Genomic DNA, 559,478 nt, shown 5'->3' with positions numbered 1-559,478 from the left:
AAGAATCCATCCATCCGTCCGTTCGTCCATCAATCCATCCGTCTGTCTGTCCGTCCATCCGTGCGTCCGTCCATCCATCCATCCATCCATCCATCCATCCATGGAGCAGGTATTTACTGAGCAGCTATTTTGTGCCAGGAAGGCAATGGAATCAATTGGCAAGTCATCACTGAGAAATAACAACAGAAAAGGAGTGAGTTTGTATGTGCATATGCATTTTAAACTACTTAGTGATGATATAACTGAATGAAACCGCCCTGTAGAAAAACAGCAAATATTTTCATTCACTCATGTGTTAGCGTGTGCATTGAAAAGAATTCTAGAGCAATGTACACTGTTTTAACACTCCAACTCTTAAGAACGGCATCTCTGGGGAATCATCAGTTTCTATGTTGTACGTGTTTGTAGTATTCTGATTTATTATAACAAACAAGCTTTACTTTCATAGCCAGAGAAAAACCAATAAAGTTAAATACTAGCAATTTTAATGGGAAGAGAAGTTGACGATACTGAGTACTGGAGCAAGGGTGGAGAGGCAGGAGCTCTCACACTCCCTGGCGGGAAGCGGAGATTGGTGCAGTTTGAGGAAGTCACTGACCACATCTAGTTAAGGTGCACAGGCACACGCCCTTTGACGTGGCAATCCTACATCTAGGAATGTGCCCTAAAGGAATCCAGGTAAGTGGCACCAATGTGCACAAGATGCCAATTGCAACACTGTTTGTGATGGTGAAAAAATCAGAAACCTACTTGTGGACCAGGGTGGCAGGGAGCATATCTATTGTGGAACATTCACACAGGGGAAAATTCTACCACCATTTCAAAAGAATAAACTCAACCCTACGTGGATCAACATAGGTAAATCTTGAAAATAACACTGAGGCCAGGCACGGTGGCTCACACCTGTAATCCCAGCATTTTGGGAGACTGAGGCAAGCAGATCACCTGAGGTAAAGAGTTCGAGGCCAGCCTGGCCAACATAGCAAAACCCCGTCTCCACTAAAAATACAAAAATTAGCTGGGCATGATGGTGGGCACCTGTAGTCCCAGCTACTCAGGAGGCTGAGGCAGGAGAATCACTTGAACCTGGTAGGTGGAGGTTGCAATGAGCTGAGATTGCGCCACTGCACTCCAGCCTAGGCAACAGGGCGAGACTCTATGTCAAAAAAGAAAAAAAAAAAAAAAAGAAAGAAAGAAAGAAAAGAAAATAACATTGAAAGAAAATAGCAAGTGATATTGTGATATGTAAAGTTTGATTCCACTTATTTTCTTTTTTTCTTTTTTTGTTTTTTTACTATTTCTTTTTCTTCCTTCCACCAAATGTAGGTAATTTTTTAAACACCCAAAGCAGTATTTGCTATAAGTCTATTTATTGCTTCTGGATCCAAAAATAAATGGTAAAAGTCTAAAAATATGTATGGGCATCATATACATCCACCTTGGGGAGTTGTTTCAGCTGAGGAGGAACATGAGGGGATCTTCATCTATGTCTACAATATTGTATTTCCTTTTTTAGTTTTTTTCTTTTGACAAACTGCTGCATACTCAAATGTTGTATTTCTTCTTTAAAACATGATATGAAGCCAAGTAGGCAAATATGGATGATGGATCCACAGCTATTCATTTGTATTGTTCTTTGTACTTTAAAATTTTTGCCAACCTGGTGGCTGTGAAATTATCTCATTGTTTTATTTTGCATTTCCCCGATGACTTGCGGATTGAGTCACCTTCATGTTGATTGTGTATTGCCAGTTCCCATTTTTCGTAATAGCATGAACAATGGAAGGTGAAATAAGGAGTTTTTCTAGAAGGTGGTGAAGGGCGCAGGTGGAGGCCCCCTGCAGGCAAGTGGGCATTCAGGTGTGCAGCCAGGGCAGGCCTCATTGGGGTAGAGACCCCCTGCTTGGGTGAGGCCGGCACAGAGGCAGTGGCAAAGTCTTCCAGGTGGTGAGGTTGCCCAGGGACAAATGTCAAGGGGGCGGCGGTGGCCGGGATGAATCTGCGGGTCCTCCACCTTATGCTGGAGCAGAGAGGAGCTGCCTGGGAGGGATGATGCTTGGTGCGTGGGGGCGGGGGGGAGCTGGCACTGAAGTTTCCAGAGGGAAAGAGGGGTCAGCAGAGCGAAGTGTGGCAGAGGTGCCTTGGGAGAGGAAGGCAGACGCATACTGTGAGATTTGTCCCACAGAGGTCTTAGGTGGCCTTGTTGAGGGCACTGTGTGGTGTGGCGACGCCAACTGGAGAGGGTCCAAGAGGGAGTGACAGTGAGTGTAGATGACACTTTCAAAGGGGCTGCCCAGGAAAAGAAGTGGCGGCTGGGTGCGATGGCTCACACCGTAATCCCAACACTTTGGGAGGCTGAGGCAGGCAGATCACTTGACGTCAGGAGTTCGAGACCAGCCTGACCAACATGATGAAACTCCGTCTCTACTAAAAATACAAAAATTAGCTGGGCGCGGTGGTGTGTGCCTATAGTCCCAGCTACGTGGGGGAGAATGGCTTCAACCTGAGAGGTGGAGGTTGGAGTGAGCTGAGATTATGCCACTGCACTCCAGCCTGGGTGACAGAGTGAGACTCCATCTCAAAAAAAAACAAAAAACAAAAAACAGAAGGAAGACAAGTTGGGAAGTTGGGAGAGGGAGGGGGGTGGAAGCCTGGAGAAGACACAGGGGCGGGCCCAAGGGGAGAGGCTAAGGAGGCTAAGGGCTCGCTTGCACAAGCTCCCAGGCATTCCTGGAGTCCTCACTGCTGTGCCCTGGGCTGCGCAAGGCACACAGGGCAGCCGGTAAGTCCCCACCTCAGTGCCCTACCAGGGCTGTCTGTAGGGCTAGAACACGTCCCCAGTGCTAAACTCAGCCGGGCACAGTGGCTCACGCCTGTAGCCACAGCATTTTGGGTGGCCAAGGCGGGAGGACCACTGGAGGCCAGGAGTTCAAGGCGTGCCTGGGCCACATAGTGAGATTCCCCCATCTCTACAAAAAAAACTTAAAACTAGTAGGGCATGGTGGTGTGCACCTGTAGTCCCAGCTACTCTGGAAGCTGAGGCGGGAGGATCTCTTGGGTCTAGGAGGTCGAGGCTGCAGTGAGCTATGATTGTGCCACGGCACTCCAACCTGATGACAGAGCAAGACCCTCTCTCTTAAAAAAGAAAATGCTTGGCCAGGCATGGTGGCTTATGCCTGTAATCCCATCACTTTGGGAGGCTGAGGTGGGCGGATCACCTAAGGTCAGGAGTTCGAGCCCAGCCTGGCCAACATGGCGAAACCCCGTTCTCTATTAAAAATACAAAAATTGCCCGGCGCGGTGGCTCACGCCTGTAATCCCAGCACTTTGGGAGGCTGAGGCGGGTGGATCACGAGGTCAGGAGATCGAGACCATCCTGGCTAACACAGTGAAACCCTGTCTCTGCTAAAAATACAAAAAATTAGCCGGGCGTGGTGGCGGGCGCCTGTAGTCCCAGCTACTCGGGAGGCTGAGGCAGGAGAATCGCTGGAACCCGTGAGGCAGAGGTTGCAGTAAGCCGAGATCATGCCGCTGCACTCCAGCCTGGGAGACAGAGCGAGACTCCGTCCCAAAAAAAGAAAAAGAAAAAGAAAAGAGAATGCTCAATCCTTCACAGAACAGCCTAGCTCAGTGACAGTGAACCCAGTGGTGGCAATAAGAGGGATCAGCTGTCATTTGCTGTTTCTCTTTAATGTGCCAAGCGCTGTGCTCAACATATCTATGCGTGACCTCATTTCATCTCCCCTCGGTTCCATGGGGGAAGCACTATGTTGTCATCCTCAGGTCACAGCTGGGAAACACGAAGCTTGGAGAAATGAAGCACAGAGCCCAAGACCACTCTGGGAAGTGGCAGAGCCGGCTTCCCACATGAGTCAACTGCCTCCAGAACCCAGTGAAGAAATGACATCAGTGTGGGCCAACGTCAGGGGTGCACTCCTGCAGGAGGTGGGGTCCAGCCACTGTAGGCAGAGGCCTGGGCAGGGGCACAGGAGCAGAATCACGGGGGCCTGGGGAGATATGCAGGCAGCGCCATTTAGAAATGATGGTGATGCAGCTGATTTTACGAATGTCCTCATTGCCTGCCTGCTTGTCCTCCACACACTACACACTCATTTTCATTTTCTTTTTTGATTTTTTGTTTGTTTGTTTTGAGATAGGGTCTCGTTCTGTTGCACAGGCTGGAGTACAGTGGTGTGATCATGCCTCACTGCAGCCTCAAACCCCTGGGCTCAAGCGATACTTCCCATCTCAGCCTCCCAATAGCTGGGATTACAGGTGCACACCACCACGCCCGACTTGCACAGTCATTTTCTTACGGCACAAAGACACATAACTCTGTACTTGTTCATCAACCTCTTCCTCCAAACCGGCTCTGAGCAAGTCACTCCTGTCTTACAAACACCGGCTTCCTGCTGCGGGGGAGACCACACCCATCTTAGTTGACGGCAAAAGCCCCTTGTGATGTGGCCTTCCTCTACCCTATTTGTGAGGGCTTTTGTGACTGCTGGAGAGCATTCCACAGCCCCACCTCCCGAGCTTGAGTCCTGCTGCTGCTCTGCTCCTAGAGTGCCACCTTTTCATTTCATACCAGTGCCCTCCGGGGACTCCAGGGCTTCCCCGGTCTCCCAGGCTCCCTTGAGTTCATGTCTCCAGGACTGGCAGTGTACACTTAGCAGGGACTCCATCGAGGGCACCTCACTCACCAACCCCAAGGAAGCCAGCATTTGACTTGAACCGCACTGCATAATCAGATACCACACAACTTTTGGAATTGGCATTGATCAGGAAAATGATTTAAAAGGTGGGGGATGCTGTTTATTGAATAAAGGATAGTGTTGCCCTCCCATGTGAGGCTCCCAGGAAAGAGTACCTGGTAAGCCTATGCAACTGAGTACATTAGAGTCTTCTGAAGTTAAATTTGGAATTGGGACGAGGTAGGAAAAAATCTGTGCTCATTGGATACAGACTGCAATTGTCTGTCGGTGCAGGAACTGAAGTATCTGCAGCAAATTATATTTAAGACTCTATTGTCGCAGGCGGATTAGCTAATGCTTGATTTTAAGTATAGGCTTCTAATGCTATTACTCCTGGTTAACTCTACCTGGCAGGTAAACTTGTGGAACAAATGACTGCATTGCTTGAATAACATATTTGATCAAACAGGACAATTCTTTCAAAAATTGAGTTCTCTGTGGCAATTTGAGACCTGTAATCAGCAAATTAGATGATTACAGCAGGGATAAAAATAGTCTTCTAACAATGTCCAAGGTATAAATGTGATTTGAATTTCAAAATGTGGAACATGTGGTAGGAAAATGCACGGTTGGGTAAATATGACTAGACATTATCAGATTTGATTTCTCTCTCTAGCCCTGCTCAGAGCTAGAGCCTAATTTTGCCCAAATAAACTCCAATCTCGTTTGTGTCTGAGTTAGAGGATGGACACGTATTGGGTGCCATGCTCTGAATCTTAAAGGGCTCCATGGCTCTACCTGCCTTAGAAACTAAAAGTCAGTGTGAACCTCTGCATCATGTATTTATCACATGGTACCAAATAACCATCATGAAAGAGTAAGCTGTCCGTGTTCCACACAGGGAAGACGGCATTGGAAAACCCTTGACTCCCACCACCTGAGGACCAGGGTTTTTTTGTTGTTGTTGTCGTCAGGCACAGTGGGCAGAGAAATGACAACAACTCTGGCGGACTCTAGCAAGTGAATTCTTTTTTGGGAGACAGGGTCTCACTCTGACGCTTAGGCTGGAGTGCAGTGGCACAGTCATGGCTCACTGCAGCCTCGGCCTCCCAGGCTCAGGTGATTCTCCCATCTCAGCCTCCTGGGTAGCTGGTACTACAGGCATGCGCCACCACAAAAAAATTTAAATTTTTAAATTTTTTGTAGAGATGGAGTTTTGCCATATTGCCCAGGCCGGTCTTGAACTCCTGAGCTCAGGCAATCTGCCCACCTTGGCCTCCCAAAGTGCTGGGACTAGAGGCATAAGCCACTGTGCCTGGCCGCAAGTGAATTCTGTGAGCTGAGGCGGGATATGAGGATATGGTCTGCTCAACCACAGTTCAGGGTCTCCAGGGTTGGTGAATCACTCGCTTTTTCTCCATCTCTAACCCGAGAGTTAGATCAGGGGCCACATCACCTCCTTTCTCTGGTCCTTCTTGCTAACACATCTCCTCAGGACATCTGTTCACCCAAGTTGACTGAGCTGCCATTTTCACCCCAGTGTCTCTTGTGGCCTCATCTGGCTTTAGCTGAATAGCAGAACATAAGCGACTTGGTCAAGGGGTATTTGCAGCCAATGAGAGAGAGGCCAAAGCAGGGATTACTAGCAAGTGGAAAAAGCTCCTCTTACAGGGGAATTTTGATTTCTACTTACTAGCAGCTCTTAGGGTTCCTGAGTATAGACATGATTGATTAATATGGATGTCATTTACCCATTCAGGACTTAGCCTTTATTAGCACCAATAATTAAGAGCTGCCTGTGACAACACTGCCACTTAAAAAGCTTTGACTTCCAGAAACACAGCATTCCAACAAGTTACATATAAGGCATTCTTATTTCAGCATATTCTAGCACCCTCTCTAATACGGTGGGTGGCTAAATGACCTATGAATTAATATTTACCTCAAATGTGTTTGTTTTTTTTTAGGTGTCACCCAGGCTGGAGTGCAGTGGCATGATCTCAGCTCACCACAACGTCTGCCTACTGGGTTCAAGCGATTCTCCTGCCTCAGCCTCCTGAGTAGCTGGGACTGCAGGCGCCCAGCACGACACCTGGCTAATTTTTTGTACTTTAGTAGAAATGAGGTTTCACCATGTTGGCCAAGCTGGTCTTGATCTCCTGACTTCAAGTGATCCTCCCACCTCGAATCTCCCTAAATGCTGGGATTACAGGCCTCAGCCATTGTGCCTAGCCTCAAACGTACTTTCAAATTTGCTGTTACCTCAATGTGTCAAGCTCTCAAATTTATGAAACTTTGGAAATAGAAATTTTTTAGTGCCATCTTTTTGCTTACAAAATGCCAAATGTAGGCCGGGCACACTGGCTCACACCTGTAATCCCAGCACTTTGGGAGGCCAAGGCAGGTGGATCACCTGAGGTCAGGAGTTCGAGACCAGCCTGGCCAACATGGTGAAACCCCCTCTCTACTAAAACTACAAAAATCAGCAGGGCGTGGTGGTGGGTGCCTGTAGTCTCAGCTACTCGGGAGGCTAAGGCAGGAGAATCGCTTGAACCTGGGAGGCGGAGGTTGCAGTGAGCCGAGATCATGCCACTGCACTCCAGCCTGGGTGACAGAGTGAGACTCCATCTCCAAAAAAAAAAAAAAAAAAGAAAATGCTAAATGTAGGCCGGGCAAGGTGGCTTACGCCTGTAATCCCAGCACTCTGGGAGGCTGAGGTAGGTGGATTACCCAAGGTCTGGAGTTCGAGACCAGCCTGGCCAACATGGTGAAACCCCGTCTCTACTAAAAATACAAAAAAAAATTAGCCGGGCATGGGCAGGTGCCTGTAATCCCAGCTTCTCAGGAGGCTGAGGCAGGATAATCACTTGAACCTGGGAAGCAAAGGTTGCAGATAAGGCTTGTCTCAAGCTCCTGGCTTTAAGTGATCTGCCCAACTCAGCCTCCCAAAGTGTGGGGATTACAGGTGTGAGCCACCACGCCCAGCCAAAAACTCACTGCTTTTTAAGACTAGAACATCTCTGCCTAAAGTGAAGAAATAACTGGCTAGTCCTATCATTTGACTAAATACCATTACATGTAGATTTACAATGCGTTTATTAGGATAACTGTAGTATTAAAACTTGCCAGAGGGCCGGGTGCGGTGGCTCACACCTGTAATCCCAGCACTTTGGGAGGCTGAGGCGGGCGGATCACAAGGTCAGGAGTTCGAGACCAGCCTGGCCAACATGGTGAAACCCCGTCTTTACTAAAAATACAAAAATTAGCCGGGTGTGGTGGTACGCGCCTGTAGTCCCAGCTACTCAGGAGGCTGAGGCAGGAGAATTGCTTGAACCCAGGAGGCAGAAGTTACAGTGAGCTGAGATCGCGCCATTGCCCTCCAACCTGGGTGACAAAGTGAGACTCCATCTCAAAAAAATAAAATAAAATAAAAATAAATAAATAAATAAATAAAACTTGCCAGAAAAGCCGGCGCAATTGCTCATGCCTGTAATCCCATCACTTTGGGAGGCCGAGGAGGGAGGATCACCTGAGGTCAGGAGTTCGAGACCAGCCTGGCCAACATGGAGAAACCCCGTCTCTACTAAAAATACAAAATCAGCTGGGTGTGGTGGCGCCTGCCTGTAGTCCCACCTACTCAGGAGGCTGAGGCTGGAGAATGCCTTGAACTTGGTAGGTGGAGGTTGCAGTGAGCCGAGATTGTGCCACTGCACTTCAGCCTGGCAACAGAGCGAGACTCCGTCTCAAAAAAAAAAAAAAAAAAAAAAATCTGCCAGAACTACATCAATGTCAAAAGTAAAGTCTCTCCAACTTCATACAAATATGGTTACAGATTTTATTTTATTCTTTTTGAGATGGAATCTTGCTCTGTCGCCCAGACTGTACTGCCATGGTGCCATCTTGGCTCACTGCGTATGGTTACGAATTTCAAATGGCTGCTTTTTTCTTTAGATTTTTGCCAAATGAGATAAAATACCAAGTTGAAAATAAGCAGTATTTATTTGTTCATTCACCCTTCCTTGTATGCACTAGCACACGTGATGAAGCACTGTTAGTCAAACACAAGACTCCAAAAGACCACCATTTGAAGAATGTTCAGTAAAAAGTCATGTGAGTGGCCGGATGCGGTGGCTCACGCCTGCAATCCCAGCACTTTGGGAGGCCGAGGCAGGCAGATCACCTGAGGTCAGGAGTTCAAGACCAGCCTGGCCAACATGATGAAACCCCATCTCTACTAAAAATACAAAAATCAGCCGGGTGTGGTGGCGGGCACCTGTAATCTCAGCTACTTGGGAGACTTAGGTGGGAGAATCTTGAACAGGGGGAAGGTGGAGGTTGCGGTGAGCCAAGATTGTGCCACTGCACTCCAGCCTAGGTGACAGAGCGAGACTCCCTCTCAAAAAAAAAAAAAAAAAAAAAAAAAATCATGTGAGCGGCCAGACGTGGTGGCTCACGCCTGTAATCCCAACACTTTGGGAGGCTGAGGTGGGCAGATCACGAGGTCAGGAGTTCGAGACCAGCCTGGCCAACATGGTGAACCGCCGTCTCTACTAAAAGTACAAAAACAAAGGTCACATGAGCTGTACACGAGGCCTGTAAGTGGGCAGCAATGATTAGCAAGGCACTTGGTGACTCCATCAGTGCTCAGCGAACAGGCTGCATCATGCGCTCAGCTGACATATGACTCTACTTCGCATTTTTTTTTTTTTTTTTGAGATGGAGTTTTGCTCTTGTTGCCCAGACTGGAGTGCAATGATGCGATCTCAGCTCACCGCAACCTCCGCCTCCCAGATTCAAGCGATTCTCCTGCCTCAGCCTCACGAGTAGCTAGGATTATAAGCATGTGCCACCACACCTGGCTAATTTTTTTTTTTTTTTTTGTATTTTTAGTAGAAATGGGGTTTCTCCATGTTGGTCAGGCTTGTTTTGTACTCCCAACCTCAGGTGATCCGCCCACCTCGGCCTCCCAAAGTGCTGGGATTACAGGCGTGAGCCACTGCGCCCTGACTTTTTTTTTTTTTTTTTTTTTTTATGAGATAGAGTCTCACTCCGTCACCCAGGCTGGAGTGCAGTGGCACGATCTCGGCTCACTGCAACTGCTGCCTCCTGGTTCAAGTGATTCTCCTGCCTCAGCCACCCCACTAGCTGGGATTACAGATGTGTGCCACCACGCCTGGCTAATTTTCTTTTCTTTTCTTTTTTTTTGAGATGGAGTTTTGCTCTTGTTGCCCAGGCTGGAGTGCAGTGGTGCAATCTCGGCTCACTGCAACCTCTGCCTCCCGGGTTCAAGGGATTCTCCTGCCTCAGCCTCCCGAGTAGCTGGGATTATAAACATGTGCCACTACACCCAGCTAATTTTGTATTTTTAGTAGAGATGGGGTTTTTCCATGTTGGTCAGGCTGGTCTTGAATTCCCAACCTCAGGTGATCTGCCTGCCTTGGGTCCCAAAGTGCTGGGATTACAGGCGTGAACCACCATGCCCAGCCTTAATTTTTGCATTTTTACTACAGATGGGGTTTCACCATGTTGGGTAGGCTGGTCTCCAACTCCTGACCTCAAGTGATCTGCCCAACTCAGCCTCCCAAAGTGCTAGGATTACAAGCGTGAGCCACACGCCCAGCCACATTTTCTTCTTTTCCTTTTTTTTTTTTTTGAGACAGTCTCGCTCTGTTGCCCAGGCTGGAGTGGTGGCGCGATCTCAGCACACTGCAAGCTCCGCCTCCTGGGTTCATGCCATTCTCCTGCCTCAGCCTCCTAGGTAGCTGGGACTACAGGTGCCCGCCACCATGCCTGGCTAATTTTTCTATTTTTAGTAGAGACGGAGTTTCACTGTTAGCCAGGATGGTCTCGATTTCCTGACCTTGTGATCCGCCCACCTTGGCCTCCCAAAGTGCTAGGATTACAGGCATGAGCCACCGCACCCAGCCTCATTTTCTTCTTAAAAGCAGTTTTAGGCTACTATGTTAAAAGTTCTCCAAATAAAAATTCACTTATTCTTTAGGCTAAGATTTCGGTAAGGGGAAAAAAAAAAAAGCATTAAATCATGCTAATTCCAGATTCCTTATGGCCTTTAACCAGTCCTAGGAAGGAAGTTACACCTAGGAATCCTCTTCGGTGTGGACATTACCTCATCACTACTACTACTGATGGCCAACAAACCTGGTGTGAGCAGCCACCAGTGCAGGGCGTGGTGAGACAAATACCAGGTGGACTCCTCACTTCCAGCTCAGGGGGCACCAGGAGGCAGACAGGCTGCACCTGAAGCCCACGTCTAAAGTTTCCTTTCCATCAAATACATTGAAAAATGTATTTGACCAAAAGAGTTAAGACTCAAGGCTGGGTGTGGTGGCTCACACCTGTAATCCCAGCACTTTGGAAGGCTGAGATGGGCAGATCACCTGAGGTCAGGAGTTTGAGACCAGCCTGGCCAACATGGCAAAACCCCATCTCCACTAAAAATACAAAAATTAGCTGGGTGTGGTGGCACACGCCTGTAGTCCCAGCTACTTAGGAGGCTGAGGCAGGAGAATCGCTTAAACCCGGGAGGCAGAGGCTGCAGTGAGCCAAGATTGTGCCCCTGCACTCCAGCCTTGGTGACAGAGCGAGACCCTGTCCCTGTCTCAAAAAAAAAAAAAAAAAAAAAAAAAAAAAAGAAAGACTTGAGCCTCAAGAAGTATGAAGTCAAAAAACAGAAGTTGATATAACCACAATTAAAGCTGACTGCTACCTTAAGTTACCAGACATAGCTCATAAAACCAGCTGTCTCAAAAACAGTATTATCTTTATTAAAAAATGGATAGATATAGCAGCACTTACAAAACAGTTCATCAAAGGCATTGTACACTGTCAACTGATAATGTGGAGAGGGCAGCCCCCTGCCCAGCTGGCTATGGGCTCTGCACAACGCTTGCCCGCAACCACCTGCTCCACTTGGTACAACGGAGCCCAGAACACCTGCGAGGAGAGCCACGCCACCGTGGCCCTCCACAGCTTCAAGCTTTTGTTGTTGTGGGAGTCCCTTAGGTCAAGTAGCACCTTCCATAGCAGCATCGGGAGCACGCACTGGTGTCTGGAGGTGGCTGGTGTACTTGACCCACTTATTTAAAAAAAACCTATAAGCATTCAATAAAAAACACTTTGCCCTGTTTGATGCCATCCACAGAAATACTTCTGTTGTGGAAGAAACACTCTTCCATTCAGATATCTGTAAAAGCAAACGCACGCCTCCGCTGCAACAGACAGAAGAGAACGTGGAGCAGGCGCGCAACTGTCTTTGGTGGAGAAGGATGGGGTGGTCACGCCATTTCCGGCCCGCTGCTCTGCTTCTTACCGCTCTGTGGCGGGGTGAGGAGCCCACTGGGGAGAGGAGAAGCCCTATTTTGTTCAGACAACATGGCTTTCTTTGCTCGGGCTTTGTCCTGTTGGTAAGAATAAAAGGGACAACACATTAGAGTAGAACATATCCTTGGGCTTCAATTACCATAGGCTTTTTCTTTTTTAATTTTTAAATTTTTTTTTTTTCTCAAGATGGAGACTTGCTTTCTCATCCAGACTGTAGTACAGTGGTGGGATCTCGGCTTACTGCAACTTCCACTTCCAGGGTTCAACCGATTCTCCCGCCTCAGCCTCCCAAGTAGAGTAGCTGAGATTATAGGCACCCGCCACCATGTCCAGCTAATTTTTGTATTTTTCATAGAGACAGGGTTTCGCCATTTTGGCCTGGCTAGTCTTGAACTCCTGATATCAGGCGATCTGCCCGCCTCCGCCTCCCAAAGTGCTGGGACTACAGACATGTGCCACCATGCCTGGCTAGTTTTTAAATTTTTTAGGGACAGGGTCTCCCTATGTTGTCCAGGCTAGTCTCAAACTTCTGAGCTTAAGCAGTCCTTCTGCCTTGGCCTCCAAAAGCCACTGTGTCTGGCCACTATGTCTTTTTCTACGGAGGTGAGTGAAAGAAAAAAAAATATCAAAGAGCACTTTAAAACTCTATAGTCTATATGATAGTGAGATACAGCATCAATTTGCCAGGATTTTTCTTTTTCAATTAATTAAAATTGGAGTTTTTCAAGGATATTTGGGGCCTGCCTGAAGAAAAGTGAACAGGTTATTTAGGCAGTTTTTTTTTTTTTGAGACATAGTTTCGCTCTGTTGCCCAGGCTGGAGTGCAGTGGCGTGATCTCAACGCACTGCAACCTCCGCCTCCCGGGTTCAGATGATTCTCCTGCCTTAGCCTCTCGAGTAGCTGGGACTACAGGTGCCCACCACCATAGCCGGCTAATTTTTTTATTTTTAGTAGAGACAAGGTTTCACCATGTTGGCCAGGCTGGTCTTGAACTCCTGGCCTCAAGTGATCGGCCCACCTCGGCCTCCCAAAGTGCTGGGTTTACAGGCCTGAACCACCGCGGCTGGCCTATTTAGGCAGTTTTAAGAATTTGGCCAAGAAGGACTGAAAGAAGGAGCAGCACTGACCAGCAAATCCAAGCTGTCTCTGTGGGTCTGTATGTTGTGTGCATCTTCATCAGCGACGCCCCTGAAGTGCTTCAGTTTTGAGCTCCCCGTCTCCCTTATAACCATGGCAAATGGAACCATCCACTTGACACAGTTCTCTATGTCGCACCACTGATACCCTGCAGTGAAGACATCGTGGGCTTAATCTGAGGCTGACAACTGGATGTAAGCTTAGTACACCTTGTTTGTGCATGCACTGGAAAGCCAACTTACCTGAAACCTTTTGCATCAATTCAGATGACGAGAAATGATACAAGGCCGAAGCAGCAAGTATACCATAAGGAAATTCAAGGCAGTCAACATCCAGGACACAGAGATCCAACAGCTACGGAGAAGAAAAGAACGCTGAGATGGATGCCACCACACGCCTATTCTAGAGTTCCTCACTCCAGCTGCAGGGAAGGTGGCCCCACGGACGTGATGGAGCCACTTACCTCTGCAATCTGTATAAAGATTTGCTGGGGATACTGCGGCAGTAGCACTTCATGTAAGTCATTTAGATATGCAACCTGCATGTATACATTCAGCCAGGACACAATAGTCAGGGGACTTAAACGCCACTTAAGGGCCTAAAGGAAAACAGAGAGAAAAGAGACCGATGATTGAGAAAAGAAGTTCAAAATGCAGCCATGTTCCATGCCACAATGTGTCCAGCTGGAGAACACCTCCCAGAGGCACTCACACTTCAGGTGGAAAAGATCTGCCGTACGCATTTAAAAAATGGCCGGAAAATTCACTGGAACCCACCTTCATAATCATTAATTCCATGGTGAGAATTTCATCTCCTGAACAAGCTCCATCTGTCACATACGCAAACTGGTGCAACTTTGGAGGATAGATTTCCTGAAAGGAAATAAAAGATGGCACTAGCACCAAAGCCAATCTCTAACAGTCTCAATTTATAATGCATCCAAAATGACTTCTCAGTACCCTGGCATGGAAAGAGAGAGGGCGCACTGATGGAATTAACACAGAAGCCACACCAATGGTTGTAAAAAAAAAAAAAAAAAAAAAAAAGAACACAACTCCCACCCACCATTAAATAAATGGATGGAACTTTGACTCATTGTGGGTACTCTTGAAATATCCCCTTTTCAGTACCTTTAACACATTTGAAAGTTGGGCCCATATACCCTTTGATAATCATACACAAATTTTTAATCTTTTCTTTTTTCTTTTAGACAGAATTTCCCTCTGTTGCCCAGGCTGGAGTGCAGTGGTAGGATCTCGACTCACTGCAACCTCGGCCACCTGGGCTCCAGCAATTCTCTTGCCTCAGCCTCCCGAATAGCTGGGATTACAGGCACGTGCCACCACGCCTGGCTAATTTTTTGTATTTTTAGTACAAATGGTATTTCACCATGTCTCAAACTACTGGCCTCAAGTGACCCAGCTGCCTTGGCCTCCCAAAGTGCTGGGATTATAGGCTTGAGCCACCAACCCGGGCCCAAAATTATTATCTTAGTTCAAAGTTCATTTTTTTTTTTGGCTCAATGTAACTACATGAACCTAGGTCTTCCATACCCTCACTACTTTTCTCTTCCTGGTCACTTTCCAGCCTTTTTTTCTTTTTGGCATGTGTCTTAACTTTACAGGGTAGCAAATCAGAAAAATTTAGGATGAGTGCTATAGGCTAAGCGCCAACCTCTTCCCCCAATCTCAGTGGAGCTCGAGAAATAACACACATTATAGAACAAATATTTGAAAATTATTTACCTCAAGTTTGGCTGCAATAAATAAAGATGAAATCCCAATAAGCTGTAAAAGAGTTTTTACAACATTTTCTTGTGTCGCCATATACCGGTCAAAGAAATCTTGTGCCAAGTAAAAGGTCTCCCTGTGAAGTTTATAGACTTCACACACCTGAAAACATATTTAGTAAGTTTTAGCACAAGTAAGTTTTACTTGAGGGAGGGGAAAAAAAAAAAACTTGTAATGACTTTGGTGAAGGAAAATATAAAATGCAAAGTTCCTGAACTCAACAATTGATAGTTTTTTGTTTTTTTGTTTTTTTTTTGAGGTGCCTTATTCTGTCACCCAGTCTGGAAAGTAGTGTTGTGATCTTGGTTCACTGCAACCTCCAACTTCCAGGCTCAAGCGATTCTCTTGCTTCAGCCTCCCGAGTAGCTGGAATTACCAGCACCCGCCACCATGCCCAGCTAATTTTTGTATTTTTAGTAGAAATGGTATTTCACCACGTTGGCCAGGCTGGTTTTGAACTCCCGGCCTCAAGTGATCCACCTGCTTCGGCCTCCCAAAGTGCTGGGATTATAGGGATGAGCCACTGTGCCCAGCCTAACAACTGATAGGTTTTAAATGAGGGGCCCTTCTGGCCTGTCCCACCCTCACCTGCCTAGGATGTGAATCATCCCCTTGCCCGCACATCCCCGTGGAGTAGGCCACCTGCCTGTTAGTCACTCACTAGCACACAGGTCATCAGATGGACTGTCACAGCACAGCAGTGCTGGTGTTCAAGCAAGCAGCCCTTATTTGACTGAATAATGGCCCCACAGGGCAAGAGTAGTGATGCTGGCTATTTGGAAATGCCAAAGAGAAGCCGTGAAGTGCTTTCTTTAAGTGAAAACATGAAAGTAGAGGATTAAAAACATGGCATATCTAGAGCTCAGTACTATCTGTGGCTTCAGGCATCTCCTGCGGGTCTTGGGATGTACCCCCGAGGATGAGGGGTACTTCTGTAGTTACACACTCAACTTCTACATGTTTTCATGAAGCAGGTCTGCCTGAGATGTCCTTCCACTTCAGAAGAAAAGCCCACTTCTCACCCATTCAAGTCTTACAAGGTTGTCTAGGAAGCTTCCCTTAATCAAGAAACTATAAGCTACCGCAGTTCATCCCAGTAAGATATACAACCAATAAAATCTCATCTTTTATGTTTAACCATTATCTATCAAATGTTGTTATACTTGTTCTTTTGATTAACTGTTAAAGAGAAATAAAATAGTGTGGACCAAGAAAAGATTTGAGTTGGGTGCTGTAGCTCACACCTGCAATCCCAGCACTTTGGGAGGCCAAGGCATGGGGATCCCTTGATCCCAGGAGTTGGAGACCAGCCGGGGCAACATAGCAAGACCCCAACTCAACAAAAAATAAAAAATCGGCAGGGAGTAGTGGCTCATGCCTGTAGTCCCAAGGACTGCGGAGGCTGAGGTGGGAGGACTGCTTGAGCCCAGGAATTGGAGCCTGCAGTGAGCCGTGACTGCACCACTACACTCCAGCTTGGGTGACAGAGCAACTCTGTCTCAAAACACAGAAGCCACTCCAATGGTCCAAATATCTTTAAAAATATGCTTAAAAAAAAAATTGAGACAGAGTCTCATGGTCACCTAGGCTGGAGTGCAGTGGCGCTATCACAGCTCACTGCAAGCTCCAACTCCCAGGCTCAAGCAATCCTCCCACTTCAGCCTCCCCAGTAGTTGTGACTACAAGCCTGAGCCACTATACCCTGACAATTTTTTATTTTTTGTTGAAATGGGGTCTCAAGGGCCAGGCGCAGTGGCTCACGCCTGTAATCCCAGCACTTTGGGAGGCCAAGGCGGGCGGATCACCTGAGGTCGGGACTTCAAGACCAGCCTGACCAACATGGAGGAAACCCCGTCTCTACTAAAAATACAAAATTAGCCGGGCGTGGTGGCGTATGCCTGTAATCCCAGCTACTCGGGAGCCTGAGGCAAGAAAATCGCTTGAACCCGGGAGGCAGAGGTTGTGGTGAGCCAAGATCACACCATTGCATGCCAGCCTGGGCAACAAGAGCGAAACTCCGTCTCAAAAAAAAAAAAAAAAGACATGGGGTCTCGCTATGTTGCCCAGGCTAGTCTCTAACTCCTGGGCTCAAGGGATCCTTCTGCCTTGGCCTTCCAAAGTGCTGGGATTACAGACATGAGCCACTGTGCCCAGCCAGGATTTGAACAATATATTTTATTAGAATAAATGGGAATGGTGGAAAAGGGAATGGATTCCAAGAAGTTAAAAAGGAGCAATGTCAGACCTGTTTAAGATAAGCTTGTTCATATATGTTTACAATTTATGACAGTAGCTATAAAACAGGTGATATATGCATCCCAGTGAATACATTTAAAAGCAATTTAGCTGGGCATGGTGGCTCACACCTGTAATCCCAGCATTCTGGGAGGCCGAGGTGGGTGGATCACAAGGTCAGGAGTTCAAGACCAGCCTGGCCAACATGGTGAAACCCCGTTTCTTCTAAAAATACAAAAATTAGGCAGGGTGCGGTGGCTCACGCCTGTAATCTCAGCACTTTGGGAGGCCAAGGCGGGCAAACCACGAGGTCAGGAGATCGAGACCATCCTGGCTAACACGGTGAAACCCCATTTCTACTAAAAATACAAAAAATTAGCCAGACGTGGTGGCGGGCGCCTGTAGTCCCAGCTACTCGGGAGGCTGAGGCAGGAGAATGGCATGAACCCGGGAGGAGGAGCTTGCAGTAAGCTGAGATCGCACCACTGCACTCTAGCCTGGGTGACAGAGCAAGACTCCGTCTCAAAAAAAAAAAAAAAAAATACTGGGCGTGATGGCGTGCGCCTGTAATCCCAGCTACTCAGGAGGCTGAGGCCAGGAAAGTCACTTGAACCCGTGAGGCAGAGGTTGCAGTGAGCTGAGATTGTGCCACTGCACTCCAGCCTGGGTGACAAAGCAAGACTCCATCTCAAAAAAAAAAAAAAAAAAAAAGCAATTTAATGAACATAATGAACAAAGCTCAAATGTTAACAGTTACAATTTACTGGAAAATACAATCTTAACAATTATTTAAACTTGGATGGAAAAAATTAGATGCCAATTTTAAAACATCTGAAGGATAAAAAGATTTCAGAAATTCTTGCTAAGAATACAAGCAAAACAGAAAGACCACCACAGTAAAAATATACCATATAGCTTCAGAGATGGAGAACATGTCGAGGGAATAAACCACACAGAGGTCCTAATACACAAAAATGCTGGAAATGCTCAGTGCTTTCATGAAGCGAACAGGAAGACTCAAGCTCACCTCCATTAACCAATCCAGAAGAATTGCTCGCATTTTTGGCTGCAGAAGAGGGTGTTGCTCAAGAAAGTGCTGATCCCTTAAGTATGTCTTTTCCTTGTTTAACATGATTTTCCAGACTTCCTCTCTATTTGCCCAGCTACAACAAAACACACAACAAAAATGAGGCCCACAAAGGGGTAAGAATGCGTCCATGCTATGAGGGATAAAGGGGAGCATGGAGTAAGAGACCTGGAAGCCATGTGGCAGAGTCGGCACTGACCTCAGTACAGGCAGCGGGGAGCCTCTGGATGGTGCAATAATCCGAGGCTTGCACGTTGAGTTTGGGTAAACCCGGTCATCATCTTCTTTGTCAGGTGTGGGGATCAGGGAGCAGGGGTCTGCACAGACTGCATTATTGTCCCAAGGCTGTAAATGAAAAATACACAGGAGAGGTGAGATAAGATGCAAACAGCTCTTACATTACCCAAAAACATTACAAATTCACCTGCAACTCAGTAAGATACTAGGCATGACTTCTGAAAGTGCTTCCAAAAAGATACATTATGATATTTTTTGTCACAACTCAAAGATTTTTTTAATGAGTACAATGCATCTACTAAAATTTCTTAAAAGTAAAACAGAACTGTCAATAAAAATATTTACATAAGCACTTCACATTCATTAGTATAAAAGATCAAAAATGGGGGGGAGGGGGGAGGGATAGCATTAGGAGATATACCTAAGGTTAAATGATGAGTTAATGGGTGCAGCACACCAACATGGCACATGTATACATATGTAACTAACCTGCACGTTGTGCACATGTACCCTAAAACTTAAAAGTATAATAAAAAAAAGATCAAAAATGTAAATTTGGCTGCCATATGTATTAAAGTCCCCTCAGTTTAAAACAAAAACTCATCAAATGTGACATTTTCTTTTTGTTGCAGGACTAGCCAAATATGTTAAATAATAAAGGACTTTTTCTTTTCCTTAACTCGAAACAAACAGAATGAACATCCACCTAGTTAAAACCAAATCAAGTGATGGTCACAGGTCATACTATGAAGTCTACAGGAAGCTAGCCTAGACACTCCTTAAGACCTCTGAATCTCCTGAGTCTTGCAGGGTAATTCAAATACCTGATAAAATAAGGAACTATTAGAAACCAAAGCACTATGCTTTTCTTTTAAAGGTTTCAGATATGTATTCAATTTTCAATATCTGAAAAACACTAAAGTCCATTTAGAATATTTTCATTTTTAAAGCTATTCCTACTCTAAGAAGTCTGTTTGATTTTTAAAGTTATAAAATAGTAACTTTGCTAAAGATATTAGGCAGGTAACAATCCTACTAGCATGGAAGCCATATGAAAGTCTGAGACTTGGCTTTTTTTTTTTTTTTTTTGAGAGAGGGTCTCCCTCTGTTCCCCAGGCTGGAGTGCAGTGGTGTAATCTCAGCTCACTACAACCTCTGCCTCCTGGGGTCAAGCGATCCTCCTGCCTCAGCCTCCTGAGCAGCTAGGACTACAGGCATGCACGAGCACACCCAGCTAATTTTTGTATTTTTTTGTAGAGATGGGGTTTTGCCATGTTGTCCAGGCTGGTCTCGAACTCCTGGACTCAAGCCATCCTCCTGCCTTGTCTTCCAAAAGTGCTGGGATTACAAGCCTGAGCCACCGCACCTGGCATTTTTTTTTTTTTTTAAAGCAGAGACCACCAGCCTGGCCAACCTGGTGAAACCCCGTCTCTACTAAAAATACAAAAATTAGCCGGGTGTGGTAGCGGGCGCCTGTAATCCCAACTACTCGGGAGGCTGAAGCAGGAGAATCACTTGAACCTGGGAGGCGGAGGTTGCAGGGAGCCGAGCTCGCGCCATTGCTCTCCAGCCTGGGTGACGGAGCAAGACTCTGTCCCCCCCCCAAAAAAAAAAAAAAAAAAGCAGAGACCATTAACATTGACTAAAGAACAAAATAGACAACTGGGGTCACTATAAATGAAAGTGGAAACTCGGGCTGTAAGTGCTACCTCGAAGACACAGCACATGGTGGCGACCACAACACATTGGCCGCCTTCAGAGGAAGCCCAAGCACTTTCAGTTAGAAGAGCAAAGCCAGATAAAGCTCTTCCCCACCCAATGTACAAAGAATTGGGCATGCAAATTATCCATGACAGCTCCTGCCAACAGCTGTGCGAGCAAGGCTGCTTCCTTTCAGTTCTAGTACCATGTGCGGGTGGCATTTCCTTAACTCAAAAAGGGTCACATTACAACCGCTGTAAGTTGTTCTTCATTCAGGAAGAATGAATTCTAGTCTTGAAGGCATAATGCTGGGTGCCACCCTCTACAGCCAGATGGCTGGCACATCTGAGAGCAGGCCTTTGGACATAGATGAGTCCAGCAGCAGTTCCCAAACTAGGTGAACCATCAGCAGACAAATGGTTTCCAAAGTTGGCCTTTTTAGGGACCAGTGGATGAGGTAGAATAATTAAGTCTATGTCCTTGAGTGTACACCAAGTTTCAAAGCAAGATCTGTCTGACTTTATTTAGGAAAGAATGAGATAACAATAAGAGACCCACGGGATTCCTAACCACTCCAACTCCTCATACCACTTTTTTCCTTACATAGGATTATTTTCTGAAAAGTAACAGTCCAGGATTCCACTTCAATAGAAAGATTGAGTCTTGTGCAAAAAAATTAAACAACAAAATGGACGTGTTAAGTAGATCTTAGATAAAAGGGTATTCTTTTCATTAAGAACAGCCTAAGATGAAAATTAAAAAGCTTCCATGTGGTCTCGATGAAGCAGTTACACAAGAGTTTGGCACAATGGCTCCAAGTAGCTCAAGACTGTCGTACTGGGGGGAATTATGATAACTCCAGAGAAAAATTCTGTATGTGAGCAGGGAAAAAGGTTCTGTTGTACCCCCAAGTTCTAGTTTCATGAAGCTCCACAAAGAAATAACAAAGATACTGCTCCATACATAGACAGCTAATGTTTAAGCTATCTACTCTACAAAACGTATAGAAATCTGTCGCCATTAATCTCTGGATAACCACGAAAATGCCTTCTAGTGGGAAATGGTATGGCTATTCCGGCAGCACAGCTATCCACACTGTGGCCAGGGGACAGAGCCACAATCCGTCCCAGGAGGCACCCTCGTCACTGCTCAGGCTATCCTTGAGAACAGACATGCTTCTAAAACTCCAAGAATGCAACAGGGACGGCCCTGCTTCATCTTCAGCTGGAAGTTTCTTTTCTATTCAAAACACAGCTGGGAAAATAAACAGTCCTGAATTTCACAAAGTCAGAATTCATTTTATAATACCTAAAAAATCAACTTGCTTGATTTGAATGTACTTTAAGGGAAGAAAAAAAAAACTGGGGATATGCCGTCTCATTTCCGTCTCTGAAATGATTTCTTTGAATGAAAAAGGAAATCAGCAACCCTTTCTTCAATAGTCAGTGGACCCTCCTCAGAAATGCTTATTTCGGGGGACCTTACATGCAGTGACAACTGCTATTTAGAACACGGCGCACTGCGTTGAAACCCTTCACGCTTCCAGATGAACTACCCTGGCTGCTGCTCTGCAAAGTGAGGGGCTTCTCTGCTAACCTAGCTGGGATCCCTGCACTCAGGTCGAACACTGTTTCTGTTCAGCGTTTATCTGTGATAGAGTCAGAAGGCCTGACCAGCTAGTTTAGAGATAGGCTGCTTCCCCCACTGGAGCCATAACTACAGTCTCCAGCCATTTCTGAAAGTAAAGAGATAGTACAAGCTTTTTCTGCAAGAAACTTCTGATATTATAATGATTATCACACTGCATGCAGGAAATTTGGCAGGAACTCCTTAAGGAGAGAAAAGAAAAGCAGTCAAAAAAAAATGTATTGAGACACCACCTATCATTACACTGAATGTTCCACTGATACTCTTGCTGAGGTCAGGCTGAGCTGGGGATCAATGCAGGTAATTGCTGGAGGGGCTATAAGAACTTCCAGGGCCAGAAAGAGGAGAAGAATTTGAAATCTGACCTACAGAAGACGGAGGAGGTCCTTAAACACCATGACAAGAAAAATAGGTGTAGATAGGGGGAAAGTTGTTGCTTATAAACACCCAGGAACCCTCCCCCAGTTCACCAGCTTTTACAGACAAGGCCGAGAGCCCAACTTTGCCCCTGGATGGCACAGGACTCTGGGTTACTTTCTTCCTCTAACTGAGTCTCAGTTTCCTCCTGGGCAGAAGGGGAGGACTGAATACTGTGATGTCCATTCTGGTTCTTCCAGGCTAGGCACATATCTGTAATCTCAGACGGTGCCAGTCAGGAACACCAAGCTTCCTGGAATCCCAGGACTGGCAGAGGCCAGTGCCCACTGACAGGTACAGTGCTGGGCCATATGGGCTGTGGCTGCATTAGAGAAGTTCACTCTCACCAGAGTGTCTCCAGCAAGAGACAAGACAGCATGAAACCCCATGTGACCCAGGGGGAGAAGGACCTCCACAGAGGCCCAACCCCGGGCGGACCTACCTGGCTCCCACACTGGTCCCTCGCCGTCCTGTCGATTTTGGCCATTTCTTCATCTGGATCCTGCAAAAACTAACATGAAGCCACCCCCATGACCCCAAGGAAACACACCAAACAAGACAAAAACAGAGAGAAGAAGAGAAAGCTGATCAGGTTATGAGCTCCGTTCCTGCCCAAGGGACCCCCGCCCCCGTAGGCAGAGCCAAGTCGGGTACCCAGGTGAGATGGGGGGGATGCTCCCCAACCTGTCTCTTTTGTACTCACAACGGTCACGTTTGCCTTCCTCTTCCTGGAGCGAGCCGAGAACTCCGCGCCGCCGTCCTCCTTCATGGTGTCCCGCTCCTTCGCATCCCTGTGGACCCGGGTGGCACCGGGCCGGGTGAGCACCCGCGGCCGCCCCTCCCCCACGCCACCCGTCCCGTCCCGTCCCGTCCCGTCCGGCCCCGCGGCGCGGGCACTCACCGCTCCCTGCGCTCCCTCGGCATGATGGGGCTGCTCCGGCCTGAGGCCTGCGGGGCGGCGCGGGGTGAGGCGGCGGCGGGGTCAGGCCGCGGGCCCAGTACCCCTTCCCCCTTTGCGCGCGGGCGGCCGGGCGAGCCAGGAAGATGGCCGATGGCGGGGTGGCCTGTCACCCGCGACCCGGGCACCCGCCGACCCCCGACCCGGGGTCCCGCCGCCCCCGCCGCCCTCACCGGCCCGTCGCCTCCCGGGGCCCGGGCTGCCTCAGTGTCCCCTCCACCCCACCCCGCCGCGCTCTCAGCACCCTCCCGGGCGCCCCGCGACGCCGCCCGGGGACCCGCGACCCGGCCGCACCCCGCCCCCACCCAGCTCCCCGGCGCGGTCTGGGCCCCAGGAGTCCCTGTCCGCAGCCCGCGGCAGTAGACTCACCAGGGTCTTGTCCGCGGCGGACGGCGCGCTCCAGTCCCGGCAGGCGGCGGCGGCGACGGCAGTGGCGGCGGCGGCGCCGGGAGTCGGCGGGCCGAGCGCGCGGCGGTGGCGGGATCCGCGCCTGCCCCCTACACCGCGCTGGCGGCCGCGCCGGCTGCTCCTGCGCCCGGCTCAGAGCGGGACATTTAAAATCCCTGCGCGCGGAACCGGCCCCGGCCCGCCCTCGCACCGCCCCGCCGCGGCTCCCAGCCCCTCAGCGGCCGCGCGGGACCCAGAGCCCGTCCCGCCCCGTCCCTCGCCCCGCCCCCGGACCCGCCCCTCCACGGCGCCGGCCCGCGAGGCGCAGGGACGGGGAATCAGGGGCGGGGCCGGCGGACAGGGCGGGGCCAAGTGACAGGGCCTGCGCGCCGAGGGCCGGGCGCGGGGCGCGGGGCGCGGGACGCGGGGCGGGGCGGCGGGCGGGACGCGGGAGAAGTCTGGCGCGCGGCGGCGAGGGGCGGGCCGCGGGCGCCGGGGGCGGGGCCGAGCGGCGCTGGAGCGGCAAAAAGCCGCGTGGCTGGCGCGGGTGGAATGTAAACACGGCGGGCGGCGCGGGTTCGGGCCCCGGCAGGGCTGAGCCAAGGGGATGTGTGGGGGGCCTACCCGAGGAGCACCGCCCGCCGTTCCTCCGCGCGCGCTGTCCCGCCAGGCACGCCCTCCCCGCCCCCGAGACGCCGAGTTCCGGGCCCTGAGTCCTGGGCGGGGACATCCCCAAGGTCACCGCGCCTGTGCCTTGGCCTAGAACCAAGGCTTCAGGCCGCGGGGTCTGGGGCTCCCTGGGGGCCGGCTGCTATTCCTGGCCGCCTGTCCATTCATCCGTCAGTGCATTGGGTCGTTCATTCATTCATTCAAGGAATCTGTGAGTTCCTTCCATGCGCCCCTTCCATATGCGCCCCTCCCCCGCAAGCCCTTCCTGGCTCTCTGAAGACCTTTCTGACTCTGGGATTCCCTTGCACCCCATCTCTCACTTAAAGCCTTCCAGTTGAGGCCGGGCGCGGTGGCTCACGCCTTTAATCCCAGCATTGTGGGAGGCCGAGACGGCTGATCCCTTGGGGTGTTCGAGACCAGCCTGGGTAACAGTGAGACCCCCATTTCTACAGAAAAAGAAACAAAAAGCCTTCCAGTTGTTTCGCATAAGGGTCAAATCCACACTCCGTGTCCTAGGCTACAGGCTCCACAGGACCTGACCCTGATCCCCCACCCTCAGACCTCAGGCCTCCTCTCCACAGCTCCTCTGTCCTTTCTCCCTCAAGACTTGTATTTTTTATTGTGGCGGGGGGTGGGGGGTGGCAGGTAGGGATAGGGTCTTGCTATGTTGCTCAGGCTGGTCTCAAACCCATGAGCTCAAGCGATCCTCCCGCCTTGGCCTCCCAAAGTGCTGGGAGCCCAGCCCCTACACAGTCTTGGTGCCTCTCTGTTTCTTGTCTCTCTCCCCACCTTGCCCATCTTGCTCACTGCTGTATCTGTCAGTTCTTGGCATAGTGCCTGGACCAAGGGAGACACTTAAATTGTTTCTGAATGAACATTTGAAAGACAGGCACTGGCCAAGCCCTTGCAGGGCTTACCGGCTAATGAGAGAGACAGGTAAGGAACAGTCATCACCTCAGAGTACCCTCTGTACTCAGCTTCAGGAAGATGTGCGTAAAAGAAGGCTCTGGAATGCTCCCAGGGCCCTTCTTAAGCTAAAGTCTCAGTCCTGTCCCTCACCCTCCCCTAGTGACCGTTTTCTTGAAGTTAGAGCCAGGGTCTTATCAAAGAGGCTCACAAATTCATGATTCCCCCAGGTGCTCTGAGGCCAAGGCTGCTGGGCTACTTGCTCAGCAGGGACCCAGGCACCTGAACCCCCCATCCTGTGCCCGTTAGGAATCACCAGTAACAGGTATCATAAACAGTGTTTCCAAAATGGCAGCACTGGGCTAAGTCCTTCAAAGTATCATCTCAATTAAACTTCACAATAATCCTATTCATGTTGATGCCACAATTATCCTGTTTCACAGATGGCAACTATCTACTCCCAAGGATCATTGTGAAGATTGAGATAATGTAGCTGACTCCTGTACAGTACCTGGCACACAGTAAATGCTCACTAAATGAGTTATTATAATGATGGTAGACAAGACAGTTTTCCTTAGTCATTACAGCAATGTATACACCCACCAGCAAAGATAGAGCCCAAATCCTCCACATCCTAGCTGACATGTTCATCAAGAATAGAATGGATACATAAATGTTGTTATATTAATTCAATGGAATACCACACAGCAATAAAAAGGACAAACCAAGGAATCATGCAGCAACATGAGAATTTCAGAGACAACATGTTGAGCCCAAGAAGCCAGACACACTTATTTGAAGTTTCCATTTATTTGAAGTTTAAGAAAAGACAGCAGTCACCGTAACAGTATTTACCCCTAGGGTGAGGAGTAATGACCGGGAGGAGACCAGGGGAAACTTCTAGGGGCTAGACATGTATGCTTTGATCTGAGTGGTGGTTTCATGACTGTATACATACATAAAAGCTCATTGATTGATACATACATAAAAGTTCACACCTAGGATTTGTGCACTTTACTGAATGTATCTTTTACTCAATAAAAATTAAATAATAATAATAATTATTATTTATTTTTTAGACAGAGTGTCGTCCAGACTAGAGTGCAATGACGCGATCTCAGCTCACTGTAACCTCTGCCTCCTGGGTTCAAGTGATTCTCCTACCTCAGTCTCCCGAGCGGCTGGGATTATAGGCATGCGCCACCTCGCCCAGCTAATTTTTGTATTTTTAGTAGAGACGGGGTTTCACCATGTTGGCCAGGATGGTCTCCATCTCTTGACCTCGTGATCCGCCCGCCTTGGCCTCCCAAAGTGCTGGGATTTCAGGAGTGAGCCACTGTGCCCGGCCTTATTATTATTGTTGTTATTATTATTATTATTTGAGACGGAGTTTAGCTCTTGTTGCCCAGGCTGGAGTGTGATGACGCTATCTCAGCTCACTGCAACCTCCGCCTCCCAGGTTCAATCGATTCTGCTGCCTGAGCCTCCCAAGTAGCTGAGATTATAGGCGCCTGCCACCACGCCCGGCTAATTTTTGTATTTTTAATAGAGACAGTGTTTCACTATGTTGGCCAGGCTGATCTCAAACTCCTGGCCTCAAGTGATTCTCCCTCCTTGGCCTCCCAAAGTGCTGGGATTACAGGTGTGAACCTCTGCGCCCAGCCAATAATTATTATTATTATTTTTTAATTCAAGACATAGCAAAGCAAGACACAATCCCTGCCCTCTTGGGAGCTTCCGGTGTGGAAGGGAGGCTGTCATGCATTTGCAGTGTAGCATGATAGGGCTGGGAAGGGAAGAGTCTTGGGGCTATGACTTCATGTGGAGAAGGATGTATCCAACCCATCCTTGGATGGCAAGAAGTTTGCATGAAGAAAATGGCATGTAAGCCAGAAGGATGAACACATTTAATAGGAACAATAGAAAAGTTGTGTCCAAGATGGCAGACACAGCCTATACAGCAGCTTGGAGTCTTCAGAAACCACTGATGTCTTTTGTTTTCATTTTTATTTTTTTTGAGACGGAATTTTGCTCTTTTTGCTCAGGCTGGAGTGCAATGGCGCGATCTCAGCTCACTGCAACTTCCGCCTCCTGGGTTCAAGCGATTCTCCTGCCTCAGCCTACCAAGTAGCTGGGATTACAGGCATGTGCCATCATGCCTGGCTAATTTTGTATTTTTAGTAAAGATGGAGTTTCACCATGTTGGCCAGGCTGGTCTCAAACTCCCGACCTCAGGTGATCCGCCCACCTGGGCCTCCCAAAGTACTGGGATTATAGGCATGAGCCACCGCACCCGGCCCAATGTCCGCCTTTCTAGGGCAGCTCACCTTTGGGTGTTTGGGTTCATTCCATTCTGTGCTTGCCTCAAGTCCAGAGCTCCCGAGCATTGGCCCAGCCTTGAGGGAGACTGTGGATTGCATCAGAGGTGGTGAACCAGCTGCTGTGTAGGGAGGGCAACACCTCCCCTTTGCTATGAGACTTTGGGAAGGTTCTCCAACCTCTCTGTGCTTTAATCTTCTCATCTGTAAAATGGGTATAATTCTAATTGTCCCAACGTCATGGGGTTGCGGTGAGGGGTAAATGTATTAATACCCCTCAAGTGTTTTCAACAGTATCTGGCACAAGGTAACTGCTCAATTTGTGTTGTTATTACTCATAAAGAGATTTGGGGGTTATTTGCTTAGCTTCCTATATGGTTCAGGCTCTGATGATGGAGGACGGGCACCAGGACATAAAGGTTAAGGAGAAGGAAGACCAAGGGATTGCAAGGGGGAAGTCCTTCCCAGATAGGATTCCTTAACATGGGATCCCTGGACAGCCTTTGGAGACCCAGGAGCCTGCCTACTGTTGGGCCCATGTGCATTTCCCCAGGCAGCTGGAGCCTAACTTCTACCAGGTCCTCAAAGGCGTCTTAGCGGACAATTAAAGAGCCCCGCTGCTAGCAAAGGTTGATCAGGGAAGGTGTGGGCTGTGGCTGGCAGTGGAGCTGGCTAAGGCCTTGCTGTGGGGCCAAGCTGGACATCTGTGGCCACCTGGATGAGCCAGTTATCTTGTGAGGCTACACATGGAAATACTAGAAGAGGAGGGGGCCACACTATACCAGTGTGAGCTGTGAAGTGGGAGCCGGGCAAGATGAACAGGACCAGGCTGTCAACCACAGAGTGTCTGCGGCCCAGCGCCAGGGAACGTGAGCATGGGAAAGCCCTGGAGGCTTGGCTCCTGTCCTCCCTGGGCGGGACAATCTGCCTGCACAGGCCCCCCAGCCAGCCAGGCAAGGGCCCAACCCATGCTCCCCAAGGCTTGGTTCCTGCTCAGAACCAGCGCACACTGCTGTGTAAAGCCACCAAGGTGGGAAGGATGAAAACCAGTGAAAGGGTGCTTCTGTCCCGGCCTAACCTCCTCTTACATTGGGGAGCAAGCCTAGCCATCGCTTCTTCAGATGGAGGCTGTGACCAATGAAAACTTCCAGGGAAAATTAAAATTGGCCTTTTAACTTAGTGTATGATAGGATAATGATGGCAGCTGACATTTTTGGATTCTGTATTAACTTCAGGGTTGTAAGGAGTAGAGACAGGGTGGGCAGTGGGCACAGTGGCTCACACCTGTAATCCTAGCACTTTGGGAGGCCGAAGTGGGAGGATCTTTTGAGCCCAGGAGTTTGACACCAGCCTGGGCTACAAAGCAAGACCCCCATCTCTACAAAAAAATAGAAAAATAAGCCAGGCATGGTGGTGCACGCCTGTAGTCCCAGCTACTCTGGAGGCGAAGGCAGGAGGATCACTGCAGGTCAAGGATGCAGTGAGCTGTGATCTCACCACTGCAGTCCATCCCGGGTGACACAGCAAGCCCCTGTCTCTGGAAAAAAAAAAAAAAAAAAAAAGGGCAGAGACTAATTTGAAGATGCTTGAAAGAGTGGGAGTGTGTGATGAGGTTGGGGAGGTGGGGGTGGCTGGGCAGATACGCAGCAGGAAGCTACCCTCTCAGCACCAGTTAACACACAAGAGTGTTCTGTTCTGTGTCTGACTGCCATACCCTCAGCTTTCATTTAAATCTCATTTTGGGATTTCTGAAGACAGGCACAGCTGCAAGACAGAGCACGGGCTGGGATAGCAAAGGCCCTGGCCTCTCCCTTCCTGTCAGGGTCCAGCATTTTCCTCCAAGCTACACCCTCTCTGCACTTTAATGGGGGAGGGGCCTTGGCCAATCAGAATCCCGCATTCCTGGCCATGCGATTGGCTCAGGCATAAGCACAATGACCCAGGCTGGGCCAATGACGAGCCTCAGGAGTTGCTAAGCCGACTAGAAGTGGGCCTGCAGCCATGAGGCCATCTTGCCACATAAGTTGACCTTTCGTAGAGGGAAGTCCTTCCTGGAAAGCAGAGCCAGAGGTTCTGGGAGGCAGACTTCTGATCCCTTGAGGTTCTGGATCCAATCAAGCCCAAGACTGGATTACTAGAAGCTTCCTGGATACAGGAGCCAATTCGCTATTTTCATGTTTTTATGTAGCCAGTTGGGTTTGGACTTCTTATAACTTGCAACCAAGACAGTCATGGATGTCAAAGGACAATGAACCGTGAAAGTTTGTCTAGTCCTGGGCAGGCCCATTTGTGCCTACCAGTGAGCCTCCTAGTAGTCCTGCAGACCCACGTTGGCCCCTCATGTGGAAGGTCTGGAAATCCACTGGCCCTGGTTGTGTAGATGCCAGGCCTGCACATGGGAGTGGACATTAGACTCATTGTCTCAATTCCCCAGGAATCCTGACTTCTCCTGGCATCATCCCTCGGCCACACGCTTACATCAGTCATATGGGAATCCACTGATGACTCAGCCTGGTGGCCTTGGAAGCCTCTGTGTGCCAGCCCAGGGCAAGCTCTAGTGGGCTGGAGTGGACCGACATGGCCCTGCCCTCCAGGAGCTCCCAGGAACACCTCACACACTCTGTGGGAAAGCTGGGGTCTAACCAAGCAGGACTCATCTGGAACACCACTGGCCAGCCCAGCATGCTAGCAAAGCTGTGAATTCCTGGATACGGGAGGGCCTCTGGCTCAGGGGACAATAGGATGATTTGGCACAGTTGAGCCCACACGTGTGCAGAGCAACAGCAGGAGGCTGCCCTCTTTGGGTGGAGCCACCTCACCCTATGTCTTTACTCCCTTAAATATCAACCTGGCCAAGGTCGTTGTCTGACCTTGGGACCTCACGTGGGAATTCAGAGCTGACTCAGAGTCTGCATGATAGGGTCCTAGATGAGGTTAGGATTAGGATTAAACAAACAGAACAAGAGACGGAAGAAGGCTTTGCAGAGGAGTTAGATTGGGAGCGTCCCAGGCCGGGGGGCCGGAGTATTCCCCAGGGCCAACCATAGGCTCTGGACAGCCAAGTTTGCTGAATAAATAAGTGCATGGATGAATGGATGAGGGCAAAGGTGAAAGCTACGAAAGGCGATAGGAAGCCAAGGAGGCCGGGTGCACCGAGTCAGGGGCGCATTCCTTCGCTGGTATTCTGGACACAAAGGAGGCTTCACTCCCAAGGCCAGGGTTTCTCCACCTCCCAACTTCTTCCCCTCTTTTCTCCTCTGCTGTGAGAGCCTCTCCACCTTCAGCCTTTCACTATGAATTCTATTTCTCACTTAGATCCACTTGTTTGAAAAGTAGATTTCAATCCATTATCATAAATGGAAGAAGAGCAGCCTTGCTAGCCACAAAGAGAAGGGAAGTAAGAAAATGTTTATAACTCAGGACAGCAACAGGAGGCAGAGGCTGCTGCCTGCCCAAGACATGAGCCTGAGGCCCTGATCTCCACCTGTGTAGAGAAGGAGGTGACTCTGTGATTCCGTTTATGGGAGGTCCCTAGAGCATTCAAATTCACAGACACAGAAAGTTGAATGGTGGTTGCTGGGGGCTGGGGGAGGGACATGAGGAGTTTTCGTTTAATGGTACAGAGTTTCAGTTTTACAAGATGAAAAGAGTTCTGTGGATGGATGATGGGAGGGCTGCACGCTATGAATGTACTTAATGTCACTGCATTGTACACCTAAAAATGGTTAAAATGGTCAATTTTATGTTGTGTATATTTTACCACAATTTATTTTATTTTTTTTGAGACAGGGTCTCGCTCTGTCACCCAGGCTGGAGTGCAGCAGTGTGATCACGGCTCACTGCAGCCTTGTCTTCCCGGGCTCTAGCCATCCTCCCACCTCCAGCAATCCACTCATCAAGTGGTTGGGACCACAGATGTGCCACCATGCACGGCTAATTTTTGTATTTTTGGGAGACACGGGGTCTCACTGTGTTTCCCAGGCTGGTCTCAAACTGCTGAGATCAAGCGATCCACCCACCTTGGCCTCCCAATGTGCTGGGATTATAGGCGTGAGCCACTGCGTCCCGCCCCACAGTGTTTTTAGAAGGGAGAAACGCAAACATTAGCGAGGTGTTAAAGCTTCTTAGCTTCAAACTGATACTTTCTCTTTGATTAACTGGATCATTTGAAAGAGAATTAAAAAAGAAACAACTCGGCCGGGCGTGGTGGCTCAAGCCTGTAATCCCAGCACTTTGGGAGGCCGAGACGGGCAGATCACAAGGTCAGGAGATCAAGACCATCCTGGCTAACACGGTGAAACCCGGTCTCTACTAAAAATACAAAAAATTAGCCGGGCATGGTGGCGGGCGCCTGTAGTCCCAGCTACTCAGGAGGCTGAGGCAGGAGAATGGCGTGAACCCAGGAGGCAGAGGTTGCAGTGAGCCGAGATCGCGCCACTGAGCTCCAGCCTGGGTGAAAGAGCAAGACTCCGTCTCAAAAAAAAAAAAAAAAAAAAGAAACAACTCAGTGTGTGATTGTTTTTTGTGTGTAATACATTTTTAATCCGTTAATCCATTGATAGACACTTAGGTTGATTCCAAATCTTAGCAATTGTGAATAGTGCTGCAATAAACATGGGTGTACAGCTAGCTCTTTGATATACCGATTTCCTTTAGAAATATACCTATAACATACAATTTATAAAAATACAATTTATAACTAACCAGATTATTTATAAATGCATGGCAGTGGGGTTGCTGAATTATACGCTAGTTCTGTTTTTAGTTTTTTTTGAGCAACCTCCATACTGTTCTCCATAGTGGTTGTATTAATTTACTTTCCCACCAATAGTATATGAGGGTTCTCTTTTCTCTATATCCTTGCCAGTATTCATTATTGTCAGTGTGTGATATTATCTAAAATTAATATATAAAACTGTGTCCAGGCCAGGCACAGTGGCTCAGCACTTTGGGAGGCCAAGGTGGGAGGATCGCTTGAGCCCAGGAGTTCGAGACCAGCCTGGGCAACATAGCAAGACCCCCTCTCTAAAAAAAAAAAAAATGCCAGACATGGTGGTGAGTGCCTACAATCCCAGTTACTTGAGAGGCTGAGGCGGGAGAGCTGCCTGAGCTCAAGAGTTTGAGGCTGCGGTGAGCTGTAACTGCACCACTGCACTCCAGCTTGGGCCACAGGGTGAGACCCTGTCTCTAAAAAAATATTAAAATATTAAAATATTGTGTCAGTGTAAGGGAAAGATAAATTATGGGCAGGGGTGTCGGGAGGCCAAAGGATGGGCAGCCCCTGATATGAGGCTCATTCAGGAGAGCATCCTGCAGGGAGAGGCCCTGGAGTGGCTGCAGTGGCTGGCAGGTGCCCATGGTGCCATCCCCTCTGCTGAAGAGAAGTGCCCTGGTGTGCATGGAACCCAACTCCAGTGTTCCTTCATGTGACCTTGGGGAAGTCACTTCTCCTCTGGCCAGGAGGATAATGAAGAGGATGAATGTGAGGCTGACGTGAGGGCCGTGGTGGGTTCTGTGTGCCTGGCCTTTAGGGAGAAGATAGCTATATTTTCTATATTTTCAGGGTCTGTTCCTTGGTTCCCACAAGGAGTCCCTTCTTAAGTTTACCCTGATTAATTTTTGGTGGGGTGGTGGGTGATTGATGAGCTAATTTCCTGTGTTTGGGGACAACTGATGGAGTTTCTTGCCTTTTTTTTGGGGGGGGCGGTGGGGAACAGAGTCTTACTCTGTCATCCAGGCTGGAGTACAGTGGTGCAGTCTTGGCTCACTGCAACCTCTGCCTCCTGTGTTCAGGCGATTCTCCTGCCTCAGCTTCCCGAGTAGCTGGGATTATAGGTGTGCACCACCATGCCTGGCTAATTTTTGTATTTTTAGTAGAGACGGGATTTCACCATGTTGGTCAGGCTGGTGTCGAATTTCTGACCTCGTAATCTGCCTGCCTCGGCCTCCCAAAGTGCTGGGATTACAGGTGTGAGCCACTGCACCTGGCCTCAATGAACTAATTTCCTGTGTTTGGGGACAGCTAATGAAGTTCCCTGTCTTCATGCCCTTCATGCTGGTGGGTAACAGGGAAATCAGTTATAGTGCCATCATACCGGGTCCACGAGGTGCCGTGCACACAACCGGTGCTCTTTTAGCCTGCGGGAATGGCTGCAGGGATGAATTCTGTTCTGGGGCTTGAAGTCTGAACCAGGCAACCTGCCCTCAAGATGCTTACCCCGGTGGAGGAGAAAAAGAGGGCCCTGCTCATCACAGAACAGCATAAGAAATGCAGGGAAAAAAGCGCCTAGCAGCAGGGGTCCCTAAGCAGCTCAGGAAGAGGAGAGAAGCAGAGAGCGAAGTCACCGAAGCTTCCACCACATCTGTACATTTAAAATCCTAACCCCCAAAGAGATGGTGTTAGGAGGCCTGTGGGAGGGAATTAGTGCCTTTGTAAAAGAGGCCAGCCGGGCGCAGTGGCTCACACCTGTAATCCCCGCACTTTGGGAGGCCGAAGTAGGTGGATCACTTGAGGTCAGGAGTTTGAAACCAGCCTGGCCAACATAGTGAAACCCTGTCTCTACTAAAAATACAAAATATATATATATATATTAGCCGGGCGTGATGGTGGGTGCCTGTAATCCCAGCTACTCGGGAGGCTGAGGCAGGAGAATCACTTGAACCAGGGAGGCAGAGGTTGCAGTGAGCAGAGATTGCGCCATTGCACTCCAGCCTGGGCGACAGAGAGAGACTCTGTCGCAAAAAAAAGAAGCCCAAGAGAACTCCCTTGTTTTTTTCCACCATGTGAGCATGTAAGGGTACAGTGACAAGGCCACTTTCTATGAGCCAGGAAGCGGGCCTTCACCAGACATTGAATCTGCTGGTGTCTTGACCTTGAACTTCTCAGCCTCCAGAACAGTGAGAAATAAATTTCTGCTGTCTATAAGCCACCCAGTCTATGGGATTTTTTTACAGCAGCCCAAATGGACAAAGGTACTCAGCAGTGCCCCCCATTTCTCCAACTTTGAAGGGCACACACCAGGCTTGATTTCACAGCCCTCTCAGGAATGTTGGGCCTAGCAAATTATTCCCTTCTTTTTCTTTTTTTGAGACAGGGTCTTACTCTGTCACCCAAGCTGGAGTGCAGTGGTGTGATCATGGCTCACCGCAGCCTCAAACTTCTGAGCTCAAGTGATTCTCCCACCTCAGCTTCCCAAGTAGCTGCTACTACAGTTGTGCACCTCCATACCTGGCTAATTTTATTATTATTATTATTATTATTATTATTATTATTATTATTTTTGAGATGGAGTCTTGCTCTGTCACCTAGGCTGGAGTGCAATGGCACGATCTCAGCTCACTGCAACCTCTGCCTCCTGGGTTCAAGCAGTTCTCCTGCCTCAGCCTCCTGAGTAGCTGGGATTACAGACGCATGCCATCATCTCTGGCTAATTCTTGTATATTTTTAGTAGAGACAGGGTTTCACCGTGTTGGCCAGGCTGGTCTTGAACTCCTGACCTTGTGATCCGCCTGCTTCGGCCTCCCAAAGTACTGGGATTACAGGCGTGAGCCACTGCACCTGGCCAATTTTGGATTTTTTTTCTTTTTTTTTTGTAGAGACAGGGTCTCACTATGTTGCCCAGGCTGGTGTCAAACTCCTGGCCTCAAGCGATCCTCCCACCTTAGTCTCCCAAAGTGTTAGAGTTATGGGCGGGTGCTACCACACCCTGCCACTCCCTTTTTTTGAGAACACCTCTCCTCTGGGTTTAAGGGACGACACGGTCTCCTGGTTCCCTTCCCTCTTTCCTGGCTGCTCCCCTTCATGCCTTGGCTCCTCCTCCTCTGTGTAAATGATGGGATTCTTCAGAACGTCCCTGGGAGCTTGGGAGCAGTGAGCTCCATAGGCTCCCTCCCCAGGAGGCCCTGCTGTCTCCCACCCACGCCTCTGCCCTGCCCACTTGGCAGCTCTGCTCACTTGCCTGTTTCCCAAGCGTTGCTAATTGATGTAGGCTATCCAAAGGTGAGCTCTGAATTTCCCCACCCTGTCGCAATGTGCATCTCCCACATCCCAGAAAAATGGCACCACCATTTACTTGGCTGCTCAAACCCCAAGCCTGGCACTTAGCCTTGAATTTCCCTTTCCAACCCCCTCTACATGGCATGCACCAGCCAGCCCCAGTGGCTCTCTGATCCCCAGATATTTCCAATCTGTTTACTTCTCTCCTTCTCTGCCACCATCCTAGACCAAGCCATGGTCTGCAGGCTGGAAAGTTGCACTGTCTGCTGAACTGGCTCTTCATCTTCGGTGGCTCTTCCCCACCAAAATGCCTTTGTCACTGAATAGCTAGAATCAACTCTTAGAGGTCAGCCAGGTGCAGTGGCTCACGCCTATAATCGCAGCACTTTGGGAGGCCAAAGCTGGTGGATCACCTGAGATCAGGAGTTCGAGACCAGCCTGGTCAACACTGTGAAACCCTGCCTTTACTAAAAATACAAAATTAGCTGGGCATGGGCCGGGCACATCTGTAATCCCAGCTACTCGAGAGGCTAAGGCAGGAGAATCGCTTGAACCCAGGAGGCGGAGGTTGCAGTGAGTCGAGATTGCACCATTGCACTCCAGCCTGGGCAACAAGAGTGAAACTCCATCTCGAAAAAAAAAAAAAAAGAAAGAAAAAGTACATCCCATCAAATCTGCCCCTTCTTAAAACCCTCTGACAGCATCCCACTGATTGTGATCACACCACATCTCCTGTAGGGAGCACGAGGCCCCATCTGGCTGGGCTGGTGCTAGTGCCGTCTCCTCCTGGGCCTCCTTACCTGTGGCCCCTCTGTTCCTGGCTTGTTGGCTCACTCCCCTTTTCTCTGATACTCCATGCCTTTTGCTTCTTTGGTGCGTTTGCACCTGTTCCTACGCCTCCCACTCCCCGCCAATATTTCCCCAGCTTTCTTAGTGAAGGCTCCTTCAGCATCGACGTCCCCTCCTGGAGGAGGCCTTTCCTGGCCACAATCTCTAAATTCCATTGTCTCCAGCTCAGTGCTGTTATTTTATGTTTCACCTCTCACCAATTTCCTCTCAGCATCTTCTTTTGCTTCTGTTGTTTTCATTGTAAAAATTTTCAAACATACACGCAAGTAAAGAGATGATAGTATAATGAGCCCTCATTGACTTATCCTACAGATTGAATAATTAAAATGCCGTCAGATCTGCTTCCTTGAGCCAGGGCTTTTTCTCTTGGCTGAAGAATCATAAGACAGATTCCAAACATGATGTCATTTTACTGTTACTCACTTGAGTATGCATTTTGAAAAAGGATGAGTGGTTTCTTTTTTTTTTTTTTTTGAAACAGAATCTCACTCTGTCACCAGGCTGGAGTGCAGTGGGGCAGTCTCGGCTCATTGCTGTCTCTGCCTCTCAGGTTCAAGTGATTCTCCTGCCTCAGCCTCCTCAGTAGCTGGGACTATAGGCACATGCCACCATGTCCAGCTAATTTTTGTATTTTTAGTAGAGACAGGTTTCACCATGTTGGCCAGGATGGTCTCGATCTCGTGACTTCATGATCCACCTGCCTCGGCCTCCCAAAGTGCTGGGATTACAGGTGTGAGCCACTGCGCCCGGCCGAGTGTTTTCTTATATAACCACACCAGTAACACACCTACCAAAATGAACACTAATTCTTGGTATCAGTTTATATTCACATGTATTCATACAGGCTCACACCTGTAATCGCAGCACTTTGGGAGGCTGAAGCAGGCGGATCACTTGAGGTCAAGGGTTCGAGACCAGCCTGGCCAACATGGTGAAACCCTGTCACTACTAAAAATTAGCTGGAATATGAAACAATTTTCCTAGTTGTCCCAAATATGTCTTTTAATTGTTGGCCTGAGTCACAATCCCAACTGGATCCACGCATCACATCTGCTTATTGTATCTTTTTGTCTTTTGTACCCTAACACAGCCCCCTCTTTTCCATGTTTGCTGCAGAAACCGGGTCAGTCTCCTGTGGGATCATTGCACATCCTGGATTTGTCTGTTGGCTTTTTCATGGAGTTGTTTAACTCGTTCCTCTCTCCCCATATTCTTTGGAGATGGAAGCAAGCTCTAGAAGCCCAATTAGATTCGTGTCTAGAGGTGATGCTGTGTGTTCACCTGTCCTCAGCTCCAGGACCCGTGGTGTCTGGCTGTCCCACTCTCATGATGCTGAGATTGGCCAGTGGGGTCAGGTGGTGGATGACAGCCTTATCGTTCCATGGTCAAGTTCCCCATCAGCCCCTGACCCAACAGTTTCATGCATCGATAATGTTTCCTGAATCAGTCATTCATTTGATTAGGGTTTGCAAAATGGGTGCCTTTTCTATTTCCTTCATTTCTTCCAAACTAGAGGCATACCTGGGGAGGGACAGGGTTTGAAAGCAGTCTACCCTGATGCAGCAATGGGAGTAGGAATTCATAGTCTGTAGAGAACTTAAAAACAATCATGGCTGGGCGTGGTGGCTCACACCTGTAATCCCAACACTTTGGGAGACTGAGGCGGGCAGCTCACTTGAGGTCAGAGGTTCAAGACCAGCCTGGCCGGCATGGTGAAACACCATCTCTACTAAAAATAAAAAAAATTAGCCGGGCATGATGGCGGGAGCCTGTAGTCTCAGCTACTTGGGAGGCTGAGGCAGGAGAATCGCTTGAGCCCGGGAGGTGGAGGTTGCAGTGAGCTGAGATGTTGCCACTGCACTCCAGGCTGGACAACACAGCGAGACTCATCGCAAAAGTAAAAAAAACACAAAAAGACCCAGCAATCATAAAGTGGACTGAAAGTTATTTGCTCTTTTTCTAAAAAGAAAAAAGAAACGGGGTCTCATCATGTTACCCAGGAGGCTGGTCTTTTTTTTTTCTGGAGACAGAGTCTTGCTCTGTTGCCCAGGCTAGAGTGCAGTGGCATGATATCGGCTCACTGCAAGCTCCGCCTTCCAGGTTCACGCCATTCTCCTGCCTCAGCCCCCCGAGTAGCTGGGACTAGAGGCGCCCACCACCATGCCCGGCTAGTTTTTTTTGTATTTTTAGTAGAGACAGGGTTTTACCGCGTTAGCCAGGATGGTCTCGATCTCCTGATCTCGTGATCTGCCCGCCTGGGCCTCCCAAAGTGCTGGGATTACAGGTGTGAGCCGCCGCTCCTGGCCCTGGTCTTTTTTTTTTTTTTTAAATGGAGTGTCACTCTGTCACCCAGGCTACAGTGCAATGGCGTGATCCCAGCTCACTGCAACCTCCACCTCTGGGGTTCAAGCGATTCTCCTGCTTCAGCCTCCTGAGTACCTGGGATTACAGGCATGCACCACCACCCCCAGCTAATTTTTTGTATTTTAGTAGAAATGGGGTTTCACCATGTTGGCCAGGCTGGCCTCAAACTCCTGACCTCAGATGATCCACCCACCTCAGCCTCCCAAAGTGCTGGGATTACAGGCATGAGCCACTGTGCCTGGCCACCCCAGGCTAGTCTTGAACTCTTGGGCTCAAGCAGTCCTCCCACCTTGGCCTCTCAAAGTGCTGGGATTGTAGGCGTGAGCCACTGCACCCAGCCAAGTCCTTTGCTTTTTATCATGACCATGGCCTTGAGACTCTAAACTATGCCAGCAATGAAATATGGGGACAAAGTGCCCCTACTTTCCCCTCCCCACCTTGGTATACCCCTGTTGATTCACTAGAGTCCTCCGGAAAGAAATTTTCCATATCAATCAGGGCTATTTGGTTGCCTTGAAATACAGCTCACATGCTGGAATAAATGCTTCCTCCTTTTAATTAAGCTCCATATTTTTATTCTCCACAGCACCTGAGACATTTTGTAATTGGACATTTGTTTACTTGTCGGGGGCCCTTTTCCTGGCAGAAGGAAGCCGCACAGAGGCCCGTGGGAGGCGCTCCATATTTCACAGGTTTGAGTGAAAGATGTGTGCAGGAGGGCCTGGAAGGGGGAGCAGGCAGTGTCGGAGGTGGGGTGACAGGGGAGCGCCTTTCCTGGGGAAGACCCGGAGGAAGCGGGTGCTATCAGGTGCATTTGAGCAGAGTCTGAGGTTGGGGGAAGCACAGAGGCCCATCTCTCCCACCACCTACCCTGCCCCAGGAAGCACGCACAGCACAAGCCCCGGGATCTGGCCCCATTCTAAGCTCACATTCGCCTTGCTCTCACTCCGTCTCTCTCTCTCTCTCTCTCTCTCTAATTGCTCTGTTTTCCTTCCACTTCACAAGTGGGTTGGCTAGTAACACTGAAGTCTGTTTTATATACATATAGATAGTTAGCAAACACAAAATGTGTGGTGAGCTATGTTCTATCTTTATGTCATTAACACACAAAAGCAAGAAAGCTCCAAGTTAGAGCATCTGCAATTCAGCCCAGTGTGCAACAAGCCATATGGTATGAATGCGAAACAGAAGACAACAGAAGCCCCTCATCCGCCTTTGTCTGCAGAACTCCCTCGAAAGCGTGGACCACGGGCTCCTCCTGCCCTGCCCGTCCTTGCAGAGGCTGGACAGCTTCACCCATTCATTCATCCATCAAACATTCACTTAACTCCTGTCCCGTGCCAAGGGCTGTTCTCCCACCAGCAACAGATGGAACCAAGGCAGGAGAGACCTGTTGTCAGGTGGGAGAACAGTCAGGTCATAAGGAAGTAAAACAATATATTCAAAAGGTAAAATGTTTCCCTTAGTTACAAGAACTCTTTTTTTTTTTCTTGAGATGGAGTCTCGCACTATCGCCTGGACTGGTGTGCAGTGGTGTGATCTCGGCTCACTGCAACCTCCGCCTCCCGAGTTCACGCAATTTTCCTTCCTCAGCCTCCCAAGTAGCTAGGATTACAGGCTCCTGCCACCAAGCCTAGCTAATTTTTTGTATTCTTAGTAGATACGGGGTTTCACTGTGTTGGCCAGGCTGGTCTTGAACTCCTGACCTCGTGATCCTCATGCCTTGGCCTCCCAAAGTGCTGGGATAACAGGCATGAGCCACTGCGCCCAGCCCAGTTATAAGAACTCTTTTAAAAAAATCTTTTAAATGTTTTGTAGAGATGAGGTCTCACTATGTTGCCCGGGCTGGTCTCAAACTCCTGGGATCAACAATCCTCCCTCCTCAGCCTCCCAAAATGCAGGCATGAGCCGCCTCACCTGGCCAGTTACGAGAAATTCTTTTTTTTTTTTTTTTTTGAGACGGAGTCTCGCTCTGTCGCCCAGGCTGGAGTGCAGTGGTGCCTTCTCAGCTCACTGCAAGCTCCACCTCCCGGCTTCACGCCATTCTCCTGCCTCAGCCTCCCAAGTAGCTGGGACTACAGGCAACTGCTACCATGCCCGGCTAATTTTTTTGTGTTTTTAGTAGAGACGGGGTTTCACCATGTTAGCCAGGATGGTCTCGACCTCCTGACCTTGTGATCTGCCTGCCTCGGCCTCCCAAAGTGCTGGGATTACTGGCATGAGCCACGGCACCCAGCGAGAACTTCTGAGAGAGTAAGTGAGTGATATAATAGACAGTAAGTGGATCTTGGGTGAGTCGCTTCAGATAAGGTGGTTCAGGAAGGCCTTTCTCTCTCTCTGTTTTTTTTTTTTCTTTTTTTTCTTTGAGGCAGACTTTCGCTTTGTTGCCCAGGCTGGAGTGCAGTGGCACAATCTCAGCTCACTGCAACCTCTGCCTCCTAGGTTCAAGCAATTCTCGTACCTCAGCCTCCTGAGTAGCTAGGATTACAGGTGCCTGCCACCATGCCTGGCTGATTTTTTTTTTTTTTTTTGTAATTTTAGTAGAGATGGGATTTCACCATGTTGGCCAGGCTGGTCTCCTGAGCTCAGGCAATCTGCCCACCTCAAAGTGATAGGATTACAGGCGTCTCAAAGTGATAGGATTACAGGCGTGAGCCACCACGCCCGGAGGAAGGCCTCTCTTAAAAGGAGACATTTGATTTCTTTTTATTTCCATAGGTTTTTGGGGGAATAGGTGGTATTTCGTTGCATGAGTAAGTTCTTCAGTGGTGATTTGTGAGATTTTGGATCAGTACACATTGAACCAGTTTGTAGTCTTTTATCCCTCACCCCCCCTCACCCTTTCCCCCTGAGTCCCCAAAGTCCACTGTGTCATTCTTAGGCCTTTGCATCCTCATAGCTTAGCTCCCACTTATGAATGAGAACATACAAGTTAGGTTTTCCATTCCTGAATTACTTCATTTAGAATAATACTCTCCAATCTCATCCAGGTTGCTGCAAATGCCATTAACTCATTTCTTTTTGTGGCTGAGTAATATTCCATCATATATATATATACCACAATTTCTTTATCCACTTGCTGATTGATGGGCATTTGGGCTGGTTCCACATTTTTGCAATTGTGAATTGTGTTGCTATAAACATGCATGTGCAAGTATCTTTTTCATATAATGACTTCTTTTCCTCTGGGTAGATACCCAGTAGCGGGATTGCTGGATCAAATGGCAGTTCTACTTTTAGTTCTTTAAGGTATCTAAGAGGAGACATTTGAGCTAAGACCTGATGCATGAGAAAAATCCAGCAAGGAGAGCTATGGGGAAAGTATCCCCGGCATGAACACAGGCGCAGAGCAGGGAATAGGTTTTGTGGGATCACAGAACGCAGGAAGGCTGGAGCACAGTGACGGAGGGAGAGTGGGTGAGGTGAGAGGGAAGAGCTGAGCAGGCAGGGGCACTGTGGGTTGTCATAGGAGTTTGGATCTTAGTCTAATGCTACTAGAAGCTCTTGGAGAGTTTTAAGTGGGAGAGTGACTCGTCTGATTTACTTGTTGAAAGATTGCTCTGTGGCTGCGGGAGACCACAGGAAGCAGAAATCAGAAGCATAGAGACCAGTGGTTCAAACCAGGCAAGATGGTGGCTTGGCCAACGTTGGGGCAAGGTGGGATGGACACAGGGGTCAGATAGGTTTGCAAGCAGAGAGAAGGCGGGCTGCCCATGGCCTAATGAGCATGCAGGCCCATGGTCTTGGGACCAGTAGAGGCTGACAAGGACTTGGGCAGGGACAGCTGGGCAAAACATGACGTGAAAACACAGCTTCCTGCTCCTCAGGACTCCACCTCTGCAGATGGAGTGCCCTGTCTACGTCACTTCTCACTGAAGATCTAGTTTTCTTTCCTGTCCCCTCACCTCTGCGGTCTTTTTTTTTTTTTTTTTTTTTTTTTTGAGATAGAGTTTTTCTCGCTCTGTCACACAGGCTGTAGTGGAGTGGTGTGATCTCGGCTCACTGCAACCTACGCCTCCTGGGTTCAAGCAATTCTCCTGCCTCAGCCTCCCAAGTAGCTGGGATTACAGGCGTCCGCCACCATGCCCAGCTAATTTTTGTATTTTTAGTAGAGACAGGGTTTCAACATGCTGGCCAGGCTGGTCTTGAACTCCTGACCTTGTGATACGCCCGCCTCAGCCTCCCAAAGTGCTGGGATTACAGGAGTGAGCCACTGCACCCAGCCCACTTCTGTGGTCTTGAGTATGTCGGCATCATTCTGCCAGGTGGAAGTCCAGGGAGGGGAAGTCACCATCTAGGGCCACCAGTGACAAGGGGCACCCTGGGAGGAACGCTTTTCCATAGACAGGAAAAAAACTTGGGGTCCTAGCCGTCCTTCCCAGGGCTCAGCTGGCCATTCTGCATTGTAAGTGGCATATGAAGGCTGGGCCCTGTCCTCACCATCAAGGACATGCGTTCATGCATACCTAGAAGCTGTGGAACTTTCTGCTTTAGGAGCGAGAGCTTCTTTGCCTCCTCCTGGAATGGAGGCACACCCCAAGCTGCAATTTGGGGTCTCCGGAAAGCAGAGTTCAGTGTGCAGGATGAGTGGTAGAGTGTCCTAGGGGTCAACACCTGGGATCAGCAGGGGTGAGAAGCAGGAGGGCGTTCTAGGGCTGGAGTAGCCACCACCGCTGTCCTGTGTTGGGCCAAAGTGGTATGACCTTTAGACCTCCGCCTTCATCAGTCACAGCGTGGGGCCACCTTGCAGGATGTGACTGTGGCGAGGCAGCTGTCTGCAGTGGAGGCAGGCCCAGAAGGGCTACAGCTGGAGGCTATGGCAGTGGGCTTCCTGCAGGTGGGCCCTGGGGGTCATATCTGTGTCTACCACCCTTCATTAACTCAGACATGACCAACGTGTAAACCTGCAGTTTGGGTCATGCTAAAGTCACATCTTCCTGTTCCTTAAGCAAGAACAGCCAAAGGTTGCAGACCATAGCCAGGTGGGTCTGAGACTCCATGGGAACCCCATTTACATGGCAACAGCTAAAGGGACAAAGACCACTGCTCCTGCACCGTCATGCCGGCCCCCTGAACACAGAGACAGCCCTATGTTCATCCAACTCCATGTCTTTCATTTTCCTTAAAAATGTGCACTGCCTGTCTCTCCAGTGTGCTCAGGGCCAGAATGAGCAGGGAACCCCAGGCTGCCCTGCCCTCATGGAGTCCACAGGCTGGTGGGGCAGGGAGACGCCAGACAAACGACCACACCAAAGGCCAGGTATTGAGTCGCATAACAGCAAACATTTCCCGAGGTATCGCTGTGTGCTGAGCCTTAGACGCACCATTCTCTAGCGCAAGATGTGATTCACACACCATCCTCAACAACGGAAACTGATGTCAGGCCATCTCGCTTCAGCTCCAGACACAGCCGCAGCGAGACCCCAGCAGTCCTCAAGGCCACCAGCCAGGACGCGGTTGGAAGAAGGAACAGAGGTCTTTAGAACCTGATGGACTGTGAGGGAGGAGGAGGGGGTCGAGGAGGCTCCTCTGAGCAGTGAGGCTTGAGTTGAGACATAAGAGATGAGAAGGCGTTGACAGGGAATAGAAGGGTTTAAAGGAAGGAAGAGCATGAACAAGGCCCTGGGGTGGATAACCAAAACTCACTGGAGGATCCAGGAGGTGGCCGAGGGGGCCACTGTGAGGACTTCCTTTGCTCTCTCTCTCTCACTCTCTCTCTCTTAGGAAGAGAGTTTCACTCTGTCACCCAGGTTGGAGTGCACTGGTGAAATCATAGCTCATTGCAACTTTGACTTCCTGGGCTCAAGTGATTTTCCCATCTAGGTCTCCTGAGTAGCTGGGACCACAGGTGCACCCCACCATGCCTGGCTAATTTTTAAATTTTTTGTAGAGATGGGGTCTGGCTATGTTGCCCAGGCTGGTCTCCAACTCCTGGCCTCAAGTGATCCTGTCATCTCAGCCTCCCAAAGTGCTGGGATTACAGGCGTGAGCCACTGTGCCCGGCCTCTTCCTTCATTATCAGGGCCACAGGGAGAGACAATTCTATGTGCGTCTTGGAAAGACTCCTTGAGCTGTCAATTGAAGAACAGATTTTTGGGGGAACCCAGTGATGGAGGTGCCTACAGTCATGCAGGGGGAGGATGGTGCCAGGGCCGGAATGTGGCAGGGCATGGTACAAAGTGGCTAGATTCAGTGCAGTTTGGAATAAAATCAACTTGGCAAATCCGGGACATTCAAGGTCCTGAGACATAAGACAAAGGCAAAAATGACATCTCTTCTCTGACTTTTATATATTACATATATCAAAACATCAAAAGAACAGTATAATGAGGCCAGGTGTGGTGGCTCATGCCTATAATTCCAGCACTTTGGGAGGCCGAGGCTGGTGGATTGCTTGAGTCCAGTAGTTCGAGACTAGCCTGGCCAACATGGAGAAACCTTGTCTCTACTAAAAAATACAAAAATTAGCCAGGTTTGGTGGCACATACCTGTCATCCCATCTACTTGGGGGCCTGAGGCAGGAGAATCACTTGAGCCCAGGAGACAGAGGTTGCAGTGAGCCGAGATTTCGATACTGCACTCCAGCCTGGGCAACAGAGCAAGACTCTGTTTCAAGAAAAACAAACAAACAAAAAACAGTATAATGAGTACCTGTTAACATCTACGCAGAATCACTGGTTGGTACTATTTTGCTATACTTGCTTTTTCTCATTCATTCTCTACACACACACACTTTTTGCTGTGCAGTTGCTGACATCATGATGCTTCATGTCTAAATTATTACCTCTATAGTTATCCCTTAAGAATAAGGATGTCCTCCTCAGTAAACACAGTAGCACTTCTGCACCTAAGAATGTTAACAATTATCCAATAGTATCATTTAATATCCAATCCATGCCAAATTTCCCCAACTGTCCTCAGAATTTTTTTTTGACCAGGATCCAATAGTCCTTGGTTGCTGTGTTTATTCTTTAGTTTATTTTCATATAGAACACACCCAACCCCTCTCCTTTCCTTCCTGTGAGGCCCATGAGGCTTTTTTTTTTTTTTCTTGAAATGGAGTCTTGCTGTGTCACCCAGGCTGGAGTATAGTGGCGAGATCTCAGCTTACTGTAACCTCCGCCTCCTGGGTTCAAGAGATTCTAATGCCTCAGCCTTCCGAGTAGCTGGGATTATAGGCACCCGCCACCACACTTGGCTAACTTTTGTATATTTAGCAGAGAAGGGGTTTCACTGTGTTTCCCAGGCTGGTCTCGAACTCCTGACCTCAAGTGATCCGCCCGCCTTAGCCTCCCAAAGTGCTGGGATTACAGGCGTGACCACCGCACTCACCCCCCATGAGGCTTTTAGACAATTTCAGGCCAGTTGTCTCGTAGGACATTGCCCATTCTGGATTCATCCAGTGGTTTGCAGGCTTTCTTTTAAAAGAGCTTTATTGAGCTATCATTCACATACCATACAGTGTACCCATTTAAAATGATTTTATTATCGATTTATTTGTGTGTGTGTGTATATATATATATATATTATATATATGAACAGTTTTCAGTATATTTACAGATATGTGCAACCATCACTACAATCAACTTCAGAACATTTTCACCACCTCAAGAGGAAACCCTTTAGGTATCATCTATACCCACCTCCTCTGCCCTAGGCAACCACCAATCTACTTTCTGTCTCTTTAGATTTTCCTATTCTGGACTTTGACATGAATGGAATCATGTCATATGTGGGCTTCTGTGACTGGCTTCTTTCACTTAGTGCAATGTTTTCAGGGTTCATCCGTGTTGCAGCATGCCCCAGTACTGCATTCCTTTTCATGATTGAGTAATACTCTGTGGTTTGGATATACCACATTTTGTTCATCCGTTTGTCCACTGATGGACACTTGAGTGTTTCCATGTTTTGGCTTCTATGAATGTTTATGAATGCTGCTGTCAATGTTTAGGTACAAGTGATCGTGTGGACTTATGTCTTGGGTCTATACCTAGGAGTGGATTTGCTGGGTCACAGGGTACTTCTTTTTTTTTGTTGTCCAGGCTGGAGTGCAATGGCGCGATCTCGGCTCACTGCAACCTCCACCTCCTGGGTGCAAGTGATTCTCTTGCCTCAGCCTCCCAAGTAGCTGGGATTACAGGCATGTGCCACCATGCCTGGCTAATTTTTGTATTTTTAGTAGAGACGGGGTTTCGCCATGTTGGCCAGGCTGGTCTTGAACTCCTGACCTCAGGTAATCCACCCACCTCAGCCTCCCAAAGTGCTGGGATTACAGGCGTGAGCCACTGCACCTGGCCTGTTGCAGTTCTTTTCAGTTTCGCCTAATGGAGTCTTACACCTGAGCCCAGCTGGCCCTCCCCTCTGCAGCTTCACCCCCACAGGTCTGTGCCTCCCCTGGCCCCAGACCATGGAGAAGGATGCAAATGCTGCCGTAGTTGGCCCTCGTTTCTTATCTTTGTATCTGCCCTTTGTAACGTGCAGCTGGTCAGGTTGTTGTCAGGTCCTTACTTGCTTTTTTCTTTTTTGAAACAGGGTCTCACTCTATCACCCAGGCTGGAGTGCAGTGGTGCGTTCACAGCTCATTGCAGCCTCAAACTCCTGAGCTTGTCATCCTCCTGCCTCAGTCTCCTGAATGACATGAATGGCACACACACCACTGTCCCTGACTAATCATTTTATTTTATTTTTTTGTAGAGAATGGGTCTTTCTATGTTGTCCAGGCTCATCTTGAACTCCTGGGTGGAAGCAATCCTCCCACCTCAGCCCCCCAAAGTACTGGGATTACATGTGTGAGCCACTGTACCCGGCTGTCCCTGTAGTCTTCTATCACCATTTTACTCAGTGTCCAAAAACATCCCCAGGAGGCACCAGGGCAGTCTGTTAAGTTGGGGAAACTAAGTCCTCAGAGAGGTAAAAGTTGCTCAAAAAGCTAGTGCTGGACACTGGGCCAGGGCTGCTGGGCTGGCCTAACTGGGTGCTGAGACTTCCTGGCTGGCCCTGCAAGGTGCCACGTGTGGCACTGGGGAAGGTGGCAGGAAGGAGGTGTTTCCAAGAGCAAAGGACCCACAGAAGCCTCCATTCCTAGAGCTATTTCCCACTTGGGGCTTTGCTGCCCATCTGCTATTTACCAAGGAGGTGCCAATGCCATGGGGGACCTCGTGTCCCTGGAAGCGGCCAGGCCAGGCTGAAGCAGCCGGTGGGCCCAGCCTGGAAGGCCAAGGGCTCCACTGGCCCAAGGAGGCTGGGGCTGTTGCAGACTCAGAGCTTGTTCAGACCGCAGTCAAACCCTTTCTCTCTGCACAACGCCTGATTCAGAGCTAGGCTGCCTTCCTGGGCTGCTCCAGGGCTGCGGGGTTTGAGTGTTTGCTCCCTGTGACCAGGTGAGGCTAGAGAGGGCAGATGTTTACCCTGGCAGGATCCCGAGTCCCTAACCCACCCCTGCACCCACCCTGTGCTTCTTGGGAGCCAGATGACTCTGGGGACTCTCACCTCCTCCCCTTTCTTCTGCTGTTGTCTTTCCTGACGTGTGCATCTGTCCACATTCTTCTGTCAACATTAGATTTAGGGCCAGCTCAAATGCCACCTCCTCCAGGGAGCTGTCCTCCCTCCTCTCTTCTGGATGCCATGGCGTATATCCACCCTCCCTCAGACACTGACTTAGTGTCCTGTTGCTCTGAGGTCCAGGTGATCTGGTCCATGACTTCTGATGCTAGCAAATACACAGGGTTCTCCTGGGGGGCATGACCCGAGTCCTCTTTATTGATTTGGTCAGAATTATTCTGGGCTTAAAATAAAAAAAAAAATCGTATCTTTCCTATTTCTCCCTTTGCAATCTTTATTATTATTATTTTTTGAGACAAGGCTGCACTGTCATGGCTCACTGCAGCTTCTACCTTTTGGGCTGAAGCGATCCTCCCACCTCAGCCTCCTGAGCAGCTGGGACTAAAGGCGCACACCACCACATCCAGCCAATTTTTATTTTTTGTAGCAAGGTCTCACCATGTTGCCCAAGCTGGTCTCATAGGAGGGTCCTGATGCCTTGCTCTTATCCCACCTCCTTCCTTGTCTCAGCACTGTCCATTCTTGCTGCAGCAGCCAAGAGGGGTCTTCCTAAAACATAAGCGGATCACATCCTACTCAAAAAAAACAAAAAACAGGCTGGTTGCAGTGGCTCACACCTGTAATCCCAGCACTTTGAGAGGCCGAGGCGGGTGGATCATGAAGTCAGGAGTTTGAGACCAGCCTTGCCAACATGGTGAAACCCCATCTCTACTAAAAATAAAAAAATTTAGCTGGGCGTGGTGGTGCATGCCTGTAATCCTAGCTACTCAGGAGGCTGAGGCAGGAGAATCGCTTGAACCCGGGAGGCGGAGGTTGCAGTGAGCTGAGATCGTGCCACTGCATTCCAGCCTGGGCGACAGAGTGAGACTCTGTCTCAGAAACAAACAAACAATCAAACAAACAACAAAAAAGAAAGCATGTCCAGCCCTTGGTGATTTGGCCCTGAGCCTTCTCCAGCCCCATCTCCCACTGCTCCTTCTTCCTCCTGGGACTTAAACTCCAGGCTCTGCAAACCACATCCTCTTCCTCTTCACCCAGTTCTGGCATCACCTCCTCCAGGAAGGCCTCCAGCATTTTCCCAAGCGGCCAAGAGCACCCTCTGCTGGATGTGCACAGCTGTTCACCACCTTAGCAGGGCTGACTCTGGGGAGCCTACTCCCTGGCCCTGTTTGCCCTGCAGGTACCTGTGCTTTTCCCCTGCCCACCTCCCCATTGCCGAGCCTGGCCTGTGGGCAGTGTCCATGGACAGATCTGAGGACCCAAGGGAGTGGGAAGCCTTGAGTGGGCCCCACCTACCCCGGGGAAGGCAGAATTGCAAGCTTCACACCTAGGTCCCTTCAGGCCTCAGCTTAGATGCCACCTCCTCCAGGCAGCTTTCCCTGACCCCCACTGAGATGCTGCCCTCCAATGATCTCACCATATCCCTAGTTTCATTTTCTTCCTAGCACGGAGACCAGCTGTTATCTTCCCCGCTTGTTTAATTGTCCCCCTCCCAGCCTCCCACACCCATGGCACAGTCAGCTCCAAGGGGCAGATTGCCGTTCCTTCTGTATCCCAGCCCTTGGCATAGCACCCACACCAGGGAGGCCCAGTAAATAATGGGTAAATTCATGAGCTTCAGGACCCTCCCCAGGGGTGGGTATTTGAGCTATCTTTGAGAAGAATTGTCATGGCTCACAGGTTTAGGGGGCTGGTACTAGGCCGGGGGAAGTTCCAACAGGGTTGGTGATCCCCTTGACATTGAGACCCGTGTCTCTACCCCAGATTCTGGGCCTTTGGGTGACACAGGCTGTCCCCGAGAGACAAAAAATGACTCACTCCTGGTTGGGCATCCCAAGACTTAGTTCTCCAAAGCAGAGGGGCTGCAGGTGGTTGTGGGAAGGGCGGAGTGTCCCCAGGCCCTGCCCTCCCTCCTGCAGCCACTCTCCTCTTCAGCTGCCCTTCCAGGCTGCTGGTGGCTACCCTCAGCTCCACCATCCTGTCTCAACAGCCTTGGGCTTTGCCTTTTCTTTCTCCTCCCCTTTCCCTGCTGTGTTCTCTTTATTTATCTTTTCCTCCTTCTCTTATGGTCTTCCACATCCACTTACGGTGCGGGACACACATAGGTGCACAGCAACTATCTGTTGGCTCATTCAGCTTATAACATATTCTTCTTATTAATAAAGAGAAGGAGATGTCCCCCACTCCAACTCTTTCTCATCATCTCCCTGCATCCTCAAGATTCCTGGTGCATAGGGGCTTAACACCTGAGTAACAGTTTATTCCCTCTATTTTATTTGGTTCATCTGTCCATCCATCCATCTAATCACTCACCCATCCACCCACCAATCCATCTATCCACCCATTCACCCACCCACCCACCTATCCACCCATCTACCCACACTTCCATCCACCCATCCATTCATTCATCTATCCATCCGTCCATCCATCCATCCATCCATCCATCCATCCATCTACCCACCCTTCCATCCATCCATCCATTCACTCATCTACCCATCCATCCATCCAAACATCCACCCATCTATCCATCCACCCACTCACCAATCCATTCACTCAACAACCCACCCACACCCACCCATCCACTCATTTATCCACCCATCTGTCCATTTACCCACCCACCCATTCATCCATCCATTCATCCTCCCACCCAATGATCCACTCATCCATCCACCCATCCATTCATCCATCCTTCCACCCATCCACCCATCCACCTATCCACCCACCTGCCCATCTATCCATCTTTCTGTCTGTCCACACACCCATCAATCTATCTACCACTCATTCATCCATCTATCCATCCTCCCACCCACCCATTTATCCATTCATCCAGCCACCCATCCAGCCACCTACTGGGAATAGACTGGCCCTGAGTGACTGTGACACAGCAAGCAAGATTAGGGGTGGGGAATCAGACAAATGCACATCCAGGTGTACTATGAAGCGGGGCCTACAAACCCAAGTGCTGGCAGGAAGTGAAGTGGGCTAGGTAACCCACCAGGCAAACATGGCAAAATATCTCAGTAGCCTGCTCATGGCCTGCCGGTTGCCAGTCTGTGAGTCCAACCTGGAGCTACTAGCAGAACATTATTGTGCTGGGAAGCTCGGCTGAGGGTCCCGTGTGGCCAGTGGCTGGAGTGGGGGTTCTAGGCAGAGCTCCCAAGAAGAGGGGGCATTTGAGCTGGGCCTGAAGACCCCTGTCATTACATCTTCTGGCCAATATGTGATTTCTGCACACTCAGGGGCAGCCTATTTACAGTCCCCTCTTCTCCCCACACCTTCAGCCCAAGGGTGAAGGACAGCCACTGCCCAATGTTCCTCTCTTCTCTCTCCAGGAGTCCTGTGGGGCCATGGAAGACCCACACACACAGACACACACACAGAGACACACAGACAGACACACACAGAAACACATATGGACACACAGATACACACACAGACACACATGTGCACACATACAGACACACACACACATACAGACACACACAGATGCACATACAGACACACACAGATACACACACAGACACACACGTGCACACACACATGCGCGCCTGCACACACACACACACACGAATGTGAACTCCTGGGACAGGGACCTTGTCTGTCGTGTTCATGGCTGCAGCCGGAGCCTGAGCAGGTGTTCAGTGAGTCCTTGCTGAATGAATGAATGACAGGCGGATGGCACCTGTCGAATGAATGAAGGAGTGTACGAACAGAAATAATCAGGAGGATTTCATGAAGGTCCGGGTTGAGTGGACCGTCCCATATCACTGTGATCAGGTACGTGAGGGCAGAAGCCAGCCTCCTAGCATTTCCTTTCTTTTAAAAGGATTATTAGTTTTTAATTACAGAAGCATGCATGAATACATCCTCATTATAAGAAGAAGAATTCCAACATGACAGATAAGGCCCAAGCGCTACTTTATTGCCAGCTCCAGACCCACCTCTCGCCCCCAGAGGAGGATGTGTGGATAGTGTGCGTTGCTCCCTGCCATGGCGTCCTCCACATATCTTACATGTTTGTATGTGGATGGACGTGTGTGTGTACTCACACACATGTGGATGCACCTAATCATGACATATGGTGTCGTTTCATAAGATTCTAAAAAATAAGTGGGGGTTAGGCATGGTGGCTCCTGCCTGTAATCCCAGCACTTTGGGAGGCCAAGGCAGGAGGATCACTTGAGCCCAGGAGTTCAAGACCAGTTTGGGCAACATAGGGAGACTTTGTCTCTTTAAATAATTTATTTTATTATTATTATTATTATTTTCTTTTGTTCTCTTTTTTTCTTCAAACAATTTAAAAATTAGCCAGGTGTGGTGGCACATACCTGTAGTCCCAGTCACTTAAGAGGCTGAGGTGGGAGGATTGCTGGAGTCGAGATGGAGTTTACAGTGAGCTGTGATCGCCTCACTGCACTTCAGCCTGGGCCACAGAGTGAGACTCTCTCAAAACAAAAAGTGGGGTCACATTGTGTGTATGCGCACACACACCTAACTTTATTTAACGCTTACTTTCTTTTTCAGGAATAACATTTTCTGGCGCTTCCTCCATACGAGAATACCCCCATTCTTTTTGTTACTGTAATTGTGGCCTGGAGTTTCACAGCTTCTTCTTTTTTTTTTTTTTTTTTTTTTTTTTTTTGAGACTGAATCTCACTCTATCACCCAGGCTGGAGTGCATTGGCGTGATCTCGACTCACTGCAAACTCTGCCTCCTGGGTTCAAGCAATTCTCGTGCCTCAGCCTCCTGAGTAGCTGGGATTACAGGTGCCTGCCACCACGCCCGGCTGATTTTTATATTTTTAGTAGAGACGAGGTTTCACCATGTTGACCAGGCCGGGCTTGAACTCCTGACCTCAGATGATCTGCCCGCCTCGGCCTCCCAAAGTGCTGGGATTACAGACTTGAGCCACCGCGCCCGGCCTCCACAGCTTCTTGAGTCACCACCCTACTGCTTGCCACTTTGAATGTTCCTAAATACTCGTTCCCACAGAGACAGCCTCAGTGGACGTCACGTGCCCAGCTTCTCGTATCCCCGTGTCGTTGCTGGGTTATAGACTGCCCTGACTACCACTTTCCTGATGGCGTGGACCACAACAGGTCCTGCAGTGGAAAGAAAGACTCACGGCTCCGTGATCTCTGAACCTCAGTGTCTGTGAGGCCACGAGAACATGCCCTGGGGAGCCACAGGCTGCAGGGGCTGAGTATCAGTGTGCCGGACCCACTGCCTGGAGGCAGAGCCTCCACCAGGACCCTGGCTCCGACTGGAGGCACTGCCTTCACCTACTGCATGCCAGAGCTGGGCAAGGCCCAGGCGCACGTTGGCAGCCTTGGTCCTGCCTCAGGGGGCTCTCAGTCTGTAGGGGCCATGCAGAGCAAGCTGTCCACCACCTGTTTGTGTCAGTGCTGGGCTGGAGGCCCGAGCTGGGGACTGAGTGGGGCGGCTGCCAATTGGGGCCTAGAGTGACTTCCGTATGAGCAAAACCCAGGCGTTTGAGGGGGTGGGCGTGAGACCTGTCCTTGCACACCCAGCCTTCCCACATCCTGGTGCTCGGGTGCCACAAGCCAGGCCCCAATGGCCCCAGGGGCGACCCAACCCAAGCCCTTGTCCTTCCCGGTCCCGTGCTCCGTCCCTGCCCTCCAGTGCTGGAAAGCATCTCCGATTCCGCCAGGCACCGCAGTGTGCAGCTCCTCAGGCAAGCTCGGCACAGGTGCCAACTGTGATTCCACTCTCCCCGCTTCCATCTCTGTAGCCCGGCACCTGCAGAGGCCCCCACTAGAGCCATGCCAATGAGGGGGCTGCGGCTGCGTGTGTGCTGCCCGCGTGTGGGCCCACGTGCCCGTCTGCCAGTCCGCGCATGGAGCCACGAGGGAAATTTCCAGCACAAAGACCGTATGCCTGAGAGAGAGGGGGAATTGCTCAGCAAACTTCAGAAGCAATCAAAATGTCCTTTCCATAAAGTCCCAGCTTAAAAAATGTTAGCAGGTGCGTGTACAATAGCGAGTCAGTTGGGATGGATTACTATGGAATACCATTTCCGCTCATTACAGATTATGAATTCAAGGCATAGTTTTCTGTAAATTGTCATTCTTGTCTGGTAAGGAAGGCTAATTTTTCCCTCATATGAAAAAAAAAAAAACAAAAAAACAACAAACCCACCATTCTGCTGGGCCACCGCTCCTTGGAACAGCACCTGCTGGAGCCCGGCATCACTTGGGGCAGCCAGGACGGGCTGGGGCTGGTCCTCCTGGGATGATTTCTGGCGTGAGCAGAGAGCACTTTGGGGAAGTAAGAAAGGCCCCCGATCATGGGTGCTGGACATTTTCTGGAAGAAGGATGAAGAGGGTGAGTTTTGTGTGGTGGAGATGAGGTGTGGGTGGCCAGGAGGGGAGGGAATTCATTGGCAAGACATTAGAGGCCATGCCCATTATTATTCATTCATTCATTCCTTCACTCCCTCATTCATTCATTCCACAAGTGTTTGTTGAGTGGACACTGTATAGGATCCTCTTCCACAGACCAGGGTCATAGCAGTGCTAAGGTCTTCTCTTTCTCTCTCTTTCTTTCTCTCTCTTTGGTCTCACTCTTTCACCAAGGCTGGAGTGGACTGGCACCATCATAGCTCACTGCAGCCTCAAACTCCTGGGCTCAAGTGATCCTCCTGCTTCAGCCTTTTGAGTAGCTGGAACTATAGGTGCTCCTCACCATACCCAGCTTTTTTCTTTTTTTTTTTTTTAAGATGGAGTCTCTCTCTGTCGCTCAGGCTGGAGTGCAGTAGCACAATCTTGGCTCACTGCAACCTCTGCCTCCTGGGTTCAAGTGATTCTCCTGCCTCAGCCTCTTGAGTAGGTGGGATTACAGGCACCCACCACCACACCTGGATAATTTTTGTATTTTTACTAGAGATGGGGTTTCACCATGTTGGCTAGGCTGGTCTCAAACTCCTGACCTCAGGTGATCTGCCCATCTCGGCCTCCCAAAGTGTTGGGATTATGGGCATGACCCACTATGCCCGGCCCAGGTCTTCCCTTCCAGTGGGGAAAAGCAGGTAATAAAGGGAGAGGTCGTTGTTGCTGCAAAGGGAGAGGAAGGGCTGGTCTGGGGGAGGTGACTTTGGGGCTGAGCCTGGAGGAAGAAGAGGGGCCAGCAGCCCTCGTGCACTGCAAGTTTTGGGCAGAGCAAGCCAGGCTTGTCCTACAATGAGAGAAAAGGCCAGAGAGGCTGGAGCTGAGGGCAGAGGGGAGAGTGGAGAGGCCAGGCTGGGGCCGAGGCACACACACCTAAGGTGCACGAGAAGCTGCTGGCTGGTTCTGAGCAAGGAGAGATGGGGTTGGCTTCTGTTGGCAGCTCCCCCAGGCTGCTGGGTGGAGAACAACAGGAGGAGGTGCTGCGGTGGGAGAGGACCCCCAGGCTGGGAGAACAAGAGTGGTGCTGCCGCGGCCCCGACTGCAGAGTTCTGAGATTCATGGTGGTTCATACCTCCACCCACACCCTCCACCCTGCCCCTCGCAGAACCGGTGGCCTCTGGTCCTTGACATCTGCCCCTGGAGTAGCCTCAGGGGAGTGTGGTGGTTGAGTGCCAGCTGCCATTTCTTCTCCTAATCGGACTAAGGAAGGGCAGCCCCTCCAGAGGTGTTGGAATTTCTCTGTCTAGTATGATAGCAGCAGACTTTCTTCTTTTTCTTTTTCTTTTTTTTTTGAGACGAAATCTCGCTCTGTCGCCCAGGCTGGAGTGTAGTGGCGCGCTCTCGGCTCACTGCAATCTCCGCCTCCTGGATTCAAGCGATTCTCCTGCCTCAGTCTCCTGAGTAGCTGGGATTACAGATGCACCCCACCACGCCCGGCTAATTTTTGTATTTTTATTAGAGATGGGGTTTCGCCATGTTGGTCAGGCTGGTCTCAAACTCCCGACCTCAGGTGATCCACCCATCTTGGCCTCCCAAAGTGCTGGGATTACAGGCGTGAGCCACCACTCCCAGCTCTTTTTTTTTTTTTTCTTTTTTTTTTTAGATGGAGTCTCACTCTGTCGCCCAGGCTCAGCTCACTGCAACCTCCACCTCCTAAATTCAAGTGATTCTCCTGCCTTAGCTTCCTGAGTAGGTGGAATTACAGGCCTGAGCCGCCATGCCTGGCTAATTTTCTGTATGTTTAGTAGAGAAGGGATTTCACCATGTTGGCCAGGGTGGTCTGGAACTCCTGACCTCAGGCTATACGCCTGCCTCAGCCTCCCAAAGTGCTGGGATTACAGGCGTGAGCCACTGCACCCGGCCATAGCAGACTCTTTAAGACAGGGGAAGCTGGAACTTATTCTGGTATGAGACCCATGTTCCTCAAGACCCATTCAGAGACAAACAAGAGAAACATGAATCAACCAGCTCAAGTGCAACTGAAATAACATTAGGAAGTGATTGGTTCTTGCTATCAGCAAGTCCAGGGACTTCAGTCCTGGCTGGATCCAGGGGCTTAAATAGTATTGACAGGTCCTTTCTTGGTCTCTGTTCTCCTCTGCTGTGGCTTCCTTCTCTGGCAGGTGGTCCCTGAGTGGTGGTAGAGATGCCATCAGCCACTGCAGACTTAACCTCCTGCCAGCTAAGGAGAGTCCTTTGCTCAAATGGGATCCTCTGTGGAAGTTGAGGAGGTAAAGCAGGCCCAGGGGAGCTGCTTTGGCTGGGACTGGGGGAAGCCCCTCTGCTCACTGGCTTCTCCTCCTTGGACTCACCAGTTGGCCCCTGAAAAAAGCAGTGGAAAACTGGAGCTCACCCCTGTGGTCCCTGTTTCCCCCACTGCAGCATTCCAGCTGCCTGTTCTAGCACCCACAGTGACCCTGCAGAGCTTTCTCAGCTGTGATGAGGGCCTGGGCCAGGGCAGACCCACTGCACTTGCGGCATCCAGGGAGGCCCTGCCTGGAGTGGTCCTAGAAGCAAGACACACTCCTGCCTCACCCGGGACCAGGATTCCTCCAAGGCCCACACACCCCCATAGCAGAGGGGTTCACTTCATGCACCTCCCCATAAAGCACACACCCAGAGCTTCCATCCCACTTCCACTCTTAGATCCAAGAAACCACAGTGCTCTCTCAAGCAAGACCAGCTTACTCCTCAAGTATGGAGGCTCTGGGGACAGATGGCTGGAGTTGCTAGCTGTGTGACACTGGACACATTTCTTAACCTCTCTGTGCCTCAATAACCTTGGCTGTGCAGTGGGAGACATAATACCAGGGCTCTTGTGGGAACTAACTAAGGAATGTGGAGGGCATCTAGCGTGTAGCAGATGCTGCTGACATGTTAACCACGATCATCCTGGGCACAGCTGATCCTGAAGTCATGCCAGTCTGGGTTTTGGTTGCAGGTGACAAGAACTAACTCCAGCCATCTCAAACAAAAAGGGCTTCCCATTGGAAAGAGCCCAGAGGAATCTTCTCAGGAATTCCCAGGGCCTGTGGTCAGCCCTCATCTCAACAAGGGGCTCACACTAAAATATGTTCCGGCTTTCCCTTTGCAAGGGCTGGACTGGCGCGGGGCCCATCAGGCAAGGGCTGGCTGAGCTGCAGAGTGAGGACCTCTGAGATCTGTCCTGGAGCTGACTGAGCCAACTCGGGGGTGGGGGTTTGGGGCTGCCCCTGATGCTTCTGAGACAGGGACACCTTGCAGCCAAGGGGTACTCAGCCTCTCTGTTCTCTGTTTTGCCTCCAGGAGGGAGTGGCTGGAGCCGTGCTCTGGGTCACATGGACATTCGTGATGCCCTCGCTGTAGGTGCCCGAGGTGCTGAGTCCAGGGCCTTCCAGTGCCAGCTTCAAGCGATGGCCCTGCCACATGCCTCTGTGTGAGCTCACACAGGTCACTTTCCTCTCTGAGCCTCAAGAGTTATGATAAACCAGAGAAACCCAACCTCCCAGGAGAGGTTCCCTTCCTCCTGGCATCTCTGGCTTAAGACCTGCAGCCCTGGAAGCAGGCATCGGATTGGCTGGGCCCTGCTCTCACCCCTGCCATGTGGTAGACCAGGCAGTGGCAGAGTCAGGTTGGAGCCCACCCTGGTCTTTGTCGTGTGAAAGGGCAGTGAGAGGGAGGCAAGGGGGATCGCCCTCCTGCCAAGACTCTACCCATCAGGAAATTCCCCAAAAAGGATGCTTCTCAGGATGGAGGCAGGGGCTGGAGACCCACCAATATCACACATGTGCAATCTAGGCTGTTTGATTTTAAAGTCCTTTTTAAAAATTTTCTTTTGAGACAGAGTCTCACTCTGTCGCCCACGCTGGAGGGCAGTGGTGCATTTCATGGCTCACTGCAGCCTCCACCTCTGAGGTTCTAGTGATTCTCCTGTCTCAGCCTCTCGAGTAGCTGGGATTACAGGTGCACACCACCACACCCGGCTAAATTTTGCATTTTTACTAGAGACAGGGTTTCACCTTGTTGGCCAGGCTAGTCTCGAACTTCTGACCTCTGGTGATCCATGCACCTCAGCCTCCCAAAGTGCTGAGATTACAGGCATGACCCACCGCGCCCAGCCTAAAAGTCACTTTTTCATCACTTTTTCATCCACTGATGTCAGCTTAGGCTGACATCAATGTGGTGAGGTGCAGAGGGTATGGGCCAGGGGCTTTAAGGCTTAGGTCTTCCAGGGGGTGGCCAGGGGTTCTTGCTTTGGCCCTTCCCAAGATTTCCATCTGTGAAATGTGTCTGTTGGGCCCAGCCTTCAGGGCAGTAGGATTGTCTGAAATTCTAGTGTTCATCAGGGTTTACGCTGTCTATCCTGTTTGTTTATTTTTGAGACGGAGTCACTCGGTCGCTCAGGCTGGAGTGAAGTGGCATGATCTCGGCTCACTGCAACCTCCGCCTCCTGGGTTCAAGTGATTCTCCTGCCTCAGCCTCCCAAGCAGGTGAGATTACAGGCACCCACCACCATACCCGGCTAATTTTTGTATTTTTACTAGAGGCGGGATTTCACCATGTTGGCCAGGCTGGTCTCGAACTCCTGACCTCAGGTGATCCGCCTGCCTCGGCCTCCCAAAGTGCTGGGATTATAGGCGTGAGCCACCACACCCAGCCTATTTATTTATTTGTTTAGAGACAGGGTCTCACTCTATGGCCCAGGCTAGAGTACAGTTGCACGATCATAGCTCACTGCAGCCTCAGACTCCTGGGCTCAAGTGATGCTCCACCTCGGCCTCACAACGTGCTAGGATTACAGGAGTGAGCCACCGTGCCCAGCCATACCACCTGGTGTTCTGGCCACGTCCCTACCCCCAACACTGGGCTTCAGGTTCCTTGGCCCTGGACAGAGGCCCAGTGAATAAGAAGAGAGGGACAAGGCCAGCAGCAGGCCTGCCACCAAGGAGCCGGACAGTGCCCACCTTTCTCCTGGAATGTTAGACCCAGGGGAGATGGTGCTGAGGCTGGTTTCTTCCCCAAACTGCCTTCTCCTTTCCATCTGCAAAATGGGAATAAGACACCTGTCATCAGCCATTGCGATGCCACCGGGATCTCACGGCATGGCTCTGAGAGTCATTGAAAAAGGCACCAAGCTCAGCAAAGGTGTTATTACTATTATTATTGACCATAAAATACTTGACAAATGATTGCAGAGTCTGCCAGAGAAGAGTCTGCCTGTCTGGGGAGAGATTTTAGGGCTGCTTTAAGAGTCTTTTGGAAGCACAAACCCCAGCAGAGGGAGCCGGCTCCATGGAAGCCTTCAGGAGCAGAGAGGCCCGGGGCTGGGAAGTCTTTGATTACCTTACATCTGTTTTTATGGAAACTTCTGGGAGCAGCCGAGGGGAAACGGAACTGTAAACAGCACAGCCGGCGTGGCCTCCCCACCAGATTGTTAATGGGGAATCGCCCGCGTGGCTCCCCTCGCTGGCGAGGGTTTGGCCCCTGGTCTGTGGCAGGAGTGATTAAAGGATATGAGCACGCAGAGAGCAAACCCAGCCACAGAAGACGAATCAGGGTTTTATGCCCCTCGGTTCTGCGCAGTAAAAGAAAATACCCCTGTTAAGTGTGAATTAATTGGCTCCTGTAATTGGCGCGTGGCGCTGCCTCTGGCCTCTTTGTGGGCTAGGGGTGGGGGGATCGGAGGCCTGTCCATTGGGCTGCAGAGTCCCCACAGGCTGCAGGGCCTGGGAGCAGGGCCTCAGCTGCTGATGAATTGCTTCCTGTTGCTCTGGGAGGTGCCTGCTTGGAGGAGTGCTCGCTCCTGAGCGTGCAGCAGGCTTGCAGAGCTGGCTGCTGGCTCTCAACCTCTCACCTGTCAGCTGGGGGCAGTCACCCTTGTTCCATTTGTGTCTTGTTGCTGCTGGAGGCTGGATCCCAGTGAAGCACTGTGGGGTGTACACACACATACACACACACACACACACACACACACACACACACACACACACACTATTCAGCCCAGAGAGGAGGCGCCATGTCTTCCCAGTCCAGTGTTGATATCCTGGTCAGGCCACTACACACAGTTGTGCATGTTGTGCACTGCACAAGAGCGTCTGGCCATAAGCCATTCTGTGCTCCATTTACCATACTGTGTACCTTTTGGGGACTGTAGCAGGCCAGAAGGGCACCTTTTCCTGAGGGCACCTTGCCAGCTGGCAGGGACATGGTTCTGGTGTTCTGAACCCCAGAGCACACTCCCCACACAGCAGCCGCACTCTGTTACACCCCCTACCCAAAAGTACCGCAGGGCCTGTGTCTGCACCATTCCTTCTCGCTATGGTGCTCCTCTCTCTCTGTGCATGCAGGTGGTGCCTATTCTTCAAAGCCCATGCAAATGCCACCTCCCCAAGCCCTTCCTCTTGAGGCTGCAGTGAACTCCTAAGCTCGGCCTGGGACCCCCACCGTCCTTCTGGAAACAGCACCCCCCACACATATGGATGCTTGGGGAAGCCACCCCTCCCTCACTTCAGCCACATGGGTCAGGCAGAGGCCATGATCATTTAAACTGTCTCACCCTGCCCCTGAGACAGTCACTTGGTCCCAGAGGGCACCCGATGGAACAAGAGACTTGACTTTTTTTTTTGTGAGAAATAAGGGTATGAATGCCTCGGGGGACCTTGCTTCCTTCCCATTCCAGGAGGCCAGCCTTGGACAATTGAGGACTTGCAAAGGTGAGGCAGTCCTAGTCCCTCAGGCTGGTCCCTTCTGCAAGACCCTGTCATTAGACACATACCTGAGTTAAGCATCACCGTCTCAGTGAGCGGGGCTTATCTGAGGACAGGGACTGCCTGAGGGTCCAGAGAGAGGATGCGTCAGAAGATGTGAAAGAGGGTGACCATAGAATCCCAGCTCCCCTCCAACCCAGGCAGCCCATGGCAACCCCCAGCTTTCCCTCCTGCCCCGTGGATGTGCACAGCATGGCACCCATTGGAAACAGCACACCCCTGCAAGGGCCAGGCTGGAGCCTGGCCTGTGGGGCAGGGGCTGGCTGGGCTGCAGGCCCTCAAGCTGTCTGAGCTCTCTGGCGCTACAGGGGGTGCTTCTGAGGCTTCTGAAGCTTCTCAGAGCCACAGGAAGATGGGATGATATCCACCCTCTCCATGATCTGCATGTGGGGCTGCCCTGTGACACCCATCCGCCCCATGGGAGCTGAATGGAATGCACTGTTGGAAATTATAGGCTGTGTGATACTTGAAAAATGTCCAGTAGTAGGCCGGGTGCGGTGGCTTACGCCTGTAATCCCAGCACTTTGGGAGGCCGAGATGGGTGGATCACGAGGTCAGGAGATCGAGACCATCCTGGCTAACACGGTGAAACCCCATCTCTACTAAAAATACAAAAAAAAAAATTAGCCGGGTGTGGTGGCGGGCGCCTGTAGTCCCAGCTACTCGGGAGGCTGAGGCAGGAGAATGGCGTGAACCCGGGAAGCAGAGCTTGCAGTGAGCCGAGATCGCTCCACTGCACTCTAGCCTGGGTGACAGAGCGAGACTCCATCTCAAAAAAAAAAAAAAAAGAAAAGAAAAAAAAAGAAAAATGTCCAGTAGTATCTACAACGTAGCAGATGTCTCCACGGGCTTCTCCATGCAGTCTGGGCAGCATTGCAAGAGGTCCTCAGCCTCTCTGTTCACCGATCCATTTCCGGGAGGGAGTGGCCGGAGCCGTGCTCTGGGTCACATGGACCTTGGGGATGCCCTCACTCTAGGTGCCCGAGGTGCTGAGCCCAGGGCCCTCCAGTGCCAGGTTCAAGCGATGGTCCTGCCACATGCCTCTGCATGAGCTCATGCAGGTCACTTTCCTCTCTGAGCCCCAAGATCCCCATGACAATGGTGCAAAAGAGCTAATGTGGGAGAGTGCCAGCCCCCAGCATATACATGTCCCTTCTTCAGGTGTGTTAAGCCATTCTCGCAGCTTTCAGGCCATTCATGGCCAGACAAGCCCTCTTCCAACAAAGTGCCCTGAGTGCAGGGAAGTGGAGGCCCGAGTAACTGGGCAGGTGGCCCCTCCTGGGTGAAGTCAGCTGCCCTGACGCCGGGCACCCACCCCTTTTCTCAGAGCCACAGGAAGATGGGGGTGATATCCACCCTCTCCCTGATCTGCGTGTGGAGCTGCCCTGTGACACTCATCCGTCCCATGGGAGCTGAATGGAGTGCACTGTTGGAAATTGTAGGCTGTGTGATACTTGAAAAGTATCCAATAGTATCTACAATGTAGCAGATGTCTCCATGGCCTCACACAGGAGTAGTGCAGCAGGAGTGCAAGGTGTGCTTAGCAAGGCTGCCTGGGCACGGTGGCTCATGCCTGTTATGCCAGCACTTTGGGAGGCCAAGGTAGGAGGATCACTTGAGCCCAGGAGTTTGAGACCAGTCTGAGCAGCATAGCAAGATCCTATCTCTTAAAAAATGTAATAATAATAAACAGCTAGGCTCGGCACAGTGGCTCACTCCTGTAATCTCAGCACTTTAGGAGGCTGAGGCGGGTGGATCACTTGAGGCCAGGAGTTCGAGACTAGCCTGGCCAACATGGCAAAACCCCGTCTCTGCTAAAAATACAAAAATTAGTGGACGTGGTGGTGCACACCTGTAATCCCAGCTCCTCGGGAGGCTGAGGCAGGAGACTTGCTTGAACCCAGGAGGCGGAGGTTGCAGTGAGCCGAGATCATGCCACTGCCCTCTAGCCTGGGTGATAGAGTGAGACTATGTCTCAATAATAATAATAATAATAAACAGCAGAGTGTCTGCCCCAAGGCTGTCCCTGTGTGGCACCCTGAACAGAGAGGCAAACTCCTGTGAAAGGCAGCAGAGCCACCTGCTGAGCCAGGTCATGTGGCCGTCGTCTCTCCGAGTGTGTGGCTTTGAGACACTTGCTGGAATCCCTGGGCTGAGAACTGCTTAGACTACTGGAGGAGAAGATGGTCTTCTCCAGAGGAAAAAGGAGAAAGGCTTCAGCCTGTGCCAGTGATAGTGGCATGAGGCACATGGTAAATTCTAGATGCAGTCCCTGGATTATTTTCCTGTGGTCACCGTAACAAATTGTCACAGACGTGGTGGCTTTAAAACAGCAGATATTTGTTCTCCCATGCTTCTGGAGGCTGAGCCCGAAATCAAGGTGCCGGCAGGGTCGTGCTCCCCCTGGAGGCTCCAGGGAGGAATCCCTCCTCTCCTCCTCCAGCTTCTGGTGGCTCCGGGGATCCCTGGCCTTCCTCTGCTGTAGCTGCGTCATTCCACTTTCTGCCTCTGTCTTCACAAGGCCTTCTTCCCTGTTTGCGTGTCTCTGTGTCTCTAACCAAATCCCCCTCTCCATAGGAGTTGATCGAACTATAATTCCCCTCAATCCAATCCACCGGTCATTGGATTTAGAAAGCACCCTAATCAAGTATGACCCCACTGCATCTTGATTACATCTGCAAAGACGCTATTTCCACATAAGGCCACAGTCACAGGTACTGGGGGTCAGGACTTCCATATGTCTTTCTGGAGGACACACTTCAACCCACAAGTCTCATCCCGGAGGCCTTCCATGGGGTCCAGGTAGGAGGCAGGGCATGCCTCAATCTTAACTGAGTGAAGCTATGACTGCCATAGAAACCCAAGTGAGCAGGATCCACTAAAATGGAAAATTGGCAAGGCACAGGGGATCACGCCTTGTAATTGCTGCAACTTGGGAGGCCAAGGCGGGAGGACCACTTGAGCCCAAGAGTCGGAGACCAACCTGGTCAACATGGTGAGATCCCTACAAAAACTAAAAATAAAAATAAAAAGCCAGGCATGGTGGTGTGCGCCTGTAGTCCCAGCTACTCAAGAGGCTGAGGTGGGAGAATTGCTTGAGCCCAGGAGTTTGAGACCAACCTGGACAACATAGTGAGACCTCGTCTCTACAAAAAATAAAAATAAATTAGCTAGGCGAGTGGGCACACACCTGTAGTCACAGCCACTTGGGAGGCTGAGACAGGAGGATCGCTTGAGCGCAGGAAGTTGAGGTTGCAGTGAGCTATGATCACACCACTGCACTCCAGCCTGGGCAACAGAGCAAGACCTTGTTTCAAAAAAAAGCCAAAAAGTGATACAAACCATTATTGACTATAACCACATCACTAGTGCTTTTTGAAAAGCAGTCATACAATCTTGTGCCCGTGGTGATGGTACTAACTGGGTGTTTGTTTTAATCTAAATAGCCACATCCACCATGGAACCACTCCTTCAGCGAAACGTGTGCAGGAAGCGTGGTCATGAACTGCACTCTTGGTATGAGCAACCCTGCAGGATAACAAATCACGGTTGATTACTTGAAGGGATCTTAGCTTGGTTCCTATTTGACGAATGATGGCATATTCGATACATTGATTAAGTTGTGACAAGGGAATTGATCCAACTATAAATAATCAAGAATATGGACTGTGGCAGGGCGCAGTGGCTCACACCCGTAATCTCAACACTTTGGGAGGCTGAGGCAGGTGGATCACCTGAGGTCGGGAGTTCGAGACCAGCCTGACCAACATGGAGAAACCCTGTCTCCACTAAAAATACAAAATTAGCCGGGCGTGGTGGCGCATGCCTATAATCCTAGCTACTCGGGAGGCTGAGGTAGGAGAATCACTTGAACCCTGGAGGGGGAGGTTGCAGTAAGGCGAGATCGTGCCGTTGCACTCCAGGTTAAAATAAGGCAGGGCATGGGTGTGGGGGGCATGTGTAAGGGTCAGTGGGAGTCTGGGGTCAGTGTGTGTGGGGGTGTGTACATGAAGTCAGTGTTGGGGCTGGTGTATGTGTCCATGGGGGTTGTGTAGATTGAACAGCAGAAGCTGGAGGCTGGAGGTCCAGCATCAAGGCGCCAGCAGGTTCCCTTTCCCCCGAGGCCACTGTCCTAGGCTCCAGCAACCACCTGCTCACCTTGTCCTCACATGGCCTGCTCTCTGCGTGCACAGCCCTGGTGCCTGTGTGGGTCCAAATTTCGCCTTCTTAGGCCGGGCATGGTGGCTCATTCCTGTAATCCCAGTACTTTGGGAGGCCAAGGCGGGCGGATCACTTGAGGTCAGTTCGAGATCAGCCTGGTCAACATGGGGAAACCCTGTCTCTACTAAAAACACAAAAATTAGCCAGGTATGGTGGTGCAAGGCTGTAATCCCAGCACTTTGGGAGGCTAAGGCAGGCAGAATACCTGAGGTCAGGAGTTCGAGACAAGCCTGGCCAACATGGCAAAACTCCATCTCTACTAAAATTACAAAAAAAAATTAGCTGGAGGTGGTGGCACACGCCTGTATCCCAGCTGTTCAGGAGGCTGAGGCAGGAGAATCGCTGAAACCTGGGAGGCGGAGGTTGCAGTGAGCTGAGATCACACCACGGCCCTCCTGCCTGGGTGACAGAGTGAGACTCCGTCTCAAAAATAAATAAATAAATAAATAAAGCAGATTATTTGCAGCCTTGACTCGGTTTGAGCTCCTGGGGGAGGAATTTAAATCCAGAGGAGTCAAGGGGATTTTTGGTGGGGAGTGAAACAGGGTATGAAGCAGGCCCTCCCTTGTCTCAGAGATGGTTTGTGTAGAGCACGGGGGCCTGGGATTCTGGATTTGCCCTAAGGAGCTCACAAGTGCACCCTGGGGGGTGTTAATATTGTTATGTCCTTCCCCATACCCAGGAGGAAACTGAGGCTGGAGAGGGAGGTGGCTGGCTTGAGGGTGCACAGGGAGTTGGTGGCAGAGGTGGGACCCAGCACAACACCTGGCTCACCCACCAGCCACCCCGCTCCTTAGGAATGGTCATGTAAGTGGTCTGGTCAAGGCCACTTTGGGGGCAGCAGTTTGGGGCCCTGATCACAGACTTTCTGTTGTCACTGTTGTGTTTTCAGAGCAGTGGCCCCATATTCTGTCAAAGGGGCCCAGAGAAGATTGGTGGGGGTGAGGAGTGGGGCCAGACCTCTCTGGGCCAAGTGGAGCCCCCAGAGCTTGGACACTTCTGGAGACTGAGGGTGAAGTGGGCTTCGTGGGTCCAGCTGGAGGAGGCCACAGGATGGCCCTGAAGAGGCGGCACTGGGAGTCACTGTCACCCTGACACTTTCCGGCCGGGCTCCTGCTCAGGGAGGCCCTTGCACAAAGGTGTCTGAGTTTCTGGCGTCCTGGGGAATTGGAATAACAGAGCAGGGAGAGGAAGGGAGATTTTCCCAAGCCTGGGAGAGCTCAGGATGCTCCTCGGGATGGTCCTCTCCCTCAGGGCACCTCAGCCACTGGCCTTTCAGGCCATTCCCAGCTGAGCACTTCCTGACTCCAGGCCTTTCCACATGCTGTTCCCTGCCTGGAACTCCCTTCCTCCAGATGTGTACATGACTGCTCTCTTCTCCATGTGCAGAGGCGTCACTCTCCACTAAGCCTTTCTCTCCCCTCCCTGTGCATCACGTCACTTGTTTTGCTGTCTTCATAGGACCCATTGGCCTCCCTGCACCTAGAAGTCCAGCTCCCTGGATTCAGGGATCCAGACTATTTCATTCACTGCTCTCTCCCCATTGCCTAGAACAGCACCTGTGCATTGTAGGGACTCAGGAATTATGTGTCCAGTGAGTGTGACACGGGTGGTGGACGGATGGGCGGCATCGGCCTTGGGCAGTGAAAGGGCCCACTGGGTCGGGTGTGGCCATGCGCAGAAGCATGCAGGGTCTCTGGCTGGAAACTGTGGTGGAAAGGAGGGCCCGGCTGCTGCTCAGAGGCTGTCCTTGGCCCCAGGCGTTTTCCCAGAGCATCAGGGCCAGCTCTTTGGTCACTCACTCACCAGGGGACCTCAGGAAAGGTTCATCTGGGCCCAGGACCCGATTCTGTCATTTATGAATTATAATCCCCAGGCTGCCCTCCCCACAGGGTGGGGGAGGCTCAAAGAAGATCCAGTTAGTCTGGGCGTGGTGGCTCACACCTATAATCCCAGCACGTTGGAGGCTGAGGCGGGAGTTCAAGACCAGCCTGGGCAACACAGCGAAACCTCATCTTTACAAAAAAAGATATAGCCAGGTATGGTGGTGCACACCTGTAGTCCCAGCTACTTGGGAGGCTGAGAAAGGATGATCCCTTGGCTCAGGAGAGCGAGGCTGCAGTGAGCTATGATCACACCACTGCACTCCAGCCTGAGCAACAGAGCAAGACCCTGTCTCAAAAACATAAGTAAATAAATAGGTCTGGTCTCTGATTGTGACTGCTCCAGGTGGCTCAGAGAGCTCCCACCTGGAGACGCAGCTTCCCAAGGAAGCAAGGACAAGGCTGCTCGTGGTGGAATTGTGCACCACGAACAACCGGAAACACCCCTAAGAGTTTAAGTCCCAGTGCAGTCCCTGCTTGTCCTTGGGATCAGCCAGCTGTCATCTCCACCAGCCCCTTCAGCACCCGTGTGGATCCCGGAAAGTCATCCCCTCTGGGCAGCTGAATTATGGCCAAGGGGTGTCCCCACTGCTGGCTGACACAGCCATGTCTGGTGAGTACGGGAGGCCACGTCAGCCCCCATCCCTGCTGCCTCCTTGCTTTAGGACATGAGGGTATTAGTAGAATGTAATGGGCAAAGAAAGAGCTCCAGTGAGCGCCTTGGGGGAAAAGGCAAGAAAAGGAAGAACATGTGTGATTCAGTACCAGGTATGGGGGCACCAAAGCCCCAGACGACAGTAAAATGTGTGTGGCTGTAAATGTATTATGTATCTATGCCTCTATCCATCAGTCATCTGTCTATCCATCTCTCTAAATAATCTCTATTTATAATCTATTTATCTATCATATCTCTTATTTATCAATCAGCTATCCACCTATCCGTCTCTTTCTACCTATAATCTATCATATCCAGCATCTACCTCTATCAATTATCTATCTATCATCTGTCTATCTATCTGTCTGTCTATCTATCTATCTATCTATCTATCTATCTATCTATCTATCTATCTATCATCTGTATAAAATTTAGGATACAAGTCTGGTAGTGACCCCAGCTACCTGGGCTGGGCAATAGTGATTACTCATACTGGGTGATAGTGGTCGTCTCTTGGAGAGGGGTCAAAGGAGGCTTCCACCTTACTGCAGTGTCTTTGTTTGGTAGAAGGAGGTCCAGGTGTCACCAGGGTGCACAGGCAATGCTGACGCATACTGGCCCTCCCTGGGCCTGGGTCTTGGTGCCTGCTGGAATCAGAAGAGGGAGCGTGCATCTGTGCTGTGAGCATCGCATAGTACCACAAATGTCACCAGGTCTCAGTTAATTGGAGAATTCTGTCCAGGCCCGTGAAGATGGAGGTGCAGGCCAGGCATGGTGGCTCACGCCTGTAATCCCAGCACTTTGGGAGGCCTAGGAGGGTGGATCACCTGAGGTCAGGAGTTCAAGACCAGCCTGGCCAACATGGTGAAATCCCATCTCTACTAAAAACACAAAAAGTTAGCTGGGCATCCCAGCTACGTGAGGCAGGAGAATTGCTTGAACCTGGGAGGCAGCAGAGGGCAGAGGTTGCAGTGAGCTGAGATTGCGCCATTGCACTCCAGACTGGGCAACAAGAGTGAAACTTTGTCTCAAAAAAAGAAGAAGGAAGAAGGAGGAGGAGGAAAAGGAGAAGGAGAAACCATGGGCTGCAGGTGATTTGATGGAGTTGGTCTGGAAGCTGTAACAAATTTGCTGGTAATGATGCTTTGGTGAAAGAGGCTGTTTTAAAAAAACACTCGGCACAGTTGCTAAAAGTCACATTCATTAGGGAAAGGTGAAAACCTAATCTGCTGCCGGTGTCTGTGAGAGCAGTCACAGAGACTCCAGGGAGTGTCACTGCAGGGAGGAGGGACCCTCCAGGCGGGTGTGTGAGGACAGCAGTGACTACATGAGCCCTGGGGCTCCCACCCCTCCCAAACCCTCTGCTGCCCTGAAGATGTGGGGCAGGGCCAAGTCTACAGTGGTCCACTCTGACCCTCTCTCCTTCCTTCTATCCTTGGTGATTTTACCAATTCAACAGCACACAAATGTATTCTTCCAGAAAGTAAAGACATTACCCATGGGTTTAAAGTTCTCTTTGATCAGCATCACCCAGTACCCTCCGCAGAGGTAGCCTCTGTCATCAACTGGACTTGTTGCCTTCCAGATATTGTCCTGCATTTGGAGCAAGGTTTCTCAGCCTTGGCACGGTTAGCATTTGGGGCTGGACTTCTCTGTGTGTGTGTTTTTTTTTTTTTTTTGAGGAGACTGAGTTTCGCTCTTTTCACCCAGGCTGGAGTACAATGGCATGATCTCAGCTCACTGCAACCTTCGCCTCCCGGGTTCAAGTGATTCTCCTGCCTCAGCCTCCTGAGTAGCTGGGATTACAGGTGCCCGCCAACATACCTGGCTAATTTTTGTATTATTAATAGAGATGGGGTTTCACCATATTGGCCAGGCTGGTCTCAAACCCCTGACCTCAGGTGATCCACCTGCCTCGGCCTCCCAAAGTGCTGGGATTACACGTGTGAGCCATCGCGCCTGGCCATGGGGCTGGACTTCTCTGTGTTGTGGGGGCCATCCCATGATTACAGGACGTTCAGCCACAGCCCTGGCTTCTTACCCACCAGACACACAACTAGCACCCCCTACCTGGGTGTGACAATCAAAAATGTCTCCAGACATTGTCACATGTGCCCTGGGGGGCAGAATTGCTCCTGGTTGTGAGCCACTGCCCATGTGATTGGAGTATGACTTTGTGGGGTGGCTTTCCTAAAAAACAAAAATAAGGTGTTGGAACGTGCATGGCATTCTCTTCCAGCCCAACAGTTACGTTGTACAGATAGGTGTACCCCACTCTTCTTCACTGCCACATACTACTTCCTTGCATGGGTATCTTACTTTTTTTAGAGACAGGATCTCTGTCACCCAGGCTGGGGTGCACTGGCATGATCATAGCTCACTGCAGCCTCAAACTCCTGGGCTCAAGCAATCCTCCCACTTCAGTTCCCAAGTAGCTAGGACTACAGGTGTGTGCCACCACGCCCAGCTAATATTGTTTATTTTTTGTAGAGATGGGGCCTCACTCTGTTGCCTAGGCTGATCTCAAACTCTTGGGCTCAAGGAATCCTCCTGCCTCCCAAGGTGCTGGGATGACAGGCATGGGCCACCATGCCCGGCTTTAATCAAGACTTTACAAAGGCTGGCGTGGTGGCTCACGCCTGTTATCCCAGCACTTTGGGAGGCTGAGGCGGGTGAATCACTTGAGGTCAGGAGTTTGAGACCAGCCTGGACAACATTGTGAAACCCTATCTCTACTAAAAATACAAAAATTAGCCAGGTGTGGTGGCGCGTGCCTGTAATTCCAGCTACTTGGGAGGCTGAGGCAGGTCTCCACTTTCTGTCCCATTTTGCACATTTTGCATTTTGTTTTGTTTTGTTTATTTGAGACAGAAACTGGAGGTTGCAGTGAGCCGAGATCTTGCCTCTGCCCTCCAGCCTGGGCAACAGAATGGGACTTCATCTCAAATCAAAAGACTTTTAAAAACACTAGGTAAGCCAAGTAAAGCATCTGCGGCTGGCTGTCTCTGTTCTGGACAGAGCATGACATCACAGTTGCCATGCACACTGGCCACGCTCACCCACTGCATCTCCTTCGATCCTCATGCCAGCGCTGTGGGGAGGTTTTTGTCGATCTTGTGTCTCAGTAGGGGCTCAGAGGTGAGGTCACTTGCCTAAGGTCGGGCCTGGTGGGAGTGAAGATTGGAACTCGGGCTGCCCAATTCCCAGGCCCATGGGCTTACGAGGTGACACCACAAGAGGCAGTTGAGAGTTTCCTGGGGGCTTTTTGCTCAATTGTGTGCCTGGTCTGCACGCCCATCACGCTTCCTTTAGGCCCTGTGATCTCTGGTCAGCTGTACACCACGTCTGAGCCTCAGTTTGCCCATTTGTAGTGTACGGGTAGTGCTCCCTGGCCTGCACACCTCAGAGGGCTCTTTTGGGCCCCCAGAGCTGCAATGCCTGAAAGCATCTTAAAAATAGCCCGTGCTGGCAGGGCATGATGGTTCATGCGTGTAATCTTAGCACTTTGGGAGGCCGAAATGGGTGGATCACTTGAGGTCGGGAGTTTGAGACCAGCCTGGCCAACATGGTGAAATCCCGTCTCCACTAAAAAAATACAAAATTAGGCAGGTGTGGTGGCGCACGCCTGTAATCTCAGCTACTCAGGTGGCTGAGGCAGGAGAATCGCTTGAACCTGACAGGCAGAGGTTGCGGTGAGCCAAGATCGCGCCACTGAACTCCAGCCTGGGTGACAGAGTGAAACTCTGTCTCAAAAACAAACAAACAAACAAACAAACAAACAAAAATAGCCTGTCCTGTACTCAGAGAGGAGAGGCACCACCAGAGTCATTCACTTGGGATAATTCTGTTCCCATTACTAATCTGGAAGGAGACTTCTAAGGACTACAACCCTGATATTTTCTCATCCTGCTTTTCTAATTTTCTCCAACATCAGGCAGCTAGGGGAAAAGCCGCATTTTCAGATGCAAATTTTCCTCTGAACCACGGAAGCTTTAAAACCACCAGATGAAGTATAGAAAGTGCTTGACAATTTCTTTAAGAATCTTGCATTCTCTGGGTTAGAATATCACGCGTGAGGATATGTGTGTGTTGTGTGTTTTTTTAATCCTGCTATCGTGAGCAGCAGGTACCAAAATGTTGATCTTTAATGTGTTAGTAAAACAGCATACATTTGAATATTGGCTTTTTCTGCCATCTGTACCAGTTGACACTGTTTTTCATACCAGCTTATTACATTTCTTGTACAAACATACTTTTGGGTGTCTCTGTTGATTTATGCTATAGTTGCTCTGGTATTTGTGTTAAAATAGCATTTTAAAACTTATAAAATATTGCTATTTATTCCTTCCTTGATTCTTTGCCATTTGACAAGTTCTGCAGTAGCGCATATTTCCCAAGGACTAAGTTTCTGGTCACGGTTCTCTTGAGGGGGCAGCAGGCTGGGGGCAGGCGAGCCCAGAATAGCTCGGGCTGGGGATCTAGCTGGGCACTCCTAGCATACTAAACTCACTGTCCCCCTTGGGTAGGTCTGCAGATTCCCCAGGGCTTTCTTCTTCTTCTTCTTTTTTTAATCTAAAAATTTCTTTTAGAGGCCAGGCACGGTGGCTCACGCCTGTAATCCCAGCACTTTGGGAGGCTGAGGCAGGCAGATCATCTGAGGCCAGGAGTTCAAGACCAGCCTGGCCAACCCCATCTCTACTAAAAATACAAAAATTAGCCAGGCGTGGTGGCGGGCACCTGTAATCCCAGCTACTCATGAGGCTGAGGCACAAGAATTATTTGAACCCGGGAGAAGGAGGTTGCAGTGAGCTGAGATGATGCCATTGAACTCCAGCCTGGGCGACAGGGTGAAACTGTGTCTCCAGAAAAAAACAACTAATAATAAAATAAATTAATTAAAAATGAATAAATAAAAATTTCTTTTAGAGACGGGGGGGGGGGGTCTTGCTATGTTGCTCAGGCTGGTCTTGAACTCCTGGCCTCAAGTGATCCTCCCACCTTGGCCTCCCAAAGTGTGGGGACTACAGGTGTGAGCCACCATGCCTGACCCCCCCAGGGTTATTTTAAACGTCCAAATGATAAAAATAAAGTCAACACGGTAGGTCTCCCTAAATTTGCTCAGTTTGAAGACCTGTTATTCTTTCATTCTGTCTGCCTCCCCCTTTTGATGTCAAAATTTTATTTCTCCAGTGAATTGAAGAGGTTCTTGGATGACCATCTATTTTTTCTCTCAAATGGCTTTCCTGGGCAAAATCATGAGCTGGTATCCCTATGTTCCTTCCCAGTTGGTTTGGGTGTAATTTTACTGATCTGCAAAATCCTCAAATCTGGGGCCCTCTTGTGCTAAGGTAGAGCTTAGATGAGCCCCTCTGCCGGGACTCCATGCCATGGTCTGGGATGGGGGCCCTTCACGGCCCTGGGGGAGGCTCTGTGGCAGTGAATGGCGCCTGCCACCGGCTGGTGCATAGATGAGGCATTCTGCCACTCTAAAAAAAAATCTGTGCAAACTGCCACAGATGGGAGGAAGAGCCGATATTCAAATTGGAGGCTGTTTTGCTAACACGTTAAAGATTAACGTGTTTTTATTGGCTGCTGCATACTGAAGCAGGATGAGTTTTCCTTCTCTAAAAAAGCAGAAAGAAATAGAAGCCGCCTGTTTGGGGCCAGTGCTGGGGATTGTGGTGTGAGGCCCCCACTGCCCAAGAGAGCCCAGGGTTCTGAAGCGCAGCCCCATCTCCCGCTCTGAAGCCCTTGCCCTGTCTCCTGGTGACACCTGGCCCACTTCACCCAGCCTGTGCCTCCCCTTCCGGCTGTAAGCTTCCAATCCCCTTTTCTTTTTTCCTTTCTTTTCTTTCTTTCTTTTTTTTTTTTTCCTTGAGATAGAGTCTCGGTCTGTTGCCCAGCCTGAAGTGCAGTAGCTGGATCTCGGCTCATTGCAACCTCTGCCTCCTGGGTTCAAGCGATTCTACAGCTTCAGCCTCCTGAGTAGCTGGGATTACAGGCATGCACCACCACACCCAGCTAATTTTTGTATTTTTAGGAGAGACAGGTTTCACCATGTTGGCCAGGTTGGTCTCAAACTCCTGACCTCAGGTGATCCACCTGCCTCCGCCTCCCAAAGTGCTGGGATTATAGGTGTGAGCCACCGTGCCCGACCTCCAGTCCCCTTTTCTTAAGACTAAGTCCCCGTGTGATGACGGTGAGCAGGTGCCGGCAGCCATGCCAAGCACCTCCCCAGACTGCTCTGCGGGACTCTCCTGAGAGGCAGTCCCAGTGCCGCATCTTACAGGAGGAGGTGAAACCAAGGCACAGAGAGATGAAGTAACCTGCCTGGGGCCACACAGCAGGGAAGTGTGGGTGCAGAGAGCCCATCTCCCCACCTCTCAGCTCCCAGCCCACGGAACTCTCCCTCCCTGGACTCTGTGTGAGGGATCTAATTTTTATTTTTACAAAGTGGCTTACACCTGTAATCCCAGCACTTTGGGAGGCCGAGGAGGGGGGGCGGGGCCCAGATCAAGTGAGGCCAGGAGTTCGAGACCAGCTTGGCCAACATAGCGAAACCCCGTCTCTACCAAAAATACAAAAATTAGCTGTACAAGTTAAGATGTCTCAGTTTCCTAATCTGTGAAATGGGTGCATTGGTGATTTCAGAGGTCCCTGCATGGTGGCTCTGGACTCAGATTCCAGTGGACACCCCTTCCTAGGATGGTCCTGGCAGTGCCCAGGTGCTCTGAAAAGGAGAATTCAACTGCAGGCACAAGTGTGGTGGTCGGGGGGTGGGGGCGTGTGAAGACCCAGGTGACCCAAGGTAAGGACCCAGGAGTTCGAGACCAGCTTGGCCAACATAGGGAAACCCCGTCTCTACCAAAAATACAAAAATTAGCTGGGCAGGGGTAACCTGTAATCCCAGCTACTAGGGAGGCTGAGGCAGGAGGATCACTTGAATCCGGCAGGTGGAGGTTGCAGGGAGCCCAGATCGCGCCACTGCACTCCAGCCTGGGCGACAGAGCGAGACTCCGTCTCAAATAAACAAAACAAAACAAAACAAAATGCAAAATGTGCAAAATGGGACAGAAAGTGGAGACCTAGTCAGGGGAGTTTAACATAACAATAGTGATGGCAGAAAGCATAGCAAACAGAAGTGACAGCACCCATCAGCCATAGGTGTGTGGCGGGGTTCCGGGCTGTCCGGAGGGAAGGGAGGGCCGGCCTGGCTGGCGCTTCCCGCCGCTCTCGGAGCGGGACAGCCCCGCCGCCTGCCTCCTGCTGCCCTCCTTGGGCGCCTCAGGCCGCGCCCTCTGCTGGCCAGTGGCGGCCACGCAGCCAGTCTTGCCCTTGGGCAGGAGAGCTGGGCCCTGGACCCTGTCAGGCCCGGACACTTCCTCCTCTTACTCATGGTTACCAGCGCTGCCCACCGAGGAACGAAGTTTCCATTCCCTCTGAGGGTTAGGGCCATCCCTCACACAGCACAGGCCAGGCTGGAGAAAGGGGGACCACAATGGCAACTTTTTTTGTTTTTTTAAGACAGGGTCACGCTCTGTTGCCCAGGCTGGGGTGGGTGCAGTGGCCTGATCTCAGCTCGCTGCAGCCTTGACCTCCTGGGCTCAAGCTCAGCCTCCCGAGTAGATGGAACTGCAGGCACGCACCACCACACCTGGCTAATTTTTTTTTTATTTTTTGGAGAGGTGAGGTTTCACTATGTTGACCAAGCTGGTCTCAAACTCCTGGGCTCAAGCCATCCTCCTACCTTGACCTCCCAAAGTGCTGAGATTACAGTGTGAGCTGCTGCACCTGGCCTCTTCTTTAGTCCAGTACATCAGAACCAGGAGGAGACCTCTGGGATTCAAGAATGCTGACATGTGTGAAAGCCCTCCCCACCGAAGTCCCGGGAGCAGCCCGGTGGGAAGGGCATCTGGCAGGTGGCAGAGTGCCATGGGAGCTGGTTAACCCACTAGCCAGACCCTACCATCCCTCCCTGCATGGCCTTGTACAAGTTGAGATGTCTCAGTTTTCTAATCTGTGAAATGGGTGCATTGGTGATCTCAGAGGTCCCTGCATGGTGGCTCTGGACTCAGATTCCAGTGGACACCCCTCCCTAGGGTGGTCCTGGCAGTGCCCAGATGCTCTGAAAAGGAGAATTCAACTGCAGGCACAAGTGTGGTGGTCGGGGGGAGGGGACGTGTGAAGACCCACATGACCCAAGGTAAGGACCCAGGAAGAAGGCAGCCGGGAACTCCATGGAGTATTTGCCCCAGAGCCCTGAGCCCCAGCCTGGGGATCTCGTAGCACACCACTGTCTCTTTCATCATTGGTGGTTTCTTGTCCTCTTGTCTTAGAGGGTGAGCATCCCCGGCACTCAGCCAGTTGCCTGCACACAGCTGGGGTTCTGCAGATATCTGCATGAGTGGGGAATGCCTGGGTGGAATCTAACAACCATCCCAGCCAGGCCCCTTCCTGCAGGACTCATGGGCTCCTTGCAGCCTCCATGCCTCCCTCCTGGGTCTCTGTCTGAGCACAGATTGTGCACGAGTGTTTCCTAGGTCCCCACCTGAGGCAAAGCGATAAGCAGAGGCCACATTTTTTTTTTTTTTGAAAGAGTCTCACTCTGTCGCCCAAGCTGGAGTGTAGTGGTGCCATCTCGGCTCACTGCAACCTCTGCCTCCTGGGTTCAAGCGATTCTCCTGCCTCAGCCTCCGCAGTAGCTGGGATTACAGGTGTGCACCACCACACTCAGCTAATTTTTGTATTATTAGTAGAGACAAGGTTTTGCCATGTTGGCCAGGCTGGTCTCAAACTCCTGACCTCAAGTGATCTGCCTGTCTCAGCCTCCCAAAGTGCTGGGATTACAGGCATGAGCCACCACACCTGACCCACATATCCTTTTTAAAAAAATTTGACACAGGGTCTCACTCTGTCACCCAGGCTGGAGTGCAATGGTATAATCTCAGCTCACTGCAACCTTCACCTCCCAGGCTCAAGCGATTCTCCCGCCTCAGCCTCCCAAGTAGCTGGGACCACAGACGAGTGCCATCATGCCCGGCTAATTTTTGTATTTTTTGTAGAGACAGGGCTTTGCTGTATTGCCCAAACTGGTCTCAAACTTGTGAGCTTAAGCAATTCTCCTGCCTCGGCCTCCCAAAGTGCTAGGATTACAGGTGTGAGCCACCACGCTCAGCCCACATAACCTATATCTACGTATCTAACAGTTACAAATCAAGCCAACAAATGCTTAAATAAAATATGTTCTTTTCCCCTGCCCTAACCAATATAACTTCAAAAAGACCTAGAAGGCCAGGTTTAATTTTGGAAATCTCAGGCTCTGGGAGTTCCAGTGTGGAACACAGCAGCCCTGGCCTCTCCACTTGCCTTCCACACACTACCCAGAATTGCCCCTTATGTGGGAGGACACCGCAGGCTGCGTGTCCAGGCTCTGTCCCTACCTCCCACACACACAGCCCCTCTGCCACCCCTGGGGCCTAGGGCAGGGCTTTTCAACCTCAGCCCCATTGACATTTTGGGCCCCATCGCTGTTTATTATGAGGCCATCCTGTGCATCGTAGGCTATTCAGCAGCCTCCTTAGCTTGTACCCCCTGCTGTAAAAACCAGAAATGTCTCCAGACCTTGCCAAATGTCTTCCAGGGTGCAAAATCGCCTCCCCTGCTTTCAGAACCACTGACCTAGGGGTACACCGTCCAGGGCCATTAGAACAGGGCATTCTGGGGTGCCAGGTACCCAGCAGGTGGTCACGAAGGGGGCCCAGGCTGTGCGGGGGGGCGGTTGTCACATTCCCTTGTGGGGAGGGGCTGGCCTGAGGAAGGCTGCTGGATGGCTGCCCTGTCTACATGCATACCCATAGCTCCAGGGAGCCCGTGGGGGCATCCAGCTCCCTCGTGGTGTGGCCCAGCTTTGATCAGTTCAAAGAGCTTCCAAACACAGCACAAGTGCATCCCCCGCCAGCAGCCTGCCAGGTACCAGCGTAAATGGCTTCCTCCTTCCTGACTGCCCATGGGGTCTTTGCAGTCCCCTGGGCCATCTCTAAGTGGTCTCCTGTCTTTACTGATGCCCCTGGCTCCTTCAGCACGTCCCCCAGGCACTGCATGGCCTCCACCGGTGCCCAGGACACTTTGGAAGGGCAAGGATGAACGCTGCTTATTTTAACAGTTCCAAGAGGTGCGCACATGCACTCAGAAAAGAGTAGCGCATCAGGACTGTGACTTCACGGTCTTAGGATGAGGATAGGTGATTCAAAGTGTTGATTTTCCTACAGGCCAAAGATGGCACAATTTAAATATTAGTAAGAAGAATGGCTACAACGAACTGAAACAAAGGAAATATGCTCAAAGCTGTGACTTTATAATGACACTTAAGCCAAAAGGAACCCTCACAAGTCACCTTGGGACAGAATGAACATGCATTATGGTTTGCCCTGGAGCATTCTGGCTCATGCCTGTTGCCCTTTCGCCCTTGGAAGTGTCCTGGTTTGGATGAGCAATTATATGGTCACCCCTGCCTTGGATTTCAAATTCATTATTTTATTTTATTTTATTTATTCATTTTTTTGAGACGGAGTCTTGCTCCGACCCCAGTCCTGGAGTGCAGTGGCATGATCTCGGCTCACCACAACCTCTACCTCCTGGGTTCAAGTGATTCTCCTGCCTCAGTCTCCTGAGAGCTGAGATTACAGATGCACATCACTACGCCTGGCTAATTTTTTGTATTTTTAGTAGAAACGGGGTTTCACCATTTTGGCCAAGCTGGTCTCAAACTCTTGACCTCAAGTGATCTGCCCGCTTCGGTCTTCCAAAGTGCTGGGATTACAAGCATAAGCCACCGTGCCTGGTCAGAATCATTATTTTAAAATCTGGTAGGCCAGGCATGGCGGCTCATGCCTGTAATCCCAGTACTTTGGGAGGCCGAGGCGGGTGGATCACCTGAGGTCAGGAGTTCAAGACTAGCCTGGCCAACATGGTGAAACCCCATCTCTACTGAAAATACAAAAATCTGGGCGTGGTGGTGGGCACCTGTAATCCCAGCTACTTGAGAGGCTGACGCGGGAGAATTGGTAGAACCTGGGAGGCAGATCCCAGCTGAGATCGTGCCACTGCACTCCAGCCTGGGCGACAGAGCGAGACTCTGTCTCAAAAACAAACAAACAGACACACCCTGTCTCCTCTCTGTGCTCCCCCAAACACAGCTGAAGCCCCAGCACTGTCTATAGAAGGATGTGTGAAGGATGTCAAGGTTCCCATGGTGTTAAAGTGACATCAAGGACAAGGATGGAAGGATGCCTGGCGCCTGCCCTCTCCCCTATGCAGTGGGGTACAGAGCACATGGGCACCGGGAACTAACTCCTTTACTGATAGCTGAGCAGCCCGGGAGGCCCGCTCAGAGTTCTGGGCCTTGCTGGTGAGATGAGAGCAGGAAGTATGGAGTGGAGTGCACACCTTCAGGCCTTCTTGATGGAGTCTCTGAATCCCCTGAAGCCAGTTCCAGGTTCAGGACCCAGGTGAGGAATGTCCTTCCAGGTGTTCAGAGAGGGAGCCCCACCATCGGGAGCTGCTCAGCACATCCCGGTGCCTCTGGTAGGACCTCAGCCTATCCTGAACATGGGGTGGGCCCTCCATGTGTCCTCAGCAGCAGGAGGGATTGGGCCCTCTTCTTGTGAATTCACTCCTGTCATGTTTCTGTCCCCAGAACCCAAGCAGCATCCTTTATTTGATTTTTAATTTTTTTTCCTTTTTGAGACAGAGTTTTCCTCTTGTCCCCCAGGCTGGAGTGCGGTGTCGCGATCTCAGCTCACTGCAAGCTCCGCCTCCCAGGTTCAAGCGATTCTCCTGCCTCAGCCTCCCAAGTAGCTGGGATTACAGGCACACACTACTACACCCAGATAATTTTTGTATTTTTAGTAGAGATGGGGGGGTTTCACCATGTTGGCCAGGTTAGTCTCGAACTCCTGACCTCAAGTGATCCGCCCACCTCAGCCTTCCAAAGTACTAGGATTACAGGTGTGAGCCACCGCACCCAGCCTAATTTTTAATTTTTAAGAATTATTATTATTATTAGAGATGGGGGTGTCTCACTATGTTGACCAGGCTGGTCTCGAACTCCTGGCCTCAAGTGATGGATCCTCCCATCTCAGCTCCCAAAGTGTTGGTATTATAGGCATGAGCCACTGCACCTGTCTAATTCTTAATTTTTTGAGTCAGTGTCTTACTTTGTGACATAAGCTGGAGTGCAGTGGTATGATGATGGCTCACTGCAGCCTCGACATTCCAGGCTCAAGCAACCCTCCTGCCTCTGCCTGTGGAGTAACTGGGACTACAAGGGCATGCTGCCCGGCTAATTTTTATATTTCTTGTACAGATGTGATCTCCCCATGTTGCCCAGGCTAGCCTCGAACTCCTGGCCTCAAGCAACCCTCCCACCTCAGCCTCCCAAAGTGCTTGGGTTAGAGGTGTGAACCACCATGCCTGGTCCCAGGCAGCATCTTGATTCCACCCTCATCCCCCACATCCAGTCAGTCCCCCGGACCTGTGGATGTCACCTGGGTCACTTCAGTACCCATCCCAGGATCCTGATGAGCCCTTGCCCCCAACCCAGCCATCTCTGCCTCTCACTTGCAGCAGGGAGAGCTCCAGCATTGGGACCTTCCCTACTCTGTGTCATCCCCCCAGGACTCAGGCCCGTGGGGGCTGCCAACGGGAGGGGAGGGACTCAGAGGCCTGAGGCTCCCATGGCCTCCACCAGCGACAGGGGGAGTCCCCACACTGTGAGCACAGTGGGGAGAGGGCTTTGCTTTGATGCAACATTTGTTGGCTTTTTAAAAAAATGTTCAAGCTGTCAAAAAAGTATGTTTGTTGAGTTTGGATGTTTGTGTTGGAATGTTATTCTCTTGAGCAACACTGAAGAGGGATGGAGATGCCTGTTCTGTGCAGCCAGCATGGCGGGCAGTGCGCTGCAGGGCTGTCCAGCAGAGATTATAAAGACACACACCGGTGGGCTTGGGGGACCCAGTGCCTGAAGCATCTGGACCTCATGACTGGGACACAGTGAACCGGCAGAATGTGGAGCCTAGGACTGTTTCTCATCAAATCCGCTAAGCCGCCTGCAGGCAAAGCTTGATCTGGGGACACAGCCTCGCCACTGCTGTCTCCTCTTGGCTGCTGCACTTGTCTTGACTCTCCCTGCCCCGGGTGGCAACTGGGCTTGAGTGACACAGTGTGTCATGATTTGTAAAGCAGATGTTTGACAGTATCAGATTTGAGAGAATACAAGAAGTAAAACCCGGTACACGTTGATGTAAGATGCATTCTGCCATGGAAATGACTTCTTGGTGCAAGGTCCCAGGGCCAGGCAGGTGTGAAACTGAGGGAGGACCCTGGGCCCCGCACCTGCAAACTCGGGCCCCAGCGCCTGCAAACTCCCTGCAGGTAGTCTGGCCGCTGAGGGCAACTCAGCCTCAGGAAAGCCCCAGAAGCCTCAAGGGTGAACTGGAGGCAGTCGTGGGTCCTCCTTGATTCTAGAGGATGAGGAAACTGAAGCAGGGCCTACTGTTGGTCTCTGACCTGGGGAAGAGGCACAGCATCCCTGCACTGGAGGGTAACTGAACTGCCAGGAGGGTGGCAGGCCCCTGGGGTGGTGACTGCACTCTGGGTCCTTTGACCCAGGGAGGGGGACTTCGCAGGTGGAGCACAGTGCCAGGTCCAGCCCAGCCTTGAACAAAGCGGGGTCCTCGCTCCCACGCTCAGCCAATCAGCAAACGGCATTCTCTGGCCTCTCTGAGTGGGTCATGGCTAGAGTGCATGTGATCTAATCTGACCAATGAAAACAGCCGAGTCCAGGGGCTTGACTTCTGCCTTCTTGCTTCATTTGCATGGGTTGCGTTTTAAAGTCTGGGTCCCCTGCGAGAAAGGAGCACCTTGTGAGGATGACCGAGGAGCAAAGGATCAGGAACTGGGAAATATTAGGAAACTGATGACACAGGTGGAGGAGCTCCTGCCCCCCTCCCCGCTACCCCCGTGCACTTTTTATGTGCATGAGCTAATACATTGTTGTTTTTGCTTAAATGTTAGTTTCATTTGAGCTTTTAAACTTGCAACAGAAAGCATTCCGAGTATTACCCGGGTTGGATTCCCTTTTACCCTGGAGAAATTCCTGAATCTTACTGGAATCCTCTGTGCCTCCGTTTCCTCATCTATAAAATGGGAATAATAATAGTACCTACGCTGTAAGGCTGTTTTGATGATTAAATGAGTTAATACTTGGGAAGGGTTTGAAAGAGTGTCCCGGGACCAAGTAATTGCTAGGCACATGCTTGTGATTATTACTATTGGTATCATCATTAGGTGCCTGGGGGCTGCTCACCCCCTTCAGAGACTTCAGCCCAGACAAGCCTAATTCTGGCTCAGGCCACACCTCTGGAACCACTAATAAGAGAGAGAAACCCCTGAGCTGGGGCTGGTCTGACTTTCCAATAATTTATCAAGAATCGAGAGCCAGATTTCCTCTGGGAAATACTAGTTCTTGGGTTTACAAAGTGCCTTGGCTGTAAATACCCATAAAAACGACAATTTGTTGGGCCATATTTATTCTTAAGCTGGTCAAAAGATATTAGTGCGTTCTGACTGTGTAAATCTGCCAACTCCTGAATTCCTTCATGCTCCCGGCATGCCCTCCTATGTGGGCATGAGCAAGCCAGTCGAGCCAGCCAGAGCCGGGCATGGGTGTTCATGACCCTGAGCAGTGGTGGGGGTATCTGCCTGATGACTGAGTCATACGGGTGAAAGGCGGGGTTGGTCTGGCCCCATCAGGGAAAACCTTCGCACAGAGAGTGGTCCCTGGGGCTGGGAAAGTAGAAAGAGAGGCCAGCAGGACCTGACTGCTCAGTGGAGGCTGGACCAGTTGGACAAGCTAGGCTCCTAATGGTGGCAGAGTGGGCCACATGTTGGCTGTTATGAGAGCACCTTCTGAGGGGCAGTCCCCGGGGCTCCTCGTGTTCTGGCCGTAGCTCTCTGACCCTCCCCACATCTTCACCTCCAGAGACACTTCTCCCTTCCACCTCCCAGAGGCTGCCCCCAGCCCTCTGCCTATGCAGTTCCTACACCTGGAATGTCCTCTCTCTGCCTATCCTAACTCTCCTTGCAAGTCAAGGCTCAACTCACATCCCTTCTCGCTGAGCTGCTGTGGCAATAATGGATACCACCTAGTGTTTCCTATTTCTCGTGTACAAGAGCAAATGTAATTTCCCTGAGGCAGAGCCCTGTGGTTTCCATCTCTCAGTCCTCAGAGCACCTAGCACAGGGCTGGGCACCTAGCCCGTCACCTGGTCAGCACTCTTTGCATTTCTCCCTGATGATGAAAAAAAAAAGCAACACGGTAATTGTCACTATTTACTGACTGTGCAACATTGTTAAGTTTTTTAAATATATTATCTCATTTAACCATCACAGGCTCAGAGATGATTATACCAATTTGGGAGATGTGGAAACTGAGACTTGGAGAGAAAGTGTGATCTAGCTAGAGACTAACAGAGCTGAGATGGAAATCTGGCCCATATAGCTGGGCATGTGGTGCACGCCTGTAGTCCTAGCTACTCAGGAGGCTGAGGCAGGAGGATTGCTTGAGCCCGGGAGGTGGGGATTGCAGTAAGCGGAGATCGTGCCGCTGCACTCCAGCCTGAGTGACAGGGTGAGACCCTGTCTCAAAAAAAAAAAAAAAAATTGGGGCCATGATCCCAACCTGTTTAACTTTGACTCTGGGCACATGTCCCTGTGTCCAAACAGGTAAAACCCACAGAGGATATAGTTGCTAAGATGGCTTAGTTAATTCAGGAAGGGAGGGTTGCATTTAGGAACGCAAGATTTGTGATCCACTGTCTTTGTTTTGTTTGTTTGTTTTGTTTTGTGTTTTTTTTAGACAGAGTCTCACTCTGTCACCCAGGCTGGAGTTCAGTGGTGTGATCTCAGCTCACTGCAACCTCTGCTTCCTGGGTTCAAGTGATTCTTCTGCCTCAGCCTCCCAAGTAGCTGGAGCTACAGGCGCACACCACCACGCCTGGCTAATTTTTGTATTTTTAGTAGAGAATGGGTTTCACCGTATTGGCCAGGCTGGTCTCGAACTCCTGACCTCAAGTGATCCACCCGCCTCAGGCTCTCAAAGTGCTGGGATTACGGGCGTGAGCCACTGTGCCCAGCCTTGGGCTCCACTTTCAATTCTCTATTTGAGTGTAGATGTGGCTCCTGGAATACTGGGTAAATTTGTGTGTAGACATTACTCTCTGCTTTGGAAGATACTGACTTGTATGAAGATCTTGTAGAACACTGTGAGCCATAACCAACACAGGTTAATGTACAGTTGGTGTTCAACAAAGGCTCAGACATGACATTGACTAGGGCCCGTAGCTCCATGTAGCCTCCATGAAAACAATGTCCAACCACCTTAAATAGCGTCCATCTTTTTCTTTTGATGGGTGGTGTCGCAGGCAGGGTTTTAAAGTGCAAGTAAGAGGCTGGGTGCAGTGGCTCACACCTGTAATCCCAACACTTTGGGAAGCTGAGACAGGCAGATCACTTGAGGTCAGGAGTTTGAGACCAGCCTGGCCAACATGGTGAAACTCCGTCTCTACTAAAAATAAAAAAAAATTAGCTAGGTGTGGTGGCAGATGCCTGTAATCCCAGCTACTTGGGAGGCTGAGGCAAGAGAATTGCTTGAACCTGGGAGGCAGAGGTTGTAGTGAGCCGAGATCACTCCATTGCACTCTAGCCTGGGCGACAGAGCGAGACTCTGTCTCAAAAAATAAAAATAAATATAAAATAAAATAAAGTGCAAGTAAGAGGTTAGAACAAGAACAGCATTCAGGGCAGCTGTTAGGTGGCTTGGGGTGGGTGAGAAGGACCAGCTGGCCACCAGATTTCATAGCTAAAAACATCAGGAATTGTGGACACAGCCCACAGCCCTCGTATCTGAGAAATCCTCACCTTCCAGGTAAGCACTGCCCACTTCCATTTGCCCGATTGCTAATAAATCATGACTTCTTCCTTGCATATAGACACTCTCTGCGTTTTTATTCCAAACATTTAACTTGCAGAGTTGACAGAAAGGCTATAGATTTCCCCCCAAATATCCATTTGCCTTACCATTTATCTACTTTGATCTGAAATACAGAACCTGATGGGTGCCCTAGGTAAATCAAGCATTTCCTGTCTTCCGAAATGGGTTTGCAAACGCTTATTTCATGCCATTACCATTTTTCTGTTTCTAGCAGTAAATCAAAAAAGTATCGCCCATTCATCCACTTTAAAAGTAATGTCTTTCTTATGCATAATTACACATACCCAGTGGAGATCTGTGTGTGCACTGTAAATCTACTCTTTTAAAAGGTTTCCCCTTAAGTACATTGGTGACATAAATTGGCGTAGAGCAAATTTATTTATTTAATAGGTTTATTCTTTTAACTGGTCTGATAACCATTACTGTTCACTGTTTGGTTTGAGGAGAGGAGGGAGTTCTTATTAATTTATCTGATTTATTTCTATGGCAGATATTTATGTAAAAGCGTTCCTCTGGAAATAAGAGTGAATGTAATTTATTGGTTTAGCAGGTTTATTCTTAACTGGCCTTCAGGCCATCCGCATGGTACTCATAGAAATTGGGAGAGTGTCTTAAAATAATTGAAGTAAGAAAAGGAGGTGTGGCAGACCAGAGGGAGAACATCTTGGAAGCTTGCATTTGGACGAAAGTTTTCCTAAATACTAGACTAAAGGAGCAGAAGAAGTGATAGAAAAAAAGAATAAAGGGAAGAAGAAAGGAAAGAAAGAAAAGAAAGAGAAAGAAAGAAAAAGGAAGAAAGAAGAGGAAGAGGAAGAAAGAAAGAAAGAAAGAAAGAAAAGAAAGAAAGAAAAAGGAAGGAAGGAAGGAAACAAAGGACAGAAAGAAAGAAAAGAAAAGAAAGCCTCAATAATAACAACCCCAAAATGTTTTGTCAAATTGAAGATAAAAGAGAATCTGCTATTCAGGCCCGTGTAAACTTGCTGGCTTTTGTAAATCTTGTTTGTAGCTCCTGATGGTGTTGGAGTAAAAGCAGACAGGCCCAGCTGGTGGAAGCGAGGGAGAGAAATGCTGAATTTTTAGCAGTTCAGGTTTATTTTTAGACATTGAAGGGTATCTTTAGCTTCCCAGTAAATGAGTCCATCAGAAGGCCATATATGAAATAATTAGAATGTAAAAATACAGGACAGAAACTGAGGGCCCCCACGGCCAGACTTACAATGCAGGCCCCCGCCCTCCCGGCACAGATGGGGTCAGACAAGCTCATTGCACCCTCTGGTCCAGGCTGCCCAAACCCACCTGGAGAAGGACACAGAGGCAGGCTGAGCCCTGGGCTTGTCACTGACATCACCAGCAGGCATAAGGGCCCATCCTGGAACATTGTCCCTGTGCCTCCCTCACATGAGGATCTGGTCAGGCTGGGCACGCCCTTAGGAACAGTGACCCTGGACTGGAGGCTGGAGACTGGTGGCCTTCAAGGAATCCAGAGCTTGGTCCATGGGGGACAGGCCCAGAGCTGGTGTGAACAGGCAAGGTTGGGCCATCAGGAACCAGCATTTTTATTTTTATCTTTTAAATCATAGAGATGGGGTATCCCTATGTTGCCCAGGTTGGTCTTCAACTCCTGGGCTCAAGCAATCCTCCCACCTTAGCCTCCCAAAGTGCTGGGATTACAGGCATGAGCCACCACACCTGGCTGGAATCAGCCTTTCTGGACAGGGAAAGAAGGGTGAGACTTGGAGAATCTTTGGACTCCAAAAAGACCTTTAAGTTGGTTTAGTCCTATCCATTTTCTTTCTTTTCTTTCTTTCTTTCTTTCTTTCTTTCTTTCTTTCTTTCTTTCTTTCTTTCTTTCTTTTCTTTTTCTTTCTTTCTTTCTCTCTCTTTCTTTCTTTCTTCCCTTCTTTCTTTTCTTTCTTTTCTTTCCTTTCTTTCTCTTTTTCTTTCCTTCTTTCTTTCTTTCTTTTTTCTTTCTTTCTTTCTTTTTCTTTCTTTCTTTTTCTTTCTTTCTTTCTCTCTCTTTCTTTCTTTCTTCCCTTCTTTCTTTTCTTTCTTTTCTTTCCTTTCTTTCTCTCTCTTTTTCTTTCCTTCTTTCTTTCTTTCTTTCTTTCTTTCTTTCTTTCTTTCTTTCTTTCTTTCTTTCTTTCTTCCTTTCTTCCTTTCTTTCTTTCTTTTGAAATGGAGTTTTGCTCTTGTAGCCCAGGCTGGAGTGCAATGTCACAATCTCAGCTCACTGCAACTTCCACCTCCCAGGTTCAAGTGATTCTCCTGCCTTAGCCTCCTGAGTAGTTGGGATTACAGGCACCCATCACCACACCCAGCTACTTTTCTATTTTTAGTAGAGTTGGGGTTTCACCATGTTGGCTAGGCTGGTCTCGAACTCCTGACCTCAGGTGATGCACCTGCCTCAGCCTCCCAGAATGCTGAGATTACAGGTGTGAGCCACTGCGCCCAGCCAGTCCCATCCATTTTCTATTCCTAAACCTCCCGGGTCTCCCCCAAGAACACTGAATTGTGCCAGAAGCTGGATGAAACGATCTGACCCCACAGCCTCACATTCTTGTGACACTGAATATTCCTTACAAAATACAGAAATATTTCAGCATGGGATTTTCATTAGGCCCTGTTCTGGCTTGGAGGGTGGCACACCTGCTGTAAACCATGCTCAATCTCTGCCCTCAGAGTAGGCTCCATGTCCCAGAGGAGGTTCCGTGTCCCACGTGCAGGCCGGTGAGCAGTCTAGAAGCCCTTTCATAAGCCCACCCTGTCAGTGCTGGGGAGGCCAGAGGCGGGTCTTCGAATCATTCATCCACCTTTGTTTCTCATGACCTTGAGGCCTGGCACATAGTAGGTGCTCCAAACATATATGTTGAATGTTTTTTATTTTTATTTTTTTAAATTTGAGACAGGGTCTGACCACGTTGCCCAGGCTCTCTCAAACTCAAGCAATCTGACCCCAGGCTAGGCTGGTGTAGAACTCATGACCTCAGGTGAGGAGTTCTGGCCCTGGGAACGTAGCCCACCACCAACATGGTGAAACCCCATCTCTACTAAAAATAGAAAATTAGCTGGGCGTGGTGATGGGTGCCTCATGCCTGGGCCTCAGGTGACGGGTGCCTGATCCACTCACCTCAGCCTCCCAAAGTGCTGGGATTACAAGCATGAGCCCCATGTCTGGCCTATTTTTTCTTTTATTTAATTAATTTATTTATTTGAGACAGGATCGGACTGTGTCCCCAGGCTGGAGTGCAGTGGCGTGATAGTAGCTCACTGCAGCCTTAACCTTCTGGGCTCAAGCAATCCTCCCACTTCAGCCTCCTGAGCAGCTGGGGCTACAGGTGTGCACCACCACACCAGGCTAATTTTACTTTTATTTTTTGGTAGAGATGGCGTCTCACTGCGTTGCCCAGGCTGGTCTTGACCTCCTGACCTCAAGAGATCCTCCTGACTTGGCCTCCCAAAGCGCCAGGATTACAGGTGTAAGCCACCGTGCCCAATGCCTGTTGAGTGTTGAGTGACAGCAAGACAGGCAGAGTGAGAGTGGCGTCCTTGCTTCACAGATGAGTGAGCAGGGGCATTCTAGGTGCTATGAAAGGCCACCTGCAAAGTGGCCACATCTAGCTGCCTGCCAAAGGACCACAGACGCTGCTGGCCAGGGCCAGGCTCCTGGAAGTGAGGCTGTCACATCTCCTCCAGGTGGTATAGGAGCCCGGCCCAGTGGCCTGCTGCTGTGCGTCTCCTACCTTCCCTGCAGCCATCACTGGCGAGTGCCCCTGAGCCTTGGGGTCCTGTGCCTGGTGACTTCTTAGCTAACGGAAGTACTGGCTTCCTGGCCTCACTGGCCCTGGGAATATGGCCCAAGCCCCTCCAGCAGTAGGAGTCTGGGGCATAACTTGACCTTCAGTGTCGACAGTGCAGTGGAAAAGCCTGGGGGTGGATGCTAGAGGTCTGGGGAAGGCTCCCTGGCTCCCAGACTCTTCCTGCCCTGCCTGCTAATGTCCCCAGACCCACCCGCAGGGCTGCATCACCATGGACCACAGTGGTGGATGCCACTCTATTTTCAGAAAATAGCTTCCAGTTTCTGTATCTGTATCTGTGCCTCTATCTACAATCACTCTCTCGATGACAGATTAGATAGATAGATGATAGATAGATAGATAGATAGATAGATAGATAGATAGACAGACAGACAAACGGGGAGAGAGAGAGACCTATACCTATATCTCAGGAATCATTAGTGTGCTGTACTTTAAAGCTTTTCAGCAGGCTTCGTTCTGTAAATGTGCGCACCAAAACACTAGACAAGTGACAATTACAAATAACAAAAAAGATACATGGCCAGGCGCGGTGGCTCACGCCTATAATCCCAGGACCTTGGGGGGCCGAGGTGGGTGGATCACTTGAGGTGAGGAGATTGAGAGCAGCCTGGCCAACGTGGTGAAACTCCGTCTCTACTAAAAATACAAAAATCAGCCAGGTGTGGTGGCATGGGCCTGTAGTCCCACCTACTCAGGAGGCTGAGGCAAGAGAATCTCTTGAACCTGGGAGGCGGAGGTTGCAGTGAGCCGAGACTGTGCCACTGCACTTGAGCCTGGGTGACGGAGTGAGATGCTGCCTCAAAAAACAACAACAAAAAAAGGCCTTGTTACGGTCTCTGCTCCCACCCTGGCCTCGCTAGAGGCCCCTTTCAAGCCTGCGAGTGAGCCTGGGTTGATCAGACTCTTCCTTGAAGTCAGAGAATTGACAAGAAGCCCAGGGTCCTCCTCTGTCCTGCCGAAGATTTAAAGGGGAAGTTTGGGTAAGAAACAACAAACTTGACCAACTTGACAACGCTGTTTATTTGTTTGCTTTAAAACAAAATCTACTTGTTTGAGGAACAGTGATGAAAATGAGCGAGTGTCTGTTCTCAGGACAGTCTGTCTTTCCTGTGGAACTCAGGTGAGCCAGTCCCTCTGCCTGTGGTTCTCTGGGGGCAGTGTGTTCAGGGAGTCCCAGGCAGGGGCTGGCTTGCTCTGGGGTGTCCAGCAGAGGGCCAGAGAGCTTGCAAGCCAGACCTAGGGGGCTCCCGTGGGGCTCCCACTGCCCATGAAGCCCTTCCGTCCCCAGTGCCTTTGCTCTTGTTGTCCCTCCTGCCCCACCCTCTAGACCCCAGATCTGTGCATGGCAGTTTTTTCTTGTCACTTGGCTTTAATTGCAAATGCGCCCTCTTCGGGGAGGCATTTCCTGACAACCTGATCCAAAGTGCCCTGCCCTGCGGGCCTCCCACTCTCAGCCCACCTCGCTTTATTTTCTCCAGTACACGAATCGCAATCTCCATCATCGATGGCCATGCACCGAATAATGTTTGGGTCAAAGGCAGTGTGCAGTGGTGACAGTGGTCCCATCAATGATAATACTATATTTTTACTGTACCTTTTCTAAGTTGAGATTTGTTTAGGTACACAGATACTTAACCACTGGGTTCCAGCTGCCTGCGGCATTCAGCGCAGTAACGTGCTGTCTGGGTCTGTGGTCTAGGAGCCACAGGCCACACCATGCAGTCTAGATGTGCAGTAGGCAACCCCATCCAGGTTTGTGTAGTGCACTCTGTGACGTCCACACAATGACAACATCACCTCTCCATGCATTTCACAGGACATGTCCCTGTCACTCAGCGACGCTTTAGATCTTGTTGGCTGCCTTCCCCAAGCAGAACATGGGCTCCCTGAGAGGAGGGAGACCATTCTCTGTGGTGACCATTCAGAGCAGTGGTGAGAACAGGGCCTGGCCCACCTGGCAGGTACCCGGTAGGCATCTGTAGAGTGAATGAGAGTAAAGGAGAAAGACTGGCCCTTCCTGTGCACATAGCTGAGATGGGAACTCTGGATGTTGACACAGGTCAGTCATCCTTTGGTTTTTTTTGTTTGTTTGTTTGTTTGAGACAGATCTTGCTCTGTCACCCAAGCTGGAGTGCAGTGGCACCATCTAGGCTCTTAGATTCAAGTGATTCTCGTGCCTCAGGCTCCCCAGTAGCTGGAACTACAGGCATGTGCCACCATGCCTGGAGAATTGTTTGTATTTTTAGTAGAGACAGTGTCTCACCCTATTGCCCAGGCTGGTCTTGAACTCCTCATCTCAAATGATTGGATCTCAAGTGATCCACCCACCTTAGCCTCCCAAAGTACTAGGATTACAGGCATGAGCTGCCGTGCCTGGCCACGATTGCCCTCTTGTCCTTACTCCCAAAAGAAGCTTTTCCTAAGTTATTCTGATAATTCCTGCTTGAGCAAATCTAGATAATTGAGGTATAAGCATTGGGTGGGGCATTTTTTTTAAAATTGTTGTTTTCATTGAAATTGCCTTAATTCTCCCATTTCCTCTGCCACTGTGGACAGGACTAAGCTATTTGGGCCTCCTCTCTCTCTGCTCTGAATCGCTGTCTATCATGGTCACCAGCACCTCTCTTTTTTAAAAAAAATTTTTTTTAAGAGTCAGGGTCTTGTTCTGTTGCCCAGGCTGGAGTGCAGTGGTGCAATCATAGCTCACTGCAGTCTCAATATCCTGGGCTTGAGTGATCTTCCTACCCCAGCCTTTGGAGTAGCTGAGACAACAGGTGTGCACCATCACACCCAGCTACTTTTTTTTATTTTTTGTAGAGACAGAGTCTTGCTATGTTGCCCAGACTTGTCTCAAACTCCTGGGCTTAAGCAATCTGCCTGCCTCAACCTCCCAAAGTGCAGAGATTACAGGTATGAGCTACTGTGCACAGCCAGCACCTTTTCTTGGACAATGACATTTCAGCCAGCCCCTGGTTTCATGGCCAGATCACTGAATGGGCCAAGGCAGTTGGTCCTTTCCTTCTCTTTTCCCTCAAGGGAGGCTTTTCTCCTGCCCAGCATCTCTTTTTTCTTTTTTCTTTTCTTTTTTTTTTCTTTCTTCGACGGAGTCTCACTCTGTTGCCCCAGTGGGAGTACAGTGGCACTATCTCAGCTCACTGCAACCTCCACTTCCCGGGTTCAAGTGATTCTCGTGCCTCAGCCTCCCAAGTAGCTGTGATTACAGGCGCCTGCCATCAGACCCGACTAATTTTTGTATTTTTAGTAGAGATGGGGTTTCACCATGTTGACCAGGCTGGTCTCGAACTCCTGACCTCAGGTGATCCACCCATCTTGGCCTCCCAAAATGCTGGGATTACAGGTGTGAGCCACTGCATCCAGCCCCAGCATCTCTTTTCTGTCATTCTTGTAAGAGCATCCCAGCTAGTCTTGGGGAATCCGTCTTTCTCCACTTTCAGACCTTGCCTCTTGGGTGGGGCCAGCAATGCCCCCTCTAAACCCTGGCCACAGCAAAGGTTTAGAGGGGGCATGAATTGGGCTAGGGAGAGAAAGGGGCCCCTGGATTTCAGCTGGAGCCACAGGAAAGGGCTCTTGCTTCAGGTGTCCTGGGTGTTAGGGCTGGGGGCTGTGCAGCTGCGATGGCACCAACACAGGAGATGTGAGGCTCTGAAGAAGCCGTGGTCTCTGCAGTTACGCCAAGTTTCCTTCATGCCAACACTGGCTTGAGTTGCACATTCTGGCACAAGCTCCTGGGAGGCCCTTGATAGATCCTTGTCTCCTCTGGGCTCCACATTCTGTGCAAACATCTTTATCTGTGGACACAGCCTCGAGCTGGCCATTGACCCTTCCTCAGGAAAGACAGACCCCCATCCACAAGTGTGTGGAGCCTCTCAGTGTCTGGGAACTGCAATGGCCTTGGTCATCCATGTTAGCCAATGACCTTAACCACATACCCACGGGGCCTGGCCACACCCCGTAGCTGACTGTGAAGATGACCCTAAGAACCATATAGGCAGCCAAGAAAAAAAGTCCAGAGACTCTGTGATGAGATGGGGTGAGGGGGGTACCTTAGTCTGTTCAGGCTATTTTGACAAAGTACCGTAGACTGAGTGGCTTATCAGAAACAGAAATTTAGTGGTGGCTCACACCTGTAATCTCAGTACTTTGGGAGGACGAGACAGGTGGATCACTTGAGGTCAGGAGTTCAAGATCATCCTGGCCAACATGGTGAAACCCCATCTCTCAGGTTACAGATTGCAGACTTCATATTGTATCTTCACATGGCAGAAAAGGGGCAAAGAGCTCTCTGATATCCTTTTTACTTATTTATTTATATATATATTTTTAAAGATGAGGTCTTGCTATGTTGCTCAGGCTGGTCTTGAACTCCTGGCCTCAAGTGATCCTCCCGCCTCAGCCTCCCAAAGTGCTGGGATTACAGGCATGAGCCACCACAACCAGCCTGGGGTCCTTTATATAAGGGCACTCACCCCATTACTGTGGGCTCTGCTCTCATGACCTAATCACCTTCAAAGGCCCCACCTCCTAATACCCTCACGTAGGGAATTAGGATTTCAACATATGAATTTTGGGAGGACACAGACATTCAGAGCATAGCAGGAGGTTCTGGTGAGAGGCCTGAAATACTTCCCCGTCATCCGGCTCCATGGAGCCCTCTGGCCCTGTGAGCCTGTCCCTACAGCACCTCCTGTATTTGTTTAGCCAAGTTATCAGAGTGGCCCCAGGGGACGCAAATCAGCCTGAGATGCCAACAATTAGGCTCATAAGCTCCCTGTGTCAATTTGCTCGGATAGTAGTGAGTACATCTTTGTCTGGGTAGAAGCACATCTTCACACTCTGGAGCTATGGAGGGTAAGCATTTTAAGCTGCAAATATTGTTATTCATAATAGGTTAGCAAATATTTTCAGATTAACTAAGTGTCACACTCTGGAATTATGACTGTGAATCTGACAGCTTCCGATGGTGGTGGCTCCTGCCTCGTTCTCAGGCTGGGAGGCCCCAGACCAGGGACTGTCCTTAGGGGATGGGTAGTCAGACCCTCTCCCCCATCGCAGGGATCCCCTCATCCATTTCCACCCTGAATAGTGTCCAATCCTTCTCCTCTTGGGTACCTGTAAGGATGTGCTACTCACTACTTTCAAAGGCAGAATGCATCCCCCGGCGGGGCGGCTCTGGTTGCCAGAGGATATTTTGGGCCAGCCTTGGGTGCACTGGCCTTTATGCTGGCATCACTCGCTCATGGGGTCACTCGGCAAACATTCCTCTCATGGCTACAGATGCCAGAGCCTTCGCTCAGAGCCAGGGAGTCAGAGGAGGAGGCAGCGCGACCCCTGTACGTGAGGAGCTCACCTCCTGGGAAACAGACAAGAGCACACTCAGCTCTTACACAAGACACAGAGGGGGACCCAAGAGGCTGGGGGACTCTGAGACAGGAGCTGGGGGAGTGGAGGAGAGCCTCAAAGGATGGACACAATACAAATCTACCGAGTTGGGGACTGGGTGGATGGAGCAATGGCAGGCAAGGGAGGGACCCTCACCATGGATGTGGATGGTTAGAGAGGCCATGCAGGCGCGGGGAAAGCCGGTGGGGGTAAGCGTGTCAAAAGTCCTACAAAGCCAGGTTGCCATTGAAAGGGGGTGCTCCGTGCTTCTGGAGACACTGTGCACCAGTCTCAGTGACTCTCCACCCTCCTGTCTTCCTCCCACCTCTTGGGCTTCTCCTTAACCAGACCTCTAAAGGCTGGAGTGCTCCAGAGCTGGAACTTCCACAACAAAACTCCTTGCCCAGGACATAGTGTCTCCACCTCCCCTGTAGCTCAAGCCCAGAAACCTGGCAGTCATTCCTGAGGTCCTTTTTCTTCCATCCCAGTCTCCAGACCATAACCAGTGAGTGGGTCTGTCACTACAGAATGTGTCTTCTACCCTGTCTGCTTCTTCCCTACTCCCCTGCCGCTGTGCTCTAAGCCTCCCCCATCTCTCAAGGGCCAGGCCCCCAGCCGGCCTCCTGTATTAGCTCAGGCCACCATAACAAAATACCATGAGCCAGGGCTTGAACAATGAACAGTTATGCTTCACCGTTCTGAAAGCTGGGACGTTTGAGATCAAGGAGTGTCTGAGTCCATTTTGTATTGCCATAAAGAAATACTGGAGGCTGAGTGATTTAAAAAGAAAAGAGGTTGATTTAGTTCACGGTTCTGCAGGCTGTACAAGAAGCGTGACACCAGCACCTGCTCCTGGTGAGGCCTCAGGAAACTTCCATTCGTGGCAGAAGGGGAAGGAGGAGCAGGCATGTCATGTGGCAAGAGAGGGAGCAAGAAGGAGAAAGAAGGGTTCCAGGATCTTTTTTGTTGTTGTTTTATTGGCCAGAATTTTTTATTTCATTTTTTATTTTTATTTTTATTTTTTGAGATGAAGCCTCACTCTTTCGCCCAGGCTGGAGTGCAGTGATGTGATTTTGGCTCACTGCAGCCTCCACCTCCCGGGTTCAAACAATTCTCCTGCCTCAGCCTCCTGAGTAGCTGAGACTATAGGCACGCGCCACCACACCCGGCTAATTTTTGTATTTTTAGTAGAGACGGGTTTTCACCATGTTTGCCAGGCTGGTCTCAAACTCCTGACCTCAAGTGATCTGCCCGCCTCAGCCTCCCAAACTGCTGGGATTACAGGTGTGAGCCACTGCACCCGGCCCTGGGTCCTGCTTTTAAAAGTCAATCTGGGCCAGGTGCCGTGGCTCACATCTGTAATCCCAGCACTTTGGGAGGCTGAGGTGGGTGGATCATGACGTCAAGAGATCGAGTCCATCCTGGCCAACATGGTGAAACTCTGTCTCTACTGAAAATACAAAAATTAGCCAGGCGTGGTGGCACGCAACTGTAGTCCCAGCTACTCGGGAGGCTGAGGCAGGACAATTGCTTGAACCAGGGAGTCAGAAGTTGCAGCGAGCTGAGATTGCACCACTGCACTCTAGCTTGGCAACAGAGCAAGCCTTTGTGTCAAAAAAAAAAAAAAAAGTCACTCTGATCAGTTTTCTTGTGGACCCATCCTTCCTGCCCCTTATCCCACCCCATTCAGTGGCCTCCCATAGCATCCAGGACAAAGTCCCCAGTCCTAGGGGGCTTAGAAAGCCTTGTAGGCCCAGGCCCCCAACCCAGTCCCTGACTCTCAAACCACTGCAGCCAACCCCTTCGTACCAGTTCTTCAGGGGCCACTTCGCATGGACAATTCCTCCACCTTGTTCCACGGCATCAAAGGCTCCTTCCCTGTGTCCAGCTCCCATAGGTCCATAGGAGACAGGCATCTGATCAGATAACCATTCTGGGCTAATGGGCTGCTTGGTGCCAGGGGATGACTGTACCACTCCATCCAGGTCACACCCTTGCGTTTGTTTAAAATTTAATTTAGTTTAGATTCAAGGGGTACATGCGCATGTTTGTTACCTGAGTATATTGTGTGCTGGTGGGGAATGGGATTTTAGTGTACCCATCATCCCACCCCTGCCTTTTTACTGGGATACGGGGAACTACTGAGTCTTAACATACAAGGACTAGCACACAGGGCGGAGGGGAAGGCAGCACCTTAGACCCCACAGCATTTCAGGTCAAAGGGTATTACTCTAGCAATTCCTTTCTGTCCAGGGTTGATCTTGATTATTTTCAGACAGGGTCTCACTCTGTCTCCCAGGCTAAAGTGCAGTAGTGCAGTCAGGGCTCACTGCAGCCTCGACCTCCCAGGCTCAAGTGATCCTCAGCCTCGCAATAGCTGGGACTATAGGCACATGCTACCACGCCTGGCTAATATATATTTTTTAATTCTTTGGAAGTTTTTAAAATTCTATGTAGAGATGGAGTCTCACTATGTTGCTCAAGCTGGTCTCTAACTCCTGGACTCAAGCAATCCTCCAACCTCAGCCTCCCAAAGTTCTGGGATTACAGGTGTGAGCCACCACGTCTGGATGAATCTTGGTTATTTTAATGCAAAATAACAAAAAGAGAAGTTCTTTGCCCCTAAATGAAAGTATATGTTAGGGAAGATGACCTCGTGACAGGTGCTGGCCCTTGTGTCAATAGACTTGAGTCCCTGGTGAGGCTCTAAGGGGCGGGGCTGGGAGCTAGGACCCCCTGGCCCCAGAGCCTTTCAGCTACCATGTGGCTGGGCCCATACCACACCACCCTTCCCACACTCAGCTGGACATCCTGAATCTGGGCCTGAAAGATTCTACATGCAGACAGCACCTGTAGGGAGGGCAGGGGTGGGAAAAGGCAGGCAGGTGAAGGGTCAAGTTGGCCCTAGTTAAAGGCTTAGACCAGCGACTTCACCAGCTGTGTGACTCTGTGGAAAGTCCTCACCCTCTCTGAGCTTCTGTTTTTTGCCCGTGTACATCGGGGGTTGGAAAATGGGGGAGGGAGGGTGTTTGTCTCCATTCTTAAGGGCTATGACGAGCAACCTCAAAGTTTGTCAAAATGAACCAAGGAAGTCGGCCCTTGGGAATGCACCTGGAACAAGTGCACAGTGGGTAGCAGGAGCCAGGTGGCTTCTGGGTGAGAGGCCTTCCTGGTCACCTGCTTGGCTGCATAGCATAGGAAAAGCAAGAGGTGACCAGACAGGAGGTGCAGAGGAGGGCAACCCCAGAGCCAGGCGTGGGCTCAGTACAGCCTGAAGTTGCTTCAATCATGGTATCCAGGACTATTTCCAGTTCCAAGGGGGGGCCTCCAGGAAGCTGCTAAGCATGCGGTTAATCCTCAGGTCTCCTTGCCCGTCGGGCGAGAAGGAAGTTTTGGCTGCTCAGGAAGGTCTGTATCCAGGAGAAAGGGCACTGACCACACAGGCAAGAGGGTCCCATTCTGGGAGATGGTACCTTTCTCACTGCCCGTGGGTAGCTTGGGCCTGGGCAGCAAACCTGGGGCTTGTGGCTAGCGGCTGAGCTTGGGACCGCTCAGGCTGGTGGGAGGGCTGAGGTCTCCCCATGCTGTCGGGGGAGCCTAAGGGAGATGCTTGCCCTGGCCTCCCAAATTCCAGTAGAGAGAGCCACATGCAGAGACTGAGGGTGCCGTCGGGAAGAGGTGCCCCATACCTTATTCCAGCCTGAGTGCCTGCTGTGCTCAGGACCTGCACACCCTTACAGAAGGGTGGCTGGGGAGCTCATCAGAGGGCCTGGCATGTGGTCCTGGGAGCCGGGGGCTTAGAGGCTGACATGGATATAGTGACAGGGGCACAGTCTTTGGTATAAAGGTGGAGGACACTGAAATGTCCCAAGCCAGGAGGCTGGAAGGGAGTGCGAGGCGGATTAGCCTGGGCAGGAAAGACAGGGGCACACCCACCCCAGTTCCCTGCAGCCCTCTGAGGGGGTGTAGAGAAGCATCAGCAGCTCTCGAGGCCCCGGGGACGGGACATGGAGGCTGGGGAGGCACAGAAGCCCTGGAATGGGGTGTGTTGATGAGAGGACATGAAGGCTTTAATGCTTCGTGGGGCCAAAGGGATCCCAGCTTACCCTTCAGCGAGGGCATTAAGGTATAGAAGGGGCCAAGGTGATGCTGACACACTGGCCCCAGTAGAGACTCCCTAAGAGTTGGAAACAGGGAAATCCAACCTCCAATGACTGAAGGCAGTACTTGGCAAAACTAATTTTACTTTTTACATCAATGAGATGAGATGCAGTCACAGACATAAAATTCACAACCCAGAGCTGACAAACTCACCGTAAGATGGCAGCTATTATTATTGTCTCAAATTTCAAGCACTGACACCTTTTAAAAGGCCCCAAACTTCACTTAACACTTGTTGTTTGGAACCCTAAAATTCAAGAACTGAAGGTCGCCCAGGAACCAAATAGGAGGAGTCCGACTACAAAATTAGAAGAGACAGATCAGGGAGACTGCCGGCCCTTTACAAATTCTCCATCCTTCTCACCTATCACCCTTCAATCCCAAGACAGGTCAGCAGACTCCATGTGGGGCTCTGAGTCCAGTAAGCACAACTAAGCCAGGCAACTTCTTTTATTTTTATTTTTATTTGAGACGGAGTCTCACACTATTGTCCAGGCTGGAGTGCAGTGGCACAAACTTGGTTCACTGCAACCTCCACCTCCCAGGTTCAAGCGATTCTCCTGCCTCAGCCTCCTGAGTACTGGAATTACAGGCATGTGCCACCATGACCTGCTAATTTTTATATTATTAGTGGAGACGGGGTTTCGCCTGTCTCAACCCCCAAGTAGCAGGGACTACTGCGCCTGGCCACGGGCATTCTCTTATACAACCACAGTTCAATTATGAAAATCGGGAAATACCGATTGATGTGGTATTAATAAATAAATTTATTTATTTTGAGACAGAGTCTTGCTGTGTCATCCAGGCTGGAGTGCAATAGTGCAGTCACAGCTTACTGTAGCCTCAGCCTCCAGGGCTCAATGAATTCTCCCACCTCAGCCTCCCAGTAGCTGGGACCACAGGCGCATATCACCACACCTAGCTAATTTCTTTTTCTTTTTCTTTTTTTGTTTTCAGTTGAGATAGGGTCTCACTATTTTGCTCAGGCTAGTCTCAAACTCCTAGGCTTAAGTGATCCACCAGTCTCAGCCTCCCAAAGTGCTGGAATTATAGGCATGAGCTGCCACGCCTCGGCCTTGGGTACTTTTGAGCATACTTTGCATGCATACAGGCTGTCTCGGGATAGTTTGCACAGCACACTGGTGCACTGTTGATGACATTATGCTACCAGCATATGACACAAGCACCCCGGATGTCCTAGGAAGAAGACACGTGCAAGCCAAGGGCAGGGGCTAAAGCCCAGAAACATTCAGAGGACTGGCACATTGGCAAGGTTGTTAGGGGACCCAGTGGTCTGACACATGCCAGGACAACCCTTGTAAAGGAAGGCACAGGCAGTGGCAGCTTTCCTTCAGCTGCACTAGGGAAGAGGCACAGTGCTGGGTGCACCACCTGGGACATTAGAAGTAGCATACTTGCTGATACTTCTCCCATACGCCTATTAGACAGCTTGGGAGACTGCCACTCGGAGTGGAGTCTAGGGCAAGAAACGGCTGGCCAGGAGGTCTAGGCTGTGAGAGGATCTGCTCTTCCACTCAAGCTGCACAACCCAGAGGAGCCAAAAGTAGCAGTCTTAGAGTCTCCTATGATGAAGAAGGCTGCCATGCCAACCCTCTGCAAGCTTCAGTAGGAGAGGTGCAGGGTAAACCTTTAGCCCTTGGGAGTGCGGTGGTGCCTTCTGCTGCCGAGAACTCACCTCAGTCTGAGACTAGCTCCTGCCGTGCAGTGGGTCCTCGCAGAGACTCGGAGACTACCCACAGGACAGTGAGTGACTTTGTTCCTGGAACTGATTACAGTGAGACCCATTAAGCCATAGATTGGGAGGACACAACAGCAACACATCAGCAGTGAAAATAATGCATTTGAGCTGGGCACAGTGGCTCAGCCTGTAATCCCAGCACTTTGGGAAGCTGAAGAGGAATAATAATAACATGAAGATGCATAATATGTTAATGCAATATTTTAAAGAGTTAAAATTAATACAAAAATCCATGATGAGCAAAATATTAAAATTTCAAATAGAGACAGGATCAGTAACTGCTGTGCCGAGCCATATTGGTGTCTGAGACAAAAGGAAAAATCAGTACTACTGACCTATGGAAATGGCACTAGCGTGCCAATCATTGGACTTACGTTAAGGTCTGCCAAAAAGCCTCTCCTGCAGAGGAGGCACCTAGCAACTGGGTGGACAGGATGGTTCATCCTCTGGGCATCAGCCAGCATCAGCCACCCCACGGCAGGGGAAATAGATAGTTCCATGAATGGTGTGGCCATGGTGGCAAAAGTCAAGGGAGGCATGAGCCCAACACAAGTTCCCTCTTGCTAGAGATGACCTGGCTGCTGCCGCTACTGAATGCCCTACCTGCCAACCACATGGACTAATAATGAGCCCTCAAGATGGCACCATTTCACAAGGAGATCAGGCAGTCACAGTGCAAAGTTCATTATATGAGACCCCTTCTGTCATTGATGAGACAGCGATGAGTCCTAGCAGAGTGAACACCGACTCTGGATATGGATTTTCCTTCCTTGCAACAGTGCCTTCACTGGCATCACCAACAGAGCACTTACGGTCGTCTCTGATTTATTGGCAGGGGATTTGAACAACACTGCCTCAAGCCAAGGGGTCTGTTTTACAGCAAAGAAGCTATGGCTCCAAGGTTCCTCTGGAAGCAGCAGGCCTACAAGAACATCAGGATGACCTGTGCCAAGGCTATGCCAGGGTGAAAGCGTGAGCCCACACCCTGTATAATTGGGATACTATCCTTGAAACTGTGGTGTACGTGCCTTACCAAGAGCAGACACATGGTGCTATGATCCCAAAAGCAGAAAGACATGGGGCTGGAAACCCAGGGGGTGGCGGGGGGAGTGAGATCGGCTGCTCTCACCATCACTCGCAGAGACCACCTTGAGAAATGTGTGCTTCCTGTGTCCACAGCTTTGGGTGGGGCTCTAGCAAATTCGACGTCTTAGTTCTTGATGGGGGAGGAGGAGCGGAGAGTGGACTCCTCCACCAGGGAACATCACCAATTCTACAGAACTTGAAAATACAAATACTCCCTGGTCCTCTTGGGCTTCTCAAGTCAGTGGGCCAGAGGCAATTAGCAACAATTAGGATAACGGAGTTTCTACATGCAAAAGAATGAAGAGGTAGCCCCTACATTATACGGTATAAATGTTAACTCAGCATGGATCAATGACAAACATCAGAACTCTTACAAGAAAACATATAGGTAAATCTTCACGACCTTGGATTTGGTAATGGATTCTCAGATACGACACCAAAAACATGAGCAAAGAAAGAAAAAGAGACAAATTGGAATTCATCAAAACTAAACACTTTTGTGCATGAAAGGACATTATCAAGAAACTGAAAAAACAACCGATGCAATGGGAGAAAATATCTGCAAATCATATATCTGATAAAGTTTTAAAATCAAGAATATATAAGGAACTCCTACAACTCAATAACAAAAAGACAACTCAATTAAAAATGAGTAAAGGATTTGAACAGATACACATCCAAAGAAAATATACAAATGACCACAGGAAAGTATACTCAACATCGCTAAACACTAGGAAAATGCAGATCAAAACCAAAATGAGATACCACCCCACACCCATTAGAATGCCTGCTATATATTAATAAAAGAAAAATGAAAACACGATAAACTAAAAATAACATGTATTGATGAGAGTGTGTTGGTAAGAAATTGGAATCTTTGTGCACGGTTAGTGGGAATGTGGAATGGTGCAGCCAGCCTGGAGAACAATATGGCAGTTTCTCAAAAAATTAAACATAGAATTAACATAGAATCAGCTACTCCACTGCTAGGCATATACCCTGAAGAACTGAAAGCAGGACTCAGAGACATCCATGCTGATGTTCACTGCAGCATTATCCACAAGGGCCCAAAAGTGGAAACAAGCCAAGTTGCCATTAACAGGTGAATGAATAACAAAATGTGGCACGCCTTGTACATACAATGGAACATTATTCAGCCATAAAAGTGCATGAAGCTTTAATACATGCACCACATGGATGGACCTTGAAAACACTATACTATGTAAAATAAGTCAGTTTCAAAAGGACAAGTATCATATCATTCTACTTGTTTGAAACATCTACAAGAGACAAAGTAGCAGAGAAAGTAGGCTAGTGATTACTAGGGGCTGAGGGGAGAGGGGATGGGGAGGTGTTGCTTAATGGTTACAAGGCTTCTGTTTAAGGCAATTAAAAAGTTTTGGAAATACATAGTAGCAATGGTTGTCCAGCAATGTTCATATAACTCAGGCCACTGAATGAACATTTAAAAATGGTTAAAATGGGCTGGGCATGGTGGTTCACGCCTGTAATCCCAGCACTTTGGGAGGCCAAGGGGTGGGTGGATCACCTGAGGTCAGGAGTTTGAGACCAGCCTGACCAATATGGTGAAACCCCGTCTCTACTAAAAATACAAAAATTAGCTGGGCATGGCTGCGTGTGCCTGTAATCTCAGCTACTCCGGAGGCTGAGGCAAGAGAATCGCTTGAACCCAGAAAGTGGAAGTTGCAGTGAGCCAAGATCGCGCCCCTGCACTCCAGCATGGGCAACAAGAGTGAAACTCCGTCTTAATAATAATAATAATAATAATAATAATAATAAAATGGTTAAAGTGGCACATTTTATGTTGTGTGTATTTTACTGCAATAAAAAAAGTACTGATTAAACTGGCAGGAGAAACTAGTTCTGATTATTGCAAGGAGATAGAGTTGTTTCTCCATGAGGGATGGATGAGTATGTTTGGGACTCAGGAGAGTCACTGGGCTGTCTCTTAGTATCTTATTTATTTATTTACTTATTATTTTTGGAGACAGGGTTTTGCTCTGTTGCCCAGCTAGAGTGCAATGGTGCAATCACGGCTCACTGCAGCCTCAACCTCCTGGGCTCAAGCGATCCTCCCACCTCCGCCTCCTGAGTAGCTGGGACTACAGGCATGTGCCACCACACCTGAATAATTATTTTTCTTTAGAGATGGGGTCTTGCTCTGTTGCCCAGGCTGGTCTCAAACTCCTGGGCTGAAGTGATCTGCCTGCTTCAGCCTCCCAAAGTGCTGGGATTACAGATGTGAGCCACTGCGCCCTGCCTTCTTGGTGAATCTTGAACCTGCAATTAGATAAAATAGGCAGTCACAGCAGCCAAGGGCCAACCAAGACAAAGCTCAGGAAAGACTCAGAAACTGCAGGGGGGAAGGTGTGGTCACCTCACCTGGCACACAACTTAAACAAGCCAAAGTGCTGGCCAAGAGTGAGGGACATCTGGAGTGGTAGGTGCAGGAGGGAGACGATGAATAGCAACTGTAGTTTCATTCACAGTAGGATTTCCGCAGGCCTCCCCCTTGAAGACCTGGTGACAGGTTGGATTTGATGCAGGGCATGCCTGAGTCTCAGCGGTCCAAGAGGGAGATGATCAGACAATCACGGGCACCGCCTCGCATCCTCCTGGCCTCCGCTGATTCAGCTATGGCAGTGGTGAGCAGTTTTGTGCAAGCTTCAGCTCATTTGGGCCTCACAGCACCTTGCCTCAAGCATGCTGTTTGCTTTGGCCCCAGGGCTTCCTGAATGCTGTGGCATGGGATGGCAGAAAGAGCCCATTCAGCATGCAAACATATGTTCAGCCCGAAGGTACGGGGGTTACCGTTCCCAGGGAACTCTCAGCAAATGGGGGAGAGGCAGAAGATTCTGAAAGGTCTTCTGTCTACTCAGCAGTCCGCGTGGGACCGAGCCCTGGGTGCCTGTAGAGGGGACCAGCCTTGGTAATCCACCCTTGTGTTGGCTTGTCCTTCACTGTGTCACCTTCCCTGTTTCCTCATCCTGCTTCCTAAAATTGCCTCCAAACTCCACCTTCCCTCAGAGAAGGACTGAAGTAGGTAAGTGGAATTTAGTATCAGGTTTGTAAGGGTGAGATCGCAAAGTACTTAAGATACAAACACAAAGTGTCTATCCTACAGACCTGGGCTCAGTCCTTTTTTTTTTTTTTTTTTTTTTTAGACAGGACTGGAGTGCAGTGGCGTGATCTCGGCTCACTGCAACCTCTGCCTCCTGAGGGTTCAAGCAATTCTCCTGCCTCAGCCTCCCGAGTAGCTGGGATTACAGGCACCAGGCTAATTTCTGTATTTTTAGGAGAGACAGGGTTTCACCATGTTGGCCAGGCTGGTTTCGAACTCCTGACCACAAATTATCCACCAGACTTGGCCTCCCAAAGCACTGGGATTACAGGTGTGAGTGAGCCACTGCACTGGGCCACAGCCAGTGTTGAAATTCCACATAATCACAGACTAAGTTAAAATTTCAAATTAAACATATCTGGATAATTTCATCATAGCAGAAATGGTGAAGGGGTAAATTCTGGCAAAGTGACACGCTCAGTTTGTTAGGTTACAATCGGGAGGGCAGCGTCTTGAACGCGCTCCGGCGCCCATGGTCCCTGGATTTCCTAATCTATAGCACCCTCTAGTGTTAGCTTTGCTTCATGTCCAGAGCTCAGTGGTAAAAGCCTGAAATTCTGCCTCTGCACAAACCATGCTAAGTGGAAATTTGTGACAGAAGAGGCTCCTTTTATTGCTTTTTCTCTAAGGAGAAGTCATCAGGTGCTTAAATCTTTGGAAATAAATTTGTGCCACCTGTATGTTTAAAATAAAGTATCATGCTTTATGCTTCATTTGTTCTTCCAACAAGTAATTGTTGGGGGTCCCTGCGGTCTGCAGAAGGCCCCATGTTGGAGCAGGAGGTTTTAAATGAAAACGCTGCACATTTTCACAGATGAACAGGGAAGGAGGGTGTCACGCCAATGTCCAAACGGGGAAGTAGTTGGCCGGTGCGTGCAGGGGAGAGAGCTGCCACCGTTCCCCCTCAGTCCCACCTCAGAATTCATCATCCTACCTGGCTCGGAAACAGATTTGGGGAGCATAAGCTCTCTTTATAGTTTGCCCCACAATCAATTTCAGTGCATCTGTGCAGAGTGACATGAACTGTCCTAAATGTCTTCTAAAATAAAAAGACACCTTTGCCTCACTCGGGGCTTCGCAGCATTAAATGTACTTGGGTTAAAGGCTTCAGCGTACTCCAGTGGGGGCGCATCTTCCTACACTTTGGATAATTCATATGCATGAGAAGACATCGTCATTTTCGGTGCAGTTCTGAAAGGAAGTATTAAGGGCGAGAATTTGATTTTAAGTGAGGGAAGGGGAAAAAAAGGTGTGAATTTAGCTCCAGACTCTGCAGAGGATGAAAGAAGATGTTATATTTCTGTTTGAGACGTTGCAAATCACTCTAGAGTGCCCTCTGAACTTCTCCCTCAGCCCACCTGTCCACAGAATGGCTGGGATTCACTCCACTCTCCAGGATTTACTGTCACCTCTCCCATCCACAGTCTTTTAGGAACAGACCATCTCAGACAGCCCCTAAAGTTACCGCATGGACAACAAATTGTTCTGCAAAGTGATAGCATAGAATGCACCAAAACATCTTGAAAGAAACTTACTCAAGATGTGCTTGTTTCCTCAAGATGATATTTTATTTGTTTTAACCGGCAGTCTTGTGGGTATATATGTCTATGTTTAGCCAAAATGAAAAATGCTCCTAAAATAAAATCTCAGAAACTTTGACCAGAGTGCTTGTATGTTCTAAGGGGGAAAGAGTGTTGCATAATTCGTTACGGGGGCAGACTAAACCTTCCCTCCACTTAGAAGAGTGGGGCTGGGTGTGGTGGCTCATGCCTGTAGTCCCAGCACTTCGGGAGGCCAAGGCAGGAGGCCAGGAGTTCAAGACTAGCCTGGGCAATACAGGGAGACTCTGTCTCTAAAAATAATTTAAAAATTAGCCAGGTGTGGTGGCATGCACCTGTAGTCCCAGCTACTCAGGAGGCTGAGGTGGGATGATCACTTGATTCCAGGAATTCCAGGCTGCAGTGAGCTATGATTATACCACTGCACTCCAGCCGGGGTGACACAGTGAGACCCTGTTTCTAAAAAATAATTTAAAATAAAACTAAGTAGAAGAAAGATGGGCACTAAGCCTAAAAATTTGACCTCACTAAACATAAGGTGTTAGTTCAGAGCTCTGGACCCCAAAAGCTGTGGCCTGGAGTGGGTGAGTGTTTTATTGTCCCTGATATGGGAAAAGGAGTCCAGGAAGAGGCTGGTCCACAGATAAGAGAGTAGCAGGAGACCCTGTAAGATGCTGAGAGCCTGGCTGGGCCCAAGTAACTCTCAAGAACCAGGAGGTCTCAATATTCCCTTCCAGGCACCTGGTGAGCCACGCCGCTACATTGAACCCTCACTGGCCACTGTAGACCCAACAGTCAAAGTCTGTGGCACCAACACCTTGTGTTATAGAGACTTTGGGGAAGTCCCCGAGAAGGTCTGGAGCTCCCAGTTCATTTGGGCCAGGCACACTGAACAGAGGGAGGGCTGGAGGAGCTGAGGAGGGAGGCGAGGAGGCGAACCCTGAAGAATCAGGCTTTAGAGGCTCCTGATCAGGAGAAACGCACAGGTGGCTCTTACCACCTCTCTCAGCAACCTTTAGAGATTCCGGGCTGGTGTCTGCTAGCTTAAAAATCACTCATTTAAAATAATTAAAAATCATTTAGAAAAGGAGGGCTTTATTTCTCATATAGAGTTACAACCTGCAAGGCAGCCACCCTGACTGGCTAAGAAGTGTAGTCTCCAGTAGAAGCCAATAGGCAGGCACTTTGAGGAAGGGTGGGAGGGGATAAGACAGGAATTCAAGCTGAATGGGTTGGCCAGGTATACATATTCAACGGGATATAGGAAGAGCTATGAATATTCTTGGAAGGAGGCCATACACATGTGTGATAAGCAAACATGCATGTTACACACATCCCATGTTCACCTTGGAGTGGAGAATACACATTTAAGTGTATTACAATCGGGCTGTAGACGTCAAAAGGTGAATCAGGGACATGAAGGCATTGCACAGCCTCTGTAAATGGGCAGAACCAGGCCATGGTCAGTGGTCTCTTATCAGGAGAAAGTTACTGAATCAGCCTCTTGTCCAATCAAAGCTGCAGTTCTGGCTGGTGGAACGAGGGTCAGTTAGTGTCTGGCAGCGGGCGAACTGCAATTGTTTTAATATTACCTATCTCCAAGCCATTGGCTTGTTTAGCTGCTAGAGAAAAAGAAACCCCTTGCGGCAGCTGGAAACTAGTTTATTCTTTAAGTGTAGGGGTGTGTGACTTAACCCTTCCCTGATATGGCCCTTAGGTCCTGGTTATGATTTGGTATCTTACTGTCACAGAGTCCATTCTGCCAGTCTTATGACCTCTATTTTATTTTTATTTTTTAGAGACAGGGTCTCAGTCCATCACCCAGGCTGGAGTACAGTGGCGTGATCTCGGCTCACTGCAACCTCCACCTCCCAGGTTCAAGCAATTCTCCTGCCTTAGCCCCCTGAGTAGCTGGGATTACAGGCACCCACACACCCGGCTAATTTTTGTATTTTTAGTAGAGAAGTGGTTTCACCATGTTGGCCAGGCTGGTCTCGAACTCCTGACCACAGTTGATCCTCCCACCTCAGCCTCCCAAAGTGCTGGGACTACAGGCGTGAGCCACTGCGACCACCATGACCTCTATTTTAACATGAATGCTGCTCATTTGTGTTTAAGCCACAAAAGGGAGTGGGTAGAGCGGGGTGTGTCTGACCTCCCTTCCCATCATGGCTGGGAACTCTGTGGTTAAGTTTCCTCTGGGGTCCCCTTGGCCAAGAGGGGGTCTGTTCAGTTGGTTGGGGGGCGCTGAGGATTTCATCTGTAGTTCTCATGTTTCACTGTAAGTAGACTGAGGGCTTAAATCACTTTTATTTGTTAATGTTAAGGGGGACGTCCATTAAACCTGAAAGACTTGGGGACACCAACAAGGCTGATAGCCATTAGATAATTATTATTAATGACAGTCATTAGTGATACCAATTATGTACCAATCATTCCGGGCATGAGAGCTACAGGGATAAATAAGACATAACAGCCTCCTCCCTTGTGGAGCCTGCCTTCTGGGAAGGGGGAGTGTTGGTATTCCATGAAAGTGTGACAATATCAAAACAGGCACAGTGGCTCACGCCTGTAATCCCAGCACTTTGGGAGGCAGAGGCGAGTGGATCACTTGAGGTCAGGAGTTTGAGACCAGCCTGACCAACATGGTGAAATCCTGTCTCTCCTAAAAATACGAAAAATTAGTCTGGCATGGTGGCGGGTGCCTGCAATCCCAGCTACTTGGGAGGCTGAGGCAGGACAATTGCTTGAACCCGGGAGGCAGAGGTTGCAGTGAGCTGAGATCGCAGCCATCGCACTCCAGCCTGGGCGACAGAGTGAGACTCCTTCTCAAAAAAAAAAAAAAAAAAATCTTATTTTTTGTCTGTTGTTCTACTAACAGGTTTGGCTTGCAGGAAATCTGCAATGCCTGGGACATTTCAGATTTGCAATTTAGGGAGGACCAGGGTGTACAGACCTCCAACCTTGGCACTCAGAGCTTAGTCTCCTCCCTGACTTTCCCTCTTTTTTTTTAAATTGCTTTGTCATCCAGGCTGGAGTGCAATGGCACGATCATACCTCATCACAGCCTTGAGCTCCTGGACTCAAGCGATCCTCCTGCCCCAGCCTCCTGTGTAGCTGGGACTACAGATGTGCGCCACCATATCCAGCTAATTTTTTATTTTTGTAGTGACGGCTCTCTATGTTGCCCAGTCTGGTCTTGAACTCCTGGCCTCAAGCGATCCTCCCACCCCAGCTTCTCAAAGTGGTGGGATTACAGGCGTGAGCCACCAAACCTGGCCTGTACTTCCCATTTGGCAGCACTGTCTCGATAGTATTGTAGCTCTGGTTGCTGTGTTCATGCATACACTTACGTTTTCTTTCTCTGAAAAGTCAGGGATGCCAGAAGGGGACCTTATCTCTCTTGGCTACTGTTCTATTCCCCAGTCTGAAGGGGGAGCTGGCACTGGGAAGGCCCTGAGTCCATGTTTGTTGTCTGGGAATACCATTAAAGGTAACTGACCACTTTTGTTTGCATTGACTAGAAAGACAAGAAATGATGGCTTTAGCTGTATAATACTCTCCTCCTCCAGGCACTTGCAACAGCCCTACCAAATCATATTAATGATAATCACTCATGGTAACCAGTCTCTGAGTTGGACCCAGTGATCCATGCCTACCAGCCTTCATGCCTCTGTGCAGTCCCAGCCACATGGACGAATGTGTAGGGGTGTTGCAGTGATGGTGTGCAACCTTTAAGCCAGATCATGAAGACGCTGTGGCTTCTGCTTGGTTGTTTGGATCCTTCCCTCTGGAGGATGCCAGCTTCCTCATCAAGAGGACATTGGAACAGCCTGTGGAGAGCCCCACATGCTGAGGCACTCAGGCCTCATGGCCAACAGCCCAGCCACATGAGAAAGTGGTCCTCTGGGAAGCACATCACCAGGCCCAAGCACCCCTTCAGATGACTACAGCCTCAAGAGAGGGCCCAATCTAGAACCGCTCAGCTACAGCACTCTCAAATTCCTGACCCTTGGGAGCTGTGAGAGAGGACATTGGTCTTAAGCCACTAAGTTTTGCATTTGATATGCAGCAATAAATAACAACTACAGTGATACTGATGTTGTTCCTTAATAATACCAATTAGTGATGATTTCTTAGTCTTTTTTTTTTTTTTTAAAGAAATGGGGTCTTGCTATGTCTCCTAGGCTGGAGGGCAGTGATGCAATCATAGCTCACTGCAGCCTCAAACTCCTGGGTTCGAGTGATCCTCCTGCCTCAGCCTCCCAAGTAGCTGAGACTACAGGCACAGGCTACCACACCCGGCTAATTTTTAAATCTGTTGTAGAGACGAGGTCTCACTATGTTACCCAGGTTGGTCTTGAACTCCTAGGCCTTCCAAAGTGCTGGGATTACAGGTGTGAGCCACGATGCCAGGCCCCACATTATCTTTTTTAAAAGATGCAATATAAAACCTTAGCAAACAGTGTGCTCGCTTTGCAAATGCAGCTTTAAGAGAAGCCCCTTACCTTCCAATTGCATCGTTGCCCCCGAGTCCCTCCTACGCGGAAATCTGGTGCTTTCACTGTAAGAAAAGCAGGCATAAGAAAGTGAGAGGGTTGAAGTTCTATTTATTGCCACAGTCAAAGGGGGCAGCCAGAATAAACGCAGGGTTTCCGGGGAGTTAGCTGTGGAGCGCAGCAGAAAGGCCGCTGGGGTCTGGCTGGGAGGACAGATTTCCTTGGCGCGCTGTGCAGCCTTCCCAGAGGATGGGAGCCGGGGGGGATGGGGGGCGAATTATTTCAATAATAAAGGAAAGGAAGATTTTTATTTTAGGTCAATAAAACAAAAAACTCGACCATAATTCGTTAATTTTATTGAAATGGCATGCAAATTACTTGATGAAACTTAGCAGAAAAGCGGCTCGGTGCAAACAACGAGCATTGTTTGGGAGCGCGTTTCCCGTTGGTCTCAAATCCACATACAATATTTCCTTAGTGCTTAATTATTTCCCCACTGCTCGCGTCTGCAGGGCTGAGCCCTTTGTCTGGCTCGCTTTGCACGCGGCGGGCAGCAAGTGCGGCGCCCTCCCCCGCGCCCGGCACAGATGGGGCCCCGGGGCCTTTGTTTTAGGGGTGGAGCGACAAGATCTGTAAAGCGGGCGCTCCAGGCTCGGTGCACGTGCTGCGGGCGCGGGGGTCCCCAGGCCACCGTCCCCTTCCTTCCTCCGCCCCATTGTCTGCCGGCGTATGGGAAGCCGCTGCGCTCCTGCCGTGCGAGCGCTGTAATCTTTGAGGTTTCTGCAGATTTGTGGAGGAGCTTACTTGACAGCAATCTCTTGGCGTGCTCAGATCACTCTGCAAGCCTCTGGCACACGCAGGGCCGCCGCTAAAGCAAGGGCCTCTGGTACCCCGGGCCTGCCCCGCGCAGCTCCCCCTGGCAGCTCCTCCAGCAAAGCACCTCAGCACCGAAAAATAAAATCCTACGGCGGGGATTTAGACCAGAGAGGAGTGAGGGTTTGGGGCCTGGCGCCTGCTTGAGCCTCGGGTAGGGGAGGGTCTTCCTTGGCTACTGGGTATGCTGTGGGCCCACGCTGCACCCCTAAATTCCTGACCCACAGGACCTGCCAAAGGTAATCCATCGCCCCAAAGTCACCCTATTCGGGTGGGATCTCTGCTTTCATAACAGAGAAGGGTCCCAGCAAGGGGACTGAGGAATGAATGTGTGCAAAACACTGGTTTCATTCTGAAGTCAGAAGTGTGGTTCCCCCATGCAGCTGGAATTTTGCAGGGACGGCCCGGCTATAAGATGGGTAATGCATGTAGAGTAGGAGGGAGGGCAGACCCCAGAGACCCCACCCCACTGCAGGTGAAACGCAAAAGAATGCCTTGCAGATTCCAAGGTGCCCACTCTTCCCGGCGCTCCAAACTATCAGGATGTTTTCCGTGCTGGAGGAGTCCCTGACATTTCCTCCTCTCTGATTTTCGCCATATTTACAACGTGTGTGTGTGTTTACCTTCCTGGACTTCCCTGCCTTCCAAAGGCGCTCTGCACCCAGTGCAAATGCCCTCACCCTCAGGGCCCTCTCAGGTCTCCCCATCTCTGCCAGCCGTGTGTTAAGCGAAGAACAGAGGCTTGAAGGCCAAGAGCCCTAGATTTCTGTTCTGATTGTGTTACTGACAGTGTGATCAAGGGCAGGTCCCTTCCTCTCTCTATTTTCGGGGTAGCCTAAGAAATCGTCTGAGAACTGGAGGGGCTCTGTCTAATCGAAGACTGTGACTGCGGAGCCTCGGTTCTTTGCAGGGCCCAGAACCCGCCCCTCCATCAGCAGTTCCAGACTCTGAGCCTGGGAGCGTGCATTACCAGGAACATGGAGACACGGTGGCTACACGTGAAGGTGGGTTCTGATGATGCTAGATTGCTGTGGGCAGATATTCTGGGACTTCTCAGAGCCCTGAAATCCTTCCTTTGTGGAAAAGTCAACTGGGCCGAAAGTTGGACCTGATGTCCAAGATTTGAGGGTCACCCTTCCCCACGGGTGGGGTCTCTTGGAGGGGAAGACCTTCACTGTTGGAGTCAGCAAGCCCATTCCTGAATCCCAGCTCTGCCTCTAGCAGCTGCGGGTGTCTGCAGCCTCTAATTTAACCAAGAAAATCTCCAGCCCCCTGCTTTTCAAGGTGGAGCTACCACCTGAAATAGGATGTGACCTAGCCTGAATGTGCCTAGAAGTTTCAGCTCCTCTGTTTTCATGATCACTAGTATTAGTGTTTCATGATCACTAGTATTTACCTTCTCAAAATATAGTTTGTCAGCCGTGTGCCGTGACTCATGCCTGTAATTCCAGCACTTTGGGAGGCCAAGGTGGGTGGGTCACTTGAGGGCAAATCGCTTGATGTCAGGCGTTCAAGACCGGCCTGGACAACATGGCGAAACCCCGTCCCTACTAAAAATACAAAAATTTGCCAGAAATTGCTTGAGCTTGGGAGGCAGAGGTTGCAGTGAGCCAAGATTGTGTCACTGCACTCCAGCCTGGGTGACAGAGCGAGGCTTCGTCTAAAAAAATAAAAAATAAAAAGTTAGCCAGGCATGGTGGTACACACCTGTAGTCCCAACTACTAGGGAGGCTGAGGTAAGAGAATTTCTTGAACCTGGGAGGCAGAGGTTGCAGTGAGCCGAGACTGCACCACTGCACTCCAGCCTGGGAGACAAAGTGAGACTCCATCTCAAAAAAAATTAATACCAGGGTTATGGAGACTTCTCCAGCAATAATGAAAGAAATTTTGCAGATATATAGAGACAATCTAGGTGACATTCTTTTTAAAATTGTGTGCACCACAGGCTAACAAACAAGCAAATACCATGGGTGACTTCATTTATGTACACTGGAGCGAAAGAGAACATTCTGCTATAGAACAAAACCTCAAACAGACCAAAGCTCCAATAGAAGAAAAGACAAACCACCCCCACCCCAAATTCAAAGCTGCCTTAAAGTAAAACTAGTGGGAGAAAGAATTTGCATCCTCTGAGCAATTTGAAATAAAAACTTCAGAATCATAATAGTGACTCTACCATAATTTTCTGTAATAAAACATCTATTATAACAGATATGGCAATACAATAAAAGTCCTATTGTTCCAGAAACTGTATTATAACTGAAACAGGATAATTATAGAAATACTTGCGTGAGAATTGCATGTTCAACAGAACCATTGAAAAATCATTCTTCTCAGACTGAAAATAAGTCTTCCAGGCACAGAAGAACTCTTCAGTGAGATCTGAAATGCAAGACAAGGTGGATTTTTTTTAAGTCTTTTATAGCAGCTTGACCTTCTAAAGTCTCGTCAGGGCCATCTGTAAACTCCAAGGCCCCATCAGCCTCCAGCTCTGAGTTCCACACTTTATTTGGAATACTAACATCTATGAGTAGATTTTTAAGTAGGGCATCTCTTTATATTCTTTCAATAGACAGATTTTCGGGTGAATCTTGGCTCTATCGAGTTCATTTGTAAATTCTAACTTAGAATTTTTAGCTTTTTAGAACAGTTGACCTCTGGAACATTTTGTAGAAATCCCATCCTATGTGGAAGGCATTGCTGATAGTACCACCCTCCCTGTTTTATAGTTTACAAAGCACCTTTCAGTTTTTATTCCTCTTTGAATCCTCACAATAATCCCAGGTTGTTGAGAGCAGGGATTCTCATCCTGATTTTGTATTTGAGAAAATTGAGGATTATCTGTTTGGGAGCAGGGGCTGGGGGATTTGTCTGGAAGCTGTGTTTGCAGTGTAAGCATGCTGTTTTTACTTAGTTTGTCTTTTTTTTTTTTTTTTTGCTGTGGCTTTGGGGAAACTGATGAGAATTAGTGAGGAACCAGAGGGCCTGCAAGCCCTCTGTGACAAGTAGGGCTTGTCATCACTACTGACTTTTAATGTCCCATCTTGGGTAACCTGGTACTTGAAAGGTTGGGAACCTGGAGGAAATTCACTGAGTGATGATGGTGGCTGAGGGACTGAGGGAGGGAGCTGGGAGGAAATAATAATAATAATGACAATGATGATAACACACACTCAACATGACAGCAAATATGCAGAGTGGTGCTAAGTGGTGACTAAAGGGACATGATAACCATCTACAAATATTTGAAGGATGTAAACACCAAGGAAGAAGATGAATTAATTATTTAAAAGAACAGTGATGAAGCCTGGGAAGAGATCATTACCAGTCCCCAAGCCACCTTGTCCTTCCACAACCCTTTCAGGATTAAGCTCTCCCAAGACCGAAGGGAGGTGGCAGGATGGTTTCCCTGCACACAACAGTCTTGACATAGGCATGGCCCGAGGCTGTTAATATTTTTTTGAGACAGGATCTCACTCTGTTGCCCGGCGAAGTGTAGCAGTACGATCACAGCTCACTGCAATGCAGCCTCAGTCTCCTGGGCTCAAGCGATCCTTCCACCTCAGCCTCTTGAGTAGCTGGGTCTACAGACACATGCCACCATGCCCGACTAATTTTTAAATTTTTTGTAAAGATGAGGTATTGCTATGTTGCCCAGGCTGGTCTTGAACTCCTGGTCTGAAGTAATTCTCCCACCGTGACCTCCCAAAGTGCTGGAATTACACTAGTGAGCCACCGCGCTTAACCCGAGGCTGTTATTTTTATTTTTTTGAGACGAGGTCTCGCTCTGTCGCACAGGCTGGTGTGCGGAGTGCAGTGGGGCCATCTCAGCACACTGCAACCTCCGCCTCCCAGATTTAAGCGATTCTCCTGCCTCAGCCTCCCGAGTAGCTGAGACTACAGGCGCGCTACAGCACGCCCAGCTAATTTTTGTATTTTTAGAAGAGACGGAGTTTCACCATGTTGACCAGGATGGTCTCGATCTCTTGATTTCGTGATCTGCCTGCCTCGGCCTCCCAAAGGGCTGGGATTACAGGCATGAGCCACCATGCTCAGCCCAAGGCTGTTATTTTTATTGTGCCATGGGTGGACATGTATGTACTATGCACGTGCTCAGATTATAATAATCACAGCTGGCATCTGGTGAATACTTCGTGCTAGGGTTTGCATGTTTCCTTTAAAACTCATGTTGAAATTCAATGGCCGTTGTGGTGAGATAGATATATATTATATTAAATATTATATATAATATTGTATTATATATAATTATATATAATAATATAATATATAATTATATATAATATATAAATACATATTTATATATTTAATATTTATATATTTATATATTTATTTTTTATATTATATATATAATATATAATATAATTATATATAATTTATATATATATATAATTTATATATATATAATTATATATATATAATTTAATATATATAAATATATATAATTATATATAATTATATAATAGTACAATTATATATACTGATATATTATATTATATATTATATAATTCTATATCTTTGTCCAAACTTATATATTATATAATTCTATATCTTTGTCCAAACTTATATATTATATATATTTTATATATATATAAATATATATATTTATATTATATAAATATATATATTTATATTATATAAATATATTTATATATTATATATATAATATATATATAATATATATAAATATATATAAATATAATATATATATAAATATATATAATATATATATAAATATGTATATTATATATATAAATATATATATTATATATATATATAATTTATATATATATTTATATATATATAAATTATATATATATAATTATATATATAATATATATAATTATATATAATTATATAATAGTACAATTATATATACTGATATATTATATTATATATTATATAATTCTATATCTTTGTCCAAACTTATATATTATATAATTCTATATCTTTGTCCAAACTTATATATTATATATATTTTATATAATATATAATATATGTTATATATATTATACGATATATATTTTATATATATATATTTTTTTTGAGATGGAGTCTACCCTGTTACCCAAGCTGGGGTGCAGTGGCATTTTCTTGGCTCACTGCAACCTCCACCTCCCGAGTTCAAGAGACTCTTCTGCCTCAGCCTCCCGAGTAGGTGGGATTACAGGCATGTGCCTCCATGCCCGGCTAATTTTTTTATTTTTAATAGAGATGGGGTTTTGCCATGTTGGCCTGGCTGGTCTCAAACTCCTGACCTCAGGTGATCTGCATTGGCCTCCCAAATTGCTAGGAGAACCTTTCAGCAGTGATGAGGTCATGAGGGCTTTGCCCTCATGAGTGGATTAATGCTGTGATCACAGGAGTGGGCTCTTGATAAAGGAATAAGGGTGGCCCTCTTCCCTCTCTTATGCTCCCTCTTTATGTGATAACTTCTGCCATCTTATCATGTAGCAAGAAGGCCCTCACCAGATGTGGCCCTTAGATCTTGGAATTTCCAGCCTCCAGAACTATGAGGCAAATAAATATCTTCTCTTTATAAATTACTCAGTCAGTGGCATTCTGTTGTAGCAGTAGAAAACAGATTAAGACACCTGGTATTAAGGGTTGAATTGTATAAAGATGTGTTGAAGTCCTAACCCCATCACTGGGAATGTGACCTTATTTGGAAATAGGGTCTTTGCAGATGTAATCAAGTTAAAATGAAGTTATTAGGGAGGGCTCTTAATCCAATATGACTATCAATCAGAAGAGAGAAGTTTGGGCTGGGTGCAGTGGCTCGTGCCTGTAATCCCAACACTTTGGGAGGCTAAGGTGGGCGGATCACCTGAGGTCGGGAGTTTGAGACCAGCCTTACCAACATGGTGAAACCCTGTCTCTACTAAAAATACAAAAATTAACCAGGCATGGTGGTGCACACCTGTAATCCCAGCTACTCGGGTGACTAAGGCATGAGAATTGCTTGAACCCGGGAGGTGGGGGTTGCAGTGAGCCGAGATTACACCACTGTACTCCAGCCTAGGCAACAGAGGAGACTCTGTCTCAAAGCAACAACAAAAAGAAACAACAGGCCGGGCGCGGTGGTTCACGCTTGTAATCCCAGCACTTTGGGAGGCCGAGGCGGGCGGATCACGAGGTCAGGAGATCGAGACCATCCTGGCTAACACGGTGAAACCCCGTCTCTACTAAAAATACAAAAAAATTAGCCGGGCGTGGTGGCGGGCGCCTGTAGTCCCAGCTACTCGGGAGGCTGAGGCAGGAGAATGGCGTGAACCTGGGAGGCGGAGCTTGCAGTGAGCCGAGATTGCGCCACTGCACTCCCACCTGGGCCACAGAGCGAGACTCCGTCTCAAAAAAAAAAAAAAAAAAAAAAAAAAAAAAGAAACAACAAAAGAAGCTATAGGGTTTTTGGGTGTGGCCCACATTGCGGATCATCCAGCCCTGGTCTAGGTGGGTGGCTTTAGCCTGAAGGAGCCATGGAAGTTTTAGGAGCTGGTGCACTCAGCTTTGGGAGAAAGTGAGGGCATAGAACGCTGGCCCCGTCTGAGTTTTGACTCTGGCTGGCCGTGTGAACACCACCTAGCACCCTAGGGCATTGTTGGGCCCATCAGCAAGAGAATGTTTTGTCAAGGTGGGGGTAGAACTGGATTTCCCACTACCTTGGGCCCATGAGGCTCATGGGACTTTGGAGAAGCCGCTCATTTTCACATTCTGTAATGTAAACAAGAATAATCTAGATTCATATATATTACCTCCTTTTATGTTGAGAACAACCCTATAGGATAAGTACTACTCTTGTTGCCATTTCCCAGATGAGGAAACTGAGGCACGGAGACGTGGAAGAACTTTCCCTAGGTCACTGTAAGCAGCATAAAGCATCGCTGTGTGCTGGGCCAGTGCCATTTCCGCGCCACCACCGAGACCCCACGGCACGCCTTGCTCACTGTGCAGGAGGCCGCAGTTGCCTTTAGGAGCATGAGGCACTGTGTGCTCCATCTCTGGGGTTCAGAGTGTGCGGTCATGTTATGCCTGCATTCGTATCAGAATGAGGCCCAGGAGGCTGATGGGTTGCAGATTTGCATGCAATGGCGCGATCTCGGCTCACTGCAACCTCCATCTGCCGGGTCCAAGCGGTTCTCCTGCCTCAACCTCCCGAGTAGCTGGGACTACAGGCTTGCACCAACCATGTCTGGCTCATTTTTCCATGTTTAGTGGAGATGGGGTTTCACCATGTTGCCCAGGCTGGTCTCAAAGTCCTGGCCTCAGGTGATCTGCCCGCCTCGGCCTCCCAAAGTGCTGGGATTACAGGTGTGAGCCACCGCGCTGGGCTGCATGAACCTCTTACATGCTTGCCTTCTCTGGAGGGCCTGGACTTTGAAGCTTCTTTCACTCCCAGCATCTTTCCCTACACAGGCCCTCTTCCCCACTATCTCTGGGGGAGGAGTCTGCAGGCCAGTTCTGCAATGTGCCGCCAGAGGGAGCTGCCCGCAGAGAAACGGGAGCGCCACACTCAGGCCCCAGGAAGGCAGCAAGCTGAGTTCCCCTGGCCTCAGTTCACTTTCCCTCTTGAAAGTCACCCAAACTCAAGCAAAAGCTCCGATTCAGGAATAAATGGGGTTGTTTTATCCCAGCCAAGGCCTGGGGAAGCTTGGTATTAAGAGCGTTTGTTCCATTCTTTTAAAAATGGAAAAGGGTCCGTCCTCTGGGTGCCCATGGCACCCTGGAAAGCAGGCAGAGTGCTGGTCACAGGCGGAGACTTTGAGATACCGAGACCGAGGCTGGAGTTTGGGCCCTGAAACTTTCTAACCAGGATGGCCTTGGGCAGAGCAGCCTGTGTTTAGAGCTTCCCATCTGTAATATAGCAGTGACAACCATGCCTGCTTTGCAGGGTTCCTGTTAGGATTAATTCTCTATAGAGCCCCCCAGAAGCCACTTTTGGATTTGAGATGGTTCAAGGCCAGACCTTGCATGACAAGAGTAGGGACAGCTTTCCACAGGCCTCAATAAAGTAGTATTCCCAGGCAGTTCTGCAACCCCAGCCTCATGCCCTTTGCACCTTCCTAAGAGGCTGCCTTGCCTCAGCTTTGGTCCCCATCCAAGACTCCTAAGAGCAAAGCCAGTTCTTTTCCTTTTTTTTCTTTCTTTAAGAGACGGTCTCACTCTGTCACCCAGGTTGAAGTGCAGTGGTGGGATCATAGTTCACTGCAGCCTCGAACTCCTGGGCTCAAGCAATCCTCCCGCTTCAGCCTCCCAAAATGCTGTAGGTCACAGGTATGACTCACCCACCCGGCCTAATTTTTATTATTATTTGTAGAGATGGGATGTCACTGTGTTGCCCACGCTCGAACTGCTGGGCTCAAGCAATCCTCCCTCCTCAGCCTCACTGGCAGCTGGGATTACGAGTCCCACCCAACCTGCTTCTCCTTTTGCAACCCCCAGACCCAGAGGCTCCAGAGCAGGCTCTGGAACAGAGGAAATCTGGCTCCGGCCCACACATTCACCAAATACTGACGCAGCACCCTTGACCTCCAGATGCCCCTGTGCTCTCTTCTGTGCCCAGGCTGCGGGGAGAGAGGGGTCCTCCAGGCCAAAGGGAGGGAGGTCTCCGGGAGGTCCCCGCGGTCCTGGAGGCAGGTGCGCGGGGCCCGGATGTGATCATGCGTGCGCGTGGGAGAAAGGCAGGGCTGGGCCTGCGGGAGCGCGGCCTTGCGGTTCCCAGGACTCTTCTCCGGGCGCCTCGTCTCCTTACGCCACCCGCAACCCAAGCCAGGGCCCCGGTGACAGCGGCGGGGTGGGCCAGGACCGGGGAGGGGGTGCCCAGCAGCGACCCCCGGCTCCCCCTAAGGCCGGGCGCAGCTCGGAGCCAGGAGCTGGCCCGGCGCGTGGCTTCCCGGAAGGCCCGGCGCAGCCGGAAGGTGGGACGGAGGGCGGGGCCAGCGCCGGGGCCGCCACCAAGGCCTGCGCGACCCTCCGCGGGGCTGGGGAGCTGGGCGGGGAGCCCGGGGCCTGCCAGGCCCGGGCTGCAGCCGCGTCTGATCGCCGAGCGCGCCGCGTAGACCTCCGCTCCCCCAGGTAAAGGAGCGCCCGGAGCCGGGGCGGGGCGCCTCCCAGGCCGCGCCCCGCGAGAGGAGGGGGCACCCCAAGAGCAGGCCTGGAGACCCGGGAGTGCCTTGGGGAGAGGGTCCCCGCCCTGCCGGGAGCCCGGCCCTCCCGGTGCCGGGGTGGACACTGTTAGTGTAGTCATTGTCCCTATGGAGAAACTGAGGCATGGAGAGGCTGAAGTCACACAAGTAAGCAGCAGAGCTGGGACTAGAGTCCCGGGCCCTGGCTCGCTGTCACCCAGGAGTGGCGTAGGCATGGGTGTGGTGGGTGGGGGTGGGGTGCGGGTGGTGGATGTGGTGGGAGTGGGTGAGGTTGGGTGGGGTGGGGATGTGGGTTTGGCGGGGGTGGGGTGCGGAATGTGATGGGTAGGGGTGGGGTAGAGTGGGGGTGGCTGGTGGGGCAGGGGCGGGGCTGGGGGTGGGGTGCTAGGTATTATAAATGTGAAGCGGATCCTGACAGGACACCTGTGGGGCAGCGGAGCTGGGCTGAGCCATATGGGAAGAAAATCTGGGCGCTAGTTTAGATTTGGTCAGGAAGGGTCGTTAATGCTTTAGGAGGTGAGATTAGTTTTGGGGATGGCAGGTAGTTTGTTGAGCTTTTGTTTAGACAGTCTTGCTCTGTTGTCCAGGCTGGAGTGCAATGGCGCGATCTCGGCTCACTGCAACCTCCACCTCCCTCGTTCAAGCAATTCCCCTGCCTCAGCCTCCCTAGTAGCTGGGATTACAGGCGACACCACCAAGCCTGGCTAATTTTTTTGTATTTTTAGTAGAGACGGAGTTTCACCATATCGGCCAGGCTAATCTCAAACTCCTGACCTTGCGATCCACCTGCCTCAGCCTTCTGCAATGCTGGGATTACAGACGTGAGCCACCCCGACCAATTTTTGTATTTTTTAGTAGAGACGGGGTTTCACCATCTTGGAATAGCACCTGTAGTTCCAGCTACTCGGGAGGCCGAGGCGGAAGAATTGCTTGAGGCCAGTTCCCGACCAGCCTAGGCAACACAGGGAGACTGCGTTTCTGGAAAAAACAACAACAACACCAGCAACAACAAAAAGCAGGAAGGAAGGGGAGAGGGAAAGAGAAAGAGAGAGAGAGAGAACGAAAGAGAAAGAGAAAAGGAAGGAAGGAAGGAAGGAAAGAAAGAAAAAAAGAAAGAGGGATACTTTGAGAAGCTTTGAAGTGATCTGTTTATTGATCAAGTAGATAGGTAAGGTGCATGCTGCCAGGAGGAGCTGGGGTAGGGAGGGCAGGGCCCTGCTGTATGGGGGTGGGCAGGGGACGGCCCCTGCTCAGCCCTGGCCTCCATTGCTACACAGAATGGCAGGTCCAATGTGATCTGGTCTTCTGATTTTTCAGGAGAAATCAGGAATCTGAGGTGCATGCAAAATCTCCTGATTTTTAAATATTGGCAACTAATTTGTTTTAAAAAAACAACAACTATGAGCTAATCCAAAACTGTTTGCTGGTGGGATCCACCTACTGCCTTTGCGCTGGGGTATGGAGAGGTGGGAGGTCAATGTTGACAAGAGCCAGATCTAATTTTTTGTTAAAGAAAAGGGTACTTGGAGGTCAGATAGCTCTCTTCATAGCTATCTGAAGCCTTCCTCTCCCTTATCTCTTACAATCTGGTCCAAACTCAGAAAGCTAGGCCGCTCTCGGTGAGATGGGCTTGTCTCCGTCTCTCTGTACCTGTCAGAGCAGCCTGGGCGCCTGCAAGAAACCGGGGCTTCCAGTTGGCATTTGCCTTCCCTGTGGCTGGCAGATGGGCTTCCTGTGATCAAGGCCTGGTATGTGGATAAATCTGAGTGTGAAATAGGTGTGATACAGTGGGGGAGGGGGAGCCACACTCCCACCCCCTAAGGTCTGTCCCCATCCTCCCTCCTCACCCACTTCCCTGTCATTTACAGACAAAGGCAGCCTTGCGGTGGGAGAAGGAGCAGGGTGGGCTTCCCTCTCAATCTGGTGAGCCTGGAGAATTCAGGAAGCTGAGCTTTTTAGCAAGGGCTCAGGAGATGGAGTTACTAACCTTTCTTCCCCAACAAGAGCCTGTTAATGCTCTAACTTCTGAAATGATTACTACAAAGAAATTGAACCTTGGATGGAGTCAGCCACAACATCTCTACCCGTGGTGCTGGACTATTAAAACACAGTGACTTCCTCTGCCTGCCCTCACACACGCAGTGATAGCTGCTGGCCCTCCCATTCTGCAGAACCCTGGGCTTGTGTCTCAGTGAAACCTGCCTCATTGTCTGAGATATCACTGAAGTTCTGGGTCTCATGGCCAAGGAAATCAAGGACGCAGACACTCCAGAGGGTAGGTTAGAGCAGAAGTTTAATAAGCAAAAGAAAGAAAGCTCTCTGGATCAGAGAGGGGTCCCAGAAAGATGGGTTGCCATTTTACAGTGAAATGCAAGGGTTTTTATAGAAAAGCTGGTGGGAGGGGTGCTTCATTTACATAAGGTGCGAATTTCTGAGTCCCCCGCCCCACTGTTTCTAGTGCACATGTGGGCTTCTTAGCCTGAGTTACTACTCCATGTTGCTTATTTCTTCCTACTGTGCATGTGTGAAAAAGGTTGGGTGGTGGGGGGGAAGAACACTCCAAGGTAGACATGCCTGGTCCAGGGTAGCTCTTCTTATCAGTGCCATGCAAGCCTCTGTGTCTGAGTATTTCTTTTTTCTTTTTTTTTTGAGACGGAGTCCCACTCTGCTGCCAGGCTGGAGTGCAGTGGTGTGATCTCAGCTCACTGCAACCTCCACCTCCCGGGTTCAAGTGGTTCTCCTGCCTCAGCCTCCCAAGTAGCTGGGATTACAGGCGAGCACCATGACACCTGGCTAATTTTTGTATTTTTTTAGTAGAGATGGGTTTTCACCATGTTGGCCAGGATAGTCTCGATCTCTTGACCTCGTGATCTGCCCACCTCGGCTTCCCAAAGTGCTGGGATTACAAGCGTGAGCCACCGTGGCCGGCCGTGTCTTGAGTATTTCTAAGAAGGGAGAGGACTGTGCTTACTGGGGCCCACCATATGTCTGTATGTCACACAGGGGACCCGCTTTCTGTGTTAGAGCTTGCCTTCCTTATCTGTGTTTCCTGAAAGGGCAACGACTTCTTAGGCTGCTTTTTGTTAGAAGGGAATTCTGCCAAGGACCCTTGCCCTAACTATTTGCCTAATTGATTTCTCTCTCTCCTCTCACATTGATGCTGGCCTGGCTGGAGCAGGTAGAGCTGGAAGTAGCATTTTTGCAAGGACATCTCTTTAGCCTCTGTAGATTTTCACCTCAAGTCATTCGGAGCAGGTCGGAAGCTAGGTTTTTTTTGGGGGGGGAAGCCAGTAGAGCTAAAGTGGTTATGTATCTGTTTCCTGCCTTCCTTCTTTCCACTTCTACATGCATTTTCTTGCTGTGCAGAAACTGTTTTGAGAGTGCAGACCCAAAACTGCAGAAAACCTGTTTTGGGAGTGGTGTCTGGGTGCTGGCCTGGAAGCCAGCCTTGCAGACCAAGCATGGCAGGGCTCAGGGTCTTCACGCCCGGGGAAAGGGAGGTTCCTTGCAGCCTCCAAAGGGGCCCTCCTGAGACCTGGGCAGTGCCTCTCTTTTTCCAATATAATTGACAGATGAAAAGCTGGATATAAACCAGAACTAAGCTCAAAGGTGATTAGATATTTTACACCAGGATTTTGAGCTTTTTGTAAGATTTTACTGTAAAATTATTTCCTTTGGTTACTTTAATATGTACTTCAAATATATCTCATTTTGTGCTGGACGTAGTGGCTCACGCCCATAATCCCAGCACTTTGAGAGGCCAAGGCAGGCAGATCACCTGAGGCCAGGAGTTCAAGACCAGCCTGGCCAACATGGTGAAACCCCATCTCTACTAAAAATACAAAAATTAGCCAGGTGTGGTGGTGCATGTCTGTAGTCCCAGCTATTCGGGAGGTTGAGGCAGGAGAATCGCTTGAACGTGGGAGGCGGAGGCTGCAGTGAGCCGAGATCGCGCCGCTACACTCCAGCCTAGGTGACGGAGCAGACTCTGTCTCAAAAAAAAAAAAAAAAAAAAAACCTCTCTGTATATCTCTATCTAGCTATCTATGTCATTTTGTTTGTGTGATAGCTTTTCAGGACCATGGTGACTGGATAAATCAGGTTCTGCGCTCCGTCTCCCCATTTCCAGGTGGCTTCTGCCTGTTCAGTCCTGACACTGTTATAATGCCATTTTATCGTTTAGACATTTGTATGTAAACAAATCTTGACCACTGGAATAGTGGAAGGGGGTTCTCTTCTGGGGAGAAGGAGGAGGCATTCAACCTGTCAGCAAGCAAAGGAGCTGGGCAGGGCCTGGAAAGCAGGAGACCAGGTTTTGGGAGACCCAGGGCACAGGGTAGCCAGAGCAGGGACCCCCAGGCCTGAGTGCTCCTCCAGTCCCTTATGTGAGCAGGGCTCACAAGGCCTGCCCTCCCACTGCCTCTCATACTCCATGGGGACAAAAAGACATATCTAGGGGTGCTTGTTTGCAATTTCTGAATTTGAAGACTGAGTAACGAATGTCAGAGTCCTGCGTTATGCCCTCTTGGGGTCTTGCTGCCCAAAGTGAGATCAGAGGAGCACTTTGGGGGCTTGTTGGAAATGCAGAATCTTACCCTCCCATACTGGCTGTATCTGACAAGGTTTTCAGTGATTCCCGTGCACTTGTGGAGAATCACAGGTCTAATGTGTACCAACGGGGAAAAAGAAGGGAAATTTACAGGGGCAGGAGCGCAGGATGCTCTCCTGGGACTGCAGAGAAGTTCTGAGGACCTGGCTTTGCGGTCCTCTCATGGATTCATGGGTTTGTTCTCTGGGCTCAAAATTATATCCCAGGATTGGGAGAGCAATTTTACAGTAGGGACTTCTGCTTCTGGATCATCCTTGGGTCAGAAAAGCACACATGTCTGGGTACGGTGGCCCACACCTGTAATCCCAGTACTCTGGGAGGCTGAGGCAGGAAGATTGCTTGAGCTCAGGAAGTCAAGACCAGGCTGGGCAACATTGCGAGACCCTGTCTCTATGAAAACAAAAAATTAGCTGAGCGTAGTGTTGCATGCCTTTAGCCCCAGCTACTCAGGAGACTGAGGTGGGGGGATCACTGTAGCCCAGGAGTTCAAGGCTGCAGTCAGCCATGATCGCACCACTGCACACCAGCTTGGGCAACAAGAGACACTGTCTCTTAAAAACAAACGAACAAACAAAACAAAAAAACCTCATAAAACATATAACCCAAAGATATTAAGGTCAAATGTAGTGGCTCACGCCTGTAATCCTAACACTTTGAGAGGCTAAGGCAGGAGGATCTCTTGAGCCCAGGAGTTCAAGACCAGCCTGGGCAACATAGTAGTCATCTCTACTAAAAATAAAAATAAAATTAGCTGGGCGTGGTGATTGCATACCTGTAGTCCCATCTACTCAAGAGGCTGAGGTGGGAGGATCGCTTGAGCCCAGGAGGTCAAGGCTGCAGTGAGTTGTGATCATGCCACTGCACTCCAGCCTGGGCAACAAAGCAAGACCCCATCTCAAAAAAAAAAAAAAAAAAGATAATAAGCAATAGAATCTATCCATAACTTCCTCAGTTGAATTGCTGTAGCACCTGTTTCAATATTTCCACCTAGAATGAAATGGGAAGTGCTGGTGAGAAAGGGAAGTACTGCTGGAGCCTTGGGCTCAGCCAGAGCTCTGAGGAGACCCCCCACCTCGTGGCCCCTTTGATTTTCTCAGCCTTTGGGCTCTCCAGAGCCCGTCTCTCCCTGCCCTGGCTCCAGCATGCCACACATTTTCCCTACCCTGGAGGATTGTGCTAAAGGTCATTGTGCTAAAGGTCTACTCGCCCGTCCGTCTGTCTATTCATATATATTGCAAAGCCTGGGAATGATTTCATGTATTTTTTCTCCAGTTGCTTTGTCTCCCTGCTTTATCTTTTCCCTGCTTTTAGTGTCCCATGGGTACAACTGTGTTGACTTTTAAGAACAGTTGCTTAAGGCAGCCCAGTGTGTGTGTTAGTAACAGTGTTCGTTCAGAGCCATCCTGGGTCGGGAGCCTGCAGGCTTCCAGACTTACGCCAGGCACTTCCTGCCCATCCTGCTGGCACTGTCTGAGAGTCCAGCCTGTAGGGACTGTCTCCGTCTTAGAAGGGAGGTATCTGACCCTCTGCTCAGGGCCCACTGCAGGTCAGTGCCCGTGTGGTCACAGGGTCCCATCCCTTCCCTGGCTCTGGCTTGGCCTCAGCTCAGATGCCTCACGCCGGGACTTCCCGTTCTCTGCTGGGCTTTGTGTGCAGGGCATTCCCCGGGCCAGTGCAAAGGCCACTAATGCCAGAAGGGTCAGACCACCTCCCTCGTGATGAACCAGCAGAACATGTGGCCGGGTTGCTCCTTAATCTGTCGTAAGTCAGAAGTTAATCAGAGGGCAAAGAAGACCTTTCATCCACTCAGCTGCTGCTATTTGCTTATTCACTAACTGCTGCCTGTCCTGTCTGTGGGAACTTTCCACCGTCTGGATGCTGTCTGTCATACAGGCGCTTGGAGCTGCTGAGCTTTCCTGAAAAGGGGGACCCTTCCTTAAAACTCTAGGAACTAGAGTGGCATTGTGATGGAAATACTCTTATGCTCATTGAAACTGTCCCTCTGAACTTCTCCCTCGAAGGCCCGCCACGATGACTATCATGGTGGAGGACATCATGAAGCTGCTGTGCTCCCTTTCTGGGGAGAGGAAGATGAAGGCGGCTGTCAAGCACTCTGGGAAGGGTGCCCTGGTCACAGGGGCCATGGCCTTCGTCGGGGGTTTGGTGGGCGGCCCACCGGGACTCGCCGTTGGTAAGTGCAGGTGTCTCACAGAGATAGCCAGCCTCGGGGATGTCATAAAAGGGCCGTTGAAACACAGGGAGAAGGCCAGGCACAGTGTGGCTCATGCCTGTAATCCCAGCACTTTGGGAGGCCGAGGCGGGCGGATCACCTGAGGTCAGGAGTTTGAGACTAGCCTGGCCAACATGGTGAAACCCCGTCTCTACTAAAAATACAAAAAATAGCTGGGCGTGGTGGCGGGTGTCTGGTGTATGTAATCCCAGCTACTCGGGAGGCTGAGGCAGGAGAATCGCTTAAACCCGGGAGGCAAAGATTGCAGTGAGCCAAGATCATGCCATTGTACTCCAGCCTGGGTGACAGAACGAGACTCTATCTCAAAGAAAAAAAAAAAAAAGGAAAAAGAAAAAAGAAAAGAAACACAGGGAGAAATGAACTTGTACAAGTGGTGCCATGCGTCTTGTGGGAGGAGTTGGTGGAGTTAAAGATGCCTCTGGGAAATGATCTTTGTAGATATAATTTGCCCCATTGGAAATGCAGGCTTCTGTGTGAATGTCTCAGAAGTGTGGGGTACTCTTGTAAATGGCATCTGTGTCATTTGGGCCTAGAGGCATCTTTCCCCCAGTGCTGGGATCCCAGAATAAGTATCAGAGCAGCAGGCCTCTGAAGATACCAGGGTGTCCTGGGTCCCATGGTGGCCTTCATGACTGTGAGGTCCCTGCAGAAAGGAAACCAGGGAGGAGGCTGGGAGGAGCCATGCACCTTCTCAGCACATATGGTGTGGCCATTTCATGTGAGCCAGCTCACTCTGAGAGAGCTCCCTTGTTCTGAAAGAGACCACCAAAAGAACTGCCTTTCACCCTTAGAGGGCCTGCCCACCTCCTTTACCACCTGCTTTTTTCTTTCCTTTTTGAGACCGAGTCTCATTCTGTCGCCCACACTGGAGTGCAGTGGCATGATCTCGGCTCACCGCAACCACTGCCTTGTGGGTTCAAGTGATTCTCCTGCCTCAGCCTCCTGAGTAGCTGGGACTACGGGTGTGTGCCACCACACCCGGCTAATTTTTGTATTTTTAGTAGAGACAGGGTTTTGTCCTTTTGGCCAGGCTGGTCTCAAACTCCTGGCCACAAGCGATCCACCCGCCTGGGCCTCCCGAAGTGCTAGGATTACAGGCGTGAGCCACTGTGCCTGGCCATTTACCACCTGCTTCTATTTGAGAATCAATTTCAGGCAATGAATGAAAGTTTGGCTAATTTTTCCACTGTTCCTTGGAGCTGGGATGAAGTTACTTTCTTTGGCTTGGGGAAGGAAGAATTCCTGTGTCCTGAGCCTCAGAAGGTCTACCTGGCCTGGGGCTGTGGCCCAAACCATAGATGGAGTCAGAGAGCTGAACTTTTCTGCTGAGGTTGGCTTCCGTTCCCCAGCTCGCTGGCCGGGTTCCTGCCCTGTTCTTCCCTTCTGTAGTGGGATTGACATTCAAGGACATTTCGTTAAGCTGAGGCTCACACTGAGGAGAAAAATAAATGTGTGGGTGGCCCCAGACCTTCCCTTTCCATATTTTCCTTTCCAAACTCCATGAATTAGTGAGGCCTGACTTCAGCATCTTGCCATCCGGGAAGGAACCGGAGATGGGGGAGACAAGGCTGTTTCCTTCTTCCTCGATGACACTGTGCATCTGTGCCCCCACCTCCATCTCAGTGCTCAGGGGAAGGCTTTGGGGATCATTTTGTCATATAGCTGTGCCCAGATGCTATTTTGGGAGCACATATTTTATTCAGATTGAGTAAAAGCTGGTAGAGAACAGGATGTCCACTAAGAGAGCCCGGGGGATTCACTACTTCCAGTCCCTGGTCATGGGCGGGAGCATCATTTTACCCTGAAAACAAAGGAATTTTCTCCTCTCCAAAGAGCCAGTAATTTGCTGGTCGATATTCCTGGCGACTTTTTGCATTAAGTGCTGCTCTAAATCAAATATTGATGTTCTCATAAAGGTTTAGTGCACATGAGTGCAACTCTTGTCGACTTGGAGCATTTCACTGGTGTCATGGGGAAAAGTTCAGTAAAACTTGTAAATTAGCTGGTTTTCCCTTCCCAGAATGTGCCTTTCTTTTGCAGAGGAGGTGAACCCTGTCTGCGTGTGGCATTCAGCCTCTGGGATATGGGGCTGGCCCCAGCTCAGTACCCGGGGTGGTGTCTGCTCCAGGGGCCTCGGTGCTTGGCTTCCAGAAGAAGCAAGCGCTGGTTTTGCTGCCTGTTGTCTGAGTCCAGCCTGCCAGTGGGTTCTCTCTGGCCTGGGTTGCATTTTTGAAAGAAACTTTTCATTTCCCAATAATATTAGGTTTACAGAGAAGTCGTGAAGATAGTACAAAGGATTCCTGTATATCTTCCATCCAGTTTCGGTTCTCCTAGCGATCACATGTATTACTGTATGCTTGTCAAAACTAAAATGGGCTGGGTGCAGTGGCGCATGCCTCTGTAGTCTCAGCACTTTGGGAGGCTTGAGGCTGAAAGATTGCTTGAGCCCAGCAGTTCGAGACCGGACTGGGCAACATAATGAGACCCCGTCTCTACGAAAAATAATAAAAAAAAAATTAGCCAGGCATGGTGGTTCATGCCTGTAATCCCAGCTACTTAGGAGGCCAAGGTGGGAGGATTGCTTGAGCCTAAGAGTTTGAGGCTGCAGTGAGGTATGATCACACCACTGCACTCCAACCTGGGCAACAGAGTGAGATTCTGTCTAAGGAAAAAAAAAAAAAAACCTAAGAAACCAACACCAACGAATACATTACTATTAACCATTCTCCAGACTTGATTTGGGTTTCACCAGTTTCTGCATTAATGGCCTTTTTTTTTTTTTTTTTTTTTTGGTTTCAGGATCCAGTCTAAGACACCGCATTGCATTGAATCGCCTGCTTTCTTAGTCTCCTCTGGCCTTTAACACTTTCTCAGACTTGCCTTGTTCACAGCCTTGATAGTTTTGAGGAGTACTGGGCAGGTATTTCGTAGAACATCTCTCAGTTTGAATTTGCCAGTTGTGTTTAGGATGGGACTGGAGTTAGGAGTCTTTGGGAGGCATGCCTGGGAGGTGACATGCCCCTCTCCCTTGTCTTGCATTAATTCTGGGGGTGTGTGATATTCACATGACGTCAGTGATATTCACCTTGAACACTTGGTTAAGGGCATGTTTGCTGGGTTTTTCCACTGCAAAGTTTCTGTTTCCCTTTCCATACTCTGTCTGTTGAAAGTGAGTCACTAAGTCTAGTGGGCTTCATCTTTAAATATCTGATTGGTGATATTTAAAAATCGTGAGATGTTTTAAAGCTACAAATCTGGTATTTTGTGTGGTAGCAATGAACTGGCGTGAAGTAGCCACTGCCACTCCATAGGAACCAAGCTGTCCAGCTCTTCTGTGTCCTGGGCCTCGGAAGGTCCATGCGATTCAAGGCTTGGTTGGCCCAGACTATAGACTGGGATGAAGTCAGAGCCTGCCACCCATCCAATCTCAGCAGGGGAGAGGCCGGGTAAGGCCCAACCGCCCCTTCACTCTTCTTAGTTCCTCCCTGGCTCTTGGAGGCACTTGACTTTGGACCCCTTCCCTAGGGCACCTTCCGCTTCTCTGCACCATATTCTGCACGTGGCCTCTTCAGGTAGAACTTTCCGTGGATACAAGGTCTTTAAGTCCCAGAATAGCATGACATAGCCTTGGCAATGAGTTTACATTTAACAATAATGTTTCTGCCCTTTTAGGGTGGCAGAAGTAGAAATAGTAAGCTACCTTACATTTGATATTTATTTTTATTTTTTTGAGATGGAGTCTCACTCTGTCGCCCAGGCTGGAGTGCAGTGGCACAGTCTTGGCTCACTGCAACCTCTGCCTCCCGGGTTCAAGTGATTCTCCTGCCTCAGCCAGTAGCTGGGATTACAGGCACCCACCACTATGCCTGGCTAATTTTTTGTATTTTTAGTAGAGACAGGGTTTCACCATGTTGGCCAGGCTAGTCTCCAACTCCTGACCTCGTGATTCGCCCACCTCGGCCTCTCAAAGTGCTGGGATTACAGGCGTGAGCCACTGCGCCCGGCCAGTTTGTTATTTATCGATCATACAACTTGGAGGGGATCTATGAAAAGCACTGCTTCAAGAGGAAAGAGCCTCCTTATCTGTCCCCAGGTCCTTTAACCACATGGGCTCACTGAAGATTTTCTAAGTTCAGGGGCAAGGAGCATATCAGCTGCCTGGTGGAGGAAATTCAGTCTCACCACTGAGATGGTTTCTTTTTTGGAGACAGAGTCTTGCTCTGTCACCCAGGCTGGAGTGCAAGGGTATGATCTCGGCTCACTGCAACCTCTACTTCCCGGGTTCAAGTGATTCTCCTGCCTCAGCTTCCAAGTATCTGGGATTACAGGCATGTGCCCCCAAGCCCAGCTAATTTTTGTATTTTTAGTAGAGATGGTGTTTCACCATGTCGGCCAGGCTGGTGTCGAACTCCTGACCTCAGGTGATCCACCTGCCCTGGCCTCCCAAATTGCTGATATTACAGGCATGAGCCACCGCACCCAGCCTGAGATGGTTTCTCTTGAAAATGCATTTGTGGCTGGTTGTGGTGGCTCATGCCTATAATCCCAGCACTTTGCGGGGCCGAGGTAGGCGGATCACCTGAGGTCAGGAGTTCAAGACCAGCCTGCCAACATGGTGAAACCCTGTTTCTACAAAAATACAAAAATTAGCCAGGTGTGGTGGTGTGCGCCTGTAATCCCAGCTACTTGGGAGGCTGAGGTGGGAGAATCGCTTGAACCTGGGAGGCAGAGGTTGCAGCGAGCCAAGATCATGCCATTGCACTCCAGCCTGGGCAACAGAGCAAGACTCCGTCTCAAAAAAAAAAAAAAAAAAAAGAAAAGAAAAAGAAAATGCATTTGTTTCTCAGCCTTCTCCTTTGTGATTAGAGAGGGATTTTTACAGTAAGCCCAGAAACCTCCGTCAGCTCATGAAGAAGAAAGTGGGCCCAGCACTGAGGTGGGAGATGGGGCAGGCAGGCTTCATTTTGCATCCTTAAATGTGGAGCCCAGGGAATGCATGTTGGGTGTCAATTATCTGAGCCAAATGGACAGAAGACTGCATAAACCTTTGCCCTCCACACTGGCTGGCGGAGCAGGCGTGGCACCGGCTGAGCCCGCTGCAGCCCGCTCATGAATGTGCCTGCTCATGGTGATGGTGGTGTGCACTCAGTGGGAACTTAAGTAAGGCCATCGCTTATGAATAAGACCCACTAATTGAACGATTCCATGTTTTCTAGGGGGGGCTGTCGGGGGGCTGTTAGGTGCCTGGATGACAAGTGGACAGTTTAAGCCGGTTCCTCAGATCCTAATGGAGCTGCCCCCTGCCGAGCAACAGAGGCTCTTTAACGAAGCCGCAGCCATCATCAGGCACCTGGAGTGGACGGACGCCGTGCAGCTGACCGCGCTGGTCATGGGCAGCGAGGCCCTGCAGCAGCAGCTGCTGGCCATGCTGGTGAACTACGTCACCAAGGAGCTGCGGGCCGAGATCCAGTATGATGACTAGGCCGCACCTCCGGGGAGGTGGGGGGCCCCTTTAAATGACTCTGTGATTCTGAAGAGGTGGCTTGGGAGTTGGGAGAAGCCCAGCGGATGCCCCCTGGGGAATCTCCACATCATCAGTGTATTACTAGTAATGTCCCGCTGGAGAGGCCACCGCTGTGCAGTGTCATGTTCCAGAAATTACTGATGAAGCAGCATGTGTTGGTGGCATGTGCACTGGCCTGCCATGACAGCCCTCTGACTGGCCCCCCAGTGAAGAGTAAAGGCCTGCCTGCCGCAGGCTTCGGAGGCGTCTGCTGAGTCCTCTCACCCGCATGGGTCTGGGGAAGTGATCACGCTCAGCCGACGGTCTGACCACACTTCATCCTCCCCCCGGGGCCTTCTCATCTTGGGAGATGACTCCTCTTCAGAGCACCTGCTGCAGGACTGGATCCCACCCCCCTGCAGGTCCTGGGGTCTCAGGGCCTTGGAGCAGCCCATGCTGGAATCATGTTTACCTCCTAGTGCAACCGTCCCCTACCCAGGGACTGTCGAATGGCCCCACGGAGGGGACGGGCGGCCTGCTGAGTGAAGCCACAAATACCGAGTGGACTTGACCCCGGCCCCCACTAGGCTGCACACCTAGACTCGCCCTGCCAGGGCCTCGCTCTTCCCATCTGAAAAGTCCTGGTAGTTCTTGAGGTTTACTTCTCAAATGAAATATTTTTAGTAAAAAGTACAGGTATATCTCGGAGATATTGTGGGTTCAGTTCCAGACCACCTCGGTAAAGCCAACATCACAATAAAGCAAGGAAGCGCATTGTTTTAGTTTCCCAGTGCATCTAAGTCATGTTTACTGCATATTGCAGTCCACTAAATGTGCAATAGCATTATGTCTAACAAATGTACAAACCTTAATTTAAAAATATTTACTGTTCAAAATGCTGACACAGAAACGCAAAGTGAGCACATGCTGTTGGAAAATGGTGCCAAATAGACTTGCCTGATGCCAGGCTGCTACAAACCTTCAATTTAAAAAAAAAACACAGTATTCACAAAGCATAGTAGAATGAGGTATGCCTGTATTGCTCTTTCTGAAGTGGTGTGATATAAACCATCTCTAAGAAATGTTTCTACCCTAAAGATTTCCCCAGTACAGTCAGCTCTCCGTAACTGTGGTCTCCACATTTAGATCCAACCAGCCTTGGATAGGAAATATTTGAAAAAAGAAATTGCATTGGTACTGAACACGTACAGACCTTTTTTTCTTGCCATTATTCCCTAAACAATATGGTGTAGCATATTTACATAGCATTTATATTGTATTTGGTATTATAAGAAATCTAGAGATGATTTAAATTATACAGGAAGGTGTGCGTAGGTTACGTGCAAACGCTATGCCATTGCCCATCAGGGACTTGAGCATCCTCAGATGTCGGTGTCTGAGGGTTGAGGTTGCAGTCCTGGAACCCATCCCCCATGGATACTGAGGCATAGCTGTACTGTGTGTTTTCACTTTGCTTTCAGAACTACGACTTGAATGTGATCGATTACAATAAATGTTTTTCTAAAAAGCCATTTTCCCACATATTATGTGTAAAATATCTCTAATATTCAAAGTCTTACAAATGGAACAAGAGGGAAGGTACCAGATTTGTGGCTTTAAAGAATGCAAGAGTAGGTCAGGTGAGGTGGCTCATGCTTGTAATGTCGGCACTTTTGGAGGCCAAAGTGGGAGGATCGCTTGAGGCCAAGAGTTTGAAACTAGCCTGGGCAATATAGTGAGACCTCCATCTCTACAAAAAATGTTATTCCTTGGTCCCCAGGTCCTGGGGCAGGGCAGGGACTTGGGGCTCTCCTCTCAGGCCCTGGAGGCTCGGAGGGAGGCACTTCTGCTGAGGCCCTGCTTATAGGAAAGCTCAGTATCCTGGCACCTCCATGTGTGTAAGGACGTCAGGGTGAATTATAACCCATGGTGATTAAGGAAGGGCCGAGCCTTTCTCTTGCAGAGCGATTGCTCTTCTGCTGGCCTCGTCTAGCACAAATCAGGTGCCCTAGCACAGGCCACACTCCTGGAGTTAATGAAGCCACTTTAATCATTTATATGCCACTTAAGTTGATGGGGGACAGGGCAGGGGTGGGAAGGAGGGGTTGTCTGTCTGTGAAAACTGAGTGTGGCTTTTCTTGTTGAACTGATCATTCCTGCTCTTCCTGCAAATAAGTCCTGCATACGGACCCTGGAACTAAAAATGGAAAATCAGAGCATGCCCCCTCCCAATTTTGTATAGCTTTAGTGGGCTCTAAAGTTGCCCGTTTTTAGTGTGAAGGAAAAAACGTTGATTTGCAGATATCGTGAGAATGAAACCTCAACAAAGATGTTTGGTTCAGTGCTTCAAAGTTGGGGGACACTTTTTCCATGTTGAACAAATGCCAACTTCTCCGGTTGCTTACAGCAAATCCTTCTGGAACAATCGGGGCTGAAATTGAGTTGCCTTTGTTAGGCGATTGGGCCCCATTCATTCTTACTCGTGCATCAGGTCCTGGTCTGTGTCAGGCCCAGGGGACACAGGTGGTCCCAGCTCAGAGGCCCAGTGTCCACTGCAGCCCCTCCCACAGCCTGCCCACCCCTACTGCAGGGAAAAATGCCCAGGGAGGAGATGGTCCAACTCCTGATCAGTTTTGTGTCCGATGGAGCAGGCCTTGCTGAGTGAAGACACTGGAACTAGCTGGGTCCTGGGGTGACTTGGAGGCTTTGGGCCTAAAAGGGCAGCCTGAACCTGGAGTCTTATCTCCCCCAGGAGCCGAAAGCACTTTTCTTGATTTCCCCCAGGAAATCAAGCGCTGCTTCTCAGCTCCTGTGGTTTTAGTATTTATATATCTGTATCTTCTTTGTAGAAATTTATTTATTTTTGAATAAGTAATACCTGCCTGGTACAAAATTTAAAAGGTACGGGAGGGCGCAAGCTGCAAGGGAAGGCCTGCTCCTATGCCGACCCCAGAGGCAGCCACTGTTACCAATTTCATGTGTATTCCTTTAACTCTGTTTTAAAGTAAGTCTCTGAAAACTGTTCATTTCCTTTTGTCAGTATTTGTTGCTGAAAACCTAGAAAAACCCAGAAAATATAATGAAATAAAAACTACAAATTTCACAACCCAGAAAACTGCTGGTAACAGATTTGGTGTCTTTCCTGCAATTGTTTTAATGCTATGTAGGTACACATATATTTTTTTCTTTTTTTCTTTTTTTTTTTTTTGAGATGGAGTCTCGCACTGTCGCCCGGGCTGGAGTGCAGTAGCGCGATCTTGGTTCACTGCAAGCTCTGCCTCCTGGGTTCAAGCCATTCTCCTGCCTCAGCCTCCCGAGTAGCTTTGACTACAGTCGCCCGCCACCATGCCCGGCTAATTTTTATTTTTTTATTTTTTTTTTATTTTTAGTAGAGACGGGGTTTCACCATGTTAGCCAGGATGGTCTCAATCTCCTTACCTCGTGATCTGCCCACCTCAGCCTCCCAAAGTGCTGGGATTACAGGCGTGAGCCACTGCGCCCGGCCTATGTATGTATATTTCTAACGTACTTGCCTTCTTATCCTATATGCCCCTTTGAACACCTGTATCAATGAATGTTAAATAATATTTTTGATGTAATTTAAAATTCCTTGTAAATATTTGTAATGGCTGCATAATATTCCACTGTGCCTAACCATGTGCCTGGTGTGAATTCCATTTGTGGATTTTTACTACTGTAATGCTGAAGTATTACAGTAATACTGTGTTAATATTCTCTTTATTGAATTCTGGTATATAGTCTTTGGGATTCATTCCTCAAAGTGAAATTGCTGGATTTAAAAGTACGCAGCTTTTTTTTTTTTTTTTTTTTTTTTTTTTGAGACGGAGTCTTGCTCTATTGCCCAGGCTGGAGTGCAGTGGTGTGATCTCAGCTCACTGCAACCTCTGCCTCCTTGGTTCAAATGATTCTCTTGCCTCAGCTTCCAAGTACCTGAGATTACAGGAGCCTGCCACCACGCCTGGCTAATTTGTGTATTTTTTAGTAGAGACTGGGTTTCGCCATGTTGGCCAGACTGGTCTCAAACTCCTGACCTCAAGTGATCTGCCCACCTCGGCCTCCCAAAGTGCTGGGATTATGGGTGTGAGCCACTGTGCCCCGTGAAGTATGCAACTTTTTTTAAGGTTGGTTGTTTTATTAGGTCAGAATCCTTTCTGGAGAGGCGGTATCATTAACTTACTCTCCCATCAAGGGGGCACACATCTCATTGCATCCCCACCAAGGAGCAGAGTGCTAGTGTCTTATGCCTTGATTAATTTCATGGGTGACTACTGACATCTGGTTTGATTCATTTTCTTTGATTATGAATGGGGTTGATTGATCTGTAGCTTGGCTGTCTCTCTGTGAAAGACAGCTGGAGGTAATCCCCTATGGAACTGCCTGCCCAGGGGTGCTGGGACCCCACCCCAGTTCCCTATGGCTGACGCAGTTGGGAGGGTGAGCAGGGAGTCAGCCACATGTGGCTGGCGGGGCAGCTGGGTGGCTGTGTGTCCGGGTGGCTGGGTGGCATGGTGTCCAGGTGGCTGAGTGGCAGGGTGTCTGGGTGTCCAGGTGGTGGCATGTCCAGGTGGCAGGGTGGCAGGGTGTCTGGGTGGTGGGACAGCAGGGTGTCTGCGTGTCCAGGTGACAGAGTGTCTGGGTGGTGGGATGGCAGGGTGTTTGGGTGTCTGTGTGTCTGGGTGATAGGGTATCCTGGTGGTGGGGTCTGTGGGTGGAGGGGTCTCCAGGTGTCCACGTGGCAGGGTGTCTGGGTGGAGGGTTTTCCAGGTGGTGGGGTAACTGGGTGTCTTGGTGTCTGGGGAACAGGGTATCTGGGTATCCAAGTGGCAGGGTGTCTAGGTGGTGGGGTGGCTGAGTGCCCAGGTGTCCAAGTGGCTGAGTGGCAGGGTGTCCAGGTGTCTGGGTGGTGGGGTGTCCGGCTATCTTGGTGTCAAGTGTCTGTGTGTCTTGGTGTCAGGTGTCTGGGTGTCCGGGTGTCCAGGTTTCTGGGTGTCAGGTTTCTCGGTGTCTGGGTGGTGAGGTGTCTGAGTGTCCGGGTGTCTGGGTGTCCGGGTGTCCAGGTGTCCAGGTGGTGGGGTGTCTGGGTGTCTGAGTGGCAGGGTGTCTGGGTGGCAGAGGGTCTGGGTGTTTGGGTGTCCAGGTGTCCAGGTGGTGGGTTGTCCAGGTGTCCAGGTAGTGGAGTGTCTGGGTGTCTGGGGGTTGGGGTGTCTGGGTATTGGAGTGGCAGGGTATCTGGATGGTGGGGTGGCTGAGTATCCAGGTGTCCAAGTGACTGAGTGGCAGGGTGTTCAGGTGGCAGGATGTCTGGGTGTCCGGGTGGTGGGGTGTCAGGTTTCTGGGTATCAGGTGTCTGGATGTCTGGGTGTCTGAGTGTCTGGGTGTCTGAGTGTCCGGGTGTCTGGGTGTCGGGTGTCTGGGTATCCGGGTGTCTGGCTGTCAGGTTTCTGGGTGTCTGGGTGTCGGGTGTCTGGGTATCTGGGTGTCTGGGTGTCAGGTTTCTGGGTGTCTGGGTATCCGGGTGTCTGGGTGTCAGGTTTCTGGGTGTCTGGGTATCTGAGTGTCTGGGTGTCTGAGTGTTGGGTGTCCAGGTGTCTGGGTGTCTGGTGTCAGGTGCCTGGGTGTCCGAGTGTCACTTGGATACCTGGATACTCAGCCACCCCACCATCCAGACACCCTGCCACTCGAATATCCAGACACCCCAACCCCCAGACACCCAGACACTCCACTACCTGGACACCTGGACAACCCACCACCTGGACACCTGGATACCCAAACACCCAGACCCTCTGCCACCCAGACACCCTGCCACTCAGACACCCAGACACCCCACCACCTGGACACCTGGACACCCAGACACCCAGACACTGAGACACCTCACCACCCAGACACCCAGACAGCTGACACCCAGACACCTGGACACCCAGACACCCAGACACCTGACACCGAGACACCCAGACACTTGATACCAAGACACCCGGACATCCCACCAGGTGTCTGGGTGTCAGGTGTCTGGGGGTCCAGGTGTCAGGTGTCTGGGTGTCAGGTGTCTGGGTGTCAGCTGTCTGGGTGTCTGGGTGTCTGGATGTCAGGTGGCTGGGTGTCTGGGTATCTAGTGTTTGGGTGTCTGGGTGTCCAGGTTTCTTGGTGTCAGGTGTCTGGGTGTCCAAGTGTCCAGGTGTCAGGTGTCTGGGTGTCAGGTGTCTGGGTGTCAGGTGTCAGGTGTCTGCATGTCTGGGTATCTGGGTGTCCAGGTGTCTGGATGTCAGGTTGTCTGGGTGTCCAGGTATCAGGTGTCTGGGTGTCTGGGTGTCTGGTGTTTGAGTGTCTGGGTGTCTGGTGTTTGAGTGTCTGGGTGTCTGAGTGTCTGGGTGTCCAGGTGCCTGAGTGTCAGGTGTCTGGGTGTCAGGCATCTGGGTGTCAGGTGTCTGGGTGTCAGATGTCTGGGTGTCTGGGTATCTGGGTGTCTGGGTGTCTGTGTGTCTGGAGGTCAGGTGTCTGGGTGTCCGAGTGTCTGGGTATCTGGGTGTCGAGTATCTTGGTGTCATGTGTCAGGTGTCTGGGTGTCCAGGTATTCGGGTGTCTGGGTGTCAGGTATCAGGTGTCTGGGTGTCAGGTGTCGGGTGTCTGGGTGTCTGGGTGTCCAGATGTCAGGGTGTCAGTTGTCTGGGTGTCTGGGTGTCAGGTGTCAGGTGTCTGGGTGTCTGGGCATCTGGGTGTCTGGGTGTCTGGGTGTCTGGATGTCAGGTGTCTGGGTGTCCAGGTGTCAGACGTCTGGGTATCTGGGTGTCCGGTGTTTGGGTTTCCAGGTATCTGGGTGTATGGGTGTCTGAGTGTCAGGTGTCTGAGTGTCCAGGTGTCCAGGTGTCTGGGTGTCAGGTGTCTGAGTGTCTGGGTATCTGACTGTCTGGGTGCCAGGTGTCTGGGTGTCTGGGTGCCAGGTGTCTGGGTGTCCAAGTATCTGGGTGTCAGGTGTCTGGGTGTCTGTGTGTCTGGGTGTCAGGTGTCCGGGTGTCAGATGTCTGGGTGTCAGGTTTCTAGGTGTTGGGTGTCCAGGTGTTTAGCTGTCAAGTTTTTGGGTGTATGGGTATGTGGGTGTCTGGGTGTCCCCAGGTGCCTGGGTGTCAGGTGTCTGGGTGTCCAGGTGTCTGGGTGTCTGGGTGTCAGGTGTCTAGTGTCAGGTTTCTGGGTGTTGAGTGTCCAGGTGTCTGGGTGTCAGGTGTCTGGGTGTCTGAGTGTCAGGTGTCTAGGTGTCTGGGTGTCAGGCGTCTCAGTGTCTGGGTGTCAGGTGTCTCGGTGTCCGGGTGTCCAGGTGTCCGGGTGTCAGGTGTCTGGGTGTCAGGTGTCCGGGTGTCTGGATGTCTGGGTGTCAGGTGTCTGGGTGTCAGGTGTCTCAGTATCTGGGTGTCAGGTGTCTGGGTGTCCGGGTATCTGGGTATCAGGTGTCTGGGTGATCGGGTGTCCAGGTGTCCGGGTGTCAGGTAGTCTGGGTGTCCGGGTGTCAGGTGTCCAGGTGTCTGGGTGTCAGGTGTCTGTGTGTTAGGTGTCTGGGTGTTCGGTGTCTGGGTGGCGGAGTGGCAGGATTTCTGGGCAGCAGGGCTGGCCCTTCCAGTGGGGCCTGGCCCAGGGAGAGCTGCGGGCTGCCGGTGGGCGAGGCAGCACTAAGGAAGACGCCTGGGTACAGGGACCCAGTCATCATTGGAATAAACCATCTGCTCTGGGCCAGCTATTAACCTGCTTCAGTGTTGCCGTTCCCAGGCAGATGGTACGTTTTAGCTGGATGACTGCTTTGTGTCTCTGGGCTGAGATGTCTGGCTGGAGGGATGCAGGCCTGGCTGTTGTGTGCAGAGCCAGGAGGCCACAGGGCTGGGGACACAGCCTGGCACCTGTGGTGGGAGGCGCCCTCTGGTGGGCCAGCCAGGCAAGGCCTTCCTCCTCCTCTCCCCAGGTCCCGGCCAGGCCAGGCCAGGCCCAGACAGTGGCTCTCAGAGGATGCTGTTTTGTAACTTCCCCAGGGGGAGGGTGCGGAGGCTGCCCTGAGGTTTTCATAAGCTGTGGACAGGACACCAGCCGCATCTCCTGCAACCTTTTTTGCATGTAAAACAGAATGTCTCTCAATCCCAACAACGAACATATGGGAATTAAGAAATGCAGGACTCATCTAAGCCATGCAGAAGAGGGCATTGCCTGATGTGCCTTCAGTTGGCTGGAGGAGAGAAATGGCTTTATTGGCTGGAGGAGAGAAATGGCTTTATTAGCTGGAGGAGGCCTCTAGGACCATGATGACAGCCACAGGTCAGCAGGCCAAGCTCGGGCCTGGCCAGCCGTGTCGCAGCCTTGGCGTCAGCTGTGGGTGCCCCCAAGTCCTGGCATAGGAGGGAGCTGAGAGGTGTTTTTCTAAGCCATGGATGTGGTGGCTGTTTATTTTATTTTTCTGGGTTTTAAGAGAAGGACTTTACTCATTCTTGTTAGCAAGTAAGCAAATGCAAATATAATATCCAGGAGATATCTGTTATATACCATGTTAATTAGTAAAAATAAATACAAATGATCAAACCCACAGCTGGCAGGGCTGAGGGAAAACGGTATACACATACGTCCACACACGCACGTGCATACACACACACACACGTACATGCAGAAGGCGATACATAGCAATGCAGTCTTTTGGGAGAGTGATTTGATGAAAAGGAAAATCACAGGAACTATAAAATCATATATACCTCCCAGCCAACCAATTTCACTTCAGGGAAAACATTCCAATAAAATAATTCAAGTGGAAAACAATAAAGATATTCATAGCACTGCTGTTTATAATAGCAGGAAAAAAAAAAGGGAAAGAATTCCAATTCTGACCAAAAAGGAAATAGTTAGACTATGTATGTGAACAAGAGGCTGGAATCCTAATAGTCAAGTGTAACAAACAGAGAACAGGGCTGGGCACGTGACATTCTGTGGATGTATCCCCCCACCATGCCACACACACACGTTTATTTACCTTACCACAAATTCATGCTTCAGTGCTTGGAGGAAATAAGAAAGAGGGCTTGCAGGCTGGGCGCAGTGGCTCACATCTGTAATGCCAGCACTTTGGTAGGCTGAAGCGGGCAGATCACCTGAGGTCAGGAGTTCGAGACCAGCCTGGCCAACATGGCGAAACCCCATCTCTACTAAAAATACAAAAATTAGCTGGGCGTGGTGGTGGGCACCTGTAATCCCAGCTACTTGGGAGGCTGAGGCAGGAGAATTGCTTGAACCCAGGAGGCAGAGGTTGCAGTGAACCGAGGTCACACCACTTCACTCCACCCTGGGCGACAGAGCAAGACTCCATCTCAAAAAAAAAGAAAAAAGAGGGATTGCAGATGGTGCTGTGATCCTAGTGGTTCTCCCACCCGATGAAGGCATGGCTCAGAGGGAACAGACAGGCAGGCATGGGCGTCTCATGCCTGAGTTCTAGTGTTTAAAATGTGAGTTATTTATGTATCCCTAAACCAAACAAGAGCCAGCCTGATCAGATTTTTGGACAGCCAGCCAGGTCCTCATCTCCCTGGGGCTGCCTCTGGGGACCGTTAAAGGCCATCACTCAGGAAGAGTGCTCACAGCCCACCTTGGATCTTGCCGTCCTTAGAGAAGTGGTCCCACCACAACATTCAGTTCCAAAGCACCATCCCAGATCCTGAGACCCATGAGAGCTTGATCTGATGTGCTTGTTCCCACTGACCAAGGCAGGAGGGCCGGCTGTGCTGGGGGCTGTTTTGGGTTCTTCTATGTCAGCGCTATCCAACATGAATAGAATACAAGCCAAACGTGAGTTTTACCATGGGCAGGTGTATACAAACCTACCCCAACATCTGAGGAAGCTGAGAGGCCAAAGAAAGAGGCTGGCATATCTAGTTCCTTAGAAAGAATCATTCAGTAGGGACTTACGGACAGAAGCCATGTCTGTGTCTTGGCAGTGGCAAGACAAGATGGTGGACCCCGCGCCATCACCCCCAAGACCCAGGACTTGTATACCAGAGGGGAGGGTGGTTCAGAAGGGATGTGTAGACAGTTGAAGTAGGATAACATCAAGGTTGTTTGACCTAAGGATTTATGGTAAGTACCTGCAATCATACAAGAAATGATAGAGAAATTGGGATCTTAGAGGCCTTCCTGGAATGGGGGTTCATCAGAAGCCAACTTGGCAGATTAGTATCCAAGATGGAGCTTCTTTGGCCTCCAAAGTGAGTCACGTGTAACTTGAGATTTTCTCATAACCCACACTTTTAAAAAGTAGGAACAAACAGAAGAAATTAATTTAATAATATGTTTTTTAACCTGATATCCAACCTATTATCATTTCAACATGTAATCAATATAAAAGATTATTGAGATGATTTCCATTTTTTTCATATTAAGCCTTCGAAACGTGTTGTCTATTTTACACTTGCTAGCACATCTCAATTCTGACTAGTCACATGTGGCCAGTGGCTAGCATATTGGGAATCACAACTCTATAAAATACACAATAGAAAGTATAAAAATGAAAGATTTCTTTTTTCTTTTCCACTCAGGTTGCCGGTGATACAGACACTCCTTTCAGAGCCAGGAACCACTCTTTTTTTCTGTCTCTCCTCTGTTCTGAAATTTAGCATCTGGGCTTGTTTGATATCCTTGTTAGAGGTCAAGAGCAGGTTGGGAGGTGCTGTAGACTGAATTGTGTCCCCCTTAAAATTCCTGTGTTGAAGCCCTAACCCCCAGAGTGATGGTGTTTGGAGATGGGACCTTAGGAAGGTGATATGGTTTGGCTCTGTGTCCCCATCCAAATTTCATCTTGTAGCTCCTATAATTCCCACGTGTTGTGGGAGGGACCTGGTGGGAAATAATTGAATCATGGGCGGGGGGATCATCCCTGTGCTGTTTTTGTGATAGTGAATAAGTCTCACGAGATCAGATTTTTTTTTTTTTTTTGACGGAGTTTCACTCTTGTTGCCCAGGCTGGAGTGCAATGGTCTGATCTTGACTCACTGCTACCTCTGCCTCCTGGGTTCAAGTGATTCTCCTGCCTCAGCCTCCCGAGTAGCTGTGATTACAGGTGCCTACCACCACGCCCAGCTAATTTTTCTTTTTTGTATTTTTAGGAGAGATGGGATTTCACCATGTTGGCCAGGCTGGTCTCAAACTCCTGGCCTCAGGTAATCCGCCCGTCTCGGCCTCTAAAAGTGGTTGGATTACAGGCATGAGCCACCGTGCCCAGCCAATCTGATGGTTTTAAAAATGGGAATTTCCCTGCACAGGGTCTCTTTATTTGCCTGCTGCCATCCACATAAAATGTGACTTGCTCCTCTTTGTCTTGCCCCATGATTGTGAGGCCTCCCTAGCCATGTGGAACTGCAAGTGCATTAAACCTCTTTCTTTTGTAAATTACCCAGTCTCAGGTATGTCTTTATTAGCAGTGTGAAAGCGGACTTGATGCAGGAGGTAAGGGGGTTTAGATATGGCCATGAGGGTGGGGCCTTCATCCTGGGATTAGTGTCCTCATAAGAAGAGACACCAGAGGGCTCTGTTGCTCTTTCTCCTCCATGTGATGACTCAGCAAGAAGGTGGCCGTCTGTAAGCCAGGAAGAGAGCCCTCCCCAGAACCCAACCATGCTGGCTCCCAGATCTTGGACTTCTAGCCTCCTGAACTGTGAGAAAATAAATTTAAGCTGCCCAATCAATGACATTTTGTCATGGCAGCCCAAGCTGACAGGTTGGGAGTTGGGAGAGTTGAGGGCTTACTGGTGGCTTCCCTAATCTGTGCTCTCTAACCAGACCTAAGGCAGGGGCATTTCCCCCTCCCTTGAGATGTCAAATAGACCTGGTGTGTGGGTGAGACCACCTACCTGAGTGACTCCAAGCATCGCCAGTGAGAGGGTCACTTACTGCAGCCACTGGGCACCAGCCTTGTCCTGCCCCAGGAACAGGCAGCCCTGCTGTGGAGGCCTTGGATGATGGCATCCCCAAGTTCCTATCCCCTCTCCCTCCAACTGCCTCATCAGATATGGCTGAAGAAAAACACCTGACCACATTGACTGCTCTCACTTTTTTTTTTTTTTGAGATGGAGTCTCGTCTGTCACCCAGGCTGGATTTCAGTGGAGTGATCTCAGCTCACTGCAACCTCCACCTCCCAGGTTCAAGCGATTCTCCTGCCTTAGCCTCCCAAGTATCTGGGATTACAGGCATCTGCCACCACGCCCAGCTAATTTTTTAATTTTTATTTTTGTATTTTTAGTAGAGATGGGGTTTCACCATGTTGGCCAGGCTGGTCTTGAACTCCTGACCTCATGTGATCCCCCCGCCTCGGGCCTCCCAAAGTCCTGAGATTACAGGCATGAGCCACTGTGCCTGGCCTTTTTTTTTTTTTTTAAACAGAGTCTCGCTCTGTTGCCCAGGCTGGAGTGCAGTGGCAAGATCTCGGCTCATTGCAACCTCTGCCTCCTGAGTTCAAGCGGTTCTCCTGCCTCAGCTTCCCTACTAGCTGGGATTACAGGTGCCCGCCACCACGCCCAACTAATTTTTGTATTTTTGGTAGAGACAGGGTTTCACCACGTTTGCCAGGCTGGTCTTGAACTCCTCATCTCAGATGATCTACCCACCTCGGCCTCCCAAAGTGCTGAGATTACATGTGTGAGCCACCATGCCTGGGCTTCTCTCACCTTCAATTCTTCATCACTAAGCTCAGAGGGGGCTGCCATGTTGCTGGCAATTATCCCAGGAAAATACGGGATAATTGCCAGCAACATGGCAGCCCCCTCTGAGTTCATTTCCTCTCCCTCTAACCTCTTCTCTCTTGGGCTCCCAACCCTTCCTCTCCTGTTCTTTCTCTCCAGTGGTGACCTTGCTTCCCATTTCCCTAGGAAAAATGAAGCCTCCAGAAGAGAATGCCCACCATCTCCACCTGCACTCAGGCAACCATCTTTCTTCCTGTTACTGTGAACTGACCTTGCTTTAAGGCCACCTCCTCCACTGGACACCAGGTCCACCCCCTCTCCCATCAGGGGATGCCACTCTAGTCATTCTCCTCTTCCTCTCTGTGTCACTGATTCCCCCTCTCCACAGCCTCCACAGGTTCATTAGCATGAACACGCACATTTGTTCTCCAATATTAAAAACAACCAAAATGTCAATGAGTATTAGGACAATTTTGTTGGGGAATAATTGTCTTTTCAACCAGTAGTGCTAGGACTACTGCATGACTACATGCAAAATAATGAAGTCTACTGCCTACCTTATACCATGTAAAAAAATTATGTCAAAGCCAGGTGCAGTGGCTCACACCTGTAATCCCAGCATTTTGGGACCCAAAGTTGGGAGGATCACTTGAGGCCAAGAGTACAAGACCAGCCTGGGCAACATAGTGAGACCCTGACTCTACAAAAAATAGAAAAATTAGCCAGGTGTGGTGGCATGCACCTGTAGTCCCAGCTACTTGGGTGGCTGAGGTGACAGGATTGCTTGAATCCAGCAATCCTCCTTTTTTTCCTGTTAGAAAAAAAAAATTAAGTCTAAACAGACATAAATGTAACAACTAAAACTATAAAACCCTTAGATGAAAACATAGGAATAACTCTTTATGACCTTGGATTAGGCAGTGGTTTCTTAGATATGACATAAACACACAAGTGGCAAATGAAAAAATAGGTTAATGGGATTTCATCAAAAATTTAAAACTTACGTGCATTGGGCACTATCAAGAAAGTGAAAAAAACAAACCATGGAATGAGAGAAAATAACTGCAAATCATGTATCTGATAAGGGACTAGTATCTAGAATGTATAAAGAATGCTCGCAACTAAGCAATAAAAAGACAAACGTGGCTGGGCTTGGTGGCTCATGTCTATAATACCAGTATTTTGGGTGGCAGAAGCAGGAAGATTGCTTCTGCCAGCCCAGGAGTTCAAGACCAGACTGGGCAACATAATGAGACTCCATCGCTACAAAAAAAGAGGCAAATGTCCTAATTTAAAAGTGGACACTAAGCGCATGAGAAGAGGCTCAACACCATCAGCCGTCAAAACCACAATATACCACTTTTTCCCTACTAGGATGGTTAAAATAAAGAGAATAACAAGTATTGATGAGGTTGGGAAGAAATCAGAACCTTTGTACATTGCTGGTGGGAATGTAAAATGATGTAGCCGTTTTGGAAAACAGTTTGACAGCTTCTCAAAACGTTAAACAGAGTGACTGCATGACTCAGCAATTCCACCCCTAGGCATATACCCAAGAGAGTGGAAAACATATGTCCAGACAAAAACACACACACACCAGTGTTCACAAGCAACATTACTCACAATAGCCAAAAAGCATTACAACTAAATGTCCATCATCTGGTGAATAATAACAAAATGTGTAGAACATAGGATGGGCTATTACTCAGCCATAAAAAGGAATTGCATACTGATCCGCGCTAAACATGGATGAATCTTGAATATTATACTAAGGCCAGGCACGGGGCTTACGCCTGTGATCCCAGCACTTTGGGAGACCGAGGCGGGTGAATCACTTGAGGTCAGGAGTTCGAGACCAGCCTGGGCAACATGGTGAAACTCTGTCTCTGCTAAAAATACAAAAATTAGCTGGGCGTGGTGACGCATGCCTGTAATCCCAGCTCCTCGGGAGGCTGAGGCAGAAGAATCACTTGAACCCAGGAGGTAGAGGTTGCTGTCAGCCGAGATCGTGCCACTGTACTGCAGCCTGGGTAACACAGTGAGACTCCATCAAAAAAAAAAAAAAAAATTATACCGAGTGAAAGAAACTAGTCACAAAAGACCATGTATTGTATAATTCCATTTACATGAAATGTGCAGAAAAGGCAAATCCACAGAGGTGGAAAGTAGGTTCGCCGTTGCCAGGGGCTGGGAGGTGGGAGGAACGGGTAGTGACTCGTCATGGGTGTAGGGTTTCTCTGTGGGGTGATGAAACTGTTCTGAAATTGGATAGTGGTGATGGCTGCACAATCTTGTGACTACTAAAAACCACTGAGTTGGATACTCCAAAGAGGGGGCGGATCTTATGGGATGTGAACAATATCTCAAAAATGCTATTTTTTCAAAACCCCAAACTCGCTTTGGTTCCACTTCTCTCTCCCTTTGCATCAGCATTCCTCCGGTGAGTTTCTGTGCTTGCCGCTGCTAATCTGTCTCTTCCGTCCTCTCGTTCCTTTCCCGCAGGCATCTGCTCCCACCACCCCACCAAGATCCTTCATCAAGGGCACCACTGACCTCCACGTTCCTAAGCCCGAGGTCAGTTTCCAGTCCTCCCCTTCCTTGGTCCCTCCCTCCTGGCTGCGCCTCTGGCCCCAGGCTCTCCTGGCCTTCCCCTTGCAGCGGGACTGGCTGCTCCTTCTCCATCTCCTCTGCTGCTCCGACCTCCGATAGCTGACCTGCAGACCCTGGGGTGTCCCAGGGCTCATTTCTTGGAGCCTTCTCTTCCTATCCACACTCACCCAGCCCCTGACTTGCCTACTCACTGGTGACTCCCAAATGTGTTTGGGCAGCCTGGATTTTCCTCTGGCCCACTCAGCCTCTCCATATCTAGTAGGAATCTCCACCTTGTCATTAAAAAACAAAGTTCCTGCCCAGCATGGTGGCTCACAGCTGTAATCCCAGCACTTTGGGAGGCCAAGGCAGAAGGATCGCTTGAGCCCAGGAGTTCTAGACCCACCTGGGCAACACAGCTAGACCTCTACAAAAAAATAAAAAATAAATTAGCCGGGCATGGTGGTGCACCTGTAGTCCCAGCTACTTGGGAGGCCAAGGCAGGAGGATCGCTTGAGCCTGGGAGTTCTAGACCCACCTGTGCAACATAGCCAGACCTCTCCAAAAAAATAAAAAATAAATTAGCCGGGCATGGTGGTGCACCTGTAGTCCCAGCTACTCTAGAGGCTGAGGCGGGAGGATTGCTTGAGCCGAGGAGGTTGAGGCTACAGTGAGCTATGATGGCACCACTGCACTCCACTTCAGCCTGGGTGACAGAGCAAGCCCCTGTCTAAAAAAAAAAAAAGCTAAGTAAGACTGTGTGTGCCACACGCTGTGGCTCCTGGCATATCCCAGGCCCTCCGCCATCTCCTCTCCCCCTCACCTCTCTGCAGTCATCTTGGCACCCTCCGCCTCATTCACTGCTCTAGGCCCCTCCAGGCTCAGGAGGTTCCTACCCCAGGACATTTGCAGCTGCTCCTCCCTCTGTCTGGAATATTCTTCTCCCAAGTAGCTGCATAGCCCTCTGCCTCCCTTCCTTTAGGTCTTGACTCAATTTCACCTTTCCAGTGATGCCATGTCTGGCTGCTCCATCTGAAACCGTAGCCACCCAGCCCTCACCGTCTCTTCCCTTCTCTGTCATTACCCATAGCACTTACTACTCGCTAATACACTCTATTATATGTTTTTTTCCCCAAATGAGACAATCTATAGCAAGGGGAAGAATGTTGAGATAATCTTTTCAGCAAACACACAAGCCCCTCAGCAGAGCTGAACTAAAAAGGGCAGGCACGTGTATTTCCAAACAGTGTGGCCCCTCTTTGCTGGGAATCTTCCTAGTGCTGGAAAAGATGCAGATGCCACAGATATGAGAGACTCTAACACATTTTTTTTTTTTTTTTTTGTGATGGAATCTCGCTTTATCGCCCAGGCTGGAGTGCAGTGGTGCGATCTTGGCTCAATGCAACCTCCGCCTCCCAGGTTCAAGCAATTCTCCTGCCTCAGCCTCCCGAGTAGCTGGTATTACAGACATGCACCACCACACCCAACTAATTTTTGTATTTTTAGTAGAGACAGGGTTTCACCATGTTGGTCAGGCTGGTCTCGAACTCCTGACCTCGTGATCCACCCACCTCGGCCTCCAAAGTGCTGGGATTACAGGCCTGAGCCACCGTGCCCGGCCACTCTAACACACTTTCAGTTGTAGTTACTGTCTGTCTCCCTTCACTAGAGTGGACTCCCAGAGGGGAGAGATTTTTGTCTTATTTACCATTGTAGCCCCAGTGCTTGTAGGTACTCAAATATTTGCTGAATGAATAAATAAAATATTTAAAAGCTGGCGGGCAGTTTTCTCCTCTTTCATTTTTTGCACCAATGCCAACCTGTGCATGCCATAAATATGCTGACTGCCTCTTTGGTTTGGAACTGGGCCTAACACCCACACGATGTCAGTCTCAGGCACCCGCTCTGCCTGAATGCTGGAGGAACAGCTGCCCCTCCCGTCCCCAGACCGACCCCATGAAACTGGTGAGGCGAGCTCCGATTCCAGGACAGTGTCTGAGACCTGTATTCCAAGTAACCCACCAGAATGATCACAGTGAAAGGACTGAAAACACCAAGTGCTGGTGAGGGCGTGGAGCAACTGGAACCCTCATACACACCAGTGGAGTGCAGATTCATGTAACTACTACAGAAAACTGGCGGCCTCTACTCAATCAGATATGCATATACCCGGTGGGCCAGTTCCACTCCTAGTTATGTACCTAGTGTTTCTGTCCACCAAAAGACATCTACAGAAATGCCTGTAGCAGCTTTATTCATAACAACCCCAAACTGGAAACCACCTGGATGTCCATCAACAGTGCGTGGGTAAGAAACTGTGGAAGGTTCATAAAACAGGATACTTTACCACGATGCAAAAGAACAAATGCCAGATGCCCACAACAATATGGAGGAATCTCACAGGCATAAGTTTAAGCAAAAGAAGTCAGCATAGCTGGGCAAGGTGGCTCACGCCTGTACTCCCAGCATTTTGGGAGGCTGAGGCAGGTGGATCACATGAGGTCAGGAGTTTGAGACCAGCCTGGACAACACGGTAAAACCCCGTCTCTACTAAAAATACAAAAATTAGCCAGGTGTGGTGGCACATGCCTGTAGTCCCAGCTACTCGGGAGGCTAAGGCAGGAGAATTGCTTGAACCCGGGAGGCAGAGGTTGCAGTGAGCCGAGATCGTGCCACTGCACTCCAGCCTGAGCAACAAAAGTAAAACTCCATCTAAAAAAAAAAAAACACAAAAAAAAAGAAGTCAGCACAATGCACACAGTGTGATTCTATTTATATGACGTTTTTTAAAAACAGGGCCAGGTTGCCGGGCGCGGTGGCTCATGCCTGTAATCCCAGAACTTTGGGAGGCTGAGGCAGGTGGAGCACCTGAGGTCGGGAGTTCAAGACCAGCCTGACCAACATGGAGAAATCCAGTCTCTACTAAAAATACAAAATTAGCCAGGTGTGGACTCAGGAGGCTGAGGCAGGAGAATCACTTGAACTTGGGAGGCGGAGGTTGTGATGAGCTAAGATAGCGCCATTGCACTCCAGCCTTGGCAACGAGAGTGAAACTTCATCTCAAAAAAAAAAAAACAAACAAAACAAAAAACAACAACAACAAAAAAAACAGGACCAGGCATGGTGGTGCACATCTGTAATCCCAGCACTTTGGGAGGCCAAGGCAGAAGGATCACTTGAGGCCAGAAGTTTGAGACCAGCCTGGACAACAAACTGAAATCTCATCTTTAGAAAAAAAGTTAGCCAGGCATGGTAGCACATGCCTGTAGTCCCAGCTACTCAGGAGGAGTAGGGAGGATCGCTTGAGCCTGGGAGGCTACAATGAGCCGAGACTGCACCACTGCACTCCAGCCTGGGTGACAAGACCTTGTCTCTAAACAAAATAAAACAAAACAAAACAAAACACCAGGAAAAACTTGTGATAGAAATCAGAACACCAAGTAACCTTTGGAGGCAGGTACCATGGGGACGGGCTAGAGGGAGACTTCTGGGACTGCTGGAGATCTGGATGGTGCCTTACACACTTACGTGTTTGTGCAAAATCTCACTGAGGTGCACACTTAAGATCTGTGCACTTTACTGGGTGTAGGTTTTACCTTGATTTAAAAAAGAAAGAAAAGGCTGTACTGCCAACATTTTGGGAAGCTGAGGTGGGAGGATGGCTTGAAGCCAGCCTGGGCAAGAGCAAGACCCAAGCTTTCCAAAAATTAAAAAGTTAGCCAGGCATGGTGGTGCACACCTGTAGTCCCAGCTACTTGGGAGGATCGCTTGAGCCCAGGAGGTCGAGGCTGCAGTGAGCTGTGATCATACCACTACACTCCAGCCTGGGTGACAGAGCGAGACCCTGTCTCAAAACAAAACAAAAAGAAAAGAAAACAAAAGTCCCAAGGCAGGGATGACCCATCGCCACATGGCTGGCTGTCCCCACTCTCTGAACTGTGTGTCCGGCCCCCATGCTAATTTCTCCCAGTACTCCTTTGAGGACTTACTGATTTCCCTAACCGCTTGCTCCTTGACCTTTGGAGAGGACACCAATATGCAGAAATACCTTGGACCTAGTAGTAGGGACACGGGCGCTTTAACAGAGTAAGCCCTGGAAGCCGCTGGGTTCTTCCGCATCAGTGTCCTCTAAGTTGAGGTTTGTCTCTGAATTCTGTTGCCTCCTCCGGCTTTGACTCATGTTCATCAGCCGTGAGGGGGAGACCTGCTGAGTGAGAGTCCATTGTTTTGGGTTTGCACAAAGGCGCCAGTCACTGTGTCCATTGTGCTACTGAATGCTCCCCTTCACATCTTGGAGTTGCTCATTGCTGGGTGGTTTTCTCTGTAACTGATTTAAAACCGTGCAGTGCTCCCCAACTACGGACAGGCTCATTCTGGGAATGAATCTAGACCCCAAGATCCTCACCTCCATCCCTTTCCCTGGACTCTCCTGAGAGCCCTGCACCGTGACTCACCTGCTGGTGTGCTCCAGGGACCACCCCTCCCTCTGCACAGTGGGAGTAGAGGCTTTTGACCCTCAAAGACTATAGTCGGGGGATGGGTGCACTGGCTGCTTAGACCCCTGTCCTGTGCCCATTTCTAGAGCCAGGATATGGGTGGGGTCAGCCGTATCAGGCTGTGCAGCAGAAGGTGAGGAAGAGGAGGTTCCGGGTGGAGAAGTGCTGTGCCACTGGCAGCTGCCACCCTGGGAGCTCACTCCCAGCCACACGTGGGCATGGAGCTATGAATGTGCCGGGTTTCAAGGTGCAGAAACAGCATGAACGCAGAATAGAGGGGGCTTGGGGAGCCTGTGGCCTGCCACGGGGTGTATGACCAGCACCCCCGGCCCCCACGAAACGGTCTTGTTAGAAGCCCAGTCCCCCCTCCCGCCCCCGACCCCCAAAACTTGCTGAGCAGTTGTGCTTTGACTCTTGCTCTCTCTGTACCAACTCCAGCTCTGGCGTGGGGGAAAGAAACCCTCAGGGATTGGGTTGTGCCAGCAAGTGGTTATGGCTGGGGCAGGCGAGGTTCAAAGGCCTCTGCTTCATGGTGGGGGCCCCCAGGAGGTCTGGTGGCTGCTGAAATCCAAAGGCATTTTGGTATTTTAAGGGTATTAGTAATTTGCAAACTGTACGAAGTGTCCCAGTGTGCTGCTCCAGAATCCCGGAGCCCAGGTCCCCATAGCCCAGGTGCTGCCGTGGGCAGCTAGAGGAAGCATGATGGGCGTAGCTGTGCTGCTGCGGGAGACAGGGACTGCCTCGGGCACTTCTGGGCAGCCCAGATGACCAGCCCCAGGCCCTAGGCTCTCTGCCTCCCAGCCTGGGACCACAGTGGGCAGGCCCTCTTCTCCAGAAAGCCTGTGTTTCAGGGTCAGAATGTCTGGCAGGAACCCTGAGCTGATGCTCCAAGGATTGAAATTTCCCCTTGTTGTTGCCCAGAAATGTCTGGCTCTGCCTGCCCACATCCCCATTCCTTCCCTGCCTGCTGCTCTGCTCTGAGCATTGGAACATTCCATTCGGAGCTGGACTTGGTGGTGGTGATGGAAGCCAGCAGGAGAGGGGGCTTGGGAGGCCAGAGGCCACACAGCTGGCCGCAGCTCTGCTCCTGGCCCGACCCTGACACACAAGTGCAGGGTGCGCCCACCCTCTGGGCCCAGTTTCCAGCCCTGACGCCAAAGGGGATGATGGAGAGGAGGCTGGAGTCTCCCTGGGGTCACTCCCTGTCCTCCCTTCTACACTGGCCCACACCTGCCTCTGTGGCCTCGCCTGAGCTACTCCTGCAGGGCTACTCCTTCAGGTGCCTGAATGCACCACAGATGCCTCCATTCTGGGCCTGGGGCCCTGGAAGGCGTAGGGGAGGAGGTGGAAGGAGCAAGAAAGGGTCGAGAGACACCTTAGGGTTTGGCTGGGTTGCCCAGGTGTAGGTGTTGGCAGAGGCAGGACAAGCGGGTTGGGCAAAGCCAATGCTGTCATTTTGGGACACATGGGCTTTGAGATCCCTGTGACATCTTCCCAGTGTCCTCCAGGAGCTAGGGAAGTTGACAATTCCTCCTTGCAAGGGAAGCACCTGTGCGATGCCCAGCGGTGCAGGACCATGGGTTGGGGGCCATGGAGGCCAAAAACAAATGAGAAACACCTGTGCTTTCAAGGAGCTCAGATGCCAAGGCCAGGTTTGGGGGGCACAGGCTGCCTGAGGCTCCTTGTAGAGAGTGGAGGTGGGAGAGCTGGAGCAGGGGCCACCGGGCCTCTGGGGGCACAGATGGGTGATCCACACTACCTGGGGCAAGCCAGGAAGGCTTCAGAGAGGAGGTGGCTTCTGTGCCAGGTTCACAGGAAGGGCCGGGCCAAAGTTCACAGGCAGACTGGGGAAATGGTGGGTATGGGGTCAGCAAGCAGCCCAGGACAGGCCGGAGCCCAGATCTGCTGGGCCGTCGAGGCAGACCCCTCCCTCTGCCCACTCTGGGCCCCTGCGTTGCCTGAGGTTTTGCTCCTGGGCACCGGTTCCATCAAGTCTGCTGAGGGCAGAGGCAGAGCACGGGCATGGACGGTGTGGGCGCCTCCCAGGTGAAGAGCCTAGATGCAGACAGAGGCAGAGGACCCTCCTTCTCCCAGCCAGCAAGGGCTGAGGGGCAGCCCTGGGCCTGCGGGCATGAGGTGTTAGGAGGCGGCCTCTCCCCTGCCCTCAGCCCCAGGAAGTTCACTTCCTGCACATCTCCTCAGAGACGGCCCCAGCGGAAGTGGTTGCCTTGGTTTGCGCGTGTGGCCCGGGTGGCAGCGGATCCTGGCTGGGAACTGGGTCAGCCTTCGAGTCACCTCCAGGCCCCATCCCAGGGGCTGAGCCCAGGAGCGGCTTTGCCTTCTCCTAGGCCTCTTTCTGGCCTTGTTCAAAGAACAGGCTGGGCAGGGAAGTGGCCAGGCCAGCGGAAACCCTCTGGTGCCAGCCTGGACGACAGCCCCATGGAAGCCTGGAGCCCGGCCTGTGATCAAGTCAGACCCAGCTCCAGAAAGCGCTACTTGGGTGGGGTGGGGTGGGCATTCCTGTCCCCACCTGAGAAGGCCACTCACATTTAGCGTCTTGGAGGGGGACTGTTCCCTAAACCCTGGGCCAGGCTGAGCCCTCCTGCTGGCCCTGCTCCTGTAGAAATACACCAGGAACACCAGTTCCCATCCACAGCCTGGCCTGGAGGCTCCAGGGTGAAGCTCAGTTGCTTTCATTATCATCCTCTCTACCCCGATGCCCCCAGCCCCATTTTCTACCTGACTCATTTATTCATTCAACATATGTTTAGTGCCAAGGACAGGAAAAGACAGTTACCAAAAAGGCCCAGAGTCCCAGTCCTCGTGGAGACTACAATCCTCTGATAAAGTCCTACCATCCTCTGAGGCTCAACCAAACACCGCCTCCTCCAGGAAGCCCACCCAGCTGTTTTGGGAGTTCCTTTCTCTGGCTTTGTCTATCCCTCTCTCAGGGCTCATGACATATCTCCTTTAGCCTTAGGATGGCCTCACGTGACCTGTCTCTGCCTCCTTGGAACCAGCGCATGGGTGGGCCTCAGTAAGTGGCAGTCGCTGCCACCATCAGCACCTGCACCCCATCATCATCAAGGAGGGACAAAATTCTTGGGGACCTGTGAACCCCCCGCCTGGCTCCCTGGCCTCTGGCAGGCAACACCCCAATGTTACCAGCATACATGATGGCGGGCCCATCTTTAAGAAAACTTGGCATGGAAAAATCCCAACCACCAAAGCCCACAGGTAGGGGCTACTTGACCTTTGTGAAAGTCTCCTTAGTGTCTGCAGCCTCTGGGTCCCGTGGGAACACTGCATCCTGCAGAGCTCTAAAGGGAGAGCTGGCTGGGTGCGGTGGTTCACGCCTGCCATCTCAGCACTTTGGGAGGCTGAGTTGGGTGGATCACCTGAGGTCAGGAGTTCGAAACCAGCCTGGCCAACATGGTGAAACCCCACCTCTACTAAAAATACAAAAATTAGCCGGGCGTAGTGGCACGCACCTGTAATCCCAGCTACTCGGCAGTCTGAGGCAGAAGAATCGCTTAGAACCCGGGAGGCAGAGATTGCAGTGAGCCAAGATCGCACCACTGCACTCCAGCCTAGGCGACAAGAGCAAGATTCTGTCTCAAAAAAATAAAAAAAATAATAATAAATAAAGGGGCTGTCATCAATCCCAAAGAGCCCTGGGGTCACAGCTGTGACTGTACTTGCCATCTTGAGCTGCACTGCTCTGGGCTGATTCCTGCAGGAGCGGTTCTGGCCTGCCCCTGTGGGTGGAGTGGTGGGGTTCTGATGCCCCTCAAATGCATGGGCCTGTTCTCGGACCCTCTCCTCACCCCTCTGCACCTCCTAGGAAGAGGCAGGGGACGAGGCAGGCGCCTCCCAGGAATCCCATGCTGCCTGTGCGAAGGACCGGCTTCTGGCAGGGACATGGAGTCCAGGCACAGCTGGGAGGAAGATTTGAGAGGTGGACAGCAGCACTCGGCTGGCAGGACAGTTGGTTCCCGTGTCCTTGCCAGGCCTTGCAAGCAAAGCCCCAGGCAGGAGCGTGAGGCTGGACCCTGGCCCAGCAGCCCCGTGCTCCTGCCAGACCTCAGGCTCAGCTCTGGGGAAAGGGAGCATCTGCAAACAGCAGAGGCCTCGGCCCGAGGCCTCCTGACCTTCCCAGGCGTGGGGGCGGAGTGCAGGCAATGAGCAAAGCTCAGCTGCATGGCTGGGACTGAAGACAACTTCCAGAGCCTCCAAGGAGCTTCCCCACCCAAGAAGGGGACTGGCAGCGGTGCTGTGGCGAAGCAGGAGAGACGGCTGCAAGCTCTACAGGCTGGCCTTCCCCTTCCGTGCTTGCTCCTTGAGGCAGGGCCCTCTCCGGGGACTGCCTGGGCAGCTGGCCTAGCTTCACCTGTCGACCCGAGCCTGGCCCAGGAGGCCATCTCTGGTGGAAAATAAACCTGATAGGAGTTGGAGACAGGGCCTCCAGGGCAGCACCTTCCCTTCCCGGGCCCACTGGCCAGGCCCACATCTTCCATTTTGGGTGGCTCTGCTCTCTCCCAGCATACTCCCCTCTGTGCCTCAGTGGCCAGGGACCCCGATTCATTCAAACTCACACTGGCCCCAAACACCATGCAGTCCTGGGGGTCATTCTGCTTCCTGGCGCCCCCTCGGCTGTCAGCCTGGAAGCTGACACTCAGTGCCTGTTGGATGTCTCAGCATAGGCTGGGTGTGTGGTGGCTCCCACCTATAATCCCAGCACTTTGGGAGGCTGAAGTGGGAGGATTGCTTGAGCCCAGAAGTTCGAGACCAGCCTGGGCAACATAGGGAAATCCTGTCTCAATAAATAAATAAATAAATAAATAAGAAATTAGCTGGGTGCCATTGGGTGTGCCTGTGGTCCCAGCTACTTGGGAGGCTGAGGTGGGAGGATGGCTTGAGCCTAGGAGGTCGAGGCTGCAGTGAGCCGTGATTGTGCCACTGTACTCCAGCCTGGGCGACAGAGCAAGACTCTGTTTCAAAAAAACAAACAAACAAACAAAAAACTTCTCAGCAGAACAGGGGAGGGGGCCTGCCCCTTGGAAGGAGCTGAGGATGGGAAGGAGGGCAGCTAAGGCTTCCAGTCCACAGCCAGAGCCAAAATCGGAGGCAGATGTGGCCTCAGTGAAGCGCAGGTCCGCCCTTGGGGATCCCAGGGAAGCGGACAGCTGCCGGCCTCCATGGCTGCCAGACCCCCTCTCCCACCAGCCACCCATGCACAGCAGTCAGGACAAATTCTCAAAAGCCGAGATCAGCCTTGCTGCGTGCAGAAGGCTCCGACAGCTCTGGGGCACCCGAGGTGGCTGCCCCGTGCCTCTGGGGGCCCAGCTCCAGCCACGCAGCTCAGGTCACAGGGGTCCCTTTCCTGCCTTTGTACTGACTGTTCCCTCTGCTGGAATGTCCTCTCCCCACCAGGCAGGCGTGGCTCACTCATTCTCAGCCCGTCCCCATCATAGCACCCTCCACCCTGGCTTCTGCACCTGTGTCTCCCCCACCATGCTGTGCGGGCCTTGTTTGTCTCACTCCCAGCGGTGTCCCCAGCAGCTGGCATGGCCCAGCTGGTGCGGGAGCAAGACCGCAGGTGTGAAGGCTCTGCGAAGGTCCTGGGCCACCCCAAGCCGTGGGCCCTTACAGGCCCTAACACCTTGGGACTTGGGGCAGCAGCAGTTCTGTTCCAGCCCTGCAGGGGAGAGGGACACAGACCTGAGTCCTGGGCTAAGGGATGAGAATCACCTACTCAGCCAGACCCCAGGGCGCTGCCTGCCATGACCTGGAGAGGACGACACTGCACTCAGTCAGCCTGGGGTCCTGTGCATGGACCCCCTTGGCAGGAAGCTGTAGAGGAGGCTGGTGGTGGCCGGGCTCAGCTGCACGTGGTCCCCTCTCCTATCTTAGTGAACGCTGCCTTTCAGGCTCTGAGGGTTTTCAGGCAGGGGAGTGTGCTGTGAGAAGAGGCCAGCGGTGGCAGCCAACACACCCTGCCCTGGCTTCAGTCCCAGGGTGCAGGGACAGGGCTGCCCGGGCTGGGTTTTGGAGAGGGCACTAGATCTGTCCAGGAAGTCACCCCCAGCTCCGTGACCTGTCTCACCCTGTGCCCTCTGCCCAGGCAGAACCAGCCTGAACCAGTTTGTGTGGTTCAGGGAGGCCAAGGGAGAGAAAGGGACTGTAAACAAATAGGTCCTTCCTGGAAGGCCAGTGGGCCTCCCACACTGGTCATTCTGCCAAGCATGGCAGGTCGAAGGCGCTTTGATACTGACCCCTTGGCCGGGTGTGGTGGCTCACGCTTGTAATCCCAGCACTTTGGGAGGCCAAGGCAGGCGGATCACGTGAGGTCAGGAGTTCCAGACCAGCCTGGCCAACATGGTGAAAACTCGTCTCTACTAAAAATACAAAAATTAGCCAGGTGTGGTGGCGGGCACCTGTAATCCCAGCTACTTGGCAGGGGTGAGGCAGGAGAATTGCTTGAACTCGGGAGGTGAAGGTTGCAGTGAGCCAAGATCGCATTACTGCACTCCAGCCTGGGCAACAGAGTGAGACTCTGTCTCAAAAACAAACAAACAAAAATACTGACCCTCCCGCCTCCCTCACAGGGTGCCCACAGGCCACCAGCAGGCCTTGTCACCTCAAGGGTGGTCTGTGGGTGGTGGTAGCGGCAGGCCCTGGGAGCTGGGCTTCGACCTGCCGAATCAGAATCTGCACTCGAACTGCACCCTCCAGGGTTCTGTCTGCACGTGAACCTCTGAGAACTGGCCCCAGGAGGATGGTGCTAGGCCAGGGAGAGGCCCTGTCAGTGGGGTTTCAGATGCTGTACTGCGTGGGCAGGGAACTCCCAGCCCCACGGTCACCACTTCTAGCTGACAGCAACCCCAGTCCATGCCCCAGTCCTGCCAAGGCTGAGGCGCTGGGAAAGACTAGTGCAGAAGCACTCGTGGGACACTGTTAAAGGATCCCCAGTTCCATGGCCAGCATGGGGCCAGGCGTTGGGAGGCTGACCTCGAGCCCCAGGCCCAATGCACACTCACTCTGAGAAAGGCTGGTGTACCTGGGGCCCAGTTTCCCTCTCCATAGCACCAGCCCCAGGGCCAGGCAGGACTGCACGGGGAAGCTCTCAGCCTGGGAGGCCCGGCAGAGCCACACAAATGGCTATTTGTTTCCTCAGTTCCATCCACTGAGATCGCCCACACCAAAGTGAATAGGGCAGCAGGCATCAGGCCACGGTCATGGCACCCGGACAGACCTGTGTCCTGGGGGAGCCCAGCCAAGGCACAGCATGAGCGTCTGTCTCCTTCAGGCAGCCAGCATACACAAGAACTCCCAGTGTGGGGGACAGTGGTAGATTTTTGCCACCTAGCACATTTTCAACCATGGACAGAGCCATGTCTGAAGCAAGGACACTCCTGGGTTTGTTTTGCAACCACCCATCAATAAACTTTCTTTTTTATTATTAAGTGGGGGCAGGGTTTCTGTTCTTGCAACTGAGTCCTAACAGAAAACAATGGTTTCGCTGACCACACGGAGAGCTGAGGACAGGACAAAAAGGCATGAGACAGCTGGACACCTGGAGAGAGGTGACACAGGACAGAGTCCTCACCCGGCTGCCCTGGGCCTCGGGGAGCTCAGGCTGCAGTCCCTGGGCCTGGTGGCACCCACAGCACGGCAGTCTCTGGCTGGGCTTCGGGGAGCCCACATGTCTGATCGGCAGGGCTTGGCTGGCCAGGCGGTGGGCACCAGCGTGGTGGGTGGGCAGTCCTGGGCTTCCAGGAGGCCTCCTGGGACTCAGGCTCTTCAGTGGGGTGTGCCTGTCAGGGTGCAGGTGGGTTCTGTGGCTACACTCCCATCCTGTCTTCCCTCTGTGTTCCCAAACCTGCTCTGGTCCCTAGATGTCTGGAGACCTGGGGTCGTCCAGCTCAGGAGGCCATCTGGAGCTGCCGCTGCAGCCTGCAGAGTGTAAGGTGGCGTTTGTTACCAAGACCTGTGGGTGTTCTGGGGCTTCCTGAAGGGAAAGGCATTACCTGCAGTGAAGCCATAAGGACACAGTGTCCAGCAAAAAGGCACTGGGAGTCCAGAAAGAGCCACTCCCCACCGCTGCACCTGCCACCATGGGATGGGGTCCCGGAGCCCTGGGCAGCTTCTGGAGCTGCCCTCTTGGGGGCCTGGGCAGTGGAGCTGGCTTGGGGACAGATGTTCTGCAGGCCGGGGGTCAGCTGTGGAAGGCAGACCAGGCCACCCCCGAGGCGTAGAACTCCACGCTGCTGGGCCAGTCGCCGTCCCTGCTGCCCTCCTTGTCCTCGTCGGAGTCATCGTCATCTCCACTGGACGCTCCGCAGATGGGCCGGGCCAGGTGGGCTGGCTGCCCTGGGGACCCCGCGCCCTGCTCCTCCGCCTCCTCCTGCCGCTGCTGGGCGGCCAGTTCGCGGTAGCAGAGGCTGCAGACGCGCACGGGCTTGGGGGACAGGCGCGGGAGCAGGAAGCGCTGGCGCGAGCACTCAGCGCAGACCACGAAGCCGCACTTGCGGCAGTGGTGGCGCCTCGTGAGGGCAGAGAAGCGCGTCTGCGTGCAGCGCATGCAGATGTCCGTGGCCTTGTCGGGGATCCAGGGTGCCGCGTGCTCCGTGCTGGGCGGGCGGCCCGTGGCCCTCAGTTGCCGCCGCACGCACTCCTCGATGTGGCTAATCCATTCCTGGCGCTCCGTAGCGGAGGCGGCCGACACCACAAAGGACTTCTTGGCCGTCTTGATCATCCAGCGGTTCTTGGCCTGCAGCGTCTCCGGCAACAGCTCCAGTGTGACCTCCTCCAGGGGGATGATGTGCTGGCTGCGGTACTTGCGCTTGTTGAGCACGATGCTGCCATACACCAGGATGTCGTTAAAGAGGAAGAAGATGCGCGGCTTGGCCTTCTTGCGGCACTCTTTGGTCAGCACGCCCTCGCCCAGCAGCACTCGGCCTGGCAGCGCCAGCGGCTGCCCCGAGGCCCCGAAGCAGCTCTCCACTGCCGCGATGCGCTGGCTGTTGATCTCCGTGTTGGCCAAGTGGTCCACCATCGTCTCCAGCTGGCGGCTGCAGGAGGAGACAGACAAGGAGTATGTCCAGGCTCAGGCATGGGGGTGTCAGAACCACGCTGCCCACCCCCAACTGACTAACCCACCATGCCAGGCAGCCCACTGACTACGCACAGTAACCCGCAGGCCTGCCCAGCACTGAGAAGCATCACCTCGGAAGCTGACCCTTAGACGGGAGTACAGGGAACTACGGGGAGGGAAGGGGGATTTCCCAGTAAAGGGGATGTGGAGGCCAGACAGGGATGGGAAGGCAGTGATAAAGTGTGCTACTTAGGCCAGGTGCAGCGGTTCATGCCTGTGGTTCCAGCGTTTTGGAAGGCTGAGGCAAGAGGAGGCTCGAGCCCAGGAGTTTGAGGCTACAGTGAGCTATGATCATGCCACTACACTCTAGCTAGGTGACTGAGTGGATTCTATCTCTTAAAAAAAAAAAGTGCTACTGAGCCGGCTACTACTGTGGGCAGCAGAGGGCAGAGGTTCAGCCCCGCTGGGGAGCCTTGAAAAACAGGGCGGAACAGGCCTCAACGGGACATCAGAACGGTCTGTGCCAGGAGACCTGGGTGTCTCTACCCCCAACCCAACCCTGACTCTGCCATCCACCAAACCAAGCTGTCACAGGCCCTGCAACCCACGCAACCACCCAGGAAGTGCAGCAGTCACCACCACCATCACAAGCACAGGCGCCGAGTGCTTCCTGTCAGCCAAGCGTGACTATCTCATTTAGTTCCCACCCAACCCCAGAAGGCAGAATCCCCACTTTACAGGAGGGGAACTGAGGCGATGCTAGGAGGCAGGGGCCCTGGAGCTCGCACTATGCTGCCGTCCCGAGTGGAGTGTGAGGCCACACAGGCCCCTCTGTTGGTGCCCTAAGCACTAAGCACTAACTCAGAGCTCATGCCGGGCGCCCCCTGCTTGGTCCACACACACACCAGCCCACCAGACTCACGACCTTGAAGACCCCATAAATGCCATAGATTCCCCATTCCAAGCCTCCAGTCTTGGCCTCTCCAAGCTCTAGGAGGGCTGTCAGCATAGATGTTCACCTGCTTGTCTAATAAGCTCCTCAAACTCAACACATCCAACAACAAACCTCCGCAGACCTGCACCTCTTCCTCTCCTTCAGTGACACCACCATTCATCCAGGAGTTCAAACCCCAGACCTAGGACACATCCTTGAATCTCCCCCTTCCTGTACCTCCAATATTCAAGCCATGAGTAAATCTCATCATCTTTACCTCTCAAATCTAGCCTGCCCATTTCTCAGCACATAACTCCGCCACCATATCGGTGGCAAGGTGCCATTGTGTCCTACCTGAGACAGGCTGTCCCAGGGTCAGCTCCTTCCTGCAACGGGTTCTCAGTTCCTTTTTGAAAGGGTTCTCCCTGACAACCCCAGCTCAGGCAGCCTCTTCCCACACCCAGGACAAGCATTGGTAATCCAAGGTCTGAGAGTCAAATCCGGCCCTCAGCCTGCTTTTGTTAAAGATTTATTGGGACACAGCCACATTCGTTCATTTATTATTGTCTCTGGTGGCTTCCACACTGCAATGGGAGAGTTGAGTGTTGGTGACAGGGACTACATGGTGACAAAGCCTAAAATATTCACCACCTGGCCCTTTGTAGAAAAGGTCTGCTGGCCACTTCTCTGGGATTCAATCGTTTTTCTTTGTGGGATTTAACAGGACCTGCTGTTTGCTTGTCTATTCATTGCTTGTGTGTTTTCTGCTTCCCTGCTCAGTTCTTAGCTCCATGAGAACAGGAGCTTCTTCTTGTTCATTGTGTCCACAATTCTTGGAGCCATGCCAAGCACATACTAGATGCTTCATAAGTAGCTTGGCACGGTTCCAAGCAGGTCCCAAGGCCCACCATGCATGACTCAGCTCTTACCTCTACAGAGGAAGAGGTGAGAGCTGGCCCCACCACCACCACGTGCACACATGCATTCCGGTACACACGGCACGCCTGGGGCTGAGCTGATCACACCCATAGTGTTTCTGGGTCACTGAGCTGCAGTTCTGAGCCTGGCCACCAGTAGAAAGCCAGAGTGGGGCCCCAGTGTGAGGGTGGATGCATTGCAGAACAGAAGATGCTGGGCCCTCGAGTCCCGTTCCACTTGCCCCTGCAGATCACAAGTGTCCTGAGAAGGGCTGCCCACACTACCTTACGTAAGAACTGCTATTTTTAGCTTGCTGATCTTGGCTGTATACTGCAAACCTAGGGGATTACCAGTGACAGAACTGACCTGTCCCACCATGACTGATCACCGAGTACCTGGCTGAGGGACAATCTGACAAAACCAGAACTGCATTCCACAAAGAGCAATGACTGCCCAGCAGAGACAACCAAAATGCCTACCAGCAGGGAAAAGGATAAAAACCCGGGGCTACTCACGCAATGAGAGATACAGATCAATGTGGTCTGACGGCAAACAACAAACGTGGAGTGGAAAAACACAGCCTGTAGAATGTTGTATGTAAAGTGACACCACTTATGCAGGAATTACATAACATTCTGAAAGTGTTCAAGAACTATATCTATGAATAAAAATAGGTAGGAGGAAGGCCGGACACAGTGCCTCACACCTGTAATTCCAGCTACTCGGGAGGCGGAGGCAGGAGAATCGCTTGAACCCAGGAAGCAGAGGTTGCAGTGAGCCAAGATGGCGCCATTGCACTCCAGCCTGTGTGACAGAGTGAGATTCCATCTCAAAAAAAAAAAAAGGAGGGGAAAAAAACAAAACAAAAAATAAATAACAAGTGTTGGTGAGGGTGTGGAGAAACTGGAAACTGTGCACTGCTGATGAGAATAGGAACTGGTGCAGCCCCTAAGGAAAACAGCATGGAAGTTCCTTAAAAAGTTAAAAATACTCACGCCTGTAATCCCAGCACTTTGGGAGGCCGAGGAGGGGGGATCATGAGGTCAGGAGATCTAGACCATCCTGGCCAACACGGTGAAACTCTGTCTCTTAAAATACAAAAAATTAGCCTGGTGTGGTGGCGAGCGCCTGTAGTCCCAGCTACTCGGGAGGCTGAGGCAGGAGAATGGCGTGAACCCAGCAGGCGGAGCTTGCAGTGAGCCGAGATCGCGCCACTGTGCTCCAGCCTGGGCGACAGAGTGAGACTCCGTCTCAAAAAAAAAAAAAGGTTAAAAACAGAACTACCATATGATCCAGCAATGCCACTTCTGGATATATATCCAGACTGAAAGCAGGGACTAAAATAAATATCTGCTTTCCCATGTTCATATCAGCATCATTCACAATAGCCAAGAGGTGGAAGCAACTCAAACGTCTGTCAATGGGAGAATGGATGAACAAAATGTGGAACATACATACCATGGAATACTATTCAGCCTCGAAAAGGAAGGTAATTCTGACGCACACTACAACACGAATGAGCCCTGAGGACATCATGCTAAGTAAAGCAGGCCCATCACAAAAGGACAAATACTGTAATAACTTATATGAGATATACATACTGATCAAATTCATAGAGACAGAAAATAGAATGGTGGTTGCCAGGGGCTGCCAGAAGGGGAATGCGGAGGTTGTCTGGGTATGGAGTTTCAGTTTTAAACGATTAAAAAGTTTTAGAGGCCAGGTGTGGTGGCTCATGCCTGTAATCCCAGCATTTTGGGAGGCCAAGGCGGGCAGATCACTTGAGGTCAGGAGTTCGAGACCAGCCTGGCCAATATGGTGAAACCCTGTCTCTACTAAAAATACAAAAATTAGCCAGGGATGGTGGTATGTACCTACAATCCCTGCTACTGAGGAGGCTGAGGCAGGAGAATCACTTGAACCTAGGAAGTAGAGATTGCAGTGAGCCAAGATCACACCACTGCACTCCAGCCTGGGCATCACAGTGAGTTCCGTCTCAGAAAAAAAAAGTTTTGGAGATCTGTTGCACAACAATGGGAATATACTTAACACTACTGAACTGTACACTTGAAAGTGGTTAGAATGGTAAAAATAAAAGATAGGAAGGAGAAAGTCAGGAGTAAGTAGCCTGGGGAGAGGACATAGATGTGACCAGGAATGGAGGGCTCAGATTGGATTCCACTTTCGTCTATAAGGTTTCATTTTTAAAAAAGTTTTTTTAAAAAAAGGCAGCAGCAAACACGATGAAATCCGAATATCTGCCAATTTCAAGAAATGGGAACACGTGTTGCTTCTTCTAATTTAAGGTCTTCAAAAGGAAAAGAATTACAGGCCAGTGTCTGGATTGGGTCCTGGGCTCCATGGGCTGGGGGCCGCTGAGCATGTCTCATGATGGGACGCCTGGCTGGGCCTGATAGGGTGACCACATGGCATCCAGGCCTGGGCACCTGCAGGGGATGTCAGGAGCCCCGAAGAAGCAAGGCCACGTGTGCCCCCAGCCCAGCTGTGTGCTGAGAAGTCAGGCCACTGGTGAAACGGGATGAAAACCCAAACCTGAGACTGCAGACCAAAGCCTCCACATTCAGTAGCTGAGGCAGGTGGGCTTTGTGCCCAGAGAGCAGGTAGCCCTCCCGCAACCCTGGGGGCTTGTTGAGCTCTGGAGACTGGGCCAGCCAAGTGGATGGCATGGAGGAAGGGAAGGAGCAGCACCAGGCAGAAGAGAGCTGCAGGCAGGGGTGCCCAATCCACCCTGGACCCGTCCAGCAGAGGGCAGAGTCCATGACGCTGTCTCTGCAGCCCTTGGAGGGGGTGCAGAACACTCCACATGGGACCCCTTTGCTGCTCTGCCCCCACCCATGACTCACAGACCCCCTCTAGGCTCTTAGGGCTAGTGTCCAGCTGCTGATGGTAAAATGTGGACCAGGAAGGGCGAGGAGGGGCATCTGGTGGCGATGAAAGGGGCTGGGCTGAGAGCTGACCCCACACACTGACTGGGGAAGCCAGGGGCTCACATGTGCCCTCCTTTGTGAACCTGCAGAGGGTCCCAGGTTGGGCGAGGGGCGGGGCAGACAACATCCTCCTGGGAGCTGCCCCGGCATGCTCACCTTCTCTACATGACCACAACTTCACATCCTGGTTTGACCTTGCCTGTAGGTTTTTCTTGGCAAATACAGCAGCCCTGAGTTAGATGGGGAATGCTTTTTTCTTTCTTTCTTTTTTTTTTTTTTCTGAGACATTGTCTTGCTTTGTTGCCCAGGCTGAAGTACAGTGGCACAATCAGGGCTAACTGCAGCCTCGAACTCCAGGGCTCAAGAAAGCCTCCCGCCTCAGCCTCCTGAGTAGCTGGGACCACAGGCATGCACCAACATGCCTGGCTAATTTTTAAATTTGTTTTAGAGGCGAGGGTTCACTCTGTTGCTTAGATAGGTCTTGAACTCCTGGCCTCAAGCAATCCTCCCTCCTCAGCCTCCCAAAGTGCTGGGATAGCAGGTATGAGCCACTGAGCCCAGCTGGGAATCCTTTTTTTTTTTTTAATTGTTCTCACTAGGGAAGTGAACCTCCCTTGCTTAGCACAGGGGAGAAAAAAGCTGAGCCCTGTCCTTACTCATTTGGGGCCGGCCTGCCTCGGGAAGATGTTGGTGACAGAGCTTCCTGGCAGCCTCTGGGCCCTGAGTGCCTGTATTGGCCCCAGTGTGGCCCCAGGGCTGCTGGTAGAGGGGTGACCCCAGCGCAGGCTCAGTAAGCCTGGGAGACCAGGCAACGAACAGACCTGCATCTTTCTTTGAGGGTTCAGAGGGGTGGGGGCTCTCAGGCTCAGCAATCCTGCTGCCTGCACAGGGGCTGGAGGTGCTCATGTGAGCACTGCGGCTTGGGAGCCACATCCTGAGAGCCCCCGTGTGGCTGCAGAAGCCATGAAGCCAGGTTCTGTATGTGGCAGCCCAGGTGTGATACGTGATCAACAGCAGGGGCTGGAGAGCTACACCAAATCTGGGCCACTGCCAGCTTTTCTAAATCCAGTTTTATTCAAACACAGCCATGTGGGACAGAGGCTGTATGGCTGGCAAAACCTAAACTATTTGCTACCAGCTCTTGAGAGAAAAGGTTAGCCAACCCCTGATCTACACCATGCCACATTGTAAAATGTATAATGCACACACTGCAGGGCACGCTGAACAGGCCACACAAGGTACTGTCCTGACGGGAGTCGTCCTGTCCTCTCTCCTACTCCGGACACAGCATTTTGGATAAATGAGAGATGCGTGGGGCCCCAAGATGGTAGCCCTGGAAAGTAGGAGCTGGGCAGCGGTGGGGGATGGGGTGGGGGCTGTAACTGCTCTGCCTCGGGTTACAGGTGGAGAACCTGCTCAGGGACGTGCAGGGCCAGGGTCACCAAGGGAATCAGAGTTCTGGGGGCAGCTCAGCCCTTTGGACTTTCCCTTGACTTCCAGATCGGGGCTCCTCCTTCCCTGCAGGGACCTGGGCCGCACGCAGACCCACCCTGCTTCCATGCCTGCCTGATTTCATTTTCCAAATATTTATGAGTCCCACTGTGTGCCAGACACTGTGCGAGGTTACAGCCGGGAGCTGGAGACCAGGCCCTTCAGGAATGCACACTTCTTGCCAGTGAGACTAGAAGTACATTCACAGGGTCTTTTCTGAGAGCCAGTGCTAAACACTGTGAAGAAAAAGACTGGTGCGCCCAGCAGGGCAGGGCCTGGGAGGACGGTGGAGGTCGAGGAAGGAAGGCCTTGGGAGGAAGTGAACTCACTCCAGCCTGAAGTCAGCTGTGCAAAGATCTAGGGGCAGAGCTCCGGTCCTGGGGAGCAGCTCAAGGTGGAATGGGTGAAGTCAGGCTGCGGAGGAAGGAGCGATGGGGCAAGGAGGACAGATGAGGTTGCAGTGCCGGCAGGAGACATCCTGCAGGCTCCCAGGCCAGCGTGAGGATGTGAGGTTTTCTCCATGTGCATTGAGACTGCAGCATCAGGCGCCAAGCCTCCTCTCCCTCCAGAGGGGCCGCCCCTGGGCTCTGTCCAGCCCTGTGATTCCTGGAAGGCCCTCCTCCGGGAAGAGACCGGTAATGAAAAACAAAGCAAAACAAAACTGGAAGTGCCGCCGACTGAGCACTTAGAGCTCACCAGGCACAAAGTTAAGCATATTACGTTCATTATTTCACTTAATCCTCACAAAAGCCCCCTTGGGGAAGGTACTTCCACCACATCAAAGTCACTGCCCAAGGTCCCTGCTGAGTGATCAGGAAGCTCGGCTCCAAAATAACCATGAGCTGTGGAAAGCTGCACTCAACCAGAGACCAAATCAGAACTCCAGAAGTCAGAGTCCAGCGGGTGTTGCCTGCGCTCCAAATGCCTGATGCCCACCCCATCCCGAGCAGGTCCGTCAGCTTGGCTGGGCTGTCCCACCCTCCAGGCCACACTGGCCAATCCCCCTTCCTTCCTCGGGGTGGGCTGGGTTGGGCAGGTCCCCTAGTTCACCCAGGGCTGCCTGGCCTGTGTTTTGGCAGCCCGGAGGGCTGACGTGTGCAGGGACGCAGGCCGAAGTCAGAGAGTCATCTCAGCTCACAACAGACTCCAGTGGGAACGACGCTGTGCAGAGGGACGATCCCAGCGCATTAGGGGACTACCTCCCCACCTCCTTGGCCTCTGACCCTCTCTGGCCAGGAGATACCAGAGGTGTTCAAATTCCAAAGGAGTGCTCCCCTTGGGCTGCAGAGATCAAGTTTCAGCGTGGCTCGGAACCTCTCTGCTTTCCCACCTGCAAAGAGGCTGACCACACCTCTGCCCTACACGGCCCGCCAGGTGTTGGGGAAACGAGAAAGGAGGGAGATTCCAGGCCGCCTCTCTCTGCGGGCCTGCTCAATAGTTTCCTCTCTGAGATGGGAGCAGTGCCCGACCCTGTTTCCCTTGGCAGCTCCCACCAAGAATCACAAACTCAACTGCTCCAGAGGAACTGGGACCCCAGCGCCCCCCGCCGCGCCCCTGCCCAGGGGGACAGTGGTCCCATCCAGGCCTCCAGACTGCAGACTGGGGCTGAGAAGAGAGGTCCCGGCGGCCACACGAGGCCAGGATCCCGGAAACACCACCAGCGACCGGGTGCGCTGAGACCCCTGCAGTCCCGGGTGGCCCGCGACCCCCTTACCTCCACCAGCTTACATCTGCGCGTTTCCCCGGGGATTCCGCCTCGGACGCTCTGACCCCTGACCGCTCTCCCCAGGCTCCCTGCAGGTTCACCCCGCAAGCCGCCCAGGAGCGCCCTTCCCAGGCCTCTTCTTGGGCTGGAGTCAGCGGCACTGCGCCCCGCCGGCCCAGGAGCCGCCAAGACCGCGCGGCGGGAGAGAGCTCGCTTGTCCGGGGGTGGTGATGGGAGACTCGCCTCATGCGCCTGCCCCGCGACCCGCAGCCCGGCCGGGGGACGGTGGGGGGACTCACCTTCTGCGCCGGCCCCGCGCCCAGCCCTCGAGTCCACACCGCAGTAGCCCGGGTCCCCGCCCGCTCCGCCCGGGTCCCGGCCAGCTCCGCCGGACACGCCCCCGCGGTGGCTCGGCCAATCGGAGCCCGGGAAGCGGGAGGGGCGGGGCTTGGGCGCGGCGCTCGGAGGGCGCCCGAGCTTGTGCGCGCTGCAGGTCCGGGGCTGGGCGGGACTGTCGCCCGTGTTTGACCCCCTGGCCCCGCCCGGCTTCCCTTTCCGCTCGCCGCTGCCCCACGCGGAGCGCGACTGCCGTCACCCGGTGGGACTGCGACCCTGGCCTTGGGCAGGGGTGGGGTGGGGGCGCCCGCGACTGCGAGACCTGCGGGACTTGGCGGGGAAAGGGGCAGTGGGAGGCTTGTGCCTTCTGGTGCCTCCGGCGGGCCTCACAGCACAGTCACCCTCAGCGGTCAATAATCGTAATATGAAAATGCAGCAGCACTTTATAACCTTTTTTTTTTTTTGAGACGGTGTCTCCCTCTGTCGCCCAGGCTGGAGTGCAATGGCGCGGTCACGGCTCACTGCAGCCTGCACAGAAATCATCCTGACCCCAGGAGAATTAGCCCACCAGGACCGGCTAGTTTTTGTATTTTTGTACAGACGGAGGTCTCACTATGTTGCCCAGGCTGGTCTCGAACCCCTTAGCTCAAGCCATCCTCTCGCCTTGACCTCCTAAAGTGCTGGGATTTCAGTAGTGAGCCACCGCACCTGGCCTATTTTAAGCTTTTTATAGTGGAAAATTTCAAACTGAAGGAAAGAGAATAGTCCAGGGGACCCTGGTGCCCGTCACCCAGGTCCAACACTAGCAGCAAGTTATGTCACCCCTGACTCAACCGCACCTGAGCCTCCTGTGCGGCTCAGAAGGAAATTCCCAGGCCTCAGTGCCCGGAGGCCTTCCTGGCCCTCCCTGGCCTCCTCCCCACAGGTCCTCTCAAATGGGCTTCTTCCTGTTCCTTAAAGCCTCAGGCCTTTGCTTCTACCTCCATCAGACCTCAAACTGTCACCTCCTCAGGGAGGCTGCCCTGGCCACCCAAAGCGGTTCCCTGTCTCCACCCCATCTCCCTCCACAGTCACCCGTGTTTGTAATTTTGCAAAGCATCTCCCAACCCAGAGTCCTCTCCTGAGGCCGCTCGTGGGATTCAGGGCTGCCTACCAGGCTGTGGCTTCTGTGGAATGCTCATAAACAAGTCATGCTGGTGGCTTGCCTCCCACCCAGGCTGTGAGCCCCACGGGCTAGACAGTAATTTCTTCTCGTGTTCAGACAGGACTTTCTTCTGGTTCACCCCTGCATACCGAGTGCTGAGAACGGGCAGCGCATAGGAGGAACGCAGTCCCTACCTGTCACATAGATGCAGGTTGTCTTGCCAAATAGAACTCCACCTGGGCACCCTGAGAGGGGTGGCTCAGGCCGGGGCAGGCCTGCTGGGCCAGGACCAGGTGAGAGGGGAGCAGCGGGGGGAGGGCTGATGGGCTGTAGGGCTGTGGGGCTGGAGCTAGAAGAGGTGCCTGCTCTCTTGGCAGGGGGCTATGGGCGAGGCTGTGAGGTGGGCCCAGTGCTGGAGACGGTCCTCTCCCAGCTGAGAAGGGAAGGGAAAGGGGGTGACGGAGGGGGAGGGAGAGGGGACAGGCAAGTGAGAGGGCCACCAGCTGTGGCCTTGGGGAGCCCCCTCCCCACTACCACTTCATGGCGCCCACCCACTACCGTTGCCCTCATCAGCAAGGACAGCTTTTATGAGCATTCAACAGAAGTCACCGCCTGGTAAGTAACCCTGAACCCCACAAGACCCGAATAATGTCTGTTTGCTTTCAAAGTGTTTAAACATTTTTAAAATGCATTGCTGTGAACATTTCATATGGGGAGAGTTCACATAAAAATCAGGATCTTCAGCTTCTCTTAAATCAGAAGATTTGAGAATGCGGGTCCTCTTTAGAGGGGCCTTGTGTTCTCCCCTCCACTATGGTCCCCACACTCCCTCTGGTTTCCCCCTTGGGGCACTTTACCCCCTTTTGCACCTCCAGATGAATATACGTTTGGGTTTACAAGTCCTGAAGGGGCAGCCAGGCCTCTATACCACAGAGAGCAGAAAACACAAGGTCTGAGATCCCACAGGCAGAGTAATAACCAGGAGGGTCAGTGGGGCCATTGGGATGCTGGGAAACACCATCTCCTGTGTACACACTGCTTGTCACCAGCGGGTGGAGGGGGACTTCAAGCTGAGCCTTCAAGGCTGCGATCCATGACTGCTCAGTGCCAGCTCCGCCACCTCCCTGGCAAGGAGCTGCTTCTCATGGAGGGTAGGCCCTGGCTGGGGTGGAGGTGGCTGTGAGACTTGGAAGGGAGCCAGTCCCCTGGGAAGGCAGGGCTGTCTCTTTATAACAGTGTCCTGGCATCTAACACCTTGTCCGTACAGAGGAGGCCTCGGGAGAAGGAAGCCTTTTCATGACTGGGAAACTAGAGGGAGGATGTTCCTCCTAGCCTTGTCCTGCTGGTGGTCCAGGGCCCACTTGGACCTCAGTCTCCTCTTCTGTCCTTCCTTCCAACTATGGATCTGAATGGCGCTCCAAGAAACGCCCTGGAGGCAGCACGCACTGGTCTCCCAGCTGTCCATCCACTTCCCAGCGGGGCTGGCTGTGCGTGGGGACAGCTGGGTGGAGGGTGGAGGGCCTCGCTCCTCCAAATAAGAGAGGAAAAACTCGTGACTCAGGGGCAGGCAGAAGTTGAGTCAGCCAAGCCACATAGCTGTGGAAAGAATGAGGTTTCTCCGAGGCGTTTGCTACTTCTCAGGAAAGAAGCCCTTTTGGAGGAAAAGCTGGCTTCCAGACTGCGGGAACCCGGGTTTCAGAAAAGCAGTGGGGCTCGGCATTTTCAGGTTAGGGATTCTGGCAACCACCTCTGTGCTCAATGCCAGGAATTTTTTTTGGATCGTTTATTAAGTTCTGTCTACAGGCCAAGCACTGTGTGCTAAACATTTTATGTTATCTTATCTCTTCCCACACTAAAGCTGTCATTCCCAGCTTTCAGTATAAGAAACTGAAATAGGCACTGAAGTATTTAAGGATGAACACAAACATTCCAGCAAGAGAGAGAGAAAACAAAGGAGGCAGAATATTAGCAATTGGTAAATTGGGGTCAGGAGTCTCCAATCTTTTTCTGTAAAGGGCCAAATGTTAAGTACTTTGGGCTTTGAGAGCCAGGATCTCTACGGCAACTATTGAACTTCACTGTTGCAAAGCAAAAGCAGCCACAAACAATACTTAAACAAGAGAGTTAACGTCATGGACACTGATATTTGAATTTCATGTAATTTTCGTGTGTTATGAAAAATTCTTTAAAAATTTTTTTCCAACCATTTGAAAAAATTAAAAACCATTCTTAGCTCATACAAAACCAGGATGTGGGCTGAAGTTTACCAGTCCCTGATCTCTGGCTATTCGTTGAACTTTTCTTATAACTATTCTATTGATTTGAAAGTTTCCAAAACAAAAAATTGGGAAAACAAATTAAAGAAAAACAAAGGAAACAGAGGTCCTACTGTTTAGCTTGGGTAGATCCTCAAACTGACCCTAAATTTGTCTGATTCCCAAACTACTACATGCTGTGTTCTTTTTAAAACATTATTTTTATTTTATTTCAATTTATTTATTTATTAGAGATGAGGTCTTGCTCTGTCACTCAGGCTGGAGTGCAGTGGCACAATCATGGCTCACTGCAGCTTCTACCTCCTGGGCTCAAGCGATCCTCTTGCCTCAGCCTCCTGAGTAACTGGGACTATGCGCCCATGCAACTTCGCCCAGCTAACTTTTTAAATTTTGGGTAGAGATGTAGGGGAGGCGGGGGGGGTCTCTCTATGTTGCTCAGGCTGGTCTTGAACACCTGACCTTGTGATCCTCCCAGCTTTACCTCCTAAAGTGCTGGAACTAAAGGCACAACCCATCACACCTAGCTAATTTAAAAAATCTTTTGTAGAGACCAGGTCTCATTATGTTGGCCAGGCTGGTCTCGAACACCTGGGTTCAAGTGATCCTCCTGTCTCAGTCTCCCAAAGTGCTGGGACTACAGGTGTGAGCCACCGCACTTGGCCTAAATGCTGCTTTCTTTATAGATACCGTAACATACTAAAGACACTGAGTCTCAAAGCCATAAAATGTGGGGCATTTTGAAAAGATTTTTACTGAAATGGTTAAGAAGATTAGTTTTAAAGGAGGAAACCCAGAGATGTTTGGCAAACTGTGACTTCAAAAGAGAATCTTGAGGGCGGGCTTGCTGCAGGGGCCTTGGATTTGAAGCTGAGATAATCTCGACTCTACGGAACCATGAGATGACACTGACGCCCCCGCACCCACTTGCCCTGCCCGTCTGCCTGTTTATTCTTTTCTCTCTCTCTCTGTGTGTGTGTATGTGCGTGTGTGTGTGTGTGTGTGTGTATGCCCTGCATTTATCATTCCAGCTGTCTGCACATCCACTTCATGTTCACGGGCATTATTGTTTTTGTTTCCCAGCATGGATTTTCCCCTTGAGGCTCCAACCAGGCCAAAGGGGGAAAGGAGAAATAAAAGAAAACAGAAGCAGGCAGGGCGTGGTGGCTCACACCTGGAATCCCAGCACTATGGGAGGTTGAGGCGGGTGGATCACTTCAGCCCAGGGGTTCGAGACCAGCTTGGGCAACATAGTGAAACCCCATCTCTACAAAAATATCAAAAATTAGCTGGGCATGGTGGTGCGTGTTTGTAGTCCCAGCTACTCAGGAGGCTGAGGAGGGAGGATCGCTTGAGCCTGGGAGTTTGAGGCTACAGTGAGCCAAGATCACACCACTGCATTCCAGCCTGGGCAACAGAGCAAGACCTTGTCTCTAAAAATAAATAAATAAAACAGAAGCAATGCTTTTTGAAAAATGCCTTCGAGATGTGAAATAAATGTTGCAGGCCAATATAACCTGAGAGTATTAGACCCACCTAATGTCAATGGAGTACATCCAAGAGGCTTTTGACAGCACTGGTTTGACAAAGTTCTGTCTGGGTCATTCATTCATTCATTCAGCAATTACTGGATCCCTCTTTGTGCCACTACCCAGGCAGTGGATCCAGGGATGAATGTGGCACTGCCTCTACCCTTGGGGAGCTCACAGTCCATTGGGGCAAACCCATGAACACGTCATATTTATCCATGAGGAGAGAAGGCTGCCCACCCCGAGTAGAGGGCAGGGGTCTGTGCAGGAGAAGCTGTCTTGGTTGGATGACACATCTTGGAGAACCATTTGGCATTTCAGTGTCAGCCTTTGGGGTCTGGCTGGCAAATACCTCCTCACTTGCTGCATTTAAGGCAAGAACAGAAATTCCAGGGGCCAGGAACAAGCAAGCCAGAGAGAGAAAAAGTCCAGCACATGGCGTGAGAGAGGGCCAGGGAGGCTCTCTGGTTGTGGAATGGGGCTGGGAAAGGCTTCAAAGAACAGGGATGGGTGATATTCCATGTTACTTTTTATTCTTTTTAAAATTTATTTTATTGAGACAGGGACTCGCTTGGTTGCTCAGGCTGGCTTACAGTGGTGCAATCATAGCTCACTGCAGTCTTGAACTTCTGGGCTCAAGTAATCCTCCTGCCTCAGCCTCTTGAGTAGTTGGGACTTCAGGTGCACGCCACTACTCCCAGCTAATTTTTAAATTTTTTATTGAGATACAGGTCTTGCTATGTTGCCTAGGCTGGTCTCAAACTCCTGGTCTCAAGTGATCCTCCTGCCTTGGCCTCCCAAAGTGCTGGGATTACAGACATGAGCCACTGCACCCGGACAGGTGATATTCCATTTTTAATTACTTACTGAACTGCCCAGGGAATGCCCTACATTTTGGCCATTACCACCCAAGCCTTCATAAATCCATTTTCTTGCTGGTGAGAGCATAAATTTTTACAACCAACCTTCATGGGGGGCAATGTGGCAACATCGATCAAATTTTAAAATGTACAGACTTGGCCGGACACAGTGGCTCACACCTGTAATTCCAGCACTTCAGAAGGCTGAGGCAGGCGGGTCACCTGAGGTCAGGAGTTCGAGACCAGCCTGGCCAACATGCGAAATCCCGTCTACTAAAAATACAAAAATTAGCTGGGCAAGAGCCGGGTGCGGTGGCTCATGCCTGTAATCCCAGCACTTTGGGAGACCGAGGCGGGCAGATCATGAGGTCAAGAGTTCGAGACCAGCCTGGCCAACATGGTGAAACCCTGTCTCTACTAAGAATACAAAAATTAGCCAGGCGTGATGGTGCATGCCTGTAATCCCAGTTGCTTGGGAGGCTAAGGCAGGGGAATTGCTTGACCCCAGGAGGCGGAGGTTGCAGTGAGCTGAGATCGCACCACTGCACTCCAGCCTGGGCAACAGAGCAAGACTACGTCTTAAAAAGAAAAAAAAATTAGGTGGGCATGGTGGCGGGTGCCTGTAGTCCCAGCTACTTGGGAGGCCGAGGCAGAAGAATTGCTTGAACTCAGGAGATGGAGGTTGCGGTGAGCCAAGATCATGCCACTGCACTCCACCCTGGGTGACAGAGTAAGACTCTGTCAAAAAGAAAAAAAAAAAGCACAGGCTCTTTTTTCTCCAGCTGGTCCACTTCCAGAATTTATCCTTAAATACTCCTGTCCTTGTGCAAAAGGATATAAACACTCATTCATTTATTGTGGCATTGCTTACAGTAGGGAAATGCAGGGAGCAGCCCTAATATCCACTGACAGGGGCCGGCCAAAGAAATTACGAGTCATTCATACAATGGAATGGCTTCCCACAGTTTCAGGAAATAAGGCAGGTCTTCATGTCCTGAAATGCAAGGATTTCTAGGATATACTGAGTAAAAAAAAGTAAGGTATACAAGTGGACGCATAGTGTGAGTGTGTGAGAGTGTGTGTGTGTGTGTGTGTGTGTATTGCTGGCAGAATTCACAATAAACTGGTCATGGGTTTGCCTCTGGAAGGGAAAATGGGTGGGAGGGAGATTCCCATTTACTGTATACACTTGTGGTATTTTTGTTTGTTTTGTTGCTGTTGTTTTGTTATGTGTGTGTGTGTGTGTGTGTGTGTGTGTGTGGTTTTGTTTTTGTTTTTGTTTTTGTTTTTTGAGACTGAGTCTTGCTCTGTTGCCTTGGTTGGAGTGCAGTGGCACGATCATGGCTCACTGCAACCTCTACCTCCTGGGCCCAAGCAATCCTCCCACCTCAGCCCCCCAAGTAGCTGGGATTACAGGTGCACACCACCACACCTGGCTAATTTTTCTATTTTAGTAGATTCAGAGTTTCACCATGTTGTCCAGGCTGGTCTGGAACTCTTGGGCTCAAGCTATCTGCCCGCCTCGGCCTCCCAAAGTGCTGGGATTGCATGTGTGAGCCACCATGCCTGGCACCCTTGTGGTATTCACGCCCTGGTATAGTTCTCTTCCACAGGGAATAGGATTTACCTCTGTAACCAACAGGATACTGTGGAAATGACAGAGCGTGGCTTCCAGGTCTAGGTCATAAAGAACATTGTGGCCTCTGCCTTGCTTCCTAGGATCACTCACTCCAGGGGAAGCTGGCTGCTGAGTCATGAAGAGGTCCATGCAGCCCTCCGGAGAAGCCCATGGGAGACACTGAGGCCTCCAGCCAACAGCGACCAACCCCTTGCTAGGGGTGAGGAAGACTCTTGGAAGACTGTTCAGCCCCAGAAAGCCTTGAGGTGATCATGGCTTAGACCAGCATCTTAGCTGCAACCTCATGGGAGACCTAGAGGCAGAGCCATCCAGCTGGGCCATTCCCTGGCTCCTGCCCTGCAGAAGCCCTGTGATACCGTATAAGTATGTATTGTTTCAAGCCACCAACTAGTTTTTTTTTCTTTTTAAAGACAGGGTATTGCTCTGTCACCCAGGATGGACTGTAGTGGTGCAATCATGGCTCATGTGCAGCCTCAAACTCTTGGGCTCAAGTGATCCTCCCACCTCAGCCTCCTGAGTAGCTGGGATGACAGGTGCATGCCCCCACACCTGGCTGGTTTTACTTTTTGTAGAGACAGTGTCTTAGCGTCTTACTATGTTGCCCAGGCTTCAAGACACTACATTTTGAGGTAATTTGTTAGGCAGCAACCGATAACTCATACATCGTGTTCTGTCTTTTGAATTTTGTACCTTTTGCATTTGTGCATCCTAACAGTGGTGGTGGTGATGATGATGATGATAACAATAACCTAATACATACCATCACCTTGTGTGATTGATAATTTGGGAATATTAAAACTGTGTAGACATGGGCTGGAGAGATGGGATCCACTGCAAGGGCAATGAGCCCTGCCCTCTGGAGGGACTGCACCTGAGTATTCAGAGAAGTGGAGGAGAGGCCTGACTTCCAGATGTGTGTGTGCTGTGGGCACCTGTACAGGCAATGAAAAACTCCTAGGTGTGAGGTTTTCACACTGGCTGCCTGCAGGTCCCACAGTTCCGTTTTGCTTGGCTAGCATGCTGGATTTTAAAAATCTAAACTTGGGCCGGGCACAGTGGCTCACGTCTGTAATCCCAGCACTTTGGGAGGCCGAGGTGGGTGGATCACCTGAGGTCAGGAGTTCAAGACCAGCCTGGCTAAAATGGTGAAACCCTGTTTCTATTCAAAATACAAAAAAATAGCTGGGTGTGGTGGTGTGCACCTGTAATCCCAGCTACTTGGGAGGCTGAGACAGGAGAATCACTTGAACCCAGGAGGCGGAGGTTGCAGTGAGCCGAGATCGCACCATTGCACTCCAGCTTGGGCAACAAGAGCAAAACACTGTCTCAAAAATAAATAAATCAATCAATAAATCTAAACTTGACATTCACCAGAATTGCTAAAATGATGAATGCTGACAATATGTGTAAAAAAATTATCAAACTAAGGCCGGGCACGGTGGCTTACGCTTGTAATCCCAGCACTTTGGGAGGCTGAGGTGGGTGGATCACGAGGTCAGGAGTTTGAGATCAGCCTGGCCAACATAGTGAAACCCGTCTCTACTAAAAATACAAAAATTAGCGGGGTGTGGTGGCACATGCCTGTAGTCCCAGCTACTCGGGAGGCTGAGGTGGGAGAACCGCTTGAACCCGGGAGGCAGAGGTTGCAGTGAGCTGAGACCATGCCATTGTACTCCAGCCTGGGTGACAGAGTAAGACTCCATCTCAAAAAAAAAACATTATCAAACTATACACATAAGATTCGTGCACTTTATTGTATGTATATTATACATCAATAAAATAAAATAGGATAAAAGCCCCCCTACCCAAAAATCTGAGCTTGAGTGCTCTTAGAGGATGTGCCCATCCTGCTCCTGCACAGCCCCCGGCTCCCTGCTGTCACCCACCTTGGCTGCCCTCCCTGAGGCCTCTGGAGGCTGACAAGTTTGCCTTGCATTTGCAGTTCCTGCAGGAGGTGCCCTCTCATGATGTTTCCTCTTTTTCCCGAAGCAGGGGCCCAGGTGCCTTTTCCAGAGTGCCCCTGGAGTTGGGGTTGGGTTGAGCAGCTCAGGACAAAGGAGAGCATGCATTATTAGGCTTTTTACCCCCACACTGTTCCCTGTCCCCATACTGTGGTGGCAGCCATGAAAATGCATGGCTCACCCTTCTGCTGTGAGAGTGTGGTTGACTGATAGCCCCACATGCTCTCTTTGGGGACCTACCACTGTGTTAGTGCCAGCGCCCAACTTCCTCCAGGCTGCTGCCAGTCAATGTCTGAGCATGATGGGTGCTGAGACTGGTCCATCTTTGTGAGATGTGGGACCTTGGGTTACCTTGACTCAGGGATTCCCCACTGGCCTGACTGACACTTTCTTGGAACTGTACTGCAGTTTGAGACTCTTCTTCCTTTCTCCTGGTGTCAGGCTGGCAAAGTCATCTGAAGGGTCTCTCCATCTTTTCTGACTACCTCTTCTTTATCCTTCACTGATGTCCCCAAGTCCATCTGTCTTGGTGTCTGCTTCTAGGAAGACCTTGACTAAGACACAGACACCAGTGGGTACTTCTCCTATCACTCAAGACTCCAATCTCTAGGCAGCTTTTAAGTCTCTAGATCCCCCACCTTTGTTCCTCCCCACTTTGCTTTCTGTTGCCCCAACCCTCACTGTCTCCTCTCCAGCTGAAGTGATGGGAGAGCTTTCATACGTCTTCTTTTCACATCTTAGGGATGTTTTCTTGAGACATAAAAATCACCATCTTTTTCATGATGCATTTTATTCCTGTTTCTTAAGACAAACTCCAGCAGCATCTTCATAAACGCCCCATAAAACCTCCTTGCTTATAATCCTTGGAAGACAGAAGCGGGGAGGTCTTTTATTCTGAGAAAATGGATAAAGAGAGCAAACTTCTGTCTTGGGAGCAAATGTCCCCATGATTATACCATTCTCCAGGAGGTGAAGGTAAACGCTTCCACAATGAATGGAAAAAAGGCCTCAAATCAATTATCTGAGTTTCCACCTTAAAAAAATGGGATAAAAAAGAACAAACTAAGTCCAAAGTATTTAGAAGAAAGGAAATAATAAAAATTGGAGTAGACATAAATAAAATAGGAAAACTAAAAAACAGCAAAGAAATCCCAAATCAGGATTTTTGAAAAGATTAATAAAATTGATATACTTCTAGTTGGACTGATGAAGAAAAAAGAGAGAAAACACAAATTACTAATATCAGGAATGAGAGGCAATATTACTATAGACCCTATAGACGTTAAAAAATAAATAGTATGAATAAATCTATGTCCATGAATTTGACAACTTAGATGAAATGAACCAATTCCTTGAAAAACATAAACCATTAAGACTTTCTTAAGAAAAAAGAGATAACTTGAAAAACATTATAGCTATTAAAGAAGTTTATTTTGTATGGAAAAGCCATACAACAACAACAACAACAACAAAGAGCTCCATGCCGGATGATCTCACTGGTGAATGTTATCAAACATTAAAGGAAGAAATTAATAACAATGCTACAAAATTTCTTCCGGAAAATTTTATGAGACCAGCATTACCTTAATGCCAAAGCCAGAACAAGACAGTATAAGAAAAGAAAATTGCAGACCAACATCCTTCATAAACTTAGATGCAAAAATCCTCAACAAAATATTAGCATATTAAATCTAGCAATATTTTTAAGAGATAACACAAGGTGACCAAGTTGGGTTTATACTAGGAATTCAAGGTTGATTCAACATTTTAAATAATCAATTAAGGTAATTCACCATATCAATAGGCTAAACATTGTTCCTAAAGTCCTAGCCAGTGCAATAAAGCAAGAAAAAGAAATAAAAGGCATATAAGTCAAAAAGAAATAAATTTTTCTCTATTGTCATATGATTTGCTGGTCTGCATAGAAAATCTCAAGGAATTTACAAGTACTTCCCAGAACTTATAAGTGAGCTTAGCAAGTACACAGGAACAAGGTCAATATGCAAAACCCAATTATATTTCTATATGTAGCAATAAAAAATTGAGAATAACAAATTTAAAAACAGTACCATCTACAACAGCACCAAAAGATGGAATGCTTTGCTATAAGTCTAACAAAACACATGCAGGATTTGTATGCTGAAAACTACAAAACATGAACTAAAGAAATCAAATAATTCAACTCTGACCCGGAGAAGACAAAAAAATTTTGAAAAATAAAGAAATCAAAGAAAACTTAAATAAATGTAGACATATAATACATACGTGGATTGGAAAACTTGATATTGTTAAAATTTCACTTCTCCCTAACTTGGTGTATATACATTCAACACAATCCCGATCAAAAGTGTAGCAGGTTTTTTTTTTTTTTTTCAGATATTGACAAAGTGATTCTAAAATTTATGGGAGGCCAGGTGCGGTGGCTCACATCTGTAACCCAACATTTTGGGTGGCCGAGGCAGGCAAATTGCATGAGCCCAGGAGTTCAAGACCAGTTTTGGCACTATAGGGAGACCTCTGCCTCTACGGAAATTACAAAAATTAGCCTGGCATGGTGGTGCATGCCTATAGTTGCTTGAACCTGGGAGGCAGAGTCCAATGAGCCGAGATGATGCCACTGTATTCTAGCAGCCTGGGTGATGTAGTGAGACCCTGTCTCAAACACACACACACACACAAACACACACACACCCTTTGTGGGAAAAGGCAAAGGAAGTAGAATCACCAAAACATTTCAGAAAAAAAGAGCAAAAGTGCAACACCCACTACTTCTCACTATAAAGCTGTAGTTATTGAGACAATGTGATATTTCTCGAAGGATATACAAATTGATCAATGGAACAGAATATAGAGTCCAACAATAGACCCACATGAATATGATCAATTGATTTTTAACAAAGGTGCAAACAGAATTAATGGAGGAAGAACAGTGCTTTCATCAAATGGTCCTGGAATAATTAGACATCCATATGCAAATAAATGTACCTTGACCTACATCTCATGCCTTATTGCTATGTTCTGGATGTTCCCCAAAATTCATGTGTTGAGACAATCCCCACTGTGGTGGAACTAAGAGGTGGGATCTCTTGTGAAGTGATTAAGTCACGCAGCCTCCACCCTCAGTAATGTATTAGTGCCTAATAAAAGGGCTGGAAGGAACTAGCTTAGACCCTTTACCCTTCCACTCTCTGCTATGTGAGAACACAGTGTTTGAGGCACCATCTTGGAAGCACAGACTGGGGCTTCACTGGAAACTCAATATGCTTGTACCTGCATCTTGGAGTTCACAGCCTTGAGAACGATGTGAAATATACTTCCATTATTTCTAAATTACCCCGTTTGTGGTCAAATGAACTAAGACACTTAAACAATAACAAACGCAAAATGAATTTTTGACCTGAGTGTGAAACATCAAACTATAAATTCTTTAGAAGAAAACATTGGAGAAAATCTTCATGACCTTGGGTTAGGCAAAGTGTTCTTAGACACCAAAAACATAATCCATAAAGAAAAAAGAAGATAAATTATGCCTCATCAAAATTAAACTTTGCTCTGTGAAAGACACTGTTAAAATAAAGAAAAGCCACACACTAGGGGTAAATATCTGCAAATCATATATCTGACAAAGGGCTTGTATTCAGAATATATGAAGAACCCAACAAAAAGAAAAAACAGCTTAATTTAAAAACAGACAAAATCTAGCCTAAGCAACATGGTGAAACCCTATTTCTACAAAAAATACAAAAAAATTAGCTGGGCATGGTGGCACACATCTTTACTCCTAGCTACTCGGGAGGCTGAGGTGGGAGAACAACTTGAGCCTGGGAGGCAGAGGTTGCAGTGAGCCACGATCGCACCACTGGACTTCAGCCTGGGCAACAGAGTGAGACCCTGTCTCAAAAACAGCACAAAATGAGCAAATATTTCAACAGACACTTTAGCAAAGAAGATATATGAATGACAAATAAAGGCATGAAAAATGCTCAAAATCATTAGACATTAGGAAAATGCAAATTAAAACCACAATGAGATACTATTATACTACATATCTATCTGAATGGCTATAAAAACCAAACCAAACCCATAATGCGAATACCAAGTTCTGGACAGTATGCAAGACAACTGTATCTTTCATACATTGCTACTAGGAACACAATAGGACACAACCACTTCAGAGACAGTTTGCCAGTTTCTTACAAAGTTAAACCTACTCTCCCCAGATGATACAGCAATCTCACACCTAGATGGTTACTCAAGATAAATAAAAACTTCCGTTCACACAAAAAATCCTGTTAACCAATGCTTTTAATAGCTTTATGGCTAAAAAACAAAAATTAGGCCAGACACGGTGGCTCATGCCTGTCATCCCAGCACTTTGGGAGGCTGAGGGGGTGTGGATCACCTGAGGTCAGGGTTCGAGACCAACCAGCCTGGCCAATGTGGTGAAACCCCGTCTCTACTAAAAATATAAAAGTTAGGCAAGCATGGTGGCACACGCCTGTAATCCCAGCTACTAGGGAGGCTGAGGCAGGAGAATCATTTGAACCTAGGAGGCAGAGGTTGCCATGAGCCAAGATAATGTCACTGCACTCCAGCCTGGGCAAAAAGAACAAAAAACAAACAAAAAAACCCCGCAAAAATTGGAAATGACCCAAATAGCCGTCAAGTGTGGAATGGATGAATAAAATATGGTATCCAAGCAATGAAATGAAGAGGACCTCAACCATAATAAGAAACAAACTACTAACCCAGCAATAAGAATGAATCTCAAACACATTATGCTAAGAGAAAAACTGCCAGACTCCAAGGGCTACATATTCTACGTTATCATTTCTATGGCACTCTCAAAAGGCAGAACTGTCAGGATGGATGACTGATCAGCAGTAGCTTCTGCTTGGGGGTGGGGTAGCCACAACGGGTAGCATGGGGCGGTGGGGGGGTGCGGGGGGGGAGCGGGTGGGAGTTTGGGATGATGGAAAACTCTTTTGTATTTTGATTGTGGGAGTTGTTAACCAAAAATAAAATTCAAAGGCCCCCTAACAGTCTAAATGGACCCCTCCTCTCAGCCAAGCCACTCCAAAATTAACCTGAAAAACGGGTTCAGGCCATGATGAGAGGACGTGCCTCATTATACCCTCCTCCCTCTTGGAATTCAGGAAAAGCTGACCAGCATTTATTAGGTTGCTACAAAAGTAATTGTGGTTTTTGTCATTAAAGGTCATGGCAAATTACTTTTGTACCTACTTAACATCAACACAGACCTTAAGTGTGCTAAGAAACATTTACAATCTCTTTTCTCTGAAGCCTGCTACCTGGAGGCTTCCTCTGCGTGATAAAATTTGATCTCTACAACCCCTTTTTGTAACCCAGACATTCCTTTCTATTGATAATAACTCTTTAAACCCATTGCAAATCAGACAATTTAAAAATCTACCTATAAGCTCGAGTCCCCCCACTTTCAGTTGTCCCACTTTTCTGGACTGAACCAATGTATATCTTGCATGATGTTTCCTGTCTCCTAAAAATGTACAAAACTAGGCTGGGCCCTGAACACCCTGGACACATGTTCTCAAGACCTCCTGAGGGCTGTGTCACAGGCCACTGGCCACTCATATTTGGCTCAGAATAAATCTGTTAAAATATTTTACAGAGTCTGATTCTTTTTTTAAACTCCTTTGAGATGGAGTCTTGCTCTGTCACACAGGCCTGCGGTACAGTGGTGTGATCTCAGCTCACTGCAACCTCTGCCTCCCAGGCTCCAGTGATTCTCCTGCCTCAGCCTCCTTAGTAGCTGGGATTACAGGCACACGCCAACACACCCAGCTAATATTTTATATTTTTAGTAGACATGGGGTTTCATCATGTTGGCCAGGCTGGTCTCAAACTCCTGTCCTCAAGTAATCGCCTGCATTGGCCTCCCTAAGTGCTGATAGAGGCGTGAGCCACCGCACCTGGCCAAGTTTGACTCTTTGTTGACAGAGTAGTTACACTACTTTATGTATTTGCCAAAACAAATAGAATTGTACACTAAAGAATTACATTTAATGTAAATTTTAAAATTTTTAAAGCAAAAGCAAATATTAGTAAAATGTATAACGTTGTCATTTGTAATTGAAATTCTCATAGCATATACAGCATTTCCCACATTTGTTCTTTACATGGTTGCTGATTAATTAGGATTTGTGTGTGTGTGTGTGTGTGTGTGCACATATGTTTCAAAAGTTTAATGTGTTAGAATTTTATATTTTATTTTTAGTATTTAAGGTTTTTTTTTTATTTCAATCGTTTTTGGGGAACGGGTGGTGTTTGGCTACATGGATAAGTTCTTTGGTGGTGATTTCTGAGATTTTGGTTCACCTTTCACCCAAGCCATCTACACTGTACCCAATGTGTAGTCTTTTATCCCTCACCCCATCCCACTCTTTCCCATGAGTCCCCAAACTCCACTGAATTATTCTTATGCCTTTGTGCTCTCATAGCTTTGATCCCACTTATGAATGAGAACATAAGATGTTTGCTTTTCCATTCTTGAGTTAGATCACTTTGAATAATAGCTGGGAGCAGTGGCTGACGCCTGTAATCCCAGCACTTTGGAAGGCTGAGGTGGGTGGATCACGAGGTCAAGAGATCGAGGCCAACATGATGAAATCCCGTCTCTGCTAAAAATACAAAAATTAGCTGGGCGTGGTGGCGCACACCTGTAATCCCAGCTACTCGGTAGGCTAAGGCAGGAGAATTGCTTGAGCCCCGGAGGCGGAGGTTGCAGTGAGCCAAGATTGCGCCACTGCACTCCAGCCTGGATACAGAACGAGACTCCGTCTCAAAAAAAAAAGAATAATGGTCTCCAATTCCATCCAGGTTGCTGGGAATGCCATTATTTCGTTCAATGTGTTAGAATTTTAAAAAACTGGCAAGGCCTTGGAGTTGGGGTTTGGTGGCCACCTAGGCACGAATGAAGGTCACACTGGAAATCTTCCAAGTTACCTATTGTTACAAGAGGGGGAAAAAAAAAGCAAGCACAAGGCCCGGCGCGGTGGCTCATGCATGTAATCCCAGCATTTTGGGAGGCCGAGGTGGGCGGATCACGAGGTCAGGAGTTCAACCAGCCTGGCCAACATAGTGAAACCCCGTCTCTACTAAAAATACAAAAATTAATTGGGCATGGTGGTGCGTGCCTGTAGTCCCAGTTACTTGGGAGGCTGAGGCAGGAGAATCGCTTGAACCCAGAAGGCAGAGGTTGCAGTGAGCTGAGATAGTGTCACTGCACTCCAGCCTGGCGACAGAGCGAGACTCCATCTAAAAAAAAAAAAAAGAAAAAAGGAAGCACAATCTGTCATTGCCTGAACCTCTCTCTCTCCTAATATGTTTTTGGGCAAGTTCCTCTAATGCCCTCCTAAGGGATTCTTCAGCTTTCCTGAGATGCTGGGGGTCAGAACTTCCCTTCTCTTTTCTGAAGTCACAAGAGGGAATTTCCTGGCTAAGAAGGCAGAGGAGGAAGCTCAACCTCGGAGCCTCCCTCTCCTAAACCTTCCCAAAGAGGACCCTGAATAAGTAAAAACAAGTAAATCACAAAATCAAAGACAAAAATAAAAAAACATAACCCACCCAAACAATAAAACTCCCAAACCTTTTATATCAAAAGAAATAGAGCGAAACTAGAAAAAATACACAAAACAAGAAACAACCCAGGCATAGAAATTGCCCCACAAAGCAAGGGCAAACTATCTTGCTAAAAATCTTTCAAAAGGGGCAACTAGAATTAAGAGAAACAAGATTCCAGAAATGAGCTTGGTCCTCTTTTCTTTTTTCCTTTTTTAAACTTTTTAAAAAGAGATGGGGTCTTGCTCTGTTGCCCCAGCTGGAGTGCTGTGGTACAGTTGTGGTTGAGTCCTGGGCTCAAGGAATCTTCCTGACTCAAACTCCCGAGTAGCTGGTACTACAGGCACATACCATACCTAGCTAATTTTTAAATTTTTTGTAGAGACGAGGTCTCATTATGTTACCCAGGGTGGTCTCAAACTCCTGGGCTCAAGCGATCCTCCCACCTTGGCCTCCCAAGTAACTGGGACTACACGTGTGTGCCACCATGCCCAGCTAATTTTTTTATTTTTATTTTTATTTCTGTAGAGACAGGATCTCACTATCTTGCCCAGGCTTGTCTCGAACTCCTGGGCTCAAGTGATCCTCCCACCTCGTCATCCAAAAGTGTTGGGGCTGCAGGCATGAGCCACTGCACCTGCCTGAGCCTAGTTCTTAACACGGCCCCCACCTCTCACCTCCAGCCTGGGCAACAGAGCAAGACTTGGTCTCAAAAAATAAATAAATAAAAATAAATAATAAAAAACTTGTTCTAAACAAACAACAGAAAAAACAACAGCAACAAGGAATCCTCAGATGTTCCATCAAATTAAATTGAAAGTTAAAAAAACCAAATGAAACATCGGTCCCCAAAGGCTTGTTGTGAATTCTCTGCCTTCACCTCTCCTTTCTTCTTGTCCCGGAGGCAGGCACTGGGATCTCTTTTAGCTATTTCATTTTAGCCATCTAGGGTTTTTAAAAGCCTGGAGTCTGCCTCAGACAGGACTGAGGGTTTCTGAGCATCTGGAGGCCCAGGGGACTGGGCATGAAGTGAAAGACTGAACAGCAGCTTCTTCAAGGTAGAGATGGGCAGAGCTCCAAGTGGATGAATTAACACCTGGGAACTGTCTAAGGCAGCATACGCACATAGCAACCATGCGTAAGGATCAGTTACTCTTATTACTGTTTCCTGTGTTGTGACCAGGGTGTGATTTTGGAATATCTATATCCTGTTTAAGAAAGTGAATGCCTGCCGGGCGCAGTGGCTCATGCCTGTAATCCCAGCACTTTGGGAGGCCAAGGTGGGCAGATCACCTGAGGTCAGGAGTTCAAGACCAGCCTGGCCAACATAGTGAAACCCCTTCTCTACTAAAAATACAAAAAATTAGCTGGGCGTGGTGGTGGGCGCCTGTAATCCTAGCTACTAGAGAGGCTGAGGCAAGAGAATCAGTTGAACCCAGGAGGTGGAGGTTACAGTGAGCCGAGATTGCGCCACTGCACTCCAGCCTGGGCAACAAGAGCAAAACTCCATCTCAAAAAAGAAAAAAAAAAAAAAAAAGAATCCCAGGCTGGGCACAGTGGCTCACACCTGTAATACCAGCACTTTGGGAGGCTGAGGTGGGTGGATCACCTGAGGTCAGGAGTTCGAGACCAACCTGACCAACATGGTGAAACCCCATCTCTACTAAAAATACAAAAAAAAATTAGCCAGGTGTGGTGGCACTATGCCTGTAATCCCAGCTACTCAGGAGGCTGAGGCAGGAGAATTGCTTGAACCCAGGAGGAAGAGGTTGCAGTGAGCCGAGATCCTACCATTGCACTCCAGACTGGGCAACAAGAGCGAAACTCCGTCTCAAAAAAAAAAAAAAAAGTGAATCCCTTGTTTTCTTTCTCTGGTATTAAGATTGCCCTGATTTCCCTGTCCTATCCCACATCCCCTACATCAGCATCAAGGTCACACAGGACCCCGGCTCTAGTCAGTCTCAATCAGAGGCAGGGTTTCACCTTGTCAAGAGCTCTTTGAATATCTGGAGTTCAAATCTCTTTACTCAATTTACTTATTCCTGAATTAATCCCATAAGGCATAGAACAGATTTTCTCAATGGGCAGCGTCTCATCAAACTCAAATCCAGCATGTATTTATTCTCTTTCAGTTTGAGACATTACTCAGTTCTAAGCTCAGAGAGGAGACTTCTTTTCAAGGTCATTGCATACGGTTGAGCAAGTTGGCCACTGCACAAACATGCCCAGCAGAGGTGAGAGCACTGAAAGGCAGCATTCACTCCACTTGGCAAGCTGCATCTCCTAGGCTGCACGAGCTGGATACACTTCTCACTCTTTTCACACACTTCCGAAGTGCCCATGCTCTTTCGTGTTCCTGCTCTATCTCTTGGCACGATACAATTTCTCTCTGTGGTTTTGGCTCCCTGGCTATCAGGCCCGGGGACAGGAAATTGGGCTCCGTTCCCGTTGTGCACACCCACAGTAGTGGCTCAACACAGTTTTTGGCTGATTTGGGTTGAATTTCTCTTTAGGGGTGAAGGAAATCAAAATATTTCACCCCAAAATACACTTCTTTGACATATTCTGAGATGACTGTTCAGAGGGCCTGTGAACAGAAGTGGCAAAGCTGTCTTTTATGTGGGAGATTTGCATCTATAGAAAAAACATCTGCACTAATGCAGCCAGGTTTTCTCTGAGTCTCTTCCCTGTCCAGATCTAGGAAAGAATCTGACGCCTTTAAAAGTCTTTAGGAAACACCATCTATTCTGAGGACTGCTACCTGGGAGGCTTCATCTGCATAACAAGCCCACCTATGCTAGCCAGGACTTCTCTTCTTCCCCTCCAATCCCTCCTTGCCGCTATAACCTGATTTGCCGCTATAACCTGATTTGCTGCCATAAGCCATTTTTGGACGTGCTCTGAGTGCCCCCTCTGCCTGTTTTTTCTGTAACCCCAACATGGCATATAAGCTTCTGTACAGCACGGTGGGTAGGATAATCACTCTGTGGTTCTCCTCCGCGTGCATGTTAATACATGTGCATGCCTTTTCTCTAATTAATCTGCCTTGTTCAGTTGATTTTCCAGCAAACCTTCAGAGGGAGAAGGAGAAATTGTCCCTCGGCCCCTACAGTTTTGGCACTGTGAGCAGGAGACTGACACCATTCTGCTCTCCTGGGAGCTGCAGTGAAGGAAACCCAGGACCTGACAAACTGGCAGAAGGGTAAGAATTTCTTACCAGCCGGGCTCCCAGCCTCTCTCTGTAAAATCCAGTCAAGCAAATAGTAAAAATGACTGTCGTTTTTCTCTCTGCAAAATTTTGATTGATGGGAGAAAAGGATTTGTGTGGCTAGTCTTGGGTGTGGCAACTCTGGTGTACTTTTTGGTAGGAATATTACTATTGTTTGATCTTTTTTCCTCCCAGAAATAGTCCTTTCCTTTGTTTTTGTCTTTTTTTGTTGCTCTGTCATAACAAGGGGTCCCATAGTGTTACCGGAAAGCGGTCCCGATCCAGACCCCAAGAGAGGGTTCTTGGATCTCGCGCAAGAAAGAATTCAAGATGAATCCATAGAGTAAAGTGAAAGTAATTAAGAAAGTAAAGGAATAAGGCCGGGCGTGGTGGCTCATGCCTGTAATCCCAGCACTTTGGGAGGCGGGTGGATTACTTGAGGCCAGGAGTTCAAGATCACCTTGGCCAACATGGTGACCCCATCTCTACTAAAAATACAAAAATTAGCCGGGCATGGTGGCAGGTGCCTGTAATCCTAGCTACTCAGGAGGCTGAGGCAGGAGAATCGCTCAAACCTGGGAGGTGGAGGTTGCAGTGAGCTGAGAGCACGCCAGTGCACTCCATCCTGGGTGACAAGAACGAAACTCTGTCTCAAAAAAAAAAAAAAAGAAAGAAAGGAAAAGAAAGTAAAGGAATAAAGAATTGTTACTCCGTAGGCAGGGCAGTACGGAGGGCTGCTGGTTGCCTATTTTTATGTTATTTCTTGATTATATGCTAAACAAGGGGTGGGTTATTCATGAGTTTTCTAGGAAAGGCCTGGGTAATTCCCGGAGCTGAGGGCACCTTCCCTTTTTAGACCATATAGGGTAACTTCCTGACGTTGCCATGGCATCTGTAAACCATCATGGTGCTGGTGGGAGTGTCTTTTAGCATGCTAATGCATTATACCTAGCGTATAATGAGCAGTGAGGAAGACCAGAGGCCACCTTCATTGCCATCTTGGTTTTGTGGGATTTGGCCGGCTTCTTTACTGCATGCTGGTGTTTTGTTTTGTTTTGTTTTTGAGACGGAGTCTTGCTCTGCGGCCCAGGCTGGAATGCAATGGCTCGATCTCGGCTCACTGCAACTTCTGCCTCCCGGGTTCAAGCGATCCTCCTACCTCTGCCTCCCGAGTAGCTGGGATTACAGGTGGCTGCCACTACGCCCGGCTGAATTTTGTATTTTATAGTAGAGACGGGGTTTTACCATGTTGATCAGGCTGGTCTCGAACTCCTGACCTCAGGTGATCCGCCTGCCTTGGCCTCCCAAAGTGCTGGGATTATAGGTGTGAGCCACTGCGCCCGGCCTGCATGCTGTTTTATCAGCAAGTACTTTGTGACCTGTATCTTTTGCCGACCTCCTGTCTCATCCTGTGATTATGAATGCCTTAACCTCCTGGGAATGCAGCCCAGTAGGTCTCAGCCTTATTTTACCTAGAGAGCCTATTCAAGATGGAGTCACTCTGGTTCAAATGTCGCTCTGCCAATGTGGGGGACACAATGCAGAACGCTCTCAAGCTGGTTGTTCCAGCCAGCCCTGCAGACTGGTCAGTTTGTTTTTCTGGTTGGGCTGGAATATAAACTTCACTGTTGGTCCCCAAAATAAAAACCAGATGAGGTTCCTTCTCATCTTGTTTTATGTTCTTGAGAGCTTGACTTATGACCAAGTGGGAACACTCTCTTGTCTCTGCCTCTGGGGACTGATATTAATAGGTCATGTCAGGTGGCCAGTCTGAAAATGGCTGGAAGTCCGAGACATGTTAAGATTTTAAGCAGCACATATCTTGTTCTGAATGTGTCAAGCTCTCAGGAAAGTTTATCTTAAGAGATCCCATCCTGGCTGGGCACGGTGGCTCATGCCTGTAATCCCAGCACTTTGGGAGGCCGAGGTGGGCAGATCACTGGAGGCCAGGAGTTCGAGACCAGCCTGGCCAACATAGCGAAACCCCGTTTCTACTAAAAATACAAAAATTAGCTGGTCGTGGTATTGCACACCTGTGATCCCAGCTACATGGGAGGCTGAGGGATGAGAATCACTTGAAACTGGGAGGTGGAGGCTGCAGTGAGCTGAGATTGAGCCACTGCACTCCAGCCTGGGTGACAGAGGGAGACCCTGTTCCCCCCTGCACCCCCCACCACCAAAAAAAAAAAAAAAGAGATCTCATCCTAGGTGACTTCTGTTGTCTCAACCCTTGTTGCCTCGTTAGTCCTGGGAAAACCCAATCCTAGGAGGGCCTGCCTGGTTTCACAGATTAACGAGTTTGTGTCTGGTGGCTCTCCACAAATTTGTGGGTTACTGGAGGCATCTTACGTGCAAACATCATCCTTAACCATCTGTGGCAACAAGAGTCTTTTGTGGTTATGTATGGTGGCTCATGCCTCTAATCCCAGCACTTCGGATGGCAGAGGTGGGAGGATCACTTGAGGCTAGGAGTTTGAGACCAGCCTGGGCAACATAGCAAGATCCTGACTCTACAAAATGTAAAAAAAATTAGCCAGGCATGGTGGTACACACTTGTGGCCTCAGCTACTTGGAAGGCTGAGGTGGGAGGATCACTTAAGCCCTGGAGTTTGAGGCTGCAGTGAGCTATGATCATGCCACCATACTCCAGCCTGGTGACAGAACAAGATGCTGGCTCACAGGAAAAAAAAAAAAAAAAGAGTCTTTTTCTATGTTAGACTATTCCTAGGAGTGAATTTTTTTGGAGGAAATCTTTGATATTGCCTTCTCCAGGAAACAACTTGTTTTAAACCTGGAAAATCACACCCTGGGGTTTCCATGAAGAGGCTATTGGATTGAGTCACTATCGGAAGAAGTACACCCTAGGAAATTCTCATTAGTGGCCAAAAGATGGATCCTTTCAATGAGAAAAACTCCTAAATCTTAAAAAAATTAGAGATCTCTCATTCTAAACAATTGCTTTATTTGTATTTATGGGAAGATTAAATGAAAGGAAGAATATAGTGTCACGGCTAGCCTTAGCAACTCTCTCAGCTCAATTAAAGAGTAAAAATCTCACTTAAAACAAAGTTACAATCCTTTGTCTGCTAAACCACCCACGGTGGGTCCCCTGTGGGACTCACAGTGAAGGCTGCTCCACCTTGTAGTTTAGCTAAAATTCCATGCTCCCTCTGCCATGGCCTGGATTTGCTTTCCAGTTAGGGAATCAGTCCCTTTTAGTTTGACATTTGTATGACCTTTGACTTTGGGGGTATCCATTTGTTATTGATCCTTTTCCACAGATAGCTTTTGATTTCCTGTCTGTGGGGAGATACGGGACTTTAGAGCCTTTGTGTGTAGATGGTTAGCTGAGAAGCTGAGACCCTAACAGCTACCAAAACTCTCCTTTCTTTCCCCTCCTTCTCCTTCTCCTCCTCTTTCTCCTCCTCCATCTTCTTCTTCCACTTCTTCTGCTTCCTCCTCTTCCTCTTCTTCCTCTTTTTCTTCTTTCCTCCTCCTTCACCTCCTTCTTCTTTTCTCCTCCTCCTCCTCCTCTTCTGCTTCTCTTTCTTCCTTTTCTGACAGCGTCTTGCTCTGTTGCCCAGTATGGATTGTAATGGCAGACTCATGGCTCACTGCAGCCTCCACCTCTTGGGCTTAAGTGATCCTCCCACCTCAGCCTCCCAAGTCGCTGGGACCAAAGGTGTACACCACCACGCTCAGCTAATTTTAATTTTTTTTTTTTGTAGAGATGAGGTCTCCCTATATTGCTCAGGCTGGTCTCGAACTCCTGGGCTCAAGCAGTCCTCCCACCTCGGCCTCCCAAAGTGCTGGGATTTCAGGCATTAGCCACTGTCCCCAGCCGTTTCTTTTCTTTGAGATGTCTTTTGGGGTGGTTCTGGATCTTGTGAAGTAGGAGGGTACCTTTGGTAAAAAAGTGAAAAAGCCAGGAATTTGTCTTGGGTAAAAACTGATAATTAGAAATTTGAAAAGTTTTCTTTCTTTCTTTATTTAAGAGATGGAGGTCTCACCTTCTTGTCCAGGCTCGTCTTGAACTCCTGGGCTCAAGTGATCCTCCCACCTTGGCCTCCCACAGTGCTGGGTGTTACAGTGGATGGCAGGGCAAAAGAGGACCCCACCCCACCAGGAATGTCAGGCGATCATCAGGTGATGGTCAGGCAGTTGTTACACTGTCTCTCTAAAATAATAATTGGTCGCAGCCAGTGCCAGGGAAAGGCGGTCTCCCTATAGATAGAAAAAACCTGAAGCTGGTCATCAGCAGCTTCTCGATAAGATCCCAGAAGTTGGGGCCGGGCGCAGTGGCTCACGCCTGTAATCCCAGCACCTTGGGAGGTGGGCAGATCACGAGGTCAGGATATCAAGACCAACCTGACTAACACGGTGAAACCCATCTCTACTAAAAATACAAAAAAATAGCCAGGCGTGCTGGCATGTGCCTGTAGTCCCAGCTACTCGGGAGGCTGAGGCAAGAGAATCGCTTGAAGCCGGGAGGTCGAGGTTGCAGTGAGCCGAGATCACGCCACTGCACTCCAGCCTGGGCGACAGTGAGAGACTCCGTTCTTAAAAAAAAAAGAAAGAAAGAAAGAAAAAAGAGTCAGCACGGCGGATTGGAAATCCCCCATCATTAAAAAAAAAAAAAAAAAAAATCTCAGGAGTTGGGCAGCTGGGCTCAATCACGCACATTAAGAGGCAAAATGGTGGTGTTTAACTGGTCTATGGCCTTCGCCTAGGAAGGCTAGATTATGGGGAGAACGCCTCAAGTGAGCATGCGTACAACTCCAGTAAACACACTGCGCATGCTCCTCTCCCAAGCGCTAGCAGGCCACGGTGCCTGTGGACAGCCCAACCCACCGGCAACATCAGGGGAGAAGTGCTGTAAGACCCCACAGGTATGCCGACGTGTAAGACCCCAAGTCAAAAGGTGAAACCCCGCACTTGTCCTTCAAGTCGCCTGCTTGGGCCTCTTCCAAGTGTACTTTCTTTACTTTTGTTCCTGCTCTAATAAACTTCCACTCCTGCTCTGAAACTTGCTTTGGTCTTTTCTTCTGCCTTCCGCCCCTCATTCGAATTCTTTCTGCTGGGGAGGCAAGAATTGAGGCTGCTGCAGACCCGTACGGATTCGCCGCCGGTAACATATTTTGGGGAACACGGATAACTTCCACTACTAACACTGGGATTACAGAAGTGAGCCACCGTGCCTGACCTGAAACGTTTTTGTTTGTTTGTTTTGTTGTTGTTGTTTTTGAGACAGACTCTCGCTCTGTCTGTGGCCCAGGCTGGAGAGCAAAGGCGCCACCTCGGCTCACCGCAACCTCCGCCTCCCGGATTCAAGCTATTCTCCTGCCTCAGCCTCCCGAGTAGCTGGGATTACAGGTGCCCACCACCCCGCCCAGCTAATTTTTGTATTTTCAGTAGTGACGAGGCTTCATCGTGTTGGCCAGGCTGGTCTGGAACTCCTGACCTCAAGTGATCCACCTGCCTCAGCCTCCCAAAGTGCTGGGATTACAGGCATGAGCCACTGTGCCTGAGCTCTGAAAAGTTTTTTTTTTTTTAAAGAGCTCTACGGGCAGAAGTCAGCTTAATTGAAAGCTGATATTCTATATATTCATTAATACTGTGCATTCATGAGCTGGGAGGGTGGTGCTCCCAACTCCACGGGAACAGAAGCTCCTGTGCTTGGGGACCCTTCCCAGCCTGGCTGTACATACCCCTTCATCTGGCTGTTTATTCTTTTACAATAGCCTGTGTGATAAACTGGTGAATGTGTTTCCCTGGGTTCTGTGAGCTGCTCTGGCAAATTAATTGAACCCCAGGAAGGGGTTGTGGGAACCCCGATTTATAGTCAGCAGGGCAGCAGCACAGGAAGAATAACTGGAGTTTGCAATTGGCCCCAGAAGTGGAGGCAGTGTTGGGGATGGACCCCTCACCTGTGGGATCTCCAGGTAGATGGTGTCAGAATTGAAGTAAAGGACACCCTGTTAGCGTCCGCTGCAGGACCGATTGCTTTCTGGGTGTGCGGGGAAAACCCCCTCATATTTGGTCAGTCTTCTGTGTTGATTATCGTGGGGGAGAGCAGAGGAAAAATAGTTTGTGTTTTTTCCACTCAAGTAGCAATACCAGTCACTTACCGGGCATTTGCGATGTGCTAGGCAGTGTGCTAAGTGCTTCCATAGACAGTGCACTCAAGCCTTACAACATCCCGGTGAAGTTAGTTCTATGACCAATCTCATGGTTGATCTCTTCGCAGATGAGAAGAGTTTTAAGGACTTTCCCAAGTGGCAGAGCTGACACTCGCATCTGGGCTGTCTGACTCTAGAGCACTTGCCCTGGGCTGTTCATGTGCATGAACCAGGCCTCACCTTACCTGGGGCACGTCTGCTTCTCTCTGGCAAGTTCCTATATGGTCATTCATTCATGTTCTGTCTTTGTCTGGACATCATCTCAAATTCTTTTTTTTTTTTTTTTTTAGAGAGACAGAGTCTTGCTCTGTTGCCAGGCTGGAGTGCAGTGGCGCAATCATAGTTCACTGCAGCCTCGAACTCAAGCAATCCTCCTGCCTCAGGCTCCCAAGTAGCTGGGACCACAGGTGTGTGCCATCACACCTGGATAACTGATATTTTTTGTAGAGACAGGGGTCTTGCTATGTTGCCCAGGCTGGTCTTGAACTCCTGGCTTCAAGTGATCCTTCCGCTTCCGCTTCCAGATTATCTGGGATTATAGACATGAGCCACTGCGCCCGGCCCTTAGCTTTTCATAGGGGTTTCTATCCCTTACCCCCTTACCCTCCTGCATTCCCTAAATCTTCCTACTCCTGTCTTTATGCTTGCTAGATTTTTTCTTTTTGAGACAGAGTTTTGCTCTTGTTGCCCAGGCTGGAGTGCAGTGGTGTGATCTCTCTCGGCTCACCACAACCTCCACCTCCTGGGTTCAAGTGATTCTCCTGCCTCAGGCTCCCTAGTACCTGGGATTACAGGCATGTGCCACCATGCCCGGCTAATGTTGTATTTTTAGTAGAGACGGGGTTTCTCCATGTTGGTCAGGCTGGTCTCAAACTCCCAACCTCAGGTGATCCCCCCGCCTCGGCCTCCCAAAGGGTTGGGATTACAGGCGTGAGCCACCGGGCCCGGCCCATGCTTGCTAATTTAATTCAAATATAACCAGGGTCTCAAATAGCCTAGTCCCTGTGTGTATCATAGTCAGAGAAGGATCGATCTACATCACAAAATAATTGAAAGTATTTATAAGTCTGTACTCTGTTTCTTGAAGAAATGCCACAAGAAAACATATATTCTTAAGGCTCAGCAAATGTTTAAAACTCCTTCCTCTCCATCTGCTTGTTCCATCCTCCTAGCTGATGGTGACGGATCTTCGAGACTCCTTTTCTTCGCCATTCTTGTCTCCCAGTTTCCCAAATTCTCCCCAGTGCTCAGCCAGGGCGGCTTACCATTTCCTTACCTTCTCATCTTGTTCCATCTCAGCCGTTTTATTACGTAGGTCAATTTCACCTCTCTAGTGTCTTGGGTTTTCTTTTTCCTTCATTTATTATCCAGACCTAGCACAGTGAAGGCTAGGCCAGCGCATGACCCAGAAAGCAAAAATTCCTTCCCCTGGTAAGCTGACTGGGGGCAGGACGGGGGGAGAGAGAGAGAGAGAGAGAAGCCTCAGAATTCCTAGCCATGCATGCTTGTAGGTTGTAGCATTAGTGAGATGAATTGAGCTGCCCTGGGAGTGAGCGTGGTTGCTTGCTCCTGGCAGGACAGGAGAAAATATCTCCAAGTAAGGGTCCCTCGCATCCTTCTTGTTTGTGTCTCTGCTGAAACATCCCATTCGCTGTGTACGGGGACCCATTTTTTGTTAAGGATGTCAGCCTCCATTCCATTGTGGGCCACCCATGGGTTCCGCCATGTGAGCAGATGTGGTGAAGGAAGGGTGGGGGGCTGAGCTCTGGCCCTGACAGCCAGCATTGGTGTTTTCTTCTTCTCCAAGCAGCACCACAGCTTTTCTCCCCCACTGCCTGCAGACTTTTTATAATAGCAATAAGACAGCACTGGAGAAGCTCATCTTGTACGAACTCCGGGGAGTAATCATCTCATCACATTCCGGGCTGATTTGAGGCACTCATCTGGACCAAATGCCTCCCCACACCCCGGGAGCAGTTTTATGAGGCAGCAGCCAAGCCCCATCGAGGCTTATTGCTTAATTAAAAACAAATTCCCAAGTAATTTATTTTTTTTTGTTTTTCATTTTTTTCTTTTTTCTTTTTTGGCCTTCTCATAAAACCTCCAGCCACACAAAGGGTGTGGGAGAAGTCCAGAACTCAGGAGTGGAAGCTGAGATGTATGGCCCCAGTCGCTGTGCCGGCCGCTGTGCCACTTGGGGTTAGGCTGGTGTGAAATAGAAAGTCTTCCCGTGGGGCCAGACCCTGGGGAACTCTTAGAGAGGGAGGGATGTGGCAGAGGGGCACGTCAGGCAGGAAGTCATCCCTCAGCCCCTGACCTGGGGCTTTAGCATGACTGCTGAGAGTTGTGACAGCCCCTTCAGAATGCCACCACTCCCACTGGGGCCTTGCCAGGTAGAAAGGCACTTATCTTTCTGGGCTCCTGGGGAAGGCTTTAGTGCCTAAGGCCAGAGAGTCAGAGGGAGGCCCACTTCTCTGGGCTGCACCCACCCCTGCTTGGCTCTTCAAAGGTATCGTCTGAGCCCTAGGAGAGCCTGGCCTGGGACCAGGGGCCTGCATACCCACAGCCCAGCCCTGCCATGACTCAGGGTGACTTTGGGCCACTCGTTTTTCCTTCCGGGCCTCAGTTTCCCCATTGAACACGGAGAACAGGTCTTATTTGTCTCACAAGGTGATGAGGGAACCAGAGTAGCCAACAGAGCTGGATGAGCTGGGGCTTCCCTCCCACTTGCAGGGCACGAGGAAGACAGTGCTGGCCCTGGGTTTGTTTCAGACAAGGAGCCAGGAGTCCCAGCTGCCTGGCAAGGCCGGGGGGAGAGGGGCTCTCACTCCTTCTACCAGGAGTCAGTGGGAGGCAGAGAGGCCAGGAAGTGAGGGGGGAGGCAGCAGAAAGAAGTGTGTGTGCTTATATGTGTGGGAGGGTTGATCGCAAGTGTGCACATGTGTCTGTGCATGTGTGTACATGCATGTGGGAGTGTGTGTGTCCAAAGGCCCAAGTGTCTTTGTGCATTTGTCTGTGAATGGAGATTCGCATAGAAAACCACATACTCAGCCAGGTATGAGTGGCTCATGCCTGTAATCCGAGCAGTTTGGGAGGCCGAGGCAGGTGGATCACTTGAGGTCAGGAGTTTCACCTGGCAAGCATGGTGAAACTTTGCCTCTACTAAAAATACAAAAATTAGCAGGGCGTGTTGGTGGGCTCCCATAGTTCCAGCTACTCAGGAGTCTGAGGTGGGAGAATCTGAACCTGGGAGTTGGAGCTTGCAATGAGCTGAGATGGCGCCACTGCACTCTAGCCTGGGCGACAGAGCGAGACTCAAAAGAAAAAAAGAAAAAAAAGGTACATACTCTAAGGCCAAGCTGCCAGGCTTCAAATGCATTACTCTGAACAAGTGACTTAACCTCTCTGGGCCTCAATTTTCTTATCTGCAAAGTGGGATTGATATCTGGACCTCATGGAGTGGTTATAAGGATTAAATTAGTTAATATATGGAAAGTGCTCAGAATAGTGTCTGGCAAGTGCTACGTGAGTGTGTGTGCATCTCTAAGTGCATGCGTGTGTGCATGCACACCATTGCAAGGGTGTCTGTGAGCACATGTGTGTCTAGTGTAAAGGATATTCGTGTACGTGTGTGCATGTGTGTATGAGCAGACCTGTATCTATGCCTGCAGATGTGTATGGGTGTGCACTTGTGTGTGTGTTACGGGGTGTGTGTGTGTCTGTGGGTGAATAGGAGCTCCTCCGCTCTGTTGACAGTTCCCCAGGACCTGAAGGGAATCCTGCATGGTGTGGAAGACACTCACACCCCAGGCAGGCACTTGCCCTGGCCTCCACTGGGCCCTAGGTCTTCTGGCTTGGTGGATCAGAGCTCTCTGTGCCAGGGCCTGGGGCCTGACTCCAGCACACAGTGAGGAGATACTTTGCCTTCTTTGTCACTCGTGGGGCATTTCTCTTCTCAGGGACTCCACAGGGGGCAGGGCTAATGTTCTGGAAGGATTCAGATCACCTTAAGCCACATTTCTAACTGGCTCTAGGTTGCACAGCTAGCCACTGGCTACGTGGGGGATTAGTGCCATGAGGCCAGAACTTGGACAGGGGCCTGGGTGACAGTCACCAAAGCTCTGACCTAGGGAACAAACTGAGCTGGAGCAGGAGCTGCGTGAGAGCCCAGGTGTGACAAGATAGCTGGGACACAGGACAACAAGTTCTCTTTCCTGAGATGAGCTGCTAAGGACCTAAAGCCACAGCCTCTCTCATTAAGGTCAGACACAGGGTGGCCATAAGTGTGATTCCTGGCTCTGAATTGCAAGTTAGGGCTTCTTTTCTTGCACCCCCCCCGGACTAACCCAGCTGGGCTTTCCAGGTTAGCAGAAGAGGCCTTAAAGGCAGTACGGTTTTGTATTTATTTATCTTTAAAATGTGCATAGATCCATGCACAGAGGAAGAAGCAGAGCCTTCTGACCCGCCCAGGAGGCCTCCCTCAGGCACTCTCCCCAGCATCAGCTCCCTGGGGATTACCACTCTCTGCCTCCCTTTACCATGCCACGCATTTTTGAACTTTATGTGTATGGGACCATTGAGTGTGTATTTTTGTGTGTCTGTCTTCTTTCTGTCCATGCTGTGTTTGTGAGAACTGTCCACATTGTTGGTGAGGCAATAGCTTGTTCATTCACATGGCTGTATGGATTTCTGTTTGTGAATATTCCATTATCAATTTCCATTCATAAATGAACTACACTCCATTTGTCTATATGTCCAGGCTGAACATCCAGGCACTTTACATGGGACACGACTAATAATGCTCTAGGAACATTCTGGCCCATGTCTTTGGGTGAACATAGGGACCTGTTTCTGATGGGTAAATATCTGAGAGCAGAATTGCTGGGCCAGAGGTAATGCATGTCTTTGCTCTCATAGATACTGCTATAGTTTTCCAAAGTGGTTGTACCAATTTGCCAGTCCACCCACAGGGTATGAGGCTTTCAGTTGCTCCAAATTCTTGCTAGCCCTTGCATTGTTTTTCCTTTTCGTTTTAGCTGTTTTTGTGGGTTTATAATAATGTAATGTGGTTTTGGTTATAATTTTTTTTCTTTTTTATTTTTTTGAGTTGACTTGACAGGTGATTAAATAGAATTTCTTTAATGACAAATGAGGTTGAGCTTCTCTTCCTACGTTTATTGTCCATTTGCATCTTTTTGCTCATTTTTCCATTGACTTATCTGCTTTTTCCTTATTGATTTGTAAGACTTTAAAAAATAGATTCTGGATATGAATTGATTGTTGGATATGTATATTGTAAATATCTTGTCCCACTCTATGGCTTGACTTTTCTCTCACTTAAGGCAGTGTTTTGATAAAAAAAAAGTTTTTAATTTTTAAGTTCTTAACTTTTATGTTGGATAATACATTTTTTAAGTCAAACTAGAAATACACAGTGAGATTTTTGGCTGATATATTCTTTTATTTTCCACTTTTCAATTATGCCTTTATCTAGGTATATGCTATTTAGAAGCAAGGACTTCTTAAAAATTACATGTGCTATGAAATTGTCCAACTCAAGTCACATTTTCTAATAGACTTAAATTTTTTTTTTTTTTTTAGAGATAGGGTCTCATTCTGTCATCCAGGCTGGAGTGCAGTGGCACAGTCATGGCTAACTTCAGCCTGGAACTCCTGGGCTCAAGCAATCCTCCCACCTCAGCCTCCTGAGTAGTGGGGACCACAGGTGCACACCATAGCCAGCTTCCCATAGCGTTTTTTCTTCTTCTTTTCTTTTTTTTGAGACAAAGCCTCACTCTGTTGCCCAGGCTGGAGTATAGTGGCACAATCTCAGCTCACTGCAACCTCCACCTCCCAGGTTCAAGCAGTTTTCGTGCCTCAGCCTCCCAAGTACCTGGGATTATAGGTGCGTGCCACCACGCTTGGCTGATTTTTTTAGTTTTTATTTTTAGTAGAGATGGGTTTTGTCATGTTGGCCATGCTGGTCTTGAACTCCTGGCTTCAAATGATCTGCCTGCCTTGGCCTCCCAAAGTGCTGGGATTACAGGTGTGAACTACCACGCTCGGCCATCCTACAGACTTTAATATTAAAAATAAGTGATGAGTCTTCTAGAAATAATTTTGTTTGAAATTATGAAAAACCACTGGGAAAAAGTAGCAAACCTTTACATGAGAAGTCATGATTTGTGCAAGATGAGTGTGGCTGATATTGGGGTACAAACCAGGGATAACTTGTTCACAGAGCTGAAAAGAAAACAGTTCTTTTCTCTATTTTTAGAATTCTCAATTGTCTCCTGGGATTACAATTCCTATAGACTAGCTGAGCCCACACACTTTTCTTCCACTTGCTTTCCTCCCCTCTCATCCCCATCATCACTTCAGAAATGAGAGCCAAGTGGCCAAAATCAGCTCTTGGAAGATTGCAATCAAGAGCAGAGATCTTAAACCACTTCAAAAAAAGGCAGCCCTTCCTGGGAAATTGAAGGGTCATTCATTAGTATCTGCAGAAAAACATTCCAGAGAAGAGACTGCAAAAAGCCACTGTCGCAGAAGGGGAGGACTTGACTGTTGATCACGGTGGGCACCCAAAGGGTACCGGAGCAGGGACTCCCAGAGGGTGACCACAGAAAGGCAGGTGGTCCAGGGGTCTCTCGGCTTTTCTTCTTCTTCTTCTTCTTTTTTTTTTTTTAAGATGGAGTCTCGCTCTGTTGCACAGGCTGGAGTGCAGTGGCGTGATCTCAGCTCACTGCAACTTCCGCCTCCCAGGTTCAAGAAATTCTCCTGTCTCAGCCTCCTGAGTAGCTGGGATTACAGGTGCCCACCACCAGGCCCAGGTAATTTTTGTATTTTTAGTAGAGATGGGATTTCACCATATTGGCCAGGCTGCTCTCAAACTCCTGACCTCAGGCGATCCACCCACCTCGGCCTCCCAAAGTGCTGGGATTACAGGTGTGAGCCACTGCGCCCAGCCTGGCTTTTCTTCTTTGAGGAGTTAGCAGGGCCTGGTGGTGGCCTGGAATGACCCCACTGAATTTGTGTAGTTTTGTTGGGGAAAGCAGTGGCTCAGACATCCTGGGTTCAAATCCCTACTGTTCCATCTTCCCAGGGGGGGACAAGCTCCTGAGGCTCACGGGTGAATCTGGATGTTCCTAATTGCCTCTTGAAGCTGTTGCTAAGATTTGAAGGGGTTACCTGTAGAGCACTCAGTAGTGACTTAATCAGTGCTCTGTAGGAGGCACTGCTGGTGCCCTGCCCATAGCCTGCAAATTAAAGTTTCTGCATCTTTTTACCTGAGGGCATTCTGCAAAGCTCCAGTGTGCAACTGTGCCTACCTCATGGTCATCAGGAAATGCCAGGGGATTAACACCTTCTGGGATGGCCCCTACCAAGTGGCACTGGTGGATCAATACCCCAACTCCTTCACCTCAGATGGGATCATGGAATGGGTGTTTTATGCAGTCTCCCAGAGTACCAGGGAGGCCTTGGACCTCCAGAATGCTGAGAAGATGGCTGCTGCGTCACTTCCGCCTCCCAAATCTCAGGGAATGTCTCTTGTGGCCCAACCCATGCGAACTGGGAACTGCATAGGGAAGGACATGCTGGGAAATGCAGCTGCAGCTCATGTGGGTCCACACAATACCAATCCTCCCCAAGGACCCCTCATTAGGCTGCACCTGTTACTTCAGGAGCTCAGAGGAATGGATACATTATTATTATTATTGCCACCCAGCATCCAGCTCCCTCCTTTTAAAAAATAGCACCTTGGCTCGGTGCAGTGGCTCACACCTGTAATCCCAGCACTTTGGGAGGCTGAGGTGGATGGATCACTTGAGGCTAGGAGTTCGAGACCAGCCTGGCCAACGTGGTGAAACCCCATCTCTACTGAAAATACAAAAAAATTAGCCAGGCATGGTGGTGCACACCTGTAGTTCCAGCTACTTGGGAGGCTGAGGCATGAGGATTGCTTGAACCTGTGAGGCGGAGGTTGCAGCAAGCCAAGATGACGCCATTGCACTCCAGCCTGGGAAACAGAGTGAGACCCCACCTCAAAAAAAAAAAAAGTACCTTGATTTCCTTTAGAGGAACAGCCTCCTTCCTGACACTCACTTTCCAGAACTCTGTTTCCAGAACAGAAGCCTATGATGCAGATGTGGCCAATCAGTGCCCTGGGGCTCCAGCAGCAGTGCAGGAATGCGGAACTGATCATAAAGATCCAACCAGCATGAAGAAATTCTGACACTGGAGGAAGGGCTACCGGGAGAAAACATTTCTCTTTTCCCCAGCCAGCTGTCAGCTAGCCTGAGAGAATGTGAGGCTGGGGCTACCATCTTGCCACTATGAAGAGAGAACCTGCTGAGCAAGGAGGCAACACAGAGCCAGATATGGAGAGAAATAAGCAGTCTTGGAATGCTGTTTCATCCTCTGGATCAAACCATTCCTGAAGGTAGCACTTTCTATTCTGACCCTTCAATTACGGGGTTCATTGAATTCCCTTTTTGTTTAGCCAGTTTACATTCGGTTCTATGTCACTTGCAAACAAAATCCTTCCAACAGATGCACTCGATGGCCACAGGCCAAAGTCAGTGTCTCCTGGAGTGGCAGCTCTGAGACGTGTCCACATGGGACCACAGTGTAGAGAAGCCACACACCACCATGGTGCTCCTGAACCAGAAGAGATCATGGGCTTCTATAGAGGGGGGTGAGCCAGGTACAAGGCAGTGGAGTAGGAAAACCTGGGCTGGGGCCAGCCACAGTGACTCACACCTGTAAACCCAGCGCTTTGGGAAACAAAGGTGGAAGGATCGCTTGAACCCAGGGGTTTGAGAACAGCCTGCACAACAGAGACCTCCTCTTTAACAAAAATAAAATAATTTTCCAGGTGTGCCTGTAGTCCCAGCTACTTGGGAGACTGAGGAGGGTGGATTGCTTGAGCCCAGGAGTTTGAGGCTGCAGTGAGCCATGATTGGGTCACTGCGCTCCAGGTTGAGCAACAGAGCCAGGCCCTGTCTCAAAAGAAAATGAAAAAACAAAAAATACCCCTAGGCTGGAGTTCAGCTCCAAACTTGACAATCTGATCCTGTGGGCTTGCAACCCTGCTCCTAAGCAGCATTTTTCTATTTATCTACCTGTCACTGTCCCTCAGGCCTGGTGCTGTTGCAGAGCTTCCTGGAATAGACCAGTGCAGTCCCCTTGCTGTCTAGAGACCTTCATTTTTCTTTTTTCTTTTTCTTTTTTTTTTTTTTGAAATGGAGTCTTGCTCTTGTCACCCAGGCTGGAGTGCAATGGCATGATCTCAGCTCACTGCAACCTCCACCTCCCAGGTTCAAGCAATTCTTCTGCCTCGGCCTCCCGAGTAGCTGGGATTACAAGTTCCTGTAAAATTAGCCTGGCTAATTTTTGTACATTTAGAAGTGATGGGGTTTCACCATGTTGGCCAGGCTGGTCTTGAACTCCTGGCCTCAGCCGATCCATCCAGTTTGGCCTCCCAAAGTGCTGGGATTACAGGCATGATCCACCGCGCCTGGCCAAGACCTCCATTTTTCACATATAATTAAAATAAAATGTGAGGAAATAGAAGCGACCTGACACATGTGCGATGCACTTTGGTATTTTACTTTTCATTTCTATGGAAATGTGAGTCCGAGGCACACCCTGCAAGGCATGCTGGGACAGAAACCTGGCCTGTGATGGCTCCTGGGTGGGTTGGTCCAGGGACCCTTCTCAGAAGCACCATCCTGCCCCAGAGACGGCCCTGAAATGACCCAAAAGTTCCTGATCACACCAGCTGCGGGCACATTCACTGATTCACTTACTCATTCTCCGAGCCCCTGCATCGAGCTGGCCTTTGCGCTGAGCCTGGGACTCAGGGGCGAATTCATCAGAGCTTATAGTCAAGGAGGCAGACACATGTTTGTGTTTATAACACAGCATAGAAAGTGGTGGCAAATCCAGGCTCCTGGTGTCTGGGTCCTTGGTGGAGGGGCACCTGGCCTAGCCTGCAGCCCTGTGAGTGGCCGTGGTCACCTCGGAGACCTGGGTGAGACACTGCTGTTACAAAGCCTGAGATTCTCAGGGTGATTTCTGGAGGTTCTGAACTGTCCATTCAACAACAGAAAGCACCAGGACAGCAAATGGCACGTGTTTACCCTGTGCCCGGCCCCCATTACTCCCACAGCACAGGGTGGATACTCCTCATTCTACAGCAAGGAAGCTCTGGCTCCCAGAGGTGACTTGCCCTAGGCCACGTAGATTAAAAATACACCGATAATATATGATGCTGGCCAGGCACGGTGGCTCACACCTGTAATCCCAGCGCTTTGGGAGGCTGAGGCAGGCAGGTCACCTGAGGTCAGGAGTTTGAGACCAGCCTGGGCAACATGACGAAACCCCGTCTCTACTAAAAATACAAAAACTAGCTGGGTGTAGTGGCACATGCCTGTAATCCCAGCTATTTGGGAGGCTGAGGCACGAGAATCGCTTGAACCCGGGAAGATTAGGTTGCAGTGAGCCGAGATCACGCCACTGCACTCCAGCCTGGGTGACAGAGTGAGACCCTGTCCCTCTCTCTGTCTATATATGTATATACTGATGGCAAGGCCCCACCCCAGGGATTCTGGATTAACTTTGGGAGGTGAAGTCTGGGCTTTGGTGTTCTTAAAACTCCCTAGGTGATTGTAACAGGTAGCCAGGATTGAGCAGCACCGAGTTGAACATAGGTTATTTCTTTTTTGTTGGCTTTATTTTCATTTTTATTTTTTTTGAGATGGAGTCTCCCTCTGTCTAGAGGGACACTCTGTCTCAGGCTAGAGTGCAGTGGCACAGTCCCAGCTTACTGCAACCTCCACCTCCTGGGTTCAAGTGATTCTCCTGCCTTAACCTCCCGAGTAGCTGGGATTACAGGTGCCCACCACCAGGCCTGGCTTCTTTTTGTATTTTTAGTAGAGATGGTGTTTTGCCATGTTGGCCAGGCTGGCCTTGAACTCCTGACCTCAGGTGATCCGCCCACCTCGGCCTCCCAAAGTGCTGGGATTACAGGCGTGAGCCACTGTGCCTGGCCTTGGACACAGGCTCTTTCTAAGAAAGGCCAGCCCCACCTCTTCCTGCAAGTGCTACTGTGACAGAGGGAGGGCTGGGGTGGGCGGCCAACGCAGGGCCCAGCCTCCTCCCACAGGACGGAAGCAGACCAGCCATGCAGAGTCAGCTTCTCTCTCCAGCACTGTGGAGATGGTGACTGGTGGACTTAGGGTGGTCTGGGAAGGCCTAAAACATCGGTCTGCCCCCTGAGGAGCTAACAGTCTGCTATCGACTTAATATTTTGTGTCCACCACCAATTCATATATTGAACCAAATGCCCAATGTGAGGCTGTTAAGAGGCGGGGGCTGTGGGATGGGATTAGGTCCTGAGGATGGAGTGTTTATAGGGATTAACGCCCTATAAAAGAGGCCAGACCGGGAGCAGTGGCTCACACCTGTAATCTCAACACTTTGGGAGGCCGAGGTGGGCGGATCACTTGAGGTCAGGAGTTTGAGAGCAGCCTGGGCAACATGGCGAAACCCCATCACCACAGAAAATACCGAAATTAGCTAGGTGTGGTGGTGCATGCCCATAATCCCAGCTATTCGGGAGGCTGAGGCACAAGAATCGCTTGAACCCAGGAACCCAGGAAGCAGAGGTTGCAGTGAGCCAAGATTGCATCTCTGTACTCTAGCCTGGGCAACAGAGTGAGACTCTGTCTCAAAAAAAAAAAAAAAATGTGGCCACAGAGAGCTCTCTTTATTTTATTTTATTTATTTATTTTTAGATGGAGTTTTGCTCTTGTCACCTAGGCTGGAGTGAAATGGGGCAATCTTGGCTCACTGAAACCTCTGCCTCCCAGGTTTAAGCAATTCTCCTGCCTCAGCTTCCTAAGTAGCTGAGACCGCAGGCACACCCACCACTCCCGGCTAATTTTTGTATTTTTAGTAGAGATAGGGTTTCATCATGTTGGCCTGGCTGGTCTCGAACTCCTGACCTCAGGTGATCCACCCGCCTCAGCCTCCCAAAGTGTTGGAATTATAGACGTGAGCCACCACGCTCGGCCGAGAGCTCTCTTATCCCTTCTGCCACACCCAGTGTGCCACACCCAGTGGGGACACAGTGAGAAGAGACGTGTCTATGAGGAAGGAGCCCTTGATAGACACCAAATCTGCCAGAACCTTGATCTTGGACTTCCCAGCTTCCAGGACTGTGAATAATAAATTTCTATTCTTTATCCATCATCTAGTCTTTGGTATTTTTGTTATAACAGCCCCAGTGCACTAAGACACATAGAATGGGGAAGACCATCCTGGGCCCATGCCCTGAGACCAAGCCTAGCTGGTGGGGCTGGAGTAGGGTGACCAGCTGCTCTGGTTTGTGCTAAAACTAGGGAAGGCCAGGGCAAGACTGGCCAGGATGGGCCACTCGCTGGGAGCCAGAGGAGAGGAGGCAGCTGCCTGGCATGAGGTGAGGCTGGAGGAGGGCAGGGGCCAGGCCACATGGGCCTCATAGGATTTTATTCTGTGTATAGCGCTCTGGGAGAAACACCTCCTCTGTGTCTCTGTTCCAGAGTCCTAGGGACTGTTGCACCGGGGGTCCGTGGAGCACTCGGGTCTGCAAGGAAAGACCCCGTCTATTAGCGTTTCCAGGCCAAATTGAGGGTTGGGCTGCTATTTCTCACGGCCCAGTAACGAGATGCAGATGAACTGGGGAGGAAGGGAGTTTTTATTTCTGTAACCAGTTATGGGGAAGAAGGCCTAGGAAATGTCACCAGACCAACTCAAAATTCGGGTTTCAGAGTTTATATACCTTCTAAGCTATATGTTTATGTGTAAGTGTACATTCATCTAAAGACATAAGTGATTAACTTATTTATTTATTTTTTGAGACGGAGTCTTGCTCTGTTACCCAGGCTGGAGTGCAGTGGTGCAATCTCAGCTCACTGCAACCTCCGCCTCCCGGGTTCAAGTGATTCTCCTGCCTCAGCCTCCTGAGTAGTTGGGATTACAGGCGCACGCCACCACACCAGCTAATTTTTGTATTCTTAGGAGAGACGGAGTTTTACCATGTTGGCCAGGCTGGTTTCGAACTCTTGACCTCGTGATCCACCCACCTCGGCCTCCCAAAGTGCTGGGATTAGAGGCGTGAGCCACCGCGCCCAGCCCAACTTCTTTTAATCTAGAACTAAGATCTGAGTCCTGAAGATCTTCCTCTGAAGCCTCAGTAAATTTACTTAATCTAAATGGGTCCAGGTGCTGGGGCGATTACCCTTATTTTGTCTCCTGCTAAATTATGGAGGTTTGGGGAGTTCCTTCAGATCCCCAGTAAACTTGTTTGTGGAGGTCTGGGGAGTTTCTTCAGGCCTCCGATACAACTTGTTTAATCTTAAAATGGGTCCTGTTAATTCCTTTGTTACTTTGTCATGCTTCAAGGCCCAGGAAAGGCCTGGGCAAAACTCCTGGTGGGCTTTTGTTACACTCCAGCCTTTGTATAGGGCACTGGCTCTATCAGCTTTTAATATTTAACTTCGCCACTCAGTCAATGCTGAAACAGGTGTTACAGAGGCCTGCGTTAGTGAGACCTGGCCTGCCACATTAGTGCAGGGTCTGTCACCTGATTCGGAGACCAGCGCCTGAGCTGCCCTTCTTCACCGAGCCCATTAGCTCTTCTGTCTTCATTATTTAGGGCCACAACTTACCTTTTACTCAATGGAGCCAGAATGGGGCTGCTACCATAAAAACCCCTGGAATGGGGCCCAGGCGGCTGGCAGGGCCTCCTCCGAGAAACATATGCCACGGTGTGGGGACCATAACTATCATTTACATTAATTAGGCAGCCGGATAATAGGGTGTTCAATAGTTATTTTATTCTGTAAATTCTGCGGCAAGCACCGCCAGGAGGCAGGAGCTGGCAGGGGTTCATGCCATGCAAAAAATAGTCCTGTTCCCACCCTGGCAGGCAACGGGGCTTTACATTTATGGTGAAAGGAAGTCTTCCTCAAGTTCTGGAAGAATAGCTGATTTGGTGAGAGGGGACTTGCCATGTGACTCACCCACTGGCCATGTGATCCGGGGATAATTCATCTCAGTGTCCTCAGCCAGCCACCAGTGCTGACTACCTGGGGGTATTCTGGGGTCCTACTGAGAATGCAGCCATGGAGGGGACAGGTGGGTGGGTTTTCTTTTTTTTTTTTTTTCAGAGACAGGGTCTTGCTCTGTCACCCAGGCTGGAGTGCAGTGGTGCAATCACAGCTCACTACAGCCTCAACCTCCCAGGCTTAAGTGATCCTCCTGCCTCAGCCTTCCAAAGTGCTGGGATTAAAGGCATAAGGCACCACACCTGGCCCAAGGGGACAGTTTGGGAGAATGCCCGACCCCTATGTTTGGAAGATGGTACTGTATTCTGTCAGAACCCTCTGAGTTTTTGGGTGATACCACACACACAAACTTTATTGGCTGTGCTTTATTCCTGATGCTCATTTTACAGATGAGGACGCCAAGGCATGGGTGGAGGCTCACCCTTGACTGAACTCACAAAGCTAAGCCAGACAAGGCTGCAGCCTGCCCAACACCCGGAGGTATGCCCACACGGCTCCCCACCCCTGCGACCCAGCTCTGCCATCTTCCTCCTTATTTCTGTCTGCCCAAGGGTGTCTCCCCACCTGCCTGCTCCCTTTTCCCCTGAGAAGACCTCAGCTGCAGCCCCTGCCTCCTTGGCCACGCTGGCCTTGTCCACAGCCCCTTGTTCAGCAGCTTGGACGGCTGGAGCCATCTCCACTCGCCTAGTGGGGCTGCCACCCTTCAGGGCACTGGGCTGTGAGTAGACACCCAGACCGAGGCTGGAGGGGCTGTGTCCCTGAGGCCCTGTTCGTGGGTGCTGTGTGCACCTCTCAAACCTGTTTCCGTGCATCCCCAAGGCCGACACCCTGGTTAAGCTGCAGACGTCTAGCACCGGCCACAACCTCCTAGCTGGTCTTCCGGCCCTTGGCCTCTCCAGTTCACTGCCAGTCTTCCTCACTTCCTGCTGCCCTGCCTGGTGCCTGAAGCCTCCAGCCTCCTCAGCGCCATGCCCCTGCAGGCCCCACTTCCTACCCCAGCTCCTCTGCAGGAGGCCTCAGCCTGCCTGACTCCAGCTCAGCCCTCCGGCTTGTCTTAAGTTCAGGTCCTGAGGGAAGCCAGCCTACTTTCAGACCTGCCAGGGGCCTCTGCCACAGGCCCTGTTCCCCTCCCACCGCACCCTGTGGCCCCAGGGTCCTGTCATCACCACTCACTCTCTCACTACTCAATTGGAAACCTCACAGGGCGGGACCAGGAGGGCTGTGGCAACCACGCCCTAGTGACAGGGCTGCAGAGCACTTGGTCCCTGGAGTTCTGGGGTAGCGGAAGAGCCCGTATTTTGAAAGGAGGGAGCTGTTAAAATTGTGAGTTTGGTGACATACTGCATTTCTTAGGAATGTGGGTTTCCTTGCTTTAAATCTGTGATTTTTCAAGCAAGAGCCACTTAGGGTAACCTGGGCATTACCATTTTTATTTTTTTTGAGACAGAGTCTCGATCTGTCCCCCATGCTGGAGTGCAATGGTGCTATCTCAGCTCACTGCAACCTCCGCCTCCTGGGTTCAAGCAATCCTCCTGCCTCAGCCTCTTGAGTAGCTGGGATTACAGGTGCCTGCCACCACGCCCAGCTTGTTTTTGTATTTTTAGTAGAGACCGGGTTTCACCATGTTGGCCAGGCTAGCCTTGAACTCCTAACCTCAAGTGATCCACCCGCCTCGGCCTCCCAAAGTGCTGAGATTACAGACATGAGCCATCATGCCTGGCCTGGCATTACCATTAAGAAATGAGACTGCTGGAGAGATGCTCAAATGATTTCAGATATTTATTAAGCACCCACATAATAGTCCAAATGGTTCTTCTACAAACATTTTAAATTGAAGTATAACATATGCCCTGAGAAAACACACATCCTCTGTTTGCAATCTCCCCTGCCTTAGCCAGCAAGCGCTCTGTCTCCAGCTCCCAGGCCACGGAGCCCCATCTTCCATGGGGCTAGGTAGCCCCCTAAAGATGACTTAACACAGCCTGTTCTGCACACAGAGCAGCCAGCTTGCATTTAGGGCAGTGATGGGATGCTGGTACATGTGTAACAAGCCCTGGTTTGTAGCATAGTGTAAATTGCTGTGTAAATGTTCCCACCATGAGGGTTGCAGGGTGCCGGCATGAATGTGCCGTCTGCAGGAGGTGCACACATCAGCTCTCATGAGCCAGCACAAGCCCCTGTGGCACAGCACCTGTTTGGGGCCTGTGTTTTTTTATACAAAGCATTATAATCGCACACTTTTTTGGGAGAGCAGGGCAACTGAGGATGCTTTCCGTCTCACATTCGCTGCAAGGCGAGCCTCCACTGGCAGCACTCTACAGGCAGGACAGAGCCACTGGCAGCACTCTCTACAGCGTCCTTTCTCTTTCCTCCCCTCCCTCCCTCTCTTTTGGTAGAGGATACAGTTTAATTTGTGTAGATTAAATGTGCCTGCAATAAACACCACACTCCCTTTCTTCACGTTCTCTGTGGTTGGAACCGAAGGTCTCGGGGAACTTGGGCCTTGAACTTGGGTTTCCTGACTCGGGTTTCCTGCTGGGCTCAGCCTCTCCAGGCCAGGCTATGCAGCGCCAGCCATAGCTGCTCCCGCCAGACCCTGGGGCTTCATGGGGGAAACTGAAAGGGGCAGAGAAGCGCGGGCCACACTTGCTGCACGTCACAGCTGTTGATGGAGCATAACCTCCTCGGTCTGCATAGCTGGGGTGCCAGGGCCCAGTGGCACAGGGCTGCCTTCTCACCCGCGGCTCCTGCTACCAGGGGTGCCCACCGACAAGGAAGGGGGGGTGGCACGTTGGACTCAGGATGTGCAGCTGCCCTGCCCTGGGCAAGCCACACGGGCTCATCTGGCCCAGACAGGGGTCACTGACCAGCACCACTTGCAGTTGCTGTGTGCCAACCCTTATTCAACATTATTAGAGGCACATCCTGGGCTCATTTTTTCTTTTTGGGTCAGAAAACAAATATTTACTGAGCACTTATTATATGCAAGGCAGTGTTCTCCCCTGCAGGGGGCTTACAATGGTTATGGCGGCGAACACCATGGGCAGTGTCCCAGCGTCCGAGCAGCTCACATTCCAGTGGAAGAAAATGATATGAAACAGGCAGATATGGTTGCACTGGGGACTGAGAAGTGGTACACAAAACATAAGACTGCTGGATGCAGTGGCTCGCGCTTGTAATTCTAGCGCTTCGGGAGGCTGAGGCAGGAGGATTGCTTAAGGCCAGGAGTTTGAGACCAGCCTGGGCAACACAGCAAGACCCCCAGCTCTTCAAAAAAACAAGCAAACAAAAATTAGCCAGGCATGGTGGCATGTACCTCTGGTCCCATCTACTTGAGGGGTTGAGGTGCGAGGATCGCTTAAGTCAGGGAGGTTGAGGCTGAAGTGAGCTATGATCACACCACTGCACTCCAGCCTGGGTGACAGAGCGAGACCCTGTCTCAAAAAAAAAGGAAAAGGAAATATCAGACAGAGTAATGTGACAGAGTGACTGGTTGGGGTGGGGGCTGCAGAGCTAGGATGATGGGGCCTTCCCTGTGTGCAGAGCTGAACGCAGGGAGGCTGCCTGCAGATTGAGGGGTCAGGAGAAAGCTCGAGAGGAAGGAATGGCAGGCACAGATGTGCACGGGGACAATCGCATGCTTGGGGGTGTAGAGAGGCACAGGGTGCAGCGGGAAGGTGGACCACGATGGCAGGGGTGGGCTGGGGTCTGATCTGGAAGGGCCTTGATGATGCCGATCAGGGGCTGGCTCTCATTCTGCGTGCAGCAGGAAGTCGCTTGTGGGTTTTCAGCGGGAGAGGCACCCCGAGTCATGTTTCACAAAGGTCACCCGGGCTACAGTGAGGCCAGGCGTGGATGCAGGGAGGCCAGCGGGGGGCTGTGGCTGTGGCTGGGTGCTGGCAGGTGGGTGGAAGGGGGCTGGAGCAGCAGGTGGTGGGAGGGTTGCAAGGAGGGCCACCATGTCGTGATGAAAGGTTGGTGGGGGCGTGAAAGCAAGGGAGGAATCAGGATGGCTCCTTGGTTTCCCGTGTGAGCATCCAAGAGGCGAGGGGCCTCCGCAGAAGCGCGGGTGGAAGGAAGGGAAGAGAAGGGAAGTCCGTCATGCTGTGTGCAGCCCACCATGCTGGGCTGCCTGTTAGATCTCCAGGTGGAGCCTGGTGGGCAGCTTTCTCATTTCCTCAACAGTCACAGAACACTGAATACAGTCAGATACACTCTGGATGAGTGAGGGTATGGCAGTGAGGAAAACAGTCCTGTCCTTAGGAACTTCCGTTCTAGCTGGCAGGAGGCAGATGGTAAACCAAGTTACACATGTGGGTCTGGTGGATCTGAAGTGGTGGACGAGACAGCTATGGAGGGAATGGGGAAAGAAGTCCAAAGGCAGAGCTCAGGGCATTCTAACACTGAGAAGTTCTGCAGAGGAGCTCCCAAAGGACAGTGAGAGGGAGTAGCCAGGGAGGCAGGAGGAAAGTTGGGAGTGTGGGGATAAGAGGTGTTCCAGGAGGAAGGAAGGGATGACCTGTTAAATGCCGATGAGAGGCCAGGCAAGGCAGAGGCGGAGAACCGACCACTGGCTCTGGAGAGACGCAGTCACTTGAGTGAGAGTGGCTTAGTGGGGCGGTGGAGGCAAAAGAATGGAATGTTTTCCATTTCATCCTGCTCCCGGCCTGTCCCAGGAAATCCTTCCCTATCCCAGTCTGTTGCATTTCACCCAGTCTGTGCATCTATCTGGCGTTTTGTGAGTCTCTGGGTGAGGTCCTATATCCTCCTCCATCTCCCTCCTAAGCCAGTCCCTCCTCCAGGAGCTCTGATGGATCAGGCCACTTTTTCTTTTTCTTTCTTTCTTGTTTTTTTTTAGAGATAGGGTCTCATCTGTCATCCAGGCTGGAGTGCAGTGGCACAATCATGGCTTACTGCAACCTCAACCTCTTGGGCTCAAGTGATCTTCCCACCTCAGCCTCCTGAGTAGCTGGGATTATAGGCATATGCCACCATGTGTAGCTCAACTTTTAAATTTTTTTTTGTAGACATGGGGTCTTGCTATGTTGCCCAGGCTGGTCTCAAACTCCCAGACTCAAGCAATCCTCTTGCCTCAGTCTCCCAAAGTGCTGGGATTATAGGCTCACGTGAGCCACCACGCCTGGCCCAGCAAACGTTTTCTGTAAAAGGCATAGGGAAGGGCAGGTCTTTGCTCCTGAGACCTGCCTCCTATGGCTGGAGGTTATCTTTTATGGGCAAAGTGGACCAAGACACAGAATAGCTGAATCCCACTTGGGGCCTGTCCATTTCAGATGCCCTCTAGGACAGCAGCGCCCACCCTCCTGTGAACACAGCCTATCTCTGCGCCTGTCTAGTTAGCAAGGCTTGTCCTTTACAGCTCAGGAAAAATTACCAAGAATGTTATTGACTCTAATTTTAATTTGTCTAGCACTCTTGTTAATGATGTCTATTTAAGACATCCATTAAAGGCTCACGAGGTTAATTAAATGGACAATTCCAATACAGTTCTATTAGAACCCCTTCTATTAATATTGTAGACATTTAACAGATGTCTTAATTAGACATTATAGCTAAGAAATGCAAACTAAATTAAAGCTAAAGCCATTGTCCAGAAAGCGAGCTTTTTTACCAGAATTTACGGCTTTGTGGAGGGATGTTCCTGTTTACTCTTTGGAACCTGGGAGATCAGTCATTTGATGATCTTTCCCAGCCTCCAGAAAACGTTGGCCTGAGAGTCCCAAGTCTGAAATCACAGTCCAGACCTCAGAGCTGGAAGAGACTTTAGACACCATCTGGAGCCCAGCGTCCTCAAACATCAGTGATCAGCTGGGGTCTTAGGTAAACACACAGCTATCTGGGTCCCGCCGCCAGAGGCTGATTCAGTAGGTCTGAGGTGCAGCCCAGGGTCTGGCTGCTCTGAATGTGCACCCACTAACTCTGATATGGGAAGTTCCAGGATGCCATTCCAGGAACGCTGGGTCTAGTCTAATGGCCCCACTTGACAGATGGCGGCACCAAGGTCCCCAAGACTTCAGAACTGCGTGAATGGATCAGCAGAACTCCACCTCCTGCCCCATGGATTAGGGCTTTTCCAGCATCTCTGCCATCTCTCCACTCCTGGCAGCCATATACCCCTTCCGGCCTCTCCTCCTGCCTGCCTGAGCCCAGGGGGCAGACCCTCGCAGGCTTCCCCTGCCTTCCTGGGTCCTCCACAATGCTTCTGCGGGCTCCTGCCCTGAGCCTTGGTGTGAATACACTCTTCACACCCACAGCTGCCTAGAGCCGGAGCCCCTGCTCCAGGGAGACTTCTCTGCCCATCCTGCCCACCTGCACACGCATTTCCTCCCCCATCCAGACTGTGCCTGGCCCCAGCGGGAGGAGGAGTTCAGCTGTTTGCAAAAGTGAAGGGGAACTGGGCAGCTCAGGGGCCCCGGGTACTGGAGGGAGCAGCCCTGGACCCAAGTTCCTGTATGAGCATGTCACAGAATCCAGTGGTGATGGCAGCTCAGGGGCCAGCATTGGGGCTGGCTGGACTGGCTAGTGGTCCAAGCAGCCCATATGGGGGAAAGAGAAGGCCTGGCTAGTGTCTGAGGTTGGGAGTCAGGTAGCTGTTGGAGTCTTTCTGGGAGGCACAACCAGGCTGTCCTGGCTGGGAAAGCTTCGGGGTGGCTGTGGACTGACTTGGGTCTCCAAATTCATATGATAAAGCCCTTGCCCCCACTGTGACTGTCTGGAGACTTTCACGAGTTCATAAGAACACGGCCTGATCCAATAGGACTGGCGTCCTTCTACAAGGAAAAGACCCGAGGGATCACTTTCCTTGCACACAGGGAGGAAAGGCCATGTGAGGACAAGAAGGGAGAGGCCTCTCCAGAAACCAGCCCTGCCAGCACCTTGATCTTTGGCTTCCAGCCTCAAGAGCTGTGAGAAAATGCTGCAGCCCCAGTGTGTGGCATTTTGTTATGAAGATTAGAGCAGATGGATACATCAGCCATGGCCCACGCTGTCCTTTCGCTGTCCTTTCTCCTCCAAGAACCTCATCCTTTCCCCCGAGGCTCTGGCCTATCCTCTGCAGACCCTGTGTGGCAGCTGGGCACTGGGAAGATGTAAAGGGCCCCTGGGCCCCACTCTTTGAGCAGTGGGTCGCTGGGCTGATGTCTCCCAGTCCTGCAGCCTCTGGGTCCTGTCCTGAGTTGCTAACCACTCTCTCCTCTTTGGCACTTTCTCTGGTGCATGGAGGCTTACACAAGTCGAATGTGGCTCTGTCTCCCGTGGGACCACATGGCCAAGGCCTCAGCTCTGCCAGGGTCCTGCTCCTTGGACAGTGGACATGGGAGAGATCGGGCCAAAAAGCACCACATTACCCTCCATGACAAGCTGTGCCGCAGCCTGTGGAGACATGGCAGCCCTGGCCCCTGCCACGGCCCCTGGGCCTCAGATCATGCTTTCTGCAGCTGTTCCTCATCAGGAACCATGTCCCGCCCAGCTGGGCCCTCCCCTTTCCCTCCTCTACCTGGGAGATATGACCCCTGGGTGGGCCATGAGGGCAACAGTGTATCCTAGAAACAGGCAGGCACAGCGGCAGCTTAGTGGCCGGTGAGCACCCTCACCATGTCTCCTTGGGGGAGAGGGAGAGGTATCTACAAATTAAACCGCCACTCACACAGAAACTTGAGTCTGAGCTAAATGAAAAACAGATTTCACATGGCAAGTGGTACCTACAACTTTTCTGGAAAGCAACTGTGTATTTACACAACAGTGGACGCCTTTTACATTGCAGAGGGGCGGGTAAGAGCGGGATGGCTAGGAAGCTACAGCACCTATTTGGTTATGAACACAGCATTTTCAGATGGCTGGGGGAATAGATGCCACTTCCCACTCAAGACAGGGATTTGCTCAGCGGGAAAGCAGGTAATAAAGGCAGCACATCCTGCACTTTGAACTGCATCCGTCTCATCCTGCAGCCACCCTGTAGCTCAAAGCACAGTTCTGGAGCCTATTAGGTCCAAATCTCAATCTACCCTTGAGTCAGCGAGGCCTTAGGCAAGAGGTCCCTCGAAGTCTGTCTTCCTGTGGCAGATGAGGACGGCCACACCACAAGGCAGTCGCTGGGCCGGGGCCCGTGTCCGAGGTGGCAGTGTGCTTGGGCTCCATGTGCCTAGCCCGTGCGTGTGTTCATCACTGGCAGCGGTGACTGCGTGCTGCTTGGGGGAGAGCACTTGAGCTGCCTCAGAACACCCTGGTGAGCGGAGGACACTTGCATGGATGGAAGCAGGACCGAGGCACCGTGTTGGTCCCTGTGAGACTCTGGGTGCACTGAGCTTTGGGGAGGGGTGGTGGCACAGACCTGGGCCTTTCTACTCTCCTGGCACACAGCAGTCAGCGCTCCCACTTCCCTTCTCCACTACGGTGTTTCTCTCTGGTGTGGTTTGGGTGGAAGTTACCAGAAACGCAAAGCCCTGGCACTGCTACTTCTCCTGGGGGAGAACAGATTTGTGGCCTGCCTTTCGCCAGGAGGGCTCCTGGCCTTGCCTTGCTGATCGGCAGAGACTTGCTCCTCAAAGGGAAGGGGTAGTTGGTCCTTCTGAGCCATGTTTCCAACCCATCTGGTAGGCTGGTCCCCTGCCCCGCTCTCACTGCAGCCCTGGGCCCGCTTTTCCTCTGGCCCTGCATGGAAGGGCCTGACCCACTGGCTTTACAGACACATGGTCACAGAGGGCCAGGGTCAGACTGAAAAGCCAAGTCTTTCAGCAGCAAAAATGGCGAAGATATCAAAGGGCGTCAATGCTGCTGGCTTGGCTTTTGCAGCAGGTCTCACCTCGGGAGGTGATGCCGGGCGACCTCCTTTCAGTCCTCCATGGCTCAGCCTGGCAGCTCAGGAGTGGGCATGCTGCGGCAGGTCCCATCTCACTACGCTGGGGCAACCATGCATGGGCACAGCTGCATGCAGTACTCTGCTCCTGGGGTCCACCCCAGCTATGATTCCTGAAGTGAATAAACCCTAAGTCACTTAGCAACTCACCCTTCAATCCTCTTCAACCTTCCTGAAATAGCAAAGTAAACCTTAGGTGGGTCAGAGTTCCACCCAAAGGCGAGCCTCTGTAGACACCTGCCATCCAATGGACCTTTGGGGACCCCCCTTCCCTTTCAACCTGGCTGGACTGCAGCAATACCTCCTTTATTTGATCCCTGTTTATGTCCACATATGTACTGTATTATCACAGATGCAACTGATTTATCATAGAGCACTCAGAAAACATGGAAAAGTATTTTTAAAAATCGAATAATCCTATTCAAGTCAACCAGTGTTAACCCCGGTGTGCTTCCTGCCAGTCTGTTCCTCCCCATGGGAGTCACACAAAATGAAAATCTCCTAGAAAGAGAAATTCCTCTGTCCTCTGACTTCTTCACTTAGTACGCTGCGACCTTCCCATGTTGTTCAACATCCTCAACTCGGAGCGTCACTGGCTGGAGGTGGTCTATAAATGGAATTGGCTTAACTATCTCTTCACTGAAAGGTGGACATTTAGGGAGTGTCCAGTTTTCAGCTGTCATAAACAACTGCCTTAGACGGCAAAGAATTCACAGGTCAATCGTTCCCTTCGCTTTGAACTTCTTCGCAGACCGTTCACTTGACCGAAGCTGGAATTTGCTCCCGTAAATGTAGGAAATAAAGCCATCGGTTTCCACAGTGAACACGCAGTTTAGCTTGGGGATAACTGAAAAAAAAAAAAAAAAAGGCAGGAGAAAAAAAGATGAGGAAAAATATTTATTAATATTTTACTTTTAGGTAGAATATTATTCAGAACACATTGAATGAAAAAAATAAGCTAATAGGAAACGGGAAACCCACAAGGGGAGGGGCATTAGGGTTGCCTGTGGTTATTCTGCCACAGGTCAATCTAGTCACATGCTAAATGTAGCTTGGCACCTAATCTTCAGGGTCAAAGGCTATACACCAAATTCCCAGAACCAGAAAGTCCCAGAACACCTGCCAGAAACTGGTTTTCCCACATTAACTTTCAGATGGGCTCCTGGCCTTATGCTCTGTGGAGAAACTATTACACCACTTTCCGAGGTTTACAATGTGAGGTAGAAGGATATGTAGGAAAATAAGGGAAGCAACAAGAAAAACCAAGCTCAAAAATTAAAGGAAGAAGGCTGGGCGCGGTGGCTCACACCTATAATCCCAGCACTTTAGGAGGCTGAGGCAGGTGAATTACTTGAGTTCAGGAGTTTGAGACCAGCCTGTCCAACATGGTGAAACCCTGCCTCTACTAAAAATACAAAAATTAGCCGGGCGTGGTGGCGCGTGCCTGTAATCCCAGCTACTTGGGAGGCTGAGGCAGAAGAATCCCTTGAATCCGGGAGTGGAGGCTGCAGTGAGTCGAGATTGTGCCACTGCACTCCAGCCTGGGTGGAAGAGTGAGACTGTCTCCAAAAAAAAAAAAAAGAAAAATTAAAGGAACAAAACCTTCTAACTATGGTTTGATATCTCTGGATTTGTGGGTAAGGCGGGGTGTAGAAATCCTGGCTGACCCAAAGTATCTGCTAGAGCAATGCTGGCCACGGATGGAACCCAAGTGTTATCGCCAAGGACACAGCTCAGAACTCCAGGGACAGGCGCCACTCCTGTTTCTACCCTGCTGCCTGTTTGGCTACATTCCTCTGGGAGCAGCAGCCTTTGGGGCAGGTGGAGGCCCTCTCCTGGGGCCTAAACAGACCCAGGTCCCCTGAGGCACAGCCGAGCAGGTCTTCCTTCCCCTTGGCCATTTCTGGCCGGGGTTGCAGGCTGCACTGACACACACCTCTTGGGGGAGCCACGGGTGCAGGGGATGGTCTCTGCAGGCTTTAATGCAGGTTCAGCAAGTATCTGCAATCTGCGCTGACTTGAGGGGTCAAATCAAACTCTTGGAGCCTTGAGGAAAAGGCTAACGCAGTAGCTGGGAGCCACAGCCCGCAAGCAATGCCCTCAGAAACACCTACATACCTTTCAGGCGGTCTTCTTTGGTGATAATTTTGAAAATGTGCTTTGTTTCCTGTAGAAGGATTCCTGTAATACCCACATAAGAGGGGCATTTGGATTTTGTCACTGCAAAGAAAAAGGACAGTTCCAGGCTCAGGCCTCTGTGGTGCTGGGGGAACCACAGAGAAGCAGGCCTCAGGGGTTGGGGGTGCTGATCCCACCCTCTGAGCTAGCAGATGAAAGAACAGAGCACCCAGGGGGTGGGGGCTCAACAGCTGGGCCCTGATGTAACCAACAAGAATCCAGGCTTCCCCTGGGGCTTTGCAGCCTCTGGACTGTTCCTATGAGGTGTCCTTCGGAGGGTCTGTGGCCACAGGGGTCTTGGGCAGGATTCTGGAATTAAAGGTCACATATGTGCCCAGCACCATCAGGGCCCACGGGCTGGCTGCTCTGATGCAGCCAGGTCTCCCTTGCAGGATCTGCACAAACACCACCATGCACTGCCCAGGATGCTGGCTGGAACGTGAGTGTGGCTGCAGAGCTGCCCAGCAGCCAGCACTGCGAGATGAGCCACCATCACAAGCAGCAGCCCCTCCCTCGTCCTGACCCGAGCCTCAGTGTAGCGGACAGAGTCACCAAGCAGCTGTGGAATGCCTGCACCATCCTCAGGAGATGCCAGGGACACAGCACGGAAAGAGGCGGTCCTGGATCCTACTCTCACGGAGCCCGGGTTCTAGCAAGGCAGGGTGATGCACGGTGAACCACACCATTCTACTTTCTGACAGCAACGAGTGCTATGAAGAGTAGGGACAGGGCAATGTGTGGAGGGTCATGGTTTGCAATGGTAGACCCTGAGGGGAGTGGCATTGGAGCAGGGCTGAACAATGAGAAGCTGGACTGTGCACACACAGGAGAACTCCCGGGTAGAGGTAAGGAGCAGAGGCGAAGCCCTGAGGCAGGGCAGGAGGAAGGCAGTGTGGGAGGCCTGCTGCCCCAGGGAGCGGGGAGGCCTTAGACCACAGCAAGGAGGCAGGTTTACTCCCATACGATGGGACGCTGCCAGAAGACTTGAAGCAGGGAAGGAACGTGCTCTGATTTCTACGTAACCGGCACTCTGGCTGCCTGGTGCGGTGAGGAGCTGTGTCTGAGGTAATCTGGGGAATGACAGTGGCTGAATTTAAGTAGTAGGATGTTCCGAAGGATTCGAGGAGATTAGGAAAGAAGAAACATAGACACTGTTTAGGTTTTTGGTCTGAACAACCAGTGTAAATAACTGAGTAATTAACTGAGATGGAAAAGACCAGGAGGGGTTGCTGTGAGGAGAATCGGTGGCAGCTTTGGCTATGTAAAGTCTGAGATGCCCCCTGAACATCCAGGTGGCTATGTCAAGTGGGCAGCTGGATGCCTGAGCCTGGAGTTCAGGGGACAGGCCTACGCTGGAGATGTCACCTTGGGGGCTGTCAGGTGTAGCTGACATTTGAAACCACAGCATTGGATGAAAGGGATTCTGTGTTCAAGATCCCAGGCCGTGGGTGAGTGCTCGCAGCCACTGTGCCCTTTAGGGTACCAACAGGGGTCCCTGTGTGGAGAAGGTACACAGAGACCACTTAGGGTGTGTCCAGCAAATGGCCGGACTGGCTAAGACAGCCAGCGAGAAGCATCTCCCACCCTTAGCGTGGGGATGATGGTGACTGGGGGCCATCTCAGGGAATCCACACGGTAAAGAGTGTGTCCAACAGAACACACGCCCTGGGTCTCCACAGAGTGACAGAGTGAACCTCTGGATGGCCATGTGCTACACGCTCTTAGGTAAATTACCTGAAATAATAGCCCCGTGAAGATCTGCCTTTAAGAGCTTGGCCTGAATCATCTGTGGCTGCCTGCAGGGTAAACAGAAGCCCTTGGTTTACATCATGATAAAAAGTTCCAAAAGAAGCAACTAGGTCTTTAACCGTCTGCAGCCAGGCAATACCAACGCTGGTTCCTGAAGCCGCATTTACAATGATCAGAGGCTTGAGATCCACCCCAAAGAGCAAAGCTTCAGGAATGCAACTTACGTGTCTGGCTTGAGCCCACTGCACAGGTCCCTGATGTACTGTTTCCAGAGTTCATGGAGAGGGAGGAAAAGGCTGTATCTGCAGCAAAGTCAGAAACAGGGAAAAAGTTAGACAACATGAGCTTGGGATGACAATGTCCAAATAGCACAGAGCTTGACTTGATGCCAACAACTGCAACCTGGGATCATTAGGAACTATGTGCAAATCCGACGATGAGCAATTGAGCTGATAACCGAGACCAAGAACCTACACCTCTCTAACCTCAGTTTCCTCATTGGTAGGACCACACCAGCCCAGGGCGGTGTCCACCTGGACTTCTTTTCATGAGAGAGAAATAAACGTGAGTCTTGTTGAAGCTACTGTTATTTTGAGGTTTTCTGTTACGTGAAATTGAACCTAGTAAGCCCCCAGTAAAGCAGGGGTTGCTGGTTGTCACGCAGGTCCTCATGTGAGGCAGCAGGCTGGTCTGGAAGGTGGGCAAGCAAGTGGTGGGGAGAAGAAGCGGGGAGCAGGGGCAAGGACCCCAACAGCGTTCTTCTGGGCCATTATCTCCAGTCTTGATATCCTGTGGGGAATCCGTTACCACAAAGCCTTAGGTTAGAGAAATGAGGACCTTAAGCTCAAACCCAACCTGGGCTCCACCCGGGAGGCAAACCCTGGGAGGCAGCAGCCCCTTCTCCACCTGAGGCCCAGCTGATCTCCTGAGTGGGGCCGGGAACAGCATGGCATACTTTAAGCGTCTTCTGGAGCGTGGGAGGCTATTTGGCCGTTGATCTCCAAGCAAAAGCCTACAGACAGCCCCAAGACACCCACACTCAGACCCGTCACCAAGGAGGGATGGCGGGTCGGCTGGAGGAAGACATCCTCCCACAGGACAGGACAGTGATGCATTCCTTTTGGAAACTTCTGAAACGTGTGGGCAACATCTTGCTTTGGCAATGAAACCCGAGTGGGTGACTGTCTGGCTCTATCAAAAGCTACAAAGTAATACACACTAAAAACATATCAGTTCCTCTTTTCTGTCTAACAAAGCCGAAGGACAAACAGCCTGTTGCCATGGGCAACAGATGTACTTGCACGGGTCTTACTCCTGAAGGTGAGGAGAGAGGCCAGACAATGAGTCCTGTCTCACCCGCCTCGCTGAACACAGCCCAGATTGGTAAAGGAAGGCTGCCCTCTTGTGGCAGACGACAGAGAGGCCCCCTTAGCTTAGGTGGAGCCAGGCTGCCTCCCCAGCCACTCAGCCAAGTTCACACACCAAGAAGGGTAAGCACCGCGGGCAGAAAGACGTGGGGAGCTCGGGTTACCTCTGCTGCTCTGGTTTAATGTCAAAGAGCCGCAGCTCCCTCCTTTGCCTGGCAGAGAGGCCTTTGGCTTTCTTCTTCTTCTCCTTGCGCTTGTGGCGGGTGAAGTACTCCAGGACCACCGCCTTGCGCTGCAGCTGGTCCTCGCGGGCCTGCGGGCTCATGCGGGGCGTGCTGCGCTTCAGGAAGGCCCTCACGAAGGCCTCGGCCCGCTGTGCTCCTGAAGGCTGCAGGCGGACAAGGGGGTGCGGCGCTCACTGCTCCGGTCTGGGCAGCCCAGGATCCCAGGCATCCCGCCCGCCATTCCCGGCAGCTACTGCAAGAGCAAATGGGGCCCATCCCTTTACCTACTGAGGCTCTCAACCTGCTCATCCGCCATGCATCTGCTACCCACAGCTGCCGAGATGTAAGTCACACTCACACACCAATTCATGACCGTTTGTCACACACAACAGCGTGTCAAACGCTCACTTCCTGCTCTGGCCCTGCTTTTCTGAGGTTATTCTGAAAGGACCAAAACCTTTCTATCTTGAAGAAGAATTCTCTCATCCTTGGCAGAAGAGAAAGCTTGAGAAATGTATAACAAATATATTCAACCAGGCATGACCAGATGAAAGTGAGCTCAGAGTAGCACTAAGCTATGGAGGAAGTGATCCTAACACTACAGAAAACAGCAAAACTAGGGCTCCAGGGTCGGCCAAGCCTCAGGGCGCAGGGACCCTGACACTGTGCCCTTAGGACAATACTCCTTAACCGGGTTTCCAGCTCTGTGGGCATGGTGTGGCCACTCTCCAAAAGGTCCGCTCCCGCCCCGCAGACCATCACTTGGAGGAAGGTACCGTCGAGAGCATCTCAGGCCCCAGGCTCGCTCTCTCTGAAGGGTGTCACTGAGAGCAGGGCGTCAACTTACCATGAATGAGCACAGGCTCTTAGAGAGGACTTCTGGGAAAAATGACTGTCGTAATTGTGTGCAATTCTCAAACAAACAAACAAACAAACAAACAAACAAAGAAACCCTCCAAGCTCACTACCTCTCAGGTTGGAGTTCCAATAACGGATTCCTCATTTGGTGGCAATGCCACTGCCCTCATGCCTGCCACAGACCTGGGCAGTTCTCTCTCCTGAGGGCCTGTCTCCTGGCTGGGCTGTTTCCTGAGCTCTTTTTGCACTAGCCAGGTGCTAAATGCTAAGACTGAGGCTGACAGACTGATGCTGATCTGTCAATAGTAACGCAGCCTTCCTTCTGTGGGAGAGCAATGGGGATGGGAAGATAGGGTACATATAGCCTTCGAGGGAGCTCACAGTATGATGGTGGGAACTCTGCTTCAGCTTTGCACCTGTAGATGCTAACTAAAAATTAATTCACTCTCGTCATTGTGACTATAATAGGACAATGATCTGATTCTCTTAAATACCTGAGTGGCTCATCTTTCATGGAGAAGCAAAATAAAGGTATACTGGTCTTTCAAAATCTTGCTTTCAAGGTAATGCTCTCATTATGAGCCACAAGAGGAACTTTTGCAAAACTGACAAAGCAGGCCGAGGCATTCAGATATAATCTGTAAATTTCACTTATGATATGTGATTGCACACCTTCTGCAGAAGTGCAGAGGGCACAGTGACAAGGTTGAATGATGCTGCCCACCACGTGGGCACAGCCTGGTGTCCCCAACACAGTGGGAAATGATAAAAGGTTAAGGAAAGCCTCATTTTACCAAACTTGACTTTGGCACAACAGAAAAGGAGGCTGGCACGTGGGAACAGGTAATGAGAACTACAGACTTTGATCCAGCCTTAGATGTCTGCCAGAAAAATGAGGAGTATGATGTGGGAAAGGACATCTCAATCAGTGCTGGGGGCTCAGAAGCTACTGAGCCATCTTTGCCATCACCTCTGTTGCTCCTGGACTCCCTGCCAAGAACTGACCTGGACATCGGAGTCATTCGCCTCTTTCTGAGACAATGCATGGTAGATCACACCTGGGGGATTAAAAAAAAGAAATGATCAATTCTTGTTGGGTATGGCTGTAAGACCCAAGACTTTTCTAACTATGAAAATAACTACGCCACTAGGCGCAGTGGCTCATACCTGTAGTCCTAGCACTTTGGGAGGCCAAGGCGGGCGGATCCTGACCCAAGGTCAGGAGTTCAAGACCGGCCTGGCCAACATGGTGAAACCCCGTCTCTACTAAAAATACAAAAATTAGCCGGGGATGGTGGCTTGCACTTGTATTCCCAGCTACATGGGAGATTGAGGCAGGAGAATCGCTGGAACCTGGGAGGCAGAGGCTGCAATGCGCCAAGATCGTGCCATTGCACTCCAGCCTGGGTGACAGAGTGAGACTCTGTCTCAAAAAAAAAAAAAAAAAAAAAAGAAAAGAAAAGAAAAGAAAATAACTACACTTCTACACTTATAGCAGAACAACTGCTTATTCAGAGATAGGAGAAGATGAGGTTGGTATTAAGAGCAAAGCTTTCTTGGATGCCTCTTATCCCACCCTCTGGCCACATCTATGCTAGAAGTTCCAAGCACATGGTTTAAAAAGAATGCTTCTCAAAATTTAACGTGTGTAAAAATCTCTGGGATCTTATTAAAATGCAGATTATTGGTCTCCTACCCTAGATCCTGAGTGTTTAACATATTCCCAGATACTACTGCAGGTCAGTGAATCACATTTTGAGTTGCATTGGTTTAAAATACCCCAAGTTAGAAGCTTGAGCACTTGCTAACAAGGTAACTCATTAAAAGTTATATGATATAGCTGTCTAGGATGTAGATGGTTAGAAATAGGTTTTGTTAACTGTAAGATGTTTAAAAAGATTCTTCACATTTTAATATGAAATTATAATGTGTCACATAATCGATGGTGTCCTGAACTGATAAAATACAAGTTTTTCCTTTAAACTCAAAATATACATTGGTCAATAAAGTTTCAACCTCTAAAATAAATTCCACACTTCTGTTTCTTAATTTTTTGAAAGAAGAAAACCATGGCACTGGGGACAGAGTACAGGTGTGAATGGAATAAGAATGGGACTACTAAGGCCTGGTTTATGAGCTAAATAGCTAGAAAATGTAATTTACACTATACTCTGTAAATTTAATTCCAGCTTTCTTGTACTTCCCTGAGAATGTTTGATGCAAGGTGGTTACAAGTTTTTTTTTTTTGTTGTTTGTTTGTTTGTTTTGATACTGGGTTTTGCTCTGTTGCCCTGGCTGGAGTGCAGTGGCACAATCATAGCTCACTGCAACTTCGACCTCCTGGTTTCAAGTGATCCTCCCACCTCAGTCTCCTGAGTAGCTGAGACTACAGGTGTGTGCCACCACACCTGGCTAATTCTTTTTTTTTTTTTCCAGTTTTTGTAGAGACAGGGTCTCGCTATGTTGTTGCCCAAGTTGGTCTTCAACTCTTGGCCTCAAGTGATCCCCCTGCCTCAGCCTCCCAAAGTGCTGGGACCACAGGCGTGTCCCACCACACCCAGCCAGGTATGTTTGTTTGATCAAGCAAACCAATGTGGTTGCAAGTTTTATATATAGCATCTAGTTCTCCCTCAAATGGAAGATGGGGATTATAAACTGTAGAGAGCAACTTGCGGGGCCTGATAACTTTGCTTCATCTGTTACAGGTGCTTAGTAACAGACTTGGAAGTCTTTCTGCAACAATACACATCTAACAATTACTGAACATCCATTACTTGCCAGAAACCTCATTACAAGGTACACATATTTTTTCTCATTACACTTATGTGCATGAGCAAACTGAAGCTCAGACATGCCGAGACAATCTACTTGATCATATAGGTAGAAAGTGGCAGAGATGAAAAATAAAAATTCTGATTGAAGGCCCAGTCTTAACGGTGTCTACACGCCCCTCCTTGGCACATGTCTTCTACCCCTAAGGACCAAAGCTTTGGGTTAGTGATATCATTCCCCAGCAGCTCTCGGCGCTTTGCATCAGGTTAAGAGTGTGAAACCAGCTCGCAGAAAGGAGCAGGATCTTGACCGCGGTCACCCCGGGAGATAGTGGCCAAGTTGAGCCAAGGCCTGGAACCCTCCTCTAGCATCGCACACCACTGAGCAGCCTCCGGGAGAACCTGCCTCCAGCCCTGACATCCCTCCCTAGCTCAGAGGTCGAGCCAGGCTAACCCGTGCTCCAGCCCTCAGTTTTTCTTAGGTAGGGTGGGCCCATTCCTGTAGCGGTTCTGTTAGGACTCCGCAGCAACAGGTAGCCCGGACCCATTTCACCCACCAGTACCAAGACCCCGACCCTTAACGTCCCCAACCCTCTCCAACTTCGCGGCCCCGCTTACTCTTCATTCTCGGACCGCTTCCGGCGCTCTCTGATGACGCACTGGCAGCTGCTGTCGCAGACTCTCGGAGCTCGGAGATGGCGCTATGCGTGACATCACCGGCGCTCGCCCACCTCGGGGGCGCATGCGCCTGGAAAGGGATTCGGCTACTGAGAACGTCGTAGGCGGTGTTGCTGAGCAGTGGGGAGGAGTGGGCTCGCTTCCTGGGGTCTTTTCCGCCTGCATCTTTTGGGGGACAGGCAGTAGGGTTGGGGTAAAGGCATGTGGAATGCTTGCTAAGGCCTGGAGTGGAGCGAGGCGAGGCGACTTGGAGAGGACTCGAAGGAGGTTGGGGATCTGGGAGGGCGGAAATGGGACGGGGACGGTGGGGTGAGGTCTTTGTCGTCCCTAATCAGCGCCCTTACGGATGAGCCGAGGCAGCTTCCGCTGTGAGCACGGGCACCGAAGCTGGGACAGCAGGCTTAGGTTCTAGTTCCGTGTCTGCTGCTAACTAGCTGTTTAACCTCGCTTAGGGCACTTCCCATCTGTAAGCCTCACTTGCAGTCTGTGCTGTGAGTGGGGTCGGCCTCACAGGTAGTGATGCGCCGCCTGGGTCCCTTTGATAGTTTCAGAAAGCTTTCTTGAGACTCAGAATATTTATTAGTTTTTATCAATAAAAAAATCATAGCAATAAGATCAAAGGTGGCTCACACCGTGGGAGGCGCAGGCGGGAGGATCTCTTGAGCCCAGGAGTTCGAGACCAGCCTGGGCAACATCGGGAGACCCCATCTCTACAAAACATTTAAAAAAAATTATCCAGGCGTGGTGGTGCGTGCTTGTAGTCCCAACTACTCGGGTATCTGAGGTGGGAGGATCAGTTGAGCCCAAGGAGTTTAGGGCTGCAGTGAACCTGGATTGCGCTACTGCACTCCAGCCTGGGTGACAGAGTGAGACCCTGTCTCCAAAATAAATAAATAAATTCCATATAAATAAATAAATGAATAAACAAACTCCATTGCTCAGTGGAAAGGTGCAGGAAGGCCTGGTGCAGACTTCTCAGCAGTGACCCAGTGTTGGGCAGAACTGTGGAGCCCCAATTTCTGCTGAGCACTGGGCCTGTGCTGGGTGGGAGAGAAAAGAAATACGGTCCCTTTATGCTAAGTCAGTGGTTCTCAACTTTGAGTACAGTATACATTTCTTTACAGGGGATTCTGGGAGTATGTCCAAAGGTTTTAGTTTGAGAAACATTGGCTTAAACAATTTCTTTGGTGGTGACCTTGTACCATTTTGATTTTAAACATTAGACTGCAGGCACTGAAATTGGTTCATCCCAGTGACCCCGCGTGCATTGACTTTATAAAATTTATGTATTAGTTTTTGCATATGTAGTACACTTATGCATTTATTTTATACGTATAAAATTTGGAAAGACCACATTTAAACCAAAACATGCTGCCTTTGCAGATGCCTGAAAATTGTAATTTATGGGACTGATAGAGAACTTTTATTATTTTTAAAATTAACCAATAAGAATTGTATGTATTTATGGTATACAATATGGTTTGAAATGTGTATACATTGTGTAATGGCTAAATGAGCTATGAGCGATGCTAATACACTCATTTTGTGATGAGAACACTTCAGACCTACTCTCAGTGAAATTCAGGTTATTAACTGAAATTCACTGTTATTAACTATAGTCACCATGTTGTACAATAGAGCCCTTCACAAATGTGAACTTTAAAATCAAATGAGACAGCAGAAGATGTTAGCCAGTTTCAGAGCTGTGTACTCAAGGGGGGCCCTTTTAGGCAAGACCTCTGTGATTATGGAGATTAATGAGAAGACCTGTGTCTTTGAAAGTTTTTTTCTAGGGTTGTTAGGACTCTTAACTCCCAGTTGACTCCTTCTGGGATCCCTGGATAACTGCCAGTCTCCCCTCGAATTCCCTGATGGTGGTGGGGTGGGTCGTCCTTGAGTTGCAATTACAACATAGTTCCTTCATCATTAAAATATTTTTTTTTTTGAGACGGAGTCTTGCTGTGTTGTCCAGGCTGGAGTGCAATGGTGTGATCTCGGCTCACTGCAACCTCTGCCTCCTAGGTTGAAGTGATTCTCCTGCCTCAGCCTCCTGAGTAGCTGAGATTACAGGCACACACCACCACGCCCAGCTAATTTTTGTATTTTTAGTAGAGACAGGGTTTTACCATGTTGGTCAGGTTGGTCTCGAACTCCTGATCTCATGATCCACCCGCCTCGGCCTCCCAAAGTGCTGAGATTACAGGGGTGAGCCACTGCGCCCAGCCTAAAATATTTTTTAAAAAGCAAACAAACAAAAAAAATAAAAAGCAAACAAACCACTTGATTATTCTCAGAAAATGTTTCTGTATGCAGAGAGATACCTGTGAGGATGTTTGTGATTTTTGTTTATAATAGCAAAAACTTAAAAACAATGCTATATTTGATCATAGTGGATCAAGCAAATTAACTATGTGCTAATTAGGTAATTAGGTATGCTAATTAATGCATTATTAAATGCATTAATTTACCTGATTAGTTAGCACACACTTAATTTGCTTGATCCACAGACCAAATACAGGATCACAATCACAGGGTAAGCTTTCATTTCAAATTTCTTGGTATCATACCTGGAGATTCGTTTTTATCCAGTGGGTCTCAATAATCTGTTTTTATAAGGTGGGTCCCAGTAATCTGTTTTTATAAACTGTTCCTAGGTATGGCACATTTGTTACAGTAGGTAGGTAGTCAGGTATGAGCAGGGCAGGAGAAGGCTCCCCGCTACACACACCAGGGGTGTTGGGCCACCATCAGGTGATGGTCAGGTGGTTGTTAACTGTTTCTCTAAAGTAATTGGCCACAGCTGGCGCTAGGGAACAGGCAGCCGCCTAACAGATAGAAAACACCTGAAACTGATCAGCAGCTTCCTGTAAGATCTCAGGAGTGGGGAGAAGTAATGTAAGATCCTGGAAGTAGATCCTGGAAGTAGGCCAACGTGTAAAACCCCAAGTCAAGGGGTCAGGCTGCGCTCTTGGTTTCTCAAGTTGCCTGCTTGTCCTTCCAACTTGTATAATACTTTCCTTTTCTTTCCTTTCCTTACTGTTCAAAAGCTTTGCTTTTTTTTTTTTTTTTTTCCGAGACGGAGTCTTGCTCTATCTCCTAGGCTGGAGTGCAGTGGCACGATCTTGGCTCACTGCAACCTCCACCTCCCAGGTTCAAGCGATTCTCCTGCCTCAGCCTCCCAAGTAGCTGGGATTAGAGACACACACCACCATACCCAGCTAATTTTTGTATTTTTAGTAGAGATGGGGTTTCACCATGTTGGTCAGGCTGGTCTCGAATTCCTGACCTTGTGATCCACCCGCCTCGGCCTCCCAAAGTGCTGGGATTACAGGTGTGAGCCATCATGCCCGGCCTAAAGCTTTTTAATAAACTTCCACTCCTGCTCTGAAACTTGCCTTGGTCTCTTTCTGCTTTTTGCCCCTCAGTCAAATTCTTTCTTTTGACAAGGCAAAGATTGAAGTTGCTGCGAACGCGTACGGATTCGTCTCCAGTTACTTGGGGTAACTCGGTTCTCTGCCACTGCTAACACATTTCTATAACATGATGGATTACCATGCAGCCATTAAACAAATTACATACAATTTTTAAAAAGGTTACAAACTAATAAAGCCAAATATATACACAATAGTTACATGAATATACTAAAAGTTTGTATAACCGGGTAAGTGAAGTTATGGGAGATTTTTCCTTTTGTTTCTCTTTTCTAAATTGCATTTGGTGAAAAGACTTTAATTTTTTTCTTTTTTATAGCTATAAATGATAAACTTTCAAACATGGATACACATGTGTTTTCCCAGTAGTGGCTTTGTGAAAGTTCCACGAGAAGTCAATGTTTGATGGAATCATTGCAGGTGACTCCCCTCCGACCTCCAGCAATTTATTATGAAAAACTTCAAATATACAGAATAATGGAAACATTTAAACAGTGAACACCCATATGCTTTTTGATTCTACAATTCACACTTTGTTGTATTTGTACAGGTTCCTTTTGATTGTTGCTCTGAGACATTCAGGCTGCTATTCTGAGTATTCAAGAAAAATCTCATATGTAAGCTCAAAAAGATTAAGCCTCAACTATTAAGTAAGTGGGTATCCACGAAAATTAGGACTTCTGTAAATAAACACAACTAAATTTACAGAAACCATTTATCTAATAGCCTCTGACAATATAGTGGAGAAGTATTTTTTTGTGTATCCCCTCTCCTCCACTTTCGGATTAAAGAAAAACATTATTTCTAGTTTTTTTTTTTTTTTTTTTTTTTTTTTTTTTTTTTGAGATGGAGTCTTACTCTGTTGCCGAGGCTGGAGTGCAGTGGTGCGATCTTGGCTCATTGCAGCCTCTGCCTCCCAGGTTCAAGGGATTCTTCTGCTTCAGCCTCCTGAGTAGCTGGGGTTACAGGTGCTTGCCACCACGCCCGGCTATAATTTTGCTATTAGTAGAGACAGGGTTTCACTATGTTGGCCAGGCTGGTCTTGAACTCCTGACCTCAAGTGATCCACCCGCCTCGGCCTCCCAAAGTGCTGGGATTACAGTCCTGAGCCACCGTACCTGGCCTCTAGTAGGTTTTTTTTTTTTTTTTTTTTACCGCTGAAAGGTCATGATCCTGAATACCAGCAAACCTGCAATAAGAACATGGAAGCCTTCATTGTCAGTGAAAATTTTAATCCACCAAGTCAATGAAGTCAGTATATATATGTACATGTATGCACATCTGTTTGTGTGTATTTGTGTGTGTATATAAATATACACAGTTTTTTTCTTGCTTTTTGGGTATCTATATCAGGTACATTTGAGAGGGATGAGGCCTGTATGCTTTTTCTACAGGAAGGCCTTGTCTATAACATGGGTTGCTAACAGCACCTTCTTCCCAGGGTGGCCTGGAGCACTCAGCAAGATGATGCATGTTTAAACAGGGCCTGGCACAGGTAATACAGCTTGAGAGATGGTAGCCATCATTATCTGTGTCCTCACTAGGACAGAACAGTCCCTGAGGCTCAAGATTACATGCTCCCCTGGCTCTGCTATGCCCTTGATCCAGACGTTGTGTATTGACGAGGAGGGCTGGTGAGGGTGGTGGTGGAGAGCCTGGGCACAGCGACATCAGCCCTCAATCATTCCTCAGGCCTAATAGTGCCACAGAGATAGGCGGTAAGGTGCCAGCGCTAACACTGGACACTTCTGCTGGTCAAACCCTCTCCTGCTGGGTGATAGGCACTTTGTCTACAAGAATCAAAGAACTGGTGCTTGCCGGAAGACAGCGTATCAGCTCTTTGTAAAGAGGCAGCGCTGCGCCCTAAGTCAGTTTAAGACTAACCATTTGGAATTCTGACAGCGGGGACTCTTAAAACTTCGTGTGTCTGGTCACATATCAGTCTCTGAAATCCAAGTTTTCTAGTCTTTCAGCCTCCAAAAGTCACTCTTTAAGGCTAGCTTGATCCCAAATGTATAAAATGCAACTATAGATTTCTTCCAGCTCCCTGGCCCGGTGTTACTCTGTGAGCTGATTGCACTGAGGAAAGCATAGTTTCGGCTAATGGAGTGTCTGTCTGGATAAACGTAGGGCTCTCTGTGTCCTAAGAGAGCTTCTTCACTGCATTTCTCAGGTTTGCTGAGACACTTGAAGGGTTTGCAGAAAGTCACTGCAGGCTGCATGGGAGTGTGTGCATGTAGCTAGCACCTCCTGCCACCTATTTTGACCTGTGCTTAACTCTGGGAAAGCAGCCATTGACTCCAGACCTAGGGGCTATGTGTTTATATTCGTATAAGTCTGTTTAGGTCAAAATATGGGAAAGTAAGAGAGAAAGGACCTGATGTAAAATCACCCAAACTGGAATTGGGGCACAGCAGGGAAGCACAGAGATCTGGCTTTGTGGTGCCTGAATCCCAAAGCCATGCTGCGGGCAGGGGACACACCTCCCCTTCAAGATATTTGAAGCCAGGCTGGGAGCAGTGGCTCACGTTTGTAATCCCAGCACTTCTGGAGGCTGAGGTGGGAGGGTCACTTGAGGCCAGGAGTTTGAGACCAGCCTGGGCAACATGTGAGACTCCATCTCTACAAAAAAATTAACAAAATAAAAAATTAGCCAGGCGTGGTGGCACACACTTGTAGTCCCAGTTGCTCTGGAGGCTGAGGTAGGAGTACTGCTTGAGCCCAGGAGGTCAAGGTCAAGGCTACAGTGAGCTATGATTGCAACTGCACTCCAGCCTGGGCAACAGAGTGTGACCCTGTCTCAAAAAACGAAAATGATTTGAAGCCAGAGGGGATCTGAAGCTATTTAAACCTGATTCTGTGCAGAGGTCAACCCCTCAGCAAAGCTTCCTGAAAGGAAAAGGGGTGCCTTTTCTGGGAGATGGAAAGACCCTTTGGTCTTCTCCAGTCTCTGCTGTTCTTTAATATACAACATCCAGCTTGAAATATAAAAAACAGTGTATACGACACCCACAGAAACAGGACACTGTGACCCACAATCATGGAAAGAAAGTCACTAGAGCAGAAGCGTAGGTGACCCAGACGCTGAACTGGAAGACGAGGCCTTTAAAATACTATTATAAATAGATTAACAAACTTAGAGGGAAAGATGGGTCAAACAGGTGAGCAGATGAGGAATTTTCAGCAGAGGCATGGAAATTCAAAGCTAAAAAATACTTTCAATGTTCCCTGTGATGGTAAATACCTGCATGTTCCGATTTAACAAATTTTTTTTCCTTAGAGACAGGGTCTTGCTCTGTTTCCTAGGCTAGAGTGCAGTGGCTTGATCATAGCTTACAATAGCCTCGAACTCCTGGGCTCAAGCAATCCTCCCGCCTCAGCCTCCTGAGTGGCTGGGACCATAAGTGCATGTCATCACGCCTGGGTAATTAAAAACATTTTTGTAAAATTGGGGGTCTCACTACGTTGTCCAGGCTGGTCTTGAACTCCTGGCCTCAAGCAATCCTCCCACCTTGGCCTCCCAAAGTGCTGGGATTACAGGCATCAGCCACTGCACCCAGGCCGACTTAACACTTTTGTAACTACTGAGAATACTTCCCCAGACCATATACCCTCTTCCTATGTTTTTTTTTTTGTTTTTTGTTTTTTGTTTTTAGCTTTTTTTTTTTTTTTGAGACAGTCTTGCTCCATCACCCAGCCTGGAGTGCAGTGATGCCATCTCAGCTCACTGCAACCTCTGCCTCCTGGGATCTAGCGATTCTTCTGCCTCAGCCTCCCGAATAGCTGGGACTACAGGCATGCGCCATCACACTCTGCTAATTTTTGTACTTTTAGTAGAGATAGGGCTTCACTATGTTGTCCCGGCTGGTCTCAAACTCTTGACTTCAAGTGACCTGCCTGCCTGGGCCTCCCAAAGTATTGGGATTATAGGCGTGAGCCACCTTGCCCAGCCACACTCTTCCTTTGTAATGATCTGATAAATATTTATCTTCCTCAAGCCCTGAAGCCTCTTTGGGGCCCCGTGTCTAGCTTATCACATGAAGGAATCCCTGGGGACCCCTACCAACCTCCCTGCAGCCCAGGTACCACTGGTGCTAGAGAGAGAGGGACCCTGGGAGAAGCTCTCTGGGTGCTCTGGGGCCTGAAGGCTGCTTCACTGCCAGGAGCCCTCAGCTGTCTGAGGCTTCAGGGGCTTCAGCTGTCTGAAGTGCTGGGACATGGAGATTGTCAGCTTGTAGAATGCCCCCTTTCTGGTCTGGACACAGTGTCATTTCCATCTTCTCCATGCTATCACTAGTTCTGTGGTCCCGGCCACTCAGAAGGCTGAGACGGGAGGGTCGCTTGAGCCCAGGAGTTCGGGGCTGCATTGAGCTATGATTAAGCCACTGCACTCTAGCCTGGATGACAGAGTGAGCCTTGTCTCTAAGAGGGGAAAAAAAATGAAAAATGTTAAATCTGTGTGTGCAGGCATTTACCATTACCTCATTCCTGAGGCTTCAACCCTGCCTGTCAATGCACAATTCCGAGGACCGGCCCTCATTTCATACCTGGCACTTATCTGCAGAGCAGCAGGGGCCGGGGCTGGGGTGCAGCTGCTCTCTTTGTGAGCTTGAGGAAGTTCCCCTGTTTCTCTTGGGTCTTTAGGCTTCTTGAGGATCCCCAGAAGCCGTGAGCCTCTGGATGGAGGATACAGCTTTAGCACCCACCTGGCGGCCCCCGTTGGCCTTTCCTTTTGGAGCACTGGTGGCTTTGAGGGTTGCCCCTGGCTTCTTCCCATCGGGAACCAAATGGTAAAACATGACCCAGCATTGCAATACTGAAAATTGGGTTATAATTCTCAGATTGTTAGGTTTCTACCATCTTATATTCTATTCAAGAATGTAAGGAACTCTGAGCGGGTGCAGGGGCTCACGCCTGTAATCCCAGCACTTTGGAGGCCGAGGCGGGCAGATCACTTGAGGTCAGGAGTTCGAGACCAGCCTGGCCAATATGGTGAAACCCTGTTTCTACTAGAAATACAAAAATTAGCCGGGTGTGGCAGTGCTCGCCTGTTATTCCAGCTACTCGGGAGACTGAGGCATGAGAATTGCTTGACCCTGGGGGGCAGAAGTTGCAGTGAGCTGAGATCGTGCCACTGCACTCCAGCCTGGGCAACAGAGTGAGACTTGATCTAAATAAATAAATAAATAAATAAACAAATAAATAAGGCTTCTTGACACCTGGACAAGAACTGCCTTTAATACTAATTTGGCCATTTGGACCGTGACGGGTTATTTTGGCATTTATATTTATTGGTTTACATATTTTCTCTCCCAGGGAGGTCTTGGAATATTAGACATAAAAGGTGCTCAAGGTTTGCAGCGGTGTTCTCTGGTCTGTCACTTGATGGCATTCTAACACAAGGAATGAGACAACGGCTTGCAGCTTCTTTCCTCAGTCTGGGAATTATTTCCCTCCACACCTGTCAAAAATCTGGTTTACTGGCCACTTCAAAGAATCACAGCCGTTGTGACTAGAAACTGCAGACATCCAGAAGCTGAGGGCATTTCTCTATAAACAATGTAACTGGTTTTTGATCAACACCTCCAGAATAGGCAGGACAGAGTCAAGTGGTTTAAATAAGATAGAGGGCAAAAGGAGAGAGAAATTACGAGACCCTGGGGAAGAGGTGGGATTGTCGGTTACATTTGGAAATTGATGGTGTGTCAGCGAGGCGGAAGGAGGGTGTGGGGGTGCTTCCAGATGGCAGGATTCACAGCTAGATTGTGGCAGTTACGAGACAGGGCTGCTTTGAGGAAGGTGAGGGATTGATTTCCACTCCTGTCTTTTTTTTTTTTTTTTTCTTTTGGAGGTGTCCTTTACCCCTTTCTCTATGAAGTGATTTTCTGCCCAGTGACCTTGTTATTACAATGGAAAGAGACACTCATACCGCAGAGTAAATAATACAACACTGGGCAGTGAGGTATAGACATGAGCTCATGAATTTCATGTGACAAGTGTCCTTTTCCATATAAAGGTAGAAACTGAGACAAAAGGAACTGAAGTTACTTAGCAAAATTGCCACCAATTAAGCCTCATTTTTTGAGGTTAGTGACTATCTGGTGATATTTGTTGGTGACATCTGGGTTAGGAGACTAGATTGCAATTTTCCCTCCTCCTTATCAAGGAAAAGCAAGTAATTGTGGAGGAGAGGCCAAAAGCAGAGGGGACGGCAGGAATGGTAAACTCTGCCATGCTGTTGTCACAGTGCTGCCTGTCACCATCGTGCATCCGTAGTGTGGGTGCCGGGCAGATGCACAGACAGTGTTCGAGAAACAGTGCATGAATGACTGCCTGAAATCAACTGAAAGGCACCAAAAAGGTGGCTTCCTAAGCAGTGTCATTCCAGGGTATCATAAATGCTGGTCCCCCAACCCCAACGGTGTACCAAGCTGGGAGGCCCTGCTCCAGTGAACCACAGTGCTTGACATTCAAACAATGGAGAGTCATTCTTTTAGATGGAGCCATTGCTTTCTGCAGGGTTTTATTTTGAAATGCAAATACCCCCAGCGTGGGTAATAAATAAACCCTGCAGTGTGACAAGGTGAGCCTCTTGCTGGGCAGCTGAGGCATGACTAATGGAGTCGCGCTGGGGGCAGGGGGTGGGGGCAGTAGGAGCCCTGGGAGGAGATAAAAAGCAGGGAGACTTGAGATTGGTAACACGTGGACAATTTCACCCTTTTGCCTTCACACTGGAAACCTGGAGCTAGAATTTCCTCTGCCGTGGACAGACTCCCAGAGAGCTTGACTTACCTCGGTTGGATATAACTGGGGAGAAGTAAATTGTTTTCTTTCCTTATTATTCCCTGGTCCACCTCCCACAGAGGATCCCAATAAACTGTGGCACAAAGACAGTGGCCTAGAGGGGGTGGACGTGGGGAGCCCACTGGTTCCTGCCACTTCTATAAAGTGGGCCACCGGGCCTTACCTAGCTGTGGCAGGCACTGAGTTCTGTCTGCCCCGAGGCTGGTTGCCATAGGAGGTGCCTGATTTCCCCTCTCTCTTGGAGAAACATGGGATTTCCTTGGAAGCATGGAGCACAAGTTTCTCATTGTGCTTGAAAGACTGTCTGTTATTAATGTGAATCCCCAGCAGAGAACAGGCCCTGAGGTCTATTGGAACTGCATGCATAGAGGCGCATCAATCCACCCTGATGCCTGGGGATGCCCTTCCTTTTTTCCTTTTTTTATATTAGGTCATTGATCAGCAACATTGATCAGAAAAAAATTATGCCTTGTTGGCCATATTCTTGGATGAAGATCAATGATGTTAATTCTCAGTACATCAATTCGCGTACCGGGCGCTAATTGGAAGGGATGAAGCTGTGTGATGTATCACTGTGTAGGGCCCAGGGCAACCACATCCTCGGAGGGGGTCCAGGAGATTTGATTTGACCAACCTACTCAACACATGAAGCCAGAAACTGCACCTGGCAGACGGGCCCTGAAGACAGAGGTTTAAAAGCCGTTCCTATCCCCTAATACCAGTGATGCTTGATGCTCACTGGGCGGCAATGAGGAGGAAAAATGACACAGCAGAACTTTGAGCAGCCTCGGCTCCTTGTGCTCCAGAGAACAGCCTCCTCCTTCTTCCCCTGCAGCAGGCATTTTCTTTCCCAAACCCAATATTTTATCACCACTGTGAGAAAACTTTAAATTGAAAGATGGAAATTGACTATATCAAATATAGAGAGAGGCAGAAATAATCCAACGGCAAAGGCTTCCAGGGTTTTATTTTTTATTTGTATGTATTTATTTACTTATTTATTTACTTTTGAGATGGAGTCTTGCTTTGTTATCCAGTCTGGTGTGCAGTGGTGTGATCTCGGCTCACTGCAGCCTCCCCCTCCTGGGTTCAAGCAATTCTCATGCCTTAGCCTCCTGGGTAGCTGGGACTACAGGCATGAACCACCATGTCTGGCTAATTTTGTATTTTTAGTAGAGGCGGGGTTTAGCCATGTTGGCCAGGCTAGTCTTGAACTCATGACCTCAAGTGATCCACTCACCTCAGCCTCCCAAAGTGCTGGGATTAGAGGCGTGAGCTACCGTGCCCAGCCCCTAGGGTTTTAGATTGAGTGTTGTTGACCTATTGCATTTTTTTAAATGCCTGTGTGTGTGTGTGTGTGTGTGTGTGTGTGTGTGTGTGTGTGTGTGTCTTTATTACTGTGGGCCTGAGGAACTGTCACCTTCATGAGTAATACTTGTTATGGTCCGAGAGCAGGTGCAGAGTGTTTTGACAGCTGGCCAGGAAGAGTGGATCGGAACAGCCTCACTCGCTGGGCTGTAGGATTCTCAGGTGTCAACGCCTCTGCTGTGGAGTTTGCCGCATTGACCCAAGACAATGCCCTTCAGACGAGGAGTGGCCGCCACAGACAGTGGGTCCAGCTGGAATCACGGACTCTAGTCCAGCATGGCCATTGCTCTGGCAGCTTTTCTAGGAGCAGGTTTTTGCTGAAACTTCTAGATTATCAGACACTAAGTTGGGGAGATCCCGTACCCGTGACAACTCACCTCTTTACCACATTTGTCTGATGTTGATTGTCTTGGAAGAATATCTATGACTCCTGGGTCTAGGGCACCCTAACATTTTCGTTTTCCAATTGCCCGTTTGACTGCAACAGGGTAGGGGATTTTCCAGCAGAAATTATTGTTGTAATAACCAGGTGTTATTTGTAGTGGGACCAAAAAGGTAAGACATTAGGTTTAGATGAGCTCAAAAGGGAATGTGTTCAGATGATGTCACCAATTTGACCCTCAGGGTGCACTGGGTGCTTGAGGGAAGAGGTGAGGTGGGCTTCTGCCTCCTTGCGATTTTTCATGCACTCTCAATAATGCTGCCATTCCCCACCCAGCGGCAGGAGGCTGAGCCTGCCGGTGCTGGAGGTTCCCCTTGGCTTGAGGACGTAAGGAGTCCCTTGGGGCTGTGGGATAAGTCAGTAGGTGTGAGTGTCCTGGGAGCTTTTAGGCATCAGGACAGCCCGCCATGGGCTGAAATGTGCCCCTTCCCCAAATTCCTATGTTGAAGCCCTAGTCCTTAATGTGGTGGTGTTTGGAAATGGGGTCTTTGGGAGATGATTAGGTTGAGATGAGGTCATGAGGGTGGGACCCTCATGATGAGAGTAGTGTCCTTTTAAGAAGAGACAGCAGAGCCAGTGTGATGGCTCATGCCTGTAATCCCAGCACTTTGGGAGGCTGAGGCAGGTGGATCACTTGAGGTCAGGAGTTCGAGATCAGCCTGGCCAACATGGTGAAACCCTGTCTCTACTAAAAATACAAAAATTAGCTGGGCGTGGTGGCAGGCATCTGTAGTCCCAGCTACGTGGGAGTCTGAGGCAGGAGAATCACTTGAATCCAGGAGGCAGAGGCTGCAGTGAGCCAAGATCATGCCACTGCACTCTAGCCTGGGCAACAGAGTGAGGCTCCATCTCAAAAAAAAAAAAAAAAAAAAAGAGACAGCAAAGTGTGTGCTTGCTCTCTCTGCCGTGGAGGACACAATGGCCATCGGCTCCCTGATCTTGAACTTCCAGCCTCCAGGACTGTGAGAAGATAAACTTCTGTTGCTTAAGCCCCCTGTCTGTGGTATTTTATTGTGGCCTCCTGAGCTTCCTAAGACATTTTCCAGGGAGGTTCAGACCCCCATGTCCGCAGAGGAAGGTGATGATCTAGACTAGGAGGCTGTCAGCTATAGCTGAGAGGCAAGTTTGGCCAAGCCCTCCAGGCAGTGGCCCTGGGCCCTGAGTCTCGGGCTCTCCTTCTCTAGTTTCTCTTAGGCACACCAGGTTTCTCCTCTTTCTAACCTGTAGACTCCTCACTCAATTCCTGCTCAGAAAAAAAGGTCAGAGAAATTTAACTTTATCCTTAACAGATTTCTGCACATTTTGAAAAAAAGAAAAAATCCAACAAATGTCCCTCCAATGGAGTCTCACTCTGTCGCCCAGGCTGGAGTACAATGGTGTGATCTCGGCTCACTGTAACCTCCTCCTCCTGTGTTGAAGCAATTCTCCTGCCTCAGCCTCGTGAGTAGCTGGGATTATAGGCACCTGCCATCACGCCTGGCTAATTTTTGTATTTTTAGTAGATATGGGGTTTCACCTGAACTCCTGCCCTCAAGTGAGCCTCCTGCCTCAGCCTCCCAAAGGCTGGGATTACAGGCGCCAATGACACCCTTCTACAGCTAAAGGCAAATGTAATTTCTCCACTCAAGGACCAGCAGGATAAAACCTGGAATTCAGGGTTCTCCTATCAGGAGCTGAGACAGATCTGTGATTGTACCCTTTTTGCAAGCTGACAGGTGAGTCTGCCACAGTTTCATGGATGCTGACGGAAGACACAAGGCTCCTGGGTCAGAAACAAAGGGCTTTATTCTCACAGCAAAAGCAGTAGAGTACCAGCATTTTTGTGTACTGATTCTCTGAGTTCTAACTCCCCAGGGCAATGCAGAGGGCTGAGGGAAACTTCCCATGTAGGGGTTTCGTTCCAGGCAAGGAACTCTTAGTGTCCCTTACTTTTTAAATAGTGGGCTGTCAGTGTGCCTGCCCTTTGCAAATCTGTCTCTATCTTCCAAAGCTGTTCACTGTATAAATAGCCTTGAAAAGATAGTCTACCACAAGGGCCAACAGTGCCTCTGCTCATGAGATATGCAGAAATGTGAGACACTTATGAATTATCTACCAACATCCCCATGGCTTGTGCCCCAACCTTATGTCTCGTCACTCCATCTTACACTTCATGCTGGGTCATGACAGACTCCTTGTCACCTCTGTCTCTCTGGGCTGTTTGTTCATGAAGACTCAACAACTTGGATTATCCTTTCTTCCTTTCCAGCCACTCCCTGCACACCCTTTGAAATTCCCTCTGTGGAAAGCTTTCCCCATTAGACCATGAACCCCTTGAGGTTCCTGTGCCCTGAGGGGAGGTTGTGGTATATTTTCCCTGAACAAAGATCCCTTTCTCAGTTCTCCAAGACCATTTAGTCAATGACACACTAACCAATCCTGGGTGAATTCAGATTTAAGTGTAGCTGATCTTTCTGCATGAACATCTTGCTTAGCCGAATGAAAGCCTCTTGGGGACCGGGGCTCTGTGTTGGACACCTCGGCAGAGTGGCAGGCAGGTAGAGGACACATGTAAAGTCCTTGCTGATCAGCAGGTGGCTGGAAGCCTGTGGCTTAGCAGGGACAGTGAGTTGGCTGAGCAGACATGTGCTGCCCATCCGTGCTGCAGTGAGGTCCCTCCTGGATGTGGAGGCTGCTTGCTGGACCCAATTTCCTGAAATCAGTTGCATTGACTTGTGGGCTTTTTTTGCAAGTAACTGTTGTCTCTGCAAGAAGCAGTCCCCGAATCACATCAAATGACTTGAGATCTGGGTTGAGATAGTTTCTGTTAATTAAAAAGCTGTATTTCTCATCTTGAGTTGAGGAAGGAAATTTCTGGGAGAAAGAAGCACAGCTGTGCTCCCAGGATTTCTCTCATCCAGAAAGACAGAAATTCAAGTGAATCTAGTAAGTGTCCATGCAGCATTTACAGTGTGTGGGGATATTAGGGACATAGACATAGGAAGAATGATTAATTACAACCTGGTCCCTGCCTTCAGGAAGCTTCCGCCCAGCAGGGTGAGATCAGGGCAGTGAGTGAGAGCAAGTCTTTCAAGTACCGGGGGATAATGAGGAGACAAGACTTGTTCGCCTGCATCTGGAAGTGGAGTGTTACCATTTATTACTGCACAACCAATTACCCTAAAATGTAGTGGCTTAAAAGGACATTTCCTATCTCAGTTTCTGCAGGTCAGGAAGTTGGGAATGGCTTAACTGAGTAGTCCTGCCTCAGGGTTTTCCAACTTGCAGTCCACATGTCAGCCAGAGGTTTGTTCATCTGTAGGCTTGGCTGTGGGTGCAGCATCCAGTCCCAGGATGGCCCCTACACAGGGATGTGGGTAGGAGTCCTAAGTTCCTTGCCATGATTTGAGGATGGTTTTGAGTATATCTTCAGCTGGCTTCTCCAGAGTGGATGATCCAAGAGCTAGCAAGGCAGGAGCTGCAGTGTTTTTCATGAACGACTCTCCAAAGACACCACAATTTCTGCAATGTTCTATTGTTGCATGAGCCAGTCCTACTCCTTGTGGGAGAGGACCACAATACCAAGAGGCAGGGGTCACTGGGGACCGTTTTGGAGGTGGCTACTGCATGGCTGTCTCCTGCTAGCAAAAGGATACAGGGGTGGAGAACAGAGACCTCAATTCCCCCATGTCTGTTCTCCCTCCTGAACAAACTAGCAGCCTCTGCAAAAACTACTTTGGAAAGCGCTGCTTCAGGCCCCAGGCAGCAGGGAGCACTCTGAGACTGCCCTGAAGACATTGCTGGTGCGGCTTGCAAAAGCAGGATGCTCTGTTTCAAAGGGCTTTCCTGGCTGAGGGGCAAGGGAGGCGGCAGGAGGCCTCTGGAGCCTGCTCCCACTGTGACTACTTGCGGTTCTCCACTTTGCACCTTCAGAGTGGATGCTTCCCCTGGTCTTCATCTAAGCTGCAGTTCATGTCTCTAAAAAATACAAAGCTTTTGCTTTGCTGACCTAGATTGGTCTCAGCAAAAGCAAAGATGCATTTTCTCCCAGGGCCCAAGGCAGTCAGCCCTTAAATGAAGTTTATTTAACAAAGGGAATAGTTCCAGTTGAATTTTCGAGATGGAACTGTGGGTTCATTTGCAGCAACATGGAAGGTCGAGGGGAAGCTAATGAAAATGGTTTTTCTCAGCATACATGATTGATATGGTTTGGCTGTGTCCCCACCCAAATCTCATCTTGAGTTGTAGTTCCCATAATCCCCACATGTTGTGGGAGGGACTCGGTGGGAGGTAATTTAATCAAGGGGCCGGTTTCCCCCATGCTATTCTTGTGATACTGAGTGAGTTCTCACAAGGTCTGATGATTTTATAAGGGGCTTCCCCCTTCACTCAGCTCTTATTCTTCTCTCTCCTGCTGCCATGTGAAGGACATGTTTGCTTCCCCTTCCACCACGATTGTAAGTTTCCTGAGGCCTCCCCAGCCATGTGGAACTGTGAGTCAATTAAACCTCTTTCCTTTATAAATTACCCAGTCTCAGGCAGTTCTTTACAGCAGTGTTAGAACAGACTAATATAATGATGCACAAGTGTTTCCAGAATGACATGTACATCTTCCAAGCTTGAGCCTCGCCATGTCTCTCCTTCACACAGATACCCTGTGAAGATGAAATTCCAAGACAAAAGCACATTTGGGCCAAGTTTCCTTGGGTCTGTGTGCTCCAATCCTGGGGCAGTCCTCCCACAGCTGTTGCCTTGGGGTGGGCCCCTGCAGATTTCTTGCAGGGGACATCAGTTTGGCCTCCTGGCATCTGCTTCCTCTCCAATAATAGCTTGTCTGATTTTTGCGGGAGGATCTGCCCATCCCACTCTCAGCCCAGATGCATCTGGTGAGGCTTATTCCATCCTGGGCTCACCAAGTCAGCACACTCAGTCTCTCTCACCCTGGTGATTGGTTCAGGATGATCCATGCAGGGCATCTGTACCTGTACCTTGTACCCCCTGGTACACAGAGCCAGGATGGATCAACTCTGGAACTTTTCTTTTCTAGAGATGGGTCTCACTCTATCACCCACGTTGGAGTGTGGTGGTACAATCAATGGCTCACTGCAGCCTTAATCTCCCGGGCTAAAGTGATCCTCCCACCTCAGACTCTCAAGTAGCTAGGATCACAGGTGGGCACCACGACACCTGGCTAACCTCTTTATTTTTAGTAGAGATGGGGACTTGCTATGTTGTCCAGACTGGTCTTGAACTCCTGGCCTCAAGCAATCCTTCCACCTCAGCCTCCCAAAGTGCTGGGATTACAGATGTGAGCCACCATGCCTAGCCAACTCTGAAACTGTTGTAAAGCTGGGGGACGTGCCACTATATGTAGCCACCTGTGCATCAGGCAGACCTGAGAGATGGAGGGAGAGGCCAGGACTTGGAATTTCTGAGTTCTAGATACAGCTGCAGCTGCATCCAGCCCTATAAATCCCCCTTTGGCTTAAAGCAGTTCAGATTGCCAAGTTCTGTCAACCGTGAGAGATCTAGTAGATATACTTTGTAGAAATCATGTGGTTCTCACAATGAGATACCATTTCACACCAGTCAGAATGGCCACTACTAAAAAGTCAAAAAATAGCAGATGTTGATGATGCTGTAGAGAAAACTGATTGCTTGTACACTGTTGGTGGGAATGTAAATTAGTTCAGGCACTGTGGAAAGCAGTTTGGAGATTTCTCAAAGAACTTAAAACAGAACTACCATTCAACCCAGCAATTCCATTACTGGGTGTCTACCCAAAGGAATATAAATCATTCTACCAAAAAGACACATACACTCGTATGTTCACTGCAGCACTATTCACAATAGCAAAGACATGGAATCAACCCAGGTGCCCACCAACAGTGTACTGGATAAAGAAAAATATGATACATATACACCATGGAATACTATGCAGCCATGAAAAAGAACAAAATTAGGTCCTCTCCAGCTGGATGCAGCTGGAGGCCATTATCCTAAGTGAATTTTCTCAGAAACAGGAAACAAAATACTGCAAGTTTTCACTGATGAGTGGGAGCTAAATACTGGGGACTCATGGACATAACGATGGCAAACATAGACACTGGGGACTCCTACAGCAGGGAAGGAGGGGGGCAAGGGCTGAAAAACCACCTATTGAGTATTATGCTCATTACCTGGGTGATGGAATCAATCACATCCTAAACCTCAGCATCATAAAATATACCCATGTACCAAACCTGCACGTGTACGCCCTGAATCTAAAATAAAAGTTAAAAAAAGAAAAGAAAAAGAAACGAGATGTTTCCCCCTCTGCTATGTGGAACCTAATGCTTCAGGTACAGATGCTATGGAAGATGGATTTCTTTAGTGTCTTGTATGAGTCACAACACTTGGGTGACTCAAGGCAGCCCTAAACTGTGGTCTTGAGCACTGTGCACAGATGCCTGTGACCTCAGTGCATTTATGGGACTTCCTGCCACCAGCTATGAAAACAGTTCTCAGCATTGCAGGCTTGAGCTAGTGGGAACCAATCTGAGGCTGTGGCTAGGCTGCCTTCAGGCTAGCATGTGACCTGCCTGTGTGTTGTCAAACTCTCTTGGTAAATAGGGAGAGTGGTGGTTGGATCACAGACTTGTTATCTCATCTGAAACCTTTTCTACTTTGGCACTCATTTTCTTTTCTCCCGCCCAGGGCAAAACTCTTTCCCCTTCCCATCTCATGGTATCTTGCCCCATCAACTCTCTTCCTTCCCTGTCCCAGGCTCTATCTGACGATTCCCTTTTCTTCCTTAGACTGTTCACAGGCTTAAGACTTTGAAACTAAGAAATTTTGCCACTGCCTGCCCTGGTCTTCTGGTACTACTACTAGCTACTACTCTCCCTCCCTTCTCAACCAAGCTTTGTGAAAGTATGGTCTGTGCCATTCTTCCCATCTCATTCACTCACCCCACCTCAATCTTCTCTGGCAGAGGGGACCAGTTTGTCACATTAGCAAAACCAGTGGGGCCAGCACACACGAAGCAACAGTACAGGTGCACTCACAGCATGATGGCATCGTGCCTGGAGCCTGCCTTCCCAACATCATGCCCATAGTCTCTGGGGCATTAGGCACTGTGGATACTTTCAGCTTCTTGAAACTCTCCAAGCCCTGGTTTCCACGACCTCCTTCTTCAGTGAGTTCTCATGTATTTCTCACTTTCTTCTGCTTTCCCACATCATGTTCTCCTTTGTGTCTACCCTGCTCCAGTGGATTTTGTCTTTAAGATGCCATCATTCCTCTACTAGAAGCTCCCTCCAGCTGTGTTTTAGCTAACAGCTTTATGCATTTGCTTCCAAAATTTATCTCTGGTCGCAACCTCTCTCATTACTTACAACAGTTTGCTAGATATCTGCAGTTTGGTATTCTGCAGGAACCTCAAATTCAAAATGTCCAGAGTAGCCTTCTGCTTCTGGCTGTGATAAGGTAACAGGCATTGGATTTACCTGCCCATCATAAACAACTAAAAAAGCAGATACAATATTTGAAACAACTCTTTTTAGACATTGATCAAAAGGCAGCATAAGGCAGTGACTCATGAGAGAAAGGAAACAAATGGGATGAGGCCTGGATTGCCTGAGCTCACTGTCTGGAGCGAGATTCCAGGACAGGGATGGGGGTGTGCCTGGGTGTCCAGACAGAGTCTAGTGGTTTCTTTGAGTTGCAGAGACAGTGTGGTGTGGAGAGTGCTCAGAGATCTGCTGGTCCCACTCAGGTCTTCTGCTGAGTACCCATCAATGCCTGCATATGAGGAAGCTGCTTGAGGCCAGTGAAAAAACGCTGGAAAGAAAAAGGTAGAACAATTTCTGGAAATCACAAGGGCTGGGCTGGGTCATATTCCCAATAGTCAGAATGGAGAGACCTTGTAATACACAGGTAATCAGGAAAAACACTCAGCACCCCACAATTTAGATGAAGTGGGCAAAGTTTTTGAAAGACACAAATGACTAAAGCTTATTAAAAAAAGATAGATAACCCAAATAGCCCTATATCTATTAATGACATTAAATTTAGAGTTAGAAATCTTCCTTCAAAGAAAATTCCAAGCCCAGGTGGCTTGAGTCATTTGAGAAAGAAATAATGTCAATTCTACCCAAACTCTTCCAGAATATTAAAGATGAGGCAATACTTCCTAATTCATTCTATGAGGTCAGCATTACCACTAATCTCAAAACCAGAAAAAGGCACTATAAGAAAAGAAAACTACAGAGATTCCTCATAAACACAGATGCAAAAATTCTTAGCAAAATTTTAGCAAGTTGGTTCCAACAGAACTTAAAAAATCATGACCAAGGAGAGACTTGATGATAAATCAGTGTGATTCACTTTTACCAGGCTAAAAAGGAAAATCATATGCTTATCTCAACAGATACAGAAAAATCACTTGACAAAATCCAATATCCAATCATGATAAAAATCCTAAGTAAACTAGCAATAGAGAGAAATTTTCTTAGGCTGATAAAACGTTTCTGTGAAAAGTCTAACATCATACTTAACAGTAAAAAGCAAAATGCTTTTCCCATAAGACCAGTAACAAGACAAGATGTTCACTCTTAGCACATCTGTTCAACATTATTCCAGAGTCTCTAGTTAGTGGAATAAGGCATGAAAAGAAAAAAAAAAAAACAAGCATACAGTTAAAAAAGGAAGAAGCAAAACCATCTTTGTTTGCTGATAGTGCTGATAGCATCTTCACCTATGGAAAAAATCCTAAGGAATTAATCTAAAAAAACCTATGGAACTTATAAATAAGTTCAGTAATGTTGCAAGAAAAAGATCAGTATGCACAAGTACATTGTCTTTCTATATATGATCAACAATAAGAAATTTAAATTTAGAATAATGAAATAGCATCAGATATTTGAAATACCTAGAGATAAATTTGGTAAAAGATGTACCTGACTTGTGGACTGAAACCTACAAAACATTGTTGAGAGAAATTAAAGAGATCTAAAAAAATGGGGAGAAATATACCATGTTCATGGATCAGAAGACTCAGTTTTATTAAGATGTTAATTGTCTCCAACTTGATCTACAGATTCAACATGATCCCAATCAAAATTCAAAAAATTTTTTTTTTCAGAAACTGATCTGCTAGTTTAAAAATTTATGTGGAACTAAAAGAATCGAAAATAGCTAATTAAAGATTTTATGTGCAAGTAAAATAATCTAGAATAGCTAAAATGATTTTGAAAAGGAAGAACTAAGAGGACTTACACTAACTGGAAAGAGAGCAGGTCAAGTGGCTAATTGTGCTGGGGTTTATAAGTGCAGATCTGAATTTGGCAAATCTTGTTCCATCCACATCTTATGGTCAGGGTCAAGTCACATGGCATTTACAGATTGGAGGCCGTATCCACCTTGATCCTCTTGGATCACTTTTATCAACTCCTTGCAGCTATCCCCAAGCATCTGTGTGCTTTCTGCTAATAGACTGCACCTGCAACCTGCAACCTCCTGTACGCTGCTCTTGGGCACTAGAGCCTCCTCCCACGCATGCAGAGAAGTACCTGTGTATCTCAGAGCAGCCCATAGTCAACGACTGGTTGGGAGAAGAAAAGCCCAGCATCGTTTGAGACCAGCCTGGCCAACATGGTGAAACCCTGTCTCTACTAATGATACAAAAATTAGCCAAGAGTGGTGGTGGGCGCCTGTAATCCCAGCTACTCGGGAGGCTGAGGCAGGAGAATCGCTTGAACCTGGGAGGTGGAGGTTGCAATGAGCCAAGATAGCGCCATTGCACTCCAGACTGGGTGACAAGAGTGAAACTCCGTCTCCAAAAAAAAAAAAGCCCAGCATCATTGCCTTCATGCAGGTCAAACTCTGAGGTGCAATTATACTCCAGAGATTCCCACGGGGTTAGGCTGAGTCTGGGACTTCATCCAAATTCACACCTTTGTTTTCCTTCTCCCCTTCTCTATATCTGCACCCCCCACCGACCCCGCCCCACTTACTGGCTCCTTCTGGCAGCACTCAACCAATCGATGGGATCCAAAAGAAGCAGGTCTGGTCAGCACCTAGTCTCACAGTCCCTTATTTACCTAACTTTCTTTCTTTCTTCTTCTTCTGTTTTTCTTTCTTTCTCTTTCTTTCTTTCTTTCTTTCTTTCTTTCTTTCTTTCTTTCTTTCTTTCTTTCTTTCTTTCTCTTTCTTTCTTTCTTTCTTTTTTTTTTTTAATAGAGACTAGGTCTAGGCTCCCCTTCTCAAGGAAGCCTCCTCAGCTTGTCTCCATCATCGAGTGGCTCTGTTGACAGCTCTGTTTCCCCTTTGCTAGACTCTGGCTCTCCAGTTGCCAGGAACCAAGCTCTGTTTTTCTTTGCATTCCTGGTGCTCATGCAGCCCAGTGGCAGGCATAGAATGACTGTTGGATGCATCATTTCTGAACTTCAGGTCTCTTCATGAGGCTGTTCTGCTGCAAGGGTAGCATGAGGTGTGATCCAAGCAAGGGGTCTTTGCTCTCAGCTGCCTCTCTGATGTGGCAGAGGTGAGATATTCAATAAGTCAGCTGGAAAAGGAAGCTGTACCCCTGCTGCTGTCTTCAGGCCAGTTTTCCCCAGCTCTGGGCTTTGCATGGAAAGTTAAATCATCCCTGGCCCCCCAGGCATCACAGCTCTCAAATTACACACTCTATTGCTCTGCAATTAAGCAATAATGCAATTAGAAATAATGCAGTGAAGATGATGATCTGTGGGGCCCATTCTTGAAAATGCTTGACTTGAATATTGAGCTTGGTGCAGGGGAAGACTAAACACACAAATTTTTTTTTTTTAAAAACATAAAAATGTATTGTCTTAAAACAGTTGTGCATTATGAGTCATCACTCTTACTCAGCCTGCAGCTTTCTGCTGTGAGATGCATTGGAGGAGTTGCTCCCTTGTGTATCTAATCTTCACTATTTGGTGGGGGTGGTTCCACAGGCAGATGACATTGCTTGCCACTTTTGCAGCCCTCCTATGCTTTGCCATGCCTTACCTGAGGATCAGATGACAGCTGCCTCCTACCTGCCACCCTCTTTCCTTTCTTGGGGCCAGTGGGGCTGGCAGGCAGGTCAATGGGATGAAGGAGGGGGCCGGAATCAGAGCCCTATCCCTGGAGCACAGAGTTTCCATGACGGTGGCCCCAAGAGGGGCTCCCCTAGCATTTTCTTTTCATGAGGGAGAAAGTCAGCCCGGAAGACTCCAGAGTGACATGGCTCCCTGGCTCCCAAACCTGGTCCAATGAGCACAACGTGGACAGCACAGCAAGCACAAAAGCACAAGGTCCTGTGTGCCAAGATGCAACCTTCCTATCTTTTTGGTTAAAATGTCCTTCCCGTCTGAAATGGCATTAATAGTGAAGTTTTTCTCAGTGTTCTTGCTCACCAAAACCAGCTTTCCAATTGTTTCATATTAGGTCAGACCATGTGAAATTGCTAACGTTTGACTGTTTTTGACCCATAAAATGGCAAATTTGCTGTATTTGATCATTGTGACCCATAAAAATGGCAATGCCAGATGGTTCAATCAAATACTTTTACTAATTCATGAGAAACCTAACATCTGGGACCAACAGGGTAGCAGAAAGACCTTCACCATAGAACGTGGTGAGTTTAGAGATTCGTTTGGCTTCTACCTCTTCCAACAACCTCATGAACTCCCCGCCTGGTGAGGCCTGGTTCCCTCGTCTGTGGAGTGGAACTCATAACCCATGTCCTTCCCATCTCACAGGGTCACATGAAATGATGGACATTAAATTGCCTCTTAAACGGTAAAGTGCCCTGTGAACGTCAGGTTAATGGCCTGCATTTGGGATGACTCTTATGTGTAATGATCAGATCCTCAGCTTGGGCTCTCCCAGAACAAAGTGTTCCTTCTTTAACCTCTGTTTTTATTTCTTTGGGATGAAAACAAGTGGGGACAAGCTCTGTGGACTGGCCACAGTAACCCACCAGAGGCTGGTGTTTACATTTGCTGTGGCGGTTTCTAGTCAAAAGTCAGAACAATTGAGTGAAATGTGCAAAAATCAATCTGTCAGTGACTTTGTTTCCAGAAGGTTATGCAACTGGTTTGGATCTTTTTAAAAAAGAAATTGACTAAAAAAAAAAAAACCCACTTGAAATTCAGTTTTCTTTTCTCAGGATGACTTAGAGACCATGTTATTTATAAAATGTTTTAAAATTCTTAGTGAGAATAATACCAAAGTGAAATAAAGTATCAGTCTCCAAGCAGACATTTCTAACATTTAAACACCATAAAGAGACTTCACTCAATGGTCTATCAAAAATCTTTATTAACTATATTTTTGTAAAGGGCTTGACACAGCAGACAATGATATTCCTGTGATAGCCCTAGAGGAGTTACATGATTCTCCAGTGACTGTTGGGCCTCCATGGCAAGGTAATTCAGCATAGTTATTCTTTGGAAATTGGTGTAGTGGATGTGGTTGGCTCCCTGTCTGTATCCTCTCACCCTTCCCACTTTTGTGCATGTCACTCCCACTTCCAATGGCCAGAACCTGCATCTCTTTGCCTGGGGCTCCTTCGTCAATGGGAGCAGCAAGCCAGAAGTGCCAGGAAGTCAGCAGCCCCAAGAACAGCTTTCAATAATGACAGACAGCAGTGGGAGTATCAATACCCCACCTCCCTCATCCCTTGGGTAGGACAGCTCTGAGGTGTGTTTTGCAATCTCCCCCAGGATTGGAGTTCCCCAGTTGGATTCCCCAGTAGGATTAGTTCCAGTCTCCCCAGTGTTCCTGATATGGTTTGGCTGTGTCCCCACTCAAATCTCCCCTTGAATTGTAATAATCCCCACATGTCAAGGGCAGGCCAGGTGGAGATAATTGAATCATGGGGGCGATCCCCCATACTGTTCTTATGGTAGTGAATAAGTCTCACAATATCTGATGATTATATAAATAGGAGTTCCACTGCACACACTCTCTTGCTTGCCACCATGTAAGAGATAACTTTCCTTCTCCTTGTCTTCCCCCATGATTGTGAGGCCTCCTGAGCCATGTGGAACCGTGAGTCCATTAAACCTCTTTCCTTTATAAATTACCCAGTCTCTGGTATGTCTTTATTAGCAGCGTAGGAACAGGTGAATACAGTTCCCCTGTTGGATTAGTTCTAATCTCCCGTAGTGGTAACTGGCCTGATAGCACACCCTTTTTAGGGTGTCTTCCCTTCCCTGTCTCACTTTCCCTCTACCCTGCAGATATTTCATGACTTCCCAAAGAGACTACTTTTGCTCAAATCCTAATCTCAGGATCTGCATCTGGGTCAACCCAAATTAAGAATTTCAGCAATCTGAGAGTATGGTGTGTGGGGCTTAACTACATTAACTAGAAATATGGAATTATCCAGGACATGCTATTTCTTGAGTCTGTTGGTTAACTGCTTAATGTAATATTATTTGTAGTAATTGCAAGTCAAAATGCTATGTGTTATTCCCAAAAGTTTAGTTATTTTAGCCAAATTGTGATTTGCTTGCCTTCTTTTGCTAGCAGCTCCTCAACTTCTCTCTGGGGAGCCCCACCTCCCACCCTCAGTCCTTAGCTCTAGTGTTAGGCTTATGACTCATGCCTGGCCAAGAAGAGCACCATGTCTCCCTGACCACCGTGAATGGCTCCGTGTGGCACACAACCCAAGCCAGACCAATGGACCCATTCCACTAGCTGCTAAATTAGGAATATGTGAGGCAGGAGCCCTTGGAGTCAAGACATGGAGAGGAGCCTGCCTTGCAGCCAGGTCAGTCCAAGGAAGGCAGAACCAAGAGACAGGAGAAGAATTGGGCCTGATAATGCTTGCACCCTGGGTCCAGCCATGCCTGCACTTTGTAGTCACATGAGTTGTTTTTCTATTACTCGCGATTGAACCAGTCCTGACCATGCTGCTGAATTGAGGAGGGGGGTTCTCTGGGTGGAGGTCAGGGATGCAGAATTCTCTTCTCAGAAGTTGCTTCCCTAATGAGGGTTGCAAGCTACTTTGCGAGCGTGGATGCCCAGAAGAAGACTCTTGGCTCCGGAGCCAGGCCTACATCCAAGATTAACCTCCGTGAAGACCACAGGCACATTCTGGGTCCCAATTCTGGCTCTGGATAGTGTTGGGAAACTTGCTTTTCCAGAAGGCAGCTGTGCAGAGGGTGGGCCAAAACATAGGGTACAGTGGCCGTGTGAAGTGCTGAGTACCTGATGCATGGCTGTGTTGCTTCTGCATTGGCAGGATTCCCCTTAGAAGGTGGTCCCCGGAACACAGTGCCATGTGGCCCCCCAGGGCCCCCATATGCCTGTTTCTGAGGCTCTGAGTAAAGGGACATATGGACCTCCACCACCTGGCAGCCTCACAGCAGGCACTGTAGCATTCAGTTTGTAGGGTCACCGGTAAGATGGTGCTGCTGCCCTAAATGGTCCCTGACCCAGGCCTGGGGTGCCTTGTGCAGAGACCTTGGCCACTTGCAGACTGATAGCAAGAAGGGAAGGTCTCTGAAGGGCCACACTGGCTGCAGCCACAAAGAGCAGTTGGAATAGGGAAGGCTGGTACCTGTGGCAATCGAGATCACAAACAGGACAGGACAAGAGCAGATGGAGACCAGGGAGGGGAAAGCACATTATGATGAGTGCAGATCAGGGTCTCTGCAGATCAGGATCCATCTTGAAAGAAGGCAGAAGACACCACGACTGCAGGGGGTGAGATTTACGGGAGGCTGGGGGCGCAGGGTAAATAGCTGAGGACTCTGGGGACTGGGCAAGTGGGACAGATGACAGACCACTTTGACGTGGCCAGTTGATGTGGTCAAGGCAAAAGTACTGTGTCCAGATGTAGAATTACCATTTATAATTTATCAGTGATGTTCCCATCACCATCCCTGGCAGATGATGGGGTGAGGCTTAGGGCTGGGGTCTGATTTGATCTGATTTGCTCACTACTTGGTGAAAGTAATTGCTTGGCTGAACATTTAATGGTTTGGTTTGTAGGCTTTGTTAAATGTCCCGGTGTAAAAAAAGCCTCATCAAAATGTCAGTGACAACTCACCCCTTATCATATCTCAACAAGCAAGAAGGCTTCCTTTTAATCTTTGCAGTTAAGCAAACAGATTTCTCTCATTGGAAGGAAGGAGGGGTGGGTGGCTTCCTTGGTGAGATGAAGAGGGGTGAGTATGTCCTCCTTGCCCAATCTGGAATGCTCTGCTACTCAACGTATGGGTCCTGTACAGCCACATCAGCAGCCTCCGAGAGTTTGCTAGAAATGCAGACCCTCAGGCCTTACCCTAGGCCCAGTGAAGCAAGACCTGCTTTTTAATAAGGTCTTCCTGTGATTCGTATGCATGGAGACTGTTGAAAAGTGCTGCTGTGGTGAACATCCTTTAGAGCATCTTCCCAGATCCCGGTGGCTCTCTGTTCCCTCCAACAGTGGGGGTGAGGCTGGTAGTCCTAGGGGTTGGGGCTGGCAGTCCTAGGGGTTGGGGCTGGCAGTCTCACTGGATAACTCCTCGTGCCTTGTCATCGTTGGCTGAATGAATTAAGGGTGGTTGTCTGACCCGAGCTGTGCCAATCTGAGTGCTTCTCTGGGAATTTGAATTAGGACTCTCTCTCTCTCTCTCTCTCTGTATGCATGAGAGAGACAGAGAGAGAGAGAGAAAGAGAGAGAAATGGAGGAAAGGAAGGGAGGGAGAGAGGGAGGGAGGGAGGAAGAGAGAGAGAGAAAGAGAGAGAAAGTGGGAGAAAGAGGTGAACGCCCTTTCTTTGGGTAGCTGCAAGTATCACGAATATTTGGGAGTGGGTCATTTTTCACCAGCTGCGCGGCCCTAAGTGAAGGAAGCCGGTAGGTAGAGAGAGGGGCATGAAGCAGATGTGTTAGACACTGGGTAGTGATGGTGTCTTAGTCCATCCAGGCTGCTATAACAAAATCCCATAGGCTGCATGGCTTATAAACAACAGAAATTTATTTCTCACCATTCTAGAGGCTGGGAAGTCCAAGATGGAGGCACCAGCAGATTTGGTGTCTGGTGAGGGCTTCCTGGTTCATGGACAGTGCTTTCTATTTGTGTCCTTGATGGAAAGAGTGAGGGTCCCTCTGGGGTCTCTTTTATAAGGACACTAATTCCATAGAGCCTTCATGACATAATGACCTCCCAAAGGCCCTCACCTTCTTGTACCATCATTTTGAGGGTTAGGATTTCAACATATGAATATTGGGAGGACATAAACATTCAGATCATAACCCCACCCTGACGCGCAGGTGAAATTCCACACTTGGGTTCCATGAAGCTCCCCCATATACTGATATACTACCCTGGCTAGCCTAGGCTGGCTTGAGCTGGCTCTGTCACTGCAGCTAACCATGTCAGCTGGGGATCTGGGTGGCACCCACAGAACCTGCCCCGTTCCCTTCCACTGGGGAGAATCTCTTGGTGGTGGTAGTGGAAAGGGGTGTCAGGAGCTCAGGGGAGGTAGGCGGCACCAAGGGAGCTGGGTGGCACCAAGGGAGCTGGGTGGGCCAGGCAGGAGAAGCCACAGCCAGGGCCATACAGCAGAGACAGTTCAGCAAACCAAGCCCCTGTCCCTGGGGACCGGCAGCGAGCTGCTCCCCTCATCCTTGCTCCCCTCCAGGGGAAACTGGTGGCTCGGGCATGAGTCAGTTCTTGTCGCAGAGGTGGCCTCGGGGATGGGGAAGTGAGCATCTGGCCACTTTGGTTCCCTCCTGGATCTGCCTCCCTCAAATCTGTGCACAACAAGAGCATGGTAATTCCCCAAGGAAACACCGAGTCTATGCCCCAGTGAGGGAAATGGATGCTGGTATCACACATCTGCACAGTCTGTGTTCTCATCAGAGCCTGGGGCAAGGACAGAGGGGGAAGTCATTTATTTGGGGGTCAGTCTAGAAAGTGGGAGAGAAGGAGCAGAGAGTGTGAGTCTGGAAGAAGAAAAAGCCAAGAAAGGATGTGCTATGGAGCTTGCTGCTTGGGCAACAGGGGTGTGGCTGTACACTGAGGAGCAGGCACAACGCCTTCCGGAAGGACCTGCCTGCGGACAGGGAGATGCAGACATTCACCTGTGGGACCCTCCAGGAGCCATCCAACTGCAGTGTGCTTCCGCAGAGCCTGATCTTGAGCCAAACAGGCAACATGGCTTAGAGGAAGCCCTGGAGGGAAAATCAGAGAGGCGCGGGTTTCCCCCTTGAGTATCTCTTTCTCCTGTACAGGAGCCTGGGTCAATCCTAGAAGCTTCCACCCCAGCAGGGGTTGAAGTCGGGGAGGGCTGCGGGAATGTCATGCATGGTGCAAAAAGATTCTGCTATAGTCAGGATACAGCTAAAGTTCACATCTCTAGCCCTGAAAGCCTGAGTAAGCCAGGTTGTGGGAAGATAGTAGACGCCTCCACATTGGAGTGGCTGAATCATCTCGAGGGTCATTTGCATATGATCTTACAGTGAAAATTCCCCTTTTCATCTTTACCAGTGACATACATTGGGAAACGGAGAACTTCACAGCAACAAGCAGGGACAAAATCTCAACTTTCTCTCTGGCTTTTATGGATTTCTATTTTGTAGAAAATGTACACTGTAGCATGCCAAACTCTGTACACCTCTCTAATAAATAAAAACCAACAGCTAAAATATTTCCTGCTTGATGGATCATTTTCTTAGTCCCCGCCTCATAAAATTTGGGGGGGAAATGGCAAATTTCTCATTTATTTGACTGATTTTAGTTTTCTGACACCGTCAACAAATGCAACCCATGGCTCTCTCTGACTATTCATTTGCAAAACGTCCACCCAGCCCTGTTTCTGTTGTCTCGGGTGAGTCTCTGTGCACAGAGCAGCCCGGCTTTGGCAAGGCTAAGAGCTGACGTTTCTCTAGTTTCATTTGCCCAGAGTTTTCCTTGTTATTTTTGATTTGTGGTGTGGCTGGCTTACCCCACACATCTGTCTCCATCATGACAGGTGCCCTCTGATTCACGCGGTGCAGCCCATCTCTCCCAGGCACCGCCTGCTGGAGCTGCTCAGGATGCACCACTCTCCAGGGCTGACTCAACTTTCTGCATATGCTGCCTGTCACAATCCTGTCCCGAGGTTTATCCACGCTCTTGAGTGGGCTCCGAGACTCCCACACGGGCTGCCTGTGGCTCAGATACCCCAAGACTCACTGGCTCTTGTTTCTGAGGCTCTCACGCCTCAGAATGAGATGCAATGAGGCTGCCACTTCTGGTGACAGCCGCTGGCGAGGAAGGATTGACTTTTGCCCAAACGACAGTGGCTCTGGTTGTAGGGGAGATCCAGCTGTCTGTGTCTAATAAGACTCTCCGAGCATCAGGGAGAGACGAGGAGGCCTCTTAAGACCCAGCTCAAATGCTACTTGAGCTCATTTCCACAAACATTTGATAAGTCCCTGCTATCTCCCCCACCCCCACCCATTACAATGAATTGTTTCCCTTCCTGAGTCCCTTGCTAAGATCCCTACTGTGGGTCTCACAGTCCAGCTTGTATTCCACTTAGCTGTGGAGGTGTTGATTCTTCTTACCAGACCACCAGCTCCCTTACCGGGGGTTAGGGGGTGATCCTTGCATACTTTATCTGTTTCTCCCATACAGGGCTGTTTATGGAGTAGTGATCAATGTGTGTTTGCTGAATGAATAAACGTAGTTAATGTCCAGGTGCTGCAGAGCTTTGGAGGTCCATGGTCCCAGAGGCACCCCACATTTCCAGCCTCTCCTTCCCCTGAGTCCTGGTTGCCACCAGGACAACTCTTGGTGGGCCATCTCTTGGTGTAGTGGGTGTGGTAGGGGACCACAGAGGTGCCTCAAGCTCCCCACCCAAGTGATGTACTCAGAGCCCCCATGCTCAGTTATCGAAGAATGAGGACTAAATAGCATGTTCCTGGAGAGCCTCTTTTTACACAGCAAATGTTCTTCTGAAAACAGGTGGAGAGTTACATCTTTATAAATTGAAGCTTACATTTTTTGGGGGGTGGAATTGTCTTTTGTTAAATTAAAAATACTTTACTGCTTTTATCTTATTACAGAAGTAATAATCACAGAGAAGCCAGACCGCAGTCAGACATTAAAGTATCTACAATACTACTTACATAGAAACATAAACTTTTAACACCTTGGTGTCTAACCTTCTAAATCATTATTCATATGTATGTGTGTGCTTCTCTTTCTCTGTATAATAAAATTGGGATTCAGATCCTATTTTAAACATGCTATAGGAGCTTGCTATTTAAAGGCATTCTGAAGTGAATCCTTTTGAAATGTGAATAATTCCTTGGGATTTATTTGTGCTGTTGGTTCAGGCAAAATCCAGAAGTCATAAAGTGTTTATGGGTGGGGGAGGCGGGTAAGGGATGTCTGATAATCTTTGAACATTTGTCTGTCTCTGCCTCTATATCCATTTATCCATCCATCCGTCCATCTATCCATCCATCCATCCATCCATCCTCTATTAGCCTATCATATATTTCCTAATTGAGTGTTGAGAGATTGACATACAGACAGGCAGGAAAGCCAGGGCTGGGTTGATTGAGTGCCCTCCTCAGGGAGCCTCACATGCGCAGTGCCACATATTTATGGCATTCCCCAAGGACTGGATTACATGGCAAAAGATTAACATCCCTGCTGCACAAATTAAAAATGCTCTATTATTTGCAGCATGGAGAGGACTAGCTGAAGATCAGCATCTTCTCTTTGAGCAACTTAATTGAATGTCTCTCAGCCTGAACCCCTCGCTGTATTGATTTGAATTAATTATTTGTGCATTTGTAATCTCCTGTTTTCCCCAGCCCAGGAGTGCCCCACATCGCAAGGCTGCATGTCTGCCTCCTCCCAAGCCGTCTTCCCTAGTCTGGAAGCCTTTGACAGTTCTAAGGACAATTAATCAGTCAAATGGAATCAGTTTTTGCTGATAAAGGAGAGCCTTCCTTGTAAAACTGACATCCCATTTTATGGGAATTAACGTTTTGAAAAGTGACCGTGGTCTGTCTTAGTTAAAAGCACCAATTCATTAGGGCACAGTTTGGAGAAACCATGGCAGGTGGAGGTGCAGGGGCGGGGAGCAAAATTTTACCATCAAAGGGCTTAGAAATGAGTCCGTGAAGGAGGCTTAAACAATAATGGCCACGTCTTTTGGTATTTAGGGAGTAGAAAGATGTCTGGTCACAAACAGGGAGTTAATCGGTTATGCAGATAAGAGTATGTTAGTAGATTGTGTTTTAGACACACAGCAGACCTTCTTTCAAAGCAAAACCAGAACATTTTGTATACTATAATTTACCAAAATAAAAAAGCACAGAAAAATCTTGCACAGAAAAAGAAAGCGCAGGTTATCTGCAATCTAATTTAACTTCTTTGTGGTGTTCTTAAATAAAAAACTGGATACATGTTATTCGAAAACATCAATTACCGCTTCAGGAATGGGATTCTGGTTAACCCTAAAACTTCTTTTGCTTCAGCTCTCTTTGAGAAACACTCTGAATGGCGGCAATGTTTTCTGGCCCCGTGAGGCCGGTACAGTGACCACAGCTGGCCGAGGCTGCAGAGGGTGAAGGCAGAGTAGAGCCAGGGAAGGACCTCCTGGAGTATCATGGGGGCAGCTGTTACTTGGCACCCACCAGTTGTCACCACATAGGAATATGGGCCCCGTGTGGCTGCATATTATATTTTTTTCAGGAGAAGCCAGAAATTTGGGTTTTTAAAACAAATTTTAAGTATATGTGTGTGTTTGTTACATAGGCATATAGTGTAATGGTTGGGATTGAGCTTCTAGCAAACCCACCTCCCGAACAGTGAACACTCTACCTGATAGGTAATTTTTCAACCCTCACTTCCCTCCCATTCTCCTGGCTTTTGGAGTCCCTAGTGTCTGTCATTCTCATCATGTCGTTATGTATGTACCCACTGTTTAGCTCTCTAATCAGTGAGAACATGTGGTATTTGATTTTCTGTTTCTGAATTAGTTCACTTAGAATAATGGTCCCTAGCTCCATCCATGTTGCTGCAGAGGACAGGAGAAATTTGGATGTTTACATGAGACTTTCCGATATTGTAAAATAACAAGAAACATCCCTGTGAACGTCAAACATAGCATGTCTGCAGCCAGATGCAGCTTGAGAAGTGCTAGTTTGCAACCTCTGGGTGGGAGATGGAGTTAGATGTGAATTTGTCTTGGGGACTGTGGAAAAGAAAAGTTGGTACTTTGTTTTTGTTTTAATATAAGTCCTGGATAGGACTGTATCATTTTTTCCTCTCCCCTCTCCCCTTTTTTTTTGAGACAGAGTTTCGCTCTTGGCCCCCTGGCTGGAGTGCAATGATGTGATCTTGGCTCACTGTAACCTCCGCCTCCTGGGTTCAAGTGATTCTGCTGCCTCAGCCTTCCGAGTAGCTGGGATTACAGGCACCCGCCACCACGTCCAGCTAATTTTTGTATTTTTAGTAGAGATAGGGTTTCAACATATTGGCTAAGCTGGTCTCGAACTCCTGGCCTCAACTAATCCACCTACCTTGGCCTCTCAAAGTGCTGGGATTACAGGAATGAGCCACCGCACCTGGCCATTCATTCATTTTTGATAACACGAGATGTACCCTAACCCATCACTCAGTTTGAAAACTAAGAGTTTGATGACGACCTTCATCCACTTGTGGGCTCCTTATACCTCTGCTTCCCCATACCAAGGTAACCACGATCCTGTATCCATCTTCACCTTTCCATTGCTTTCCTTTGAAGACAGTTTTATCTTAGCTACGTGTTTTCTTAAGAAGTCTATCTGTCCATCCATCCATCCATCCTCCCTCTATCTGTTGGTTTTAGTTTGGATTTAACTTTATGACAAAGGTATTATACTGTATGTCATCTTCAGGGCTTTTTTCTTTTTTCTTTTCTTTTTTTTTTTTTGAGACATGGTCTCACTAGGTTGCTCAGGCTGGAGTGCAGTGGTGCTATCAAGTCAAAGCTCACGGCAGCCTTGACTTCCCTGGCTTAAGTAATCCTCCCACGTCAGCCTCCCACATGCTACCACACCTGGCTACATTTTTAAAATTTTTAATAGAGACAGAGTCTCTCTATGTTTCCCAGGCTGGTCTTGAACTCCTGGGCTCAAACGATCCTCCTACCTCAGCCTCCCAAACTGCTGGGATTACAGACGTGAGCACTCTGCCCTTTTTGGGGGTTTTCCCCACTAATAGATGCTAAGACTCAGTGTTTTGTTGCATGTTCCTTGCAGTTCATTCACGTTGACCCTTGATGGAGTAGCTGGTGTCGTGTTCATATCATTGTGAGAACTGTCTACAGCATCTGCATCATCTCTCCTATAGATGGGAACTCATCTGTTTCCAGGGTATTGAATGGGGCTGCCTTGAAGGTTTTTTTTTTTTTAATGTTCCCCAGAGCACAAGAGAAAGAGATTTTGCTACTAAGGATTGGAATCTCTGGGTCGCAGTATGTGAATGTTCACTTTTAACAGTTAGTGCCAAAGTGTTTTCCAGTGAGGTTGTATCGATTTACACTCCCACAGTCACCCACAGTCAATGCTTAGGTGATCTTGGAGATGGACAACTTCTCTAACACTTGGTATGTCAGAATCTTATTTATTTTTAGTTTTTTAGAGATACGGTCCAACTCTGTAACTCAGGCTGGAGTGCAGTGGCGTGACTACAGCTCACTGCTACCTTGAACTCCTGGGCTCAAGCGATCCTCCTGTCTCACCTTCCTGAGTAGCTGGTACTACAGGCTTGCCATCATGCATGGCTATCTTTAATTTTTTTTTGCAAAGACGGTAATATGGTTTGGATGTTGGTCCCCTCCAAATCTCATGTTGAAATGTGATCCCCAGTGTTGGAGTTGGGGCCCGGTGGGAGGTGTTTGGGTCATGGGGCGGATCCCTCATGAATGATTTCATGCCATCCCTTTGGTGTTGAGTGAGCTCTCCTTCAGTTAGTTCACTTGAGATCTGGTTGTTTTAAGAGTGTGGCACCCATCCCCTCCTCGTCTCTCTCCTCACGGCTCTCCCCTCCCTGGCTCTCACTTCACCTTCCACCACAAGTGAAATCTTTCTGAGACCTCACCAGAAGCCAAGCAGATGCCAGAATCATGCTTCCTGTAAAGCTTGCAGAACCATGAGCCAAATAAACCTCTTTGCTTTATAATTTACCCAGACTCAGGTATTTCTTTACAGCAATGCAGTAACAATGGACTAACACAGATGAGGTCTTGCTGTCATGCTAATACAGGGTCTGGAACTCCTGGCTTCACGTGACCCTCCTGCCTTGGTCTCCCACAGTGCTGAGATTACAGGCATGAACCACGGCACCCGGCCTTTGTCAGACTTAAATTTTTGATAATTAAGTGGGCATAATCACTGTGGCCTTGATTTGCATTTCTCTTGTAACTATTGAGGCTGAAAACCTTTTATATTTTTTTCTGGCCATATTTTCTCTCCCATGATATGGTGGTTCACATCCTTGGTCCATCTTCCCATTGTACTTTTTGTGCATTTCTTTTTTTTTTTTTTTTTTTTTTTGAGATGGAGTCAACTTGCTCTGTCGCCCAGGCTGGAGTGCAGTGGCTCGATCTCGGCTCACTGCAACCTCCGTCTCCTGGGTTCAAGCGATTCTCCTGCCTCCGCCTCCCGAGTAGCTGGGATTACAGGCATGTGCCACCAGACCTGGCTAATTTTCGTATTTTTAGTAGAGACGGGGTTTCACCATCTTTGCCAGGATGGTCTCGAACTCCTGACCTCAGGTGATCCACCTGCCTCGCCTGTGTGAGCCACCATGCCCAGCCTGTTTTTGCTTTTCTTATTGATTTCTAGGAATTCTTTGTACATGTTTGATAGTAATCCTTTCTTGGGTGTATTTTGTAAGTCTCTTTTCACTTTCTTTGTGATGGTTTTTGGTAAACGAGTGCTCTTTGTTATAATGTAGTCAAAATTGTCTATATTTTCTTTCTTTCTTTCTTTCTTTTTTTTTTTTGAGACAGAGTCTTGCTCTGTCACCCAGGCTGGAGTGCAGTGGCACAGTATCAGCTCACTGCAACCTCTGGCTCCCAGGTTCAAGCAATTCTCCTGCCTCAGCCTCTGGAGTAGCTGGGACTACAGGTGCGCACCACCACACTGGGCTAATTTTTGTATTTTCAGTAGAGATGGGATTTTACCATGTTGGCCAGGCTGGTCTTGAACTCCTGACCTCATGATCCACCCACCTCGGCCTCCCAAAGTGCTAGGATTACAGGCATGAGTCACCATGCCCGGTCCATATTTTCTTTTATAATTACCGCTTTTTCAGTCTCATTTAAAAAATCTTTTCTAACTTCAAAATCTAAACGAGACCATATATGCTTTCTACTAAGAGTCCACTTACCATTTCTCCCTTTTAAACAATCAGGTACAGGGAACACATGTGATCTTTGTTGGGTCTTTGCTAGTTGGTGGCAAGTTAGGCTTGGTGTGAAGTCATGTTTTCTGTGACTTGAAATATATTTTTGGTGCTCCTTGGGTCTTTGTCATTTAAAAGGGGTCACCCCTGGTGGTGTTTCCAGACTCTACCTCATGTTGTGTCTGCAGCCACAAAGTGGGGCAGGTCCCTCATAAAGGTCGTGGGTTTTCCATGTGTTTCTAGGGCCCCTGGCATGAGGTAAAAGGTGTATTTATGCTGTGGTAGGGTGTGCAGGCTCTTCTTGGCTGATGAAGGCAGGGAGCCCTGAGGGGCAGCAGCTCCATTCTGGGGAGACCGGGCGCCCAGTTGGCTGAGGTTTCACCAGTGCTGCACCACTCCTGCTGCTGCAGCCTTAGTGAGAAGGAAAGAAATGGTGTTCTAAAGCAGCAGGCTGCTACATACAGGTGTGTGCATGCATATAGGGGCAAATGCATCAAAGCCTCTGGCCACCTGTCCCCCAGGAAAAGCAGGAGTTGCATCCTCTGAAATGCAGGCAAAATGAATGCCCAGTGTCACCCAAAGTGGGGATGGGCCCACTGGAAGAAGCAGTGCAAAAATAGGCAAGAACTCGCCGGGTGCAGTGCCTCACACCTGTAATCCCAACTCTGGGAGGCCGAGGTGGGTAGATTACGTGAGGTCAGGAGTTTGAGACCAGCCTGGCCAACATGGTGAAACACTGTCTCTACTAAAAATACAAAAAAATTTAGCCGGGTGTGTTGGCGGGTGCCTGTAGTCCCAGTTATTTGGGAGGCCAAGGCAAGAGAATTGCTTGAACCCAGAGGCAGAGGTTGCAGTGAGCCGAGATCACGCCACTGTACTCCAACCTGGGCGACAGAGTGAGACTCCATCTCAAAAAAAAAAAAAAACAAAACAAAAAAACTGTTCCCCTGGCTGGCAGGGGCAGAAGTCCCTTTAGCCAGGAGCTCAGCAGCTCACAAATGGCTGTTTGCTGTATTCCAACCAACGGCAGGCTTGGATCCGACAGAGCTGTTGTTTTCTGAGCCAGAGCTGTAACCAGGAGTGTGGGGTTGAAACAGAACTGAAACTCAGAATGCTGCAGCTCTGCTCATACCACCTCCTGTCAAATTCTGGGAATTCCTGTCCTTCCTTCCAGGCTATGCCCCTAAATGTTGGCCGCTGCCTGGAGGGCGCAGGTGGGTCAGCACCACATGAGGGGCTAGAATCAGGGACAATCCTCATCACCAGGCAGAGCAGGGCTCCTCCACAGGGGTCTGGGCTTGGCTCGGTCTCCACGTGCCCCTACCCTGGCTGCCCTCCTTCTCTTCCCTGCTGTCACTCAGCTCTGGGCTGGGGTGGAGTTTGCACTCCCTCTGGACTCCTGTCCCTCACTTTGGATTTAGTTGCTACACAGACCCACAGCTCCACAGTCCCTTCAAGCAGGCGGGGGTCCTGTCAGCCTGCACCCGAGCTCCCGAGGCCGCCCACAGTGCATTCTTCCCAAACTGAAATAAATTGTCTTGCTCTCCAACCCCAGCCCATGTCTGCCGAGGCTGAAAGCAAACTCCAAAGGGAAAGGCAGTTTTGGGAGTGAGCACCACGCCACGGTTTTTGTTTCTGGAGGGCGCTTCTCTCTTCTGGTTTGTATGCATTCCATAAAACACAGTGCAGGCTAAGTGTTCTTTGTCCTCATTCTCGGAGTGCGTGAGACCCCAGAAAACAGGAGCCCAGACCCCATGGATCGGCACTGCGGATACTTAGGGGTGCACTTAACTTCTCCTTTCTTTGTGTCCGGGGCCCTGGACCAGTGGGAATGCTGGTAGCCACTCCATGGAAGCCTGGGTCCAGAGATTTGCCTTGGCTTCCAGCCCCACGACAGCCCCAGTCTCAGTTCCATTAACTTCTGCTGGAGGCCGGGTTCAGCCTCCCCTTCAGGGAACATGCTTAGCCTCATGCTCGGCTTCCCACCTGGAAGTTCTCTGTCCCCAGGAGGCAGATATTAGGAATAATTTTCTGTGTTTGAGGGGAATCCTCTTTGTGCAGAAAAAGCTGGTTTCTCCAAAGCACACCTGTTCCTCTCACCAGGGCCCATCACACCAGCCCCTCCCCTGTGCCCATCACACAAGGCCACGCCCCTGTGCCCATCACAACTGCTCCTTCCTCTGTGACCATGACATCAGCCCCTCCCCTGTGCCCATCACACCAGCCCCTCCCCTGTGCCCATCACACCAGCTTCTCCCCTGTGCCTATCACAGAAGTCCCTCCCCTGTGCCCATCACACCAGCCCTTCCCCTATGCCCATCACACCTGCCCCTCTCCTGTGCCCATCACATCTGCCCCTCCCCTGTGCCCATCACACCAGCACCTCCCCTGTGCCCATCACACCAGCTTCTCCTCTGTGCCCATTACACCTGCCCCTCCCCTGTAGCCATTACACCTGCCCCCTCCCCTGTACCCATCACACCAGCCCCTACCCTGTGTCCATCACACCAGCCCCTCCCCTGTGCCCATCACACCTGTCCCCTCCACTGTAGCCATCACACCTGCCCCTCCCCTGTACCCATCTCACCTGCCCACTCCCCTGTGCCTATCACAGCAGTTCCTCCCCTGTGCCCATTACACCAGCCCCTCCCCTGTACCTATCACACCTGTCCCCTTCCCCATGCCATCACACATGACCCCCTTCCCTGTGCCTGTCACACCAGCCCCTCCCCTATGCCCATCACACCTGACCCTCCCCTGTGCCCATCACAGCAGTCCCTCCCCTGTGCCCATCACACCAGCCCCTCCTCTGTGCCCATCACACCAGCTTCTCTTCTGTGCCGATTACACCTGCCCTTCCCCTGTAGCCATTACACCTGCCCCCTCCCCTGTACCCATCACACCAGCCCCTCTCTGTGTCCATCACACCAGCACCTCCCCTGTGCCCATCACACCAGCCCCTCCCTTGTGCCCATCACACCACTTCTCCTCTGTGCTCATCACACCAGCCCCTCCCCTGTGCCCATCACACCAGCTTCTCCCCTGTGCCTATCACACCAGCCCCTTCCCTCCCCTGTGCCCATCACACCGGCTCCTCCCCGTGCCTATCACACCTGCCCCTCTCCTGTGCCCATCATAGCAGTCCCTTCCCTGTGCCCATTACACCAGCCCCTCCTCAGTGCCCATCACACCTGTCCCCTCTGCTGTAGGCATCACACCTGCCCCTCCCCTCTACCTATCTCACCTGCCCATTCCCCTGTGCCTATCACAGCAGTTCCTCCCCTGTGCCCATTACACCAGCCCCTCCCCTATGCCTATCACACCTGCCCCTCCTTTATGCTCCTCACACCAGCCCCTCCCCTGTGCCCATCACACTTGCCCACTCCCCTGTGCCCATCACACCAGCCCCTCCCGTGCCCATCACACCAGCTTCTCCACTGTGCCTATCACATCAGCCCCTCCCCTGTGCCCATCACACCTGCCCCCTCCCCTGTGCCCATCACACTTGCCCCCTCCACTGTGCCTATCAAACCTGCCCCTCCCCTGTACCCATCACACCTGTCCCCTCCCCTGTACCCATCACACCTGCCCCCTCCCCTGTGCCCATCACACCTGCCCCCTCCCCTGTGCCCATCACACCTGCCCCCTCCCCTGTGCCCATCAAACCTGCCCCTCCCCTGTACCCATCACACCTGCCCCTCCCCTGTGCCCATCACACCTGCCCCCTCCCCTGTGCCCATCACACCTGCCCCCTCCACTGTGCCCATCACACTTGCCCCTCCCCTGTGCATATCACGCTAAAGGTTGGGAGCTTCCAGGCTGGGACCTGACTACCTGTGTTTGTACAGAGGCATCTGGTTTTGGTGATGGGGAATGACTCCCCAGCCCTCCATCCCCTGGAACGATCTGGTACAACGTCACCCTTACTGACACATTGTCCCCGTTCCACTGGTATCTGGGAAGTACGGTTTGCTCTCCAGCACACTGGGCCAGTATTTCACATGACATTAGCTGCTGCAGTATTGAGTTAACTATAAAAAGAGATGATCCTTCTGGACAGAATCACTATCCACCAGACAGAGTGATTAAACTTACAGCTCAATTGGTGCTGATCAATATAAAGGAAATGTGAAACAAGTTAATGTACCCATCAGAAACAGCCGTCCCGACGTTCTCTCCACACAGGCCTCCCCTGACATCAGCTCCATCCTGGGGGTCTCTGTACACGTGGGACTGTCCAAATGCACAATTACTCCTCCCCTGAGCTAAATACAGTCAATCAACTACACACTGAGCCAATCAGGACAGGCTGGCTTATGCTGCGATAATGCCCGAAGATGAGTGGGTGAAGCGGCAATGGCAGACTTCTCATGGGGCCGCAGGATCCAGCGCTGGCCACAGGAAAGGCTGTGTTCATCGCAGTCACTCAGCGACCTAGGCTGGAAGAACACTTGCTGATGTGAACGCTGCGAGTCGTCACGTTAGAGGACAAGTGCTTTGGAGGGCGTCGCACTAGCAATCCTGTGTCTTGGACTAGAAGCAATGCGGATCCCTTCTATTCCCAGCTCATGCGCCAGAGCTGTGGCCCCACCCGCCACAGGAGGCCAGGAAGCGTTATCCTGCCCTGGGCCTGGCCAGCGGAGAACGGAAGTATTTGGTGAACAACATCAATGACAACCACACTTATTGAAACTGCAGGTGTTAAAATCTGGCTGGGTTTTAAACAAATCCATGGGCTCCAGCTATCTAATGAGATGCTGTCTTAGAATGAAGTATAAATAGTAGCCCCCACCCAGGGCATGCCCGTTTCCTTAGGGCATGTGTAACCTGCCCCAAATCTATGAGTTTCAGAGGCTCAAAGCAATCTTCAGATGCACGGGAAGGAGTGTGGCAAGCCCTACTTTCTCTCCAAATTCCCCCTTCAAACTAGCAGCAAAGCTAACCACAGTAAATACACCTTGACTTACAATCTCCAAGTGGGCGAATGAATTGCATGATTCATTGAAACGAAGTGGGGGAGGAGTGGTTCTTGACTTATTTCACACCTCCTCCTAGCGATCTCCTTTCCTTCAGGACCCAGGCTGGGGGATCGTCTCACTGCCGCCTCCATGAAGTGCCCTGTCCCTAGGGGAGGCTTGTCAGGTGCTCCCATCTGCTCAGCGTGGTCTTAGCCAGGTGCCCTGGGCTGTCCTCCACGCCGGGTGACACCCAGCCAAAAGTGCAGCTGGTGTCAGAGCACAGGAGGGAACGGCAGGCAGCCAGGCTGCAGTGGGCACCAACGCTTGACATTCATCCATGGCTGTAGAAAGGTTATTTCAAAGTTGTTTTTTATTCAACTGTTCTTCAGCAATATACAATACAGTTTATAAACAAGTGTCTGACCTTGTTTCCAATCTTTATTTAAAAATAAATATTATTGACAGTGAATTTTAATTATGATAAGATGTGTCTTTTTTAATCAAAATGCCTCAAAAGAAATAATTTAATAAAAAAGAAAAGCCCCCAAAGAAAAAAAGTAAATTAAAAAAAAATCCTAAACACAATAATCTACTAAAAATATTTTGCTTTGTCAAAAGGCTTTGACCCCAACATTTGTACATATTATCCTAAAGATAACTGCTCAACAGTTCGTGCAAAATGAAGACTTGGAGGGAAAGTGTAGAAAAGAAAACTACATTGAAGTAGAGAAATCATTGATTCCCATGCAGACTGCATGGGCCAAACTCCAAATTATTTGGAAACTAGATGCATTATTTTAGGTGTTCTACATTTGTGTAACTTTCCCAAAAATATGATTTATTTATTTTCCATGTGGACTTTTTCATGCGTCTCTCAGTCTCTCTGTGTCCATCCAGCGACATGGTCCTCACCGAGGGCCCCGGGCAGGTCATGTGCGGCCTCTGAGATGCTCGGGTTGGTCTTGTCTGTCAATGTCCCAAGAGCAGGCGCAGGAACTTATGCAGAGCTAACAGGAGCAGGGACAAGAGTGGGTCTGTGGTGTAGCTACGGCCGGTGCCTGCAGGGGATGAGAAAACAGGCAAGGTTAACACCTGAGTCTCAAGAACCTAGGAGCTCACAGCAGACCAGGAACAGTGAGGCTTCCCCAGGCTGGGGCCACTCACGCTTAGCACCCAGCTGGAGGCTGGTGCATAGTGGCTGCCTTGGTTTAATGATTAAGCATTTTGTTGCTGCAGTTTGTAATTTACAGACCATACACTTTAGGATCCTAGTGAGATCAGACACAAGCGCCTGGCCTGAAGTGGGGAGTGACAGCTCTAATGTCCAAGTCATTACCTTATTTTAATAAAAAGATGATATGAGCTGGGTGTGGTTGATTATGCCTGTAATCCCAACACTTTGGGAGGCTGAGGCTGGAGGATCACTTGAGCCCAGGAGCTTGAGACCAGCCTGGGCAACATAGTGAGACCCCATCACAACAAAAAATAAAAAATTAGCTGTGTGTGGTGGCATGCACCTGTATTCCCAGCTGCTCAGAAGGCTGGATCGCTTGAGACCAAGAGTTGGAGGCTGCAGAGAGCTGTGATTGCACCACTGCACTCCAGCCTGGGAGACAGAGTGAGACTCTGTCTCAAAAAAAGAAAAAAAAAAAAGACAATATGCTTCCTTCTCCCCAGATACATGAGGACAGAAATGTCCTCATCATTTCTGGCCCTGCTTGTCCTCTTCCTCCATGAAGGCTACACGATCCCACACAATTCTGTCCCTTGTGCATCCCGGCATCCCCTCCATGCCCCTGCCTAAACTGCACAGCTTCACACTCCCACGCACCCTGTCTGGGGCATCCTGATGTTGCTGTGTGTAAGTCTTTTTTCCACAGCAACCTTGTCTGTCCACTCTTTGGGTTGCAGTGTGGAGCTGAGAAATTGCAGGTTGGTGGAGATGAGTGGGCTGGGGTCTTTGAGAAATGACCCCAGCAACTTCTGGGTCACTCCCACCTGTCTCTCCAGTGTGATCATAACCTGGCCCCTGGCCTGCCATGGATGCTGTAACACCTCTGCCTCACCCTGCTTCGCCTTGGTCCCCCGCCTGGCTCCCCGTCGGTCCTTAGGGTCTTCACCTGTTTTAAGGCCTCCCGTGCAACTGGGGAAAGCCCACCCATAAACCCTGGGCTTCTCACCTGGAAAGTGGGATGCTCCCTCCAGGGTTATGAGAGGAGCAAGTGTGGAAGCACCCTGCACGATCCTTGGTGCTGCCAAAACCCCCGGGGGACGTCACTACTTGCTTAGAGTCAGCGGCATGAATGGATGCAGTTTTCAGCCCCGCCCTGCTCATCTGCACCATCCGGAGGCCTCTCTCCTCCCTTCTCTTGACCCCACCAGCTGGGCTGCAGCCCCGTGCCTGTGAGGAGGGGTGTGGGAGACCCTACCCTGTGTCAATTTTCAGTAGTGCAGAGGGCTCGGCTGCTTTCACTCCACCACTGCAGCCAGGATGGCTGGTTCCCTCCAGCCTTAATAAACAGAGACTTGAGGCTTCCCTGACAAGGCTGGGCCTGAATGCACAGCTCTCCTCTCTCCAGGTAGCAGCACACTTAGTCCTTCCTATCCAAGGCGTCTCCTGCTCCTTAATTCTCCCTGCTCTGGCCATAGCTGTCTGTGTCATGGAGTTCATGTCCTGGCCCCCATCATCCTCTTTTTGTAGAAGGAGGAGGTTGTACAAATCATCTGGCCTGAAAGTCCAGGATTCCACCTGACCACTGTGGGAAACACAGGCTGTGTTCAAACATCCGAATGCAAAGTGGGTGGTGCTATCCGAGGGGCAGGTGAATTGTCCATAGACCATCGCTTCTGCACACAGTTCTGGGCCCCGGCTGAGAAGCGTTAGGACAGCAAAACTCCAGGTGTGCAGACCTTCCTCTCCAGATCTTTATGCTTCAGGCAGTCATCCCTCCTGGCCCTCCTGCAGCACAGCTCAGGCTGGTGCTCTGCCTCTGGGCCCCTTTTGTGGGAAGAATCGTCCTGCGTTTGTCACTGCAAAGACTCCAATCTGCTCTCATTCTTTGCTGTCAGGCATTACTGGGAAGGACGACAGGCGGATGTGATGGACGAGCTGATGGATGCCCACGTGCCTGGGTGGAGTTCCCTGAGGCTCGGGTGTGTGGAAAGTGGGGATCCAGCCAGGAGAGCAGGGTACTGCCTCCTGGGTACTTCACCCACAGCCAGACTGGTCCCATGGGCCTCACAGATCTCCTGGCTCTGATTAATTTAATTAATTAATCGAGATGGAGTTGCGCTCTTGTTGCCCGGGCTGGAGTGCAATGGTGCAATCTCAGCTCACTGCAAACTCCATCTCCTGGGTTCAAGCAATTCTCCTGCCTCAGCCTCCCAAGTAGCTGGGATTACAGGCACCCCACACCAAGCCCAGCTAATTTTTTGTGTTTTTAGTAGACACGGGGTTTCACCATGTTGGCCAGGCTTGTCTCGAACTCCTGACCTCAGGTGATCCACCTGCCTCGGCCTCCCAAAGTGCTGGGATTACAGGTGTGAGTCACCACGCCTGGCCTTTTTAAATTTTTTTTATTTTTATTTTTTTGAGATGGAGTCTCACTCTGTCACCCAGGTTGGAGCGCAGTGGTGTGACCTCAGCTCACTGCAACCTCTGCCTCCCAGGTTCAAGTGATTCTCCTGCCTCAGCCTCTCAAGCAGCTGGGATTACAGGTGCTTGCCACCATGCTTGGCTAATTTTTGTATTTTTAGCAGAGATGGAATTTCATCATGTTGCCCAGGCTGGTCTCAAACTTCTGACCTCAAGTGATCTGCCCACTTCGACCTCCCAAAGTGCTGGGATTACAGGTATGAGCCATTGTGCCTGGCCCCTGGCTCTGATCTTTAGGCTTCTGCAAATCCTGACATGAAGGCAGGTGCAGGTGAGACAGAAATAATCTGCATGAGGTGTTTAAAGGTGGATGCACTTGTGCATGGAACTCCAAGCCCTCAGGGTATGCAGCGGCAGGGGAAATGGCTAACAGGAGGGTGAGCCTGGCAACGTGAACCTTGTCTGGTGCCCCATGGGACCGTTGGCATGGAGATTTCAGGAGACATTTAAAATTGCCTCTAAGTACTCCCAACTAGTCATTGGCACTATCACAGCCTCACCTACTCATGTTTAAAAGGTTTTAAATTGCAAGATTTTCAAAACACCGTTGATTGAAATAACCAGCCTGCCACTCTGTGCTGGGCCAGGGTGGGGGCTACAGTGGCAGTGGGGCTGCAGCATTGGCTCCTGGAGGCTGATGTCTGGGGAGGGTTCACCCAGGGTCTGCTATGTCTCTGTTGCTGGATGTCTGTACAGGTGGCCAGGGTTTGGCTCCTGGATGACACTTCATTCTCTCCCTGGCCTGGCACTGATGTTGGGGTGGGAGGGAACCAAGAGAAGTGGGATGGTGCAGTGGGCTGGCACTGGAGAGATGGGCTTCCAAGCCTAGTCCTGTTTCCAGCTTGCTATGTGACGCGGGGCAACATTCTTTACCTCATAAAATGGGATGTGCATGGCTCCATAAAATTAATATGTGCATGGCATGTCTCACTGGGCAGGGGTCCAGATTAAGCAATATTATAGTGGTTGATTGCAAAAATGGCTACAAGTCCCCCTTCCCCATCCCAGCATCCCTATCATAGTGCCCTCCCACACTGACTCTGGGCTTGGTCACATGACTTGCTTTTGCTGGCGGAACATTATCGGGTGTGAAGTGAGCAAAGGCCTGAAAAGTGTTTGTGCATTGAGGTTTGCCCTCTCTCTTGTGCCTCCTAGAACCCACTGTCACATGAACAAGCCTGGGCCAGCCTGCTGCAGGATAAGAGCCATGAGATGTCCTAGTGGACATCCCTCTAGACCAACATGGCCTCAATTGAATTAGCAGCCGATCATAGACACATGAATGAGCCCAACAGACCAGCAGAAGAATCGCCCAACTGAGCCCAGCCCAAATTGCTGAGCCACAGAATCCTGAGCTAAAAACGGCTGTGGTGTTCTGCCAAAGCCATTGAGTTTTGGGGTCCTTCATTATGTATCAAAAGCTAACAATACAAACATGTAAACAACAGCGCCTCAAACAGAGTCAAGTGCCATGCAAATAGATGTTACAGAAAAGGGTGACATAGCTTCTTCTTTAAAAGGGCTGGAGAATAATCTTTCTCAGGTTGCGGATTTCCTTCTCTCAAGAGGAAAATTTTCCAAGCTAGAACAAGCAAGGCAAACTATCTCTTCAACCACCTACTTATTTATTTAAAATATTATTATACTTAAGGTTCTGGGATACATGTGCAGAATATGCAGCTTTGTTACATAGGTATACACGTACCATGGTAGTTTGCTACACCCATCAACCAGTCACCTACATTAGGTATTTCTCCTAATGCTATCCCTCCCCTAGCCTTTCAACCCCCAATAGGCCCCAGTGTGTGACGTTCCCCTCCCGTGTCCATGTGTTCTCATTGTTCAACTCCCACTTATGAATGACAACATGTGGTGTTTGGTTTTCTGTTCCTGTGTTAGTTTGCTGAGAATGGTGATTTCCAGCTTCATTCATGTCCCTGCAAAGGACATGAACTCATCTTTTTTATGCCTGCATAGTATTCCATGGTGTATATGTGCCACATTTTCTTTATCCAGCCTATCATTGATGGGGATTTGGGTTGGTTCCAAGTCTTTGCTATTGTGAACAGTGCTGCAATAAACATATGTGTGCATGTGTCTTTATAGTAGAATGATTTATAATCCTTTGGGTATATACCCAGTAATGAGATTGTTGGGTCAAATGGTATTTCTGGTTCTAGATCCTTGAGGAATAGCCACATTGTCTTCCACAATGGTTGAGCTAATTTACACTCCCACCAACAGTGTAAAAGTGTTCCTATTTCTCCACATCCTCTCCAGCATCTGTTGTTTCCTGACTTTTTAATGATTGCCATTCTAACTGGCATGAGATGGTATCTCATTGTGGTTTTATTTTTATGTTTCTTTTTAAAAAAATTTTTATTTCAAGTATTGGGACACTTGTGCATGATGTGCAGGTTTGTTACATAGGTAAACATGTGCCATGGTGGTTTGCTGCACCTATCAACTCATCACCTAGGTATTAAGCCCCATATGCATTAGCTATTTATCCTGATGCTCTCCCTCCTAACCTCCCCACTGACAGGTCCCAGTGTGTGTCATTCCTCTCCCTGTGTTCATGTGTTCTCATTGTTCAGCTGCTACTTATTAATAATAACATGTGGTGTTTGGTTTTCTGTTCTTGCATTAGTTTCCTGAGGATAATGGCTTCCAGCTCCATCCATGTCCGTGTAAAGGACATGATCTCATTCCTTTTTATGGGTGCATAGTATTCTATGGTGTATACACACCACATTTTCTTTATCCAGTCTATGGTTGATGGGCGTTTGGGTTGATTCCATGTCTTTGCTATTGTGAATAGTGCTGCAGTGAACACGTGTGTGCATGTATCTTTATAATAGAATGATTTATATTCCTTTGGGTAAATACCCAGTAATGGGATTGCTGGGTCAAATGATATTTCTTGTTCTAGGTCTTTGAGGAATCACCACACTGTTTCCCAAAATGGTTGAACTAATTTATATTCCCACCAACACTGTAAAAACACTTCTATTTCCCCACAGCCTTTCCAGCATCTATTGTTTCTTGACTTTTTAATAATCACCATTCTGACTGGCGTGAGATGGTATCTCATTGAGGTTTTGATTTGCATTCTCTAATGATCAGTGATGTTGAGCTTTATATATATATACATATATATACATGTTTGTTGGCTGCATAAATGTTTTCTTTTGAGAAGTGTCTGTTCATGTCCTTTGCCCAGTCTTTCATGAGGTTGTTTTTTTCTTGTAAATTTGTTTAAGTTCCTTGTAGTTTCTGGATATCAGACCTTTGTCAGATGGATAGATTGCAAAATTTTCTCCCATTCTATAGGTTGTCTGTTCACTCTGATGATAGTTTCTTTTGCTGCACAGAAGCTCTTTAGTTTAATTAGATCCCATTTGTCAATTTTTGCTTTTGTTGCAATTGCTTTTGACACTTTCGTCATGAAATCTTTGCCTGTGCCTATGTCCCAAATGGTATTGCCTGGATTTTCTTCTGGGGTTTTTATAGTTTTGGGTTTTACATTTAAGTCTTTTTTTTTTTTTTGAGATGGAGTTTTGCTCTTGTTGCCCAGGCTGGAGTGCAATGGCACCATCTCAGCTCACTGCAACCTCCACCTCCCGGGTTCAAGCAATTCTCCTGCCTCAGCGCCCTGAGTAGCTGGGATTACAGGCATCCACCACCACGCTCAGCTAATTTTTTGTATTTTCAGTAGAGATGGGGTTTCACCATGTTGGTCGGGCTGGTCTTGAACTCCTGACCTCAGGTGATCCACCCACCTTGGTCTCCCAAAGTGCTGGATTACAGGCATAAGCCACCGTGCCCAGCTTACATTTAAGTCTTTAATCTATCTTGAGTTAATTATTGTATAAGGTGTAAGGAAGAGGTCCAGTTTCAATTTTCTGCATATGGCTAGCCAGTTTTCCCAGCACCATTTATTAAATAGGGAATCCTTTCCCCATTGCTTGTTTTTGTCAGGTTTGTCAAAGATCAGATGGTTGCAGATGTGCGTCTTATTTATTTCTGAGTTCTCTATTCTGTTCCATTGGTCTATGTGGCTGTTTTTGTATCAGTTTTTGTACCATGCTGTTTGGTTACTGTAGCCCTGTAGTATAGTTTGAAGTCAGGTAGCATGATGCCTCCAGCTTTGTTCTTTTTGCTTAGGATTGTCTTGGCTATATGGACTCTTTTTGGGCTCCATATGAATTTTAAAAGTTTTTTTTATGATTCTGTGAAGCATGTCAATGGTAGTTTAATGGGAATGGCATTGAATCTATAAATTGCTTTGGGTAGTATGGCCATTTTCACAACATTGATTCTTCCTATCCATGAGCATGGAATGTTTTTCCATTTGTTTGTGTCCTCTCTGATTTCCTTGAGCAGTGATTTGTAGTTCTCTTTGAAGAGATCCTTCACTTCTCTTGTCAGCTGTATTCCTAGGTATTTGATTCCCTTTGAAACAATTGTGAATGGGAGTTCATTTGTGATTTGGCTCTCTTTTTGTCTATTGTTGCTTGTCTATCACAGGAATACTCGTGATTTTTGCACAATGATTTTGTATCCTGAGAGTGCTGAAGTTGCTTATCAGCTTAAGTTGCTTTTTGGCTGAGACAATGGGGTTTTCTAGATATAGGATCATGTCATCTGCAAACAGTTCAACTTCCTCTCTTCCTATTTGAATATCCTTTATTTCTTTCTCTTGCCTGATTGTCCTGGCCAGAACCTCCAACACTATGGTGAATAGGAGTGGTGAGAGAGGGCATCCTTTTCCTGTGCTGGTTTTCAAGGGGAACACTTTCAGCTTTTGCCCATTCTGTAGATATTGGCTGTAGGTTTGTCATAAACGGCTTTCATTATTTTGAGGTATGTTCCATCAATACCTAGTTAATTGAGAGTTTTTGACATGAAGGGATGTTGAATTTTATCGAAGGCCTTTTCTATGTCTATTGAGATAATCATGTGGTTTTGGTCTTTCGTTCTGTTTAGAATTATGTTTTGTGCATCCCAGGACTGAAGCTGACTTGATTGTGGTGAATAAGCTTTTTGATGTGCCTCTAGATTTGGTGTGCCAGTATTTTATTGAGTATTTTTGCATCGATGTTCATCAGGGATATTGGCTTAAAGTTTTCTTTCTTTTTTTTTTTTTGTATCTCTGCCAGATTTTGGTATCAGGATGATGCTGGCCTCACAAAATGAGTTAGGGAGAAGTCCCTCCTTTTCAATTGTTTGGAATAGTTTAAGAAGAAATGGTAACAGCTCCTCTTTGTACCTCTAGTAGAATTCAGCTGTAAATCCATCTGGTCCCAGGCTTTTGTTGGTTGGTAGGCTATTTATTACTGCCTCAATTTCAAAACTTATTACTGGTCTATTCAGGGATTCAACTTCTTCCTGGTTCAGTCTTGGGAGGTTATATGTATCCAGAAATTTTTTCGTTTCTTATAGAGTTTTTAGTTTATTTGCATAGAGGAGTTTATAGTATTCTCTGATGGTTGTTTGTATTTCTGTGGGGTCAGTAGTGATATCTCCTTTATCATTTTTTATTTTCTATTTCATTCTTCTTTCTCTTCATCTTTATTAGTCTAGCTGGCAGTCTAACTATTTTATTAATTTTTTCAAAAAACTAGCTCCTGGATTCATTAATTTTTTGAAGGATTTTTCATGTCTCTGTTTCCTTTAGTTCCACTCTGATCTTGGTTAACTATTTCTTTTCTTTTACTAGCTTTGGAGTTTGTTTTCTCTTGGTTCTCTAGTTCTTTTAGTTGTGATGCTAGGGTGTCAATTTGAGATCTTTCTAGCTTTTTGATGTGGGCATTTAGTGCTATAATTTTCCCTCTTAACACTGCTTCAGTTGTGTCCCAGAAATTTTGGTACATTGTCCCTGTTCTCACTGATTTCAAATAACTTCTTGATTTCTGTCTTAATTTCATTATCTACTCAGGAGTCATTCAGGAGCTAGTTGTTCCATTTTCATATGGTCGTGTGGTTTTGAGTGAGTTTCTTAATTTTGAGTTCTAATTTGATTGCACTGTGGTCTGAGAGAATGTTATGATCTCAGTTCTTTTGCATTTGCTGAGGAGTGTTTTACTTCCAATTTTGTGATCGATTTTAGAGTAAGTGCCATGTGTCACCAAGAAGAATGCATATTCCGTTGTTTTAGGGTGGAGACTTCTGTAGCTATGTATCAGGTCCACTTAATCCAGAGCTGAGTTCAAGTCCTAAATATCCTTGTTAATTTTCTGTCTCAATGATCTAATATTGACAATGGGGTGTTAAAGTCTCCCACTATTATTGTGTGGGAGTCTAAGTCTCTTTGTAGGTCTCTAAGAACTTGTTTTATGAATCTGGGTACTCCTGTATTGGGTGCATGTATATTTAGGATAGTTAGCTCTTCTTGTTGAATGGATCCTTTTTATCATTATGTAATGCCCTTTGTCTTTTTGATCTTTGTTGGCTTAAAGTCTGTTTTGTCAGAAACTAGAATTGCAACCCCTGCTTTTTTCTGCTTTCCATTTGCTTGGTAAATTTTCCTCTATCCCTTTATTTTGAGCTTATGTGTGTCTTCGCATGTAAGTGGGTCTCTTGAATACAGCACACCAATGGGTCCTGACTCTTTATCAGCCTGCCATTCTATGTCTTTTAATTGGGGCATTTAGAGCTTTTACATTTAAGGTTAATATTGTTATGTGTGCATTTGATCCTGTCATCATGATGCTGGTTGGTTATTTTGCAGACTTGTTGACATAGTTGCTTCATAGTGTCATTGGTCTTTGTACTTCAGTGTGTTTTTGCAGTGGCTGGCAAAAGTTTTTCCTTTCCATATTTAGTGCTTCCTTCAGGAGCTCTTGCAAGGCAGGCCTAGTGGTGATAAATTCCCTTAGCATTTGCTTGTCTGAAAAGATTTTATTTCTTCTTCGCTTATAAAGTTTAGTTTGGCTGGATATGATATTCTGTGTTGGAAATTCTTTTAAGAATGTTGAATATTGGCCCCCAGTTTCTTCTGGCTTGTAGGGTTTCTGCTAAGAGGTCCACCATTAGTATAATGGGCTTCCCTCTGTAGGTGATCTGGCCTATCTCTCTGGTTGCCCTTTACATTTTTTTCTTCATTTCAACCTTGGAGAATCTGATGATTATGTGTCTTGGGGTTGATCTTCTCATGGAGTATCTTTCTGGGGTTCTCTGGGTTTCCTGAATTTGAATGTTGGCCTGTCTTGCTAGGTTGGGGAAGTTCTCCTGGATGATATTGTGAAGTGTGTTTTCCAACTTGGTTCTGTTCTCCCCACCTCTTTCAGGCACTTCAATCAGTTGTAGGTTTGGTCTTTCTACATAATCCCATAGTTCTTGGAGGTTTTGTTCATTCCTTTTCATTCTTTTTTCTCTAATCTTGTCTGCTGGTCTTATTTCAGTGAGATAGTCTTCAAGCTCTGAAATTCTTTCCCCCACTTGGTCAATTCGGCTATTGATATTTGTGATTGTATTGTCAAGTTCTTATGTTGTGTTTCTCAGCTCCATCAGGTCATTTCGGTTCCTCTCTAAACTGGTTATTCTGGTTAACAGCTCCTGTAATGTTTTCTCATGTCTCTTAGTGCAGCAAAGTTTGTTATTATCCACCTTCTGAAGCCTACTTCTGTCAATTCATCCATCTCAGCCTCTGCCCCATTCTGTGCTCTTGTTGGAGAGATGTTGCAATCATTTGGAGGAGAAGAGGCACTCTGGCGTTCTGAGTTTTCAGTGTTCTTTCATTGATTCTCATCTTTGTGAGTTTATGTAGCTTCAATCTTTGAGGCTGCTGGCCTTTGGATGGGGTTTTCTTGCAGGGACTTTTTTGGTTGATGCTGTTGTTGTTGCTTTCTGTTTGTTTGCTTTTGTTTTAACAGTCAGGCCCCGCTTCTGTAGGGCTTCTGTGGTTTGCTGGGGGTCCACTCCAGACCCTATTCACTGGGGTTTCTCCCATACCTGGAGGTGTCATCAGTGGAGGCTACAGAACAGCAAAGATGGCTGCCTGCTCCTTCCTCTGGGATCTCCATCCTGGAAGGGCACCAACCTGATGCCAGCATGAACACTCCTGTATGGTGACCCCTGTTGTGGGGGGTCTTGGTCAGCAGGCATGGGATCTGCTTAATGAAACACTTTTGCTACCCCTTGGCAGAGGGGGTGTGCTATGCTGGGGGGGATCTCACTTGTCCAGACTGCCCAGATTCCTCAGAGCCAGCAGGGGAAAAGACTAAGTCTGCTGATCTGTGAAGACCGCAGACACCCCTCCCCTGAGGGGCTCAGTCCCAGGGAGATCAGAGCTCTGTCCCTATACGCCTGGCTGTAGTTGCTGAAATTCCTGCAGGGAGGCCCCACCAGGTGAGGAGGGATGGGTCAGTGTCAGGCCTAAAGGGGCAGTCTGACCTTGATCTGCCACAGCTGCTGTGCTGCACTGTGGGGAATTCCTCCTGGGTCCAAACCACCTAGTCTCCCCAGTACTGGCAGGGGAAAAGCAGCAGACTGGAACTGCAGTGATGGCTGCTGCCCTTCCCCCTGGGAGCTTAGCCATCTTAGGCAGCAGGCAGCCTCAGTGATGACAGCTGCCCCTCTCCCCGGAACTCAGTAGTCTTAGGCAGTCTCTAGCTGAGTGGCGTGCTTGGGACCCAAGGCCCTGGTGGCACGGGCTCATGAGGGAGATCCCCTGACCCACAGGTTTCACAGATCTGTGGAAATAGCATGGTTTCCTGGGTAAGGTAGCATGATCACTCACTGACTCCCTTGGCTGGTGGTAGGTGCTTCCCTTGCCCCATGCGGCTCCCAGGTGGGCCACCGCACCACCCTGCTTTTCCTTGCTCTCCATGGGTCTTGCCAACGACGTCAGTACCAGTGAGAGAACCTGGTTACCCCAGTTGCCTATGCAGGATTCCTCAACCACTTATTTTGAGACATCCCTGGATCTTTGGCAAAAGAAGGACCTAGGATTTGCAACCTTTTACTACCTGATTCATCAGACATATAAACAATCTAGGTTTCCCAAATGAATCGGGGCAGACCAAGGAAGTCTGGCTTCCAGGCTGACCCTGAGTAAGTGGGGTCTGTACATCAGCAATGGTTCAGAGCTCAGGAGTCTTGCAGCCCTGTGTCCACCTGCTCCCCAGGCATTGCCTCCTTTTCCAAATGTGACACAAGATCCACAGAAGTGAAGGATGTTGCCCAGGATCACACTGTCTGTTCCAATGTCCAGCACTTGGCCTCTGCTGTCCATTGCTTTCCAGAATGACAGGTCCCAGGCCCAAATTGACCCTACAAGGCAAGGCCCAGAGGGTACGTTCTGCTCACTGAGGTAGGATCTCATTCCCATCCCTGTAGCCTCTTTTTTTACATGGCGTGGAGACATCTGTGTTCCTGGGGGTTGTGTGCTGAGCGGGCTGGCTGGCATGCAGGCTGATGCATTGACTGGATGCTAATGGTTTCTTTATCTATTCCCTCCTGTCCTAAGGAGTACCAGGAATAGCGCTGGAGCATGAGCAAGTTTATTTGTCATGATTAAGGTGCAAAATCAGGCTGCTTGAGAGGTGAGGGAAGCCCTCTGATGGAACAGTAGCTGATTCATTCCTTATATTAAGCAAGTATCATCATTTTGCTAATCACTCTTCTTAAAGGAATCAAAGCTTCTTTGGCTCAAGATTAAGATATCAATTAAGATATTAATTTTTATCATTCAGATAGTGAGCAGGATAAGAGACACGCTGGAGCCATTTGAAAGAGACCCTCAAAGAACACAACGGGCATCTCTACTTCCCCCTGCCCCCCACCCCACCATAAGCACACTAAAGGTGCCAGCCCAGCAGCTTGTCTGGGAAATTCCTCATTTCAATTTATCAAGCAAAAGCAGAATTCCAAATCCCTGCCAGAAAGCAATATGGCAGCTCTCAAGCCATTTCATGCCTTGTGCTAAAAGTAAAGGTGAAAGTTCCTCCAGGCCATCGTCTGACCCAAGCTCTGCCCAAGCCTGTGAGTTAGCTTCCTGGAGAGTGGGGAGAAGGGTTGGGAATACCCATATGGGCTGGGACTTCCATCGGCATGGAGTATCTGTTTCTATGCTGTGGAACGGAGTGCAGAGGGGCCACTCCTACCCTGTGGGCATTGGGATCACAGTAGGGGGCTCCCAGCTTACCAGCCTGCACAGCTCGCCAGGGCAGCCACTGCTGCCCATGTTTCTAGAAGTATGGATGGCTTCCCTCTGCCTTTGGGGTAATATGGGCCCCAGCTGTAGTCTGTGGCCCTTGTTTTCTGGCCGTGGCTTAGAAGAGAGCTGCAGCCCTCTCCACTGGGGCTGAGATCCTTTGGGCCTGGCCAGGTCCCTTGCCCCTGCAAACCTGCTGGTGGCCTGGGAGCTGCATCTGGGGTCAGGGGTTTGCAAACAGTGCTGCTTTTTTTTTTTTTCAGGTTTGAGAAGAGTAAGTAAAATGAAGACACATTTGAGGTCTGGCTCTACACACAAAAATGGACAACAGGCTGGTCTGGCTCTTGCAGCCTGGCTAAGTGGAGGCTCATTTCATAGGCTGACGCTGTAGTGCTTCTGTCTTTCACTTGCTTTGTCCAGTATTGCATAGAATATTCACACACCGAGTACAGGCAGCCACTAGAGAAGAGCTAGTTCAAGGGAAGACATTGTCGTCTTCAGACAAAGCCATTCCAACAGCAAGCTTGGATATTCTACCATGAGGACAACCATGGAGGTCTCACAGACAGGTCCCTCCTCTGTGTCAAGCAGATCAAGGCCACTCATGTCTGTTCTGCATTTTGTGCTGTCATAGCACATTGATTGATTGACTGATTGATTGACAGGGTCTCATTCTGTCACCCAGGCTGGAGTACAGTGGTGCAATCATAGCTCACTGCAGCCAACTCCCAGGCTCAAGTGATTCTCCTGCCTCAGCCTCCTGAGTAGCTGGGACTACAGGCACATGCCACCATGCCCAGATAATTTTAAAATTTTTTGGTAATAATGGAATCTTGCTATGTTGCCCAGGCTACTCTTCAAATCCTGGCCTCAAGTGATCCTCCCGCCTTGGCCTCCCAAAGTGTTGGGATTATAGGTCAGAACCACCACTCCTGGCTTATAACAGATCTTTAGTCAGAACAAGGGCTTCTTGGCTAGAAAGGTTAGAGAGCCAAGCTGAGGGTCCTGGATAGGGGCCCCTCAGCTCTGATGTTCAAGCCTATTTCTAGTCTCTTTTGCTGTCATCTAAGAATGAAACAAGAAGGCAGCCCCCAAGGGGCAATCATGGCCTTAATGGGCTGGACTTGAACATCCATTTAGCCATGGGGATGGCTGTCTGCCTGGGGCAGCTGGGAGCAGACCTGCTCTTCCCAATTCCCCATCACCTGCCCTGGGGCCCGCTCAGGAGTGCAGCAGAAGGCCATGCCCCAGCTGAAGGAGGAGCCTCCGTCTCCGAGCTTCCTGGGGCCAGTGTACAAGGAATTTCTCTGGGTTTGCAGGGGCTTGTGGAGTGAGAGTAGGAGAGGGCATCTAGTAGCCATCCTGGCTACAGTCAAACCCCATCCTTTTCCCTGTGGGGAGACATATATGGTCCAGATGCCAAGGCCCGTGTCAGGGCCAGCACTGAGGCCAGCGTCAGGGGTCTACTGGGGTAGCATTGGGGCCAGCATCAGGGGTCTCCTGGGGCAGCATTGGGGCCAGTGTCTGGGGTCTCCTAGAGCAGCCTTGGGGCCAGCATCAGGGTTCTCCTGGGGCAGTACTGGAGCCAGCGTCAGGGACCTCCTGGGGCAGCACTGGGGGCAGCGTTGGGGCTCTCCTGGGGCAATGTTGAGGCAGCACTGGGGGAAGTATCAGGCTCTCCTGGGGCAGCACTGCGGCCAGTGCTAGAGCTCCCCTGGGGCAGCATGGGTGCAGCATTGGGGGCAGCGTTGGGACTCCCCCAGAGCCTGGCCTTTCAGTCTTCTTATTTCCCTGCCTGCCCCACTCCCTGATTTCCTGGTTACAAAATGCTGTCTTCTACAGAGCCCAGGGACAAGGTAAAGGCACCAAGTGGCCACCTGAGGGCTGTCTGATTTGCAGAAGGGTCTAGTTTGGTGCACACAGAGTCTTACAAATTGTAAATTATAATCTGGCATGTAAAAATTGGGAGACTTCTACATAAAAGCAGAGATTCAGGTATTTCCTAGAAAGGCCCCAGAATCAGCAACCCCAGGACTGCTTTTCCACCAAGCTACAGAACACTGGGGTGGGTGGGGGCCGGCTGCTCTTCCCAGCAGAAATCCTTCCCCTCATCCCTCCCTGCTAGCCACCAGCCTGGGCCCAGGGTGAGCTGCCAGTCCTGCCCCAGCCTCCTGCGCAGTTGGGCCCCTTTTGCTCAGCCAACCTGGCCCTTTGTGGGTGCCTGAATTTGCACTCTATGTGCCAGGCCTGGCGCAGGACCCAGGAGGCCTGGTATGCATCCTATCTTTGTCCCCATGCAGTTGTGTGGCCAGACACACCCCTTCCTTCATGTAGGGGGCTGGCTCTCCTAGCTCCCACATTCCCGGCTTCCTGATGGGGCTCCTGAGCCTGCCCCACCCTGGGAGCATCTGGCGGGATCTCCCAGGCCCTGCTGAGAACCTGGCTCCCAGCTCTCCCCTGGACGCAGCACTGGCCCAGCCCGCTGCAGGGTGAGAACCTCTGCCACCTTGCAAGGAGGCTGCCTCCCTTGTTGATGTTTTATTAAAAGCCTCTTCATGGATATTTATTCAAAGGCAGTCAGCGAGGAATAATTGAACACTAACGGAGTTCGGGTAGAATTAGTTTCTGCCATAAAATTAATGTGTACTGTAACTGGGGCAGAAGCAAGGGGCCACTGATGCAGTTGGGCTTTAAAGGAAATCGAGATATTTTAAAGAAAAGTCCAGTGTGGGGTGCGGACCTTTGAGAGCAGACGAGACATGCACAGGTCCTCCTGCCCTGTCCCTCGCTTCCAGGCCCTGGGTAGTCAGCTCCTGGGTTTGCAGACAAGCTGTCCTCCTGGGGGTGACGTCATATCCCTTGGTGATGATGCCCAGATGGCTGCCTCCGTGTCCAGGACGTGGAAGGAGCCTGAGTACTCCTGGGCAAATGTGGCTGGACTGCCTGTTCCCCGCCTGTTTTAGCCATTCCCTGCTGTGCCCTCTCTCCCCTGCTGCAGCCCCAGTTCAGGCCTCCACTATGCCCAATGACAGCAGTGGCCCCTACAGCATTCTCCTGCCTTCATAACCACTCCATCCTTCAGACGCACCTGGACACTCTCCCTGAGAAACAGAACCTTTGATGACTGCCCTCTGCCCACAGGAGAAAGAGCCACTGCCTGAGTGCCGCAGTTGGGGTTTGTCCGTAATTCCCCATCCCCCCACTTCAATCTGACCATTCCCCTGCTGCAGCCATGTGCTCTGGTTCCCTACAGGCATATCCAGGCTGACCCCGCAGAACGACTAGCCCCCTACTTTTCCTTTGTCTAGATGCTGCCTCCTCCAGGCAGCCCTCCCTGAGCACCCAAACACAGAGGGCTTGGCACAAATGTCTGTGCTGTTTGTTTAGGTGCCCCTTGCCTCTGCCTTCTTCTCTTCTGCTACCCCCTAAGTGCCTTCCTCACATGTCCTACCTCTCTGGTCGTGGAGGAAGCCCATGCGTCAGAGGGCTGGCCTAGGGCCTCCCTCTCTCCTCAGCCCCCAGCAAGCAGCCCCACCCAAAACCAGGACATGGCAATTGCCTGGTGTTGCAACTGATGACCTCTAGTCAAGAGCAGATGTCAGGGACCAGACCAGTCAAGCAGACAGAACCCAGCACCTTTAGGATAACAAGGCAAAGGTTGCCAGCACTTATTAGGGCCAGGTACTGCAGCAAGTATGTGACCTACGTTAAATTCAATCCTTGTAATGGCAGGAGTTACTTTTACTCCTATTTTATAGTTGGGGAAACTGAGGTCCAGGGAGATGAAGTGATTTGCCCCAGGCCTGGGGTTGCCAGATAAAAAACAGGACACTCCATTGAATCTGAATTGCAGAAAAACAATGGATACTTTTTAGTACAAGTATGTCCCAAATATTGCATGGAACATACTTACATTCATAAGATGTTACTGGTGGTTTATCTGAAATTCAAATTTAACGGGGGGTCCTATATTTTTATTTGCTAAATCTGGCAGCCCAACCAAGGCCACACTGAGATAAACAGCAGGGCTGGGACTTGCACCCAGGCAGTCTGGCCCCTGTGTACACCTAACCACTGCCACACACACCACCTCTCGGGCCCAAAGAGCTGGAACTCTCCTTCCCCATGAATGCCTCAGCCTGACCCTGGCCCCTGGCTACTTGCAAGGGAAGGAGAATGGGGGATGAGATTTTTCCCTGAATGTTAACATTCATGGTGGCTTTTTAATGTGGCCAACTTTGCCGCCACCTCCTCTCCAGTTTTCCATCTCTTTTGAGATAACATCTTGCCCCCAATGGCCCTTTAATGATGTCACTTAATGTGAATGGCAAACAGGCCTTTACTCTGTGGTCAGGCAGCTGCTGTCAGAGGGGGCCGCAGGCGGCCCGACTGCAGTGAGCACCGGGGTGGGGGTGGGGGCTCCCCAGCGGGGACGGCGAGGCTGCCTCCCTCAGTGTGGGGCCCATTCCTCACCTGAGGGGCCCCTGCCCCATCTGGATTGCTAACCTTTGAGCCTGTGGGCTGTAAAAAGGCACACAATTCTCAGTGCCAGCAGCTGCACTCGGCCCCTGCAAGAGAATTTTCCCCTTTATCTCTCTCAGCAGCCTTAGGAGGTAGAAACCACTTTCCCGTTCATAGGTGAGGCCCAGAGAGGTTGGGTGACTTGACTAAGGTCACACAGTGGGTAGGTGGTAGAAGGTTATCTCCAGTGACTCCTTGGTACCTATGAATGAGTCCAAGTTCCTTAGCCAGCTGGAAGCCCTTTCACCCAGTGGACAGTGCCGCCTTGCCTGTCTCCACACTCCTTTGAGTGTCTTGAGCTCCAGGTAAATGGGGCTCTTGCGCTGGGGGCTGCATGCACCCAGGCTCTCCTGAATTCAGGCCTTTGCTCAGTCTGTTCCCTTTGCTAGATTCCTTTCCTGTTCCTCTCTGGCTCTTTCAAGCTCACCCATCTTCTCTGGCCCATCTCAGAGGCCCCCACAAGTTGACTCCAATACAGCTCTGAATCTATCTACTTCCTGCCCCTGCCATTACCCCACACCCACCCTGCCCTGGCACTCCAACCCTCCCCCTCACTGCATCAGCTCTCACCTGGGCGGGGGCAGCAGCTCCTGACTGGCCTCCCTGCATCCACCAAGCCCCCGCAAGCCAGTCACTGATAGCCCAGCACTCTAACGTGGCTGCCCAGAGTGCCGTTTTTCTTTTCTTTTCTTTTCTTTCTTTTTTCAACTTTTATTTTAGAATCAGGGGGTACATGTGCAGGTTGGTTCTACCAAAAAGACACCTGCACCTGTATGTTCATCATAGCACTCATGACTCACAACAGCAAACACATGGAACCAACCCAGATGCCCATCAACGGTGGGCTGGATAAAGAAAATGTGATGCATACATACCATGGAATACTATGCAGCCATAAAAAAGAACCAAACCATGTCCTTTGCAGAAACAGAGTGCTCTTTTCTTCTCTTTTTTTGAGATGGAGTTTCACTCTTGTCGCCCAGGCTGGCGTGCAATGGCATGATTTTGGCTCACTGCAACCTCCACCTCCCAGGTTCAAGTCATTCTCCTGCCTCAGCCTCCTGAGTAGCTGGGGTTACAGGCATGTGCCAGCACGCCCAGCTAATTTTTGTATTTTTAGTAGAGATGGGGTTTCACCATGTTGGCCAGGCTGGTCTCAAACTCCTGACCTCAGGTGATCTAACCGCCTCGGCCTCCCAAAGTGCTGGGATTGCAGGTGTGAGCCACCGTGCCCGACCCAGAGTACTCTTTTCACATGCAAAGCACAATTTCCTCCTGCTCCCCAAGTTCCCAGGAGTCTCTGTCTCAGGCTGAAGACCTAACTCTTCTCGCCTGGCTACCTCTCTCCCCGCACCCCTGCCTGCCTCCCAGTGCCATCATGAATCCACCCTGCCGACCCCCGGAGACCTCCCATTCACTCATTTCCGTCCTCCTCAGACCATGGGTCTCCTTCAGACATTGGGCCCTCGCTGACCCAGTCTGGAGGCTCCCTTTGTCCTACAGGCTCCAAGGCAAGTTCCATTTCTTCGGGGCTGTATGTGGATGGCCGTAGTGTGTTACTGTCTGACCCCTGTCTTCTCTGCTAGCGGGTGTGCCTGAGAGAGTGGAGACCATGGCTGTCTCAGCTGCATATGTCCTCATTACCCAGCACGGTGCCGGAACCCTGACAGGCTCACAAAATGTTTGTTGAATGCATGAATGAAAGTCTTTCTTAGACATCCCAGCTGGTCTAACCATCCATAATGCACCAGACATGGGCCAGGTCCTTCAAAGGTGGCCTCGCATTTTTAACCTTCAGATACAAGCTGGGGCTGAGAGGCCTGTCTCGAGTTCCCTCTGGGGAGCCCAGGGCTGCAAGAGTGACCTTGACCTCACCTTCCAGCTTCCCAACACTGCCAGTACACATGTCTTTGTCTAACTTTTTCTCAAGATGATTTCACAAATTCACCTTCATTTTCCTTTTATTCCAATTTGCTCATTAAAAACTTTTCATTCTATTATGGCACATTCAGTTTTTTTTTTTTTTTTTTTTTTTTTTTTTTTGAGACAGAGTCTCGCTCTTTCGCCCAGGCTGGAGTGCAGTGGCGCGATCTCTGCTCACTGCAAGCTCCGCCTCCCGGGTTCACGCCATTCTCCTGCCTCAGCCTCCCAAGTAGCTGGGATTACAGGTGCCCGCCACCAAGCCCGGCTAATTTTTTATATTTTCAGTAGAGACGGGGTTTCACCGTGTTAGCCAGGATGGTCTCGATCTCCTGACCTCGTGATCCGCCTGCCTCGGCCTCCCAAAATGCTGGGATTACAGGCGTGAGCCACCGCGCCCGGCCGCACATTCAGTTTTATAAGCCACTTCAAATTCTTCCCTTAGAAGGCAGCATATATATGAAAACTATTTGTATATTTAATATAAAGTGCATAAATATATATTTAATATAATGTGCATATATATATATATAGGTATATATATACACACAGGAGAACTATATAAACTGCTTTTAAATCTTTTAAAGCAGTAGAACCCTATTTTCAACTAATGGCTTCATGGAACCCCAATATGTAAAACCATTAGAAGCAGAATGGCTCTGGTTGAAGTTGGGGTGGGGCTCCTGGGGTTCTAAGGAGCACAGTTTGGGAATCACTCACACTAGGCTCTCTAAGAGCCCCTTCCAGATCTGAAACTCTGGGACTTGGGAATGCTGGAGCACTGGTGTGCCCATTATGTAGATGGCAGAGCTGGGGGACCTGTCCATATTTTGAAAGAGAGGAGCCTGCCCCTCCTTGAAGTCTCCTATACTAGCCCTATTTAAACCCCAGTTGTCTGGGGGTACCTCACCTCCATGCTACAATCTTCCCAACCTTGGAGCCAGGGTGTACCTTGGATCTCCTGGGTCAGGCAAATAGTGGGTAGTCAATTAATGACTGCTCAAGGAAGGCTGCTCACTGTATGGGTCCAGGCTTCAGCTCCTTGTCCTGCACAGTGGAAATGGGCCTGGCCATGCAAGGGCAGGGATGGTGCAGCATGGCCTGAGGTCCGGGAGGAGGCTGTAGGTCCCTCCAGCCAGCACATGCAGGACCTAACAGCAGTCCTTTCCCATTACAATCCGCCTTTGGGTTCCACCTCAGTGACACCTGGATATTTCTTTCTGTTTCACAGTGAGGACTTTTCTTTAGAAACACAATTTAACCAAAAGGTTAACATATTTTAATTGCCCAGGGATAGTGCTCTGAAAATTCTATAACATGTGCTCATTAAATGAAATTAGCACAGAGGAGCTGCCTGGGATATGTCACACATTAAAATATGACTCTGTAGAATAGAATGCATTATGAATTATTGCCTGGTGTATTTTTGTTACATTAGTCTTTAATGTAAATAGAGTTATTTATCTGCCCACCTGGAGATGGGATTTCTTAAATGCCTGAAAAAACATATCTACATTAATTTGTACGTGGACAAGAATCAGCAAATCTGGGCCAGGCTGCATCCACCAGAGTACCCAGTGCCCAGCAGAGGGAGGAGGTCCGCTGCTCCTGTCCCTAAAGGCTGAGGGATTAGGGGAGTCGGAAGCAGGCTGGGATTGGCTGTGTCCACTCACTCTGCCCTTCCCCTCTGTCTAGGTTCAGTGGCCTAGGGACTGCAGGCAGAAGCATGGAATGGCATGGAATTCTGGGACCTACCACCACTTGGAGACTTTTTTCCTATGGCCTCCTTCCTGGAAGACATGAGTGTGCAGTATTCAGTTGCTGGAAACTCCAACCTTAGGCATGCCTGCAATCCCAATCCCACCCATCCTGCAAGCCTCAACTTGTATCCCAAATCTACCCATCTTTCCATCCATGTTTTACCTACTTACCCATTTCTCCTACTTTCTACTCTCCATTCACCCATCCACCCACTTATATCTTCTTTCCACCTATGCGTCAGCTATTTATTTTTCCACTCATTCCCAATCTACTCATCCATCAATCCATCCATCCATCCATTCATTCTCCCATCCATTCACCCATCTATCCATCCACTCATCATCCCTCCACCCACCCATTCATTCTCCCATCCATCTACCTATCTACCCATCCACTCATCTTCCTTCTACTCACCCATTCATTCTCCCAACCATCAACCCATCTACCCATCTACGCATCATTCTTCTATCCATCCATTCATTCTCCCATCCATCCACCCATTCACACATTGATTCACCCTTCTTCTTACCCACCCATTCGTTCTCCCATCCATCCACCCACTCACACATTAATTCATCCTTCTTCTTACCCACCTATTCATTCTCTCATCAATCCACCCATCTACCCATCCACTCATCATCCTTGTATCTATGCATTCATTCTCCCATCCATTCACCCATCTACCCATCTACTTATCATTCTTCTACCCATCCACTCATTCTCCAGTCCATCCACCCATCTACCCATCTATTTATAATCCTTCTGCCCACCCATTCATTCTCCCATCCATTCACCCATCTACCATCTACTCATCATCCTTCTACCCATCCATTCGTTCTCCCATCCACTCACCCATCTACCATCTACTCACCATCCTTCTACCTACCCATTCATTCTCCCATCCATCAACCCATCTACCCATCCACTCATCATCCTTGAATCCATCCATTCATTCTCCCATCCACCCACCCATCTACCCGTCCACTCGTCATCCTTGTATCCATTCATTCATTCTCCCATCTGCCCACCCATCTACCCATCCACTCATTCTCCTTCTACCCATCCATTCATTCTCCCACTCATTCACCCATTCATTTATCCTTCCTTCCACCCATCCAATAATTCTCCCACCATCCACCCATCTACCTATTCACTCATCCTTCCTTCTACCCATCCACCCAACTACCCATCAACTTATCATCCTTCTACCCACCCATTTATTCTCCCTTCTATGTACCCATCTACCCATCCACTCATTTTCTGTCCACCCATCCATTTATTATCCCATCCATTTATTATTCCATCCATTCATTATCCCATCCATTCATCCTTCCTTCCACCCATCTATTAATTCTCCAATTCATCCACTCATCCACTCATTCTTCCTTCTCCCCATCCATTCATTCTTCCATCATCCACCCATCTATTCATTCTTCCTCCCATTCATCCCCCATCCATTCACACATCCTTCCCTTCACTCACCCACCAGCTACTTGTTTTTATCACCCCATTCAGACATCCATCAACCCATCCATCCAATGATTCCAAGCCCCATCATCTCTTGACTGGATCACTGCCTCCTAAGTGGTCTTCCCCATCTATCAAATTCATCCCACCTCTCCAATCTCCACATTGCAACCAGAGTGACCATTTCTGAAGGCATCATGCCCTAGCCACTCAAACCCCATCCCACTGCTCTTAGGATAAAGTCAAAGCTTCCTGATCTCTTCAAAAGGCCTTACAGTTTGACCCTGTTTGACCAGTAAACTCTAACCTTGACTTAATTTCCCCTTTGCTTCCCCATCTTGCTTTCTCTGCACCCACCACAGTAAGCTTCTGTGAGGCCTTTGCATTTCCCCAGATCCCTCTTGCCGCAGGACCTTTGCACATGTGAGTCCCTCTTCCTGGAAAGCTCTACCTTCTTTCTTTACCTGGCCAACTCTTAACTGTCTTCCTGATTATGGCTCAAATGTCACTTTCTTGGTGACCCTTCCCTGACTGGGTCAAATCTCCCTATTTTAGCTCCCATAGCCCATGGGCCTCTCCTTTAGAGTACCAGCCATGGCTGCTAATTTCCACTTGCTATGTGACTATTTGATCAATATCTGTCTCTTCCTCTGTCACTTTCTCAGGACCTCATTAGTCTTAATCACATTATGCCCTCAGTGACTAGAAAAGTTCCTGCACATAAAAAAATGCTCCATGGACATTTGCTGGATGAATGATTGAATGAATGAATGAACTAGTACCAAGTCCAATGAATATAGGACAGTGGGGAAACAGCAGTGAGAATGAACCAGGCCTGCTGTCTGTGGGCATCAGTCTGGATGGGGCACTCAGCCAGGTGTTGACTGCAGGACAGGGAAAGAACTGCTGGGAGCCCTGAGGCAGCAGCAAGGCACATCTAGGTGCTCAGAATGAAAGAAACTCCTTTGGCTGCAGGATCAGGAAGTCTTCTCCCAACTACCAGCCCACCCTGGCCCCACCTTTCTGAGTTCTTCCCAACTACTAGTCCATCCTGGTAGCCCACCATTTCTGAGCCCCTCTTGTGCCTGAGCTGAGCCCTGGGTTCATCCTCCTGCATGGCCACCATAACTAGACCATGAGCTCCTACCTGGGGCAGGGGCTAGGTCTGCCTGATGCTCTGGGTAGCTCCCTGCCCCTTGGCCTGGGCCAGACCAGATACAGCAGACCAGGAATCCCCACCCCCCACTCGGACTGAGCCTGATGTGATGTCAGCTCCCCCTTCCATGGGTTTATTAAAGATCTTTCCTCTGGGCCAAGCGGCATTTGTATGAGAATCAATTGTAATAAAAGTCACTCTAAGGGGACTGACATTGCAGCTGGGCTTTCCTGCCTTAAAGAAAACCATGCCTTCCTCCCTGAGGGCAGCTGATGGACAGCAGGCCAGGGTCAGCAGAGGGAAGGCTCTCTGTCTCTAGAGCTATACGATTACAGGTGGGTGGGCCTCCAGCAGGAGTCTGCAGTGGGCTGTCTGTGCTGGGAGGGAGGCAGGCTCACATGGGCGTGAGGGGTGGAGACAGGCAGGAGGGGCCCTGGCTTCCTGGCCTGGCCGGCAGCCTGCTTACACTCCCAGCACATCCCAGAGGTGGTATCTCTGTCCTGCATTCTTCTCACTAGCCTCGGTGCCAAGTGGCACCTTTATTAGCAATCTCTGGGCACAGTGAGCCACGGAAAGGGAAGCTGGGGTGGATGCGAACATGAAAAGCAAAATGCAGGAACGCAAGTGGAAGAACCAGCACATGTCCTGAGCCTGTAACGGTGGCGTGAGTCCCCAAAAGGCCCATCCCTGTGGGGCACTCCCTGACATAGGTGGCTCTCACTCTCTCTCTCACTCTATCTCTGTAAAGGCCCCAGTGATGGGGACTTCGGGCACCTCCTCTCAGTCTAGACCTACCCCAGGAGGCTCTCTGGCTATATGACATGGTGAGAGAGCTTTCTACCTTCTCCCCACTTCTCCCCTGGAGACACAGCTGTCCAGTGCTGCAAACACCAGCCTCTCCTCTGAGCTTCTCCTTGCCACCCGAAAGGCCCTACCCCCTCACATCACAGTGCCCGCGCCACTGGCAGCAGCCTATATGACAAAGAAGCACGACCAGGCATGACATGGAGCAGCTTTCCCCAGGAGCCCTGTTAGCACAGCCAGGACTCGGCACGTGGGCAAACCTGGGGGTTTAATTTGCTGATGGACCACACGAAACCATGATGAAGCTGTCCTTGTTCACCAAGGAGCTCGTGACTTATGGCAAACAGCCCCAACCAGACTAGTATGGGGATGTGGCACCATCCCCATCTTTCTACCTTCCCCCCTTGAAATGGTGCAGCCAGAGAACTTACAAAAACAGCAACTCTCCGAGCCATTTGCAATCTGATGGCCCTTTCTGTTTCTGAGCTCCATCAGCCCCATCACTGAGATGGTTTGGATGTTCATCCCCTCCAACCTTATGTTGAAATGTGATCCCCAGTGTTGGAGGTGGGTCCCGGTGGGAGGTAACTGGGTCATGGGAGTGGATCCCCCACGAATGGCCTGGTGCCCTCCTCATGGTAATGAGGTAATGGGTGAGTTCCTACTCTGTTACTTCACATGACAGCTGGTTGTTTAAAGAGCCTGGCACATCCTCCCTCTCTCTCTTGCTTCCTCTCTCACCATGTGACATGTCTACTCCCCTGCCTTGAGTTAAAGCTCCTTGAAGCCTCACCAGAAGCCAAGTAGATGCTGGTGCCTTGCTTGCACAGCCTGCAGAACTGTGAGCCAAATAAACCTCTTTTCTCTATAAATGACCAGACTCAGGTATTCCCTGATAGCAATGCAAAATGGATGAATACAATCACAATTAGCTCCATCATGCTCACAGCATTTGCAGGAGGGAGGGCGGTCTCATGAAGGAAGTCTCAGATCGGAGCACCCTGTCCAGCTTAGTAAGCGATCCTGGATGGTTAACACCATTCCCGTGAATAACGCTGGTTACCAAAGCCAACATCCACTGAGTGTATTCTAGGTGCCAGGCCCTGTGTTAAGCTAACATCTTTCCACGGATTATCCCCCCGGATCCTGCCAACCACTCTCTGGCATAGGAATCGGTGTCGTGCTGATGATAACAGATGACGGAACTCGTACAGAGAGAGTGGGAAGTGATGGACTCAAGATTCCAATCAAATGGTTGGATGTATCCGGAAAACAAGCATAATACTTAGGGTATGAAGGGCAGGAGTGAGAAGCACATGCTGTGACTTTTGCAGGGCCAGAGCCCTGTAAAGGCCCAGAAAGGGGGCAAATTTGTTGGCATTGAAATCCTGGCTTACCTGTGAGCCAGCATGCTGAACAGTGAGGAACATTTGAAATGTCAGGAGAGAATGCGATGGTTGGAAGTGGTGGTGAGTGTAACTTCCTCCGGAACTATGTTCAGTGTCCCTCGGGTGATGCTTTGGTTCTCCCACCAGCATGGGCAGCTGTGGGGAGGACTGATCTGCCTAGGTAATTTTCCTGGCCTCGGTCTCTAGCGGGCATTGGGTGCTCAACTGGGACTTTTAGGGGGTGCTCTGTCCCTCTCAGTGGCCCTTCTGGCAAGCTGGTTACTTCTGAGCTGCATGGAGCAGGGCCCATGGGTGCGGGAGAGTAGGTGGGTGCGGGAGAGTAGGTGGGTGCGGGAGAGTAGGTGGGTGTGGGGGCGGGTGGTTGTGGGGAAAAGCTTCCGAAATGTCCACTTTGGCTCCTTATTTCATGCCAACGCCAGGACCCCTCAACGTTCCTCTTGAACTGCAAGAACCAGAGCCAACTGAAGCCTGTCCAAAGTAGCTTTGATATTTTAGCCCAGAGAGCAGTAACGACAGAACAGAACAACCAATAACTTCCAGAAACAGGATTGCTGGCAGGGACAGGCTTTGCACAAGGTCTGTCTCTCAAGGGCCGTCCTGTGGAGGATGCAGGCAGGAGAAGGGGCCTGGGCTATGCTCATACTTTGCGGTCACCGAGGGTGCTGCTGTCTGCAAGCAGCCCCCGCAGCCACCTCCACCGCTGGCTGTTTAACAGCAGCTACACCCTAACCCACAGGAGGCCAGACTGGATCCTCCATCTTGGTATTTATAGCACATCTTCCCTGAGAGCACCAAAGCCACTGACAAGCAGGCTAATTTCCCTAGAAGCACGACCCCAGGGAAGGAGGTGTGTCATTCTTCATCAGGAATAGTCAGGAATCAAGAGTTACAGGGGCTGAGCCTGCTGACTTCCCATCTCAAACTTCCCTGCAGCCCTTATGTAAGGCAAAGTGAAGCCTTCTCACCACTCTGGATACAAGTTTACAAGAGATGCCTGGTGATAGTCAGCTAAGCATGGGGGAATAAAAAAGATAATGCTTTTATTTTTCTCCTGTGCTGCAAAAATGTCTTAAAACCATGCTGGCATCTTCCAGAAAGCTCAGGGGTTTAGACCACAGCCAAGGCCTTGCTCTGTCCACACAGAGCAGAACTAATCAATATCATATTACAAAAGCACTTGACCTCATTTATCCCCACGGATGCTTGGGGAATCCTTAATATTCAGAGCTTTAAGGATATGCACCTGGCGTGTTTAATGAGCAGCTCCTTGTTGGGGGGTTAGTTCCCGGTGACATTTAACAAGGCTGGCTTCCAGCTCTTTTCTTGGGGGCTACCACTCCAGCTGGGCAGAGAGTGTGGGCTCTGGCTATAAGCACAGAGAGAGCGCTCTGTCTTCTGGGGGACGGACTGAAGCAGGAGGCATTAGGGAGAACTGTGGGAAGGAGGAAAGCCGGTGAGAGGAGAGCGTGGCACACAGTAAGTGCTCAGTAAAAGGCAAATGTTATTATTTATCATTATTATAATCCAAGAGCAGCTGTTTTTATCCTGAATTTAGGGTCTTGCTGATGCTGAGAGGATGGTTGCCCAGTGAGCTGACTGATACACAAAGGCCATTCCATTTGGTGTGGACTTCTCCAACCTTGGGAAGGAGAGAGGGGGCATCTGAAAGCTTTCCAAGGTCTGACCTAATTGGGAGGACTTCAGCCTCAGGTGCTTCTTTCAAGCTGTAAGTCACACACCACCTACAGGAAGCCTCTCCTGATTGCCTCAGCTGGATTAGTGCTGGCACAGCACAGACTGCTTTGTCCTGGAATTACCTGGGTGCCCTGGCTCCTTTAAGTTTGGGTCCACACTGCCATCTCTGGTTCCCCCTTATGGCAAGCGTGGGGCTGGGCCCAGAAGGCTCCCAGTGACTGGCTGCTGGGGGAGAGGATGCCATGTCGCTGATAATGGCGTAAGATTGCTGCTGTTAGGGATGAAGCAGGCATTGCTTGCCAGCTGTGAGGCTCAGCCATTTCCTTTATGAAATCCTTTAATTTTCTTTTTCAGGATGCTCAGAGAGCCTCGCCCTCTCTTCTCTGGGACATCCCTTGCCAGATTTGTTTTCTTCTTAATTATAATTCTCATGTCACATCGGAACTTGGGGGAAGAGTGGATTGTTCATTTAAGGTGAGGGCCTTTGGGTCCTCGTGGGTCCGGGGAGATGGGAAAACCAGGTGGCTGCCTCAATGGCTTGCTCAGGGCCCACAGGTCCTGGGCCTGCTGGTACTGCTGGTGACTCTGCTGCATCGCGATTCTCCTGGGTCACGTGTGTGCCATTCCTTCAGCTCTATCACCACCGGGGCATGGGTCGAGATGTAGTGACTGTCTCCACCTTGCCCACGGCCCCCTTTGGTCACGGTTTACGGTTGCCATGGCGACATCCGCGGATGCTCCCCTTTGACGGCTCCCAGCAGCCACAGCCTCTCTACAGCCATCATACCCATGGCCTTGGCTGTCTTTCTCTCATTATTAATTGAAATATTGAGAGCCAGTTCTCCGTGTGGGCACCCAGCAGCAGCTTGCCACATCCAGCCGGCTCTCTGTGGGGGCCATGGTGCCTTTCCTTGGAGCCAGAGCCCTGAGGCTAATTAGAGGTTCACACGCCACTGCTCTGATCCCAACGTCCCTGCAGAGGGGAACCTCTGGCCAACACACCAGCCATTCAGTTGCAAACTGGATTCTTTTGAGGCCGCGCTAGACTTTACTGCGGTGCCTTTTCCATTTAGAAGTGTTAGTCTGGAAGATACTCTGCTTGGTCTCTCTCTCTCTTTTCTAGAAATGGCAACCAGCAACAAAGTGTTCACGAAAAATGGGTCAGCATTCAGATTAATTAGGAGCCAGATTTATGAACACAGCTAAGACGGGGCCCAGCCTCCTGCGCCTGCTCTGCTCTGCTAATGCAGTCCATGTTTATTTTTAAGCACAAATACCAAAATGTCTCTTGACAAATGAGACGTGAAATGAATGAGTTTTTGCACATCAACTTTTAGTGCAAATATGTATTTGGGTGTATTAGGTACACATGTGGCATGGGAAGGGCTTTCTTGCCTGGCTGTGCGGTAGCTAATGGATGAGGGCTGGAGGAAGTCCCCCCTCTCTCCTTCGTGGCATTACCAAAGTGGCTCACTTAAAAAATAGGGACTTTTTTTCTGACTTCCTTCCAGGAACGATCGCTTAATGGGGGACTATTTGGGGAGATGTACTGGGACCGCCCCTGCTGTTGCCAATCTGAAATGGCCAGTGTCCTGAGCCTCTTTCTTTTCTTTTCTTTCTTTCTTTCTTTTTTTTTTTTTGAGACAGAGTTTCAGTCTTGTTGCCCACGCTGGAGTGCAATGGCGCGATCTCGGCTCACTTCAAACTCCGCCTCCCAGGTTCAAGTTATTATCCTGCCTCAGCCTCCCAAGTATCTGGGATTACAGGTGCCTGCCACCACACCCAGCTAATTTTTTGTGTTTTTAGTAGAGACAGGATCTCATCATGTTGGCCAGGCTGGTCTCAAACTTCCGTCCTCAGGTGATCCACCCGCCTCGGCCTTCCAAAGTGCTGTGATTACAGGCGTGAGCCACTGTGCCTGGCCATGAGCCTCTTCAGTGCCCCCAGGTCCTCAGCCCACCCTTCTCCACTCTGCTGTGAGCCCCTGAGGGCTGACCTCTACAGCCTGCACCACCTGGGTGCCCCTGCCTTCAGGTTCCAGGAGGGTTTGGCCAAAGGGAGGCCCAGACAGGGAATGGAGGGCAGGAGGAGTGAGATCCTTGCTGGGTGACTGTGGGTTGGCTGTGTGCCTCCCCTCCTACTCTCTGGGTGCTACCAGCTGCCCCCAGACCTTTAGGCTAGGTCTGCTGATGGCTCCCACTGATGCCAGCCCCGGGGACCTGCATCAATCCTTTGTTGGCTGCCCTAACCCTGTCCACACCTTGGTACATACGCTCTTTCCATCCCCCCCAGTGACCCTGTTTGAATGTTCCATGTGCCTCTGCCAGCACCCTGGTTGATATCCTCTGCAAACACTCTTGACTATTAACCAAGAGGCAGCGGTCCTTTCTGGACCCCTCCCCATCAAGCTGCCTAGAATTGAGTGGCTGGGAGGCAAGGCCCAAGGTCGTCTGCCCCGAGCTCCCTCTGCAGCTCAGGCTGCTGTGGTTCCGAGCAAAGCAGCTGGCTTGCTGCCTCTCAGGGCGCTCAGCAGTACCTGGTGCCAGCAGCTGAGCTCGGGGCACTGGCTGGTGATGCAGCCCTACAGAAAGGTTACTAATGCCCATCCTCCAAAACACAGTCTGCAGGCTTCACATTGACAGCACACAGCCTGGGTGGCCTTGGGTGACCGGGGTGAGGTGGGACACAAGACTGAGCATGGTTCCCTCCTTGGCATCAAGGCTGTTCGGATGTGTTTGTGAATGACAGGTCTGCCATCCATTTTCCGTGCCCAGAGTGGGACATAGAGTGCCTGGAGCAGAACCACTCTCAAGAGAGCTTCACCTGGAGAGTGAGGGACACAGGTTTTCTGACCTCCCAGCTGAAGGCCCACCTTCTGGGCACCCCAAAGGAGACTTGGAGAGAGACTGGAGGTTCTTTCTGAGATGTGTCTACACAGTTCCTGGCCAGTTCAGGAGCTGGCAAGGGTTAGGGGGTGACAGAGACCTCAGAGGCCACTGTACTTCTATCCCAGGGGTGCTGCTGTCAGCCCCGCTGGGATCCAGGCAAGCTGTGCTTTCTAGATGGCAGTGGACATCAGCCCCTCCAGGGAAGGCAGAGTGACCCACATGGGCATTAACATATGGCCCCGTGGCTGGTGGGTGCCCAAGGTCCTATCTGCTGGGATGGCACTGGGCACTGTGCCATCAGCATTGAGTTGACCTGAGGACCTCCATATCTTCTGGGAAGAAGGGCACTGACTGGCCCACCTTCCCTGGATGAGATGTCCTGGAGCATCTTCACTCTCTCATTCAGCCTCCATGGCCAGCACCGAGACTGGAGATCAGACTGGCTATGGCAGGCAGTCAGGTCATCTGTGGCTGGGCCTGGGACTCAGGCTGAAGGCCAAGGGAAGAGGGAGATTCAAGCAGGAGTGCGCTCATGACCTTGGTCTCATTATCATTTTGTGAGCACAACCAAGTCCACTCTCAAAGATCTATTTCACATGGTCTTGACCGGTCTTTAACCAACTGCTGGTTCCACTTGGCATTCAAGGCCCTCCATAGCCTGGCTTCCAACTGCCAACCTTTTAGCTTTATCTGCCCATCCTCTCCTCTCCAGCTAGTGCAGCTAATGACCAGGGTGATAATAATGAACATATATGTGCAGCAATTTCCATACCAAGCTCCCTCTGAGGTCAGAGAGATTATCCTGTTCATTTTACAGATGACTCAGAGATGGTAAGTCACTTGCCTAAAATCACACAGCCAGTAAGTGGTGGAAGCACAACCTACATCGGAACTTCTGCCTTTCAAATCCTCCAGGAATATCCTAGAGGTACGTCCCAGCCTGTAATGCACACATTTCCTTGCTGGGGCCCAAGGGGAGGGGGAAGAAGGATGTTCTCTTCACCAACAAGCATCAGTTAAGCCAATGGCTCTGTAAGTCAATAGGAACTCTCCCTGAGCACTGCCTGTATGCTGAACAGAGATGGCTAACTCCTCGAAGAGTCACGCTCCCCTTGCACTGTGAAGAGATGAGGCCCGAAAGCAGCCGCCACACCAAGGACTACATTTCCCAGCGGGCCCTACATCCATGTTGGACCATGTGACTGAGTTCTGGCCGATGGAAGAGGGTAGAAGTAATATTTACCACTTCTAGACCTAGCCCTTAAAAAACGCCTTGCCATTTTTCTAAACCAGCTTTTCTCTGAGAGAGTTAAGCGCTGCCAGAAAGATTTGAGTGGCTGTTTTCTCAGTCTCCCAAGAATGATACATACTTAGGGCCGTCCTAAATGCATATGAAACAAGTTGATTCATCATACACAATGCATGCCTGAGAGTATTAGGGCTTAATTCTCTTAGGGCAGTGAGCTGACAAGGGCTGCTTCTGTCTCTCCTCACTGGTCTGCTGGCTCTATGTCATGCCCAGAGTGACTTTGGAAGCCTCCTGCTGAGGCTGGTACTCTCAGCCTGGGTCCCTGGATGACTGCATGGAACAGAGCCGCCACATGCCCTGGGGCACTCCAGGGCAGGACTTGATATGAACGAGGAATATTAAATTTGAATTGTGTCAAGCCACTGGCCTTTTGGGGTTTATTTGTCACAGCACCTAGTGATATCTTAGTGCAGAGGGTGGAAAGTTCCCAGCTGGGCTGTGGAGGCTCTTTGCAGGTCCCTACCTTCCCCAGTAGCCTGAGGGACAGTCTTGTGGGCTCCTGTGTGGCATCCAAGACGGATGAGGCCTTCGGATCAAGCCAATAGCCTGAGACGCACTGAGGCGGCTGCTACAGTGGGTAGAGCTAAATGAGAGACAGAACTGAACTGATGTGCCAGGCAGACTGCAGGCTCAACTGTCGGAGGGCTTGAGAGTTAGCCAGGGAGGCAGGATGAGATGGTGACACTAAGGACATGAAGACCTGCCCCAGCGGATTCTGCAGGTAGTCCAGGAGCCTGCAGGAAGACCACCCTTTGAGAACTACCACTGTAGGGGTGTGACAATGTGCTCCATCACATCTAGGAAGTTTCACATGCACCTGTACCCAAAGCCAGGCTCCCAGGGCCATGTGGCCAGGAGAGATGCTCCCTGTGGGACTCTGCATCAAACAAGACTGAGGAGAGGGGCCAAGGGAGGGAGCAACCTGCTCACAGTCAGGCACTGGGGTGGGCTCTGAGGCCCAGCTTGGAGCAGGGGGAGAGAGTGGGGGATGCCTTGGGAGGAGGGGCACACTGGGCAAGCCTTTCTACCCTCCATAACCGCCCCCCACCGCCCCCACCCCTGCCTCTGCCAATGGCTCCTACCGCCCCAGAGCTGCCTACCAGGGGGTAGTCAAGCCATCATTTTCTCCTCCTTCTGCCTTCTCACATCCCGCCCCCCATCCCCAATCCCTTCTCCCAGCCTCTCAGCTCCCTAAGAAAGCAAGCCTTCCCCTCTGGGTGCCTTCCTAACAGTGGCTTAGGGCTCAGTCCTTACTGCCCCCACCCCAAAGCCAAAGGGAGAGGATCTGCGATTTACAGCAGAGTGCAGAGCTGCTGCCTAGGGCCATCCTGCATTTAGCCAAAGAGGGCGTAGGTTACACAGCCAGGCCCCTCCACACCCTTGGACAAAGTCTGTTCAATCGAGCACACAAAATAGAAACCAACGCAACTCAAGTTTTAACCGCCTCCCGCTCTCCAGCAGGTGCCAGTGCCCCCATCTGGGGATAGCTCATTTCCACCACCGGTGGTGGCTGAGTACTGGCCCCTTGCCACCATCGGAGCTCAGCCCTCAGGGTCCAGTTCTCCAAACCCAAAAGAGGTCGCCTCCCCACACTACAGCCTCCAGCGTACCCTGAGGTAGCTGGCAGGGCAGCCCCCTCCTCCATTCATAAATGCACATCAGAAATGCTTCCAGAGGCCAGGAGTAAAGACAGAGAAACCGCGGGAAGAAGGCCCTGGGGGGGGCGCTCCCGACCTAACTAGGAAGGAGTATGCATATGCAAATGCGCCCAGGGGGCGGGTCCTGGGTCCGGAGCCCCCCGGGGCGTCCCGGCGCAGCCCTAGCCCTGCGCCATCCCCGCGCGTGCGCCCCCTCTCCGCGATCCCTTACCCGAGCCGTGCCTCTGGCGCAGCAGGACCGCCTGTCCCGATGGCGGCGACGCTGACGAGGCAGCAGCAGCTGCCGCGACTGTGGTGGTGGGCGTGTGGGCCGCCGAGGCTGCCGCGGCCTCGGGGACTGCGGGATCGATGGCGGCGGGAGGGCTCCCGGGCGGCGGGCTCTTGTCGCCGCGGCCGGGCTCGGAGGTGGTACGGCTCGCGGCGCCCGCGTTGTTGGCGTTGGCGGCGCTGGCTGGGCCGTGGCGACGCGGGCCGCTGCTCTGGATGTGGGACACGGCCTCGGCGGCCTGCATGTTGGGCGGCGCGAAGCGCGAGAGCACGCGCAGCATCGCCTGGGCCTTGTGCTCCTGCGTGTCGTCGTCGCTGTAGTCCGACACGCGGCACTCGTACACGCCCTCGTCCTGCAGCCGCACGGCAGACAGCCGAAGCCGGTGTGAGATGTCATTGCCCTGGACGCGTACGGTCTGCAAGAGAGCAGGGTTAGAGGCCGGGCTGGGCAGCTCCCAAACCTACTCTTCTGGCCACCCTGGCCGTCGCGCCCCCTCATCCGCGCACCCCAACACTTCCCGGATCCTGGTTTGCCCACCATCACGATCCGGCTTCCCTTTCACCCGCGTCTACCCAGTGGCATAGGGCTTCCAACTCTGCGTGGACGCCAGGCAGCCAGCTCTTTGGACTGTGTCCCCACGTCCCCATCACGTTAACCAAACGCCCACCTTGCATCTGCCCCGCCCATACAAACCAACACTGCTTGTCTTCCCGTAGCTGGCGCTTCAGAAGGGCAGAGTCCACCTCTCCTTCCTCCCTCCTGCACCTTCAGGAAACCCCAGGCTGGATTCCTTGTTCCTTAACTTCCCCACGTCTTTCCCGCCCCGACGCGCTCCAACCGACAGTCCCGCCCCAGCCGGCCCTCCTCACCTCCCGGAGCACGGAGGGCCTGCCCGAATCGCTTCCTAAGGAAAGCCACCCTGTCACCGGACCCCGCCCTTTACAGCTAACACTGTGCTTTCTTAAGAAGGCAAGCAACGCTGAGGCTGCTGCCTGGCTCCCTGGCCACCTGCTACCAACCCGCCTTTCCGCGGGATCTCCAGAAGCCCCCCAGCGAAGTGCTCCTCCCCTGCGCCCCGGTGGGGACTTCGGGAAGTACTGCTCTACGGCTCTCAACAAACACCCAGGGAGCCCTCACCTCTGAACCGAGCCCACGAGGAGGCTTCGTCATCTCCAGGCCTTTCTACGCTCCAGGTGGGAAGCTTGGGCGCATCTCCTCCCAGAGTTAGCAACCCCATGACCCGGGCCCCTCGCAGCCTGGCACAACCACCCCCTACCCCGTCCCCTGCAAGCCTGCAACACCCCGCACCCAGACCCGCAATCCAGGCGGAGGATAAAGGGTTGCAGCGGAGGGCGCAGAGCAGATGCTCAGGGCGGGGCAGAGGGGGCGGGAAGCTGGCGCCACGGTCGCGGCGAGGGCGAGCAGCCGCGCGCTCCCGGTGCTAGGAGGAATGCCCGCAGAGCGGAGGCTGGCAGGCGCGAGAGGCCCTAAGCGCGCAGTCCGACCAAGGGGAGTTTTACAGGTCAGCGCCGAGCCGAATTAGGGGACTCAAGCCTTGGACCCTTGATTTACACAAAAGAGAACCCGACCCTGCAACCGGCGACAGATGGCGCCCGGACACGCCGAGCAGCCACCGATGCAAGGCTGCGATCGCTGCCCTACTTGCGCGGCCCCACATGCGCGGCCGCCGCGGCTTGCTAAGGGAGGGAGCTGCGGGACCCGAGGCGGCCAGAAGGGGTCTCCCGCGGCCCGCGCTGGGCTCCACACTTACGCTGATTTTAGTTGCATCCTTATTTGTTACCTAAAATGCAAAGAGGGAGAGAGAGACGTGAGGCTCGCGGCCTTCTGGCTAGGGGAACTCGGATCCGCCTTTAGGCAAGGGCACCCTCCTCCGGCAGGCTAGGACCGAAACCGCCCGGGGGATGGGGGTTGAGGGCACAAAGGACGTCCGGCTTTCCAAGAGTTTCCCAGGAGGAAGCGGGCTTTGGAGCTAGCATGGTGCCTGACCAACGGGTGGCTGCCCTGGTGCACACCTGCCGGCTGAACTGGGGAGACTGGATGGACACCAGGGTGGGAAGGAAAGCCCCTCTCCTTCCCTCTGGGCATCCTTAGGCCCTGCCGCGTGGCTCAAAATCCTCCCCCAGCTCACTGGGAGCCGTGAAGAACTGGAGGGAGGGCCGCTGTGTCTGGACAGCACCCAGCGGGAGGCTCAGTGGGAGTAACTCTGGGTGGGACCCTGGGAGAATGTAGGTGTGTGTAGGTGTAGGTGTGTGTGTAGGTGTGTGTGCACGCGAGCACACTAGAGTGTGTAAGAGAGTGTGGGTTTTGAGGCAGACAGGCAGCGTGGGCCTGTTTTCGGCCACAGAGAAGTGGCCCCTCTGTGCCCCTGAGGGCTGGAGGTCCTGCCGGCTTTCCGGTACTCGGTTTTCTGGTGGCCTCTGGAACGCAGCCGTGGGAGCCCTGGGGTCCTCAAAGTGGCAGAGGGCGGGGAGAGCCTGATGGGACCAAGGGGGCTTCCTTCACTACCCAGCACCCATCAGAGGGCCGCAGCCAGCGAGCACGAGCAAGCGACCAGGCTGAGGTGTGGCTCTTTAGGGGCTGGGCGTGAATGGAGTTCTGGGAGGTGGTGGGAACAGCGATGCTGTCAAAATAATTGACAGGTTTGGGGGTAACCACTGCTGACTTTGAAGATGCTTTGGGATGCGAAGGTGGAAGATGGGCTGCGCCACAGGGCGGCGCCCTGCGCGAGTGAAGCCCGCTGCTTCCCTCCCTGGGTTAGCCTTCGCCGCCCCGGGCGCGAGCCGGGCGCGCGCCGGTACCGCGTGGGCGGCGGGTTACCTTGCTCCGGGCGCCCGGCACGCTGAGCGCCAGCTCGTGCAGCAGCTCCCGGGGTGGCTCCTTGAGGTACCACCACTGAATCTCCAGCGAATACGAGGTGGCTCCGCTGGCCCGGAACGCGCAGGGCATTTCGATGTCGTCTCCCTCCCGTACTGTCACATCTTTGGGGACTTCTGTGAATGCAGCTGGGGGTGGGGAGAGAGAGAGAGGCGTGACCAGCTGTAGGTCGGGGGCCTGGGGCAACCTAAAGCGAGGCAGTCGGTCTCTGGCTGGCTGGCCTTGTGCCCCCCACCCCGCAGCTGCTCCCTGGCGCACGGCCGGAGGGGCTAGCAAAGTTCGGGGAAGCGGCTGCAGGGCCGAGGCAGGGACCGGCCATCGGCTGCCTACTGCTTCCCTCCGGATGGGGCGGGGCGGCAGGGGCGACTCGTGCTTCTCCCCCGCCCCTGGCCGCACCGCCAGAGCCTGGCTGGGGCGCGCCTACTCCCGCTCCCCGCAGGCATCCTTTCCGCAGCCGGGGCCCCGGCGGGACTGGGAACGACTCGGGCGCGGCGCTGCTGCTGCGGCGACCCTTCGCCGCTCGCCTCTCCCTACCCCTCCGGGCCCAGGCTGCACAGCGGGATTGCTGGAGACCGCGAAGCTTCCCGGTTCGTTCTCTTTCTTCTTCTTCTCGGTGGCGGCCCCAGCAAAGACCCCCCCGAGTCCACAGCGGCAGCAAAGTTCCCGCGCTCACCGTCGGCCACGAAGAGCAGCAGGGCATGCAGCAGCAGAGGCGGCAGGTATCCGAGGGCACCGAGCCGGTTCCGCTGTTCCATCTCCCGCGGGGGGCGCGGTGGCGGCGGGGGCCCGGGAGCGGAGAGGCGGCGGCCGCGTGGGCTCGGATCGGCTCCGGCTCGGGCTAGGACGCCTCCGAGCCTGCCATGGCCCCGCGCGGCGCCCCCTCCCCTGGCCGCCGGCGGCCGCCAATCAGCCCCGCTCCCTCGCCGGCTTGCCCGGTGCGGCTCCGGCGGGGGGCGCTGCGCGGGGTGTGCAGGAGACGCGGTCCCACCGGGAGGCTGCTGGCGATCGGTCAGTGCCTCTCTCTGTCCGGTCGTCCACAGGACGGTGGGGATCCGCGGTTCAGTCTCTGCCCGGCGGGCCGGGCAGGGGCTGGGCCGCGCCGGGACCCATCCCTGGCCGAGGGAGTGCGTGCCACGGAGCCGCGAGCTTCTGCCTCCCTGTCTCCTTCTGGTTCTGCTCCCGATTGCCACCTCCTTCGGCTCCCGCAGCCGCCCCCGCCGGTTCCTCCGCGGCTCTTTCCGCAGGGCGAGTGGGCGCTCAGCCGCGGCGCGCAGACCTGGCGTCCGACCCAGCGCAGCGCGGGGAGAGCGGGTCCGGCGTGGCGGACCCGGAGCCGGAGAGAGGCGGGGAGAGGGGGAGGGGAGGGGAAGGGAGGGGGCGGTCAGTGGCTGGGCGCCAAGCCGCCTCCACCGCTGCATCGCCCCCGCCCTCCCCTCTCCTGCCACAGCCCGCCCCGCCCCCGCCCCAGAGCGCTCCCCCTCTCTCCTCGGGGGTCGCTCGGAGGGACCACCGTCTTTCTGGTTGGAGTACAGCCCCGCCCCGCACCCGCTTGGGTTGGGAGTCCTCCCACCCAAACTCTCCCTGGCTTCTTCCCAGTCTGCACGGCTCGAGACGGCCGCTCATCCCTGCTCCCCGTGTGTCCCTCGGTCCTCTCTGCAGCTCCCAGCCCTCAACTCCTTACCCCAGTTTGGGCAACCAGCTGCCCCGCTGTTTGGCCCAGGCCTGGGCCATGACGGATGGGTGGGCGCCCGGGGCCGCGAGAAGGGCGGAACGCTGTGCCCAGCCGGAGACTACGCTGGGTGGCGGCGGCAGCGCCGGGAGTCTGCAGTGCGCGAGGGAGAAGTGAGCGCACAGCGCCCAGCGAGCAGGTGCCTGCGGCGCGGAGAGCGCACACGCTAGCCAGCCCGCAGCGGCCGTGAGTGACGGCAGGGGCGGCGGGGGTGGGGTGGGGTGGGGAGCGCCGGGCACGACTCAGGGCCCGGGAGGTTTCCGGGAGGGGGCGGGGTTCCTGCCCCTGGATCGCGGGTCCCTGTGTCTCCACGCGCTCTTCGCCGGTCGTGGCCCCTTCTTTGCCCGGTGCAAAGCGAGATGCCGAGGCGGCAGGAAGCCGGAACCCATCCCCCGCCTGCTCTGGCGTACTCGGCATCCCGGTACCTCCCCCAGCCTTCACCCGGAGTCTGCTCCCTCCCCAGCCATCTGAGGGAGCGCGGTCTGGTCCCCGAAGGCAAATGCGGGGTGGACATGTGGTTCGGACGCAGCGCGTAGTCATAGTCATAGGGGCGAGTCCTAAGGCTCGCCTTGGGTCTCTCCTATCTCCTTCCCCCGGGAGTCCCCAGCTAGTGCGTTTCGGCACCTCTGCCCCTACCCCGGCCCCTACGCCTCAGCTCTGACCTCAGGTTGGGGTGGGGCAGCCCGGTGGATTCACGTGCCTGCTTCCCCGGCTACCAGCCTCCCGGAGGCACCGCCAGAGGATTCCCTGGGAGCCAAGGAGAAGGAAACCCAGAGGGAAAACACTCTCCAGCAGCCACCCTGGTCCAGGCGGCCAGCGCAGCACAGCTCAGAGGGGAGGAGCTGCAGGCCCTCTCCAAGGCTGTCCTCGCCAGCGGGTGCCCGGGGCCAGCCCTTCTTGCCTCCAGTGCCTGCCTTTCAGTTTCCTCGTCTATGGCCCAGGAGTCACTCCCACCCCCTGGCTCACTGTGGCTCATCTATCAAGCCCTTGTTTTCTAAGGTCTCCTGCTGGGGGCAAAGGGAAGAAGGGGGTCCTATAGGACTTTCCTCCTTTCCCTCAAGTTCCTCTCTAGGGGCTCCACAGAGGCAGTTGCCAGCTCCTTCTGTCATGGCAGGAGCTTTTCCTAGGAAATCCCATGTGCCCTTAGAAACCACTTTGGACCCCCGAATGTAAGACCCTGCCAGGCCCCATTGCTGTCCTCAGCTTCTGAAGGGAGAGGGCAGACTTGCACCGCTCTATGCAGATTCAGGACCACAGCGGGGTTCCAGGAAAGCAGGCTCATTTGGGGACTGATTCCAAGCAGGGTTCTGAAGAAAGAGCTAGCCCACTGCGCAGTGGCCCACCTGGAGAGGTAGCAGTCTCCTTTCCTGATGCCAGATCCAAGCAGAGGCTAATGCTGGAGACCAGCGATGCCCGTGGGAGAATCCCTGTAGCTAGAGGGAATTATCTGGAAGTAATTTATCCCTGTACCGCCTTGTGGGGTTGGGTGTTTCTTGCCCACTGCATGAGTTGGTATTACTCTAAGAGCGACAGATACATGTTTTCACATGCTTTCCATGTACTAGACACTTTCTAGGCATCAGTTCTCAACATGACAAAGAGATCCTTCTCAGGGAAATCAGATCCCTCTTCCACTGCTGAAAAACCCCACAGTGGCTCCCATTTCACTTGGCATAAACACCAGTGGCCTTGCAGTGGCTGCCAAGGTCAAACCATCTGCCTTTCTGCTTCCTGCTCACCCTTTTCCTTCATCTTCTCATCTTTTCTGTCTTCTCCATAGCTCACACTCCCCTAGCCACACTGTTCTCCTTCCTACAATGCAGCACACTGGGCATGCTTCTACCCCAGGGCCCTTGCACCAGCCGCACCATCTGGTTGACATGCTTCTCCCACAGATACTTGCTTGGCTAACTCCGTTGTGCTCTGGTTTTTGTCAAGCAGTCACCTTCTCCATGAGGCCCACCTGGGCCACCATATTTAACACTGCAGTCTACACTGCCTCTCCTCCCACCACCCAGCACTCCCAGGCCCTCACTCTGCTTCCTTTATTTTTTCCATTTCGCCAGCCATCTTCCAACACATGGGACCACATCCTTATTTATTGAGTGTCTTGTTGCAGGTCTCTAAGACTGTGCCTGCCTTGTTCACTGATGTATCTCTAGCGCCTACAACAGGGTCGGGCACAGAGTAGGAGCTCAGTAAATACTTGTGGAATGAATGAATGAGCTCATTTTACCTCAATCACAACTCCAGGGGTAGACATGGTGATTTCACTCCATTTTATGGTTGAAGCTCAGAAGCTTACGGAACTTGCCCAAGGTCACATAGTTAGTAAGTGGCTGAGTGACGCATCAACCCAAAGCCTGTCTTACTCTGGGGTCCTGGATCTTAACCAAAACACTAAGCTCTTCCCTCCTCCAGGTGAGCCCCTGGTCCTGATGCCTCGAGTTGGTGTGGAGAGCAAGGCCCTACCCTTGACTGATGGGAGCAAGGAGCAGCCTGAGCTAGACTTGTAGTCTCTTTCCTGTCTGTTCAGCTTGGTCTATCTGTTTTCTGCCCTGCCTTGTAGACTGTGATGAGAGCAGCTGACCCACCTTCACTATGGTTTTTTTTTTTTTTTTTTTTGACACGGTCTTTTTCTGTTGTCCAGGCTGGAGTGCAGTGGCACGATCTTAGCTCACTGCACCTCAACGTCCTGAGCTCAAGCACCTCAGCCTCCAGAGTTATCATGCTGACACCAGGAGGATTAGCCCACCATGCCTTGCTAATATATATATATTTTTTTTGTAGAGATGGGGTGTTGCTATGTTGCCTAGGCTGGTCTTGAACCCCTGGGCTCAAGCGATCCTTCTGCCTCAGCCTTCCAAGTAGCTAGGACTACAGGCATGCACCATCACACTTGGCTAATTTTGTGCTTAAAATTTTTGTAGAGGTGAGTTCTTGCTCTGTTGCCCAGGTTGGTCTTGAACCCCTGGGCTCAAGCCATCTTCGTGTCTCAGCCTTCTAAGTAGCTGAGACTACAGGCATGCGCCACCATACCCAGCTAATTTTTAAAATGTTTTTTGTAGAGATGGGGTCTTGCTGTTGCCCAGGCTGGTCTTGAATGCCTGGGCTCAAGCGATCCTTCTGCCTCAGCCTTCCAAGTAGCTAGGACTGCAGCCATGCACCACTATACCTGGCTAATTTTGTTTAAAATTTTTTGTAGAGGTGAGGTCTTGCTGTGTTGCCCAGGTTGGTCTTGAACCCCTGGGCTCAAGCCATCTTCCTGTCTCAGCCTTCTAAGTAGCTAGGACTACAGGCATGCGCCACCATACCCAGCTAATGTTTTATTTTTAATATTTTTTGTAGAGATGGGGTCTTGCTGTGTTGTGCAGGCTGGTCTCAAACTCCTGGCCTCAAACAGTCCTCCTGCCTCTGCCTCCCAAAGCACTGGGATTATAGGAGTGAGCCACCACACTGGCTTTCTCTGTGTCTTTAACTCCCAGCTGGGCCTGCCCATAGTTAGAGCCTAGCAAATATTCGGACAGGGAACCCTGCTAGGAGCACTTTGCCTCCCTTTTGCTGTGGGTTTTCTGTGAGCAGGGCAGGGATTTTGTCTCTTCGACTTAGCCCTTTGGCTAGTTGGAGGATTAGTGAGCTAAGACCAGACTGCAGCTCCTGCCAGTCAGAGGGCACTGGGTTCCTTCCCTGCCAGTCTCTGCCAAGCCTGGCTCCCCACTCCCTGCAGGGGAGCCATTTCCTTCTCACTAAGTCCTGGTGGGATGTGGTCTCTCAGTTGGAGACTCTAAAGAAGGTGGCTGGGGAGGAGCATGCGTGTCACTTCTCCCAAAGGGACACTAAGCTCTGCGGACACAGCCATTCAGGTCTACCTACTGTGGTATCTCTTGGGCTCCTACAAAGATGACCTGTTTGCAGTGAATCGTGGTTATGTGAAGCTATGGACTTGAGAGTATTTCATGATCATTTTGTTTCTAGTCCTGATTAATCATCAATGGGAACTAACACGGTTTTCCCCTCCCTCCATCCACAGCTATAAAATGCCTGTGGGGTCGCTGTGCACAGAGACCTGGAGGCAGATCCTCTTGTAATGTGGTTGATGGGGCCATGGGTTGGCTGCCCTGCCCAGTTGGCTGTGCCCGGGGGGCTTGCTTCTGCCAGGGCCTGGCTACTGTGTGCCCAGCCTCGGGGCTCTCACTCATTACCTATCATGAGCTGTTATTATAGGGCTGTGAGCTGGGGTGCTTGTCAATACCATTTTGTGGATGGATTCACTGGACTCTCAGAGGCACTTTAAAAAGCGCTATTTAAAAAGACTGCCCAGCCTCTTGTGAAAGCACCCTTAAATTACAGCCCTAAGTGAGTGTTTTTCCTGGAACTCACTTTCAAAATTTATTTATTTTAATGCTCAGGTCCTCTTGGAGTTGGGTTTCAGTATTCTTGTCTCGGATGACCTTTCTTGTCCTCCCTGTACCATGTACGGCAACATTGATTTTGGGTAATGTATTTTGATTTTAAGATGCAGCCCATCCATAAAGTTTTCTATCAATAATCCCAGCACACTCTGTGTACCCGACAGCTTATAGGAAAATAGGAGATTTATGGGGGCTTTTATTTTTGGCCAGTTTAGTCATTCACACGCCACCAGTGTCAGGGATAATGGCCTGAAGTCCGGTCCCAGGAAGACGCCCCTCCAAGGGCACACATCAGGTCATCGAGGGGTGGAGGCCTGGCCCTGCCTGGACCCTGACAGGGACTGCTGGGTACTGCTGGAGAGGGAAGCAGTGATTGATGCCCCTAAGACGGAAGGAGGGGCAAGTGAAACGGCTCACATTTTGGGTTCCTGGGGCCCTTGCTTGCCCCACGTCCTCAGCAACTTGGAGTGCTGAGTTCCAGGAGGAGGGTAGCAGGTGCCAGTCCCTGCATTGCATGGAGACAAGAGAGGGCCCCCTGCTGTCACCAGGGCCATCAGGGAGGCAGCCTGCCCTTTCCCGTGTGCGCTCGCACTTGGCAAAGCAGGCCTGCTCGTGGTCAGCCAGGGGTTGGCCAGCAGCAGCAAGAGGACTCACAGCTGCCAGGCCCCAGGGTCTGGCCTGACATTGCTGCATCGGTGCCATCACACTGCATCTTCAGAGCCTTGGGCTGTTTGCTTCCTTGTCACAGGCAGGATCAGTTGGGTTTGGGGATGGTCTAGAGAAGGTGAACACCACAGGAGAAACTCCAGGCAGGGCCTGTTTCACCCCAGACATTTTTCCAGCCAACATGTCCCGAAGACTGATCATTTATCTAGCATGTGTCTCATGATATGCTGGTGCAGGGGATGCTGCCATAAGCAAGACACACAGGCTTCCTGCCTGCAGGGAATTCGGATTTGCACCCGGGAGCGGGTGGAGACAGACCCCCAGAGAAGAAACAAAAACTAAGTCTGATATTTCACCCAGTGCTCGGTGCACACCCGCACGTAGTGGGAATTTTGGTGGTGGGGGAAGGTCTGGGGCTGTCAGCCAGGCAGACCTGGGGAAGGAAGAGTGCTTTTGGCAGAGGACACACGAGTGCCAAGCCCATGGGAGGAGACATGGGGGTAGAGCATGGCTTGTGAGCGAGGGGGGCTTGGTGGGACAGGAGGCAGGACAAGGGAAGCTGGGGCTTTGCAGCCACATCAAGGATTCCTGTGCCCAGAAGAGCGGGGCTCAGAGCTAAGCAAGATGTGGCCCTGGCTATGAGGCTCAGAGCCTCGTGGGGAATCAAGCTAAGCACATAGTGATCCCAGCCCTGGCAGGGGCCACCTGAAGAGGTGAGCAGTGGGTCCTGCCTGGGGAGGCTTCCTGAGTTCCGCCTAAGTGCAGAGTAGAATCTGGCTGAGCTAGGTGGGAAGGGGTTAGGGTACATCGGCATCCCAGACAAGCAGCTGCCTATGCAAGGGGGTACAGGCAGGAGATCTGGGGACTTCACTGGGACAAAGAGAAAACTCCAAGAAAGCAGGATCAGCAGAAGTGGCATTGGGGGACAGGACAGGGTAAGGCTTTGGACTTGGTGACAAGGAGGAGTTCTGACCCTGATGGCAGCATAGGGGGCAGTGGGAGCTGGGAAACTGCCATCCCCTAGAGGGGCGGTGGCTGGGAGCTGAGGGCAGAAGCCACGTGGTTGCCACAGACCCCTCCTTATTGGGTCCTGGCTCTGAGGAGAGACCATTTAATGTGTCCTCACCTCCCACCTTCCTCTGCTGGCCACCCCCTTTGCCTGCAGATCTGGCCCCAGCAAACAGCAGTGCATCTGGTGCAGTGAAGGTGGGTGGGTTTCAGAGCAGGCCCCTGTGCCCAAGTCCCAGGGCCAGCCTGCCTCGCCCCACCCTTCCTGGTTCCTCTGCCCTCCCTTGGGTGCCAGCCTCTGTGTTCTATAGGGAAAGCCCAGACGCTGTCTCTGATGAGTGTCATCAAAGCAAGATCCTGCCTCACGGCCTGGGCTGTGTATGGCCAAATAGACAATTAAGTAAAAAGCAAAACAAAGCAAAGCAGAACGAAGCAGAGTGGGGTCCAGGGCTATGGAGTCTGATGGACGTTGGCTCAGATCCTGGCTTTGCCTTGGCCTTGCAGAGCTTCGTTTTTCTCATCTGTAAAATGGGTGTACTGGCATTGCTGCCTGCAGTGGGTGAATGGGGGGATTGGTTTTGAGAGCCAGTCAGTCAGCACCTGGGGTGTGGCCCTAACAGCAACAGTCCACATGTTGGTGCATACGCCTTGCTAGCTTTGGTGATGTGAGGATGTAGCATGGGGTATTTGAGGGCATAGCCCAGCCACTTTTGAACCCAGGTGCTTAAGAGGGGTGGTGTTACTAAGAGGAGAGGAATGGCCAGAACTTGGAGGTGACTGGTGGAGCTGAGCACCCCCAAATTGATTTTATTACAGCCCCTGTGTGTGTGTGTGTGTGTGTGTGTGTGTGTTATTTAATCATTTGCCAAGATAAATCTTATAGACCCATGAAGAGTTTATTTTTTTTATTTTTAATATTCTCAATACACTTGGGGTTTTATTTCCCACTAGATCTATTAGTTTAATTTAGTAGAGGACAGACTGTATACTTAACAAAAAATTGCTTTGACATTATGGAGAATTAAGAGGCTGGGGCCAGATGGATCTCAGCAGATCGATCTGTTGGAGATAAAATCTGCTATTTCCCCGTGCGCTTCCTTCACCTTAATGGCAAGGCTGGTGATTAGAAATCATGGAGCCAGCTCGTCATGACCAAGGGTCGGCCAGAGGGTCAGGGCCCTGGCTCCCTTGTGCTCTCCAGACCCATGGAGAAGGCTACCTGCTGGCAGGATGCCTTTTAATGGTTCCAGTGGAGATGCTATGGGGGCCTGGGGCATCTGTGGCAGCTTCCCAGTGCTGGGTCCTGCCAGCCTTGGTCCCCTGTGACTGACCAACCTCCTGCAGGGTTGGTCTGATGTCGTCAGGGAAGCAGGAACACAGGGCGGGGAGCACGGTGCAATGGAGGCAGTGAAGGGGTGGTCAAAGCCTGGATGCAGACACTGCCACTGTTGGATCTGTGCTGAGTCTCTCCACCACACCGAGCCTTGGACCCTCTGCTCAGAGGGCACTGGGTTCCTTCCCTGCTCCCAGGGCTGCTGTGAGGTCCACCAGCTGATGCCCAGGAAGTAGCTTTGCAAATTGTCATGGGGTGCACTCAGGTCAATGTTCATGTTTCTGTGTCCCCTGAATTTCTGGATCCCGAGTGGCTCGGGAAATGCCAGTCACACTAAAGTGTGGCTTCTGATCCAAACCCCCAAGGTTCTGGCATCCCTTCTCCATCTTCCTGGGCCACCATCTAGAGGCTTCTGACCAGAGCATCCCTGAGAATGGGTCCTGGGGCCAGCTGGTGACACTGTGGACACAGGAGTTTCCTGGCTCTTGGTGGCTCGCCTCTGTGCCCTGGGGTGGCTCTGAAGGGTGGGGGAAGCAGAGGATCCTCCATCCCACCAACACTGTCCTGGGCTGAGTGGCCCCTGAAGGTCTAGGGCCCCACCTGGGGCTCCACGGTAGGGCACAGGATGTGGACTCCGTCCCACTTCACAACCCTCGTGGTTGCCAGCCTGGCTCAGGTCTGCACCTGCTTGCCTGCCTGTTCACACAGCTTTCCTGGCAGACTCTGGCCAGCTGCAGTCTCTCCTCCTCCAGGAAGACTTCCTCCTGCTTGCTTCCTCCTAACATGTTGGACTGCCCTTGTTTTTGTCCCTACATGAAGAACTGCCCTCGTGTCTGGCTTTAAGCTCTTATTTCAGGAAGGCCCTAGACCTGCTTTCATCTCAGGCCAGCTCCCAGAGTCTGAGGCTGCACCTGGGCTTAGCAGGAGAGTGTACCATGTTGCGATGTCTGCTGAGGGCTTGGGGGCTGGGGGAGGTGGCAGGATTCGCTACCTCTAGAGTGGCTTTCTGGGTCTCCCTGAGTACTGGAGGGAGCTAACGGCTTCTTGCACTGTCCCTCGAAGGCCAGCACAGGGCTGGCTCTATGCGCATGCAAGTCTGTGCCAGAGTTGATGGGCTCTGGGAGGCCCAATGTCCATGTGAGAGGCGGTGTGCTCGGGGAGGGGGCTGGGACCTGGCAGGGTCTCATTTCAGCCCACTCCCAGCTTCTGCCCAGGTGGGGTTACCTGGAAAAAAAGATGCATGCTCTGAGCCCTTCCAGGGCAGGAGCTGTGCTCTGGTCATCCTCGTACCTGCCTAGTCACCTTGCCTGGCACATGGCAGGGGTCAGTGGGTGCTGGGCTGCAGGAAGCTGAGGCCATTTCACATCTTCTGGTGGGGCCTCAGGCCCAAGCTGTTCTCTCAGAGGAACCTTGGTCTGTCCTGGTCTCATCCTAGGTGGTGGCCTCTGCACTGTGGGACTGCAGTAGGCACAGTACTGGGGTTTGAGGACAGTCACAACCTCCGGATTTGACATCATCTTTGGCTTCAGAGGTCAGTTCATTCCCCCACTGCAGAGAGCACATGTGGCAAATGGACCAACCAGGTGCAGAGGGATGGGGTGGTCCTGGGGGGGCTGTGGCCATCTAGGCCCTTTCTCCCCTTGGTGCTGACGTGGGGCCTGGGCGGAGCTCTGTGGTACTGCCGTGACCTTCATGCCTGACTTGTCCCCTTCGAGTCCCTCCTGCTGATAGACTGGCAGCTGCCAGCGCTGCGCGGTTTGTGAAATGTCAGTGGTTTAATATCAATTCTGGAGGTTTTATTGCCTTTCCCCCTGTTTTCCGATGGGATTTTGATCCAATCAAAGCCGATATAGAGTGATGGTAGATTTGTGTTCCGGTCCGAAGTTGGCAAAAGGTCACCGTGCCTGGGGAGCTGGGGCTGCCTGGCCTCGTGTACATGTGGCTGCTGTCCCCCTAGGCTCTGTAGGCAGACCACGCTTCCCCAGAAGCGCAGGGTCAGGTGGACACAGACTGCTCCCCCGGGGCCTGCTGGCTGGGCCAGGGTACCTGCGGGTTTAAATTCAGCAATCACCAGCCACAGAAAGCCCTGGTTTTATTTGCAAAACATCTGTGATGCTTCAGATCTAGCTTAATTTTTCACGGTAATGTTGCAAAATGTCATTTTTCCATTTCAAAATAAAAATAAAAAGCCCTATTGATTGAGATTCTCTGTCTGGGGAGAGCCCCGGCGCCGGGCCACACTGGCTTGTGCCCCCTAATCCCCCTTTCCCTCCTCTCTCCGGCTGGGCTCTCTGTACTCACCAGCAAGTGCCACTCGCTGTCCGGCTCCTTCCAGGACCCGGGGCCGGTGAGGGGGGATAATGGGTGCAAGATTCTTTGTCAAGTTTTGAGCTGGTCCCATGCCACTTTAGACAAGTGGTATCTAGAGGTTTTATCCAGCTTGGCGAGTCTCTAGGGAGTGCCTGCTGTGTGAAAGGCCTGGTGCTGGCTTGGAGGTGGGTGGTGGGGGGCACACCTGGATGGAGGACCAGGCCTTGCTGGGCTCAGAGCTCTCACTTCTTTGCTGTGGAAGGGTTGGTCCCGTGTGATTGCAGTGGTGCCATCGGTCTACACCGTGGCTTCCAGAGCCCTTTTGGCTGGGGGATGGGCAGAGAGATACTAGGGTGAGCAGGCTGAGGGGACAGAGGGGCAGGGGATGAGTGACAGAGCTGGGGGAGGCCTGGTGAGAGATGAGAAAGGGAGCGGCAAGTGCACCTGGAGGGTTGGCAGGGGCTAGAGTTCCCCCACACCTGGAGTGTGCCTGGAGGGTCGGTAGGGGCATAGTTCCCCCACACCTGCCTCCCTGTCTCTGGGCCTGGGGAGGGACCCAGAGGTTGGCCACCCAGAGGTTGGCCACCCCTGGGTCTCAGCCTCAAGCACCACCCTTTCCCATGGCTATGTGTCCCCTAACTCTTCTAGGTGCTGGGGTCCCAGGGGTGTGACCTCAGGACACAGACAGCAGGTATGCAGAGAGGATGTGTATGTGTGTGCACACACTTGTATGCGGACAGTATACCCGTGTGTGGATGGCATGCCTATTGTGTGCAGACAGAGAGCGTGTGTGCAGATGGGGAGTCCCCTGTGTGTGTGTGTGTGCGTGCACACACACAAATAATGTCTGCTGGCATAGAGGAGTGACAGCTGATGTGAGCAGATGACACAGTGTGTATAATGACATGCCCAGAGTGTGTGCAGGCGGTATGTATGTATACAGAATGTGTGTGTGTAGGGAAAAGGCAGCAAGGTGTGTTCCAGCCAAGAGGCCGGCAGTCCGTGTGAGGCAACAGGAAAGTGGAGACCTTGCTCTTGGAAGAGACCGTCTCCTTCCTCCTCATCCTCACTCTCTGTCTTCCTCATGTCCCCCTCTCCTTCTTCCTCATACCCTGTCTCCTTCCTCCTGATTCCCCCTCTCCTTCCTCCTCATCCCCCCATCTCCTTCCTACTCATCCCTCTCTTCCTCCTCATAACCCCTCCCCTTCCTACTCATCCCCCCTCCTTCCTCTTCATCTGCCCTCTCCTTCCTCATCCCCTCTCCTTCCTCCTCATCCCCCTTTCCTTCCTCCTCATCCTCCTCTCCTTCCTCATCTTCCCTCTCCTTCCTCCTCATCACACCTCTCCTTCCTCCTCATCCCCCCCTCCTTCTTCCTCATCCCCTGTCTCCTTCCTCCTGATCCCCCCTCTCCTTCCTCCTAATCCCCCATCTCCTTCCTCCTCATCCCCCCTCCTTCCCCCTCATCCCCCATCTCCTTCCTACTCATCCCCCCTCCTTCCTCCTCATCCCCCCTCCTTCCCCCTCATCCCCCCTCCTTCCTCCTCATCCCCCCTCCTTCCCCCTCATCCCCCCTCCTTCCCCCTCATCCCCCCATCTCCTTACTACTCATCCCCCCATCTCCTTCCTCCTCATACCCCCTCTCCTTCTTCCTCATCCCCCCTCTCCTTCCTCCTCATCCCTCCTCCTTCTTCCTCATCCCCTCTCTCCTTTCTCCACGTCCCCCCTTTCCTTCCTCTTCATCCCCCTCTCCTTCCTCCTCATCTTCCCTCTCCTTCCCCCTCATTACACCTCTCCTTCCTCCTTATCCTCCCTCTTCTTCCTCCTCATCACCCCTCTCCTTCCTCCTCATCCCCCTCTCCTTCCCCCTCATCTCTCCTTCCTTCCTCCTCATCACCCCTCTCCTTTCTCCTCATCCCCCTCTCCTTCTTCCTCATACCCTCCCTTCTTCCTCATCCCCTGTCTCCTTCCTCCTGATTGCCCCTCTCCTTCCTCCTAATCCCCCCTCCTTCTTTCTCATCCCTCCTTCTCTTTCCTCCTCATCCCCCCATCTCCTTCCTACACATCGCCCCTCTCCTTCCTCCTCATCTCCCCTCCTTCCTCCTCATCCCCCCTCCTTCCTCCTCATCCCCCCTCCTTCCTCCTCATCCCCCCTCCTTCCTCCTCATCCCCCCTCCTTCGTCCTCATCCCCCTCTCCTTCCTCCTCATCTCCTGTCTCCTTCCTCCTCATCCCCTCTCTCCTTCCTCCTCATACCCCTCTCCTTCCTCCTTATCCTCCTCATCCCCCTCCTTCCTCCTCATACCCCTCTCCTTCCTCCTTATCCTCCTCATCCCCCTCCTTCCTCCTCATCCCCCTCTTCTTCCTCCTCATCCACCCCTCCTTTCTCCTTATACCCCCTCTTCTTCCTCCTCATCCCCCCTTCTTCCTCCTCATGCCCCCTCTACTTCCTCCTCATCCCCCTTCTTCTTCCTTCTCATCTCCGCTCTCCTTCCTCCTCATCTCCCCTTTTTTCTCCTCATCCCTGTTCATCTTCCTCCTATTCCCCCTTTCCTTCCTCCTCATCCCCTGTCTCCTTTCTTCTCATCCCCCTCTCCTTCCTCCTCATCCCCCACTCCTTCCCCCTCATCCCTGGTGTCCTTCCTCCTCATCCCTATCTCTTTCCTCCTCATCCCCCCTCTCCTTCCTCCTCATCCCCCCTCTCCTTTCTCCTCATCCCCCTCTCCTTCCTCCTCATCCCCCCTCCTTCCTCCTTATCCCCCCTCTCCTTTCTCCTCATCCCCCCTCTCCTTCCTTCTCATCTCCCCTCTCCTTCCTCCTCATCCTTCCTCTACTTCCTCCTCATGCCCCTCTCCTTCCTTCTCATCCTCCCTCTCCTTCTTCCTCATCCCCTCTGTCCTTTCTCTTCATCTTCCTATCCTTCCTCACCATCCCTCTCTCCTTCCTCCTCATCCCCCCTCTCCTTCCTCCTTCTCCAAGACTTCCTTTCTTCTTATTACCCTTTCCTTCCTCCTCATCCCTCTCTCCTTCCTCCTCCTCCCCCATCTCCTTCATCCTCATTTCCTGTCTCCTGCCTCCTCATCCCCCCTCTCCTCCCTCTTTATCCCCCGTCTCCTTCCTCCTGATCCCCCCTCCTTCCTCCTCATCCCCTCTCTCCTTTCTCCTTATACCCCTCTTCTTCCTCCTCATTCCTTCTTTCCTTCCTCCTCATCCCCCTTCCTTCCTCCTCATTCTTGTTCTCCTTCTTCCTCATCCCCCTCTGCTTCCTCCTGATCCCCCCTCCTTCCTCCTCATCCCCCCCTTTCTCCTTACACCCCTCTTCTTCCTCCTCATTCCTTCTTTCCTTCCTCCTTATCCCCCCTCCTTCCTCCTCATCCTTGTTCTCCTTCCTCCTCATCCCCCTCTCCTTCCTCCTCATCTTCCCTCTCCTTCTTATACTCCCTCACCTTCCTCCTCATCCCCCTCTCCTTCCTCCTCATCTTCCCTCTCCTTCCTCCTTATACTCCCTCTCCTTCCTCCTCATCCTTCCTCTCCTTCCTCCTCATCCCCCTTCTCCTTCCTTTTCATCCCCCCTTCCTCCGCATCCCCCCTCCTTCCCCCTCATCCCCATCTCCTTCTTCCTCATACCTCCTCCGTCCTACTCATCCTCCCTACTTCCTCCTCATCCCCCCTCCTTCGCCCTCATACTCCCTGTCCTTCCTCTTCATCCTCTTTCTCCTTCCTCCTCACCCTCCCTCTTCTTCCTCTTCATCCCCCTTTCCTTCCTCCTTTTCTCCCCTCCTTCCTCCTCATCCTTGCTCTCCTTCCTCCTCATTCCCTATCTTCTTCCTCCTTATCCTCCCTCTCCTTCATCCTCATCCTCACTCTCTTTGCTCCTCATCACCCCCTCCTTCCTCCTCATCCTCCTTTCCTTCCTCCTCATCCCCCTCTCCTTCCTCATCCTCCCTCTCCTTCCAACTCATCCTCGCTCTTCTTCCTCCTCATCCCCCTCCTTTCTCCTCATCCCCGCTGTTCTCCTTATTTCCCCTCTTCTTCCTCCTCATCCCCCCTCTCCTTTCTCCTCATCCCCACTCTCCTTCCTCCTCATTCCCCCTCTCATTTCTCCTCGTCCCCACTCTCCTTCCTCCTCATTCCCAGTCTCCTTCTCTTTTCCTCCCTCCACCTCCCATCCTTCCTCTCACCTCCTCCTCCTGCTTTCTTTTCTTTTCTTTTTTTCTTTTTCTTTTTTTTTGAGATGGAGTCTCACTTTGTCGCCCAGGCATGCAGTGGCACGATCTTGGCTCACTGCAACCTCCACCTCCTGAGTTCGAGCGATTCTCCTGCCTTACTCAGCCTCCTGAGTAGTTGGGATTACAGGCATGCACCACCATACCCAGCTAATTTTTATATTTTTAGTAGCGACAGGGTTGCACCATGTTGGCCAGGCTGGTCTCAAACTCTTGACCTCAGGTGATCCACCCACCTCGGCCTCCCAAATTACTGGGATTACAGGTGTGAGCCACCACACCCTGCCCCATCCTGCTTTCTTCTAAGGGCACACTTTCCCTCCTGGGGTCACAATTCTGGGCCCGACTTCCCTTTCTTCCTCATTTCTCAGAACAGTCCTCCTTCCCTTGCTGGGCTGCTCTTGAGGGCAGAGTGGATGGTGACCCTTCCCCTCCACGCCAGGCAGGCTTGGGGTGGCCAGAAAGACCTGCTCCCCAGGACTTGCCCTAGCCGCAGAAGAGGGGACCCCCTGCCCGTGCAGCCCCAGGGCTTCTTTCCCTCCCCTGCTGCCTGGAAGGTGGCGTCCGAGAGCTCTCAGAGGCTTGGGGCCCAGCATGTGGATTTGTAGGCCATAAGGGGCAGGAGGACAAGCAGGGAAATGGGTGGAGGGGCCTGCAGGGGACAGGCAGACATGGAATGGGGTGTTGGGGGGCGGGCCTGAGATGCTGGGGATTGGCAGGGCCTGGAGCCACATTGCCCTCCCGCATTCCTGGGGTGGGAGCTGCTGGGCTCTGGCCTGTGGCTGCCCTGTGGAGAGCAAGCCCTGCGTGGCCAGCTGCCCCAGTGTTTCAGATGAAGCTGGAAACCCAGATTTTTATGTAAAATCTAATTGTTATATGTTGGTTCTACTGCAAAAATAAACGCTGCTGGGTCTGCAGGCTGATGTGAGGGCCCAGCTTGCCACCTCTGTTCAGCCTGCATGGGGCTCTAGGCCTCCTCTGTCCAGCCCCAGCTGTGGCTCCCTGGGCAGGATACTTTGGTGTGGCATCCAACCAGAGGGTCTGAGGTGTGTCCTTGCCCACTCTCCTCTCAGCCTTATTAAAACCTGTGGTGACAGGCCAAGTGCAGTGGCTGACACCTGTAATCCCAACACTTTGGGAGGTTAAGGTAGGCAGATTGCTTGAGCCCAGGGGGTTGAGACCAGTTTGGGCAACATGGCAAGACCCTGTCTCTACCAAAAAATACAGAAAATTAGCTGGGTATGGTGGTGCGTGCCTGTGGTCCCAGCTACTCAGGAAGCTGAGACAAGAGGATCACTTGAGCCTGGGAGGTGGAGGCTGTAGTGAGCTATGATTGCACCACTGCATTCCATCTGGATGACAGAGTGAGACCCTGTCTCAAAAAAATACCTGTGGGGACAGTGATAGAGGACGGGGGAGAGTTGGGCACCCTCATGCCAGCTGTGGGGATGCTTGTGAGACTTGAAGTGCCTGTGAGCTATGTTCCCCATGGGTTCGCAAACTCACCTGAGTTTTTAATCTATTTCAAGTTTGGGTGAGGATGTTACCCCTGAATTTGGCCTTTTTTTCAGTCCTGTATCTAAGTTACCCTCTCACCTGTGCCTGGCACTGGAGCATTTGAGCCCAGGAATAATCGCGGATGGTGCTGGTCACAGGGAAGCATCTGGCAGGTGGTGCTGGCTGCAGGGAGGCGTTTGTGCGTTGCTCTGCCTGGGAGGGCTGTGCACCTCTGCAAGTCAGGTTCTGTGCTCTCCTTTCACCCTCATGCCAATGCTGTGCCTAGAATTCCTCTCCTTTTTACAGACAAGAAACCGAGCTCGACGCAAGAAGAAGTAGCTGGAGCCCCAGCCCTGAGGTCCCTGCCACTGCCTACTTAGCTCCTCACTCCTGGGCTTGAGGGTCCCAGGCTGGAGAGGACAAAGGGCTTGCCCCATTCCCAGGTCTTCCTGCACAGGCCTACAGGGGCCACCACCCATCTTCCTTCCCTGCACAGCAAGGCCTCCCTGCCTCCTGGACAAGTGTGTCTTCTGCGTGGACTTCCAGGCCACCCTGTCCCGGAATTGGCTCCTGCTGAGGTGCCTCAGTGCTGGCGTGTTCTCAAATTCGAGGTGCACGTGTTAGTCCTCATCTTGACTTTCTAGCTTATTAGGCTGAGCTCTGCTTTCTGAAGCTCTGGGTTTCTGTGACCAGATCTCTTTACTTTCCTCTAGTGACTCTGGCCACACATCTCCGTCTCCTTGTAAGTTTTCTGGTGGCCGCCTTTGTCAAACCCCAGAGTGTAGGGGTTCCCCACAGCTCAGTGCCGTGCCCTCTTCTCTAGCTCCAGATGGAGGTGGTCCTTTATCTTGGTGGGCTTCCATGGAGATGTCACAAGGGAACTTCACAGTGTTCATATGAAGCTGGTGATTTTCCTTCGCAAGCCAGGCTCTCAGCAGGGGCTTGAGGCTGGTCTACTATGAGCCTGGTAGTTGCTTCTGTTTTTTGTCTTGGTAATTGGCCTGACACCCACATAGCCCAACATGAGGGATCCCTGATGCCTTTCCCTCCCTACCCTCTGCGGCCTATTGCTGAGATCTGGGCTGTTACCTTTGGGACAGCTCTCAGATCTGTCTATTTCTCTTCACCGCCTCAGCCTCCAGCCTCGTCCCGGCCCCTGTTGCCTCTCCCATGCCCTGACACCTAGTACTGCGCTTCCTCATAGAAGAGGCTCTGTGAGCAGTTGGAGGGGCTCTCCTGCACTGAACGACACATCCTTCTGACTGTGTCCTTCAGGGCTTGGGCTGTATCTGCAGACAGATGTCTGTGATTTCTCTGCCTCTGTTGCCGTGGTGCCGTTCAACTCTGAGATGCCACCCAGACCCAGGAGGTTCCCACGGGCTCACTCTGCCAGGATGTCTGTGCCTCCTCCTCCTCAGAGTCATCACTTCCATTTGTTTTATTCTTTTAAAATTTATTTCAGATTTGGGGGACACATGCGGGTTTGTCACATGGGTATATTGAGTGATACTGAGGTTTGGGCTTCTGATGACCCCTTAACCCAAACAGTGAACATAGTACCTGATAGGTGGTTTTTCAACACACACTGCCCACCCTCTTGTAGATCCCAGTGTCTGTTGATCCCATCTCCATGTCCATGTGTACCTGGTGTTTACCTCCCACTTGTAAGTGAGAATATGTGGTATTTGGTTTTCTGTTTTGGTGTTAATTCCCTTAGGATATAGCCTCCAGCTGCATCCACGTTGCTGCAAAGGACACAATTTCATTCTTTTTTATGGCTGCATAGTATTCCATGCACTATCACTTATTGAGTACCTACTGTGTACCTGACAGAGAGGAGGTGTGCAATTAAGTGTTTCTTAGATTAACAAGTGAATGAAGGCATACATATATTAACTTACCCTATAAGAAAGTTACTATCACCATTCTCACCTTGCACATGAAAGTCTAAGTTCTAGAGCCATTTTGTAAAATAATCAAAAGACGTGATGCTGGTCCACAGTGCAGTTGATTCTGAGCCTGTCCCACCAGCCAGGAGAGGCCACATCAGAGCTGTCCAGGGTCCCCCCTCAGCGTGATCTTGGTCTCCTCCACCTTCTCTCCCCATTGGAGCATTTCCCCTCTTAGCGCCTCAAGTTAGGGACTGTGTAGACACAGCCATTAGGTTAGTCAGTGCAGACTCTGGTGAGCAACTGGATAATTATTCCCAAAAATATTGACTTGTGATGTGAAGAAACTCCTCTCCATGCCACCCATCAGCAGAAAATTGCCTTTGGTATTAACATTTCATCAACCGCATAATGTGAATTGATGTAAATGCGTAATTAGAAATAATAGCCTGGGAAAATTTGCTCTTATTTATAAAATTGGGCTTCTTAAATTAAAATGGAAGCTAATGACTTCCACGTACTGTTACAACATGTCTGAGGCTTGGCCCGCTCTGCTCTTGGAGGCTCTTCATCACGTCGGAGGGCGCTGGGGGCATCAACAGCTCTGTGGGGTGACCCTGGAGCAGGGACGTCCCCCGAGGCGGCATGGACACCACCTGTCCTAAAGATGGCTCTCCAGCAACGTGAATAGGCCTCGCAAACACCTCTTCATCAACACGACAAAAGGCAGTCTCCCAGGAAGGAAGGCGCAGTGACAATTTTCTGGGCTCTCATTCTTCCCTAGAGTGGAACGGGGACCAGCCTGCCGGCTCACCTGTGTGCCAGGGAGGTCATGGGCTTTCTGTGTGGAGGTAAGCCCCTGCTCGCCTGTCTCACTGGGCCCATCCCACAACCTCAGACAGGGAACCATGAGTCAGGCCTCCCCAATCAGGACACTCTGGCCCCTGACTGCAGTAATAGGGTCAAGGGTGCACGGTGTCCCGGCTGGACCTGCGTGCATCATGATGGTGAGCTTGGCCAGAGTCACCAGGAAAGTGGCACTCCTTTGTCCCCAGCAAGGCGGGCTGTGAGGATGGCCAGAGCCGGCTCTGCACCATTTGGGGACAAGCCGGAGCAGAGATCCCGAGAGCTGACTCCCGCGATGCAGCCGTGCTGGGAGAGAGGTGCACCCTGCATTCCTCAATTCCGTGGACCTTACTACCTTCCTGTTGCATTCCACACTCCAGTTGGAGCTCAGTTTTCTGAAACAGAAAGAGTCCTGGCAGTCTCTATCCAGGTCTTTATCTCCCATTAAAAATCACTCATTAAATAGCAGCTGCTGCTACATTTAATAAGACCCAGTTTACATGATCCCCTATCTCTCCTAGAAGGGCTCAATGATCTGCAAACAGCCTCACCTACCAACCCTATTGGCATGTCATCTGCCCCTTCCTGGAGGGCCCAGACTTCACCTTCCTGGGATTGTGGGTCCCACGTGTTCTGCAGCTGAGCCCTGGAGGGCCTGGTGTGCAGGGAGCTTCTGCTGGAACCTGGGGTGAAGTCAGTGGGAAGAGGGCCTGCCTTGGGCTGCCCTGGGGTGTGTGGTAGAGATTGGTGCAGACATAGGTGGATTTTTTATTTTAATTTAATTTCTATTTTTAAGAGTTGGGGTCTTGCTCTGTCGCCCAGGCTGGAGGTGCAGTGGCATGATCACGGCTCACTACAGCCTCGATTTGCTGGGCTCAGGTGATCCTCCTGCCTCAGCATCCTGAGTAACTGGGACTACAGGTGCATCCTACCACATCCGGCTAATTTTTTAATTTTTTGCAGAGACAGGGATCTCACTGTGTTGTCCAGGCTGGTCTCAAACTCCTGGGCTCAAGCTATCCTCTTGCCTTGGCCTCCCAAAGTGCTGGGATTACTGGTGTGAGCCACCGTGCCCAGCCTGGATTTCTCATCTCCAAAGAAAGGTGTATGATTAACGATAAGGCCCATGGAAGAGGAGTCATTCAAAAGAGACTCTCTCCAGATAGTTTCTGTCCTGTCAGTTTTCAGAGAAGGGCCCCGGGGGTCCTGGGATGGTGCATTTGGGCTCTAGTGGGGCAGAGCTGATCCTAACTCCGCCTCCAGTGCCTCCCCTTGGATGCCTTCCCGGGGTCTTGGGACCCGCACTGTGGGTGGCCACACACACTGTTTCCTAGGCCGCGCAGGGCGTGCTGGGGCGTGGGTCTACCCTCCAATCAGACGGAGTTCTGAAGGCTCTGTCTGGCCTTGTTCCACCATGTCCTGCTACCCTCCTCACTTAGGGAGTCCAAACTTTTATTTATTTATTTATTTATTTATTTATTTATTTATTTATTTATTTTTGAGACAGAGTCTCACTCTGTCACCCAGGCTGGAGTGCAATGGCGTGATCTCGGCTCACTGCAACCTCTGCCTCCTGGGTTCAAGCGATTCTGCTGCTTCAGCCTCCTGGGTAGCTGGGAATACGGGCGTCCACCACCACGCCTGGCTAATTTTTATATTTTTATAGAGACAGGGTTTCGCCATGTTGGCCAGGCTGGTCTCGAACTCCTGGCCTCAGGTGATCCACCAGCCTTAGCCTCCCAAAGTGCTGGGATTACAGGCATGAACCACCGTGCCTGGCTGCGAGTCCAGCCATTCAAGGAGACAGGCAGCATCGTCCTTGAAGCTGTCCCTCTGCTAGGACGAAGGGGAAATTCTTCACCTCCTCTTTTTTTTCAATGGAGAAACCTGAGGCCAGATTAGGGAAGGGGCTGGCCCAGGGTCACACAGGGGTCAGAGGTGGAGAATGGGTTGAGCTGGTGGCTGGGAGGCTTGCTTAGGACCAGGGCTGCCTCCCTCTTCCTGGCCCCACCTGCCCACCCCAGGCTGTACAGGACCCTGAGCAGTCATCCCTGGGCCTCCCCTGGCCTCTTCCCTCCTCCTGTCCCTCCCCCAGAGACACAGGTTCCCTTTTCATGTGGGAAGAAAGCTGCCCACTTGTCTGCAGGAACAGCTGGGCCTTGTCCCCTCAGCTGTGGCTGGGAGCCTGCCGCGGACTGCACAATCCTGGCTGTGTCCTGGGGACCCTGGCACTGACGGAATTGCCTTGGCTCAGGCCCAGGAGCTGCAGGGGGCCTTGGGCCAGTGGGGTTGAGGCGGGGCCCTCTGGGAGCCCATTTCTTCAGACCTCTGCTTTCTCTCACACCCGGGGGCTGGTACCGGCAGAGGGGAGGGACACTGAGGCTGAGGCTGAGGCTGAGGCCGGAGAGCAGGGCCTGCTCCCTTATCACTCCTAGGGGATGTGAGCCACAGAGAGAAGCAGCTGCAGATTTGCTCCCCACATAGGCCCCCTCCCTGAGCTTGAGTCCCCCAGGGGGCCTGAGGCTCTTCTATAGGTGCACAGGGGAAGAACAGACGGAGACAGTAGAGTCAGGGACAGGTCCCCATCTAGGCCTTGAGGGTAGCGTTTATTTCTGGCTCTTCTGACTTCAGCCCATGAGGCTGGGCAGCTCCTCCCACTGTGCTGTCCCCAGGGCAGAAGCCTTGACATGCTGTTGAAGGCCACTGCATCCCCACTGGCCAGCCCTGCCTCATCTCTCTCCTTGGGCTGGCCTGTGCACTGAGCCAGGTTTCCTCCTCGGCCCATAGATGAAGGGTTTGCTTTGAACCCGCATTCTATCAAGTGCTCTGCAAACAGCACCACACACAGCATCAGGAGGCCAGCGCTGTGCCAGTCCTGACTGTGCAGACGCAGAGGCGAGACTCAGGAAGGTCAAGCAGCTTGCCCAGGGCCACAGCTGGCCACAGGTCCTTTTCACGCCGAAGCATGTGCTCAGGACCAGTGGGTTCCACCGCTGCTCCATGGCTGCTCCAGGTGTCTTGGTTCCAGCTGCCGTTTCTTCTGCCTGGAAAGTTGTTTTCTTTATCCAGATGACAACTGATTATTGAGTCCTTCCCCTGTGCTTATTCATGGTCTTCCATTCTAGAGGGGCAGAAAGATGATAAATGTGAATAAAGAGAAAAATCAGACAGTAGAGAATTGAAAGAGGGGTGTGCTTTGGGCGTGACTGGGGGTGCACTTGAGCAGCAAGGTCAGGGACCGTTACTGGGGACTGGATGACAAGGTTGGGGAACAGCTTTGTAGAAAGCAGAGGAAAGCATACTGGGAAGTGGGGAGAGCCATGCAAAGGCCCCGGGGTGTGGCGAGCACCGTGTACCCTGAAAATGGTGAGCTGTGCGTCTGGGACTGCAGGAGTGGGTGCAGGGGGCGTGGAGGATACATGATTGCTGAAGCTGCTGCCAGGAATGGGCGTCCATGTGGCTTTACGTCCCTGGACTCGCTTGTCCTGTCTGGGCATTGGGTCCCCAACAGCCCCCTGCTACCCAGGTACCAAAGCTGGAGAGGAGTCATGGGGACGGGCAGACATCTCCACTCAAGTAGCTGAAGGCTTGCCATAATCAGAAGAGTCAACCTGCTGCGTGTGGCCCCAGAGAGATGGGACTGATTGTGGGAGGTGAGTTTGGGAGTGTTTAGCAGCTGCAGATATTTGGGAATGAGAGGGGTCATCTGAGAGACAGTGAGCTGCCCGTCCCTGGCAGAATCTAAGGGAGCTATGCCTCGAGTCAGAAACTGTTCGAACAGCTGACCCCAGGGGACGGAGCAGAGGGAGCTGGGGCACTGAACTGGGTGGGACTGGCTCACCCTGGGGGCTCTTTAGTGCCATCTGAGCTGGAGGAAGGGTGCATGCTCCGTGCAGACCAGGGCCTTCGAGTGCTTGGGCCACATTGCAGGGCTGGCTCTGAGGTCTGGGACAGAATGTGTCTGGTGCTTAATAAATTTTGTAGCTTGATTGATTTCATCCTAGCCCTGGAGGAAAGTGAAGGGAAGATTTCTTGGTTTGAGAAGACCAAATTAGGAACAGATGTCTTTTCAAGCTATTAATAGGCGGTTGGGGAACAATGGGGCTTATTTTTAAAGGAGCCCATAGCATGCCGGTTGCCGCCGTCCACTGGAACGTTCCATGTTGGAGCATTTTGTATTCTTGAGGGTGGAGAGTCAATGACTGGGTCCCCCAATGCTCCACTGAGGTCACGATCCAACAGGTCAAATTTAACCTCTTCCTCTAAACCACTCCATTTCCCATCAGGGGCTCCAGAACACCCCACGATTCTGATAAGTGGGTACTGCCAAGAATGCTTTCTTTCCAGAGAAGGTGTGGTTCAAGATGTGCACTAATTGGCCCGAGTCACCCTTTGATTCTTCAAGACAGAAGCCTGGGGTTTGGCTCTTAGGCAAATCAGTATAAACCACCACGGAAGCTATTAGCAGCATTGGTAGCAGGATTCACAACTGCAATTGTTGGAAATGAAAATTGTCGATGGCTCTGTGCATGCGTGCTTTCTCTCTCGATTGCAATTTAAAAACTAACACCACTTAGCTCATCAAAAATAATCCTAGTGAGGAAAATGGCTTTGTTTTAAAAGATCCCCAACATTTTGCCTTAATGTGTTCCTTTGAAGAAAGTAAAGTTAATTATGATGCAGGCAAGAGAGTTATCTGACTTGATGTAACAGGGTGGATTGTGTCTGTGTCCCCACCCTGTAGTGTGTACGGACATGGTGGTGGAGAGAGTTCTATTCTGGGGCAAGTGCGCCTTCCGGGCAGGCCACTTGGGCAGTCAGCTTCCCAGGCTCATGGTGGCTGCAGGAAATGCAGCACCCCAATACCCTTGCTGACTGTTGGTCATTTTTGAATGAGGCCCAAGTTTCTCTCTGGGACTGAGCCCTGCTGGGATGCCTGCCCCCTCCCTGTCACTGGGGCTTGTCTCAGCCCTGCAGAAGTGCCTGCCTGGAGACACAGTGGATGCTGTTGGCATGCCCCCTGTACCTCCTGGACACGCACGGCCACCCTGCACACCAGCCACCTTACCCTCGGTTCCTGTGACTCAGCCTGTGGGCTCCCTATAGCCACGGAGGCGTGTGGGCATCGGCATCCCAGGAGTGGCTCCAGCCAGTGACGGATGAATGGAGTGGATGGATAAATGCCGCAGCTTCCTCCCGTCTTATGTGGCCCAGCTCTGAGATGTGTCCTGCGCAGTTGCCAGGGGTGTCTTGCAGGCTCAAACCCCCATTGCCCACCAGTGACCTGCTCGCCACCACCTCCCGTGTCCTTTCTCCCCTGTCTCACTTCCTATTCCATTCATGAAAGGACTGAGCTTACAGCCGGGTAGGGGGTTGGAGAGGCCGAGAGGATGGGGGGCATCTGGTGGGGTCGGGAGGTCTGGCTGCTGCTCTGTGGGCGTGGTAGGGTGCCTGGGTCTGGGCACTGCCCAGTGACTTGAAGGGTACATCACCTGCCGGCTTCTCCCTCCGACCCCACTCATGGGGGCTCCTGGCATGCTCAGTGGATGAGTGTGTGCTTCTCTGAGGCTGAGGGGTTGAGGGCCCTGCTCAGGGCACATCTTTCTGGGGAGGGGCACCTTTGCCCCCACTTTCTTTCCACTGCACATCAGTGCAGTTCGGGATGAAGCCAGGAAAACACCCTGAGATGGTTTGTGTGTGCGTCCCCGCCAAATCTCATGTTGAAATGTGACCCTCAGTGTTGGAGGTGGGGCCTGGTGGGAGGTGTTGGGTCCGGGGGCAGATCCCTCAGGAATGGCTTGGGCCATCCTGGAGGTAACGAGGGAGTTCTCGCCCTGTTACCTCGCTTGAGAGCTGGTTGTTTAAAGGAGCCTGGCCCCTCCCCGCCTTTCCCACCATGTGACATGCTGGCACCTCCATCACTTTTCCCTATGATTGGAAACTTCTTGAGGCCTCCCCAGAAGCAGATGCCAGCGCCATGCTTCCTGGACAGCCTGCAGAACCGTGAGCCAAATCAACTTCTTTTCTTCATAAATTCTCCAGCCTCAGACATTCCTCTCTGGCAACATAAAACAGACTCACAGTCCCGTCCAGATGCTAAAGCCTGTGCAGGGTCCACACTCAGGGTCTGTTCTTGCCAGTAAGAAGAGCCCAGGGCTGGGCATGGTGGCTTATGCCTGTAATCCCAGCACTTCGGGAGGCCGAGGCAGGTGGATCACCTGAGGCCTGGAGTTCGACACCAGCCTGGACAACATGGTGAAACCCCATCTCTACTAAAAAATAAAAAAATTAGCCGGGCTTGGTGGTGGCCACCTGTAATCCCAGCTACTTGGGAGGCTGAGGCAGGAGAATTGCTTGAACCCAGGAGACGGAGGTTGCAGTGAGCCAAGACCATACCATTGCACTCCAGCACGAGCGACAGAGCGAGACTCTCTCTCAAAAAAAAAAAAAAAGAGCTGACACGGAGATGCTCTGAGGCCATGGCCCTGAAGTGGGCATCATGCACTTTGCTGAGTGCTGTCTTCTTGTTGGCACCAGCAGCATCCTTCCTCTTGGGGGGGACATCTTCCCTTACTCACCATCCAGGTCCTGGGGGCAAGGATGGGGCTGGCACCCAAGGAAGGGCACATGCCCCAAGCTCCAAGCCAGCACCTCAGCAGGAGTTTTCAACTGGGGGCTGAGAAAAGGCCTTGCCCCAGCCTTCATCACCCTAGGGAGGCTGGGAGCTTGTGAGCTGGGACCTGTGGCTGCCACAGCCAAGCTCTTCAGAGGGGACAGGTCTGCAAGCGTGGTGCTGATCCTGGGAAAGGCGGATGAGAGATGGAGACTATCCTGGTGATCCCAGCTGTCCGCAGCATGCCAGCCTTTCCTGAGGTTTGGCCTGTAAACCTACAAGCCCTCCCTCTTCCCTGATCTGGCTCAGGCTGTGTTTCTGTCACTTGTCACCAAGGGTCCTGACTGTCATTCCTACATTAAGACAGATTCGTCCAGCCTCCAAGGCCCCCGCTCCTTGTAATCCTGGTGACCGATGGCAGCAGCCCCATCGTCTGTTCTGTGGCATATCTGTTCCAGTCCCACCACTCGACGAATGTCACTTGTCACCAGAGCATGCTAAGGCAGTCCCCAATCCAATCAAGAGACTGAGGCAGTCCTCAGGGGAACCAGGCTGATGAGAGAATGAAAAGGACAAGAGCCAGCCCCTTCCACTGCACGAGGCACATGGGTCCATCCGAGGGAACGGGGTGGCGGTGAGCTGTTGGCGTCCGGTCACCACCATGGTGCCCAGCTGCACTGTCTTGGAGAGCCCTGACTCCGGCAGAGGTTGGAGCAGGGAGGGCTGGGGCTGCCCTGTGTGTTGGTTCAGCCCATGACACTGATGCTCAGGGCAGCTGGGAGCACAGAGCTGCCCGGGTGTACTGGGACGGTCCACCGCAGAGAGATAGTGCCAGAGCCACCCTGGGCACCCGAGTTCTCCAGGCTTAAAACCTGCTCCTTGCTCCCCATGCACATGTGTCTGTCTCATCTAACCTTATGTCCTGCTTAGGGTTTGGGGAATGGGGTTACCATAGAAACAAGATGTACACAAGTAGCCTCCGTGCTGGGTAGCCAAGGATGCTCGCCATTTAAGAGCCTCTGAGGTCTTCAGGAACTCCGGAGCTGGAGTGGCTGTATCTGCGGGGAGGCAGTTTGCTGAGTGCTGTCATCCCCGCAGGGATGCCCTCCTGAACGGGCCACCCTGGGGCTCTGCTGCACGCTTCCTGGGGAGTCTTCTGAGGGCTGACTCAGTGGTCACAGTGCATCTGAAGGCCTGGACTTCAGGAGCTGCCATGGACCATTTCCCAAGCCCAAGTTGCTCCCTGCATAGTGAGTCTGTGAGGCCTCAGTATCCTTCCTGAAAATCCCCTCTGTGTAAGTTCCCAGAGCCGGCTTCTGATGGGTATACCAGCTGACCCAGTCTTCTAAGAGTCCTCGGCCTCCAGGCGCCTTTGGAGGCTGTCTTATTCAGGCAATTGGTCCTGGGAGAACGGGCATTCATGGTAACCAGCCTCAGTGGCCGGTCTCTTGCAGATCTCTGTATCTCTTACTGAGGAAGTCCCTCCTGCTATCTGACCACACGCCAACCTGCTGCCAAATGTGATGATGATATCACAAACACGCATTTGGGCTCAGCGTTTTAAAGAGGAAGAATCATTCAGAGATCTCACTAATTTTGTCTTCTAAGAACCAGGGGAGGATTCCTCTGGACCAGAAATGGATCTCTTTGTTTCCCATCTTGCTCCACCTCTGTGGGGGTTCTCGTGCCGGAACCTGGTTGTGTCAGGCCTCTCCGATGTCTGGAATCTCGAGCTGTTTCCTGGAGACAGATGGCATTGGTTTTGCATTTGTTCCACAATGCCGTCTCTCAGAAAATATTAACATCAGCTATTGACACGGAGCTCCTCAAAATATCAGCAATGATTTGATCTGCAACTTTGGAAGCTATTTGGTAGGCTGTTCGGCATGGGGCAGTTTTGAAGAATGCACTATCTTTCAAGCAGTTAGGGCGTTGTGGAGAATCATTAAACTGTTGCTTCTTTGGAGTGTGGTCATCTTGCTCCTGATATTTTTGACAGTTTGGCTGTGTTTTAGTTCCTTCAGTAGGAGAGAAAAAGGACTACCAGCTTCACATCATGGCACAGTGGGAAAAGCACTGAGCCAGGAGCCCGCAGGAGTGGCAGCTCTGGTGCTGGCCCTGCTGCCATCTCTTCATGACCTTGGGCAGATCATCTCCCCTCTTTGGGCCTCAGTTTCTCCATTGGTGAAGGGGGAGCTTGATCCATTTCTTCCCTGCATCTCGAGATCAGTGAGATGGTGGGAGGGTCACCGGTGCCTGGATGTAGAACTCAACTGCTTTGTAAGGAAGGAGTTGGCTAGCATGGAAAGTCACCTGGGCTTATTTGACCTTGAGCACCTGAGTGGCCTTCTTTACATGCAAATATAAAAACAAAGGGGATGCCATGGCCCTGCAGAAGGGATCCCGCAGGACCTGCTGTTCTGACCTCACAGAGCTTCAGGGCTGGTAGCTGGGGAAGAGGGAGCTTATTTGTGTAGGACCACCAGTCCTCAGCCCCCTGAGGTCACACCCAGGCCTGGCCTTAGCAACAGGTTCTAGATTCCAGCAAAATGGTTTGTGACACTGAGCTGCCCATGAGGACTCTATGGGAAAGCCCATTATAGCACAGGACAGCTGGGGGACCACGTTGGGTCCAATCTCTGCATGAACTCAGGAATCACAAGGGCTGCCTCCTCCCACGGGCTTCTCATCCCCCAAGACTTCACCGTGCTTTTCTGTGTCATTCTGCTCAGGGAAGTTTGAAATGCCATGCCTGGGGCAGACACTTGAAGAAATCAGCTTGGACAGGAGACATTTAGTGCTAGTTAGAAGGTCAGCCAGTCCTAACTGGCAGGGGTGGCCCAAGGCAGCCTGCTGTCACCAGTGCCCGGCCCTTGTCTAGATGGCCACCTTCCCCCGCTGAGAGGTATGCTCTGAGAGAAGGTGAGCACCCAGGCAGAGCCCTTGCCTGCCTTCAGCTCCTGTAAGCCCCAGAGCCCTGAATGGTGCCAGGCACGTGGAAGGTGCTTCATTCATTCACTCGTTCATTTGTTCGTTCGGTTTTGAACACCCAGCCAGGCGGGGATCTGGGCTGAGGGTGTTCAGAGATAGGCCACATTCAGCTCTTCACCCCGAGCTCACAATTGGCTGGGGAGCCAGGTCCCCATGACATGCATGGGAAGCAGGGAATTCCAGTGGGGACTCAGCAGGCTCATGTGTGCAGGTGCGGGTGGGTGCCTCTCACCCTTGCATTCACCCCATTTGCTTGGGCTTTTGGGAGCCTCAAGCTTCCTCCAACTCACTGTCTGCAAACAGCAGGCTTTGGTGCCAACCACACACAGTAGCCCCTTAGCACCTGCTCCCCTGGGAAAGTCAGCCTGGGCCTTGACCAATGTCCTCTGCAAAGTGTTGCTTGGCCCGACCCCTCCTGCTTTCCACCCCAGAATTTTCCTTCCTAGCAATTAGTGGGAGAGTTGAGACCCTTCCCTCGAGGTCTTTTGAAGCAGAAGTAGGCCCAGGGGCAAAGAGGGTGGCCTCTGTCACCTTGCCAGAGGTGGCTTTTTTGAAGGGTGAGCCTGGTGACTGGATGGGGGCATGTGTTTCGGTCATGTGCAGCCAGTACATGGTAGCATTTTGTTCCCCCAGGTGTCGGCTCAGGGACTTTTGCCACGTGTTGACTGCTTTACTTCATAATTAGCCTTGAGAATTGAGCAGGTGAGATCAATCAGAAACAGTAGTACGCCTAGCAGGGAATTATTTATAGGATAGAGAAGTTGCCAAATCCCAACTGGAAGGGCCTCAGGAACCTGCTTTATTGGGATGCTTGCAGTTATAGCTGAAAAAGAAACATATCATATACTTATAAAGCAAAGATGGCGATTTATCGACTCAGTCAACAAAAGGTCAGGCTTCAGGCATGGCTTGATCCAGGGGCTGGCTCTCTCTCTCTCTCTCTCTCTCTCTCTCTCTCTCTCTGTGTGTGTGTGTGTGTGTGTGTGTGTGTGTGTGTGTGTCTCTCTCCCTGTCTATGTGTCTGTCTACTTTGCTGTTTGGGTTTAATCCAGAGATTCTCCCTTCCCTAGTGATTCTGGCAAAAGTCTTAGAATGAGTGGCCTCAACCAAGTCAAGTCATGTTTCTATACCCGAACCCCTGGCAGTGGCCAGGGGACTGGGGCGTCCTAACTGGCCAGATTGGGGTCATGCATCTCTCAGAACCACAGCGACTTGAGGGTGGTGAAGCATGCTGAGCCCAAGGAATAGCAAGGTGTCGTTTTGGGAGGTGGCAGATCTGGGCAGTAGAAAGACCATGTGTTCTCTGCAGGGGTGATGGAGCCCACCGTCCCCACTGGCAGGCATCCCCTCCACAGCCTCCTGGACAGGGGTGTGTCTGGGCCCTGCCTGGACCCATGAGTGATGGGGCAGCTCTCCGGGCCCTCCTCACGTCGGTCCTGCCCAGCACTGTCCTGGCTGCAGCTCCTCTCACTTGCCACTATCCCAGTTCCATGCTGGGACCTGCACTTCAGGCCTTCCTCAGCTCTGAGAGGCACCCTGGTGCTGAAGAAGCTCTGGGGAGGAGGCCCCAAGCTGCCTCCTTCCCAGAAGGTTGTGCCTAGTCCCTCCACTGCTCTCATTTGACCACATCTGGTCCCTCCAGTCCTGCCCACCCCTCCAGGAGAGCCCCAGCCTTCAGCAGGAGGCCAGCCTTGCCTCAGCAGCCCTCTCCTCCCATACCCTGGACTGGCCACCTCTACCAGTGCCTCCTGGGCGGCAGCAAGCTGCTTGGCCCTGGGGAGGGACTGAGCCTGTCTCTCCCCTCTGTCCCAGGGCATGGAACTAGGCCAGCAGCAGAGGCCTACCCCTGTGCCATTGCTCAAACTCGGCTCAGGGACAGGGGTGCTGCAGGGAGGGGCAACTGAGGGAGTAGCAACTGAAAATAAGACTTTAGGGCGAGACAGGATGGGGCTGAGATCCTGTTTCTGACTCGACTACTAGCTGGATGCCCTTGGGCAAGTTTCTGAACCCACCTGAGCTCATCTACACTTCATCAACCAGCAGCCAATAATGGGGTCTGACACGGGGGGTGTGCCTGGGCCTCGGGTGGAAGCCTCTACCGTCCAGCCCAGTACCATGTGCCATTTTTTTTTTTTTGATATGGAGTCTCGCTCTGTCACCCAGTCTGGAATGCTATAGCGCAATCTCGGCTCACTACAACCTCCACCTCCTGGATTCAAGCGATTCTCCTGCCTCAGACTCCCAAGTAGCTGGGATTACAGGTGTGTGCCACCAAGCCCGGATAATTTTTGTATTTTTAGTAGAGATGGGGTTTCACCATGTTGGCCAGGCTGGACTTGAACTCCTGACCTTAGGTGATCCACCTGCCTCAGCCTCCCAAATTGTTGGGATTATAGGTGTGAGCCAGCATGCCCGGCCCATATGCCTATTCTTAATTTACCATTGCTAATGAGAGTTCACTGCATGCTGGAACCTCAGAGCCGCAGGCCCTCTTATTCAATAGGGGAAAACAGAGTCCCAGAGACTGGGGGAGACTTGCCCAGGGTCGCGCAGTGAGGCCAGGGAAAGCCTGGTCTTCTGACCCCCAGCCCAGGGCTCTGACCACTGTGACCTCAGGGATGGCCCATTGACTCCTGTCAATTCCTGTGTTGATTTCTGAAGTGAATCCAGGGCTATGGAAGAGAAAAGGGGAGACAAAAGCTGAACCCTTTTCAGGCAAAATCATAGCCTGATAAGGAGTCTGTTGTGTCAAATATCCCCCCACCTCCTGAGGCGCCTCAGAGAGTCAGAGTCAGAGCAGCCCCTGGCTGGCGTCACCACACTGCTGCAGGGATGTGGGTGTCTAGGAAGGTGGCCACTGATGAGAGGGGCTTGGGCCTTGTGAAGGCAGATAAGAGAGTTGGACATTCAGGCCTAAGAGCTTTGGCGCACTTCCTTCCTTCCTTCCCTCCCTCCCTCCCTCCTCACCCCTTCCTTTCCTTCTTCTTTCCCTCCCTCCTCACCCCTTCCTTTCCTTCTTCTTTCCCTCCCTCCCCACCCCTTCCTTCCTTCCCTCCATTTCTCCCTCCCTCCTCACCCCTTCCTTCCTTCTCTCCCTCCGTTCCCACCCTTTCCTTCCCTTCTTCCCTTCTTCCCTCCTTACCACCCGTTCCTTCCTTCCCCCCCTCCCTGCCCACCCCTTCCTTCCTTCCCTCCTTCCCCACCCCTTCTTTCCTTCCCGCTCTCCCTCCCCACCCTTTCTTTCTCTCCCTCCCTCCCCACCCCTTCCTACCCTTCTTCCCTGCCTCCCTCCTTCCCTTCTTTCCTCCCCTCCCTCCCCATCCCTTCCTTACTTACCTTCCTCCCTCCCCACCCCTCCCTCCCTTCCTTCTTTCTTTCCTTCTTTCCCTCCTTCCTTCCTTTTCCTTCTTTCCTCCCTCCTTCCTTCCTTTCTTCCCCTTTTCTTTCCTTCCTTCCTTCATTCCTTCCTTCCTTCTTCCCTTCCTCCATCCCTCCCTCCCTTCCTTTCTCTCCCTTAAAAATAATGCCTTTATTACTTCTACAAAAATATTACATGTTCATAAATGATTCAAGTGAAAGAGAAGCAAAAATAAAAGAAAAAAGAATAATTATACACAATTCAACATCTCACTATCCAGAAATAATTGTTAAAATTAACTAGTGGTCGTTCCAGATGTCTCTCTAGGAATATATCAGATACATGAATAGGAGCAGTGTGATAAAGTGGAACAATTTCAATTTAATTTTATTTCTTAGAGACAGGGTCTCTGTCACTCAGGCTGGAGTGCAGTGGTGTGATTATGGCTCCCTGCAGCCCCAAACTCCTGGGCTCAAGCGATCCTCCTACCCCAGCCTCCTGAGTAGCTGGGACTACAGGCATGCACCTCCATGTCTGGCTAAGTTTTATAAAGTTTTAAAATAGAGATGGGTGTCTTGCTATGTTGCCCAGGCTGGTCTCTAACTTCTGGCCTCAAGAGATCCTCCTGCCTCAGCCTCCCAAAATACTGGAATTACAGGCAGGAGCCACTGTGCCTGGCCCACATACTCCTTTAAAATAAAATGGTTGAATTTTTCTTAGTTAATAGCAGCAATGAAATATCTGAAGTGAAACTGAGACAATGGTTGAATTTCAGAGCAATGTTTCTTTGCCTCAAAAAACCATCGTTCTTAAAAGAGTTCTGAAGATTGAGGGAAAAAAGGTTATGGAAAAAATAAGCTGGGAGTCATTTTATTTAAAGGATGTTTCCATTCTAGACAATTTCAACGGGCTCTGTGCTGTTGAAAGGTGAGGAAATTAGGAGTTTTTTGTTTTTTTTTTTCCTGAAGGTCCCCTACTAATTTTTGTTCACTAGTCTTTTTACCTTGTCTATATTTATAATGTTTGGATTCTCTTCTGCAGAGTTTCTTTTAATTCTACATTTTGTTGCATTCAGTTCTCATCATTTTTTTCATGACTTTTCCATTCCAAGGCTTTTTCCTCTATGTTGAGGCTCTATTTTATTGTGAAATGGTTTTTCTTTCTTTTCAAGCATCATGGGTTCTGTGTTGCCTGTGTCCTTCATGCTAGAGAATGCCTGTCTCTTGATTTTTATATTTTAAGGACAACTTGAAGCATATTTGGTTTTCCCTTTAAAGCTGCCTTTCCATGGGTTTTGCACTAGTGTGAGGATTCCCTCCCCCTCCCTTTCTTTCCCTGCATCTTCCCTCCCCCAACCCCAATATCCAGTTTCCTTTTCCTTGTGATTCACTTTGCCCGGATGTAACTATCACAGAGATTTTAAAGACACGCACATGGCTGCGGCACTCCCTGAGTTCTTCCAGGCTCTTTGAGAATGTTTGCCTGTGGCTTTTTGGCTCCAATGACAAGTCAGATGACCACAGCATTACGGGTTCCTATTTTCACTGTGATTTGTGGATGTTGCTCCGTTACCCTCTGGATGAAACTTGCCGAGGAAGAATCTGAATCCAGCATGATTTTATGAGTCCTCCCTTCCCCCGAAAATTCTTCTTTTTCCTCTGTGAGTGCATGAAGAATTATTTTCTTTCTTTAACCATTGTATTTCCTGATGCTCGTCATTTCCAATAAATTTTTCTTGAACATGTTGTGCCTTTTGGATATAAACATAAAGTCCTTCACCTTGAAACAAATGTCCTATATTATGTCTTTTGATGCCTTTCTTCTTTCATTTGTCACTCATGCCCCCAGACCAGGCAGGAAGGAAATAGGTGTGAAAAAGTGGGAGTGCTCTCACACTCATTTTAAAAGGCACGTCTGTTCCAGGCACCAACATCAGAGAAAAGCGGCCAAAGACTACGGTGAATGAAACTCAATTTAGGAACAAACATTACTGATAAAATATTAGTCTATCAAATCAAGAATGTGATCACAAGAAAAATACATACAGCGTGTTCCAGTGTGACTTATTCCAGCAACAAAGGAATGGCATTAGGAAATCTACTAATGTAATTTACTCCATTGGTAGATTAAACCATGTGACTCCAAATAGAGGCTGAAGTAGCATTCGATGCAATTTAACACCCATTCATGATTAAAAAGAAAAGATGATTAGCTGTCTTAGCCAGTTCCTACTTACTGTCCATTTGGGAGGGAGCCTGGAGAGCCACCGTGGCTGCTGGAAGAGCAGTTTGGAGAGTGGCCAGTTGTTCCAGTTTGCTTGGGACTGAGGGTTTTCCTGGGATGGGGGACTTTCAGCTCTAAAACTGGCAACCTGGGATGGGGGTCGCCACATTGAGGGTGTTGGCAGCAGCTCAGCAACAGAGGAATTAAAGAATGATTAAATTGTTCTGCAGAAGAAAATGAGTTTTTTTTTTGTTGTTGTTCTCTAGAGGGAGGGAGACGAGAGAAAGAGAGGCAGAGGATTGAGGAAAGGGGCAAGAGGGTGTGAGGGTGGTGTGGATGTGGGTGAGAGTGCAGGCCAAGGCTGTTTTAAGAACAGTGGTGCCTGATGCTAAGTGTGTCTTTGCAATGAGAGCTAGAGAGCCCCATCTCCACCTCCTCCCCTGCGGCAGGTACTGGTGGTGCCCAGATTAGCCCCAGTTCCTGAGCTGCTGCTCCCTGCCCTGGCTGCTGTGTGTTGGCTGTTGCCCTTCATATAGTTTGGATGTCTGTCCCCTCCAAGTCTCATTTTGAACTGTGATCCCCAATGCTGGAGGTGGAGCCTGGGGGGAGGTGTTTCATAGGAGTGGATCCCCCATGAACGGCTTGGTGCTGTCCCCTTGGTGATGAGTGAGTTCTCGCTCTGTTAGTTACCAGGACATCTGATGGTTAGAAAAAGAGCCTGGCACCTCCTCCTTTCTCTCTTGCTCCCTGTCTCACCACAGGACACATCTGTTCCCTCTTCTCCCACCGTGAGTGGAAGCTTCCTGAGGCTTCACCAGAAGCAGATGCTGGTGCCATGCTTATTATATAGCCTGCAGCACCATGAGTCAAACAAACCTCTTCTCTTTATAAGTTCCCCAGCCTTGGGTATTCCTTTATAGCAACACAAAGTGGATGAACACACCCCAGAATCACTTTGTTCTCACTACACCCCCTGCTCCCCATAGCTCACAGCTGAGTGACAAAGGAGTACAAAACCCTGGCCCTCTTTCTGTCCTGCTAAGGACACAACCCAAGTCTACTCCCTTCAACAAAGCCTGCAACACTTAGAAAGTTGTGTGTGCGGCCAGGAGCGGTGGCTTGCGCCTACTGTAATCCCAGCACTTTGGGAGGCCGAGGCAGGTGGATCACCTGAGGTCAGGAGTTAGAGACCCACCTGGCCAACATGGTGAAACCCTGTCTCTACTAAAAAATACAAAAATTAGCTGGGCATGCTGATGGTTACCTGTAATCCCAGCTACTTGGGAGGCTGAGGCAGGAAAATGGCTTGAACCCAGGAGGTGGAGGCTTCAGTGAGCTGAGATCACACCACTGCACTCCAGCCTGGGCAACATAGCAAGACTCCATCTACAGACAAACAAACAAACAAACAGTTGTGTGTGCATGTTGAGGATGGGGCTGGGTGTTCTCATTTGAGTCAACGTGGTGAGGAACAGAGACAGTGTCAGGGAAGCAGGATTCTGGGACAGGGATGAGCACAAGGATTTGCAGTGATCTTGGGGAGGGCCTTGGACTTACACAGAGTACAGAGTTGGAGCTCAGGCCAGTCTTACCCAGACCTCAGTGGGAAGGGAGGCTCCTGCCTCCCTCTGCGGTGCATACATGAGCACATGGTGACTCGATGGGGTCAAGGAATTTGTCTAACATCCCCAAGTAAGAGTCCAGGCTGAGTTTAAAAACTCAGTCTGGAGGAGTCAAAACTTGAGCTCTAATCACCAGGCTGACCTGCTGGATGTGTGACTCTGGACTGGCTCCGTCCCCTCTCTGGGCTTCAGTTTCCCCAAGGAGGCTACAGGACCAGGGAGCCTCCAGGAGCATTTCCACTTCTGATGCCAGTTTTGGAGGAAGTGCTGTGGTTGCTTGGAATGGGTGAGGGACTCGAGTTTCATAGGACACTGTAGGTAGGCTGGCTGATGGCGAAGGTGGAGGATGAGCTGGGGTTTAGGACTCACAGGCAGTGTAGCTTATTGCACACCTTTTTCTTTAAGGACAGCATCTGCTTCTAAGTAGGTTACGCTTGCTGTGGCTTGTTTGCATCTTTCTTTGCTTAGAAAGCAAACCCTTTCTTCTAAGCTAAGCTTCCTCTTAGGCCTATGGGATTAGCACATAGTCCAGATTAATGGGGTCCAAATTAATGTGATTTATCATCATGGTTTTCAAAAGATGTGGTCTACTTATACAGCTACCACTTTTTTTTTTGGACCCAAATTTAGGACACTTGGACCAACAAAAGATATTTTCTTCTCAGTCATGCATGCAAATATATGGAAGATCTTAGAAAATTGTGGAAAGTGGGGCATACTGAACAAAATCACTGCCATCAGAGAGAATGAAGTGATGCAAGATCAGGATGTGTCAGGAAGCCCAGGCGTGTGTCGCCACGTTGATCTCTGTGTGAAATAGGACGGACTCAGTACCTGCAGCTAGACAACGCTGGAGAAACTCCAAAGGACTGAGTGCCGCCCAGGCTTCAGGAGAGTAAGACAACAGACACTATGCACTTTTCTAATGTGGCCGGCACTCTGTGCTTGCAATCACATATGTGCCACAGACAGGATTTCTATCAAACAAACAAGAAGAACAGATGGATGCCAAGCCCGTTGTCACTTTCCTGGTGCGTTTAACAGGAGCCAGGGGAGAAGTCCAGTTTGGGGCGTCTTGGGAAGTTTCCACATCATCCATGAAATTCTGTGGTGGACTTGTCACCCACACCATGGGTGGGTTTGATGGCTTGGTGGTCGGCAGTGCAATGACCACAACCATGTTGGCTTTTATTACTCACAACACCGGGGATCGTTCCCAGAGCAGTGCTTTTCTAAACACTGGAGAAAGCAGGGCTTGCATTGGGCTGGGGAGCTGAGTCATTGCATGCAGAGGCGGAGTCAAGGCGATCGTAGATCATGCTTCCACATATGTTGCATGTAGAGAAAACAGCCTCCTCTCTGGCCATGGATTCTAGTATGGTAACTAGGAGAGTTCCCCAGAGTTCATCTCTGGATCCAATCAGTTTTTGTTTTACCAGAGATGAGCTTTTTGCTGGAAATTTTTGAAACAACAACTCAAGGTGCAACCGTTACTGGTGGGTACTTTTTTTTTTTTTTTTTTCTGAGACTGAGTCTCACTCTGTTGCCCAGGCTGGAGTGCAGTGGCTCGATCTCAGCTCACTGAAACCTCTGCCTCCTGGGTTCAAGTGATTCTCCTGCCTCAGCCTCCTGAGTAGCTGGGATTATCGGTGTGTGCCACCATGCCTGGCTAATTTTTCTATTTTTAGTAGAGACAGGGTTTCTCCATGTTGGGCAGGCTGGTCTAGAACTCCTGACCCCAGGTGATCTGCCTGCCTCGGCCTCCCAAAGTGCTGGGATTATAGGCATGAGCTACTGTGCCCGGCCACTAGTGGGTAGTTTTGCACTGTGTGTAACCCCAAACCTGGGACCCTGGGATACAGACTGATGACCAAGACAAATCCAGTGAAGAATTACGGATCTTTGGACTCATCTCCAACTGTTTCTGGGCTCAGCTGGCATGAGAAAGGAGTCTCAGAATGCCCAGCTCCACCAGAGGTGCCCAGCACCTCCCCTCACTCCACACTTAGGAAGCAATGTCGTTTCCTGTGCCAGTCAGCTCTAAATGATTATGTAATTACATTTGTGAATGTAATCCTGTGGGGCATCATTCTAATTATAGCCCACAATCCTTTCTAGCAGTGTTCAGAGAAATAATATGTGCGATGAAGTGGGGCTGCTCTGTGTACTGCAAGAATGTCCAGGAACCTGAGCACATGCGGTCGCACCTGCCCCCTGGAATCCACATGCCCTTGGCTCTTTCTTAAAAAGCGGATCAAAGGGTCCAGTCCATGGCAGCCACTTCTCAGGGCAGGTGCAATTCAGTGCATGCTTTAATTGCAGGTCCCCAAAGAACTTTGCAGACATTCTTTTCTCGTTGTTCATGATGCATTCTTTAAAGTAATTTTGAGTGAATTTTATGGTATGTAAATTATGCCTCAATAAATTTGTTAAAAATAAAGTGGTTATTAAGTTAATTATAATCAACACAGACATGTGTGGGTCACACAGACAATCACTGCTGCAGGCCAAGGGTGGATCATATGAGATGAGGATGATCTGGAAGGTTCTGAGGTGGACACTGAAGGATTCTAAAAATTGCTTAGCAGGTGTGTTCAAATGGAACGCTAGCAGACATTCGCATATAATATGCTGTTTCTCTTCCGTTTTTCCTTCCTTTCCTCTTTTCTTCCTTCTGTTTTCTTTCCCTTCCTCTTCTTTTTCCCTGTCCTTCGTTTCCTCCTCTTCCACCTCCCCTACTTCCTCAGCATCTCTTATTATTTTGGCCTTGCTTCTTGATAAGAGTGGGATCTTTCCAATAGTGCTAACGTTTTGTAGAGATTATTATTTGACGTGCACTCACTTCAGGCCCCACATGACAGTAAGCTTCCTGGAGGGCTCCATGGTCTGGCCTCTGTCCCCAGGGAGTTTATTCATTGACTGCTGGCAGAGGAGACACCACCACAAGCACAAGGAGGCTCTCGGTCTTCAGTCATGCGCCCTGTGGTCACAGGTGCCAGGGAGTCAGCTGCCCTGACTAACGTGTCAGGGGGCCCACCTCAGCCAGCACTGGAGTCAGCGGGTTCCTCTGCCACACTCATGCAGACAGCATGCTGTGTTCCTCAAAATCGCTCATTTTCAACTTTCTGTAGTACTTGATTCAGGCTTTCTGCCCTCATTATGGTCTTTTCAGTTCATGGACATTTTGTTTGTTTGTTTTTGAGATGGAGTTTCACTCTTGTCACCCAGGCTGGAGTGCAATGGCGCAATCTGAGCTCACTGCAACCTCTGCCTCCTGGGTGCAAGCGATTCTCCTGCCTCAGCCTCCTGAGTAGCTAGGGTTATAGGCACGTGCCACCACGCTCAGCTAATTTTTTTTTTTTTTTGTATTTTTAGTAGAGATGGGGTTTCACCATGTTGGCCGGAATGCTCTTGATCTCTTGATCTTGTGATCTGCCCGCCTCGGCCTCCCAAAGTGCTGAGATCACAAGCATGAGCCACCGCGCCTGGCCTTGCATGGGCAATTTTGTAAAATAAATTATACTTTTAATATTTAATGATTATTGTTAGTATGAATTCACCTAATTATCACCATCATCGGTTCACCTTTTCAAATAATCTGTGTTGGTTACAACAAACCTTATATGTATGGTGGTGATTTAGTTAGTTTTTGAATCTGGCATCTGGGGTTGAGAGAGAGAGAGAGAGAGAGCACACGCAGGTGTTCTGTCAGAGATTTTTCTGTCTGATTGGTTGGACTTGTTCTAGTGGGTGGGGTCAAGGATACTCATTCACAAGTTTTAGTCTGGCTCTGACATTGAAGTTGTGCTACATTCATTTAATGTTTTACATAGAAAATAATTTTACGTAGAAAATAGTTTTTGATGTCAGGAAATATTCTATAATGTTTATTTAAACAGATTCCATAAGTAAAATGATCTACAGCAGAGTCTCAAGCATCTGTATTGCCTTACTGTGTGCAAACTGTCTGTGGGTAAATGAAATGGGAACCTGAGCATTTATTTTGCTCAGGTGGAGACAGAAGCCTCTTTCTTTCTCCTACTTTCTTGTGCTACATTTTATCTCCTTTTTCTAATGATTGAGTAGACTCTTCAGTTCATTTATTTTTATTCTCGTTTAGTCATGAGATCAAACAAGGCTATTCATTTTCCTCTGAGTCTACTTTTGGTTGAATCCTGTAAGCTTTGATTGATGCTAAGATTGTCATTCTTTTCTAAATAGTGTGCAAATTCTATTTAACCCAAGAGTTTTGTAGGAGACTTTTAGATTTTTTAAATTAAAAAAACCTAAATGGGCTAGGCGCAGTGGCACATGCCTGTAATCCCAGCACTATGGGAAGCCGAGGTGGGTGGATCAGCTGAGGTCAGGGGTTCGAGACCAGCCTGGCCAACATGGTGAAACCCCGTCTCTACTAAAAATACAAAAAATTAGCTGGGCATGGTGGCAGGCGCCTGCAATCCCAGCTACTTGGGAGGCTGAGGCAGGAGAATCACTTGAACTTAGGAGGCAGAGGTTGCAGTAAGCTGAGATTACACCATTGCACTCCAGCCTGGGCAACAACATAGAAACTCCGTCTCAGAAAAAAAACAAAAACAAAAAACCAAAACACACACACACGCAAACACACACACACACAAAACCCTAAATGATTAGGTTTTTAACATTAAACATTAATTATTCTCATCTAGTTTTATTATATTGTGATGAAAGAATGTGGCCCATATCATTTTATATGATTTTGGAACTTATAGAGGGTATTTTTTGTGGTCAAAAGTATTTATTTTGGTCATGAATGCTGAAAAAGTAGATGCATTTTCTGTAGCAAATCAAATTTATTAACTTATAGTCAGATTTCCTATATTTTTTGTTCATCTTGGTTTTTGCTAACTTATCCTGTCCATGGCAGACCAGGTGGGCTGAGTGGGGGCTCTGTGTCCCAGGGGCCACGGTGGTGGACTGGTGACAATGTGGACCTGTCCATCCATCCTCTCTTCCTTGCAGTCCTGCATGGGGAAAAGAGCTCGGGAGTGAGGTAATGTGGATTTGAATCCTGGCTTCAGCCACCCCTCACCATTGTGGCCGGGCCATCTGTGAAGTGGGAATGGGAGCATGAACCGGGCAGGGATGGAGGGAGAATGAAGTAGGACAAGGATAGGGAAGTCTGCCCCCTCCCCTTGCAGCCCCGCTCTCATCCCAGTAGCTCCTATCCGCCCCATACCATGCATCCCTGAAAGCTGCCCCTGCATCCGGGTTGATAAAAGACAGACAGCCCTGGAGGTGGAGTAATGCAGACCTCCTCCTCAGGTGGGCTGGGGGCTGTTGCAGACCTCTGAGTTTTCAGGCATAGTTGGGAGGTTTTGGGGACTTTTCCAGGATCCCCTTTCAAATCCTACCAGGCTGGAGGCTTTCTGTTAGCCTCTGACTTAGGACAGTCTTACCAGGCCAAGACCTGCTCCTGGGATACGTGCCTCACAGTTAGGAGTCCCTGCAGGACTTCCAGGCGGTCAGCACCACACCAATGGGGATCCCGTAGATATGGGAAGCAGCTGCAGTTGTAACAGGACCCAGTTCGGCTGTGTACTGCTTAAACATCAAACACAAGGGGTGAGAGTTGGTGGGAGGAAAAGCAGGTTTATTCAGACCAGCCAGCAAACCACAAAGATGGCGGACTAGCGTCCTAAAGTACCATCTTTAGTTAGGACACATTTCAGGTTCTTTTTAAGTTAAGGGCAGGGAAAAGAAAAGGGGGCTGGGATTAAGAGGTGGTAGAGGACTTCAGACGTTTGGGCACCAGCGAGGTTCCGAGGAGGTTGGGAACACATTTGTCCTCGGTCAGGTGGCAATACTCCTGTAATCTTTAACAAAACATAGTTGGTTGTTGACAGACTTCCCTTTAGCCTCAGTGTTAGCTTAAAAAAAACGACATGATTGCTGTTTTTGCGTAATTTAACTCAGTGCTCTAAAATTATCTTAGCCTGTGGGCAGCAATGGGTCAAGGCCCCTTAAACAAAAATGGAGTGAGTGACGTTAGTTCTTTTGCTGTTTCACTGTTAGTCATCTAGTGGTCTGGGGGAGACAGGAACCTGGGTCCCCAGTGCCATGGCCCATGGGCTCAGCCCATCCTGCTGTTCCAGCCCAGTGCCTTCCCTGAGCTCCCAGGCCCCAGGGAGGGTAGGAATGGGAGCTCACTGGGTGCAGATCCAGGAGAGGCCGGCTGGCTCCTCACTGTCCCTGAAGCAGGAAGCTCCAGGTAAATCAGAGTCAGCTGGCAGCCCCTGGTGAGGTCAGAGGTGCAGCTGACATGCGCATGCTGCAAAGGCCGAGATTTAGGCCGAGGAAGAGGCCAGGAGCTCCAGAACCCCTGCCAGGCTCACTCTCTGCCTCTGCTGCCTATAGCCTGAGACTGCTAGAGGGGATCCCATGCCCTGCCAGGCCTCACAGGAGTCCTCCCCACACCTCCTCTCTGCAGAGCCTTTCTACGGCCCAGAGTCAGAAGGCCTGATGTGGTGTCTGCTCTGTTGTGAGACTCTGGCCTCAGCTTCATCATCTGCAAAATGGGGCTGGACAGACCTCTTCTTCCTCAGGATCAAACATGATGGAGGCTGAGGGACTTTGGAAAGGGTTGGGGGGACATCGAGGGGCTCTGAGTAATGGCAGAGAAAGCACCTTAGGGTTTCTGGGCCCGGCTGCCTGCACCCATCACTCAAGCATCCATCCTGACCCCTGGAGACTCCAGCTGTTTTAAAGGAATATGTCTCCATCCTAGGTCACCTTTGTCACTGCTGGGGGCAGCCTGACACAGCATTTCAAAGAATCAGCTGAGGTCAGATAGACCTGGCTGCGTGACCTCAAATGAGTTCCGTAAGCTCTCTCGGCCGCGGTTTCCTTACCTGGGAAATGGGCCCTCCTTCAGAGGGTTGATATGGGCAGGAAATGACAGTGTGCAAGGAGTGCTCAGGATGGCACAGGATGGTACATGCTCTGCTGTGAGATGAGTGCTGGCATCGCCTCCCCAGGCAGTGGGCAGGCCCTGGAACACTGCACTGAGGGGCGGGGGGGTGGTGCCCTCCAGCCTTTCTCTTTCCCCAGATTTTATCATGATGAGTGGGATTGTTCCTGGGGAGCACAGTGGGAAAGGAATGGGCTGCTGGGAATGATGTTAGCCTATTTTTAACTAGAGATTTTCCCTGTTGTGAGCCATTTGCACAAATTTCTCCTGACACCAGTCCCTCTCACATCCACCCCTGCTCACCTCCAGTCCTTGGTTTATCATGGCCCTTGTTCTGATCCTCCCAGGAACAGTAAATTGGGCTGCTGAGGCCCCAGACAATGAAACACCCTGACATGTAATCGTTTCCCCACTGTCCTCTTGTAAGTCTTTGCAGCCCCTCCAAGATCTTTCCCCATCCAAGAAATAAATCAGGGTCTCTTCTATTCACATGGAGGAGCCTATGTTCTCCTATGGGGTTGTCTTTGCAAACTGGCAGCAATGGACAAGAAGAGAACCGCGAGACATGCCCTGAACTGGAGCCTGGGGCAGGAAGACGCTGCCCAGGATAGCATCTGTACAGCTTGGCACCTTCTTGGCAGACTCACCAGGTCAGCTGGTCAGTTTCCTGGCAGACACCACCATCCCACAGAAACATCTCACAGTCTTACCTCCCTGTGAGGACTTTAAAATCGGTTTTTATTTTGGCATCATTATAGATTGACAGGAAATTGCAAAGACAGCAGTAAGAGAGGTCCCTAAAGATAGAAAACCAGTGCACCCTTCACTTGCTTTTCTCCTGGTCACATCTTATGAAACTGGAACTGAACCCAGGTTCAGCTGCTCCACACTTGAAAGCCAACTTTGGGAGACAAGACTTGGTAGAAGGAAAAGCAGGTTTATTCAAGAGACAGCAACCTGAGAAGACAGTGGGTTAGTGTCACAAAGGTCGTCTCAAGTCAGCACACATTTCAGGCTCTTTTGATGTTGAGGGCAGGGGGAAAAGAAGGGAGTTGGGATCAAGACGTGTGACCAGCTGCAGACATCTGGGTGCCTGTGAAGGTCCCAGGAGGTTGGGAACTCCTCTGTCCTAGGTCAGGTCACAGTGCTCCTATAAATCTTGAACAAAACACAATTATTTACACACTTCCCCTTCAATCGCAGAGTTAGTTTCTGCCCAAATCCTTGGGAGTTCACCCCTTGCATCAGCGTGCCCTGGATATGAAACATGGAGTCAAAGGAGATTATTTTGGAGATTTAAGATTTAATGAGTGCCCTGCCAGGTTTTGGACTTACATGGGGCCTGTGGCCCCTTGGTTTTGGCCAATTTGGAATGAGAGCGTTTGCTCAATGCCTGTACCGTTATTGTATCTTGGAAGTAACTAACTTGTTTTTGAGTTTACAGGCTCATAAGTGGAATGGACTTGCTTTATCTCAGATGAGACTTCGGACTTGGACTTCTGAGTTAATGCTGGAAAGAGTTAAGACTTTGGGGGACTGTTGGGAAGGCATGACTGGTTTTGAAAGGCAAAAAGGACATGAGATTTGGGAGGGGCCGGGGCAGAATGATATGGTTTGGCTCTGTGTCCCCACCCAAATCTCATGTCAAATTGTAATCCCCACATGTTAGGGAGGGACCTGGTGGGAGGTGACTGGATCATGGTGAGGGTTGGGGGGTTCCCCCGTGCTGTTCTCATCATAGTGAGGGAGTTCTCATGAGATTTGATGGTTTAAAAGTGGCACTTCCCCCTTCACTCTCTCTCCTGCTGCCTTGTGAAGACGGTATTTGCTTCTCCTCCACCTTCTGCTATGATTGTAAGTTTCCTGAGGCCTCCCTAGCCATGCAAAACTGTTAGTCAATTAAACCTCTTTTCTTCATAAATTACCCAGTCTTAGGTAGTTCTTTAAAGGAATGCAAAGATGGACTAATACAGTTTCAAGAACTACATGAATGCAATTTTTGCATTTTATCTCAGTGCTTTAAAATTATTCTAGCTGACCTGCAGGAACAGGTAAAGGCCCCTTAAACAAAAATGGAGTGAGTGCTGTTAGTTCTTTTGCTGCTCCACTGTTACATAACTATGGCACGATATAAAAAACTAGGAATTTGACATTGGCACAATGTGTGTGTGTGGTCCCTGTTATTTAATCATGTGGGCTACACAAGTGCATTTTCATACTCCTCCTTGTGTCTGTGGCCCAGCCTTCTTCTGGGCCCTGTGGGAGAGAATTCCAGACCCGAGGCCACTGTATATGCATTTCTGGGCATAAGGGGGGCCCAGCAAGTTTGAGCCCTTCCTGACCCCAAGGAGCACTTGGTCCAGATTCCTGCCTAGACTCTACAGATGTGTTACCAAAACACCAGGTTTTGGTTTAGGTCCTGTTGCTTGCCACACAGAAAGCCAGTGACCGAGACAATGAGTAGTGCCAGGGAAGAAGGCTTTTTCGGGTGTTGGGGCTGAGGAGACAGTAGATCAGTCTCAAATCCATCCTCCCAATTGACTAAAATTGGGAGTTTATGTAGTAAGGAATAGGCTTCCAGAGGGGTAAAGAAGAGGATTTTCAGTTTCTTGATACTATCCAGGAGGCCTGAAGGTTGGTTTCCTGGGAAAGGAACTCAGATAAGACAAATGTAAGTTTCATGCTTTAAGACTGGGAGGGTCAATTTCTATGTTTATGAAAATAAATCCATAAACATCAGTTCTATGGGGAACCTGGCTGGTTTCAGATGCCTCAGGCAGCCTCCGCAGGGTCCAGCCTCAGTGCTCTGCAGGTGTTTATGGGGTGGGTGAGTGGACAGCAAGGGGCTGACTGGGAGTGTGTGGGATGGACATGTGGAAAAGTGTGTCATCAGGAGCCCGGGCTCCTGGCCTGGCTCTGCTTGGTGGCCCTGTCTGAGGCTCAGGGTCCTAGCTGGGAACATGGGAACAGCACAGCAGCCCTGACCCCTCCGGGGGCCTGCACCGCAATGGATGTGACTCCTCATGTGAGCAGACGCTTTCCTGCCTCTTCCTGGATTCCGGGTGCTGGACTCCCCTGCTGAAGCTGAGGTCATGAGGGATGGGACAGTTTATAACAGATCTTCAGGCCCAGACGGAAAGAACTGGGATTTTAGCCCAAGTGGTAAGGGAGGGGTGCCAGCCACTGTGTAGGACTCAGTCCCTCCTCCTTTCCCTCCTGATCTGGTCCTCTGGGGGAGGGTCTGGACACTGCTGAGAAGCACTGATACTCTGCTTTATGAGGTGGGTTTATGGAGGGATTAAAAGGCCCCAAAAATAATGGTAGGGGTGGCAAAGTGGGCAGAGAGCAAGAGCTGGTTGGCTTCTCTCCTGACAGAGGTCAGTGGCTACATATTGGTCTCTGAGGGCAGTGGGTCTCGCTGGCCACATGCCAGTGGCTTCAGGGGAGGCTGTGAAAAAGAGGCTAGAGAGACTCTCCCGGGTCTCCGCCCTGTGGGGAACAGCCATGTAGGTCACTCTTGGCCCTGCACAAGGGCAGGTGTGCCCCACAGCAGCTCTCCTTGGCTGTGGCCATGTAAGGGGTCCATGGCAGTATCCTCCTGCCAACTCCTGGCTGCTGAGCATGGGGGACTCTGTTCATTCTCCCAGGACTTTGCCAAGACTGCAGAGCTGGGTTAGTGTGAGGAGAGGTGGGGTGGCACCCCTCCTGAGGAGTGTGGGCCCTTGGTTCCAACTTTTCTCTCCCACATGATCCCTAAATCTTCATGGCTGCAGCTCAGGCCATGATGGGTCTTTCCCTGGGGATGTTTCAGGGAGTGTCTTGGTGAGGGGTTGCAGGCACACCCAGGGATCCAGCGTACTCTAGTTCCCAGACCTGCTGACCTCTCTACCCTGTGAGTGCCAGGACCCTGGGCAGCCCATCACTGTCCCACTGTGCCCTTGCTCTTCACTCCTCACTCTTTCCATTTTGCTCAGGGGTGATGAGTTTATCTGCACAGCCTCTCAAAACTCAGGGATCATTTAGGCTTCTTTTTCTACATCCTTGCAGATTAAGGATCCTGGAAGTGTTGGGCTCAATTAAGGATCCTAGAAGTGTTGGGCTCAAGGCTGTCTCTAAAATAATATTTTCCAGAAAGAAAGAGTGTAGAGGAAGGGTCACGCATAGAACTCCATGTGGCCTCTGGAGTCGGAAAGCCTCGCAAGGGTGTGGGCTGGCTGTGCGACCTCGGGCAAGTTACTCAACCTCTCTGCATCTGAGTTCCCTCAGCTCTACAATGGGGATGACCACTAAGCACTGGAGCCGTGGAGCTTTTGTGATGCGGGAAAGGCCTGGCGTGGAGGGACAGCTTAATCCATATTGTGGCTATTGAGGTGTACATGGGAAAACTGAGACCCAGGAAAGCTGCCTGATGGCCCAGGATCCCACAGACGGTGACGGAGGCCACGCTGCAGACAGGCCTGGGGTCCTAGCCTGTGTCCACTCTCCTGGGAAGGGGCGACGAGGAAGGGGAGTGAGACCCCCAGCGTGACAGTCTGCAGGGAGGCAAGCCTCGCACGCCGCCTGCCTCACACCCAGACCCTCGCCTGCCCATGAGCCCCGCTCGCTCCAGACATCCTGAGCAGATCAGCTCTCCGCCCTGCGTCTTGAGGCAATGGGGGATTCACTGGGTCCCAGGAAGGGCAAGCTTTTGGAACAACTCTTCTTTATGAGCCTTCTGTTCATCCCCAGCCAGTGGGGTCTGGGGAAGGGCGGCTCCCGTCTTCCCATTGTAGAGCAAAGGCCTCAGCGCCTGCCCTCGGGGCCTGCTGCAGCTCTGGGGCTGGCACAGGTCTCGCTGGCCCCTAGAGGGAGCTCGAAGCCCCTCCAGCTCTGATCTGTCCCTTCCAAGGAGAAGAGCAGGTAAGCTCCGGAGGTCTGTGTGGCATCCTGGGCCCAAATTAAGGAGGAGGTGTCCCGCCGACTGCGCTCTCTTTGGACCCTCTAGTGCACGTATGGGACTCTTGTTTTTTGGCTACAGTCCTGGCGAGCCCTCCTCTGGACTCACTGACAGGTTCAGATGCAGAAAGCAAGAACCAGCCACAGGCCTGGAGGGTCCGACTGGTTTTCTCTAAGAAGGTGGTAGTGCAGTGGTCAGGAGCAGGACATGAGAGCCAGTTCGTCCTTCTTCAATCCCTGAGTGTCCTTCAGCAGCTGAGAGGCCTTCGGCAAATTACTTCACCTCTCTGAGCTGCAGGGTCTTTATCAGCAAACTATCTTAACTCGGATTCCTCTGAAAGAGTGCATTGCTGGGCTGGTTATGGCTGCAGGTGACAGGGGCTCGCGGTGTCTGGGACCCCCTGAGGTACATGCAGAATGCCCCTCAAAATTGTCCCTCCAAAGGCCACAGGTAGAGGCCTGCATCCACTGATACCTGTATCCCATGGGCCAAGGGTTACTTCTGCCCCACTTCTGGGTGAGCAGCCCCAGGTCTTGGCCCAGCTCCCACGTTGGAAGACTTCATCCTGTATCCCTGGAAGAAGCCTGGTAGCCAGAGTGTGGAGAGGCTGGGCAGGCCCTCGGGAGGGCTGCTGCCCGCATTTGTGGGCCTGCCCACCATAGTAGCTGCTGACATCTGGGATAGACCAAGGGCACCGAAAACACCTGCGCCGCTACCTCATGGTGTTGGTTTAGCATAAGCCCAAACCCATGGACATCGAGAGACAAGTAGTCGGGACAAGGAAGACGACTTTATTTTGGAGAGCCAGCAGCCAAGAGGAGGGTAGATGAATGCCCTACAGAACCATCCTAAGTCAGTACAAATCTCAGGCTGTTTTGATGTTAAGGGAAAGGGGAAGCGGGGGAGGTTGGGATGAAAAAGTGACCAAGGGCCAGGTGCGGTGGCTCACGCCTGTAATCCCAGTACTTTGGGAGGCCAAGGCGGATGGATCACCTGAGGTCAGGAGTTTGAGACCAGCCTGGCCAACATGGTGAAACTCTGTCTCTACTAAAAATGCAAAAATTAGCCGATTAGCCGGGCATGGTGGCTCACCCCTGTAATCCCAGCTACTTGAGAGGCTGAGGTGGGAGAATTGCTTGAACCCGGGAGGCAGAGGCTGCAATAAGCTGAGATCAAGCCACTGCACTCCAGCCTGGGTGACAGAGCGAGACTCCATCTCAAAAAAAAAAAAAAAAAGTGACTGAGGACCGCGGACAGCCTGCTCCAGTAAGGGTCCAGGGAGGTTGTGCAATCTTCTGCCCGTGTTCAGGTTCCAGGGATGCATCTTGAACACGTGGTGTTGCTCGTGGGATGCCCTCCTTATCTCCTTGGGGGTGAGTGTTGGGAAGAGACCATGATCGTCTTTGCTTTAAACTATAAATGAAATTCCTCCCATAGTGAGCTTGGCCTACATGCAGAGATCAGCAATAGCAGTTAACCTAGAAGATATCATGTGGGGGTAGGTTAGGAGCAAAACGGAGCTGGTCATGCGAGGCCTTCTTTCACTGCCACACAATGGCTGTAGCATGGGCTGTCTGGCGCACAGTCAGGGCAGGATAGGCATGAGGCATCTTCTATCATTTATATGTTGTGGTTGTTTTGCTGTCTGTCTTAGACCTGCTCTTAGCCAGCCCGTGGACCAAACAGTAGCCCAGAGGCCAGATTCATCCTGCAGACTTGTTTCATTCAGTCCAGAGAGCATTTAGAGCTTTTTAAAATTAGTTGCCACTAATAACAAATTGAGGCACTTTCATATAAAAATGGGGAGTTCCAGTTTTTCTGTAACTTGCCCCATGGGATAGGATATGAAGTCATCTAGCATGGGAGCTGGGCTAAGGCTTGGGGTAGGGGGTCCGGGAGCCCTGGGAAGAAAATCAGGAGGCTGGGCAGAAGGCTCCAGTCTTCCTCTTCTCCCTCCTGGGAGCTCAGGCGTTTGGTTGGTGTGCAGAAACCTGCCGGGCCTCCAAGAGCCATTTCCAGTTTTGGGGAATAGCTGCCCTGTGGGTTACCTCCTGCCTAGATATTAAGAGGGCCCCTGCTGCTCTAAGTACTGTGTGTTTTTCCCGATGGTGATAAAAAATGACTAGCCAGGAGCTTGACTGCCACAGACCCTGTCCAGGAAATAGAGTTAAGAGCAATCAGAAAGACTGATGGGAGAAAAACACTGGGATTTTCCCATTCCTATTCATTTAGCCCTTTCCAAGGTACTTAAACTTCTCATCTATTCACATTAACTGTCTGAGAGTTGAGCACGGGAAGTGGGAGATGGGAGGACAGGGTGGGCACCGTGAATGTGGCAGCTTCTCTAGCTTACAAGGACCCCTGTGGGCTGAGGGGGATTGGAGGACTGGAGTCAGGGGACAGGAATGTACAGTTTGACCTCAGAATAGGCCCTGTTCTGCCCCTGCATTTGGGGCTGCTGTCATGGTGGGTTTGGGACTTTGGGGAATGTTGCATACGTATCCAATATGATTTCTCCCCTTAGCCTGTTATTGGTGCCCAATATTCTACTACTGGGGCAAAGGGTGGCCTCCTGGGACTCCCCTGGGGCACAGAGTGGCTTTCTTGGGTGTTGACTCCATACTGCTTATTAGCTGGGTGGCCCTGTCCCAAGTCAATTAACTTCTCTGAGTCCCATTTTTATCTCTGTAAAATAGAGACAAGATTAATAAGACTTCCCAGAGGTGTTTTAAGCAATATGAAAAAGCCACTGGGGATGGGCTTGGCCAGTCATTGAGCCGGGTGTCCACAGGAAGCACATAGGATCATGCCCACGGGCTAGGTCTTTTAGGGATGCCCGTCTTGTCTTCAATGGCATAGATGGGGCCTGTGATAACATGGTTATGAGGTTCAGTCACCTCGATCTTCAAAAAACGATTTTCAAAGATTTTTGGAGAGAACCAGAGAGCTGGCTTTTATCTCTTGTGGCAGCCCTGTCCCCTGGGAGGCCGGCAGAGTATGGAGACTCCTGGAGCCCTCACCTCCTGAGGCCTGGGTTGCTGCTACTGATACTGGAATTTAAATTCGGTTGTTCGCTTATCAGTTCCCCCAGAAACCTGTCTTGGACAGTCGCTCCGGGAGCTGGCCCGGATGTCCAGAATATCAGCGTCTCTCCCACAATCCAGGCGTTTAAATCACAACAGCTTAGCAAGGTGCTTTTACAAAGAGCATTTATTGTTTTTGTCAGCTCATAAAAGCGATACATGTTTGCTGGGGATAATTCGGAAAATATGAAAAAAATGTAAATAAAAGAATAAAATTCTCCACTATGCCCTACCCTGAGATAGTTGCTTTAAACATTTTGGTGAATTTCTATTTAATCTTTTCCTCCCTCCCCTATCTTTTCCTTCTTTCTGTTATAAAAACAATTCAAGCAAAAAAAAAAAAACGGGGAAAATGTAGCAATAATCCATGTTTCCATTATCCATCTATCTTTTAACCTCCTTCCTCCCCTCTCTTCTCTCACCTTTTCTCTTGTGCTTCTTCTTTCTTAAGGCAAATGATTACAGATAGAGCTAGAGTCTTTTTTTTATACACCCCTCACCCCCCTGCAGGACCACTCCTTGAAATAGGATGTATCCTTCCTTATCAGGCTTTGGATACTTTTGCCTCATGTATATGTATCCATGAACAGTATACATAATTGTTATGTGTCATCCACATTTTAAGTACATGGGGTCACACAATACATGCATATCTGCCACTTTTATTGAGACAGGGTGTCATTGTGTTGCCCAGGCTGGACTGCAGTGTCACAATCATAGCTCACTGCAGCCTCCAACTCCTGGGCTCCAGCGATCCTCTCAGCTCAGCCTCTGGAGTAGCTGGGACCACAGGCACATGCCACCATGCCTGGCTAATGTTCTTATTTTTTGTAGACATGGGGTCTCACTATGTTGCCCAGGTTGATCTTGAACTCCTGGCCTGAAGTGAGCCACCTTCCTGGACCTTCCAAAGTGTTGGGATTACAAGCGTGAGCCACTACAACTGGCCTTTAATATATTTTTATGCAACATTGTATTTCTGAGATATTTATCCCTGTTGAGATGTACACCTTCAGTTATTTTAGTGGTGCAGTTATATTTTATTATGTGAATATGCCACGATCATTTACCTATTCTTCCATTGCTGAACTTTACCTTGAAGCAGCCAACATCTTTGAGCAGGTCCTCTTGACTTGTATGCCATGTTCCTCTTCCATGTACACCTGGAAGTGGAAGTGCCAAGCCATCAGATGTATGGATTTTCACCTTAATATCAGCTTGCCAAATTGTTTTTGAAAGTGTTTATATAAATTTTAATTCCCACCAACAACTTGTGAATGTTTTTATTTCCCTTCAACTATAACTACCCTTGATATTGCCAGATTTAAAAATTTTAGCTAATCTGGTGATGTGTTCTGATGTGGTATTTCATCTCATTGTTTTGATTTGCATATTTTCTGAGTATTAGTGAAATGAAGTAGCATTTTATACACATTCAGTCCATAAGGGCTTTATCTTTTATAAATTTGACCATTAAACTATTTGTAATTGCTTTGTAGGAGTTCTTTAGATAGTCTTGATACTAATCCTTTAATGGTTATATGTGTTGGAATATAGTCCTATGTTATAACCTATCTTTTAACTTTGTATCTTTAGCACACAGAAGTTTTAAAATCTTAATATAATTACACATAGCATTTTATTATTTCTGATGGTGTGTGTTCCTGATATTGTGTTTAAGAAACTATGATATGACATCAAAACCACAGTCAACAGAACCAAAAATAAACAAGTGAGAATACACCAAACTAAAAACTTCTGCACAACAAAGGAAGCAATCAGTGAAATGAAAAGGCAACCTATGGAACGGAAAAAAATATTTGTCAACCATATATTTGATAAGAGGCCAATATCCAAAATATATAATGAACTCATACAACTCAATACCAAAAATACAAAGAACCTGATTTTAAAAATGGGCAAGTAGATTTTCTCAAAGAAGACATACAAATGGTCAACAGGTATATGAAAAGGGGCTCACCATCACTAATCACGGAAGAAAGGCAAATTAAAACCACATTGAGATATCACCTCACACCTTGTCTATTATCAAAAAGACAAGCGATGACAAATGTTGGTGAGATGTGGAGAAAAGAGAACCCTTGTGCACTGCTGGTGTGAACATAAATGGCACAGCTATTATGGAAAACAGTAGGGAGTTTCCTCAAAACATTAAAAATAGAACTGGTGTATGATCCAGTGACCCCACCTCTGGGTATATATTCAAAGGAAATGACATCAGTATGTTGATGAGACACCTGTACTCCCGTGTTCACTGCAGCATTATACACAATAGTCAAGCTATGGCTTTTGTCACAACATAAGTGTTGAAGGATGAATAGATGAATCATATGTTGAAAGATATGGTGTATATACACAAAGGAATATTATTCAGCCATAAAAAGAAGGAAATCCCGTCACTTGTGACAACATGGATGAAACTTGATGAAATCTTGCTAAGCAAAATAAGTCTGACAGAAAAAGACAAATACTATCTCATCTCACTTATATATGGAATCTCAAAAAGACAAGTTCATGGAAATAAAGGTGGAGTGGGGTTGCAGGGGCCGGGGGAGGGAAAGAAGGAGAGATGTTGGTTAAAGGGTACAAACTTTCAGTTACAAGAGGAATAAGTTCTAGGTGAACAGTGTGGTGAATATATTTAGTAATACTGTATCGTATACTTGAAATTTACTCAGAGAATAGATCTTGAATATTCTCACCACAGCAAAGGTAACTATGTGAGGTGATGGATGTGTTACTAAATTGATTGTGGTAATCATTTCACAAGATATATATATATATAATATATTATATATAATATATATTTTAAATATATTATATATAATATATTATATATAATATATATTTTAAATATATTATATATAATATATTATATATAATATATATTTTAAATATATTATATATAAAATATATATTAAATATATATTTTATATATATTATATATAATATATATTATATATAAAATATATATATAATATATATATTTTATTATATATAATATATATTTTATTATATATATTATATATATTTTATATATTATATATAATCAAGGTATCACATTGTACACCTTAAATATATACAATTTTATTTGTCAGTTACGTGTTACTAAATACAGAGGGAAAACAGAAATTCTCTAGATTACATTTTTACATTCAAAATGTTAAAATTCCTAGAATGCTTTTTTGTAAATAGTGAAATGTAGGACTATATATACTGTATATTTATCAATATATTCTATATAAACATTAAATATTTTTATATCTATACACAAGGATATATATATATTTAACATGGATATACATATACATGTACATCTATGTATGTATAGATAGATGTATCATTGTCCCAGCACCATGTATTGAGTTCACTTTTCTTTACTAATTTTTAATTTCTTTTCTGTTATCTATCAAGTTTTTATATTTACTTGAGTCTGTTTCAGCGCTTTCTCCTTGTTCCGCTAATCTATTTGTCTGTTCCTGTATAATGCCACATTGTTTCAGTGATGCCAACTCTATAGCAAATCTTATTACTGGTTACATCCTCTTTACATTGTTTACACTTTCTTTTAAAAATTGTCTTGTCTGTCCTTCCTGTCACTCAGCACGAATTTAGGATCAGATTGCTAAGCTTCATTACAAAAAAGTGTTAACATTCTAAGGGAGATTGTTCTTATTTTATAGTTCAATATAAGAAAATTAGATGTGCTTATGATAATGTCTTCTCATCCATGAACATAGTACATATTGGTATTCATGTTGGTGTTTTTATAGTATGTAATATTTTCATAAGTACATTAAATAGCTTCATTATATTTCTTGCTAGCTTTTACAGCTGCTATGAATGACTCTTTAAAAAATAACATTTTTAATGGTTCATTGTTGGATTCTAGAAGAGTTACTGATTTTATGTGCTGATCTTGATTTTAGGATTCTTGATGAACTTTATTTTTCTATGTATTTATAATATATATGTATATATAAAATACACACACGCATACACATATATATATATACACACATATACATGTGTGCAAACAAGTCTGTATTTGTTTTCTAGTAGTCTTTATCTGGTTTTGGTAATGAGGTTATAGTAGCCCCATAACATGATTTGGATAGTTTTCCTTTTTCTGTCCTCTGAAATTGTGTTTTAAAAAATATTTTTAGTATGATGTGGTAGTATGTTTAGAATCTAGGAAATATTTGCCTATAAAGTTATTGGGCTTGCTGTCTATCTAAGAAATAGATTTTCGGCTGGCAACATATATAATTTATTTAATCGTTCTTTGTTCATTCAAATTTCTCATTTTTTTTGAGTCACAATATTAGATAATTTATATTTTTTACCAAAAATTGTCTACATCAATTATATTTTCTAACTTTCTGGCATAAAGTGATTCATGTTTTTTCTTATGGTTAAAAAATATCTCTTCTGAATCTGTCATGCTGTCTCTCTTTCATTCTCAGTATTTTTTTCAAATCGTTTTTATTTATTTTTAATTTATATACAGTTGAATTTATCCTTTTTGGTCTATAGTTCTACTAGTTCTGACAAATGTAACCACCAGCACACCAAGTCTGTTTCAGTGTTTTCCCCCAAGTTCCCTCATATTGCCTTATCGTTGTCAACTACCTTTACTACCCCCAACCTCTGGCAAGCATCTTTATAATTTTGCCTTTTCCAAAATGACATACAAATAGGATTATATAGCTAGACTCAAAAGCTACATACCATACTACCTACTGCTATACCAGTGTAACGCATTTGACATTCATCCATGTTGTATTTTTAATATTTTGTTCTTTTTCTATTGTTGGATAGTATCCACTGTATGTGTAGACCACAATTTGTTTATCCATTCACCAGTTGAAGATATTCACCTTGTTTGTAGTTTTTTGATTATTACGAATAGAGTTGCTATATAAACATTTATGTACAGGATTTGACGTGAACATAAGTTTTCATTTGTATTAGTTAAATACCTAAGCTTAGGATTGCTGGATTATATGGTAAATGCATGTTTACCTTTATGAGAAACTGCTACCCTGTTTTCCATAGTGTCTCTACCTTTTGCAGTCCCATCAGCGATTGTTGGAAAGTTTTTGTGGCTCTGCATCCTAGGCAGCAGTTAAAATGATCAGGTTTTACTTATTTTTTTCAGTTGTTTTAATAGGCACAGGTTAGTCTTTTTAGCAGGTCACTGTGGTTTTTAATTTGTGTTTCCTCTAATGATTAATGGTGTAGAAAACCTTTAAGTGTTTATTTGCTCTGTGTGTATCATCTTTGTCAAAGTGCCTTTTGAAATATTTTGCCCACTTTGTATTGGGTTGTTTGTTTTCCTGTTGTTGAGTTTTTAGATTTTAAGATATAGTCTGAATAGAAGTTTTTCTTGTCAGATAAATGATTTGCAAATATTTTCTCCCAGTCTGTGGCTTCTCATTTCATTTTATTAGTAGTGTCTTTCACAGAGCAGTTTTTGATTTGGATCAAATTCATTTTTTTTCTATTGTTGATCATATTTTTGCGATGTATCTAAGAATTTTTTTCTAACCCAAAGTCATAAAGATTTCCTTTTTTTCTAGAAGTGTTGTAATTTAACATTTATTCCTATACTACGTTTTAATATTTTCATAAGGTGTGAGGTGTGGATGGGTCAGTAGAGTTTGTTTTTGTCTGCCTAATTGTTTAATCACCATTTGTTGAAGGCATTATGTTTTTCTCAGTTGACTTGCCTTTGCACTTTTGTCAAAAATCAGTTGGCCACCTTTGTCTGTGTCTATTTCTGGAGTTTCTTTATTTTCCATAGATCTATATGTCTATCTTGCCACGAGTATCACACTCTCTTGGTTACTGTAGCTTTATGATAAGCATTAAAATCAGGTAGTGGGAGTCCTCCAACTTTACTTTTATTTTTCAAAATTTTTTTGGTTACTCTATTTCCTTTGCCTTTCCCAATAAATTTTAGACACACCCTGTCAGTATCTGCAACAATTTCTGCTAAGATTTTGATTGAGATTGCATTGAATTTGTAGACCATTTTAGGGAGAATTGAGAGCAATACTGAATTTCCAACCTCTGGACATACATTTGTCACTCCATTTATTTAGAAAAGAAAAGAATGTTTTCTTTTATGAGTGTTTCATAGTTTTCAGCCTACAGGTCTTGCATATATTTTGTTAGATTTATATCTATGTGTTTCCTGTTTCAGTAAATGGTAAAACATATTTTAAATGTTTTTCATTGCTAGTATATAGAAATACAATTGATTTGTTGTTTATTGATCTTGTATTTAATGTATTTAATTTAACATCATGTTATCTGAAAATAAAGGGATATTTATTTCTTCTTTTGCAATCTGTATGCTTTTTATTTCCCTTTCTTGCCTTGTCAAACTAGCTGGGACTTCCAGTATGATGCTGCATAAGAGAGATGAAGGTAGATATCTTTGCCTTGTTTCTCATTTTAGGGGAGAAGCATTCCATCTTTCACTATTAAATTTGATGTTAGCTGTAGGTTTCTTTTGTGGATGGCCCTAATCAGGTTTAGAAAGTTCTCTTAAATTCCTAGGTTGCTGAGTATTAAAAAAAGTCATGGTGGTAAACTTTTGTTAAGTGCTTTTTCTGCATCTATTAAGATAATCACATGGTTTTTCTTCTTTAGTCTGCTAATACGATACATTGATTGCAAGGTTAAACTAACCTTGCATCCTCAGAGTAAACCTCATGTGATCGTGGTGTATTATCTTTATAATATTATTAGAATTTGTTAATATTTTGGTGATAATTTTGCATCTACACTCATGAGAAATATTGATCTGTAGTTTTTAACTTCTAAAAATCCTTGTAATGTCTTCGTTGGATTTTGAAATCAAGGTAATACATCTCTTACAAAATGAGTTGGGAAGTATTCATTCCTTTTCTATATTCTGAAATAAATTGAATAGAGTTGTTACTGTTTCTTCCTTAAGTATTTGTATAGCAGATATGTGGGTCTTTAGAAAATCCAAATAGATAATCTCTGTCTTTTACTTGATGTTTAAGTCATTTACGTTTAACACAATAATTGATATGTTTGGATTTAGGTCTACGTTTTATTGTTGTTTGTTGTCCTCTCTACTTTTGTTTTTCTTTTCTTTTCTGCCTTCTTTTTTTTTCTTAAATTTCTTTTAAATTAATCTACTGGCACTTTTCTTAGTGGTTGCTCTGGAATTGTTAACTTTTCAAAACCCCCAGGTAGTTGCTTTTTGTATTTTGTCTAGAATTTTTAGTTGTAATGGGTGGGAGAGATATGTCGTACTAGGCGTAGTCAATGTTGGCTGCTTACATATTGCCTTTTGAAAAATGCAGTTTTGCTGTTCTTCATCTGTTTTTCTAGAGATCTATCTACTTCGTTCTTTTAAAATGAGTGATTTCTGGTTGTATTGAACATTTCCTTTGGTGGTGGTACTTGTTTTCCTCCTCTGTAAAATTCTGTAGTAGCCTCCCTGGATGCCCTTACTAAATGCCTGTGCATTCTATTTACCAGCTCAGTAAGCTCATCTCCCAAAGCTTCCGTGTATTTTGCTCTTAAAAATTTGCACTTGCAATCTTCAAAGGACTGCTGTTGGGCACTGGAGCCACCTGCTGGTATGGAGAGCTAAAGGTGCCTGAGGCTTACATGCTTCCCACCTCAGACATCCTGTAGCCAGTAACTGGCTAGATACAGTATATCTCAACTCTTTTGCCGTAAGACAGAACAAATCTTCTCTGTATTTACTGTGTTTTCCCACTTCCTTACTTGTTTCTTCTGGGAGTACTTCCTTAATAAACTACTTACATTCTAGTCCTTAACTACGATCATTTTCTTCCTTTTCCTTTTTTGAGTTTAATCTTCTTCTTGAGTTGTATAACATTTATTTTCACTCTTTTTATGTAAATGAATTTATCAAGAACAGTATTGAATTTATTCCACAACTTATGTTTTGTAGAACCCTGTTTTCCTTTAGCCCCTGATATTTTAATGTTTCGGTAATTTGCACTTTTAACACACAAGTAATTTAGGAGTGTAATTTTAAAATATTCTATATTTTTGTCTTTTAATTGTCAATTTCTGAGTTAATTGCATTGGGGTCTGAGAATAATATTTGTTGATATTTGATTTTCTGAAATTTGTTGAGACTTTTGTTGCAAGATTTGTTATTTGTAAGTATTCCTTATCTTCTTGAAAATAATGCACACTTTGTATTTGTTGACGGATTCTTTGTATATCTATTAGACCAAGCTTGCTACGATGTTGTACAAGTTTTCTATGTTATAAGTAATTTTTGTCTGCTGGAGCAATTTCCAATACAGTGAGCCAGAATCTCCCACTCTGATTATAGATTTATCAGTTTCTTCTTAAAATTCTGTCAGTTTTGCTTTACACATTTTTGAGGCTATGTTGCTGTGAGGTACATAAAATTCATGACTGTTATATCTCCTTGGTGAGTCCTTTCCTTTTATAATTACATGGAGTTCTTTATCTCCATAAATGCTTTTTGCCTTAAGTTAGATTTTATCTGCTACTAATATTGCTATTCTGCTTTGTTGTTGTTGTGCCAGCGATATTCTTTCCATTCCTCTATTTTTGACCTTCCTGGGTCATTTATTTTCGTGTGTCTCTTATAAGCAAAATATCACTAGATTAAGAAAAATCCAATTTGTTAGACTCTGTCCTTTAATTTATAACTTAAACCTGTTTATATTTATTACAAGTGCTGACATGATCTATTTGAACTTATTTTTACTGCTTATTTTATGTTTTCTTTTTTTGTTTGTTTTCAACAGGGTCTGATATATGTTTTCTTTACCATTTTATTTTCTTCTCTTCAACTCTTTTCCTCATTTACATTTAATTACTAAAGCTTTCATCACTTTCCTCTCCTGATTTAGAAATTACAGATTTTACTTCTATTTTTTCATGATTATCCATCCTTATTTTTCCTAACTATATTTTTTGAAGTTTAAGTTGCATTATGAAAAACCAAACCAAACAAAAAAAACCCATCAGTATTCTTACTACCAGAAATTAATCACTATAATTAATATCTTGGCATAATTGCCTTAAGGAAATCATTCTATTGCTTTTATAAAAATGAATCATGCATATCATAAAGACGTTAAATGAGGCAAAAATGTACAGTGAAGAAAATCTTTTAAAAAACCCTAAATCTCACTAACTTAGGCAAACATAATTCCAGACACCTATGTATGCTGATAGAAAGTAACATGGATACCTGGACAAATACTTATCTTTATAAAAAATGACCATCTCTAGATGTTATTTCAAAATATAAAGTATTTAATTTTACTTAATAGAAGAAAATGTAAGTGAAGTGAAACTGAGGGAACTGTGAACTTCAAATACATATTTTTTTATGTAAAATTTATTTCCCAGAAAATCCCTTAAAAACAAAAAAGAGAGATTGTGAAACACATCAGGAGTTTATAGTCATTTTTTTAAAAAAAAATTCATTTCAAGTTTCGAGTTTTCTCAAAAGTTTCAAATTTAGTCTATTGGCTCCTTTCTTTGAAAGATGAGATGTTGATTTACTCACCTCCCCGTCATTTTACCATCCTATCTCCCAAGAGTTGTTAGCTTTTTTACTTTTACCTTGTCCAGCTTAATTAATTTCACACTTTGTTCTGTCATCATAATTCCCTGAGTTACTTAATGTTTATCTATATTTAAGTGAACTCTCTGCTCATTCCTCCTTCTTCTACCCCAATGTCTCAATTCCTATGTTTATTTTTACGTATTTCTAATCTGTTAATTGCTTGGATTTAATTGTGAATAGTTCATTTTATTTTCTTGAAAAAGGCTTCTGTGTTCTACATTTCCTGAAGTATTTAACATTTCAGAATGGATGCTTCTTGCCTTTATACATGAATAACTTTGGCTGGGTGTAATATTCTTTGCTGCCTTTTCTTTCCCTCCAAACACAGACATTAATACCTTTTTGTCGGGCTCTGAGTGTTGCTGTAGAGAAGTCAGTGTCTTGCCTGATTTTCCCATTGTGTGTGATTTTTCTCTTTCTGCTTAGATATGTAAAAATTTCTCTCTTAACTTTGAAGTTTAATAACTTAATTGGATGGGCTGTGTCTTTGTGTTGGAATTTCTGTATCAAATGTTGCTAAAACACATTGTGCTATTTTGTTTATTTTGTTTTGTTTTTAGCATGTTCATTTATTTTTTTCAATACAGGGAAAATTTCTTGTATTATATCTTTGAATACATATTTTGTTCTACTTGTTGGATTTTTTTCTTTAGGAACACCAGTTATTCTTAAGATAAACTGTCTGTCTTTTTTTTTTACAGTCAGTGGTTCTCAAATGATTTTAATTTCTTTTTTTTTTTTTTCAAAGTCATAACTCACAAGAGTTACCTTTTATGTATTCCATAAAAATACACTTTTTTTTTTTTTTGCTATCCCTCCCCCCTCCCCCGACCCCACCACAGTCCCCAGAGTGTGATATTCCCCTTCCTGTGTCCATGTGATCTCATTGTTCAATTCCCACCTATGAGTGAGAATATGCGGTGTTTGGTTTTTTGTTCTTGCGATAGTTTACTGAGAATGATGGTTTCCAATTTCATCCATGTCCCTACAAAGGACATGAACTCATCATTTTTTATGGCTGCATAGTATTCCATGGTGTATATGTGCCACATTTTCTTAATCCAGTCTATCATTGTTGGACATTTGGGTTGGTTCCAAGTCTGCTATTGTGAATAATGCCGCAATAAACATACGTGTGCATGTGTCTTTATAGCAGCATGATTTATAGTCATTTGGGTATATACCCAGTAATGGAATGGCTGGGTCAAATGGTATTTCTAGTTCTAGATCCCTGAGGAATCGCCACACTGACTTCCACAATGGTTGAACTAGTTTACAGTCCCACCAACAGTGTAAAAGTGTTCCTATTTCTCCACATCCTCTCCAGCACCTGTTGTTTCCTGACTTTTTAATGATTGCCATTCTAACTGGTGTGAGATGATATCTCATAGTGGTTTTGATTTGCATTTCTCTGATGGCCAGTGATGATGAGCATTTTTTCATGTGTTTTTTGGCTGCATAAATGTCTTCTTTTGAGAAGTGTCTGTTCATGTCCTTCACCCACTTTTTGATGGGGTTGTTTGTTTTTTTCTTGTAAATTTGTTTGAGTTCATTGTAGATTCTGGATATTAGCCCTTTGTCAGATGAGTAGGTTGCGAAAATTTTCTCCCATGTTGTAGGTTGCCTGTTCACTCTGATGGTAGTTTCTTTTGCTGTGCAGAAGCTCTTTAGTTTAATTAGATCCCATTTGTCAATTTTGGCTTTTGTTGCCATTGCTTTTGGTGTTTTGGACATGAAGTCCTTGCCCACGCCTATGTCCTGAATGGTAATGCCTAGGTTTTCTTCTAGGGTTTTTATGGTTTTAGGTCTAACGTTTAAATCTTTAATCCATCTTGAATTGATTTTTGTATAAGGTGTAAGGAAGGGATCCAGTTTCAGCTTTCTACATATGGCTAGCCAGTTTTCCCAGCACCATTTATTAAATAGGGAATCCTTTCCCCATTGCTTGTTTTTCTCAGGTTTGTCAAAGATCAGATAGTTGTAGATATGCGGCATTATTTCTGAGGGCTCTGTTCTGTTCCATTGATCTATATCTCTGTTTTGGTACCAGTACCATGCTGTTTTGGTTACTGTAGCCTTGTAGTATAGTTTGAAGTCAGGTAGTGTGATGCCTCCAGCTTTGTTCTTTTGGCTTAGGATTGACTTGGCGATGCGGGCTCTTTTTTGGTTCCATATGAACTTTAAAGTAGTTTTTTCCAATTCTGTGAAGAAAGTCATTGGTAGCTTGATGGGGATGGCATTGAATCTGTAAATTACCTTGGGCAGTATGGCCATTTTCACGATATTGATTCTTCCTACCCATGAGCATGGAATGTTCTTCCATTTGTTTGTGTCCTCTTTTATTTCCTTGAGCAGTGGTTTGTAGTTCTCCTTGAAGAGGTCCTTCACATCCCTTGTAAGTTGGATTCCTAGGTATTTTATTCTCTTTGAAGCAATTGTGAATGGGAGTTCACTTATGATTTGGCTCTCTGTTTGTCTGTTGTTGGTGTATAAGAATGCTTGTGATTTTTGTACATTGATTTTGTATCCTGAGACTTTGCTGAAGTTGCTTATCAGCTTAAGGAGATTTTGGGCTGAGACAATGGGGTTTTCTAGATAAACAATCATGTCGTCTGCAAACAGGGACAATTTGACTTCCTCTTTTCCTAATTGAATACCCTTTATTTCCTTCTCCTGCCTGATTGCCCTGGCCAGAACTTCCAACACTATGTTGAATAGGAGCGGTGAGAGAGGACATCCCTGTCTTGTGCCAGTTTTCAAAGGGAATGCTTCCAGTTTTTGCCCATTCAGTATGATATTGGCTGTGGGTTTGTCATAGATAGCTCTTATTATTTTGAAATACGTCCCATCAATACCTAATTTATTGAGAGTTTTTAGCATGAAGGGTTGTTGAATTTTGTCAAAGGCTTTTTCTGCATCTATTGAGATAATCATGTGGTTTTTGTCTTTGGCTCTGTTTATATGCTGGATTACATTTATTGATTTGCGTATATTGAACCAGCCTTGCATCCCAGGGATGAAGCCCACTTGATCATGGCGGATAAGCTTTTTGATGTGCTGCTGGATTCGGTTTGCCAGTATTTTATTGAGGATTTTTGCATCAATGTTCATCAAGGATATTGGTCTAAAATTCTCTTTTTTGGTTGTGTCTCTGCCCGGCTTTGGTATCAGAATGATGCTGGCCTCATAAAATGAGTTAGGGAGGATTCCCTCTTTTTCTATTGATTTTCCAATAGAATTTCAGAAGGAATGGTACCAGTTCCTCCTTGTACCTCTGGTAGAATTCGGCTGTGAATCCATCTGGTCCTGGACTCTTTTTGGTTGGTAAACTATTGATTATTGCCACAATTTCAGATCCTGTTATTGGTCTATTCAGAGATTCAACTTCTTCCTGGTTTAGTCTTGGGAGAGTGTATGTGTCGAGGAATGTATCCATTTCTTCTAGATTTGCTAGTTTATTTGCATAGAGGTGTTTGTAGTATTCTCTGATGGTAGTTTGTATTTCTGTGGGATTGGTGGTGATATCCCCTTTATCATTTTTTATTGTGTCTATTTGATTCTTCTCTCTTTTTTTCTTCATTAGTCTTGCTAGCGGTCTATCAATTTTGTTGATCCTTTCAAAAAACCAGCTCCTGGATTCATTGATTTTTTGAAGGGTTTTTTGTGTCTCTATTTCCTTCAGTTCTGCTCTGATTTTAGTTATTTCTTGCCTTCTGCTAGCTTTTGAATGTGTTTGCTCTTGCTTTTCTAGTTCTTTTAATTGTGATGTTAGGGTGTCAATTTTGGATCTTTCCTGCTTTCTCTTGTAGGCATTTAGTGCTATAAATTTCCCTCTACACACTGCTTTGAATGCGTCCCAGAGATTCTGGTATGTGGTGTCTTTGTTCTCGTTGGTTTCAAAGAACATCTTTATTTCTGCCTTCATTTCGTTATGTACCCAGTAGTCATTCAGGAGCAGGTTGTTCAGTTTCCATGTAGTTGAGCGGCTTTTAGTGAGATTCTTAATCCTGAGTTCTAGTTTGATTGCACTGTGGTCTGAGAGATAGTTTGTTATAATTTCTGTTCTTTTACATTTGCTGAGGAGAGCTTTACTTCCAACTATGTGGTCAGTTTTGGAATAGGTGTGGTGTGGTGCTGAAAAAAATGTATATTCTGTTGATTTGGGGTGGAGAGTTCTGTAGATGTCTATTAGGTCCGCTTGGTGCAGAGCTGAGTTCAATTCCTGGGTATCCTTGTTGACTTTCTGTCTCGTTGATCTGTCTAATGTTGACAGTGGGGTGTTAAAGTCTCCCATTATTAATGTGTGGGAGTCTAAGTCTCTTTGTAGGTCACTCAGGACTTGCTTTATGAATCTGGGTGCTCCTGTATTGGGTGCATAAATATTTAGGATAGTTAGCTCCTCTTGTTGAATTGATCCCTTTACCATTATGTAATGGCCTTCTTTGTCTCTTTTGATCTTTGTTGGTTTAAAGTCTGTTTTATCAGAGACTAGGATTGCAACCCCTGCCTTTTTTTGTTTTCCATTGGCTTGGTAGATCTTCCTCCATCCTTTTATTTTGAGCCTATGTGTGTCTCTGCACGTGAGATGGGTTTCCTGAATACAGCACACTGATGGGTCTTGACTCTTTATCCAACTTGCCAGTCTGTGTCTTTTAATTGCAGAATTTAGTCCATTTATATTTAAAGTTAATATTGTTATGTGTGAATTTGATCCTGTCATTATGATGTTAGCTGGTGATTTTGCTCATTAGTTGATGCAGTTTCTTCCTAGTCTCGATGGTCTTTACATTTTGGCATGATTTTGCAGTGGCTGGTACTGGTTGTTCCTTTCCATGTTTAGCGCTTCCTTCAGGAGCTCTTTTAGGGCAGGCCTGGTGGTGACAAAATCTCTCAGCATTTGCTTGTCTATAAAGTATTTTATTTCTCCTTCACTTATGAAGCTTAGTTTGGCTGGATATGAAATTCTGGGTTGAAAATTCTTTTCTTTAAGAATGTTGAATATTGGCCCCCACTCTCTTCTGGCTTGTAGGGTTTCTGCTGAGAGATCCGCTGTTAGTCTGATGGGCTTTCCTTTGAGGGTAACCCGACCTTTCTCTCTGGCTGCCCTTAACATTTTTTCCTTCATTTCAACTTTGGTGAATCTGACAATTATGTGTCTTGGAGTTGCTCTTCTCAAGGAGTATCTTTGTGGCGTTCTCTGTATTTCCTGAATCTGAATGTTGGCCTGCCTTGCTAGATTGGGGAAGTTCTCCTGGATAATATCCTGCAGAGTGTTTTCCAACTTGGTTCCATTCTCCACATCACTTTCAGGTACACCAATCAGACGTAGATTTGGTCTTTTCACATAGTCCCATATTTCTTGGAGGCTTTGCTCATTTCTTTTTATTCTTTTTTCTCTAAACTTCCCTTCTCGCTTCATTTCATTCATTTCATCTTCCATTGCTGATACCCTTTCTTCCAGTTGATCGCATCGGCTCCTAAGGCTTCTGCATTCTTCACGTAGTTCTCGAGCCTTGGTTTTCAGCTCCATCAGCTCCTTTAAGCACTTCTCTGTATTGGTTATTCTAGTTATACATTCTTCTAAATTTTTTTCAAAGTTTTCAACTTCTTTGCCTTTGGTTTGAATGTCCTCCCGTAGCTCAGAGTAATTTGATCATCTGAAGCCTTCTTCTCTCAGCTCGTCAAAATCATTCTCCATCCAGCTTTGTTCCATTGCTGGTGAGGAACTGCGTTCCTTTGGAGGAGGAGAGGCGCTCTGCGTTTTAGAGTTTCCAGTTTTTCTGTTCTGTTTTTTCCCCATCTTTGTGGTTTTATCTACTTTTGGTCTTTGATGATGGTGATGTACAGATAGGTTTTCGGTGTAGATGTCCTTTCTGGTTGTTAGTTTTCCTTCTAACAGACAGGACCCTCAGCTGCAGGTCTGTTGGAATACCCTGCCGTGTGAGGTGTCAGTGTGCCCCTGCTGGGGGGTGCCTCCCAGTTAGGCTGCTCGGGGGTCAGGGGTCAGGGACCCACTTGAGGAGGCAGTCTGCCCGTTCTCAGATCTCCAGCTGCGTGCTGGGAGAACCACTGCTCTCTTCAAAGCTGTCAGACAGGGACACTTAAGTCTGCAGAGGTTACTGCTGTCTTTTTGTTTGACTGTGCCCTGCCCCCAGAGGTGGAGCCTACAGAGGCAGGCAGGCCTCCTTGAGCTGTGGTGGGCTCCACCCAGTTGGAGCTTCCTGGCTGCTTTGTTTACCTAAGCAAGCCTGGGCAATGGCGGGCGCCCCTCCCCCAGCCTCGTTGCCGCCTTGCAGTTTGATCTCAGACTGCTGTGCTAGCAATCAGCGAGATTCCGTGGGTGTAGGACCCTCTGAGCCAGGTGTGGGATATAGTCTCGTGGTGCGCCATTTTTTAAGCCGGTCTGAAAAGCGCAATATTCGGGTGGGAGTGACCCGATTTTCCAGGTGCGTCCATCACCCCTTTCTTTGACTCGGAAAGGGAACTCCCTGACCCCTTGCGCTTCCCAGGTGAGGCAATGCCTCGCCCTGCTTCGGCTCGCGCACGGTGCGCGCACACACTGGCCTGCGCCCACTGTCTGGCACTCCCTAGTGAGATGAACCAGGTACCTCAGATGGAAATGCAGAAATCACCCGTCTTCTGCGTCGCTCACGCTGGGAGCTGTAGACCGGAGCTGTTCCTATTCGGCCATCTTGGCTCCTCCCCTAATTTCTTTTTTATATGCACTCATTTTTATTATGTCAGTTACATATTATATCATTTTCTCTATGTCAGTAATTAGATTATCAGTCATGCCTATTCTGTTTCTCTGTAGTAATGCTATTTGGGATTTAATTTTGTTTCCCAAGTTTCTAATCTCTTTTTCCATATTGTTCTGTAGCTTTATCATCTCATCTTTGAATTTTAATTTTGTTGAATTCATGTTTCTATTAAATTTTTCCCTAATTTTAATCAGTTGTGGGTAATTTTCTTCTGTTCCCTGAGTAATGTTTTTGTATAGGTTGGACTCCTTGACTGCTGCGTTCCTATCTCTCTTCTTTGTCTTTTGTGCTCACATGGCTTCCACGCTGAGACATTTCATCTAGTTCATGAGTGCCAACTCTGTCTAGGCATCCTCTTTGCTTCGAATATTGTACCTGAGACCTCCTGGTCCTCCCTCTTAGCTACAGTGTAATGGCTGCATAGTTTCTTTCTATTCACTGTTTGAGATGGTGGAAAAGGCAGAGTAAGAGTGCCTCTGGGTGGTATGCAGGCTTTGTCAGACGATACCATTTATGTGGAGGATGCCCTAGGCTTTGGAACATTTCCCCATTCAGTAGGTGTCCTTGGGCCTTCATTCTGATACATGGGAGGCTCAGCCCTGTTGTTCACTCTCCCAGTCCCCTACATCTCCTCGAAAACATTTTCCACTCCGTTAGGGTGAGAAAACAAACAAACAAAAAGTAATGATGTAGTATTAGTTTGTTCTCATGCTGTTATAAAGACATATGCGAGACTGGGTAATTTATAAAGAAAAAAGGTTTAATTGGCACAAAGTTCTGCAGGCTGTACAGGCTTCTGCTTCTGAGGAGGCCTCAGGAAACTTCCAATCATGGAGAAAGGCAAAGGGGAAGCAGGCACTTATTCACATGGCTGGCAGGAGACAGAGAGAAAATAAAGGGGGAAGTGCTACACAGTTTCAAACAACCAGCTCTTCTGAGAACTCACTCACTATCATGAGAAAAGCAAGGGGGAAATCTGCTTCCATGATCCAGTCACCTCCCTCCAGGTCCCTCCTCCAACACTGGGGATTACAATTTGACATGAGATTTGAGTGGGGACACAGAGCCAAAGCATATAAAATGCCTTCTTAGCTCAGGTCTACAGAAAAAGCATCTGAAATGAGGTTTGTGTGTTACGGTTTGAATGTGTCTCCTAGAGTTCATATGTTAAAAACTTAATCCCCAGTGTAACAGTATGGAGAGGTGGGATGGTATGAAATGATTAGGTCATGAGGGCTCTGCCTTCATGAATAGACTAACGTTGTTATCAGAGGAGTGAGTACCTTACTGAGAAAGAATTTTTATAAAAACAAATTCAGCTCCTTCTTGCACTCTCTCTCACCAATATGATGCCCTGTACCATGTTATGGCCCAACACAAAGGCCCTCACCAGATGTCAGTGCTGTGCCATTGGACTTCACAGTCACTAAAATCATGAGAAATAAGTTTCAGTTGTTTATAAGCTACCCAGTTTATGGTATTCTGTTATAGCAGCATGAAATGGATTAAGATAATGTGCAAGTAGTTTATTATGGTAATGCTCCTAGGGAGCGTGCTAGGGAGGTGGGGCAGGGAAGGGAGGAAGCCAGCAAGATGTGATCTCAGGCAGAGTCCCACAGAGGGTGGCCTCAGCCTGATTCCACAGGGAGTTCTGCAGTGGAAGTATGCTTCAGCATTGTGCAGATTCAGGTCTAGGAGATAGAGGATGGGTGCCCAAACATGGTAAAAAGGAGTTTGGGTAAAGGACTGCATGATCCAACCTTTCAAATCCTTCTACATCACTCCATTCTGTTATGAATTTGGTAAGGGAGTGATGGCTTCAAATTTCTGGGAAAAAAATACTTAAAAGAAGAGGACAAGTCAGACAAACTATGATCTTCACTACAACAGTTGGTTTTGAGGCTGTACTGGATACTCAGCAGCTCCCTCCTCAGCCACCCACTGTAGATTCTCTTCTCCTGGTCTCAGTGGCTTGCCTAGACTTGACCTTTATCTCCTGTGGTGTCTGAACGTATTCTTTCAGGCTATATTGGTATAATTGCCATCCATAATCACTGTATGTGGGCACCAACAGATGTCTCAGTGGATTCCTATGTCCCAAATTTACTTTTTCCTGTTCCCACTCTGTATCATGAACCCTATCTCCTCCTGACAATCCTGCCAGTATGGGAAATCCTTTCTTTTCCTGCTGACCTACTGGTATGGGAGCCCCAAATGACCGGGTGACAGCTGTACTTTCACATTTAGTGGGACTTTTACAATGTCTCCGGGTGGAAACTTCATCTTCAGGGAAACAAGACCTCTAAAGTTGGGAGGGGGTAAATGGAAGGTCACTGGGAGTGAGGTACAGCAGGGTATGCCCACTGTCACCCCTTGGTTCCTGAATCCACACCTCTTCTCTATTGAAGACACATGATGGCCTTTGAGTCAAGATATATTCTGCATCTCAGGGACTGTATCCTAGATTTTTTGGGGTTATCTCCAAGTGAACACCTCAGGCTGGCAGCTTCTAGGTGATAGGATGTGTTTTCCTTTGTCATAAAGTGGGTCTTTTGGTGCAAGTTGATACCATGTGCAATCCAATGACCAATCATGTACTTGCCCCTTGGATAGTGGTCCTGGCTGAGACATTATGAGCAAAAAAGGCAAAGCGATTCTGGAACTATGTTTTAGTTCCTTTCAGGATGAATCACTTTTTCCAGGGTAGAAGAAGTTGTATATAATTAACTTGACACAACATTAACTTGTCTTGGTAGTTTCCTGGAGGGTGACACTGTATCGAAGGTTTCTGCTGACTGGCTGAGCATTTATTTACTGGGCAGATTCGGGGTGGCTGATGGTGCTGCTGGACACCTCTGAGTAAGAGCTCCCATGTACCTGGTTGTCTAATGCCTCCCTTGAAGTGGCTGCTTGTGGTGGGCATTGATGTGTGATCCCAAAATCCACACACTTGACTTGCATAGTTCTAGCCACATGACGCTTGCCAAAATCTCCTTGTTCTCAATCTTTCTTTCTTTTCTTTTCTTTCTTTCTTTTTTTTTTTTTGAGATGGAGTCTCGCTCTGTTGCCCAGGCTGGAGTGCAGTGGCGCGACCTTGGCTCACTGCAAGCTCCACCTCCCGGGTTCACGCCATTCTCCTGCCTCAGCCTCCCGAGTAGCTGGGACTATAGGCACCTGCTACCACGCCTGGCTAATTTTTTGTATTTTTAGTAGAGATGGGGTTTCACCATGTTGGCCAGGATGGTCTCGATCTCTTGACCTCATGATCCACCTGCTTTGGTCTCCCAAAGTGCTGGGATTACAGGCGTGAGCCACCGTGCCCAGCCTGTTCTCAATCTTTCAATCTTGCTCTTTTGAGAGTCTGTCTAGTCAGTCAGAAAACAGATAATTCACACTGCTTGGGAATATATGTATTTCGGGCCATTTCTCTCTCCATGCAATTGAGAGATGGAGAGTGGATGACTGCCTGGACTCTCAGGGCCACCCCTGAGTGCAGCTGCAGTGCAGTAGAAGTTCACTTTCATCTTGCATTGCCATGCAGGGCAGACTCATCCTGGTTTTTGCCTCCGTTGTCAGCTGGTTGTAGAGATCACCCCCTCCCACCCCAAAGAGGCCATACGGTGAGCTGAGGGAGATGCATTGGCATGACATAGGTGGGTGACATGAGGGTCTGGGCCAGCAGTTTGTATTGCTTGCTTGTGTTTTTGAACCTGCTTGTGCTTGCTCCTGGATGTATAACTCCCACACATGAATTACTGCTTAATCCACCCAATACATGACTTGTTGGTTCAAAGAGCACCCAGCTTGGTACAAGAGCTCTGGTTGCAGTCACTTGATGTTCCATGGTCAGGGGCTCAGGTTTTATGTGGCTTTTATATTTTGGGAGCAGATTTTTGCATAAGGTATATTTGACTGCAGCAGACAACATGGCTTTCTCCAAAGCCACAGGAATCTGTACTATAACTCTCCTGTTGGGGCTTTCCAGAGACCTGACCCTGCACCTTTATCTACCACAGATATTTCTAGTACCATAGGATCTGCTGAATCGTATGACCCAAGTGTCAGCTCTGCTTGCACTATATTCTGGACCTGCTGCAGAGCCTTCTCTTAATCTGGACCCTGCAGAGTTTGTCTTCCAACCTCTGCAAGACTATTGTGGAGAAATGTGATTTTCTGTGAAATGTCCAGATGTTCAAGGTCACCTTAGGCTGTACTGTGACAGATAGAAGGAGAGCTGGCATAGCCACAGGAGAAGACTATGGATGTATATTCTCACCCATCCTGTGTGAGTGAAACTGCCTCTTATGCTCCTTGATGAAGATTCAAACAAGTCCAGTAGATCAATAGCTGCATTACTACATAGCAGAAGCTGTGTTGATCTGTTCTAGGTAAACACACCATATCTGGCAAAGTAGCTGTGACTGGGGTTACACTTGGTTAAGTCTGAGTGGTCCATCCTCATCCACCATGATTCATGTGGATTTTGCAAGTTCCAGACTTATGAATTAAGTGGGAGGACATAAGGGAATTCCATGCCAATCTGTCCTTTAAGTCTTTGAGAATAACACTCATTTCTACCTCTACTCCCAGATGTGGTATTAGTTTTTTTTGTTTTTTTGGATGAAGTCTTGCTCTTGTCACCCAGGCTGGAGTGCAATGGTATGATCTCAGCTCACTGCAACTTCCGCCTCCCAAGTTCAAGCGATTCTCCTGCCTCAGCCTCCTGAGTAGCTGGGATTATAGGCTCCTGCCACCACACCCTGCTAATTTTGGTACTTTTAGTAGAGACGGGGTTTCGCCATGTTGGCCATGCTGGTCTCGAACTCCTGACCTCAGGTCATTCGCCCGCCTCGGCCTCCCAAAGTGTTGGGATTACAGGCGTGAGCCCCCGCGCCTGGCCCGTGGTATTAGTTTTGATTGCTTGGGTCAGGGGGCAATTTCAGGAGCTGGCGTTCGGCCTTTCCTACTATGTTAGCTGCTAGGTATGTCCATCCTGGTGATGTGTTCCGGAATGGAGGAAATGCCCACTTGGTGGGTCTGTGGACCTGCGGGACCCACTGAGAGAAAGACTGGACTGCATTCACTGCTTGCACTCACATACCTTCACCTTAATGCGGGGTGGAGGGCATTTGTGTTTTGAGCCTTCAGGTATGAATGTTAGCTCTGATGCTGTATCCAACAGCACACTGAAGATATAAACTTCTTCCCTTTTCCAAGGCACAATTACTTGTAACAGGGGTAACTGCTGTTGTTTATACCTCCTGTGGCATCGCAGTGTCTTTTCTCAAGAGAGCCTCTCCTTCAATTGATGGGTCCTGTGTCTGAGAACTGACTGACATGTAACTTACTGCCCACTGGTACGTTTAATCTCCTTTCTTTGCTCATTTTTATCCATTCTTGATCAATACCTTTGTCAGCCACATGGAGTCACTAAGTACACCATGGTCATCACACATCCCTGTAGGTAACATTCCCCTGGTTGCCATCCTGACCTCAGTGTCTACCTTGCCTCTAATGATTAAGTGCTGCTATATGGCCTCCACAGTTCCAGAACCCTTTTGTCCTTGGTGATTCTAGAAAGCTCCACTCCATGACAAGACTTCCTATTATCAGCATAGCTTAGAGCAGATAGATACTACTGAGCTTAAGATGCCTCCTCAGTCTCCCCTCTTTCCATCTTTCTTCCTTCCCCAGTTCCTTCCCACCTCCTCAGTGAGGGAAGTTTCCTCTGAATTCTCTCAGGAAACATATGATGAGAACTCAGATCTTATGTAACAGATCCATGGTAACATGGCCACTTCTCTGGGATCACAAGAACTGAACCCCTTACCTGACACTCCAGCAAGGCTTTCTTCACATCCCCTCCACATTTTATTTATGGTAAGGTATTTTTCTTCAAGAGACTAAGAACCATTCAGAAATTGCTAGGACTGACTCCCAGGACCTTGACCAAGTGTTGAATTTCTCATCCAGCCTCAAATTCTGTGCCCTTTTTCATACCCACTCTTGGTTCAGTGGCCTTAAGACCCACTTCCAGGCAAGCTCTCTTGATTCCTATGGGTTCATATCAGCCAGGTATTTTTAAAAATTTTTTAAATTTTAAAATTTTTAATGTCCATAGGTTATTGGGAAACAGGTGGTGTTTGATTACGTTAGTTAAGCTGTTTAGTGGTGATTTGTGAGATTTTGGTGCACTCATCACCCGAGCAGTATACACTGCACCCAATTTGTAGTCTTTTATCTCTCACCTCTTCCCACCCTTTCCCCTTGAGTCCCCAAAGTCCATTGTGTCATTCTTAATGCCTTGGCATCCTCATAGTTTAGCTTCCACTTATGAGTGAGAACATACGATGTTTGGTTTTCCATTCCTGAGGTACTTCACTTAGAATAATAGTCTCCAATCTCATTCAGGTTGCTGCGAATGCCATTAATTCATTCCTTCTTATGGCTGAGTAGTATTCCATTGTATAGCTATACCACAGTTTCTTTATCCATGATGGGCATTTGGGCTGGTCCCACAATTTTGCAATTGCAAATTGTGCTGCTATAAACATGCATGTGCAAGTTATCTTTTTCACATAATGACTTCTTTTCCTCTGGGTATATTCCCAGTAGTGGAATTGCTGGATAAAATGGTGGTTCTACTTTAGTCCTTTAAGGAATCTCCATACTGTTTTCCATAGTGGTTGTACTAGTTTACATTCCCACCATAGTGGTTGTACTAGTTTATAGTAGTGTAGAAGTGTTCCCTGTTCACCACGTCCATGCCAACATCTATTTTTTGATGTGTTGATTACTGGCCAGACATTTTTGTTCAATCGCCCTTCTTTTACTTTAGGAGGGCCAGTATTTCCTAGTTAGACCTTACTGAGACTCCACCCTGGTTATTGTTCTTGTGGCCAGTGGGGGTGAGGGTAGAGTATGGTGAAGGAAGATCTTGAGGAGGAAAGACAGTCTTACAAGAGATTGTCACCACTGAGGCCTCTGAGTAGATTTCAAGCAAGGGCATTTGCTGTCTCCCGCAAAGGAATAGCCCACCACTTCTGCAGGTAGAGAGAGTTCCAGGGAATCTGGAGGTTTAGTGTTTTCAACTCTCCACCCAGATGTCTCTACCCCATTTCAGGGTCCCAATTCTGTCCTGTCAAGACCTTAATTTTGGCATATGGGACCCCACTTCTCTCTGAAGCGTTGCTCTCTTTCACTCAGATTCTAGGTTCCATCTTCTGGATGGTCTGCTATCTGACCATGGGAAGGATGATTTATTTAAGCATTGTCATGGAGGCCTTTTGCCTATCATCCATGCCTTAAATTGGTAATTGACTGACTTGAGTCTGTAATTTTAATCTTCAATGTATCAATAACATTTAGCAGCACCCAACGAATTCCACAGATATCAGACTTTCTACTTCTTTGATATCGCTCAGATCCTAGATGTGGCAATCATCTAGTGCATCCCCTTTCACCCGCTCACAGTCCGTCATACTTTTTCCCAGCTACCTTTCCCATGTTCAGGGGACAGCTTCAGCCGGTGGGCTCACACAGTGGCTTTCAGTTATGCCCTTGCCTCCCAGAGGTTACTCGTAGTCCCACCACTCCTCACAATAGGAACTTCAGGGATTCAGCCACTGGAGTTCTGCCACTTTTTGTTTTCAAATCATATCTTATTCTTGCAGTGTTTGTTTTTGAAGATGGCTATGTATTTTACAACTTCTTGAATTACATTTTGCTTTTCATACTGGCATGAGTTTGAAGCAGGGATGCCTCCAAACAGAAACATATAACCCAATCCTGAGTGGGTCAGTCTTTTTCTATATCTACATTTAAAAGTAGCCAATGCTTCTAAGGTACCTAAATCTCAATTGTGCATTTTGGTATGTGGCTTTGTCATTATTATTGAGTGGTTGTTTATTATAATTTTTTGAGAGCCTATATGCCAGTCACTGTGCTAAGCACTTTACAAGGATCATTTCACTTAATCTTTACTATATATAATCTTCACTTTATTTTATAGATGAAAAAACAGAGGCTTAGAAGGTAAGCTAGAAAATTACAGTGAATGAAAGAGCAAGATTAGACCTCAGATTTTGTGACTCCATATCTGATGTTCTTTATTCCACTTAGCTGTCTCTCCATTCACTCACATACTCACTCACTCACTCATTCACTTACTCATTCACTTGAATATTGGGCGTCCATTCTCAATCAAGTCAGTTACATCAGTTCTCAGTCTCTATCTATGCCCGCTTGTTTTCAAGTGTGTTGGTGCTGATTTGCTGCCTCGATAGTGGAGTCCTTGAATTTATGAGAATGCCTGGGTGGAGCCCGCATCCTTGTAATTGGCAGAGGGGTCAGGACATGTGTTTTGCCCCATGGACAGTTGTGCAAGTTAATGTAATGTTCTCTCTCAAGCCTGGAGCATGCTTTGGTGGAATTCAGTGCAGTGTTTGCATGGAATCATAACAAGGTCTGTATTTGATTTTCAGCCAATATTGACTGAAGTCCCACAGAGCGCTCTCAGACCTGAATTAGGGGGGGCCTATGTAACTAATATACATAATTTTTCCAACGAGACTCATGAAGGTTTTCCTGGAACTGCTGCTGATGGAATGCCTGGCACAGTGGTGGGACTTCTCACCCACAGGAGAGGAGACCATTTTCTGCAAAGTGAAACACTTGCCAAGCACCCTGACTCACTGCCTGGGGGCGCTGGGGCAGGCTGGAAGCACCCCCATTTTACAGAATAAACCCAGGTCTGCAGTAATGGGAGCTTTCCTCAAAGTCATAGAGCTGGGCCCTGCAGGCTAAGTCCTTGCCTCCACACCTCTGATCTCTTGGCGGCTCTCCTGACGGTCCCATGTAGACAGATTGATTATGGTAGACTCTCAACTGGGGGACCCAGCCTGTGTTCATGGAGGGAAGGCAGTGCTGGGCCTTATTTTAGGGTTGGCCAGAGTAATGCTTGTGCCACAACTAGAAATCCAAAACCTGCAGTCCTGTGTTGAGAGAGAGATTGGGAGGAAGGCTGTTGGGGTCCAGTGTGTGGCCTGGATGGCCTTGGAGGAGAACTGGAAACACAATTTCGTCTTTGGTTTTTAGAGATAGAGTCTTGCTCTGTTGCCCAGGCTAGAGTGCAGTGGGGCAATCATAGCTCAATGCAGCCTCCAATTCCCGGGCTCAAGTGAGCCCTCACACCTCAGCCTCCCCAGTAGCTGGAACTACAGGCATGTGCCACCGAGCCTGGTCAATTTTAAATAATTTTTTGTAGAGATGGGGTCTCGCCGTGTTGCTCAGGCTGGTCTTGGGCTCCTGGTCTCAAGTGATCCTCCTGCCTTGGCCTCCTGAAGTGCTGGGATTATAGGCATGAGCCACTGCACCCGGCACCATGTTTGGCTTTTAAATAGAGTGTGGGGCTAAGGCAAATATTGAAGTTAACAGAAGTGTGTTCTTTATAATCAAGTGAAGAGAGAAGAGAAGATTCTTCAGTTGAATGGAGACTTTCCCTTTAGGCAGGTAGAGAGATGACACTTTTGCTCATGTCCAGATACTGAAACCTCAAGATGTCAGGAAAGCCATGGGGACACGGAGATCCCAGATCCGCTCAAGATCTGGGTCGGGGCCTCTTTGAGCTTGTGTAAAGATGGCTTTGCTGAGGGATGTTCTGGCCCAGCCCCACGCGGCAGGCTTGAATGAGCCCCTGACCTGAGCTCCAGGGCCTCTGGACAAGGGGGCACATGGCAGAGGGTGGCACAGGCAGGACACTGGGCCAAATAAATTGTAAAAGTAGACAGACCTGGGTGTAAACTGCCTTCTGCTACTTACTAGTTCTGCAACTTTGAGCAAATTCCTTAACCTTTCTGAGACTCAATTTCCTCCACTGTAAAATAGAGGAAGTGGTAGCAACAGTCTCACAGTGTAAATGGAAGGATTAACTAGAATAATAAAGGCAAAATTCTCAGTCTCATGCCCGACACAGACAAAGTGCACAGTAAAGGCCAGTGGTTGGTGTCATTACTTCCACTGTGCTTACCGTGGGGTTTTCAGATCACAGCGTGATGATCACACCTTCCCTCTTGTTTGCCCAAAAGGGGACATTGTCTCTCTGTGGATCCTGCCATCTTCTTGCTGAGGATATCTGGGGAGAAACTTGCTCTTCACACTGTACCTGGGGGAGTCCCTGTTGCTTTGGCCAATTTTCCTCCCACTGTCATTGGAGCAAAGCTTTCTGAATAAGTACTTACTCCTCAGGTGTGCGGACTGCTGGTATTATTTGTGGATACCATTTCTTCTCATTAGTTGGCAACACGAGATGTTTAAAGGAAGCATGTGCTGGGAAGTGTTGGCAAATCTTTAACCAATGGCTCTGTTCATTGCCCTGCAATGCCTTCTGCCTATGAACGCACATAGTAGTGACTGTATTAGTCCATTTGGCATTGCTATAAAGGAATCCCTGAGGCTGGGCAATTTATTTTTAAAAAGAGGATTATTTGGCGTATGGTTCTGCAGGCACCAGCATCTTCTTCTGGAGAGGCCTCAGGAAGTTTCTAATCTTGGTGGAAAGTGGAGGGGGAGCAGGCACATCATGTGACGAGAGAGGGAGAAGGAGGTGCCAGTCTCCTTTAAACTCCTGAACTAATAGAGCGAGAAGTCACTCATGACCACGAGGAGGGCACCAAGCCATTCATGAGGGATCTGCCCCAATAATCCAAATGCCTCCTACCAGGCCTCACCTCCAACATTGGAGGTCACATTTATTTTAACATGAGATTTGGAGAGGACAATATCCAAACTATACTAAAGACCAAGGCATTTTATCCAAACTATATCAATAACCAACCACACAGGAAACAGACACGATATGAGTTAAGGGTTCTTGGGACAAGCAAATTTACATAAGGGTCATATGTGGGTAAACCCGAAAACCATGGGGCTTTGGAAGTTGAGAGGCAGGGTGACCGAAGAAATTGCCAGCAGCTGGTCAGCGCGGCTGTTGTCTCCTGGCGATGGGAACCACGCCTCACGGGCCAGCTTACCTGGGTCTTGACTCTGATATCAAGAGACAATACATCTTAGCATGAATCCCTGGTGCTAAGTCAGATAATGAGCCATCCCTTGATCAAATAGAAGATTCTAGGTCACCTCTGGTTTCCTATACTAAGGCTCCTTCAAGAAGATGACTGGGGTTTTGGTAACGACCATATGTCCAGGATTGGGCTGTAGCACACTTGTGTACTGCAGCCATGGTTTGCTGTGTCAGGGAGCTTCCTTAGCTGCCCAGGTTGGCCAGAACCTTGAAAACTCAGGTCCAATAGCAATCCAGTGTCCACAGGGGAAGCCCACTTCCCAGTGACATCACAATTAGTACAGAAGGCTTGATCCCACGGCTGTCTTCATTTGGCTGTTGCTCTGAAAGAATCCTGCAGTATTCCAGGAGGTGGTCAACACCAGCATTGTCCCTGACAGAACCATTTGAATCCCAGGACAGGATCTGGCCATATCCCATCTTCGGTCATCTAACATTGGGAGATTCTGAAATGCCAGCCAGGGGACGATGGAACCCAAGAGAACAGAGCATGCCAGCTGGGGAGCATCTGCTATTGTTCCAAGTCTAACACTCAGTCACTGCTTCAGCTGAGGCTGGGAAAGGCAGCCAGAGGGTTAGAAGGGGAGAGGGGGAGAGAGAGAGAGAGAGAGAGAGAGAGAGAGAGAGAGGGAGAGAGAGAGAGAGAGAGAGAGAGAGAGAGAGAGAGAGAGCGAGCGCGAGCGCATGTGAGTGAGATCCCAGGAGCCGTGGGAAAAATGCTTCTCAGAAAGCCTGTCTCTGGGTCCTTGTGCACAGTGAGGGACTGGGGCAGGGAGCTTTGCTCGTCTTCCCTCCTGGGCCAAGCCTGGAGGCTTGGTTCCTCCTTCCCAAGGCTACCTGCTCCAGAGACAGGTCCATTCTTTCAAGCCTGAAGCAGGAGGCGCCATCAACAGGGATGGAGCCTCAGACTCAGGGATGCACTAGGCTGTTATTTTTAGGTGTCCACAGTAGAGATTCAGAAAATGTGTTCAGTGAAGCCAGAACAGGCTGTGTAGGGACCAGAAAACAGAGAAACTTCTCATCATGGCTGTGGACTGTTAGTTCATGGGGCTGTTGAGAAGAGGAGAAGAGGCATCCCTTGGGCAGGTGAAACACTGCCACTTCACACCCCACTGACCCCTACTATCAACTACAGGAGGGATTCTGTGTTTTGCTAAAGGAATTCTTCAGTTCTGGTCACAACATTTATTGAAAACAGTAGTGCTCCGTAATGCTTGTTGAGTGGAAACTGAATGAATACATGCGTGAATGCATGAATCCAGGACAGCTGGGCTCTTGTCGTTAGTTAATCCATTCATTCCACGCACATCGATTGAATGCTACTGTGACAAGCAAGCGCCCCTGCCAGGAGAGCCCAGTCTCTGTGCTGTGGACAGGGTGGGCTGTGATTCTCTGACATGGCCCCAGGCCCTGGGCAGCCGCCTCTTGGGGTTGGCCAATTAATTAAGGAGCTCTCTGAAATCTAAAGGACATACATGCATTTGCTCTTCTGACACATCCTTGGGGTGGTAGCTGTTTTATTATATTGGATAAACTCGCTGGCTGAAATGGCTGCCAGCAGGCAGCAGGAGCCACCCGTGAAACAGAACAAGTATATGGGAGGACAGAGCCACTGCCTGGGGAGGGACAGGACAGAAACGGCTGTCTGGGAGCAGGATGGCCTGACAGCTGGGAGCTCTGGAGTGGGAGGAGTGGAGCCATCATCTGCTCTTGGTACTTTAATGATAAGCCATGGGGAGCAGGCTAGAGCAGGAGCCCAGAGGTGAGGTTGCTGGGGCTTGTTGCTCTGTACCATTCAGGCCTCCTAGACATTCACACAGAACTGCAAGATGGATGCAAGGAGCTTGGTTGGAGGCCTCCTGCAAGGAAAAGCTGAACCCTCAGGCCAGGAGCAGTGGCTCACACCTCTAATCCCAGCACTTTGGGAGGCTGAGGCAGGCAGATCATCCGACGTTGGGAGTTTGAGACCAGCCTGGCCAACACTGGTGAAACCCTGTCTCTACTAAGAATACAAAAATTAGCCAGGCATGGTGGCACATGCCTGTAATCACCTAGTCGGGAGGCGGAGGCAGGAGAATCACGTGAATCTGGGAGGTAGAGGTTGCAGTGAGTCAAGATCACACCACTGTACTCCAGCCTGGGCTACAGAGCAAGATTCCCTCTCAAAAACAAAACAAAACAAAACACAACACAACAAACCAGCCTGGCCAACATGGTGAAACCCTGTCTCCACTAAAAATACAAAAATTAGCCGGATGTGGTAGCCCATGCCTGTACTCCCAGCTACTTGGGAGGTTGGGGTGGGAGAATTGCCTGAACTCAGGAGGCAGAGGTTGCAGTGAGCCAAAATCCTGCCATTGCACTCCAGCCTGGGTGACAGAGTGAGACCCTGTCTCAAACAAAACAAAACAACAAACAAACAGAACCAGAAACAAAAAAAAAACGAGCCCTTATCAAGACAACAGATGGCCATTTAAAACTGAAGGGCACCTGAGACCTTATTCCACTTGTTGTCTGGTAAATAAAATTGCCCACCATTTATTGAGCACCGACTGTATGCACCTCACATGCATTGTCCCGTTTACTTCCTCCAGTGACCCTGCAAGGTAGACCCTGTTACTATCCTCATGTTAAAGGTGAGGAGACTGAGGCATAAGAAGGTTGGCGAGTGGCAGAGCTGGAAGCCTCTAACCCACATCTGCTGACTCAGGAACTCTGCACAGAACCTGGACATTTGCTGTCTCTAGGAGCCTCTTCTCAGCTTCCACCTCCTTCCCAAAGAGTGGAGAGAAGTAGGGATGGGAGAGAACCAACACAGCACTCCAGAACACTGGGAAGTCAAGTCATTTGCTGTAGAACCTTTAGAACCCCATGTCCATAATCCCAGTACTTCTGGAGGCTGAGGTACGAGGATCCCTTGAGGCCAGGAGTTCAAGGCTAGTCTTGGAAACATAAGGAGGCCCTGTCTCTGCAAAAAATAGAAAAATAAAATAAAATTAGCTGGGCATGGTGGCTGTAGTCCTAGCTACTCAGGAGGCTGAGGCAGGAGGATCACTTGAGCCCAGGAGTTAGAGGCTGCAGGGACCTATGACTATACCCCTGCACGCCAGCCTTGGCAACAGAATGAGACCCTGTCTCTAAAAAGAACAAAGAACAAAACCAAAACCATTCGTGTAGACAGGCATTGTCAAGACCCCCTTGATTCACCTCCCACACATCTGCAGGCTTGTTCATAATGGGACTTCACCCTGTGCCTCGCCTTCCCACTCTGCACTCAGCAGGGTCCTCAGAGCAAAATGTGAGCAGAGCAGCACACTTCTTCACCCATGGAAGTTTGGGGACGAGCCCAGAAACACCTGGTAGGTGATTTGCCCAGTCGGTGCTGACTGAATGGAATACATTGCAGGTCACATCTTGGGAAACATAAAGATTCCCTTAAACAGGAAACAGACAGCACCAGCCATAGAAGAAAAGATCCATTAACTTCCTTAAAACTAGCAGCTTCTGTTCTTCAAAGGACACCATAAACAGAGGGAAAAGCATGGACATAAAGATGACAAAAGTAGACACTAGGAACTACTAGGGGCAGGAGAGGGTGGGAGGCAAGGGCTGAAAAACTACTCATCGGGAATCTTGTTCACCACCTGGGTGATGCAATCAACCATCCCCTAAACCTCAGCATCGCATAATATACCCAAGTGAAAAGCCTGTACTGGTACCCCTTGCATCTAAAATGAAAATTGAAATTAAAGAAAGAAAGAGAGAGAGAGAGAGAGACAGGGAGGGAGGGAGGGAGGGGGGAGGGTGGGAAGGAAGGAAGGAAGAAAGAGGGAAGGAAGGAGGAAAACAGAGAGAAATAGCAAGCCGTAGACTGGGAGATGTTCAAAATACATATACTTGATAAAGAAGTTGGTATCTGCAATATATAAAGAATGCCTATAAATCAAAGAAAGGATAGGGGACTCTATAAGAAAATGGGCAGACGACTTGAACAGGCACTTCACAAAAGAAAATGAAGAAATGGTCAACCACTAGTTAAAAAAAAGTTCCACATCATTAATCACCAGGGAAAGGCAAAATAAGGCCACAGTAAAATATTGCCTATCAGAACAGCTAAAATAAAAGACGAACAATACCAAGTATTGGTGGGGACACGAAGCACCTGGGACATTCCAAGTGGAAATGAGAAGTGGCACAACCATTTTGGAAAACTGTTTGGCGTTTCCTCCCAAAGCTGAACACATATACACCTTATGCCTCATTGACGGCACTCCCAGGTATATACCCAGGGAATAATGGCTATGTGTACCGAAGACAGAAACAAGAGTTCACAGCAGCTTTATTCATAATACCCCCAATAGGAAAACCATCTAGTGCATATTAGCAGGCTAAACCAATTGGGTACAACCATGCAATGAAATATGACTTAGCAAATAAAACAGAAAAGAAAACCTACTGATAAGTGCATCTGCACAGAGAATCTCAAAAACATTTTGCTGGGGAAAAAAGCACCATTTAAATGCAGTTCAAAATTAGGTAAAATTAATCAGTGGTGATAGAAGTTAGAATAGTGGTCAGCTTGGCAGTGACAGGAGAGTGACTTGGGTCAGCGATGGGAGAGAGGCCCGATGGAAACTTCTGGGTGCTGGAAATACACTATGTCTTGATCTGGGTGATGGTTACACAGTGGATTCTTGGGCTAAAATTAGTTCAGCCAGACACTGGAGATACTTGATTGCAGGTATGTTATATCTAAAAAAAATAACAAACAATACAATTTGAGTCACAGCTGTGGTCCTGTGGCCTCTCCCCACTGCACCCCTGAGGATGCCCGCAACTCCCCCGCACTCTGAGCCCCTGGAGCCCTCTTCTGAGAGCCCGTGGGCGTTCCAGAGAGCCCATTCCCCACTCCCCAGGAGGGACCTCTGGGAGCCTCTCACTGCAGCCTCTGATTCAGTCTGGCAATGTGGCATTCTGGCAATGTGGCCCACGGCACCCAGTCCTGCAGGGATGAGAGGACTCTGTCCTAAACCCCTGGCCTGGGTACTCCAGAAAACTGGAAGCTTCCTGCACAGAGGCCACTCTCAGGCTGGGCGAGGTTGGCCCAGTCTGCCTGCCTCCCAGGTCCTCACTGTGGCATTGACTCCTCCTCTCCTTCATATCAGGTGCGTCCAGGTCCTTGGGCCACTGCATGTCCCTTGGGGGTCACCATCTATTCCCTCCCACTGGGCAGGGGCTATGATGACAGCACTTGGCCAGCTCCCAGAGCCTTTCAGGTTCGTGGGTCATTCACTTCCAGGCAGCAGTGGGGCTGCTCGCTCAGGAGCCAGGGCTCATCCCAATGTGGCACCCAGAGAGGTGAACAGCTGTGTTCAAGTTTGCACAGCAGCTTAGCGGCAGAGATAGGATGAGGGCATGGTCCCCAGTCCTCAATCTGTGGGGCAAGGAATCCCATCTCCTCCAGGAGTGTGGCCTCTAGGTCCCCTCCAGAGGCGGGAGGGAAGGCAGGGGGCCTCCAGCAGCTGGTTGCCCACAGGCTTTCCACGCGGTCATCACGCAGGGACGTACTGCAGGCCTAAGCTGCTGCTCAGTGAGAACTGTCTGTGGAGTCTGGATCAGCCTCCCTGCAGAGCAACAGTGCCCACCAGGGAGCTTTCGGAAGGAGGGGGTGGAGGAGGCAGATCCAGAGACAATCTAATTTTCTCCTTCTTGGGAAATGTTACCATTCTGGCCTGAAATGGGTTCTGGCTCTGCAGAGCCCTGGCAGCCACTGACAGAAACGAGGTTGGTGTGGGACGGGGGGTGGGCACCGTGCTTCCCCAGGGGGTGCCCTGCACCAGGCCCTGAGACTCTTCCCTCCCCGGGCTGGTTCACTCTCAGCCACGAGTTACTGGGGCACTTGGTGGGATAGGTAACCTCACCATAGGTAAATGTGATTTCAGGATAACCTCGGGTGGCCGGAATTCTTGCCCCCATTTCACAGATGGGAGAACTGAAGTCAGGAGAGGACTGTGGACACCTCCAAAGCCTCCACCACCCACCCCATGAGGTTTCTGCTTAGGATCGGCAGTTATTTCCCTTTAAGGCTGATGGGGAGGGAGCTATGGCTTCCTTCTCATAATGCCAGAGTAGAGGCGGGGAGGCCTGGCAGTCCTGCTCATTTATCTGCTGCCCGACAGGTCCTGGGATCTTGCCTTCTCTTACAGTTCTGAGATGGGGGCCAAGCACTGAGATGGGGGATGTCTCCAGAAGTCCATGTGCAGCATTTGGTTGGAAAATAGAGCTGGCTCCTTCCTTCTCTGCATGAGGGTTGGGGGGAGGCTATGAGTGGCTCTGCCTGCTGATGCAGAAAGGCGAACCTGGGCACAGTTGGCCTGAGGGTGCCCAAGGTGACCCCTGGTACGAGCTGAGCCCACAGCCCCAGCCCAGTGGGCACAGAGGCTGAGTGACTTGCTGCAATCATCGTGGGTGGGGAAGGCTGGGACTCAAACCCAAGACTTCCGTTCCTCATCAAGGACACAGCACCCCAGGCTCTGTAGGGGACCTGTCTCTCATGAGCTCTATCCTTCCCTCACTCCCTGCAAACAATTCTGTAATGGAATGCAGGTCTAACCCCTTATGCTTGCAGAGCCCACTTGACAAGGGTGGGGTCTGTTAGTAAGCAAGTGACTTTTATTAACCAAAACCAGCAAAGGGGAAGTGGCTGGATTCCCATCCAAAGCCCGCCACTTCAAATTTCTGGGGAGAAGGCAAGGATTTGTACAGGGAAACCTGACATGGGAGGCATGCAGGGGCTGACCTGGGTGCAAGGTCTGTGTGTCTTGTTTTGGTGGCTATCTTGGTGTAATTGGTGGGTTCTTGGTCTCACTGACTTCAAGAACAAAGCCATGGACCCTCGTGGTGAGTGTTACAGTTCTTAAAGACAGTGCGTCCAGAGTTTGTTCCTTCTGACGTTTGGACGGTTTCACAATTTCTTTCTTCTGGTGGGTTAGTGGTCTGGCTGGCTTCAAGAGTAGAACTGCAGACTTTTGAAGTGAGTGTTCCAGCTCATAAAAGCAGTGGAAACCCAAAGACTGAGCAGCAGCAAGATTTACTGCAAAGAGCCAAAGAACAAAGCTTTCACAGTGTGGGAAAAGACTGGAGTGAGCAGGTTACCGCTGCTGCCTCGGGCAGCCTGCTTTTATTCCCTTATCTGACCCCACCCACATCCTGCTGATTGGTCCATTTTACAGAGAGCTGATTGGTCCATTTTACAGAGAGCTGATTGGTCCATTTTGACAGGGTGCTGATTGGTGTATTTACAATCCCTGAGCTAGACACAGAGTGCTGATTGGTGCATTTACAGTCCTCTAGCTAGACAAAAGTTCTCCAAGTCCCCACTAGATTAGCTAGACACAGAGCACTGATTGGTGCATTTACAAACCTTGAGCTAGACACAGGGTGCTGATTGATGCATTTACAAACCTTCAGCTAGACACAGAGTGCTGATTGGTGCATTTACAATCCTCTAGTTAGACATAAAAGTTCTCCAAGTCCCCACCGGATTAGCTAGATACAGAGTGCTGATTGGAGCATCCACAAAACCCCAGCTAGACACAGAGTGCCAGAGTGCTGATTGGTGCATATACAATCCTCCGGCTAGACATAAAAGTTCTCCAAGTCCCCACTGGACTCAGGAGCCCAGCTAGCTTTGCCTAGTGGATCCTGCGCTGGGGCCGAGCGAGGGTGGAGCTGCCTGCCAGTCTTGTGCAGAGTACCTGCACTCCTCAGCCCTTGGGTGGTAGATGGGACTGGTGCCACGGAGCAGGGGTCAGTGTCTGTCAGGGAGGCTCCAGTCACGCGGCAGCCCACCGCACGGGGCTCGGGCATGGTGGGCTGCAGGTCCCAAGCCCTGCCCCCTGGGGAGGCGGCTGAAGCCTGGCAAGAATTTGAGCGTGGCGCCGGCAGGCCAACAGTGCTGGGGGATCCGGGGCCCCCTCTGCAGCTGCTGGCCCGGGTGCTAAGCACTTCACTGCCCAGGGCGGGTGGCGCTGGCCGGCCGCTCAGAGTGCGGGCCCACCAGGCCCAAGCCCACCTGGAACTCACGCTGGCCCCCGAGAGCCGCGCAGCCCCAGTTCCCGCACTTCCCACCTGCGCCTCTCCCTCCTCACCTCCCGGAAAGCTAACTGGCTCCGGCCTCAACCAGCCCAGAGAGGGGCTCCCACAGTGCAGCGGCAGGCTGAAGGGCTCCTCAAGCATGGCCAGAGCAGACACGAGGCTGAGGAGGTGCTGAGAGCAAGCGAGGGCCACCAGCACGTTGTCACCTCTCATTGGGTCTCTGTCTACCTGGAGCATGGGCTGGCATCATCTAAACAATGGCTGGTGTTGACTAGTCACCTTGAGCTAACCACTGGGATGCTGCAGCTGGGTCTACAGGCTTGGTACACCTGTCTCCAGATTAGCCCGGGGAACTCCCAAGTAAGCACCAAACTAGATACTAGCATGCAGTTTGGTAAATGTGATGTGAATCTACAGTGGGAAAGGGACCAACCTGGAGTCTATTTTGAGGTTAAGGGAAAAGGCCTCTGCAGTTTGTTCCAAGGTTATATCTCAAGACTAAAGAGAAAGGGAAATAAAATTTTGCATTTTGAAGTTAAGCTGGTCCATGATAATTCTGGGTCTGTCACCGCTAAGGCAGTGGGCATCTATTGTTTCTGTTCCTTTCTCCTTTGATGCTTCCCCTCCCTCCCTCTCTCCCTTCCTCTCTCTCCCCTCCCCTCCCTCTCTCCCTCACCCCCTTTCTCCCTCCCATCACCCCCCTCCCCTCTTTTCCTCTCCTCCCCCTCTCCCTCCCATTATCCCCTCTCCTTCTCTCTCCCTCCATCTCTCTCTCTCCCCCTCTTTCTCTCTTCCTCTCTCTCCCTCTCTCTCTCTCCTTCCCTCTCTCCCCTTCCTCCATCCCTGCCTCCCTCTCTCCCCCCTCCCTCCCTCTCTCCCTCCCTCTCTCCCCCTCTCCTTCCCACTCTCTCTCCCTCTCCCTGTTTCTCCCCTCCCTCTCTCTCTCCCTCCCTCCCTCTCTCCTGTCCATGCCTCCCTCTCTCTCTCCTGCCTCCCTCCATCTCTCCCCTCCCTCCTTCCCCTTCTCCTTCCCTCCCTGTCTCCCTCTCTCTCTCCCTTCTTCTCTCTCTCCCTACATCTTTCTCCCTTTCTTCTTTCCTCTCTGTCTTTCTCCCTTCACCTCTCCCTCCCTCTCCCTCCCTCTCTCTCCTTCCCTTCCCTTCTCCCTCCCTTTATCGCCCTCCCTCTCTCCTTCCCTCTTTTCTTTCCTTCCCTCCCTCTCTCTCTCTCTCCCCCATCCCTCCTCTCTCTTCCCCCTCCCTCCCTCTGTCTCTCCCTCCCCCTCTCCCTCCCCTTCTCCCCTCCTTCTCTCCCTCTCTTCCCCTCCCTTTCTCTCCCACCCTCCCTCTCTCCCTCTCCCCTCCCATCCCTCCCTGTCTCTCTCCCTCCCCCTCCCTCTCTCATTCTCCCTCCTTCCCTCTCCCTGTCTGTCCCGCTCTCCCTCCCTCTCCCTCCCTCTCTCCCTCTCTGTCTCTCTCCCTCCCTCTCTCTCTCTCCCTCTCTGTCTCTCTCCCTCCGTCTCTCTCTCTCCCTCCCCCCCATCCCCCTCTCTCCTTCCCTCCCTCTCTCTCAGCTGCTGTGGTTTGGAGGGGCCTGGACTCTTCCACCTCCCTGTGGGCAGGTCCCCAGGCCTAGCCAATCAGAGCGTTCATCCTTCTGGCCCTGTGACTGGCCCAGAGGTGGCCCAATACAGGCAACAGCACCACCTGAGATGGGATGAGGCACGTGGACTTTAGTGTCCCAGGATCTGGAGGATGGGGAGGAAGGCCCAAGGGAAGCAGTGTCTCTGGGTGTGGAGGAGACCACCATCACAGCCCGGGCAGAGACTGAGACCACCTGGTTGTAAAGCCTGTGTGGGTGTTTGCCAGTCTCTGACCACCACAGTCACTTACTTATACCAGATGGTTTCTGCCACACTCTCAGCCTACTACTTCTTGGGATCCATTTGTTGGGGTGAGGGGGAATGACAGCATATGACAATAGGTAGTCCCAGAACTTCTCCAGCAGCTCTAGACCTGAGCCACAAGCCCCATCACCTACAAAGGGGCTTCCAAGGGGTCCTTCCTGCCTGTCTCTTCTCATTCCAATTAGTCGCAGGACCCTGGGTACACTTGGAGAGAACAGATGCTTTTCTCCTGTATAGAGCCTGTGTTGTGATGAGAAATGGAGCATGAGCAAGATCCAGCATACCTGGAGATAACAACCCCTGTCTTCGGGTAGACCAGGAAGGACAGACTCAGGGTCATGTGAGAGAATAATGGTGACAGGGGAGGGACTAGTTTAGACAGGGAAGCCAGGGCAGGCCTTTCTCAGAAGGTGACATTTGAGCTGAGGTCTCATCCCTTGGAAAAGCTGGAGAGTTTCAATCAGATGGAACAGCACATGCAAAGGTCCTGGGGCGGAATTGAACTTGGAGATTTTGTGGCACAGAAAGACCAATATGGCATGGCTGGGTCATCTAATTAAAGGGGTGAGGGAGAGGTGAGGTGGGGAGGTGTCGGGAGCAGGTTGCACCAGGCCTTGTAGGTGCATGGCAGGGAGAGTAAATGGTCTTCTCATTACAGTAGAAATCCACAGGTGGGTTTTAAGCAGTGGAGTGACATGACTTGATGTAAAAGGCTGCTGTGTGCAGAATGTGTTGGAAGGGGTACCTGGTGCCTGGACTGGTGCAGTAGACTGTCCTGGTTGCAGTGGTCCTGGGGTGGAGGACATGAGTGACATGGAGCCTGAGATAACAGCAGTGCCTATCTTCAGAGAAAAGATGTAAACAGATGATTATCTTCCTTCTTAGCAGCGGTCCGGTCTCCTTCCCTTCTCCATTCCCATTCATCTGTCGTGCCTCCCGAGTCATCCCCACTCCACCTCTTTACACTCATTGAGAACTTTCTCCGGACCAGGCCCTGGGCTGGTTGCTGGGGCCCAGACCCTACACTAGTCAGAGCCAGCGGGAGGCCCCTCTGAGTGTGAGCATCAGGATCACGCGCTACCTCAGGCCCTCCATCTCTCCAGCCCCACTCTCCCACTAGTTGCATAACACGTTGTCGGAGGGAGACACTATTGAAATCACAATGGTGAAGCCGCAGTAATAGCCTCCTCGGCTCAATTTGGGTAGCAGCTTTATGTGGTAGTTTAATTCATTGTACACCAATTTCAGTTGTGCATTAATTACAGGCGGCTGAATAGTAATTAACTAATCACCATGTCACTTCTTCCCTGTTAGGAACAACCTCATTAATTCCAGTCTGCCGGGCTGCTGGTGTCTTTTGCCATCCCCCCTCCTCCACCCCCTGCGCTCTCTCCCCCTCTCTTTTTGGCCGCTCTTGACTTATAATCAAATATGAAAGTCATGCATTTTTTAATAACTTCTCAGCTGTTTTTACCACTGAAAAATTCATGGCATTACACAGCCCCTTTCAATAATGTTTACTCATTTTACATTTCTCGTCTACATGTTTGGTGCTGTCTGCCCTTACCGACAAGCTGTTGGCGCTGTCTTGGAGAGTGTTGGGGCCAGTCTGGGGCCATCTTGGGCAATGAAAGAGGCTCTTCCCAGGATGCATCTGTGATTTCCTGGCGGTCACATAGGTTGGGTAGATGGCATTTCTCCCTGGGCGTTTCACTGAGGCCGGTGAGTGCCCTGTGGTCTGTTTTCCACGTTTGCCGTATCCCATCTCCATGTTTTTGCGTGTGTCGTGACTGCCTCTCGTTGTGCTATCTTCTTCTCGTTTCTGCTTGACAATGAGTAGGCATCTAGGCCCAGGTGAGAAGCCCTGTTTTCAGGAGGCCCCCCTAGTACTGTTGTTCAAGCTCTTCTCTTACCCCACATTGTGCGCTGTGCATGGTTTCCATTCAGACCCACAAACCAGCGTTTCAATCCAGTGCTCATTTCTACCACCCCAGCCCTACTGGGGCCTGCCAGGGTGCAGAATGAATGGAGCATCCACAGGCATTGCTTTATTTTGTTCTCAGGACCCTGCTGCAAGGGAGCCCAGCAAGGTTCTTCATCAATTTTAGAGATGAGAACTCAGAGGGCAGAAAGGTTTGCCCAAAGTCACCACAAGTCAGTGGACAAAGGACAGGAGCCTAGGTACCCTGATGGCCAGATAACGAGAAGATCCCCAGCGTCCCTGGATGTCTGCTCCTCCTGAGACATGACCCCCTTGCCAAGGTCAGGGGCAGTTCCTCTTGTTCCCAGCCAGTCCGTCAGCTCTGTCAGCTTTGATCCAAAACACTCCTGAGTCCTAATACATCCACTTCTCACTCCCGGCTCCCTGCCAGGCAGTCGTTTGCTGCTTCTCTGTGCAGCTTTTTGGTTAGTTGGCTCCAGGTCTTCATTTAGTCTCAGCTTAAATGCCGCTTCCTCTGAGAGGACCTCTTGTCCCTGAGGGACAAGAGCAGGGCCACCAGTGAACACCCCAGTGAAGGGGTTCCCCAGTCACTCCGTTCCACATCACCCAGGTTCGTTCTTCATGACCTTTGACTGGGGGCTGACATCGCTTCCCTCATTTGCTTAGTTAGTTGTCTGATTTCTCCACTAGAACATTAGCTGTGGCAGGGAGGAGCCTCATCTTCCTTCTTGACTGTTGTACTCCAGGAGCTGTGAGAGCCTCTGTGCCCCAGACACCCTCCAATGGCTTACAGCTGCATGAAGACCAAATTCCTAGTGGGATCCACAGGTACACGTGGTCCAGCCTTGCTGAGGGCTCTAGAGCCATTTCTTACCATATTAAAGTGGGGCCTTCTAGGGCAGCACTAATCAGTAGAAATATACAGCCGATGGCATGTGGGATTTTACCTTTTCTAGTAGCTGTGTTAGAAAGAAACAGGTGAAATTTTCCTTAACCCAATATAGCAAAAAATGTTATTTTACTGTATAATCAGCACAAAATTCTTCTTCTTATTTTAAAAGACAGGATCTTGCTCTGTTGCCAGGCTGGAGTGCTGTGGCACAATCATGGCTCACTGTAGCCTCGAACACCTGGGCTCAAGGGATCCTCCCACATCAGCTTCCTGAGTAGCTAAGACTACAGGTGTGCCCTGCCACATCTGGATCATTTTTAAACTTTTTTCAGTGGTGGAGTCTTGCCGTGTTGCCCAGGTGGGGCAAACTTCTGGCCTCAAGAAACCCCCCTGCCTTGGCCTCCTAAAGCATTGGGACTGCAGGCATGAACACTGTGCCTGGCTACAAAGCATTAATTAATTAATTAATTAATTTTTTTTTTGAGACAGAGTCTCACTCTGTCTCCCAGGCTGGAGTACAGTGGTGAGATCTTGGCTCACTGCAACCTCCACCTGCCGGGTTCAAGCGATTCTTGTGCCTCAGCCTCCCGAGTAGCTGGGATTACAGGCACGCACCACCATACCGGGCTAATTTTTGTATTTTTAGTAGAGATAGGGTTTCACTATGTTGGCAAGGCTGGTCTTGAACTCTTGACCTTGGCTGAGTCGCCCACCTCTGCCTCCCAAGTGCTGGGACTACAGGTGTGAGCCACCGTGCCCGGCTTGCAAAACATTTATGAATGAGATAGTTCACATTCTTTGTTCTGTCTTCAGCCTTTGAAGTCTGATGGACGTTCTACATAAACAGCAAGCCTTAATTTGTATTGGCCACGTTTCAACTGCTCACTCATCACATGTGACTTATGGCTCCCTATTGGACAGGATGAAAAGGAGTGACGAGGACTCACCAGGGGGCGAGGGAAGGGAAGGGCATTCTACACACAGGGCTCAGCACAATCACAGGTGTGAAGGTGAGGAGCAGCACAGCACATGACAGGGAGCCTGGTATGGCAGAGGACGGGCTTAGGGCAGGGGCTGGGCTAGTGATGAAGCCAGAAAAGCAGCCCGGGCATGGGGAAAGGGCTTGGACCGACAGCATCCAAAGGTCTCCTCTCACACTGCAATGTGGTGGGTTGGTGTGGTGCTGGAAGCTCATTAGGGTGAAAATGGGAGTTTGGTGCTAATTAGAGACTCTAGGTCACTTCTTTAAGGACCCCTATGGGCAGTGCTTCTAACGTGGCTCAGATGGGGGTGAGTGCGTGGCTGGATCAGTGCCCCTCCTCCAGGACAATTACATCACCCAGCACTGAGCATGGCTTGGGGTTGGGTGGTACAAGGGCTGAGCTGCAAGGACAAGAGCAGGTCCACACTCAGGGCAGTGGCCCTGACCCTGGAGAAGGAGAAAGAGGCTGCTTTGAGGAGGCTGGACAGGGAGCTGGCCCTTGTGAGCCCCTCCTGTGGGCCTGACACTTGCCAGTGGTACCTCGATTTCTAGCGAGGTCAGGAAGTAGATACTCTGACCATTTTACAGATGGGGTGACTGAGATTCATGGGGAGAGGGCTTGCCCAAGGTCATGTAGCTGAAAGGGAGAATTCACACTCAGGTTTGCCTGGCTTCAAAGCCAACCAGGATCCTTGACACCCTAAACAACGTGACTGCTGGGAGTGGCATGGGCCAGACCGTAAGACCTCCTTCCTTACTCTGGGGTCTCCCAAACTGGGGAGAGGGAGAAGGAGCCCCTGCTGCTGGAACTGGGAATTCTGCAGGCCAGAAAGCAAGCATGGCAGAGCCCTGCGATTGGGGTGGTGGAGGCAGAGGGCCGTCAGCCCGGGTTCAGGAAGGACTGGCTCTGGGTGGGTCTGTGCCCTGCAGAGAGTGCTGAGCCCCCGCTATGCCCAGAAGGATTTTGAGAAACTGGCTGAGGTGTGGCTAAATGGTCTGCAGGACTTGGAGCAGCCCTTGCAGATGGGTCGGGGGGCACATGTGCCACCAGCTCTGGGTCTGAATCGTGTGCCGATGGAGAGGGCCTAGAGTGGGCAGACGCTGTGCAGTTCATGATATGCTGCAGGCCCCAGGTGTTTGAGCCTGACCTCAGCTCCCCTTGTCTGGGCCTTGTAGAGGTATCTGGCTGCCCCCAGGGCAGAGAGGTTTCTTTTCTCTTTGGAGAGAGGGATGGGGGCATGACAAGCCTCCTGGATCAACTGATTTGCAGCACACAGCAGGAAGCAGGGCTCAGAGTCACCTGTGCCTTTTAACGTCCTGGAATGATAGGAGGGGCATGGGAAGGGAGCTGCCCTCCATGGATTCTGGGGCAGGGACTGTGCCTGGCTGGGAGCTGGCTGTGCCTGGTGGTAAGGCTGTCAACGCTTCAGTCCCTACCGTGGCACCTGGGGCTGGGGATGTGGGTGAGGTGGGTGAGGCTGCACGGTGCAACCCATTGTTCTTGCTCAGCAAAGGCGCCCACCATGTTCTTCTCTGCACCCAGCTCTGTGAGAGGGGAGTGACATGCAAGCTGTCCCATGGAGTGCCCAGGTCAGAGGGGGATGTAGGGGGGTGGGTGGGAAACAGAGGCAGAGAGGACTGGAAGGAGGTGCCACTGCCCTGGAGAGGGCATCACGGGAGCTTTGTGGAGGCGGTACTGAGCTGGCCTGGGTGGGGTGACTGGTGGCCTAGGTTTGGCTGGGCAGGTAGAGTCTTCCTTGGGGTCACTGGGCTGGAGCTGGTTGGGGTCCACCTTAGCAGAGGCCCTCAGGCTAGGCCAGGACAGGCTGGGCTTGAGCTTACTGTCACCTTCATTTGGCTCCTAGGGAGAGGTTGGGAGAAGAAAAGAGGGATAATCAGATGGGAGATTTGGAAAAGCAGAGAAAGACGATTTAGCAATTTAGGAGACAGACACACATGCACGCGTGCATGCATGTGCGTGTGCACACACACAGACAGAGAGACAGAAAGAGAGAGAGAGGGAGAGAGGTGTGAGGGGAGAGAGGGGGCGCCCCTGTCTGGATCCACATCGTGATGTGGCTGCCTCCAAGCCCCTAGGCCCCACTCACTGCTGGGAAAGTCCTCCCGCAGACCCAACTCTGTCTCACCCGTCCCAGAGCCCAGCTTGATTTTTCATCAAGGACACGTGAGGAAGTGGAGAGGAAGTGGAAGAACACTGCCCGAGAATTCTGTCTCTCCTACTGCTGCTTGCACCTCACGCCCTTGAGCAAAACTTACCCGTCCCTGAATGTGGGTTTTCTCCTCTATACCACAGACCCATGATGAGGATAAAATTAAATACTAGATACAAAAGAGTTGTTCAAATGGCAAAGTATCTTGTACGCATGAGTGACGGAAGCAGGCTGGTGAACATGGCTGTGGGCTGGTAAATTCTCTGCTTATTTGCAGGGCTGAGTGATTATCTTCACTTGGGTTCCAAAGGGACCAAACTCAGCCTCTTCCATCTGATTCAGAAGAGGTAAAGCAGCATCTAGCCTTGAGCTGCAAATGTGGGAGCCTCAATGAGATATTCAAACATCGCTGAGCAGATTTTCACAGGGTATGTTGCCTCGAGGGGGAAAGTCTCTATGTTTAGTCCTCTTCTTGCTAGGACATGGACTTTTAAAATGTGTACTCATCAAGACAAAACACCATGGTGACATACAGTCAGTTTAGTGTGTCCCTGGGGAGTGTTGGGGCGACGGTTACAGGCTGTTTATGGTGACACCACTAGACAGGTAGACATATATTACCGGCACTTAATTTGCGAGAAATGTACCTACTGTAAGAGGATGTAAAACCAGCAGGATCCTGGAAGAATGATTACGTGAGGATGACGTCTTATCAGAGATGAGATGAGCTATTAGACAACTGTGCTGCACATCAAAAAGCAAAAAGAAAGACAAACATCTCTTAAAATGAATTTTGTAATAGTGGAAATAGAAAACAATGAAGATTCTGCTGCAATTTTTGTAATAAGGTGTCTCATCCAGCTAATGGCAGGAGATGTTTACCACTGACCATCACTGACATGAAAATGCATTCAGGGTTATGAGGACCCCACACTCAGCCACAGAAGTCTCTTCATTATTGTCACACTGTATACTGGAAAGTCTGAAGACCTATTCAGCACAATGACAACACGAGGCTTTGCTGTGTCTAGCCTGGAGTGGCTTAACAAGCTGCACTGGACTTTGCTGGCTTAGCTTGGTTGTACTTCATGTTAGATTTGGGGGTGGGTGGTGGCAGGTGTGTGTGAGGAACCTAGGTGGGGCTGTTTGGCAGAGTGTCTGGAATGGGACCTGTGGCCTGGCTGCTCCTAGGGAATGGGCACTGGCCTTGCTGGTTTAGCATTTTCCGACATGAGGATCCTTGACCCACACTTCTGAGACTTTCTGAGCAAAGTCTGGGAAACGCCGCATGTGATGGCTCTTTCTGGCAAGTCATAGCAATATCATGCAATGAAGACCCTGAGAGGCCCTGCCATAGACACCTGTTCAACTTGATTCAATCCACCCTGTCCCACTTTTTCTTAATGGGAGAATCACACCATCCCCTTTTGCCCAACCCAGCCCTGTATGGGAACTGTATTCAGCCATTCTTGTGTTGTCTTGTGTTGCTATAAAGGAACACCTGAGACTGGGCAGTTTATAAAGAAAAGAGGTTTATTTGGCTCGCAGTTCCGCAGGCTGGACGAGAAGGATGGTGCCAGCATCTGACTTCTGGTGAGGCCTCAGGAAGCTTTTACTCATGGCGGGAGGTGGAGGGGGAGCAGGAGTCTCTCATGGTGAGAGAGGGAGCCAGAGAGAGCAAGGGGAGATGCCACACGCTTTAAACAACCAGATCTCATGTGAACTCAGAGCGACAGCTCACTCATCACTGAGGGGTTGGCCCAAGCCATTCATAAGAGATCTGCCCCATGACCCAAGCGCCTCCCACCAGGCCTCACCTGCAACACTGGAGGCCACATTTCAACATGAGATTTGGAGGGGACACACACTCACACCATATCAGGACATACCAGTTTGTCAAACTAGGAGCTCCGAGGCATACGTTTTGGGAAAGGCTTCCCCAGGGCTCCTGGCATCTGGGAGGGTCAAGTTATATAAACAATGGCATCTCTGAGACCCTGCGGGTTCTGTCCTATATCAGATGATGTGGGACCCTTGGAGAAAGATGCCACCATCATCCCTCAGGGAGCTCACTCTCCATCTCCGTGGGCTCCCTCATTCCAGCCTGGGATACAGAAACACTGAGCCGGAAGTTGGGGTGTAGCAAGCCCCCTACCATGGATCTCTAAGCCTGGATGGAAGCTTGGGTGGGGCGAGGAAGCCACCCAGCCTCCTGAGGCAGAGCCAGTTGTGCTGTGGGATAGTGGGGTGGACTTCCCGTGGCTCTGCCCCTCAGCCCCAGCACCAAGTAACCCCTGACGGCGGGCGGCGGGGGACAGGCATTCACTCCCAGCTCACTCACTTCTGGTGCCCTGAACCACTGACTTAGTGCAGCCTCTGCTAGAATTCCACCCGAATGCCCTCCAAGACGGTGCTTCGCTGACCCGTGTGGACCCTCTCATGGCGGGCCGCTGTCGACATCTGCTCAGCCTGCTGGCCATAGAATTCTCTCTTCTGGGAACAGGCCCTGACCTTTCCCCGGGAACTCCCCTCCTCCACTCATCTGTGTGTTTCGGGTGGGTCTGACCCCATCCCTTGGTCCAGGGCAGGCATGGGGCCCAGGTCTGGCCTATCCATGCTCTACCTCTCTGGACATGGCATTTGGCCTAGGGATGGCATGTGACCCAAGATGGGCCAGTGAGAGGGGCTGTCTTCTGCTGAAGCTGCCCTCCACCCCAGGATGAAACTTTCGGTGCAGGGAGTTGGCTTGGGAGCTGATTCCAGGAAGCATAGGGAGAGGAGACGAGAAGTGAGACAGAGAAGGGAAAGAAGCCGATAAGCAGGTTACTGCCGTGGGCCATTGACACCACTGAGGCCACTGAGGCTCAGCCCCTGGGCAGCCCGGGAGATGGGGTGGCACACACTGGGGAGTGTTTCCACCTGCAGGGCCAGGAAGCTGTGTGTTGTCCTCCAGCTCCCACTCATCACGTGCTGAGGGCTGCTCCTGGAGATGTGCACTCCAGCGCCCCATTGCTGTGTTGTGCTCAGGCCGCTGACCTAGTGTGTCCCTGTGACCAGAGACTGCCCTTTGGTGGAGATGCAGGTGCTGCTGTTGGCTGGATGGGGAATGCCAAGGGAGGGAGTGAGCGCAGCCCAGCAGTGTCGGAGGTGGCACTGACCTCCCACCTTCCCCTCTCCTACTGCTCTGCCCACCCTCAGCCCGATAACTGTCATTCCTGCACCTGCTACCCCTGCGCCACGTTGCCCGTCCTTCCCTCCCATGATGCTAATACTGTGTCCCCTTTCTGTACTTTCAGGCTGTTTTCTGGATTCTTCCTCCTTTTCCACCAAGTTAAGTGCTGGTATTTTTTGCAGGAAAGTGACCACTGTTCCTGGAGGATTTGCATTGCTGGAGAAGTGCATTCTAACAGTGGAATTCAGGCGGCGAGAGTCGGGTAGGGGGTTTTCCCTGTTCCTGGTGGGTTATGGTCTTCAGGGCAGCTGCAGTGATGATTCAGGCCCCTGGAACAGGGAAATAAGGGGGCTCTCTTTTTTGTTCTTTTGAGAGGGGTGGGGTAGTGCATAGCTGAAGAGTAATTGGAGATAATGTAACTGTTTACACAGTAAGTGATGTTGTTTCATTTTGTGCTACATTTTGCCCTAACGCTAGAAAACATCGTGCTGAAAAAACAGACATTACAATCTCCCTCACATCTTAGGTTTTTGCTAAAGATTAAAAATGTTACTTCTCTAATCTGTTTCTGAAATTGCTTTGGAAATGCCATCATCAAGACCAAAATGCACCAGGCAGTCGTTAGAAAAGCAAATAATACTCGCTCCTCATTTGCCTAAAACTGTCAAACGATCGTGCAATCTGTGAATAGCATTCTGTCTATCCCCTGAGTCCTGTGTGCATTTGGGAAATTAATTATGACTCTCTTATAAGCACATAAAAGTGATGCACATGGCCATCAGTTTGTTCCATTTCTACAGGCTGGAGCTATTAAGCCTGTGAGAGGCTGTGTGAGCAGTCGCCAGGCTGCGTGTGCTCTGGGGGGTGGAGTGGGCACAGGCAGGGGGCGGTTGGGGGGAAGGAGTGAGGAGAGGGGAGACCTTGGTGGTGGGGAGGATAGAGGAAGGTTCAGCAGCAAACTTGGGAGCACCAGGCTCTGCAACCTGGGAGGACAAGGCAAGTGCCCTGGCCAAGCGTTGCACTAGCTGTGTGATGGGGACATGTTTCTTCCTGCCTGAGCCTCAGTTTCCTTGCTTGTACAGCACCCACATGGCTGAGCTGTTGTGAGGATTCAGGGGAGGAACTGGGCAGAGCACTTGCATGTAATGTGTCACTGCTGTGACCGTGTGACCGTTACTGGTGGCAGGAACCACTGGTAAACCAGGGATGGGAGAATGGGGTCTTGTATGTAGAGTTTATAATCAGCCCTGAGCCCAGAGAGCCTCATTACCGACAGCGCAAGCAGGACAGGTCTTCGCTACTCCCCAAGAGAGCTCAGTCCTCTGCCTCCGCCTCTGGTGTAACCACAGTTCACTTTCCCATCTGGAAACCCTTACCTACACCGGCTCTGCTCTCTGCATTCTCACTCTCTTTCTCTCTCTGGCAAACTGGGCTCCATCTGTACAATCCTAACCATCCTTCAAGATAAAGCTCAAATGCCAGATTCTAAGGGTCAGCAGGGCATGGTGGGAGGGGCCTGGGCTCTGGAACCAGACAGAGTGCCTCAGTCCAAATCCAGGTTCCACCACTCAACAGCTGCGTGACCTTGGGAAAGTCACTTACCTTCTCTGTGCTTCTGTTTTCTTATGTGTAAAATGAGAATAATAGTAGTACCCACTATTAGGGTTGTTGAAAGGATAGAATGAGTTAACAAATGTGATGCACTTAGAACAGTGTAAGACACAGAGATAATCTACACCAGTGGTCCCTAATCTATTTGGCACTGGGGACCGGTTTCATGGAAGACAGTTTTTCCACAGACCAGGGGAGGGGGATGGTTTGGGGATGATTCAAGTGCATTACATTTATTGTGCACTTTATTTCTGTTATTATTACTTTGCAACATATAATGAAATAATTACACAATTTACCATCATGTAGAATCAGTGGGAGCCCTGAGCTTGTTTTCCTGCAACTAGACGGTCCCATCTTGGGGTGATGGGAGACAGTGGCAGATCATCAGGCATTAGATTTTCATAAAGAGTGTGCAACCTAGATCCCTCGTGTGTGCAGTTCACAATAGGGCTCACGCTGTTATGAGCATCTAATGCCACCACTAATCTGACAGGAGGGGGAGCTCAGGCAGTAATGCCAGCGATGGGGAATGGCTGTAAACACAGATGATGCTTTGCTCACTCACTGTGTGGCCCAATTCCCAATAGGCCACGGGTGGTCACAGACTGGTACCAGTCCATGGCCCAGGGGTTCGGGACCCCTGATCTAAACAACAACAACAACAACAACAACAACAACAACAACAACAACAACAACAAACAACAGCAGCAGCAGCAGCAGCAACAGCAATGTAGTATCTCCTTTAGGAAATGTCTCTGACCATGAAGCTGACTTAATTTCTCCTCTTCTCATGGCCATCTCCCTCCAAAACACCTAGCAAAGAGAATTGCCTATAGTAGATGTTCCACAAACACTCACTGAATTAAGCAGAAAGATGAAAGCATGTAGAAAATGGTAGGTTAGAGGTGGTGACATTCTTGCTCCCTCCTTTCCTCCTCCTTTTTCTTTTCTTCAATGGATATATTTCTTTATGCCAGAAGGCTCCCTGGGGAGCTGAGCCTTTGCCTGGAGAGTTAAAGAACAGGTGGAAGGCAGAGGTAGGCAGCAGGTCTGCATCTTGGGGGAGCCCAAGCCTGTGTTCTGTTCCCTCTCTGAGCATCTTCTCTCTGAGCATCTTCTCTGCCCTGGCGGCTGTCACTGTTGCATGTCGGGGGAGGGCTGTGTGGGTGTCTGAACCTTTGTCAGGCTCCCCAAATCCTCCCCACCCTCACCAGGACCCTTTCTAGCTGTCCAGAGGTGCCTGGTTCTGCCTCCAGGTCTCTGTCACTGCCTCCCACTGTGTCCCACTTCAGACCTTTCCAGGGCAGCTGCTGAGCTTCCCTTGTGAAGCTTTGTCTGTGTCTCCAGTCCTCAGTGTCCACCCACTGTGCAGGTGGCCAGGTGAGATGGGGTGGCTGGTTGTGGGGCTGCAAAGTGGAGTGGGGACAGACAGGCTTGTTGCTGGGATCTAGAAGGCAGCCTTGGAGAACGTGGGCCTGGGACAGGGTTTCTTGGCTTCAGCACTCCTGGCTTTTGGGGCTGAATGATTCTTTGTTGTGGGGGCTGCCCTTGCATTGTAAGATGTTTATAGTATCCCTGGCCTCCACACTCTAGATGCCAATAGTATTCCCCCAGGTGTGACAACAAGAATGCCTCCAGACATCATCCAGTATCCCCTGACTGAGAACCATGAGCAAGCAAGAGGATCGGGGGCTGTGGAGTACAAGTTGTGCCAAGATTCTCGGCAGGAGGGATTCTGGCCTTTCAGAGGCACTCCAAGGAGGCCAGTGTGGCTGGAGCTGAGAGTGAGGTAGGCACAGTGAGGGGCACAGCTTCCCAAATGCCCCAAGACCCAAGCCAGCAACTTCTGGTGGCAGCTCAGGCCTCAAAGCTCTTCTTAAAGGCAGAGAGGAGAGTACCTTTTAAGCTTCAAAGCATTCCCTTGGGGAGCAGGCTGGGGTGATAGGGAAAGGCAGGCAGGAGGGTAGGACATCTTCTTGGCTGATTTGGGAGGGCTGATCCTCAGTCCCCAGATGCTGCAGAGAGTGGGTAGAGGGGCCCAGTGGTGTTTTGGAGAGCCAGGCTGCACTGGGTGCCTGTCGTGGGCAGGGGGTGCCTGGAGTGCTGCAAACACCAGGATTCAAGGGCACGTTGGAGGGTTCTAGGCAGAACAGTGACTCATGATTGCTCCCTCTTACATGAGGCTGTGGACTACATTCTTCTGTCCCTCCCCCTAAATGTATATGCTGAAATCCTAACCCCTAAGGTGATGGCTTTAGGAAGCGGGGCATTTGGTTTTAGGAGGTGGGGCATTTGTTTTAGGAGATGGGGTATTTGATCAGGTCATGAGTGTGGAGTTCTCATGAATGGGATTAGTGGCCTTATAAAAGAGATCTCAGAGAGCTCCATCATCTCTTCTACCATGTGAGGACACAGTGAGGAGACGGCCATCTATGAATCAGCAAGAGGGCCCTCTCAAGACACCGACTCTGCCTTGGTCTTGGACTTCCCAGTCTCCAGAACTGTGAGAAAAAAAGGTGTTGTTTAAGCCACCCAGTATATGGGATTTTGTTATAATAGCCTGAACAGATTGAGACAGATGGCCATGGGTCATATAGAGGGTGGTTAGGTGCACAGGGAGACCAGGAGGACGTGCTGGCTAGGCAGGGAGGGCAGGGCCTGCCCCAAGCTCTGCACTCTTCTTGGTCCTTGGCTTCTCAGGTGTGAGCACCAAGTGGGAAGAGACGGTGGAAGTGTTGCCCTGCCTCCACCCTTGCTCTGGCTTCTGGCTTTAAACCATGGCTGAGTCTCTGCCATCTCCCAGCTCCCTGACAAGTATGCCTGCTTTCTGGGAAGCCACAATTAGGACCCCTCTGAGACACTGCAACAATTACTGCCTGCCATGCCCCCCATCCTCCTTTGGGTCTGGCATAGCCCTCTTCCAACCTGGCTTGCTCTGACTTCCCCTCAGGACCCACTGCCTTGCCTGGTTGGGGCTGGGGATGGAGTTCAGCAATCAGAATCAGGTGACTTGAGTCTAGCCAAGGTCCCTGGGGCAAAGTGGAACAGGACATCAAGCCCATTCCAGGGCTCCCAGACCGGTGGCTCTGGAGCTGCATTGGCCCTTCTGTGTTTGGGCAGCTCCCCTAGGCTGTGTGGCACAGTTGTTTAATGCCTTTTCCCATCACCATAAGATGTTATCCTCACAAATCATTCTCCTAGGAACATGCTGAGTTTACATCCTCCAGAGTAGGTACATTTCTCATAAAGTAAGGGGGAGTATTAGTCTGTTTTCATGCTGCTGATAAAGACATACCCGAGACTGGGCAATTTACAAAAGAAAGAGGTTTATTGGGCTTATAGTTCCACATGGCTGGGGAGACCTCATAATCATGGTGGAAGATGAAAGGCACATCTCACATGGTGGCAGACAAGAGAAGAGAGCTTGTGAAGGGAAACTCCCCTTTTTAAAACCATCAGATCTCATGAGACTCATTCACTATCACGAGAACAGCACAGGAAAGACCCACCACCATAATTCAATCACCTCCCACCGGGTTCCTCCCATGACACATGGGAATTGTTGAGTTACAGTTCAAAATGAGATTTGGATGGGGACACAGCTAAACCATGTCAGGGGGTGCTGGTAACATATGCCACATGAACGGCCTGTCACCATCACCCTGACTGGCTGGGTGTCATCATGGGATTTTATCTTGATGAGTGCAGTCCCATGAGGACACAAACCTCATTCCTCCCTCTTGCCCTGCATCTGCCTCTCCTGTCATTTCTGCCACTTGACTGACCTCTGCGAGGGTGCTGGAGTTTGAGATGTCTCCAAACCTAAATGCTCCATACATAGGAAAGGAAGGAAATGCTTTCTACCAGGATTTTTGACTGGCTAATATATTTAGAACTTTATTTTGAATCTGTACTTTCCAACAAATTATCCCTCTTCTGAGGAAAAGTACACACACACACACACACACATGCATGCACACACACACACACATGCATACACTTATATACTTTTATATCTGGCATCACTTCTCTCAGAAACATTTCTCAGGTGACAGGTAGTCCCTGCAAAGAGCCAGAGGTCTGGGCCTGGAGTGAGGAGGATTGGGGTTCCAGGTAGAGTGGAGCCTCTGATTTTCTGGGTGGACATCTGTGACCCATTCTCCCCAGTTCATGTCTCCCTAGGCACATGAGAAATGTCATGCCACCTCCTGGATTGGCAGCACGTGCCCGTGTCCTGCCTGGTTTGCACATAGGCATTCACGAGGCAAAGCCGAAGTGTGTAGTGGACGCTGAGTGTCAGGGAGGGAGGGAAGGAGATGGATCATGGATCTCTCCATGGCCTCGTGGCCCTCATTCTTTTTCTGGGCTCTGGGCTTCTGGGTGGGAGAGCAGGGGTCTCAGGAAACATGGTCCCCAGGGATGGGTCTGTGGGAAGCTGGGCACTGTGCCACCTCCAGAATAGCCTGGCAGTAGGGTGAGCAACAGGCCAGCTGTCTCCTCCTGGAGCCAGGGGTCAAAGACTGGTCACCTCTGAGTGCTGGGGGGTCCCTTACCAAGGCTGGCAGGGCAGGGCGGGCTTGCAGTACCGACGTCTGCTCTTGGAGCTCAGAATCATGCACAGGGTCATGTTGAGCATTTCCACAGCATAAAAAGTCACATTCCAGGAGCTGTGTGTGAGTGTGTGTGTGTGTGTGTGTGTGTATATATATATGTGGTGGGGGTTGGGAGGGTCAGGGTCACAGCTGCCACCTCATTCCAGCCAGATGTCTCCCTGCTTCCTGCAGGAACATGGGTCTCCAATGGTTCAAGGGACGATGAAAATCTAGTGTGTGTGTAAAAATCTAATTCTAAAACTGAATTCCAAAAATTAAAAATAAAACACATGACAAAAACGACACCTCCCTGGGCTGGACCTGGCTTGCTTCAGTTTGTCTGTGACCCCTGGTCTAGAAGGACGTGGCCAGGCCAGGCCATGACAGCAGGGCTTGCTGAAAGGGTGGTCTGGAGGGCTTCCTTGGAGGAGGTGTCTCTTGGCCCACAGCTCTGCGGATTGGGTGACCCCTGAAGAAGGCAGCTGGGGGGGCCTGGATTAGCCAGATCACTCCCTGTGGTGGCCAACTCTGGCCTTGACCCCAGGCCCACAGGCCTCAGTTTCTCCATCGCTCCAGTGACGGGCTGGATCCAACACCTGTGGGCCAGGAGGCTGAGTCTCTGTGAGTGGCAGATGCCGTCTGAGCAGGCAGTCTCATTACTCCTGCTGTCCTGTCCTCCCACTGCCGAGGGACCCACCCACCCTGCCCTGCACTCAGCCTCAGCCAGGTGCCAGAACGGTCAGCCTGGGTCTTCTCTGGAACTTTAAAAAGCAGAACCAGTAGGGCAATGCTTAACCCAACAGGGTAGCTCTGCAGCAGTGAAGAGCAGGCTTTCTTCCTATAAATTATGTCCCCTGCTGGTCCCTAGGTGCTCTGGCCCCAGCGTTAGACAGTTTCCTCTGGTACCTGCACTAGAGAGGAAGTGTGATAGCCTGGCTCTTCTGATGACACGGGCCCGGGGAGATGCTTCTCAGCCACATCATCACCTTAGCGCCCTGCCTTGCGCCAGTGGGCTGCTCTTGGGCACCAAATCAGTGCTCTGGGGATTAGGGAGTCCTGCCTTCCCCTCAGAAGGGGACACTGAGCCTTCCTGTTCCCATCTTCTTAGTGCATCTAGCACTTCCACAGGTAGCTGGAAGAATCAGAAATCGATGATTCATAAAGCGGTGATTTAAACAATAAAGGCAAGGTGGGGGCAGCTCTAGCCCCCCGTGATGGAGAAAGTCGGTGTCTGTGGACCCTTTTGTGCTTTCAGAGAGCACAAGTGGAAAGCCAAATCAGTGTATTATGGGTTGGAAATACCATTAATTGGAGAGGAAATTGAGACCAGATATTAGGAAAATATATGATGGTTTTTACACGAGGGCCAGGAAATCATCAGGGCTGACGCTGATAATTCCCCTAATGCTGCACGTCCTGTGAGTCATGGGCTGGCGGGACTGACACGCTCGCTCTCGCCCTGCACACTGCCTGTCTCCACTCCAGCCCCGCTCACCGTTCCCCTGCCCAGGCCGTGTCTGCACTGGCACCATAAACCTCCATTATCAGAGGTTTAAAACTGGGCCATAAAAACTCTAGGGCTGAGACGTGGCATGTAAGGTCTCAGTCTGATCATGGCCATCCCCTTCCAGCTGGGGACTTAAAAAGTGGGTTGATTGGGCTGAAAAGACAGCTAATATGTTCTGAGCGGAGAGGAGGCTGGGACAGGTGGGTGTGAGCGTATGTGTGAGTGTGGGTGGAGACGAGGCCGGGGGAGGTGTGTGAGAATTTATGTGTGAGTGTGGGTGGAGACGAGGCCGGGGGAGGTGTGTGCGAGTGTATGTGTGAGTGTGGGTGGAGAGGAGGCCGGGGAAGGTGCGTGTGAGTGTATGTGTGAGTGTGGGTGGAGATGAGGCCGGGGGAGGTGTGTGTGAGTGTATGTGTGAGTGTGGGTGGAGAGGAGGCTGGGGGAGGTGTGTGTGAGTGTGGGTGGAGAGGAGGCCGGGGGAGGTGTGTGTGAGTGTATGCGTGAGTGTGGGTGGAGAGGAGGCCGGGGGAGGTGTGTGTGAGTGTATGTGTGAGTGTGGGTGGAGACGAGGCCGGAGGAGGTGTGTGCGAGTGTATGTGTGAGTGTGGGTGGAGACGAGGCCGGGGGAGGTGTGTGTGAGTGTATGTGTGAGTGTGGGTGGAGAGGAGGCCGGGGGAGGTGTGCGTGAGTGTATGTGTGAGTGAGGGTGTGCACACACTCGGTATGTGCATGTGTGCATGACTGTGTACCTATGTGATGATCAGTGCCTGCACCCACTTGAGAGGGCACGTGTGTATATGTTTTCCTGTGCATGAGTGTGTGTGCGCGTCAGTGTGAGTGTGGCAGCACTGTGTGATTGTGTGCACATGTGAATTTGTACACATGTGTGAGCATGTATAAGTATGTGAGTGGCATCTGTGTGAGCATATGAGCATGTGTCAATTATGAGAGCATGGTGAGACCATGTACAGATGTGTGAATTGTACCCGTTATGTGTATGTGTGTGCACATGTATGTGGATGCATGTGGATGTATGGGAATGTGCATCTGTAAGCATGTGTGTGAACTTGTGTGAGTGTGCATGTGTGAGACTGTGTGTGAGACTATGTACAGGCATGTGAATTGTGTGTGTGTGTGTGTGTGTGTGTGTGTGTGTGATGCTTATGCGTCATTACTGGGGTCATCAGGATCGTCATAGGTATTCACTTATGAGGCAGAAGCCCCAGTTCAGGGTGTGGCTCTTTACTGGGGAAGGAGGAGGCCCCAGCCAGTGGGTGCTGCGTGTTCCTGGGGGTCTTAGGCTCAGGTGTGTGGGAGTTGAGGTGCTGGGATGATGATGGCTTCCCACAACCAGCTCTCACCACGTGCCAGGCACTGTGCTAGGCGTGTGAAAACCCCCAGCTCATTGTGTCCTACTGACTCTGTGAGGGGAGGGGTGATATTATTCGAAGTCCCTAGGTGAGGAAGCAGAGCGTCAGAGAGGTCGAGCTACTTCCTTGTGGCCACACAGCAGGGCAGGTTCAGCACCTGAGCCAGGAGCCGCCACCCTTTGAGTTTGGAAAGCCACTGAGACCACCCAAGGCAATATGATCATGCCACAGATGGGAAACTGTGCCCAAGAGGGGCAAGCTGTGACCGGGGTTTCCTGGTGGAGTGACACCCAACCGCTACCCCAGGGTCCTCCCTGCACTGTGCCACTGAGTGGAAGCAGAAGGGTGGGGGTGGGTCACAGGAGCAACTGGGGCTCCCCAGCAGCAGCCAAACCCAATGTAAGCAAGCTTGGGTGCACCGGCCAGGGCCACTGAGCCCCAGGGACAATGGGACCAAGCATCGGGCTATCTCAGGGATCAGTTCCCCACCCTGCTCCGTGTCTCTCTCTTTAATGCATACCACCTCTGAGAGCTACTTGCCCCACCCCCTCAGGAGTGATGGGTGGCCTCTCTTCCCTAGTTCCGGTGGGAAAAGTTTCAGGGAAGGAGCCTAACTGGTTTGGCTCAGGTCACAGGGCTTTTGGGGATGATGGTGGGAAGTCTCCAAAAGCACCCCTCATTTGGAGAGGGAAGTTACCCCCAGATCAAGGGAGGAGTGTGGGGCAGGTGGATGCTGACTGCCTTCCTGGATATGCATGTTCCTGGAGCACATAGGCCCCCAAAGCTGGGCGTATGTCGCCTCTGGCACATGTGGCCACAGGAGCCTAGATTTCCCTGGCTTTGAACTGGTATTCTGGGGAAGGCCAGACACAGGAAGGGCAGAGGGAGAGGCACTGGGAAGAGAGGGTCCTTGCCTTTAGGGGAAGAGAATCAAGGCCTGGGTTTGTGAGCTGTAGGGCAGGGAGAAGGGAGCCCTGAGCTGGCATGGGCTGCCTGGCACGGGCAGCCTGGTATGGGTCAGGGCCAACAGGCTGCCACCAGCAGGCTATGGTGGCCTCACCATGTGCAGCTTCTCCTGGGAACAGGGAGTGTGCTTGAAGGACTGTGGGGTTGCTTCCCAAGGAATCAAGTGGCTGGATGCGGCCCCAGATGTGATCCATGCTGTGCTTGTGTACCTGGAGATGCGAGAGAAGGCCCAGAGGCAGTTGAGAGCTGGGTTGAGCTCACACAGTGCTGCAGGCCCCAGCGGGTTCAGAAAGAAGATGTTCTGCTTCCAGCCCGGGCCCCTCCCCTCCACAGTGGCTCAGGGCTTTCCCCAGCCCCAGACCTCCCTGGGGAGCACCTGGACCTGGTGACACGACCCCAGGCTGTGCTCAGCTCTGGCTCTGCTGCTCACGAGGGTGGGACAGACATGACACAATGGGCGCCACCGGTCCTGGCTGCAGCAGATGGGGCCCTACTTGTCTCCTCCTTTACTGACTCATGTGGGCTGGGCCTTTTACAATCCAGGGCATTTAGGAAAAGCTGCTATAGGATACGAAGGTCCTGAGAAGTCCTGCAAGTAAGAGCCTGGCCAGAGCTGGGGCCCTGCTGTGTGTGGCCCTGAAGCCGGGAGCCGGGCTGCTCTGCTGAAGATGGGAGGCGGGAGCTCCCTGCCGGTCACAGAGCCCCGACTGTGTGCGCACGTGCGTATGAAAGAGGGGATAAAGGGCGATTTGTTGGATTAGAGGCTGAAATGCCAAATGTAAGCTAGAAGGGGTTTATCTACCTTTTAATGTAATTGTGAGACAAGCAATGAAATGTTTACTGTTTGCAGGCTGAGCCAGGAATAAAAACCTGATCAAATACAAATGCCTGCTTCCTCTGCACTTCTGCTCTGCCCATGAAGATGACTGGTAGGTCCATCTCAGGCTGCCTCCTGAGGCAGAGCCTGGAAACCCTACCTGCTGGTTGCCTTCCAATGAGTCAGCAAACCCGCTCTAAGCTCCTGTATGTGGGGCCCTGTGCTGGTCAGCGGCTGGAGGAGGCGAGGGGAGGGTGAGACCCTCCCCGGGGACACCACTAACACCTAATGAGACCCTGCAGGGACCGCACCCCCTGGGGAGGGTCTTGGGCTCACCAGCACTGCCTTGTCCAACTCAGTGTATTGTTAGAGTGGGGGCACCTCTCTTTGGAGGGTTTGCTTTTTGGAGGCCACAGAAATTGGGGGAGGCTGCAGTGGAAGTCCAGGGTCCAGAGGGTCAGACGAGGAGAAGGGATTCTGGAGTGGCCTCCATAGGAAGGGCCCTGGGAGGAAGCTGGTCCGTGTGCAGGTGTGTTACTCACTGCTGCAGAAGCAACTTGCTGAAGGGGTTGGCCCCTGACGCGGAGGTTTCGGAGCTCTAGAAGGCCCAGCACCTGCAGCCTGGGGGCTCACTGCCCAGCAGCCATTTTAAAAGTTCATGGACAGCTTCATTCCAAACCTCAAGAGAAACACAAGCCAAGTGCCAGCGGCACTGGCTTCTGGCCTTTGGAAGGTGGTCCTAGTGCGTTAATGGAGAACTGGGGCCTCCCACAGGTTGAAGTTGTGCTGATACCTACCCAGAAGGCAAGGATTGGGAGCTCCTCGGGTTGGGAGAGGTGTGGACAGTGCCCCACTCCCTCTGCAAGCGCCCCTAGAGGGCTGCTTCAAGAACAGTCTGGCCCCACAGAGAGGTGTGTCTGGCTAGGTGTGAGTGTACCTTAGGAGAGGTTTCTAATCCTTCATGCCTGTCTGCCAAGGGTGCCTCAGAGCACCTGGTTTGTCCCCATCAGACTCTCTGAGTGTTCAGGAAGTGGAGTGGAGGGCTTGGTTGAGTAGAGGGCTTGGTGGAGTGGGGAGCTTAATGGAGTGGAGGGCTTGGTGCAGGCCCCCATTGAATTCCCAGTCAGGGCTAACCAGGCATTCCCCGAGGCAGGAAGGCACTGGTGCCAGCAGCCAGGCTGTGGCTGGAGGAGGCTCTGCCCGCAGGGAAGCGGGGAGGCCAGCCCGGGGCTGGCTCAGCTCTCAGTCCAGCCCGCTCTCTGGAGCTCCAGATAGGCAGCCCAGGAGCTCTCAAGGGACCATGGATGAGCCTCCTGGGTGTCCCTCTTGCTCCTGTGCTGAGATTTCTCTCCCAGCTTCTCCCTGTCTGGGCAGCTTGCTCCCAGCCTGCTTGCTGGCACAGTGTCTATGACAGGTACCACGCCAGGTCCTGGGCTGCAGCATTGGACAGGACAGAGGTGGCCTTCGTCCTCTTGGGGAATACTGGTGAACACACATTTTCCTGAAGAGCACCAGTCCTGAGAGGTACTCTGGTGGATAAAAAAGTTTTACCATCAAAGAAGTGTAAGAAATGCCACTCACTGAACGTCCTGTGCAGACTAGTGTTCCTCCAGAAGAATTTCGAAGTCCCAACTCCTGGTACTTATAAATAGGACCTTTCTTGGAAATAAGGTTTTTGCAAATGTAATTAAATAAATGATCTGCAGATGAGATCATTCTGGATTGGGGGGGCACAAATCCAATTAGTGGTGTCAGAAGAGGAATGAGAGGGAGATTGACAAGTGTCAGAGAGGGCCTCCCTCCCTTAGAGCTTTCAGAGGGAGCGTGGACCTGTGGACGCCTTGATCTTGGACTTCTTGGCTCCAGAACTGCGAGAGGATGAATTGCTGTTGTAAGCCACCTGGCGTGTGGCACTTTGTTGCTGCAGCCCCAGGAAACAGATTTACCAGATGTCCTTGCTGGAGATTGACAGAGTATTAAAGATACAGAAGATGCTGACAAGTCCCGCCGTAAGGTTTAGACCAGGTTAAACCCAGGTGCTGGAGACTGATATCCCATACCCCGAGCCGAAGCAGAGCCTGAGACAATGGCTTGTGTGTAGATAGTTAATTTGGGGGATATGTTCCCGGGAAGCAGGAGTGCACCCTCAGGAAAGGTGAAGAGGGGTGGAGGGAGACCATGGTGGGTGACTGGAGACCCTCTGGGGCAGCGTGTAGAACATGCATCAGAATTGCCCACTGGAGTCGCTGTGGATTTTAACTCCCCTGCACTTCCTAGGGTGGATATGCACCAGATGGCTGAGTGGCTTCCTGGGTATCCGGGGTATCCCAGAGGCAAAAGCAGAGAAAGCCACGTGGATTGCCACAGAGGCACTGCCAGCACCTCCTTCTGGTTTCTCCTGCAACTGCTGGAGCAAAAGGATGAGCTGAGATGTGGTGCAGGGCGCTGTCCAGCATATCAGGTTGCCCATACGCCTTGAAGCCTGTAACACCTTCTTTTGGTCATCCCTGGGCATCCACAGGACATAGGTTCCAGGACCTGCTTTGGTTCCCCAAATCCAAGGATGCTCAAATCTGTGATGTAAAATGGCTTGCATTTGCACATAGCCTACACACATCTTGTCAAGTGCTTTAAATCATCTCTAGATTACTTATGATACCTAATACAATGCAAATGCTACGTTCAAAGTATTACGTGGTATTTTAAAAATTGTATTATTTTTAATTTTTGTATTGCTTTTATTGATTTTTCCCAAAGATTTTTGATATTTTTGAATCTGCAGATGCAGAATGCATGGGCGTGGAGGGCGGACAGTATACACTGAAACCCTGATGCATGCGGTGGTCCATGCAGAGTTCCGCGGGGCCCTCTGGAAACACTGGCCCAGTGAATTGTGCATTGAATTGAAAACATGGGCTTCTCCATCACTCACTCATTCATCCAATCATTAATTCAGCAAGCTTTCTTCCAGAGGGCAAGCGGCCCTCTTGCTTGTCCTAGCCCCAGAGAGGAGCACAGTCTCGGGCAGGGCTCAGTGCACAAAAATACTTATGTAAAGGACTAGATAGCACATATTTTTGGCTTTTTGGGCCATATCGTCTCTATCAGTATTGTAGTCTGATGGTAGCCATAGTCAATAAGTAAATGAATAGGCTTGGCTCTGTTTCAATTAAACTTTATTTGCCAAATGAGAGGTGAGTTGGATTTGGCCTTTGAGCCACAGTTTGCTGATCTGTGGTCAGAACCCATGGAGATATTAATACACAGCCTGGGTTTCAGAAAGCCCAGAAGATGGTGCCATTAACACTGTTCAGGGAAATCATGGAAGACTTCATGGAAAAGGGGTAGGTCTTGAAGGATTTGCAGGAGTTTGCAGGATAGAAAAGTAGGGAAAGGCATTCCAGACAGAGGTGACTGTGCCCAGGAGAGCACCCTGGATGGCTCTGAGGAATGAGACTTTACAGCAACTGGAAAAAAGAAAGTTGAATTTAGTAAGAGGAAAGTTACATTCATAATTAATGAAAATTGAGGGATGATTCTCCAGGAAGTGTTTTCAAATGAGACAAGCTATGGGCAGTTTTAGAAGCAGAGATGGGTGGGAGGAGAAGACAACTCCTTCTTTTTTCCTTTCTTTTTTTCCAGGCTGGAGTGTAGCGGCGCCATCTCGGCTCACTGCAACCTCCACCTCCCAGGTTCAAGAGACTCTCATGCCTCAGCCTCCTGAGTAGCTGAGATTATAAGCATGTGCTACCATGCCTGGTGAATTTTTCTGTTTTTTGTAGAGACTGGGTTTCACCATGTTGGCCAGGCTGGTCTCGAACTCCTGGCCTCAAGTGATTCACCTGCTTTGGCCTCCCAAAGTGCCAGGATTATAGGCATGAGCCACTGTGCCCGGCCAGACTCCTTCTTTCTTGCTGAGGCTCTCTCCCCTGGGACCATCCTCTGCAGCACTCAGGCCTCAGATGAACTTGGAGGCTGGTCCAGGGGTCTGCCCAGGACTAGGGGCAGGTGGAGCTCAGATCCCTGACTCTGCATCACAGAGCTCACCACGCTGCCTGCCACGGCCACCCCGATGGGCACATGCCCCATCACCTTGGCAGGTTATGATTACTCAGGGAAGTGTTAGATAGAACCCTGCTGGGCTGCATGGAGCTAAAACAATCCAGGATCTGTGCCTCTGTGAGGCTGTGTGGGGCTGGTGGGAGGGTTTCCCTGGAGGCATCCACTGGGGGCCGGGGAGAGTTCTGCTGGGGCTGCCTTCCTGACTAGCTCCAGGGTTTCCAGCCTGTGCTGGGGGCAGCTGCTCAGGCTTTCTTTCACCTGTGTGGGCACGTGCAGGGGTGGGGATGCCCTCTCTGCAGTGCCAGCCCCACAGCTGAGGGCCAGAAGCTCCCTATGCAGAGATGGCCTCGGTCAGAGATGGCTGGCGTTTCTGCCTTTCATCAGGGAAACTAGTGGTGCAAGCAGAGGGACTCTCAGACAATCTGGTGACTTGGCCCTTAGTGGTGGAGCTGTTGCCATGGTCTATGGGGAGGGAGCCCTTTGCCTCTGAATCATAGTTTCTGAGTTTTGAACTGTAGTTCTGGGTTTGTGCTGAGACTCTCCCCAACCCCCATTCTCTCCAGAGCCAGAAATTGCTTTGGAGTGGGAGTGTGGTGAAAGAAGGTAGGTCAGTGTCAGTTGTCACAAAATCGCTGCATAAAAACCACTGAGACCTGGTGACATGCAATTGTAAACATGTGTTTTTTTTTCCCTGTGCAACAGTGGGTCATTTGTGGCTCTACGGATCTGAGCCAGGCCCGGCAGGGCTCACTCATGGGCCTGTGGTTGTCTGCGGGTTGGCAAGGTGGCTGTGGGATCTTCTTCCACCTAGGGCCCTTGGCTGGGCCCCTGGGGCCAGTGTGGCTCTGCTCCACGCATCTCCTCCTCCAGCAGGCCAACCTGGGCCTGTCCTCCTGGTGGAAGTAGAAGCGCCAAAGAGAGTGGCAGCTCAGCCTCGCATTGGCACACACACTCACTGCCACTGGGTTCTGTCAGCCACAGCAGGTCACCCTGCTAGGTTGGAGAAGTAGATGCCACCTCCTCAGGGAGTAGCTGCAAAATGTCCTTGGGGGCCTGGAGGCAGGGAGGGGTGGAGAACTGTGGCTATTTTTTTTGCAGTCAATTCACCGTACCATGTGGACTCCCCAGTGTGGAGCAGAATCTGAGGACTGACTTGCTAAGAATCTCTGGGCACCCTGGATAGAACCTTCCCTTTGGCTCTGAGCATGGTGGCTCACACCTGAGATCCCAGCACTTCGGAAGGCCGAGGTGGGAGAATTGCTTGAGGCCAGGAGTTCGAGACCAGCCTAGGTAACGTAACGAGACCTTGTCCCTACAAAAAATTAAAAGAAAATTACCCAAGTGTATTAGTCCATTTTCACACTGCTATGAAGAACTGCCTGAGACTGGGTAATTTATAAGAAAAGAGGTTTAACTGACTCACAGTTCCTCATGGCAGGAAAGGCCTCAGGAAATTTATGATCGTGGCGGAAGGGGAAGCAGGCACGTCTTACGTGGCGGTAGGTGAGAGAGGATGTGTAGGAAGTGAAAGGGTAAGAGCCCCTTATAAAACCATCAAATCTCATGAGAAATCACTCTCTATCATGAGGACAGCATGGGGGAACCACCCCCATGATCCAAACACGTCCCACCAGGTCTTTCCCTCAACACCTGGGGATTACAATTTAAGATGAGATTTGGTGGGGACACAAAGTCTGACCCATATCACCAGGTGTGTTGGTGCACGGATGTGGGAGGATCTTGAGCCCAGGAGGTTGAGGCTTCAGTGAGCCATGAATGCACCCCGGCACTCTAGCCTGGGTGACAGAGGGAGCCCCTGTCTCAAAAACAAAAAGAGAAAGAACCCTCCTTCTAAGTTATCTTCATTCTTCCTACGTTCCCACTGAACCTGCCCACAGACCCTTTCTTGGCACAGCCCTTGCAGCCTGGCCTACCGTCGGCTTCTCCTGAACAGCATGCCTGTGCAGCTCTTGCCCAGAGCCCAGAAACCTTCTGGAAAGGGGAAGCTGGGAGGAGTCCGTCTCTATTTCCTCTCTCTCTCTCCCCAGCCCCTCTCCTGTGGGACCGACCAGTGGAGCTTTCAGGGTGCTCCATCTTCCTCTCTGGGCTACTCCGGGCTTTATCTGGCAAGTGAGGCCCCACTCATGGGGCTGTCGCCCTGGCTAGGTACAGATAGGTCCTATGCATGGATGACTTCAGGCAATTCTCACAACAACCCTGCCAGGTCATCTGCATTATCCCCGGGGTCACATGAAGAAGTAGGTTAAGTAAGGGGCCAGGTCCCCCAGCTCCTCAGTGGCAGAGACAGGGCTGAAACTCAGCTGGGAATGACCATTGAGTATGGTGGTTTCTTACCCCCATCCCACAGATTGGAAGACCGAGACCCTCCTAGTCAAGTGACAGATTCCCCTTCTCCAGCTCCGCAGTGGCCTGGCAGATAAATGCTAGGTTGTTTTTTTTTAATTTTTTTTTTCCCCTTCAAGTTTCCATCTGTTCACGCAGTCACCGAATTTATGCATGTTCAGGCACCATCTGCGACTGCAACCCCATTTCCAAATCCGAAAGCATTTTTCCTTTTTGTACTTAACATGCACAGCGGCGCGGCGGTCCAGAATAAATAACTCTTCTTGGATTGCCAAAGTTCCAGGGGCCTCCACGGGAAATTTTCTCTGAGGAGTGGGGGAGGAGGGAAGGATTTTGCTAAACTGGAATTTTGTTTTTCTGACGTGGGCTATTTCTTCTGGCTGACATTTTAGCGGGCTTCCATCTGCTGGCTGCATTTCATGACCCCTCTTTGTTGTCTCCTTTGATAACAGAAAATGTGCACCACCGCTGAGCTGCTGTGTATGCGTATGTGTATGTGTATGTGTGTGTGTGCGTGAGAGTGCATGTGTGTGCGTGTGTGCGCATGTGTGTGAGTGCGTGTGTGTGTGTGTGTATGAGTTGGCATGTATGAGTTGGTGCATGCCTCTGAGCCCACACCTCATGTCTTTGAAAGCCCTTCTGATTGCCCCTCACCTTGAGACCATCGTGGTCACAGTCACACAATTTGGGACTTGGGGAGCGATGACCTGGCTGGAAAGCTGGAAGATGTGGTGACTGCACAGGTCCTGCAACTTCCAGAGCTTCTCCAGAGCTCCCAGAGGCCAGAAAATCAGTTTTATTTTAGATTCTGAGAATGAAATTTAGAAACCCTTCTCTCTCCAACCTTTTCCTGGAATACTTAGTAGTTTTCTGACTGTACCATGGCTAGGTTAATTTTCCTTATTTTATTTTTTATTTTTTGCTCTTGTCATTTCCTGTTTCCAAACCTTCCACAGATGTTATCCATCATCATCAGTGTGGCTGGCTCCCTCCAGGCTGTCTTTCTGTCTGGACCATTTCTGTCCCCTCCTGCCCTGGGAGGGTCTCTCTCGATGCCTTTGCCTGTACCACACTTCTGTGTGGTGTGTCCTCTGCCCTCCCCATCTTTCCACACTCTAACTGTCCTGTCCCTGTCCCAGAGGGTGTCCCTGCCTGCTCTGTGTCCCTGAGAGCCAATGCTGCAGCATCCTCCCAGAGCCAGTCCCAGGTGACACAGAGCCCCTTCCTGTGTCTTCCTCATGTGTGTCTCCTTCGGTGCTCCACCGCCTGGGTGGCCCACGTTTGGTGGATTTCACATGGAATCTGGAGATAGAGTCTGATGTGCATGTGGTTTGGGGAGCTGGCTTCTCTCAGCAGGTGGGAGATTTACACACAGGAGCAGGAGGATCCTTTGAGCCCAGGAGGTTGAGGCTGCAGTGAGCTGTGACTGTGCCACTGCACTCCAGTCTGGGTGACAGGGCAAGACTCTGTCTCTAAAACAAAACAATCTGACATCCTGGTCCTTAAGGTGATGGTTTTAGGAGGTGGAGAATTGGGGGGTGATTAGGCCACTGGGGAGGAGCCCTCATGAATGGGATTGACGGATTAATGCCATTTTTGAAGAGGCCTGAGAGATTCCTTGCTGTTTTGTTAGAGTGAGAAGATGGCCATCTGTGAGGAAGTGGGGGGCCCTCATGCAATACCAAATCTGCTGGGGCCTTGATATTAGACTTCCCAGCCTCCAGGTGTGAGCAATAAACTTCTGTTGTTTACAAGTCTCTCCTAGTCTCTGGTATTTTTGTTATGGCAGCCGAAATGGATGAAGACAACACCTGAATGCGCCCGTTCCTAGGCCCTTCTCCAAGTCTTGGCTTGGTGTTTGCAGCTCCCCCTGCATCAAGCAGCAGAATGCAGCTTCTAAGAGTACCAGCTTTGACAGCAGAGAGACCTGGGTTTGAAGAATTCTAGCTCTGTGACTGGACATGGCCTGTGCTTTCTGTCTGGACTATTTCTCTCCCATCCGCCCTTGGAAGCAAACTCCTATTCATCCTTCAAGACCCAGATGTCAGATGCCTCTTCTAGGAAGCCTACCAGGCCCTCCATGGGCCACATGTACAGGCTAAGCCATCTACCTCTGGGCTGGCTTCTCTTCCCTGTGTGCTCCCCAGGTCAGAGACCGTGTGGCTCTTGGGGGCCCACAGAGCTGGCAGCAGTGAACATTGGATGGATGGACTGTCATTTTGTAGCAACAGGAGCCTCCCGACTCCCATCCATGCCCCTACAATGGATTAGTCTGTAGGGCCCAGCCCTTTCTGTGGGCGCTCAGCACAGCATGGTCACCCGCTAGCCCTGGCCGGGCAGCCCCTCCTGCGGCAGGGAGTCCGAAAGCGTCCGGATGCTTTAACTGCCACCGGCCAGGCCCTGCAGGAGCCCAGCTCAGGGAGGAAGGACAAGGCATGCCTTTTCTCCTAAATGGGAGCTAACGAGTGTGGTCCCCCAGCTGCTCACTGTTGTCAGAGCTGTGCCCTGTCAGCTGGAGGCTCAACATGTGGCTGTCTGTGGTGGGGCTTCTGGGGGGACGGGGTGGCCTGCAGAATGCCCATGCAGCCTCCACTCCTGGCAGAAGGCCTGTGCGCTAGGCCCCCAGCTGATACATCGGGAGGGAAAGAGCACCTGTGCTCTCCCCACCTGTGCTTCTCCTTCCCTGTGGGCAGGCGGGATCTAGCCCTGCCCTTGCTGGAGGTCCTTCCTGGGAACCTCTACACAGCCAGGCTCTGCAGTGTCGGCTCAGGCGTGCACTGAGGGTGGCCCCTCCACAGCATCCTCAGGACCTCAGGCATGTGACGGTGCTTGGGGGACATCTCTTGGCTACAGGTCTGCCCTTTCTGGACCATGGCACTGGATGTAGCTCCAGGGACTCCACTCCTTGCAGAACAAAGGGAGGGGAATTATCCTCATTCAGCTCCAGCCCAGGGAGATGCCTTCACATCTCCCCTCTAGGAGTGCCTGAGCTCCCTAGAGCCTATGACACAGGGGACATCCTGGCCCTGCCCCTTACTGAATGTGTCGCCTTCACTCTCTGAGTCTCCGTTGTCTCATTCACAAAGTCAGCATGATAATAATCATACCTGCCTGGGTTCTTGTGAACAACAACAAAAACCAAACAAAACCATTATGCAGAATGGAAAAGCTTTGTCAGCATACAGCACTGTCCTTGTAGAGGCGAGTGGCCGGGCACCCACAGCATGGAGCACCAGGGATGTGCCAGCTACCACACGCAGGCAGAGACAGACTTCCTCCTGCTTCTGCTTGCGGGATTTGATATTGTGGTGAGGGAGGGGACAGATGCTCCATAAGTGAGCCCAGGCACATGTCATCCAGCCCGTCTATGTGCACATCGGGCCTCTAGGGGCCAGAAAGTGGCTGGGTATTTCACCCCCATCCCCAGGAAAGATGAGGCCCAGCGGGGCAAGATGCAGGGAGTGGGCTCTTTCTGGCAGTCACAGGAGTGGGTTCTGATTCCAGGCAGGCTTGCTGTATCTTCTTGGCAGATGCCGTCTGGATCCTTAGGAGCTGCAGGGTGGATGGCAACAAGGTCTGGACGTCACTGGGCAGTGAAGCGGGGGCCTGGTTGGCCAAGCCATTGCCTGATGGGGATACCAAAGAGGGGTCTAGACAGGGAACTGCAGGTCCTCCCCATTCTGCCATCCTCTTATGGTCCAGGGGTATGAAGCCTTCCAGCCACACAATCTCGAGGACAGAACTCGAGCATGTTGGCCCTAAAAGCCCCTCTTTCCACCACCCCACTGCAAAGATTAGGTCCAACTCTCTGAAGGTTATTGAGGCGGAGAGGCAAGTGCCAAGGGCTCTGGATTTTGCATCTGGGAGACCTTAGGCTGGTACCTTCTTCTCACTGGGCCTCAGTTTCCCCCTGAGTCAGATGAGAGGGTTGGACCAGATGGTAACAGGCTTTTCATCTGTGGCTTGCTTGTGACCATCAAAAAAAGCAAAAACACGTTAAAGCCTCGCCAGTCATCATTTTCCAAGTTTCCCCTGGATTTTTCCATCGGAAGACAAAACGTGATGAGACCATATGTCAGGCTAATTGTTCCCCAAACAGAATTTAAACATTTGAATATGCTTGCAACAGGGAAGGGCAGGAAAGAAAATGGTGTTGCAGGGGGTGGAGGTAGTAGAGTCTGGCTCTGTCCCTGGGATGTGCTACAGGGGTACCCTTGCCTTCAGGGCCATGGGGCTGCCTGGGGCAGCAAGAGGTCTGTCAAACTGTATGAAAGGTCAAGGCTGGTGGGCCATGGTTATAAAGTCCACCCACCCACTCACTCTACAGGTAACAGCAGAGCACTCAGCTGAAGCCTGGCCCAGCCCTGGGTGCTGGGAACCTGAGGATCAGGGAGGGAGACAGCTGAGGTCCTTGCTGCTTTGGAGCTCCCAGGTCAGCAGGAGAGACAAGTGCCAGGATGGAAGGGGCCACACAGGGGCTGGGGGTGCCAGTTGAGGATTAGGGGAGGCCTAAGGGATCGGGGGAGCCAGGTAACAAGGAGGAAGGGGCAAGCATTTCTGGAAGAGAAGGCAGAGAGTGTGAGGGCCAGGGTGGGAGCAGTGTGGCCACTGGTCCTGTAGAAGGCTTGTCGCATCAGAACCAGAGGGGTGCTGGGGAGAGGGGCACAGGGTTGGGGGGCCGGAGGGGTGGCTGGGGGTCCCATCACCTGTGGCGGGTGGGCTGCCTTGTCTGGGCCCTGCAAGTGATGAGGAGGGGCTGACAGCCTGCAGCAGGGGGGTGACAGGACACCTCTGGGCTTCTGTCCCAGCTCTGTGCCTTCCCCTGATGTGTGGTCAGGTACACGGAGGAGGTGCACCCCAGGGAGGGCCGTGAGTGGAGTTATTCCTCACATCCTTTTTTTTTGCATTTATTATTATTTTTAGTTGACCATAATAATTCTACACATTCATTAGGTACAGTGATATTTTAATACATGTAGAAATGTGTAATAATCAAATCAGGGTAATTAGCATATCCATCACCTCAAACATTTATTATTTCTTTGGGTTGGGAACATTCAAAATTCGTTCTTGCAGCTATTTGAAAATATACAATACATTGTGTTAATGATAGTCATCTTACAGTGTTATAGAACACTAGAACTTATTCCTCCTGTCTAGATGTAGTTCTATAGCCATTAAGCCATCTCTGGCTGTCCTCCCACCCTTCCCTGCTTCTGGTCATCACTATTCTACCCTGTTCTTTTTTTTTTTTCATTAGAGACAAGGTCTTTCTTGGTCACCCAGGTTGGAGTGCAGTGGTGTGATCATGGCTCATTGCAGCCTCCAACTCCCGGGCTCCAGCGATCGTCCCGCCTTGGCCTCCCCAGTAGCTGTGACTACAGGCATGCATCCCACCACTACCAGCAAATTAAAAAAAAAAACAAAACTTTTTGTAGAGACGGGGTCCCACTATGCTGCCCAGGCTGGTCTCGAAATCCTGGGCTCAAGGGACCTCCTACCTCGACCTCGCAAAGTGCTGCGGTTACAGGTATGAGCCACAGCACCCAACTCGCTACTTCTATGCGATCGACTTTTTCAGCTCCCACATGAGTGAGATCATGAGCTATTTGTCTTTCTGTTCCTGGCTTTTTTCACTTAGCATAACATTCTCTAAACATCCTTGCTGCCGAGAATGACCATGAAGAGGTGAGCGGATAGATAAAACGTGGTATTAATATACACACACAGTGGAACACTGTTCATCCACATCCTCTTGTTGCAGGCTCAGGGAGGTGAGCGGGTGGGGAATTGATGCCGGGACCCGGGGAGGCAGCAGCGGACGTGGGCTCAGAACCCACGCCTGTGGTCTCCTGGCTCCCCGTGGCCCCCTCTTCAGAGCACTGGGCTGCGACCTGCACCCTCTGGTGTGGCGCGGCTGCCACAAATGGTTTGAATGGAGGGTGCTGAGAAGGGAGGGAGCATCCATCTCTGGTCCGGGATAGAGGAAACTGACGCAGGCCTCAGCTACACGGAGCTTCCCCAGCAAGGCAGGGCCTGGGCTTGGCAGGTGCTGCACCAGAGGAGTCTGAAGCCGAGGCAGGTGCCCGCCAAGCCTTCCAGGGACGGGGACAGGGAGGTGGGGAGCCGAGGGGTTCACTGCAGGCCCAGGAGCAAAGGCTACAGATGAATCTGGTGACTGTAAAACCTCAGGGACCAAGCGTTCGAACAGCCCCACCAGGGCAGATCGGGGACCAGGAAAGGCTGGGGACGGCTCAGGGGCCTGTCTGCCAGGCTGCGCTGCCTCTCCCACTCCCGTTAGCGCTGTCCCACCCCGCTGCGAGGCGAGCTGGAGGAGGGCTGACAGATGCATTCAAATATGGCTTGGTTCAAAGAATGAGCTTAATTAGGCATTTAAGCCCGTGGTTGTGAGTCCAGAGTTTTCCGATTTGGCGTGCGGTCTGGAATGTTGTGGAGCTCGTTTACAGAGGAGGAGCCAGAGAGTGGAAAGGGGTGAAGCAGATGGTCACATTGTTAGGCCTTACCCGCCCCTCCCAGCGCTCGAGGGAGAGGCGAGGTCCATTCCCCAGGCTGCTGGGCTCAAGTGGTGCGCGCCTCACTGTGCGGAGCTCTCAGTCCCGGGCCTGGCCCTGGACCCAGGACAGGGAGACTATCCAGACCTCCGGCACGCCCTGGGGTCTCCCAGAAGGTCAGGCTGGGAGGGCCTGCGGCACTGTACTCCAATGATCTGGGGCCACTGTCACACAGCAGGGAGCCTCTTAGTGACCTCTGTGGCACAGACAGCAGCCTCCCGGCACCGCCCCCTCCCCAGGCCGGACCTGCCTCCCAGGGACCCCCAGCCACTATCCAGGACCTGGAGAAGGCTGTCGACTTGGCAGCCCTAGAGAGGGAAGGCTGCAGCATAGTATCTTGGTCCTGGGCTCAGGGGATATCAAGAGCCATGGCTGGGACCTAGAGGGTTTCCAGGAGGTGCGAGTGTGGCCAGGGAGGAGAGTAGGCACCCCTCAGCAGAAGTGCAAGTGGCCTCCTCGCCCCTCCCTGCCCTGGACCCGCATTTTCTTCTCTGCCTGTTCTTCGGTTGCCCCTTCCTGTCTTTCCTCTCGGAGTCTCTCTTCTGCCTCCATTTCCATTACTCTTCGCCCCTATCGCTGCTTCCTTTTCTCTGCCTCTCCCAGTCTCTCTAGCTTCAGGCCAATCCAGGCCCATTTTTTTCTCCTTCCTCTACCTCCCAGCCTGGTGTCCAAGCCCTTTCCACTCAGCCCTCCTCCCCGGCATGTCCATGGGCCTCTCATCACCAGCACATTTCTGCTTCCAGCCTTTGCTCACCTAGAACGCCCTCGCACTCCTCTCTGCCTGTCCACAGCCACACGTTTCTGTGCCCCCACTTCTTGCTTCCTGGCATCCTTCTGGCAGGGCCAGCATGCCGGGCTCTGAGGAGGGGGCCTGTGCACCTGCCCAGCGGCACCTGCCACCCTGCAGCACCCGCCCAGCAGCACCTGCCTCTCCCGCTGAGTGCAGAGCAGCGTATCCAGCATCATCCTGCACAAAGACAGCTCCCTGCTGAGGAGGTGCTTGGGTGCTGTGGTTGAAATGATGACCCCCATTCAGTGGACACACAGATTCCAACAAGCCCCATGAGGGAGGAATGAAATGCTGCAGAAGCCCAGAGCTGGAGGCACTCCTGGGGAGTCACCGGGGCCCAGCCTCCTGCCACCAGCTGAAAGGGGAGCACGTGGAAGGCGGGCCTCGTTCCCTCCAGCACAGCTCACCAACTTACCCGTGCTTCTCAGAAAAGCCATGCGTCTCACCAACAATGCACTCAGCTGCTGCCACCTGGGAGGGCTGCCCCCAGGAGTGGCTCATGCAGCTCGACCCTGCCCCTGGGCCCTTCCATCTGGGGCTTGTAGCTGAACCTACCCTAGCTCTCTTCATGCGTGGGGTCTCCGAATGAATGGTGTGATGCTTTCTGAGTTTCAGCCACTCTGAGAAGGACTGCCTCCGAGGTGCCTTCAAAGTCCTCAAGGAGGGCAGTGTGGGCACCACAGAGCGCCCAGGCTGCTTTGAGTGGGAACACCACAGATGCAGCCCTGATCTAAGACCCGCTGGCTGCCTTGTGATGGGGCAGGGCGTGGGGGGCAGACAGACAGAAGTTTGTTTTATTTACATAGACACTCGAAGATGCAGAACGCTGAGTTCCTGGTGAAAGAGACCCTGCCTTTGGCAGGGCTGAGACTTGCCAGAGATGGGACTCACCACTTCTGGCTTGGGTGGGAAGAGTCTCTGGGGCCTGTGGCTTGGGCAGAGGGCAGCCCAGGGTGCCCCAGGCCCAGCCTTCCTTCTCCAGGGCACTCATGTCTTCCAGGGGCCACCTGTGCCTGCCACTGCCTGGTGCCCCACAGGGCCTGTGTTGTGAATCGGGGTGTTTTTTTTTTTTTTGAGACGGAGTCTCGCTCTGTCGCCCAGGCCGGACTGCGGACTGCAGTGGCGCAATCTCGGCTCACTGCAAGCTCCGCTTCCCGGGTTCACGCCATTCTCCTGCCTCAGCCTCCCGAGTAGCTGGGACTACAGGCGCCCGCCACCGCGCCCGGCTAATTTTTTGTATTTTTAGTAGAGACGGGGTTTCACCTTGTTAGCCAGGATGGTCTCGATCTCCTGACCTCATGATCCACCCGCCTCGGCCTCCCAAAGTGCTGGGATTACAGGCGAATCAGGGTGTTTAAATCACCACCTGCTTCTGGGGACTGTGCAACTCCACAGGAAGGCAATGTTGCCCCTTACCTGCCAGCCCTGTTATGAGTGGGAGGGGCCTCTGGCCTCCATCACAGACAGAGGGGCTGAGGCCCAGAGTGGGCACGCGTCCAGGTGCAAGCCTGGAGAGCTGGCTGTGCTGGAGGGCAGCCTCTTTTTCTGCGATTTGGCTGTGGGGTTGCTGGGAGCACAAGGCAGTTCTGAGGATGGATGGGCAGGGTTCCAGCTGCTCAATCTGTCATTGCAAATCAGTGCTCCCTCGATGTCACTGGGCTTCTGAGGGGTCTGCTGGAGGGGCCAGTGCCTAAGTGGAGGGGGAGGGGAGCACAGCCGAGGGGCTCTTGGGGGGACTCGGTGGGTCCCTCCTGACACCCAATGCTGAGGCCTCCCAGGAGTGGCGGGTGTCCTGCAGGCACAGGGCAGGGGCCACTCTGCATCTCAGCTCTGTGCTCACCCATGGCTGGGTCTTGGCCAAGTTGTTTAACTGCCTTGGCCTCCTCCTGACCTATGAGAGGCTGATCATCACATGGTAAGTGAGATCCTTCACTTAGCCGTGCCTGGCCCACAGGAAGCATTCAGCAAACAACTGCCATCCCTGTCACTGATATTCTCACTAAAGGCTCCCGCTGGGCACTGACGGAGCCATGACTGGGTCCACAGCAGCTCTCATTTGGACACAAGCTCGGCTCCAGCCCATCTCAACTAACAGCAGAAGGAGAGGAAAGAGGCTGCCTTACAGCATGATGGATGGAGGTTAGATACGTAGGGGACTTCCCGATGGGGTGGCCCTCTGAGAAAGATTCTGTCCAGCACTCTTTGAGGGCAAGAGGGGTCATGGTGGGAGGAAGGCCAAAATGACCAAGGTGTACCCCCCAACACCCAGCACTCCTTTCTACACCAGGTCCTCCTCAACGGGAGAGGTGAGATGCGCTCAGGGTCTGGGCAGCTCCCTGGAGGCTCCTTTGTCTCAGCTGGGACAGGAGGGCATTTGAGGAGGGCTGGCTCCTATTTGGCTCCAGCTGTGCCCCCACCCTGCAGAAGCTGGCCAGGCTTGCGGGTGGGGGTGAGGCTTTTGGAGATCTCTCAGCCAGGAGGAGTGGGAGGAGAGCAGGGTGGACACGCTGGCTGGTCTAGAGCAAAGTGAGCTCCAGAGAGCTGAGTCAGCCTCGGGAGCAGGCGCTCGGCCAGTGGGCACCTGTACTCTGGCCTCGCACCCCTTAGGCACTCCATCTTGGGATTCCTGATGTCATCTATTTTGTCACGCAGGATATGGGGGGTCCTGGGAGGAGAGTCTGTTAACACCAGGCCTGGCAGGAGGTTCCGGAGGCCCCTGTGAGTTCTGTGTTCTGGACACACGGTGATGCAGCTGGAGGCCGCTGCCCGGTAGGGGCGGTGGGGGCATGTCTGGCTCAGGAGCCTGGTGACCATGCAGAGCGTGGGCTGGGCGCCACCTCCTCCACTCCACTCTGCTGCCTCCCACTCTGGGCTGTCTGGAAGCTTAATGTGCCTGGGTCTTCCCCATGGGGAATCTGGAACCCAGAGAGGTTGGGTGACCCGTGAGAGGTGAGCTCCCAGCTCAGAGAGACTTGAAGCTGCTCCTGCCCCCCCGGACTCTGTGTGTGATGAACATGCATCGCCTGAGAGATGAAAGAGCAGCGCCCTGCCTCCTGTTTCTGTCTCCCGATGTGAGAAACACGTTTCTCCTCCTACTCACTGTCATCCCCAGAGACAGGGTTTGGTGCGTGGGAGGCACAGACCTGTGGACTCAGTTTGTGGTGTGGTTTTGTTACTGTTACTGTCTCCTGCTGGTGACAGGATCCCAGGCCAGCAGCACGGAATTCTGCCCATCTCCCATGCCCAGAGGCCGGGCGGACTTTCAGGCCAGGCCGTGTGGGTACCGATGCTGCTGCGGGAGGCCGTGAGAGCCTCTCAGGGGCTGTGTCTCCTGTCCTTTTTTCCCTTGTGCCCAGTGGGAGCTCCTTGAGAGCAGAGACTGTGTGACTCATTGTAACCCCACGGCCAAGCACTCAGCACACTGCAGACCCTGTCCCCACCATGCCCACATCTGCTTGGCACCCATCATTCCCATGCCCACTGTGGCCCTTTCTCCCAAGGGCCTCTTTTGGAACAAGAGTGGGCTTGGTCTGTGTGGGGCAGCCCAGGAGTTTTGGTGACTCCATGCCCCCAGGAGCCAAGGATGGACCAGAGCGGGTCCATGCATCCTCCAGCCCACCTGCCCCCAGGGGGACAGCCTAAGGCCTGCCCTGCCCACCTCCCCAGTATGCCCTCAGCAGCAGCCTGCTCATTGTCACACCTGTCCTGGCTGCTGTCCCTTTCCTCCCGCGTGGGTGTTTCCCAGGATCACCATCTACACTGCCTGCTTGGGTCCAAGTCCTTACCGTAGGGTCTGGCCTGGGGAAGTTTGCAGAATGCTGGGGGATGAGTGCGGGGCTCAAGGGACAGACATGTGAAAGGAAAATCCAATCTTAGGGCCCCAGACTCACTATGCCAAGGGAAAAGGGAAGCTTGGAAACTGAGTCCTTCTTTTCTTCTCTGAAGAGATAGCTGCAGTGATAGAAGGCCATACGTCTCCCCAGGTGGCTTTCCTCACTGATTAATCACAAGGGAATTCCTTGTGGGCCCCCAGATCTTTCAGAATCCGCATGTCCCCTCTAAACTAGCTCTCAAATGAGTTCTGTGGAATCTGACGCTGACAACGTCAATGACCAGCTCACCTTCACAGCTATGGGACAAAGACGGGCCGAGACATTCCTCCACTCACCCTGAGACAAACGCATCTGGCTTCTTTCTCTGCTCCATGCTTTACTTTATTTTACTTTATGTAAAGTGCAGATTTACTGAGCACAAAATGAATGCATAATTGGCCGTTTCTCTACCCTCCTGCCACTGCAACAAGTGGACTCAGTGAGCGCTAATCAAAGCCTCAGAAGCACGTGACCACTCTCCTCACTACCTACCAGCCCTTTTTCTTTCTTTCCTCCTTCCCCTCCTGCTGCTCTTTCCCCTTTAAAGATCGACGTCCTCCAAACCCTCTTTGGAAAAAGCACAGGCCACAGATCCTACTTGTGTCTCTTTTTCCTGGGTGTGTCCTCAACCTTGGCAGAATACACTCTGAGTTGACTGAGACCCGTCTCAGATGCTTTTTGGTTTACAGGCACCTTGAAGAAGCCACTGCTCTCTGGGGCAGGTGGAGGATGGCCCTTCTGCTGTGCACGGCATCCTCTTCAGCCTTGGGAGGCCCCTCTGGCTGGGGCACATGCTGATGTCTGAGCACAGATGCACAGCAGCCTTCTCGGTTGTCCCCAGCAACTGCGGGTGTTGGCTTCGTCCTCTGTTCTGTCCATGCAAGCGTTCTGGAAACTTGGTGTCTTTTGGGGAGAACACAGTCATCTTGTTTGAGAAACCATCTTCCCCAAGGAATCATGGATGACAGTGAGCCTGGCTGTGCTACCTCCACCGGGGAGAATTCTAGGGGGTAAATCGTATCACTATTGGCAGGTGACACTACAGGCATTTCATCATTCTGGCGGATGGGCTCGGGTACAATTACAGAAGGCTATGTCAGGCTTGGAGATCGATAGGCTAGGGAAAGCAATCCTTAAAAACAAAACCAAACAAAACAGGAATTGCAGATGCATTTTCAGTTAGACTGACTAAGTGGATGGCGATACCTCTGACTGTGGAGAGCGGAATTGTATGTCTTGATGTCGTCCAGCAAGTCCCATCCGTGGAGGGCACAGCCTGTCCTCAGTCCCTTAACACTGGCTTGGAAAACAGCCACAAGCCCCAGGGAACTGGAGGAGGCCAAACTCACAGCTTCTTAAATACGGAGAGAATCGTCGTCATCCTCCAAGAACAGCAGAAGCCTGGGCAAGGCTGATCTACACGTGCCTACCACATCTGTCTCCATCTCGGCTCCCCACTTCCTTCCTGCCACCCCTCCCTTCTTTCTTCTTCCTTTCCTTCCTTTTCCCTTCCTTTCTTCTTTCTTTCCCACCTTCTTCCTTTCCTTTCCTTTCTCTTGAAGAACAATGGAAAAATCTCAGGAAGACTGGAACTCGGGCATGGCATGATGAAGTTCTGTCTGGGCAGTGGGATTGGGGTCTTCCTCCTGAAGGGTACTGTGGGGTCTTCAGCGCCTTATCTCACCAACAGCTTGGCTGAGTGTGCCCAGATCTGTGCACTGTGGTAAGGCTAACCTTTACACCTCTAGATAGTTCCTGGATGCAAACCTTGAGAAATCAACTTGGAGAACGAGCTAAGTTTCCGTTGTCCAGAGCTCAGGTGCTGGGACAGGTGGCACCCAGGTGAGTGTGGGTGGGAGGTGCACAGGGCTTGGGGAAAAGGGGGCTCTCTTTGACAGAGGCCCCAAAGCACACAAGCCTCTGGAGCTTGCCCCCATTTCTTCTCCACTCCAAAGCCCTCCCTTCTCCCATGCCCATGTCTGCCCATCTGGGCATTGCTGGAAACCCCATGGGCGGAGGTTGTACTGCACAACTGTCTTGTGCATGGCTTTATTCCCAGAGCTTGACACAATGTCTGGCCTGTAGTAGGTGCCCAGGAGATATTGTTGAACTAGGAGGCCAGGCCTAGAGACCCTTCCCAGGTTCCTCTGGAAGGTGCCTGAACGCTGTGCCTGTAGGCTCTCCGGCTCTCTTTGTTCTGAGTCATTTTTCTCCAGGCAAAAGCACAGTTTCTGACAAGCAGTCCTAAAGTCTACATGAGACCTATATATGAGTGCAGCCCGCCCAGGGTCAGGAGCTAGGTGTAGATCTCCCTCAGCCTGTCAGTTGAAAGTGGTGCATAATTAAATATCATTAAATGGACTCAGAGGCATCCAACTTCATTACCACGAGCGCCTGTTGCACTTGAGTAATTGCGGGGGCTTGGCAGGAGGAAGCAGTCTCAGGGCAGAGCCTCCTGTCTGCAGGGGGTTCCTGGGGCTTCCCCATCCCCGCCTTCCCTGGATCTCCAGCCTGGTCCTGTTGGGCCACATGCCGTGCCCTGGGTGCTCTCCAGATGGGAGGAGCCTCCCGATACTTGTTGAGCAAGGCTTGTGCCTGCACCTGTGCTTCAACCCAGCAGCCCTGCAGGAATACTGCCAGCTCCCCCACTGTAGGTGAGGATTTCCATTCAGAGAACAGAGGGACCGAGGCAGGATTTGAATCCAAGCCTAGTTGGCTCCCAAGCTCAGCTGGCTCCCAAGCCCACACCCTCACAGGGCTACCCACGACCTCCAGATGGGGAGGAGCTGGGAGAATGGCTGAGGCCGCAGCAGAAGTGCTGGGTCTGGAGTCCATCAGCCTCCAGCTCTGCAGGAAGCATGAGGCAGGCCAGGCCACTCTGCGGGGGAAAGGCAGAGGACCCTGCTGTCCTGAGGGCAGTGGCTGGCCCCCAGCTCACCATGCCAGGCCACAGTCACCCAGCGGGGTCCCAGAGTGTGGCAGGAACCACCTCTTCCCCTTGGCCTTGCGCTTAGAAAGCAGGCTGTATGATGCCGTGTGTGTGCATATCTTGCTCACCAATGCCTCCAATTCCGTGTTTGAAATTCAACCCTTGGGGTTAAGCAAGTTCTGGTTCACGTTTCTCTTAAAATACAGATCTTCCAGCCATATGTGGAGTCGCTGGTGGAGTCTTATCTCTCTCTCCAGAGTGTGTCCCTGCAGTGGAGGCTGGCCTTTCATCTCAGCACCAGGGTGCCCAGGGCCCAGTTGATCCAGGAAGTTTGTTGAATGAATGAGTGATTGGCACATTCTGGGCAGGTGAGACTCTGGGCTCCTGGGGTCGAGGAAGGAGGTTGCTGATAGTGGACTCCCTGCAGTCACCAAGCTCCTTTGGGCTGAATCAGCTCAGGTTTCAGCCCTGGTCCCTCTGAAGGGGAGAGAAAGTGTGTTGAAAAGACAAATGCTTCTGTGTATATGTGGTGTACTCTTCAACTTTCCAGCAGTTTTAGACAATTCTCTCCCTTCCTCATTTCCAGGAGACTGTCTGGCCCAGAAGAATGCCTGGTTTCCCTCAGGGCAGGGCACTCCCCTGTGCAGACAGGCGGGCATGGAGCAGAAACAGCCAGGGTGGACGAGCTTTTCAGCAGCATGAAGGCAACAGCCGATTTGTTCACAGTCGAGAGTGAAGGAATGAATTTACGAGAACCTGCATGAACTATGTGATCATAGTGTTGGTGGTCAGACTGTGAGGCACAGGAAGATGGATCAGAGGGTCAAAGGGGCACCATCTACAGCTCATTTCCCCGTCCTCCAACCAATGGGCCTGCCCCAGACCTGCTCCCCTGTCCCTGGGGAGGAGGAGGATATTCCAGACTCACGGACCTGAACCTCTCTGGGCATATGTCCAGTCTCTGTCCTGCAGAGATGCCTTGGGCCTCCCATTTCAACAGCATCCTTCCCCTGATGTGGGAAAGAATTTCCTAATCGCCCTCACCTCTGGCTTCAGGTCCATGCAACACAAGCCCTGTTTCGGGCCTCCTGTGTTCAGGCTCCTGAGCACGGCTTCCCTTTTTGAAACCAGGTATTCGCTGTTTCCTGCATATCAGTGGCTGTGAAATTCTACAGAAAGGCCAAGGGAGAGGCAGGGAGAGAAGCCAAGGAGACAGAGTCCTATGGGCTTCAGGGAGCACCTGCCCCCAGGGCTGTTCCAGGAGCCGGACTGGCCCTTCAGTAGATTTCCACCCTCTCTAGTTGGGGTGGATGGCTGTTCCCTGGGTGCCACCCTAGAGGCTGGGGACTTCAGCTGCCAGAACTAAGGAGGCTCAAGAACCTGCAGAGAACTTAGGGGCTGCCCAGGTCTGAAGCAGGGGCACAGGGGGTGGGGAGGGAGGGAGGAGTTGTGGAAGTGAGCTCTGAGCAAGTTCTGCTGCTTCCTCTAGGAAGGCTGTGCCCAAGGGCCTAATGCTTCTATGCTGGGGTTGAGGATGACTGGAGCATGTGGGTGTGTGTGGTGTGTGTGTGTATGTGAGTGCCTGTGATTCTATGTGAGCCTGTGTTAGCTTTGTGCCAGAAGCTGACAGGTGTGCCTGTGTGTGTGCGTGTGTGTGTGTGCGCACTTGTACCTGTGGGGGTTTTTGTGTGTATTCTGTGTGTGCACTTGCCTGTGTGGGTGCTGTGTGCACTCACATCTGTGTGTGTCCTTGTGTGTGCTCATGTTGTGTGTGTGTGCTTGTGCTGTGTGTGTTTCTCTGAGTCCGCGTGTGCGTGTTCCCAGAAAACTGAGCACCGCTGCTCTCTCCTCAGGAAGTTATTTTTCTTCCCCCACTCTTGCTAATTTATCTTTTCCCCACCAACTCCATCCGACACGGGAATGTGTGCCCTGTCGTGGCCCTTCTGTTTCCAAGGGAGGCTGGTGTTGCCTGCAGAAGCATCTTGTGAGTTGTGGGAGGGGCCACATGGAAGGCCAGACATGGGAGTGAAGTGTGAAGCACCAGCCTTCCTGACTTCCAGACCCAGGTCAGCCTCCCGCCTCTCCTCCTGCTGAATCTTTCTGATCCTGCGGTTTCTCCTCTCTGAAACGGGGATGCTGATGGTTCCATAATCAAAGTCCTGTGCTGATTCATTGCAATGATGACTGTTTAGCCCCAGCTGCAGGTGAGACATGGGGCAGAGGCTCTGGGGATGTCTGTTTTGGTCCCTCAGGGACGGCACGCTGATGTTTGTTCTGGCGGATGTGCTAGGGAGATATACATTTTGAGTGCATTTCTAGTTGCATCTGGGGTCAGAGACAAAAGTGGGAGTGGACTCAGGCCCTGGGGAATTCAGTCTGCATGGGAAAACATGCCATGTCACTTAATTTCATTACAATATTAACAGAAGCTAATAAAAGTGATGAGGAATGATAGCAGCCAGGACGACAGCAGGTCACACCTGCTGAGGGCTTGCTGTGTGCCACCCTCTGAGCCATCTATGTCACTGTAATCCGTCATTCCCCAGCATCCCTGTGACACCCCCAAGAATTGGACTGTCATGCCCTTGTTTTACGCGCTGGAAAATGGAGCTGTACGTCTGCCTATGTGTTCCATCATTTATAAGATGAAGTCAAGAGCAAAGGTGTGGCCGGGCTCACGCCTGTAATCCCAGCACTTTGAGAGGCTGAGGTGGGTGGATCAGCTGAGGTCAGGAGTTCAAGACCAGCCTAACCAATATGGTGAAACCTGTCTCTACTAAAACTACAAAAATTAGCTGGGCATGGTGGCGAGCACCTGTAGTCCCAGCTGCCCAGGAGGCTGAGGAAGGAGAATCACTTAAGCCCGGGAAGCAGAGATTGCAGTGAGCCCAAATCGCACCACTGCACTCCAGCCTGGGCAACAGAGCAAGAGTCCGTGTCAAAAAAAAAAAAAAATTGCAGTGACCCAGATCGCGGCACTCTACTCCAGCCTGGGTGATAGAGCAAGACTCCACAAAAAAAGAAAAAATAAAAAAGATTGAGTGTGACATGGGAAAGCAGGGGTTGGCAGTCGGCTTGGGGCTTGGGCTCAGTTGTTCCCATGAGTAGAGGCAGGCCATTTTCTTGAATTCTCACCAAGTGCTGCCGTGTTTCTTAGCTTCAGTGGTTTCCATATCACCACGGTGCTTCTGATTCACTCCTTCTCTGCCTGGGTACTGTGATTGTCCAAGCCTACCAGGCAGACCCAGACCCCAGGGAGAGGGCCAGTGTTCTGCTTAGCAGGGACTGAGTCATAGCTGTTTGCCAGGCAGGTAGCTGGCGGACCAGGGACACCCGTTATGGTGAGAGACGCCATTCATTTATCATTGCCTCTTCCCTCCTAGACGCAGATTAGTGACATTGCTTCTGACAGCTCTAAACACGCTAATGTCATTACAGCTGAGCCCAGGAGTGCCCCTAGAGTTAAGGAGCTGCTGGTGCTTTGATTATAAACACCATTTTTCAGAGGTGTATAAGGCTGCCATTTGAAATCACATTAGGCTGAAACTTGAGAGAGAGGTTGTCAGCTTGGCTGCATTGGGAAATAAAAATTTCAATAAAATTCTTAATTTGTCTCAAGCCTTGTCCTAGGGACTTTTGACAGGATGAGGGTCTGGGCCATGGGTAGAACTGGGGTGCCCTGGGAGGAGACAGGATCTGAGTGTCCAGTGCCGGGAAATGTGTGGGACCTGCCGTTTTCCTGTGCACACTTGCTGCAAAAGCGGCTTGGGGTTTCTGGGCTTTCACAGCTGGACCATTTTCAGAGGCTGGCCACTGTCCCCTCTGTTCAGGGAATGTAGGCAAATGGCTTTATCAGGGATGGGTGATGGTTTTTGACCTGAGATGCCTTCAGAAGGCCACCTGGTGAGCTGGCAGTTTGCAATTAAATAAGAACGCCGTTTGTGTTCCATTCTAATTGGATTTTTGTGATTTTGGCCTCCCCTTTTCTTTTTCACTGGGTCTCTTTCTCTAATTTTTAAAGGCTTTTGCTTTTGCCCCCTCCTTCCTGCTTGTCTGTTCCTGTCGGTCTGTGCACCTGGTGGCCTCCCTATCTGTGCCATCTGACTGCTGTCTCTTTCTCTCTGTCTTGAGTCCCTCCACCTCCCCCTCTCATTGCCTGTCTCTCCCTTTGCCTCACTCTCTTGTCTGCTTTATTCATTGAACAAACACTGGCACAGCCCTTCATGCATCCCAGGCATAGCTCTATATACTTTACAAATATTAACTCATGTCATTTTCACCAAAAAAAAAAAAAAAAAAAAAAAAGCCACACGGAGAGAACTGCAATTGGCTTAATTTTACAGTTGAGGAAACTGAGGAACAGAGATGTAAGCAGCTTGCTTGAAGTCCCACAGCAAGCAAGAGGCAGAGCTGGGAGTTTAAAATCTCCCAAGTCTATGCTCTCTTCCTCTGTGTCTTTCAGGAAAAAAAACCGAACAGAACAAAACTAGACCGGGTATGGTAGCTCACGCCTGTTAAGTCCAGCACTTTGGGAGGCTGAGGCAGGAGGATCACTTGAGGCCAGGAGTTTGGGACCAGCCCGGGCAACATAGCAAGACCCCTATCTCTACAAACAACAACAATAGCAGCAGCAAAATCCCACTAAAATAATAAAATGTAAGTAACGCCTGGCCACCCAGACTCAAGGCTGCCACAGGCCTTTGCATTGGTGTTTGTCCTGGGGCCTCCAAAGCCCTCCCAGCTCCCTCTGCTCATCTTACTCTGGGAGATCATCTGTCTACCTGGTTAAGCTTGAGCCTCAGCATCTGGGGTTCAGAGGGCCTTTGCAGGTTTCACTGGTGGGGGGTCTGGGGAGTCAGAGGCAGGTGGCAGGCTAAGAGGTGAGAATCAACAGCCCCCTTTTCTGCAAGCTTCTAGCAGATGCGTGGAGAAACCCCTGGTGAAGCAGAAGGTCCTGCCTACCTTGCAGCAGGGGTCTCCCCAGGCCCACTCCATGGAGGGCCATCCTGCTCCCCACCCACTTCCCTGCCCACAGCAGAGTGAGCCCCAGGAAGACTGAAGCCTTGATACATCATGCTGCCATCTCTCAAAAGCCTCTTGTAAGCTCCTGGATCAATAGTGCAGCTCTGCCAAGTCTCAGCAAGATACCCCACCTCTTCGAGTAACAGAGTTTGTCACTTATATATATATATATATATTTTTAAGGCAGGGACTATAAATCCCATCTAAAAATGAAAAACTAAGACCTAGAGAGGTAAAGCAATTTGTTCAAGGTCATCCTGCTAAACAGTGCTAGTGCTGATATTTCAATCCAAGCCTGCCTGACTTCGTTTCTCAGTGTGTTTCACTTAGCCCCACACCGAGGGCCTCTGTGACACGGGGGAATAGTAAGGTAGATTAACTGCTGTAACAAATAACCCCCAAATCCCTGTAGCTTAGCACAATACAAGTTTACTTACAACTGCTGAAACAGACTAATGTGGGTCAAGTAGATCTTCCGGGTGGCTGCTGTCCAGGCGGTGACTCAGGGACCCAGCCTCCTTCCACATTGTGGCTCTGCCATCACCTTGGGCCACAGGTTCCTCTGCTGGGTTTGTATATCTACCCAGCAGACAAGGAGAGAGTGGAGGGTGAAGTAGGAAGTTGTAGCAGGCTGGGCCTGCAAGCAGAGTCCATCACTTCTGCTATACCCCATTGTCCAGAATTCAGACACTAATGGCGAAGGAGACTGGGAAATACCTAGTTTTGTGTGCAGAGGAAAAGAGAAATTGTTTGGTGAACAACAATCTAGTCTCTCCCACAGGAGGCCTAGTGTGTGTTTCCAGTCTCATATTATGACTTCTTGGTCACCATCTATTGTATTGTATTGTATTGCATTGCATTGTATTATTTGTTCACTGTTTTTCCTTCGCTCCCCACACTTTTCCAGGCTCACTGTAAGCAGAGAGTACTTCTCTGCCCTACTGACTTGCTCCTCCTACTGAGCAGGCCACGTGACTTGCTCCAACGAATGGAATGTGTGCAGATATGTATGTCACATCCAGCCAGAGGCTTTCAATATGATTGAACCTGGACTCTTGCCCTCTTGCCTTGCACTTGGAGAAGAATGTGCTCCAGGTAAGTACTGCTCCTCCAGCCCAAGTCCTGGAATGAAAGACATGCCAGCAGACCTGACTTTGACCAGCAGTCTAGCATACAGACATCTCAGCAACCAGACAACTGTGAGCAAAGAAACGAATTCTCATTGTTGTAGGCTGCTACTGTTAGGAGTTGTTTGTTATGCAACATTATCATGGCGCTAGCTGACCTGAATAACCTACTGGCATGATAGAGTCATGGCCACAGTCCCTGAGCACACCCTGCTGTCCTGCACCTCCATGATGTCACCTCCATGATGATGTCTTCTGTTGTGTTGTTGCCCCTCACTAAAAGCCTCTCTCTCTCTTTCTTTCTTTCTTTCTCTCTCTTTCTTCCTTCCTTCCTTCCTTTCTTCTTTCCTTCCTTCCTCCCTTCCTTTATCTCTTTCTTTCTCTCCTTCCTTCCTCCCTCCCTCCCTCCCTCTTTCTTCCTTTCTTTCTTTTCTTTCTTCCTTCCTTTCTCTCTCCTTCTCTTTCTTTCTTTTCCTTCCTTCCTTTCTCTCTCTCTTTCCCTCTTTCTTTTTCTCTTTCTTTCTTCCTTTCCTCCTTCCTTCCTTTCTTTCTCTTTCTTTCTTCCTTTCTTCCTTCCTTCCTTCTTTCCTTCTTTCCTTTCTTTATCTCTTTCTTTCTCTCTCTTTCTCCTTCCTTCCTTTCTTCTTCTTTTCTTTTTCTTTCTTTCTTTCCTTTCTTTCTTTCTTTTCTTTCTCATTCTTTCTTTCTCTCTCTTTTCCTTCCTGCCTTCCTTCTTTCCTCTCTTTCTCTTTCTTTCTGTCTCTCTCCTTCCTTCCTTCCTTCCTTCCTTCCTTCCTTCCTTCCTTCCTTCCTCTCTTTCTCTTTCTCTCTCTCTCCTTCCTTCCTTCCTGCCTTTCTTCCTGCCTTCCTTCCTCCCTCCCTCCCTCCCTCTCTCCCTCTCTCTCTCTTTCTTTCTTTCTTTTTTTCTTTTTCTTCTCTCTTTCTCTTGATCTCTCTCTTTCCTTGGGAAACAGGGTCTTGCTCTATTGCTCAGACTGGAGTACAGTGGTGCTCCTAGCTCCTAGCTCACTGCAGCCTCAAACCCTTGGGCTCAAGTAATTCTCCTGCTTCAGCCTCCTGAGTAGCTGGGACTACAGGCATGCACCACCATGCCTGGCTAATTTGTAATTTTTTTTGTAGAGATGGGGTTCTTACTATGTTGTCCAGGCTGGTCTCAAATTTTCCTACATTAGTGGGTCCATTACTAACCTCAAGCAATCCTTCCTCCTCAGCCTCCCAAAGTGCTGGGATTATACACATGAGCCACTGCACCTGGCCGAAGCCTTTCTTTATGACCTCTTCAGAGCCCATGCCAAAGATAGACCCTTTGACAGAACTTCTCTTAATGTTCACAATTCTTAGGGTCTCAGAAGAGGCAGAGACAGCTAATACTTTAGCTCCAGCCTTGTCCACATTTTGCCTGAGTGATCCTGTATTTCTTCACTTGCTAGAGAGTGCAGCTTTTGGAGGCAGGAGCTGCACTGGCTTCCTCTTTCCTCTAGCCACTACTCCTGTGCCCCACAGGCAGTAGATGGTCAGATAGTGTTTGCTAAACTGGATTGACTTGAATGTCTGTCCCTTTATAATGCGAGGCCCATAAGGGCACATTGAGAGCTGGCAGGCATCCCTGGCAGCACTGGGCTCCATGCTTAGAGCTTAGATGATGGATCTGTCATTGCCCATGAGGACGAGAGAGGCTGGGCTGCCTCCAGCACTCTTGGCTGGAGGCCTGGCTTAGCACAAACGTGATCCCTCTCACTCTCCTCAAGCTCTTGGCATCTAGAGCCTGTGTCAGGAGGGAATGATGCAACCTCATACACCTTGGTCCAGACATGCCTTGGAGAAGCCAGCAGGCTGCATTAGCAAAGATCTCTGACTGCCCATGTCATGCTCCTACCATGGTTCTCAGAGCACAGGTTTGAGCTGAGGTTGTGGTCCTGTGCTACAGGGAAATATTTTTCGCAACATGATGCGTGAGGCTGCCTCAGTGTTGGCATTTGTGGACTTGGTGACAGGAGCTTCTCTGGGCTCAGCCATGCTTCTCCTAAAGTGAGTGGTTTCTGGACCAGCCCTGGACTGTGGTGGCTACTCAGGCCCTACGAGACCTCGTTCAGCTAAAGGCTGTAGATGCATGGAGGCACCTGAGCCACGTGCATGAGAGCTGGGCAAAATGTGAGGTTGCTGCACAGCAATGCAGTGAAGCCTCACCTGCTCAGTATCTTACTAAAGGCAACTCAGCGATCATAGAAGGACTCTCCTGCTTCTCCATGCACAGAGAGAAATGCGTGACACAGACTTAGCTTCTGGGGGGACTCGGGTTGTTTTAGTCATCCATTGCTGTATAATGCATCACCCAAAGTTAATGACTTAAAACAACAATCAATATTTATTTCTTACTCTTTTTTGTTTTACTTTTTTTTTCTCTTTCTGACAAATGATCTCGTCACCCAGGTAGTGAGTATGGTACCCAATAGGTGTTTTTCAGCCCATGCCCTCCCTCCTTCTTTCCCCCCCAGTAGTCCCCAGTGTCTATGGTTCCTATCTTTATGTCCATGTGTACTCACGATTTAGCTCCCACTTATAGGTGAGAACGTGTGGTATTTGGTTTTCTGATCCTTCATTAGTTCTCTTAAGACAGTGGTCTCCAGCTGCATCCATGTTGCTGCAAAGGACATGATTTCATTCTTTTGGATGGCTGTGTAGTATTCCGTGGTGTATATGTGCCACATTTTCCTTATCCAGTCCATTGCTGATGGGCACCTGGGTTGAACAATGAACACTGATTATCAGCCTTTCTGAGTCAAGAGTTTCTGGGTCAAGGATTTGGTGGCTTGGCATGGAGTTCTGGCCCAGGGTTTCTTGTGAGGTTGCAGTCACATAAAGCCTCACCTAGCGTTGGAAGATACACTTGAGGCTCAGGGGGAAAGCCACCTGAGGCTTACCTACATGGCGAGTTGGTGTTGGGTGCTGGTGGGAAGGAAGTTCCTCCATTCACGGCTCTAGTCTCCGAGCTGCTTGAGTGTCCCCCTGACCCAGCAGCTGGCTTCTCTCAGAGCAAGCAATCCCAGAGAGAGGGCTCCCAGCAGAAGCTATGCTTTTCATGAGCAGCATTATTCCCATACATACAGCATGAGCCATACAGCATCACTCCCGTCACATTCTCCTAATAAGGATCATTATGCATGGCCCACACATGGGGAGGGGGTTAGCTCATCTTGCAAAGGGAGGAGGGCCAAAATATTTATGAGGATATTTAAAAATTACCACATAGTGGACAAAAATAAATAGCTTTTAGCATTTGTGCCTATCTATCCCAATCTTTACACCTTCTTGCTCCCCAACTCCAGTCTGGAACACAGGGGTCCTAGGGCCCAGTGGAAGCCTTGGGAGGTGAAGGACAGCTCACAGGGACCCACCAATGCAGGAAAGTGACAGAGATACTCGGGAGACCCTCGGCGGCATGTGTGGACACTATACAAAGTTGAGGACTCCAGCCGGGCCATGCATCTGGAAAGGCTGCGCCTGGCCTGAGAGGCTTGGCTGTATCCCGAACCAGGCACTGACAAGGGTGCATCTGTAGCTGAGCTGCGGGTGAGTTGCAGGAAAGGCACCTCCCCTAGCTGAGCCCAGCCCTGATGAGCTGCGGGAGTGCAGGGAGACAGCCACATGGCTGGTCCGACCTGCGGGAGGCCGGAGGAGCTCTGGGCCAGTGCCTTCCTCCAGCGCACCACGAAACCAGGGCCCAGGGGAGGAAGTGACATGCTCAGGATCACATGGTGAGCTAGAGGTGATGGTCCTATAGTGAGTCACAGGGCACGGGGGTGCCTGGAGTTTTTCACTCTGCAATGCTATCTTTCCAATGGGGTGCCCAGCAGAAGCGACTCCTGGCAGATACAGAAACCAGGTGGAGGCAGAGGAGAAAACCACAGTGGGTCTAGGGTGTCAGAATGGCTTCTCCTTCCAGTAAGGGGATGCAAGCTGAAAGCTCATGAAGAAGGGGCGGCTGGGAGTGCAGAAGTCAGTAGAAATAAGGTGATGGACACAAGGCAGACCCATGAGCCAATCTTTTAAACCAAGATACAAAAACCAAGCCCAGTAAATACAAAAGAAATATTGGCCCAGGAAACAAACCATGGCTGTTTATTAAACTAAAGCACACACAGCTGTGCTCTGTAAATGGCAGTGAAATATGGTAATAGCTCAGTCCAGCGCTCATCGAGGAGCCAGCAGCACCCACGGCGTGAACATTTTCTTGAGCGTCTCACATTCTGTGCTGGCAGAGGGCTGAGTTTGGTTCCCTGGGCCTTGCACTGTGTCCAGCCCAAGTGGCACCAAACTTGGGGTCTTTGAGGAGGCAGCCAATGAAGAAAAGATTGCAGAATTGCTTAAGGGGTAGAAGCTCAGTTCCTGTCTTGTTGAGTATTCCCAGGGATCTGCTGAGGGCTGTGGAAGTGGCTGGGATTCGTCTTTGGGATAACTGGGGGTGGAGGACGGAAACTGCCCAGGCCGGTTTAATTGGGAAAAGGACATAGGGGCAGTTCGAGGACCCCATGAGCTGGACGCAAAGCCAACCTCCCCAGGTGGGACTTGGCAAAGCAGCCGCTGTCTCTATCTTCCCTTCTTTGTTGTCTCTCTTCTCTCACTGCTGTGTGACCTTCTCTTCTCCTTCTTCAAGGTGGAAATGACTGTCTCAGCCTTTCGTCCCTCCCAGCTCAAGCACAAGAAAGACTGACTAGGGATTGATTCCAGCCTCAAGTTCTCAAGTGGGAGGATGCGATTGGCTCAGCCCAGCCCAGATGATGGGTAGTTTCCCTGGTCCCCCAGGTCCCACAACCTTGAGTGGGCCAGGTAGCTGTGCCCAGTGGAGATGCCTGTACCCCGGGATTCCCTGGTCTCATCTCTGCATGGGCACTGTTCTCAGACAATGGGGTGGCTGTTCCGCATACTCCTTATAAAGGGGCTGTCTCTAGTAGTTGATAAAACTCTCAAAGGCATTTTTTCCCCAGCTGAACCAAGGCAGCTTTTGCATCCCATGCTCTCCGTTTATGGAATACTGAACAGGCACATTGAGGAGGTCACTGCTGGAGAGGAAAGGGAGACACCCTTGAAGCCACATGTTTAGGGACCTGGTCTGTAAGAACGCTGAGGCTCTCCCGCTGAGGACAGGGCTTTCAGCCCCTGGTTTTCCCAGGGGTTGGTTTTTCCCTCAAGTCTATTTAAAGAACATTAAAATAGACTTGAATTTTTTGGAAGTCCTAGGTGGGAGGATCACTTGAGCCCAGGAGTTTGAGACCAGCCTAGACAACATAGGGAGATCCCCATCTCAAAAAAAAAAAAAAAAAAAAAAAAGCCAGGCATGGTGGCACATGCCTGTAATCCCAGCTACTCAAGGGGCTGAGATGGGAGGATCACTTGAGCCTGGGAGGTCAAGGCCACAGTGAGCTATGATTACACCACTGCACTCCAGCTTGGACCACAGAGCAAGATCTCATCTAAAAAAAAGAAAGAAAGAAAGAAAGAAAGAAAGAAAGAAAGAAAGAAAGAAAGAAAGAAAGAAAGAAAGAAAACCTCTGCTGATCTTGGAGGAAGTGAAGTCTGGGGGTCTGGGGGCTTTTTCCTCCTCCCCATCAGTGACATGTGTGAGAGCCATTGCCGGGGTGGCCGAGGAAGCTGCCTTGCGTTCTGTTTGTAGGCTGCAGCCAGAGACAGGGAGGGCCTCGCACACCAGGCTAAGAAAGTTGGATTCCGTTCTGTTGGCAGAAAACAGATATGTTGAAAATATTATTTTAGGAGGGTGGATAACCCACGCAAAACTGGAGCTCTGCCAGCCTCCCTCAAAGCTCTGATTCCATGCTCTAACTGCGAGCGGTGTCCTCAGCGGGTATGCACATTGGGCATCCCTGGAGGTGCCTGCTACTGCTCCTGGTCCATTTCCCCCTCCCAGGGATTGGAGTCCTTGCTGGGTGATGTGCCGTGAAGGGGCTGCGCCTGGCGGTATGTGGGTGGCCTTGGCACCCCCAGCCCTTCAAGAGGCTGAGCCTCATCCCATGAACTCTTTCTCCCAAGGGCCACCCCCACCCCAAACATGTCCCATCCACCTCCTGCCACCCCCTCTCTCCCTTGGTTCAGGACTTCACATGCTGGTGCTGGAAGCTGGCTTCGAGGCCCATTTCAGCACCACCCCTCACCTCCAGTTCCTGTGTTCACCCTGGGAACTCATGCCTCCCCAGCATGAGACTTCTAAATTCCATCCCTGAGTAACATCAGAGTCCCTTTTGTCTTGGGGGGCAACTTCTGTCTCAGATATCTGTCTGGTGGAATCCTGCCTCCAAAGTGGGCCTTTGTCTGTGCTGGGTGAAAACACTCCAGAGCCTTCCCCCCACAGAGCGGGGCTTCAAACTGAGGTCAGAGGTGGGACTTGACCCCGCAGTCAGGGCTCAAACACCAGACCGAATTGGGGACTAGCTAAAACAGGGACAGGGCGGAAGCAGCTTCCCATCAGACCCGCCCACCAGAGTGCCATGTCAGTTTACCATTGCCATGGCAACACCCAGGCGTTACCACCACTTTCTATGGCAATGACCCAAAAGTTATTACCTCTACCCTAGAAATTCTGCATAAACCGCCCCTTAATCTGCATGTAATTAAAAGTGGGTATAAATCTGACTGCGGAACTGGCCTGAGCTGCTGCTCTCAGCATACTGCCTGTGGGTAGCCCTGCTCTGCAGGGGAAATCACTGGGCTGTATCATTCCAAGAGCTGTAACACTGCTGCTTCTATAAAGCTGTTTTCTTCTACCCTACCACTGGCTCACTGTTGAATTTTTTCCTGGGTGAAGCCCCACTTTGGGGCTCGCCTGTCCTGCATCAAAACCCCCATCACTAGTCCAGCAGCCAGCGGGGAATAGAAATAATAGCAAAGACCACTTGTTCCGCGCTCGTTGTGTGTTGGCAGTGAATTCAATGCCTCGTGTGCATCCTGTCAATGAATCCTCAGAACAGCCTTATTAGGTAGACATTCTTATCAGCCTCACTGTAGAGAGGCACAGAGAAATGAATTCGCTTTCTGAGTTCCCAGAACTCCTAAATGGCAGAGCCAGAATTCAGATGCAGATGTCAGACTGCGGGGCTCTGAGCTCTTCACCACTCTGCTGGGTGAAGGATATTTGGGCCAGAGGCTTGGAGGATGGCACAGTTAAAAGAAAAATTTAATTTTGTTGTGAAGCTGTGCCCTGTAATAAAGCCCTCGGCCTCTCACAGGGAACGGCATTGTACACAGGTTACTCATGACGTTGTCTGTTCACTGCCCAGTTTTTCCGGCAAAGCTGTGAGCTCCTTGAGTAAAGGTGGCAGGTCTTATATTGGTGTCTCCAGAACCTGGCACGGTGTCTGGAACTTAGTAAGTGTTAAATACACCAGGCTGGGCACCCAATCCAAGCCAAGCCCACGTTTTCTGGAGCTAGTGGTGGAAAGTGGGAGCTGTTTGGGTACTGGGGTCGCTTGGCTTGAGGATGTAAGCCTGGGGCAAGCCTTCCTGAGAGTGAAGTCAGCTAAGAGCAGGCTGTAAGTGGAGAGAGGTGGATGCCCAATGGCATCTTTAAGCACCTGGATCTAGCTTGCCTGAAGCTTGGATCCGCCTCTTTGTATTTGCATAAGGCAATATCTTCCGATGACTGTCTGAGCAGTTTGAGTTGGGCTTCCATCATTTGCCCTCTGACTAATTGGGGGATCTGCAGTACCTGCTTTGATTTAATGGAAACTCAGCAGAATCATAAAGAGGCCAGCCCTGCCTCCCATCCCAATTCCCAGTAACAAGCTCTGAGACCTCCTGGCTCCTTTTTTTTTTTTTTTTTGATGGTGTCTCACTCTGTCACTCTGTCACCCAGGCTGGAGTGCAGTGGCGTGATCTCAGCTCACTGTAACCTCTGCCTTCAAGGTTCAAGCAATTCTCCTGCCTCAGCCTCATGAGTAGCTGGGATTACAGGCGCCCACCAACACGCCCGACTGGTTTTTGTATCTTTTATTTTTTAGTAGGGATGGGGCTTCGCCATGTTGTTCAGGCTGATCTCGAACTCCTGACCTCAGGTGATCCACCTGCCTTGGCCTCCCAAAATGTTGGGATTACAGGTGTGAACCACTGTGCCCGGTCTCCTTTTTTTTTTTGGAGACAAAGTCTCACTCTGTCACCCAGGCTGGAATGCAGTGGTGCAATCTGGGCTCACTGCAACCTCCACCTCCCAGGTTCAAGCGATTCTCCTGCTTCAGCCTCCTGGGTAGCTGGCCCAGCACTTTGGGAGGCCGAGGTGGGCGGATCCTTTTTCTGACTATAGGGTTATGAATCCTTCCCCTGCTGGACCAGCCCAAGCCCAGCCAGAGAGAAAACCCTGAGGCTGGACTTGGCAGTAATTAGCATCATGCTAAAAGGGCTCATTTGTCTCCACTTTGTCATTGGCGCAGCAGCTCTGAGACCACAGTTGTTGTGAAAGATGAATCCGGAACTGTCATTCAATTACATACATGTCCACTGTGCCTGATTATTAAGCCTTTGCAAAATCAATTCTTCATGGCCTTTTAATCCAGAGCAGATAAACAAGGAGAAGGAGCTTGGGGACAGTCTCAAAGAAAAGTCCAATTACTGTTCCTGGAGGAGGCTGTAGGTGTTCCCAGCCCAAAGATTCCAGGAGGTGGGGAGCCCCAGGTCACAGAGGGCAAGGGCCGGGCTCTCACAGGGGCAGGGAAGGAGCGTGAGGGGAGGGGAGGAAGAAAACTGAGCAGGGAGGGTGCAGCAGTGATGTGGTGAGGGCAGGGAGGGTAAGTGCTAAGTGATTTCACGTGAAAACTGGAGTGTGCAAATCCTGATTCTTCCCACTGTTGTGGGATCACTGTTGCTCGTGGCCGGGCACTGGTGCCCTCATTGCTGGCCAGGAGCTCCTGGCCTGTGGTCGAAAGAACTCTAAAAGTCAATGGTAAGACTGCTTTTTGGTTCTCACTGGCAGGTGCTTGTCTGTGCTGATGTTTGCCCTGACTTGCAGTGAAATGAGGAAAACAGACTCAAGTTATGTTTTGCATAGCTATACTTATTCAATTAGAGTTTTTCCCAAGTTCTGACCTTTTCCACCCCTTTGGCCTTACATTGCCCTTTCCATTGTGAAATGACAGTGATTATAAATGGTTGTTGACTTGGCAGAATAAAATGCTTTCAAAGGTGTCTCCGCCACTGTAGCCTTCTGAAGTACTGGCATCCTTGCTCCTCTCTTGATAGGACCCAGTTCTGCTCGGATCTCCACTGGGGTCCCCAGGCAGGCTGGTCCCAGCCTCCTTCTCTCCCCTGCAGAATGGGGCACCCTTCAGGCATCTGGTGAGGAAAGCAGTTTCCCTGGAGACCTCCTAGCTCGGTGGGCCTTATGGATGCTCACAACACCCATGCTTAATCCTGAAGTCAAGAGCAGAGCACGAATTAAGTCCCCAGCCTCACAAATGTAGAAATAAAGCTCAGTGAGGTTCAGCCACAAACCCAGAGTCCCGCACAGCTGGAGACAGAGGGAGGACGAGAGCCATAGTGCCTCGGCCTTGCAGCGCCCAGAGGACAGTGTCCTGCGGCCCAGAGCAAAGACCAGCTGGGCACAGTGGCTCATGCTGTAATCCCAGCAATTTGAGAGGCTGAGGTGGAATGATCGCTTGAGGCCAGGAGTTCGATACCAGCTTGGGCAACACAGCAAGAACCCCTGCCTCTACAAAAAATTAAAACATGAGCCAGGCGTGGTGGCATTTGCCTCCGGTCCCGGCTACTCAGGAGGCTGAGGAGAAAGGATTGCTTGAGTCCAGGAGTTGGAGGCTGCCGTGAGTTTGATTGCATCACTGTGCTCCAACCTGTGTGACAGAATAAGACCCCAACTGAAAAAATAAAATAAAATTTATAAAAGCAAAGGCCCTGGGGCCCAGTCCCCAGTGTTGGGTTCTGTCTGTTCTGCTTGCGCACTCGTGGTCCTGGCTGAGGCCCTTCCTCTCCAGACAGATTTCCTCTCCTGGCACATGAGATAATAATAATGATACAAATGTGTGCAGCACAGGGAACACTGGCATAGCACATGCTCTTTGTTTTGAGACAGAGTCTCACTCAGTCACCCAGGGTGGAGTGCAGCGGCGTGATCTCGGCTCACTGCAACCTCCACCTCCCGGGTTCAAGCAATTACCTTGCCTCAGCCTCCCGAGTAGCTGGGATTAAAGGCACCTGCCACCACATCTGGCTAAGTTTTGTATTTTTAGTACAGATGGTTTCACCATGTTGGCCAGGCTGGTCTTGAACTCCTGACCTCAGGTGATCCATCTACCTTGGTCTCCCAAAGTGCTGGGATTACAGGAGTGAGCCATGACGCTCGGCCCAGCATATGCTCTTAATAAGACTAGTTCCTTTCCAATTTCCCCAGCACAGACAGTGACACAGGAGGGGTGGTGGTCATTTGTGCTGTTACCAAATGTGCCCGGATTCCTGCTCCCTGGGCACTGGGTGGGATGCACTCCTAGCACCTCTGGGTGGGTGTCTGGGTAGGGCCATGTGGAATGAGTCGAAGGGGTCCTGGGGGATCAGCCATGGAGGAAGTGATGTGTGTCACCTCTGGGTGACACCTCACAGCCAGTGCCTGCTTTGCTCCCTTCTGACTTCGTCATCATGGAATCACAGGTGGAGACAGAGCTTCCCCAGCCTGAGCCCCTGAGGGTGACGAGGACCAGAGTCCTCTTGGCTGACCCATGTGGGACATTCAGTAAAACGGGGATGCCCTTCACTGTGCTAAACCCTGGAGATATTGGGGATGTTTGTCAGTGCAGTTTGACTCAGCTTCCACTGACCAATGAAGAAAACGAAGCCATGAGTGAAGGGATTGTTATCAGCGCCCTGGGTTCTTGCAATCTCCCAGGATAGGAATCAAGATGGATTGCCGGACATTGCACTTAAGGAAAGAGAAAGCTTCATTTAGCTTTTGCACAAGGGAAGCCAGCACTGCAAAAGGGCAAGGACGGGCTGCTCTGGAGGGTAGCATGTGGGCTGGTTCTTTCGGGAAGGGTTTTGTCAGGGCATGGATAGGAGGTTTCTCTAGTACTTGTGTACTGGTTCTACATCCTTCTTCATACATTGCATGTAATACGGGTGTGACTTTTAGTATGAAAAGGAGGAAAAGGTCACTATAAGGTGAGTTTAAGTCCAACCGCACGTGTAGGCGGAGGAAGTCCCTAACCCCCTACAGCAGGAGCTCGTGGCTCACTGCTTCTTGGGTCTTTGTTGCTGGTTGGCTGGAAATTAGGTAAACTATAGCATGAGTAAGGGGCTTTTGTTTTTTTCTCTAAACCACATTAAAACAGGAAACCAGCCTGTCGGCCTGTCTCAATTCCATGCGGACCTGGGTGAGGGGTGAGTCTGTGCACAGGGAAAGTTAGTTTTTGCTGAGATGTGCCTCTTCCTGTCTCCTCCATTCTGAAATGCCTCTGCTTCCTTGGGTGACCTGCCAAGGACCCTCAAAACTACTGCAGCAGCCAGGTTGGAAGCTGAGGGACCTTGCCGGCTCTGAGCTCAGCGTCAGAGTTTAGCAAACAGTGAAGCGTGCTCGGTGCAGGGTTCGGCTTGCTGACTATACTTCCCATGCAGCAACCCCACAGTCCTCAAACTGCAGCTGCAGGGGCTCCACACATGGCTGGGAATAATAGGAGTGGCTTTCTCTGCAGCTCTAAGTACCAGGGGCCAGCTCCCTCCCTGGAGTCCCACACCAGTGGGAAACAACAAACCACACAAGTAGCCATTAGTGGAAAGTGCTGTTATTAAGACAATAAAACTAGGTGACGGGACAGAGAGAGACGTGGCTGGGGAGGGCAGGTACTGATGGATGTCCTGGGAAGGTCTCTCCGAGGAGGCGACTTGCAGGGTGAGAAGGAACCAGCCAAGGAGAAAAGCAGGCAAGGAGGGAGAGTCAGGGTTTGTGTTGCACGGAGCTGCCGTGATAGGAACCATGTAGGAACCATGATGACCACATTCATCCTGGCCTGGACACTCTCTGTAGCCAGTGGGGCAGGGCCTCCATCATCATGCTTGATCCTCAGATGGCCCTACTCACACCAACACTGCAATTTATAGACAGTAAACAAATCAGAGCAGAAGAAGTCTTTGGGATGTTCAATCCCACATGCCTAGAAAGATGCAAGCCCTCCCCTCTTGCTGTCACATTTTTCCTCCCCACAATGGGCTTTCCATGGAATTCTCCAGAAAGTCTGGCTCTAGGTGCACTGCTTCATGGTTAATTGTCAGGTGCCATTGAGAACGTGCACACTGGTCATTCTGGAGTAAATAAATGAAAGTGTTTGCAGGCGACCTCAGCTCCACAGAAGTCCTTGTAGTGCTTTTAGGATGTGAGGTGTAGGTGTTCATTTCTGCAGCCTTTGGTGCTCTGGCTCTGGAGCTGAGTGAATGATTGGGAATGCAGGAAAGCTGCATCCACCCACACCAAGGGAACTGAAACACAGCTCGCTTGCAAATGTGCCGAAGGAGCCAGCCTCCAAGCCTTCCCAAACCCTTTGGAGTTAATAGGATTTCCAAGAACATCTGCTTTGATGTATTGTCCATTTTGCATCTAAATGTTGTATAATGGCAGCTGTTGAGAAATCATGAATATCAGCGGTGCTGAAAGCCTGTGGAAATCACACCCCTGGCAGCAACTCCAGGTGAGGTTGGACTGTCTGCCAAAGGGTATGTGGACCTGACCCTCGCTGAAGGTTTCATTAAGTGGGGCCCTGTCTGCTGCTGGTTGGCTGGGGAATTTCTGCAACTATCCAAATGTACCCTTATGTTTATGCTCTGAAATTTCCTGCAACTTTACTTTTATTCTAAGAATTGCAAAGCAACAGCTAAGAAATGGGTAAGAAGAACAAGAATATGAGCTGTGATTCCACAGTTTTAGGGCCAAGGGGGCGTGCTCTGACAGCAACCAGGGGAGTGGCCAGAGTCTTGGTGAGAAGCTGGCATGAAGGCCTGACCTCATAACCTCACCTGTGGGACCTGCAAGGCGCTGAGACATCTCCAACTTCTGCTGCAGCCATCTTCCTTCCCACTCATGGACCTGCTGCCCTCTTGGCTGCCCCTGTGTCCTGGGTGTGGCAGGCCTAGTTCCACCTCAGTCCAGATTGCACCTGCCTGCGTTCTGTGTGGCTCAGTTTTTCTCATCCACCCTATATCGACTTGGAGTCATTGCAGGGATGCCCTCTCTGACCACATCATCTAAAACAGCCCAGGATTCTTTATTCCCTTATCCTGCCTACTTTTCACTTTTCCTCCATTGCATTGATCACTAACTAAAATCACATGTCTTTTATTTGCTCATTTGTTTATTGCACACAGCCCCTCTGAAAACGTGGGTTCCATCATGGCAGCCAGGGTCTGCCTTTGGGTGGATATCCGTGCAGCAAGCGTGAGTTGACAAGGCTGCCATAGCCTGCAAGGTTGGGCTAGGACCCCTGGAGTCAGGAGAAAGGAACCCTGCAGAGTCAGGGTTGGAGCTGCCAAGACCCTGTGCTGAGGGACCATGTGGTTTGCTTCTTGAGGCCTCACTTTTCTGTTTGATAAAACCTGAAAGGAATGATTTGCTTAGGGCCCCTGGGCATTTTCACACTCAAGAAACAGTCATCTGATCTGGCATTTTCTGGAGGGATTCAGGTGGAATATGAAATAACTTAAAACATTTTCTTTTAGTTAAATATTTTGAATGTATTAGGGGAATATATATATACACACACATACACACACACATTTATACACACATACATAAACTCACAAATGAAGACTTTAGTTTTATGAGGCTAAGGTATTTGAGGATGTAAAAAATGCACGCCTAATTCACAGAAAAGTCTAAAGCAGGACTTTGGAAACTATGGCCCATGGGTCAAATCTGGCCCACTGCCTGTGTTTGTACATAGGTTTTATTAGAGCATAGCCACGCTTATTCATTTACATAGCATCTATGGTTTATTTGGTGGTATGACGGTGGAGTTAAGTAGTTGTGGCAGTGACAGTACTGCCTGCAGAGACTAAAGCATTTACTATCTGGCCCTTACAGAAAAAGTAAATAGCAAACAATTGGAAACAAAAATCAAGGAAATTCGTGAGAGGTGAAGAGCTGGCCTCATTTGTCAGCAGGGCAGTGGGAGCTGAGCCTGCACACTGGTCATGCCCCATCTGTTTTGTGCACAAAGCCTCCTGCTGGGTCTCTGCCAGGATGGTGGGGCCAGATTCTGCCACACCCACTTGAATGCTCTCCCCTTGTTTAGGGGCTCAAAATGTCCCTCTGGCCCCACCTTTAAGGCCAAGTTGGAAATACAGCCAGTTGCCCAATCAGAAAGAGGGTAGATTTATCAGGCAATTCAAGACCGTCAAGGTGGAGCTAGCTGCTAGCAAAAGGAAAGGCAGAGAGTCAGGAGACCGGTGGCCTCTGGGAAATTGAACACCATGCTGATGCTGGACGAAGAGCTCATAGCCAAGGACAGGCCACGCCAGGGTGCACCCATCTCTTTTCTGTTTCTGCCTTATGAGGAAACTGCAGCTTCATAAGCAAGTCAGTGATTTTAGAGACCCCTAACAACATCAAGGCAACTTTTCAGATATCCAGAGAGACCACTCTCAGAAAGAAAGTTCATTTTTTAAATTTTTTATTTATTTTTGAGACAGAGTCTTGCTTTGTCACCCAGGCTGGAGTGCAGTGGCAGGAACTCAGCTCACTACAACCTTGATCTGCTAGATTCAATTGATTCTCCTCCCTCAGGCTCCCCAGTAACTGGGATTACAGGCATGCGCTGCCACCACACCTGGCTGATTTTTGTATTTTTAGTAGAGACAGGGTTTCACTATGTTGTCCAAGCTGGTCTTGAACTCCTGACCTCGTGTTCTGCTCACCTCAGCTTCCCAAAGTGCTGGGATTACAGGCATGGAGTCACCGTCCCCAGCAAGAAAGAAAGTTCTTGGTCCCCAGGAAAAGAGTCCTGAAAGGGCCTCGAGTGGGACTGGAGGGGAAGGAGGAGGCCATTGTGATTAAAAGGAGGTGGTCCAGGTCAGCCAGAGCGCCCACAGCCTTGCACATGAATGGTAATTATACTCGGAGCAAAGGGCTGTTTGGAAGAATGACATAATAGAACTCCCAAACTGGTCGGTATAATTTCCCCTGGCACCCAGCATGCATGAATAAGACGCGCAGTCAAACAGAAGAGTAATCAGATGAAATATTCCTTTAATAATACGTTTGCCAGATCAAATATTAAAAATAGGAGACGGAGAGAAGGAGCAGCCATCTCCCCAGTGGTATCAGTTCCATAAATATTGCTTCATTAAGCTGTCTGTGTCGGTTCAAAGAGATGGATTTGGAAATGTGGCCAAGCTTGTTGCGATGAGGCGGAAGACTCCGCGCTGCCAGTGTCACTTCGCCTGCCCACACTGCGCTAGCTGCCACAGTGCGGGGCCATCAGTTAACAGCCGGAGCTGGCCCGACATCTGCCCAAAGGACGTGTGTTTATTTATTTGGAGTCAAGCCTCTTCCATCGGTGCACCAGTGGCTTCCATCCCAGCCAAACAGCGGGGAATTAATAATGATGGCTTTTGACTTTCTCAAGACCTTCCCTTGGCAAAGTTTGCATTCATCTTACTGGCATCTCTCTGAGGTCGGAGGTAGGATGGAGATGGTGGAGGCTCTGTTGGTAACCCAGGTCTGTGTTCTGTAAGGAAGCAGCTCAGGGTGAAAGCCAGGCCCTTCCAGGCCCTGGGCTTTGAAAGAGTGGTGTACGCAGGGATGGAGGGGCTCCTTGGTGAGGGTACGCAAAGGATTTGGAGGGTTGAGCTGTATCTCAATTTTAGGTGGCAGATATTTGCTGTTGGGTCCAAGCTCCATGCTAACGGGTGGGAAGAATAATTACTTAAAAATCAATTGTCAGTAATTATTTGAATATAAATGAGACGTGGCTGGGTGTGGTTGCTCACACCTGCAATTCCAGCACCGTGGGAGGCCAAGGTGGGAGGATCCCTTGAGCCCAGGAGTTTGCAACCAGCCTAGGCAACATGGTAAGACCGTGTCTCTAGAAAAAAATTAAAAATTACCCAGGAGTGGTGGCACACACCTGTAGTCCCAGCTACTCAGGAGGCTAAGGTGGGAGGATGAGGATGGCTTAAGCCTAGCAGGTCAACACTACAGTGAGCTATGATCACACCACTGCACTTTAGCCTGGGTGGCACAGCAAGATCCTGTCTTTAAAAAAAAATAAAATAAAAATAATTAATGTGATGCATTGTCTTGACTCAGGCTATCTATGCCTGTCAATAACTGCAGGAATGTTTGGATTTTGTGTTAGGGATCCAGGACTAGTCAACTCCCAAAGATGCTGATGTGGGGTCTAACTAACTGACCAGTGATGAGCCTCTATTGTCTTGTGTATAAAGAACCTTGATTCCTAAGTTTATGAAATCATTCTTCTCAACTTCATATCTGTCCTTTGCTAAAACATTGTTTTTGGGAAATAGAGCTCAGAAAACAAATTAAAGGGTTGAATTTGGTCAAATCTTATTTGATCTTCAAGGCCAAAGAGCTGGTTTGATTGAATGTTAAGCATTTTAAAAATGAAATGTTATATAAATATATATTAAATACATACTATGTGCTAGGCTCCATAGGTGTTTTAGCAACTTCTGATGACTTCTAGGATGAATCTGACCTGGACCTTCACCAAATGCTTCACCCTGGTGGGGTGTGTGTGGGGATCACTGTCACAGGTGCCCCCTAAGCTTTGCGTCTTCCTTCTGTCTGTAGCTCGAGGCCAGTAGACGCCATGCTTCTTATCTGCTTATGTTTACCTTGAAACACTTTCCACATCCACACTTTGCTTCCCCAGACATCTCCCCTTCTAACTCTAGGACCGCAGGATTAGGACAGGCCAGACAGGAACAAACATAAGGCAAGTGATGCTATCGGAAGACCAGACACACTCCCTCCACCTCCATACACACTTCCCACCTAGGACCACCCAGATGCCGTGGGTCAACTTGTCACAGGGGCCATCCTGTATGTATTGAAACTTTGAGAGATTTGCCTATGGAAACTTTCGGGGTTGCTTAGCAGTCCCTATGGCCCTAGATGGGGGTGCTTCACACCAGGCACAAGCAACATGCTCCTCTCCTCCCACTGCACCTAGTGAGCTAAGTCCTGCCTGCACTTCACTTAGAAGGGCTTGTCTGGGCCAGGCGCGGTGGCTCACGTCTGTAATCCCAGCACTTTGGGAGGCTGAGGCGGTCAGATCACTTGAGGATAGGAGTTCGAGACCAGCCTGGCCAACATGGTGAAACCCTGTCTCTACTAAAAATAAAACATTTAATTGGGCTTGGTGATGCATGTCTGTAAATCCCAGCTACTCGGGAGGCTGAGACAGGAGAATCGCTTGAACCTGGGAGGCGGAGGTTGCAGTGAGCCAAGATAGTGCCACTGCACTCCAGCCTGGGTGAAAGATCGAGACTCTGTCTCAAAAAAAAAAAAAAAAAAAAAGAAAAAGAAAAAGAAGAAAAAAAGGAAAAAAAGAGCTTCTCTGACGGTCCTGCCCATCTGCCCGTGCATTCTCCCCTGTGGCAGATGATGCTATCGCATGCCCTTCCTAGATCCTTTTTGGCCTGCACCATGCACACACGATGTGGTTCCTGCCATAAGTGCCAAGACTCTGCTGAAGCCTTTTCTCTGGCTGCAGGAACCTGCTTTGCTACCTGCATGCGTGGCTGGCTGGAACTGTCCTGGAATCAACACATCCAGGAGCAGCCCTCAATTAATGCTGGCAAGAGTCGGTGGACAAACGACCCAGCTCCTCTGCCCCTTGGCGTGCAGCCATTGTGAGGTGTGGTCCCCAGCAAGATTGTGCTCTGGCTGCCCACAGTAGTAACTGCTCACTAATGCACCCTCTGTGGGCTTTCTGCTCCTCCCTATCTCACCCTCCACTCTGTCCTCTGTGGGCCCTGGGATCATCTCCTAACACACATCTTGCTAGGAATCCTTGTATCAGTCTCTTTCTCTGGGGAGCCCAGCTGAAGTCACTGGTCTTGTGAACTCATTGTACACTGAGTCCTGCCAAGGACCCTCATTAATGCTGAACACACCATGCTTGGATTACGCAGTGTGCCCTGATCGCCAGTGCTCAGATACTAAGTCATTCCTCAGGGCTTGTTTCTGACGTCTCCTTCTCCAGGAAGCCCTCCTGCACATTCGAGTGGATTCCACTGGCCCTCCCTTTGCTTCCTCATGGCACATGGCTTGTGCCCCTAGAGTGGGGGCTATTTGGTCTGTCTGGTGCTGGAGTTGGTTGTATGTGCCTTGGCCTCCCCACCACCCCAACCCCCAGGACTGTGTGCTCTTTGGCACTGGGTCTGTGTCTGCAATTTAGGATCAGAGATTCCCCACTCAAAAGCCTGGAGGGTCCAGTCAAATAACAAATACCAAGTCCTGTGGGCCAGGAGTTTATTGCAGGGGAGCATGGGGGCTGGGATAAACCTGGAGAGCAAGCCATACCTGTGTTTCAATTGAAAAGAAAGAAAAAACTGTGCCTAGCAGACATAGAACACCTGTGGGGCTGGATGTTGGGTTGAATGAAGCCGCCTTTCACACTTCTCGAAGGCAGAGAGTTTGTGTTTCTCATCACAGCCTGACAGCCCTGACACTTGACAGCCACTGCATAGAGAGGGTGTGTCATGGGAGTTTTATCAGGATGATGGAGAGAGTGAAAGGCCTGGGGCCAGGAAGGAGGCTGGATGGAGAGACAGCCCGTCCCTGACTCAGACACCAATGTTGAAGAATAGCCCAGCTGCAGGTAGGCCAGGCCACATTGTTACCTACAATCTGGTCACTTCCTTCTTTCTCCTGGGTCTTCCCCAACCAGCACACGGACCAGGAGCTCTAGCCACTTGGGTTTTTCTGTCCCCCTCACACTTCAGCAGCTACAGGGGGATGCAGGTGTTGGTACCTGTGGGATTTCTGGGTCCACCCCTCTGGCTGACCCAAGGTCTGTTTCTGGGATGCTCTGATTTCTGTGCGCCCTGGGGGAGCCCAGAGGCCACACAGAGGCCGTTCCCAGGCCACATGGAAGCCCCATCACAACAAATTCAGTGGGGGGTGAAGTGTTGGGGGCATTTCCTAAACGCTTCAGGGCTGTGGTTACCGAGAATGGAGCCCTGTGCCATGCAGGGGAGAACAGTTGGCCCCATACAGGCAGTAAAGGACTGCTTTACCCGAGAAATGCCTCCACCTTGCAGAGGGCCCAGGCAGATCCAAGGCTTGCAGCTCTGGGCCAGTTCCACTGGACATGCCGGCCCTTCCTGTCTGCAGGCGGGACAAGGGGAGGCTCGGCACTCTGTGGTGCTTGGCAGGGGTCTGGAAAGAGACTGAGTGCATCCATGTGGTCTGGCCTCTCATCTCTGGGGACCCCCAGGTCCCTGGCAACTCCCTTCCCGGTGATATCCTGGCAGGTTTGCTCAGTTTAGCATCAGGGTTCTGCCTCCCAATTGCAGGGTTTGCAGGTTGAGGGGAAGTGGACTCCCAGATGAGCAATGCTGCCCTTGGGTGTGGTTGAATAGGAAAGCTGCTCCCTAGGCCCAATAAGGGAAGGAGGCCCCAGGGCAAGTGCCTGCTGCTTATACTCATGAAAGGAAGCACCTCCTTCTGTTACTGGCTGAAAAGTCTTGACAGTGAGTTTTTTCATTGAGCAAAATGCACAAATACAGCAATAAAAGAATGAAACAACAAAAGCACAGATTGATTAAAGCAAAACTACCCTCTGCAGAGTGGGAGTGGACTCGAGCAAGCGGCTCAAAAGCCCTGATTGGAATGTTCTTTAGGGTTTTTATTAAGCTAGAAGAATTTGGTAACACCCCTAGATACTCTTTAGAGGCCTCCAGTTGGTTACACTCTATGCAAATGAAGGATTGGCCCATGATCAATCAATCAGATATTTCCTGTTTGTGATGTAGGAGAGACGGTGTTTTGTAGAGGGTGGGGTCTCTGACCTCTTGTCACTTGGGCATGGAGAGGTGGGGTTTTCCTTTTGGTCCAATTCCAAGAAGCCACCCTCAGGTTGGCTTTAGGCTTGTTGTCTCCAGACCCTATTCTTCTGTCTCAATTCTGGATCGGGGGTACCAATCCTGGGGAATTGATAGCTCAAAAGACGCATCTCCCTAGGCCATGCTGAGTGATGCCAAGCTTCATGGAGGGACGCTGGCACTGTTTGGGGGCCAGTGGCCTTGCCATCTGCAATCAGAGAGAGGTTGCCCACCTGCCAGCTACCTAAGGGATGGTCTCCCTTCCCCTGCTGGTGGCTCCATGGGGCCATTTTGTCCACACTCCATGATCTGTGTCTCCCGGCCATCTTGGAGGTGTGTTCTACATGAAAGAACAACATGTCTAATTGTACAGCGTTAATTCACAGAATTCGTCACACAGACCTATCCATTATGTCTAAACCATTCCTAAAAGCATCAGGATAATATATCATCATTTTGTATTAAATGAAGAGGCGGCCCCTTTCTCAGAATGGCTGTTCCCTAGTAATTATGATAAATGGAAAATCCTGGACAGGTGAATTTTAATAGGCATCCAAGTGCGCTTAGATTAATTAGATTACATTTTTTAAAAACTTTCCTATTTTGCTCCATAGATCTAAATAGGGGCCTCTAAAAGATCATAACCATCCACACACTAAAATGCATTATGATGTCATAAAAGATTATTGATGCACGTATGTAGTTAGACATTATGTTGGATGCGGCAGAATGGCGTAAAACATGGCTGGAGCTGTTCTGAAGCTGTGTTTGCTGACAGTGGTTAGTGGGACTCCCTGGCCAAAGTGTGCAAGGCGAGTGGGCGGGAGGAGCTCAGTGCATATTTCCACTTCCGAGTGGATCTCGTCGGCAATATTTCCCTCCCTGGCCCTTTCAAAAGCAGGGAGCTTGATTAGAGACACACCAACCACATCTTCTGGCTCTGAAAGAGATATACAGAACACTCTTTGTTTGTTTGTTTGTTTGCTTATTTGTTTGTTTTGAGACGGAGTCTTGTTTTGTCACCCAGGCTGGAGTACAATAGCACCATCTTGTCTTACTGCAACCTCCGCTTCCCGGGTTCAAGTGATTCTCCTGCCTCAGCCTCCCTAGTAGCTGGGACTACAGGCGCATGCCACTACGCCTGGCTAATTTTTGTACTTTTAGTACAGATGGGGTTTTACCATGTTGACCAGTCCGGTCTCAAACTCCTGACCTCAGGTGATCCATCTGCCTTGGCCTCCCAAAGTGCTGGGATTACAGGCGTGAGCCACCATGCCTGGCTCAGAATGCTATTTGACAGCCAAAAAGGGAACCATGGGGTGGGGGAAGAGCAGTATCATCAGATAAGTCTTGGGATTGAGGAGACATCAAGGTCACCTTCAAGTCCTGCCTTCCTTTCCTACCTCTGACCCTGAGTTTCTTGTACTTTCTTTTTTATTCACTTTTATATTTAATCATGGATGCATAATAGTTTCACATGTTTATGGGGTACAGATGATATTTTGATACAAGCATATGATGTGTTGTGATTAGATCAGAGCAACTGGAGTATCCATCACCTCAAGCACTGAGTATTTCTTTGTGTTAGGGACACTCCAATTTCATTCTTTTAGTTATTTTGAAATATACAATAAATTGATTTCTATGGTGAGAAAAGAAATGTTCTGCCATGGGGGACACATAACATTGGCCTTTATGGAAAGTTTAACATTTGGAAAGAGCTAAAAGGCAGACAAAGATCCTGAGGGAGAAGAAGCACTGAGAGCTCAGTTGATCACCCTCATAGTGTAGGAACCCTGTGCTGGGCCAGCAGCATCTCAGCTGGTCTCAAACCCCCTTGAGACATGCACTGCTGTCCACTTGGAAACAGTAGGAAAATGAGGTTCAGCAAGAGAAAGTCGTTGGCCAGATTTAGCAAATTAAAATCAGAGCACTCAGTTACCTTTGCATTTTAGATAAACAATGGATAATGTTTTAGTATGTGTTATATGTGGAAAATTATCTGTTATATATCTGAAATTCAGATTTAGCTGGATATTTGTGTTTTACGTGGTAACTCTGGCCCAAGGGCAAAGCTACATAGCTGTTAATTGGCAGCATCAGGACTTAAATCCACTCCAGTGTGGTCATTTCTGTGTTTTGCCATAAATTTCCTGCCTAACTGGTCACCAAACTACATATCAAGGTTACTCTCTGTCATTAAACTGGGGCTGTGGTAGCAAAAACACCAGCTTGACATTCTTGTTGGCTGAGCACCCTGTGCTAATAAAACAAGGTCTCTGATCTCAACGTGGCATAAGACTGCCAAACCTGATGCCATGCTGCCTTCTGGGGCTCTGATGGAGAAGTTACCTGCACACACGCCACTGCCTGAGACATAGCACATCCTGTGGCTAGGGCCAATAAGGAGTGGCTGTGATGTGACCCAGGGCACACAGGGGCAACCATGTCCCCCTGGTCTCTGTTAATGTCACTGGAGTCCGTGATCAGTGGGACTGCCTTGTTTTGGGCCACCCTGTCATTTTTTGTTTGTTTGTTGTTTGAGACGAAATCTTGCTCTTTTGCCCAGGCCGGAGTGCAGTGGTACCATCTAGGCTCACTGCAACCTCCGCCTCCCAGGTTCAAGCAATTCTCCTGCCTCAGCCTCCTGAGTAGTAGCTGGGATTATAGGCACGAGCCACCACACCCAGCTAATTTTTTATTTTTAATAGAGACGGGGTTTCACCAAGCTGGTCTCTAACTCTTGACCTCAAGTGATCCTCCCTCCAAGGCCTCCCAAAATGATGGGATTATAGGCATGAGCCACTGCGCCCGGCCCAGCCACCTTGTTTTTAGTCCCTTCCCACTCACCAGCATGCATGTTCTGTCCTCAAGGATAAACCTATTCTTCCTCTGCTATCTTTGCTTTCTAACCTCTCCAAACACCGGCAAATAAACCATGTGTGTCAGCTTCAAGCACAGGAAATATTTGTTTCTCCTTGTCCCAGTTGTCTCCCCTCTTTCGGTTTTCATACCGCCTGCAAAAGACAAAATTCATCCTACAAGGGTCTTTAGAGTTTCTCTTGCATTTTCTCTGATCTGTGGCTCCTTGCAGCTCAGGGAATTATACCCCACTGTTCACATTTTCAACCAGTTAGGCAGGAATTTTCCTCAGAAAGCCTGGCTCCGTCAGGGACTGTGCATATTTAAAGACTGTAATTAAGGGACTGTCAGTCAGAATTCCCATTACAAGTACTTGCTTTGAAGTTTATGACTTGGAGTCCTCAGCTCACAACATGTTTGGAAATGTGACATTTGGATGCATGGTTCAGGAAGATTCTTACTTGCAGAAAAGACAGGGCTTCATTTTCAAGCTGTAAACGGGGTGATTGCAAACTTAGCTGACACGCAGGCATTGAAGAGAGCAGGACCCACAGTTGATTAAAGCAGAAGGAGGAGGCGGGAGGCAGATCGAGTTAGTGTATCTGGGTCTGCTCTTGGGAGAAACGAGGTGGGTCCAAGGAGGCGAGGCACACCCTACACACTCCAAAAATAACTTTTCCTGGTTTCTTTCATTCAACTACCATTTACTTGTCTTTACACTTGATCTTAGCCACGAGGCCAAGAAGAGACCGTTTATTTATCTTTAATTTGAGAAATTGCAAAAGCACAGAAAAACACAAACAGAATATGACTCCATTCATTCAATAAAGACTTACTGAGAAAAAATATAGATTCCCATTTAATTCTGTTAAGGACTGGGTTGCATAATTTCTACAATTCTGCAGTAATGCGTAGTATACACTATAAATTTAGTTCTTATAATCTAATTATTCTATAATGACAGGAACTTACTTTTACATGTGATGTTTACCTGGAGAAGAGTTCATGGAAACTACCAGTAGAGATTAATTTCTGATTTAAGCCATAGGCTTGCATCGTTTGTTTCCATTTGGGCTGGATGTGCCACTCTACCTCTGATTTGGACCCTGGTGGCCTATCTGTTTCCTGAAAAACCCCCTCACACCTTTTCTTGCTGAACTCCAGACTTCGTTAGGTGAGAACAGAAAGGCGGGGTCGGGGTGGGTTTCTTTCTCTTTTCCACCTCCCAGAACACGTTGCATCTTTTTTCTTTATTCATGAATAACACACAATTTGCTATTAATCACCTCACAGCAATTGAAGTCTATTCAATTTGACACTCAGGCACTGTGCTGGGAATGGGGCAAAAAGAGTGAATTCACGACAGACCCGACTGCATGGCTGAATCTCACAGATGCTGCGCCGCGCAAATGAAGACAGACACGCAAGATTGTCTGCTGCCTCAGTCCGTGCCTATGAAGCCCCACAGCCGCAAACGCTGAGCTGTGGTGTCAGGAGAGATCAGTGGTTGCCTTGGATGGGGCGTGAGGGCATTGACCTGGAAGGGGCACAGAAGAGCTTTCTGGGGTGATGGGGATGTTCTATATTTTGATGGCAGCTGTGGCTACATGAGTATAATCCACAGGTGAACATTTCTTGAAACACATCAAACTATACACTTAAATGGTTGCATCTCAGTGCATGCAAATTAGGCCTCAACAAATTATTGCACAGACTGAATTTTTAACAATATGGGGAAAAGCTTGTCCCCAAGGACTGAAATCTGATGAAGTCACGCAAACGCTCGCACACACATACGTACATGCACGCACACACAGAGCTAGGTGCTGCATGAGCACAGAGACGAACTAGATAATCAGTGCTTGGATCAGGTGTGGGTGAGCAAGGAGAGCTGCTGTCAAATGTGAGATGGACAATGTAGGGAAGGGCATTTTAGATGGAGGAATGGCCTGTGTCTATTCCACCGTCAGACATTCATTATGTACCTGCTTTGTCCCAAGTCCTGAGGACAGAGAATACCCCTTCTCCTTCCAGAACAGTTCCCCACTCAGTGGAGGAGAATGACCCACAATTGGTGAATTACACACCAGTGGCACAGCATGAGCAAGGGGACAGAGGACTGGACATGCTCAGGCTTTGAGAGGAGAGGGTGACATGGTGTGTTGGAGCACAGGGTTTGTGAGCAGGGAAGGGTGTGGAGGGTGGTGGGGCCAGCTCTTGCAAAAGTTTTTGTTTTGGACTAAGGGGCTGGAGCTCCACTCTGAAGCCAAGAGAGGAGGGTGATTTCAGCATAAAGGTGGGGATGGAGGAGAGTGACATGCTCAAAGCCTTGGTTTAGAAAAATTGTCCCAATATTTCTACCCTGGGCTGTCTGGCTGGTTGCATGCACACCCTGTGTCAGCAGAGGGCAGGGGGATTGAACAGGAGATGGGGACACCAGCCAGGAGGCTGTTGCATGGTGAAAAATGGGTCCCCCAGGGCTGGGACCAGCCTGTGATATGCTTGTTTGATGGCTAATGAATAAACAGACAGAATGTCATGTAGCCATACAATAGAATATTATTTACCACCACCAACAAAAAGAAATAGAGTTCTGATATAGGCCAAAACAAAGATAACTCCCGAAACACTACACCAAGTGAAAGAAGCCAGTCACAAAAGACCATGTTTGGTATTATTTCATTTATATGAAACGTCCAGAATAGGCAAATCTATACAGACAGAAAATATTGTCTAGGCTTGGTGGGGGACAGGAGAAAAATGAAGGGGTGACCACTAAGGGGCACACTATTTCTTACTGAAATGATATAAATGTACTCAAAATTAGATTCTGGTGATGCTTGCACAACTCTGTACTGTATACATAAATAAATGAACAATACAGAATCTAAATATAGGTGTTTCAAAGCAAATCAGGTCATTTTCTAGCATTTAAAAATTACATTTCACAGAAAATTCAGACATTCAGCTTATCTTGGGGAGAAAGAATGAGAGAGAGGAAGAGAGAATGAGAGAGAATGAGACAGAGACTGAGAGAGAGAATGAGAGAGGAGAGTGAATGAAAGAATGATAAAGAGAGAATGACAGTGAGAGAGAATGAGAGAGAATGAGAAAAAAGAGAGAATGAGGGAGAGAAAGGGAGAATGAGAGTGAGAATGAGACTGAGACTGAGAGAAAGAGTGAATGCGAGAGAGAGAGAATGAGAGAGAGAAAAGGAGAAAATGAGAATGAGAGAGAGAAGGAGAGAATGGGAGAGAGAAAGAATGGGAGAAAAGAATGAGACAGAGACTGAGAGAGAATGAGAAAGAAAGAATGAGAAAGACAGAGAATGAGAGAGAGAATGAGAGAAAGAGAATGAGACAGAGAATGAGAGAGAGAATGAGAGAAAGAGAATGAGACAGAGAATGAGAGAGAATGATAGAGGAAGAATGAGAATGAGAGAGAAAGAGAGAATGAGAGAGAGAGAAAGAGAGAGAGAGAGAGATGGAGATGTGACAACTCTGGCAACCCTACATCCGTGGCCACCCTCAGTGGAACTGGGTGTCAGCATGAGCCGTCTAGTTTACCACAGTCCCCAACACAGCCTACTCTTCACCCCAGGATTGGTTCCTGTGGCTGTTTGAACTTGTGACTCCCCAGTTAAAGCAAACATAGAAAACAAAAATGTTCAGCATCAACATTTTGGTCCTACTATGGGCCTAGGACGGTGGGCATGCCTCTGTAAACAATCTTCGCACTTACAGGCAAGATGAAATAAAACTGGAACCAATGGAAGTTTACTTTCATAGAGCACCCACCTGAGCGATTTGAGCAGCTTTTCTACATTCCAAACACCAAAGCCATTGTTTCTTATTTACCGGTCTCCGCACACACCAACCTGCTGTGCTTTTAACCCTGACAAGGTACATCGGAGCAGGGGCTTGGAATGCTCAGGGGGCTTGCTCTGCCTTCTGCCAGGAGGAAGTAGAGATAGGAAGTGATCCTCCAGCTGCAGATTTTGTCCTGTGGCCCCCTGAAGGCACAAGAATTCCATTACAGACCTTCTCTGGTTGGAGGAAAAAGAGGAGGTTGCAGTAATTAAGGGAAGTGGAAGACGCAAGTTAAGGAAGCTTGTTCATTAAGGCAGCACACAGTCTTTGAATGTTTGCTATGTGCTACTGCACCATGCGATTTTAAAATCCAACTCAGTACCCAAACACGAGATGTCGTATCGTCATCCTCATACTCAGGAGCACATAACACTCTCATCTCCTTTCCTCTATCCCTCCTTTCTTTATCTTTCTTCCTTCTCCTTTCTTTCTCTCGTCCTCCCTCCCTTCTTTTCCTCCCTCCTTCCTCTCTTCCTTCCCTCTCTCCATCCACTTATTCATTCAATATTTATTTAGTGCCCAACTGTAAGAGTGGCCAGAGACACAACAGGGAAAAAAAGGTAAAAATCCTTGCCTTTGTCAAGCTTACATTTTAGTGGGAAAAGCACAGTGAGATAAAGAAGCACATTGTATAACATATTAGATGTGGCACATTGTTTAAGATATTAGATGATGCACGTTATATAATAGATTAAGTAGAACTGCCAGGTGAAATGTGGTGTGCATGTGTGGATTAACTTATTTCTATTTTACTATTTACGTGTTTATTTTTCAATTGATGTTTAGAGATATGTATCCATTATGGAATGACTAAATCAAGCTAATTAACATGTTCATTACTTCCCATACTTATTTTTTTGTGGTGAGAAAATTTAAAATCAACTTATTCGCTTAGCAATTATGGAGTATATAATTATACTCCATAATTATATAACTATAATTACCTTGCTGTACAATAGATCTCCTGAATGTATTCCTCCTGTCTACTTGGAATTTTGTATCCTATGACCAAAGTCTTTCCATTCCCCTACTCCTACCCCAGGCCCTGGTAACCACCATTCCATTCTCTGCTTCTTTAACATTTTAGATTCCACATGTAAGTGAGATCAGGTAGTATTTGTTTTTCCATGTCTGGCTTCTTTCACTTAGCATATACCCTCCAGGTCCTGCAATGTTGCTGCAAATGATAGAATTTTATTCTTTTTTATGGATGAATAATATTTCATTGTATAAGTGCACCACATTTTCTTTACACATTCATCCATTGATGGACACTTGGGATGATTCCATATCTTGGCTATTGTGAATAGTGCTGCAATAACAATGAGAGTGCAGATGTCTCTTCAATAAACTGATTTCAAATCTTTTGGGTAAATACCCATAAGTGGGATTGCTGGATCATATGGCAGCTTTATTAGTAATTTTTAAAGGAACATCATACAGTTTTCCATAAAGACTATGCTAATTTACATTCCCACCAACAGTGTACAAGGGTTTACTTTTCTCTACATCTTCACCAACACTTCTTATTGCTTGTCTTTTTGACAATAGCCATTCTGACTGGTGTGAGATGATAGCTCATTGTAGTTTTAAATTGCATTTTCCTGATGATTACTTAAGTTGAATATTTTTTCAAATACCTTTTGACCGTTTGTATATCTTTTGAGAAATGTGTGTTTAGTCCCCTTGCTCATTTTTTTTTTTTTTTTTTTGAGACGGAGTCTCGCTAGCTCTGTTGCCAGGCTGGAGGGCAGTGGTGTGATCTGGGCTTACTGTAACCTCCGCCTCCCTGGTTCAAGTGATTCTTCTGCCTCAGCCCCCTGAGTAGCTGGGACTATAGGTGCGCGCCACCATGCTTAGCTAATTTTTATAGGCGCGTGCCACCATGCCCAGATAATTTTTGTATTTTTAGTAGGGACGAGGTTTCACCATGTTGGCCAGGATGGTCTCAATCTCTTGACATCATGATCTGCCCACCTTGTTCTCCCAAAGTGCTGGGATTACAGGCGTGAGCCACCGCACCCAGCTCATTTTTAAATTGAATTATTTGTTTTCTTGTTACTGAGTTGCTTGAATTCCTTACACACTTTGAATATTAGCTCCTTATTGAGTGTATGGATTGCAAATATTTTCTCCCAATTTGCAGACTGTCTCTTCACATCGTTAATTGTTTCCTTCACTATGCAGAAATTTTTAAGTTTGTTGTAATCTTATTTGTCTATTTTTGCTTTTTGGGCCAAATCTAAAAAATCGTCACCAAGACTAATGTTATGCAGTTTTTCCCCTGTATTTTCTTTTTACAGTTTTACAGTTTTCAGTGTACATTTAAGTGTTCAGACCATTTTTAGTTGATTTGCATATATGGTGTCAGAAAAGAGTCCAATTTAATTCTTTTGCATGTAGACTTACACTTTTCTTAGCACTATTTTCTGAAGAGACTATCTTTTTCCCATGGTGTATTCTTGGCACTTTTGCCAAAAATTAATTAACTGTACATGTATGGATTTATTTCTGGGCTATTTTGTTCCATTGGTCAATGTCTTTATTTTTATGCCAGTACCCTGCTGTTTTAGTTACTATAGCTTTGTAGTATAATTTAAAATCACGTAGTGTAATGCCTCTAGCTTTGTTCTATTTGCTGATGATTGCTTTGGCTATTTGGGTTTTTCTGTTGTTTCATACAAAATTTTAGGATTTTTTTTCTATTCTGTGAAAAATGACATTGGAATTTTGATAGGATTGCATGAATTTGTAGATCACTTTTGGTATAATAGACATTTTTATGGTATTAATTCTTTCAAGCTATGAACACTGAATAGCTTTCTATTTATTTGTATATTATTTAATTTGTTTTATAAATGTTTTGTTCTCAGTGTAAAGGTCTTTGACCTATTTAGTTAACATTATTTCTAAGTATTACGTGTGTGTGTGTGTGTGTGTGTGTGTGTGTGTAGTTATTGTAAATGGGATTTCTCTTTTTTTGGATAGTTCATTTTTAGTGTATAGAAATGCTACTGATTTCTTATTCTTTTCTTTCTTTTTTTTTCCTTTTCTTTTTTTTCTTTTCTTTTCTTTCTTTTTTTTTTTTTTTTTTTTTGAGACCGAGTTCACTCTCTTGCCCAGGCTGGAGTGCAGTGGTGCAATCTCAGCTCACTGCAACCTCCACCTGTCAGGTTCAAGTGATGCTTGTGCCTCAGCCTCCTGAGTAGCTGGGACTTCAGGCAAACACTACCACACCCGGCTAATTTTTGTATTTTTAGTAGAGATGGGGGTCTCACTATGTTGCCCAGGCTGGTCTCAAACTCCTGATCTCAAGCAATCTGCCTCCCAAAGTCCTGGGATTACAGGTGTGAGCCACCCCACCTGGCTGAAATGCTATTAATATTTTTTTTTTTTGAGACGGAGTCTCCCTCTGTAGCCCAGGCCAGAGTGCAGTGGCATGATCTTGGCTCACTGCCACCTCCACTTCCTGGGTTCAAGTGATTCTCCTGCCTCAGCCTCCTGAGTAGCTGGGACTACAGGCATGCACCACCACTCCTGGCTAATTTTTGTATTTTTAGTAGAGATGGTGTTTCACCATGTTAGGCAGGATTGTCTCGATCTCCTGACCTCAATCGGCCCACCTTGGCCTCCCAGAGTGCTGGGATTACAGGTGTGAGCCACTGCACCTGGCCAATGCTATTGATTTTTTAATGTTGAATTTGTATCCTGTAAGTTTACTGTATTTGCTTATTAGTTCTAAAAGGTTTTTGGTGGGGTCTTTAGGGTTTTCTATATATAAGATAATGTCACCAGCAAATAGTGACAATTTTACTCTGTCCTTTCCTATTTGAATGCCTTTTACGTCTTTCTCTTGCTCAATTGTTCTGATGGGAACTTCTAATACTCAGTCGAGTTGAAGTAGTAAAAGTGGGCATAATTCTCTTGTTCCAGATCTTAGAGGAAATGTTTTCAACTTTTTAACATTGAGTATAATGTTAGCTGTGGGCTTGTCATATATAGCCTTTATTGTGCTGAGGCACATTACCTCTATACGTAATTTCTTGACAGTTTTTAATCATGAAAGAATGCTGAATTTTGTCAAATTCTTTTTATGCATCTATTGAGATGATCATATGGTTTTTGTCCTTCATTCTGTTAATATGGTGTATTACATTTATAGGTTTGCATGTATTGAACCATCTTTGTAACCAAGGGATAAATCCCACTTGATCATGGTGAGTGACCATTTTAATGTGCTGTTGAATTTGATTTGCTAGTATTTTGTTGATGATTTTTGCATCTATGTTCATCAAGAATATTGGCCTGTACTTTCCTTGTAATGTCCTCGTCTGGATTTAGTGTCAGGGTTATGCTGGCCTTATAAAAAAGAGTTGAGAAATATTCCCTCTTCTCCATTTCTTTGGGGGGTAGCATTTGAAAAAGATTGATGTTAGCTCTTTTTTTTAAAATATTTGGTAGAATTCATCCATGAAGTCATAAGGCCCTGGGCTTTTTCTCAAATGGGAGACTCTTTATTACTGATTTAATCTCCTTACTTATTATTGGTCTGTTGAGATTTTTTATTCCTTCATGATTCAGTCTTTGTAGGTTACATGTGTCTAGAAATGTATCTTTTTTTTTCTAGGTTATCCAATTTGTTGGCATATAGTTGTTCATAGTAGTTTCTTATGATTCTTTGCATTTCTGTGGTATCAGATATAATGTCTTTTCTTTCATTTCTGGTTTTATTTATTTGAGTCTTCTCCCTTTTTTTCTTAGTTAAGCTAGAGGTTTGTTGATTTTGTTAATTTTTCAAAAAAAAGTTCTTTCTTTTTTGATTGTATTTTTTTCTGTCTCTGTGTCATTTATTTCTGCTCAGATTTTTATTATTTTATTATTTCCTTCTTTTTTCTAATTTTGGGATTAGTTTTTCTCTAGTAACTTGGAGAGTAATATCAAGTTGTTTATTTAAAATCTTTCTTCTTTTTTTGATATAGGCATTTTTTGCTGTTTCTTTCATAACTGCTTTTGCTGTATCCCATAAGTTTTGGTATGTTGTGTATCTATGTTCATTTGTTTCAAGGTATTTTTAAATTTCTCTTTTAATTTTTTTCACTGACCAGTTGATTATTCAGGAACATGTTGTTTATTTTTTATGTATTTGCAAATTTTCCAAAATTCCTTCTGTTTTTGTTATCTAGTTTTATATTATTGTGGTCATAAAGTACTTCACATGATTTCATCTTCTTAAATATGCTAAGGGCTGTTTTTTTGATCTAACATGTGATCTATCCTGGAGAATATTCCATGTATGGCTTGAGAAAAATGTGTGTTCTTTTGCTATTGAATGCAATGTTCTGTGTATGCCTTTTAGGTCCATGGGTCAAAAGTGCTGTTCAAGTCCAATGTTTTCTTTTTAATTTTCTGTCTGGATGATCTGTTCATTGTTGAAAGTGGATATTGAAATCTCCATTATTGTATTGCCCTCTATCTTTTCTTTCAGATCCTTTAATATTTGTTTTATATATTTGGTGTCCTAATATTGGGTGCATATGTGTTTACATTTTTGTACCCTTTTGGTGAATTGACTCATTTATCATTATATAATGTTTTTTGTCTATTTTTACAGTTTTTGACTTAAAGTCTATTTTGTCAGATGTAAGTGTAGCTATCCCTGCTCTCTTTTGGTTCCATTTGCATAAAATCATTTTTTATCCCTTCATTTTCAGTCTATGTGAGATGAGTTCCTTTAGGCAGCGTATAGTTGTGTCTTGTCTTTTAAAAAATCCATTCAGTCACTCCGTCTTTTCATTGGATAACTTAGTCCATTTACATTCAAGGTAATTATTAATAGATAAGGACTTACTACTATTTTGTTAACTGTTTTCTGGTTGTTTTATGATATTTTATTTCTTCCTCTCTTGCTATTTTTCTTTGTGGCTTGATAGTTTTCTGTAGTGGTATACTGTTAAGTCTTTCAATTTTTGTTTTGTGTTTCTACTAAATATTTTTTGTTTTGTGGTTACCATATGGCTTACATAGAACATCTTATACTTAAAGCAGCCTATTTCAAGCAGATAACAACTTAACTTTGATTACATAAAACAACTCTACATTTTTATTTCTCCCACCCATTTTGTTTCCAATGTTAGAAATTACATCATTTTGTAATGTGTATCCCTTGTCTACTCATTTCAGCTATACTAGTTATTAACAGTTTTGTCTTCTAACCCTTGTACTAAGAATAAGATTGCTTTACACACCATAATTATAGTTCTTGAATATTCTGAATATGCCTCTATTTTTTAATACCATTGAATTTTGTGCTTTTGCATGTTATTAATTAGTGGTCATTTGTTTCAGCTTAAAGAACTCCCTTTAGCAATTCCTGTTAAGGAAGGTTTAGTGGTTATAAACTCCCTTAGCTTTAGTTCATTTGGGGAAGTTTTTATTTCTCCCTCATTTTTGAAAGACAACTTTGCTAGGTAAAGTATTTGTGGTTATCAGGTATTTTCCTTCATCATTTTGAATATATTATTCCACTTTTTCCTGACCTGCAGGGTTTCTGCTAAGATATTTGCAAAGAGTTATGCTGACACTCCTTCATAAGCAACCTGATTCTTATCTTTTGCTGATCTCAAAACTTTTAGTCTTTGATTTTTGATAGATTGATTATATGTCTTGGTGAACTCCTTTTTGGGTTAAATTTGATTGGAGACCTCTACACCTTCTTGTACTAGAATGTTGGGATCTATGCCCAGATTAAAAAGGTATGTGGCCATTGTTTTTTAAAAATATGATTTCTGTCCCTTTTTCTATTTTTTTTTCTCCTCTGAAAATCCTACTATATAAAGATTTGGTCTCTTGATGGTATTCCATGATTCCTGTAGGCTTTCTTTATTCTTTTTTATTCTTTATTCTTTTTGATCTTCTGACTGGATAATTTCAAATGTTTTGTCTCTGAGCTTAATGACTCTTTCTTCTGGTTGATTTCATTTGCTTTGAAGTTTTCTATTGAAATTTTCAGTCCAGGCATTTTATTCTTCATCCCTAGAATGTCTATTTTTTAAACTGTTTTTATTTATTTGTGAAAATTCTGGCTTTGTGTATTTTCTAAATTTTGCTTAACTTTTTTACCCATACATTTTTGTTATTCATTGAACTTCTGTAAGATAATTATTCTAAATTCTTTGCCAGTCATTTTATAGATCTCAATTTCTTTAGGATTCATTATTGTATCTTTATTAGTACTTTCTGAAGGTGTCAATCAAAACTTCCTTGATTTTCCATAATCCTTATGTGTTCTATGGTGGGGCTAGATCTTCAATATTTAGTATAGACTATAATTCTGGAAGGAGCAGCTAGTGACAACCCCTGGTAGGCAGAGCTTGTTGTGGGTTCACTAGTTGGCTGGGAAACTTTGCTCTGATGTTTGGTGGGGCTTCTATCTGGGTTCCCCTATCTGGAGAGATTAGTTGCTGGGCTTTGCTATTAGTTGAAACTGTTAGCTGGGTACTGTAATAGCCTCTTGTCAGGCTGGTTGCAGGATATATTCCTTTGTTGGATGGTTCTGTTATTTGGAATTTGTGGCTGGACAAGTCTGCAAGCTGGGCTCTGAGGTTAGGTGAGGGTGCTGCTCAAGACGGGTGGGATCAGAGACTATGCTCTTTAGAAATGCACAGTTGAAGATTGCCTACCTATTTGGGCAAAGCAAAGGGGCAAGATTTTGATTGAGTTGAGCTGCTGTTTGATCTCCTGGGTTGAGCAGGTCTAGTCCCTACGCTTCTCCAAAATGGGCAAAGGTGAACGTCTCACTGCCTGGGTGACATGGGCTTTTGGTTAAACTGAGCCACTCTTGGACTCTCAGGCCAAACAGATCTAGTTCCTTTGCTTCTCTAAAATGGGGAAAGGTAGGCATCTCCTGGCGTGGGTGGGAGTATTGGGGTTGGCATTGAATCTGGGTGTAAAGTCTACCCATCTAGGGACTCAGGCCAAGTTAAACTTTCCACCATGCTTCTGAAAGTGACCAGTTCAGCTTTGTGAGTGGGCTATGCAGTTGGCTGGTATCTTCAATGGGGCACCAAAGCTAGGAGAAACACAGAGTTATGACGAATATCTACACACTGGTCACTATGAACTCTGTTTCCTTTCTTTGTTTTTACCTGACTCTTGGGTGTCTAGCCATGCTGTTACCTCCAGTGAGGTAAGACCACAGTGGTCTTCCTAGAAAGGATTCAAGTGCCAGGGAAGCTGAATGACCTCCTCTAGTTCTTTTTTCCTCATGTAGACACCATGGGCACAGGGGGATTTTTGTCTTCTGATATTGTGCCCACTTGGGAGAGGGGAATATATATCATTTGCTTAATATTTTCTCCCATTTGATGAGTTGTCTTTTTTATATTCTTGGTAGAGTCATCCTTTGACACACCATTTAAAAAAATTTTGATGAAGTCTAATCTATTTTTTTTTCTTTGCTTGCTTGTGCTTTAATTTAGGTGTCATATCTAAGAAACCATTGCCAAATCAAAGGTAAAAAGTTTGCAACTATGTTTCCTCCTAAGAATTTCATAGTTTTACTTCTTACATGTAAATTTGAGTTCATTTTTATATGGCATGCTGTAGGGGTCTAAACTCATTCTTTTCATTTTGATATCTAGTTGTCCAAACACCATTTGTTAAAAAGACTATTCTTTGACAATTCTTTAAATTGTCTTGGCATCCTTGTTAAAAATCAATTGACCATAAATGTATGGGTTTATTTCTGGACTCTCAATTCTATTCATTTGATCTATATGTCAAACCATGCTGTCTTGATTAATCTAGCTTTGTGTTAAGCTTTGAAAATGGGAATTGTGAGTGCTCCAACTTTGTTTTTCTTTTCAAGATTGTTTGACTATTTTGAATCCCTTGCCTTTTTATATAAATTTTAGGATTCAACTTCTTAAAAAAGCAGTTGTAATTTTCATACAGATTACATTGAATTTGCAGATCAGCTTGGTGTCTTAACAATACAAGGTCTCATAATCTATGAACACAGGATGTCTTTCAATTTTTTAGATATTTAAATCTTTCAACAATGTTTTGTAGTTATCAGTGTATAAGTCTTATACGTCTTCTGTTAAATTTGTTCCTAAGCATTTTTTTCTTTCTGATGCTGAGATAAATTGCATTGTTTTCTTAATTTCACTTATCAATTGTTTATTGATAGCACATAGAAATACAACTGATTTTTGTATATTGATCTCATACCCCATGTATTAGTCCTTTTTCACACTGCTATAAAAAAACTACCTGAGACTGGGTAATTTATAAAGAGAAGAGGATTAATTAACTCACAGTTCTGCATGGCTTGGGGGGGTCCTCAAGAAACTTAAAATCATGGCGTAAGGTGAAGGAGAAGCAAGAATCTTCTTCACAAAGCTGTAGGAGAGAGAGGGGGTGGGGGGAGCTGCCAAACACTTTAAACCCATCAGATCTCATGAGAACTCACTCACTATCAAAAGAACAGCATGTGGGAAACCGCACCATGATCCAGTCACCTCCCATCAGGTCCCTTCCATGACACATGGGGATTACAATTCGAGATGAGATTTGGGTGGGGACACAAAGCCAAACCATATCACCCTGCAAACTTGCTGAATTCATATATTAACTCTAATAGTTTTATTTGTGTGTATATATGTGTGTATTATTTAGGAACTCCATATATATCTGTCTGTCTGTCTATCTATCTATCTATCTTATATATTTGTTAAATTCCACATATATTTTAACTTATATATAAGTGGTATATATATGTGTGTGTGTTTATATTTGTGTGTGTGTGTGTGTGTGTATATATATATATGGAATTCCTAAGGAACACACAAACACATACACACAAGTTATATACATAACATATATATATATGATTTATATATATATATAAATATTCCCTAAATATATTCCCTATACATATTCCTTAGTTGTTCCCAATACACACACACACACACACACACACACACACACACACACGTCACCTATAAATGGATATAGTTTTAATTCTTCCTTTACAATCTTTATGTTTTAAAATTTATTTTCTTGGCTAATTGCCCTGGCTAGAACTTCCAGTGCAAACTTTTTTTTTTAAATTATACTTTAAGTTTTAGGGTACATGTGCACAACATGCAGGTTTATTACATATGTATACATGTGCCATGTTGGTGTGCTGCACCCATCAACTTGTCATTTACATTAGGTATATCTCCTAATGCTATCCCTCCCCCCTCCTCCCACCCCATAACAGGCCCCGGTGTGTGATGTTCCCCTTCATGTGTCCATGTGTTCTCATTGTTCAATTCCCACCTATGAGTGAGAACATGTGGTGTTTGGTTTTTTGTCCTTGTGATAGTTTGCTGAGAATGATGGTTTCCAGCTTAATCCATGTCCCTACAAAGGACATGAACTCATCATTTTTTATGGCTGCATAGTATTCCATGGTGTATATGTGCCACATTTTCTTAATCCAGTCTAACATTGTTGGACATTTGGGTTGGTTCCAAGTCTTTGCTATTGCGAATAGTGCCACAATAAACATATGTGTGCATGTGTCTTTATAGCAGCATGATTTATAATCCTTTGGGTATATACCCAGTAATTGGATGGCTGGGTCAAATGGTATTTCTAGTTCTAGATCCCTGAGGAATCACCACACTGACTTCTACAATGGTTGAACTAGTTTACAGTCCCACCAACAGTGTAAAAGTGTTCCTGTTTCTCCACATCCTCTCCAGCACCTGTTGTTCCCTGACTTTTTAATGATCACCATTCTAACTGGTGGGAAATGGTGTCTCATTGTGGTTTTGATTTGCATTTCTCTGATGGCCAGTGATGATGAGCATTTTTTCATGTGTCCTTTGGCTGCATAAATGTCTTCTTTTGAGAGGAGTCTGTTCATGTCCTTCGCCCACTTGTTGATGGGGTTGTTTGTTTTTTCTTGTAAATTTGTTTGAGTTCTTTGTAGATTCTGGATATTAGCCCTTTGTCAGATGAGTAGACTGCAAAAATTTTCTCCCATTCTGTAGGTTGCCTGTTCACTCTGATGGTAGTTTCTTTTGCTGTGAAGAAGCTCTTTATTTTAACTAGATCCCATTTGTCAATTTTGGGTTTTGTTGCCATTGCTTTTTGTGTTTTAGACATGATGTCCTTGCCCATGCCTATGTCCTGAATAGTATTGCCTAGGTTTTCTTCTAGGGTTTTTATGGTTTTAGGTCTAACATTTAAGTGTTTAATCCATCTTGAATTAATTTTTGTATAAGATGTAAGGAAGGGATCCAGTTTCAGCTTTCTACATATGGCTAGCCAGTTTTCCCAGCACCATTTATTAAATAGGGAATCCTTTCCCCATTTCTTGTTTTTGTCAGGTTTGTCAAAGATCAGATAGTTGTATATATATGGCATAGTCTCTGAGGCCTCTGCTTTGTTCCGTTGGTCTATATCTCTGTTTTGGTACCAGTATCATGCTGTTTTGTTTACTGTAGCCTTGTAGTACAGTTTGAAGTCAGGTAGCATGATGCCTCCAGCTTTGTTCTTTTGGCTTAGGATTGACTTGGCAATGCGGTCTCTTTTTTGGTTCCATATGAACTTTAAAGTAGTTTTTTCCAATTCTGTGAAGAAAGTCATTGGTAGCTTGATGGGGATGGCATTGAATCTATAAATTACCTTGGACAGTATGGCCATTTTCATGATATTGATTCTTCCTACCCATGAGCCTGGAATGTTCTTCCATTTGTTTGTATCCTCTTTTATTTCATTGAGCAGTGGTTTGTAGTTCTCCTTGAAGAGGTCCTTCACATCCCTTGTAAGTTGGATTCCTAGGTATTTTATTCTCTTTGAAGCAATTGTGAATGGGAGTTCACTCATTATTTGGCTCTCTGTTTGTCTGTTATCTGTGTATAAGAATACTTGTTATTTTTGCACATTGATTTTGTATCCTGAGACTGCTGAAGTTGCTTATCAGCTTCAGGAGATTTTGGGCAGAGACAATGGGGTTTTCTAGATATACAATCATGTCGTCTGCAAACAGGGACAATTTGACTTCCTCTTTTCCTAATTGAATATCCTTTATTTCCTTCTCCTGCCTGATTGCTCTGGCCAGAACTTCCAACACTATGTTGAATAGGAGTGGTGAGAGGGGGCATCCCTGTCTTGTGCCAGTTTTCAAAGGGAATGCTTCCAGTTTTTGCCCATTCAGTATGATATTGGCTGTGGGTTTGTCATAGATAGCTCTTATTATTTTGAAATACGTACCATCAATACCTAATTTATTGAGAGTTTTTAGCATGAAGAGTTGTTGAATTTTGTCAGAGGCCTTTTCTGCATCTATTGAGATAATCATGTGGTTTTTGTCATTGGTTCTGTTTATATGCTGGATTACGTTTATTGATTTGCATATGTTGAACCAGCCTTGCATCCCAGGGATGAAGCCCACTTGATCATGGTGGATAAGCTTTTTGATGTGCTGCTGGATTCGGTTTGCCAGTATTTTATTGAGAATTTTTGCTTCAATGTTCATCAGGGATATTGGTCTAAAATTTTCCTTTTTTATTGTGTCTCTGCCAGGCTTTGGTATCAGGATGATGCTGGCCTCATAAAATGAGTTAGGGAGGATTCCCTCTTTTTCTATTGATTGGAATAGTTTCAGAAGGAATGGTACCAGCTCCTCCTTGTGCCTCTGGTAGAATTCAGCTGTGAATCCATCTGGTCCTGGACTTTTTTTGGTTGGTAAGCTATTAATTGTTGCCTCAATTTCAGAGCCTGTTATTGGTCTATTCAGATATTCAACTTCTTCCTGGTTTAGTCTTGGAAAGGTGTATGTGTCGAGGAATTTATCCATTTCTTCTAGATTTTCAAGTTTATTTGTTTAGAGATGTTTATAGTATTCTCTGATGGTAGTTTGTATTTCTGTGGGATTGGTGGTGATATCCCCTTTATCATTTTTTGTTGTGTCCATTTGATTCTTCTCTCTTTTCTTATTAGTCTTGCTAGTGGTCTATCAATTTTGTTGATCTTTTCAAAAAACCACCTCCTGGATTCATTGATTTTTTTGAAGGTTTTTTTTGTGTCTCTATCTCCTTCACTTCTGCTCTGATCTTAGTTATTTCTTGCCTTCTGCTAGCTTTTGAATGTGATTGCTCTTGCTTCTCTAGTTCTTTTAATTGTGATATTAGGGTGTCAATTTTAGATCTTTCCTGCTTTCTCTTGTGGGCATTTAGTGCTATAAATTTCCCTCTACACACAGCTTTAAATGTGTCCCAGAGATTCTGGTATGTTGTGTCTTTGTTCTCGTTGGTTTCAAAGAACATCTTTATTTCTGCCTTCATTTCATTATGTACCCAGTAGTCATTCAGGAGCAGGCTGTTCAGTTTCCATGTAGTTGAGTGGTTTTGAGTGAGTTTCTTAATCCTGAGTTCTAGTTTGGTTGCACTGTGGTCTGAGAGACAGTTTGTTATAATTTCTCTTCTTTTACATTTGCTGAGGAGTGCTTTACTTCCAACTATGTGCTCAATTTTGGAATAAGTATGGTGTAGTGCTAAGAAAAATGTATATTCTGTTGATTTGGGATGGAGAGTTCTGTAGATGTCTATTAGGTCTGCTTGGTGCAGAGCTGAGTTCAATTCCTGGATATCCTTGTTAACTTTCTGTCTCGTTGATCTGTCTAATGTTGACAGTGGGGTGTTAAAGTCTCCCATCATTATTGTGTGGGAGTCTAAGACTCTTCATAGATCTCTAAGGACTTGCTTTATGAATCTAGGTGCTCCTGTATTGGGTGCATATATATTTAGGATAGTTAGCTCTTCTTGTTGAATTGATCCCTTTGTCTCTTTTGTCTTTGTTGGTTGAAAGTCTGTTTTATCAGATACTTGGATTGCAACCCCTGCCTTTTTTTGTTTTCCATTTGCTTGGTAGATCTTCCTCCATCCCTTTATTTTGAGCCTATGTGTGTCTCTGAACGTGGGATGGGTTTCCTGAATACAGCACACTGATGGGTCTTGACTCTTTATCCAATTTGCCAGTCTGTGTCTTTTAATTGGAGCATTTAGTCCATTTACCTTTAGGGTTAATATTGTTATGTGTGAATTTGATCCTGTCATTATGATGTTAGCTGGTTATTTTGCTCATTAGTTGATGCAGTTTCTTCCTAGCATTGATGGTCTTTACAATTTGGTATGTTTTTGCAGTGGCTGGTACCGGTTGTTCCTTTCCATGCTTAGTGCTTCCTTCAGGAGCTCTTGTAGGGCAGACCTGGTGGTGACAAAATCTCTCAGCATTTGCTTGTCTGTAAAGGATTTCATTTCTCCTTCACTTATGAAGCTTAGTTTGGCTGGATATGAAATTCTGGGTTGAAAATTCTTTTCTTTAAGAATGTTGCATATTGGTCCCCACTCTCTTCTGGCTTGTAGAGTTTCTGCCAAGAGATCTGCTGTTAGTCTGGTGGGCTTCCCTTTGTGGGTAACCTGACCTTTCTCTCTGGCTGCCCTTAACATTTTTTTCCTTCATTTCAACTTTAGTGAATCTGACAATTATGTGTCTTGGTGTTGCTCTTCTCGAGGAGTATCTTTGTGGTGTTCTCTGTATTTCCTGAATTTGAATGTTGGCCTGTGTTGCTAGATTAAGGAAGTTCTCCTGGATAATATCCTGAAGAGTGTTTTCCAACTTGGTTCCATTCTCCCCGTCACTTTCAGGTACACCAATCAGACGTAGATTTGTTCTTTTCACATAGTCCCATATTTCGTGGAGGCTTTGTTCATTTTTTAAATTCTCTTTTCTCTAAACTTCTCTTCTCACTTCATTTCATTCACTTGATCTTCCATCACTGATAACCTTTCTTCTAGTTGATTGAATCAGCTACTGAAGCTTGTGCATTCGTCATGTAGCTCTTGTGCCATGGTTTTCAGCTCCATCAGGTCCTTTAAGGACTTCTCTGCATTGGTTATTCTAGTTAGCCATTCGTCTAATCTTTTTTCAAGGTTTTTAACTTCTTTGCCATGGATTCAAACTTCCTCTTTTAGTTTGGAGAAGTTTGATCATCTGAAGCCTTCTTCTCTCAACTCATCAAAGTCATTCTCCGTCCAGCTTTGTTCCATTGCTAGTGAGGAGCTGCTTTCCTTTGGAGGAGGGGAGGTGCTCTGATTTTTAGAATTTCCAGTTTTTCTGCTCTGTTTTTTTCCCCATCTTTGCGTTTTTATCTACCTTTGGTCTTTGATGATGGTGACGTACAGATGGGGTTTTGGTGTGGATGTCCTTTCTGTTTGTTAGTTTTCCTTCTAACAGTCAGGACCCTCAGCTGCAGGTCTGTTGGAGTTTGCTGGAGGTCCACTCCAGACCCTGTTTTCCTGGATATCAGCAGTGGAGGCTGCAGAACAGTGAATATTGCTGAACAGCAAATGTTGCTGCCTGATCGTTCCTCTGGAAGTTTTGTCTCAGAGGAGTACCCGGCCATGTGAGGTGTCACTCTGCCCCTACTCTGGTGTGCCTCCCAGTTAGGCTACTCAGGGGTTAGGGAACCACTTGAGGAGGCAGTCTGTCCGTTCTCAGATCTCAAGCTGCATGCTGGGAGAACCACTACTGTCTTCAAAGCTGTCAGACAGGGACATTTAAGGCTGCAGAGGTTTCTCCTGCCTTTTTTTTGGCTATGCCCTGCCCCCAGAGGTGGAGTCTACAGAGGCAGGCAGGCCTCCTTGAGTTGTGGTGGGCTCCACCCAGTTTGAGCTTCCTGGCCGCTTTGTTTACCTACTCAAGCCTCAGCAATGGTGGGTGCCCCTCCCCTAGCCTCACTGCCACCTTGCAGTTTGATCCCAGACTGCTGTGCTAGCAATGAGCAAGGCTCCGTGGGTGTAGGACCTTCCGAGCCAGGCACGGGATCTAATCTCCTGGTGTGCCGTTTCCTAAGACCATTGGAAAAGCACAGTATTAGGGTGGGAGTGACCCGATTTTCCAGGTGCAGTCTGTCACCCCTTTCCTTGGCTAGGAAAGGGAATTCCCTGACCCCTTGCACTTCCTGGGTGAGGTGATACCTCGCCCTGCTTTGGCTCATGCTCAGTGCACTGCACCCACTGTTCTGCACCCACTGTCTGGCAGTCCCCAGTGAGATGAACCCAGTACCTCAGTTGGAAATGCAGAAATCATTCATCTTCTGCGTTGCTCACACTGGGAGCTGTAGACTGGAGCTGTTCCTATATGGCCATCTTGGAACCACCCCCTACAACCTTAAATAACCTTTTATAGATGCCCTTCATTAGGTTGAGGAAGTTCCCTTTGTTTTATTTTGTTGAGTGTTTTTATTATTAAAGAGTTTTGGATTTTGTCAAATGCTTTTTCTGTGTATGTTGAGATAAACATGCAATTTTTCCCTTTATTCTATTAATATGTTGTTTTGCTTTGACTGGTTTTTCTATATTGAACTAACCTTATATTCCTGAGATAAATCCTACTTATTAATGGTGTGGGATCCTTTTAAAAATCTTGTCAGTAAAATACTTGTAAGATAAAATTAACTGTCTTAACCATTTTTAAGTGTACAGTTCAGTGGTATTAACTATATTCATATTGTTGTAGAATGATCACCACCATTCATCTCCAGGACTCTCCTCAACTTGTGAAACTGGAACTCTATACACATTAAATAATAACTCTCCATCCCCTTTACACCTTCCCCTGGAAACCACTATTCTATTTCCATCTCCATAAATTTGAATACTTCCTATAAGTAGAATAATATAGCATTTGTCTTTTTGTACCTGGCTTATTTCATTTATGATAATTTCCTCAAGGTTCATCCATGTGGTATGTGTCAGAATTTCCTTTCTTTTTAAGGCTGAATAATATTCTACTGTATGTGTATACCACATTTTTTTATTCATCTGTTGATGGACATTTGAGTTGTTCCCATGTTTTAGCTTTTATGAATAATGCTGCTATAGGCATGGGTGTATAAATATGTCTTAGAGATACTGCTTTCAATTATTTTGAGTATATCCCCAGAAATAGAATTGTTGGGTCATATGGTAATTCTAGTTTTAATTCCTTGAGGAACTGCTATACTCTTTTCAAGAGTAACTGTGCCATTTTACATTCCCTCTAACAGTGCACAAATGTCTCAATTTTCCACATCCTCATTAATGCTTTTTTTTATAGTAGCCATCCTAATGGATATGAGGTGGTATCTCATTGTAATTTTGATTTACATTTCACTAATGATTAGTATGGTGAGCCCTTTCTCATGTGATTATTTGCCATTTATATATCTTCTTTGATAAAATATCTATTTAAGTCCTTTGCAGATGTTTGAATCAGGTTTTTTTTTTTGCTGTTGTGTTTTAGAAGTTCTCTATATACTGTGGCTATTAATCCCTTATCAGATATGTGATTTGCAAATATTTTCTTCTATCTTGTGAATTGCCTTTCTACTTTGTTAATAGCATCTTTTGATGCATAATTTAAAAAATTTATGGAATCCAATTTATCTATTTTTCTTTTGTTGTGTCTTTGTTTTCATATCTAAGAAATCATTGCCAAATTTGATGTCAAGGGGCTTTTGCCCTGTGTTTTTTTCCTAAGAGTTTTATAGTTTTAAATGTTACATTTCAGTCATAAATTCATTATTAGTTAATTTTTATATTGAGTATTAGGTAGGGCTACTGTAAATGGAATTATTTTCTTAATTTCTCTTTTGGATTGTTCATTGTTTGTGTATAGAAATGCAGCTAACTTTTGTATGTTCACTTTGTATCCTGTTACTTTGCTAAATTCATTTATTAGTTCTTACAGATTTTTTGTATGTGAGTGTGTGTGTATGTGTGTGTAATTTTTAGAGTTTTCTACATATTAGATTATATCAGCTCCAAATAGAGATGTTTTTACTTCTTTTCCAAATTGAATGTCTTTTTTTTTGCAGCCTAATTTTTATGACTAAGACTTGTAATACTATGGTGAAGAGAAGTGCTGAAAATAGGTATCTTTGCCTTGTTCCTGACTTTAAAGGAAGCACTTTCAGTCTTGTACCATGAGCACAATGTTTGTTGTGTATTTTTCATATAAGCATTTTATTATGTTGAGGTAAGTTCTTTCTATTCCTGATTTGTTGAGTATTTTTATCATGAAAGAGCGTTAAATTTTGTCAAAGGTTTTTTTCTGCATCGGTTTAGATAGACTTGCAGGTTTTTTCTTTCATTCTCTTTATGTGCTGTATTACATTGATAGATTTTTGTATGTTAAACCATCCTTGCATTCCAGGAAAAAATTCCACTTGATAATGATGTATAACCCTTTTAATATGCTGCTGAACTCAGTTTGTTAGCATTTTGTTGAGGATTTTTGCATGAATGTTCATAAGGGATATTGGTCTGCAGTTTTTATTTCTTCCAGTGTCTTTGTTTGGATTTTGTATAAAAGTAATGCTGTCCTCATACAATGAGTTAGGAAGTGTTTTTCATCTTCAATTTTTTGAAAGAGTTTAAGATGGATTGTGTTAGTTCTTTAAATGTTTGATAGGACTCATAGGTGAAGTCATTAAGTCCAGGACTTTTCTTTGTTGGGAGATTTTTTATTACTGATCCAATCGCCTGATTAGTTACAGGTCTATTTAGATTTTCTATTTCTTCATAACTTTTGTGTTTCTGGGAAAGTGTCCATTTTATCTAGGTTATCAAGTTTATTTGGTACAATTGTTAATAATATTCTCTTCTAATCCTTTTTATTTGTACAGTATTATGGGTAATGTCCCTACTTTCATTTATAATTTCAGTAATTTGAGTCTTCTCACTTTTTTACTTAGTACATCTAGCTAAAATTTTGTCAGTTTTGTTGATCTTTTAAAATAACAAACTTCTGGTTTTGTTGATTTTCTTCATTGTTTTTCTATTCACTATTTCCTTTATCTCTGCTCTAATCTTTATTATTTCCTTCTCTCTGCTAGCTTTGGGTTTAGTTTGTTCATTTTCTTGTGTTCCTTAGGTTGTAAAATTAGGTTATTAATTTTAGATCTTTCTTGTTTTTTAATGTAAACATTTATAATGATAAATTTTCCCTTTAATACTGTTTTATTATGCCCCATAAGTTTTAGTATGTTCTTTTTTCATTATCATTCATCTCTAAGTATTTTCTAATTTCTCTTTTGATTTCTTCTTTGATCCATTAGTTGTTTAAGAGTAGTTTTTAAATTTCCACAAATTTGTGAATTTTTCAGTTTTTTTTCTGTTACTGATTTCTACATTTATTCTGTTGTGGTTTGAGAAGATAGTTATATGATTTCTGTCTTTAAAAATATATTGAGACTTAATTCATGCCCTAACATATGGTCTATCCTTGAAATTGTTCCATATGCTCTTGTAAAGATTATGTGTTCTGCTGCTGTTGGGTAAAGTACTCTATATAGATCTAGTTGGCTTATTGTGTTAAGTCTTCTATTATTTATCTTCTATCAGTTTGTTCTATCCATTATTAAGAATGAGGTATAAAAGTCTCCAAATATTACTGTAGAACATTTTATTCCCCATTCAATTCTGTCAAATTTTACTTTACATATTTTTATGGTCTGTTATTAGGTGTGCAAATATTTATAATTATTATATCTTCTTGGTATATTTAATCTTTTATTAGTATATAATATTTTCCTAGTCTCTTGTAAACTTTTTGCTTAAAAGTTTATTCTGCTTTTTATTAGTATAGCCATTCCTGCTCTCTTTTGGTTACTGTTTGCATGAAATATCCTTTTCCATCCTTTTCTTCTGATGTCTCATTTTCAATCAATTTGTGCCTTTGTATCTAAAGTTAGACTCTTGTAGACAGCATATGCTTGGATCATTTTTATTTTTGTCCTTTGTGCATTCATATCTTTTGATTGGAGAGCTTAATGCATTTTCATTTAAGTAATTGCTTGTAAGGAGGGCCTTACTTTTGTCATTTTGCTATTTGTTTTCTATGTACCTTATAGTTTTTGTCTCTCACTTCCTACATTACTGTTCTCCTTTGGGTTTAGTGAGCTTTTGTAGTAAAGTGTTTAAATTTCTTTCACATTTCCTTTTGTATATGTTCTTTGACTACTTTTTATGGTTACCATGGTGATTATATTTAACATTCTAAGTGATAACACTCTAATATGAATTTAAACTAGCTTAACTTCAATGACATATAAAAACTGCTCTATTAACAGCTCCATCTCCACCCCTTTCAGTCATTAATGTCACAAAAATACATCTTTGCACATTGTGCATCCTAAAACATAAGCTTATTTTTCTATGCACTAGACCCTTAAATTATGTAGAAAAAAATGTGAAATTACAAACCGAAGTTACAATAATATTGGCTTTTGAGCTAACAATTGTTCTTTTAAAAATGCATTATTCTCTTAAATCACATAGAAAACAAAAATCGAAGTTATACACCATTGTACAATACTAGTTTATTTATTTATTCATTTTAAAAGGACAAATAATAGTGTATATTTATGAAATAGAATGCGATGTTTTTATCCATGTGTACATTATAGACTCAATCGAGCTAATTAACATACTCATCACTTCATCAATTTGTCATTTTTTGTGGTGGAAATGTTAAAAATCTATTTTAGCAGTAATGTACTGTATATTACAATGATGCTAGTTTTTAAAATGCCCATACATTTACTTTTACTGAGACCTTTATTTTTTTTAATATAGCTTTAACTTACTGCCTACTGTCCTTTTATTTCAACCTGTAGGATTCCTTTCAAGCATCTCTTGAAGGGCAGGCCAAGTGGTAACAAATTCCATCAGCTTTGGTCATCTGGGAATGTCTTAATTTCTCTTTCACTTTTGAAGGACCATTTTGCTGGTTATAGGATTCTTGGTTGAGAGTCTTCCCTTTTATTGCTTTGAATATATCAGCTCATTGTCTTCTGGTCTCCAAAGTTTCTGATGTGGTTAGCTTTCAACAGTTTGATTATAATAGGTATATGTATGAATTTCTTTGAGTTAATATTATTTGGAGTTCATTTAGCTTCCCCTGGAAATTGAAAGCCTGCAATAGACTCCAGAGGTCCAAAATCATTATATCAGATGGTTTCTGCCAGTGCAATTGTTGTCTAGGTGGAGAGATATTTCTGGTGATTCCTACTCTTCTATCTTATCAGAGTCCTTCTGTATGACTATTTTTATATGCTTTTAGATTTTTATTTGCTGGTATTTTGTTGAGGATTTTGCATATCTTCTCATAAAGGATATTGGTCTATACTTTTCTTATGATGTCTTTGTCTGTGTTGGTATCAGAGTGATACTAGACTCAGAAAAAGTTAGAAAGTGTTTCCTACTCTTCTATTTTTGGATAGTTTATAAGTGATTGGTGTTAGTTCTTCTTTAAATATTTGGCAGAATTCACCAGTAAAGCCATCTGGTCCTAGAATTTTCTCTGTCGGAAGGGTTTTGCCTATTAATTAAATCTGTTGACTTGTTAGAGGTCTCTCAGATTTTTTATTTCTTTTCAAGTCAGTTTTGGTAGTTTGTGTATTGCTAAACATTTGTTCATTTCATCCAGGTTTTCTAATTTATCAACATACAATTATTCTGGGTATGTCTAAATTTCTCCGTCATTTTTGAGGGATGATGTTACTGGATATAGAATGCTTGCTTGACAGTTTTTTTTTCCTTCCAGCACTTTTAATGTGCCATCTGGCTGCCTTCTGGCCTCCTTGGTTTCTGATGAGAAATTAGCTGTAAATTTTATTGAGAATTCTTTGTTCTTTGTTCAAAGTAACTTTTCTCTCACTTTCAATATTTTTTTCTTTGTCTTTTGACAAGTTCATGAGGCTGTGCTTAGGTGTGAGTCCATTTGAATTTATTCTGTTTGGAGTTTGTTCAGTTTCTTGGATGTGTACATTAAAAGTTCCATCAAATTTAGGAAGTTTTTGTTCTTATTTCTTTAAATATTTATTTTTTCCCTTTTTCTTTCTTCTCTCCTTCTGGGATTCTCATTATGCATATGTTGATACTCTTGAGGATGCCACACAGGCCTCTAAGGATGTGTTCATTCCTAATTGTTTTTGCTTTCTATTCCTCAGACTAGGTGATCTCAATTGATCTATCTTCAAGTTTGCTGACTATTCTTTCAGCCTGCTCAAATCTGCTGTGTTATTTTTTATTTAGTTATACTTTTAAGCTCCAGTTATAGTTCTTTTAAATTTTACATTCGGTTCATTTTTAAATACTTTCTATAAATTGATATTCTCTATTTGGTGAGACATTATTCTCAGACTTTCTTTTAATTGTTTAGACATGATTTTCTTGGCTTTTTAAAAAATTTAAATACTTAAAATAGGTGACTTTGTCTTTGTCTTAAGTGTTTATCTTAAGTCTGATGTCCTGGGACAGTTTCTGTTGATTGTTTTTTTTTTCCTGTATATGGACCGAAATTCTTATTTCTTCACATGTCTTGTAATTTTGTTGTTGTTGTTGAAAACTGGATAAAATAACATGACAACTCTGTCAATCAGATTTCCCCCTTCTTCAGGATTTGTTGTGGTTGCTGCTTGTTGAATTTGTTATTTGTTTAGTGACTTTCTGAACAAATTCTGTAAAGTCTGCGTTCTCTGTTGTGTGTGACCACTGAAGTAGTGGTTAGCTAATTACTGGACAGAGATTAACTTAAATATCTGGAACTAGTAAGCCTTCCAGTCTGTTGCAAGGAGCTCTGTGTGTTGATGTATGTCTTAAACATATAGTTAGGCATTTAGCAACTCTGCCTTCCTTCCTTCACTTCCTGCTTGTTCAGCACCTCTTAATCACTAAAGGTAAGTTATTAGGGTCTTTTCAACTCCTTCCTAAGCATGTGCACAGCCCTGGGCATTTGTGTGGTCTTCTAGTTTGCCAGGAATATGTCAGAGGTTTTCAAAGCCCCTATGAACACCTTATTCCTCAGTTTGTCCTTATAAAACTTTTGTTTAGTCTATTGTTTACCAGTTCTTATCCACCTTTGAAGCAAGCACTTCAGCTAGCTGTAAAGTTAAGACATTTGCCTCTAAATTGTTTTCAACAAACATCCCCTGAAGAGGAAACTTTTTAGTCTGATCAAGCTTCAAGTCAGGTTAAGTACAAACAGCTTTGCAAATGTGGTCTTCAGGTCAACTTTCAGACAGGTCAGATATTGGTAAATTTTCGGAACCAGACCTTGAAAGAGCTCCAGATCTCTTTTTCTTCTTCCTGTGACTGCCAGACTGCACTGGGAGTGTGGGCTGTGATTTTTCAAGGTTATCACTGGGTTGGAAAGCAGGGCATGGGAATAAGGCAAGTTAACATGCCATAAAGCTCACTGTTTTTACTGACATACAGCCATTTTTATTGAATAAATGCTCCCTAGGTTGTTGCAAGCCCTTGGTTAATTCTAAGAGTTCTGAAAAAAATGGACACTGACAATTTTTGTAAGCTTTCTTATTCCTTTTATGAAGGAGAGAATTTTCAGAGGTTCTTACTCTACCATTGTTGCTGACATCACTCTAGTGTTAGATTTTAAGGAGAAAATGAAGGGAAACTGTGAGGAAAATAGATAGGGATAGAGAGTGTCAGAATGATTTCAAATCTTTTATGGAGAAGAAAAATTTAAGAAAGGCCTGAAGGTGGTGAAGTATAAACCAAGCAGACACCTCTGGGGGAGTGGTTTGGACATGTGCCAAGACTGCAAGAAAAGGGCCTGTCTGGGATGTCAGAAGCTCAAGTAAAGAGGCTGGTGACTCTGACACACTGAGAGGTGAGACTCAGTCATGAGATTTGGCCAATGCAAACTTGGATATAAATGGCTTAGAAACCTATGCAGGAATCCTGGGGCAGACTGAAAGCAGGAATGAAGGCTTCCTGGAGGGTGCAAGACTATAGTCCTAGGCTCATTCTTCAAGTCATGGGCTTCATCCATGTAGCATCTACAGAAGGGAAGAATAAATGTTCAGTTTTCCGGATAGTCTAATTTCTAGTGTAGACAGCTAAGGCACTTCCCCAGCCTAAGCTTTATTTTTCTCCTCCTCCTCCTCCTCCTTCTTCTTCTCTTCTTCCTCTTCTTCTTCTTCTTCTTTTTCTTTGTCTTGCTCTGTCATCCAGACTGGAGTCCAGTGGCATGATCTCAGCTCACTGCAAACTCCATCTCCCAGGTTCAAGTGATTCTCATGCCCCAGCCTCCCAAATAGCTGGGACTATGGGCACACACCACCACACCCAGCTAATTTTTCTGTTTTTAGTAGAGATGGAATCTTACTATGTTGCCCAGGCTGATCTTGAACTCCTGGCTTCGTGTGATCTGCCCTCCTTGGCCTCCCAGAGTACTGGGATTATAGGCATGAGCCACCATGCCCAGCTGAGCCTTAATTCTGAAGAACTATATCATGATCCAGTCTCTGGCCCTTTGTTGATCTCTGGCATCTCAAAGTTTTCCCCAAAAGGTTGTAATGTTTGTCCTTCTGCCTCTATACATGCACATTGCAAACATTCTCAATGTTCTGGCCATACCCTGGGTGACGGTCAGGGCCTGGCATTACACTAACACTAACCAACAAGAACCTTCCAGAAGAATTCACAGTGGTTGGAGCTGCATAGGGCAAGAGAAAGCTCCCTGATTAAGGCAATACAGCAGCATGAAACCGTGGCCTGGGCAAGGCACAGGCTTGGACAAGGCCTTATGGCAGACCAGAATACAATTTAGGCTTGAATTTAGATCCTCTGGCTTTCAAAGATGTGCCCTCCTTGCCATGGCAGGGAAATCTTCAAAAATGAATTTATTAAAAATAATGTGGCTCGAAGCTGCAAGCATCCCAAGACTTGTGATAAGTTTCAAACATGCAGCCATGTTTCAGGGTTCAGTTCTCAAGGACAGCATGGGTTAGACTTTCCCTGTCAGGCACTGCAGCTATAATTGGGCTGGGTGGGTGAGGAGGCAGTCACTATTGCCCTGCGGCCCCAACAGCCAGGCTTCTACTGACTAGGCAGTAGCTCTTCCTCCTTCACTCCCCCTTCTTCCTACTCCTCCTCCTATTTCTCCTTCTTTCCCCCTTCTTCCCCTTCTCCTTCCTCCTCCTCCTCCTCCTCCTCCACTTCCCCTTCTTCCTCCTCTTCCTTCTCTTGGTTGAGGTCTTGTCCTTGGGTATTTCTGGCTCTATCAGATTACTTTGCCTTTCTCATCAAGGCAACCCTCTCTGAAGGAGATGCTGTCAGGATAGAAGGTAACTCCCTCTTCTTTGGCATGGGGGCATGGGAGAAGAAACAGGGGGAGAGAGGTGGAATGAAAGCAGCTTAAAGAAAGAGCAATTTCACCCATGACTCCACTCAGCCCAGGCACCCCAAAACTAGTGCAGGATGAAGGGCAACCCTCCCTTTCCCTCTTTCAGTCTCAATCAGCACAGCCCTCTCAGAGTGTGAGCCCTTGGCTTAGGTGAGGGTGACTCTTATATTTGAATCTTTGTATTTTCTGTACAAAGTGACTTCTAAATACAAACTAACATTCTGGCAATTTAGTGAAGAAGCAAAATCTTTTCCAACATCTGCTGGAAGCTTCCAAAGGTCATTCAGACAGGAATTTTCACCTTCTGTGATGACACTAGCACCTCCCTGCCATGGATAATAGAACTCCACGGAAGTTGCTTTGTTCACACTTAACCTTGGTCCCTGAACAGCCCCCCACCTTTTTAATCTACCTATCTATGCACTACCTGTCCATGTTTTTCTCATTTTGCAGCATCCTAGGAACCAGTCCGTGGGTTCCCAGACCAAGAAAGTACTCATAACACATTTAAAATAACAGATGTGTGTGTGTGTGTGTGTGTGTATGTGTGTGAAAGAGAGAGAGAGAGAGAGCCAGAGGCAGAGAGACTGATTTACTCAGACCCTCCCCACTTCAGTTTTCTCCTTTACTATTTATCTGTCCCTGGAGGCAAATGCAACCAGACATGAGTGCACAAATGGCCACCAACTGGCAGTATTACTTAAATCTAACTTTTTTTTAGGGGGAGGAGGAGGTCATTATTCCTGCAAATATGTCTATTCTTAGATGGCTGCAATTACCAATATATATTGCTTGTTGTAGCATTCACTAGGAGTGGAAAGTATTATCAAATGACCTGCAGAAAAAGTAATCCGAGAACTTTAATGCTTTTCCCTGTGGTGTTAGGACCAAGTGTTGTCTGAACCCAAGTACCTGGAAGTGCCTAAGGCTGGTCAGGGGTCTGTTTGTGAGGAGCAGTCAAAGGGCTAGCAATAAACACTTAAGAGAATTGAACTCATTTTAAAAAATGAATTTTTAAAAAATGACATGCTTCCCTGTGGGTAGAATAAGAGGATCAGGTGAGATCAGTGGTTTTCAAATGTCAGCCAATGGACTTGTTCCTAGACTGCTGCAAAATGAGAAAAGAAAAACAAGGACAGGTAGTGTGTGTGTGTGTGTGTGTGTGTGTGTGTGTGTGTGTATACACATATATGCATATATATACACATACATGCGTGTGTGTATATATATGTGTGTATATACACACACACACGCAGGTAGCGTATGCACACGGACACACACACCCTCCTAAATTTATTTGCTACAAAGGACTTTTCTTTATTCCAAGATTATATGATTATATCCTGGTGGTGAGTGATAACAGATGGCCACTTAAAAGACATGCCTTTGATTGACAAAATTTAAAAGTGAGCAATTTGATACCAGTCATTAAATCACTTCAGTCCTCTCCCCTGCTGCTCTTATCTCCAATATGGGTCCCAAGCATCTGAGCAAACTACCATTCCTGTAGCAAACTCATGTACTTTCATGTGTTTGAATGGTGTATTTTCCGGGAGATGAATGTTCTCACCTTGTCCTACAAGGGAGTTTGTATTCACCCTCCAAGACTCACATAGAGTGTCACCTTCTCTCGGAAGCCTTCCCTGATGACTCTCACCCACATTCATGCCTGCAAGGTACCTGTTCATTCTATGGTGCCACAGATCTGAATCCATATTTCTGTCGTGGCACCTGGGAGTTTTGGGTGCAGTTTTCTTTTGTATTTATGTTTCTCCTGTGAGCTAGAGAACCTTGAACAGGGTGAAGTGGCAGTCTGTTTGTTTCTCAACTCTGTAACTCCAAGTCACAGCACTGGGACTGACATATGAGTTCTCTCAATCAGGGTTCAGCTGAACATACCTGGAACACTCAAATCAGGGTAGCCTCGAGAGATTCTGCTAGAGACTGTTAGCCTGGTGTAGAGGACTCACAAGGAATAGGACAGGAGTCTGCTTCCAGGAAGAGCAAACACTCCATGATTCCTGGCACCATATCTGGAGTAGAGGCAGGGACGATGGTGTGGAGAGTGCAACCAGCAGGAGCTGAGACCGTCTGGGCAGCAGCCAGGCCATGGTGGCCAATAGGGAGAGAGCCGAGGCCTTTCCCTTCTTCCTCCAGTCTCCTGTAGGGACTGCCCCTTGGGTGGAAGCCAGGCCTTGAAATGCCTGGGAAAGACGGGAGCAAAGGCTTTACTTCGTCAAAAAGCAACCTCACTTCAGTTGTGGGCTATGTGAGTCTTTGTACTACACTGATTAGTTAAGCACATTTTACAGATGAGGAATTGGAGGCTCAGAGAGGTTAAGAAACTTGTCCAAGGTCTCAAGCTTCTTTGTGAAAGCAGCACAGCTGTATCACAGCTCTGGCTGACTCTCAAACACATACACTTTTACCTCCTACTCCAAGTATCTCTTGGTTTCTGGGTGACATCCCTCAGCCAACCTTCGAAGACAACCAACACAGAATGGGGTTCACTTTTTTGGTAACCTATCCAACACTTATCTCATTATGTTTAATGGATGAATAGAGAGATGGAGACATGGTTGAATGGAGGAAGGGAAGAAAGGAGGATGGATGGATGGATGGATGAATGGACAGATGGGTGGACAAATGAATGGACAGACAGATGGACAGACAAATGGACAGACAGATGGAGAGACGGATGGATGGTTGGATGAATGGATGGATGGACAGATGGACAGACAAGTGGATGGATGAACGGAGAGACAGATGGACAGAAAAATAGATGGATGAACGGACAGACAGATGGACAGACAAATGGATGGATGGACGAATGGACAAACAGATTCATGAGTGCATGAAGTGGCTTAACTTCCGTTGTGACTTGAAAACAGTCAATGAGCAAGAAGTACTTCAGGGCAATTTCTTTTTTCCAAATATTTCCCTCTTAAAAATTATTTTATTTTTAATTGGCAAATAATAATTGAATATATTTATGGAGTACAACCTGATGTTTTGATATATGTATGCATTATTGAATGATTAAATCAAGTCACTTAACACATTCATCACCTCGCATACTTATTTTCTGTGGTGTGAACATTTAAATTCTACTCTTTTAGCAATTTTGAAATATGCAGTACATTATTATTAACTATCATCACTTGCTGTGCTATAGATCACTAAAACTCTTTCCTCCTGTCTCTCTGAGACCTTGTATCCTATGACCAACATCTTCCCTTTTTCTATTTCTCCCACCCCAGTCTCTGGTAGCCACCATTTTTACTCTGTACTTCTATGAGTTCAAGTTTTTTAGATTCCACATATAAGTCAGGTCATGCAGTATTTGTCTTTCTGTGCCTGACTTATTTCACTTGGCATAGTGTCTTCCAGGTTCACCTATGTTGCAAAAGATCAAGTGGGATTTACCCCTGGGTGCAAGGAAGTCTCAACACATACAAATCAATAAGTGTAATACACTATATTAACAGAATGAAGGGCACAAAACACATGACCATCTTAACGGATGCAGAGAAAGCATTTGACAAAATTCAAGGTTCTTTCATGATAAAAACTCTCTAATAGGTTTAGAAGGATTGTATGTCAACACAATAAAGGCCATATGTGACAAGCCCACAGCTAACATCATATTCAATGGTGAAAAGCTGAAAGCTTTTTCTCTAAGACCAGAGACAAGACAAAGAAGATCACTCTCACCACAAAATTAATATTTAAAAAGTAGTGTTTCTGCACACTAACAATGAACTATTCAAAAAAAGAAATTTTAAAAATCCAGTTACAATAGCATAAAAAACACTTAGGAGTGAATTTGAGGAGTTGAAAAATCTGTATGCTGGAAACTATAAAGCATTAATAAAAGAAATTGAAGATGACACACATAAATTATGGTACATTCTTATTTTGCATCTTGCTTTTCTACTTTGCAATGTTTTGAGAAACATTTCCTCTCAGTTTACAGGAATGTGCTCTATTCTCTTTATGGGCTGTCTACTCTTCCTCAGTCTGGATGGTTTATGATTTATTAATCATTAAAGCATAAAACAGACAGAGAATCTGGTTGATATATTCTTGGTTCTTTCCAGTGTTTGCTACACAACATGAACGTGCTCACTCATGTACTACTTTGCACGTGTGTAAAAGTAAAGTTGTGTAAAATAAATTGCAACTTGGAACCAACCCAAATGCCCACCAGTGATGGACTGGATAAAGAAAATGTGTAAATGGCACACATACACCATGGTGTAAATGGCACATACGCATCATGGAATACTATGCAGCAATAAAAAAGAATGAATTCATGTCCTCTGTAGGGACATGGATGAATCTGGAAGTCATCATTCTCAGTAAGCTAACACAGGAGCAGAAAACCAGACACCACGTGTTCTCACTCATAAGTCGGGGTTGAACAATAACACATGGACACAGGGAGAGGAACATCACACACCGGGGTCTGTTGGGAGTTCGGGGGCAAGGGGAGGGAGAGCATTAGGACAAATACCTAATGCATGCGGGGCTTAAAACCTAGATGATGGGTTGATAGGTGCAGCAAACCACAATGGCACATGTATACCCATATAACAAACCTGCACGTTCTGCACATGTATCCCAGAACTTAAAGTAAAATTAAAAAAAAAGAAATTGTGTAAAAATCATAAAAATGCAATTACATAGTCTTAGGTATTAACATTCTAAATTCCTGTAGATGTTGCCAAATAGCTCTTCCTGCCAGTCAGAATAAGCTTGTTGACGCAGTGGGTCATAAGCAGCACCACATCGTCCTGGTTCAAAATAACAAAGGGTTATTTCTTTCTAACATTCGTATCTGTCTTGGATCCTGGGGAGGGACTCAATTCTGCATCGTCCCCCCTCTGAGACCCAGGAGGACAGCACAGCCACAATCTGGAGCAATTATGAGATTCACAGCACAGGGACCCTAAAAGGGAATGTACTGAATCATGGACTGTGTCTCCCACTTTTTGCTTGGAAGTGACACCTTTGTATTTGATTGGTGAAAGGAATCACATGGAATGGATCTGTGCCATCCTGCCACGTGTCCCAAGGATGAGTGAGCAATCCTGGTGACTGCTGTCCTCTGCAGAGACCACGCCTGGGTCCCCCACCCTCTCCAACACAGGGTCTCGGCAGACCCCTTAATTGTGGCCTATCTGACAGATGAAAAAAATCTTGCCTATATATATGTGTGTGTGTGTGTGTGTGTGTGTGTGTATGTTTTATTTTACTTTTTGTGTAAATACATAATATGTTATATAAAGCTTACATATATATTTTATAGATATATGAGACATCTCATATATCTCTGATGCCTTATTTTATTAAATAAAAATCTAATTTCACAGACGTTTATTTAATTATATTCCTTCTTCCTTCATTCAAACACTTCCCTAAAATGGTCATTAATCTGTAGGGATACAGGTAAGCTGGGCATGGTGGTCTTGGAAATCCTCCTACAACTCCATCGAATCATTTGTTTCTCTGGCGCTGAGTCCCTGTCCTTGGTGGGCAGGGTCTGGACTGTGCTGGGCAGTGAGCACACTGGCCCTGTCAAGGCAGGTGTGCGATGCTGCCCTCAGGAAACTGGCTACCTAGTGCTATGGACTTCACGAAGAGTCATCAGCTTTAGTAGTTCTGCATCCAGGTGTTTGCATGTTTGTCAAGGGTTTGGTTTTTATTTTGTTTCCAAAGACGATTTATTGTTGCTGACACATAAAAAGGGGGGTAAAACACTGTTATCTAGAAATCTAACACATAATCCCCTTACTATGCTCTGATTATTAGCATGCCCCTCAATCTGAATGTTCACCCAATTAACTTCTAAAGAGGCTTTCCTGCCCTCCAGAGATGCTGAGCAAATAGTGTTTGTGGCCAGAGTACAATAAAGAGTCCAGGAAAAAGAGAGAAGGGACCCACCCCTTTGAAATGAAAGGGACAGCCGGGCACAGTGGCTCATGCCTGTAATCCCAGCACTTTGGGAGGCAGAGGCAGGCGGATCACGAGGTCAGGAGATTGAGACCATCCTGGCTAACATGGTGAAACCCCGTCTCTACTAAAAATACCAAAAATTTGCCAGGCTTGGTGGCGGGCGCCTGTAGTCCCAGCTACACGGGAGGCTAAGAAAGGAGAATGGCATGAACCCGGGAGGCGGAGCTTGCAGTGAGCCGAGTTCATGCCACTGCACTACAGCCTGGGCGACAGAGGGAGACTCCATCTCAAAAAAAAAAAAAAAAAAAAAAAAAAAAGAAATTAAAGGGACAAACCCACAAGAAGGGACGTCAAAGGTGGTGACAGCATGCTGGCAGAATGCCTTGGTTGAGTGAATGTATGCGTGTGTGTTTGGGCTGCAATTAAGACATTTTCTTCCCATGGGCACATTGGGGTCCAGCAGTCTGACTTCCTTGTCACGGAACAAGGCAGTCAGCAACGGTGTGTGTATGCACTTAATTTGCAGAGCTTGTAAAATTCAGGAAACAAAAATGGACAGAAACATCCAGTTTTACCTTGGGACAACATATAAACTATATTCCAGGGCTCCTTCTCATCTTCAGGGATCTCTGCTGGGAGGCCCAAGTGGTCCAGCAGAGTTGGGTGGAGAGAGTGAGGTGCAGGAACAGCACAGCCTGCCATGATGACTGGGCTAGAAGAGAGTGAACGCCACTGCCTTCCCCATGTGGATTCATTGTGTGCAGGTGCAGGGTGACAGAAGAAACCCCTGTTCAAATTGAGGGCATTTGCTGGGTTACTTGCTTTTATTTTTGACATAAAGTCAACATAACCTACACACTTGAAAAATGGAATCAAAACAGGAAGATTGCAATATTGCTAAACAGAGTTTGGTGGGCTGTGGGTGAAATCTAGCTCCTAGATACATTGTTTTGGCTCTCACAAAGTGTTACAAAAGTTTTAACATTGAGTCGTCAAATTAAAAAAAAATTAACCAGAGGAGATTTCATGTAAAAATCAACCCTTCTGGTTTCTACTAAAAAAATGGGAATTTCTGTCAATCTTGAGTCTTAGCCCCATGCGACAGCCTGCTAGTAGAGCTTGGTGGCCCCTAAGATGGGGCAAGGGCATGGATTCAACAGTTTGCCACAGTCTTCACCCTTCCCTATTGCTTTATACCTTGCCTTTTTCCATAACTTATGGGACCACTGAGCCCTGTAGGCAGTTGAATTTTTGTGCTCTGTCATGACTGATGGTATAGATTATAGCTATTTTGGGGGAAAAAATCCCTCATGAAGTTAATTTATTTCAGTCTTTTGGGACAGACTCCAAAATAGGCTACCAAGCCTTGTTAGTAAGAGCCCCACTGCAGTGGTGGAGCCTTGATTTTCCAGTAGCAGCCCAAGGTCAAGGCTCATAAATCATCTCACAGCACCCCTGGCTGCTCAGAGCCTCGGTCATTCTGTTAGTTCAGAAGGGTGGGGCAGGTGCATCATTCTTGCTTTACAGACAAATAAACCGAGGTTCACAGAGGTTAAGTTACTCACCTCAGGTCACTCAAGAAGATAATGATGGTTGTTTGTGGATCTCAGGATCCAGGCTCCTCTATTCATCATAATCATTCCACCACCTGTACAGTTATTTATATATTTTTCTTTAAATTGAATATACACACAAAGGAATTCATTTGCATTCTATTGGAATGGGATACAATTCTGTCCTTTGTAATGGAAATTTACAAAATGTGCCATGAATTGGCAACTCCAAATGTGTTGTGCATGGATCTTTAGGAATGCGCATTCTCCAGTTCTCTCTCCTCTCTTTCCTCCTCTCCCCCTTCCCCAACTCTCTCGACTTACCTAATTAGAGAGAATGACAATGCCAATGGATGGCAAAGCCCCAGGGGAAATGTGGGGCATCACAGATGGAAGATAAGTGACCTTCAGCCCATATGCTCTGGGCTTTTGAAGGGAGTCTTCCTCTACAGGTCTTCTGAGATGCACCCTGATTCTGTTGACAAAGAGAGGTCAAGCCAGGTGCCCTGTGTAACATGCTTAGATGCCAGCATCTTTTTCTGAGGTCATGTGGAGGTGTGAAGGTGAGACCAGCTGGGGCTGGAGGGGGTCTCATTCCTCCAAAGATGAGTACACAATTATTGACCTTCATATGCTGCTTTAGATGTTGAGGTGGGGGGTGCAGGTTTAGGAGGCACAAGTTTAAACCACTTTTGTGCACCTGCTATGACGGGCACTGGGCTTAACATGGGGAGACAGGCATCAAGTCTCAGGCTGGGGAACAAGTCCTACAGAAGGAGACCCAGATGTCCTGGTAACAGGTCAGATAATGGAGACGTTAGGAGATCTGCTATGGGGCAGCAGGACTTAGGTAGCCTAGAAAGTTGAATTTAGAGTGGAAAAAAAAAACACCAGAAGCAATTGCCTGGAGAGGTAATTTGTCAAAATATTTTGTCTGCATTTGAAAGAAACAGAACCTCCTGTAGCTCAGGCAAGGAGATTTTATTGGTTTACATCAATGGGAAAGTCCAGGATTTGTGGCTTGGGATGGCCAGATGCAGATGCGAACAGTGTCACCAGGATCCCACGACGGTTCTGCCCTCCTTCATGCTGTCTGCTCCTCAGGCATCCCTCAGTGGTCCTCAGCCAGGAGCCTCAGGGAAAACTGGCTCCCGCTCCTAACGGTGGTCTAAGAGCTGAAGCCCAGTGGCTCTGACTGCCTGCTTGGGCTGCCTGTCCATGCCAAGCCAGTGACCTTCAGCAGGGGATGTCATGCCTGGCCAGGTGCCTGCTGTGGAGTCCACAGTGAAGTCAGACTTCTTGAGCCGTGTGGGCTGGGAATTGGGAGGGGCATTCTTCATCAGAAAACCTGTTTCCAGAAGAGCTGGATTTGTGGGGCAGCTGGAGATGACAATCATCTTCTCTTAGCCTCAAAGACAGGCTGGACTGTATGATGGGCAGGCACCTGGAGGGGGTGTGAGGCCAGCAGAGGGCCGAGGTGCCACCGTGAGCTTAGTGATGCATTCCGACAAGGCTCCGAATTCACCAGATGCCATTCTGCCCATTCCTTCTTTCCATAAACATGGAAGGGGGAAGGACTTTAATTGCATCCTGACAAGAATATTGTCCTTTAATGAGTCCCTGCAGTAATCTTCTAAAGTCATGGTCATCATGCCCAGCTGTGGGAAACTTTTTGTCCCCATGGAGAAACTTTTCTTTCCCATGGATTTCCAAAGAAGGCACCAAAACCACACTCAGGGCAGATCTATAAACCATTGTGAGAGGAAGGACAAGGAGGACCCCCATATTTCCCAACAACCACCTTTGGGTAGTTCTGTGGAATGTTTGCTGTGTGACCTTAGGCAGGTCACTTAACCACTCTGAGCTTTGGTTTCTTTGCTTTTGAAATGGGAACAAGTTGAGGGCTGTAGCAATGGTTAGAGATGATGTGTGCACAATGCCCAGCATGTAGCCGGTGCTCAGTAAGTCATGATTACGTGTATCTTACACTGTTAAGAACGCTGGGTGGAGGCTGCACTCTTAATCAGGGAGTTCCCTCTGTGGTCCAGCTTGGCTCTGTTTCCCCAGGGCCATCTTGGATTTAGCATGCTCTCACCCTCACTGCCACTAACCTACGCAGGGAGCTCTCCCAGGTGCTGAAGCAAGCCTGTCCCCATGCAATCCACTGGTGCAGAGGTCACAGAAGTGAGTCAAGCATGTGCCTCCCTAGGGAGCCCTGTTGCTGGTGGCCAGGCTCTGCTGTGGCTGGAGGAGCAACCCTGCCATGCCAAGTCAGCAGGAAAGGACAAGGTGCCTGCCAGGCTGTCGGAATGATGGCATCTCCTCATCTTGGGCTCTCTGCCAAAGCAGAAATTTCATGTCCACCTCTTCCCAAACAAGAAGTCTGTGGCTCTGGGACATGTGGCCTCCAGGACAGGAAGGACCACCTGGAGTAATGTCATCTATGCCTGTGCGTGACCCAAGGCTAAGGTTAGCCTCTCCCAGCCTCAGTGAGCTCCAGGCCTCTTGGACGTCCCCAGAGAGCTCAGGAGGAGCCCTAAGTAAACCTGAACTTGCTCTGCCTCCCTTCCTTCCTCTCCACCACCTACAACCAGTCTGGCTTTCTCAGACTCCTGAGTTTCTGCACCACCAGCCTCTCTTCTGTCCCCTGAGATGTGCCCTGCAGCTTCTCCTCCCTGCAGTGAGCACTCAGGCTGCATGGTGACAGGGCTTCCTTCCGGTTGCTCTCCTGGCTCCTCTCTTCCCATACAGAATGCACACAGGGCCTATCTCCTTCCTGCAGGAAGCTTGTCCCTCATGGGCCCATCCCAAAAGGCCTCACAATGGCAATGCCTCCAGAAGGATGTCCCTGAGAAGAAGCCCTCCTCTGGGACTGGTTCTTTGCAGCCTCTTACTGCCTGGAACTCAGCTCTGGGTACCATGGAGGGCACTAAGAGGAGGAGGGAGGCCCTGCCATGCAAGCATCGCCCATCCAAGCCCTGCCAGCCTCACTGGGTCCTGGGGAGGAGGGAGGAAATTTGCCAGTGAATTTGCATTGAATTTGAATATGTATTTGCATCTACTTTGCCATGACTGTGAAGTCGAGTCCCCAGGCAATTTCTAACTCAATATTTTAGGGCTGTCACCCTTAAGACTGTGAGCTTCTTTTTCTCTTCTCTGTCTTCTAACACAGTGCTGTGGACTCTGAGATTATCATCATGAAAGCTGAGCTAGGAAGGGAGAGGCAGAGTTGAGAGTGTAGAGGGCATGAGAGTGAGGAAAAAGAGGGTCATAGCTGCCACTTGCCTTGGTGGGGTCCAGCTTGGAAAAGTCACTCCTGCCCCTTGGGACCAGGGCTTGTGACCGAGGTGCTTGGATCTGCGCTATTTTTTTTTTTTGCACATACCTGCTTGGTATGGTTTGGCTGTGTCCCCACCCAAATCTTACCTTGAATTGTAATAATCCCCATATGTCAAGAGCGGGGCCAGGTGGAGATAACTGAATCATGGGGACAGTTTCCCCCATTCTGTTCTTGTGGTAGTGAATAAGTCTCATGAGATCTGATGGTTTTATAAAGGGGAGTTCCCCTGCACATGCTCTCTTGCCTGCCACCATGTAAGATGTGCCTTTGCTCCTCATTCACCTTCTGCCATGATTGTGAGGCCTCCCCAGCCATGTGGAACTGTAAGTCTGTTGAAACTCTTTCTTTATACATTACCCAGTCTCTGGAATGTCTTTATTAGCAGCATGAGAACAGATTAATACACTGCTTATTTCCTTTTTTAAAAAGTGCAGATTTATGAAAAACCCATGAGAAAATGGGTTACATGTATATAGTGTGTGGTGATAGAATTGGGGTATTCAGGATATTCATCGCCTGAGTACAATACATTTTGGTTAAGTATCATCACCCCACCCTGCTATCAGACACTGAACTTATTCCTTTTGTCTTACCGTATGTTTGCACCCTTTAACCCACTTCTCTTCTTCCTCTGGATCTGTGCTATTAATGCAGAGCATCACTGATGTATTGAGTAGCCACCACCAGGCCCTGGCTTTGGGAAAGAAACATGAACAGACCCCTCTTGCCTTCAGTTGCTCGTGGCCTGGCGGGAGAGACAGACTTCTGCCAGGGAGGCATTGGCTGGGTCTGTGTTAGAGACCTGTGTCGGTCCAGCAGAGGCACTGAGGTGGGAGGAGCTGTTACCCTCACCTGGTGGGGAGGTGGGGACGGTGAAAAGCTGCCTAGAGAAGTGAATGCTTGAAGTGCACCTTGGAAGGGGAGAGGGTGTCCTCCAGGCAGGAGGAGAGGGAAGAACACCCAGGGAGAGGCTGGGGAGGCGGGATGCTCTGCTGAGTGCCCACATGAAGGGTGGAACTTGCAAGCTTAGGGGTAAGGAGGGGCAGGGACAGGCGAGGTAGAGATCAGGCCAGATGCTGAGGGGCCTTAAAAGGGCCCCCTGAGGAGTTGAAGTTGTAAACAGCAGATGACGGACATTCCTGGGAGGGGCTAAGCCAGAGTAGGGTGTGGGATGCTCCGCATGTTAGTTTTAGCCTCCTGTCTCCTACCAGAGTTGGGCTTTTCAAGGGCAGGAGCTGCAAGCCTCGTGAGAAATTGTCCTCAGGGCCCTTGCATGCAGGGGCCCTCAATAAGTGTACAGCACGTACATTCAGTAGGTGCACAGTGCGTGTCTGTGGTAAACAGAGTTGTGAGCTCCAGATGCAAAGAGCTGGCCTGCCCAGACCAGCATGCGGCCTGCTCCCAGCTAAACAGTAGACTTCCTGGCCAGGTGTGCTGGCTCAGGCTTGTGATCCCAGCACGTTGGGAGGCTGAGGCAGGAGGATCACTTGAGGCCAGGTGTTCCAGACAGGCCTAGGCAACATAGCGAGACCCTGTTTCTACATAAAATAAAAACTTAGGTGGGCATGAAGGTGGTAGTAGTGTAGTCCCAGCTATTTGGGAGGCTGAGGTAGGAGGATCGCGTGAGCCCAGGAGTTGAAGGCTACAGTGAGCTATGATTGTGCCACTGCACTCCAACATGGGTGACAGAGCAAGACTCTGTCTCAAAGAACAAAACAAACCAGTAGGCTTCTTTCAGGAGGTGGGCACCCTAACAAAGACAGTGGGGAAGGAGGATGGGGTAGAAAGGAGCGGAGCACGAGCTAACTCTGAGGCCTGGAGGAGCACAGAGTGGGAGGCCAGAAATGACAGTGGCACGGACCTGGCAGTTCTGAGTCAGAGCAGCTGGAGATAGTGTGGGTGGGGTCCCTCCAGCCAAGCAGGGCACTGAGGAAAGTGGGAGTTAATGGAACAGCCTTGACTCCACCCACTTTTAAGTGACTCAGTGCTAAGGCTTGTGTCCCTCATCTCCTACCCCCACTCCCTCCCCAGGCATAAATAACCAGAGAAAAGAGAATCAGGGAAGCCAGTGGCCTAGGGGTGTCACGGGGCCTCTTGCATGGGCAGAGTAAGGTGGAGAGGCCCGACAGCTCTTTAACAGAGCTGGCATTCTAAGAACAAACACTGCCCACCATCCCCAGCTGAAGCGTGCTATTTTTTGTTATATTCATCTATCACTGTAAATTGCCTGCTACTGTTGCCTGGAATTTGTTTTCGTAGTTCAGAGATGCTGGGCTTTATTTAAAAGAATGGAAGAAAATAAGGAATGAGCAGAAATTATCAGTGGACCTCACTTTCCAGAAAAATCCCCAAATAAAAAACACTAACCCAGTTATGAGACAAAAAAGATCTAGCAGATGAAAAGGGTCTTCCCTTTCTATGTACAACTGTCCCGTGGGGTTCTTGGAAACTACTCATTTTCCCTGTATGTCTGAGTATTGGAGCTTGGAAATTAGAGGAAAATGAGAACTCAGTTGTAAGCAGGATTTCCCTAAGTGTGTTCTGCAGAGCTGTCAATCAGTGGTTGAATATGTTAGGAACACGTTGTGACCTCGGTCTGGTGCCTCTTTTCTATTCTTGGAGCATGCACTGCACATGCAGGTGTGCACGGCAACTTTGGCTTATCCTGCAGGGCTGGCTGCACAGGGGTGAGATGTGTGTGGGCTCTCGGGCTCCAACTCAGGAGGGCTCTGCGCCTAGTGTCACGTTCTGTGGTCTTGCAATTCTTTATACTTTCTGAACACAGGTCCTGTGTTTTCACTTGGTGCCAGGCCCCACATGGAAGGCTCTGACATGTCCAGTAGTAAAGAAACCCATTTGATTTTGCTCCACACATCATTTCTTAAAGCTGTCTAAATTTTATCTTAGTTCGAGCTGCTGTAACAAGATACCATAGACAAGTTGGCTTAAACAACAAACAGTGATTTCTCATGTTTCTGGAGGTAAAGAAGTCCAAGATTCAAGGTGTCCAGTGAGGAGCCGCTTCCGGGTTTGCAGACAGCCATCTTCCTGTTTCCTCGCATGGCAGAGGGCAGAGACAGGAAGTGATCTCTTTCATGTCTCTTCTCCTAAGGCACTGATCCTTTTATGAAGGTTCCACCCTCGTAACCTAATCACCTCACAAAACACCTACCCCCTAATACCATTACCTGGGAGGTTAACATTTCAGCATATGAATTTTGAGGAGATGGAAGCATTCAGTTTATAGCAAATGTGAATCATTATTTTAAAGGAACACCTATTAATGACCTGTGGAATTCATATTTCTCAGAATACACTTTACAAAGACCTCACACCTCAAAGTAAGAAATATGTTTTTGAAGAGAAAGCAGCTCAGAAACGGGGATGTGTGAATATGGGAAGCTTGAGTTTGAAGTTCCTAAAGTCAACCTCCAGTTCTTCTGGGAGCATGGATGCTGTGGAAACCAGTGCCGCCTGGCAGTCCGGGTGAGGGGGACAGGGGATTCGGGCACAGTGAGGAGGCCGACCTGGGACTCAGAGCCTAGGCTGCCTTTCCACAACTTGTCCTCACCATAGCCACACATCTGGGCTATCCCCACAGGGGGCCACTTTACATGGAGAGAAAAGAGACAGCGTGGTCATTTGATGTCATGTGGGCAAATGAAATGTGAGAGTAAATGTAATTTAATTCTAAAGTTCTGTTAGTTATTTTACTCTTAAGCTGTGTTTTGGGGTTGTCCATGCTGGTCTCAGCCACCCCCAGACAAGGAGGGTGACTCCAACCCTATAATAAGCTCATGGCACGCCACTCAGGAGCCACCTGGAGCCCACCTGGCTGTGGGGAGAGTGGGATATGCCCCTCCAGGGTCAGTTCAAATGACCTCCCATCCACCTGAGCACTTTTGATCAGCATCTCTGGCCTGCCTGGGGGTAGCAACTTTGTATCCACCAATTCTGACTCTTCGTCCATGAGCCCAGGAGCTGCGCCATACCTGCCAGCCATACAGGCACTCTGTGAGCACCCAGCCTGGAGCCTAGCATGGAGAGGACACAGGTCACCACAGCACTGTTGGATCACATGGTGAAAATGCCCACTCCAGAGGTGGCAGCCGGGGCGGCCCACCTTCCCCAGACAGTCTTCGTCCGAATCTGTCATCCAATCCCTTATTCCCCGCTCAACTGCTTCTCCAAATCACACCATCCTCACCACTGACAGAATGAAGCTCATACTCCACAGTGGCACATCTGAGCCCATGGGAGTCCCAGCTCACCCTATTTTCCCATCTCATTTTCCAGGGTTGATCATGCAGCCCATGATCTGGACAAAGGGAACAACTTACCAATCCTTTTACCGGCTGGGTGCCTTCTCTCTGCCGCTTGCGCTGGGCCTCCCCTTGGAATGTGTCTCTCCTCACTTCCCTCTCTGCTTGTCCAGCAAAGCCTTTGCTGGTTCAAACGTCTCCTGGTCCTTGAAGCCGTTTCTAATCACTCAGCTCATACTCCAGCCTCAGTTACACTCCTCTGGCACTGTCTTTGAGTACCTCGACAAGCAGATCCTGGAGTAAGAACCTGGTTGCAGGTCATCTATGTCGGGGGCAATCCCAGGAGGCAGGAATGGGGACATGGGGGCGGGGAGAAGGAGAGGGAGAGCAGCCATGAAGGGTGTGCTACTCGGCAGGTGGCCACTGTGGGCACCCTGGCCTTAGCCTTCTAGGACCTCCTGTGGAGCCGTGAAGAATGTGCTCCCCACCGGAGCTTCCCACCGGAGGCCCAGGAGGGCGAGGCTCTATTTCCCAGTGACTGAGGCTGCCCTGGTGTGGATTCCCCCAAACATCCTGGGGGAGCCTGCGTGTGGCTGAGCAGTGTTTTGTGGCATTGAGGAAGCCTCGGTCCATGCTTGAGGCAGGACCCTGGCAAACACAGGGTCCCATCTGCTGCAGCTGGGCTGAAATCTGGGGGCCAAGGGATGCATGGTGCATTCCAGCAGCAGCTATAAGCTGCTATTTTTCTTCTACTGGACCCCTGGAGGCTGGAGGCCTGTCTGACTCCTCCCTGCATACTCCAGCACCCCCACCATGCAGGCCTGTGGTAGGAATCATGGTGCTGGTGCATCGGAGGAATAATATCGGACACACGTTTCTCCACACGATCCCGAGCTTTGCTTCCAAGCTGCCTCGCTGCACATTTCCAGCTCACTAATGTCGGGGTTTTTTGTTTTGTTTTGCTTTTTAGAGATGGGGTCTTGCTCTGTCACCCAGGCAAACTGAACTAACTATGTCAGAACTGCATCCTCCACTGACAGTGTCAGCTGTGGCTGGGAGCAGCCGCCAACATTGCTGCATGCATCATCATTCTGCCTCAGCCCGCCCTCTAATTGCCTCCCAGCTCCAGGGCAGGGTCCATCCCAGTTTTCTTCTGGGACATTCCTGCAGTTTATTGCTGTTCCAGGTGTTCCTTTTGTTTCTTTCAAAAAGCATCAAGTGCAGCTTGTAATATTACAAAGAAAACATGTAAAACTCACTGGTTAGAAATACAGGTAAAAAAATCAATTAGGGAGTAGGGCGTGGTGGCTCTTGCCTGTAATCCCAACATTTTGGGAGGCGAAGGCGGGCAGATCACTTGAGGTCAGGAGTTCGAGACCAGCTGGGCTGACATGGTGAAACCCTGTTTCTTGTAAAAATACAAAAATTAGCTGGGTGTGGTGGTGGATGCCTGTAATCCCAGCTACTCGGGAGGCTGAGGCATAAGAATTGCTTGAACCTGGGAGGCAAAGGTTGCAGTGAGCTGAGATAGCACCACTGAACTCCAGCCTGGGTGACACAGTGAGACTGTGTCTCAAAAAAAAAAAAAAAAAAAAGAAAGAAAAAAAAAGAAAAATCAGTTCGGGGAAGGTGAGGGATTAATGCAACAAACTCTTGAGCTGAACCATGAACCGCAACTCAGCATTGCTAGACGAGGCTCCTGGCAGCCAAGGCAAAAAAAAAAAAAAAAAAAAAGCTCAGTGAGGTTATACATTTCCTTTGCAAATAAAAGGGAGCAAACGAGCTTGTCTAAAGTTATAAGCTTCATGCTACCAGTGAGCAGAAGGAAGGATTCAGAGCGTGGGCTCTAGAGGAAAGAATACAGGGTAATTGTGTATTTGCTTGCAGTTTTGCAAAACACAGAAATGTTTTCCAAGTGACTGCTGAGGATGTTCATCAAATTCAAGCACTGAATTTTATAACTGATTAGGAGCCTTTCTGCAAGACTCTAAAGTTAATACAGGCCAGCCACCTTGCATTTCTGGTCATTTAGCTCAGGGTGGCAACAAACTGAAATTCCCACAGAAGCTGAGCCAGGAAAATGAGAGAATGAGACAGGCCAGCTGTAACACAAACAGGAGCAATGGGGACTGCAGCAAATGAAAGAGCTTAAAGTGCAGCACGTTCCCGGCCATGGCTGATGCTGCCCGTGGAGGACGCAGTTCTGGCATCATCAGTTCAGTTTGCCAAACATGTTAGAAACCCGAATTTGTATGGCAGCTCCCATTTTTTAAACATTGGCAATCCTAATTTAAAACTTTACTAAGGCTGGATGCCATGGCTCACACCTGTAATCCCAGTGCTTCGAGAAGCCAAGGCAGGTGGAGCGCTTGAGCCCAGGAGTACAGGGCCAGCCTGGGCAACATAGTGAGATGCCATCTCTACAAAAAATAAAAATAAATACCTGGGCATGGTGGTGCATGCCTGTAGTCCCAGCTACTAGGGAGGCTGAGGTGGGAAGACCTCTTGAACCCCGGAGGCTGCAGTGAGCCATAGTAGTGCCACTGCACTCCAGCCTGGGTGACAGAGCAAGACCCCATCTCTACAAAACAAAACAAAACATTCCCAACATTGCTGCATGCTTCAGCCTACTTGCTTATGAGCCAACAGTGCGGGGTGATCAAGCTGAGAGCATGAGGAGGCCTGGGAAGGAGGGAGAGGTCTCTTAAGCCTTCAAAATTCTCCAATCACATTTGGGTAATTGCCTGTCCTTTATAGGAAAAGAGACTGACTTGTGAAGGGCCCAATCTGTGAAAAAACCTGCATAGAGGTGTTGGCTGTTGACCTGGTTCTCTTTGGGCATCATCTGCAGCCTGGCTGAGCTAGCATCACTCTCCTGGGGGCCTGCCTGCCTCTCCTGCTGTCTTTGCCTCCCTGGGTTGGGACACAAGCTCCCCACAGCTAGGAGGCTGCCCCTGCACCACCTGGCACACAGTAGGTGTTTAGTAGGTATTCATGGACTCTAAGGATGACAAACTCCCTCTGCCTCCCACATTGCACTGGACAGGGATTTTTCTGCAGTTCGTGCTCTAAGACACATTTAATTGAAATAGTGAAGGAAGTTTTGTCTACAAAACAAAGGCAGCTTTTCAGTTCCCTGAGAAGTGGCCCCGGGATGAGGAAATCTCACCCTAAAATCTTCCAGACGCATTGTCAAATCCACCGATCATTGCAGAGATCTATTCCCCAAGTTGCCTTGTGCAGGTCTGTCTGATGGCAATCCCGTAGCATCCCATGGTGGAGGCCATGCAATGTCTCTGCCTAATGGACCTCAGTGTTATTACAGTCATTCCTGCTATTTAGCCTAATTTCTCTGGCTCCTCCTGGCTCTGCCCACCCCCAGCACTTGCACCTGGAGTGGCCGCCGAACACTCTCTCCTCTGGGCCTCTTGATTAATTCTTCGCAGGTATAAATCGACAATTATTATGCCTCCCATTAGTCATCTCTCCTCTGGGCTGTACAAATTTAGTTCTCCTGATAGCAATGAATCACAGGACAAAGTGTTCATCTGCATCGCCTGCCAGCTCTTTCAGTCAAACTTGGTTTTTATAACACCTCATTGCAAGTCTCCTTAACATCTCTCTGTTCTGGACGTTAAATTCAAAGCTCTAATGGCATGGAGTCTGTCATCCTCACTCTCTCCGTCCTCCCTGAGATGTGAGGTCTTAGGTGCCTGGCATGGAAAGCAGATCTGGACACTCCTGTTCGCCTCATGCTGACACCTGGGCCGAGACGGGGGAGCAGATCAAGACTCACTCAAGAGCTGACAAAAATTGATAATAATGAGCCAATTTACATGGAAGAGACTCATTACCAAGCCAGTTACCAATACATGGGGTTGCTGGATTTCTGCCAATGCATAGGATCTCCTGCAGTGAGCGATTTTTCACCAGCTTGTAGAAAATCTTTCCAGCTTAAAAATACTTCAGGGAAATCATCTTTACAATAAAAAGAGAACTGTGAGTCTACAGCTGTGTGTGTATGTGTGTGTGGGATGGGGATGGCACACTGGGGGTGCTGATGACATCACATATAGACATTTGTGCCGTTTCTTCTCTTTTGGTCTCTCTCAACATTGAGACATGGGTGTAACTGATTTCTAGAAAGCCCCCTGAAATGACTGCTTAATTTTCAATACAACCAGCCAAGGCAATAAAACTGTAACTTGCGTGGAAGCAAAATGCTCATGATTTGAGGTCTATGATGGAATGTCCGGTCCTTGGAACCCCCAAAGACAATGTAGTAGAGACTAATTATGTGAAATTGGGCAGGAAGAGGGGGGAAGAGGAACTGAGTTTTGACCCCAGTAGAAAAGATTCTTACTGCCGACCTTTGGTTTTCATTATTTGAAAATTTCCAGGGGTTGTATTTCATTCCATTCTCTGATTTATCTTGTTGTGTGTGGACAGGATTTCAAGGAGCCAGAATCAAGCCGCTGTGATGCGGACCTGGGGAACAAGTTCAGATGAGATCTCCTTGTTCACCCTCACCTCTGTCCCCTCACCAAGCACTTTTCCATAGAGCCAAATCTTCAAAGTGCATCAGAAAGAAATGAGTTTGCATGGGCTGAAATAGGGGTCACTTTCTTCACACGAGGAAGCAAATTCAGGCCTCAAGTAAAGTGTCATGGCTTTGAGTGTTGTCTGTAAATAAGCCCCTTAGGTTGACTGCAGTTTTCTTTTGGGAATGATGCCCAACTCATGCTGGAGTCTAGCCTTCTGTCCTCTGAAAGCCTTGGGAGTAAAGCTTCTGTGACCAATGCACATCTGAAAGGCAGGGCGAGGGGCTGGATTGCTGGTGGTGGGCGCCATGCCTTTTCACCATGGCAGGGACCTCTTTGGAATGTTTGTGCCCATATGGGAAGTCAAGGACTCCCACCAGCTGCTCTCCCTGCCTCTTAAAAGGTTTTGCATGTCGTCTGCTCATCTAGGCTGTCAGCTCCCTAGAGACAGGGGCTCCTTCTGACATTCGTCCATCCCTCCATCTTCACGTGCCTGGTGTGTGGTCAGTGTGGGCATAATGGCTCATCCCTGTAATTCCAGTGCTTTGGGAGGCCAAGACAGGAGGATCACTTGAGCCCAGGAGGTGGAGGTTACAGTGAGCTATGATTGCACCCCTACACTCCAGCCTGAGCAACACAGTGAGACTTTGTCTCTAAAAATATATACACCTGGTGACTGGAAGCTGGGTGTGTGTAGCTTGGAGCCTGATGGTCCTCGGTTGACTCCCAGTTTCTTCTCTCCCTTTGCAGAACCTGAGGCAAAATATTTAACTTCTCTATCTTTCAGTTTCTTTGTACATAAATCAAGAACAATCCTGCCTTCCTTCCAGGGCTTGCAAAGGTGGCAGGAGGTGGCATGGGGTAAGGCTGAGCATGTTGTTGGGTCATCTCGGGTGAGCTGCGGGGGCAGGGAGGGAAGCCAGATTTCTGCTGGGAACTCTGGCAAGGGACCCTGTTTGGGCTGCCCCTGTCGTTCATTTTCTATAGATGGGCATTTCCTAGAGAAGATATGGTGCTGAAGCATTGGGAAAATCGGGCGGGGGGTTCCCTAACTCAGAGGTCTCTACACAGATGTCCTTTAGAGCTGGCAGCCAGATGCTCTAATGAGGAATTCCAGGTTGAGACACTCATGGGAGGGTGGGCTAGGGCTTGGGATTCCAGGGTGCAGATGGGATTCAAGATGCAGTGAGGGTTGTGTGTTATTCCTCTGCACTCACAGGTGGATGAAATAAGGGTCTACGCAGGACCGTTGCTTGCTTAGGGTCACATGTCAGGTTAGATGCAGAGACCTGGTTCTCTGAGCCCACAGTTGGGCTTTTGTGATGTGCTTGTCTGGATTCTTGAAGCAAGAGTTATTTCCCCTTGGCTGAAGAGAACCCTTGCTGCAATCCCACTCGGCCTTCTGAGGAAGGGCTGGCATCTCTTAGCCCAATCTTGGAAGCACGCTGAGCCTCCCACAGTCACTTTCCAGGGCACTGGATCTGGAGTTTGTACAAGGCTGACCGGCCTGGACCGGTTGCTGAACCAGGCCCAGTATCCCTTCTCTTTAACTGTTTTCTGCAGATGCATGAAATACAAACTACTGTTTGTCAGCCCTCTCCTGACCAGCAGCCACATCCTGAGAGCCCCCAACATGAACACAGTACCCCTTCCCTGTGCAGTCCAGATTCCCTTGCATGACCTGTGGCTGGATTTGCAGCATTCATCTTCATCTCTGAAAGCCTCTCTGCTGGTTACAGGTTGGGAGCCTGCATGTGTCCTGGTGTCTGTGTTTAGAGAGACCCTACAAGGGATGGTTTTTAAGAGGGCTTTTTATACAGCAGCTTGGAGGGGCTTGTTTGTTTATTTGTTTTTACATTTAATTACAAAGCTAGGTGGGGCATGGTGGCTCACGCCTATAATCCCAGCACTTTGGGAGGCCGAGGAGGGCAGATCACCTGAAGTTAGGAGTTGGAGACCAGCCTGGCCAAGATGGTGAAACCCCGTCTCTACTAAAAATACACAAGTTAGCTGAGTGTGGTGGCAGGCACCCATAATCCCAGCTACTTGGGAGGCTGAGGCAGGAGAATCACTTGAACCTGGGGGCAGAGGTTGCAGTGAGCTGAGATCTCACCACTGCACTCCAGCCTGGGCAACAGAGCGAGAGTCAGTCTCAAAACAAAACAAAAACAGCAAAGCTAAAAGGAGAGTTGCACAAAATCCAGGTAGATCTTCTAAGTATCTGAATGTTAAATAGGCTCTGGGGAATGTGTAGGACATAAATACACTTAATTTTTACTCTTAAAAAGTTATCCTCTCTGTTCTTGCTGATATTTTCTGCTTCTTCCAAGCTGGGCAAGTTCTCCCCAGTATGTAATTTTTGACCCTAGGAGGACATCTGAGCTCCTGTACTCAGCATTTCCCACATCTGCTGCCCAAGAGAACCCGGGCTTGGGCCTCCCTTGCTCCAGATATGCGGAAAATCATAGTTTGAGTGGGAGGGAAATTAAAACAGAAAACCTTCCAATGTGCTGACTCTCCAGGACATCACGACTCCTTGGGGAGGAGCTGCTGAAGGGGCACTAGAGAGAGAGGCCAGGATGATCTTCCTTCCGAGGTGTGGCCATCTTAGTCCTCATTGCCATCTTCCTTCCAACCACTGTTGGGACTCCTTTTCTTTCTCAGGACCTGGTGTCCCCATCTGAGCCATGGGAGCCTGGACATAATGCCTTCTCATCCACACAGGTGGCTTTCATGACCATAGCCTTCCTGCCTTTGGCCACCACTGGGGCCTTCAGCCTTTAGACCTCTGAAGAAGTCGAGGCCAGCCAGCACAAGGGCCCTGGGGATGGAGTCCTTGGAGGCCAGCCTCATGAGGCAAGGCTCAGAACCCAGAGGAGAGGTGGGGGCAAGCAGTTGACCACCACATTTCTCTTGGAGGAAGCCGTTAGGCCACGTGGACTCTTCCTGTAAAACAGGCCCTCTCAACATCTGTCTTAGTGCGTTTGGGTTGCAATAACAAAATACCTTAGACTGAGTGATTCAGAAAGAACAGGAACCTATTTCTCACAGCTCTGGAGGCTGGAAAGTCCAAGATCAAGGCACAGGCAGATCTGGTGTCTGGCAAGGACCCATTTCTACCATTGGTACCATCTAGATGTCCTTGTGCAGTGGGAGGGACAGACGGGCCTCCTTTTCCCTCATGCCCTCGTCACCTGCCAAAGGCCCCATCTCTTCATACCAACACACTGGGGAGTAGACTTCAATGTGGGAATTTTGGAGAGACATAAGCATTAAGATCATAACATCATCTAGAATAAAACAGGCTCAGGGGGAATATGTAGCCGATAAAAACACTTAATTAATTCCTACACAAGAAACAGCCGTAACACCCTCCCGCTGGCCCCCTCTGAGTTCCTCAGGCCCTGGAATGTGCTGAGAGGTGTGTCTCCAGGAAGCAGGAACAGCATCATTTATCTAAATTAGTGGTTCCATGTGCCTGTCATTCTGAGCCTTTCAGCTGAGCTACACATCTACTTGACTTAACGGATGAGAAAAAGGGAGTAAGAACTGCTAAGGAAAATAGTTTGGACACATACATGCAGGAAAATTGGCACTTTTCATCCTGAAACTTACTCACACTGAGGCCCTAGGCAATGCGTATTTAGTTAATTAACCAGAAAAGCATTGATGGTGTCACCTTACAGCTGTCTCTACAGCTGTCACAGGAAGGTAGGCACAGCCGAGACAAAGACCACTGGGCTGACATCTGGGGGCACACTCAGCCCTTGCCTTCTGCAGAGAAGGGTTCCCTCCAAGGGGACTGGGACTATTCAGGGCAAATAGTCCAGGTTTGCTGATCCCCAAGACTCTCCCTGGGGAGGTAAGGGGCTCCAGGGGAGAAACTGAACAGCTGGCCCCTCCCTGTGCAGAAGTGTGGGGCCTGAGGCCACTGGAGTTTGCTCTGACCACCAGGGAGGGGTTGGGCCTGGCCTCAGCCAATCTCTGGGAGTTATTCCCTATGTTGACTGCAGACATCTGTCACTCCGAGGGAGGCTATCTGGATGCAATCTGCCACATTTAACTGTTTGCTAATTGAGCCAATGCTGTGGGAGTTCTTGATGATCAATGCCACGTGCAATTCCTTATTACAGAGAGACCCAAACAGAGACATTTTCCAGGAAGGCTGAACGGTTGCCTCTAGTCACAGTCTCCAAAATCAGGGTAGTGGCCTCAATAGGGACAATGAATTAGCTGTGAAACGGTAGGGGGAAAATAATTTTCAACAAATCAGCAAAAAAAGCAGGAAGAATGAGTTGTTAACGGAAAACTGTTTTCCTTCATCTGATTCTGACCATGGTGAGGTCCCTGAGCCCTGGTGCCAGTGCACCGCCTAAGGCCTATCAGGATGCTGTTCTTCCGAGTGGGGCACTAGCTGAGATGCAAGACCCCATCATAGTGAGTGAAACTCCTCGTGTTACAAGATCGTAGGTTCGGTCCTCAACCTCATCATGGTGTCTCTGAGGACTCAAGTTCTGTTCTGCCCATGGTGACTGCAGTAAGAAGGGAGACAGAGCCACATCGGGGGAGAACTCCACATCTGAACTAGTTTGAAAGAGAATGAACCAGAGGCTGATGTGCCTTTAGATCTATGGCTGCTGGACTCCAGGAGCTTGTTGGGCCTGCATATAGGAGCCGCAGGGACAAGGATGCAGGCCCCCTTGGAGCCGAGTGGCCCCAACCCAGCCTCCTCCTCTCCACCCTGCCAGGAGGGACCCAAGAGAGCAGGGACTAGAGCTCAGAGGAAGGAGGAACTTGGAGTGCAGACACTCCCCAAGTGGGTCGCTCTGAAAATTGCTTGGAGTTGGGGACCTTGGTCATTGGCAGGAGGAGGGAGAAAGCATTTTCAGAGGGCTCAGGCTTAGAGACCAGGGAAGGGCTGCTGGGGAGGGATCTGGCTGGGTTGAGTCAGGTGGGTTTGTGCAGGGAGTTTCCTAGAGAGTGGGGAAGCAGCTTGAGGTTCTCAATGGCCTCCTCCTCTGGGCCCTGGGAGGCCACTGGGGGCTGGAGAGCAGAGCAGCAGCTAGAGGGAATCTGGTGGCCCTGGATGGCTCTCTAATGCATCCTGCACGTCTGAGGACTGCAACTCCACCAGCAAATAGTGGGGGGATGTGTGCTGGCAGTAGGGGCCCAGGCAAGCCTCCCAGGCCCCTCCCTCTCCCAACCATCCCTCTGCAGTTCCTGCCATAACTCCACCTTATCCCAGCCCCGAAATGGGACTCAGGCTCTTCAAGTTCAGCTGCCCTTGACTTAACTTATTTCCCTGTTGGGAGACGATGTTTTTGATTTTCAGCTCAATCACTAACCTTGAGCTAGTCATTTCCCATCGCTGAGTCCCAGGTTTCCCAGTGGAAGTGGGAATAATACCTCCTTTGCTGGCTGTTAGGATAAATGAGAGAGTTCTGTACAGGGCAAGGGACATCGTAGGTGCTCAATGAATACCAGATCCTTCTTATCTGATCCTTTCAGACCAACCAAGATCCTTCTTTTTTAAATTCAGTGGACTCAGCATATCACTCAAAATACTTCACTTAAATTAAAAAAAAAATTAAAGCTTATGTAATCACCAGCCTAAGTGGCTGCATTAGCCTGTAATTCTGCCATCTTTTTCCAATAAACAGATTGTCTTCCTCTCTCTTTCTCTCTGCGGACGGATCTGGAGGATTTGCAATGTGCAAAGCAGGTGGATTGATCGGTTATTGATCGAGAGTGAATTATGACCCCTTCAGGTAAAAAGCTTCCCATAAACACAATTTAGTAGCTGCTGCCGCCAGCCTCGGCAGCCAGAGCTGACCATCTCAGGACTCCTGCAGTAAGATAATCAATACCTTATATTAGTATTAGCAGCACAGATTGCTTTATTTGGTAGCTGTTAGGAGTGTCGAGGTGGGCTCCCGTCACCTGCCTGAGGTGGGAACAGCAGTGATCTATCAGGGTTCAGGTGCCCCTGCACAGAGGCTCAGGGGGTGGTGGGAGGTTGGTGGCCCTGGTTTTGCTTCAGTTCTGTCCCTTGCTGATGGGTGTAACTCTTGCCCTTTTGATTTCAATTTTCATCTGTAAAATGGAATTTCTGCTACTCATTCTGCTTACCTCCCAGCACGTTTGTATCCTAGGGATAAGGATGGATATGAACGCATTTTTGGAATGCTGAGGTCATATTAAAGATGCTTGTTTTCCTTCCCCTCCTCTAATGCCCCAAATGCTCTAAAACAGACGTTATTTCTCCTGGGTATTGAAACAGCTTCCAAACAGCATTTTTTGCTTCTCAATTCTTTCTCCTGTGCCCTCCATCCCCACTCCACAAAACACACAAGCACACAAAACTTCATCCTATAAGTCACTGTCAAACTCACATTCTTAAAGCAGAGTTGTGATCAAGCCCTTCTCTCACTCTACAACCTTCAAGGACTCCCTATGCCTACAGGATCAAGTCTAGGCTCTGCAGCTGGCAATCTTTTACAAAATGCCTCATTTTTCCAGCTAGAGTTGCATCTCACCTGTCTGCTTCCCATCCGTGTCTCAATTTCACCAGAATAAATCATGCCCCCTCTCTCCAGGAACATCCCTGTTCTCCACTCCCCTCTCCCAGTCCTAGGCCCTCTGAAGTAAAAAACTCTCTTTTATGTCTTCGTGACTCCATCTCCTAAAAGCCACAGAGCTTTGTCTCCTCTGCCCCTTGCTTAGAACGTAGTGGCACAGTACCCATGTTTGCCGAACCAAGAGAGATACAGTTGATTGGAGAGTAAGGTTCCCTTCCACACATTTCAGCTGAGATAAGCACATTCAGCCAATCAGTTCTACCATAAGGAAGCTTGTGGCTTGGCAGCTCGGTGATGGGTGATTGCAGAAAGATCAGAAGTGACTTTGGAAAAAGGCTATCCAATGTCCAAATGGAAGGTGGTGGAGCGGGTCTGAAATGCCCTCAGCCTCCACCCTGCCCCTTTGTGCATTCTCTGAAGCAGCTTCTGCTTCAAGCCCAGCAGAAGGCCTCCCACCTCCCCCTGCTCCACACCCACTCCCCCTTTCGGTGACTTTTCTTCTGGAGTCATCCCTCCTTCATTCTCCATCCAGGCAGCTGGGAGGGGCTGGTTTCTCTCCTTGCCTTAAACCCAGCCTAGATACCGGGATGCCAAGTTCCCCTAGATGCAGTGAGTGATTGGAGGATGGTTATATATTTCCCATGGGGTCCAGGCAAGCCTTGGGCTCAAGTGAAGGAGAGTGTCCCTTTCCATGTGTAAGACCAGAACCTGCACATCCCTTCTACCAGGGAGGAAGAGCCAACCAGGGAAGAAGTCCAACAGGGGAGCATAGAACTGAGACACAGAGCCAAATGAAACCCCAATGGCATTATCAGAGTCCCTAGACCACTGCCATGCCAGAATGTACTCCCGGATATTTTAGTGTTGTTTGCTAACAGATCCCACGCCCCATCCCACTCGCCTTTTCTTTCATGTAAGCCATTGCATTAGGTTGGTTTTAGATACAACAGATGTGCCCCATGCTTTATTTCTCTCTGTGGGTGCACACCCTGAAAAACCCTAGGAGGAGGGAGAGCTCACCCAAGCCCACCTCCCAGATAAGGGCTGAACTAGCATCCCATCAGGTCTTCCAACTCCCAGGCCAGCATCATCCACGCTAAGCCAAGCAAAGATGTTGCCCCTCCAAAGATTCCCTTGCAAAGAGATGGCTCACTTCACATCGCAATTCCAGGCCTCTGTGGATGGTGGTGGGAGACACCTGCTGCCTTCTGCCACATGGCCGTGGGCCTCCCCAGGAAAGCAGCTCTATTCCCAGGAGGCCATGGGGACAGTTTGTCCCAAGCCAGTGCTGCTGTACCTCTCACAATAGGCAGAGCTGTGCCGGGGCTTTGCTTAGGGAGATGATCCCTTCACATCCCTCTGCTAAGGACCATTAACTTCCCTTGAAAACAGCTCCTTCCTGCCCTCTTACGACATCTCTGGGACAAGTGTCTTACAACATTCCCCACTGGAGGCTGTTCTCATGCAAGTGCTGGCCCAATTATGGCGCCCCGCTCCCAGATGGCTCACTCCCAACGGCTGGGGGAGGACATTCATTATGAGACCGGCAGGTGCCATGTGGGCGACTTCATTGTCTTTGCCAGTAAATGAGATTCATTAGGTGCACTGCAGGGCGGTGGGATGAGCGCGCTGAGTCTGGATGCTGATGCCGGATGCTCTCTCATTTCTGCTGCACAGACTTGATCAAAAAGGAAAGCACGGCAGGTCTCTGACATTCTGTTTTCATTCCCCAATCAGCACAATGCCTCGCTGTCAAGGGGGGTGAACCCCTGCCAACTGCAAACCCTTAAGTGGAGTCTGGGCTGGTAATGAGGCTAACGTCTCCACTGAGGAGGGGCCCTTCATCTGGGGGAGGGAGGAGGAAAATCATTGCACTCCTGGCTCCAGGAAGCATGAATATACCTCTTAATTTGGAAGGATTTGTAGGAAAAAAAGTAGATTTATTGATTGTTACTTTTCCCCATGACTCTTCATTCTCAACTCCTAGTGTAAGTTACTAAGTTACTAAACAAGCCACAGATGCCCCGAAGATGGCCTGTGGATGAATGAGGGAGTGAGAACAATGAAGGGGGCCCTCATCATTGATGTGAATATCACTTCTGAGCAGCTGTGTGTGCCAGGCACAGCATTTAGCACTTTAGATGGGAATGTATGGGCTGCGCAAGGTGGCTCACACCTGTACTTCCAGCACTTTGGGAGGCTGAGGAAGAAGAATCACCTGAGGCCGGGAGTTTGAGACCAGCCTGGACAACACAGTGAGACCCATCTCTGCTACAAAGTAAAAATAAAAATAAAAAAATGATCTGGGCATTGTGGGGCACGCCTGTGGTCCCAGCTACTTGGGAGGCTGCCGTGGGAGGATTGCTTGAGCCCAGAAGTTCAAGGCTACAGTGAGCTGAGATTGCACCACTGCACTCCTGCCTGGGCAACAGAGCAAAACCCTATCTCTTAAGGGACAGAGAGAAAAAAGAATGTATGGACTAATTTAAGTCTGTGGGCTGGTGTGTAACCAGGTTCTGGAGAAACAGGGCCTGTGATATGGACTCTTGTGCAAGTGTTTTGTCGAGGGTGTGCTCTCAGGAGAAGCCTGTGGGGAAAGAAGGCCAGGCTAAGATGGGGACTCGGGAGGGGACAGCACCAGCGTTCTCTTCCCTTTGAGGTGCAGGGGTGGGGCTTTTGTATACCAGTCAGTCAGTGCTTGGCTGTAAGCCCCCTGGCGTGTGGTCCCGATCTCCCAGGCATCTCTGGATAAAGTGGATTCTCTCGGAAGGGGTAGCTGTGATCTGTTAGCAGTTGTGCTGTGCTGTGGACTGTCCAGTAAAGAGGAGCACCGGGTGGGACCCTGCCAGCATCTGTGGCAGGGAGCTTTAGAGCCTGTGTTTGTTCAAATCCTCCACTTCCATTTGCGCACCTGAACCTTTCCCTGCCTCAGTTTCCATATCTGGGAAGTGGGATAATCATAATGCCTCCCTCATAGAGTTGCTGTGAGGATTGAAGGAGAAAGGACATGCCAAGGGCTTAGAGCAGTGCCTGGCACTCAGCGAGGGCTGTGCGGAGGGGAGCCGTGTGGTCTTAGTGCATTGAACTGGCAGGAGCAACCTGTCTTCCTGCACGGTCCTCCACAGTGCCCTCCGCGAGCCTGGGATCAGAGCGGCTCCAGGTCACCTTGGCCCTGCACAGGAGCCCTCCCTTTTGGCTCAGCAGCCCTCAGGACAAGGGTAGGGGCTGGGGAGAGCGGGCTGAGCCCTGGGATGGGAGCAGGGGAGCAGAGCAGCTTAGGTTTTAGGTAGTCCCTTTGTGTCTCTCCCCGAGGCTGTCTGGCAGAGAGAGGCTCCTCTGACAACTGGATTTTTCATGCTCTTCCAAACGAGCCTATAAAAATTCAGCCCATTTGGTTTGCAGACAGAAACTTTGCTTTTAACATTTTTGAGTTATTTCCTTCTTTCTCCCTTTTCAGGGCTCAAGTTATTTCAAAGGAAGAGGGTGCAGCGAGCGGGGCTGCGCATTTGTCAGGCTTATTTCCCTGTGGGTTTGTAACGATGGGGGACTTAGCTTAAACCCACATGACATTTGTCACTTTGCTATTGCTTTTTTACCCAGAGGGGCTCTGTCCTCAGTGGCACAGTTTCCTTTTTATCTGTCTGAGAGGGATAAACGAGCAGAGCGCAGGGAGGAAAGGAGCCTGGCATTTGCATTTTTATGCATGCCTTCTGCTCCCGCAGGCAGACATCCCCTTCAGCCCTGTCAGCTCCAGCCTGCTCATTCAGGGCAGGACGCTGGGGGTCAGCAAGGCACAGAGATGGTGGGGCTGGCTCCTCCCTCAGCCCCTCCCTGGGAGAAGCGCGTGTACCTGAGATGAGGACACCTGCCTCTCTGTGCCCTCAGCCCCTCCCTGGGAGAAGCGTGTGTACTTGAGACCAGGACACCTGCCTCTCTGTGCCCTCAGTCCCTCTCTGGGAGAAACATGTACTTGAGATGAGGACACCTGCCTTTCTGCGCCCTCAGCCCCTCCCTGGGAGAAGTGTGTATACTTGAGACCAGGACACCTGCCTCTTTGTGCCCTCAGCCCGTCCCTGGGAGAAGCGTGTGTATCTGAGATGAGGACACTTGCCTCTCTGAGCCCTCAGCCCCTCCCAGGGAGAAGCATGTGCACCGAAGATGAGGACACCTGCCTCTCTTCACTCTCAGCCCCCTCCCTAGGAGAAGCATGTATCTGAGAGGAGGACACATGCCTCTCTGCATTCTCAGCCCCCTCCCTGGGGGAAGCATGTATCTGAGAGGAGGACACATACCTCTCTGTGCCTTCAGCCCCTTCCTGGGAGAAGTGTGTGTATCTAAGATGAGGACACCTGCCTCTCTGCACTCTCTGACCCCTCCTTGAGAGAAGGGTTTGTACCTGAGATGAGGACACCTGCCTCTCTGTGCCCTCAGCCCTGTCCCTGTGAGAAGCGTGTATTTGAGATGAGGATACCTGCCTCTCTCTGCCCCATTTCTGTTCCTGACTGTGCACAACATCTGCTCTTTCACTCCTTTAAGGAACCCATACTGATAGTGCCTTCCACATGCCAGGTCCTGGGGTGCCCCATCCTCGTGGAGCCAGCCTCTTCCAAGTGACATGTGCAGTGACTGAGGTCAGTGGCACTGGGAACAGTGGCAGTGAGGCGTGAGCCCCAGAGCCAGAGATGGCCCAGCTGGGTCTTGAATAGAAAGTGGCTGAGTAGAGCAGGCATGGTGGCCCACACCTGTAACCCCAGCACTTTGGGAGGCCCAGGCAGGCAGATCATTTGAGGTCAGGAGTTTGAGACTAGCCTGGCCAACATGGTGAAACCCTGTCTCTACTAAAAAAATATACAAAAATCAGCCAGGTGCGGTGGTGGGTGCCTGTAGTCCCAGCTACTCAGAAGGCTGAGACAAGAGAATCAGTTGAACCTGGGAGGCGGAGGTTGCAGCTAGCCAAGCTCATTCCACTGCACTCCAGCCTGGGCGACAGAGCAAGACTCCTTAAAAAATAAAAGAAAGAAAGTGGCTGGGTAAAAATGGGGGGTGCTCTGGGTGGGGGGCACTGAGGCTTGAGGAAGGATGGGAATGGGAGGAGCTGCCAGTGTCTGTGCAGCTGGGGCGTCAGGTGCCTTGAGGGGGCAGCGGGTCAGGTGGTGAGGGGTAGAAGTAGGTTAGGAGCCAAACAAGGTCTGGCAAGTTGTGCTAAGGATATTGAGCTCTGCTTCAGCCAAATGGTACGTGGGTGACAAGAGAGGGCTCTTTGGTGCGCCATGGAGATGAAATGGGAGGAAGAAGATTGGAGGGAGGGAGACCCCTGAGGCCAGCAATGATGAGAGAGACAGAGGAGACCCCAGAAAGAGGGGAAAGGCAATGCTGTACCTGGCTGCGTAGGAGGAAGAAGAGGGAAGGTGGGGATGAAACTGGCAGCTTTCTGGTATAGGTGATGGGAAAGGTGGTGTCACCATGTGAATCAGACACCAGGTAGAGGGGCCCTGTGTATGTGTCCTTAGGATAAACCAAACAAACATGTTGATGATGTGAACACATATTATAATTATGTGTTCCCCCCACTCCCAATTAACCTAAAAATTCAATGCAATTCCATTTTAAAAACCCAATACAAAATTCTGTGGAATTGCCGGGCATGGCGGCTCATGCCTGTAATCCCAGCACTTTGGGAGGCTGAGGTGGGTGGATCACCTGAGTTCAGGAGTTTGAGACCAGCCTGGCCAACATGGTGAAACCCCGTCTCTACTAAAAATACCCAAATTAGCTGGGTGTGGTGGTGTGCATCTGTAATCCCAGCTACTCAGGAGGCTGAGGCACAAGAATTGCTTGAACCCAGGAGGTGGAGGTTGCAGTGAGCTGAGATCGTGCCACTGCACTCCAGCCTGGGCAAAACAGCGAGGCTCTGTCTCAAAAAAAATAAAATTGTGGAATTTGTCAGAATCATTCTAAAATTTACGTGGAAGACTTAAGGCCAAGATTAGTTATGATAATTCTAAAAAAGGAAGAGAAAGGGTTGGTATTTCCTCTATCAGATATCAAGCCATATTAGGAAGTCATAATAAGTGTTAAAAGTTTGGCATTGCCTTGAAGATAAATATATTAGCAGAACAGATGAGATGGCTGTCCTCATTCCCTTATGAGCTGCTTGCCCCTGCACCAGCAGAGTTGAGTCTTTGTGATTGAGACTATGTGGCTGGCAAAGCCCAAAATTTTACTATTTGACTTTTAACAAAAATGTCTGCTAAGCACTGGCCTACACGTAGACCCACACATTTATGGGAACTTGGTGATGGATGGAGATGGTAGTACACACTAGGAGACTCAAATATTAGTTTTCCTATGGGAAGAAAATTAAAATCAGTTGCTAACCTCATCCTGTAAAGAAACAAATTTCCACATGGATACAAGATCTAAATCTGAAAAGCAGAACTTTATAACCTTGAAAAGGTCATTGATAATCACGTCTTTATCATCTTGGGGTAGAGAAAGACTTCTTAGACAAGGCACAAAACACAGCTCATAAAGGAAAAGATGGTTCTGTGATGACTACTACATGCATACAAGCACACACACACACACACACACACACACACACACACACACACACACACGATCTACCTTGCAAGAGACATCATAAACCAAGTTAACAAATAAGGCCAGAGTGGAAGAAGACAGGTGAGGAAGCGGTGCCCAGAACATGTCAAGAAGTCCTACATGTGAATTTTCTTGGCAAAGGACAAATAAACCAAATGGAGAAAAGGTGAAGACCAGGAGTTTCAGAGAAGAGAGACCATCAATGAACAAAAATAAATGAAAAATGCTTATAAAGTCAAACAAAGGTGCTAACCTGCTTCACAGGTACCCAACTGACAAAACTCAGAAAGTCAGATGGTTTATCCTGAGTGTTGGGAAGTGAAGCAGCTGGAAAACTCACGCTCAGCTGGCAGGAGAGTGAATGAGCATGGTCACTGCTCTCCTTATGGCAACATGAGATAAAATCAAAGATGTGCATGGTCTGTGACCCAGACCTGTGTTTTTATCACGTGCCCCAGAGCATTTCTCAGAGATGTGCACAAGGGCATTGCCAGCAGCGTTGTTAGTGGTATGAAGAATAAGAAACGACCAAATAGCCCTGAGCATGAGACTGGACTCATAAATTCCAATATAGTCAGGTATTGGACTACTACGCAGCAGTTATGGCAACATGGATCTATCTCGAAAAATTAATGCTGATGGAAGAAGCAAGTTGAGAAATAAGCTGTGATGGCATTTATGTAAATTACAACTCACAAAGCAATGTGTCTGTTGTATATCTATATCTATGACTAATCTATCTCTCTATCTGTGTATCTGTCCTATCTCTTTCTATTCACCTTATCTATCATCTGTCTTTCTGTTTATCTATCAATCTTTCTATTATCTTTTCATCAATCTAATCTTTCTTTCTGTCTGTATCTATCTATATCTTTTTATCTAACTATCATCTTTCTGCCTGTTTATCCTTTCTATCTATCTATTTATCTATCTTTTTATCTATCATCTTTCTGTCCGTTTATCTATCCTTTCTATTTATCTATCATCTATCATCTATCTTTTTTATCTATCATCTTTCTGCCTGTTTATCCTTTCTATCTATCACCCATCTATCCATCCACCTATCTTTTATCTAATTATCATCTTTCTGTTTATCTATCCTTTCTATTTATCTATTGTCTATTTATCTATCTATTTATCTATCATCTATCTATGCATCTATCTTTTTATCTATCATCTTTCTGTTTATCTGTCCTTTCTATTTATCTATTATCCATCTATATATATTTATGTATTTTTTATCTATCACTTTCTGTCTGTTTATTCTATCTAATCTATCTATTTTTATCTATCTATCATCTTTCTGTCTATTCTATCTTTATCATCAGTAATTCAATCAATCTATCTATCTTTATCATCAGTCATTTCAATCTACCTATCTATCCATCAGTCTGTATAAAGTTGGGACTAGATATATCTCTTCACCAAAAGAAAATTAAAATATTTATGAAAATATAAGAATGTTTGTGGGGAGAGGCATTTCAATTAAATCTGTGAAATTCTGTTTCTTTTATGAAAAATGAATTTCGGCACAATTAAGAACGTATTTTCATTTGCTAATCATGGATGCCGGGCACATAGATGTTTATTCCATTATGTTGTGGATTTCTGAAATTAGCAAAAAGGAAGAGAACCATGATGCAGGCAGGAGAGGCATAGTCCCTCATGGGGCCTGAACTCCCAGCTCTCAGACCTGGCACCCATGGAGTTTGGGAGAGGCTGGAGCTTGGATGCCACTTGTGCACGTGGCCACCTTTCCTGTCTCTGAAATATACCACACTGCAGCTAACTTTAGGAAACTTGAAGAAAATATCTGGGGAGACCAGGTTGACTTCAGAAAACAAGGAGGAAACCAGGCACGAGGGTCCATAGGAGTGAGGAAAGGGGTCCTCTGTGGGCTGTGTGTCCTCTATGTGCCTCTGGCCCATGACTCTCCTCACTCCCACCTCCCAAACTCCCATGTGTCCTTCAGTGGAAATCAGTGTCACCTCCTCTAGGAAGCCTTCTTGGACCCCTGTGCGCAGCTCTAGCTCTGCCTTTCCTGCACTGCACTGCTGTACTGACATCTCTTAAAGTGGAGGGATGGGAGCTCTGCATCCTCCAGACTTTGCACAATGCCAGGCTCACAACATAGCTGGTTTGGGTGGTGTGAATAGAGATGGGTAGGAGTTTGGGTAGGTTTGGGTTCAGGACAGCTGAAGGCGCAAAGCCATTGCAATAAGCAAACAGTCTATGGGGGCATCACACAAGACTCCTTCCTGGCTACAGGATAGAAAACTTAACCAGTGCCTCCAAGGGAATATATCAGGTCCCTAAACTGCAAAGTCTATCTGGCCTCAGGCTCATCTGTATAAGAGGCTCAATTGTCATCTGGACCAGGTTTATTTCCCTCTCCTTGTCTCTCCTTTTCTCCCTTCCTCCACCTCTGGATTTCCTTTCCTGTGTGTGGGAGCCATTCTCAGTTTCTGCCCTGGATAGAGAACAGAGGTGAGTGTGGTAGACACAGCCCGCTTCTGTCCAGGAGGACAAAGCAAGGTCCTCTCTCTCCCGGCTGCTCCAGCGAGGTCCTGGGGTTAGCATGGCTTGTCTCTGATGTGTCCCGAGTCCATCCCTTAACCAGCCCTCGCAGAGGTGGGAGTTGATGGTGGTTTGAGCCTAGATCTAGAACTAGGGGTGGGATCAGCCCCATCCTCAACAAGGCACTGAGATTAGGGGTAAGAGGGTGGTTTTGGGGGACACTTTGGATGAATGGATATTGACAGAAAGCCAATGCTTGCTGCCTGCAGAGGGACTGAGTTGACTTACATCTGGAATGGAGGAGCAAGGGCGTGCTGCTGAGTTCCTGACATCACCTCGCCTCTTCAGAGGTTCTCAGCTGAAGTGTGGGGCAAGGGAAGGCTGAGACCCTAGCACCTCCTCCCTGACCATGCACATCAGAAAGCTGGCTGTGAGTCAGCTACCAGCCCTCAGCTCTTCTTCTCTGCTGGGTTCTACAGGGGCAGAGTTTCTGGCTCCTGTCCCAGGAGCTATGGGTAAAACATTTTAAGGAGTCATAAACCAAACACTGAATTTTCAGAGTTCAGAAGTCGTTCTTGACACTATTGGAAAGGTGTGGTTGTCCAACTATTGAGCTGTTGGTTTTGCATTGCAGAGAGGACAGAGCTGCCCTTTACATTTGGTTATAAATCGGAGGCATTTGCTCATCTCTGTGGGCCTTGGCTAGACATTAAGAAAAGAAACCGGATGGATGTGACCGACGCCTCCGCTCAGCCGACGGTGGGAACTGGGAGTGATGTGAGGTTTTACACTAGAGTTTCTATAATGCTTTGAGTTGTTTCGCAGGATAAAACTATTAATAGGGTTGTTAAAATTGGAAATAAATGTTCAGACCACCAGTTGGTAAGGCTGTCCACATGAGAGCTTCATATGTACCCAGCATCTAGCATTTGCTCAGACAATCAGTCCGCACAGAAGGTAGAGTTTCTGAAACCTGAGATGGCATAGGGGAGCGCACAGGACTTTACATGGCTCAAACCCAAGGTTGCTAACATGAGGTTTAGGAAAAATGGCTTCCAGGGCATTAATAAAAATTACAAGAAAAACAATGACCCCACGCGCTGAGAGCCCCTGTGTGCCCTCTCTGTGCTGTGCGCTTTACCTTCATTATCTGTGTTCACTCTCACAACAGCCTCTGAGGCAGTTGTTTCATTACTAGTTCACGCTGCAGAAACCAAAGCTTAGTGAGAAGCCAAGGGCTTAGCTCGAGGTCATGGAGCTAGTAAACCACAGAGCTGTGGTTCAAAGCCAGGCCGACTAATTCTAGAACTCACACTTTTAAGCTTTCCTGTGGAAACTGAATGTGAGGATGACTGGTTTAAAAGAATGCAATATTTGTGAACGCGAATATTAGCCTCCTACCACCCAGGCCCTCCTGCACACAGATTACCTTTTTTGAAATTCAAATCCCTATTTGAAATCCACTATGGGAAGTCACTAGGAAACACCAGGAGAAGCTGCTTTTGTTAAGTGAGCACCATCCTCAAAAATACATCGCTTTGACAAATGAAAGATGTTCTCATTATTAATCATAGCTGGAGCACTCATTGACTGAGTCTCTGTGTGGTGTCAGGCCCCATTTTAATCTACTGCTGCTAACAATTATTTTCCAAGAGTTTCACTCTGGTCCCATGGGGTGTTGTGGCCGGGGTTGTCTGCCTGTCCACCAAGATTCTTTCTGCTTCCTCCCAGGCACAGGTGTAGCCCACAGCTCCCAGCACCCCCAGGCATGACCATATGACTGTGTTCTACCCAACCCATTGTGGGTAAAAGTCACAGATTTCACACCCATGCCTGGCCTGTGGAAACCTCCCAGACACAATCCTACACCTTTCCCTTCCTTGGAGACCATGGAAGTTGTGTGCTGAAAATTGTGGGGCCACAGGATGGACAGAGCCCAGTTCTCTGACTCATCCACTATTCAGGGACTCGGACTTTACTTGAGAAAGAGATGAATGTTGGTTGTGTGAATCTGCTGAGACTTGGGAGTATTTGGTTACAGTAGCTCATAGCTAGATGCTACCATATCTCAATGATCATACAACACGTTTTTTCCATCTTTGCAAATTTCTGAAATTACTGGCGTGGGTTTTACAGTCCTTAGCATCTTAGCCTCGCTGTGGGCCTGAACTGAGATCTAATTTCAAGAGAATGGATTTGTGTTTATTTCTTCTGTTTCACAGAGCTACTACCAACATGAGGTCAAAGTGAAATTGTCTACTTTGGGTTTTTCGGACTACACTGGTCCGTGTGAACTCAGACATCAAATCTGCCTGAGTACCAGTTCTGGGATCAAACTGGTACTCAGGTCAAAGAAGAATATTTTCTCCCTTCACTTGGCGCCTAGGTTGAGACATGCCAATTTCCTTGTCACTTTGTTTACATGGTGGGTTTATATTTCTCATTTACTGATACACAGGGGCCTCGGCCTTTGTGTCCTGGCTTTATGTGGAGAACTTCTATTAAATACGTTATGTTGGGCATTTTTTCTGTTTTAGTGGCATTTAAAATGATATCACATTTGACAAGTGATGGCATGTTGAATTCAACAAAACATAGTGTATTTATCTTCAGTTTACAGATAGAGAATGAAGACCTCTGAGGCACAGAGAGATGGGGATTCGAATAGCAAGTGTCACAGCTGAGCTAGGGATCTAGCAGTCTGACTCTTTCCTGAGCTCTTAGGCACCACACCACTGCAGGGTGGCCCTGTGACCATGCTGGGCCACCAAGTAGAGGACGGGTAGGCTAAGGGTTGAAAACGGCTCTGCCATCTTCAGGAGTTTGAATTTGGGTATGACCCTAAACCTCGGGTTCCTCAACTGTACACTGGGGATTATATGCATTGCTACTTTATAAGGTTGCAGTGAGGATTAAATGGGATCACAGTGTAAAAAACTGAGAGGTGCATGGAGCAGATTCAGAGATGCTTAGGTTATTCTTTCAACCACGGTGCTCTACTGTCCCCCAGGAATCGACAGGGAGTATTTACGCAGCATCCACCCTGTTCAAGCCATGGCTTCTCACTTAAGCCTATGATAGAGTCACAATCATCCTCATTCCACAGATGAGAAACTGGGCTCAGAGATTTCAAGCGACTAGACCAGGCCACACAGGCAGCCGGCGGCAGAGCCAGGATTCAAACTCAGGCCTGCCTGGCCCTGGAGCCTGAGGTCTCTCCTCTCTTCCTTGCCTCACTCACTCTGCTTGCCTCTAGCACATGGCATTCTGTCCATGTTAGTATATATCTTATGGGAAAGGTCCTGGGAATGGTCCTAGGTCTTCTTGAAGACTTCTCCCTGAATGGCCAGAATGGTTCCTCCTGAAAACGTTAAATAATCTCTCTGTTGCTGGCTGCTAGCTGAGGTCACTGGCTCTGGTGAGAGGGCAGCCAGCCTAAAGTTGCTTAGGACAGAATCTAACCCGGTGTGGACTGTGCACTTTTGGGTGATGATTGCAGTGACCCAGTGCCTCAAATCATGAGCTGTGCTAGTCAGGGAAGGCTTCTTGGAGGAGGAGGCACTCCAGCCAGGTCTGGAGGGATGGCAGATTCTGGGGAAGGGGTGGAAAGGGAATGAAGAGCACATCAGGCTAAGGGTCCAGTGTAAGCAGAGGGGTGGAGGAAAGAACATGCATTTAGGGCTGCGGGGAGAGGAGGGAGATTGTGCTAGAGGATGGAGGGACAACCCTGCCTGTGCCACTTGCTGGGGGGCTCAGCGGCTGAAAGACTTGCTGCTGTAGTCTGTGCCTATGGTTTAAAGGCCAGAGGATGGGGTGGACTGAGCAGCCTGTTACACCCCAGCCCCCGCCAAGGAGTGGAGGCTTTGGACACATGCCTGTGGCCTGGGCCCCAGCTCCTGCCCGCCTTCCCTAGGCCTCACTCTCTGAGCAATTTTCTTAAAGCCAAGCCCAATGCCTCACACCTGGAATCTCCCGGCAAACTGTCTGCCTCAGCGTGAGGCCAGCACAAGGGAGGAAGGTGTTGGCACATGTCACAGAGATGCTACTGCCAGGTACTGCTGGCTCCTGGGACACCAAGACTGGTGTCAGGGCTTGGCTCTCCCCATCTCTTGGCTCTTTCTTCTCTCTGTTGGCTCTCCATGCTGACAGAGAGAAGAAAGAGCCAAGACCTCTTCCTTTCCTCTGCATGGGGAGCACCAACAGCTCCCTCCTGGACAGACTCCGACAGTGTTTCCACTTCCCATTCCCTCCCAGAGCAGCCTCTGCCCACTCAAGCAAGAGTGCCTGCCTCCTGCATGCTCCTGGCTGTGGGCTGAGTTGCTGCAATGGCCTGTCATGGCGCGTGCGTCTGGCCGTGGGAAGGGAGTAGGGGTGGGGCATGGGGCAAGACACCCAAACCACAGGGCCTGAGGATGGGGCAGAGCAGGGTCCCAAAGGGAAACCATCCACTGTTTCCAAGAATGGAAAGATAGGAGCTGGGTGCTGGCAGGCACTGACACCCCCGAGGCTGGACCCCCGCGATGCTCTGCCCCCAGTGCCCTGCACTCGGGATCCGGCTGGTCTGGCATTCTCTGCTTCTCCGTGTGCAGGAGGAAAAATAGGAGTAATCTGTGCTCAGCTCTGAGAAGAGGTGGCCTGCTGACAGTACCTTTTCTAGCTCTGGAGATGAGCTGCCCCTGGGGACTGACTCCTGGGCACGCCAGCTGGCCTGAGGGCCTGGGAATGGCTCTCTAGCCCCTGATGACCTGTCCAGGTCTGAGTTTCTGAAAAGCCCTCCTCTGACACTGGGAACTGGCATTAGGTGTGCAGGTGGGCTGGCAGGAGGTGGGTGTGTTTCTGTGACCACAGGGGCCTCTGCTGCACTTCTGCAGGTGCAGGGAGGAACCCAGGATGTCTCGGGAACTGCTACAGGCATCTTTCACTGTAAACACATGATTTATACACTCAAAATACACCCTAAATGCCAAAGGTTTTCTCACTGCTGACAAACAGAGTGTTTAACCAACACAGAGGTTTTCCTTGGGTCCATAAGAGAAGAATGCTGAGCAAAAGGTGAAATTTGTTTTTAACCCTAATTTTCAAATTCAGGCTTCCTCAGCCAAGTGTCCTTGCTGTCCTGAGACAAACCAAGAAACAAGAACACGTGTTCAGGACCTAACATAGGGCAGGCACATCCTAGGAGGAATCAGGGCCACGGGACATTGTGTGACTTGGCAGATGGATCACAGGAGGGCAGCTGAGACCCTCTTTTCATGTCAGAAAGGCTGCCAAGGGGCCACTGGTCCACTGCACCACCCTTGGGTGCAAGAGGATGGCTATGGGACCTCCATGTGATGAGATCCTATCTGGGTAGGAAGGTAGATGCTGCTGGGAACGTGTGCTTTGCAAACTGTGCAGAAGACACTCACAGTTGTCCTTTATTCAAACTTGTATACATTTATGAGGCACAAGTGTAATTTTGTTACATGGATATAATACGTAGTGGTGTCATCTGAGCCTTTAGTGTAGCCATTGCTGGACTAACGTATGTGGTACCCATGAAGTAACTTCTCCTGCCTCACCCCCTCCATCCTCCCCACCCTTGGGTGTCTCCAGAGTCTATCATTCCACACTCTACATCCATGTGTACACATTATTTAGCTCCCACTGTTAAGTGAGAACGTGTGGTATTTATCTTTTTGTGTCTGAGTTATTTCACGTAGGAGAATGGCCTCCAGTTCCATCCTTATTGCTGCAGAAGACATGATTTCATTCATCTTTATGGCCAAGTAGTATTCCTTGGTGCATATGCACTACATTTTCTTCGTCCCGTCTTCGGTTGGTGGACACCCGGGCTGATTTCATGCCTTTGCTATTGTGAATGGTGCTGGGAAGAACATATGAGGGCAGGTATTCTTTTGATACAGTGATGTCTTTTGTTTTGGGGAGATGCCAGATGCACTTCTCCTCAATGCCTCTGTGCATCCAGCTCATCAAGGCGGTGACGTTTTAGTGAACGATACAGCACTGAGTGTGACAAGGCCTCGGTGTGGAAAGGGGGCAAGTGGTGCAGAGCAGGACAAGGAGCTCTGTGTGGCTGGAACACACTGTGGAGGGGAGGGTAGCATGTATGAGGCCGAGGAGGGCCTGGGTTGCATGGTCATGTGGGCCATGGAGGGGAACTTGAACTTGATTCCCGAGGAGTGAGAAGCCAGCTCAGGGACTGAAGCAGGAAGTACCATGATTTGGTTTGCATTTTATAGACAAATCTGGTGCTGCTGGGAGAATGACTTGACAAGGAGCGAGTGGGGGAACCCCGAGTGCCGCCCAGGACAAGATTGGCACTGAGCGAGTGGCAGTGGAGACAGCCTGAGGTTTGTTGATTCCAGACCTCCTTTGATGTATTTTGGAGGTTAAATCTACAGGACATATGGATGGTTTATATTCAGGGCTGAGCAAAAGGGAGCTGTCAAGGATGTGCCACTCCTAGATTTCCAATTACGACAAGAAGCCGTGATTGACTCAAGTGTGGGAGACTCAAGTTCCTTATATGATGCACTGTGGGCTCTCAAGCAAGCAGTGGAGAAGAAAAGTGTGAGTCTCCTAGGGATAGAACTCTGCCCTGCGATCTGTGTTTAAGATGTATTGGCAAATAGATGCCATTTAAAGCTATGGAACTGATGTAATTATTTAGCAAGAGAATATACAGAGAAAAAACAATAGGGCCAAGATCTGTTCTGAGAAGACACCAACATTTAGAGAAGGTTGGGTGAGGAGAAACTCACAGAGCAGAGAGAGAGGGAAGGAAGCCCAGCAGAATGAGGTATTGCAGAAGCTGAGGCCAGGCTAGATCGAGGTGGGGGCAGTAGCTGGGGTTAGTGCTGCCCATAGATTGGGAAACATGAGAATGACCACTGGGTTTGGAAACAGGAGGCTGTGCTGGTATAAGTGGTGGGGAACAGCCTAGACTGGGCAATTGAAGATTGAATGAAAGGTAAGGAAGCAGGGCAATGTGTGCAGACCACTCGTTCTGGGCACATTGCTTCCCAGTTCCCTTGCAGTTAGATGAGGTCACATTCCTAATTCTGGCCAGTGAAATGTGAGCAAAGTGCTACCTCTCATTCCGGGTTGATCGAGTGAAAACACCCTGGACACCCTTCCTGCTCCCTCCTTCTGCTGAGGAGGCTGCTGGTTCCAGATGAAGTAGCTATGAGATGGTGGAGCCTCCATCAGCTTCAATCCCAAGTGACTGTGTGGAGCAGAGTCTTCTTCCCTACAGCTGATAGGTACAGGGAGCCTCCTCTTTCCCCCAGGTCCATGTCTCTCTGCCTTCTCCTCCATAGCTTTAGTGACTGGATGGGCCAGGAGTCCACAGGCTGGTGGAATGACCTCCATGCTTCTCGGCTTGCCCTTCTCTGGTTCTACCGGGAGTGAGAGAAGGAAGGGAACATACAAGATAATTGTACTCTTCTTCTCTTTTTATGGTCCTGGTGTTCATGCCACTGTGTTTCTACCAGGCCCTCCTAATCCATCAGCAGCCAGGCATCTCTCAAATCAAATATCTTACAGGCCCTCCCAGGAACAGATCCCGCCACAGAGTGAGTGCTGCCAGCTCTTCATCACCGGGAGGGCCATCCATCCATCAGCCGAAGGGTTATTATTAATGATGAGCAGAAAATATCTACTCAGCTGCTCTGTTGTTGTTATTGCCCTTAACTATGACTTAAAGAAGAAACATAGTCAATACGCTTAATCTAAGGTTTTCTCTGAACATTTTGGTAACAATTCACTTTAAGTAGTAGGCAATATCTGAGGACTGGCTAGAGTAAATCTGCAGTGTAATACAACCAGGTCTCCAATCTGAAGAGCAAAATAGAAATGCAGGTATTCCCTTTTTATATTGTTGTCAACATGCAGAAGGGTTGCATCGGGGGGACCTGCTGCCCATCTCTGCACCTTCCACTCCAGGTTGCACCAGACCCTGGGATTCACTTGGTCCCATCAGTAAAATGGTGGCCTTCTGCTCTTCTGATCCCAGCCAATAGTGGACTATTGGCAGTGACAGCCTAAACACCCCAGGTTCTCACCACTGAGCCAGCAAATGTCCTTCATTATTCATACTTTGGAGTGCTCAGCTTTGGTCTGAGTAGTCTTTATGCACCAGCCATTCTTGGAGGCAGCCCTGAACTCCGAGGTCACTCAGGAGTGCTCCTCAGGTCACCAACCCACTAGCCCCCGTGTGGCCATGTCCTGGGCAGGAGATCAATCAGCACCAAGGCCTGCAGGACGGGGATCTCCAGTGGGTTAACTTTATCTAATTGTCTTTGTTAAACTACAAATTTTCTTTCTTTATTTTTTCCTTTTGGAAAGAAGAACTTTGTTTTTCATAAAGGGTTGCACCCTGCAGGGTGGCCACTCTGACCGGCTGGGAAGCGTAGCCTCTGATGAGAAGCCAGAAACAGACACTTTCAGGGAGGGGCAAAGGGAACAGGAATTTGTGCTGAGTTGGATGGCTGAATATACATATTCAATAAGCTGCAGGAGGAGTCATGAATATTTATGAGAGGTGAAACATGCACATGCACAAGTGAGCTGCATGCCCCTTCATGGGCCCCCTGTACCAAAAATGGTGGTTTTAGCATGACCCAAGGGTAGAACTTTTGGCCCTCTGATGTCAAAAGGTAAAGCAGAGGACACCAAAACCCTCACTGTGCATCCTCCGTGGACTAGGCAGAGCCACCCCATGGTCAGTGGTCTCTTATCAGGCAAAAACGAGGAGCAGCGTCAAGCAGTGGGTTGATCACAGCAGTGGACTGTGTTGGAAGGGTAGGTTTGTGTTTAGCCCTTAGGAAAGAAAGCCTAGTGGTGGTTAGCAAGGGAAGGGAATAACGAGACTTGTCTGATGCTCCCCATCCCATCATGGCCGAGAACTCAATGTTCCTGATTACTCTGGGGTCCCCTTGGCCAAGAGGGGATCTGTTTAGTCAGTTGGTGGGCTTAGAATTTTATTTTTTGAACTATACATTTTCTTATTCTTTTTAAATACAAAGCACAGCAGCAAACTTTGGCCTGGTTTTGGCAGAATGCTCACACATTTTGGCCTTTGTGAACATCACCAGTTTTGAGAAATTCAAGAAGCAGTTCTATCACAAACGAATGCTCTGCTGAGTCATTCTTTTAAATTCAGGAAATGTTTCAGTGGTTCCTATGTGCATTTTTTGAGTGATTTCTTGAGTAAGGTTATGTTGTAACAAAATGCTCTTTGTGACCTCTTCTGAGAGATGGTGGGGGTGGTGGGGTGGGGTGCAATGGCTTTCCAGGACAAGCTCCATACAGTAGTGGATTCTCCTGCAGACAAAAATATCCTGACATCAGCATCACCTTGCAATGGCACAGCCTGATGAGTCACATACACGTGTTTTCCATCCTTCAAGGTCCTCTGACATTTGATAACCACAGTATCATCCCCCAAGGTAGATAAGATTGAAGGTCTTCACAGGATGAAGGAGAAAGCTGAGGCCCAGCATTGTTCAGTCCTTGCTGAAATCCCATACCTCTTAAGTGACGTGGAGAACTAGAGCTGGGGTGGCACCTTCCTCTCCACTGCACAGACCAACAAAACAGAGCAAACCAGACTTCGACTTCAGGGCCAGCTGGGGCAAGGGCCTCAGCAGACACTGTTAAGGTCCTGTCCAGGTTCATGTGGATCACTCTTGCCAGCTCTGTGCCCCCATCCTCCAGCGGCCATGTGCTTTGCTCTAAGTGGACTGCACCAACAGCCTCCTGAGGACTTCTCTTTGGCCCCTGGAGGCTTGAGCTGCAAGCATGAAGGAGCCTCGGGTGCCTGGCAGCTTGCCCTTCATCCTGTGGGGGTGTGAAAAACCAGTTCCTCTGACTCAAAGCTGGGCAGACTGTGAGATGCAGCTGATATTCCAGACCCCGCCCCCCCTCAATGGGGTCTGGCTGAGGCTGGAGACCTACCTGAAATAGCATCTTGCAGGGCTTCTTCCCCTCTCCTGCCCTCTTTTCCCTACTGGGTTCTCCTGTCTTGATAAATCACCTGCCCACAAATCACCACCCCAGGGGCAACGTCTGGGAGACCCTGACCGAAGGTAAGCCTTGTGCTCGTGTGGGTGCAGTGTGGCCCCCCAGGTTGCTGACAATGCCAGGTCCTCAAGCATAGACTCCTAGCTGGAGAGTTGCTCTGCTGGCTTCCAATATTACGTCCAGTTGATTTGAAAATATTGCCATTTACTTCTAAAATGCGAGGCCACCTGGGATCTGTGCACATCACACTTACTTTCTCCTCCTAGTTCCAATTTTCCATCTAAGAGCACAATCTCCAGATTCCTGAGTCCTCCTGAGTAACACAGACTCCTGTAGGTATCAGGCAAAGGGAGGGTACGGTGGCATGCCGCAGCCCACACGTTTTTCCTGAATCTACGACTCTGCTGATCACCTCTCTAAAAGCAGGGCTGAGCTTCAGCGCATGAGGCCAGCTCATGCTGGACAGCTTGCAAGGGACAGGTGGCTGATTTGTCAGCAAGTACACAGGATGCTCTCCGGAAGCCTCTCCACACCCACGCTAGGTGGGTCTAGGTCTGCAGGGCTGCACTGACCAGGCTCCCGTGACCTCTGTTTCCAGCTCGGTTAGTCAATGGGGGCGGGACTGGTTGGATGGAAGAAAGAGATCGGGATATTCATCTGCCCTGCTCCCTCCCTGCTAGGCTAAAAGTGGCAGGGGTTGGGCTCCTCTCTGAAATCCCCAGCTCCTTCCTGTGGCCTCTTCCACAGTGGCACTGTCCCCTGTGGGTCAGGCAGTAGTGATGTGCACAGCCGTGGCCTTGGGTTTACTGCATCCCTCTAGTCCTCTCTATCCCATGTGAGCAGTCCCTTCACTAAACTCTTCTCAATGACTCTGAGTGTGCCTCAGTTTCCCCAAGACCCCTGACAGATACAGAAGGTGACACCTGTGTGTTCCTGGTGGCCTAGGGAAGACCCCATGAGGGTCTCTCCCTCCAGAAACTCTTCTCTTTTCTTTGCCCACAGTTTCTTCTCTCTCGCTTTCTACCTATTGCTATTTTTTTCTCATCATTCAAGCTGATGTTCTGATGTCCCTTCTCCTGGGGGTCTTCCAGGATGTCTCTGGTCAGCTTATGGAGCCTCCCACCAGGCCATCTCAGGCATTGCTTAGCCAGGTTGGTTGCTGACAACTGGAACGCCCTAGGACATTGGCATAATCCGAGGGCAGGGGCCACATTTGTCATCCCTGGGCTTCCCTCTCTGGCATGGGACCCGGCTGAGCTGCGTTTTTGGTAGTGATAACTGGGTACCAAATAGATCTGAATTACAGCCCAGAGTCCTGTGTTCTTCAGGCTTAAGGGGGCCACACTTTCCTCCAACTTCAAATATGCAGACTCAAGCCCCTACTCTGCATGCTGTGAGATGTCTAGTGTCTTCTCAACTTCTCCGAGGATTCCTAAGGGAGCACATATCCCTGGATACTCAGCCCTGAGATAGGAGGCGGGACTTGACTTTGGAGGCAGGGCTCAGACACCGGACCAAATTGCGGACTAGCTAAAACAGGTACAAGGCAGAAGCAGCTTCCCGTAAGACACACCCACCAGTGTACCATGTCAGTTACCATTGCCATGGCAACACCTGGGAGTTACCACCCTTTTCTTAGAAATTTCTGCATAACCCTCCCCTTAATTTGCATGTCATTAAAAGTGGGTATAAATATGAGTGCAGCACTGCCTCTGAACTGCTACTCTGGGCCCACTGCCTGTGGGGTATCCCTGCTCTGCAAGGAGCAGTCCTTCTACTGCTGCTGTGCACTGCAGCTTCCATAAAACGTGTCTGATACCACCAGCTCACCCTTGAATGCTTTCCTGGGTGAAGCCAAGAGTCCTCCTGGGCTGAGACCCAGTTTTGGAGCTCACCTACCTGCATCTGCCCTGCTGAGTTCTTGTCCCCCACTCTCTTTCCATGGCTGCTCTCTTCTCTCTATCTTAATTCACCCCCAATGTTCCTCTTTCTTTGTTTCCCAAAGCATAACTAATGAGAGGCTAAGATGTTTCATACCGAAGGGTCAGGGACACCAGATAGTTAATATCAGCATATCACAGAATGCACCGACTTGATGTGGCTGTTTTGTGAGCAATCCTTGCCTTGTGGCCCCCTGACCATCCCTCTACAGGGAGTAACTCCTGACTGCCTTCCTTCCAAGGTCCAATCCACTCCTGCCAGTTGACCTTTGTGTCCCAAGCTCCGTCAATTTTCTTCTTCGCATCACAAGCCCCCTCCAAACAAACAAGACAAAAACTCCAATCACTACAGAGCAGAGCGCTCTGCCTTTCTCCTTCCCACTGTGCCCTGGGGCCTATATTTTCACACACACAAAGAGATCCTCTGAAGTATGTTTCTAAACAAAAAGGCCACCTACCCCTACGAAGAACTTGGCCTCTGCCTGAGAGTGCTGCAGCCACTGCAGTCAAATTTTGTTTTAAATAACAGCATCTTTTCTTCTTGTTACTCAATTCTAACTTAGGCTTCTGGGCTGGGGCCCCGGGGGTCACTTGTCTATTCCAAACTTTCCTAGGAGTCATTGAGGCTGGGCACTGTTTTTCACAATGACTTCTGCTCTCATTTGGTGCTTAGCACACTGCTGGGCACAGGTGCTGCTGCAGATGGCTCTCATGCTCTGTGCCACATCCTGGGCCCTCCTGACATCAGCACTGCAGTGAGCAGTGCCAGGCCCATCACCAGGGTCTCACTTCTGGCAGGCAGCCTGCAACCTCTGCTTTTTTGATTCGGAGCTTTCTTTGAGCTGTGGGAGTCTAATCAGCCATGCAGAGGCACAGTCTGGAAGAGCAGAAGGGTTAACACACTCAAGGATGAACCCTCTACCAGCAGGGGATGCTGTGGGGATCCACGCCCAATCTCTAGTCCTTCAGAGGGGCAGTTCTGAGCTCCATGCTCCCCTGCTCTCCAGAGACTGCTCGAAGAATTTCACAACACTGCGTTGGCCCTGCAGATTGGGCCCCCATTTCCCACAGGGCTGCACCCTGTCACTGGCTTCCTCCTGCTCCGTTGCTCCTGTTCCCTGAGGTCACCTCTCAAATCAACTACTTGCACCCAAGTCATTGTTCAGGGTCTGCTTTAAGAGACACCCTAACTAGGACAGGAATTCAGCGGCTGCGGGTTTAGTATCTTCAGTGACAAGTCGTGGGACCAGGCTGGGGCCTGCCGGCTGCCTGTTGGTGCAGAGCCGCTCTTCAGAGCTTTGCTGACAATCCTCTGCCTTCCTTACCCCCATTTTTGTGGGGGCAAGTGGCCAGTGGGATGGATCTGCTCTTTCTCATCTGGGATGTGATGTTAGATGTCTCAACTCCAGAAAGCTCTACTCACCTGGGGAAAGTCTTTTGCCAGCCTGAAAAGCCAGAAAGTCCTCCCCGTGTGACAAGGAGCAAATGACTTCAGTGTCATATAACTGCCCCAAACTCCAGAAGAACCAGGGTCTGAGGTGTCTCATCTTTTCAGACTGAGGTGTTAAGAGCTGCATTACTCATTGCTATTGCCTGGTGCTTGCCTGGTTAGGAGCTGCAGAGGAAAGTCAATGTTTTGACAAGTTGACGAAGGCCTAGAGCCAGAATGGCTGTAAAACTCTGCCAATGGGTGCCCTAAGAATTCCAGAACACTGCATTTGACACCTAATTTCCTCCAGAATGAGCTGTCTGTTGGAGCCGGGGGCCTGCTGGAGTCATAAATCCTACCAGGAAAGTGGCTCTGCATCTGTCCATCTGATGCCTTTAAAACAGTGAAGCTCCTCTTTGTCCAGTCTCTGGAGATTCCCATGGCAATCCCACTCCCTGCAGAAGCTGTCACATCTGGGAACCTTCCTCTACCTTCCCTGAATTTCATCTCTCACACCCTAGAGCAACCATGACTAGATGGTCTCAGGATCTCCAGATCTGGCCACCACATTGAATCAGAACATCGCAGTTCCTTAGCAAATATCAGCCACTGCGTACCCTGCATTCGTCGACTCTAATCCTTATACCCAGTCCTGGGAGGTGTGCATTGCTAGACTCAATGTATAAGTGGGGAAAATGAGACTCAGAGGGGGTGAGTGGTTTGTCTGAGGTTACACAGCCAGTACTCAGTGAAGCTTCTAGGCAGTCCCAGGCCACTGACTCCACATCCAGTGTTTCCTCCATCAGAACATATTTTCTTGGAGGAGATGGTGCTTGTAGTGACTGATAGAAGATGAAGTGGGTGACATGGATGTGCAGGCATTTAAGTACTGCTCATGGGTAGAGACACTGTATATCCACCGAGACACAAACTCACCTGGGCTGAAGGTTCTTGCTCGTTTGGGACTGACTAGAATGTATGAGGTTTCAGTGCCTTGGCCCTGCCCTGGGCTGTCCGTCAGCCTCCTACCCCACATGGCTTCCCATGAGCAGCTGGGCACAGGTGCTGCTGCAGATGGCTCTCATGCTCTGTGCCACATCCTGGGCCCTAGTGTCCTGGACACTAGACAATAGTGTTTTGGTTGTTTTTTGTTTTGTTGTTGTTGTTGTTATTGTTTTAGAGACAGGGTTGCCCAGGCTAGAGTGCAGTGATGCAATAATAGTTCCCTACAGCCTCAACCTCCCGGGTTGAGAGGCAAGTGATCCTCTTGTCTCACCCTCTCAAGTAGCTGGGACTACAGCTACATGCTACCATGCCCAGCCATTTTCAAAAATTTTGGAGAGATGGGGTCTTGCTATGTTGCCCAGGCTGGCCTCCAACTTTTGGGCTCAAGTGATCCTCCTCCCTCAGCCTCCCAAAGTGCTGGGATGACAGGCATGAGTCACCGTGCTGGGTGAGTATTCTGGTTTCTTTCAGCCTCCAGGGTTAGCCCTGGGAGAGACACATATTTGGGGTCTGGTGGCATATAGCTGAAAGATTTCACCAGAAACAAGGGCCCCTGAGCTGAGGACCAGAATTTGGTCCAATCATGGTGACTCCAATGGAAAGGGGCTCCCTTTTTCCCATCTCAGAGGCCTTGCCAGGCTGCCAGTTAGACCCGCAACATACTTTGGAAGCTGTCACCTAGGCAACTGAAGGTGTGAATTTCCTCTCCTGTAGCACACACCTTAGACCAGGCTTCCCTCCTCCACGAGGAAGCAGGCATGTTTCTTAATGTCGGAGCTTGGAGGAGGGACAAGTGTTGGGGCCATGCAGAGCCTCTGCTCTCTGCTCCATGACAGCCATTCAGAAACAGATCCTGGGTTGGAAGCTTCATTGCACAACCCACGTCACAGCCAATGTTTTCCTGTCAAGAGACGTTGACCATTTGTCTGATCACAGAGGCATTTTTCCTACAGTCCTGAATTAATGCAATCCAACTCCTTATCAGCACCTGCCAGTCTGCATGCCCTTAGACTCCTGCCCTGCAACTTGTCCCCTTGCTCAGCACTCCAGCCACGTTGACCTCTGTGGCATGGCACCACCCGCCAAGCCAGTTGGTTCCCAGGTCCACACACAGGGGGCTCCTTCTCTCACTGCGCTCTCTCCTTGAGGCCCCTTCTAAATCTCCTCCCTGTCCATTGCTCCCTGTCTAACATCTCCTCCTGCTTCTGGCTCTCTATCCCATGACCATGCCATTTCCTTCCAGCATGACCATTGTCTGAAATTGTCTTATCTGTGAGTGTACTTGTCCATTGTTTGCTTTGCCTTATTAAAATGCAAATGGCTACATTCAGGGGTGTATCTGCATCCCCAAGCACAGTGTCCCGGCCCATAGAACATTTGTTACATGAATGAATTCCTAACAGGAAATAAGACTGTAGCTTCCAGAAACTCCATCTGAAATTCACAGTAAGTTGATAATGACTTTAAATGATCACTTACCTAATATGGTACAGCTGGTCTTCCCTTCGTCACTGTTTCCCTGCTTTCCCTAAGAGCTCTCTCTCTTGCTTTCTTCTTGTCCTCCCTCTCTTTCCTTTCTCCTTGGCTCCTCCCACTCTCCTCCCTCCTTCCCTTTCTACCTGCCTCCTGGGAAGCAACTAATCTGGTAGGCCGACAGGGGAAACTATCCCACCTGGTTTGCCCACACTCACCATCGTAATGATGAAGAAGTCTTTAGAGGGGACTAGAGGAGATTGCGTCCACCCAAGGAGTCCTGAGACAGGCCTGGAGCACAGGACAGCCCCTGGGATTCTCCAAGACAGCCCATCACTTCTGGGATTCAGAATCACTGTAGCTTGCAGGGTGCTTGTCAAGGGGTGAGTTTCAGGCTGGGGTGCTGGAGATGAACAAACAGTTAAACTCATCATGGGCGTAAAACAAAGACCAAACAGCATGAGCCCCTCTTGCTCAAATAGGGCCATTTTGTTTATCTTTAACGGTGTCATGCTTTTCTGATTCTTACAGGATGCTTCAGTAGAAAGTGGAAATGCTGTCTCCCGAATTTGCTGAACGATGATGTTCTGAGGAGACCTGCACTTGAGAACAAAAGTGACTACTCTTTTGTCCTAATCTTAAATCCCATCACCTTGGCTGCAACTGCTGAGTGCTGGTAATGAGTGTTGAGAGGCAATCCGAGGATGGTGATTAGGTATTAAGCCTGGGCAGGTATTAACCGAGAGGTGTGTGGACCTTTCGCTCAGCACCACAAGAGCAGATCTCTGCCAGCAAGCTTATCTGGCCATCAGCCAGGGACAGAGCTGCACTGTGGCAAAGTGAAATGTGATTTTAATGATTCTGAGCACATGGTTTCTGCCTCCAGCATGCTAGATTTGTAGACTGGCATTTTTTTTCCCTTGGGTAGATTCCAGATGTTGTATAACTTGTGCCTTTCTAAGTTACAGCATGGTAGATGGGGACTTGTCTTTGTTATGAGCATGTACAATGTGGGTCGCAGTTAAGCACTGTCAAATAGCCTCCTAAAAGATGAGTTTGTGTGGAATAAAGCACTGAAAAAGGAACCTGAGGTTTCAGTCATTTTAAAGTAGCCGGAAGATATGGATCAGAGTTCGGGATTTCTGGGAAGCCTTTTAACCCAAACACCACCCGCTCCCGGCCCCAATTCACGCACATGTGCACGTGTGCACACACACACACACACACACACACACACTGCTCTCCCATTTCATGACCCTTAGACAAATCATACCTGCCTATTTGAGGCCTTTCTCACAAATTCAGTTTCCTGAGCTTCTACCGCACACTTATGAAAATGATGCCCAGAGTCTATATGATGAATAAGCCACCTCAGTAGGGCTGCCAGTTAAAACTCAAGACACCCAGTGAAATTTCCATTTCAGATAAACCATAATCTTGAAGTACAAGTATATCCATGCAATATTTGCGGTGTACTTACATAAAATATCATTTACCTGAAACTCAAAATGTTATTTGTGTTTTTATTTGCCTAATCCAGCAATTCTAGTTTTGTGGTTCAGTAAATCGAGAGAATGCTGCAGGCCACAACCCTCCCCAGGAATTTGCAGTGCACCCTGCAGGGGTATCTAATGTCTCTAAGTCCTCGAGGAAATAAAAATACTCATACTCACAGTTGTCTATCTGAAAAATCAGATTTTCCTGGACATCTACGTTTTATCTTGCAATCCTACACGGGGTCGCCTTTTCTGAGGAATACTTAAAGAAGTGCACGTTGGAAAACATGGAATTTTAGAGTTAATATAAGTTAGATAGGGGTAATAAGGCTTCCCGGAGGAGGTGCAATTTTTACAAATAAAAGGGAGGAGAGGAGATGGGCAAACTCCCCTGGAAGAAAGCCCGTTGATCTGCGCGGGGCATAGAGAGGGGCTGGAGAGTTACTGCACTGTCCTGGTGGCCACTGGGTCTCTTCTCGAGGAGCAGGAGTGTCCCCTAGTGGAGTGGTCCTGCCTGGAGTGGGTGGTCAGAGGAGCGCTTGTCAGCCAGCATTGCAAAACCATGAGGAGACCCAGTGGGCAGCTCTTGACCCTCCTTCTACACAGGAAGCTGACTTTTGTGGGGTGTGGGCAGGAAGCCTCAGGCTACAGCTCTGCAAGACCTGCTGGAACATGCTGGCATCAGCACCTCCCTCTGAAATGCAAACCAACAGGAGCATTGTTTCTGCTTCCTTTTCTCTTCTTTTTCTTCTTCCTTCTTCTCTCCTCTCTTCTTCTTTCCTTATTCTCCTTTTTCTTCTTCATCTTGTTTTGAAGGTAATTATTTTTTTGTAAATTGCAGATTTGTTGAGTAATAATTCATGTACCACAAAATTAACTCTTACAGAGTGTACAGTTCATGGGTTTTAGTATAATTCCAAGGTTGCACCATTATTGCCACTATTTAATTCCAGAACATTTAATCATTCCCTAAAGAAACCCCATATCCACTAGCAATCATTCTGTTCTCCCTAACTCATCTGCTTTCTGTCTCTACGGATTTGCCTATTCTGGACATTTCCTATAAATTGCATCATAAACTATGTGGCCTATTGCATCTTCCTTCTTTCACTTAGCTTAATGTTTTTGAAGTTCGTTTATGTTGTAATACATATTCGTGCTTTGTTCCTTTCTATGGCTGAATCCATCACACGAATGTACCATAGTTTGTTCATCCATTCATCAGTTGAAGGGCATTTGAGTTCTTGCCACTTTTTGGTGATTATGAATGACGCTGCTGTGACTATTCACATACATGTTTTTTGTGGATGCATGTTGTTAATTCTCTTGGGTATATACCTCAGAGTGGAAATGCTAAGTCACATCAACGCCCTTTTTGAAGAACTCTATGTTTATTTAAAGTTAAATCAATGTTTAACTTTCTGAGGGTCTTCTGTTTTCCAAAGTGGCTGTACCATTTTTCATTCCTACTGGCAGTGTATGAGGGTTCTATCTTCTTCACATCCTCACCAACACTTGCTATGATCTGTCTTTTTAATTTTAGCCATCCTGGTGGGTGCAAAATGGATTCTCATTGTGGTTTTGTCTTTTATTTCCCTGATGATGAATTATATAGAGCATCTTTTTTGTGTTTATTATGGCCATTTAAACTTCTTTGAAGAAATATCTATTCAAATATTTTTCCCATTTTTAAATGGACTGTTTGTGTTTTTATTAATATTATTGAGTTGCAGGAATTCTTTATATATTCTGGACATGAGTCCCCTATTAGATACATGATTTGCAAATATTTTCGTTTCACTTTCTCAATGGAGTCTTTATTACTTTTTTTAACTTAAAACTTTACGTTTTTAACTTTCCTAATTTCAGGCTATTTTACTTCACCGTTTGGAAGTTGGTTTACCACCAAACACATTCGGGAATTTTTCTTTTTTCTGAAATTGAGAGGCACAGAAATCCTCGAAGAATAAGTTTTTAAAAGCATATTTAACATTATAACAAAATTCTATGTTTCTTAAATGGAAGAAAACCCAGTGTTTTCTTAATTCAAACAATAAAAATAAATCTTTGCAAAATTGTGTCCATTTGTAGGCAAACCAAAAAGATGTCATGGTCTATGTGAAGCTTGCCCTCCTGTGGAGGGGCCTGAAATGGGATTTATGCTTTCAAAAGCAGTCATAAGGGTTAATATGAGTGATAATTTTGCAGTAGAAGATCCTCACTGCTTTAGCCTCAGGAGATGCAGAGAAAAATATATATTTTTAATTATTTGTGATTATTCAGGACTAATGCATTGCTTTTGTTGATTGATGTGTAGAAATTTGTGCACAGGTGTATATGTGAATTAGTTTTCCATCCTGTAACCTAAAATTTTTTTTGGTTGATATTCAAGCTTTAGTCCTTGAGGGAGAAGATTCTTCTTGTGCCTTGGGACTAAGTTGTAAACTTTGACTTAAATGGAGGTTTAACTGCCAAGTTATACCTCCCATTGACCTCCCATTCCTAGAGCTGATGGATAATAGTTGGCAATTTTCTAAACTATTCCTATGGGCTTCTACAGAAAGCAGCTGGTCCCTGGGAGATTCAGACAGAGGCTGAGCTTCTTGGCTGCCTGCAGGTTCTTTCCTGGGGAAAGGAAGGGGTAAAGTAGGACCAGCTCAAGCCAGAGTGGAGTGAAAGGGGCTGTTGTGGTCCCCAGCCTGAGTCTTAGCAACCCAGGTATGCTCAGATGTGCACCTTCCTTGTTTTTTACTTTCCTCTTAGATACGTCCACCTAGGTGTGAGTTAGGGATTCTGCAAGTAAGCAATCATGTGGTCTTGGGCAAGTGTCTTCCCCTCTTCATCCACCAGGCAAGGATTAGGCAAGATCCTCTCTGAGGTCTCTTTTGGCTCAAGTATTCTTCCATTTCCATGGCAGGTTCTGTGCAGGGACCTCACCCTCCCTGCTGATATTCCCTCTGCCTTGCGGGAGGTTTATGGGGGATTTGGACAGATCCTAATCCCTGTCCCATGGGCAAACCCTGCCGTCTCTGGGGCTCCGTTTCTCAGTTAGTTCTGTGGATGCAGCTCTTGTGTGACTGTGGCACCAGCCTTAGGGTTGCAGAATTCAGGGAAGCACTAAACTGAGCCATGTTGACAAAGTGCCTGGCTGATGTCACAGGGCAGTGCAGCTGAGTGTCTTGGGCTCTTTGATTGTGAGAACTGGAGGCTGGATCTTGCTTACTCATGGAGGTGCAAGGGGACCCACTGGAAGGACATGGAAGGATGTGAGGGTTTGTTGGGAAAGGCGGGATTAGAGAGTTTCAATAGCAAAGGATGCTCTGGAGGAGGTCCAAGTATTTCCCATGGCATAAATGGATTCCAAAGAGAGGTATTCTTTTGGAAGACCATTCTGCTGACAATTCAAAATACAGAAAGGAAATGTGTCAATGGGACATCAGTGCCTTCGTCCAGATTGTCCTCTTCTGTCCCCTTGAGTGACTATGAACTTATTGACTCTTTGTGGTTGGATGGGGCTGTATGTGTTGCCTCTGGCCAATGTATTTAGAGCAAAGGTGACATGTGACAGCCTGGAGCAATATGCTGAGGGACAAGACCCTGCAAAATTTTCTTTTTATTGCCTTCCTCTTCATGAAAGCATGGACTGAAATGCAGCCTGAATCAACCTGGGTTGAGAAACTACAATTATCAAAGCCCCTCTTTTGACTTGGGATGGGCTCAAGAAAGAAAGAAACCTTCTTTACACTAAGACACTGAGAATTTGGGGTTGCTGGTTATGCAGCATTACCAAACCAAACCAGACTGATAGAGGAGAACTCTCCTTACTTGGTGTGGGTTGAATGCTCACACCTGGAGGAGAGCAGTACACCTGTACTCTCACTAAGCTCTATCCAATGGAGGCATTAATTACCTCATAGGAAATGGGTACACTATTATCAGGAGAACAAAGAATGCATGCTAGGCTACAGAAAGATAGCTGCTCACTATCATGGTCATACAATTCATCCAGGAACTAACCAATGACCTTGACCTCAAGAATGCCTGTTCCATGTGAGCAGATGAACTTCCCTTATCAGCTCACTTCTCAAGCAATGGCACATTTCCCCCTACTCCACAGCAATCTCAACACCAAAACCAAAACCAGCTTCTGACCTAGCTTTATTTATTTATTTATTTTTTATTGAGATGCCCAGGCTGGAGTTCAACGGCATGATCTTGGCTCACTGTAACCTCCACCTACCAAGTTCAAGTGATTTTCCTGCCTCAGTTTCCTGAATAGCTGGGATTACTGGCATGAGCCACCATGCCTGGCTAATTTTGTAATTTTAGTAGAGATAGGGTTTCATCATGTTGGTCAGTCTAATCTCGAACTCCTGACCTCAGGTGAGCCACCTGCCTCGGCCTCCCAAAGTGCTGGATTACAGGCCTGAACCACCGCACCTGGCCCAAAACCAGCTTTTGAATTCTAGTTGCTCTAAACAGGCCCAATCAGCCTTTAGGGATGCTCTTGGGACCTCATTTGTCACCTACTGTATTTAATTTAGTTTAAAACCACAAGATCTCCTGAAAAAAGTTTGAAATTCACTGATTACATTAAATATTAAAATACACTTTATTGCATAACATTAACAGGCTGTATTAAAATACTCAATAAATCATGTTTTGATTGTGCCATGGTTATAACATGACCAATACATGAAGAAACTTTTATGCATTTAATAGGATGAAAACGATCTCATGGCATTTCTAGACTTTTCTTCTTTCCACTCTGGCGGGTTAGTGCATTTTGTCACCATCTGACACATTTAACCATCATTTGAATCACCATACTACCTTCAAGTAGAGTGCTGGCTAATTAAAAGAAACAAGAATAAGTATATATAATAAATTCAGAAATCTTGCTAATTATGTGCATATTGCGCTATATTCGTGCTGCTAATAATTCAAAGTATAACCAACATTTTAAAAAGCCGTCATCTAATTTGCCAAGCTCTCCTAGACCCACATTTTATAACACTGCATAGGGAGAGATAGAGATAAAATCAGCTTTCTTTCTTTAATCTGCAGGAGTCATTGGAGAACATAAAAGTCAATAGGTCTCCACGTTGCTTAGACTTCAAGCATCTAGGTATTCCATGGTGTTGTTTCTTTGAATGGGGAGAAGCAGATGATCAATAGAGAAGATGGAGTCTATTTATTGTACAAGGACGGGGAGCTTGTGCTGGTTTAGATTCTGCAGGAGGGTCTGCTGGTTGATGAGATGTCTAGATTGGTCAGTATGTTCAAGGTTATTTGCTGTGGCAATGTTTGTAATAGCAAACACCTGGAAGCAACCTAAAAGTTTGTCAGTGGGATTGGGTTGAATAAATTTGAACATCCATGCAAGAATCTTCTAGGACTTTATGAAAAAGAATGAGACAGCCCTCCATGTAGCCACATGAGAAATTCTTCAATATGTAAATTTTAAGTAAACATGAAAATAATAGAACATGCTGCCATTTGAATTAAAGACAGGGGAAAGATTGTATCTTGCTTTTGTATGTATGTGTATTAAAAATTCCCCGAGAGGTTAATATCTAGAATCTACAAGGACTTCAAACAAATCAGCAAGAAAAATGCAAAGAATCCCATCAAAAAGTGGACAAATGAAATTATCAGACGTTCCTCAAAAGAAGATGTACAAATGACCAACAAACGTGAAAAAATGCTCAACATCACTAATCATCAGGGAAATGCAAATTAAGACCTCAATGAAATACTACCTTACTCCTGCAAGAAAGGTCATTACTAAAAAGTCAAAAAACAATAGATGTTGGAGTGGATGTGGTAAAAAGGACATGCTTATACACTGCTGGAGGGAATGTAAATTAGTTCAACCTCTATGGAACACAGTATGGAGATTTCTTAAATAACTGAAAGTAGATCTACAATTTAATCCAGCAATCCCACTACCGGGTATGTACCCAAAGGAAAATAAGTCGTTATATCAAAATACACGTGCATGCATATGTTTATTGCAACCCAATTCATAATTAGAAAGATATGGAAGCAACCTAAGTGCCCATCGACTAATGAGTAGATAAAGAAAACGTGGTACATACACACCATGGAATACTACTCAGCCATAAAAAAGAACAAAGTAATGTCTTTTGCAGCAACTCACATGAACTGGAGGCCATTATTCTCAGTGAAGTAACTCAAGAATGGAAAACCAAATACTGCATGTTCTCACTTATAAGTGGGAGCCAAGTCATAGGTACACAAAGGGATACAGAATGGTATAATGGAGGAGGGGAAAGGTGGGAGGAGGTGAGGGATAAAAACTACCTATTGGGTACAATGTACACTACTCGGGTGATGGGTTCACTAAAATCTCAGGCTTCACCACTGTACAATTCATCCATGTGACCAAAAACCACTTGTACCCCTAAAGCTATTGAAATAAAAAGTAATTAAAAATTTAGAAAATCATTATTTAAAAAACTATGGAAGGATACACCGGAATCTAATAACTATGCGTTTATTTGCTGCGGGGGAGTAGGACTTAGATGAATGGAAGAAAGAATGGGGGAAAGAAAGTTATTTGAATAACTTTTATAATTTCATAATAATTTTGTCTAATAAATTTTAACCAGGTGAATGCATGACCTAGTCAAATAATTAAACAATTTGACTCCCCATCAAAGAAAAGGTTGAAAAAGTGTTCAGTGATTGCAAAAAAGTGAAATAGTTCTCTTCATCCTGAGGGAAATGTGTAGGGCCCTCTACTTCCACAGGACATAGTGACTGGGTCAGGAAGGAACACAAGTCATTCTGGAATGAGGGTATTCACAAAGACCAAGAAGCTGGAGAGCTCCTTCCCAAAGAAGAGAGAGCGAGAGACTGAGGGAAGTTAGCACACAATTTTACGGTAACGACTTCCAAAGGCTAGGCTTGAAAATATTCAAATAAAATCCCAAGTGAAGTAACTCAGAAACAGAAAACCAAACACCGCATGTTCTCACTTATCTGCAGGAGCTAATCAATGGGTACACATGGACACACAAAGGGAATAATAGACTCTGGAGACTCCAAAAGCCGAGGTGGGAGGGGTGATGGTTGAAATTACCTACTGGGTACAACGTTCACTATTTGAGTGATGTCAAAGCACACTAGAAGCACAAACCTCACCCTTGTGCAATATATCCATGTAACAAATCTGCATGTGTATCCCGTGAATCTACAAAAGTTTTAAAAGGGTCGGGCACGGTGGCTCACACCTATAATCCTAGCACTTTGGGAGGCTGAAGTGGGCAGATCACCTGAGGTCAGGAGTTTGAGACCAGCCTGGCCAATATAGCGCAACCCTGTCTCTACTAAAAATATAAAAATTAGCTGGGCATGGTGGCCTGCACCTGTAATCCCAGCTACTTGAGTTGCTCAGGCACGAGAATCGCTTGAACCTGTGAGGCAGAAGTTGGAGTGAGCACTCCAGCCTGGGGAACAAAGTAAGACTCTCTTAAAAAAGAATTTAAAAAGAAATAAAAAAATAGTTATGAATGTAATCAACCTCAAGGCATTGACACACTTAGAAGCCTGCTGGGTCTGGCCAGTGAGAAATCAGTGAAGAAATAGCTTGAGGCAGACCAGAGTGTGCAGGTCCTGCTCCAAGACAGCTCTTGTCAGCCCGCTGCTGGTGGTGCTTGGGGAATGCCAGGGCTGAGGTGCTACTGAGCACATTGCAGCTTTCCCAGGGCAGGTGGCAGTCTGAATCTTATGTAGAACCTCTTGAGTTTTATGCAGATATGCTTATCAGCTATTCGTTGTTCCTTGAGCAAACCTTGCTGTGAACGTGGTTCTAATCTGGGTCTCTAAAATGTGTAAACTATGCATACAAGGACTTTCTCTAAAACATGGTTTGCAGTAGTGCAAATTGGAACAGAATCACCTGTTCTTCAACAAAGGACTGGTGTGTAAGCGCCAGAACACGGAGCTGGAGAGATGACAACATGTACCAAGGGAAAAAGTTAAGTTGAAGAACAATGTTTGCTGTGATCTCAGGTTTTGTAAGAGCAACGACAAAGCGTGTTTGTACTCCTAGATTTTTAATCGTATATATGATTATAAATGTATAATCTCCAAATTAGGTATAATATATGCAGTTCTATAAATTTGTTAAAGGTATTTCGTGTGTTTGTTTCCTTTTCTTAGGGTCTTAAGGTAAGACCCTAATATGCTTTAACCCTTCAGGGAACACCCTTCCTTTTTTCTCTGTTTTAGTTCCATCCTCCGTAATTTAGGGAAAATAGATTTTTTTCTGAAACTGTCCATGATAAATAAAACATAGTCTATCAATTGTTGTCTTTCCTTTCCCCTCCTTCCCTTTGGTTCATGTATGTGTGTATTTTGAGTTGTTTCTTGTCACAGATTTTTCTTTTTTTAGAGCAAGGATATGTGGGTAGTAAACTTTTTATGTCCGAAAAGCTTAATTGGCCATAGAGTTCCAAGTTGGCTTTTCATTTTATTTTGGCCTCTGAAGATATTATTGCGCCGCTTATGGTTGGGAAGTCTGTTCTCCACCCAGTCAATGGGCACCCCTTGGTGGTTGGTCGTTTCCCTTCCGATGGCCTTTCCTGTGTTTCTCCCTGTCCGTGGCGCCCTGCGGTTGACTGTGAGGTGTAGGGGATAGGTTTATTCTTGTTCATGCTGCTTGTTTCTTTAGGAGGCACTTTCACATCGAATTCTGTCTATTTTTGCCTTTTGTTACTCTTCTTGAATGTATCTTGGAAACTTTCTCTTCATACACATGCACAAACACACACACATCATATACTCAAGATATAATTCATGCAAAGTTTAGAAACATTCAGGCATTTGATGGAGAATGAGAGAAGTGCTGTAGGGGAAGGGGGCACATAAGGCAAAGAGACAAAATACCTTTAGAAAATTTATAGAAATGCATAGATATCATATCTAACTTAGAGATTATGCATATGTAATCATATGTATGATTTTTGTAGGGGAAGGGGGTTTCAACTGTATTTAGGGTATGCTATTTCCTTTAGAGATTCTCCGAAGGAAGGAAGAAAGGAAGGAAGGAAGGAAAGAAGGAAGGAAAGAATACTAACCATGCCTTTTTATTTTCTGTATTTCTGATGTTTTGAGATGCTGGGGACTTCACCCTGGAGGGACTGCCCCTCCCAGGGACAGGCAGTTCCTAGAGAAAATAAGCAACTCCCCTGCGAGTTCCCCTTTGGTCGACAAACCAATCAATCCAGAGCCCACACCCCGACCACTTCCTTTCCTGGGCTCTCGTAGGTTCTTTCACTTTTAGCCACCAATCACGCCAGGCCTTGCCCTAATCACCCCGGGGCCAGGTATCAGACAACTAGTGACAGCCTCTGCATGCTGGGGCTGCTGAAATTGGACAAACTAGTGGATCCTAAGCCTACATGTTTGCCTCGTCTGTTTCTTCCCATGGAAATCACATAAAGGCTCTTGTCCACCCTTTCCCCTCCCTCCCTCTTCCCCCTGTGGCCCCCTCATGGCATGGTGTCTCCTCCTCTTGGGAACTGTGCGTAACAAGCTCTCTCTTTAATAGCAAGTGTCTCCTGCTCTGCTCAATCCATCATACCTCAATAGAAAGAAAACCTACATTTCAAAATAAAAGGAAAGCAAAATAAAATATAAAATAAAATAAAAGGAAAGAGAGGTGGGTGGATCATTTGAGGTCAGGAATTTGAGACCAGTGTGGCCAACATGGTGAAACCCCGTCTCTACTAAAAATACAAAAATTAGCCGGGCATGGTGACTCATGCCTGTAATCTCAGCTACTCAGGAGGCTGAGGCAGGAGAATCGCTTGAGGCCAGGAGGCAGAGGTTGCAGTGAGCCAAGATCATGCCACTGCACTCCAGCCTGGGTGAGACTCTGTCAAAAAAAAAAAAAAAAGGAAAGAAAAAGGAGAAAGGATGGAAGGAGAGAGGAAGAGAGCAAAGAAGGAAAGGAGGGAGGAAAGGAGAGAGGAAGAGAAACAAACAGAGGGCATGATTAGAGCAGGCCATCCAGCGAGGAGGCTGCTGGAGTTGTTCCAGTGAGGGATGGTGGTGACTGGACCAGCGAGACGGCAGTGGAAGGGACAAATGTGTGCACGGGAGGCAGGTGAATGAAAATCCACAGGCCTTGCTGCTGCAGTAAATATAGGGGGTGATGGAGGAAGAGGATGGAAGGTGGCTCCTGGGCATCTGGCATGACATGCTGGGCAGCTGATGATATTTATTAAGATAGAAGAGATGGGCTGGGACTAGGTTTGGGGCCCTGGCTTGGCAATCC

The 559,478-nt window shown here is 49.1% G+C and overlaps 5 protein-coding genes and 4 long non-coding RNA genes across 36 annotated transcripts, besides 63 other annotated features; 4 read left to right on the top strand and 5 right to left on the bottom strand.

Moving 5' to 3' along the window:
* Positions 1-11,454: 11,454 nt before the first annotated feature.
* Positions 11,455-23,776, bottom strand: CCNE1 (cyclin E1). 8 transcript variants are annotated; one of them, NM_001238.4, is made up of 12 exons: positions 23,615-23,776; positions 23,189-23,235; positions 22,991-23,078; positions 22,730-22,798; positions 18,485-18,630; positions 18,226-18,361; positions 14,919-15,065; positions 13,950-14,045; positions 13,637-13,771; positions 13,416-13,527; positions 13,164-13,321; positions 11,455-12,112 (listed from the first exon to the last, which is right to left on the bottom strand). In NM_001238.4, exons 2-12 carry the CDS (start codon positions 23,209-23,211, stop codon positions 11,990-11,992), a joined length of 1,233 nt encoding a protein of 410 aa, NP_001229.1. In that variant the 5' UTR covers positions 23,212-23,235; positions 23,615-23,776; the 3' UTR covers positions 11,455-11,989. The 8 variants fall into 8 exon arrangements, with proteins under 8 accessions (NP_001229.1, NP_001427234.1, NP_001309188.1 ...); NM_001440305.1 differs by having other exon boundaries at positions 22,730-22,789; NM_001322259.2 differs by lacking the exon at positions 13,637-13,771.
* Positions 20,370-20,529: a silencer, noted in NCBI's record as "silent region_10467". NCBI's record gives its function as "represses an Ori minimal core promoter by ATAC-STARR-seq in GM12878 lymphoblastoid cells {active_cell/tissue: GM12878}" and the evidence as "EXISTENCE:reporter gene assay evidence [ECO:0000049][PMID:35858748]".
* Positions 23,693-24,322: a silencer, noted in NCBI's record as "silent region_10466". NCBI's record gives its function as "represses an Ori minimal core promoter by ATAC-STARR-seq in GM12878 lymphoblastoid cells {active_cell/tissue: GM12878}" and the evidence as "EXISTENCE:reporter gene assay evidence [ECO:0000049][PMID:35858748]".
* Positions 43,218-43,418: a silencer, noted in NCBI's record as "fragment chr19:30283256-30283456 (GRCh37/hg19 assembly coordinates)". NCBI's record gives its function as "represses an EF-1alpha promoter that drives an FKBP-Casp9 reporter gene in an ReSE screen in K562 erythroleukemia cells {active_cell/tissue: K562}" and the evidence as "EXISTENCE:reporter gene assay evidence [ECO:0000049][PMID:32094911]".
* Positions 64,834-65,003: an enhancer, noted in NCBI's record as "experimental_50922 CRE fragment used in MPRA reporter constructs". NCBI's record gives its function as "activates a minimal promoter by MPRAs in K562 erythroleukemia cells, with activity observed for both the introgressed and non-introgressed 19:30261756 or rs16963291 variant alleles {active_cell/tissue: K562}" and the evidence as "EXISTENCE:reporter gene assay evidence [ECO:0000049][PMID:34662402]".
* Position 64,918: a transcriptional cis regulatory region, noted in NCBI's record as "Neanderthal adaptively introgressed variant 19:30261756 (GRCh37/hg19 assembly coordinates) or rs16963291 in the experimental_50922 CRE". NCBI's record gives its function as "modulates activity of the experimental_50922 enhancer by MPRAs in K562 erythroleukemia cells {active_cell/tissue: K562}" and the evidence as "EXISTENCE:reporter gene assay evidence [ECO:0000049][PMID:34662402]".
* Positions 77,407-77,985: an enhancer, noted in NCBI's record as "H3K4me1 hESC enhancer chr19:30248689-30249267 (GRCh37/hg19 assembly coordinates)". NCBI's record gives its function as "activates a minimal SCP1, AML or CMV promoter by ChIP-STARR-seq in primed H9 embryonic stem cells {active_cell/tissue: H9 hESC(primed)}" and the evidence as "EXISTENCE:reporter gene assay evidence [ECO:0000049][PMID:30033119]".
* Positions 77,986-78,565: an enhancer, noted in NCBI's record as "H3K4me1 hESC enhancer chr19:30248109-30248688 (GRCh37/hg19 assembly coordinates)". NCBI's record gives its function as "activates a minimal SCP1, AML or CMV promoter by ChIP-STARR-seq in primed H9 embryonic stem cells {active_cell/tissue: H9 hESC(primed)}" and the evidence as "EXISTENCE:reporter gene assay evidence [ECO:0000049][PMID:30033119]".
* Positions 89,862-90,361: an enhancer, noted in NCBI's record as "H3K4me1 hESC enhancer chr19:30236313-30236812 (GRCh37/hg19 assembly coordinates)". NCBI's record gives its function as "activates a minimal SCP1, AML or CMV promoter by ChIP-STARR-seq in primed H9 embryonic stem cells {active_cell/tissue: H9 hESC(primed)}" and the evidence as "EXISTENCE:reporter gene assay evidence [ECO:0000049][PMID:30033119]".
* Positions 90,362-90,863: an enhancer, noted in NCBI's record as "H3K4me1 hESC enhancer chr19:30235811-30236312 (GRCh37/hg19 assembly coordinates)". NCBI's record gives its function as "activates a minimal SCP1, AML or CMV promoter by ChIP-STARR-seq in primed H9 embryonic stem cells {active_cell/tissue: H9 hESC(primed)}" and the evidence as "EXISTENCE:reporter gene assay evidence [ECO:0000049][PMID:30033119]".
* LOC107985345 (uncharacterized) lies at positions 99,386-111,634 on the bottom strand. Its single transcript, XR_001753891.3, has 3 exons — positions 111,484-111,634; positions 110,689-110,744; positions 99,386-100,420 (listed from the first exon to the last, which is right to left on the bottom strand). It is a non-coding gene; the product is annotated as an uncharacterized LOC107985345 (long non-coding RNA).
* Positions 104,856-104,905: an enhancer, noted in NCBI's record as "active region_14420". NCBI's record gives its function as "activates an Ori minimal core promoter by ATAC-STARR-seq in GM12878 lymphoblastoid cells {active_cell/tissue: GM12878}" and the evidence as "EXISTENCE:reporter gene assay evidence [ECO:0000049][PMID:35858748]".
* Positions 105,026-105,075: an enhancer, noted in NCBI's record as "active region_14419". NCBI's record gives its function as "activates an Ori minimal core promoter by ATAC-STARR-seq in GM12878 lymphoblastoid cells {active_cell/tissue: GM12878}" and the evidence as "EXISTENCE:reporter gene assay evidence [ECO:0000049][PMID:35858748]".
* Positions 107,036-107,230: a silencer, noted in NCBI's record as "fragment chr19:30219444-30219638 (GRCh37/hg19 assembly coordinates)". NCBI's record gives its function as "represses an EF-1alpha promoter that drives an FKBP-Casp9 reporter gene in an ReSE screen in K562 erythroleukemia cells {active_cell/tissue: K562}" and the evidence as "EXISTENCE:reporter gene assay evidence [ECO:0000049][PMID:32094911]".
* Positions 119,147-119,366: an enhancer, noted in NCBI's record as "active region_14418". NCBI's record gives its function as "activates an Ori minimal core promoter by ATAC-STARR-seq in GM12878 lymphoblastoid cells {active_cell/tissue: GM12878}" and the evidence as "EXISTENCE:reporter gene assay evidence [ECO:0000049][PMID:35858748]".
* Positions 119,912-120,011: an enhancer, noted in NCBI's record as "active region_14417". NCBI's record gives its function as "activates an Ori minimal core promoter by ATAC-STARR-seq in GM12878 lymphoblastoid cells {active_cell/tissue: GM12878}" and the evidence as "EXISTENCE:reporter gene assay evidence [ECO:0000049][PMID:35858748]".
* Positions 119,978-136,881, top strand: C19orf12 (chromosome 19 open reading frame 12). 11 transcript variants are annotated; one of them, NM_001256046.3, is made up of 4 exons: positions 120,506-120,642; positions 127,344-127,513; positions 132,790-132,919; positions 132,975-136,830. In NM_001256046.3, exons 2-4 carry the CDS (start codon positions 127,354-127,356, stop codon positions 133,006-133,008), a joined length of 324 nt encoding a protein of 107 aa, NP_001242975.1. In that variant the 5' UTR covers positions 120,506-120,642; positions 127,344-127,353; the 3' UTR covers positions 133,009-136,830. The 11 variants fall into 11 exon arrangements, with proteins under 11 accessions (NP_001242976.1, NP_001242975.1, NP_001269860.1 ...); NM_001282931.3 differs by adding an exon at positions 130,373-130,493 and having other exon boundaries at positions 132,790-136,830; XM_047439496.1 differs by lacking the exon at positions 120,506-120,642 and adding exons at positions 121,135-122,461; positions 122,582-127,083 and having other exon boundaries at positions 132,790-136,881.
* Positions 120,182-120,971: a silencer, noted in NCBI's record as "silent region_10465". NCBI's record gives its function as "represses an Ori minimal core promoter by ATAC-STARR-seq in GM12878 lymphoblastoid cells {active_cell/tissue: GM12878}" and the evidence as "EXISTENCE:reporter gene assay evidence [ECO:0000049][PMID:35858748]".
* Positions 130,354-130,803: an enhancer, noted in NCBI's record as "active region_14416". NCBI's record gives its function as "activates an Ori minimal core promoter by ATAC-STARR-seq in GM12878 lymphoblastoid cells {active_cell/tissue: GM12878}" and the evidence as "EXISTENCE:reporter gene assay evidence [ECO:0000049][PMID:35858748]".
* Positions 140,699-140,758: an enhancer, noted in NCBI's record as "active region_14415". NCBI's record gives its function as "activates an Ori minimal core promoter by ATAC-STARR-seq in GM12878 lymphoblastoid cells {active_cell/tissue: GM12878}" and the evidence as "EXISTENCE:reporter gene assay evidence [ECO:0000049][PMID:35858748]".
* Positions 144,380-144,931: an enhancer, noted in NCBI's record as "H3K27ac hESC enhancer chr19:30181743-30182294 (GRCh37/hg19 assembly coordinates)". NCBI's record gives its function as "activates a minimal SCP1, AML or CMV promoter by ChIP-STARR-seq in naive H9 embryonic stem cells {active_cell/tissue: H9 hESC(naive)}" and the evidence as "EXISTENCE:reporter gene assay evidence [ECO:0000049][PMID:30033119]".
* Positions 144,491-144,785: an enhancer, noted in NCBI's record as "tiled region #11339; HepG2 Activating DNase matched - State 12:CtcfO, and K562 Activating DNase unmatched - State 12:CtcfO". NCBI's record gives its function as "activates a minimal TATA promoter and a strong SV40 promoter by Sharpr-MPRA in HepG2 and K562 cells {active_cell/tissue: HepG2 | K562}" and the evidence as "EXISTENCE:reporter gene assay evidence [ECO:0000049][PMID:27701403]".
* Positions 144,504-144,701: a silencer, noted in NCBI's record as "fragment chr19:30181973-30182170 (GRCh37/hg19 assembly coordinates)". NCBI's record gives its function as "represses an EF-1alpha promoter that drives an FKBP-Casp9 reporter gene in an ReSE screen in K562 erythroleukemia cells {active_cell/tissue: K562}" and the evidence as "EXISTENCE:reporter gene assay evidence [ECO:0000049][PMID:32094911]".
* Positions 144,513-144,572: an enhancer, noted in NCBI's record as "active region_14414". NCBI's record gives its function as "activates an Ori minimal core promoter by ATAC-STARR-seq in GM12878 lymphoblastoid cells {active_cell/tissue: GM12878}" and the evidence as "EXISTENCE:reporter gene assay evidence [ECO:0000049][PMID:35858748]".
* Positions 144,932-145,484: an enhancer, noted in NCBI's record as "H3K27ac hESC enhancer chr19:30181190-30181742 (GRCh37/hg19 assembly coordinates)". NCBI's record gives its function as "activates a minimal SCP1, AML or CMV promoter by ChIP-STARR-seq in naive H9 embryonic stem cells {active_cell/tissue: H9 hESC(naive)}" and the evidence as "EXISTENCE:reporter gene assay evidence [ECO:0000049][PMID:30033119]".
* On the bottom strand, positions 160,290-170,306 carry PLEKHF1 (pleckstrin homology and FYVE domain containing 1). Of its 3 annotated transcripts, none has more exons than XM_005259256.4 (2): positions 169,972-170,306; positions 160,290-161,943 (listed from the first exon to the last, which is right to left on the bottom strand). In XM_005259256.4, exons 1-2 carry the CDS (start codon positions 170,208-170,210, stop codon positions 161,088-161,090), a joined length of 1,095 nt encoding a protein of 364 aa, XP_005259313.1. In that variant the 5' UTR covers positions 170,211-170,306; the 3' UTR covers positions 160,290-161,087. The 3 variants fall into 3 exon arrangements, with proteins under 3 accessions (XP_005259313.1, NP_077286.3, XP_011525611.1); NM_024310.5 differs by having other exon boundaries at positions 170,262-170,306; XM_011527309.4 differs by lacking the exon at positions 169,972-170,306 and adding an exon at positions 168,587-169,948.
* Positions 164,012-164,241: an enhancer, noted in NCBI's record as "active region_14413". NCBI's record gives its function as "activates an Ori minimal core promoter by ATAC-STARR-seq in GM12878 lymphoblastoid cells {active_cell/tissue: GM12878}" and the evidence as "EXISTENCE:reporter gene assay evidence [ECO:0000049][PMID:35858748]".
* Positions 166,743-167,052: an enhancer, noted in NCBI's record as "active region_14412". NCBI's record gives its function as "activates an Ori minimal core promoter by ATAC-STARR-seq in GM12878 lymphoblastoid cells {active_cell/tissue: GM12878}" and the evidence as "EXISTENCE:reporter gene assay evidence [ECO:0000049][PMID:35858748]".
* Positions 169,199-169,248: an enhancer, noted in NCBI's record as "active region_14411". NCBI's record gives its function as "activates an Ori minimal core promoter by ATAC-STARR-seq in GM12878 lymphoblastoid cells {active_cell/tissue: GM12878}" and the evidence as "EXISTENCE:reporter gene assay evidence [ECO:0000049][PMID:35858748]".
* Positions 169,440-169,993: an enhancer, noted in NCBI's record as "H3K27ac-H3K4me1 hESC enhancer chr19:30156681-30157234 (GRCh37/hg19 assembly coordinates)". NCBI's record gives its function as "activates a minimal SCP1, AML or CMV promoter by ChIP-STARR-seq in naive H9 embryonic stem cells {active_cell/tissue: H9 hESC(naive)}" and the evidence as "EXISTENCE:reporter gene assay evidence [ECO:0000049][PMID:30033119]".
* Positions 169,869-169,988: an enhancer, noted in NCBI's record as "active region_14410". NCBI's record gives its function as "activates an Ori minimal core promoter by ATAC-STARR-seq in GM12878 lymphoblastoid cells {active_cell/tissue: GM12878}" and the evidence as "EXISTENCE:reporter gene assay evidence [ECO:0000049][PMID:35858748]".
* Positions 169,994-170,547: an enhancer, noted in NCBI's record as "H3K27ac hESC enhancer chr19:30156127-30156680 (GRCh37/hg19 assembly coordinates)". NCBI's record gives its function as "activates a minimal SCP1, AML or CMV promoter by ChIP-STARR-seq in naive H9 embryonic stem cells {active_cell/tissue: H9 hESC(naive)}" and the evidence as "EXISTENCE:reporter gene assay evidence [ECO:0000049][PMID:30033119]".
* Positions 169,994-170,738: a biological region, named in NCBI's record as "H3K27ac hESC enhancer GRCh37_chr19:30156127-30156680".
* Positions 170,069-170,738: a silencer, noted in NCBI's record as "silent region_10464". NCBI's record gives its function as "represses an Ori minimal core promoter by ATAC-STARR-seq in GM12878 lymphoblastoid cells {active_cell/tissue: GM12878}" and the evidence as "EXISTENCE:reporter gene assay evidence [ECO:0000049][PMID:35858748]".
* On the top strand, positions 170,512-205,571 carry LOC105372353 (uncharacterized). Its single transcript, XR_935896.3, has 7 exons — positions 170,512-170,560; positions 171,560-171,735; positions 177,824-178,106; positions 189,436-189,537; positions 190,358-190,505; positions 204,818-205,133; positions 205,244-205,571. It is a non-coding gene; the product is annotated as an uncharacterized LOC105372353 (long non-coding RNA).
* Positions 208,671-208,965: a silencer, noted in NCBI's record as "tiled region #12961; HepG2 Repressive non-DNase unmatched - State 23:Low, and K562 Repressive DNase matched - State 8:EnhW". NCBI's record gives its function as "represses a minimal TATA promoter and a strong SV40 promoter by Sharpr-MPRA in HepG2 and K562 cells {active_cell/tissue: HepG2 | K562}" and the evidence as "EXISTENCE:reporter gene assay evidence [ECO:0000049][PMID:27701403]".
* Positions 211,710-211,759: an enhancer, noted in NCBI's record as "active region_14409". NCBI's record gives its function as "activates an Ori minimal core promoter by ATAC-STARR-seq in GM12878 lymphoblastoid cells {active_cell/tissue: GM12878}" and the evidence as "EXISTENCE:reporter gene assay evidence [ECO:0000049][PMID:35858748]".
* Positions 213,516-213,575: an enhancer, noted in NCBI's record as "active region_14408". NCBI's record gives its function as "activates an Ori minimal core promoter by ATAC-STARR-seq in GM12878 lymphoblastoid cells {active_cell/tissue: GM12878}" and the evidence as "EXISTENCE:reporter gene assay evidence [ECO:0000049][PMID:35858748]".
* Positions 214,667-214,716: a silencer, noted in NCBI's record as "silent region_10463". NCBI's record gives its function as "represses an Ori minimal core promoter by ATAC-STARR-seq in GM12878 lymphoblastoid cells {active_cell/tissue: GM12878}" and the evidence as "EXISTENCE:reporter gene assay evidence [ECO:0000049][PMID:35858748]".
* Positions 218,530-229,484, bottom strand: POP4 (POP4 ribonuclease P/MRP subunit). 2 transcript variants are annotated; one of them, NM_006627.3, is made up of 7 exons: positions 229,442-229,484; positions 227,058-227,110; positions 225,135-225,358; positions 223,828-223,905; positions 223,589-223,650; positions 221,795-221,896; positions 218,530-220,523 (listed from the first exon to the last, which is right to left on the bottom strand). In NM_006627.3, exons 1-7 carry the CDS (start codon positions 229,446-229,448, stop codon positions 220,387-220,389), a joined length of 663 nt encoding a protein of 220 aa, NP_006618.1. In that variant the 5' UTR covers positions 229,449-229,484; the 3' UTR covers positions 218,530-220,386. The 2 variants fall into 2 exon arrangements, 1 of the variants encoding a protein (NP_006618.1); NR_027368.2 differs by lacking the exon at positions 225,135-225,358.
* Positions 225,362-225,873: an enhancer, noted in NCBI's record as "H3K27ac-H3K4me1 hESC enhancer chr19:30100801-30101312 (GRCh37/hg19 assembly coordinates)". NCBI's record gives its function as "activates a minimal SCP1, AML or CMV promoter by ChIP-STARR-seq in naive H9 embryonic stem cells {active_cell/tissue: H9 hESC(naive)}" and the evidence as "EXISTENCE:reporter gene assay evidence [ECO:0000049][PMID:30033119]".
* Positions 229,342-229,831: an enhancer, noted in NCBI's record as "active region_14407". NCBI's record gives its function as "activates an Ori minimal core promoter by ATAC-STARR-seq in GM12878 lymphoblastoid cells {active_cell/tissue: GM12878}" and the evidence as "EXISTENCE:reporter gene assay evidence [ECO:0000049][PMID:35858748]".
* Positions 238,807-239,307: an enhancer, noted in NCBI's record as "OCT4-NANOG-H3K4me1 hESC enhancer chr19:30087367-30087867 (GRCh37/hg19 assembly coordinates)". NCBI's record gives its function as "activates a minimal SCP1, AML or CMV promoter by ChIP-STARR-seq in naive H9 embryonic stem cells {active_cell/tissue: H9 hESC(naive)}" and the evidence as "EXISTENCE:reporter gene assay evidence [ECO:0000049][PMID:30033119]".
* Positions 239,308-239,808: an enhancer, noted in NCBI's record as "OCT4-NANOG-H3K4me1 hESC enhancer chr19:30086866-30087366 (GRCh37/hg19 assembly coordinates)". NCBI's record gives its function as "activates a minimal SCP1, AML or CMV promoter by ChIP-STARR-seq in naive H9 embryonic stem cells {active_cell/tissue: H9 hESC(naive)}" and the evidence as "EXISTENCE:reporter gene assay evidence [ECO:0000049][PMID:30033119]".
* Positions 266,761-267,261: an enhancer, noted in NCBI's record as "H3K4me1 hESC enhancer chr19:30059413-30059913 (GRCh37/hg19 assembly coordinates)". NCBI's record gives its function as "activates a minimal SCP1, AML or CMV promoter by ChIP-STARR-seq in naive H9 embryonic stem cells {active_cell/tissue: H9 hESC(naive)}" and the evidence as "EXISTENCE:reporter gene assay evidence [ECO:0000049][PMID:30033119]".
* Positions 269,874-270,722: an enhancer, noted in NCBI's record as "H3K4me1 hESC enhancer chr19:30055952-30056800 (GRCh37/hg19 assembly coordinates)". NCBI's record gives its function as "activates a minimal SCP1, AML or CMV promoter by ChIP-STARR-seq in naive H9 embryonic stem cells {active_cell/tissue: H9 hESC(naive)}" and the evidence as "EXISTENCE:reporter gene assay evidence [ECO:0000049][PMID:30033119]".
* VSTM2B (V-set and transmembrane domain containing 2B) lies at positions 271,216-310,349 on the bottom strand. Of its 8 annotated transcripts, XM_011526902.3 has the most exons (6): positions 310,110-310,349; positions 309,102-309,704; positions 308,372-308,556; positions 307,305-307,334; positions 305,477-305,948; positions 271,216-271,921 (listed from the first exon to the last, which is right to left on the bottom strand). In XM_011526902.3, the coding sequence occupies exons 2-6, from the start codon at positions 309,181-309,183 to the stop codon at positions 271,833-271,835; spliced, it is 858 nt and encodes a 285-aa protein (XP_011525204.1). In that variant the 5' UTR covers positions 309,184-309,704; positions 310,110-310,349; the 3' UTR covers positions 271,216-271,832. The 8 variants fall into 8 exon arrangements, with proteins under 8 accessions (XP_011525204.1, XP_011525205.1, NP_001371570.1 ...); XM_011526903.3 differs by lacking the exon at positions 307,305-307,334; NM_001384641.1 differs by lacking the exon at positions 309,102-309,704.
* Positions 272,627-273,127: an enhancer, noted in NCBI's record as "H3K4me1 hESC enhancer chr19:30053547-30054047 (GRCh37/hg19 assembly coordinates)". NCBI's record gives its function as "activates a minimal SCP1, AML or CMV promoter by ChIP-STARR-seq in naive H9 embryonic stem cells {active_cell/tissue: H9 hESC(naive)}" and the evidence as "EXISTENCE:reporter gene assay evidence [ECO:0000049][PMID:30033119]".
* Positions 295,483-295,983: an enhancer, noted in NCBI's record as "H3K4me1 hESC enhancer chr19:30030691-30031191 (GRCh37/hg19 assembly coordinates)". NCBI's record gives its function as "activates a minimal SCP1, AML or CMV promoter by ChIP-STARR-seq in naive H9 embryonic stem cells {active_cell/tissue: H9 hESC(naive)}" and the evidence as "EXISTENCE:reporter gene assay evidence [ECO:0000049][PMID:30033119]".
* Positions 295,984-296,484: an enhancer, noted in NCBI's record as "H3K4me1 hESC enhancer chr19:30030190-30030690 (GRCh37/hg19 assembly coordinates)". NCBI's record gives its function as "activates a minimal SCP1, AML or CMV promoter by ChIP-STARR-seq in naive H9 embryonic stem cells {active_cell/tissue: H9 hESC(naive)}" and the evidence as "EXISTENCE:reporter gene assay evidence [ECO:0000049][PMID:30033119]".
* Positions 300,893-301,393: an enhancer, noted in NCBI's record as "H3K4me1 hESC enhancer chr19:30025281-30025781 (GRCh37/hg19 assembly coordinates)". NCBI's record gives its function as "activates a minimal SCP1, AML or CMV promoter by ChIP-STARR-seq in primed H9 embryonic stem cells {active_cell/tissue: H9 hESC(primed)}" and the evidence as "EXISTENCE:reporter gene assay evidence [ECO:0000049][PMID:30033119]".
* On the top strand, positions 306,487-347,588 carry LOC124904683 (uncharacterized). Its single transcript, XR_007067215.1, has 2 exons — positions 306,487-306,726; positions 345,779-347,588. It is a non-coding gene; the product is annotated as an uncharacterized LOC124904683 (long non-coding RNA).
* VSTM2B-DT (VSTM2B divergent transcript) lies at positions 310,017-548,758 on the top strand. Its single transcript, NR_040029.2, has 10 exons — positions 310,017-310,343; positions 406,957-407,036; positions 422,801-422,992; positions 437,053-437,142; positions 438,436-438,597; positions 438,816-439,360; positions 440,184-440,433; positions 442,692-442,885; positions 444,159-444,346; positions 548,205-548,758. It is a non-coding gene; the product is annotated as a VSTM2B divergent transcript (long non-coding RNA).
* Positions 405,520-405,689: an enhancer, noted in NCBI's record as "experimental_50884 CRE fragment used in MPRA reporter constructs". NCBI's record gives its function as "activates a minimal promoter by MPRAs in K562 erythroleukemia cells, with activity observed for both the introgressed and non-introgressed 19:29921070 variant alleles {active_cell/tissue: K562}" and the evidence as "EXISTENCE:reporter gene assay evidence [ECO:0000049][PMID:34662402]".
* Positions 415,669-416,400: an enhancer, noted in NCBI's record as "H3K4me1 hESC enhancer chr19:29910274-29911005 (GRCh37/hg19 assembly coordinates)". NCBI's record gives its function as "activates a minimal SCP1, AML or CMV promoter by ChIP-STARR-seq in primed H9 embryonic stem cells {active_cell/tissue: H9 hESC(primed)}" and the evidence as "EXISTENCE:reporter gene assay evidence [ECO:0000049][PMID:30033119]".
* Positions 417,867-418,600: an enhancer, noted in NCBI's record as "H3K4me1 hESC enhancer chr19:29908074-29908807 (GRCh37/hg19 assembly coordinates)". NCBI's record gives its function as "activates a minimal SCP1, AML or CMV promoter by ChIP-STARR-seq in primed H9 embryonic stem cells {active_cell/tissue: H9 hESC(primed)}" and the evidence as "EXISTENCE:reporter gene assay evidence [ECO:0000049][PMID:30033119]".
* Positions 419,911-420,205: a silencer, noted in NCBI's record as "tiled region #9443; HepG2 Repressive non-DNase unmatched - State 13:Ctcf, and K562 Repressive non-DNase unmatched - State 13:Ctcf". NCBI's record gives its function as "represses a minimal TATA promoter and a strong SV40 promoter by Sharpr-MPRA in HepG2 and K562 cells {active_cell/tissue: HepG2 | K562}" and the evidence as "EXISTENCE:reporter gene assay evidence [ECO:0000049][PMID:27701403]".
* Positions 430,293-430,919: an enhancer, noted in NCBI's record as "H3K4me1 hESC enhancer chr19:29895755-29896381 (GRCh37/hg19 assembly coordinates)". NCBI's record gives its function as "activates a minimal SCP1, AML or CMV promoter by ChIP-STARR-seq in primed H9 embryonic stem cells {active_cell/tissue: H9 hESC(primed)}" and the evidence as "EXISTENCE:reporter gene assay evidence [ECO:0000049][PMID:30033119]".
* Positions 430,293-430,972: a biological region, named in NCBI's record as "H3K4me1 hESC enhancer GRCh37_chr19:29895755-29896381".
* Positions 430,567-430,736: an enhancer, noted in NCBI's record as "experimental_50821 CRE fragment used in MPRA reporter constructs". NCBI's record gives its function as "activates a minimal promoter by MPRAs in K562 erythroleukemia cells, with activity observed for both the introgressed and non-introgressed 19:29896023 variant alleles {active_cell/tissue: K562}" and the evidence as "EXISTENCE:reporter gene assay evidence [ECO:0000049][PMID:34662402]".
* Positions 430,803-430,972: an enhancer, noted in NCBI's record as "experimental_50815 CRE fragment used in MPRA reporter constructs". NCBI's record gives its function as "activates a minimal promoter by MPRAs in K562 erythroleukemia cells, with activity observed for both the introgressed and non-introgressed 19:29895787 variant alleles {active_cell/tissue: K562}" and the evidence as "EXISTENCE:reporter gene assay evidence [ECO:0000049][PMID:34662402]".
* Positions 437,455-437,624: an enhancer, noted in NCBI's record as "experimental_50793 CRE fragment used in MPRA reporter constructs". NCBI's record gives its function as "activates a minimal promoter by MPRAs in K562 erythroleukemia cells, with activity observed for the non-introgressed 19:29889135 variant allele {active_cell/tissue: K562}" and the evidence as "EXISTENCE:reporter gene assay evidence [ECO:0000049][PMID:34662402]".
* Positions 441,828-441,997: an enhancer, noted in NCBI's record as "experimental_50790 CRE fragment used in MPRA reporter constructs". NCBI's record gives its function as "activates a minimal promoter by MPRAs in K562 erythroleukemia cells, with activity observed for both the introgressed and non-introgressed 19:29884762 variant alleles {active_cell/tissue: K562}" and the evidence as "EXISTENCE:reporter gene assay evidence [ECO:0000049][PMID:34662402]".
* Positions 463,013-463,605: an enhancer, noted in NCBI's record as "H3K4me1 hESC enhancer chr19:29863069-29863661 (GRCh37/hg19 assembly coordinates)". NCBI's record gives its function as "activates a minimal SCP1, AML or CMV promoter by ChIP-STARR-seq in primed H9 embryonic stem cells {active_cell/tissue: H9 hESC(primed)}" and the evidence as "EXISTENCE:reporter gene assay evidence [ECO:0000049][PMID:30033119]".
* Positions 463,606-464,200: an enhancer, noted in NCBI's record as "H3K4me1 hESC enhancer chr19:29862474-29863068 (GRCh37/hg19 assembly coordinates)". NCBI's record gives its function as "activates a minimal SCP1, AML or CMV promoter by ChIP-STARR-seq in primed H9 embryonic stem cells {active_cell/tissue: H9 hESC(primed)}" and the evidence as "EXISTENCE:reporter gene assay evidence [ECO:0000049][PMID:30033119]".
* Positions 505,988-506,188: a silencer, noted in NCBI's record as "peak3428 fragment used in MPRA reporter construct". NCBI's record gives its function as "represses an SCP1 promoter by STARR-seq MPRAs in K562 erythroleukemia cells {active_cell/tissue: K562}" and the evidence as "EXISTENCE:reporter gene assay evidence [ECO:0000049][PMID:32103011]".
* Positions 512,144-512,644: an enhancer, noted in NCBI's record as "H3K4me1 hESC enhancer chr19:29814030-29814530 (GRCh37/hg19 assembly coordinates)". NCBI's record gives its function as "activates a minimal SCP1, AML or CMV promoter by ChIP-STARR-seq in naive H9 embryonic stem cells {active_cell/tissue: H9 hESC(naive)}" and the evidence as "EXISTENCE:reporter gene assay evidence [ECO:0000049][PMID:30033119]".
* Positions 517,258-517,427: an enhancer, noted in NCBI's record as "experimental_50764 CRE fragment used in MPRA reporter constructs". NCBI's record gives its function as "activates a minimal promoter by MPRAs in K562 erythroleukemia cells, with activity observed for both the introgressed and non-introgressed 19:29809332 variant alleles {active_cell/tissue: K562}" and the evidence as "EXISTENCE:reporter gene assay evidence [ECO:0000049][PMID:34662402]".
* Positions 523,590-524,089: an enhancer, noted in NCBI's record as "H3K4me1 hESC enhancer chr19:29802585-29803084 (GRCh37/hg19 assembly coordinates)". NCBI's record gives its function as "activates a minimal SCP1, AML or CMV promoter by ChIP-STARR-seq in naive H9 embryonic stem cells {active_cell/tissue: H9 hESC(naive)}" and the evidence as "EXISTENCE:reporter gene assay evidence [ECO:0000049][PMID:30033119]".
* Positions 524,090-524,591: an enhancer, noted in NCBI's record as "H3K4me1 hESC enhancer chr19:29802083-29802584 (GRCh37/hg19 assembly coordinates)". NCBI's record gives its function as "activates a minimal SCP1, AML or CMV promoter by ChIP-STARR-seq in naive H9 embryonic stem cells {active_cell/tissue: H9 hESC(naive)}" and the evidence as "EXISTENCE:reporter gene assay evidence [ECO:0000049][PMID:30033119]".
* Positions 526,154-526,984: an enhancer, noted in NCBI's record as "H3K4me1 hESC enhancer chr19:29799690-29800520 (GRCh37/hg19 assembly coordinates)". NCBI's record gives its function as "activates a minimal SCP1, AML or CMV promoter by ChIP-STARR-seq in primed H9 embryonic stem cells {active_cell/tissue: H9 hESC(primed)}" and the evidence as "EXISTENCE:reporter gene assay evidence [ECO:0000049][PMID:30033119]".
* Positions 558,292-558,341: an enhancer, noted in NCBI's record as "active region_14406". NCBI's record gives its function as "activates an Ori minimal core promoter by ATAC-STARR-seq in GM12878 lymphoblastoid cells {active_cell/tissue: GM12878}" and the evidence as "EXISTENCE:reporter gene assay evidence [ECO:0000049][PMID:35858748]".

The sequence above is a fragment of the Homo sapiens genome, chromosome 19, assembly GCF_000001405.40.
Source record: "Homo sapiens chromosome 19, GRCh38.p14 Primary Assembly".
Classification (NCBI taxonomy): Eukaryota; Metazoa; Chordata; class Mammalia; order Primates; family Hominidae; genus Homo; species Homo sapiens.
Note: the sequence above shows the minus strand (reverse complement) of the source record. Positions and strands in the feature narration are given on the sequence as shown.

Coding starts and splice junctions, on each gene's coding strand:
- VSTM2B (XM_011526902.3), bottom strand. CDS start 309,183: ATGGAACAGCGGAACCGGCTCGGTGCCCTCGGATACCTGCCGCCTCTG. Junction 307,335..308,371: donor TGCCGGGCGCCCGGAGCAAG/GTAACCCGCCGC, acceptor TTTGCATTTTAG/GTAACAAATAAGGATGCAAC. Junction 305,949..307,304: donor AGGATGCAACTAAAATCAGC/GTAAGTGTGGAG, acceptor GCTCTCTTGCAG/ACCGTACGCGTCCAGGGCAA.
- POP4 (NM_006627.3), bottom strand. Junction 223,906..225,134: donor ATTAAACCAGAGCAGCAGAG/GTAACCCGAGCT, acceptor ACTTTGCTGCAG/ATACAGCCTTTTCCTCCCTC. Junction 220,524..221,794: donor CAAAGAAGACCGCCTGAAAG/GTATGTAGGTGT, acceptor TTTTTTTTTCAG/TTATCCCCAAGCTAAACTGC.
- C19orf12 (XM_047439496.1), top strand. CDS start 126,932: ATGCCTCACGCCGGGACTTCCCGTTCTCTGCTGGGCTTTGTGTGCAGG. Junction 127,084..127,343: donor GGGTTGCTCCTTAATCTGTC/GTAAGTCAGAAG, acceptor TCTCCCTCGAAG/GCCCGCCACGATGACTATCA. Junction 127,514..132,789: donor CCCACCGGGACTCGCCGTTG/GTAAGTGCAGGT, acceptor CATGTTTTCTAG/GGGGGGCTGTCGGGGGGCTG.
- PLEKHF1 (XM_005259256.4), bottom strand. CDS start 170,210: ATGAGGCGAGTCTCCCATCACCACCCCCGGACAAGCGAGCTCTCTCCC. Junction 161,944..169,971: donor GCAGATGTAAGCTGGTGGAG/GTAAGGGGGTCG, acceptor CTCCTCCTGCAG/CCGCCAGCTGGAGACGATGG.
- CCNE1 (NM_001238.4), bottom strand. CDS start 23,211: ATGCCGAGGGAGCGCAGGGAGCG. Junction 15,066..18,225: donor TTCTGGATTGGTTAATGGAG/GTGAGCTTGAGT, acceptor ATATGTTTTCAG/GTGTGTGAAGTCTATAAACT. Junction 14,046..14,918: donor TTATTGCAGCCAAACTTGAG/GTAAATAATTTT, acceptor ATTTCCTTTCAG/GAAATCTATCCTCCAAAGTT.